General features: G+C 39.8%; 5 protein-coding genes and 4 long non-coding RNA genes across 20 annotated transcripts in view; 6 read left to right on the top strand and 3 right to left on the bottom strand.

The window, feature by feature from the left end:
• Positions 1–6,343, bottom strand: part of LOC308177570 (neuropeptide Y receptor type 6-like) — an 18,001-nt gene extending 11,658 nt beyond the window's left edge. For all 3 annotated transcript variants that reach the window (XM_080555073.1, XM_080555074.1, XM_080555075.1), the window contains exon 1: positions 1–6,343. This exon is cut by the window's left edge. The gene's annotated coding sequence lies outside the window, so the exon portion shown is untranslated.
• A 186-nt stretch (positions 6,344–6,529) lies between these two features.
• HNRNPA0 (heterogeneous nuclear ribonucleoprotein A0) lies at positions 6,530–9,468 on the top strand. The gene has a single exon (XM_080555086.1). The coding sequence runs from the start codon at positions 6,856–6,858 to the stop codon at positions 7,795–7,797; it is 942 nt and encodes a 313-aa protein (XP_080411212.1). The 5' UTR covers positions 6,530–6,855; the 3' UTR covers positions 7,798–9,468.
• Positions 9,469–20,104: 10,636 nt separating this feature from the next.
• Positions 20,105–61,495, top strand: KLHL3 (kelch like family member 3). 3 transcript variants are annotated; one of them, XM_080555043.1, is made up of 15 exons: positions 20,105–20,297; positions 27,523–27,639; positions 30,537–30,643; positions 35,569–35,690; positions 42,980–43,142; positions 46,181–46,290; positions 50,693–50,809; positions 51,788–51,937; positions 54,888–55,005; positions 55,776–55,973; positions 56,763–56,864; positions 58,510–58,638; positions 60,177–60,317; positions 60,522–60,665; positions 60,848–61,495. In XM_080555043.1, the coding sequence occupies exons 1-15, from the start codon at positions 20,284–20,286 to the stop codon at positions 60,874–60,876; spliced, it is 1,761 nt and encodes a 586-aa protein (XP_080411169.1). In that variant the 5' UTR covers positions 20,105–20,283; the 3' UTR covers positions 60,877–61,495. The 3 variants fall into 3 exon arrangements, with proteins under 3 accessions (XP_080411169.1, XP_080411170.1, XP_080411168.1); XM_080555044.1 differs by having other exon boundaries at positions 20,149–20,297; positions 27,523–27,619; XM_080555042.1 differs by lacking the exons at positions 20,105–20,297; positions 56,763–56,864.
• A 6,226-nt stretch (positions 61,496–67,721) lies between these two features.
• On the top strand, positions 67,722–127,273 carry LOC308177553 (uncharacterized protein). Of its 6 annotated transcripts, none has more exons than XM_080555026.1 (6): positions 67,722–67,907; positions 68,036–68,144; positions 68,748–68,887; positions 115,708–115,835; positions 122,071–122,108; positions 122,925–127,273. In XM_080555026.1, the coding sequence occupies exons 2-6, from the start codon at positions 68,113–68,115 to the stop codon at positions 123,094–123,096; spliced, it is 510 nt and encodes a 169-aa protein (XP_080411152.1). In that variant the 5' UTR covers positions 67,722–67,907; positions 68,036–68,112; the 3' UTR covers positions 123,097–127,273. The 6 variants fall into 6 exon arrangements, 2 of the variants coding, with proteins under 2 accessions (XP_080411152.1, XP_080411153.1); XM_080555027.1 differs by having other exon boundaries at positions 68,669–68,887; XR_013939247.1 differs by lacking the exons at positions 115,708–115,835; positions 122,071–122,108 and having other exon boundaries at positions 68,669–68,887.
• Positions 123,880–412,140, bottom strand: SPOCK1 (SPARC (osteonectin), cwcv and kazal like domains proteoglycan 1). 2 transcript variants are annotated; one of them, XM_080555024.1, is made up of 11 exons: positions 411,903–412,140; positions 411,431–411,598; positions 316,066–316,111; positions 245,704–245,818; positions 220,654–220,786; positions 186,888–187,002; positions 142,317–142,433; positions 135,310–135,531; positions 134,658–134,720; positions 129,813–129,950; positions 123,880–128,776 (listed from the first exon to the last, which is right to left on the bottom strand). In XM_080555024.1, the coding sequence occupies exons 2-11, from the start codon at positions 411,596–411,598 to the stop codon at positions 128,586–128,588; spliced, it is 1,308 nt and encodes a 435-aa protein (XP_080411150.1). In that variant the 5' UTR covers positions 411,903–412,140; the 3' UTR covers positions 123,880–128,585. The 2 variants fall into 2 exon arrangements, with proteins under 2 accessions (XP_080411150.1, XP_080411151.1); XM_080555025.1 differs by lacking the exons at positions 411,431–411,598; positions 411,903–412,140 and adding an exon at positions 321,459–321,689.
• LOC308177554 lies at positions 142,361–162,923 on the top strand. Of its 2 annotated transcripts, XR_013939251.1 has the most exons (4): positions 142,361–142,500; positions 143,241–143,407; positions 145,296–147,343; positions 148,962–162,923. It is a non-coding gene; the product is annotated as an uncharacterized lncRNA (long non-coding RNA). The 2 variants fall into 2 exon arrangements; XR_013939252.1 differs by lacking the exon at positions 148,962–162,923 and having other exon boundaries at positions 145,296–147,742.
• Positions 321,834–357,171, top strand: LOC308177556. The gene is made up of 2 exons (XR_013939254.1): positions 321,834–348,940; positions 348,995–357,171. It is a non-coding gene; the product is annotated as an uncharacterized lncRNA (long non-coding RNA).
• Positions 412,141–413,157: 1,017 nt separating the features above from the next.
• LOC308177555 lies at positions 413,158–500,802 on the bottom strand. Its single transcript, XR_013939253.1, has 3 exons — positions 500,667–500,802; positions 432,029–432,118; positions 413,158–416,422 (listed from the first exon to the last, which is right to left on the bottom strand). It is a non-coding gene; the product is annotated as an uncharacterized lncRNA (long non-coding RNA).
• Positions 428,437–432,112, top strand: LOC308177557. The gene is made up of 3 exons (XR_013939255.1): positions 428,437–429,259; positions 429,686–431,938; positions 432,019–432,112. It is a non-coding gene; the product is annotated as an uncharacterized lncRNA (long non-coding RNA).
• Positions 500,803–532,511: the final 31,709 nt, after the last annotated feature.

Here is a 532,511-nt window from a genome sequence, read left to right as displayed (position 1 = left end):
TTGTTCTGTTGCAGCTGGAGCCATGACCTCAGCTCGGGTGGATGTTCCCAGGGTAGTTGTAAGTCAGGGGGCAATTAACCATGGCAAGCACAGGGCCCTGGCACTGCCCTCTGAGCCAGCCAGCTCATCGCTAACCGGGGTCCACGTATACGAAGCCTCATCTTGGGTACAGTGAAGGCACGCTGTCGCGATGGCATACGCACCGTGGGCAGCGTGGAAGGTCAGGGTAAGTGACCAGAAGCCGTAAGAAACAGTATTTCCAGCCTTAAAATTGTAATAATGCCTGTAGTAGTGGCAACAGCCTCTTGTTGAGGAATTCTCTAGCACAGAAGTCCCTTGAGGCAAAGCTCCCCTTTTCCTTTGGTGTTTACGTGATTCCTTGCCCAGCAGGGGACTTTGCTGGTGGCTGACCCCTCCAGCCTTCTGCTTCCGATTAGTTTGCTTGGTTGCTTCCGCGTGCAGCTGTGCAGCAGTCTTTGTACCTGTTGATACACTCAGTAGCTTTCTCAAGTATGCATGCACATAAGGATGCACACAACTTAGCAGCTTCCTAGGTGAAAGAGTTCTTTAGGTTCTAATGTGCTATGCCAGAGGACATGGAGTGGTCACCCGCCAATAAGATCTCTTCAGCAAACAGGTTGATTTGACCAAACTAGCAACGTCTGAAAATCAACTAAGTTTTTACTGTTTTTTTTTTGTTTTTTTTTTTTTTTTCCTGCAATGATAATGCAGATGAGGAAGGATTGATATATACGTGTCAGTTGAAACACTGATCCATAATAAGGAAGTTTTTTCCTAATTGGAAGAAATTGTCACAAAAAATCCCTGAAGTTCACTATCTGGAGTTTAGGTTTCACTCTTTGTATTGCATAGTTCTAAAGAACAGCCTTACAATATCCTTGATTATTCATTGTGGTCCTTACCTCTCAATTAGGTCATGCCTAGAATGAAAAGTCAACTGTTTTAAAATCTGCTTTAACTTTAAATGAGTTACTTATAATAGCATATTCATTTTTACAATGATATCGTGCCACGAACTTTCAGCTAATTTCTGGACCTTATTCAACTGGCATACAATTGAGATGGAGATTGATACACTTCTCTGGCTCTAAGGTTAGCATCTTTATTTTTTGGGTCAGCCAAGTCACTTTTCTATTTTCTTACTGAAAAAGAGATAAGATATATGAGTAATTGTAATAGGAGTGTGACTGCATTAATTTTTATTTTATAATAGTTTCCACTTTCCAAACCCTGATTCAATCCTTTGTAGCTTTCTAGAACTTCTCTAGCTGATGTTTTCCAAGAGTGATCTCTGCCAAAGAATGGATTACTTGAATAGCTCACACATTTGAGGGGAATAAGATCGTTTGTATCTTCTCCTTTCCATTCTACAAGCTCTTTATAACAACGCTGTGAGCATCAAATCCTGCATTTCTGATGCCATGAAATTTTTTACTGTCCTAATTGTTAATTAAGAAATACCTAAGTAATCAAAAGAAGTTTTTTTCCTCTTCATCACTCTGTTTAATTTTTCCTGCATGTTTCAAGCTGTAATATATTTTTTTCTGAATTAAAAATATGAATTCTAGATTGCTATATTGGGTCTAGAAAGCCTTACTTTTTATACACCTCATTTTAAAATTCCTTGAGCAGCATCTTACAGCTGGTTTCAGGCAGGTGCTGTTTTCAAACAAAGCTAAATGTCAGACATGCAAAAGAAAGACAAAAAAGTGCCCTACAAAGATTCTCTGGAACAGGAAATAGATGGGGGCTAGGAATAGCTAAGGGGAAAAAAAAAAGCTACTAGATTTTAATTTTACCCAAAAATACATAAAACAGACAAAGATTTGCAGGTTTAAAAGATCAGAGCATGGACAATATTGCTGCTGGCTCCAGGATTTGTTCTTCCTTAGGCAAAACTTATGATCCTGGTCTATCTTAGCCCAGGATATAGTGAAAGATCTACCCTTTCACATCTGTCTCAGCGTTGCCAGACTCTTTGATCCTTGACATGTTTTTCTGACTTTTCAGACTGTCTTTTCCTGTCTTACTTTCATCCCATCGCTCCAAATTATGACCAGCTCTTATATAAACTTTTAGGAAGGAGAAGAAAGGAAATCATCAATTATGACAGACGAGTGGAAAGATGAAAGAGGAAAAGAGAAATTGAGCTTCAGAGAAAACAGTAGAGGGAGGGCAGGATTTAAGGAAAAATGGTAATATAAGTCCAAAGAAGAGGATGCAAATTCGATTATCTGATGACTTTCCCCTTCACCCTTCACAAAGATGTGTTTCTCTCTTTCAGCACAGTCCCCTTACAAGGCACTCAGGGAAGATTTTGCTCAGTAAGGTAAACTTTTGATAGTGCTTACTGAATAAATGGTTCCTGTGGGGTATTCTACAGATACCTTTTTATCTGTAGAATATCTTATTTTGCATTAAGCAAATAAAGGAGAGGGGTAAAGTGTTTTATTCCCCATCTGAATTTGCACAGCACATAAATTTTTATCCCAAGGAGTGTCCTATTGAAACTTTAGATAGGTAAAAGTGTCTAGTTCCCTCTCAGTGCATTTTAATCACTCTTTTCAATGCAAACCCTGTCCCAACCAGTGGTAATTCATGCTAGTCTCAAAAGTAAGATCACAGATTTGAAGTTTCTGCAGATTAACGTATAAACAGCAGAACAGGATGAAAGATAAATATTTTGCCTTAAAACCAAAAACACAATAGCTTCCTCAAGGAAGGTTTTACCTCTTTTTAAGTTCTTCACACTCATAGCTTAAGCAAGGGGCCAGGATGGGGAAGTTTCTGTTGCTCCTGCATGTTTTATCAAAAATTTCTTCCTATTAACTGCAAAATTACTCTCTGCCTGGGGTGTTGATTTGGTGGGAGTGAAACTTCTAAGAGTCTTTTATAATACCTCTCTGATATGATTAAATTAAAAATCCTTGTCTGAATGTGTGTAGATCTCCAAGTGATCTGGTAAATTATGGTTGAGTCCCCTCTATTCCTGACCATTTTGGCCTATGCATGTTTAGAAAAATTTGGGATGAAATCTATATAGCCAGGATGTATTAAAATAATGTTAATATAGTCTTCAAAGAGCATAATGTCAATGCAGAACTCATTCTGCAAACAGCCTGCATGAAGGAATCCTGTAGGTTTCAATATGCGTTCTGTCTGCCGGAAGGTAAAACTAAACCTACATCTAGAGGATTGCACTGCATTACTAAAAACCTGCGTACTTAAATTCATTTTTAAAAAAATCTATCGACACACTTAAATTGTTCTAACAAACAAATCAACAACACATGTTGATTATGGAAGCCAACAGCACTGATAAAAACGAGATTAAAGGGGTTGAAACAAATTAAAAGGCAATTACTTTGTTTTTATACAAGGTGTTAAATAATCAGAATGTTTAGAATTTAAGAGTTGCTTTCGACTTCTTAATATCATTCTATTGCCCCTGAAGATCTATCCTTCAGTATTCGTTTTCTGTCTTAGAAATTTGGACCCATGAAACAGCATCACAGAAGGATATGTCTTTAGTGATAAAAAATGCTATAATGATTTCCTTAATGATGTATTTTGTATCAGCTTTTACTGAAAATATATAGTAACGTAGGAAGCTCAATGCCTGAAATGAACTCTTCAAATTCCTGTTTTATGATCTCTTAAGCAGTGATGCCCTCCTGTGGATCTCGGTAGTATGCTTTCTACTGGAATAAATTGAATGTTCTATGCCTGAAAATAATGTTTTTTTTTCTTCTTTCTAATATTCGAATACTAACTAAAATATCCCACGAGGACATTTTACACACTGCTTTATTTGACCAGTGACTCTTGTTTGAGAAACGCATTTTCTTTAGGTAGTGCTGCAGGTGGAGCATTAGCCTGTGTTCGAAACGAACTGCTTAAACAATGCATTCTTATTCTGTAATTTGCTATCAGCATTGAAACGATTTAATGCTGCAACTGCCCTGTGAGGAGGGGAAGAGCATGTATTTGTTTTTAGTGGTGTTTGCCTAAGAACTTCAAAATACATAGATTGGTATTAGGTATTTAATCATATGTAGTTACAAACAGTTACAAAAATAAGGGAAAAAAAAGGTAGGGAAACTGCGGTAGCTGCAGGAGTGTTGTCTGGTTTAGACAGGGGACGTCTCACATGCACAGCGTGAGACTCATTTTTTGGTTCTGTGCCCCCTGCATAGGTGCTGTGTATCGCACGTTTGCAGTGGCTCACAGCAACTAGATGGAAAAGGCTCATTTCAGGAGCAAGTAGGAGCACATCGTTCATAGGAATGGGTCCTACCCACTAAGGCTTTCTGTAGTATCAGAGGAGACACTTCTATCTGCAAGAGACGGGTATATATATTTTAAAGGTTTTTATCACTTGTTCCTTTTCATAAATCAACCAGTGAGAAGTGCAAATGAAGAGGAAATTTTTGGGTTATATTTGAATGTGGTCAGCTACTGATTTTCCCTAGTGATTTGTTCACGTCTTAAAACCCCTCATTTCCTCCTCCTGCTGACAGAAGCAGGGACTTCTTTCTTTGATCTCTTCCTTGGCGTACCTGTCCCTCTTGTTTCAGGGAGAAAAGTGAGCCATAACAAAGCGTTCCGTTTTCCTTGGTGTCCATAATTAGCTCTTCTTAATTTTTCCTCCTTTTTGCTGTAAATTATTAACAGTCTATAAAACTCTCATGGGTTATTTTCTACATGAAATAGACATTATTTTAGCTTGGGAAGGGCTACACAGTTTTTGCGATAAGGAGTAGGCAAAACATATTTCTGTATTTCCTGTAATTGTGTGGAACTTTTACACAGCCTCTAGGAAAGCTTTTTTTTTTTCTTTTTAAATGAGTAGGGTATGGTTATTTTTAAACCACAAATATTTCAGTGATTCTATGGGCCTATTCTCTTTTCTAAACTAGCTACAATGATTGTGTCTGTTCATGCATTGAGATAAATGGATCTAAACACATGGTGTTTTTCCTTGTGAGTGGCAGTCGAACATGGCGATTTAATATTGCTGTCATGTAAATGTTACTCTTAAAAGACTGGGCTATAGCAGAAAACCACAATTTAATAAAAATTGGATTACTATATTGCAAATATTAATTGAACTGGTTGATGATAATCGTGGCCTTTAAGTTTAAAGACCAAAAGCTTGGCCTGCTGACAGAAATGAGGCCAGAGTTTTCCTGTCAGGGTTAACCTCAGGAGCTGACACCATCTGAAGGGGGATAAGGAAGAATCGCGCTTTGTGCTGAAACTTTCAGCCTCTCTGGCCTTCATTTGGGGCTGTACTTAACTCACCCTTCTGCCACAGTCAGTGTTGTGCTGGTATCTGAGTCTCCAAGAGTGCGTTTTGCACAGCAGCTGATCGGAATCGGGGGATGTTGCAGTTCTGCTGCTTCCCTCGCGCCAACACTGGCAGTCAGGGGATCGAGCAAGGAAACCGAGGCAGCTACAGCCTGTTACCAGGGGCTGAACTGGAGGCTTGTTCTAGTCTCTCTCAGCAGGAGACTGTAATGTGTCTGACAGGGACCCAAGGGGGTGAACTTGCTGGAAAGCAAGTCTGATTCTCAGCTTTGATTGACCCAGTCCCCAGGATTTCTGGTTTGCAGAAAACCTCTCTGGCTTTCCCCTCTGTGCCTTGGTAAGGTAAGGTAAGGTAGGGTGGGTGACCAGCTTGTCCAGCTGCCACAGCCCGACTCGCTCGCTGGTTGGTGGCCAGGCTCAGCAGTGGTTCGCCTCTTGGGCAGCGTGGTGGCGAGTGTTGATGCCCACGTTGTTGGGTGATGTAGAGAACGAGACAGCACTGACAGACTTTTGGAAGCCAAGAACTGGGGCATAAAGCAGGTATTCTACGGGGACTTCAAGGAAAACTCTTTAAGACTGAGAGACTGGAAAGGAGCAAAGGGGCACGGGACGGGTTAGAAGGGACAAACACGGGCTGGGGGGCGGCAGCCGGACTCATGGGAACGGGAGAAAGAAACCAAAGCGGCCGGGCCGTGCTGCGGCTGCGGCGGCCCCGCTACCTCAGCCGCCGCCCCCGGCCCCGCCTTTCAAACGCTCCCGCCCGCGGGGGCGGGGCCGCCGGGGAGAAAGCGCGCGCCGGGCAGGAGGGAGCCCATTGGCCGCCCGCCGCCGGGCTGACGCAGTGGCGCAGCGCGGGCCGGCCCCGCCCCCTCCCCCTCCCACTCCCTCCCTCTGAGCGAGGCGCGCGAAGAGCGCTCGGCGCCGGCGGCCGTTACGGAGCAACCCCATTGGCTGCCCACCGCGTCCGTCAGCGGCGAGCCCCGCCCCTCCTGCCGCCGCGCGGCGGAGGTCGCGCTCTCCGATTCGCCCCCACGCCCGTCAATCGCAGCCTTAGTCCCGCCCCCGACGGCGAATCGCGGGCGGCCCCCCGGTTCCGCGCTCCGATTGGCCGCGGCGGCGCGGAGGGGGCGTGGCTAGGCGGCGGGCGGGCGGGCGGGGCTCCCGGCGTCCCCTTTGTGTGGGCACCAGTCGCCGGGCGAGCTCCTGAGGAGCAGCCGCCGCCATTTTGTGCGTGCCCGAGCCCGTCCCCGTCCCTCATTCCCCCCACCCCCTCGGCGCTGCGGGAGCGGCGGCAGCAGCCGGGCCGCGCCGTGCCCGTGAGGTGAGGCGAGGCGAGGCGCGGGGCCCGGCCGACGGGAGGCAGCGCTCGGCGGCCGCCGCAGCCCTGAAGCGGCGCCGCGCGGGGGAAGAGGCGGCAAGACGGAGGCGGGGGGGAGAAGAGCGGCGGCGGCGCTGCCCCCCGGCGGGAGGAGGAGCCTCGGCGCCAGGCCCCGGCGCGGCCCCGGCCCCGCTCCCGGCGGCGGCATGGAGAACTCGCAGCTGTGCAAGCTGTTCATCGGCGGCCTCAACGTGCAGACCACGGAGGCCGGGCTGCGGGAGCACTTCGCGGCCTACGGCACCCTGACCGACTGCGTGGTGGTGCTCAACCCGCAGACCAAGCGCTCCCGCTGCTTCGGCTTCGTCACCTACTCGGCGGTGGAGGAGGCCGACGCCGCCATGGCCGCGTCCCCGCACGCCGTGGACGGCAACGCGGTGGAGCTGAAGCGGGCCGTGTCCCGGGAGGACTCGGCCAAGCCCGGGGCTCACGCCAAGGTGAAGAAGCTCTTCGTGGGCGGCCTCAAGGGGGACGTGGCCGAGGGGGACCTGGTGCAGCACTTCAGCCAGTTCGGCCCCGTGGAGAAGGCGGAGATCATCGCCGACAAGCAGAGCGGCAAGAAGCGCGGCTTCGGCTTCGTCTACTTCCAGAACCACGACGCGGCCGACAAGGCGGCCGTGGTCAAGTTCCACCCGATCCAGGGCCACCGCGTAGAGGTGAAGAAGGCCGTGCCCAAGGAGGACATCCAGGCGGGCGGGGGGGGCGGCGGCGCGGCCAGGCCCTCGCGGGGTGGCCGAGGAGGAGGAGGACGGGGCCGGGGCGGCGGCGGATCCGGTAACCGGGACCACAACGGGCTGGCCAAGGGAGGCGGCGGTTACAACAGCTACGGCGGCTACGGCGGGGGAGGAGGCGGCGGCGGGTACGGCTCCTACGGCGGCGGCGGCGGCTCCTACGGAGGAGGCGGCGGAGGCGGCGACTACGGCAACGGGTACGGCGGGTTCGGCAGCTACAGCCAGCACCAGTCCTCCTACGGGCCCATGAAGAGCGGCGGAGGAGGCGGAGGAGGGGGCGGCAGCTGGGGGGGCCGCAGTAACAGTGGACCGTACAGAGGAGGCTATGGCGGGGGAGGCTACGGGGGCGGCTCCTTCTGAGCCGGAGCGCCCGTAGCCGCCGGGGGGGCGGCGTGCAGAGCCCTCCCTCCGGCACGGGGCAGCTTCGAAATGGTTTCTCCCCTCGCCCGCCGAAGGGCAGCTCCTTTTAAATGCCTCCCCGCTGTGGGAGCAGCTCCTAAATGCCCCCTGGGGGTCGCCTCTGCTGCCTGTGCCACTTCTTTTCTCTCGGAAGATGGACTAGGCCCCACACACACACATACTTTGTGTTACAGTCATTGATGGACTCTATTTTTTTATTATTACTTGGACCTTGGTCGTTTTTATACTAGCAACGAAAAATGTCTTGTTTTAATTTTTTTTTTTGGGGGGTGGGTACGGGGTGGGAAGCGTCTTGCTGATCTGGAGTAAAAACTGGGGAGGGTTACGGGGGAATTTTCTTTGTTGTAAGGACTCGATACCTGGCTACTACATTTTTTTCTACAAAACCTACTCGGATCCCATGACTGAAATTAACATTTCTGTAAAGGAGGAAAAAAAATCGTTTTTACGTTTTTTATTTTTTAAATAAATCATTGTGTTCATTGACCTTTACATGTCTAATTTTTTTCCTAGGATCCATTCCGTACGGTTTAAGGCTTTTCTAGGTTTGAAGCAAGTGTTCCTCTGCTTTAAAGTCTCTGTGTATTCAGAGTAAATATTTTATTGCCGGTAAAGGTCCTGATCGACTTTTTTGCTACCCCCCTAGCGGATTTATTGGTTTTCAAACACTCGACAGAGAAATTTTTTGAAGTACTAATCCGTGGATGTGGTCTGTTTTTTAATTACTCGTTCTCACGCAGTTTGTGTCCATCCACCATCTTGTACTAGGCAGTTTGACGTGCTGACATGGTTGGTCAATTTTTTCTATAGGACTTTTCCATCAACGTATGTACTGTGTAGTTTTGAAGAAATAGTTTGTGTTAAGCATGTGCTTCGTTCATATAAAATGTTCAGAATTTCCGATTGCTTAGTTTCAAGTCCTCTTATTGGTTTGTCTGTGTATGATTCCTTACAGGAAAGGGTCGACATTTATCCCTTCTATTAAATGCATTCTTGTTTTCATAGTACCGGGTTAACAGACTTTTTCATTCTCAACTATTGTCCTACGTTAAAGTTCCCTGAGAATCTCTTGCAGCACCATCTACCGGCAGGATGGCAGACCCGCTGCTGCAGGCTTCGTTACGGCAGGAGTAAAATTGGTTTGCTAACGATTGTACTAGACACTCGAAAGTTATTTTATGCCATTAGATGACTGGTGTAGAGTGAAATGAAATCTGCATGCGAATAAAGATGGGCTCCATGAGTATCAACTGAAAAAAAAAAAAAAGAATTTGCAATACCTGCCTCAGCACATTATTATTATTTTTAAAATAATTGCAATTGCCCATATATTTCCAAAAGTGATAATCGAAGCTGTTTGGGCAAAGTGCTATGACAAATGAGCCAGCTAAGTGTACCAGTAACATAGGTGCCAGTTGTAAAGCAAAAATATTTGTGTAGTCTGCTTGATTAACAAATGTATATTTGTAGCCCTTTTCACGCAATAGAATTAAAGTTTGTTGTTTATTAAAAAAGCATAATGTTTTAGGGGAAAACTGCCTTCCTGCATAGAAATATAGAATAGCAACGTTTATGGGTTTATGGATATCAAATAAAGAATTGAATTCCTTACATGCTTGAGTCAGAGTATGTATGATACTGGGCATGGAGTTAAAAAGTACAAAGTTATTTTGACTTGAGGTTTCTAAGCAATTAGATATTTTATGGGACTGCATCTTAAAAGCTGATCTTCGTTTGTGCCAGGTGTGCAAGATACTAGGTGTATAATTCCCTCTGATTCCAGTGGAAAGTGAAATTAGGGATTTGCGCCGCTGGGCTGAAGGATTTTGGATGAAAATTCGAGTTAGAGTCAGTCTTTAATGTCAGGCTAACCTGACACTGATTTTTAGTTGAAATGAGTGGTTTTGTTGCTATTAGAAATAAAACTAGTGCAAAATCAATTCCTTACCTGCTTAAGTGAACAGGACAACCCTTTGGTATCATTGGGATTTAAACCAAGAGCAGAGTTTCTTCTGGAGTGCGATAACTTGTGGCTCTTACACAGTGAAACTGGTTCTCTTTGGCTTAGCTGTTGTAAATAGGTTCCAAGTAATTTGCATTTATATTGTAATATTTTTTATCTCAAACACTTGTCAGCCTCAGTTGTGAACCAGTATCACTGATGTGTTGTTGACAGTGCGTGACGCCTCGGAGAAGTATTTGTGAAACACTGCAACTGGTGAAGTGCCGGCTCTTGTCAGGGCAGCTGCAGGAGGTTGGTTTCATTTCAGTTCACTGAGCTTGAAGGTGTTTTACTGTACCTTTGTGTTCTGAATCCATGTTGGACAGTCATCCTTGAACTTCACCTGAAGCACAGCTTTCCTTTTTGTAGCTGAAGTGGACTGCTGAGTTTTAGGTGTTCTGTTAGTCTGGGTGTGTGATGTGGTCCCTGTCAGACGGACTGCCTTCATCTTACCAAGGGACAGCCTGGTCTGAGTGAGGCAGTTAAACTCACTTCGTGATGTGGCTTGTCATTTGGCTCGGGGGATGGAGATTTGGTCACCAACTATAGCTTTGTGTTTTTTTTTTTCACGTGTGCCATAAAAGGACCTGTTGATGCTAGAAACACGTAGATTTTAAAAATATTTTTCATTTGTGAAATCTGACAGTTTTGCCAAGTTACAGCTTGATTTTAAAGAGTTGTGCTAAAACATGCTATTTGATTGTATGGAGCGGTCTTCCTGTAGGACTGATGTCTTAGAGAATAAAAAGTGGATCCCAGAAATTGCACCTATATTGGGGAGTATGCTATGTGTATCTCAGCAGGCTGTCATTTGTGTTAACTTTCAAAGGTGTCCTCCAAAATGTTCTGTGGCGAGCATCTCGAGTAGCTGGGACTTGCTCTGCTCTGACCTCTTGTCTCAAGGGAGCAAGAATGCCGCTGTGACAGTGCCGGGGATGTTTCAGAGGCTCATGTAAGTGGTTGTTTAATAAGGGGCAGTAATGCTGGGTTGTAGCATGGAATATAGAGAGATAAATTTGTACTGGATAGCATTAAAGAGACCATGACTGAAAGAATCTCTCTGAATATGTATCTGTTTCTAGTACATGACATAGTAAAAGGGAGAAATTTGGTGCTAAAGCTTTGCTTGCGTGTTTAACGACAGTAACTTTCTGACCTGGTAGCTGGCACGTAAACAAAGCTTCAGGCTGCAAAGTTGCTCTGGGATGGTCTTAGAGAGATGGAAATAAGGTTAACTTCAGTTTGCTGTTCTTAGTTTGTAGCTTAGTTCTGGCATAGCGGTGTCTGAAATTAATAATTTTGTTCATTCCTGAACAGAAGGCCCTTAAGGATTGTTCGTTTCACCTGTCAGAAACGGGAAGTGAGAGCAATTGATTTACTTTTGAAGTTGAATAAAGTAAAAGTGTGGTAGGTTTCTTAGAACGCGGATGTTCTTTTTATCTTTAATCTGCGTGAGCAAAAAGAAACTCTCCAAAAGAAAGCTCTTCAGAGACTGCAATATCACAGTACAGCTGTGGTGTGATGTGTACATGGTTTTCTTAAGAGTAAAGAGTATTCATCTCTACTCCAAAGCATAATCTGTTCTTCATCCTGCATCAGGTATGACTTGTAAATTTTATTTGACTAATAAAATTAGCCTACACCCTTTTATTATTAAAATTAGCCTATACACTTTTTAAAATCCCACTGCATTAAAAAGATGCTCGACACCTGTGTGTTTAATGGATGGGTATCTGCACAAATCAGTAGAAGCACATCTTTGTTTTCACCATTAGATGATGAGAAAGTAATTTAGAACAGAAGCAGCAGCTGAAACAGCTTTGACAAAATAAAAAAAATCTCTGCCTGGGTCACTAAGTGTGTTACAGCTGTGAGAGTTTTACAAAATAAAAGCTGTGCGCTGACCTTCAGGCTTGTGTAGGAGACTTCAGTGGGCAATGTTTACTCTCCAGAACTGAAGCTTGGGGTTTGTTTTGTGTCCTGAAGTAGGTGCAAGTGGTGCAGCTGCAGCGCGTTAGCTCTCGGGCTCCCAGTTCTGCCTACAGGGAAGAGGGGCCTGGGCCCTGCTGGTGGGGGAGCGCTTAGGAGATGCGATTGAACCAAACCAGATACCTTGTGTGCGCGTGTAATGGCCTTAAAAATGAGTGAAACTGAAATATTGAAGGTGGTTAAACATGTAATTTAAGGTTCTCAGATGCTTTATGGTGTTCTTTTTTGCCACTTAGACCGATCCCTTAAGCAAATTTTGCTTTCATTTGGTGTTCAAAGACCAAAGTGGGTAGTGTAGGTCAGAACAGAGGTTTATTATCCTGCCCTGTCAGCTGATACTATTGTCGCAATATAATGGCATTCCTGCTGCTGCTGAAAAGGGTCTAAGCCCGAGTGGTGCTGGGGACCCCAAACTCTTAATCAAGTAGGAAAATAGAGCAGCTTCTTTCTGCGTACCTCCGAATGTTCTAAAATGCCGAAGTTTGGTTTAAAAAAATAGCAAAAATAACAACAAAACTCTTCAGGACAGAGTTCTGTTGTGCGCATGGTAAACAGAACCACAGTATGTTTTTGCGAGCAGGATTTTGCTCCTACAGTCTGAGAGAATTGGTTTTCTAACAGGAGGTAGCTCACCGAAGTGTTTTAAAAAGGGCTGCCTCTCCTGAGGGGTAGCTGCTATGGATTGGAGTTTATCACGTAATCAACAGTTCGTGTGGTATACATTTTGTTGTGAACTGCTGCTTTGTAAGCTATCAAACAGGGAGGAGACATTTCTGATGTCTTTCAAAGTATGTCTATATATAATACCTTTAATTAATGTTAGTTGATTGAAAGTGTAACTGAAAATTTCAGTCTTTCACCTCAGCCATAGGTGCAGTTAACAAAACCTTAAAAAATCTTTTAGCTTAATGGATTCTGTCATCTGATGTATGCATCTCTTAAAGATGAGTTTTCAGCTTATTTTTGTATTTCATAAATAAACGATTACATCTCTGCTTTGCTTTAAAATATTTTTTACAATTAAAGGAACATTAGCAGGAGTTTTGAGCCAGCCTCAACAAGCACTGTTTGCTTTTGTTGAAGAGGTTTTTTTTTTTTAGGTCTCCTGTTGAAGTAGTAACACTCCTATTATTTCTGGTATGTGCGTGTATGCACAGATGCACAGAACCTCTACTTCTGCTTACCTTTAGTGAATTCCTACTGCAATGTAAATGCGCCTGCTGACTGGTTTAAGAGGTGTATTTCTTATGACAAAATGAAAGGCTTTCTCCTATGTATCTTTACCTAGGAATTTTCTTTCAGTTACCTGTATACCCCAACTTTTAAAGGAGCTGATGGAATTAGGTGCTTTCCTCCTTGATGTTCCTTTGACAAATCCTGGTCCTTTCTGCATTTTCTGCTCCCAGAGCTCTTTGATTTCTGTAATATACAAAGGGAAGGAAATATAGTCACTTTCGAGGTAATTACCTCTCTTTGTATGGTTCAAAGAGTGCTTTAATCATATCTGTGTTCCCCTTAAAAACATCTAATCCATCTCGTGGGGAAAAGAAGAAAAAAGGAAAGAAGCGTAATGTAGTGTAATGGGAATGCTGAGAGAGCAAGGGCTGCAAAGAAGCTGTAGTTTGGTGAGGAAGAGAGACATTCTTCGGATTCTTTTATTTCCTGAAGTGTATCTACTGAATAGGCTGAACATAGTTAAAAAGATGAAACACTTTGGGTCTTGGTTGGGGCGGTCAAGATGGAAAAAACCCCTCAAGTAGTGGTCTCTGTTGTTGGGTCAGTCTTTGCCAGCAGGAGTCCTAAACTAAAAGTTGCAGTAGGGTTTTTGCTAAGTACTCTGAGTGCAGCTGATCTTAGCAAACAAGAAAACAGTTGCACTCCAAGTCCGGTAGGCGCTATTGGTGGCTATTGCTATTAGAGATGCATCGGGCTTACAGCCCTGGCTATTCTCAGATTGTCAGACATCCAAGTAACCAAAGCTCCTTAACTTTGAAAACTAGATGCCAAGCCCAGGCAGACTAATAATGCCATCTGTCTGAGGCATCTGGATATTAACCCTCTTAGTCCGATATGTAACATGTTGCTCCTGAATGCTTTCACAAATGGAAGGTACTTTTGGTAAGAACAGCTCTTCCTTAAAAATAAAATAAACTACAGCGTGTACAACTATAATTTTGATACGTTACATTCATTATACAACTACAAATATCTCTCGTGTGCAATGCAGTAAGGAATCAATACCAATTTAGAAAGCTATTCAGTTTCTAGCTGCAAACGTGGCAAGATGCACATTTGCTCGCTAACATCAAAGTACATATCACTGATGAACATTGCAGGAAAAAATCCTTAGAAATAGAATGAGCTGGCGAATCTGAAAATACCCGTGTTGTCAAAATGTTGCTTTATAGCATGCAATTGCCAACTAGTTTAGGTCTCTCAGAAGCCCTGCACTTGCTGTAAATGCGCTGTTCTGAATTGGAGGGTATGCGGAGAGGTGCCTCTGAAAATAGCCAGTTGGTATGTAATCCAGTCAATATGAAAGACAAATAACGTTTTAGTCACCTCTGCCATTTCTGTAACTTTGGCTGGTTTCTACAGTTTTACAACTGTCTGCTGCTGCTTTTTAAGAAAACTTGGTTCTGACAAAATCCTGGTGGGAAGAAGCGTGAGTGTAATGACTGCAGGCACTGATTTGGAAGAAGAAAGGTCAGAGTCCGGTCCTGACTTCCAAAATGGTCTTAGTTTAAAACAAAGCTGGATAAAATGCCCAAGCAGTGTTTGGGGCTGGAGATTCACGCTCTTTTTACTTGTTCTCTTTCTCTGTGGCTCAATCACCTTGTTTTCTTTACTGCATGCTAACCCAGGTCCAGTGGCAAGCCTCCGTCTCCCAACCACACACCCTGATGAACAAATTACAGCAACAAGGGCAGGGCACAGCTCTGGGAGGAGGCTGCGCTCACCTAGCTATTGTATAAAAGCACAGTGCTCTCGGCTGTGTTTTGAAATAGTTTACTCCTATTTCATCTTTCAGGTGCCCTGCCTCCTTAAAAGGGATGTCCTCTGGTTTCAGGCTCGCTGACTGCTCCCTGGCTGGGTTGCAGAGCCTTCAAAGATTTCCAATCTTATTTTTCCAGTCGTAATCTAGTATCTTTTTCAAGCTTTAGTTGTCATTTAAGTTTGCCAGGCGACAAAATCCTTTACTGTGTGATTTGATTTGCGATTCTTTAATTCTTTTCACTGCTGCTGGAATAATGATGCTTATTTTACTGAAGAGAGCTTCTTTGTGTCCTGAGGGCAAGTTCAGGACTTCTCACCCCAGATCACTGCTTGTAGTTGTAATTTCTAATGCCTCTGGCAAAGGATATTTAGTAAAATACATCCTGAAAGAGAAGTAATGCTAGACTGCTGCTGCTGGAGTATTTTCATGGTTATGTATGCTCCTGAAAAAGAGAGATCCCCACGAGTGCAAGGGGATCGAGCTTCAAGCCTTAGCAGTGAGTAACCTGAAGCCAGCTGCCATGCCTCTTTCATTTTAGGCTCACCTGTCTGTTATTTTCTGGAACTTTAAATACAGGCAAATAATTGTTCTGTATCTTTTGGAAACAGTTACTTTTTCTTTTACTCACCCAGCACCAGATTGAATTTGGGTTTCTGCTCGGAGGTATCGTGTTACTTTTCAAGCCTCTTGAGGTGTGAATCAGCGCCACACGTGTTTTGGAAACGTTGGATTGGGATTGTGTGTAGCTGGTGGCAACGCAGAGCTCTTGTTTTCCATGCACGTGGGAGCCAACTGAGAGAGAATTGAGAAATGCCACCTCTGGAAGGAAAGCTGGGAAGGAAGAGCTGGGCTTGTCTTAGCGCTAGTGCTGCTCTGGGCCAGAAGTGTTGCAAGCAGCTGGTGCCCCGTGCTCTCTGGTGCCTTCTCTACGCGTGTTTTCCTTCTTCCCCACAGAGTGTATTTCTGCATGGAGGGAGGATGAGAAAGTTGAGCCCTGAAAAGGGCACCATGAATGTTCGCTAAGCGAACAGAAAACCGAGCTGAACCCTTGGCATACAATTCCTATTCTGAATTGCTATGGAGATTGAGAGAAAAAGAGAGGAAAAAAAAAAAAAAGTGTTTGCCCAGAAAACACTGAGGGACAATGTTATCTGCCAGGAGGGCATGCTGCATGGGACAGCCTTTTCTATTCAGGTGAAATAATGTGTCTATGGGAAGCAATCTTGCCAAAATTTTCATGAGTGTCATTAATGTGATTTACTCCTTCACATTAACATTCAGCATGTTGTGTTCCAGTACCAGGGTGGTGGGCTGCTTCCTGGCTTTCACAGAGAACAACAACAACAACAAAAAGTAATTTTTGAAGAAAAAAAATCAAGAAGAGAGCGAAGCAGTAAGTGTACAAGGAGTAATAGTGAATAGACCTGGACTGAGGCGGGGAGGTCCTGAATTAGCGTGGCTTTGTTCATGCTGGTTTGAGTTACTGCATACAAGCATGAAGCCATGCAGCATCTTTATGAAACGTATGGGTAGCTTCCCCTTATTACCAAAGGCAGTTGTGAAAGAATTAAGGGATATATTAAAAAAGAATCACTTTAAAATGACCCACATTTGGATTACAGCCTAAAGTTTTGCTCAAGTCCCCGTGTCCAGCCTGTGGTGAGAACAGGACACTTCAGACGGTGCAGAAATGGGAGTCAAAACTAAGGCAGCATTAGGCAGCAGGACGTAGCATTTAGGCCACCTGAATACTGGCCTTTACCTTTGTTCAAGCGTCCACAAGAGCTGTTTTTACAGCTTTCTTCCTGCATTTTATTTTTTTCCTTTTGCATGCTCAATTCTAAGTCATCAAATCTGTCTGAGAATCTTCCAGCAAGTCTCTGATACATATATAATACGATAACCTGCAGGAAGCTCGTGCTGCTGACATCGCTGCCTGCGGGTGACATCACTTTTTTATGCTACAGGAAAGGGTCAGAGGAGGAGCAGGAAGACCTGTTTTCTGCTAATTGTTACTGCCGGGCTGGGTGAGCAGTTTAATGCCTTGTGCTCCAGAAATAACAGCCTGGGGGTGAAGGTGGCCAGGTTATTATTCTATAGCTGGTATTTTTATGATGAAACTGTTGGAGAAAGAACGCTATCCTTATAGGTATGGTGATTCATTTTAAAGATTAAAGGAAAGCATGTTTCATAAACCCCAATTTCAATGGAGTGTGGCAGACAGGAGTGTAGAAATTGCACATCTGCCAGCAGAGGGCAACAGTCTCAGAGTCTGGGAGCGGTGACAGCTCCTGCAGCCCCTCTGCTGGGAGCAGGACCTTCCTGGGGCCCGGCGGGTGGAGAGGGCTCGGGTGGGTGCTCCCGGCCTCTGTCCTTACAGATTGCATGCTTCAGGAAGCACAGCTTCGGTGGGAGTCTTTTACCTCTTCAGCTTTCAAAACATTGCTGATTCCAGCTCAGGATAGGTCCCTACCTAGAAGGTCTCCTAGAGCTTCGTTTTCAGCCTTGGGTCCCTTTGGGTTGCTGCAGGAGCGAAACTTGAGCTGCTTTTTTTTTTTTTTTTAAATATAAAAATGGTGGGCTCTAAATTCTGGCAGTGCTTTGCTAATATGAATGGCTGGTCGTATGTTAGGCATATCATAAAAGGAAGAAGGGAACAATCCAGTTAAAAATAACAGCCTTGGGTTTTGATATTTGGAAGCAGACATTTTCAGGGCTTCTCTGCTGAGGCACCTTTGTTACTGAATCACTGTTTGCACTGTTTTTTAAACTATGATCCTGTGATACATTGCTCCTGTAGTTTGCCTTGCAGAGACAGACAGGCCCTTTTTTCCACCTTGATGCAGAGAGAAAAAGAGTGCTTGCTGCTGGATTTTTGGGAGGGGAGGTCTTCCTGGCTTCTGCTGAAGCTTTGGAGTTTGACAGGGTGTTGTCTGAACATGTTGGTGCTATTCACAGAATTAAATTCTTAGAAACACTCAGTGCGCTTTACTGACAAACTCAGAGTTAAAGCAAGTTGCCAGACTTTGGGCCAGGTGAGAATTTTGTATGGGATTGGCAGGGATTGTTTTTATTACCTCCCTTTCTGGCATTTTTATTGAAGTAGTTCCTTACTGTTGTCGGGTCACTGGCAATGCTTTGATCTCTCCTCATCTCTCCCTGCAGCTCATTAGAGCTGTGGGGTTTGGTCTTCTACTGTAGATCTGAAGGTTGTCACGGGTATCTGGGAAGGTTTTGGTAGGCCATGGTACATAGTACTGACTGCATGGATGTTCTGTGGACCTTTCAAAACTGAGTGTCAGTTATATGGTTGCCAGTGATTGAGAATAGATTAGATATCCTAAATAGTCCTAAATTCTTCCTAGCAGGATTTTTTTTTTTGAACAATTCCACCCATCAAGTGCTGTTAATTCCTTTTAAAAAGCTTCTTTTTCAAGATAACATTCTTTGTACTTAAAAACAAGCCAAAAATGTTTACATTGTGGTGTTATCCAGGCACGATTATTTTGTGAGGCTACTATAAAGGTAATCTCTGATTACTGGAACATGCATTTTTTTCATCGCAGCTGTGACTATTCACTGGTTTGCTCTTTCCTGTTGCTGGGATTTACCTTCCTGTGTTTGCTGTGGGCATTTGTAGAGCACAGTGTTGGCTGGACAAAGCAGGTTTGCTGTTTTGGTGCACCCTATGTGCCTCGTACCCTGGGCTGTTGATTGAAGTGTAGATTTTTATAGTGAAAGCATATTATTTTGTTATTAAATAACTGTGTTAATAGAAATAGACAGGTATTTGGCAGCAATTGCAGGACTTGCTCTTGCATTTGAACGTTTTATGACTGTCAAGGGACTTATTCAATGGAAACAAGTTCCAGCCCTCATTTTCTAGATAAATTACTACTATTTTTAGTATTGCTGCCTTTTCTCTGATTTGAACTTGTCTTATAGTTTTGCACGTTGTGCATCAGGACGGTAAGACTGCACGGACACTTGGGAAGTCCTTGAGGATCTAATGTGTTAAACCAATTAGTTTAACAGGATTCTCAAAGGGAAACGCAGGAATCATTCCTTTTACCTGAATCCTGTATGAGGTTTGACTTCATGGCCTTGTATTTCTTCTGTTTGTGGGAGGACTGCCAAATGGTGTTTAAACAGCAGGACTCTTGACTCTCCATCCCCATGCAGCTTTGATAAAGTCCTTTAGCCTCCAGGTGTTTCAGTTTTTCTTATCTGAAGAATGGGAATGATGACCAGTTAAGTTTTTCAACAAGCTTTTTAAATTCTCATGTGGAAGGTGCAATAAAATCTATGAAATCGTTATTGCTGATATATTTTAAAGGATGTATGGAAGTTAGTTTGGTATGAAGAAGGATTGGAGGGGAAATGTAAAAGGGTGGGGTGATAACTATTTACAAAAAAGAAGGGCATCTTGCAATAGAAATCTCTTGGGCACTTCTGCTTACCTCTTTCCACTGCACAAGCACATCTTGTAAATGGAAAAGTAATGAAGAAAGCAATTGTTTCTTGTCTTTATAATTAACCTCTAGGGCCTCATTGTAGCAGAATAAGATTGAGGAAATTATTTTAATAAAATGAAAAAAAAAAGTACATGCAGAAGTCCCTCTATTTATACAGATGAAAGTAAGAACAGCAAGTCCGGCTCCGGTCCTTCAGGCTGCACAGCACCTGCAATTTAGAAGGGCCCACATTCCCTCCACAGCAGCAAGCGTTTGGCCTGGTAGATTGTGGACTTCGTAGAAGGCCAAAATCCAGAAGCCTCCCCGTTATCTGGGTTATCATCATCCCTGGCAAAACTGGAAACGATGTGAAGCGGGGCTGCAGTTCATGTAGGAAAGGAGAGGACGGGAAGGAGCGGTTTTGAGGACAGCCTTCCTTGCTTGCCTGTTTCTTCCAGCGAGGGCAGGGAGCGGAGCGCGTCCCCAGAGCACTGCCCAGAGGGCTGCGATCCCTCGGCTGCTCCGCTACCTCCTGTACCAGGCCGCCCACACTCCTGGAACCTCTCCTCCAGCGTGCCAGCACTCCATTTGCACAAGAACCACGTCCGGCTGGGCTGGAGGCTATTCCTGGCCTTACCAGAGCCCCCCCCCACGCCGCTACCTCCGTGTGGAACCCAGCGGCGGGCTGAGGGCGGCCTGAGGCCTCCCGGCTCCCCCACCTGCTCCGGGGGCCTGCCCCAGCGCCGGGCCGGGCCGGGCGGAGCTGCGGCCGCCCCCGCCGCTGCTGTTGCCCGGAGACGAGCGGCGAGCGAGCAGGGGGAGGAGGAAGAGGAGGAGGAGAGGAGGAGGAGGGCGGCGCGGGCTGCAGTGGCTGCGGCGGGGCGCGCCGGGGACGCCTCGCTCGGCAGCCGCCCGGAGGACGCGGCCCGGGGCCGCTCGCAGCCATGCCGGGCCCGGGGCGCTGAGCCCGGCCGCGCCGCACCATGGAGGAGGAGAGGTAGGTGCCGCCTCGGGGGGCTGCGGGCTCCAGCGGCGGCCCCGGCCCCGCTGCTCGGGTGGGATCCACCGCACAAGGTGGGGTTCCTTCCCCACCCCCCCCCCCGGTGGGATCCCCCCTGCGCCGCCCGGGGGATGCTGCAGTGTCACGGTGACGGGCTGCCTCGCCGCGGAGCGGGGCGTTTGTCGGCGAGGTGTGCGCTGGAAGGCAGCAGCGAGGGAAGGCAGGCTGCTCCAGGCGGCGGTTAAAAGAAAAAAAAAAAAAATCAATGATAATAAAATTATCGCTTTTGCACCTGGAGCGCAAGCGGCGCGGGGCTGGCGTGCTGCGGGAGCGGTTCGTACACCTCGCGGAGCGCTGGGCTTGTGGTTGCCTTGTGTGTTGCTTGGACCTCCGGCAGCTGACTTGGGAATTAAATCAGAGGCATACCCGCAGGTATATGGCGCTTTTTTGGCTAATGAATGAAAGCCTGTAACGCCTGTGAAAGCCTCGGGGGTCGATGTACCTGTGCGTACGTGGAAGACAGCATGAGTGGTAGGGCAGGCAGGAGTGGATCCTGTGCCTTCCTCGCACACTTGCTGGGCCATATGTACTTTATTTCCTGCAAGGTGACGATTTAGCTCCAAGACCTGCGTGCAGAAATGCTCCGAGTCGACCTAATGCCCGCTGAATGCATAAAAGAGATTATTGCTGCTCAGGGACTACGGAGGTGCCGGGGAGGTGGTCAGCACTCGCCGCCTTCTCTGCATGCCTTTTTCCTCCCTGCTGTCTGGGTGCCTTTCCTACACCAGCAGCACACTTGTACAGCTTCAAGCTAAACACTAAGCTGTATCTTTTTTGTATTTTTCTTTTGAACAGGATATGCTGAGCGCTTCCTTTTCAAGTTGTGCTGGTGACCTTGCAGGGGGTGGCGGAACAGAGAGGGGGCTTGACCTGCTGGTAGCACTGATCCTCAGGGCTTGACACAAGTTTTGTTTAAATATGATACATTGGAAAGTTAAACCGGGGTCAGCCCCCAAATTCTGGGTGTTTTCCCTCTGTTGAAGGACAGCACTTGCTGCAGCCTGTCAGAGTTACTTCCCAGGCTCTGAAGGGCAGCTTTCTACCCTTAAGCGACCCCACAGTTGCAATTCTTTGAGTATTTAATGTGCAATGCACCCTTTCACAGCTGTCATGTCTCTCTAAATTACACTGTACAGCTTCTATTTCCAGCAAGGGCATGACTAACCAGCTATTGATATTAAATGAAATATTAATATCCAGATATTAATTTCCAGTGCCTTGAAACCTTACATTGTCATGTTAGATGTTAGGCTATAGAGTGTTTTCCTCTTTTTTCTTTTTCTTTTTTTCCTTTGTCTATGTAAATGAGCCTAGTGTTTGAGGAAGTGGAGAGGAGCTGTTTTGGTACCCCCAGGCTGTGCTCATCCTTGGCACTGTCACATATTGGGCCCCATATTGCACGGGGCCCTCTTGCTGGGGATTCAGCGGGGAAGAAGTCACCTGGAAAATGCCTGGGTTGTTTTGCCTCATTCTTTTTTGTTCTAGACTGTCCAGTTTTAGGACATGAAGGATTGATTGCCCCCATTGGCATGCTTTCTGCTTCTGGAAGTGAAGAATGCTTATCCAAATTGCTGTTTTCATTTCTAGTTTTTGGGAAGAGGAAGGAAGCCTGGAGGTGGCCACAGGCAGTAACAAAGTGGGGTTTGACTCCTGGCAAGGAAAGCTGGAAATATTAATTTGCTTTCTCGTTGGAAAGGACACGTTGTATAGAACCGCAGCAAAGCTGCTTTGCCTGCTCTGAACGAGACTTGAGAGGAGGCTTTAGAAAATGACCTTGCTTGATAAGTGCTGTGGTGGTGAGTGGGCTGGCGGCTCTGTGGGAAGGTTCTGCTCCTGTTTTTGTACTTTTGCCTTGCATTTCGACTCAAAAATATGTCATGCAGATTAGGCCTTAAATTTTACACTCTGTGGCTTTTATGACAGCAGAATTCCCCCTGGTTTTTAATTTGCCATTTTTGTAGTTCATGAGGAACACATTACTGGTGCTTGCATCACCTCTGACTCCAGTCCCAAGCCTGCCAGGACTCAAATATCCTGCTAGCTTGCACATCGGAGTTGTTCAGTGGTGTCATGTGCCCATGTCATTGCACAGGGGCAGAAGCAGCCGTGGGCAAGGGGGATTTAACCTGAATGTACACATCTGGCAACAAGTTATCCCAGAATCCTGATTCTTTTTGCTGTGCTGATGGAGCCTTTAATTTTATGGAGAAAATACATAATGGTGTCTGGTTGGGCTTGGTGCTCTGAGTCTCTATGTGCAAGATTTTTGAGTTTGGAAAGGAAAAATTATTATTATTTTTTTTACATCTGTGATTTTTAAATATCTCTCTGAGTGGTGGTAGCCTCTTCACAGTATTTTTCTGAGAAATATGGAGAAAGCATATGGTATTCTTGTCATTTGGGTTATTTTTTGTTGCTTCCATTATTGTCAGTGAATACTTTCCTCAGTAGTTCCTGAAGTCTGCTTTTCCCCTGAGGTCTCCTGTCTCCGTTGATATGTACTTCTGGGGGTAAGTTGTGTGCCAATTATGTATTTGTCTAAGTTAATGTCTCCGTGCTGATGTAGGCACTGAAAAAGTTCAACTAAATAGGATAAAAATGCTATTTAAAAATCTTTTCCATTATGCTCTATCTTAAATGTTTTAATAATAATGTTTCTTTGAAATCCTCTTAAAATCCATGCGTTTGAACTCCTTCAGTCACATTTTTTACTGTCTTGGATATACATAAAAAGAAATTCAGAAATTAAGATTTCATAAATATGCTGCTACACTGACCTCCTTTTCTTACTGTGTGTCTGACTCGAGGAATAACACTATTGGGCATAACGTGTTGGCTCCATGATTTTGGTCATTGATTCTAAAGAATTATTGCAGTAAAGAAATAAAAATACTTCAGGACTAAATTAATGTTTTGGTCCTAATTTATCTTAACGTGGCGTTTCAGCTTTGAAGACTAGTAGCTGCTATTAGGTACCTTTCAAATTTTTCGATCGGAGCTATGCCAGACCTGTCAGAAACTACAAACATCACTGTAAAATGTCAATCTTTAAAGTATCCCGGAAAGAAGTGCCCAAGGCTTTGCAAATTTGCAGCTAACGTGCCACTCATCTCAGCACAGAGACACGAAGCGCCCGTGGGGGCGCGGGGCTGACGGGGCCGGCCGTGAGGGCAGCGCTGGGCCTGTGGAGACGAGAGCGGCTCCCGGAGCCCCCCGGTGCTGTGTGGTGGTTTCCTTCTGCTCTGAAGGAAAGCTCGTCTGGAAACTGCCCCTCCTTTAGGGTGAACTTCTGGCTCCCGTAAAGCCTGTCTCAGAACTGATTTTGGCAGAGCCTTGATTTTTTGTTCCTGGGGTTTACCAGCTCTCCACGCGGCAATGATCTTGCAAGGGGACAGTTTAGCTCTAAGGAGGGCTTTTATTCTTTCACATAATCTACAAAGACATCTGTAATTACTGCTGGTAACTAAGGCAACCCAACTTTATAGTTGATGCATGCACGCAGCAGAGCTGCGGGTTATGGGTGTTTAAAATACCTTGCCGTGGGTTGGTATGCGGCCGCGCTCAGGCAGGAGCTGCGGCAAGCCTGCGGGCGGCTTGAGCCAAGCCCTGCTGGTGAGCCTCGGAGAGGAGAAACCGTGGTGGAAATAGGGCTCTATTAACTTGGCTGACATAATCTGGGGCTCTGAAATGGGGGTGCGTTCGTTCGACTCGGGGACGGCGTTGAAAAGCCACACGGGAAGCGGCGGTGGGGTTGGCGCGCTCTGAAAGGACGGGCCTCTTCGCTCATCTGAGGAGAGTCCTGCTGCGTCCCTAACGAGGCTGTTCATCTGGCCCAGGGAAATTAAATCATTTGTCCATTCACTCGGTGCACGGCCTCAGATAGCCCAGGAATAGAACAAATTGCTCCTGGCACCCGGCCTGCCGGTCCCGCTGGGGCGGTAGGACATCAGCTCCTCGAACTGGGGGCGCTGGGGGCAGCGTCCCTGTGCTGGGCTGTGGGATCCCGCACGCCCCGCTCGGTGCCTTTGATCCGAGGACTTTGTTCTCTCCTTGTCTTTGTTCCGTTAATAAAATAACGGAGTAATTCCGAAGCATAACAATTCTCAGCGTAGTGGGAGAAGCCTCAGGTCTGGGTTATGTAATGCATTATTCCGGTCTTCGCAGGGGTAGCTTTTTTTTTTTTTTTTGTGGCAGGTTGCATTTGCTTGGAGCATGTAGGTTCTTGCATTTCGATGTTGGAAATGTGTTGGTGATATCTGCGAGTTCGTGCATGGGGGTGTGAGATCTCTCTCCCAGACAAAAATCAGCCTCCATACATTAATGGAGAGAAATTCTATGGAAGCTGACTCAGTTTCAAAAATGAGTTAAAGGCTCTTGGCCGTTTATTTTTTTTAATGTTTCTTACATGAGTCATTTGGAAAGAACTTTAAATAGCATATCTTGATTAAATTTTTTTTTTTTGAAACAAGTTGTTAACCAGATAATCTGCAGTATTTTCTTGTGGTGATCCTTTGGCTCTTTGGTAAAGTGCGAAATTCACCCCTGCTAGTAAATCTGAGAATGTCTTTCAGGATGCTTTTCAAAAAGTTACTTTTCATGCTTTTTAGGAAGAATTGATTGATCTTTTTCAAAAGAAGTAAGGTCTTTGCTTTTAAAATACACAGACAAATGGTGGCGGAGTTGAGGCTTTATGGAGACTTGTTGATCTGACATTTACGTTGGCGTTCAATGAAACTTGCTGTGCCCTCTGATCTGTATCTTGTGCCAGCTGAAAAGTTTGAAAATAACGAATCTTTGGTCTCTGGCATTGGAGTGCTAACAAATAAATCTCAGCAGAGTGCTTTTCCCTATTCAAGAAGCCTCGTGATGTCTGCGTGCAGGGCTTGAGTTCGGATCCTGTGAGGTTGATCTCTGACCATGACCGCAAGCAGTGCCCTGCGGTGGCCCTGCTGTGCCTACCCCAGCTGTCTGCTGTCACCTCTTTCTGTTTCTTTTTCTTTTTCTTGATGTGTTTGCTTCCTGTAGGTGTTTCAGCTTTGGAGACTGAAAGCTTGGTGAAGTTGCCTGCACTGTAAGAGCCCCGCTTTTCCTGGCTTGACCCTGGCGCGCTGCAAGGGAAGGCTTGGCTTTTCAAAAAGCAAGGCTTTGCGCTGGATTTCTAAAGCTGTGGTCAAACTTTACTTGGCCTGAGGTTTCAGCAGAGGCTTTTGATTGATGCAGCGTAGAGGCTGAGCTGAATCAGGCTATGTCCCTGTGGCAAGGAGGCTCCCTCGCTGCGGCGTGCAGACCTGGGTGAGAGCCGAAGGCTGCTGAAACTCCATGCCTGGGGTGCTGCTGGCACAGAGCACTTTCAGCTTTCTCCAGGGACAGAAAAACTGGTTGTGTTGTTGCCTGGTGCCAGCCCTGTGAGTACTAAATGTTTAACAAGAGGTACACTCCTTTCTGGTTTTTATCTGGCCGTGCAAGGCTAATTGGAAGACAGCCAAGGTGCAGGCGGGGAAGCTGTCTCCCTCATCTGAGACAAGTGCTGAGTTGTGTTGTGCTCAGCCTCGCGGCTTCGCTTATGGCTGGAAATATTTAACTTGCTCAGCAAAGTGAAGGAATTGGACTTGGCCGGATTTTGGCGTTTACAGGCTAACCTTTGTCTCGGGCACAAAGCTGGAGGCCGCTCAGTATGCAGATGTACATGCAAGCTGCTTGCAGCTTGGCTGCCGCTCAGCGCGGTGCTTTTGGGGGAGGACAGTTCAGCCTCCTGAGGACGACCGGGGGGGACAACGAGCTTCGTGGGGCCTGGGGATGCAGCAGGAGGCGGTCAGGAGCAGGCAGTGGGGAGAGTGCAATGTTTAGTAAGGGCTGCACATTGTCAAGGGGTAGTGAATCATGAATAATTGTGGTTTTCAACAGAAAAGTTACTGCGTGTGAGTACACGTGTATATACGTGCATATGTGCATGAAATACGTATGTGAGTAGAGGCCATCTGACTGTTCTGGGGAAGGATCCTGCATGCTTCCCTGGCTTTGCACCCTTTTTCAGAGATGATCTGCAGGTAAAGCCAGGCTGCCTAGGCTCTTGCGTTAACCTGATTCATTCTCTTTTATCATGACACAAGCACAGCTAAGAAGGGTTACAAGGACGTGGGGACAAACCCAAAGCTGATGGAGACCGTCCTTTGGAAGGAAGACTCTGAGTAGGTCTTCAACCTGGTGGATGGTGGCGATGAGATTACCTCCCAAGGACTGCCATTCACTTGGGGTTGGTTTTTGGCAAGGACAACCTTGCTCAACTTGTCTTATTTGCTTTTGCCGGCTGGGAGGTGTGAGGAAGGAGCTGTGGATTTAAGCGGCACAGTTATCTTGCGCTAAAATGCTGCTGTTTTCACAGGTGGAAACCTTTAGCTCTGAGTGATTTCACGCATTTTCAAATCATAGAGGTAGATATTGACCTTATGTCAATGCTGTACAAAGAGCCAGCGCTCAGAACAAAGTAATGAGGACATGTATGTGCCTTAGGCACCTGTTGGCCTGGTTAAACAGCACATAACTGGGTGCGTTTGGTTTTACTTTACCTATATAGCTTGTGGTTCTGCTAGGAAAGTCTAGCTCAGTAATTCTTTCTATACATTACAGTGGCACTAAATAGACTTGTTTCTAGAACGGAAATTGGATGTGGCCACTGTAAAGCTAACGCTTGGGAAATCTGCAGGTAGTTTTCATAGTCCTTTATATTCTATGCTTAGGTTTTTGAGATCAAATGTGGAAAACTCAACTTCTCTTTCTCTGTGTGATTGTTAAAGTATCCATGGTACTCTTGCAGTTCCCAGTGCTGAAGTCTATTTCTATTCGGTAAGGCAATTATGTTCTGGCTTGAATATCAACTTATACTGCTTTCCTGGACTGCAGCCTACAAGACTGGGCTTTGTCCTCGAGTGTTTGGCACCTTTTCACTTTCTTCCCTGCTGATTGAAATGTGGGCTGGTTGGCTTTCAACATCCGTGCAGAGGTAGCTGCGTTTTGTGATGCTCTTCATGCGCGAACCTGATCGGGCTAACAATCGTGCAAGTAATAACTCCATGCGTGATGCCCTGTGCTGCAGTTTTGGGATACTTTTTTTTTGTGTGTTGCTGAATCAAACTTTCTACTTCTTTTTTGTCCCTGTTTTTAGCATTAAGCAGAGCTCCCGATCCTCTGAGGCAGCTGAGGATGAAAAGGACCAGCGCACAGTGACAGTCAACCCCTCTCACATGAGAAAGGCATTCAAGGTCATGAATGAATTACGGAGGTACACTTTTGGGCATCCTCTCTGGTTTAGCGGGACCATGCTGATTAAAACAAGTGTTTGGGAGACATAATAAATAAGTAAAAATATCTGCCATCTTGGTCACAGCTAATGGTTGCATGGAGGGTATTAATAAGCTAGTAGGAAGAGGCAGCTACAATACAGCTGTTCTGTGATGGGTTGCTGTACCCAGTCTCACACTTGCCTATCTTCCAGTCGGAAGGAAGCCAGCTATGGCTCAAAAACATTATCTGAGCAATATCCTGCTTTTATAGATGATAATTCATTTAGCATTTTCCATTACTTACAGCAAATTTAGCTGTAAACTGTGCTCTTAGCTGAGCTAATGGTCTGAAAACCAATAATAGAACATTTCAGACATTAAGACACCTACACATAATTACAGACCAAAGATTATTAATGCACCGTTCTTATTTTGTTTAACTGGCAGTGTCATTCAGTCTGGGCTTAGCACTTCAAAGTAGGAAGAAAACCCCAACAATTCAGATCTCTACTTGCAAATTTAAAAATACCATTATTGGTTAAAAGAGAACACCTCGGTGTCTTTAAATAACTGTGTAGGTACAAGGAGAACAGGGGCTGAGAAGAATGCAGTTTTTAAGAACCACTGCGTCACTGATGTGATGACAGGGGCCAAGTCTGAATTGCTTTTTGGCTCTTACCTCATGAACCAGGCACAAGTTCAGCAGGTGTTTCTATAGGTAGTTCGAGTCCTTTACCATTCAAACACAGACTCACAATTTTTAAAATAATTCCTATGGAAAAGACACGTGTCATACAAGTGAATATATGTCTTCCCTCTCTCTCCAGATGGTATGATGAAAGCAGATAACATCATTTACTCTTCCTGCATGCTTAAAGTGCTCAGAAGATGTTGTAGGAGCCACCTCTCTTTTGTAGATTAAGTAGTTTCCCAATATACATGTTCTCCAGTATGGAGAAGGGTTAGAAATGTCTCCTTCCACAGATGTCACACAGCGATTCTCAGTTGCATAAGGAACAGAAAAAGGAAATATCTTTCCCTTGTAACAGTTAAATGAAGCAGAGTATGTTTTCTTTTTTATATTGGTATCCCTCTAGTCCTCTCTTTGTACTGAAAGCAAAAGATCTGAAAATAGAGGTTTGTGCAGCTATATTCAGAAATCTATTGTGCTACCATTATTCCTTTGTTAATTGAAGCATAGTGGGAATAGCTGGAGACTGACAATGTTTTTTTAGTGCCTGTAGTTAGCTAGATCTTGTGCAATGGTCAAGTGATAAAAAAAAAAATACAAGATTAAAAGCTTCCCTTAAGCACCTGTTTGATGTTTTCTTTTTCTGGGTACTCCTCCTCAGCCCCTGCTGCTGTTCTGGAATATACAGTTCTCGTGTCCATTGTATTGTGCGTTGAGCTTGTGATCCGTTAAGCCATCAACAATCAGTGTTAATAGCTACCTTGAATAATAGTGCCTTAAAGCAAATACACCAAGAAATCCCATACAGAGGGTCTAGAAGAATCTTGCTAAGCCTTTAACCTATTTGCAATATGTTGCTCACTTGGAATTTGTAGCTTTCAAATGTAAATTAAATTAACTTTCATGAGTGGTGCTTTAAATAACTGTAGTCCAAAGAAGAATTGAATAGGGCATCTTTTACATAAGCTGAAGGATATGGGGAAGCATCCATTAACAGACTATTAAAGAGCTCCCATTACCACCGTCATCCCTTCCAAACTGGCCTGAAAGTAGAACAAAGGTTATCAGTTCCTACTTACTTTCTTCCTGTTTTCCAACTGCAGCCCTCCATTTCATGAATAATTTTGTTCGTGTATTCCAACATATGGAGGAGAAGGAGACACACCTAGTGCATTAGAAGATCCGTGTGTATTTATTTCATATGCGGTTTCCTAAGAGAAAGCAGAGCATCGTGATAAACATTTCTGAGGAGAAGGCGACATCTAGATTTACAGACACAGAACTTCTTTTTTTTCAGGCTTGACATTTGGAAAGAACACCCTTATTTTGCATTTGTATGCTCAAACATCTTAAACCAATTTATTGGGAGGCTGAGCACTTCTAGCTGTCTACATCTCTGAAGCCCTGTGCAAACATTAACTAATGAATCCTCAAAGGATGTACGTGGGGCTGGTAGGAAAGGTCACTGATTAATGAAGTGGCTTTGCCAAAGACATACAATGAGTCAGTGGGGGAGCTCAGAAGTTTTTTGGTTTTCATTTGGAGCCCCTTGTTTTTATCCTGGTGCCTCTTAATCCCAGACTAATTCCTGTTGCAAATGAAGTCCTCAGGCCCCCAGATAGACTTCACCGACGGGCTGCTCCTCCCTGGGCTTGGGGCAGCCTCTGCACTGGTCAGCACCAGCAGGTGTTTTGCTGGTCATGTTCTTCAGGGCCAAAACATGCAGAAATAACATTGTTTTTTCACTCTGCCTTTTTCCTGTGGAAAGGTGAAATTACTGCTGGTGTTTCCTTGCATGACTGGTACTCGCTTTATAGATCTGCCAGTGCTTGGCTCCAGGTGGTGCCCAAACTCTTAAGCTCTTCTGTACCTTCCCTAAGCTCTACTTTTGAGAGGTGGAGGGAGTCCCTTTCCCATCCAGACCTTGTTTGGCTTCCGTAGTTTTTCTGGAAGACAACAGAACCGTGGTCAATCTTGCAGTGTTGGGAGGATTCAGGCTTTGCTTTGTAGGGGAGCACTGGTGGGAGCTGGTAGCTGAAGGACAGGAGGACCTTGCACTGGGATTTGGCAGGAGCTCAGGTGCCTTGTCTGTAATGGTAGGACTTCTGCTTATTTTTCTGGGGCTTTACCAATGTAGTTTTTTTTTTTTTTTTTTTCTGACCGGGAGTTCTGAAATGATCTTTGTCTTTTCTGGTGTTTTTCCAGCAAGCGGCTCCTCTGCGATGTGGTGATTGTGGCTGAAACTGTGGAGATGGAAGCCCACCGCGTGGTCCTTGCGGCCTGCAGCCCTTATTTTTGTGCGATGTTTACAGGTACCCCTCTCTGCACCAGACCCTGCGCTCGGGTTGAAGGGGCTGGGAGCTCTGCTGTGCCTCCGGCAGGAGCTGAGCAGGGGCAGGAGGCATGGCCTTGAGAGAGAAGTACGGCTCGGTCTGCACTTCGCTGCGTGTGATGGATGTTGCTGATCATCCTTGGCTAATTCTTTTAGGCACAATCCGTGGCCTTGGGAGTGGTGCGTGGCTACAGGGGGAGCGCGTAGCACAGAGCTCACGTGAAGATTATTAGGAGGCTGGACTTGCTGGGTGCATGTTTTTTAATTCCTTAACAAGAACTCGGGTCATGAAAACACACATCATTAACATCAAGCACATGTGCAGTGCCCTAATGGTTGTGGTGCACATCAAAGAAGTTGCTGGCGTAAAAGTTGTAGTTTCAAGGCCCAGCCCCGCAGACGCTTATTCGCGGTCACGGATGTTTAATCTCCCATGGCACTTGTTGCTGCTGCCCGAAATAACACCGTTGTTCTCCAGATCCAAGCATGTATTAGCAGCCCTGCCTTTTTGCAGAGGGTGTTGTTGCGCTCTGGCATATTTTGGTAATGGCAGATGCAATCTCAGTGAGAAGAGAAGGAGAGGACGAAATTCTTGCTCTGTTTGTGTGATACCTATAGGCTGTGCTTGTCACTGGCTGTGCCCAGGCAGAACAGCAAGAAGAGCTGTGTCAGTCCCAAGGCAGGCAAGTGACCAACTTATTTAAGTCCTTCTAGTACTATCAGTTGGTCAGGAGCTCCTTAGCTTTCTTCCTTTACCTCGCCCCTCCTTTCCAGGATAGAAACAGACTTAACCCAATAGAAATAAAACATTTGTATGCTCCAGAGAATGGTGATTACAGTCCCAGAGCTTCAGCATTTTGGGAGGTTTTCCCACTGTTTTATGTTCCCTGGTTTGTGGCCTTGGGGAGGAGAAAGCCAAGTTCAATAGGAACTCTTGGACCTGTTTGGAAACAGGCCACGTGGATGCTTCTTGCTCCTACAAGCCTTTGGGTTAGGCTTGCTTTTATTTTGCTTCGCTGGAAGCAGAATGCAGCATTTCTGAGGAAAGCCTCTCATCTGGGAATCCTTTCTTCCTTTCTTTAATGGAGGGGGGAAAAAAGCCTGTAATGCTGAAGTGTAAACCGATGTCTGAATGTTAGCTGAGATGTGAGGTTTGCCGTGGTGGCCTTGCCTGTGCGGTGAGCGAAGGGGGAAAGCATTCGTGTTTTCTAGGGAGCTGGAAGCGGGTGGGTGCTGGCTGTGGTGAGGAGGCAGAGGAGCAAGCCCTGCTCAGAAGCACCTGTTGGCAGAGGGCACCTCGGAGAGGACTTGGGAGTACTTGTGATGCTCATTCCTAATGAGAATTAAAAAAAAAAAAAAATTTACTGGAAAGCCCTCTGATCTTTAGAGGTCACCTGAGCAGGAACGCGGTGGTGCAGAGCGGGGTCGGGGCCGCTCATGTTTCCATGCAGGAATTCTCCGGACGTGTAATCCCTCATGCTGCGAGTTAAACAGTAATCAGCTAACCACCAGCCGCGATCATGTGGCTGCCTCGGCGCTGCCCTGGGCTGGGTGACAGCCTCTGCGGGGCCCCCAGCCTGTCCCGGGGGCAGCAGGGCAGGCAGAGAACAACTCCCCATTCGCTTTTGGTCCAGCTGCTCCTAGATTTCTAAGGCCTGGATCTTCCTCTTGCAAAGGCTGAGCGTGTGATCTGCTTCCAGCTGTGTGTTGTTTCAGTCTCTGGAGGGTGAGATTTTAACATCGCAGCCTGGCTATTAGCTGCGTTTTATTTTTCAGTTTTGCTTTGCACGTCAGCAGTGCGGCTTGACAGCTGTGCTGTGCGTGCACCTGCAGGGCGGGTGCAGGATGGACGGGGCAGCGGCAGCTTGTGCTGAGTCCCTGCTGGGGGAAATGATTTTTGTGGAGCTGGGGGAACCTGTGGCAGTGCTGGCAGCCATGTGGTAGTGGATGGTCAGTGTAAAGCCTTGAGCAGCGGGAGCCAAACCGAAACCCACGGCTCATTCCCTGTGTCTGATGCCTGCTCCGCAGGTGCTGTTGCTGTAGGTTGGGCCTGATTTTGGGCTCGTGGATGACCTTGTGATGACCGTGGGATCTATCTTACACCACCTGGTGTCCTCTGGTTAGGCATGTCTCTTCACAATAGCTTTGGCAAGTCCTAAAATAAAAAGGCATGTTTTCCATTTGTATCCTCCCCCACTGAAGGAGAGATGGGACCCAGCACCTCCTAATTCTTTACTGCTTTTTAGAGCATTTCGGATGGACAGCCCCTGCTGGCACCATGCCGAGCAGGGATGAGTGGTGGCAGTAATTTCCATCAGTGTAGAATAAAACGTGATAGTTTCAGGAAGGACAACAGACACTGCAGAGATGCTGCTGGGACCGTTCCTGTGAGAAACGTGGGGGGATCTTGGCAGCGCCGGGTGAGGAGGCAGCAGTGCAGAAGTCTTCCTTTCAGATCTCTAACAGCCCCCGTGCATGAGGGGCTGTGGCCTTGGTAGTCAGTACGCTTGCGAGTCCTCCTCCTTCAGCACATCTCTGACTTGGGAAACAACAGAAGCTGGGAGCTGGGAAGCATCTCAAGCGCAGTAAATCTGAGGCAGGGCAAGCTGCTGTGCTGGGTAAACAAGGCACTGTGAGCTGCTGCAGTTCTGACAGCAGCCTCTCGTGACAAAGCTGAAGAGCTGAGCAGGCTGGCGGCAGGAGAAAGTACAAGGAGGAAGGGAGAGAGCAGCGCTGGTGTTGTGTACGGGGCATGAAGGACTTGTCTTCACAAGGCCCTCGTGTCTGTAAGGTAAATTCCCCTAAAAAAGCTCAGCTTGCAGGCATGCTGCCTGTTCTCACATCTTTGTGCCCCGTTACTCTGTCCCTTGTATCTGCTTGGCTGCAGGGTCAGGGTCTGTGCAGCACAGCCCAGCACCCGTTAGGTTCATTCTCAGCACAGCCCTCATCCGGGGGAGGTGCTGTTAATGCTCTGAATCACTCTGTCATTAGGGTATTGGGTGAGCCTTGGGTCTGACTTGGGAAAGGGGCGTGAGGTTTGGGGGTTTGATTTAATTATTTTATTTTTTTGGTAGGAGGATGTGGCTGGAAGGGTCCGGTCCCGACTTCACTGCTGGGACATCACGTGTGAGCCTCCCCTCGGTGGTGGTGCACGGGGACGTTGCCAGTCCAGAGCCAGTGGGGGACGTTAGCATGCAGGGCTGGCAGCTTGCTGGTGGGTGTAGAAGCCCACACTGCCTTTATTTTTTGTTGGCTGTGTCACATGAGCGCCACGGAGACAGATGATGTTGTCGGATCGGTCCCTCTGAGCTATTTCTGTATCGATCATGGGTGAGAGCATCCCAGCCTCTCCTCTGCCCCTGGTTCCAGCGAGCGCTGTCAGTGCCGTGGCTGCTCTGCTTTGCCCCTTGCCTCCGTAGGGTTTTTGTCTGGGTGCTCCTTGCAGGCAGCGCCAGCTCCGCGTAGGCTGGTGTGCACTGGTCTGCTCTCAGAATCCTCCTCTCATCTCTGGAGATGGATTTTTGGGGGGGAGAAGTGCTGGGAGATGTTTATTTTGTCAGTCAAAAAATCCTACGTGCTTTGAAAGCCCCCCAAATTTAGGTCATTTATCTCTTTGTACTTGTATGTTTGTATTCACGGGTGTCTCTGAATAAAATTTTATTTGATTTTAAAAATAGAAGTTGGAGCAAATATTATTTCAGTCCGCTTCCCTTTGGGTGGTGTTGGCCCTCCTAATACTTATGGTCTGGCCTGACTCCTGTTATCTACCTCCTTATGGGCATAAGTGAAGGCCCAGGAGTTTAATTTCCAGGCTCCAGGTTTTGCTCCGGTTCGGACCCCCTTTAGCATCTGACTCCGTGCCGTGTGCTGTGCACTAAATGTGCCCGGCCGCGTCTTGTCGTGCTCGGTGTGGGGATGTAGGCTGTAATTACTTCTCACATAGGCTGCAGAAACTATTTTTCCTCTTAATCCCACAGCAGTATTGAGTCACCAGGTTTCTTACAGTAGTGATTATTCCTGTCCTGGTTTCAGAATTGACATTTCTTCAAGCTGTCCTTTGTCTGTCTGTATTTTTTCATCTGTCGTTTCCTTTCTGCTCTGGAGCTTGCTCTTTCTGTTCTGTGGTTCCTGGAGATCCTGCTGATTAAAGGCTGGGCTGGGTGATCTCACCCTGCGTGTGAATGCTGGAAAGGGACCTGGGGAGTCTTTCCTCCTCCTTCCCACCGCGCTTTTGTTACCGGGACGCGCTCCTGTATGCACAGGGTCTGCGTGCGTGGTGCCTGCAATGACAAGGACATCTTGGACAGATGCTTTTTGTAAGGTGCAGCTGTGCGGACAGGTTACAGCAAGATAATTTAGGGGAGAGGCGTGCAGCACACTGGATCCTTGCTGGTTTTCCTCAGCAGGTTTCAGGTTATTCCTCAAGAAAGAGGGTGGCGCTATCTTTTATCATAGGGTATACCATAAAGCACCCTAACTCAGCTGCTGCAGATGATTCATCTACCAATATACATATTTAAATATATGAATAAAGCCCTCCTAAGGCTTGTCCACGGTCTCTTTGAGTCTGTCCCTGTGATGAAACACGGCTGAAGGCTGTGTTGTTTTTTCAGCCCCTGTATGTGTTTGAATGCGGGTGAACTTGCAGGTTCTTTTCCTGCTTTTTCTTTTCCATGTTGCATTTGTTGATGACTTTTATCTTACGCTAGTGTCTTCCAATGTTGAGGTGCTCTTTAGGCTGCATTAAGAGGTTCTGAGAGCCTTGCCAGTTGTCCTTAGATAGTCAGGGATAGTGTCAGGGCAGTCTATTAGATACCAGGAGTATGTGCTGGATGTGGGGGGAGCAAGGGCTGAAAAGAGCTCCTGCCAAGCGAACTCTGACTGTCCTTTTGAAATGCTTTTCAGGAGACATGTCTGAAAGTAAAGCCAAGAAGATCGAGATAAAAGATGTCGATGGGCAGACGCTGAGGAAGCTGATTGATTACATCTACACAGCCGAGATAGAGGTCACGGAAGAGAACGTGCAGGTGAGTCTGGTTCAGCTGCTCCCTGGAAACCCAAGCCAGAAGCTTGAAACTCAAAAGCCTTGGAGAGGGGTGAGTGATCTCTTCAGGCTGCTGGAAGTAAAAGGTTGAGCTTAAAAGAGCTCCTGCCAGCCTTGTTCAGTCTTGAGGCACTTTGCTGCTTTCCCTGCGCGTACGTCATGTTGCATTTAGCTTTCGTATCAAGCTTTTATAACGAGCTTAGGCATTTGCATTCCAAGAAGCTGCTGACTTGTGGGTCAGTCTGTCAAAGGTCAGAAGATAGTCAAACAAGCAGCGCGTCGAATGTGGTTTTAAGGTCCTGACAGAGCAATCTGACTGTTAGTTTTTAAGTTCTTCTGGGGAGTTTGATTAGTTTGGCAGAGCTTTGAGTGGAATATATTGTTAAAATGAGGGCATTCTTCCCTTCTTTGTGTGCATTCTGTCTTGCAGCTCTTTGAGGTAAATATTTGTCTGAAAGTGGAAGGGGTAGTTGAAAGGCAGCCTTACAGATAAAGCAGGATGCAGGGAAGAGTGTTTTGTTGTCTGTGTCACATAGCTGTGGCTGCTGGTAAAGCCTTTTCTCTTCTCTTTCTTTGACTGTAAGAAAACGGCTGTGCACTTAGCCACTGATGTCTGGAAGGGATGCTGGGAGCTTGTGTGCAGGCGTGCTTTTTGGTTGTTCCCTGGTTTTGTTTGCAAGCGGTAGTTTAGGCCTGTTGTTGTCCTCTCGGTGATGTGGGCATCGGGCAGGGTAACAGCAGCCGGTGTCTGTCTCGCTGGAGAGGGAGAGGGAGGGGAAATGCTGCTGCCTGCGTTCTGTTGACCTAATTAAGACAGCAAAATTAGACTGGCACGAAGTCCTTTACTGCGTGAAATTGAGTTCTTGCTGTGGATGGGACACGCTTGCCTGTTCTGGTCCCTTAGGGAGGGCACAGGTTCTTGCTGTGCTGTAGCGTGTGGCTCTTCCTGCAGGAAACTCTGCAAAACCTGACGTATGTCTGCTTTGTGGTCTAAGCCGTGGGCCATCCTTCATGACCCAAGCCTGTGGGTGTCTTCTTTCTGCCCTCCAGCGGTACAAACTTGTCTTTCTGGCCTGCTCTCGACCTGGCTCTTCTCACATCAGGCTCTTATCACATCAGTTTGTGGACCCTGGTTGTCCTGCGGTGAGGCTGTGCAAGCCAGGCCCCTGGGGACCACCGGTGAGGAGACCTTCAAGGTGCCTTTGCAGCAAAGAAGCTGATGTTCAAACCCCCCTGAGCTACCTGTCCACTGCAAGGTCCTGTGCTTAACTGCAGCGTGTAGCAAAGGTTGTAAGGATGTGAGCTCCTGCACTACTTCAGTAGCACGTAGTGGGGAAGCAGAGTAGATTCTTGGACTTCTGGGGCCTCCTGTTGCTGGAGGAAAAATGACATTTACACCCTGTCAAGCTGCCATCTCTTCCTGGGGGAAATGTGAAGGCTGTATCCACGTGCTTTCAGAAACGTATGCGTTCCTTCCCTGCTCTGGTTGTTAGGTGGCCCACGAGCACCCACTCGGCACGTGGGATGTGCTGAGCTCCAGCTGCCATCTGGCGTGCCGGATCCTATCAGTCTGCATGGAGAGAGGCTTGCCTGAAGTTACTGCACGTGCTCTAGCTGTTCCCCCACGAGAGCACCTCGGTGCTCGTGTAGAGCTGCACCTGCGTATAAGTAGGGTGGCTGCACGGCCAGCTCCATCCTGCTCTGCACTGGCAGGGTAGACCTGCCCCGAGAAGTCCAGGTGTTGCATTTCCAATCAAACAGAAAAATAACTTTTTTTTAGTGAAACCTAACCGTATTCTGCCTTATGTTGGCCTAGGGATTACAGAGAGTTGAAGTTAAGAGCCGTGCCTATCCTCATATTTTGGCTCACATCTCTCGGACAGTATGATCAAAAATATGTTTGGTGAATACTAAGATTTAGGCAATGAGCTTTTTCCCAGTCTAATAAAGCACTCCCTTTTCTTCACGATTTGTTTAAATAAGCACACTGTGAATAACTCTATAGTCTGCAGGGAAATTAATTCATAAGAAATGAAGCTCATCTAGAGCAAGATCAACTGACTAGACCCTTTTGTTATGTTAAAAATGTCTGTCTTGAAAATGTTTTGTGGAATTTGATAGAATTTTGTGATGAAGCCCATAGAAAGATTAAAGAGGAATTTCCATACCGTCTGTGGGTATTTAACCACTGAACAGAATGCCATAAACAGGTTAATGGCCACAGAGAGAAAAGTCTACGTAAAAGAGTATTCTGTGATTCCTCAGAAAGGTTCACCCGGGTAAAGGCAAACGGAAGTGAACAATTAAGCCATCGGTGTGGATTAACAATGGCAGCCTTAGGAAGACGTGAGCAGTTTTGGTATTTTACGTTGTCACGTCCTCCTGCTGCGCGGCTCCGTCAGCCATCCAGCTGGAAGGGTGCCTCGGTGGTGCCGGTCTGCGATGTTTCAGCAATGTTCCTTCACCGTCTCGTCGTCAGACTTCCTCAGCTCCCAGCAGCTATCTCGTGTCCGGAGCTCCGATTTCCTAGCTGGAAGAGGGTGCATCTAAGGGTTTTTGTGCAGTTTGACACCCAGTTGTTCAGACTTCCTCAGCAGATGGAAGAAGTGATTTCTGGGTATGCGTGCCAGTTAATTCCATTGGAGAAATTACAAGAAAAAAGATTGTTATATGACGTTAATTGGTTGTTAGGTGGCCCGAAGCTGTGACGCTGGTGCTGGCGTATGGAGAACCAGCAAATCTATCTCAGAGCATGCTAGAGAATTATTTAGCCGTGTATTAGGAGGCTTAGAGATACTCACACTCATGTTGCTGAAGCAGGTGAGTTGTTGGCTGCTTTGGCTGTCCTTGTCTTTGTTGTGGTGTTTTCTGTGCGTGGCAGGAGACACATTGCACTGCAAATAAGAGCCCAGTGCTCTTGTGCCAACAGTGCTGTGCTGCTGGAGCACAACATCCTGCAGATGGGCTGGCAGTGGGAGGTGGGTCAGAGCTGTTGTCGTTCAGGGAGGAAGGTTTTATTCAGACTTGAACAACAAGGTTTTTCCATCCGTGAGCAAATACAATGGGGGAAAAGTGCAGAAAACTGATGACAGAAGTCAACAGCTGTCCCCGATCTGAAGGTGAAACGAGTGACACAAGAATTGGAGCAGTTGTGTGTGGAGTTCCCTCTCCAGGTACAGGTTACTTTTCTGCACCTGTGGAAATCCATATCCTTCTGGAAGGCAAGAAATTATAAAAATGATCCAGTTGGGCTTCCACTTCAAAGAAAAAGTGCTTCTCCACCCAGAAACGCAGTGTGGTAAACATCTGCATTCATAAGGTTCTTGGTGTGCTTATCTTGGAAAAGAAATAGTGCTGAAGCTGCCGGAGATCATGGGGTTGGTGTGTCCAGGCTGGCTGTGACACTGAATGGAGATCTGAGAGGAGGCTTTTCATTCTCCTAGGAGCTCCTGTAAAGACACCCGAACCTCTGTCTGTAGACAGTGAATACAGTCCTCCTTCAGCACTTTGTACCCATCCTTAGTGATGGCACTTAATTACTTGCAGCCTGAGAATTACCCTTCCAATTAAGAAAGTCACTGCCATTAGGGTTGTAATGATTCCCTGGGAAAAGTCCTGATTAACCTGATTTCGTGATTAAATTCCTATTAATGAGGTGCAGCATACCACATGCGTGGTGTCCTTGTACACTACTGCGGTCTGAGGTATGGCTTGTGGAAAGAAAAATGAAGAGATGTCTAGAAATCAACTGACCGGGGGAAATAGATGTTGAAACTGTCAGCATTCAAACATAATAATCATAATAAAAAATGTCTCGAGAAAGGAGGAAAAAAGCTTTGCTAGCATCTGTAGCGCTTCCTTTTCAGAAGTGTGCTTCCCCACCTTGTGTTTCCCAAAGGACTTAGGACTTCAAAACAGAGGAAGGAGACTCTCGGGGGGGAAAAGAAGTTTGGGTACTGCAATGATGAAGGGTACTAAGTGGGTCATTTCATCTCCCGCCCCTCTGTGTGCTCCAAAAGCTGCAGCTACAGCTTGTACAGTTTGCAGAGCGCCTTTCAGCTCAGCTTTAGGAGATGCAATAAATCAGGTCTGTTTTCTCCCTGCTGTAATAACTCGTTGCTTTGTGTCACCCTCCTGGGGTGCTGGAGAGTCCTCCAACAGCAAGACAGAGTTGTGGGTGCGGGGACCTTTTCAGCCTTCGGGAAGTCATCTAGGTGAGATTGGCCTTACAGAAAGGTGAGAAGAAACTCGTGTGTGGCATCAGAGGACTGTGCTGGAAGCCTGGCAGGTGCTCCTCCACTTTTTTTTAACCAACTGTTTACCAAGAGCCTGTTTAGCTGTTCTGTGCAGTGAAGTTGGAGAAGGTAGATTAGGAGGGAAGTTGCAAGCTACTCCCCTGTTTTCTCTCTCATCCCTGTATCCCTTCTTATGCCTGTTCCTGGAGAGGTTTGTGGCTTTCTGATCCTGCCATGCATGCCGCTGCCTTGGCTATTTCACCCCAGGTGGAACATTTAAGTAGAAGCACCATTGTTCACGCTTGGCATTGCCTGGTAGCAACTGGGGAGCGATAAAGCCTTAATTGCCTTCCTTACGCTGAAAAGCCACATTACAATAATGCCGTTTTATCTCTGTTCCATGTGCACTGTTGAGCTATTAAGTAAAAACCGAGCATTTAACCTGCCTTGCAAATGTGAGCTCTGCTTGTTTCTCTGCTCGTGGTTTCCCCCGGGAGCTGTCTCCCTGTTTGGGCAGATGTGCGGTCCCAGCTGTGGCCCTGGATGTGCTGCTGAGGATTACAGCCAACACCCTTTTTGGCTTCCAATTTGACTAAATTGTCAAAGCAGCTTAAAAGCTTTAATGTCTCTGCTTTGGGGAAGCGCTCCTCGCCCCGTTTTGCAGAGGAATAGTGCAGGTTGCCTCTTGGCTGAGGTTACCTGCAAGGCCGTGGCAGAGGAGGGAACTAACCCCAGTCTCTGAAGCCTAGTGTTAATGCCCTGAATATGGAATGAACCTCACGGCAACACAGATCGCTTTTGGCTGAAAGATGTTTCTGGTTCAGAGACATCAAAGGTTTATGAAAGTGTTTAATTGCACAGACGATGTTCTGTTACACTTGAGGCTGGTACAGAGTCTGCGGAGTGAGAGCACAGCTGGAGAAATGGATGGTTATTGCTGTTTTGTACCATAGATGAGGTTCTGGACATAATTTATTTAGCAAAGAAATCAGTCTCGGTAGCAGTAGCAGGTAATTTTGATAGAGTTTTGAAAGACGACTGGATCTGGTGAGGAGGCTGATCTGGTGGAGAAGCCAGATGAACAGTACGTGCTCTAAATTGTTCGCAGTAGTTGGAGTTCAAATATTAAAAGCCAAATCCAGACCCAAGTGAGTAACTTGCCTGGATTTTAATGGGGTTGCAGCTTGGTCCTGCTGCACGTTTAGGCAGGGCATTTCCTCTTGTTATTTCTAAAGGAAACAGACATTGTGCTAGCGGATATCCTTTGCTTGCTTTTTGCCTTCCCTGGTAAAAAAAAAAACAAAAAACAAACAAGTAGAGCGGTAAGATGTTCAGCTGGGAAATAAGAAAGAGAAAATCCACTCATCTGTTGATAAGCTATTTTTATCCTACTTCTAAAGCATTATATGATAACGCTCCTTTCACAATAACTGCAGTGGTGTGAGGCTGCTTCTCTGCTGCCCTGTCAAGCCAGCCTGAGGCTGCAGGATAGCAGTAGTGGGATGTCCAAGGGGATCTGGCATGTGGGTATCACTGACAGTAGTTCAGAGGCAGTATCCCCAAACGCTTCAGCTAGGCATCTGCAGGCACTCTTGATGGTAGGGTGTGCTTGGAGGAAGCTCTGGCTGGTCACAGGTAGTCTGCAGGGAGTTCCCATCCATCGTGCAAGCCAGGCACTCACCTTTCTGCTGCTGGAAGGAGCTCGTTCAGCCAGGTAGAAAGTTGCTCACGGCTAGGTTCCAAAACTGCAAGAGCGTTGCCATCTCGATTTAATCAAAACCACAAACTCTAATCTCCTCCTGGCGTCAAGAGGCTTGGGGCAAAATGGGCTCCCAGGTTAATTGTTTTTTTTTTTTTTTTTTACTGTTGCCTGTTGAGGTGGCTGCTTGGCAGCAGTCAGGTACTGTAGGTCTCTGCTGGAGCTGGAATGTGTCAGAGGCTTAGAAAACACCTGGGGTGAGTTGTGAGTGTCCTGCCCTGATGGGAAACTGAGTGTGGGGGGAGGCAGGCAGGAAGGGGAGGTCTTTTTCCCTTCTCTGCCATCAAGATTTGAGGAGGTGAGTGAGGTGAGTGCTGTTAACCTGCTTGTTTTGTTTAACAGCCACATTTTTTTTTTTTGTTGGAAATAGTTTTCCGGAAATCTGTGCTCAGATGGTGAGCACAGATGCCCGGTTTGAAGACCATGTGTGAAGCAGCCAGAGCTACGGAAGAGCTGGGATCAGAAACGTCTGCAGTTGCTGTAAGACATAAGAAAGGAAGTAGCTGATGTCACAGGCTGTAACATCCCGACCGATGTTATTTTCTACTTCCTATCCTTGCTCATTGACCTCCAAGATGGTCTTTCCAGCAGATGTGGCATTCCTGACCCAGTTTTGTCTCTCTTTTCTGCCCTTGGTTTTGTAGGTACAAAGCAGTACCTCATTTTCAGATGCAGTCATGAACCACAGCACTGGTGTCCACAGATTTTGTGTGGCTGAGAACAGGGGCCGTTGATTTGAATAGTTGGCCCCATCTTTCCTGAGAGCCTTGCTGTTACCAGAACCTGCTCGAGCTTGCTGCTGTCTCCCTTTCTAGTGGGGCAGTTTGGGCACCCTGCTCAAAAACCAGCATGGTTTTGATGGAAATAAGAAGGCTCGAGATTCTGAGGGTGCTGGGGTGGTGTCAGCTTTGAATGTGATGGTAAAACATGCAAATAATATAAAGCTCTTCAGGGGAAACCAAATCTATGGGCAGGACCTAGCTGCAGCAAAGGCAGAGATTCAGGTGTGTCCCTGGTTGTTTGCATTTTGTCCTCCCCTTACACAACTTGAGGTCCTTTGAGGAGAAGAGCTCTGCTCTCAGCCCAACACAATATAGCCATTTCCATCTCTCAGAGAATGGAAAATTCCGTGTATAAATACTGCTGAAACGTTAACCTTCTTTCTCACACCCCACAGTGATGTGTCCCTGTCTGGAGGGGGGTTGTATCTAACTCATGCAAGTTGGGTATTAAACTTTCTCTGTTGCTATCTCCGATTTCCCTTTCTTGTTGTTCCAGGTTTTGTTGCCGGCTGCTAGCTTATTGCAGCTGATGGATGTTAGAAAAAACTGCTGTGACTTTCTTCAATCCCAGCTGCATCCCACGAACTGCCTTGGAATTCGAGCTTTCGCAGATGTGCATGCGTGTACCGAGCTGCTGCAGCAGGCAAATGCCTACGCAGGTGAGGAAAAGGTCGTCTGTTTGTCGAGGTAAACCTGCTTGCAGGTGCAGCAACTCATAGGCTGAGCAAGATCAGTGCGTAGTGGTTGGTCTCATCGTGCTTCTAGTATTAGACCAGGAAAGGGAATATACTTTGTGTTGTAGACTTGTGACTTCTTGTGATGCTGCAAATTGTGAAATGTAGTTTGGTGGCAGGGAAATGCGCAGAAGGTTAAAACAAAAACAAAAAACCCAACCCCACTATCCTTTGGATCCCAGCCTGCAAAATAGTTCCTTGGAGTGTTCCTAGTGAGCTCTTTGGCTTCCTGCTCAACAGCACGGTGTTGGAGTGCTGGTGTTCACCCATTGCCCTCTCAAAGGGTGTGCTGCCCTTTGAGTGCAGGAAGCAGTCGCTGGGGATTTGTGCACTCTAGGAATAACTGGCAGTGGGCAAAATTAAATCTTGTGAGTGGGAATGGGAACACTCAGCTAAAACAAACCGTCATGCAGTTTGAGCCTCTGATCTGTGGGGTACTGGTAGCTTACACCATGGGTAGATAAACCCTTATTTCCTTAATTCCTTGAGAGTGGGCATGCTTGGTTGCAATAAGTAGGCGCAGGCAATGGCTGTCAGCATTCCTCGTCTGCGTTGTAAATGTAAAGCTGTTCCAAGTGGGCCTGTACTCCTAACTCCCCTGCACTTTCCAGTCTCCTCTGGGACAGTTGCCCTTGAACTCTGATCAGAATTTCTCTACTCAGTTTGTTTTTCTGCTTTTGTGTCTGTTTATATAGGCAAAAATACACCTGCTCTCTCCCAGAGCACCTGCTCTGTCCTGCACCATTTTCTTGGGTATGTTTTTGTCCTTAATTGGACCGTAAGTAGGCTCAGTGGAATAAAAATGTGCCCACCGAGTCCTCCCCTATTCTCCCGCAAATAAAAGTAAAACCTTTTTCAGCTGCTTTGGCTGTATTATCCCCTGGAGGAAAAGGTACCCTGGAAGGAATGGTTAATTTTGTAAAGGCTTGCTTGTAATATCTCATTATCCTTGCTTCCAGGCCCTGTTTAATCTTTAACCCAACAAGCAGTGCATTCACTGTATATTTATTTGGTTGTTTGGCAATTAGAAAGTCTGCTTTGTTGTTTTATTGGCCTTCATAAGTCCCAGTTAGTACAGTAGCCCATGTAATGTTAATGGAACTCCATTAATAAAAATGCCATTAAAATTCTTTTCGCTATGTTGTTTATGTAACAGCATTAAACAAAGACAGAGGTCCCCAGGCTCAAGAGCCCCTGTGTGCGTGAGCTCAGTTCCTTGAGAACTGCTTGGTTCTGGCCAATGGATAACCTCAGTAGGTAGGGGAGCTGCCTTGATAGAAGCAGGCACAAGTTACTTTATTAAAATCGGTAAATATTTTTACTCGCTTCCAACAAATAGCAAGAGATCAAATATCTTTCTACTGCCAGATGCCAATCTAGAATGAATAGGAGATTGTGTCCAGAAGTCAGAGTGCATACAGATTACTGTGTCGGGAGCATTTCCTGTTTTTCAAGTATTTAAGGCTAGAGTAGTTCATTAGATCTTAGATATGATTTCCAGCATAACACAGTACTAAACTTTATTGATCTTTTTAATCGGAGCCTTTGGCTTAGCTGTGGTGTTTTGGTCCCCATCAGACTAAAGGGGTCTGTGGCTGGGGAAGCCCAAGTGCCCTCTGCAGCAGTGGCGTTGGTAAGAAGTTGTTCGGGTGAGATCTCCAAGGAGATACTCTCGGGAAGTTGTGCCAGCTTGTGTCCCCGCAGTGCTGTTTTTTGGCAGGCAAAGTACTTTGCAGAGATGAAATCAAGAGGCAGATCTTGCTGCAGAGGGAGCTCTTTGGATATATGAGTCTGAACTTCTCAAAGCTAAAGGGGTTAGGGCTTGAAAAAAGCTGCTTCAGATCAAGTGGCTGAGAATTGTGTTTCAGTCAAAGGTAAATGAGACATAGAAAATGGCAGGTGAGCTTAAATTGGTGTGTATTTCTAAGAAATGCTAGGAAAACTAAAATTGTTCTCGACCAGCTAATGGCCATTTTGACCTAGAAATTCTTTCCTAGAAAGTAATTATTTCCTAGTGCCCTTTGGTTAGATGTAAAGCATGACAGATTTGATGATCCCTTTTGGGCTTGTGCTGCAAACTAAATTCTTCCAGTTTGGGATTACAGCCAGAGATGTGAATGGCTGTATTTTGTTTTCAGGTGGCTCCCGAAGTTACAGCATGGAGGAATTTGGAGGCAAAAAAGGGAAGAGAAATGTGTATGGTTGCAGTCTGAGTAGGAAGAGGAAAGGCTGCCCGGGAAGATAGATGCTGAGGGTTTGGAAGAGGGGGAAGCTGAAATTTATATGTTTCTGGGGAAAAATAAAAAGTTGGAAGGGGAGAAAAACTGATCCCATATGTGTGCATGGGACGAGGCTTCCCTCTTGCCTATCTCTCTGTTGTGTTCCTTCGTGCACACAGATTCAGCTGGGTGCTCTGGGAGCCTCCACTATTCACTGCTGGCCTGTGTGCACCAAGCTGACTGTGTTCGGCTGGTGCATGCTGAAAGTGGGCTTTGCTTGAAATAACTGCAAATATCAGACACCCTTGATGGAGCCTCTCATCTAAGTGTTGAGCAGATTTGCTTCTGGGTAGGTTGTTGAAATGAGCAAGAATTGAATCTCAAGGTAGCCAGGTTACTTACTGCTTTAGGAAGGTATCGACGCTTTTCTCAATTGCCACTAGTAATCATATCTGCCACTGGAAAGTACTTCGTGGCTTTGCAGAAAGTTAAGTTCCATTTTATGTTTTATTGCCATTTACAAAAGAGTCTCATGGAGCTTGTGTTACTTCAAATAACATCTCATTTCTTAGCCTCCTCTGAGACTATTTTCTTTTTGTTTGGCCATTCAGTTGCAGTGTGTTGTTTGTCTTGGTTGCCCAGAGCTGTAACGATAGCAGTTCTCTGAATGCTGTAGCCCTTCCATTGACTTAAAGCATGGATTTCATTATAATTTTGTGTTCCCCTTTTTCATTTGTTGAACAGAGCAGCACTTTCCTGAGGTGATGCTAGGAGAAGAATTTCTTAGCCTTAGTCTGGACCAGGTTTGCAGTTTAATATCAAGTGACAAGCTCACAGTCTCCTCTGAAGAAAAGGTACAGTAAATCATATAGCAACAGTGAATTTAAGAATGCTGAATGTTTCTAGATATTACATTGGAAACTGTTCTCTTGTTACGCTCTTTAGGGGCCATTTTCTAACAGAGCTCACAAAAGGAGAATTTAAAATAGTGCAATTCTGTAAAACACGTGAAAATGACCTTCAGTTGGTTGTTCTTCATAGGAAGTAATGATTCTTAGATCTGTGTCTCTTCCAAAAGCCCTGGGGGACAGAACTGAATTCCAACTAGGAACCTCCCATCTGTTGTTGATGTAAAGCTCATATTACCTGTTGTAAAACCTCAAAAGTAGGTGAATTGCATGCACTAGGCCAGGGAGGAGTACTGCCTTCTGTTGCACCTTGAACAGAACAAGTAAAGGAGGTCCACAACTGAGAAGGAAGGAAACATTTTTCTAACATCATGAATATATATTTTTTTAATGGAAGAGGGAAATAAGGCACTGTTTAGGTTGTTTTGAGGCTGAAATGTTGAACCATCCCATGTTGTCTGTAGTCCCGGAAGGGAGCTCAAGCAGTGGTTGGGGCACTCAGGGAACTCCAGGTCCTCTTTGTCATGACCTGCAGCAGGTTTCTGGGTTGTGTGCTTCAAGTCTTTCCCTCTGAATCAACACTACAGGGAGGTGGACAACTGTAGAGGCTACAGAAGAGCTTGAGGGTCACTTGTCTTGTAACTTCAGGCCCCCAGTTTTGATGGGGTGGGGCTGGACCCTGGTGTGTTGGGTGCTGCTGTTGTGTCCTCAGCTGGCCCAGGTGTGTGCACCCATCCTGCCCAGCCCATCCGTGCTGCAGATGTGCATGTGCTTGGGCCCGTACGGGTCATGAAGCTTGCCAGGAAACCTGCAGCACGCGAGGTGTGGATACAGATACGCTTTATTCAGATCCACAGCCAGCAAACTGGGAGGCTCTGGGAGTGCGTTTCCGCAGGGCTTGGGCCAGCGTGGGCGTCTCGGTGGGGTGCTGCTCTGTGCCACACAGGCATGGCCAAAAGGGAAAAAACAAATAGTGTGAACTCCCGGCAGAATTGCTTTGCGTGAACCAAGGCGTCTGCAAAGGGAAGTGCAAGTTTAGTAACCACTTTTTCCAGTCCTGTGCAGCATTGTTAAAAAGCTTTTGTTGGCCTTGAGCCCGGAGAAATCAAAGTGTCTGCTCCCTCTTCTCAGCTTTATACAATCAAACCAGTATTTCTGTAGATGGTTCTAAAAGTTGAATATACAAGTCAGTGCAAGGAAATGGAAGCATAAGCTGTACATTCAAAACAACAGCTACCAGTAACAGCAGATAGGCAGAGAATGGCATTTGAATATAAACGTGAAATATGTGCTGGAGACCAAAGACCTGCTGAAAATTGAGGGCAGAGTGGTAGGCTGCTGCTTTGTATTAGCTTCAGTGTGACAGATGAGCAGTTTTCCTGACCTTTATTCTTCCTATCTGCTAATGTGTTTGGTGTGTATCTATACGTGCATTTCCACACACGTTTATATGCGTGTGTGCATGACGGAGGATAACTATTTTTCAGCAAAGGTGTAGTAAGCAAGCAAATGCTACAAACATCTGAGGGTTAAATTGTCCCAACCAGACTCAGTGAGAGGCTTTCGTGCTCCTGTTCTTGCCATGTCCCATGCGTGCAGCCCATGAGCCCGGGCATTCCCATCTCTCAGAGGTGGAAGAGCTACAGCTGAGTCCCAGCAGGGCCAGAAGGCAGTGAGCCCCAGAGGGCAGAGTTGCCCCTAATATGCTTCCAGACCAGGTGTGTGCCCAAAATCTTGTACCTTCTCCCCTTCCTCTGCCACCTCCCAGCTAATACTAACTGACCTAATAAAATATATTCTTTACCTCAACGGATTTTGGCATAACAATATCTCTAGGCTATCGTGACTACAAAAATTGGTTGCTGCCACAGAAATAATTTAATTGTAAGATGACTACTCCGAGGAATTTTCCCCTTTAATCAGAGATTATTGTCCTTTCTATCCTTCTCCCCCTTGCTGTTGTCAGTCTCTGCAGTTGCACGGGTCCTTCTGGCCTAGGACAAAAGTTGGGTTTGGTCCATGGCTGCTCCTTTTGCTATAGTTAAGTACTTTGAAGACAGCTTTATTGGTGCTTTCTGCACCTGACCTAATTTACTCTATAATTATAGCGGTGTATGCAAGCAAGGAAAAATTATTAAAAAATCATGTTTGCTCATATTTACTAACTCTGAGTGAAATGGAGGGGCTTCCAGCCCTCAAGAAATGGCTTCTGCCAGCTCAGAATAGTGGTGAAAAACTTCTGAGAGAGTTGGGATTTTTTATTTTGGGGACTTTACACAGAGCCCATTAATTGACCCATCCTAGCATGCAGTAGGAGCTGATGCAGAGTTTGGTTGTCAGTGCTGGGAGCATCTCACAACTGGATTTTTCCCTGCAGAGGGAAAATGTTTTGTGAAAATGTATCAGTGTCTCAGATTCAGATTTTTTTTCCCCATTTTTTAAAATCAGAGCCAATAGGAGATGCCAGTGGGTGACTTTTTAAATTTCTGTTATTTTTGGAGTAGGCACAGCGGGGTAGTCAGCGTGTGCCTACCTCTGGAATGGTCTCCAGTGCTGAGGAGATGGTTAATTCCTCATACCCACTGCTTTACCTCCCTTTAACAATTTTTCACTGTCATCTTGATCTGCAGCTGGATATATTCCAGTCCAGCGACCTGTTCTGGTGCGGAAGAGGTTAATGAAAAGCATGTTTGTGGGCTAAACATTGCTTTATGTTCCTACCATGCTCATTTGCAATTAAAAATCTCTTAACAACCTAGTTTCCATTTTAAATGCCTTGTAGCTAAAGTGAAATAGTTTGTTTGTTTATTTATTTGTGCTTAAAAATACTTCAGGGTTCTGGAGTAGTTATTTTCCCCTGCGCTCACTGGGGTTTGATTACAGGGCTCCCCGTTGCGTTGCTGAAATCCTTGCTGCAGCTTCCTGAATTCCAAGCAGTTCAGCAAGAGCGTTTGTTGGCATAGGAAATGAGGCTCCTGCTTTACTGCTCACTTGTTTTTTTAAGTGTGTAGTTCAGCAAAGAGGAGGAAACCCCTTTGCACTCTGCCTCTCCTTTGTGCGAGGAAGCGGCAGTCGGTGCCTCCTGCAAATACATTTGCCGGCAACAACTGGGGACCGAGAGGCAGTGCCCTAGGTTCAAGTTAATGCTGTCAAATTACTGACCTTGGACCAAAGAAATGGTTTGCTGGGGGGGACTGGAAAGAAAGAAAAAATAGCTTTGCAAATTGGCCTGACCAGGCGGTGACCCCGGGGGGAAGTTGAAGCCACGGGCACAGGCTGGGTGCGCTGGGGTGAAGGGGCAGCGGCACCGCAGGCTGCGTGCGGGAGGGATGCACCAAGGCCCTCCCCAGTAACTGGAGAGCAGGATCGGTGGCATAATTTTGCCTGTAGGCACGAGTTAAGTGTCAGAATTTAATTCTGACTCTGTGAGGAAACTCCACCACGAGGATCAATATCCTGCTGTGCAATATCTGAGACTGCACCAGCCCCTTGCCTTTGTGCCTTTTCTCAGGAAGCCTTTTACGCTCCCAGTGACATTTTTAGGCCTTTCTTTGGGGAGGAGTGTGGCTGACAGTTATTTAAGTGCATGCATATTCATGCGTGGATCATGTAGGACACTTCCGTACGCGTTTATCCATTGCACAGGGCTCTCTGCTGCAGGGGGCTGTTTGTGCGCAGCGTGTCATGGAGCCAAAGTTTGGGTCCTTGTCTGCGTGGGCTGCATCCAGAAATAAAACTACGTTTGGGCTCAGACCAGAAGTCCATCGTGCCCTTGTTTCCCTGTGGGAAGCGCAGCCCTGCCTGTAGTATCCGGGCATTTTGAGCGGTGAAATAAATGCAGTGCAGAGTGGGGTGAATCTGTCCTGTGGGTTTCTTGGGTTTGGGGGGAACTGGTGTATGGATTAAATACGATGGTGAGGCAGCGACTTGCCATGAGAGCAGGCTCCTTCAGGAGGGGCGATCTTTCTTATCAGTAGTAATCGTTGTGGCTGATTTCATGAATAATGTCCACCACAAATGTCAAAAGGCTAATTAAGTTTCCTGGCCGCCTTCCAGTACTCCTTACTGTACAAGAGGTGCATGATTGTCCTGGACGCATGCTCAGCTCTGAGAGAGATACAGCACATCGAGATACGGAGTTGCTTATTAGCATGCACGGTCAGCTCGCCTCTTGGCTACTGTGGTGCTTGAGCTCTTTGCATACTGTCCTGACTTTTTCATCTGTTTGTTTGATAGGGATCTTGCATCTCCTTCCTTTGACATTGCGAAATCACAACGCTGCTGATTTTGGGAAGGTGACTGCAAGCCTGTTCTCTTTTGTACATTAATTGTATTCTTATCTGTGTAGGTCTTTGAAGCGGTTATTTCTTGGATAAATTATGAGAAGGAGTCTCGCTTAGAGCACATGGCTAAACTGATGGAGCATGTTCGCCTGCCCCTTTTGCCCAGAGATTATCTTGTACAGGTTAGTCTGCAAATAAGTAATTAATATTGCGCTAAAGCTGATGGAAGCTCCTTAATCAGTGTCTTGGCTGTTTGCTTCTGAGGTGGGTATTTTGGCATGTAGCTCAGTCTGTAAACAGGAATAATGGAAAAACTGGATGGAATCTGAAATCTGTGTGCGCGCACATGCACACACACACAGAAACCTTCTTACAAAGTGTGATCTGTGCTCTGCCTGGCAGTGCTGAGAGCTAAGCTCCTGCCAGTCTTGGTAGAAGCATTTAAAAGTAAATATCTCAGGATTTTTCACCCAGAAAATATTCAGGTCATACTCTTACAGGGCTGTACAGTTTTTTCCCTAGTGCATGTGTGATAGTTTTGGCTTAAGAAGTGCTCTGTGCAGGAGCAGGATCTATGGAGATAGGTCTGTGTGACTGGCAGGTGAGATGCTGTCAGTCAGAGTCTGACTTAGAGATTGTTCTTGACAAGTTAATTCCTGGGATCTGGGCCTCAATAATGAGCCAAGAATCCACGAAGAAGAGGCTGGTGGGCTCTATGACTGCTGTGCTTTCAACATATGTCTAAAAAAAATCAATAGAATTGAAATAAAATTGATACACATGAGATGCACCCATGTCCGTCTCAACTGTATCTTCTTATCCAGTAACAGATATTGCCTCTCCTTAAAAGTTCTTACTCAAATTATTTTGCACCCAAACTCCTGGTGAATTCTCCTGTGTTGAGATACTGGGTGTTTGACAGGGGGTGATAAAAATAGAGGGAGAACTGCTGCTGTTTAGTGATACTTGAAGAAGGGGAGCCTGGATGTTAATGCATTTGTTTCTTCGGAAAGAATTGGCATTCCGTCTTCTGCATTTCCTGTGTTGGTGCTTCAGAAAAGAAGCTCTGGTTTCAGTGTGTTTACTGCAAAGCTCTCTTTTGACCTGAGATACCAAGTCCTTGACTTTAAATGATCTTTCATGTGTGTGCATGTTCTCAGACAGTTGAAGAAGAAGCTTTAATCAAAAATAACAACACGTGTAAAGACTTCCTTATCGAGGCCATGAAATATCATTTGCTTCCTCTGGATCAAAGGCAATTGATCAAGAATCCCAGAACGAAGCCGAGGACTCCTGTTAGCCTGCCAAAGGTAAGCTGAGTTCCCTTTGAAAAACAGGAGGGAAATGTCACTTCATGACACCTCTCACAGTATAACTGGTGGCGTTTTCTGTCTTTGAAAGGAGCTTATGTGCTTACCACAGTACTTTTACTAACTCCTAATTGTTTTCTTTTCAATTGCTCTGAGCCCATTAGAGGAAAGTCCGACAGCAGGATGTGTGCTGTATTTCCTATATATTATGGCCAGTCCTCAATCCTTTTGTTGGGTGAGCAGCCCAGGGGAAGGAAGTGCTCGGAGAATGGGCCCTGTCGTTTTATAATTGGTGCTGCTTGGATACTAGGGGTTAATGGATGTGCAGCTATCATCTGCTGAGGCTGAGCAGGGCTGCAGACACAAGCAAAAATTGGCTGAGGTCAGATCTTAATACAGTCGATGAAGATAACAGGAGTTTACATCAGTATTGTTAAAGAGCAAAAGTCATTGATGTGGAAGGGGAGCGTGCCATCACCTGCTGGGGAAATCAGCTGGAAAAACGGATCTTGGTTGAATAATGCTACTCATAATTCTTTGAATCGCTTTACTCCCTCTTCTGGTATTGCCTATACCCACTGAGGATGTATAATTAAGTTTGATAAATGAGAAACCCACAGAGGAAGCACTATCTCTGCTCCCAAGGACAAGGCTCTGCTCTCAAAACATTTTGTCAGCCCCAAGTGGTTTGGGGAGCGACTGTTGTTCCTGGAGCTATGGCCTGAGGATCAGTGACCCGCAGTGACAGCGGCTGCAGGCAGCTGCCTGGAGAGCTGCTGAGGTTTCTGCGGGTTCCTAGTGCTGTGGTGGAGCCCTGCTGGGGAGGATCACCATCGGTGCCTGTCATTTTTCTGTCTCCTTAATCAGAAGGCAGGAAAGCAGGAAACAACAGCAAGCAGACATGTGAGCAGGAAGTCTGAAGCAAATTTCAATAGACTCAAAGCAGCTACTGAATAAATAATCCTTGTTACTCCCTGCGTTTGTCCCAGAGGCATGTGATGCTCTGGCCTCTGCTTTGTTAGTGAGGAGAAAATGACAACAGAAACTGTTTAACCCATGCCCCAGAGATAAATGCAGTTCATCGTAATGTCTCTCACCAGACTGTCACTGAAGTTATTAACAAGCTTTTCAGAGATTGTAAGATGTCAAAACCATACTGTGTTATTTTTCTAAGGACAAATAATAGGGAGCCTGTTCTGTGGCATGGTGTATGAGATCTGTGCTATGAGGGAGTGTTCAGATGTTCAGCTGCTGAAAGGTTTGTCAAGAAATTGCAGTTCTGTAGAGCATGTCAGTGTGTTGTGTATTCTACCTGCTCGCACTGAAGTGAAGTTGGTAGAAGATAGCTTTGGGGGTTTCATGAAGGGCCACGTAACCCTTCGTCAAGGACTAAAGAAGTTAAGGATGAAAAATGAACAGTGATCCGGTGACTGCAGAGGTTCTCAACATATTCTTTAGCATGACCTGAGTACAAACCCAAATTTTCTGTGGGTCTGTTCTCCCTTCTTTTTAACTGTAAAGAGATGGGAGAAGGTGCTGATCTTCCAGCAGTCCAGGTGCTGAGAGACTGAGCTCATCTGTTGGTCCTGCTGTGAAACCTCTCAAGTCTGCAATTGTTTGAAGTTACGTAGCTTTCCATGGGAGACTGTTACACAATTAGTAGTTAGACTGCTAACTTGGACTGAATTTGCTTTCTAAGGTCGTGTTTTCATCTTTCTAGATCAAACAGTTCACTGTTTTCATACTCGTGCAATACTGCAGACAGTTGTCTGGCCCTGTGCTTTTAAGGCAGCTGTGGTGGGGGTTGAGCTCCATACCTGAGTGACCTCAAGTGTTGATCTTATCCCCTCAGCTACCCGCAGGCGCCTTGCAGAGGCTAAAGCCAGTATCGTCTACTCTTTGACTATATTTGAAGCCCGCTTATCTCGCTTCCAGCTTCTCGGCCTTGTAAAAATCACATTGTCTTGGGCAGCGTTTGCTCCTGCTGTTCCCTGTGATAAGGGAACGAATCCTCCTTTTCCATAGCTGTGGAGGGGCAGAAGGAAACGTGTTCAGAACAAAGTACAGGTAGAGACATTTGTAAATGCTAGAGGTTCGGAAGCTGCCTGTGCATGTGCCGGTGGGCTGCCTTCGAGCTGAGAGCCCCTGGCTGCTGGTGGCAGGCAGGACAGATCTGGGAAGGACCACCCTGCACGTGGTCCACGTCTTCTTGTTTTCCCCCAGTGTCCGCTGATTTCTGTTGCTAGGAATGGGGATTGGGTCTAGGTGGGTTCTCAGACGGACCCAGCAGAGGATTTCTTATGCCCCTGAGATTTGCTGTTGATTACCTTCACGTAGATTTTTCTTTTCCCTAATGTGAAGAATTTAAGGCTTAATTACTAGATTTGCATCAACACACGTCGGAGCCAAAGGCCCTAATGAAGCTGACAAATCACTTCCTTCAGAAGTCCAGCATCCCTGGGTCTTAATAGTCCTGATTTCCCCAAGTGTCATCTTCCCTGCAGGTGGCAATACAGCTGTCAGGTTTTATTTGCTAAGTGGCATCGATTATTTTTAGCACCACCATGGAGATAATGACTAAAGAGTGGGCTGGTTGTGGAATTTACGCTGGAATCTTCTTCACTTAAAAATACTTGTGCAGTGAGCCTTACACGCACGGTGGTACAAAGCAATTCTGTGTTTTGGGGGGAAATAGGGCAGGTTGCCCACTCCAGAAACAGTGAGGAAGGGGTAATTGGGGCTGCCACACTTAGTTTGCATTAAAAGGTAGGTAGTTTTATTCCCCAAGAATAGAACTGACTTAAATAACCCTCTCTGCAGAGGCTTTTGGTGGCCTTGCAGTGTTTAGGTGGCAGCTGCTCTAGACCAGGTTGTGCTGATGGTTTCTTTTCAGAGAGCAGCTGCCTGGGCTGATGTCTGAGGTGTCCCAGCTCTCATCTTCCCTCTCCAGGTGATGATTGTGGTGGGCGGGCAAGCGCCCAAAGCCATTCGCAGTGTGGAGTGCTATGATTTTGAGGAGGAACGGTGGGATCAGGTCGCTGAGCTTCCTTCCCGGAGATGCAGAGCAGGTAATGGGAACTTACAGCCTTCTTCATTTTCCCAGTGCAGCTCTTCAGGGCTGGACAGTTGTGTTCTCAATCCCTTAGGAGTTGGACTTGATGATCCTTATGGGTCCCTTCCAACTCGGGATATTCTATGATTCTATGATTCCGCCTTCCTCTCTGTCCCCAGCCTCAAACAGCTCTTTGCCATTCCTTCTCCTCCGTCGTTATGCACGTGTCCTTCACATTCAGGTGGATATCCTGCTTTTATAGGGGTTGTTTCTGCCTGTCCCCTTGCTTCATCATCTCTTTCTCCTGGTTGTTCCTCTATCTGTTTCCCCTCCTCCTCCTGTTCCACTGGCCGTGGAAGCCCACAGGCATCCAGTTTTCCTTGCTGGTTTCCTAGTGAAAATCACAGGAGCTGAGTCAGGCCCTCGGTGTGCTTACAGGGTGATGGAGGCTGGATCTGTAAGCTGAGTGTTCATCTGAAGACGTGCGAGATGGATGTGAATGTGGATCACCATTTGGTATCTTCTCTGACTCAGAAAAAACTTTCATTCAGATCTGAAATCCATCTGTGCCTTATGTTGCTGTGTGTTTATGTGCATTTCACTATCCTTATGACACATGTACTTTATCATGCTCCGCTCCAGAGCTCCTAACCTGCAGAAAATGCTCAAGACTTGCACACGTTCTGCTCTTCCCTGCTGTCTTACACACCCTGGCAGACATCTGATGATACTTGGTTCCTAACATGTTTGTAAAACCTCCATAAAATCCCTCTGCTCTTTTACCAGGTGTTGTATTTATGGCTGGCAATGTTTATGCTGTCGGGGGCTTTAATGGGTCGCTAAGGGTACGCACGGTCGATGTGTATGACGGCGTGAAGGACCAGTGGACCTCCATAGCCAGCATGCAGGAAAGACGAAGCACTTTAGGTGCGGCTGTGCTCAACGATCTCCTGTATGCAGTGGGCGGCTTTGATGGCAGCACAGGTAGGTGACTGAACAGAAACCAGGCAGTGCCTGATCCAAAACAATGTTTTCAGAGTCCCCAGCAAAGTTTGCAGAGCTTTAGTGAGGCTCCATAGCAATTTCTCTATGGAGAATGAGACAGAGACTGGGCATATTGTGTTATACCTAACCATATGCTCACTCTGACCCTTCAGTAATTGCAGAATGTCTCACCAAGGCTTTTTTCCTGTAGTGATACGGTTCTTTCAGTCTTGTTCTTTATGTGAACATTCTTACTCTGTTCTTAAAAGAGGGATTTTTCCCAGTTTTAGTTAAAATCTGTGTAACATGAATGAAATGCGAACAAGGCATTTTATGGGGTATGTGCGTCTGGGAGTTAGTTTGGCATAAATGGCATGTTTAGATTCACACCTCTGCTGTAGAGCTTTGCCACTTGGTTTAGCCTTAAACTGACTATCTCAGCTGGTGATGAGTACAATACAACAGGGTCTGGGGTAATTTTTAAACCTTTGTGTGGACATTTTATAATGCTTGAAAGAATGTGACTTTTGGGCTTGGAATCTGGACTCTGCTCCACTTTGGTGTCCCGGGACAGGGTCTATGTGATAACAATTTTTCCAGCTGCTGGAGAAGTGGCGTTAACATGCTGGCCCCAGCCCTAAAGGAAAGGGACTGCAAAATTGGGTTGTAGGAGTGTGGGGGGAATTACAGGCTGGGGAGGAGGTAGAAGGCAGATGAAAGTGCAACACCAATCTTTTTCTCTTCTCTTTTTTTTTAATTAGAAAACCTGTGTATCCCCTTTTTAACTAGGTCTGGCATCAGTTGAGGCCTATAGCTATAAAACCAATGAGTGGTTTTTTGTGGCTCCTATGAACACAAGAAGAAGCAGTGTTGGAGTTGGAGTTGTGGAGGGTAAGAAAATCAGCAGCCATTTCCATCAAGCAAATGTTACTGCGTCACATGGGGGCCTGAATGGTTAAGTGCAATAGGAAGCAACTGCAGGATCTGTTCTTTAAGTTGTCTTCAGTTGGTAAAGATTTATTATATATGACATAATCTTTGTAGCTTTTTCCATTCTTCTTATCTTGGTGAAAAATCGTGTGTAGCTTTCCAAGAACCTCAGGCCTGTATGAGACCAGCCCATGCCTTCTGTGCGTGCCATTAGGTGTGTGCTGGTTTCTTTGAATCTTATTCTTCCTGAGCTGCTGCTGGTTGATAAAAGCAAACTGTTATGCAGTGTACACTGTTGCCATCAGCAGACAGCGTGTGGATAAAGCACCCATTGCAGAAAATCTGCTCAGCAAGAGAACAGGAGCATAGTTCATCCCACAGCCCCAAGCTGGTGGTTTGGCAGGAATACTAAAACCTGTGTTTATTGACATCAGGCTTTCAGGCATGCATGGCATAATTTAGTCGGGTTCGTAAATGACCAGGGACTGATGATAGCAAACGCTGATACTGTGGCAGCCTGGGAATGAGGTAGGCGAGGTGAGTGGGGAGGGTGCTTTGAGGATCGCAGCAGCAGCTGTTGGCACGTATGTGTCAGCACCCAGCTTGAGCGAGCTGGAACTGAGCAGCTTGGTTTGGATCCAGGAGAAGGAGCAATTTAGATAGGAACCTTTTGCTTCCTTTAGCAAAACCAGTTCTGAAGCAAACGAAACGTTTTGTTTGACCTTATCTTTAGCATGGCATAACAGTTTCCAATTAGTACGGTGTGGAGCAGGCAACAGCACAGGAGGAGCACAGTTGCAAACGTCTGATGATCACAGCCCGAGGAGGCCGTGAGTGGAGCTGTGTACAGAGTTGGTATGTGATGAAGGGAGACTAGGAGAGCGTATGAGTCAGGTCTGTGAACAAGGTTTTTGGTGTAGCATCAGTCTTGTTTCGTGTATGGCGTAGTCCCATGACATCTGATTATGCTCTTATATTCTCATGAGGTAGCTGTTGTCCAGGTTTCACTGAGTTGAGTTGCAGGGGGGATAAACATACCGTGCTGTGAAGGTCTCCTGGGATTTCTTCTGTCTTAAGATCACTTGGCACGAGTAAACGGGCTGGCCTCAGCTGTACTAGCAGCATTGGTTTGTTTTGGTTTGGCCCAGAATCTTCAAAATTGGGTCTAGGTTTCCGTGGAGGTATTATATTAAGAAGCTTTTGTGTATTTATTGCTCATGTGATATTGTAATTAATGTACAGTATCGACCTTTGACAGCTCACCTTGCTATGTGGCACCTGAACAGGAGGAAACACTTGATCAGCAGAACGTGCTTTGATATTACCTCTTCTCCAGGGCCAACAAGTCATTTGGAAAACCCTCCGGGCTTTTGGCTTCTAATTAAGCTGCTGTTGTGATGTTTCCTTGACTTAGTTGACAGCTTTTACAGCTTTAAAACCAGGCCCGCCTGTCTGTGAGTCTACCTCAGATCCTTTCAGTAGGGTTTTCCCCAGACATGCGAGCAGGTTTGGGCAGGTCTCCCAGGGCCTCAGCCAGGATCTGTCCTCACTCGAGGCTGTCAGTCATAGCCGTAAAGCTAATAATGCCCATGTCTCTCTCTTCCAGGTAAGCTCTATGCCGTGGGCGGTTACGATGGAGCGTCCCGTCAGTGCCTTAGTACCGTAGAGCAGTACAACCCCGCCACGAACGAATGGACCTACGTAGCTGACATGAGCACTCGGCGCAGTGGTGCAGGTACTGGCTCCAAGATGTGTTCTTAAAAGTGGATAATCGCTGGGCTCTCCTCTGTTCATGGAAAGGAAGGAAAAGTATGCTTCAGTATTGCTGGGTTGGCAAGTGCAACCTGTTATCCACCCCCTCCCATGAGGAGAAGAGCCATAATTGCTTGGAAGCTCTCAGCAGCTCTTCTGACTTCGTTAAAATCTGCCAAATTGAAATTAATTTCTAGATTAATGAAATAATGTTCAGTGTTTCTAAGTAGCTTTTCTAACAGATGCATCTCACTTGTAAGCAGAGAGTTGTCTTTCCAAATTGCCAGCTGCAGGCTTAGCCAGGGACTGGAAAGTCAAGCTGCTCTGCCTTCTCTTTGCTGCCATTTGGGGGTTGTCAGGTGGATTTTCCTTCTGGATCTTCCCTGATTCTCCTGGTGCAGCACATCTGCACTGGCTGACCTGCAGACCAAGTCAAGGCAACAAAATTAAACTGAAATGGCCCCTGCTAAAACTTTTTTTTGTATCTTTGCTGGCTGGAAAAAAGGATTGGATTGTAGTCTTGATGCCTGTACTGAGATAGACTTCAGTGAGTTTTCTTTGCTCAAAACACTCTGCTCTGAGCACTGCTTTGTGAGCACAACTACGAGTGGCAAGGTTAGTGTTACAAATGCTCTTCCTTGCCTGCCAAGTAGCCTTACGGTTTGCTTTTCCCAAACTGAAAGATGAGCACATCAACGCCTGGTTGTGACCCAAGTGCACAGCACTTGCCCCTCCAGCAGGCACCGGGGAGGGGCTGATAATGACACCAAAAGCAATGATTTGAGCTGTCGTACAGCTCGGTGAAGGAAATCCGTGCTCGGAGCTCCCGGCATTGCCGTCCCCATGCTGACATCTAGCGGAGGAGAGGACGAGCGTCCCCAAATCCCGACGGTGGCCCCAGTGCAGGCAGTGCTGGAGGGAATGGCAGCTCCCTCCCGGCAGGGATGGCCACTCTGCCTGTGCCCCTGTCTCACTACACAGGGAGGCTTTTCAGGTGGAGAAGCCTTGGAGTGTTTACTTGATTAGATTAGCTTATGGACTTCTTAAAGTATTAAATTGTTGTTAAAAGCTGAATACAGTCAAATGCCAAGTGGCACAAAGGCAACCAGAAGAGCAAAAATAGAGCTGCTGGAAATGGCCATCAGACTAAAAGCAAGTTTGCCCCATGGCAGAAAATGTCAGGCAGGTAGGGATGAAGATGGCAGCTCTCTGGAAGGCAAAGGGAAGAGAGAGCAAGTCAGTCTAAAGAAATGAAATGAATGTGGAAGAACGTTGTGAGACTGAGATCTGAGAAGGGGCTCAGCCCTGGAAGACAGGGCATCTTCCAGGATTACTGCACAACCCTGCTGTACCTGCAGCTTGGCAGCTGAGTGGAGAGTTGTTTATGTGCTGGGTGATATTGGGGCACATGTAGTGTTTTGGAAATGCCTTGGAGAGGCTCAGGGAATACCCAGTAGCAGATCCAGGGACTTGCAACCACTTCCTCTATATGCTGGGCTGACGCTGGGCTCTGTTTGGCAGGTGTTGGTGTTCTCAGCGGACTGCTATACGCCACCGGGGGGCACGACGGTCCCCTAGTCAGGAAGAGCGTGGAAGTCTATGATCCAGGAACAAACACGTGGAAGCAAGTAGCAGACATGAATATGTGTAGAAGAAATGCAGGTAACCACAATAAACCTTTCTGCGGGGCTTAGCTGGAGTTGTCTGTGGTTTTTAATGTGACTATTGTGCTATAAGTAATCAATATTGCAAAAAAGTAATAAAAATGGAAGATGAGGTATCTGCTAGGGAATGAATCAAAACATGGCAGGCAATGTTGTGGGGGAGAAGTTAGCCCACGTCTAACTGTCTGCACTCTGCTTTGAGGTGTGTGTGCAGTGAATGGTCTCCTCTACGTGGTGGGAGGAGATGATGGTTCCTGCAACTTGGCCTCGGTGGAGTACTACAACCCCATCACGGACAAGTGGACGCTACTGCCAACCAGCATGAGCACGGGGAGGAGTTACGCAGGTAAACAGGCCATGGGAGACATGACTGTGGGGCCATTCATAAGCTTGAGGTCTGTGCCTCCTGAAGCTTAAGTATTAAATTTCTGTGTGCTTTGTGTGGCCTAGGTTTTGCAGCATGTTCTTAGCCACATTGCAACCCAGGAGTTGCTCCTATAACTGTGTGTCTGCCACTTCTTAAAACAGGTGTGGCTGTGATTCACAAACCATTGTGACACACAATGAAGCCAGTGCGAGGAGCAGAAGTGAAGTGGATCCAGCTAGGTGGTGTTGGGAACATGACTGAGCTCTGACTTGACCCATCTCATTGCTGTTACAGTCTTCGCATGACAAGTGATACGTTACAAACATCATCTGCTCTGCGGTGGAGTGCTTAGCAAAGTGAAAATCCCTCTGGGGACGTGTTCCATGCTAGACACGAGGTGTTGCTTGTTATATGTGGTGCAATCAACTGTTTTTCTCAATGGCTTGTGTCATGAGATAAAGACTGTGCTTTGAACTGCAGGCACTGAATTTCTTGTGTGAAACAAAACTGCTACGTTTGGGCATGTGAGTAAAAAATGAACACTTCTGGATTTCTTCACTACTGATGCTCCATTCACATTATTGGTTGAACTATTTGCTCACTGTGCCTGGAGGGTGGACTTTACTACTGACAGTGGAAACTTCCGAGTACCAACTGAGAAAAGCAGTCAGCAGAAACGGACTGGAACAGGGTGCTCTGGCTTGAGTGTGACGCTGTCTCAGTCATATGTTTGTATATGCCACTGGACTGCTGTATGTATCCCTGAAATACTTGTCGTATGGTGGAAATAAATACCATGTGATTTTTCTACTTGCCATGAATGATGTTTCCCGTACATGCTGGGACCTCCTGGGCTCTGCCTTCTCTGGGGCTGACGTCTCAGCAACTCCACCACACAAAACATCTCAACCCCAGAAAGTGTGCTGCTCTGACATGGTTTATTGCTCCTGTGAAACAAATACTGCTTGAATAGAAACTATTCCTTACCCCCGTGTTTCCCTAGTGTTGCCAGCTGTGCTGAAAGCCCCAGTTCTAACTCTGTCCAGCATTTCAATGCCATTTCATAATAGAGCATTTATGTGTCAAAAGAAATATCTTGCGTTGCCATTAATGTAGACGCCACATGCAATGAGAACCCTCTGCCTCCCAGGTACTAATTAATGAGCAAGGTAAAGTACCTGCAATGTCTTAATGCTTCCAGAGTATGGAGATCTCACTAATTGCTGTCATTGTAACTGGTATTTTAATCTTGCTTGTACTGAAGGTGTTCTGTTAGTACATAGATTTTATAAGATTACTCAGAACAGAAAAATCTAGATCCAGCTATGTTGTAGTTGTCTTGTTTACATCCTGAATTCTTACAGTTTTCTGTCTGAGAGGATATTTGGCTTTCAAGTACCTTTGTTTGACTCCTTGTGAGCTCTGACATGCTTCTGTATACAGCAGTGGACTCCCAGAATATTCCCCAGCTAAAGGGAACTGATGAAGAAAACTGTTTTCTCTTTTTTTCCTTTTTTTCCTGCTTTCCCAGCTCACTTAACTTTGATTTATATTGCCTTTTGTGAGGGCTTATCTCGCTCTTTCTCCCTGTAGACCAGCTGAGGCTTTCTGTCATGGGCATCTGGCCTGCAGAACCGTATCTGCCTGCGTTACTGTCGAGCTCCAGCACTTACCGCTGTTCTCCTGGTTTATTTCTCCATGGATCTCCTGTCAAAAACACTCGAGGCAACCTTCTGCACTAGAAAAGAAAAATACTTAAAAATTGATTTCAGAGGGATCTAAGGCTAAATCATCTTGTGCAGCTTTAGTAGGGCTGTACATTAGTTCTGTAAATAAGAACGCTTTTAATGTTTGAGTTGACATGGTCCTTGTAACATGGGTGCCTGCTCACTTTGGGGTAAGCGGCACTTGCTTTTGTTGCTTCACATCCCACAGAGGGGAGCTGATCAGGAGGAGTGTTAGCTACCTGCTCCTCTTTGGATGCTCTTGTTTTTGCAAACAAAAGCAAACTGTCCAAAGGAATGGCAGTATTATTCTTGGGATCTACCCTTCCTCTGTATGTCAGGTCAGAGGTCTTGAAAATAATAATGAAAAATTAATCTTTCCTGTAATACCTTTTAAGCCTCTTGCATTGGGTTCTATGATCTGCAGTGAAATGTGCCAAAATATTAGTATAACGTGCTGCTCTCTTATGGTGGTTGGTCGTACTGTAAAAGCTATTGAGGTTGGTAGAAATGTAACCAAGACGAGCTGGTGTCAGATCGGAGTCCTGAGGTGCATCTTTACGGTGATGTAAGCGAGATGATGCCGTGCTTGGGACTGATTGAAATTTGCTACCCCAAAAGCTGGTTAGCAGGTGTTTCCCTTTCCTGCAGCTTGTGGGAATGAGATAAAATGGGATAGGCAGAGCGTTTTGGTCTGAGTTAGCGTCTCTTATTTGACTGGGATAAGTATACCCTGATACACATTTCTTTATAAAACCTTTCTTGCTTTTAAGGGAAACAGTTTTTGGTGTCTTTCTGCTATTGTAAAATGGCATTTAGTCACGCTGGTGGCCAAGACCTGTGGCTTGCTGGACAGGGCTAGGACTCAGCACTGGTCAGCTATCGCTGATGGTGATCCTGGCCGCGGCCATTCCTTCTCTACAGCGAACATGTTGCTTTCTTTTCCTTCTCAAATGTTGCAGTGTTATGCAAGTCAAGTGACCTCGTTTTCCAGCTATGCAATATGAACAACTGTAACACATGACGAACCAGCTGTATCCCCTCCCTGTGAGATGCTTTTTGAATTTGTCTGTCTTTGGTGTGTTGTTCCTTGTTTGTATCATTCGTTCTGAGCACCTGAGCCAGGTCCTTTAAAGATTGCCTTTTTCTAGGACTGAAAACGTAGCATTAGTGCTAACAAATTTTACTGTAAATATTTTTATAAGAATTTTAAATAATTTTTTGGATTGCTTTTTATGGTCATCAATGACGTTTATGTTAAATTCTGGATCTACTTCTTACACTCCTGTGCAGTTTTTGCTGGCCATGACGTAGGTGTGAATTTGTATGTTTTCTGCACAAGCAATTAAATGTTGTAAGCGGGGTCTGGGACTGCTCTTACGTTGATTCTGACATAGTAGAAGGACAGCATCGGGCTCAACATTATGAAATAAATTAAAATCCATTACCTCAGTCACCACTATGCTCTTAGATTATTAGCTTATTTCAAACCAATTTCAATAATTTATTTTTCTGCTGCTGTGTGTTTGCTTTCCGGGCAGCTTGGTGGCCAAGCTGTCTCTTGGTGGTTTCGTTTCTCATCTCTGTGTGAGCGCGGCGTTGCTTGAGGATGGAGGATGTGATGCACAACACAACGACACGGGTTGCCAAAAATACTGGAATTATTGCAGGTTTTGTAAAAGCTTTAAAACTGAATTCAGGCTGCTTCCTCCCAATGGTCCTTTTTGAGTTTGAAGGCTTTCCTCAGCACTGGTCTGGCGTTGGCTCTTTTTGGGGTCACCACGTGCTGCCCCCCCCTGCGGGATTGTGGCCTTGGGTTTCCACAAGGGGGCTTTGCTCTTCTGGTGAAAGCATCTCCAGGGATGTGCACCCACAGAACCCGACAGCACCACTTGTGGGTACGCGCTTGTGAAGAGGCTCACACACGGCTGGTTTGCAAAACAGTCAAGCATATGTAAAGCAGGATATATTTGCCTCAAGCAATCTGTTGTTTAAACAAGTTTGAATCAAGTCCATCTTTTCCATTTGTGCCTAATAGATAAATTGGGGGTGATTAAAACCAATTTCCAGTTCATTCAGTTTTTCCAAATACTTTTTTTGTACAGATGTGTACAGCACTGTAATTACCATAAATATACTTGGCGGCATTTGCATGACAACACCACGAAAGCTTAATACTGTTCTCTTGTTTGCAATGTTTGGAGACAAAAATCCTTAATATCCAGTGATGTGTGATGCCTAATTCATCAAGCTAACATGATGGTTCCGCAGATAAATGCAGCTTGTTTTTAGCCTGTGGGATTCGTTGCTAATAAAATGTTGTACTGGAGCAGTTGCCCCCTTGGCTTGGCATTGTGCTTATAAATAACATCCATGTACCCATAATCAGTTGCTCAAAGCTACAGCATTTGGGAGGATGTTAGACATCGTAGTCTGGAAATGAATGAATTCATTTTTTTTCCCCTCTGCCTTTATCTTTATTTCTGGGTTTATAAATTTTCCTCTACAGTGACAATAAATAAATACGGAGAATTTTAACTTGTACATTTTATGTATTAAAAAAAAACAACACAAAACAAACTTTAAGAATAATAGAAGATTGTATAATTTACCTGGGTGTGAAATTCTTTGGTTTTGTAAAGCAGACTTTGTTGGTTCAACAGCTGACAGTATAACCAGTCAGTTGATGGTTGAAGCTCATTTTTTTTTAATAAAAGATTTGTTTGTGTGAAGGATGAAGGGCGTTGCAAAGCAATTCTCTTTGACAGCTGCCTTGTCCAGTGTGACGAACAATGCAGGGACTGGTCTTCACTGACGTATTTGCTTTATAACAAAATCACGTTGTAGTTCCCCGTACTTTAATTTGAATAAAAAACAGCCTAATGCAACTCCTCTGGGTCTGTTTTGATTTTGTCAGCTTCTGACAGTGAGGGACATTCTCATCACTCTACGGGGCTTTTTTTCCTCTTTAATTCCATACAATTCCAAACCCTGGGTTTAGTTTGTCCTTGTGTGTGGGAAGTGGTTACTCTCCTGCACTCCAAATGCTGGAGGCACAAGAGATGGGGCTGTGCGGCATGGGGCGACTCACCAGAGTTGGGCTTCCCAGGCCATCACTGAAATTCCTCAAAATAGCTGAGCTTCTGGGATGAGCGCTTGCAAAAAGGGTGAGAGAAAACTTGAGAACCTCCACATTTACCCCCATAGACTTATTTCCTAACACATTTCCCACGCCACTGGAAAGACCAACACATTTAACAGGTAGCACAACTCAGTTTGACTTATGCTATGTCTCACTGAGCTCGCTGGTTTTCCAGCAATGCCCCTCGTGCCTCCTCTGTTAGTAGCGATGTATGACACTGGATTTACCACGTGGGATCCTGAAATTTAATTGCCTGATGAACGTGGGTAACATCATATTGTGGGTTGCTCCGTGCAGCTGGGGGACTTTGCAAATACTCCTGATTTTATTTCAAAATGACTTGTTCCCCACACAGCCAGCCCCTTTTTATCCACGGGTGGATGGGTGCTGTGTGATGGCAAAGAATAATTGCAATTAAAAAAAACCCTTCATCTGTTGGAGGCTTCTGGAAAAAAAAAAGTATATAGGAAGCACAGGACTGCTACTGAAATGTTGCCATGAGCTACCCGGGGCTCCCAGAGCATCCCGCGGTTGCTCCGTGATTAACACTCTCGCTTTGGGTAGCGTTATGCTGCTCTATAAACAAGCACAAAAATCACTTAACTACTTAGTGACGCGAAATATTCTAAGAAATTTGCCAAAGTGATTAATGCTAATGTTCTTGTTCAGCAAATTGAATGAGATTTAATTGGCACAGCTGCTGGAGCTCAATGCATTTGATTTGGCCCCAATTTACGAACTGTATTATCATGAGCCTGCCACTTCTCCTTCTTTCATTGCAAACCTCGGCAGCCCCTGCTCAGCATATTGCTCAGTAAATTACAAGTCTTAAAAGCGAGACCCTGGTTGCACTCAGCCAAGCTTGTAAAGGGGCCCTTTAAAGGACGTGTAATGCCTGTCCCAAAGGCTCTGTTCTTCTCTCGAGCATAAGAGAGCTGAACATTAGTTTTGATTGTCCTTCCCTTACTTCATATTATCATTTTTCTGCGATGTTTTTTTCACCCAGTGCCGACTTTGTCTCACTGGGTGAAAGCTGAAGTGTAATTTAAATCATGTACTTGAAGTCAGAGTTGTGTTGGGACAGAACCGTACCCTATTTGATATTTCTTGAGGACTTTTAGACACAAACCCTTTCTGCGGGTTTGTCCCAGCTGCCAGGAAACTGTGCAGAAAACATCAGAAAAATTACTCTTGTTCGGAAGACATTTTTTTATTGCATTACAACCCAGTACATAACCTTTTCTCCCTGGGAATAGGCAGCTCCTTCCACTCCGCATTTTGCTCCACACAGCTTGGCTGTCCTGAGCCTACCTGAGGAAATCACCGGGCTCTGATTTTCTGCTGGAGGAATGGGGAACGCCATGTGGATTGCTGGCACGTACAGAAAGTTTTGCTTTACTTTGTTTTACTCGCAGCCAAATCCCTTCCTCATGGCCCGTTCTGCCTCCTTGAAACCTTCCTACCCGGAATATTTTGTAACGTGAAACATCCCACAGACGTGGTGCCGGGCTTCTGTGCCTGCAAAGTCACCTTGTGCGCGAGGGCAGCCTGGCGAGCCTCCCCGCCAGCTGGAGCCAGGGGCACCGCAGCCAAATTCGAGCTCAGGCCTTAATGAAGGGGAAACATTGCAAGCAGCCCCTCCTTGGGATGGAAGAGCAGCCTTGCCAAGTCCCTCTGGTTTTTTGAGTTTTGTCAGAAATTTCTCTAATGGAAACAACAGTACTTATGGAGCTACACTCTTCCAGACAGCTCTGATTTAATTCAGAATTGGGTAATATTTCTTATCTGTGTAAGGAAAGCTTAAAGAACGATCAATTCGGATATTATGAATTTAGTTGCAAATGTACTAATTCGTATGAAACACACACTACATGTGCGTTAACGTGTTGCTGTAGCTGGTGCACGCCTGGGCACATGCCATGTGCTGGAGCACCGAAGCCGTGACCCAGTGCCCAGAAATCCCCGAGGCAACTGCACAGACCCGCAGTGATAACAGACCTCAGTGAGCTAGTGGAAAAAAATGTTGTTGATAAGATGCAGCTAATTTGTGGATTAATGGAAAACAGCCTGGGACACTTAATTTGTGGTAACCTCGCAAGGTGAACATGATAAAATCATTCCAGGAGCGTTAGATTTTGTCTAAATTGACTTTCCAGGTTCAGACTAGGTTTGAGGGTTTAAATGGCTGAGGGCTCACACGCTAAATGAGTTTGTAGGATTTTAGGACCTCTCTCTACCCCAAGCCTGGAGTCAGGAAATCCCTTAGGGGTTTTGATTCTGAGTCCTTCTTGTCCCTGCATACCACAGGCTGAGTACCCGCTGCCAGAACGCCTGTCAGGAAGCAGGCTCCCACAGGTCAGCGGCTCCCTCACTTTTTTTCCTTTGTGGTTCTTAAAGTCCTCCTTTGGGCCAGGCTTTGCAAAGAACGAGGGCTGCAGGCCCCGTCCTGCAGCCTACAGCCGTGGTTGTGCACCATGCTCCAGATGGACCAACCCAGTGGACAGAGCAAACGCAAAAGGAGATTTAAAATACCTGTGGCTTGCAAGAACCCAGAATGTGAATGGGCTTGGGGACTGCGTGTGCTGAAGAAGGGTATGTCTCAAAAACCAGCCTACTGACTAGCTATGGATGTTGTTCTTAATAGCTATACTTGGAATGTGAAATTTATTTTTTTATTATTTGAAAGGATAAGATATATTGAATATTTGGCTTATCTAACAAGAAATTAATTTATATATATATATATATATTCTTATTTAGGACCAACTTTTATTAATATAGAGACCGGCACAAACTTCTAGCGCAAACAATCACATCGTCACTGTGAAATGCATCATTCGTCATTAAGGAGCACTGGTAATTTAGTTGCTGAAATGGCTAAAGCTGTAATTAATCCTGGTGGAACAAGCCGCAAGTGCATTTGTTTTGTTAGGGAGCTACCTTAAAAAAAAGAAAAGAAAAGAAAAAAGAAGCAAACCAGGTGGAAGTGAGTTACTTAAAACCAGAACACCTGCTCGTGACTTAAGTCTTAATTGTGATCAATTGTTTCCAGCTGTAGGTGTTGACAGCTTCGCTCACAAACATTTTTTTTTTTCCACTCTGTCTGCCCTTCACAGGAGAAGTTTAATTATTTGTCTGGATATCTTTTTGCTTTTTCTTTGTACGAAATGCCTCGTGCTCTTTGGTGGTGCCAAGAAACTTCTCCCCAGGTGAGCGGCTTCCAAGGAAGCTGGGGAAAGTGGTTTTGGTGGTGGAGGAGCTGGCTCCAGGGCACATCATACCCTGCGGCCGGAGGAGAGGACATGTTGGGCGAGCACGATGCTTCAGGAGAAAAGGTACGTACAAGAGGCTGAAACTCTCAGCGCAGGGCTATGTATGTCAGGCGGCTGGCTTGTTGCTTGGGTAGGGATGGATGTGAACCTCTCGCTGCTTAGCAAGTGGATGCAGCGCCAGGCGTTTTGCAGATAGTGGTGACGGTGTTTGCACAAGGTGGTGGTGAAGTCTTGCGGTTTTTCCAGTGTGTGGTCCTGGGTGTTATATCAGACGATGCTGCTCCTCTGGTTTGTTGCCAGAATGCTTTTTATTATCACTACAGCGGTGGCTGGGGAGGCAAGTGTCAGCATAAAAGGGGATGGAGAAAAAGGAGGAGGTCGGGAAGCACAGCCAAGATCAAAGGCTCTGTCCTCACGGGAGGACACACAGGCAGCATTGAGCGATAAAGTGATACCCATCAGAAGAGAGAGATGGAAATGTTAATTGTGGTAATAAATGCATCTCCGCAGCCTGTTCCAGCATCCCAGAATGGGTTTTGCAAAGCCTTTGGCGGTGAAAGGGAGTCAAGGTGGTCCATTGCTAGAAAGGATGTGACAGAAGGCATGCTTTTTTTTAAAAAAAGTCAATTCTTTATTTCCGTTTAACATGTTGCACTGTGTGTGAGGTATTTGTGTTTTGCACCATGCTGGGGTGGTTTTGGTCTCCATCACAGTGGTCTTAACACTGCAAATGCATTCTTAACAATAATTTCCCTTATGCAGCAATAACCTAGGAATAATTAACGAAAACCATCTCTGCTTTCTGTTTAAGAATGATTGATTAGTATGTTTGACAGATATTAATGTGGCAAACAAATATTTTGGAGAAAGAGGAATAAGAAGTCCTAAAAGTGTAAAATACAAACTAGCGCCAGCTTCCTCCTGCTGCAAGAAGCAGAAACCGTGATCCCTTCTGCCACAGCTGGTGTTTGTCTAGGGATAATTTGGGTTTTGCCAGGTATGTGGCTGGAGATATTAGACACAATCAGGCAGCTTCCCCATGAGTTTGTGTACGTGCTTTTTTTTTTTTTTTTTTAAGTAATGTTTATGAAATTTTTTTTCCTTATCTAGTTAATTCTGCAGTTCCTCGTGTATGCAGCAATTTGAGTCAACACCGAGTAAACGTATGTTTTCCATCAGGCTGCCAGGGTGCAATCATTTCCAGCCTGCAGGAGCAATCACTTCGGCAGAACCTCTTTGAATTAGTGGCAGGAGGAAAGCTCCTCAGTGCCCGCCTGGGTCCCAGGGTGAGGATGTGCCATGCAGGGCGCTGGGCTCTGGGGGTCAGCACAGCCAAATGAATGAGCGCGGGCCTGGCGAGCGAGAGACATTTGCAGTGCTGAATCTTCACGAAAATTATGTTCCTCGGTGTTTGGAAACATATGGCTATGATTTTCTTCTTGTGCAGTGCGGCTGAACTATATTTTGCATATAGATTGGGATCAAATGTACGGTGATAGAAATCTTTCCTAGTCTTCCAGCTTCTGTGTATCCGAGCCCCTCATTTGATGACACACGATAAAAACACCTTGCAGACAAGAAGCAGGAATTTTTAAGCCACATACTTTGTTATTTGTTTTGTGGTGTGAGGTGCAGGGGCAGGGAGCTGAGGCACAGCTGGTGGGAGCAGGTGGGGGAGACCCAAATGGGTCCTGCAGGTTGTAGGGGCTGCAGCCTTAATTAAGCTAATATGGACTACCTGTGAACTCTTCCAGGGCATGTGTTATGTGTTACCCCATTTCACAGTTTGAATCCCTACTTACTGGTATCCCCAAAATTTCAGAGATCACAATACTGGTTTTGTGAGGCCTATATGTATGTTCTCCGCTGAGCCCCACCTGGGGTGACCTCCTTGCACATGTTATACCCATGGCTGTTGTGGACTTGCAAAATGTTAGGGTACAGAGGACAAGTAATGTCTGATGTGCAAAAATATCCCAAAGCTGTTGACTGCTCTGGGGTTGGCCACATCCATAACCATTCCTCTTAAGCCACGGGTCCCTTTCCCTCCCAGCAAATCTGATGGAAGCAGTCATGTCACGGGGCGAAGAAGTGCACAGAGAAGGGATCCATCTGGAAATGAGCTGGAAAAAAGGTACCAAGTGATAAAAGTGATCAGACTTCCCCCAGCCCGACCAGCCTGCTGGTTGGGCCGGGTCTGGGTGAGCAGCCTCCTCCTGTCAGGTCACTTATCTGCACAAAGTTATACCGTGCACATAGCTAGGGGGTATGAATAGGAAATTATTAGACCTTTTTTCTTTACCAAAATGTCCTGGGAAAGCTGAGGAAAGGGATCATGAATCACAGTAACTGGTGATACTGCGAACTGCACCTGACATGAGGACTACCTGGTACTGGTATGGTCAGGGTGATTTCCCTCTCCAGCTCTTCTCTGTCTCATAGACCTCCATTAGCATCGTATTTAGCAGATGAGGTCTTCATTCACACAGGGTTGCTTGGTTGACCTAACGTGGTGTTTCAGCTACAAGACCTTCTTGAAGTCCCCTTTTATTCCAGAGGAAACTGAAGTTTATCCCACCAGTACCCCACTGCAGGTCAGGTTAGCAACAAGACATGCGGTGCTTGGCAAGGTGACTTCAAAATTTGCACTGAAGGACACTGTTTTGGAGAACATAAGTGATTTGGAGATGCCATAACAGGAAGAGTGAAATAGATGTTCTCTAGATGCTGGAGTCTGGGATTCAGATCTGATAGAAACCTAATTTAAGTCTCAATGACATTACCTAGAAGCTGCTCAGCTTGATAAATAACACTTAGAAATTTCTGGAGGTCAGAGAATGTTTTTGTTGAATGGGTGTAGGTGGTTGCAGGGCAAATAATTACTCTTGGTTGAACTTAGAGCCCCCTATTTGTTGTGGTCTACCTACTTTTTTAATACTTTTTTTTTTTTTGTAATTTTGAAATACAAACTCAAGAAATAAGGCTCAAGAGGTTATTAGCATTTCACTTTTCTGTCGTAACACAGTAGCAGGCATCGTTTAGGAAGGGACTGATTGCCTGTGCTGTTGCTGCCTTGTTGTTGAACCAGAAAACCTTCTATTAGTTTATGGAGATGAGATTTAGACTTACACAAAAACTTGACACCATGCCATGTTTTTAATTAGTTTTTTTTTTGAAAAGATACGTGAGATGACACATGCACACACCATCGTTTCTTAGCATGGCTGCTAAGGAGAAAGTCTTTGGTTCTGAAATTTGTATCTTTTTTTGCAGTTAACTCATTTTATAATTGTAATTTAAATAGGTCAGGGCCATATGCCTCTAGTTTTACTCTTCCATAGAAACCACCTTTCTTCTTCACTTGGCCTGTCGCTTTTAATGAGAGAGTGTCTAGATTTGATCCCAAGTAGATATAAATGCAAAAGGTGAAATCAAGACCTGACACTTGATAAATCTCACCATTGCATAATTTTAAAAGAAAGTGAGCGTTTTCATTTTTTTTTTCTTGTCAATTTTAATTTTAAGACCTCTGATTCCTCAAATCTCTAGGTTTGAGCAGGATTGTTAGTGGAGCCTGGTCTTGAGGCCTCTTCAAGGCCTACTAACTTTTGGAAGATTTCTTTACTGGAAAGTAATCAGCTTTACGTAGACAGGTCAGAGTGTGTGTGTGTGACACGATCTGTTGTCTGATCACTTTAAAACATCCCCTGAACTGCTCAGTGCATTTCAGTTTCACATTTTGGCAGATTAACAGCTGGCAATATGTCCCATAGCCTTTGGTAAATCCAGCCTTAATTAACTGACATTTTAGTGGTCCCTGGCTTCAATATAACTTAATTTAATTTGTTGGGCATGATTCTGTACACACGAAGTCTGTAGCCAAACTTGCGTTCACATCCCTGCTGTAGTGGTGCCAGTCCACCATCAGCTACTTGCAAGTGTTATTAAGAGCTGGTCCGGAGCCCAGATAAAGGCAGTGCAGAGATAGCAGGAGGTTTCACAAGCTCTGTGTGACTACATATTTGTAAATAAGTTATTTATTTATTTATTTTAAGAGAAGGCATTTGCTGGACGTGTCCTCCCTGGTATAGGATAGTCTCTGCTGTGGAGCTGGGGGCTCTCACGCACGTCCCTGCAGCTCCCTCCTCCCCAGCTCAGTTTAATATTGTCCCCAGCCAGCAGTGAGAGACCTCCAAAATACACCAAGAAAGTACTTGTTTGCAACCTTGCTGGTGTTTGCAGTTGGCTTTCTAAAGGGATAGAAAGGAACTGAGCTGCTGAGCTCTTATTGTGTTTAGGGAATCCATCTTCTGCAGTTCCTTAGAGAAATGTCATTTGAATAATGTGTCTCCACTAAAACAGGTATTTTAAATGTAAAATAGAAATTGTAAACCTGTCTTTGATTAAATGTATTTTGGGTTCCTTTTCCTATCCCACGTCTGGGCTCCAGCCTTGGAAGATAAGCCAGAAAAATGTTTCCCCTGCTCTTCTAATGCAGGTCATATTTGTGCTGTTGAATGAAGCTGTCTGTAGCCTAAGAGTACACAAAAGATGTGCAGAATGTAAGCTGTACAAATGTTAGCACTTGAGCCCGAAGGCCCCTATTAAATTGGCCCACATATTTGCATGTGTATTTACTTAATTCCTTCCTTTTTACCTATTAAATTCAGTGTGCCAGGGGAATGTTTCTGTGGTTTACTTGCAGGTCAGCTGCACCACTTCTCGCCTACAACTGGTGGTGTTGCATCAGTCTCTACAAAAATAACATTGATTCAGTATGAAGCTAAAATACTGTGTTTATAACCTAAAGTTTATGCTTTATCTGCATTGTTCACTGTGCCTCTAGCTGGAACGTAGCCAGCTATTTCTCTGTGTTGTGTATTTGTTCTCCTTAGTGGCCCAAGAGTACAGACATGTCCTATAGTGATGTGAACTGGTTTGGTAATGTTATGTTTATGTAGGACCTCTTTGTTCTGGTGGTGCTGTAGGAAAGCCTTTATAAGCTGATACAGAAGTAGCTTTAGAGTATTCATTTTCACATATCTGTCTCCTACAATTCCTGAAGGGCACATTTTGTGTCTGTAAGGGTTTCATTTCCCTATGGGAGGGCGGGGGAATCTTGTCAAAACATCACTCTTCAAGCAGGTACTAAAACACGTGTTTTAAAGATAAATGTCATGACACCCCTGTTTTACTCTTCTGTAGCTATAATGAACAGTAATTTGATAAGCGTACTCTGGGTGGCTTGGAGAGGCTATACCAGGCTTGGTTTGATGGCTTTGCTGCCTCTGTATTCATCACCTTTGTCGCTTAGAGACAGTTTCTCTCGAGCTTGTAACCTCGGCGGCTGCTTTCCATCCCTCACCGAGCTGCTGTGATCTTAGCCTCCTTCCAGCCAGGTTTATTTAAAGCAGCCTTAATGGCATTGGAATCATGGAATGACTGAGGTTGGCAGGGACTTAAAGCCCTTCTGTTTCCAACCCCCTGTCATGGACAGGGGCATCTTCCACCAGCCCAGGTTGCTTGAACCCCATCCAGCCTGGCCTTGAGCACTTCCAGGGATGGGGCACCCGCAGCTGCTCTGGGCAGCCTGCTCAGTGCCTTGCCACCTTCACAGCAAAGAATGTCTTCCTTACATCTCATCTAAACCTCCCCTCTTTGAGTTTAAAACCATTCCTTTTGTCCTATCTCTATCTGCCCATGTAAAAAGTTGCTCTCCCTTTTTTCTATAAGCCTCCTCTAAGTACTGAAAGGCCACAAGATCTCCCCGGAGCCTTCCCTTCTCCAGGCTGAACATCCCCAGCTCTCTCAGCCTTCCTTCCTAGGAGAGGTGCCCAGCCTCTGATCATCCTCGTGGCCTCCTCTGGACCTGCTCTAGGAAGTCCAGGAATACGGAGGAACTGTGCACGACCTGGTGGTGTAAGGCACTGCCAGGAACAGCTACAGAATAGAAAAAAAGTCAAGTCTGCCTGCAAAGCCCTGGATGACAGGAGGATGAGCAAATCCTGCTGCTGACAGGTAGCGACGTAGCTGGCAAAATGCTCATCCCTGCGAGCAGGCACAGATCCTGGCCTCTCCAGCAGTACCCCTCTCATGTGGGCCAGGAGGAGGCAGCTCCCAGCCTCACCGAGAGCCCCTCAGAGCCAACCTCAAGGCCATTTACCATGCTCAGGATACACTGCAGTTACTTTTTGGTACAATTTAAATAATTAATAGTGTATATTTTTTAAAATGTAACTATCACCTCAATGCATCAAGGATTTAAAGGAAAAATTAACTCCTTGATCCTCTTGGTGCAATATCGCTTCTACAAACTCTTCAGCAGGGACTGGGAAGCCTTGCTGATATTCTGAATATTGCTAAATGTCGCCTTTAACCATGCAGTGTTTTAGCGCGCAGAGGATGAAATTAATGAATCTGATGATAATGAAGGTATAACTGAATGAGACGAGTGTTATGCCTAGAAGCTAATCATCAAGCAATTCAAGTGAGGCTGCAATTATAAGATTAAGATTTGTGTGATAACATTGTTTACCTTTATATAAACCAAAATCCAATACTTAATAAAGCAGCAGCAAATTAAGTTAGAGGAGAAGAAAGTATAAGGGGTGTTGGGGGGAAATCTCTTACCTGCCACCAGACAGGTAGATCAGTTGCTGTATCTGTTGCTCAGAAAAAGCCTGGCATTTCTGGAGGCTGAAACAACAAAACCTTCTGGGGGCCCTGGGGGAGGCAGGGGCTCACCAAGGCAGGTGGAAGCGCGACCTTCGCTGGCTGTGCTGCAGGTGGTCATGGTGAAGTCCCAGTCCTCGTCCATGTGAGGGTTTTGGGAAACAAGGAAGGTTTTTCTGGTGAGTCGACACCGAGGCACGAAGTGAAGCCCTGCAAACAGCCTCCTGCCCTCCCTTTTCTCAGCCTGTATCTTGGAGCTTCGTTAAGAAAAGTGACTTGGAAATGAAGGGATTTTACCTGCATGCAGCCAATGGCTGAAGGAGCAATACGTGAAAGAGGAAAAGGTCTGAGCAAGGGAGCTGGATCCGTGCGTGCATCTCCTTGTTGTTTTGTCCACCTTTTGCAGCCAGCCGAAGGAGGCCAGGTGCAGTCACCCCAGCAAGGGGACAGGCAGCATGGGGGGACTGGCTCATTTGGCCTGGGGAGAGGGAAATGCTTGTGTGTTGTGGGACAGGAGGAAGGACTGGACTTGTTTGAAGCGGGTAAGGTCAGTGCTCTGAGAAGAAGGCTGGAGAAAATACGAGTGGAGCATCTAGGGGCACGTGAAACCTCCCCAGGTGGTAGGAAGCATCCCAGAGCGGTGCATGAAATGTGCTGGTTTTCCCTGGAAGAAGCCAAAAGTAGGGCAAGAACCATTCAGTGTTTAATGGAAACCCGGTCCTGGAGGCTGGGAGGGGGAAGGAGGTCTGCCCCAGGGGCACTGGGCTGGGGTTTTTTAGGGATTATTTTGGCTACCAAAGCTGCCAGAGACAGAGCCGTTTCCACCACACGATGGCATCAGTTAGGCACTGAAGGAAGGCAAGGCTGCAGAAGGACCTCGGGAGACGAGAGTGGGTTTAAAATAAAAACAACGTTTCAAAATTAATAGCAGACTAGTATGAAACGGGCATTTGTCACACAAATGTCTCCCACAAAATTATATTATCGAAGAGCTTATTTCTGATGCATAAAATGAAATTGCCGCTCATCAGATGAGCCAGCACGGCTGCTGACGGTGGGACTAGTGGCGTGAGCAAAATTTTGCTTGCAAATGCTTTTCTGGTTTTTGTGCATACAAGATCTGAGTGGGTTTCGGTTCTCTGCTAGGTCTCGTAAAGGCTATCGGTTGTTTGCTGTAAGCTAACAACAAATATTTACCCTTGTCTGACGCTCTCCTAACGTGCTGCCTAAGGTCTCTACTGCCGTTTGTTTTATGCAAGTCCTCATTTAGATGCTCTGTGCTTCACAGACAAACACACATACATAATTTCTTCTCAGTCCTTTTTCAGGGCTTCCTTTTATCTCTGTGTGGCCTCAAAAATTTTTGAAGTAAAGACGTACCTGGATACTCGTGGTGCCCCATATTTCTCTGTCCATAATTACCAGCTTACCTGAGATTTATGTTAATTTAGATCCTTTTGTAGTTATTACTAGAAGTAATTGAATACTTTACTACTTCTTGGTCTTTTCAGAGATGTCAGAGTTGTGGATAGCCTCTTTCTTTTTTGGTTTCTAAAAATACCAAAAAAGAAATATCAGAAATTCAGAAATATCTAAAATCCTCTTTTGTACCTGATTTTGTGCTATTCTCCAAGAAGAAGAAGAGGATCTTTGCAGTATCCCAGTGTGGCCACACTCCTATGCATACAAACTGCTTTAAAAAACAACAACAACAACAATCAACAACCCAGCTCCTTCTTGATTCCTGCTATGATTTATCTCTGCTTTTTTTTTTTTTTTTTTTGCTAATTTGGTTTTAAAAGCACGGGTTATCAAAATGTCACGCTAGTGGACATAGCTCCTGGTGTCACAAGATTACGGCAACTCATTTGGAGATATACCAAGTGTTAACCACAGGTTCTCTTTCGCCTTGCTTTACAACTTATAGCTGCCAAGGGCTTATTTCTTTCAACTGCTGTGTGTTGTTTCAGCTTTTGTAGGACTTGCAGAATTCATGTCTTGTTTTCTCATTGTTTTAGAAGAAATAGTAGGCTTTAAGGTCTGTACTGCATGTGTAAGGCAGAACAGAGGCATAAGATAGTGAATTGCCTTAATAACCCTTCTAATAATCTAACCAGCAAACTTGTATGGCCCACATAATGTAAAGCAATGCTGAGCCTCCATTCAGCTGTACCATAATGTGCACACTCTTTTGTTCCTCTTGCAGCTATCAATTTATTTCTGAAGCATGAAGTGCTTTTGTAAGTGGTATTATAACAATGACCGATGTGCTTGATCTTGCATGTACTTCACACATGGAAACCCCCCTGAAGTCAATCGGTATTTGAGCTAGAGGGCTTCCAAGCCTGGCCTGCAATTTCTATCTGGGACAATATTCAGTCCCTCAAGAAAAAGAGAAAAAAAAAAAAAAAGAAACCCAAAAGACATTGCTTGACTTGATGTATTTTTTCAGCATGGCTGATACAGGAGAGTTAAACAAGATGAGACTGACATAGAGACAAAGAAAGGCTTTTTCAAAACACAGCCACTCTCTGCAATGGCTCTACCCTGGCTCCTCGATTAACTTTATCTGGATGGTCTCTGACAACACTTTCAGATTAGCACTTCAAAATAACCAGGAGGTCATCCCTTCCTCATAGCAGCCCCGATGCCCCTGAACGGATATGGGTATTGCATTTAAATCACTTATTCCTGCTCACCCTCAGCTACTCCCCAGTGCTCCTGGCTCCTCTCCTTGAAGAGGCAGGGCCGAACAGTGCCGTGCTATGGGAAATCAGGGCTCTGCCTCAGACTTACCTCTCCCAGCACAATGCAGCTAGGGTGGTGTTGGCTATTCTGCTTTTTTATTATATATTTTTTTTTCTGCAGAATTTGAGGGGTGATTGCAGCTGTGGGTGGCTTTTTTTAGTCTGCAGGTGTAAATTCCCCACAGTCTCTTCTGGGTTTCGGTATCCTGGCCAATAGCATTTACTTGAGAGAAGAAAACATTCATTTCTGGTGTCTGTTTCCCTCCTTTCTGCCAACAGAAGTGTTTCTCTTGTTTTTATTTATTTATTTTTTAAGTGCCCGAGGAGGTGGTTTTTGTCTTTTGATTTCAGAAATGTTTGACAACTCCTGTTACCAGCCTTTTGTTTGAAATGTGCTGGAAATAGTCCTATTATTTTGCCTTCAATTCTACCTTCCTTTTATAGTCCATTTTAACTTCTTAATAGTGTAGATGTAGCATATCATTATATAATTTTCCCTACATTTGTACACATCCATGTAATGGCTTTTTACCCTTCTTGGTTTAAGGCCCCTTTCTTATCAATCCATCATCAATTTATTTTAAGCATTTCCTAGAAAAGGCAATAAGGAAATAAAATAAGAAAAAAATAGGGAATAAAAAGGCAAACGATATAATTGCAAACTATGTTCTTTTGGCATCAAAGCTTTGGTGTCTTTGACAGAAAAGCCGCAGGACTCCAGAGCCTGGCATATGACAGAACGCCTCCAGCGGCTCGGCGCATTTGCATTCACGGCGATACAATAACTGTTTCAGATGGAGTTTGGGGCGAGTTTTTGCTTTATTTTTGCGGGAGTACAGCCCTGAATTTTGGACGGCGATTGCACAACCGTGTGTCTTGTGGCACAACAACTCGCTTTGGTGTTAGTGTACTTCCTTACCGGTGGCCCCAGTGAGACAGAGGGCAAGCGCTCGTGCTCCTGACCCTGCGTGCGGCTGTGCCTGTCCCTCCTGGGTGAGGAACGGGTGGGGAATGGCCTTCAAAATGCACCACTTGTTGTCTGACAGCATGGAAAGTAAACTGTCACCTGCCAATCCCTGTACCATGGAATATATCTATACCTCTTTGTGTTTACTTCATCAAATTCCTGTCTTAGGACTGAGTATGGCATGAAGCAGAAGGTAAATTGGCTTATTTTTTTTTTTTAAAACTTCAACTCTACTTGTACAGCTCTACCCTCATACATAATGTATTCCTAAAAATGTATGCAGGTTTGAGCCGGCTGAACATGGTCCCCTGGGTTAGAATCAGTGCTACTTACAAGCTCAGGACGTGTCGGGTTAGTCCCCCCGCGCAGAAGGTGCAGGGGGTCTGCGAATGGATTTCCCTGAGCCTTGCAGAGGTGAGCTGGTGCTTTCAGAGCAGTGGGAGGAATTCCTAGAAGTGTTTCTGGGCTTCGGAGAAGGAAGCAGAGAGTGTCATGTAGCTTGGACAGTATGTTCACAGCACTGTCACGTACAGAAAAAAAAAAAAAAAGGAAAGAGGAGGCTGGATGCTGAGGGGGAGAGTGCATAGCCCAAACAGAGCAGAAGTTCAGGTTTGAAACCAGGACTGCTTGGAGCTGCTTGCCTAGAAAGGGAAATTAGTCCCCAGCATAGTAGTGATTTGGCTGGAATTTTTAGAATTCAAACCCAAATGCAACTTGATGTTCAGGTGTGTTTGGGTGGGAGTTTCTGGCCTGGCACATTTCTACAAAGAATGCTGCCTGCAGGACAACCTTGTATGCAGTGGCCATCACCTGCAGTCATTATAGGATGTGCAGTTCTTAACTCTTAGTTAACAATCAAAGAGCTGTGGTCCTCCTTTAAAGCCTCCCAGCCCGAGGCTCCGTGTTATGTTGTTCTGTACCACGCTGCTGCTCCTGGAGCAAGAACCAGCCAGAGATGAGAGCAGCAGAGGGGTCACCATGAAGCTCACCCGGAGCAGAGCTAATTGTAGGCTGCAGGAGGTCTGTTGTACGCATTTTATTTTATTTTTTTCCCCATGGTAGATATTTTCCCAGGCTTTTTGGCAGTGCAACTCTACCCGGTGCAGAGGAGGAGAACTAGCAGTAACCTCTCCGCTCGCCCCTCGCTAGTGCATGAGAGTGCTGGGGATGGCTCTGCTTGGGCAGCACTGCTGTTGTGTTTCCTCTGCTGGCAGATGGCAAGGAAAGAGTCTTTGTCTAATGAGGACTTTTCCCTGCTAAACAGCGAGAGGCTTGGTCAAGCTCTAATTCTTGGAACTTCCTTTAAAGTGAGAGATAGGCATATGCTGGTGATTATTTTATGCCAGAGTTATTTTATAATGTGATTGTTGGCAGTAACTGCTGGGAATTTTCCCCATAAATTAAACTGAGACTCATCAAATTAAATTCAGCTAGAGGCTGAGGCACTCCGCTCAGTACCTTTCCTTTCCTCTGCTTCTGCTGCCAGTCCCAAATACAACCGGAGCCTCCCTTGGCCAGCAGCCCTGCCCCAGGCTCAGCAAAGTTTTCTCTTTTTGCGAGAACAAAAGCTGGAGCGAGCCTGGAGCAGTCCCTTCAGACTGGCAGCACGCACAGAGCAGGCAACAGATGCTGGTGGTTTTTTGTAAACCCAAAACCTAATTATGCTCAGAGCAGTCCCACAGGTCTGGAGGAAAAAAAAAAGAAATACCAACAATTTGTGGATTCCAGTTATCACGGCTGGGTTTTAAAGCAGCAGAATGTTTTTTTTTTTTTTTTTTTTTTGGTGATGCTCCCTCTCCCTGGCCTGACCAAAGCAGGCAGGCTGGGTGCAGTGATGGACAGTGGGAGCTGAGCTCGCCCCGGGGGTACAGAGCTGGGGATGGGGCTGTGAGGGCAGGGGGGAACTGGGCAGCCGGGGTGAGGGCAGGTGAAGCAGATCCTGAGGTGCTTTTAGGGAAATCTGTCAGATTACACTGTCAGATTCCAGCGTGAATCTGCACAGCTTATTATGTGTGTTGCTTCTGAGTGGGTAGCTCTTGTTTTTTGTCTGCCTTGCACAGGCTTCATTCTTGCCAAAGCTTCTGCCCTGCAGGCCTGGGCAGCTGCGGAGCCTTGACCCTTTTCTGAGCCAGGCTCTCAGACAGCACGAAAGAGCCCAAAATATGAAAACTGCCTCTCAAGAAAACATAAATTATAAAGTGAATAACAATTGCTCCCTGTCAGGATATGGTTTGTGTAGTTTTTCCTCCTGCTTTGGGGGTACATGGAAGAAAAACGAGGCACTTCCCAGAGCCCTGAGGGGGCTGGTTGGGCTCCCAGTTCAACTGGAAGAACAGCCCAGGGCAGGTTTTGCACAACAGCTTTTGTGTCTCTGCAAATCTCCTTTCAGGCACAGAAGGCTGGTGATAGCTTCCATGTGTGAAACATAACCTAAAAGATTTTTATGCTGCGCGCTCTGCTTATGCGTGATGGAGGGGCAATGTTACAGCCTGGAGAAGAGATTGCTCTGAATCGTGCTTGCACAACGCCCTAGCAATAATTGGGAAGTAAACCAGTCCCTGCAAGCTGCTGGGGTCCTCTTGCAGAAACATCTCCTTCTCTGGAGGGCTCAGGTGGGAGAGGAGGCAGGGACTGGGGCAGCGGAGGGAGGACGGCACCTTGCAGAGGGGTGAGCTCTGCCCGGAGTCCATCGAAGTGCTGTGCTGATTGAGAATCTGCTCGTTAGGCACTTGTTTGCCCTGGGAGGTGTGCTAGGTTCAGCCTTGGCATTGCCAAAGGAAAGCAAATGCTGAGACAACAGTTGGACAAAGCTGGATCAGTCTTTTTAGTAGCCTGGCATAATTTGTTGCAGCTGAGTCCTTCCAGCAAATCCTTAAGATTTTCAGCAGCTATAAGCTTTTTATAGCAAATCAGATTTTTGCACCCATCTGGTTGACTGGTTTTAAACATACATCTCTCAAGTTGGCTTGTTAGGTTTTGTCGATATCAAAAAGAAAACCCACAATGTGCAGCGGAGTATTCATCTGTAGCTGCTTTTGATGACTTATGCCTCTTGCAAATGAACACAAATAACCAAGAAAAGGGGTTTGCTTATGAAATCCTGAAGACAAAAGCCTCAAACCCAGAAAAGCAACAGGTTGGCTTGTTGAAAACACCCAGGCAAGCTGACCATGGTTGCTAATGTGGGTTGAGCACGACTGTTGGATGTTATTGGCATTTTTGCTGGATTAAATGATCACATCTACAAAGGGTCTGAAGCGGTTTTGCTGTTAAGATTCTAGCAGTAAAGCTGAAAAAGGGTCTCAGCAGCTTTAGACCTCACTGCTGCTTCAAGATGTAGCCCAGGACAAATTTACAGCTAAGCCCACTGCGTTCCTTATAACGAAACATTTCTCTGGTTTAAGGTATGGAAAGGATACATCCGCATTTCTGCGGTGCAGTGCACGTGAGGAAGGAGCTGGGTTGGGCTTGCTGTGGCCTGGTTAGCCTGCCTGCTGAACAGCTGGTGATGGTTGGTAGTGACCTCTCCTCTGGCCTGTGTAAGGCTTCGGAGTATTTGAGGTAGGGAATCTCTGATGCTTCAATTTATTTTAAGACCCCTACTTCCAGTGGGCAGTGAAATCAATGGGGTGAATGCTTCACGTGGAAACCTCTGCCCTGTACAGAAGACCCAGGGTATTTCACGTGGTGGGGCCAGGCAGTGCGTGGCTCCTGGCTGGCTGCTGGCTTCGAGGTTCATCCGCCGTGGGATGTGCAGCCCCCCAGAGCTGGGCTGCAGCATGCAAGGTGCGATCTTGGCAAGGGGAGTGTGCTTTGTGGAGCAGCCGACTCTTTCCGCAGCGCCTTTCAGACAGCTTGGCAGTTCCGAGCTTTTTATAGCAAGTCAAGTTTCTTCACCCATCTGCTTGTCTGCTTATGAAAATGCATCCCTCTGCTGCACTTGTTACATTTCATTACTGTTAAGTAAAATAAAGAGTCAACACACCTTGCCCACCAGTTTATTCATCTGCATCCGCTTTTGATGAAGTGCATCTCCTATGAGGAGGCGTGCAGATGCTCTGGATGTGTGCATCGCCCCCTGCTACAGCTTCCAGGTCCCTAATAATGAAATCAACTTCATTAATGAGGAGTATAAAGGTAACGTGCACCAAACCGAATGGCCGCACTGGGCAGCTTTCCAGGCAGATGTATGTTGGATACGTGATGCAGATGCTGTCTTTCATGAACAATTAAATTTCCCTTGATTACCCCCTCCTGAGAAGGAAAAGTAGAAAAAGAGGCAGTATTGTTAATGGGTAGCTTTACCTCTGATTGCTTAAGTGCCTTCACTAAGATAAGATTCAGTAAAAAGTCAGTTAACACGTGAATGGAAAAGTTAGAAGCTTGCTTAGGCTTCAGACATCGCGTTTGTCAGAGACTTCTTGTGCCATGGCCATGGTCTGTGCTCCCTCTGCATCTCTGCTGGTCCTGGCCTCTCCGGGGGATGACAGCACACGGCTCTGGTCCCCAGGGACAGCCTCAGTAGCTTGCTCTAATTTTGTCTCATTGTCTGCAAGATCTTAAAAATTAAGAACGCTGCACATGTTTTATTGCACCGAATATAAACAGTCAACCCTCAGTGGGAAAGTTAATTAAAATGGCCAATGCATCATATTCCCAATCATCTGAGCAGTGCTCGGTGCTCCCTGAGCCCTGACCCGTGCCCTCGGGACGTGCTGCCCGAATCCGGGTTGTGCAGACCCAGGCACACAAACGCTGTTTGTTGTAAAGACAAAAATGTCCAGTTCTAGCACAGTGCTACACTGCAGACTAAGACACAGCTAATGAAATCGTACCTCGGATTAAATACTAATCTTTTTCCTTTCCTCCTGCCTTTCACTTCCACTGTGTCTGTCTCCAAGTTTCCAGGTTCACCTGCTTGGGGTTAAAAGGGTTCACTCTGTTTTTCTTTCTCTATCTTTCCATCATCTTAATACTTATTTTTTTTTGTTGTTGTTTCCTTCCATTTGCTGGCATTTCCTTAGCTGGTCGATGGCTAAAGTGGATTGTTAAGAACCAATTTTACAGCTTATACGAAGGCACTAATATCCACTGACACATGCATCATATCGCACTTTAGGTGGCCACGTTCTGCCTCCTTTCACTTCCTTGTCATTTTATTTGGGAACAGTGTCATCCCTGTCCCGAGCTGGCCTGCAGCTGATCAGCTGCCATGTTTCTGTAACTGGTAAAGCAATTCCAAAGTGTGTGTATTTATTTATTTTTGAGAAGCACGTTGGCTTCCTTCCCATAAGGCATAAGCAGAGGGAATACTGTGTGGATGTGAGGTGATGCTCAACATTCCTCATCTTGTAAGGAAAAGTCTCGGCGATGCTCGTGGGACACCCAGTTTTATTTATTTGGGTTTATTGCAAACTTCTTAACCGAGGCTGCGGGCTGTGGTGCAAACCCTTAGAAATGAACAGTACTAAGAATCAGTACTATAGCAAGTAAACCTACCCCTTCCCCCTAAGCCCACTATTTTTCCTTTAAATAAATCTGCCATTATGGAGCAATAATCAGAGCCACAGTGTCTTTGTCAGCCGCGGATGCTGCAGCCCAGCTCTGCGGTGTGCTCCGGCACCGCCACTCTCGTTCTGCAGGGGTATCTCAGCCAGCCACGACTGTGCTCTATCTGTTTATTTATAGGATCAAGATTAATGTAGTGTGGATGAGAAACATGTTTATTTATAGGATTGTGACTAATGTAGTGTGTGCATTGTACATCAGCGAGCGTTAATGGCTCTTCCTCTGCTCTCGGCTCGTGCCTTGCCCCCGCACGAGAAAGCTGGGTGCTGCCCCAGGTGATTTCGGGCCCATCACAGGACCTTGTGCACCGTACCCATTACCGGGGCCAGAAGCCGATGTTTCCATAGTGAGTAATGGCTTGGGGTCCTGCGGTGTTCACTGAGATTTAGCAGGGGCGACATTTAAACCTGCGGGATGACACGGATGGGAAGGGATCCATTTTTCATGTAGCACCCATCAGAGTTAAGATATTTCCAAGTGCCTGGGAAATAACTGAAATCTGGAGTGTTTGTCTGGGGACTCTGACAGCAATTATGTCAGTCATTATGAAACGAGGTGGAAGCAGCAAAAGATCTGAAAGGAGCCCTGTACCCAGAGGTAACCACCACCACGACCTAACCTGGTCTGTGTTTGCTTGTACCAAGAGCCTCAGTGCTGGGCGTGCAAAGCCCAAAGGCACCACGGGGCCCAGCATCCAGCCCCGTGTATCTGAATCCTGCCTGGAGGGGTTATATTTGTTGGTGGAAGAACCTAAAACGACTGGAAGTTGGCAGTGTTTGTTCTTTACGATGCGCTGCACATTTCCATCTCCCCTGAGAAGGCTGGCGGGGACCTGCAGCATTCTGGGGGCTGTGGTTTCAGTGCAGAGGAGCAGGACGTGACTTACCGCAGCTCTGCAGAAAGCTGCTGTCGCTGGTTGAGCTACATAATGCTTGGGGAGCTGCCCGTGCCAAGCTTTACAGCATCTTCATTTCATACACATCTTGAAAATGCAGGAAGAATGAATTGCAGAAAATCTGAGAGCTGAATGAGAAGTAGTGCTGTGCTTGCTGCCCACCCAGGCAGGGGGAAAAGAGGGTGACAGGGACTGCTGTTGAAAATGCAGGATGTGGGCACGTGCTAGATTTGATGTACCAACCCGAGGTGTTTGTGCATCGAGTGTGGGCTGGGGGAACCCCATCAGATGTCGCTGGCTGGAAGGGGGAATCCTGGCAGCCACGCTGGGGTGGCATCTGCGAAGGTACCTGGTTGTTGGATGGAGCCTGGGATGGTGGGTTCGTAGCCTGCAGAGGAGGTTTCTGCATGACAAACTGTCCATTGCTTCGGCCTATTCTTGCCTCTTCCTCGTGCTTCCCAACTTGTTGCATCATTGCTAAACCCTCCCACGTGCAATGTGACAAAAGGAGCCTGCCCCACAGCTGGTTCTGCCTGCACGGCCTTGCCTGGGAGCTTTGGGGTTGGAAGGGAAACAGATTGTGCAGGTAAAGTAGTGGTGGTCCCTGGCCACAGTTTGGGAAACAAATCTGAGAGCTTCCTGCCAGCAGCTTTATTAGGCAATCTGGCAAGAACAAAAGGCACCGGGCAGGGGGAGTGCTGCTTGGCAGCCCCAAAAGAGCTGTGTCCTAGGCTCCTGGGCAGCCCCGCCGCGCTGCGTTATTTTCCATTAATATTTTATCAAGCAGCAGAAGAAAGTTTCCCTTTGAAGTTACACACTGCTAAATCAGCTTCTTATTATAGCATTAAAATAGTGACAGTTTTGCTTGGGGGAAAGGGAGGCAGGCAGCCCCGCTATAAATACTGCATTGGAGCAGTTAATAACTTTAGGAATAAGCAAGTGCTACAAACCAGAAATTTGCTTTCTGTGCCCCCTATAGCTGAACCTGCAACAGCTCAGACCTTGTTAGTTAGCCCTTTCATCCTTTCTGAGTTGAATGCAGGCCCTCGAGGGAGCACTTTGGGGCTAGATGGTACCAAGTCCGCAGGTACCATAAAAATGAACATTTTCAGGATGATGTGCTGGGCTAGCTGGGAACAGAGATGGAAACCCACTGTGCTTAGATCAAACTTTTTTCTATCAGTTAGTGTAATAGGGGAAGATGTGTGTGTCTTTATTGTGTAGTTACATCTCGCCGGGCTAAAAGCTTGTCTGGGAAAAAATCTCTTTCCTAGTGGACAATAAGGAAGGCGCTTTGGCAAGTGTAATAAAAACTGACCAGCACACAGAGTTGTAAAGATGAAAAGTGCTATAAATGTGTCACTACCTGTTATGTGCTTTATATGAGAGATTTGCAGCAATCAAGACAAGCTGCCCATAGGGAGTACATTGGGAATGTGGGAAAAGGGATTGTGCTTACAAGAGGAACAGGTGTACGGAGCCTGGGGTAGTCCTTCCTGAGAGCACATTTTGGAAATCTGTGTTATTAGTGGCACGACAGTGAGGTTTAAATACAAAACTATTTGATCGCTATTTCTGGGGCCAAAGCAAGCAGCAGCAGGATGGTCCAAGGGTGGCCACAGGGGCTGAGGAAAGCCCTTTGCTCTCCTGATCCACGTGAGCAGGAATCTGAGGCTGAGCAGAAGGGATCGCCCATTTGCTGGGGCAAAGGAAACTTAGAAGCTGTTAATGAAACGAGTTGTCCAAACGGTGTTTTGGAGATCAGATCTCTTTCGATGGATTTAGCTGAAAAGAAACTTCATGCTGATCAGCTGATGGCAAGTTTAATTTCATCTCTTTTTCCCTCAGGACGCCTTGTCTGCCCCATTTCATTATCTCTTTGCAATTTGTTCGCTTGGGAAGGGCTTTCTTTCCTTTTTTTTTTTTTTTTTTTGTCGTTGCTTTTTTAACTACATGTTTGTGTAGCTACTGGCCTAACCTCAGGTGGATCCATCATTAATGTCTTTCTTATAAACTGCTAATGAAGACGCATCCAGTGTAGGCACAGGAAAGTGTTTGGGTGTCTCGGAGCTAGCACTGTTCCTGCGCCTGTCCTCAGCCCCATGAGAGCCTTGCTCTTCCCTGGCTATCCACAACATCGCTCGGGGAAAAAAGTAATGTCATTATGCTGATTTCACGTGTGTCATCAAAAGCCTCTAATGTTTAGAGCTAAAAGCTTAGCACGTCTTATCCCTTACTATATCCAGCTAATGTTTTATTCTGAACAAAAATAAAGTGAACAAGGTAATCCCTTAAGTTAATAATTTAAAGAATCAATAATAATTCTAAATGCCTTGATTTGCTTTCTGCTTTGAAATTTGGCTTAGCGAACTGTGTACCTCCAGCTCCTCTGCTAGAAAATGGCCAGATCCCTTTTGAAGTGATGGGCTCTTTTATGGCTTTTTATCTGTTAATAATATTTATAATCTAATGGGGAACAACTTTCCAAATCTGTTTGAAATATTTCCAAGCTGCTTATCATGATGTAGCATTATAATCCAGCACTAATTCACATTAGCCAAGGGTTGGATTTCAATTAATAGTTGCAATACTTAAGTTTATTTAGCTAAACCAAAGTAATTTTTTAAGTAATGCACAATGAATTTTTAGTGGTTGTGCTGGAGTAATGGGGGAAACCCGTTCTTCACATGTACAGTTCATTTAACTTCTTTGAACTTTTAGCCTCTGCATAGTTTTTTCTTTGTATGTAAATCTAATCTATCCTTCCTGCTAGGGGGATATTTGGTATCCTAATACTTCTCTTTCTAAATAATACTGCTGAGATTTCCACTTGTGGTTGTGTTTTTTTTTTTTCTTTTTTTTGAGACCGGTGTTAAAATGATAACATGAGTTAACAGCGTGGCCTACCTTCAGAGGATCGGTTGGCACTTAGGAAGCAGTAAGCTTTGTTTTCAGGCAGTGATCTGGTGTTCATAAAAATCAGCAGGAAATTGTTACTGGACAAGTTTTATCAATCATTTACAAAATTGATATATTTTTTTTCTTAAATCCAAGGACTCAAAAAAAAAAACCAAAACCAAGGCCCATATTTGCTCTGTCCCAAGGCTTCTCAGCCCTGGGAGAAAGCCCCAGCTTGAAGTCTCACCCCTGTACTCCCTTGTGTGTCTATGGCCAGATTTACCCAGCAGCCACGAACCCAAGCTATATGTGGCAGTGACGACGCGTGGACCCCAAAATGCGTTTCGTGATGTGCCGATGGGCTGAGTTCAAAGCGGTTCCTTTTACCATTTCATCCTCTCAATTACTTGAGCAGGATTCAGTCGTTCTCCTGGCATTTCTGTGCATATTGCACGAGTGCCCCGCAGTACAAAATACAAATAAACATCAAAGCAGGGAAAATAATTTGACTTCCTCATATTTTTGGATGTGTCACTTTTTTTTTTTATACGTATAATTCCTGAAGTAGCCTGTGGCTTATATTAAAGTGCAAGCATTTGAAATAAAGTGACAGGAGTTTATCTTCCTAGGAAAAAAGGGAACTTTCAAACTGATGCGATCAGATCCTGAAGTCTGGGAAAAAAGATAATAAACAAATTAAGGCCTTATTTCTCCTTTCAACAGAAAAAGTCTCAGCTAAAAATGATAAAAACTTCCTCATCTACTATTTTTCTTCATCTCTCTGTTATGGGGCAGGGGATGAGGTGGGGGTGGAAGTGCTTGTGTCTCTTCCTCAGCTCTTGACTTCATCTCTCTTCAGCATCCTCTGAGACCCAGCCTCTCAGTGGATATTACGTTTGTCTAATGCCACCCAGGGGTGCGTGTTTGCTTGCCTATCACTTTTGATTATCATCAAAATGACACCCCAAAAGTGTGCAGCTCTTCTGCAAGGACACCTTAAGGAGCTGAGCACCTTTGGGTGCCTGGTGCACCGCTGTACACCTCGTGGTCCCATTTTCACCTGCTTATGTTCTGCTGTGGCTTTGGCTGTGTCCTCCTGCGGAGGGTGCAGGCCTGGCCCCAGGCTTTGCACCTGTGCTGGCCCAGATGCATGGACCCCACTGATCCATGCACGGCTCCTGAGTAGCAACAGCTTTGATATTTTCTGGCTGGAGTTGCACAGAGCTATCCATCTCCAGGTGTTTCATTACTTGGACTGCACCGGGGAAATACAGCGCTTAATGGCTTCGTGTCACTCGATCTAGCGGCCTCCTCCTGGGCCATGTAACATGACCTACAGAAATGGTGTTGAATTTGCAGGCCTACTAAAAATTTTCCCTGTCCTGCCGGGACCTGCTCCTTCCCATTGCTCACCAGTTTGTGGGAGGCAGCACGCTGATGCTCTTGTTACTGGGGTTACTGGTGCTGTCCTCGTTCCCTCTGGCTGCCCTACGAGGCACGGCAGAAAATGGTGTGGCTGCTTTCCACGAGCAGTGACCCACTCGGTAGCAAGTTAGCAAAATGTGACAGCGCCAGGAAGGAACAGCTTGGGATACCCTGCTTTTCAGCCTGGCTTATTTGCTTGTTTACTCACATTTTTTTTTTTTTAAGCTTCAGTAACTTGCAGGGAAATCTCAGTTTTTAGTAGGAATTAGCAGGATTTGGCTGCTTGACTTTCCTTAGTAAGCTTGTTCGCTTTTGTACAGGCCATGTGCTATTATATATGAAAACTGTATCTAAGAAAATTCATGATGAATTTGGGCACCGTAATGCCTGCTGTATGGTTGGTCTAGAAGCAACATACATTTTCATGTAAATTCAGCGAGATCAGGTCTCTCTTCAAGTGGGGTTGGACTCTAGAGGTCCCTTCCAGCCCCTTCTGCCCTCCCTGCCCACAGCCCAGGGTTATCCCCTTTTCTTCCCCATTAATATGTCCTCTCATGTGCTCTCTACACGCACTGTGGGGTTAGGGGTGCTTTCCAGTACAGCCCCGTGGCTTCTGCCCCCGTCCGCAGCCCACTGCAATGCCTTTCCACACCATCTAGTTTTCAGTTTATATTGCTGGGGGTCTCTGCAGAAACTTGCTTTTTATGTGAACTTCATTTCCAAAAACACTCCCCAAAACATTGATTTCTGGAACTGCAAAATGTCACGGGTTTGTTGATCCTGATGCAATGCAGAGTGCTGGTGGGACTCAGATAGGAAAATTACAAAAACTGCAAGAATGTTTCAGATAAAATAAAGAAGTTCTCCTCTCCTGGTAGTGTTATATACTTCTCACAGCTTCATATGCTATTTATAGCCACATATTTAGCAATCCAGATTAAATACCTTCTTCTTGCAAGATTCAGATTTGAATCTGGAAAAAGCAAGGTATCTGCTTGCCTGTGTGCAGCCACACTCTGAATGTTGAGATTGCGTTTGGGCGGGTGTTTCATGAATGTTTTTTTTGGGGACAAACAGATTTTTTGTTCAGTCTGGCTGTGTGTTTCAAAGAGCCCATTTCTCTCACCTTGCAGTTTGACAACAGAGGCTTTCAACTCTCATTTGGCTGCTTCTGGCTTTGATACCTTCCTCGGCTCTGCGCACCAGCTGGGCATGGCAGCCCTGCTCCCGGAGGTGTTTTTAGCTGAGCTGTGGGCAAGCAAAGGCATTTTGCCTCTGTCTGAGGTTAATGCAGCTCTGGGAGTGACGGAGTCCCTCTGCACCCAGTGCTGCTGAGACATTTTCCACCTACTGCAGCACTGTTTCTTACTCAAACACAGCTTTTTTACTTTTTATTTTTTATTCTTATTTTTAACTGGCTTCATTTAGCCTGAAGTGCAGAGGTTCATGGCTTTAAAGGACAGGAGGGCAATGTTGGACCTCATCGCTGTTTTATGATGAGCTGGGTGGTTTTAACAGCCAGAACCCAAATACCTGTCTTAAGGGGTTTTTATTTGGTGTAGTTTACAAGGTGTTATGATCAGAGATTTCATACCTGCTTAGGAGCACCATTCTTGTCAGAGGCCAAAGGGACCAGTGGTCCTAAGTAATTTAGAAGTGTAGAAAATTTCACCGTGAATCAGATCTAGACTTTAATGCTGTGAGCATGCCATAAGTACATAGAAGTGAAAACCTAGGGGAGATCAAAATGGAAAGAAGCTGTGCCAGCATCTGCCAGACAGATCTATGTGAAGAAAAGACAGTCTCTTTCGTAAGTCTCTTACATAAAATTCCTACACAATTCTGCTTTAATAATAATAAAGCTTTCTACCCAAGAGATTTCTCAGGGATCCGGTCTAGCTATCAGCTTCAGGCTTTAGTGAGGGTCAAATCTGGTGCTGGTCTTCTCATCCTAAACAACCTGTGTGCTGTCAGCCATCACTCAAACCTTTGATTTCTCCCTTGACTCAAAAAAGGTTTCTCCTCCACGTTTCTTTTAGCATGCTCTGCACTTTTCCTCTCATTTTCAGGCTCTCTTGAGCTTTAAGAGTATTCTGGGAAATAATATGAGACAAGATAAAGAGTTGATTTAGTGCTTAGCAAATATTGGAAGGAGATTTGTGCATGTGATTAGAATTTATTTGTTCTCCTCTTAAGTAGCAGAGGAGGGTTGGATGTAATAGCTAAGAACATATGTGGAAGAAGTTGCTGAAGAAGTCTTTTCAATGTTGACAGACTATGAATTTAAAATTAGCAACTGCAAGTCATAGTCAGTCTTTTATAGGCTGGAGAGGGATTTCTCCGGGTAGGTATGTAGATATTTCTTCAGAGTAGATGTGGCTACTGTCAGTGGGCAAAAATCTATGGTGTGCAGTTGCAAGGAATTTGAGCTGTGCCAGGAACATCCCAAGAAATGCAACAGGGAGAAGAAGAAGAGATTAGCCAGCAATTTAAAAAGTTTCTCATTTGTCTTGTTTGGTTTCAAGCTCCATTCTGCTTGGGCTGAGGAGCAGTGAGTGGCTACAGCTCCCCAAAGCTGGGTCTGCCTAGGGCAAAAGATCTTTGAAGCATCTTCTGGACCCACGCGTGTACGTGAGACAGGGTGACTGGAAAGGCTGAGCTGCTCTGATGTCCCACCTGTGGTGTGGGGGCGTTTTTAGTGGGCTGTGAAGGCAAGACCTCCTTGTTCTGTGGTAAACGAAGTAAAAGGGCACAAAAGACAGGAAGGAAGCCAGGGGTGCTGGGAATTGGAAAGGTGATAAGAAAAAGGGGCATTTAGAATGGGCAGGATCTCTGTTTGAACAGATATTCTTTTAAGAAAGTGATATAAAAATGAACTTAATTTGCTTCCTAACATAATATTGCCACAACATAAGGTTGGAATAAATTTTGAAATGGCTTTTTGGCTTATTGGAGGGAATATAGAGTAAAACTTGATCAAACTGTTTGTCCCTAAGGAAAGAAAGAACATGTAGGAAATGGAGTTGTATTGAAGAAAAAAGTACGTTACAGAAGGAAAACAGACATGTGGTTCCAGTTCAGTAAAGCCTGTAAATGGCGCTTTCATCTCTCTCACTGCTGAACACGAGGGGACTTTGTAATGAGCTAGAGGGAAAGAAGGTGCAGTCAGATCTCAGGACTGCCATAAACCAAGGCATTGCTTCAAAGGGACTGGAGATACCCAGGGGACACGGCCACCACTCACTGCTCTCGGTGGGGACAAAGCTGGCATGGCTCATGTGCCAACTCCATCACCTCCTGGGGTTTGCTGCTGGGTGAACACCCACTGATTCCTAAGGGGAGATGATGTGTTGCCTGCTCTCATTGTCCTAAAAGTTAAAACACTGAAAACATACCTAAAATGGCCATCTGCTGTAGGAGCAGCAGAGCATACTAACTTTTTTAGTGGGAGCAGAAGCATTTAAAAATGTTTTTTTGATTCTTGTTTTTGATGGCAATAAGAATGACAGAATTGGAGAAACGAAGGAAATATGGAGACTGATATTTGAAGTCAGGTATTGTTAACAGAGTACAGCATTTTTAGTCAAGATTTAGGGGTGGGGTGGCGGAGGTGGGAGGGAGGATTTAATGAGCCAGGTGAACTGTCAGACCTAAAATGTGTCGTCATTCTCGAAGCAGCTGGAAAAAGTCAATAGAAGACAATTGTCTTTAGATGGATTGTCAAAAAAATGCCAGCACTCGAGGTTCAGAGAAAGGCCTCCTGACAATGAAAACCTATGCTTTCCCTTGATAAAAGTCTGTTAAGATTATTAGTAATGCATTGATAGAAAGTTTATAGAGCAGCTTTGAAAATAAATGATGGAAGAAAAATGACAAGGAGCAGCTCCGTCAGAGGTTGGAAAGCTACTGTTCTGTAGCAAAATGGCCTCTGGTAGGGAGGAAAAATGGAAAGTAAGTAAATGAAATACATTTTTCTTGATTTCTACTTCTTACTGTCACAAAATGCTGTTATATGGAATGTAAAAGAGGTATCATATAAATGTGTAATTCCTAAAATAGAGTAACCGCTATGAAAGTTGAGGTGTACAAATGACTACTCTGGTAACAACAGAGCTTGTACTTCCAAAGAATCATTTTGCGATCTTTGCTTATAATGGTGGCTATTTATTCATATGAATTGTCCATTTGCTCTCCTCTATGCACTGTAAAAAGAATGAGAGGAGAAACAGAGCTTTACAGTGTTTGCATTCAACAAGCCTGTGGTGCTTGCAATACACTTCTGCAATCAAGGAGCCGCATACGGAAATCCTGGGCAGCCAGGAGGTTGTGAGTCTGGATGCGTGGTAAATCAGAGCCCTCTTTAATCCTTCAGAAGTCAGTTTTGGGAAAACACCCTTCATGGCATTCACTGCTCCTGCCAAGCTGTGCTGAAACCAAGATACTGATGTTGTCAAAATAATCTGGACATTTCAGTGGATGCTACAAATACCTTGGGCTGGAGGAAGGGTTGAAACAATTGGTCTGCATTCAAAAGAAAATGAAGAATTATGAAAGGGAGATAAACACTCATACCCCAGTACTTGAGCTTTAAAAGCAAATAGGAAATTTCCCAGCTGATAAGTTAATCTTAGCAAAAATTTTCATATACCTCCCTCTGAAATAATAATCCTCATAGGGTTGGGATGCTGATCTGAGTGGGCTGCCTGTGTCCGTCAATGTGCTAATTCCTCGGATCCATGTTTACTTGGGTTCAAATTCCCTGCAGCTAACAAAGTGGGATGTAGGGTTTGCTCTGCATCTGCTTGAAGTAGTTCTGCACATGGAGTGAAATATGACAGCTGAAGGACTCTATCTTGATATGCTTTATTTAACTCATGAAAAATGTAAGGAGATTGAATTATAGTGGAGCCATATATCATTTTGCTGGGTGAAAAATTAAAGTATATTAGTAGAATTTAAGTGACTAGTTTCTCCCTGAATTTGCATTTTGATTAGCCTAGCCGTCTCTGCAGGGCACTCTGCCGTGTAGGACCTCCATGAGCACGAACAAGAAAGCAGCAGGCAGGTTGTCTCCATGCTTTAGGAGCTCCAAAGCATCACAAATGTGCACAGGTACGTGACTATCATGGAATCACGTCTCGTCTGCATTTTAATGATGTCAGACTTGGTAGAGCAGCAGGGAAGGAACAGGGAGGATTTGGCGTAGGAAGGAGAACATCTGTAAGACTTGAAGGGTTATGCTCAAGTTTGAGGAACACAGGTGAGGTAAATTGCAGGACAAAAGGAAATTCAAAGCACGTTCTCTGAAATTCTCTTATTTGACAGTAACCGTAGTAGGGCAGAGACAATTCCAGTAACCAGCAACAGAGGAAGAATTCTTAGGAAACTCTCAAGAATCCTGTTTGTGCAAAGTTTTTTTTTTTTGCCTACTAATAAAAATCAGGGAAGAAAAACAAAATAGTTAATAAACACAATATTTAAGGTTGTTTTCTATTTCTAATTTTCTGTTATTTATTTTTTCCTAAACACTTTCATGTTCACAATTATTTCCCATATTTGGCAAGATTTTTTTTTCCTACAGTCCATCTCCTAAAGGGCAATTGTCTTATGCCTACATAAAAATAATTTACTAGCTGTTAATTATATCCCATGATTTTTCAACCAATATTTTTCTACTCAAATTTTCACGAGACATTTTAATTCTCAATTTAAGTCTTCCAAACCAAGCCAAATTTGTAACTTAATAGTGCAGTTTATTAACTTTATGATCCCTGCTTTGACCTTACTTCTTGTGCCCTGGTTGACTCAGTGGCTGCAATTTCAGGCTTCTGTGCATGGTAAAATGGTGTCTAAGCGGCGTGGTTCCCGTTGAAGTGTGGCTGGATGGTGCTGGGCTTCCTATCCCTGGGCTTTCCACTCTGTGCTCACTGCATGCTCATGCTGAGCAGCATCAAGGCCAGATTTTAAAGGAGTTCTTGAAAATGTCATGTAAGATGCAACACACAAATTACCAATTCAAAGGTTATGGATAGAAAAGAGCTGTCCAAGGAAAAACTACATCATGTTTGAAATCTAGACTGACTAAGTGGCTTAAGAGGGCAAAATTTAATTAAATGCCTGGAGCCAGCCTGAACTGTCGAGAATAAATCTAAATTAAATATGATTACAAAGTGATCTAATAGAATGAGATAAGTTGTACATAAATTAGACATAGCTTGCGCGACAGAAACAAATCAACAGAAAGTCCTTGGGTGTATATCAGTCCCAGTACATTTTTATGGCACAGATCAAAATAGGATGAGAATTCCTGACTGTACAGCAGAAAGGAACCTATAAACATGATTGACAAATCTGCCAACAAAAGTTGAGTCCGTGCAAAGCGGAGATGGATCATGCGGCGGTTTCTGTATAACATGCTCTTAGTTGCTGAGAGGTTATAAATTATTACAAAAAAGGCTGGATTGCGGCTCTGGTTCTTTTAATAGTAGAAAGGGTGGTGTATTTAAATGGAGAACACTTGATACAGAAATTAGAATTCATTCCCAAAGCACTGTTAACGGTCCTTGCTTTCTGCCAGGGAAGCATGGCTTGCAACCATGAAGATAAAAAGCTGGAGAAATTGCCTATTAAATTGGAATACTCTTCATGATTAAGTCAGGTCACAATTAACAGAGTAATCCAAGGATTTGATCACTGATAAAAACATTTTACACCATGTTTTTGAGTTACAAAAAGCAAGCTGCAATTAACTTGTAGCCACTGCTTGAGTAGAGCCAATAAATAAATTAAGATGAGGTTGGCTGCTTAGCAAGTGTTATCAGCAGAAAGGCAAACCAAATCAAAAGGCACCTCTTTGATGACAAACATCAGTGTTATTACAGCTGGCAAGAGCCAGCTCTTCCCCAATTAAAGCGACTTCAAAGAGAATTCCAAGACTTCTATTATGAGAGAAGTAACAGAAAAAGGGAATGTGTACAAATACAGCGGTTCTTGTTGTTTAGCCCTGTGCCCTTTGAATTCTTCTGTGTTAATTATTATTTCTCTTAGCATGGTGACACAGGCTGGGTTTGGGGGAGAAAAGTGTGTGAAGAGCAGATCTGAAGAAAAAAGGGCTGGTGAAATCAGAGGTGTGAAAGTTGACTGCGTGAGTGATTTCTAAAAAGGAAACGTGAACAGAGCAAACGGCAAACGGCAGGGCTGTCAGGAGGCAGGTGAGGCTGTAGAAATGAGTCTCGTGGGACAACAGCGGGTTACTGTTCTGATCCTGGATGGCAAAAGAGCAAAGTTTGGTGGTATCAGCCCGTTAACTTCTGGGCAGATGCCAGGATCAAAAATCGCGGTGTTTTTGCTGAAATCCTCTAGGTAGGCTTTGGAGGCAGCCCAGTGGCAGGGCAGCCTGGGGCTCTGCCTGCTTCGAGAGGGTCCTTTGATGTTAGGAGCTGTGGGCCTTGAGGTACCACGTGTCTCTGTGACTGAAGAGAGGATCTTATTCTCCTTCACAAAGGGAAACTAAATGTCTTGCTGGGTACGGGTGGCATGGTGTATAACTGCTTCAAAGCTACAAGAGAAAAATCCCCATTTTCCTGCCTGGAACTGTCCCATTGCTCGGGGGAATAAATGCCATGGTCCTTAGGACAACATAAAGGTGTCTGTCATGTTCTTACCTCCCCAAATACTCACACTTGGGAAGTTTTCTCAGCCCGAGCAGTACAGCATGGGTAGTCAGCAATTCAGTGTGGTGATGATGGACTGGACCAGTGATAGGAAGAACAAGACCTCCTGCTTAGCTCTAAATCTCAGCATGAGAGAGGTCAGATTTCTTGTGAAATCACAGCTCTTGCGGCCCGCATTTCATTAGTAGGTCGCAGAGCCCAGTGCAGAGACTGATGATCAGCAAAATTAGACTGTCAAGTCTTTCCCATGCTGTCTCTTTCCTTTGGGTAAAAGCGTTATGCTTCCTTTTATTTTGTAGTCCTTATCTTGCTTTTTTAGTACGGGGCGAGCTGATGCTGGCATGGAAAAAACATGACAGTTCCCTGAATCAGCAGTCAGAGATTTAAGAATGAATAGGGCTTCTGTGGGAAATTTATTAGGCTTAGAAATAGAATTACAATGTTGGTGGATAAAATATTGTGGAACATAACCTTGCACAGAGAAAGCGAAGCAGGCTTCTCCCCAGTCCTCTGCCTGCTTTTCAAAGTTGTCTCCGTATAATCTCTAACATCTATTTCCTGGCCATCCTCTTGACTATTATTACTCTTATTTAAGACCTTTCTCTATTTCGCTGTGCCCCCATCTCTCCTATGTCCTCGAGACCTGGTTTTGCTCATGGCAATGTTGCAGGAAGAACGTCTATAGCTGTCTGCTTTGGCAGAGGTGCGGGAGAGGAAAGTGCTCTTAAACAGGAACGTAACTCAGTGCCCTCTGCGGGAGGAGAGGAGGGGATAGGATCCAGGAGAGCTGGGTGATCAGCACATGCCAAACCGTTTCCATCCCCTGGCCTCTCACAAAGCACGGCAGTAGCCGGTTCTTTGATCCTAGCAGGAAAAATGCCACTTGAGCAAAAGCTTCACAAATCACCCCCTAGAACATTAAGCAGGCCGTAGCCTCAGGACCTGAATTTGTCCAGTAAGCGTGACATAAGTTGTGCTTTCCCCATGCAGCCTTTTTTGTAATTTTCAACACTGGGTGCAGTCCCTGTGGATCAGCTCTGCCTTGCTAGGGGTTATGCTCCAGCCCCTGGACAGTCCCTGGGGGGGGTACCGGGGGACTGGCAGGGCAGCACTTGGCCATGTCTCGGCTTTGAGACACTAGTGCTGCTTTAGAAATGATTACAGATTATTTAGAAATAATCCTGTTCTCTTTCTGCTCCCAAATTACCGGGCCCAGTTGGGCAAATGCTTTCCAATAGCCCCTTCGTTTGGCATGCACATCCTTTTCCCCTGTCTGAGTGTCCCTCAGTCAGCTGCGACTGGAGTTTGTGCTGTGGCGGGGTGTTTGATGGGTGAAACTGGAGTTGTGGTTTGGTGGCTGCTGGCAGAAGGGCAGCCTCTGCCTCTCAGCCACACCAGTTCATCTCCTGCTATCAGGCTGCTGATTTAGAGCTTGCCTCAGGCCCTGAGCGAGTGCCTTTTCAGGAATATTTGATTAAATCTCACTTACAGGAACACCCGAGGGCAGAAAATACAGAACTGGCACAAATACAACCAATATGAACTCGTTCAAACATTTGCTGAGCCACCACAAGGTCATTTTTTTTTTTTTTTTTGGTATTGGAATCCCTTCTCCTGAGACAGCCTTGTTTGTTAGAGTTATCCATACAAGAATAACGCTGTCCAAATGCTACGGGGTCAGATTTACAGCTGACTTCACTGGCCTGCTTCGTTTGTGGGTTTGTCCTTCTATACTGAGTTAGAGGGAGCTGTTCCTAGTCAAAATGCAGCAAACACATTCATAGATTAGATGTAAAATGAATTTATTTACAGGACATTATTCATTCTCACCTTTTCTAGTAATTAATGTCACTGGGGAAGTTAACTGTCCTTAATTCAAAGCCAGAGAAAAGCCAGGATAAGTAATTGTTTCTTGTCTTCATCTTAATTTTGCAGCCCAGCTCAATCTATGTGGTTGTTTGTCTCATGGATCTAATAATTACTTTATTTGATATCCCTCCCCTGCTCTGTAATTGTTCTGTAGTTTCATTAAAGAGAACGGGGTATCAGGAGAAATCAATCAGCCCCTTCTCTTAATCATGGGACAAGCTCTCCCTTCTGCAGGGGAAGGATCTCTTTGTCACTTACTGCACTTTGGCATCCCTTAACTGCTGGTTTCATTGAATTTCGGGCTGCTGTTCTGCTCAGGAGGTTATGACCTGTCAGCTCACGAACTCGTTTGTCTCGGGAGCGGGAGCAGCCGCTGCACAAGGAGCTGTAGCTGCTGCTTCCCCTTGGAAAACGAAAAAAGAGGGAGGCAGAAGTTGTGCTCCGGTTGTGCCCTGACCCTTCACAAACCCAAGGGGGCAGGCAGAGCCTCGGGTGCCCCTCACTTACTGGTGCTGAGGGAGGATGCTCAGTTTCTGCCAGCGCCCGTCGCTGGAGCCTGGTGGTGACGGGCACGGCGCCTGCTCGGGCTGTGACCGCTGGCATCGCCCACCGCTGGCCTGGGCTTCACAGCAGATATAGCTTTGGACTCGAGTTCTATTTTTATTGCTGCTCTGCTTAAAAAAAAAAAAAAAAAAAAAAAAAGTGTTATCTGTGTTCACATTCTCATCTCTATTGTTAGCCGTGACCTAACAGGCCGCATTTTGCTGCTGCAGCACCCAAGTGAAATTGCATTTCGTAATAAGGAAACTGCGACGCCGTGCTTGGGAGGCGTGCTGCGGCAAGGTAGTAATTGCTCGTTCACCTGCCAAAGGGGAAAGTAGGTTTGGTTGTTGCTTTGAGTGTGGTTTTTGTGGCTTCTGTGCCATATTAGACTGATTTAATATTAATAAATCAGAATTCATGAAAAAGGTGCTGCTTTTCATAGTACTAAATGGATTTTGGATACTGCACCGATCTGAAAAAATGTCACTGAAGGCAATGATTGCACAGTCTGCAGACCTTTGGACTGCATTCAGAACAGATTTAAATAGATTCAAAAACTGGTTTTCAAGTATTTTCTTACCCCTTCTTCCTCTACTCTCCCTTTCCTCCCCCAGAATCATGAACATAACTTTAACTATCTTGGAAAAGTCTCAGTGTAAATTTTAAACTTGTTTAACAGGATATTGTCAAATATTTTTCTTTAAATAGCTTTCAACATCTTTGTTTACTTCTCTTGCTTGCATAGTTTGCAGAAGTACAAAAATATCCTCCTCCTTGACCCATTAAAGCCTTTTTCCATTAATCAAACATTGATTTTTGTGTTTCTAGCCAAGCTTGAAATTAAGAGAACTGTGCTGATAATTAAAATACGAGTGATCATTGCAATAGCCTTTTAATATGTAGATGATTTCATATAAATATCCAGATAGCTCTGTAGCTGTTGTGTATCATTACTTGTTTTTACACATGAGAACGGAAGGAAACTTGCTTAATTCAGTTAATTGCTTTTTTATTGTGTGAGGGGGAAAAAGTGAAAATGTATTTATTTTTATGAATACATTCATCAGAGGGCTGAAACTCCAGGTGCCTTATTTCTGGTGGAGTTGTCCCCCTGCTGCAGGAGATGCTTTTGAAAGTGTCACTGGTGGGCAGTGGACATTGTCACCGCCCGTGGGTGCTGAGCAGCTTGTCACTGCAAGCCGAGAGCATCGCCCCCTTGACGAGAAAAAGCCACCATGGGCACAGGGGGGCAGGGCTGGATTTTGTCATCGTTTTTCATTGTTTTTGTCGCTGTCACTGGAAACTGCCAACCCGGGTGCCAGTACCCTGCAGTGGCTCAGTAGTTTGGGATCACCTTCTGTGAGATTGGCAGGCTGAAACTGTTCAGAGTGTTGCTTAACCAGCAGGGTCTCTCGTGCTTGACAGGAGTCAGCTTGGGCTGAATTTAGGCCATGGAGGTGCACTTCCTAGCCCGGTGACGCACAGCCTTGTTCAGGCAGCGAGTTATGCCTTCGTGCGGCTGCTCTCACCCAGACCAACCCAGGTGCTGGAGCTGTGTCCAGCTGGACCAGTTCACGGGGCCGCATCCTGCGCTGCAGGTGACGGGCGCAGGGCCGTGGGGTTGGGTGCGTTGTGTGGCTGCACCTGGGATAAAGGTTAAAGCAGAAGTTTTGTACCGCGTGGAGTGAGTATTGATTTCCTGAAGGCCACTGGGAATTGCACTGTGGCTACACTCTCTGTTCCCGAGCTAGTGTCACCTTCTCCATCTCCGTCTCTCTTTCTCTCCCTTTTTCTTTTTTTAAAGGGCCGTGATGTTTCTTTAAACAACCTCTGTGCAGTCTTTAGTGGTTAAGCGGTTAGCTTTCTGCTTTTGTGAGTGATTGAAATGAGAGTATTATTTTAATGTTCCCTGTTGCACCACCCACCAGTTCTGTCTGTAAGATTTCATTAACTTTAATGATACAATAAAAAATACTAAGTGTAATAATGCAGTAATGATGGAAAGGGAGTAACTGAAAGCAACGCTGAGCACTCCTGTTGTTAATGCACTCCATGTGAGATCATGTTTTTAAGTAATCCAGAAAGCAAAATTGCAAGATACGAGGTTTGATTCATTTTGGCAGATAAAGGAGCAGTATTACAGGTCTCTAACCTATAATGCAAACCTCTCTATATGTGGATAGGTTTGGCGTTAATTTGCTGCACTTATGCAAACGGACGTTATTGATACTTACCTCAACAAGCAGGTATCTGGCTGAGAAGATCAAAGACTGTGATTGAGCACTTGTACAAAATGCTAGGGTAGATATCCTGACTGTGGGTCTCAAAAATAGACACGAGAGGCAGAAGGAGTGCACAGAAGGGTGAAAGGTAGAGCTGCAGAGCCCCTCAGCCGCTCCAACTTCAAACATGTAGCGGTGGCACAAATGCTGACTTATTCTTTTCCAATACATGGTTTATTCAAGAGTCCAAGGCAACTATGCAGTTATTTCATGCTCTTCAATACTTCTTGCAGATAAGGTTTTGTCATTACTCAACTTTAACACTTAATACAGCCTTGCCCTGAAATTGTCTGGCCCTATCACAAAAGCATCACAGCTGTCCCCTTACTGTGACCGCTCCTCTAAAGATGATGATTTATAATTTATTTTTGCAACAGAATTACTCACTGTGAGTGGGGAGTACAATTTTGCAAGGATGATTTAACTTGTTTTCTTGTTTCAGGGACAGGTATAATCCTATATTTACAAAGTAATTACATGGTCCTTCACATATAATACTTAGTTTGTTTGTGGAAACTATTCATCATGTAATTAAATGAATGGTCACATTTTACAACTTCTTACAACAGGTAAAGAGTACTCCAAATATGTGCACAACTAAATACAGCTTTATCCAAGTTGTTGATGGTGGTTAGAGTGACCAAAAGTTTTGCTACATTATAATTATGTATTCTTTCCATTAGTTTTCTTTGAAATTAATTCAGATGTATGGGAATTTAGCTAGACTTGGGCTTTTTTTTTTTTCCGCATTAACTGACATGCTAAGAAGGGTTATATCTGAAGCCGAGGATTACAAAATAATAATACTGCAACCTCCTGAAGTGTCCATGTCACTCATATCTGTCCTGTAACGCCCAAAGCCTTTGCCAACTGTTTAGAGCATTCAGAATAACGATAACGATTTTTCATTCATTTAGTAAAAGAGAAGGAGAAAACAGAGGCAAGAAACTGAAGTGACCTTTTGTGGTAAGCAGAAATGTGCCAATATTGAAACACAATTATCTGAAGTGCCTGTGGGCACCAGCTTCCTGTTGATAACCTGTGGTGCTAATTACCTGCAAGAATTCAGGGCAGATGTTTGTGACTGGAATTAATTGGCACTCTGGAAAGACAGGGCTTGCAGAGGCTACAGGGAGAAAGGAATTTGGAATAGCAAAGAGGAAAAGCCACAGAGATGCTTGTGCTGCTGCTGGTTTTTCTTTTTTTGGTTCTGCTTTCCACCTTTCCTGTCTACGGGCACAGCTGAGTCGCAGGCTGACTGCCTCACCCAGCCTGTGAGATATCATGTTTTATCACACTCCTTTAACCTTCCCAGGGATGAGAAACGTGATTCAGGAGCTTTTCCACCTCTTCCTCGGTCTGTAGCCTTGCAGACCTGGGGGGCAGAAGCGAGGTGGCCAGTTAATCAAAATACAATGTACTGAAAAGGTCAAAATTGTAGTGCAGACTTAATATATTTTTCTAGAATGGGAGGCATTAATATTCTGTGTCTTCATAGACCACGGCGTAATGTCAAGGACTGCAACATCTGAGCAGAAAATAGAAAAAAGGCAATAGATTCCCTGACAAAGGTTTTAATTAGAATGAATAATGATACAAAACTAACTTTTTTTTTTCATGTCTCATTTTGGAAGATGCATGAAGTTTTGTTAATTGGCTCAGAAGATACTTTATTTTGAAAAAAAAAATAATTTTATTTCTGCATAAAATCAGCAACTTATTCTTCTTTTGGGGGAAAAACAGCCAAAATGCCTATTGACTCGAGTGGAAGTAAAACAGCCTCACTTCTCCGGCACGAGGTGCCCATGACAGCTCTGTTCTTAAGCCTTCCTTTCTGGTCTCCTATAGCTGAGCTAATTTGTGCGTATCCTGGTGAAGAACTAAATTGGCATTGCATCTTAAAAAAGATTAGGTGGGATCAGATTTTTCAAAGAGCTTGGGGCCTACCAGGGTGTTAAAAAGTCAGCAAACTTTAGTGAGGGCTCGGATCCCACTGCTGCTGGCCGTGGAGAGCCCCAGCGCAGACTGTGCATGCTAGGGAAATTTCACAGAGCTGATCTCTACCGCCGTGATGAAACAGTGGCTTTGTTGCGGCCACGAAGCTGTTGAGGCACTAAAGGAGCACTTTAAGAGTCAGAAATTCTCAGCTCCGTTCCTACGAGGCTAGCTGGCATCCACACACAGCGACAGCAGAGCGAGGCCCCCCATCTTCTTAGTCAGTGTGACCTGATTGTGTCCTAAGCACCGTTCCCAAGGCCAGGCAGCTAAATGAAGCCAGCACTGGGCAGAGCGTTTGGTGACACACTCTTCTCGAGCCGTGACCCCTCTAAAACAGCATTTGGTGGGGGCTGCTCGCGAGGCAAGAGCCCTTGTGCCCCTGCTGCAGGGGTGGCTGGCAGGGTGACCTCCTGTCCTGCCCTGCCGGTGGATGCCTCTCAGACATCTCACAACCGGTGCTTCCCACTCCCTCCCTCCTTCTCGGGATGTCTTCCTATTGATGAGTCCAGGCAGGTAAATCTGAGGCTAAAGTAATTACCTCGTCTTTGTTTCGTGAGGTCCCTGAGCCCAATATATTTAAATGACTTTCCTCCCCTTTAATGGATATCAAATGACTCCTCGTGACGTCCGTCATTTCTCCTCGGCGACACTGGTGGCTGGTTACAGCTGGTTCAGACAATTCTGGGCAAACAGGCCTTTTAAAGATAATTAACATTCAGAAAGGTCAGTTATCCTTGCAGGTCTGCATGCTGATGTTCAGCTGTCAGTGCGGGAGTTTAACTCCCCTTTCTTACAAACACCGAACTGCAAACCCTAAGCACAGCTGAATACATTTGTGATAATCCCACACAGGTATGGCTTTCACTGCACAGCATATGGATATTGAGCTTTTAATTTTTTTCCATTTCTTCCACCAGCAAACTGCTCAGTTATTTCAATTTCCCTTCAATGTTTACAAATATCGGCTTTTACTGCTGCCTCCTGCCTGCCTACCCCAGCACTCCCCCTGCCAGTGTGATATTTGCATTTCTTTGTCCCCTGACAGCATCAGCGAACATTTAATTGGGGATTTTGGAGCCCTAACATATGAATCTACTCTCTGGTTCACCCCGGGCTGCCTCCATGCTCCTTTCTCATTGGGGAGCGCTCGCTCCCGTCCTGCACATTTATCAGCCCCGGCTTGGTTCCTTCCGGCTGTGATTTATAGGGAACACGTACCCAAAGGAAATGTATTTGAAGGTCAGATGGGAAGTGCCTTTGCAGCTTTTCAGGATAAACCATGGTTAATGCAGCTCTTCCACACGCTGAGTTTGTTGGGCACTTGCCTGTGTCTGCGCACACGCATATATACGTGTAAATAAAGGTACTGCCATGGGAGCAGGCGTTAGGCCAGGAAGCTGCACCAGGAACATGTACTCTCCTGAAACAGAGCTGCTGGGAGGAGAGATGTGTGCTCTTGTGACAGGGTTTCTTTACCAGAACAGGTTTAAGGAATTGCAAGGCCTGAGGACGGTGATTAGATGGCAGTTTTGCAGATAGTGTCTTTCTATTTTGGCTGGAGAAAATAGCTTGGTCTTTTTTTTTTTTTTTTTTATTGCATTTTTAAATGAGATGAAGACAGACACAGAATTAACCCAAGCTGCTGAGGAAGAGTCCCAGGGCTGACTATGGACAAAGCAGCTCTCCCTTAGAAGTGGCTGAGAAATTACACAGCTGAGTAATTTGAGCTGAGCTCAAACAAGAGTGCCCATTTGAAAGTGCAAATGGAAGCACGATCTGAATGCATGTCCTAAAACCGAACCAGAATTGGGATTTTTGTATCTTGAGGAAGCTGTGTCTGAAAACAAATGTTTTCTTGCTCTTGCTGCAAGGGTAGTTCATTCACACTGAGCTCCTGCGCTTTATTATTCCAGTGTTACATGCTTATCTGCCAGGTATTTGTCAAAGGAGGCTTCTCTGTGGACAGGGAAATCAAAGGGAAGATGTAGTTGTTAACATGGGTCATGAGTTCTGAGTTCTTGACCAGCAGCTCATGAGTTCTTAACCAGCATTTAAGGATGTCCGTGTCTGTATCTTTGATTTTCTTATTTTTCACCCTGTGCTTTGCTTTGCACAAGACTGTTTAGTTCTTGGGCATATGCCCCTCATACACCATGTGGCAAACAGGCAACAGCGGTGGCTTTGACAGAGCAACCTTAGGAACACTCAAACCTTGCAGCCATAATGGGTATGTAGGGCAAAAGCAATTTGCTGATAGTCAGACGGCAATTTTCTGAGTTTGATGGTTTATGCGTGAACTTAGAGATCAGTGTGGAGGGCTCAAGAGGTTTCAAATTGGGGTTGTCCAGCTGGTCCCAGCAATTGTGAGCACTGCAGCGAGGGATGGTCATTCCACAAACAGATGTGGAATCTGTTTTATTTGCACAAGACCGAACAAATCCATGAAAATGTAAAAACTTGGCCTGTTTATAAACCCAGTCTTCGTTTAAACTGCTGCTGGAGGTAATCACTCAAAGCTGCTCAAATTGCATTGGTGACTTTGGGAAAGTCACAGCCGGCACCAGCCTGGCCACTGCCCGACAATATGTTGTAGCAGGAGTAGGTGTCAATTCTCCAGCTTTATTGCTGCTGATGGCTATTACTGCCTTTGGAAAGTCTCCCTCCCACTGATGGCTAATCAATGAGCTCAGCATCACTCCGAAAAGTTGTAGGTCAGTGGTAAAACTGCAACAATTAGCAAGTTTGCCTTTTGCGCCAAATATTGCAGCATATTTTCCCACCTCCTCCCCAAATAGTCTGGTTATTGAATTGTTACTTTTTTGACACTAACAGATGGTTCCTAGTGGCTGGCATCTGCAAAATTTGGGAACAGATTGATGAAATTGATAATGACCGGTTTCTGCAACAGATGGCTTATAGACAGATTTCTGTGTAAACTGACAATGTTGCATTTAAAGAGAAGTTTCCAATGAACCCACACATTACAGCTATGATTACAACGTTATTTAGACCCTGAAAAATGGATCTAGGCTTAGCATAAGCATTATGTAGTGTCTAAGACAAAGGTTAAGAAAGATTGATTAGATAATTAGCATCGCTTTATTAGCTGTTCACTACATCTGCATGATGTTCTTACATAAACATTCCCTGCTTAAAATTGCAATGATGATGTTTTAATATTTATTAAGCAGATAGGACTGAGCTCAATTTATTTGATAAAATATGGTTTCCTCAGATTTACAAACCCCATCCGATGGAAAATTACACCCAGTACAATCTCAAAGTAGCATGAGTGAGACCCCAGGCAGGGTGGAGGTGGAAGCGCGCTGGCTGCTGCTGTGCTGGTGCAAGGCTGCCCTCACTCAGGTGAGCTGAGCAATGCCTCACTGCAGGGAAGGTGGGCCTGGGGGATGGCTGTGGCTGCAGAAATGCTGATGTGTTGGTCCTCTGCTCACCAACGATATTCTCCAGAGCCTCTCAGAATAGCTATGATGTGCCTCTCCTCCTTTTGGATAGTCAGTGCAAGAGCACCCTTGTTTCTGCTGCCCCGGTGGTGCCATTGCTTTGGCAAGGGATTTTGTGACTTCCACAGCATGAGATGAGTCTAGTTTTGCAGCATCTCTGCAGCTGCAAGTGTTTGAGATGTGGCTGCTGGTGTTTGCTGAGCTCTCTGATGTGACTCCGTGCACTGTGGTGCCAGGTGGGGCTGCTCCTGGGCTTGGGGGCATCGTTGCATGCCGTGTCATGGCAAATGCTCTTTTGGTTTGACCACCCATGCCTTGGGTGAAGATTTCCATCAACCATGCCCCTGTAACTGTCTTACTGGGCTATCACCTATGTTTTAATTGGCCAGAGAGAATGGTTTTGGGCAGCCTGTTGGCCAAGACAAGAGCTGAAATCCCAAACCAGGGCAGCCAAAGCAGGAGGAGTGGCGCTGTGCTGCTGAGTGGTGCTCCGTGCTGTTCGGGCTCTTGTCTTACCACTTAAAGTGAGCAAGTTTATAAAAACAGCGTCTGCAGTGCTTCATGTGAGATATGCAGAAGAATGGCGATCTACAGAGCACCTTCCTTCTGTTGGATGTCTTTTTCACTTCTGACTCTCCCCCAAACTGTCTAGGATGCAGGCAGGGGATGCTCAGTGAGAGGTGTGAGCACTCAGCCTAGCTCGGCACTTTTTCCCCTTACCTTGATCAAGGACTCTTGATGCTGTGAAAAAAATTATTCAAAAACTTGTCTGGACACCTTAATTTGCGCCGAAGCTTTCAGAGGTCAACAGTGCTGGAGCAGTGAGGCCGGTCAATGAAGATGTATGCAGCGTGCCCTAAATAAATCCACCTGCCTACAGAACTCACAGCAGGGTTGTCTCAGGTAGGCTGGGAGCTGGGGCAGCTCCCCAGAAGGACCCAATTTGCATCTTTACTTTGCAAATTTGCTCGTTGCTACCTGGCTGGTATTTTTCTAGCATTGAGAGAAATGAGATTTCACAGAGGGTACTACCACATGAGAAATTAATTTTTTGCTAGGAAACTTGGTGCCATGGAAAGGTGTTTTTTTTTTTTTTAAAAAAAAAGTTTTCTGCATAGAATTTTGTTTCTGCAACTGTATTTTTCAATCCAAGCACTCTTCCTGTAGGCAAAATTGAAATAGTTTAACTAAAAGGGGTGTAAAAACAAATGAAATTGGAGAAAAATCCCTTAAGGAATAGCAGTTTAACTGAAATCAATTCCTCTGATTAAATTGGCCAAATGGGTTACCTAGACTTTAAAAGAAGGCTGCATTAATTTAACTAGGCAATAGTTAAATTATATCTTGGAAAGATGTGGTATGTTGGTGTCTTAAAATGCAGAAACGACGTTGAACACCTGCAGAGCTGCACGTCTATGCGTACTGCTTCTCCAAAGAGGCTTTTCATTGTTGTTCCTTTTTGTTTTCTATTTAAATATAAAATGATTTTTTTTTTTAAAATAGCTTCAGGGGTGCAGGGGTTTGGGGAGGGGTCTCAGAGGAGTCCAAGCTTCAAAACTGTCTTTTTCTGGGTGGCAATTTATAAGAGTTTTTTTCTTAAAATATTCTCAGCTCTTGTTCTGACACAGACATTGTGATTGATGTGCAGTTTTCATGGGATTTGAGTAAGTCTGATGATTTGATATCAACCTGAAATTGCGATAGTAAACACAGAATTGAATTTGGCTGCAACTATTTGCATCTAGTATCAGATTGTGGAAGATAAGTGAAAGTGAAATATTTAAATTCTTGAAGCTCTTTAATCCTTTTTGTTCTGATTTTCTTTCTCTCATACGAGCTTCCTTCAGTGTGGAAAAAGGAATACAAATATGAAATACCAATGTATCAAAATGCTAAGGTTAGTTTGTTTGCATAAATGCTGCTTTCACTGTCTGCTCTAGATTATTTTCAGTGCAAATCACTGTTTCTTGAATGCGCGCTGCTTATAATGATTCAAAAGCTATTATGGCTTCTGCTCTGAGGGATGATCTGCTTCGGTAGTGATGCCCAGAGAAACATTCTGCTTCCTAATCATTGCTCAAAGGCAGCTAATTTGCAGTTCTTCTGGTGTCAAGGAAAATGAGACATGCTTGCTTTAGTTTTTATTTATCTGGGTTACTTGGAATAGGCAGGGCGAGAGAGGTTGGAGCCGTTGGTATGAATGGAGGGAGCTGCAGGTCCTTCCTTATCTGCCAGCTCTTTCCCTGGCACGGCTGTGCTGGGATTGGGGGATGTTTGCGTCTCTCCTCCAGGGAAAGAAAGGCTGTGGATGCTTCTGCTGTTGTGCCCACAGCACTGCTCAGGTGGCAGCCTGGAGCCTGGGCTCCGGCCACGCCAATGTCTGCGTCCACATCTCCTGAGCACGAGAAGGTCCCATCCCCGACCTGTTTGGGTTTATTCCTGTTACTCTGCTTTCTCGGTTCTGTGTCCCCAGCCCCTCAGTCTATTATCTTTTTGATAAGGCTTTTATGAAGCCTTGTTTTGTCACAGCCCCTGTGAATCTTCACGTCTCCCCGTTATTGGTCAAACAAGTCGGTTCTGGAGAGGGAGCTGCACTTAATCACCACGTAATGAGGAGACGTTTTCTGCCAGCCTGCTATGAGACCGCTTGTTCACCAGTCTGAAGAACGTAAAATAATTCCATATGAGGGTACACTGGAAACCGGCTGAGATTATTTTTTTCACTTGTAAACATGGGAGGAGATATGCTGGATTTCACACCATCTATGAGCCAATGATCTAATGTCATCTTTGTAGTGCTGGATTAAACAACAGCTAAGGTTATACACCTCCTTCCCTTATTTTAAGTGCCTTATTTTTCTTTCTGTCCTTATCAGATGACAGGCTCCCAGGCAGGGAAAGCCATCCCCAGAGGCAGTAGGGTACTTGGGTTGATTTTCAGGATGAACGAAGAAACTCCTGCCAGAAATCACCCTGTGTTGTAGAAATAAAGCCATCCAACCAAGACATCTCCTGGATGCTTATTCCTATAGAAAATGTGTTCACATACAGAACTCGAAGGGATTTAGGTAAGAGCAAATGATCCTGGTAATTCTGGTTTCTGTTTTCCAGATGCCCCTGGCACACAGCTTCTCAAAGGGGCAGACAAAAAGGTGCCTTTTCCTCTCCTGTTCTTGTGACATGCATGATCAATAAATGTTATTGGCTGCACTTCTAGTAGTTCAAAAAGGGGGTTGCTTTTGATCTATTAGGGCAGTGGTACTTAATTAAAAATTGATTGTTAAGGGACTTTACTGATAAGTAACAGCTTTTTTTTTTTTAATATATGCATGTAACTTTATTTACGTATAAAATGTAATTCACAAGCACTAAAACCTTTATGCAAAGCCCCGACTGGAACATAGCATGTTTTGTTTCAAGCTGCATCCACACCTTTCAGCCTTGTGCCAAGCATCCCCGCTGTCCCTGCTGCAGTCCCTGGGCACTTGGGTACCGTGCCACCGCCGGCTGCATGGGTTTGGGATGTATAAATAAGACTTTTCTGGCTGCAGCTGAGTGTTGGCTGCAGGGTGGTTTTGCTCCATAAAACTTAGTCACCCCGTCGTCCTCCTGTGATAGCTGAAACCACAGGCATCCTGGGGGAGCTCCCCAGAAATACTACCTCATGTTCAGCCCCATCTTCTTCTCTTCTCCTACTGCTTCCTCCTGCAGAGCTGCTCTGCTCCCCTCTCGCTTGTCTCGCTCCACTCACATCGTGGCTTTGTTGAGTTTATGTATATAAATATGCATATATTTTTTACTACTTTGACTCCATGATTTTGTCTCTCAGGGCTTCAGTTAATACCGTCTTGCTTCTTTCCTTTTATGCTCCTTACGTCCCGAGTTGCTCAGTATATCACTGCATATCATCCTGTCACTCTTTGCCATGCCCATTTACTGCTGCCGCTGCTTCAAGCTGCGGCTCCACCTAAACAAGTGGGTGGATAAATTACCCGGAGGCTGCGCATCACACCCCAGCGATCCGCGGGCCATTCAGCACGTCACATATTCCCTGGACACAAAATGACCTTTTTCCTCCACGGACTATGGACAATAAAGGAGGTGTTTAAAATAGAGTGGGCTTAAGGTGACAGAAAGCCAGCAGTGATTTACCCATACTATCTACTTTGATTTATAATTTGTGGCTTCTCTGCTGGGGGGTGGGCGAAAAAGGGTTGTTTTGGCTTTCTATTTCTGGATTATGGTGTGGAGGGTCAAAAGCAAGCTTTGACTTCCCGTGACCTGAAGTAACATGATAAGAGTTCAGGAGTAAAATAACAAATTACCCTTTAAAATGCGAGCAGATGTCACGGAGAGTAAATTGGGCACAGAAATTGATTTCATGGTATTTGCCTCCCGTGTTGAGGTAACCCACGGGGGAACTTATTTAGGCTGTCAGCAATTTGGGGCACCGGCTTCTCCCCCAGACTTGCAAAGTACCAGTGAGTTTTGTATGCTCGTGTCATCGGTTCTCGGGAAGTAACACGCTATTGCTGACAACAACCAGCAGCGTCATTAAAACGGGATAGAAATGGGTGTTTACCGTTCACAATTTGCACCACCATGCCCTCCTTCAAATAAGTTGAGCAGCTGCATTTCCAGTGAGAGCTGCTGATCTCGGTCAGCTTGACGTTAGCAGTTTCTGCTATCCAACTTTGCAAAACTATTTTTCCTCCCTCGATCTCAAACACACAAATAATTCACTTAATTCTCAGATTCTGGAAAATGGAATCATCATCGTTAATCGCACACTCCCTCTGCTTTCCTACCCACAAGGTGATTATTTTTTTTGTAAAACAAGACATTGGCACTTTTCTGTTGCAGCCACCATTGAGTGCAGAGGCTGTTTGTACTACGGTGTTATAGCAATCACAGCTCAGCAGCAGCTTTCGTTGTCAGGCTGTCGACAAATCAGGACACCCTGGGTTGTGTTCATTTATTTCACTCTAGCATAATTCCCTTTGCAGAATTTGATACCGTGGCAAATGCATCTAGTTAATAGATTTCCTTAAGCAGATAAAATAGGTCATATGTTTTTAAATGGTAAAGGGTGTTTTCATTTGTTAAACACTGCTTCCTGTTTTCAGTCATTTAAGAGGATTTTCACCACACAAACTGATCCTAAAAACACTCCTCACATTATGAATTTATCTTTGTAACCGTAATAAAACCTTCATTTTTTGCTCAGTTTAACACAGCAGGCTTAAACATCTATTTAGCATGACAAGGATAAATCTGTGCTCTCTATTCACAAAATAGGTCAAACGTATTAAAAAGTATGCTCCAATGTCACTTAATCATCAGATACTAACTTTGCCATAGTAAATACCCAGACTTCGGGAGAAGAGCTTTGGAGTGAAAAGTTTTAGAAGAGTGTTGTGGTGTTTGGGCCTTAGGGACGTTCAGAAAAAAAGCTGAAATGAGCACGAGCTGTAATTATTCATTTTACAGGACTCTGCTGGCCTGGAGATGGGAGGGAGGTGCTGGTTCATCTGCTGCACCTGAGCGCGGGGCACCAGAAATGCCTGCGGCTGCCAGGGGCTGGAGCTGCGCTAGGCGTCGTGATTTATACAGCTGGCTGCGGATGTCACCCATTTGTCCTTCCCGTGTGACCCACAAAAGCACCGTTATCTCCCAGTAATTAGGTCCGTGGGGCAGAAATAGATGTGCTATCCCGTGGGGTCACAACGAGCGGCTCTCACCGCACCTGGAGCTGGCCCTGATGCAGCCGGGAGCTGCCGGCCCTTTCTGATGGCCGCATCCAGCACCGTGCTTGTGCAGGTGCTTCATTCAAAGCACACGGAGCGTCCCATCGACTCAATACAGAGCTGATAAACACTTGTGCAATAAAGTGCGTCGCAGTGCTGGCTGTAACATCAAGAAGCTCACTCCTGGCTCCGGAGAGGCATGAAAATTGTAATCAGATGAACTGGCTGTAGCACAGCAGTGCCATTTACATGCGTATGATGTTGTTTAACTTTAGCTGTAGTGTGCTCATTTTTGGAAAGAGAGTAAGTGTGCTAGCAGCAGCTATTGACCTTCTGAAATCCAGTGAAGTGCTGCAACAGTTTGCTGGGTGGCTGGGTTCTGGTTTTAAAGAACTTCAGCTTAGATGCAGACATTTGTGGATGCATTGGTCCCTCCTGCATCCCTCCCTTCGGCTGTCTCAGTGCATGCAGGGCCCCCTGGGCAGCTCCAAATCAACGTCCTGCATCCACACTGAGCATGGCAGCCGAGTCCAGCTCTGCTGTCAGCCTCCCCATGGGGCAAGGTGTGGGGAGGTGGCAGGGACTTGCTGAGAGAAATGAACCCGACTTTGGCAATTAATTGTGCAGCCGGCTTTGCAGTCATGGGCATGCAAACCTGGAACTGATGGAGTTTCCTCTGCCTGCTAAGGAAAGCATGAAACAAATTATTTTCTGTCTTTGGACAGTTTGTAGTAGAGCCGTGAGGGACTTCTAATTGGAGAGTTAATGTGCACTTTCCAGTGATTAGGTAAACACATTTTTTTGTTATTTATTATAGCTTCCATTGCACGGACTCAACTAATTACAAAAATGTCCCTTGTAGAAACCATTTACAATTTTAATTCCAATTATTTTTTGATAATTCAGAAACATTTTTGCTACTATTCATCAGAAAGCAGAAAGTTAATCCATTCATTACCACACTGAACGGCTAATTTAAAACCAACCATGGATTATGAAGTCAGACTGAAGGTGAAAAAACAGGACCTTGCTGTGCGGAAAGTTGAGGGGGAAATAGCTGTAAAAAAAAAAACCAATAAATCATAGCTGAAAAAAATAAATCATTTGCAGAGCTGTAGAAGAAAGGCAGTGCTCCACCTGGAGCACGAACGTTCCCATGTTCAATGAGCCCTTTTGTAACGGCAGCAGTGAAAAATCAGGGACATGCATTTGCCCAAAATATCTTCTCTGAAATAGCTGTAGTTTAAGGAAGCCTGTTTAGTGGGCGTCCATTAATGTCAGATTCCCACGGACTTACACAAGGGTTAAAGGAATCTCGACATGGATAAAAGCAGCAGATCCGTCCTAGGGAAGCAGCCGCGCTGGGTGCCAGAGGAGGGGGCTCGTTGCTGCTGTGCCCCAAAGACACCGTGAACCCACAGCCCGTCTGCTGTTAACTGGAGCTATCTGTTATGTGATAACTTTGCCAATAAAATGCTAGTTTTAACTCAAAACATAAAAAGATGAAAAGATTCCAAAGACCCTCCTAAACACTGCAGGATGACAACGAATCTCCTCTGATGCGTTCCGCTCCAAAAATAGCAGCTCTGGCCCTCCCTGGTGCTCGTCTCCTTCAGCAATGTGCTTTCAGTGGAGCTGTGCTGATACGTTTCTTTTAACATAAATGACCTTTTTTTTTTTTTTAAATGTACCCAACCTGGGAATTAAGCATCCAGTCTGATTTTCCCATTTGTAAGATGTATACATTACATCCGGTGTTATTACACAAAGCTTCATCTCTAAGACATATACAGCTTTTTTCTCTGTAAAGTGATTATGCTCTTTGATACGCAGCCATATGAAATCCTGCAAAATATGCTTCTGACTCCCCCATTTTGTATGCCAAACTCCAAATTTAGAGACCAATAAAACTAATTTATAGGATTCACTGTGAAAAGCTCTGATTTCAATATAAATAAATAATTTCAGAAATGTGTTCTTACTTAAATACACTTTTCCAAAGACAGTTTTAACCTTCAGAAATGGATTGCTGCTTAAAAAGGGCTCAACAAGCCACGAATGCAGCTTTTAGGTCAGAAAAAGGAAAACATTTCAGTTTTGGAATGCTGTCCATCTCGCAAGGTTTCTCTTCATAGGCAGCTTCGTGCATTTAATGGTGCAGACCGAGAGGAGCCAGTCTGGGTTTCTCAGCCGGGCAGAGCTGGAACATCTGGAAGCTGTCTGTCCTGCCGCCAGGGGCTGGGACACTGGGAAGGGTTTTCAGGTAACGGGGCAGAGTGCAGGATGAGAGGATATGGGGAATATCATGTGGGAGCCCTTTGATTTGGTCTTTGAGTCCTTTAAAGACACACCCCTTGTTTTTCTTGCAGCCACTGTTGTAAACGGTATTGAAGTGAGCTCCAGAAATACACACAGAAAGTAACTAGAAAAAAGCAAAACCATTTGGAGGGCACCAGGCTCATTCAGCAGGAGCTATTGTCTCCCACATCCCAACATGAACCCTTTCAAACATCCCCAGTCTCTTTGCTGGGATTTTTAAAATCAGCCTGGAGCGGTGTGCCACATCTCCCTGTTACCGGTGCAGCATCACCCAGTTAATTGGGGCTTTTGCTGAGCCAGAACCTGATTTGCTTTCAGCAGCTCACAGTCAGACACGGGTGGCTTTGGACCTTGTTAACATAAATCTTCCCTTGCAGCCTTGCTGGACAGAAAAGATCAGATCACAGGCGCAAAATGCTCTGAGGCTGTGGGGTTCGGTGGCAGAAACCTCACAGGAAAGCAGGTCTAGCAGCTGCAGCAGAGCGACCCCGGCTGAATACTGGGCCTCAAAACCCACAGGCACAAAGATTTCCTCTGGGCCAGAGTCCCTGCTGAGCTGGCATTTCTGTCCGTACTGTGCTATATCCCAGCAGACTGCTTGCTCCCTCACAGATGTGTGACTTTTCTCTTCTGAAAATGAGTCTTTGACCCAAAGTGACCTAGGGAAAAATCTTTTCTTTTTCCTTCACCTTACTCTGAAGGTGGGATGAGACTAAAACTGGAAAACTATTAGCTCAGTCACAGCTTGGAGCTGCAAACTGGTAAATTGAGGTTGAATATTGTGGGGTATTTCCTGGAGGATGCTGGAGCCATGAGAGACTTCGTGCTAGGAAGCCATACACAGACTGGATCATTCCTGGCAACTGATGAGCACAGAAAGGAGGCAAAACAATTGATCAACAAAGCTGAGATGTTTTCCAACACTTCTGCTATCTCACAGAGCCATACACAGCAATGGATGTGGTAGATGGCTTCCAGAGGCCAAGAGCAATGCGCAGCTCTGGACAAGGGATTGGGACCACTGAGAGAGCGAGTACTGGCCAATGTGTTTGTCACCTCTTTGGAGAGCTGCCACCTGTTGGAAAGGCCAAACTGCCTGAATAAATGAGTAAAAGCAGGTAACACGTCCCAGAGAAAAGCACATTGGATGTCTTTGCAGGATGGTGGGCGGATTTGTGCTTTTGGCAGTCTCTGCAGGGCTGCTCTTCCTGCCTCACCAGCCTGGGCACGGCAGCCTGTGAAGCTCCCAGAGCAACAGCCAGGCATCAGGACAAATCCCTCAGTGCTGCTAAGAAGCAAAGTGACCAATGCAGCAAGAGCTGGGGGGCAGCACGCCGTGATCCCAGCTGAGCAGGGAGCCTTGCTGCGGCAGCACTTTGCTGGAGAGGCTCCATTTGCTCCCTAACCAAACCCCGCAGTGGACAGTAGGGCTCTTCAGTGCTCATCATTAGAGATGATTACTCCAAAAAGAACACCGTGTCTGAGGTCCACCGGAGCTGGCAAGGCTCAAAGACCCTTTCGGCCCCCTGATGTTTGCCTGGAGCATTATTTTAGCACGCTCCAGAGGGACCCAGCAATGCTGGCTGTTAGGGGAGCAGCACAGAGGGAAGTCGTATGATTTCTGAGAGCTTCTAATACTCTCCTGGGAAAAGAGAAACTGCACCGAGGCCTGAACCAATGTGCACTTGATGAGCAGGCTGATGAATGCTCCCAATGCAATTCCGCATGTAAGAAACCTGGAGAGCAAGACTCCACAGGCAACAGCTTCACAAGTTTTTATTCCCTGCCCTAGAGTCACTGTCATCTTAAAATTCTCTACAAACATGAAAACAAATCATCCTGTCAAAAAATCATGCATTAGAAACAAATTATGCTCTCTACAAGCATCTTGGCAATATAATTGATAAACTGCGAGTGTAGGAAATAATTGAAAAAGTGGGGGGGGACATGCAGGATAAATGACTAAAATAGGAAAATAATGAACACGTGTAAATAAGAGCCACAAACAATAAATATAAATTATGGTGTGACAAACTGTAAATAATCAGAGCATTTCAGGCCTGAAATGTGATCCCTCTTCAGGGAAAACTTGTGTTGGTAAATCTAGAAAAGGCTGAGAAAGGAAAACGAGAAGAGACGCGGTTATCAGGGCTCCTGGAGGTGGCAGGTGCGATGGATTAGCCCTTAGATCCATTACTCAAAACCTGCGCTCGCTCTGTGGCAGCATGGTGCGTTACCAGACCTCCTCTTCCTACCTCCACCCCGCCATACAAACGGCCCTGGCACAGGCGATGCCACCAGCCTTTTGCACCCTGCTGTAAAGAGATTAAAAGAAGAGGGGTGACATTTATCTTCCCTGGTTGAGCCATTTAGAAAGGGATTTTTGATGACTTTTGTCTCCTGATTCACCCCACTTTCCCCTTCCCTCCCCAGTGTCTTGGTGTCCATGGGATATTCAGAAATAAATGGCCACTGTCATTAGCTTCTCCTGCAGATGCACATGTCAAGATGGCTGTTTGGCTTCTGTGAAAGATTTTAACCCATCTCTTTGTTTCCAGGGCCTAAATCCTTCCCAAATCCCCGGGATTAAATTCTGGTCAGGCCCAGCCTGTGCCAAGACCTGGCCGTGCAGGCAGCGCTGCGGCCTGCGTTGAGATGTGACTCAGCCCCGCTGCAGAGGTTGGGAAGCAGCCGAGACATGGGCCGGGGATGGGCCAAGTGGTGTGGGAGGCGATGTGAGATGGATGAGGGCTGGCAGGTCTGCTCCCCGGCCTCCTGAAAGCCAAGGCGAGGGAGGGGAGGCACTTGGTGGTAGAGATACTTCGTGCTCCGTAGTGAGGGGTAATAGTGAGACGAGAAATGGCATTAAAATGCAAACTACTGACAGTGGTGATTTCTGTGGATAGTCCTCTTCCATTAAGTGACACAGAATCCATCCCTTTACGCCTTATTTCAGCTGTGATTGCTCCCGAGGAAAGCTCTGGTCACAGCCCATCCGACAGGGCCTTTGAGCAGAGCTTTGTGTGTGGTGCTGCGGGTAGCAGAGGGGCGGCTGCTCGGGCTGTTGTCGTACAGCCGTGCTGGCACTCGTGTTTGGCACAAAGTGCTACAAAATGCTGCCAACTCGACTTGGTGCTGGGGCTGTACTGCTCCGTACTGGTGTCAGTGGTGGCTGGTGGTGTAAAACAGCAGCGAGGTTGCTGTTAGGGGCATGGGAGCAGGTGGGGGGGAGCAGGTTTGAAATGCTGTGGTGCAGATGAAGACAAGGTTCACCCGCCAAAGTACGTGCCTGTGCAGCAGCCCGAGAGCCCTGGCAAGCTAATGAGGTGCCTTGCACTGTGGGGCTGGGGAGAGACAGGGCAGCCAAAATGTCCTGATGTCAACGTAACCCTACCAGCGACGGTTTGGGACACGGCCTTGCTCCAGTTTAACAGGGGGTTTCATGAGACTCAATTAGCGAGGTTATTAATTAATCAATTATGTAAAACAGATGAGCAATCAGATATCCTGTTCTACAGTGATACAGCTCATTGTTAAAACTTAATTAACTCATAAGCTTGGGGACAAAATTAAAAAAAAAAAAAAGAAACACAACAAGAAACAAGGGAAAAAACCGACCACCTACAGAAGAATCAGTTAGGAGAAAATGATTTCAAATGAGGCTGGAAATTGGCCTTGAGACCAGACGGGACCTCAGCCCTGCTCTGAGAGGAGACAGCATTATTTTAGGTAGTTTAACAAACAGCCTGATGTTCCTCTCTACCACAGCAGCCAGATGAACCAAACTGCGCTCTCTCGCTTGCCAAAATAAATATACGACAAGCCCATTTGTGTAACTGGATATACTGCCCATCCGTCAAACCTGGCCGAAGCTGCCCTTGGGGTGGGAGGCGATGACTGGGGGCACTGGTTTGCAACCCGGCTCCTCTCCCGCAGCCAAAGCCACTGCAGCACAAGTCAGGGAGCAGCAGCGGCACTGTCAGGCAAAGGTGCCAAAAGCAACGGGAATATTGATCTGCTCTAACAGCCCCTTGTAACCCACCGTATTTCAATGGCCTACATTAATCTGTGGAAAACCTACATCTTGTAACTGACGTGGTTTTATTTAATTTTACTTTAGGCTAGTAGTTATTTAGGTCAGTTCCTTGCCACTTGTGATAAATTGACGAGTCATCTGTGATGGAGCAAAGCTGTGTCTGTGTGTTCCTGCTCCTGCAGACTCTTACTTGGCCATATTTGCATTGACTGTTTCTGCGATATTCAGCATTGAAAAATCAGTAACAAAACCTGCAAATAATGTCAGGTTAGGTAATATGTTTTCAAAGCATAAGCCAATGTATTTCTGGACCTTTCTTCTAACAATATGCTCAGGGGTGGATTTTCCCATGTTTAAGGGCCAGATTGCAAATGTATTGGCTGGGAATGGAAGTGGAGTCATGCTCCAGCAATGATTTTTATTGAGTAACTATAGATGGGGAGAGGCAGTTACTATCTGGCAGAGACCCTGCATTTTAAGTTTTCTTTATGAACTCTCTCTCTCCCAACTCTTTAGTGTGGAATTGCAGGAATTTATAGTGAGTCCTGAAAGAAGTTGATACTTGAGACCAATAGCTGCCAGACACCATATTTCTTTCTAAATCTGGTGTTAGCAGTGGGGTTTCTTGCCAAGCTACAGCTGGAAGGGTGGCTTCATAGGCATTTAAGGCACACATTAGAGCTTTTTACATACCTTTGCCTCATTATTGGGCTGATATAGTGCTGGTAAAATCTGAATGCACTTACCTTCCTTCTTGTTGTGGTTTAACCCGGCTGGCAGCTAAACACCACACAGCCGTTCGCTCACCCTCCCCCCTCCCTCTCTGGGATGGGGGGAGAGAAACGGGAAAGTGAAGCCTGTGAGTTGAGATAAAGACAGTTTATTAAGACAGGAAAATAATAATAACAATAATAATAATAATAGTGATAATGGTAATAGTATTAACAATAATAATGTGTAAGAAAACAAGTGATGCACAATGCAATTGCTCACCACCCGCTGACCGATGCCCAGCCTATTCCCGAGCAGCCGGCCCCCCCACCCCGGCCAGCCACCCCTATATATTGTTTAGCATGACGTCAGATGGTATGGAATACCCCTTTGGCCAGTTTGGGTCAGCTGTCCTGGGTCTGTCCCCTCCCAGCTCCTGCTGCACCCCCAGCCTGCTCGCTGGCAGGACAGAGCGAGAAGCCGAAAAGTCCTTGGCCTGGTGTAAACACTGCTCTGCAACAATTAAAACATCAGCATGTTATCAGCGCTCTTCTCATCCTAATCCAAAACATAGCACCCTACCAGCTACTATGAGGGAACATTAACTCTGTCCTAACTGGAACCAGGACACTTCTGGACCACCACTGTTTTTTTTTTTTTTTTTTTTTAACCTAGCTTTCAGGGATTCATTACAAGCAGTTACTAGCTATTGCACACAGGGGACAGGAACAACACAGCTCATAGCAAAAACCTGCCTCTGTGGTTTGTGGGTTGTGATGGACTGATCCTGAGCTGCTCAAGTCAGTGGGAATTTTCCATTGGCCTGAAGAAAAGTAGGATCTGTCCTGAAAGCATCCACATTCAGTGGGTCTGTTATTCTTGTTCTCACTTATATAAATCTATTTGTTTTACCCCTTATTTTTTTTTCTTCTTCCAAGACTGCATAAAGCCTGCTGCTCTTCACACTGCCCAAACCCCCTCCAGAAAAGATGGTCCTGTTTCAAAGGTGGGAGTGCTCAGAAAGGCAAAAGCTTATTAATAACACTCTGCCTCCTTTTAATGTGTTTGAAAAGCTGTACAGTGTGCAAAGCTATTGTGACATTATTTTTTTTTTCTTTTTAATATCTCACGGTTTGATTGTCAGCATTTAAGAAAAATGAAACTAATCATCAGCGAAGGTGCTGATGCTAATGATTTATAGCTGGTGTGGCTTTCAACAGAAAAATTCATGCGAGCGAAGACTGTGTGTGTGCATGTGCGTGTAAGCACGCATCTGTCAGGGGAGTTTTCAGAAACAAAAACAAGTATGGTCGTTAGCAAAATGATATTAGGAACATTGGAAAAATATTTATATGTTGGAAAGCAGAGGGGAAAAAGGCAATTTCCTTGTAAAACTTTAATCTTGTAATTTGTCTCGTGTGTCCCTTTTCAGACAGAGGTATTACTTGGAGGGACTCAGTCATCCTCCAGGTAAGAGGCATCCCTGCTAATCTCTTTACCTTAAGGCCAGAGTGACCTTTTACCATTGCTGGAGAGGTGTTTCAGCAGCAGACACACTTCAATATCACTTGGAAGGCAAAGAGTGTATCCCTTAGCTGGGAGTTCATGAGAATTAGTCCAATATTAGTCCAAAATAGAAAAGAGATTCATGGAAAAGCTAGATATAAAAAAACGAACCTTATCGAGACATGACAAGAGGGACATAATCTGCTACGAGTATTTTAATGTATGAAACCCAAGGACCCATTCACATCATTTAGCCAGTACAAGTTGTTACAGAAGAGATTATCAGCATACAAGTTGTAAAACACCAAGTCAGCCTTACATGGGCCATATAAGAAATTCCCAGAAGTGGATATCCCAAAACAGGGAAGTCTGATGACAGCAGTGACTGAAGCAGGAAGGTAGTCACAGGAGGGAGCTGCTGGTTTTCTGTACAGGGGTTCCCTAGGGATGGCAGTGATGGGGCAGATGATGCCCCAGCTGTTCGGGCATTTTTCAGCCCCGACCAACACTTCTCAGGGCAGATGACCCCAAAACAGCATGTATAAATCTATAACTTGTATATAGATGAGGGGTGTGTGTGTGTAGCAATGCATGCGTGATACAAAACAAAGCTTGCAAGATGCCTGCAGTTTTGAATCTCAAAGGGATTTGAAAAAAAAAAAAACACAAAATATCAACAAAACACACTCTCCATTCCTTGACCCTTCACCACAAGTAGAACTTCATTAGCAGCTCACACACTTTTAAATTTAGGATTTTGTTTGTGTGTTTGCCTTCCAGCCCCCACTGCCACAGAGTCTGGCATCTGGTGCAGCTGAATCACTTAAATGTAGAAGACCAAACACTTCAAAGAGTCTTGTGGGTTTTGGAAAGGGAAAAGCTCATTTCTTCTCACGAGTCAGGTAAGGCAGCATACTGCAAAGTAATGTGGTTTACCAGTAGTAAAAATTAACTAATGAATGAGATCAATTTAACAGAAATTTAAGGTAGGTTCTGGACAGTTTCTGGTCCTAGATGAGACAGCTCAGCCAACAGCTTAAGGACAGACATGTTATAAATCTATTAGATGAGATTGTAATTGCATAAATCTTTGCAAATATATTTCATGCTTTCATGTGGTACTTTAATATTAACTAAAATATTTGCACATACAGAAGAAAGGTGATAAAATTTTTAATTCTGTAATTAGCACTGTAATAATGTTTCCTGTTTAAACTTAGTTAATAAAATGGAAGCCAAAATTTAGTAACAGAGCCACAAAAATATTTATAAGTGAGAATGGCTTCCCCCCAGTTGTATTCAATGTTTTTGTCTTCATTTATAATGTATATAACAATGTGAATGTGGCTGTATTTATAGAATTACCCAGAAAACCTTCAGAAGAGACACAGATATGTTGTGATTTGCAAATGGGGGAGGAAATAACCCTGAAAGTTTCCCCACCCCCTTCTACAGCTAGTTTCCTTAAAAAAAAAATATATATAATTTAATTAGAAAAGTTCTGGTTTTGGTACAGCTATTGCTTTCAGTTTGGTTTCATTTCTGCTTTTAAAATACAGCTTTCTAGAGACCTTACATTAACTTCACAGATTACAGCTGACATTGAACAGAGGTAAAAGGTATAAACCAAATATAAAAGACCATCCATTTCCATGCATGATTAAATGCTGACTCAAGGTACTGCTGTATTTTTGATCCCCAAAGTTTAATAAAATTTAAGACAGGCAATCAGGAGTCGCAGACAAATTAAAATTTATTGAGACAGACAAAAATGCAACTATTTCAGACTACAGTTAAGCATTTACAGTTAACCAAAGAAATATAGCAAAATGTTCACATTCCACTTAACTCCTTATGGAAAAAGCATTCAGAATTTACTATGCAATTCTACTTACTATGATAGTCTACATCCATCTACAGTAGGGACATCAAACTGAAACACATAGTATTTGGATCTCTCCTTACAGATCTACACATTTAACAGTAACGGACATCAACAGCATTGAGAAAAGTATAAAAAGACCAAAAACCACCTACTGTAGAAAGGGCTTTTTGATGTATAGTAACTGTACAAAGCAGTCTATGTATTAAAGGAACTTGAATGGCATACAGAAGGGACTGCAATAAAAGCCAACAAATGTAGGAAGCTAAGCTTGGGCGATCTGGTGGTCTGTATCGAGTGATGACCTTAGATCTATGTCAGTTGCTGCTTGAGGGGAAAAATGCTACAAAACTCTAATATCAAAATATTCCCATGCCAGAAATGTACACTGAGACTAACAGACTAGGCTGGAGAGGCAAAGAGAAGCATTCACTAACAAACAGTGTTGTTTTAAATATAAACTTTACATTTTCAATATAAACTGTAGAATAAATATTAAATAAACATTTCTAATGGTTTAAAATAATAGTACAGAACAGCTTAAAAAAAGGCAAAAAAAGGAAAAGGATTCTTTGTGTTCACAGCAAAGGCTAGTAATGACCCAAAAAACCCAACTGTGCTGAAATCTGAACTCAAGGAGATTTTGATTTAACCACGGTAGTTAAAAGGACACCTTGAATCATAAAGCAATGCCTAACAGTATTTCATAGTCTCTAATATGAAAAGAAAATGAGATTAAAAATTGGTTTGTGTCTCTAAAAGAATGGGACAACTCTGATTCCATTTTTCACAATAAGAAAATATTTGAAAGGTCAATGACTTGATTCAGATGGGAAGTTCTGCTTTGAAAAAGAAAAAGAAAAAATAGGAAGAGAAAAGAAGAAAAAGTAAAAGGCAAAAAAATAAAAAGAAGAAAAGAAAGGAATTCAATTAAGCCGCAGGCAAATTAAATCTTACAAAGCATGAAGAATGAAAGGGGCTTGATCCAACAAAGAACTGGTTCTTGGTAGAATGGCTCGTTTCTTTTAAAGAAATAAAGCATCTTCTTAGAGCAATGTCTCAAATTGGACACATATATGTACCTAATGTGTGTCTATAAATATATATATATATCTACACACACACATATATGTATATAAATGGACATAAACACGTTTACACAGCCTGCAGGTCTCCCGACCACTGACCGATGCCAGTGGATTTCAGAAGGGCTTTGTTAAATAGCTTTGTAGTTTTTGGTAAAATACTCAAAGCAAATTGCAGTCTGAGCTGCCACTCAAAGCACAAACGTTTGTCTGACGTCTGCCTGACAAGGCTGCGACACTTTATTATTTGCTATCATTCTTTTTAAACTGCGCTATAGCTGTAGCCTACTGAACTAGTCAATAAAATTGTATTTTCCCAATGCTGGCCCGGATTCAGAAGACCATTTGGAGCAGGTGACTGAATGATCACCTGGATAGGGATGGCAACATGAACCCAGGCCAGTGGGGCTGTGTGCACATGTGCATGTAAGCGTGTGTGCACGTGTGTGCCTACAGCCACACCACCTGCATCTGCCATCCTGCCTGGCTGTGCAAGGCTCAAATCCATCTGACCAGGACCCACATCATGTTAGAGCTGGTGAGGCTGAGCGCTGGTAATTGCTTTATAGCTTAAGAGAAAGCCATAAAACCTGCCAACTCTGCTTTGGAACAGTTTCACGTGTGAGATTACAGCTAGGACAGGCTCAACGGGGATGAGAGTTGGATGCTGGTGGCACCTCTGCTCATGTAAACTGAAGGATGTCCACAATCACGTTCAAAGACTTATTTAACCAGCTTGCACGTTTTGCAGCAGTGATGGACCCAGAGTCCGGGCTGAACACACTAGGAGAAAGAAACCAGCCACGGTGGTTGAGCTGCAAGCTACTGATCGTGTTCAATTGCTTCTTCCGAAAGCATACCATGTAGAGAAGCAGAACTGCTGGTTGGAGCTGTTCATGTTACAGAGCTGCATTACTTGCTACGAAAGGTAAGTAGAAAAAGTGTGTGTGCGTACGCTGTGCAGCTCACGGGCTAAGATTTGTAACTATTTTTTTTCAAAAGCTATAGGAAAACCAAGGGAATTGAGGCAGGGTGGAGTGCAGACCTTTCACAACTTATGGTGATGGCGGATTTTTTGGAAGGATGCAGGGGTGTGAAACAATTCACAACAAATGCCTCATAAATTTACAAATCCTGCTTCATTAATAGCAATTATGCAGGCTTGGTATTTGTTCCCAGATCATCGATCTAGACAAACAGGAAATGAAAGAGGAGGCAACGCCTGAGCCCCTGCAACACATGGTGTCTGAAACGACTGCCTTTTCTGTATTGCTCTTCCACCCATGTCCAAATGCAGAGGTCCTGCACAGAGGGGGGAGATGGGCTGCAGAGCCCTGACAGGTTTTGCAGTGGGAATTGGCTCTGAAGAGAGGTGAGGACCACAGCTCCTGGGAAAGAGTTTCTGGAAAAGTGACTTCTGCCAACCAGCATGGTATTTTCCTGCTTTTCTGGCATAAGGGAATTCTCTGGAATATGTTTTGACTCCATACTGTCACCACATCTACAGCCAACATTAATTCAGAGGAAAAAAAAAACAGTCTAATTATTTCTCTGTGTAATAAGCACATTTTTCATTCTGCAAAATAAATCTCAGGCAAATCATGGTCACTGCTAAAATACTTACAGCTGCTTCCCAACCCAGCAGCACAATTATGGTACCCGGAAAAACATCCAAAGCTATGAGTCCCACCTGCTGGACTGGCAAAGAGCTCACGTGCTGTCTTTCCCTTGAGTTTGAAACCTTGAAAATGCCTTGTCATGTAAGCATCCACGCTGAAATGTTTACATGATTAGGGCTTCCATTAAATGCTTCCAACCAATGTGGCCCTTCCTCCAAGTTCTCCCAGCGAGAGAACTGGCTCTAGCACACTGCTAAGGGCTGCCGTATGCCTCCCTGGTGGTCGGTCACATTTACTCAGCCTGACCTTGAGGAGAAGCACCTAACGGCAGTCTCTAATCATGAAAGCCACGAGGCAAACAAGTCACACAAACACACCCAAGTCACGCAGCCAGAGGGGGAGCCACGGATGCTCTCAAAGTGTGTGCTCACCACCGGGCCAGAGTTATAGCTAGCCACCTACAACCAAAAGGCTTTTTTTTCCCTTTAGAAATATTGATCTGCCAAATGCACTCCTGCTGTAACTCATGGACATCAATGGGCAGCGTTTCTGAAAAACAGAAAAAATAATGAAAGGTCACCACAGTATATTCTTGCATCAGAGAACTGCCATGGGAAAGGACACAGCAAATAATTTAATGTCAGTGTGCTGTGATACAATTGTAGAGCTATAAATACAGGGATGATGCTGAGGGAGTCACAGATTGTGTTTTAATACTAGCCTCTTTTACGTGTGTGTTAGGAGTGTGCAGCTTGTCACGCCGAGCAGAGGAGTTAAGCTTTTGAAACACTCCCACTTAAAACTGCTATTTTTAAAAAGGCCAAATAAATATTAACTATTTAAATTATAGAAATGACAGCTTATTACTTTTGATGGTTAGTGTCTTTGAAAGCTGTACAGCTTTGTGATGAGGGATTGCTTAGAGTGAATAAAGACCAGACAGACCCACGGTGTGTGAGCTGGGAGCAGAGGCTGCCCGTGTGACATTAGTACACTTAGTGCAAATGAGTTCAGACAGAGGCTGAAGAATGCCTGTGGAGGTGCTTATGTTGCTACAAACTGATGACACTCTCTTTGCTTGAACACTTTGCTCGACGGACTCTGTTCCCTGCCCACAGGGCTTGGTCCGTGATAGCTGCAGGTTCTCAGCATCTCTCAAGATCAAGGCCATGTTGCTTAACCAAAATAACGCTGTCAGAGAGCTGATCTATGCTCCAGTGGGTTTGGTTTTCAGCGTGGGCTGGACTAAGCCTGTTGGACTCATTCTCAGAGAATGTAAGGAAAATAAAATCAGCACCAAACCAGTGGGTTTCTTTCTGGATTAAGCCCCTGCTGCTAGGAAGCCAGAAATCAGTATCCAAAGAGACTTACTCTACAGGAACACAACAAATATGGAATAGAGAAGGAGACACCTACTTTTCCTTTTTCATGAAAGAAAAATTACTGTTTCTGATATGATTCAGGTAACAATTTATGATACAAATTGTCTATGTTTGATAACAAGAGAAGGGCTTCTAAACCTTGTACCAGTTTGCTGAGCCCCTTCTGTGATTCGTCTTTCACACAATATATTTCATAAGCTGTGCAATTGAGGATTAAGACATGAAATGTTTTTGAAACAAAATTCATTGCCCCTGTGGATTAGAACAAAAATCCCCCAAACCAACTGAACAAAAGCTGAATTCCAAACAGTCCTCGCTGGAAAAAAAAAAATTGTCTTCCAAATTAAACAGACCATACAAAATTAAACTCAGTAGAGAGGGAATATTTGTGCCAGGTACTCTCAGATACAATTGCAGAGATATGATGTGACTTGCAATATTGTGCAAAACGTGAGTCCTTAGAATGATGGGCACTACCATATATAACCAATTTCATCATCCTTATCATCATCTTCATCTTCATCATCTTCATTAGCTGCTCTTACGTGAATCTTCAGTTTTCCTTCTTTGTCTTTTTTTGCTGCTTCAGGTTCCTCTTCCAAATCATCCAGCAACACAACAGATCCACCACTGCCAAAATCCCCTGAGGTTTCTTGCTCTTCTTCTGAAACAGGTAAGCGGGAACAGTCATTTCCTCAAACGACACCCAATCCCTTGTTCGTCACTACCCTTGTCATTCAAGTCCATTTGCAGTGTTACTTTTAAAATTAATTCTCTCAGCTGTTCATGAAACAACCTCTAAATTCCAGTTTTTATTCTGATGGGACATATATATATATATATAAAATATAAAAATTTACTCTAAAAAATTTACTTGCGTGAAAAACTATGAGTTACCCTACACCCAGATGCTCACCTGATTTTAAGGTGAGTATTGACTCAGTTCACATGCATGCAGGCCAGAAAATAATTACTCATTTGTAAAGACTTTCAATGCATCAATGACTAAATAAATCAGGCTAAAAATAATCCACAAACTGATTTTATTTAAGTACATAAAACATGCTTTGCAAGTACCTCTATTTAGCCTAACACCACTGATTCAGTTCTGGGCAACCCAGACCTTCTAGATCCACCCCCCCCCCCCCCCCCCCCCCCCTTCCTTCTGGAATTAGAACAGCTGCATCCACAACCATCACTAAAGCCCAATACCACTGAAATCTTGTTTATTTAGGTATAATAGCTAACTGGTGATTTTACATACCTACAGAATATTGTACCATCAGCATTTTTTTGGCTTCATTGCTAATTCTTAACATTTTACAATTTGGCCTTCCTTTGTCTGGAAAGACATTGTTCACAATATTCCTGTCAATGTGTGCTCCAAAGCATACAAAACAATATATTTAATAACCTTGCATAGCAGTCCCATAGCCTTAATTATTAATGACTGCATATACCAAGCTGGTCGCAAAAATATCTTCCTATCTTCCTTCTGCTGTAGCCCCTCAGTCCAAAGGACAAAGATGTGTATATGGGCCCATTTGTAATACGAATGGGAAAATACAGGAGCACTCTGAACACTGGTAGTTATGTTTCCCTGTTGTCACTTGTGTTATCGTACTTCATCTTACAGCAATGGCAGGGCTTACAACGATGTTAATTCCTTTGCTATCTGAGGAGGGACCATCATTACTCACCACAACTAACTGTCCCTTGTTTTCTTGAGCCGGCTATCTCATTCCCGTACTTATCAACACACCAGCACTGCCCTGTGCTGCCATGGCACTGAGTGGCTTTGTAATAACCTTCTTCATTGCACCGCGGGATGAAAGCACCTGAATAAAATATAAGGTATAATCAGTAATACAAGCCTCTATAGGACCAAGCAGGCATATAGAGTGTTATGAACTTGTCTCAGTTACATGAAGATCTTCACAATGTTGGCAAGGAAGTACTTGTGATTATCTGGTGCCTAAAGGGGAGCAGAAGTTATATATGCTTAACTATTTTCAGCCACCCTGGTCACTGCACAGTGCATGAATGTTTGTGATAGCACGTGGAGGGTGAAGGCATATGCTACTAAAGATAGGTTTTGTCTGTCTCTGAATGATTGATATTCCCAAAGAGCCTCTTGCAGATTTAACTCTGGGTTTTAAGCTTTTCTTCCCAACTGGAATATTACCCCAACTTCATTAATTCTGCATTTCCCTTCCATTTGCACTCCTTCAGTGTTTATCATACAAGCCTTTCCACAACACTGTAATTATCCCTGGAAGGTATCTGCCATCTGCTTGCTATTCATATTAATCGCAAGCACAACTTCTGCCTTACTGAGAGTTCCCATGCATAGAAGAACTAATGAATAAGCTTTACAGAGAGGGACAACAGGATCTGAAATCCCTAAGTCTTCAGCTTTGAAGCCTAAGATTTATCTCACAATAAAACCAATACAGTTCAGCCCTGCAGAATGTGGTTCCTTCTGGCTTCCACAGACAGGCAAACTCTCAGGAGGAACCCGTGTTATTGTTCCCACCACTTTCAGCAGGTACAGTAAATGTTCTTCAGTATGAAAAGCTCTCTTGCCCTTTGAGACTAGTTAGCTTTATTCCCAGGGGAGGTCAATACACTCATTTTCCATTCTTTGCCAATTGCTTCAATTTGAAACATGGCAGAAACCCACCCTTGCCCCAAATCTCATCTCAAATGACTTTTGAGAAAGCGTTTTCTCCTTTGTCAAAGACACCTGTGATTTACTGGTCACACAGTAAGTTTTTAAACTAGTTCCATGTGTATAGCATCTCTTCAGACAATTCATGTGTCAAAGGGTCTATTTCCACTACATTTCTCAAAGAAAAAAGTGAATGAGAAGGTGCTGCCCAAATGCCATGAAATTTTCTATAGAAAAGACATAAAAGGGGACGTCAGTCAATCTCAGATATATATATATATATATAATGAATTCTTGAATTTCCAAACTCATTGCACTACAGATCTTTTCTAATGTTTAAATGCCAATAATGTAGTTCTGGAAGATCAGAATAGAAATCTTTGAACACCAGCAGAAATCTTTGTATATCTGATCAGTTTTGGAGACTGCTTTACTTTCATTAATGAAAATATTTTAAATAACTTCAAAGCATGGTCTTATGGTTGGTTTGCTTATGGGAGCCACCCCTATATTCATGTGCAAGTGTTAGCACAGTGATGACTACTGAAGACTCATTTTTGCTATTTATAAAAAAATGGTTCTAATAATCAAGCATATGTATTCACCTTTGCAGGTTTTTGAAAGTTACTGCTGAATGTTTGATCCCTTATTTCAGTATTTTACATATTTATGCTCATGGCCTCTCTTTGTTAAACACTTCAGGTGTTTATCAGACTATTCAATACCTTGGAAAAAGTGCTCTGGTGCTGATTTTCAGCTGGTGGAGCTCCCCTGCTATATCAGTTGTGCATCTGGCTCCAGGGAACTACCAAAGGGGGAACCTACGTGGCTTTGCAGCGTGAGCAGAGAATGGTCTCTGTATTTTAAATTGTCTCATCCTTTCTCTTTTCCTTGGGCAATGCAACCTTTCCCTTCTTTGAAGCAGGCCTTTTCACATAGTTTTACTGCTTTTCTTGTAAGGTATTAAAATGTTCCATGCTGACTGTAAAAGCCATAGATTAGAAAAAAAAAATACGGCCCAGGCTCACTGCCAAGATAACTATGTGTGGAAGGGATTCACACTTTGGGTCACAGTGTGGAGTGGAAGGTGCTTCTCTTTCTGCAGGGGAAGGTTGTGCTAATTTCTATGTGACACTGGAACTTTAAATATTTAGCACATTAGCGTCACGGTGTTTGCCAACCATCAGGGAGAAGACTGCAGCATGTCCTTGTCAGTGTGTCAGGTGCAGGTGATAATCCGGTGACAACAGAGAATCACTGGAAGCAAGTGTTGCATAGAGTGATGGTTCATCCTGTAACCCCCCACAAAATCAGCCTCTGCGTGCATTAGAAACAAGCTCTGCCTACAAGTTTTGGTGGTATGAAGCATGGCATCCAAACACTGCACTTAGCAGGGACATTTCCCTCCAGAATTTGGTTGGGCATCCGAGAACAGCTGTGCAGTTTGGAAGGAGAAAGGAGTTCCCATTTCCTTTCCCTTCTATGCTTGCGCAGCCAGCACTTCCCCATGCGTGTGGCCCTTTGTGGTGAGGGCTGCTGCTAGAGCAGCTTCACTATTCACCACTTCACAGCCTTAGTTGCTCCCCACTGACTTCCTCGGGCTAGGGAATCATGCTTCCCCTGTCTCTCTCTGTCCCCACAGTATTTAATTATTCCCTGCAAACTGGAACAGCACTGCTGCACCTATATCCTCTTTATGGAGCCAAGTCTAGGTCTCTTAGTTCTGCATTCTTTCCTTATCTATACAACACTCCCCTTCCTCAGAGGACATGGGGAGAATAATTATATGCTAAAGATAGCGAAGCACACAGGTAAAAGCTTGACAGAATTAAGTGCTAGTTCCCTGTATTAGCTATTATACCAGCTGAATTCAACAGGGCTGATATAGAAGAAAATAGTGATGGGAGCAGAAATTTATTACCTTAGTGATGTGGGAGTAGCATTATCAGGATGCACAGTTGTATGCTCTAAAAGTACACTCTCTGCAGTTAATTGTACTCTAGATAAATCTGGTAGGAAAAGATGAATAGTGCTGTTTACTTTTTAATTCAGTCCCCTGGGACGCTAGACTCTATTTGAAAGTCTCCGAATTCAACATATCTAATGGCAATTGCTTTGAAGTACTTTGTTGCAACTGTCATGTGTGTTGAAAAATATATAGAGAACAAAATATCAAAAGTCATCATTTTTTATCAATGGATACAAGTGAACAGAAATCTTCCTCATGCACACTGTCCAGACTGTAAATGCTGTGCTCTGTATGTCAGGGACAGAGAAGGAAAGAGCATAATTAAAGCCTAGTTTCTCTGAAAATATTCATCTCTCTTTTCAATCTTTACTGTTGCTACAAGCAGTATTTTTGTCACGTTTACGTTTGGTTTTCCATTTGCATGACTTTTCACTCAGTGAAGAGAAAAGACACAGTTTTCTGCTGTATAAATAGCCATGAGATCAGATTAAAACCTCACAGACAGGTGTCATTATGCAGGCAGACTTTCAAGGTAGGTGAAGCAAAGAGCTCTTCTCCACAATATTTGCTAGCTTATGGAACAATCTATGCCTGGCGCTTCTTGATTTGTTGAGCTTACCCACTTTTACCCCTTATTTTTTTTAATACAGATGACTAGGAGTTATTTGTGGTAAGGGACTGTTGTTACTGCTGTAACTTTGTCATTTTGCTACTGTGATCAGATCCCAGTGACATGCCATACAGCTGCCTGTGTGTTGTACTACCTGCAACACCGTCATTATTTTTCCCACGCACTGGAACAAACCACTTATGTTTCAACCTAGATGACATTTATTGCATACAGCAAATAACAGCAAAGCATAAAATAAATATGGGGTAGCCAAAGCTATCTATTAGGAACTGGGCTTCTTATTTTTTCAGGTGGCTTTGAAAATCATGAGACCCATGAGACAGAGCACACAGTGGCTTCCTCCACCAGGACGCACGTTTGAACAAAAATGCAAAATGTTTACTGAATGTAGCACACACACAGCTGAACGATCAATCCTCCCTTCACTCCCACAGCTAGGCACAGCAGGAGCTGCAACTCTGAAACATCTTAATCTTTATGCGAACATGCTATGAAAAGATGATGGAACTAAACCATAATCCCTGTAGCCTTTGGGAATATTTATTCTCATTTTAAACCAAAGAATCCAGGCAGGGATTGTTTCTAAGGTACCTGAACCTTGAATTCAAAGCACTGACTTCTGGGTTTGGTAAAGAGGAGCTTTGCAGGAGTGCTATTTGCAGGGTCTGCTAACGAGCATCTAGAAACATCAGAGTACAACCTAAAAGCAGCCTCAGAAGCAGACTGAAGCCTGAAATGCATTTCAGCAGAGCTGCCATGTGCTCTCTGTGCCGCAGCTTGTAATGCTGGTGAGAAGAGGTTTGGTTTGAGTGTCATATACACGGAATACACTGAAATACTTTTAAGTAGGATTAGACAAAACTGACCCCCAGGGCACGTATGCATTGCACCATGACTGGAAGAAGAGGTGAACCCATTGGCTATACGCTGTGGCACCTTCCATCAAAAGTGGGAGGCTTGAGTGTGAAGCAACTTCTGTGCTTAGTGCTGACCTCCCAGGTGATGAAGGTGATATTACACTCTGCTCAGACAAGGCTTTGCACTTTCTGAGAGCTGTAAATTAGTTGTGAATCCGTTGCCATGCTGACACCTGTTCTGTATGTTGCTATCTCATGATTTGTTTAATTTCATAGTTTCAGGCCTATACTCTGTGGTGCATATTTCTGATTCAAAACATTAGTCTCTAATTGAAAAACCATTACTGCGTATAAAGTTACAATAATCACAGAAGCTTTAATTAGTTGAGTAAATGAATGGCAAGTAATCGAACTTACCCAGCAGACTCTTCCCTCTACTTAGCTTTTGAATTCTATTCATTTCGTTCTGGCAAGGAAGGCCTAAAATATAATGGATGAGAATCAGTTTCCAGATGGTACAGGACAGACTCTAATGACTGGCTTCACTCCTGACATGAAATGTAGACTACAGTACACCTGGGAACGAAAGAGGGCCATATGCTGGTACCGTACTGCAAAACAAATTTATGTCATTAACTCTACTAATTAAAAAAAAATAAAAAATTGCAACATACTTTGAGACTACTGTTTGGGGGCCAATTTCATTGTTAAACTGTTTTTCTTCTTTTCACCAAACTGATATAATGCCAGCTCTCTAATTTTTGATTTGCTAATAGACTAATTTCTGCATTAATAAGAGAGTAAGTTCTTGAGCTTTCTACAGCTTATTTCTGGACTGTGTGCCGGCACTTATTACTGCTTTGTTTCTGCATCAAGGGATGCTAATATAGTTCATCTGTGACATTAAGCACAGTTACACAATGCCCTTTTCACACCAGTGCTAAAGACACGAGCTTTGTAGTGTGGCTGACTACCGATTACAAAACTATCCCTACAAGCAGATCAATCAAAATATAAGCTCGGGGAGACCCAAACAACTTCGCTTTGTACCGCAAATTATACAACTCACCACCTGGCTTCTGGAAGCAGTAACACCACTCATTGTTGGAAAGCTTTCCGTCTTTGAAGGAGTCACAGGAGTTGAAGAGAGGCTTGACACATGGCTCATACTTATCAAGATAAATGGCACTGATCTCTGAGGGATCCAGCAGCAGGTCGTAGTTCATGTCAAGTTTGTTGAACATCCAGCCTAAGGAATCCTTACAGATTGGTAGGATGCTGGTGTCAAATCCTGTAAGAAGACAGGCAAATATCCCCAGCTGAATACCAGCATGCTCACTCCACAGGAATCATTGCTGAGCTGAAGCCATCCTGATTTTTTTTTTTTGGTTGGACTCTGAACATTAACTGGATTTGCCCGAACCAGAACAAAATTCCCAGGCTGAACTGATTCAGTAAAGCTTAACACCCAAGCATGGTGGCAGGAAGGAGCACTACTCATATGCTTTAGGAGCTGCGGGGTGGAGAGGGCTGAGATTCGTAGCTGATTACTGTAATTCAAAGTTATTTCTACTCAAAAAACATCACACATACATTTCCTTTTCTTTTTTTTTCCCCTGTCCTCAGTCCAAGGGTGTTGGCCTTATTCCAAAAAAAATGAAATGTGATGAGATAAGTCTGCCTCCACTCATTTTTCAAACCAGGCTGAGTCCAAATGCAATTTAAATCCTGTTTCCAAGATCTGTTTCTAGTTCCCTGATCAAATTCTTTCCTCGCATGCTCTCACCTTCTACTTCTCAGCCCAGCTTTTCACTCTTCAAAGCCCTGCCTCCCATGGTGGACAACAACAAGCTTTGATCTGGATCACATACTGTTGTGGAGGGTCAGGGATATGAAGGGAGGAAGCGTCTCTCTCGCTTGACCCCCCCCCCCCAAAGAATGGCAGTGCTTCAGCTGGGTGCTCCAGAGATCCGCACATGCTCCTGTACACCTGACCAGCATTATTTGTCCTTGCCTGCTCCAGGATAGCGCAGCAAAAGAGGATTCTGTTCTTCTAGCGCTTTGGAAATCATCGTCATCACTCATTTTAATAGCATAAGTCCTTAAAAGACTGCAACAGCAGTGATACCACAGGAAGACCAAGTCATGCATATGGATACCCACAATGTATACGAGACACATGTGCCAGTATTTTGCAGTTTCCACAAAAACAGAGGCATTGCCTTCTTTCACATACAAGACAGTACATTATTAGTCCGTACTGTCACTGCATTTTTCAGTACTGTGTACAAACATGGACTAATTTCCTAATTATTTATGATGCAAGAGAGTACATTTGTACTAATAAATCTGAGAATAAGGATCTCGGTTCCAACAAGGACTCAGGAACATGCATACATTAGCTGCGGATTTACACGTACAGAGGGTACCTGAAGCTCCTACCCCAGCACAACGTGCTCGTGTTGCTTCAGCTGCATGCGATAAGCCTGCCCATGCACTATTTGTTCTGCTACGGCCATGTGGAGAAGCCTGATGGGCTTTTTCCTTTGCTGCATCTTTTGTTGAAAGAGGTCAAGCTTAGCCGTATGTGCTGTAAGTGTCAAGTCCCATTCTAGATGTTGCTTTGTTAAAGTGAAACCTAAGATGTTGCTGGAATCACGCTGACAGTTTGTCCAGGCTCTGCAGCCTATCTGCTATTTTAAGCATTAATCCAAGGGAGGGCAGTGCTTTGTGCTGGAAGCTGTGCTTTTTGTATGCAGCTGCAGCTGAAGGTTGTCAGTGACATGGAGGAACAATCAGAAGGGTTAACTAATGGGAAGGTTTATGTCATTCATAATACAAGTTTCTTGAAGAAAGGAAGAGGCTAACACCATTTCCTCAGGGCTAGAGACAGCTTAGGCAGCGAAGAGAGAGATCATGCTGAACATTTCATCACATTTTTGTGCCGTTATCTCCTCTAATGTTATCTAATCGAGTCTGAGCACAGTGAAAAAGAAAAAGGCTGTATGAATAGAGGGAGGAAGCCTGCCTGCCTTGCTGAAGCAATTAGGGCTATTCACTTCAATTATTTTATTCATCTGAAGAAGGTGAGCAGGACTTGGTCATTCTGCAATCCCTTGTTGAGTGAAATGACTTCAGAATCCTCAACTTTGCTTTTGCAAAGCTCGAAGGCGCAGGGCTGGTGCGGTGACTCCTGTCTTGTGTGGGGTGCATGCTGCGCCTGATTCCCCTCCATGGGACACATTAAAAGCAGACAAACAGGCAAGGGGCGATGATGTTCAGTTGCATGGTGGAGCTGGGATCAGTACGAGATTCAACTAGCCCAGTTTAACAGTTTCTGGGGAAAAATAGCTGAGTTCTGTTGGCTGCTTTTTTCCTGCATGGATGCTATCTCTGGTGATGGTCTTTATACCATGTTGTGGCACTTACTGCTGCTTCGATGAATAACTGCAAGGTCTGCTGTGCAACCAGTTCAGCATGGCATGTGTTGCTTAGCCCTGCGACTCTCTAAAGGTCATCTAACTGGCAAGGATCAATGCAGGGAGGAAGAGATCCTGGCAAGAACTTGCCCCTGACAGCGCCTGTGGATTATTTTTGAGTCTTGTTTTCCTCCCTGCTGGGAAGTCTTTATCTGTGTGTACAACATGCACTCAGTGATACAACAGCAGCGTGCCCCCAGCACTGAGCTGTCTGAGCAGATCACAAGATAGTGACTGATCTGAATACGAAGCTGCTCTGTGACATACCATCAGGGCTTGAATGCAAGATACAATCATGAAAGGTCACTTACGAAGACAGTTAATTACATTAGATGAAGAGTTTTGATTGGAATTTCTTATAAACAAGGGAGCTTTCGCTATTGCGACCGGAGTTCCAGATTAGGTTTGTTAAGAGGCTGTGCTATTAAGCAGTGCTGCATATTAGACAGTGTGGTCTGGAAGTCGTTAAATATTACAGCAGCAGGTGCAATGGAAAGCCCTTAGCTAGATGGTTAATATCAGTGAAAAGGCTAATTCTTTAATCATCCTTTGGTATGTATTTGAAAGTGAATAGTAGCATCTACCTCCACTGCGCATCATCTCCTGCTAAAAGCTCCCACCCATAAATCACCTTGTGCAATCCTGCATCTGCAGTCCCAGCCCAGCAATGCTGGATGTTCTCTGCACCCAGCAACAGGAATGAAAGCAGCGTGCGGCCTGAGAGTGCAGTGCAGGCTCTGACTTAGTGTGCAACCAGGGCAGCTGAGGGAAAATGGTTCTCAGGGCTTACCTAGATTCACTGGGAGGTCACTGTGCTCCCATCAGACTAGGTGAGGCCAAATGATGTTGAATGAATTAACTCAGTTTTGGAGTCTTATGATACACTTGCTTACAAATATGACACAATATGTTGGATGAAGTAAGCCACATACTGTAATTCTGTAATGAATGTAGTGCTTGGTAAGTAGGCTGGAACTCCAGCACAGCAGACCTGGCTTAGCAGCAGCCTCAGTGAGATCTTTCCTGCATCTTTCTGGGCGTCAGCTCAGCCCTGCAGGACCTACGGTGAGAGGCAAGAGAAGGGTGCAGGCTTCATATCCCTCCTGCTCTTGGCTCCTGGGCAGATGCTGCCAACACAGATGCCAATTAGTGTCAATTGTGGTGGTTGCTCTCATCTGGACACCTGGTCGCAGCGACCTGGTTTGAGACCATCACATTTCTCATTTCCACTGACAGCTGTTTGACATCCTAACAACGTTCAGTCGCTACAGATCTGGAAGGAATTCAAACTGGTGACCTACATGTGAAAGTCTAAATATCCCTTTAATGCCTAAAACATTCCATCTTCTCTGAATTAAAATGGAATTAAGTTAGGAAAAAACCTATAAGTGAAAATCATAATTAAAAATAAACACACCTTCTGGCACATGAGATTATTTTCACTCTCTTCAAGAGTTGACTTACATAAGCAAGATTTATTTTATTAAAGTATACTACAATTAAATTAACAGGGGAATAATTAACCTAATTTCCCCCATCACTTAAAATAAAGGAAGGAGGAAAAGAAATGTTCCCCAGAAAAGCGCCTTTATATTGCATAGATCTCTGGTACAAGAAAAACAACTCCCACTCCAACTAAAGAGACCATCTAGATACAACACGGGGATGTTATGAATTATCAACAGGCTCAGGAGCGATTTGAATCTGATCTTAGTACTTAATTAGTTTTATTATTTCTTGTTTCAAAGCATGTCCCTGAGTTACTAATATTATTTATTAAGGATTTTATAATTGTACAAAGACTGTGGAAGACAGAGTTCCTGGACTGTAGTGCTTTGTTGGGATCTCACAGATAGCATGTTGAATGAAGGTTTGAGATTTGAAGCACAATGACTTGCCCTTATCCCTTCCCTTTCAGCAGAGCAAAAAAAAAGAAGACAAAAATGTACCTCTTTTTTCTTCACCTGGGGGTGAACTTAATACACTCAAAGAGCTTATTTACACTTACAGTAACATCTTGAAAATTTAATGTAGCATAGAGAAATCTCTGCTGGAACACCTTCTCTAGACAGCTGATGTGTCCGAGGCATCTTAGTCATCACATCCCACCATCTGTTCCTTTTGCTGCCACAGGGGCATACCCAAAATGGATTACTTTGAGGATGTATATGCCTTTTAAGACTCTACAAGCTTAACCAAGCTTGCTCAGCTTAATGAAGTGATCAGCCTAGTGAGGAGGAGAATACATGCAGAGCAACAAAAAAATGCAATGGGTACGTCAGAGCGTATTTCCAGAGCCGCGTATGTCCTGTTTGCATTTGTGTCCAGGATTCACACAAATTTATCTTTTTTCAGTTCGGGTATGTGAACTTTGTTTTGGATTTTGAGCCCCCTTTTATTCTTACAAATGTTTGAAGCTGAAGTTAGAGGAAGCCAAATCCTGCTGTCCTTATTCAGTACTTGCAGTGCTACCAGAGAGAACCAGAGCTGCAGAATTTGGCACATGCAGATCAATTCATGCATACTGTTGCAATTTCTTAAAAAGAAATACAAGCTGAAGTTTTGTGGCATTTAGAAATGATTTGGACATCTTAACTCACAAAGTTTCTTTTCTTTTCTTTCCTTTCCTTTTTTTTTTTCCTTTTTTTTTTCTCCTGACACACAGAAAATAAGAAAATGTGCCAAACTAAGTCAACAATCTAAAAATGAACATTGTTGAGATCAAGTGTTTAAGATCATCAAGGCAGCCTTTCATATAAAAGCTGCCAGGAATCAAACTGAACTAAAAAGAGATAACAGCTCCTCTGTGAATCAGAGCAAACACTGCAGAATTACCAGGAATGCTTTTCTTACTGAAATTGCTTCAGCAAAAATCCCACCATCTTTAGGAATGAATTTAGTCTTTGGCCTTCGGTAAGCTCCTCATGAGCAGCTCACAGGTATCTGCATGAAAACATCTTTTTGAGAATCTGATGAAACAAGATTTCACGTGATTCTGGGCATGGGGGACTCCAGAAAAAGTTTTATATTTCTGGTGCTTTCTGTCACGGGGGCTGAAGGGAATTCACATTTTGAAGCCATGATTAGCTGCACAGCACGCTTCTTTTTGCGGTAGGGTTCAGCTTCCTTTACATAAGAATGGTTAAGAAATGTGTAGGACACAGGGTTTTAAAGATACTGACTTTACTGTAAAAACTTTGTAAGTAAGGAACATATGAAAAAGTTTACAAAGAATGTGGCTTGTTTTATCAAATACTTTTAAGATAGAAGTACTTGGCATTAATGAGGTTTGCTTATAGTTTTAAGCATTATAGCCTGGAGTATATTCTGTCTTTTTAGGAAGAGGCAATTTATTGCTACACAACCTCGAAAGCAGCAGAAAAGAAGAGTGGCAGTGCGGACATGGACCAGCAGGAAATGTCCATCCCGATGTGCTGGGTGAGCTCCATCCCACGGATGGGCTGCACGTTCAGCCTCTCCAGCCTCACGTTACAGGGAAATTGGGGCAAAAAATAAGTAAAAGGGAGCAGCTGCCTTCCTCCACATAATGAATGTGTGTGGACCCCAGTTCTGAGCAGCTCTCCCCAGAGAATGAGGACAGCGAAGTGAAGGTGAGTCACACACCTAGATGAAACTTGTGCATCCTACTTTGCAACCCAGGGCTCGTGTGGTTTGGGACACGCTGTTTAAAAGGATTAATGAGTCCTTACAGAAAATAAATTCGCATCTGCTCTCTGATGAAGATGACCTCTTTTGCTGCTGTTATCTCAATCTTTCCCCTCCCTGGTGGGTAAATGACATCAAAATCAGTCATGTTAGCTTAACCCACAGAGAATAAATGTCCTCTAAACCGTTCACTTTCTTCCTTTCTTTTTTAAAAAAAGGGAAAAAAAGTATCAAAGGAAGCAAAGATGGCATTATTAAATACCTGGGACACAACAGATTCCAGCTTTCCATACCACTTAACTGTTCCAGCTCTGGGGCTATAGTGTGGATGTTTTCATTATTCCACCTCTTATAAAAGGCATTAGCAAGAAATTGTAAAATCTGAAGTGAGTCTTTTGCAACGTTAGCTTAATTTTCTGTTTCCTTGTATGCTGTGTTTTTGGTTCATGACTTTGGGTCAGAAAATGCTTGGCCTAGACTTGGGGGCAAGCACAGGCCACTGTCCATCCCCAAGAAGTGATTTGGGTGCAGCCACACTGATTTGGAGGGTCATGGAGATTACTGTACAGACATGAACTATGTCATTCCGCTGACCTCAGGGCTTGACAAAAGTCCCTGAATGACTTTATTTGCTAGTATAGATGTGAACTTTGTGGCCTTTGGACTCAGTTACTTGCCTGGCTAACTTGTAAAGGTCTCCCTGACTGCCAATTTTTAGAGTAGTTTAGGCCAGACAGAGAGCACAGAAGGACTGCAACTCCTTTAGAAAACGGTGCAGCTATTTATTTGCAGGATCAGCTCCCCTGTGTAATTGCTTACTTGCTGGCACCTGCTTGACATGACATTGTGGCACTAACAGCTGTGCTGAGCTCTCCCAGGCTGGGAAGCTGCCTGCAACGCTCAACATTCAACTGGAAAGGTGTTTTCTTACTGCCTTGTGCTGTCTCCGAGCTTGTCGGCTTGATGACACGGTTTGCATCCTCGTGAAGAGCACCGAACCAGTCTTTTAGTCGTGAAGCGAGACTCCTCAATTCTTTGTCCGTGCAAGCTAGAAGAAGAACAAATCACCAGAATGAGTCAAGAGTACCAGCAAAGCAGCTTTCACCAGATATTCTGTAAGAAAAACATTATTTATTGATGGTTGCAAACTCCTTCTCATTAAGGACCCTGAAATAAGAGGAGGTTAGGGAAAAGGATGCAAGTTAAAAAGAAAATGGAAACTATTATGAATTGTAAGTTTTACTTGGGTATGTCCTTGGTAGCTGAGATGGTTTGTGATGGACAAAGTGCCACATGATCTATCTGCAGATTTTCAATTAGAACTACGTGACTATTTAACTTAAATGTTTTCACCTTTCAGGATTTCAGAGAAAAATATCAGTCAACCAGATAGGGAGGAGGGACCACTTGCCTAGGCATACTATTTGAACAAGATCCTAGGAATAATTTTTAACCACATTTGGCTTAGTATAAGGCCATTATCACAGTTATAGGAAATACATATATTTCTTTATATACGTATAAAAGAAAGCCATCATGCTGCTCTAGCTCTACTGTAAATGAGACTTTGCCACCTCTGAAGGCTGTCAGTTCCATTTTGTTATCTGGGTAAAACAGCTCTTTTCTTATAAATTTTTACTGAGAATTTTTTTTTCCAGAAATTTCTGCCAAGAGATTAATGTCCAGCCTAAGCAAATATTTTTAAGGAAAAAAGCTGCATTAGTCACCAGTTTGTCAGAAAAAATATTATTGTTTCTGTATAATATTTAGTGTTTAAAATTCACATGCTCAGACAATTCTATTATTCCTGCTGTGCACTCATTCTACATTTCAAATGACATTTCTTGGAACGCAGAACAAGATTTTATGCCACAGAGGCAGATTTCCTTCACAGGGCAAGCCACAATAAGTCCTCTCCAATTCGTTGCACCTTATAATATTTCTCCCTCCACCTTCCTGAAGAAGAATCGAGTCCCACAGCTCGTCTTCCCACGTGAAACTCACTTACATCTCGTTGCTGTGGTGAGTATTGGTTTGTTCTCATTTTTTTGGGGTCAGAAATAACTCTGAAGTTAAAAATGGGACATTATAGCTTTTTCTAAGTGGAAAGTAGTTTAGCATATTTAGTGGGTGAGAAAAAGAGGTTGTTTTCCTATTTTTCTGTAATGCTGAAAAAGTTTGATAGATTTTTTTTTATTAAAGAGAAAAATACTACGATCATTATCCCACTGAGGCAGAGTCCAGGTAAGGAAAAACTAGGTCTTACAGACTGATTTAAAAAAAACAAAACACCAATGATTCATATACAAGAAAGGGAAGACAATGCAGTATTAACTGCAATGTGGCTTACATTACTGAAAAAGCTTATCACTTTATTTTCTTCCATCTGTTAACATATTTTACTCCTTTTATACTACTTTATCTCTGCAAGTTAAGATAAAAGTCATTAAGTAATAGGATTTTTGAGGTCATCATGCCATCTTTTCTGTCAGGAACATCTCACATTGCTGTGTTTTCTTGGCCGTTACTTACGAACAAAATCTTTTATCCAAGAAAAATCACGACACAAGCAATAGCAGAACAAATTGCACCATCCTGCCTGTAACAAGCCCCCATCAGGAGATGCTGCCTGAAGGTGCGAGATGTGGGTAAATTTAGAGATAATAAATATTCAGGAATGAACTAGCTCTAGACAGGCATGAATGATTTCTGAGTTTGTGAATTTAGATCCATCAAGATAAGGAAATTTCTATCTTGCACTGATTTCAACAGAAGTCTAGCATCTATACACAAGTGAAGGAGACACTTCTGAACGGGATGGGAAATGCTGTTCCTGCATGCCTTCTTGAATTGTCAACACCTGATTTCCATCAGGCATAATTCAAAATATCATTAGGGTACTATGGCAATATGAGAAGCCACAATAGTCTTCTTTTCAATCACTTGTCTTCAAAAGTGTTTTCTGAGAAAGAACATACTGATAATCATGTCATATTTCAAAGTTAAAAGTAGTCAGGATCTTTTCTTCCCTTCTGACAAGTAACAGTCTTGTCCTTTGAAAGTCAATTTTATAAAGGAAAAGAGGGAAATATAGTGCATAACAAGTAAGCATTGCTTAGACAATACCTCATATGTGACAGGTTATCCATATGCTCAGAATATCTCACAAATGTGTCTCCAGTCAAAACTGCACATATAAACAAAGCTTTGGCTATGGATTATATCAGGTGGGTGAAAAAAGAGGATTCGGCTGTCTAAGAAATGAGTAACACAGTTTTCTTACGTAAACCTGAAATTTATTAAATATTTACTGTGTCACGTGACATCTCTAGGAAACTCTGGACTATGAACACCCATTCCTGTGCTTTGCAGACACTCTCATGCCTTATGTAGATGCATACTGGGCTTCACAAAATTAAGTCAGTAAATCACAGGGAAAAAAAAAAATCAAAGAAAATTCCCTCCATGGCTATTTTCTTTATTTGGATTTGCGTGCTTCCAAATATGAAGATAACTCTTTACACCTCTGAAAGTGGCAAGTCAAAAGGCTCTTGTATTAGCTCTAAAAATCGCACCGCCACCCTGCCGATGCACAGCACCAGCCTTGCCTCCTCCCCAGGCCCCCAGCACCGGGCAGACAGAAAAACCAATGTCTGCAAAATAAATCTGGCGAAGTGGCCATTTGGTTTAAACTGCTCTGACTGAGGTAATTTGGATCCCTGTTTTTAAATGGCAATTGGAAACAGGACTGAATGCACAGTGCCAAGTAGGAAAGAAATAGATTAATTAATGGTAAATCAGACTCGAAACAATTTCTCTGTATAGTCCAGCCTATCAAGCATATCAAGATCTGTAAAATGCCATTCACAACTAAGTCATTTTATTTTTTCTTGTCTATAATGCTGTGTAGAGATCCAGCTTTTACCATGTACGTGCAGTCCTGTTTATACCAGTTCTCTGCCATTACCCAAGTGCTGTAATTCATGCCCTATGACAACTCAGTAACATCCTGTAGCTGCTCAAATGCATGGAACCTCTGCATCCTCCTGTCATTCAGTCGTCATATTTCTCTCGATTTTGATGGAGGAAGAACAGTCTTTCAGCCTCTTCTATGCTGTAGCTTCCTCGAAGACTGCTTCATTCACTCACCTTTAAAACTGGACCCTGGATGATGCTTTCTCTTGTTTTCACTGACAAGTTTGCAAAGTACCTAAAACCCTGCAGATTTCCTTTGGAATTTGCTCTGAGGCATGACTGGACAGGCAGTCAAGTACGGGACTTTTCTGTATGCTGGAGAGGGTTTGTTTTTTGCATAACAGATATTACTTGAGCATGTCGCTTATGGATGACTCAATGGTGAATATTCTTTTGAAGTTCTCTCAGGACTTTCTCTCAGCCTTTCTTCAGAAGAGTGTTGTTTCATGAGTAAAACAGGAACTGACTTCTGTTAATATGTGGTGAATAAGAAATTTATTTACAAGACTGCAAAAATTTAATGCAAAATTCAGTTAAATATCTATTCAAGTATCTCACGTCCTCCTTCTTACTTTCTCCTGCACATTAAAGTAGAAATATTATTTTCCATTTCTTTTATTAAATTTTATTTTAATGTAACCATGCATGATTGAAAAGTTCCTGCCTTTCTACCTAATGGAACTGCATTCTTTTCTATTAATTTTATTTGAGTAATTTCAGAAGTCTCTAATCATCCCCAGTTTGTTCGTTTTGGGACAAAATATTTTAGACACTTCATTTAGAAGGCACAAGTTTGACACAGACAAAGTCAGGCCCAGCCTCCAGCTGAATATCTAGGAACCAGCACTTAATAATAGTTTATTTCTGGTGGTAGAGCCCATTAGTTACCAAGCAATTAGGAAGCAGAGGTCTGAAGAGCCCTAGATCTAAGTTCCTCATATATACGTTTGCATCAGTTTAAGTTATAAAGCATTTTTAAGAACCATCTTCGTGAAAAATACAGGGCAAATGTACTTTTTTACTATTAATAGAAGTTTCAAGTAGCATTTCTCAGATGAGAAGAATAGGGTTGTAGGAGGAAGAGATGTGATAATGGGTCCCTTGCTATTTGAAGATCTATAAGGAGAGAATACGTAGGTTGCAAACAAGATGGATATTGGCATGACTTGAAGCACTTATTAAAAAATCTGGGATGAAGAGAAACGCCAAGGGAAACAACTCTTCATAACCCACTCTAGAAACTGAAGTCTGTCCAGTCTACTGTCAACACCCGTTTTAAAACCTACTGCTGTGAGAAAGACAGAAGTGCAAACATATGCAAATACACATTTTCACTGCTGCATGCATTTTCTTTGAGATAAGAGAAGTTGGCTTCAATTCATTTCCTACACCTTTTAAAATGGGAAAAACCACTAGAGTTTATCTTCGTTATTTTATTGACATCTCTGTCAGTTCTGCCTTACAGCCTGTCGGTAGCAGGTCCCCATCTAATGCTAATTCCTGGATCCTTCACTGCTGATGTGCTTCGACGACATCAGTTGCATAGCCCCTGACTTTCCCTCATGTGGCAGGTCGGTATTGTTGCTGTTCCACAGGGGGACAGCAAGGCAGGTTGGCGAACATCCGGACTGCCAGATGCGACAGACAACAGTGCTCTGTACCTGACGCAGCAGTGGGACTACAACCAGCAGAAGAATCTGTCACTTCTCTGACCAACCAAATTCCTCAGATCTGAATCTGCAGCCATTACGAATCACCCTGCATAAGTGATTTAATAGCAAGCACCGAAAGCGCAGATTTATTCCCAAGCGTGAAGCAATTGGTCCAGCAGTTATTTATTCCTAACGAACTAGCACTGTTGCTAAATACCTATTTTCACCAAGCAGAAAACATTAATGCAACCTGATGGAAAGCCACTAGCATGCTGTAAAGGCTTGGGCTTTTATAGGCACGCTTCCATTACGGACTTTTCCCGCTCTACAGGTACTACTCTATATACATTGGTGGTGAAAATTAACAATGTAACGTTTAATTTTATTCTTTCAGGGAGGGACTTTCAAAAGCGCGAAGTGCCACAAATCAACATTAAAACTGAACTTGTAGAAGCATAAGATTAAACCAATATTGAACGTTCTCTCACATCCCATTTTTACTCCAGTCTAGCAAAACAATATTGTAAAATCTCCAGCCACTTACAAAACAAGCCTTATAATTCATATGGCAGGTAACTCTAAACAAAACTTAGTGCAAAGGAAGTACATTACTGCTTTAATGTCTAGCTTGCTGCCATATTGTTCTGGTACTGTGCAACAAGCAAGAAGTCCACGTTGTCCAGAAAAAAGCTGCAGTGCTACATGACTCTGTATTTCACAATAAGCAAGCTTTACGACCAGACTCAGGGAATGTGTGTAACCTGTTTTATATCATTTGACTTCTCTATTATCAGTCATCTATCCAGCATGTATCTGTTACCTTATCATTATTGCTATTACTGTCGTCATTCATAGAAGCAGTACTATATTTTTACCAATTAAATGTGGACAGACTGGTTATTATTGTTTTACAATATTAAATAGTCTCTTGGGTAAAGACTAAGAAGCAAATTCCCTAATTCTTGGATGCCAAAGTGCAGCCTGTGAATGTTCCCTGAGAGCTGGGCTAGTTTCAACTGTATCTGTACTGAATAAGAAAAAAAACAACCAACAACAACAACAAAAAAAACACCTGCAAATGCAGAGAAATTTAAAAAAGAAACAAAATAAAAGCTTTAAAAAAGGCATATTTAGCTACTGAGGTTAGTGCCCTTTTCATACAAAGGAAAACTGACCTTGCAGAATTCAACTTAGAAACCTCACTAATTTTGAATCTCCTGCTTTAAAAGATGCAAACTTCCTGACATGGAGCAGAACTAATGTGTTTTGGTAAGGTTACCAGACATATAACGTACACAAGAAATGGAAAATACTTCAAGAGAGCTCATCTTAACCCAAAGTCTGAAATTTCAGACACGGTGTACCCTGAGCAGCAAGAGGGAGTAGATGAGAGCAGTCGTGGCCTACTAGCCTAGTGGAAATAAATATTTCCATAAAATACCGTGGAAACTAGCCTCAATTGCTGTTTGGCTCACAAGCAGAAAAACTGGAGCTGTATTTGTAAGACATATTAGTTGTAACAAGGAGTTCAGTCATTTGTCCTATAAGCCTGGAGGACAAGTCCATTTAGTTTTGATTAAAATATGTATTGTGAAATACAACACAAACCAGCATAACATTGTCCGGTATTGATGTTATATTCCTCCAGTTAGAATTAGGAGAGACATAGTTTCGATAATTCAGAAGAAAAAAAATGCTTTTGCATTTTTGAAGACTATCTAAAATGACAATCAGGTCCAAAGTAATATGGTAAAATGCATATATTTTAAACATTGTAATAACACTATTTAATAAAGCTTGATATAAATGTATTATAGTGCAGAAATTCACAGAAGATAATGGTCATCTTTTGTATAATTTTTATATTATCATTCTTTGTATAAAAAGAAAATGTGACAATTTTAATCATGCTGTCTCTGATAAACATCTCTACATTTTCTGTCTTCTAGGTAAGTCAACAACTTATTTCACCCTGCTGTAATTGCTTCTAAATGTGTGTGGATTTTCACAACAGGCTTTAAAACTAAAGAAAGAAAAGAATCTATCAGCTTTTATGCATCAGAGAGTGGATCTGCTCACAGTCATGCAAAATACGTAGTGTGCCCAAAAAACTGCTGCTGCAAGAGCTCATTTGAAAGTAAATATCAAGATAAATTCAGTGTTGTGCTAACTGTCCACTCCAAATGCAAGTACACACACATGCATATAAACATACCCGTGTGTATGTGACTTCTAGATGACTCCAAGTGTTTTGTCTGAGATATTTTGGTGATGCAATTGTGGAAATAATTACCTGTACAAATATTTCACTGTTCTTCATTAAAAGAGGCAATGTTCTAATTTGCTCATTTCACTGAGCCCTCAGGCAACTTCTTAGAACAATAAAAAATGAAGTATTATGCCACTAATATTTATAAAGTAGATGGGAATAGATTATTTAGTAGTGCTATAAGGAAAGATACTGCATACCAAATATGCCTTAATGGTTCAAAAGTGAAGGTATTTTATTTAAAATTCCTCCTATGATCACTGTTTCATGACAAAGTTCTATGTGGATACATTTCTTGCACTGCGTTTTTGGCATCCGGTGGCTATTCTTCCGCAGGGATGACACCTGTGCTGATAACCACCTCTGATCCTTCTGTCACTTGTTTTGCCTCATCTTATAAATACAGCAGCAGATGCCAAGATCCTGCAGTTCAGACTTTGAGATGATTACAGGAGCAGCTGAGTTATTGTGAAGACGAAATAGGCTTTGATCTGAACCTTCCTTAAAACGGTACATTTAAAACACAAAGCTCAGCGAGAACTGCATAAACAAAGATTGAGAGCTACAAAGGTCGCTCTCTAAAGCTGTAGGCAAAGCGTACATCTGCTTTCATAGTACTTAATGCTAGTTCCTTTCGTGCTTGCATTAATTGTGAAAACCCTGGGAAGTTCATCTTTGCTAGGCACTTAAGAAGCCTTACACTGTTTTTTCATAAAGAAAACAGAAGCAACAGAGGAGGTTCACTTCAGTTTTACTGGAGCCCACTATCTTTACTGGCTTCCTCAGGGACCTTTGCAAAGTGAAAGATAAATCCAATTTGTCCACGCTTAAGCAGGATGGAGACAGATACTTCTGAGTCAGCATATGCCAGGAGAAACTATTTTTCCTCCTCATTAGCTTTTTTGCACATCAGTTTATTTTTATTTTATACTGTGTATATCCTTGTATTTATTTTCTATGTTCCATACCGAATGTTACCACATCTGATATCACCAATGCAAAATGTTGTCATGTGATGAATTATTCTCAAATGAGAAAACGCAGACAACCCGAGAAGAGAAAATGAGGAGCTGCTGGACAGCATGGGGCTAGGACCATTTGAAGATGTCCTATGGGAATTCTTCCAGCAAATGGTTGGGAAAACTGATTGAAATTCAGTAAGAAAGTGCAAACGAGACAACACAGCTCCCCAGTGGATTGCAAAGATCCCCTGGAAGGAAATCAGAACTATCTCTGCACTACTGCACCTTGCAAAGTCAAGAAATGTATACATTTAGCCATGAAATACACAGCAGTTACACAGTGTTCAGGGCAATATGAAACAACCAACTGAAGGAGTAATTTTACTTAAGGAAATACAAGAAATTTTGAAAATCAAATTTGAATGGATTTTAGATCTGGATGGGTTTTTATTGGAACCAGTTTTACACTGGTGAAGTACCATTAGCTTCCCAGGAGTGAACTGCTATCGATACATTAGCAAATATTTGCCTGGGTTGGTTCATCCATGCTCAAATACATCACCGTAACAAAGTCATTCAGAAACGTAATTCTCACTGAAAATGACTTTGAAGGTGAAGGAGGTGCACTGCAAACAGGGGATTGGTTTCTGGGTTGGAAACTGCCTCCAGTGGTGTGAGCAACAGGAAAACTTCCCAAATAATAGGACCTTAGCTGTGTGGGAAATGATGGAGAACCTCTTCCCTTCCAAAACTTCGTGAGGCTCAGTTTTTAACAAACCTTGGTGCATCTGGCTGAACTGATGCTTCAGCCACTACGGTCCCTGCTCCTCAGCTGAAGAGCTGGGGTGCTGCAAAAGCACAAAGCAAACTCTGGGTTGAAAAAGAGGACAGCTAAGCTGAGCTGAACGTCAGGGAAGACTGTAGATAGAAAAAGGCTCAAAAACCCTACTGTCTGTTGTTTACCTACCATGACATGTACCTCCTATAGCCACGTTATTTCTTTTAACAGTATAAGGAAAAGTATGAGGTGAACATACTAATGAGCGCCTGGCCAGTTAGGTGCTGGGGGAATCAATAACTTCAAAAGTATGGAATGTAGTTGCAAAAATCTCCTATGAACACATATTTTGAAGAATTTTTTAAAAAAAAGTCATTTTTTTTTCCTCAGCTCTTCATATGCATTTGTGTATGTTAAAGTCTTTTAGACAGAGGATTGAGTTTTGTGTATTCAAGGATATGATTTATTGAAAATATCCTGATTTTTTTTTAAATATTTGCACTATTAAAATATTTAACAACCAAAGAAAAGGAGGTGAGTGAGATCAAAACCATCCTGTGGCATTATGAAAACCGTAAGCCGAGCAATTCTGAAAAAGATAAAAATGGTTTGTGTGAGAGGAATTTATTTAAAAATAATATGACAGAATTGGAACTGTGGCTGAGAAAGCTTTGAAAGCAGCCAGGCTGACAGAGCGTATTGTAGGGTAGTTGTAAGCCTTTGTAGAAGCAATTATTATCATCTCCCCTAAGCACAGACAAGTCTGTGAGAGAGAAAAAAAAAAAAAAAAAAAAAAGCATAGAAAAGAAGAAAAGCCTGGCTGGGAAGTAGACCCCTTTCCTCAAGCCTAGATACTTACTTGCTGATGTCTTAAGCCAAACCGAAAACAATCTGAATCTAATTTAAACTTTAGTCACTCTGCAGAAAATTAAAGGGCTGGAACTGTACCTGAAGGAACGGCTGAGGAAAGAACAACGTTCTGGGAGGGGGCCAGCAGCACTCATTTAAATGTAGATCTAGTGCAGTGCTTTCAAACCCATCGTCTGTCAGCCCTCATAGGTGCTCTTCAGAATAATTATTTAATTAGAGCAGCCATGGATCAATGCTCTCAAAGTGTTTGCAATTAACAAATTTTGTAAAAGGTCCAGGCAGGCATCCTGTAGAAGTGAGGATTTGGAGTTCCAGATAAAATTTTACATTATGCAAGCATCAGCATCTTTACAACGGCAGCTTTTTAATTGGGAACGCTACAGGGAAACAGAGCCCATGCTTCTGACAGGCTTCTCTTACAGTGTGCAGAGATATCTACAGGAACTCGTCCTTTAGTTAAACCAATATTTTGCCTAGATTATTTCATTTATCAGTATTTGAGTACATTTGGACTGTGATATCAAAATTAGGCTATGGGCCTGATTCTGCTTTACCAAGATGCTCAATTTGTTTGGATGCAATTGAAAGTTGAATCTGACTTTTGCAGGTGCAGCAGGCTCTAAGACTTTTTGAATTCAGTCTCCCTTCAAACGTAGTCTCATGCATTTAAGATTTCATTGTTCTTGTGATGCACCTTAAAGATGCAAGGATATCTTTTCACACTCTTGTCATTTTAATGTTTATTTTACTTCGTGACAGAGCTGGATTGTACTTTTGCTGCAGGTTCATGCACATTAACAGCAGGACATTAAAATACCTGCAGATTTACAGACAGCAGTATAATATTTGCTATCCCTGTCATTTTCAGAAAAAGCAGCGGTCACATTAAAGAACAAAGTCCCATTGTTTTATTGTAAGCTAATAACCTGTGAGATGCTTTGTGTATGTCTTGTTTCACAGACTTAAAACACTCAAAAGATTAAAAATAATTTCCTACTTGATGTATTATGACTGATTATGGCTGGTATCCATAAATCTGTGTACTAGTTTAGTATAATTCTATCCTGAATATAGTGAAAATGAACTTTCATTCCTCTGCTAGCCAATGTGGTCACAGGGAAGCTGACAGAAGAATTGGGCGGCTTGATTTTTGTGTGGCTGATTGAGGAGCACAGTTTAGTTGATAAATTTTAACCCAAAAGGATTCAGTAAGTTTGATAATCAACAGTTGTTTAAAATTAATCTGTGGAATGGCTTAAAGTATTGATGTTAAATTTGGATGAGCAAACCCAAATGAGTAAAACCATGTATGAGTAATACTAAATGGTACAACCTACATGTGAAGCTGGATAAATTTACCTATTAAGCCAATTAGGACTTGTCTGAGTAATTTGATTTGAGGAAGCTTTAATGTTTCCCTTGGTTCTAATGCTAATCCTTCATCTGGAAAAGAATCACTTCAGCAGGTACACAGCATTTGCAATGGGCATTAACTGAACAAAATGGTTTGCAGAATAACTCGTGGAATAAACATTTTAACCGTGGTGCCAAACTATCCATTTTGTTTCTGAAAGCTTCTGAAGTAAAACACAAAGGTTATGTCCTGAACTAAATGATAGAGATTACTTTCCTCATCTTTCTTCATTTATCATTTCCTTCCAGCTAATGGAGGTAGTGCTGCGCTGCTGGTGCTACCAAGTCCTTGTTTTCAGTCTGTATTTACAAATGCCTTGGGCACCAAGAGATGCTTTTTATCTGGGGAGGTAAAAGTCATTTCATTTATGTTTTTTAGTCAAGAGATGATGGCCAATAATGAGGATGAAAAAGATCTGCACAAATATGCTTTTCATATACAAATACGAAAAAAACCAAACCAAACCAAAAAAAACAACAAATAGGTGCGATAGCAAAACATTTCGATGGACTGTGTGGAGAGGATGTTGACTCGTTGGTGATGAAGGAAACTGGCTCATTTCTGTGAGGAGGCAGGGCAGAAGTGGAAATTGGGGTCATATGCTCTAGACTTGTGAAGAAGGTTTTAGGGTGTCTCTTCTGTCTCAGTGCTGTGAACCACAGTCCATTCCATCAGGCCAATAATTACCTACTGCCAGGCAGCCCTGTGTTAAGGATTTTGTTTTAGCAGAAATGCTGATCTGCATGGACAAACACAACATAAACCAACTGAAGAGCTGAGAAAAAAAATTGCTGATATACTCAAATGGTTCAGACAATTATTTAAATGTCAACATTATTTGTAAGTGAAAGCATTTGCCTTAAGCTAAATGACATGGAAGAAAGCAGACATGAATGATGTGCTGGTACTTCATAGAGTTTGATAGTTGGATTACTATCTCATCAGGATTGTTCTACAAAACACGGCATTTCTTTTATTCCATGGCGAAGGTGAAATGCATAGAAAGAATTATATTATATGTAGGTCAAATGAACTAGTCAACATTTGTACACACATAAACTAGAAGAGTGTAGATTTCAGCTGCTTAGTATTTTCTATGGTTAATTGGCTGCAAATTGGATTTGGAAGTAAACCCAGCATTTTCAAACTAAGCTACTGCAGTCAAGACAATGCTCTTGTAACAGTTCTCCATCCCGCTTCTACATTAGAAGTCCTTCAGTGTGAGAAATACTAATTTGCACTTTTTTCAAAATGTAAAGTTCTCAAATATTCTTGCAGATATTAGGTTTTAACAATGTTTTGTCCATTTTCCATGGCTCCAAAAAATAAACACAAGAGAAATTCACTTATAATGTTCAAAAAATCATAAAAAAGCCACTGGAGAATATTTTTCTTTTCTTTTTCCTGAAATCCTCACTGACAACGAAAGGATTCACAAATCAGAAGCCATCGCTGTGTGAATTTGATCAAGAAACAAATATGAAAGAAAGGATAATTGAGATTGGATTTAGCTGTCTATGCAATAACAGGTGAACAACACACATATTCACTCATTCTTTGTATCAGGCATAATCACAGAGATACTCCCATATAAAAGCAATAATGCAAGAGGAGCCTCCTTCAGCTGTTGTAAAGGCAGACAGCAAAGAGAAAAAAATCACCCTTGGATTCATATCCACCTGTCTGTAAAAAGCACTGCTGAAAGCCCAATTATTTTGATGGATACTGAGGAGATACAAAGGAAAAAAAAAGAAAAAGGATTTATGTAAATTACAATAAAAGAATTCAAAGTATTTCTGAAAGTATCTCAGGAATTTACAGTAAATAATGGTTTCAAAGGAAATGGTAATCATTCTGCACTGAAAGCTTCTGATCTTACCATCTTTACTTCAGATCATATTAGTACTGTGCATCATTACAAGAATGTGTTCTTTGAAGCATGTGTACTCTATCTTCCTTCTATTCATCATAAATACCCTCTCTGTGGAAGTACAATTTGCCACCGTGCACACATTTGTCTTTCTTATATTTAATTCATTTCCTAAGGAAATGTCACACAGAAATCAATCTTGCCAGTCCAAGTTCACAAGGCCTGATTCATTTAACAAATGATTTACTGACAACTGTGAGATAGAAAATAATGGAATGTCATTATTAAGAGCAACATTACACATTTCCAAAAGTGTGTAGAGAACGGGTATATACAATGGATGTTAATATTCTTTTATGACCAAGCAATACTTTGCAAGAAGAAAGAATAGAGCTTGCCATGGTTAATGGCTGGCTTCCAGCTCGTATTCTAACTCCTTTGTTCTCACAGCTAATGTTATTACATAAATCCTGACCTTTGCTGCTGTTGGTTTCATTGAAAAACAACAGCTTGTAGAACAATAGATAAAAAAAAAAAACCTGTCCTGTTACAGAAAATGTAATTTTGATTGGTATCCAAATATAATTGGTTCTTCAGAGAAAACACGAAAGTTCAACCAAAACTGAGTATGTAACCAGCAGACAGCAGAGCATGATAATTAATGGTTTAATAAACCATTTACCTAAGTGGTATCACACATGGATCAAATACCTTCTCTTCTTTCTCTTTCCTTTTTTTTTTTTTCTCTTTTTTCACCCAGTGCCAAAGAAAGCAGCATTTGCAGCTCTCCAGGCTGAATACACCCTGTATTTCTTCATATCTACATATCCACACCACGCATGGTGTAGATATAGGTCCTTTTAACTGTCTACTAAACAAGACAGAGAAAAGAACCAATTCCCTGCACTACACATTTATCTATATATTCCATAAACATTCCCTAAATTGGAAAGTAAGTAGGTATCTTGGAATATTTAAAATATTACTTTCTATGAATTACCTCATTTTTTAGTGGTGTGAATGACAAGATAACATACTTGAAGATGTAAGTATCAGCGCTGAATGCTTCTGCATTTATGAGTGATGGTTTTTACCTCCACAGCTCTCTGATATCCTGACCAAAGGATAAAGTTTTAACTTAACGCCTTTATCTTTCAGTATGTAAATAAAGATGTAACACTTACTCAGTAAGAAAAAAGTACTTAATCCAGTCAACTAATTGAACCACTATAAATGGGAGTTGGCAAGCATATTTACAATGTGAGTAGTGGTATAGAAAAGTTGTAAATGAATTTACATTGCAATCAATTAATTAAAGATGCCTGATTCTCATACTGTAATTATGTTCAATCACGGTGAGTCAATACAATTTTCTATCCATTCTAACTTTGTATCAATTAAATGAGTTATATCACTTAAGTGCTTCAGACTTGATGGACTCTCATATGAGGTATTATGTGTAAAGCAATGGGGAAAAAAAGCAGCAAGATAGAGGGGATGGAAGAAAAGAGTGGAGACAGCAGCTCTAGGGTGATAACAGATCACACTATTGGATGGATTTAGAAAAAAATTACCAATGATTAAAGCTGTGCTTCTGTCATGAGCTCCCTAAGGAAACCACTATAGCCTATGGAGAAACAATTAGAATGAAAAAATTCAAACTCAGGACAAGCACGGTGGGATCCTAGGGTATCTCATAAAAATGAAAAAGATGTTTCCTGAGCTGTGTTCTGCTCTCATATCTATCATGACTGGACTGATAGAATGTGACCTTCAGCGAGGCAAGTCCTTTGGTGTCCATAAGTCAGATGTTAAATCATCCAAGTTTCAGTTTGATGACTCCTGGAGAGGAGTCCAAGCCCTAGTGACAGATGCTCACTTTCCCATCTCTCAGTACCTGCACACGCTGAGCAGAGATGCTCTCCAGGGCAGAGGCAACTTGGTGCACAAATAGTTTTGAAATCTCACTTGCCCCTGAAGGCTGAGGAGCTGGGGCTGGTGGCCAGGAAATTGTCCTCCTGTGCTCCAGAACCACAACCCAGAAGCCTTGCAGGGAGCTCTGCACATGGGAGCTCCTGCAGAAGACCATTTAAATGCCTACAAAGTGGCACTGAAACATCACTGGGCTGAATTAGAAATAAAGCAGCTTGTACTCTCCCTCCGGACTCGTTCCCCCCCCCCAGCACTTCAACATTTTGCTGAATTTCTAAATCCCACCTTTGCATAACTGAGAACTTGGCACCTCAAACTAACCTGATGAGGCCCCACCATATGAAATGCTATACACAAAATAACAGCTCATGCATGAGAGAGTTCATACTCAGGTTTTCTTTTTGAAAAATAAATCCTCAGTCTTTTCTTTGTATTCCTGAAGAAATTATCTGACATAGAACAAAAAAAAAAAAAAAAAAAAAGAAATTATTTCTGAAGATTTATAAAGTATGAAAAGTGAGGGATACTTGATATGCTTCATAAAACACAGATGAAAACATATAACATTTTGAAAACATGTAATTGAACAGGATACAACATTTCCACAGCACTCCACACAAAAGGTAAAAAAAAAAATAAAAAAATTAAAGTCTGTTCTCAGCAAGATAATTTAAACCTTGAGCAATACATTCGCTCCCAGTAATCAGTCTGCAAATAAGATGATTTAACTGAGACCCTCAAAATCTCTGTAACAGAAAAGCAGGAAAACCTGATGAATTCAATTGCACTATATTGCACTGTCAAAATTATAAAGTGAAAATGTTAACTCAACCTACAAGGCCTTTTTACTGTTTAACATCATCTCAGAAGTAATTTCAAAGTCCCCAGCATCCTTATTTCATGAAAACAAATCTATATATTTTCCTTCATCAGCGGTATGCTGAACTGGAAACCCCGGCGATACAAACTTGGGCACTGGTACATTTACAGAGAATAGTCACAAGCTAGCGGCACAAAGCATTAGTCTAAAGAATTTCTTAAAGATGCTGCAGAGGTGCAGGTTACTTGTCATCAGTCAGCAGGAGACAGCCGTGAGTGTGGAAGGAACATAACTTACTGCAGTTAAGCACTTAGTCGGGAGTAAGTTCAGTTCTGGGGTAGCCTGTGTCAACCTTTGCAAGCCAGCGAGCAAAGTCCCAATAAAAACACTAGGCTTTTTTTTTTTTTTCTTTGTATTTACTGCAGACGTGTAAGACATGTTATATGAGCCAACATCAGGGCACAATAAGACCAGGGAACAGAGAATGTCTGGTGGGGTCACGGAGGGGAACCTTACAGCTGGCAGCGTCTCATGGCTTACAGATTGGTTGCTCGGCTCCTGACCTGACCTGCTCCAAACGAGAAATGATCATTTCCCCCTTCTAGTACCCTCTATGCGTGCTATTTAGAAGAAGAAAAAGGAAGAAGGATATATATAAATTTTCCACACGTTACATCATGTGTAAGGTATGGTGAAATATGTATACAGTAACTTGGAGTCCTTGAAAGTAATTAAATTGTTATTCTAGAAAATAAATGTAAATGTCAATAGGCCGAGGAAGATAACAAAGTCATTCCTGAGCTCTTATGAGAGAAAAAACTCGTAGAGGTGAATTGAGATCTGCAGTCTAGTTGTAGCTGAGGATTCACGGATTTTTCAATTTCAGTTTTTCAACTCAAAGCTGAATTTTTCGGCATATCAATCTGCCAATCACATTTTTGTAAGAGGAAATTCACTTATCCACATCCCAATGAGCCTGCTTTCTACCTAGTTCCTTTTGTGGGAACTCTACTTTATATCCACATCTTTTATGATATCTCAGAATAAAAAATTCAATAGCTGCTGTGTTGAATTCAGAAGAACGTTATTCCACTTGTTTAGAAAATGAAAATGACACCCTCTTTTCTCTCCCCTTGCTCTCACCATCAGTTCACTTTGAAAGAGTTTGGTACATTTTGCTCGTTTAAAAAAATAATTCTTTTGTTAACTAGTGTTGCCTGTGCAAATGCTACAGATGTTCCCAATTATGTCATTGTCCCTGTCATCAGAATAAATCTGTAAGACTGTTGAATTTAATCTCTTTAGTATAGGAATCACCATGACTTCTCTCTTTCAAAATGGGAAATATTTTCTCATTACTTGCTACATTTCTACCACAAACCCAAGCAACTATCCCATCATCTCAGAACTCACTGAACTCCCTCTCTAATGCCTCGGGTCCCATCCCACAGCACTGTTACTATCACAATTTTGCAAAGATAATGTAGCTCAGCTCCTCACACTGACCATGCCATCCTTCACCCAGCTCCTCACGCTGACAATGCCATCCTCTGCTGCTGGCATCCTTCCACCAGTCTCCCATTCCCCACTGCATAAAACAAGCTATGAGTCTTTGTTCCAGGACCCTTTACGCCTTTCTCTCTATTTTACTTCTAATCATACCTCTAGTAAACATTCATTGACTTCTCTTTGTTAATGATGACAGTTTTTATTACCCAGTTGCTAAATTTTGAAATGAGTATCTTCATCGTTTCTTGTCAAACCTGTCAGAAACTCCCTGCAAACACCTGCAAAGTCATGTAACCATCCTCCTTAAAACTAATCTTTAACACGATGCCTACACAAAAACAGACAAATGCATGACAATTAGGCACTGAGGTACTGACTACAAGACTGCCCATACTGCTGACCCATATCATCACATCAGCATTCATCAGCATTGCCACTGCTCTTTGTTCTCTTTGCTTTTTGTAGCTTGCAGAAAACATCTTTTTATTCTGCTTATGTGAAACAGACATAGCAAATATCTGGTTCCCTTATTATCTTAAGCAAGTACATCGTTAAAAGAAAGATATCTTAAAACAGAGAACTTTATAACCCTTTCCAGATGCATAAAATGTATTTTGCAAGGGTAGAAAAATGAATGTAACAAATTGGCGTGGTGACAGAAAGAAGAAACAATAATTGGAATGGGTGATGGAGGAGTAAAAACAAATCTAATATTGTTATTTTTTCTTTTAAACTGAGAGGCTGTACAGGATGCATTTCAGCCATCTGTGCACAGTCCATCTGTACTAAGAAAAGCTTCCGTGAAACTTCTGCTGTCAAACTTTGGGGACGGTACAAGACATGCCAAGGAGTGCAGGATGGTGGACAGCAGCACATCGATTAAGATCTGTCTCAGATTGTCTTTCTCCAGTCACTTGCAGATGCACTTCAAATCAAAAGTCTTCCTAAGAACTCCCTTCAATTAGTTCTTCATTCCTATTTTGTCCATGTATTTCTACTTTTCTAAGGGAAAGTCAAACTACTACCATCAGTCAATAGTTATATAGGAAAATAAGAAAATAAATGGTGCTCTAAGCAATAGAATTATAAAAGCCTGCTTTGCTTCAGATTTGTTTCCTCCATTTTTATGGCTTAAGCCTATACAACTCCCTAATGCCATAGATGCCAAAGCCATCCCCAAATTCCCCCACATTTCCCTTCCCACAAAACTAAGAAACAGCTGTGGGGACTTTCTGCTGCCTGTGTGACTGGTATCAGGCCAAGCACATTAGGGAAGTATTGAGCCCTTCTTGAGTCTTTCTTTTCAATTTTCACCAATTTTATCACAAAACACAGAGGAATCACGACCTCTGCTCGTCTGTTGAAGTTGGCTTACAGGCTCAACAGGTATGAAAGGAAGTTGGACAAACAGGTTATATTGCCTTTGTTAAAAAATGCCTCTAATATTTCACAACACAATAAAGAATAATACTGCTTGATAAAGCTAATTCCTCTCTATGGGGTTGTTCATTTTGAAATTGGGAAAAATTGTTTGGAAGCCCTTCAAGTATAAATGTTGAAGTCTTTCCCCCCCTCTGTGACTGCTGCAAAAAAATGGCACTTCTACATTTACTAAGACACTGGGACAGCATGTGCAGAAGTGCTTTCAGGTCTTTGCCATTGGATGCGGCCTCCTTTCACTCATTTACTTGACACTCAGATGCACTAAAGGCAACTGCAATGAATTCCTATTTGCATATTCAGAAAACACTGCAGTAAAGTATGAGCGGTCTGATACAAAGCCCTACTAAAGAGAACTATATTTGCGCTGCAAAGAATTTAGAAAAACCAATTTAGCCATGGATTATAATACATAACGAACAACTGACAACAATTGTTTGAATGCAGTGTTGCTGACCTGCTTCAACACTTCCTTCCTTTTTTGCTAATAATTTGTTTTTAGTAAGTTTTGCACTTGATTTCTTAACCACACAGACACTTAGCAGTTTGTATTTGCCATCAATTCTGTATATAATAATAATTATCACTTCTCTCTGAAACAGAAGTGCAAATGATGTGCTTTTTTTTAATGATGAGAATGCAAACTATGTGACTTTGAGCTCAGCAGAGTTCAATACATCTCATGGACCTTTACTCTGATAAGACTTTGCTATGAATGAGAGAATTCAGTGAAGTGTGGTAGGTGTAATTAAAATTGTGTTATGCTGCTGATCCACAGGCAGATAAATTCTATAAGCATTAAATTGCACGGGTTTGTTAAAAAATATTGGCTGTTCATTTCCTTATAAAAAGCTACATCAATTTAGAGATAGTTAAACTATAAATAAGAAATGAATTACAGTAGTTCACAAGTTCCTCAGAATAAACACAGGTCTATGTGCTTCCCTACCAAGAGACTTAACACTTTATGCAGAGTGCAGTGAACCAGTTTAATAACGATTATAAGCCGAAGGGATCTACATGCCCAGATTGCTGACTGGTGGCATAGTAATCCAGTTTCTTCCATCCAGTATACAAACTTCTTAATGGAAAACACACAGGTTTTCTTGGACGGAAGGTCACTGGTTCAAATCAAAATGTTATATGTGCCAATTTTTTTTTTATTATTTGCTGTGCATTGAAACAAATTAGATTAGCTGAAAATAAGCCTTGTATCAAATGTCATGATGTGTGCAGCTCTTCTCTTTCCTCCAATTTAAAATAAAATTTCTATTTTTCCTTTGTGTATTAATGGCAATATTTCATCATTAGGGGTCTAATCACAGTATGTTCCACATGGAATATTATAAATCAAGAACCTGGTTTACTTGTCACATGGGCTTGCAAGTTCAAATAGACTGGACTTTTTGGAAACGTTACTCTTTGTCACATTTATCAGTCTGTGAAAATCAGAGTAAAAAGTCATCTGTTACAATCTTGTCTAGCAAAATATTAACACATACTCTTTTACAGACAGCAGCAATTGCTCACAGGGCTGTAGAGATAATGGGAAGAAACTAATTGAAATGACTTTACACATGCAAGCAAATTCTTAAATTAAAATCAGATAAAAGTCAGATAAAATTACACCAGATTTTAAGATGAAGCCTTGCAAAGAATTCTTACTTAATGGCAATGCCTTCATTCTGAAAGAACATTAGCTCATACTGCAGAGCATCCATTGCTTGTGTACATGTGGATATTTATGATAAAGTGAATAATATTTACTACACGATCTTTTCCTCAGAATATTTATGATTGGGATGGGGAATAACATAGAATGAAGATTATATAAATAAGTTTAAAGGTTAGGAAACTGAGGGGGAAAGGGCACAAGTTGTTCATGGGTTATTAATTGAAGTTGCGGTGGTCAGATTCTATATGGGAAGACAGAATGTCTGCTAGGAGACTAGGTGGCTCTATGGCTGGGACAGCAGCATACAAAAAGTGGAGAGAGGACAGAGTAGGATGCTGAGGGCTTACAGAGAGGGAATAGAAAGGACACTGAGGCACAGACTTTCCTCCTGTTTCATGGCCGTGCCATGCTATTTTTGTAACACTGCTGCAAATCATTGCATTTTTTCATTGATCTTCCAAACAAGATAATCAACTACATCTTTATGTATAACTTCAACAGTTCTTGAGAGAGTCATCTAAAGAAGTCATCTATTTCCTCTTTTATTTAGACTTCCAAAGTTTCAGTAGCTAACAAAAAGCGCAGAACTTTCTGACTTGTTAATATAATGCAATTACAACATTTTTCACTTCCAAAGTGATAACTCTGGAAACTTCTTTCTTTCACGGAAATGAGAACATTCACAGGTATTTAATACTGAAATCTGAAAGCCTACTTTGCCCTTTTTCATATTGTCAATTTTTCATATACACACCAAATCTTGGAGGAAGCTTCTAGTCACTGTTATCTTTTGTTCCCATTTATTCTTCTTCTGGCAGCTATCTGTCAGTTCCTTAAGTACGCCATTTGTTACTGGGCTTTTAGAAATCTTTTCTACAAATCTGTTTTTACCTTACTGTGCCTTTTCAGGATTCTTGTAGAGCATTAGTACGTGCTTGTTTACATGTGAAGTTATTTATGGGCAAGAAAAAACACATCTCCTTCTTCAGGAATGATTCTGTGCACAGATAAACCCAAAGCTACACTATATTCTCAAGGCATTCACAGAAAGCTAGCAGAATAAGTGGTTAGAAAGTCCTTTGAGGAGAAGCATCTTGATCTCTTGTTTGGAATTTGACTACACTGATATTCATCTTTTCCTTCTTATCTGTGTACCTAGGAGACATCCAAACCCCTAGTGAGCCATTTCTGGAAAATATGTTTCAATATACTTCTGAGGAGAATATAGAAGGACAACATCCAGAGCACTAGCATTTTTCAGAGAGCAAATAGTTGCCTTGAACTCCACCCTACTCTACCAAGCTGTTTTTCAAAACTGTTGAACACTAGGTATTACACCAATATCATAAGGCTACTTGTGAAATGTTTTTGTGGCTATACTGCTGAAGTTAATATCTTCTAGAGACAGGAAAATACAGTGCTATCACTGCAATATCTGCCTGATTTGTTCACTTGAAAGCTATTCATTTCTACTGGGTCTGTGAGTTCTTTTTAGATTATCCACATTACTGCGTACATTTTATCCTCATCCCCAGAATATTGTAAGGAAGTTGCCAGCATTCAGCCCATGCTTCTCACAAAAGTTAACAGAATCCAGAATAAATAAACAGATAAGTTAATACGAGTTTTTAAGCAATGCAGTCCTGCATACAAATAGATGTGAATGTACATTTACATTTTATTCTGAAGCATGGTCTAAGCTTAACATTTTTGTGTTTTCTCCAACAAGAAGACTGTGTGGGTATCAGCACATAGACTCCCCAACAGACATGGAAATAAACATAAAAAAGTCTCCCAGGAAACCCAATATGGAGAGAAATTTGTTTTTTCTTTGTTTATTCTTCATGTTTAAGTCCAATTAAGAATTAATGCACTGGTGACACTGATCAAACTTGAAGTGATGAAGCTATTGGTTTGGCTACCTTAAATTTACAAGTTAAAGCTCTTCATTTCTCCACCTGATTGAAGGTGTGTGTCCAAGCCCAAGGTAAGATGAGCGCAGTTCCTACATGAGCAGTGCTCAGTCCTCAGCCTGAGTGTGCTGTGAATGCTGAAAATGTGAAGTAGCACAACACTGCAATGTCACAATGGTAGCTTTAGTGTAAAAAGTAACATTCAAATCAGTTCCCATTCTAACTACAGTCATTAACATAAAATCAATTTATGTTGTGACATTTTCAATTCTCATTATGATCTGTGTCACAAGAGGGAGGTTTTTAATCCTCTATAAAGTCTGTAAGAGACAGCAGAATAATATGCACTAAATGCATTATACATTTTCTAATACAACCTTTTCATGGTTCTTCAGTTTGACTGTCTGGTCACACCTGTTCTTTGGCTGCCTTGGTAATCTGAGAGGAACAGGTGGAATAGTAAATAAGCAAAATACTGAATCTTTAAAAGGTTAATTTCATACTGCTAGTGACTCTTTTATAGGTTATATATACTGTGTTCATATTCTGCAACCCAGAAAAAAGCTAGGAAGAAAAGTAAATGGCAGACTACGACTGTTCTCATGACAGTGGTAAAAATTATTGGGGAAAGGAGTAAGATGTCTGTGTAAGTACAGATTTTATTTTGCCAATAGTTCATGCATATTTATGTTGTGTGAAACAATCTATTCTTTATGGAGGTGCAGGGAGCTTCAGTCACCCTTCACCCTTACAAGGTCTGAGAGCCTCAGATGCAGAACGATTTTGGAGTGGAAAGAGTATTATGACCCGATGCTAATCCTCTCCTGATGTTGTGGTATTTTTTGTATGAAACTGAAAAAGTAATCAAAAGTGAACTTAGAACTGAGTACTTTGTAAAATAAGTGGCAGGTAATCCTCTTCTCTCATCATTGTTTTCAACTGTGGCATTAACTGCAAAGTGACCCAAGGTCATGAGAGAAAAGAGGGAATTGCAAGTGCTGAGAGAAAGCCGGGAGAAGCCAATACATCCACTCATGGAGAGCATGGAGTGAATGCTGAGGATATGACCCATCATCCGAGTGTATTGCATTAAACTAGAGAATCTCCTTTGGTCTCTTTGATGGCTGCTCTGCCATTACTTTTCTGTAACCAGGCATGAAAATTCTCCCAGGAAATGGGATGGGGAGATAGAACAAGAATGGAGGTCAGCTCCTGGAACAACTTTGCTATCAGTGGCAGAAATATTTTTCTAAGAAGGGCTGGATAAGGAGTAAAAAAATCACATGGAGTGATAATGTACCTCCAGAATGCACTCACAGATGTACAGAAATAAGGGAATAGCTGTACAGGTGTCAGGTGAATTAATCAAAAATAAGAGTATGCAAGTGAAAATATATCACAAAGATGTCAAACTTTACTATAGTGTGCCTTCCTTACAAGGAAAATCTTAGAAATGAACACAAACGGGGACTGGGGGGAAACTGTTTATGGGGAATTTAGAAAAAAAACAAAAACCACAAAAACTATTAAGCCAAGAGAACTGCAGCTCTGGGTGGAAGGGGTCTTTGAAAATATTATCCTATTCCCCAGCTCAAAGGCATTCAGACCCTTACACAGGTATCTGCAGTCCTTTCAGTGGAGATAGGCTGGCTCCTTGCTTCATTTTTTCCTTCTCCTTCCTCTGCCACAAAACTTCTGAGCACTTAATAATGTATAGTCCAAGCAGAAATATTTTGGGTGTGGGAATTCAATGGCTCAAACATGATGATTTTTCTCCTTTATATGGGCAGCAGAGAAGTCACCTAATGAGGTACTGCTGAGTTTGCCAGAGAGCCTGTCTAGAAAATTTCTATGAAGCTCCAATGTTTCCTAGATATTGACCCTAAGAAAGGGGTGAGAGGGTTTTACAAGCCGTTGAAGCTCAGAAGCAAGTTAACTTTCTGCTCATGTGCCTGCGAAGACTTTCAGAAGACAACCAACATGCAGAGAAGCTATTCTCCATTCCCTACAAAAATGGCAATAATCTCTATCGCTTTGTAACCTACAAAGCAATAAAGAGCTGCTAAGATTAATTAAACTCTGAAGGGAAGCTGAAGTATTTAATCAATCACCAGTGCTGTTTGTTGCCACTGTACCATGCATAGAGATTATAATATACCAATGCAAATTACAAAGCAAGGCTTTTGTAACATAAAGACACTGCCAGTCAATTTTTGGATACCTAGTTTCAGGTATTGAGGATCTACTTTCTCATAATATCTGAAAACTGTTAACAAGTTCACTTCATGCTGACCATTCTCTTCAGTTCTAGGCGCTCAGCACTTCTGCAAATGAGGCCTCAGAGTTTCAGATCAGGTACCTGGAAAATTAAAAGACGCAGCTAGTGACCCTTTGTGAAAAATCTTGCTTAGCAAGATGGGCAGTGGGACAAAGGAAATCAGTGCCAGCAACTGCACAAGAATTCATTTCTCCAGGGCAGCACACATCAGCTGCTCTGCCAATGTGACTTTTTTTTTTCCTCTTCCTTTATTTTCTTCTCCTGTTGCTATTTGCTCTTCGGTTTTGGAGAAATACATGGTAACTGTTGTCTCCTCTATTATGCAATCTGACATAAGGCCAAACCAGGTACATTCTGTACTGAAGGAGAATAGGATGCTATAGATTAAATGGTAGATAAGCATGTAATTAAAAACTGTATCATATTACATATAGAAAAGGGGTTTAATTAATCGTGTCTGAAAGACTCAGTAAACTCTCTTTCAGGTGTACTTTGAAATCCAATCAATTATCTGAGAATGATAGCATTTTTGCTCTTATCTTCCATTACAACAGTGGTTAACACGTAGCTTTAGGGGAGCTAGGGGAACATACGACCACATTACACGTCATTATGATTTTCTAAGATGGCTGTTCACAGAATCCTAAATCTATATGCTAGCAACGGGAAGCGTCACACTTCCTGTGAATTGGTGTGAACTGAACTGCTTTAAACTCCTGCTCTTTCAGAGTTGGCTTATTTCTGTTGAAAGGAATGGGCCATCAGACTGTGAACACTCTAGGACAGGTCCTCCACTGATATAAATCAGTACTGACTTTAATGGAGCTGTGTGGATTTACAGCAGGTGGAAATCGCTGGCTGATTGTCCAGGGAGCATTAAAGCAACTGACAACTCTACCATCTGGAGAATTCTTCTGAAAACAGGCATTCCCTACAACTTTCATCTGATTTTTGAAACCTGCCAGACCTATATGTATAGTACACATCACTAATGCTGTGACATTTAAAGTCTACTTGAAGTAAAATAATAATGAAAAGACAGAAGAAAGCAGATTTCTATTAACATTAATTTCCTTTCATAATATGGTCAGGCATGATTTCTAAGACACAGAAGGGAGGATCATCATTGCTGCTTTTTGGAACTGACTGCCATGTACTTCAACAGAGAGGAGCAAATACTATTTTGGGAGTAATTTGAATCAGTGATGTGGTCGGTGCAGGAACTGGGTATGTCTCCTTGCTATGGAAGGACAGACTGTCACAACACTGACAATGCAAAGAGCGACTGTGAACTCTCCTCAGGTTATTCCAGTGCAGAAGAAGAGAAACAGAGGTTTGCTTTCATGTCCTCTTGCTTCAGCTGGCTCCTGCTGGCCATTTTGGCCTGGTGACAAGGATATTTGAACTTGCATTTGAAGGGCTTATGCGCAGGCCCACCCCAAGCAGAAGGGAAAGGAACAGTGGGCATCTTCTGAGACCTGGTGAGATAAGTGGTTGCCTGGGGGAAAGGACACTAAAGAATAAAAGAACATGAGATGGTCATACCAGGTTCATTCAGCCTAACGCTTTGTGTCTGATGATGGGTAACAGCCGATGGCCAGTGCCGTTTAGGAGAACATACAGCTGTGCCACTTGAGAACGCTCCTCTTGCTTTCCATGATTTGTTGCTACTTAAAGCAGAGACAGATTAAAATGTGAACAGGAGGATAAAATACAGATGCAATGACAAAGTGTTTCTGAAGTATGCCAGGAACTGAAGAGCCGTCACGAGCAAATGGAGCTACATAAAGCAAAATCATCGCTAACAGAAAATTACTAATATCGTGGGAAGTTACTGCACTCCTGGGAAGAAGAGGATGACTACTATTATTACTGTTATTATTATTATTTGGCATACAGTTTGTGTGCTGGAAAATGGAGTTTTGAGGCAATCAAAGTGATTTACAAATTGAGATCGACAAGCTGAAGCACTGAAATGTTGAAATTAAGCACATTCATTTCAAAGTGATGTCTGTTTCAAAAACTGTCAGATTTCATTTTTAAAGAGTTTTTTTAAAAGGTCTTTTACTTTACCAAGAAGCATTACTCCCTCAAATCCTGTCTTTCCAGTCCAGTCAGTAAAGTGAAAAATCAATTATTTGCACAGTACTGGTTTGGGGGATAAAGGCCAGAAGAGAAGGCAAGCATATACGAAAGTCAGTGGGGAATCAAATGGAAAGTGAGAGAGAATAAACAAGGAATTTATCCATAGGACTGACAGCTTTACCAAAAGCTGACTGCTACTCCTAATTCATATTTAGAGATGTATGGGGAAAGAGAGGAGAAGAAACTTTGCTGAAAGTGGGGGAGTTGGCAAGCATCTCAGCCACATGTAGAACCCCAGAGCTCCACCTTGGCAGGAGGGCAGATGGTCTCTGCACAGGATATTAACACTTCTCAGCAGAAGACAGTCATTTAAATAAGTGCAGGAGAAGTTGGTCTCCAAAATCTGTACAGAAATTATAACCATGTGCTTGACACAGAGTCCCTGAAGCAAGGTAGGTGTCAGCACAAAGAAAAGGTCTGAGCAGAAACTGGAAAAGAGCCCTCTGTCAGTTCAGCTGAAACTTTCTTCTGGAGAGGACAGCAATTATTGTTTTGGAAGGAAGCTTAGTAAGAAATTAAAGCAAGGGCTTTAAAATTCTACTGGAGATTTCCTGAAGTATGTTATGCAAGTCATAGAAACTGTGTGCGCATTTGTTTACCTCTGCATAAAAATGGATCCCTAATTCTGAGAGGCAATGTAAGATTGAACCTATTAACCTTAGCAAAAAACTCAGAGGGTTTGGATGACACTGCATTAAAATGCCCGCAAGAGGCATGTCAGTTTGTATTTAATGGCAGCATGAGAACATATTCCTTCACCTAGACAGTGGTTACTCATACTAAGTTTATACAGGTTATATGGGAAGAGAGTAATGTGAGGGAGCAAGCACTGCACAATCAATGGAACTTGTTAGGAACTTTCTGTAGCAAGGCCAAATCTTTCCAACCCAATTTCTTTATGAAAAAAAAAAGCGCAAAGTCTTGCATGTTACTAACATGAGAAGACACTTATTAACAACACAAATTACATCTCACTTAGATGTCATTTATGATCCTGAATTAGCTGATGAGTGGCTGTGCTTGTGCCTTATCTCTCTGTGTAGGCATTTATAGAGCGCTTATCATCATGGTATCAATGCCACTCTTCTTGATGTAATGCCTGGGCTATGTATTCAGAACAGTCATCTGTGAAATAAAACAAGTGAAGTTTAACTTTGCATCTGGTATTCTGAAGGAAGAAGTCATTTGCAGAAGCCCAGGGCATTCTGTTCTATTAAAATAAAATTTCCTAAAAATATCCAATATTGTAACTGCCTTACCCTACAGCGCTAAGACTTGCATTTTCAATAGCGTGTGTATACCTTGCTCCTTTATAAGTGCCAGTCTAAATTTGAGACCAGTCCTTTATAGCCTGTCTAACAACCTACACATAAAACCAGCTGGCTGGCTGGATCTCTTCTGTCTACTTTCTTCTCCTCTTATTCATCGTGACCTACAGCTAAGGACATTTTTCACACTGCAAACCCATGGAAAAGACTCATATAATCATGTTAAAGGCTGGCATACTTGACTTGAAATACAGAATCTTGCATTTGTCTCCTCCGGGAAATAAACACTTTTAAAGAAGCTTTGGACTTCAAAAATGACTTAAACAAATACAATGGCCACACTAGTAGTAGTGAATCAGTTTTCTACTTCTCACAAAAATGTCTACAGTGAGGAGTTTGGATTTTATGTGCCCTTGTACAAACTCATCTACAGCTTTATTTTTTTATTGCTCGTATGTTCTCAAGGGAAGCCAATTTCTCTTTCAAGCAGCAGTGACTTTAGTAAGTCAGAGCATCCAATTTCTAGAGGAGGGTATACTTTACCTCATCACTGAAACCCTGCTGTGGAATACAATCTGTTTTCAGAAGAGCAAAGAGGTGAAGGACAAAAACAAATGGCAATTACTCTAAGACTGTGAAGAGCTCAGAGACTGGTGTTCTCTCACATCTGAATTAGGGTAAGAAAATATACTTGTCAAAGTGTTGCCAAGGAAAATACTCTATCACTGAACATACTGAAATTTGTCTTGGTGTCATCTGGAATGTGGAGCTCTAATATAATAATACATACCATTTGTATGACTTGAGAATATATTTACAGTTTACACTGATAACTATAACTCCATTATTTCATGGCTAAAAACATTTTTGCTACTCTCAGTCCCATGCCATACCTGTGAAATAAACTTCTGAACTCTCCCCTTGGCTATCCACTTGAAAAATAGCTGTTTTTCAATCTAAACCCATGCAACACCTTTCTTAGGGATTCCACCAGCCCCAAAAACAATACATTTAACAGACATTGATGTCTGAAGTACCAGGAGAAATAAAACACAGTATTTTTCACTGTCAGTGTTGCCAGAGAAGCACTGTCTTTAGCATTAGCAAAAGAGTAGACTATACAATACTTTCATATACACAACTCTACCAGTAAGAACCAATTATTTACCCAGCCATGTTTCAGGTTTTCCAATGGGTATGCTATAATATTTTCTGAGTCTCTAATTAATCAGAGCAGGCTTGAAGATAGCGCTTTAGATCATGTGCAGCAAAATATTGCACAAACTACAAGGGGAAAAAAAACAAACCACATCAACCCTCAGTCACTTCCGATCCCCTCGAAAACATAAATCACACTGAGCAACCTCAAACTCTTCACTTTTTTTTTTCCAAAATGTCCTATTACAAAGGGATTATTTAGAAAATTAAGATGTAAATATTTACCAATATAATCACACCTTGTTCCATCTTGCTGATAAAAATCATCCCTAATGAACAAACCAAACACATATATATTTGAAGCCTGGTAGATGTTTGCCATAAAATAAGAAAACTATTTCTCTTTATAGTAAGTTAAATGCAGGAGCCACCCTGTGGCCCTTACTAGTTCTTAGAGCATGACACACAAACACAGACTTGCTTAAAACATATGATACTTTAATGTAATCCAGTTTCCCAAGGTCAGGAGGAGGAGTTTGTGTTTGAACCCTTGTTCTTAATACCTTTCTCCTGCAACTTGAAATAGCACTGCCACATATCAGTAGGTTCTCAATTTCTTTTGAAATGCAAAGACCTGCCAATGAATCTGCTTCTCAGGAGCTTAATATATTGTTTTCACTTGCATCTTCTTTATTGTCACTCTTTTATACCTATACTTCAAATGCGCACAGCATCTTTCCTTTATTGAGAGCTGCAGTTAATCAGCTGGTCCCATAAAGCACCACATAAATTCTGCTTTATGAATTCTCTGTCACCAGAACATAGCCAAATGCCTTGTGCCCTGAGACTCTGCAGTTACACATCACCTTTGTACAGCCTTGCAAAACTGGGGTGGAAATTACATCAGCCCAAGAACAGAAACTCCTCAATCACCTTTACTATCATAGTATTGGTAATGAAAAAATATAATCTAGCGATGTTTTACAGACAGATCTAAAAAAAGACAGTGAGAAAAAGAAAGAAAAAAATCAGACTGGGTACATGGATGGATAGACATTTGCAAGGTTGCCTTTGCAACACAAGAACCTCGACAATGTGAAATGCTGTCATGAGCTCACATTTTCCAAATCTCTTACAAATAGCAGATGTCTTCCCCTTCCTCAGACTCGTCACTCATTTTACACCCTTAACTATATGACTAAAAAGTGTCTATAAAATTATGTGCAAAAACATAGTCTTTTTGATTTAATGTATAATAAAAGAATTGCCTTAAAGCTATATTTATACTATCATTTAAATACCTATGTCAGGAGAAAATTTTCTCTAAAGCAGCTGTAAATGTATCTTTTCAACAGTGCTGTAGATTGATGTAACTTTGGGTAGATTAGACTTTTTATTTTGTTATTGTACCAAGCATAAAGTCAGTGATGGGAGTGGCTTAACTCTAAACTGAGGTAGGTAATAATAATAACAATAATAACAACAACAACAATAATAAAATGAAAAAAAAGCTCCCAAAACACAAAGTGTCAGGTGTTTCAGAACTGACTGTGAATACAAATGCCTAAATAGATGTGAAATGCCTTTGCTGGGGAATAAGTTAGTAAGGACCAGACTGAAAAGACATGGAGGATATTCTATCTTCATCCATGTCTGTTAGCACAGGGCTGTGGTTTGTAAGCACCGGTCTGAAAAGTTACGTTAAATGATCTCCTGGCAGTATTCTCAGTTAAAGCTTTGGTAATAAAGGTTTCTGTTAGCCTATGAGAAATGTTACACAGGGTCTTTTTAGTTCCCCTGCAAGATAAACTATTCATTTCACCAACCATCACAGCAGTAATCACTCTCTCCTACTTCGGCTTGAACTCATCTCTGATGAACATTGATCATCCAAGTTCACAAAAGACTCCAGATGAGATCTTACCAGACCTCTTGTAAAATATGACCAGTATTTCTGGAAATGCCTCTCCTGACATATCTGAGGATTACACAAGCCCTTCTCACAGCCACATCATATTGTTTGTAGTCATTCTGTGATCAGCTAACACAGTAAGGTCATTTTCTTCCTTAGACATTTCCAACCAAAGAGCTCTTAAGATTAAAGCAGATGTTCAGATTATTAGACCCCAAGTGTATAATTACACACTTTGTGCTAATGAACTTCTTTCCATTTCTACTGCTCCAGTTCTCAAGGACATGCAATTGAAAATACAAAAAGGAACTTTTTCAAAGAAACATGAAATACTGTCCAGTTTTCTGCAACCAATTTATCTTCTTTTCATAAAAACATAAACTGAAGAGACAGCACCTCCTCCCACTTGCTTCTTTATTGAAAAATCTATTTTAATTATTCATTGCCTTCTGGGTAACAGCATTCTCAAATGCAGTTACTGTATATGCTATATAGCAGCCACCATATGTCTTTGCTCCTTATACATTCCAAAAAATCAAAACACTTAAAAATTGTATTTGCTAATAAAAACAAACTGTGCTTTATAATTTTTTTTAAGAACTTTTATTTGTTTTACTAAACCAAGCAAAGTGTTTTTTACTTAAGCTTCATTTAACAATCTTTAATGTACAAGGTAAAGATTGGTATGAAAGATTTTATACTTAAAATATCCAGGCTGATAGTTTTAATATGTATAATGAAAGGTAAGCTCCGTGTATACTTCAGAAAACTGTTCAGTTTTGCGCTTTTGGCAATTTCCCTCAAACAATTTTTCTGCTCCCCATCAACAATGTAATTTGTAGATAAGATGCTTCATCTATGTGACATTTTTTTGAAAACTTTTCCGGCTCATCGGGCTAAGAAGAAAGGACTGCAGACAAGGAAAGGCTTTGCAATGTTACGCAGGCCTATCTCCCTGCATTTGGCAACTTAAGGTTCTCACTTTTTTCTGGATGGGATCAGCTAGAAATGATTATTGAATCTGATGCAATGAAAACTCAAGGTCTCCAAAGCTTCCCTGTGACTTCAGTAGTTTTCAGGCCCTTAAGCTCTTAGCAGGAAACAGGCTATCCTGGCACCTTGGCACTGTGACTTCTGGGGATGAGTTGTTTCTGGTGTTTCTTGGGTTTCATTTTGACTGAACATACCATAACAAGAAGCTAATTGAGCCCTCTGTGAAAACCACAAAATAGAACAAAGCACCTTCTATATTTAACTCTCTTCTTAACCACACCTGTATATTGAAGTGTGTCAACAAAGTATGCATTACGCTTGAGAAATACTGAAGCATTCCTTTTTCACAGTGAGATACTACAGGTATCAATAACCCTCTACCAAAGTTGTTTAGCAAACCATATTTCAGACGAAGGCAAATGTTTTTTCTCACTTTACAGTCCTAATCGAAGCCTAATTTTGGTCATCCCAACTAAAATACTCAGGGAACTTTTCAAAAGATCATATCCTTTCTCCTTTATTTGCATCATAGATTCTCCAAGAATATTTGCAACCCTTTCAAGAACTGAAATCCTAAATCTGAATTTGAATTGTGATCAACAAGACATTTGTAACATGAAATTCACTGCCTGAAATGACTGTGGCATAATTTCATTTTACCTGATTTTCATTTTTCCTGTTGACAAGGATTGCAAGTGAGTACTTGCTGTTATAAACCATACTTGCAATTTAGACAGTAAGAATCTGCCTATTGTCTGTGTCTGGTAACTCCCTGGCTGCCATTGTAAACGAATCAAGAAATAGGATGAGATGATATGTGAGATTATCTTCAGATAAGCAAGATGGAGCCAATACCATAATTTACTAAATCCAAGGATAGAGTGATATCATTGTATAAAGCATATTCTTATAAAATGAACTAAATTGATTTTCTGTAAACACACTCTTTTAAATAATTAGTCATGAAATGCCTCAATTTAGTGAAAACACAGTATAAAACAATTGTAATTAAAAATAAGCAGGAAAATCACCATAGAGATTAAACAGATCATTGCACATAAGATCAGCCACCTTTTACGTTACTGTTAGTTAGAAGTATTATAAAGGCATGCCTGAACATCTTCAGAGGACCAAGGCTTTGTAATTCAGCTCTGAATACAGATCTGACTGTCCAGGCTGGTCTCAAGAAGATCTCCTGAGAGGCTGGACACCTATAGGGAACGGTAAACCACAATTTTGAGTGATCAATTCCAGTCTTCAGAGTTTGAGCCTACACCTCAAAAATGTAATGAATATATAGATGTATTTTTTAACAACATTTGGGACAAAAAAGTCCCATGTTGGTTGTCTGGAAGCTTTTCTAATATTGACATTTATTTCTTGTGTTGCAGAATATTTTCATGTTTTCTCTGTGGGTGATGGACTCGTGTAACAGAGATGGGCTTGAGCCAAATCATTCAGAATTTAGTAACTCACATGTGGATCCTGCTTCTCATTCCAGTCCATCTCTAAAGAGAGACGGTTGCTTTAGCAGAAAGCAGAAGACATTGTTTTTTGATTTACACACAGTCCATTAAACTGAATCACACACAAAAAAAATGTAATTCTTCAGAGAAAAAAGAATTTATAGATTTCCCTGGTGGGACAGCAAAAGCTGTAAATATGTAACCATATACATTTGGAATGAAGTGATGATATTTCACGTATCATCTCCCTTTTGCACTAGCAAACAGGGAATTAGAAACACAAAACCTCAGAACTAATTTGACACAATGCTGAGAAGTGCACAGAAAGTAACAAACTCTCAGGAATGATCAACTAGGCTCTAGCCTATACTCATTTATACCACTACAGACTTGGAATAACTTTACCAAAGGCAACTGGTTTAATATCATTGACAGAACTTTTCCAGATTTATATTGCAGGAACCAAAGATGGAACTTAGTTCTTAAGATACCAAAGGAAACAAAACAAAACAAGATATATTTGAAACCTGAAAAGTTGTATTTTCTGTATTTATTGAAAAGTTCTTTTCTTCCCCCCTCATTCTAGGGAGATTTTACCCTTACACTGTAGTGATAATCACTATAATTTCTGTCATCGTCAGGCTTCTAGAGATATTACAAACTTTACATATTAGGGAAACGCTCCCAAAACTGCCGAAATCAATATCCATGAAAAAAAAAAGAAAAAGTAAGCTATAAGAAAACAGTCTTATTTATTTGTTTTTGTTTATGATGAGAGAGATTTTAGTGCTCTAATTATCATTATCAGTGCACAAACACCTGCTGTTCCTAGACTGTGTTTCTATTAACACAGTGTGCCACTTCAATAGTTTTCTGTTGGCAATCCAAAATCAAATTACTTCTTGTCTAAAAATTGTTACTTGCTGGTGCTGTGTTTACTGTCTGTCATTTTCTAACCTTTTCTTTATGGTAAAAATAATAAAAAAAAATCAATAGCCATTTTAACATTTTGTTTAATAAGTGTTTATGAAACTCTGATTACTATTGAGCTGTCTAAGTGCGCTGTTATTGCGATACGTGGGTTTATGTACCTCAGTGGCATTTGTATTTGCGGGTTCAGTGACACGAGTTTTGTCTACAGTGTTACTGGGACCTGTGTGGAGTTCACTTTTGTGTTTGCTGAGTTGGACACCTCAAACTGGGTGGTCCACACTAGAAACAGCTCCTCTCTGGCTCACACCAGCGGTGGGAAAGCTGAGCCTTGGGCTTTGCAGCTCTCCCCAGGCTGCCGAGCATGTCCCGCAATGCAGCCTCCTCCAGCTCTGGCCTGCCTCCTTCCACCATCACTTCGTGCACACCCCACACCACAGCAGACCCTGCCTTCTTAGACCGTATTGAATTTCAAGTGGAAGTAAGCAAGTCCACAGCTGCTGGTTGTACGGATGAAACCTATTAAATCAATTTGTTTATATCCTTTCTACTTTAGTGATGAGCCCTCCCGGTCAAGGGGCAAAACCCATACCCACTGATCAGCCTGGGGCAACAGCACAGCTGTAAATGCTTATGAAAGCTAAGGGTTGCCTCAGTCACAGAGAACTGCTAGAGAAGTAGCACAGCCTTAACGTTTTTATTTTTAAAGATTTTGAGAGGCTTTTTTAAAATGCTACTCTTTTTAATATAATTACACCATGACATAGTTACTTTTACAGGGTTCCTGTCTCCTACTGCAGTCTGGGATTAGTATTTATTTAATGATGATGAAGAATTATATCTCATGTCCTGGTTCAACCTCAAAAAATTATGACAAGAATTCTGGCTTGACATTACTCTATTGGCACGTTACCTTGTTAAAGAGATGCATTTACTAAAGTGCAAATCCTAATGATAGTGATGCTGCTACTAGAGTCAACGTCTGTTTCAGCAAGTATCTGATATGAATAAAGTGAACAATATACTGCTTCTTGTGCTACTCTTTCCCCCTTTCTGTCTTACTCCTAGCTGTTCTACTGTCACTTTCACGTCTAAGCAGAAGAAGTTGTCTGTTACATTTTGGAGCCTGCTGTAATTTGATCAAATCCAAAGAAGATCATGCTGTAGAAGTGACAGCTAGTCAATGGATGGTATCATCCCTAACTTGTTATCCATCTGGGGTATGGCGTGATCAATGATTCTCTGCTGAGTTCCAAAACCTGAGAGCCAGACCAAAATGCAAAACAGCTCCTACAGGGACAACTCTTTCTCCACTTCAAGCTCACGTCAAAGCAAGTTTCATACACACTTAAGAGCTTTTTGTATGTGTTGGCTGAAATTATTAAATATATTTTAATTTATACTCTTTGGCAAAGTTTTTATCACCTGATGGGTAGAAAAGGATTCAGTTATAAAATCATGCATTAATTTATGTTGGAGAAGACATTCAAGACCATCACATCCAAGGTTATCGAAATTCCAACCTGAATTTACTCTTCAAACCTAAAACAAAACATTTTGGGCAGGCCATTTTCCTGTAGAACACAGCTGTGATGAAAAATTCAGCAGTCTGAAAAAAAGTGTATTTAATTTCTGTTATATAAATATTTTGCAAATATAATTCAAACTCTCAGTATGTACAGACTGAATGTTTTTGAAAAACCTAACAGTATTTGCTCCAACTGGCGAGTGACTTTTGATACAATGTTTGCAATCTTTTTATATTCTTTCTGTGTGAAGGTTTGAGCACTTGAACTATACCATTATGACTGTTAACACCTAGATCCTAAAATACAATGTTCACATATTTGTGAAAAGGAAATTTAGAATTGCTTTGTCAATTGTGAAATTTACAATTCCCATTGCCTAATTATATGGTCACAGTCTGTTGTAGTTGCAAACAGAAAAAATACCATATGAACTCATAAATAGTTAAAGGTCTTGTCTTACAAATACTGGTATCTTCAAATTTAGTCAGACAACCTCATTCACCAAAGACAATAAACCTACTTACTCAGGCAGTAACTCCCGAGTACAAGCATTTGCAGTGACAAGACTGAACACACAGCACAATTTGGTTTCTGAATTGATAATTGTCATTTACTTTTATTGAATTTCATATAATGCAAACAGCCCAGAAATGCATGTTTTTAGCTGTCACTACAGGAAGAAGTGCAACTTCTCAAAAAGAAATTACTGAGAATCATTTACTAAGACCCAGAAAAATTCATAGATTCAAAATATTTCTACTTTGAATGTCTAGTACCTTTCTTTCATTTCCCTTTTTCCTGGCATGACTAATGTCTTTTTCGTACTGATGGATGCATTTTGCATTCTTTATTTTTCTTCCAATAGAGTTTTGCTACTTTTAGAATTTAGATACCAAGCCCTACCTTTTCTTCAGAGAAAGGAATATTAATAGCTACATAAACAGAGAGGGAAGACCATTACGTGAGATCTTCACAGTGAATACCTGTGAAAGCTGGCAATCCTTTCCACCTCGAAGTAGATATATCAGCTAGTTTCAGGACAGAATAGGGCAATAACTTGCATACAAGAGTATACAGTGCCTTTTCCTTCTGTGCTCTTGATGCTTTCAAAGAAATATTTAACAGGAAGTATTACAAAGTAATCTGGCTTCTGAGTTGATCTGGATAATTCAAGATACTCTTTGTCTTCTTCAGGGAAGTACCATACTTTTAAGGTACTATAGCTATTTACCAAAAAACCTTATAAGATTTTTCCTACTTTGCTAACATAAACCTACAAAATTTTGCACAGTGGATTATCTGCAAGTTTCTTGCAGTACCTGAAACTGTTCTACATTATGACTTGTTAATTATACATGATGGCAATTCCTTCCAACTCACTTCTGAAATACAGAAAAGTCATTAAAATATTTTGGATGTTTTTGAATTTAAACTACATTGATTAAAGATATTTCACTGAATTTGAAGGGGAACAGTAACTACTATTGATCACCTCATTATATGTAGCTAGACTAGAAATCAATGAAAAGAAGATATATGATTTGCTAAGAATGTAAGTGATATAATTTCAGAGAGATCTAAATAGCAGTAGTTTGCCATCCAGAATCATCTGTTGCTTAGTTATAAATGCTTCAGGATGATCAAGTTTTCAAAATGGACCAGAAAGACCCATACACATACTGAGCACATGGAGGACTTCCTACACAGGCAGTGAGTTGCGCATTACCAACCTTTGCTCTGCAGTTCTCTGCCATTTGTGGACATGATTAAATATTGACCGCAGAATCACACCAATATTTCCTTCAGCAAATAGCTGGGCCCAGTGGCCTCTCAACCAAACCTCTTGTTCGGGCATCACCATCATTCTGAGCTACAGTAAAAGAACTTGCATTTAATGGGTCTGTCCTGAGCTATTCTGTGCTCTGCATATGAGTCTTTCCATAGAACATATTCTCCTTTACAGACATAGTAGAAGGTCTGTAATATATATCAATCATATATCAATCAATGAAAATGTTCATGTTCACATTAATACCTTCCGCAAAATTTTGCCCTGCTTCTCCTTTTCAGCACGTGAACAATTTATTCATTCAGCTCTCAGAATAAACATTTCATCTAAGAAAACACTCCTACAAAAATACAAGTTGTCTCATGAAATATGGATACGTAGAATGTGCAGCCTTACCCTCATAAGCTACTGCTTTTCTCTGGTACACATATGGAAGAAGCATGTGAGATCAAGTAGCAGAAGAAAATATCCCCAGCCACCATTACTTTGCTCTTTCTTCTGACCTTGGTAAGAGCTTGATTTTGCTGCCTCAGTCTTGAAGCTACTTGCTTTTGCTTCTAAGAGGAACGTGGGATGGTAATAGCCATCCATGAAGAGCAAGGATATCAGTTCTTGCCTGCTTCTCTCTGTCTTTTAATCAAATATTAATTGGGTGCAGCCATTTCACTACTCACAGAAAATATCTAAGAGAAATGAAAAAAGTTAATCTTCCATGCCTTTAGGAATGGCAAAATAAAGACTGATCTCCTTGTGTGAAAGCTTATAGGCAAACAGTAAAAATAATAGTCATAATTACTATTATAATTATTATTTACAGATACTAGCTAACTCAAATTTACTTGGATAAGGCTGCTTCATCATGTTAACAAATTAAAAGACTGAACTGCAGAATTCATACAGAAAATTTTGGAGCAAAAAATCATACCTTGAAGAGTTTAGAGCTAATCCTACTCCTTACTGAAGTCCAGGACAGGAGCATATCAGTGTCAGAAACATGCCTCACTGTCTGTATTCAACATTCTTATCTCTGTTCTGCACTGAAAGCCACCTTTTGGTTTGAGTAAATATAATTTTTCCTCTGTAAATCAGAAAAAGTACCTCCCAGAGTTAATGAGATATACCAAAGTTTTGAAACTCTCTGTAATCTTAATTTTAGAAGGTGTTTGCTTTACTATTCCCTGAGTTTGAGACTAAAATAGTTCACTTAAACATCTACCCAGAAATTCAGTATCAGAACTTTTTTTTTTTTTTTTTCAAGCTAAGGACACGAAAGGAAAAAAAATCCTGGCATTGTTAAATCAAACTCAAGAACCAATTTCAACTCAACCATGTTCATGACTCATACTTCACCTTCATAAACTTTAAAATGATGCACTCTCCAGTCATGAAAACTTCTGAATAGAAATTTTAAATTGAAATACTTGCTGAAACTGGATTTCTAAGGAAAGACTTAGAACTAAGACTTGAAATTCTTTTAGTTGTCAGTCATTCAGGCACAAGAAGTGATACAACTCATTTGGGAAATAAGATCATGATTTTCTCTGAATGAACTTCATGCACTGAGTGCTCTTTTTATTGGGGAATGGAACATTAGACCTTCTCATTCAGCACTCCCAACAGGGCTGTTAGGTAAATCCTAAGATTCAGATCCTAAACTATATCCTAAACAAGATAGATTCTTGATGGAGCTTGCCAAGACCTATTTCTGTAACTTAAAAATGTTCTCTTGGCTCCCTTTAGAAATTTAAACAACACTCAGTATAATTGAATATATTTTCTTCTGCCTATTGACCTTACAATTCCCTTATCAAGATAATAGCATTTCCTTAGAAGTTGCCTTGGGCATTACTGCAAGGTCAAAAAGACCTAATGCACAGATAGGGATAAACCTAGTTTGAATTATTGCATTTGTTCGTGCTCCAGTGACTCTGCAATGCTGATGGCAACAAATCAAAATCGGTATGTTGCGAGTATAGCACTTAACTTTTTAGAAAACGCAAAAAGAGAGCATGATCAGAAAGAGACCTGAAATGTTGTTAAATCATCACCATCCTGCCTGAGCTACTACATTGCTAGCACATGCAACAAACAGGAGTCACACACCTGAGGAGGGAGCAGACAGAACCACGTTATTGCAACCAAGCATTCACATTTGCCAAGAGATGCCACACTGGTGCACAATGTTGCCTTTTTGATGAATACACTGAGAAAGAAAAAATCGATTTACTTGCCAGTAGGTTCTGGAAAACCCAAACTGGTTGTTTCTCCTGTGACGTCCTTTGTTTATGGAGGGGTTTTAGAAGCTTCAGTTAGTGCCAAATGAAGTTATGCTTGATGAGAACCCTAATTAATATTGCAGAGCTTTTGGAAAGAGGTGCTGGAAAACCATGAACAGACAAGACTGTCTTAAATAACTGCTGTCACTAAGGTGCTACTGAGAATCAGTTACAAGTCCTTTTATTTTGTTGAAATTATAGCCTTTTTCATCTTATATTAGATAAGAGGGTACATCTGCTCTGAAAGGGCAGCTGACCCCAGTGCAGATTACAGCTCAACCTTTGTCTCTGGGTAGCTGAGTTGGAAATCAGTGGTTAACGTGGTAGAGTATTGTAAAGCTGGGATACTGCTGTGAATAATGAAGCATATCAAGTGTTTTGATAAACCAAAGGAATCTAAATGGACCTCAAAAAGAAAAGAGAGAAAGCATTAGCTTGTCTTCTTTCCAAAATCTACTATTAGTACCCTCACAGAGTCCTGTTCTCTACCTTTCAGACAGCTGACTTAAAATTCCATTTTAAGAAAATAAAGAACACGATTATGCCATCTCTTCAAAGATTTGACTTCATGGTGGAAAGCTTATATTGTTGTTATTTGCCACTAAAAATTATTCTGTTGTAGTTTTCTTTTGCTAGCATTTGTGTTATTTTATTAACAACTCCATAATACCAGCTACCATTATAAAAGGAATTCCAATTTTAAACATGATTATTAGTGTTGATTTTCATCCTCAAAGCAGAGATGTTTTTGAAGGAGCCTAGGGAGGAGGAAGGAATACGACTCAGATACTGCAGTCAATTGTTACCTCTGAGCACATACACTTAGATTGCTTTTCTTTGATGCTGCTGCCAATTTTATTCACAAGCGTATAAAAAAAGGTCATGACATTTAGAATTACAGTACTCTGGAAATTAAATGTTCCTTTACATTTTTAATTTCTAAAAGTAATTTATTATGGAATAATATTTGAATATGATTGAATGAATGTGTGAAGATTAATGTGAACTGCCTTCAAATTGGAAGTTCACAAGCACATATATTTAACCTTGTTGTATAATAGGCATAAAAAAGTTTATGCAGTAGCTCTAAGAGCTGCATTTCCATTTTGCTGGAAGCATTTGCACTGTAATTCTCCTTAGTATTTTTCCACTAACACGTCTGTATGAGGCATGAGGTTTAGCTCTCTGTCATTTTCTACTTAAGATTATGCTGTATTTGAATGGATTTCACAAGCCTAGCAACTAAATAAGGAGTAGAAACAGAGTTCCAACTGTCGACATTGCTCTTTTATAGAAATTTTTATATAAGAAATCAATCTACCGGGCTTTATACTCAGTTCAGCAATATTAATGATACCGGAGTACTATACGAGGAAAAGAGAACAATGTGGTGTTGAGACTAGTGAAAACACTATGATATCAAGTGACCGAGTGCTGATCAGAAGCTCCAGACTGAGAGGTCAGGGGACACCACTCCAGTGCGTTATTTAACGTGGTAATTCGAATTCATAATTCTCCTATAAACCTGAGGAAAGTTGTCTGGCATCCAGGCTGTAAAGGGCAGATACACACGAGACAAAATCCCTCTTCAGATACTACTAAAATTGTACCTGGGTAAAAATTATACCAGTATTTAGAATTAACTCATGTTTCTCACACAAACGTCTACGAGCTCTTTGTTAAAAGACTGACAAGCTCAGAAATATTCAGTTTGAGACTCCATCACACTTGGTGGGCCAACTGAAGAGAGAACGTCTGTAGAAAGGAGTTGGAGGAAATAAGTTAAAGGAAGTCTTAATTGGTGTTATTGGCATGTTCAAAGATCCAGAGGAAAATTTAAGATAAATCAAGTTAGGAAGCCCTTTTGCTATTGATTATTTGAAGCTCAAGACCAAGTCTTTTGCGGACATTTCTCTAATGAAGCCCGTGGAGGTTTGCCCCCTAGCAGTGTGGTTCACATTGGCTCCCTGAATTGGTAAACATGAGGCCAGGTGCTGCTGCTGTTTCACTTACTGGATGTGTGGGGAAGATCTTTGAATTGATCGGTTGCCGGTGAGTGAAGCCACTGTCTAAAAAGAAAAGCCAAATGCTGTGACAGATCCTGCACTGCTGACAGTAAACTTGCTATGCGTTTTTGGAGCTCCTGTGAATTTATGAGAGAAGCAGCTCCTCAGCCTGTTACCCCAAATGAAACACAGTGATAAACTCTTGCAAAAACCACTGTATAAACTTCAGTGCAAATGATGTCATTATTTATGAATCCTAGGGATACTCCATCCCTATCTATCTACACCAGGAACAGAATCTTTCTGCCTCTGAGAAGCTGGATATTGCTCAGACAGAAACAGTCAAATCTGCAGCTGCCATGACTCCGTGCTCCAAAAAACAGATTATCAAGGGACAACTACCGGCAAACATGAGATTTCAGCACCTAATCCCAGAAAGGAAAAGATGGTGATAGAGCAAAAGATTATACAGCTATTATTTTTTTCACATATACAAAAATGCATGCACACACAGTCACTCCCTGCCCCTGTACAAGCATCTTGCTTATGACACTCTAATTGAACTCATAAGCAGTTCTTTTGCACACACATGATGCAGGAGATTACTAATGTCTTGTTTTGAATATTTCCATACACACCTGACAATGATTGCCCTCATTTCGCAGGTGACTGTGCTCCTCCAAGGGGGCAAAGCAGTCTCTTCATGCCACACTGCAGACAGCAGAACTGAAGCATGTAATAATATCCTTGTCCTCGCTGCTGTCACCAGGGCAATGGCATGAGTACTGTTAGCCCAAGTGTGGCCTCTTGAAAATGCCTTGAGGAAAGTTGCTCCACAGATCGCCCAATCCATTAAATGAATGCTTTGTTGGCTGGAGTTAAAGTTTTGAGTCAAGCAAAACAAAAGCCTGGGTTTCAGAATATGTATACCCTGTCAAATTGCATTTATCAAGATAAGGGTTATTAGAATCTTTTTTCTCTTGTGTGAATGAAATTGTAAGCTTAAAATGTCACTGAAGATTTATTAATCTGATACTCTTTCTGATAAGGGCAAGAAAGAGGGCATACAGGGAGCAGCTTATGAGAAGAAAAGTATATGTTTTTGACGGACCGCAAGAAAGAGAAAATATGAATAAGGCAATTTATCAGTGGGTATTTTGTAACCAAAAGATTCAGGCCACATAAAGCAATATTACAGTTATATATTGATTTCAGAACCCTGCCATCTAAATACTTCATCTAAGTCTGATAGCTATGCAAAAAATGTCCGTGATTTGCAAACGATGGAATAAATCTGAATTTTCAAAATCTAAGCTGGAAAATTGCTGCTTGCTCTAGAAAGCAGATAAAGGCCTCATCCGAAAACCAGTGATACTGTGCTGGAGGCTCTGGAATATGGACCACCTCCATCAGGTTCATCAGCGCTTTCAGCTGATACAACAAGGCCTGAACTGATCAGAGGAAATGTTTGAACTTCTTGTTTTGTTTTTGTTTCTCTCTCTGCTAACTGTCAGAATGTGTCCATAGTGGGGAGGAGTAACAGCAAAGAGACGTTGGGTCAAACAGATCATTGTCAAAGCTTCATCTCTTTTGCGCTCCATGTGTTGTACACAAGACAAATAAACACGTTTCGTTACTTACCGTGACAGAGCAAACCCTGTGCTAGTTGCTGCTGCAGCGTTGGAGCTACCGGCACAGAGAGCAGCCCCGCAGCTGTCCCTGCTCTAACCCTGTTAGCCCTTCTCCAGAGAGGCATTTGACAACACTTTTCACAAGACCAGTACTCACTTTGCCACAGGTGCCCTCACCAGCACAGATGCCCTCATTTCAAGAAACCACAGCCACAGGCAACAACTTTTTCCCTTCCCCAGGGCCTTCCCCGTGACAGGGTGGCAGCTCTTAGACAGAACCTGGCTGTGGCACTTGTCCTGCTGCCGTGAGACTTGTGCTTTCCCTCAGTCTCTTTTGCAGGAACTGATTCCCTTTGGATGAGGTCACTACGAGGCAGTTTACTCCCCTGGAAAAGACCTGGGGTGTGAATTAGCTCACCAGGCTTACAGACCTAAATACGGGACGCACCAGAGAGCTGGCAGAGGAAACGGCTGTTTGTACTGAGACTCCAACCTTTGGTTTTAGGTAAAATCATTTGCAATGTGCTTGTTGTTGTTGAAATGATTTCATAACGTACACAGATCTATTTAATGCATATTTGACTTCTAATAATAACAACAAGGGTAATAATGATAGTATAGAGTCCACATAATAAATATGAGTGAACATATGCCCATGCAAACTTAAATAACTTCTTGGTTAACTTGCAGGCTACAGATAAAATTTTCTTTTGTTTTTTAATTTACATAAAAAGCGATGAACCATCACGTAGTATTTTTTCTGCCTTCTTTTATAATGATTCAACATTTTTATTCACAATATTTTCACACAAAAATGAGAATCATGAGCCAGAACTCAGTTTTTCTATGAGACTCTGTCAAGTGGGTGTTAGTTTTGCAGAAGATGTTTGAAAGCATTGCAGTGTTTGGAAAAGTGTTAGTTGTACCTTACCATCTCCTCAAAAAATGTTCCATGTAAAATCTACTAGTTAAGATTTTTTTTTTCTGAGACCGTAGCAGGAATTAGTTCATCTGCTATAACTGCATTAAGAGCTCAACTCACCAGTCTTCTCTGTCTTGTGTTTTGGGCTTTCAGGTCCTGGAAGGCAGGGGCAGGGCCCTTCACATCGAGCTGTGATGGTTTTGCCAGAAGTGCATGCATGAAACTCCAACTTGCACTGGAAATCATAAAAAAGCAAGAATATGTTTTGAATTAGGACAAGATATAAAAGCAGCAGCTGTGGATTAAATGAGAAATTGCATTTAGCAGTAATGACATTGGACAGATTGCAAAACTTCAATCTCTATTGAAAATGCCATTGTTTTTATTATCACAGTTAACAACAATAATAGCTACTTCCTATGCAGTGTTTTGCACGACATTTCTAAACGTGCATCATAAAATGTTATTATTCCCTCCTTAAATATATGGAATCTGCAGCAGAGAAACTTGAAACAACTTCTTCCAGGTCACCTGAAGGATAGATGACAAAGCTGGGAAGAAGATGCAAACCTCCAGCACCCCGTGTGTTTCCTCTGCACACCATTTTTCAGGTGTGAGCTCTTTAAAGGGATTGTGCCTTTTATCACCTGCATATCAGCTAACATCACTACCAATTTTTAGTTTGGTTTTTCAAGGACCTGGGAGCTCCCATGAAAACACCCATGAAAAGATTCCAATCCTTGCAACAGGCAGGACTGAAATGAAACATCTCTTCTTCAAAGAAAATGCTCAGCTAAGAGACTCAGTCACTTGCAAATGAGACTGGTCCTTCAACACGTCTGCTTCTTCCAACAAGGATGAAATTTTAAATGACTCCAAACAATGACTATAAACTACCCTGTTAACAGCACCATCCCTAAAATTAGCTATCTGTCATGTGATCAACTCCAAAAATACAATAAAATCGTAAAATGACTGAAGACTGACTATGAGCAGTACAATTCCCTGTATCTGCATATTATTGCTGTTTCCTTTCCCTTCCCTAAAACCTTGGCAGATGGGATTTACAGCACCTCTTGACAATCACCACATTCAGGCCATTTAGGACAGCAGGACATGTGCAGTATTGGACGAATGAGATGATTCAGGAAAATTAATATTGCAAAAGTGTGCCAGTTAAAAAGCCTTGATTTACAGCATACTGGCTATTCATAGCCTTTGCTGTTTGCATTACATAAGTTTTAGTGCTGACTTTCCCCTAAGAGCTTTGTGCATGTGTAGCTGTCCTGTTTGCAGCTACTGCCTCAAGGATATTTTCCCTAGACTGTGCCCAGCAGCGTGATTGCTGGAAACTGGACTAATGTACTAATAAAATGGAGTGAAAGAGAACAGAACACAGAAGCAGGAACAAAAATGTGCAAAGCATTCTCTCTGGCTTGATACCTAATGAACTGAATTCAATCCCATTTTTTTTTCTTCTTCAAGCACTGATTTTACCAGAACAGAGTCTGAGGGCTTTTAATAGATGGGGGAGTTGTGCCTGCAGCACTGAGGCTGGCACTCCTCCCTACAGAGACTGCCTCCTGCCAGGAGAAATGGGAAATGCTGGGCTGCAAAATCCCTTTGATAAATCTGAGGTTTATGGCAGATTAATTCTTTTTAATTTAAAATTAGATCAGCATGCTCACACAGTATGACAAAATGCATTTTGAAACATGCAGCTTCTTTAAAGGCCAAAGGACATACACCATAAGACCATGGTGTTACCCAGTGAAGCTGCAGTGGGCAACCAGAGCTCCTATAGCAACAGCCACCGAACAAAATCACAGCATCATCTTCTGTTATTTTGGTACAGTGGAAGCCAAGAGAAGAGAACAGGATGTTGTTACAAGATAAATGCCTCCTGCTTTGAAAATACTGCAAATGCCTTGGCTTTGCCTCTGTTTATTTTTGTTGAAAGGGCTCATCTTTGCCCAGGCTTTAATCTAGCAGCAGGAGCCCATTATCCTGTGCCTACATCCTATTCTGTTGACATTATCTCCCAGACATTTTGAACATCAATGCACTCTGGTGGTTGCATGCTCCGTGTGATGTTCTGCCCTTCCAATTTAGAAAGTGCATGGACAGACACAAACGTGCAAGCTTAACTTGCACTTTAGTTATTTCTTGCAAGACTGCTAGGGATGTAAGTACTTATTTTTCATCTGTCTGCTCCATAAGCACATTTCCTTAATCTATGCTGTTTGCACAGAACACAAACACAACAGAAAGCATATCAGAGGGTAAAGAGGCCAGGAGGAAGGAGAATACTGAGTGCACGGTCCTGAAGATGATGACTGTTTTTCTGCAGTGTATTCTGATAGTCAATAAGTTATTGAGAACACAGCCATAAATCTTCTTGCAGCTGGAGTTGATGATTTAATCCCTTACAGAACATTAATTAGTTACATATTTTATTATGCATAATAAATGTAAATTATGTATCTAAGCGTTAGCAATTATACTTCAAATACCACCTTTAAAATGGTAAGGCCTATTTCAAGCCCGTTAACATATGTAGTTAAGAAAGAACGAGCTTTATACTTGGAAACAGCAAGGCAGGTTTTTCCTAATCTTGCTTTATGATTTATAAAAACGACAACTAAAAAGCTCAAAAAAAAATTTGCTTAAAACAGGCAATCTCTATGATCTGAATGTGCATGGCAAGAATGAGATCCGAGCTTGAAGAACAAAACAGTGCAGACCTGAGTACATTTATGTTTACAATTAACCACGGTGAATTTCAACCCTTTTGGGATGTTTGGTTGTTTATTAATAGAACTGGGGTGGCAGCGTGGTGTTGAGGAAGGAAGATGGAAGAACTTCATGGTTTTAAGAATTAAATTAGTATAATAACTGGTTACATTCCAACACCTAATCACCTTATGTAGTTGTTTTTCCCTTTCCTAAAGAAAAACATGGAGATGTCATATTTGTCACGTGATGTTGGGCTTACTCACTGAAATAAACCAGGCAAGAATAACCCATATGAATAGCTCAACTTTGGATTAAATGACGTTGTCTAAGTCAAAATAAGTGATACTCGGAAGCAGAATAGCCATGGAAAATCTCTTATGGAGCAATAATGAAGTTTTTGAACTACTCTGCTGCTGGATTGACTGTCTAGGAGGAACCTGTTGGCTTTCCCCAAACCATGGAAACTATATTTCTAAAACACAAATGCCTGCTTTCCTTTACCACCCGCATCTATTTCTCTCATGAAAATAAAAAGACACAAGGTATAGGACAACATACTTTAAAAAGTGATCCAAAATATCGCAGTCTTTAATACCAAAGGGACATTATAAGCTTTGCAGACAGAAGCCATGGAGTGCCTCGCAGTGATTCTACGCAATTCATTAGGAGCAGTCCCACAGTTTCAAGTCCCTCTCATTTCAAGGGTCCAGCCTGATTTGTGGTAGGAACGGGTATGCCTTGAATCTTTGCTGAGCCTGCCCAGCTTTATGTTTCTCTGCTACCTCCCTGGTGTTTGAACTGCATTTGTTTACTATGAACCCCAAGGCCCACATAAACATCTCTAAACTATTTTACTGCAAATGGAAAAGCAACTCTGTTATTTGTTGCTAAACGTATAAGGAGATCAATAAAATAAATGAGGGGAGAAACGGTTGAACATATTCATGGAAAATTCATAAATTAATTTATTCAACTAAGATGTGGGAAATTATTGCAGAGAGTGTTTTGGCTAAAGTGTTCCCCTGAGAATCGACTACTCGTATGATGATTCCCTCTTTATTGTCAGTGAATCTACAGCAATGTGTTTTGCATAAGCATTCACATCTGAGGGAGAAAGAAAATAGCTACATAAAATTTATTCCCAGCTATTTTATCCTTGTCTGTCTCCAGCCCGTGGTCCCTGTTAGAGGAGAATCTAGCTATTTCTTTATGATGCAATAAAACAATATATCTCTGCCTCTCTTTATTCTGGTTTTTGAATGTTGGCATCCAGGTTTTCATCTAACCTGCGCATAAGTAATAATGCCAAATAAGCTGCTGCAATTTTTTACACAAGAGTGTATATTTGGCTAATGAGTATCTACATGGGTAGTATAGTACAGCTGTCACACCACATCGATGCCTAGAAGAGCTTTGCTTCATGAAACAGAGAACTTGAGTATTTGCCTCAAATGCAACTAAGCCAGCAATGGGGGTGAAAAAGGACAGCAGCGTTCAGGCAAGTGGGCAGCTGCTGGCCATCAGGAGTGTTGGTGCAGAACAGCCAGATGAGCCATGTCTCAGCCAGTGTTGAGTGACGTGCACCTCCACACCCTTCTACTGAGCTGCGACTCCCTCTGGGGCAAGGCAGCAGCTTGGGAAACTTCTCCTTCCAGCAGGCAGCAGGTACCTGGCTGGTCCAGTCTGAAAGCAGCAGATAGTGGCCCGCCAGAGGAGGGCAGACAGGAGCACAGCAACACTAAATGCCCACAACAACGTAGGTGGACTTAGCGCACACTGATATTTAATGCATTAATCACACACGGTGGGATGAAGACTGATATCTCAGTAATGATAGGGCTGTGTGTTTTTTCATCATGATTTTAATTACAGTATACACAGGGCAAACACAGTCAGATTCTAGATCTGAGGGCACCTTCCACTGGGAATGCAGATGTAACTGAGAATTCTGGGGTCACTCCTGCTGGGATGGCCTGGGATATGTTACTTGACCAAAGTTGCTACTGGTTGTAGAGACATGGAGAGGACAGACAAATGGAGTGCTTCGCTAAGGCTCAGTATCCTGGCTGATCTCACATCCTTGCTAATTAACAACAGGAAGGAGGATGAGAAGAGAGCAACAAGGCTCAGTGCAATAGAGGCTCCGAGACCTTGATTTTAGTTGGTCTTAACGCAAAAGTTTTAATACAAAACCTATCATTTCAGATTTCTTGTAGTTGTTGTTCTTGTAGTCTCTCTAAAAGAAGATGTTAACTTCCCCACTTATATTGTTTCTGTCATTAACTGAAATGTGAACTAAAAAGCAGAGAAGACAGATAAGCATATTATCTTTGATGGAAGCATGGAGGAACCAGCAGACAATATCCATAATGAAGATAAACTACTGTGAAGTCTCCTTCTCAAAAGACAGGCTGAAGATTGGAATGGGAGGTTAAACTTTATAGTATACTAATTAAAATGTATGTTAAAAAACTGAAATATTACATTTTACGAATAGGAGTGGCTCTAAAACTCGATTATTGAACAGTGCTCTTGCTTGGAAGGCACTGCATCTTCTGTAGTGCCCTGCGGCTTCTTACATTTCCAATGAGAATTATTTCAGCGCAGCATTTGTTTTATGGTGCATCTTTTGTTCGCACACAATACAACTCTTCTAAACTTCAGATACAAATAACAAAAGCTCATATTTTCTACCTTATCTTTTACTCAGTACCTGCCACCAGCAGAAGCTGAGACTTCCTGAAATTACAGCATATATGTTTTTAATACAGAGTTTCTTTATATCAGTAAGTTCTCTTACCTATCTCTCTTAGCAGATAATTAGAATCCATTGGAATTCAGACACTCATTTGAGAAGGGTTGTTTGTTTACATGCTTTAGAGCAGTGCTTGCCATTGCTTTCTTAGCTAGGACTCTTATCAGTAATTTCTTTATAAGCCTCTGCTTCTAGTTTCCAACATGAGGAAAAAAATAGCTATATTTGGAACACCCTCAATCTAAGAGACTATCTTTTTTTTTTTTTTTTTTTTTTTAACTTGGGACAATAAAAAACAAGTTCAGTATGTTTTCTTCAGCTCACAAGAAATGTCATATGGACAGCCATTGCATCCTCCTGCTGAAAACTTCCATCACAAAGTGTTTTAATGGGAATTCTGCAAACTTCTAGACTCTGTAAAACCTGAAACTTGCCTAGATGGGGTGGCTGGAAGACAGCAAAGCCAGTCATGTGCGTTCATGTTTGCAAACTAATGCTGAGATCCTGACGTGAGGCTTGAAATTGAGACCCTTGCCACTTCTTCCCCCACCACAGGGCGCTGCTACTCCTGTAAGGCAGAGCCTTGTCCAGGCACCACTGCCTGGGGCTGCACTGGGAGGAGGCAACAGAGCTCTGTGCTCTGGAGCAGGCACTGAAAATATGGATCAAGCTCTGTCCCCAGGACTGATCGCATGGATAGGCTTTATAATGACTAAAGTGGCTATTCTGTGGCAGGGCTGCATTCCTGCTCGCTGGCATAGACATCTCATTTCTCTGGGCACACACTTGCTGCTCCTTCTGTTCAAAGGGTAAGCTGCCTACTGTGGGATGTTCTGCCCTGCTCCAGGATGGCACTGACTGGTGTTACTGCAATAAAAATAAAGGGGAGGCTGGAAAAAGGGTTTTCTATTAGAATAGAAACCAGGCTAATATACAGCAGTTTGCCTTTGCAATAAAAGCTCTACAAAGATACCTTAAAAAATAGAGTTTTAATTAGGAGCTCTGTTCTCCTTATGAGAATACATAGCTGCTGCTATTAATGGGAGTTAAACATGCATGCTGGTGGTGGAATAAACTCTAATTAACACAATCTATTGTGTAAATACATACGGAGCCATTTTTAAAATGTGTGCTATCTGTAAACTTTGAAGCAGATGTTATGTCTGATTGGCTCAGAAATCCCCATTTCTGTGAGAAATGACATGAAGGACCTCATTATATCTCAGGTAAACAGCAAATATTTGAGAAAGTCTTTCACTGCATGCTTAGCTGCCAGGCTAGTGGTTCATAACCTGCTAGAAAAAGAGAACAGTCTCCCGGTGTGGGGTCAAGAAGAAAGAGACCGAGATTCCAAGGCAGCGATATTAAATGGGATGAACAGATTTATGCAGCTGAATGCAGGAATGCCAAAAGGTCTCATGCAGCAAAGCTCCAAGGGCCACAAATTGCTCCAAACTCCACAGCTCTGCCCTCTGCAATCCTGCAGCTCTAATGAGGGAGAGCTGCAGGACTTTGCCCTCAGGGTAAAATTAACCACAGAGCAGAGTGGTTAGTGCAAGACCTGGGCAATCTTTAAATATCACTCCAAGTCAGGAGGTCACATTATTAATACTGCCAACTGCAGGTGCTCTAAGCACATGGTTCAGGTCTCTAAAATCATGCTTGTCAATTTTAAGATTATAAAATGTAACATTTAAAGTCAGCTAAATTTTATCAAGCCTGAGTAAGATGGGATCAGTAAGTTATGGGATTTTGACTCTTACAGCATTAGTGTAAACAGCTGACCACCAACTCCTGAGCAACTGGAAAGACAGAAGGTTCATCTTCCAGGAAGAAACAATATTTTCCCTTCCAAGGCTTCAGAAAATAGTTGAATTGCAAAAGGCAGCTCTCATGCAATTCATCATGGTATTAATTTCATATTTTCTGGCCTTGTACTGTAACTAGAACCAGTTTCAACTTGATTCAAGAGAAGAGCAGAAGGCACTTCCTTGTTTTCACCAATTAAAATCAGAGTTGTTTTAGAAAGCGAAGAGCCTGAGTGCCTGTGCGAGTAGGTCAGCAGAGGGTCAGCTCTGCTCCTGAGATGAGTTCATGCCTCTTCCTTGTCTTCAAATTAGAATCCTAAAATATCCAGTGTTGGAAGGGACCCATGATGATCATGAAGTCCAACTCCTGGAATTATTGCACAAGAGATCCTTAAAAGAGCCTCTGATTGTACAGAGGACCTTCAGCTGCAGAGGACACCCGAGCAGAGTCCGAATGAGCTCTATTCTTAAACTTTCTGCCATTAATGTGTTCCTAAAGGACTACTTGGTCAATCTTTCATATTTGTAATTGGACTCACAGTAGGCAAAAGCTTTGCATTTAAATGTTACCCTGCTATTAAAACTATCAAAAGAAGAAGAAACTACAGACTCAGAAAAGACATTTGCCAAACCCATGTCTGAAGACTTCAGATGGTGACCGCTCATAGGCATGTTGAATCATTCCAATGTTTAAGTGGCAGGGCTGCAAACCAAGGAAATTATGTACTACTGGAAACCTCCTTTACAGACAGAATACAATCAGCTAATATGGGGACTTCTGGACAGACCACTGAAGGACAAAACTGTTTTGTATCAAACAAATTGCCCTGAGAAATAGCCAGAAAATCAGCTCAATATGAAGCAGGAATTTTAAAAATGCAGTTAATTGCATCAGCTAGATGATATGGCACATAAAGGCATAGCATTGGATACAGGACACAGAGGACGTTCAAGGGACCATTTATTAAAGTAATGCAACAATGAACGGAAATGGTTGCCACTTTGTGAACAAAAAACAAAGTAGTTCTAGGCACCAAAAGCTATTCTGTCATACAGAAATTAACTTTATTTTTACAAGTAATTTAGATGTCAGTTCTGGAATCATGTAGGTCAAGGAGGGGAAGGTTCAGTGGCTTAAGATCCTGAAAGAAATTCAGGTTCTTATTGGAGCAGTAGGGAACAAGCGGCACTGGGACTTGAAGCAGAAGAGTCCGTTCCTAAGTGGAAACATTTGTGCAACACTGATTTTGACTTTTCCCTCATTGGCAGAAGAGGCTATCACAAATTAATAGGCAGATGAAGAGATGAGGACAAAGCAGATGAAGCATTTTTGTCATGAACAATGGTCAAGTCAAACTAAAGACATCCACTCCCCCAAGACTTAACACAAAGTACCAGCCTGGGTTAAACCTGCAAACTACCCAGGCTCTCCTCTCATTCTACTTCCTGCTAGTTATCATGCAACAGCTACTGCAAGGTAAGCATGCACTTTTCTTCCCCTTCCCCCAGCAAAGCCACATCCTTAGATTGAAATCTGGACTTTTGGTGTCTCTTCAGATCATTTCCAAGTACCCACACATCACGCCCACCCTCTGAGCCATGCAAGCTGGTTCCTTGAACATGAACACAGGAACTGAAATGCTGAGGAGATGATTCAAAAACATCCATCCCCAAGAGGCAACTCTGCATCCAAGCTTTCTCCGGCACAAGGGCTCTGTGCTGCAGGTTGGCACTGACTCAGGGATCTCTGCAGGATGCTTTGCTGGATGGCAAAATCATTTGGTACACCTGGTAATTACTGCTACAAACTGTCTTTGGAGATGCTAATTCTCTAGTCAGGAAGATTTCCAGGATCAGAATCTAAATGCAAATGTAGGCAGCACTGTCAGCTTATTTTAACAAATGCATCTTATAGTCCATATTCTATATTCACATAGAAAAGCACTTCCTGTTGCTAAATGTCTTTTCTTTCTGCAGGATTTGCACGATAGCTCACTAATGATGACCATTCGCTAGCTACACATGGGGGTTTTTGCTTTCCAGTACAGTAGTCCGCCACATCCCAAAGCACGGACTTTACACTCACTTTCCTACTGCATTTGTTTTCTTTATATCTTATATTGCTTTTGTCTCTATGAACTCGTTCTCCGTTCTAACTTCATAATTATGAGTTGGGAGTTCACAGCCAATACTGTTATTCAAAGTGGAAAGAAGGTACTTTTTTCTTTCTTTTTTTTTTTTAAATAGACCAAAGCCAACTTAGTTTAAACAAAGAAAATCACAGGAAAACAATTGGAGATTTGGAACAATCGATGCTGCTTGAAATGTACTTGCCATGTAATTGAGATGCATTCTCATTCTGTAGCCATTTACTGATCACATGAGAATGATGATTTGTCATTTTTACTCGCTTCAAATTACTAAAGGCAATTTAATTTCTCTCATGGAGATGACATCAGATAACATGACCATAATCAAGGGGTAACGATCTGTGGCTCTGTGCACATACAGATAGGCCAGTTACCAGCTAAACAACTGCCTACTTATGGCAGGGGGAAGGCAACATAAGATATTCCGAACCCCAAGCGCAGGGTTTCCCCACCCACACAATGACATTTTAAACAGAGCAGTTTAGCTATGCTGTAAAACTCTATCAATCCAGATTTCAGATGAGGCGATGCTTCATCTACTCAGTCACTCTCATATCCATCTGTCCATACCTGCGCAAAAAACATGTTCCCTTAAGGCTTTTACTCAATTAGTAATGATGGCAATATCTTAGTAACTCGTAATTCTCACAGCCAACTCCCCTCATCAATCAGCAATTGCAGAGTCGTATGTCTTCTTTAGCACATAAGAAGCTTAAACCAAGGAATTAGGTATTGGCATTAGGTTAGAGAACTGTATTTAGTACTGTATTTACAGCTACTTTAAGGCATCTGATGCATCTGACAGTAATTAGAGATGAGATTCCTGGTAGGAGTGTACAGGCTGAGAATAGTTCAGGAGCACATTTTAACCATCTCTGAAGTACGTATTTTTATAAACGTAAGTTGAAGAAGAGTTGCTACAACCCCTGCTTTGCCTTTTGGAACAATGGTGAATAATTAGTCTATTGAACTTCTCCACTGTCCATTTGTTATCTGGTAACTGCCACAAATAACAGAGTAACACAAACCAGCATTTAATATTCAGACAGCTTTATGCTTTCCAGGGCCCACATCATAAAATCCTTGGTTAGAAGGAGGAAGTTTCTGGAATATTCTCAGAGCCCACATGGGTAAGGGTCTGGGGAGCTTCTAGGAGAGCCCAAGAGACCAAGGGCCAGCCTAGGTGCTGTACTTCATGCTTCTGAGCTCATATATCCTCAGCTAGCAACGATGTCTTTAAACTCAATGTATTATTGTTTCTAGAATGAGTAAAAAAATGGTGTGTGTGTGTGTGGAAGGATATATATATAAGGACCACCGTGACTTGTTTGACAACTTGACGGTGCAGTGAGCAGCTAAACTGTATACTGCTATACCATCAAACTCAGTAGTTTACCGGCGTTATCACGCACATGCCAAACATACGATGAAGTCCTGAAGTGCCTCTGCAAAAGTGAAAACACAAGCCTTTACAGCATGCCTGCTTGGTTTTCAAATAGTGCGTCATCTTTTTCTAACCAAACTTTGCCTTTGCATGTGAAAAGTGAAGGTCAGTCTGGGTTTTTCTGTTCCCAAATAACATCCCAGATAAATTCCAGTAAACCGACCCTCTTCACCGGAGGAGTTATCACATTCCTTTCATAATAAATCTATCAGATTAACTAGTTCACAGTAGACTTCCTCAGGTTTCAGCAATTGTGATGTGGTCCTAGCAGCACTCATTCCTTGTTACTGATGTGTGAGATGTATGGTATCAATTAAACTTTCAGATCCGAGAATTTGTCTGTTTTATAAATGAAGCAATTCTGAAGCTTAAGTACTAATACAAAGTAAACAGCATTCTGCAGGACTACTTCTCTGGCTGCTTTCAAAAACGCAACAAAATCTAAGTCCTAAGAATGCCAATCTATTTTTTAATTGACTTCTCAGATTTTTTATTTTGTGAAGAATAAAATCAAAACATAAGCCAAACTGAAAGCACAAATGCTAAAAAGCACTGAAACAAAACATTTGGCAGTTACCAGCAAAGAAGCTTAGGGAATGCATCTTGGAGCATAGCAACCAATGAGGAGTAAACTGGCTTGAGCTTTGAAGTTAAAGCTTTTAGCAATGTTTCTGATTTCTAAAGATGACAATAGAAACAACAACGAAAATAAAAATAAAAAAGCCAACCCCAGGCCAAGTGCAATGTTCACTGAATAGACTCACTTTGAAAGGCACCTATACAAAGAAAGCAGAATTAGTTTGTTTTCTCAGAAATCAAGTAACCACAGCTAATCCTTTTGCAGCATTATCCTATTTTGGCCTTTAATAAATCTGCTTTAAATTAAAGATGTGCCCAAGCCAAGAAACACCTCCTTTGATGTTTTAAATGGCTCAAACTGTTTGCTGGTAAAAGCTCAAAATATGAATTGTGAAAAGAAAAAAATAGCTATTTTTCAGCACTAAGAGGCTGACACTTCTCGGGAAGTTCACTGGATTTATGACTACAACATTTAAGTAAGCATTAAGTGCGTCCTCTGCCCACACATAAAGGGAAAAGATCCTGGAGTACAAGGCCTTATAAACCAGTTACCCAAAAGCAGCTAATCCCCCTGTCTAACAGTACCTGTATCAAATCACCTAGATACTGGAACAAGGAATTTTACATTTTAACTAAATGAAGGCACGGAGCTTGGAAAAAGGTAACTAAATGTAAATGATGTTTTTATTTAAGCTCGCAATTAGCTACGAGTGAACATAAATAACCCAAGATATTCTTGTTTCCTCTTCCTGTCAAGAGGACAACATTCAAGAACTGAACTTCAGTAGATGATTTATAATGCAATTTTTTTTTTTTTTTTCCTATTTTGACTTTCCTGCAGAAAGGAGGAGTTTAAGAATGATTCATTTATACATAAAACAGGCAAGCTGAACAACAGAAGTAATCAGGTCATCCCTAGGGCACAGGTAACTGCCACCACAGACAGAAGAGAGAAGCTAATTGATGGGTTTTTAAGCTCCGACCATCACATGCCGATTTGATTTGACAGTCAAAACTGTGATTCTAATCATGTTAGAAAAGGATCCCCATGATTACCATCATCAAAATTGTTAGCTTTCCCCAAAAGAAAAAAATACTGTATTTGCAATACTTATTTATTGCTGACTTCTCCTAAAGTTTTCTTGCGCAATGCAAAAGCATTCATTGCATATGGCAAATCATCAACCAGCCACAAAGTTCAAGAACAGAAAATGACTCAGACTTAGTTGTGCTATGCTTTGATGCTCTCCTTCAATGATTTTTTTTTTCAGCTTTAGAGAGAGGCCTGGGAAGCCTTTGGAATTTTCCTGCATTTTTTCATATGCAGGTGTCTCCAGCTGCCATGGTTAAGTGCAAGGAAGCCACATGCCTTTGGCCCCTTCCCACTCTGAGTAATTTTCTTCTTTCTCAGCTGTAATACCTTGATCCTACAGAGTCTGAATGAGGCAGATCCATGAATCCTGTTACCTTCAGAGTACACAGGATAGAAGACCCATCTCAAACATATTTTGGTGACATGATTCAGTCCAGTATGGACCTGCCATCTAGTTCCTACAGCAGTATGAATTGTCAGACAGTAGTGAATAATACTGAAGGGTGGAATTGCTCCAAAGAGTTTCAATTTTTAATTATATTCACTGTAGAACAAAATAAATACCTCCATTTAAGAAAAGCTGTATTACAACTTATTCTGATTTCTCGTAGTTTTTTTCACCTGAAGCAATGCATATTGTTTCCCTCCCTTGCATTCTTCTGAATTCTCATTAACCTTTCTGTCAAGGTTGCATTAAACATGTCTTGTTAATTCACCATGTTCTTTGAGAAATATGACATGGAAATGACAAATGCTTACCTGAAAACAAACAAACAAACAAAAAAAACAACACCAGAAGGAACACCAACCACCTCTGGTTTAATGAAGTGCCCACCAAGGAACAAAATTCCAGTTTAAAACAGGCTGGATTTGGGCTTTACTACTTCAGTGAGTTCAGCACCAAGACCATCTGAATTGCTTGAGCATCTGGCCTTGAGGGAGCAGAAGAAAAGGTCACAAATCCTGGAGAAATCAAAAGGCTTCAAGAACCTCTCTCAAAACTGGACCACTTTTACTGTTCTAATACAGTATTCTACAGCAATGCTTGCCTCCTAAATAAAAGCCTTTTACAATTAACATACACTTCCCATACTGTCATACTTCCCATAGGTCAAGACACTGAATTTCTTAAGAACATCTACTACCTTGCAGGCATTTCTAGTGAGTTGTTGTTGAAATCTTTGCTCAACACAAGGTAATGCAATGCAGGAACCTTTATATTCAGATAGAAATATTCCTCATGGAAAATCTTGCATAAACACCAGGCAGTTAACAAAGCATTTGTTAGTCCTCAGAAAGATTCCAAAGCAGTTCAATTGACTGGTATTGATGTACTACAGTTATCGTATTAAATATATTTTGAAAAATATTCGGTAAGACAATTATGCAATGAAATTAGCATTTATATGGTTCCTTTCATCTACAAAGGAGTTAAATTCCTATGCATTTATAAGAGTATAAATGCATACTACTGCTGAAGTGAAGCCAATTCTACAGCAAGAAACATCAAATGCTCTATACCAGTACATGACATAATGGGTTATACACAGATATTTAAAATCCAGAAAGATGACAAGATCCAATTACTCACATTAGAGTATTGAACATACACTCTAATACAGGGGCATTCAGACATTTTTTATTTACTGGCTCCTAGAAGTTCAGTCCATTGTATTTTTTAAGCCTCCTGATAATAGTTTTGCTTTTCTTACATGCCTTTCTTGGCCATGCAAGGTAGTTCATGGACTACAAGTCAGATGCACACAAACCTGTCAGAATCCACTGTTTGCTTATAACCATAAAACAACCAACACAGCAGTCCTTCAGGATATTGCCAGTTCAGATTACAAAACTGGTACTTAACAAGTCTCATGCTTATACTTAAAGATGCAGACTTCTTTTATTGACTTAGCCTTGTGTTGAAAAAGAGCAGTACTAGATCTAATCTTGAAAAATAAAACCAGTGTATCTTAGCAAGAGGAATAATTGGAAGCAAATAGAAACCTATAAGCAACAAGTTCTATAAAAACACAACAGAGCTCAATGCCTTATACTCTTGCTATAGTTTAAAAAAAAAAAAAGTTGTTCACTTATTTCTAATAACTGTTGCACGTAATAAGGTACATCAGCTGGTCAAAACTCATCGGTTTTTTCTCCATCTAACAGGCCAACTTAAAACCCCAAAAGTTTACGTTAAGAAAATCAAGTGATTGAAAATGAAGGAGCTGTTACACGGTCTGGACAGTAACACAGCAGCAGAATTACCAGTTCTTGGGATTAATGTATTCTGTCTCCAGAAGGCCATTGTGTATATAATGTTTGTGACATATACACTAGTTTCTAATAATCATCAGGAATTTCTGAAACTTATTAGTAAAACTTAAATATTATCTCCCAAAGAACTCCAAGACTCCAAAGGTTAAAAATGTTTTCCTGTAATGAGACATACAGTGACCTCATAAATATTAACAGACCCTTTGAACTGGAAAATGCCACCAATTCTAGCTTCTGTGCAATGTTATAGGACTGAGTAAAACGGAAAACAAGAACGTTCCTGAAACATTTACCCCTGTGGAAGCCTTAGATAAAAGTGCAGTTTGGAAGTCATGTTTGCGTGCTTCAAGAGTCCACGAAGAATGTTTGGAAAATCCATTTGCACTTTTAAAGCAGATTCAGCCCATTAGGCTGAGATTTTTTCCTAAAATGTGCTAGTTCAAGAATCAAAAGATTTACCTAGACAACAAAACTTTTTTCCTCCAAATAGGATCAAATAACCTGTTGTATATCACTGATATTCAAACTGTTTTATCAGCAAGTAATTTTTTTTTTCTCATGACTCCCTTGGAAAAAAGCTACTTCACAGAATTACAGCACAGCAAAGCTCTCACGTCTACACTGTGCATTTTGTTTACCAGCTAGTTATCCACTCATTGGTATGTGCACTTACTTCCCATTTACGTGAATGTTACATTTGTTCCAAATGGCTGAGCTCAGAGCCGGTCACGGCAGTTCACTCAGCTGCAATGCTGCAGACAAAGCCTCTCTTTTCCCTCTCACAGGTCTCAGACATTCCTGGGTGTCCTCAGAGGACCTCAGAAATTACCCTTCTAACTGGCAGTACATCACCCTTCCTGCAGACTATAATATTAATACTGTAAATTACTTCCAAAGCTTCACCAAATTAAAAGTCAGAGATGACTGCTTCTTCAGGAACAGTTTATGGAACACTTCAGCATTAAGCCTTGAAACCATTTCTTGCAGTGGAAAAAGGGACGTCTGTGGCTTCCACCACAGTACCTGAATTGTCCAGAGGATGTCACCTTTGAAATGCTAGGAACTGAGGCATCTTTGTCCAAGTCCTGCTTTCACGACTGAAACCCCACGCAGAGTTAGCCACCACTCAGAGCAGAGGCCTCTGCTTTGCCCTGGATAGCACGGCTGGGGCGTCTGTGCCCTCCTTTCCATGGGAGGGCAGTTAAAAGGTCAGCGAGTCCCAGCCTCTGTCCCCCAGTAAAGACATTAGCTCCTTCTTGTTCTAACCCCAACATCACCAGCCAGATGGAGAAAGACTGTCTGCCCTTAAGCATTCTCCTGGTCTCTCACTTGTCTCATCCCAACAGGAGGGGTTTCCTTCACCAGGATACTCGGGGGGGACATGATCTGGCTCATTCTGTTTAAAACTGAAGTGAGAAGGGGTGGGTGAGCTTTGCTGTCAGAGCAACATCGAAGGATGCCAGCAGTGTGCAGAAGTCAACCACAGCCTCGTGCACAGGATCGCTGAAAAAACCTATCCCCCAAGCCCAGCGCGTAGGCTGATGGTTCGAGAATGAGAAAACCTGATGGATTTGCACAACTCTCCGTGGCAAAGAAGAAAATAATAATTTAAGAAAGGTTAGATTGTCACAGTTGCCCCTGACAAGACTACCTACCTGGTGAGACCTTCAGCCTGTACTTTGGGCCACCACTGTGCCCTAGCCAAGACCTTAGAAATATTCACAATACAAGCTGTCACCAGCGCTACATTTCCTTGTCACTCTCTCTGTGTGACTGATTTGCCAAGATCAAGTCTAAATTCATGATCAGCAGCAAGGGCACCTAACATGAATTATACAACTGGCTTTCCTTCCTAGCCTCCTGGATACGCTAGAGAAAATGCTTTCCCTGCATACATTGCTGCTTTTTATATCCACAGCATGTTCTGTGTGTAATGATGCATGACTACTCCACTCATCCCACTGCCTCCTCCCCACTCCCAAAACAAAGATGATGCTAGGTAACAAGGAGGCATTTGTATTAAACATCAAAACCTACATTATAAAATGCATTGATATCATGGCAGGGCATCTTGCCTCTTGAGGTAAGATAAAAACAGGTGGGGTGGAGGTGGTGGTGATTTTCTGAATTTGGGAAGTTAGCACAGAAGAAAGTGATTGTTTGCTTAGTACAGGTCTGAAGAGGCAGGGACAGTGCAGAAAGCTCCATCTAAGGAGACAGAAGATAATGGGGTAAAGCCAGCACAAAAACAAGGGGATCACATAATTAGAGGAAAGAAGGAATAAGAAAAGGATCTTTCCTTTCTCTCCACCTTCCCAAAAGCATGGATGAAAAGATGAAACTACAGTCACTGAAGAGAAAAACTTCACAGGTTCTTCCTGGATGCAGTTTAAGTCAAAGGACTAGCTAATTAAATTTCTACCAGCAGTATCCCAGAGCTGACCAGAAGGAAGAAAATTACTGTCAATAAGGAAGAAATTCAAGGCCTGGAGAATACCAGATTTTGGGAGGTGGCAAAAGAGTCTCCTCCAGAACACAGCCGAAGGTGTAAAACGAGGGAGCCAGGGATTAACAACAAGCAGAAAAACCCAGACAGTGCCCTCAGCTCTCACAGAAGTGAAAGATGATGTCTTGAGCATATTAACAAAGCAATAAATCCCACAGAGTAATCTGCCACCCTGAAAGCACAGCGTATACTCGAGAGTCTTGAGAGTTTTTGCCCAAGGGAAGGAGATACTGGAGTTTCAGTGTCAGCTCGCATCTCAGATTCTCTTCTAAAGGTATCTTTAAGTTGGTCAGTCAATTTACTGGCAAGCTGTATGATTTGATACTAGAGTAAAGCTGCCTAGTTTTCTCTGAACAAGAATTAGATAAAATTTTAGACACTGATGGACTTGGACTCCTGTCAATGTAGAGAGATAAGCAGTGATTACAAAGAACCCTTTTTTCCTAAGCTGTTTCTACACAAGTTTATATATTTCACTGCAGGTAATTATTTGGAAACTGCCAGACTTATTCAAAAGTTTGCTCATTCTGTAGGGTCTCACTCTTCCACTGGTGAAATTAAAAATTCATGATAGTGCATCAAAAAGAAATATATTAAAAAGGCTTCAGATTAAAAATTTGTCATTATTTCCATTTTCAAGTTCTAGCATAGATATAAGGAGAAGAAAAGCAACATTTCAATAACTGTCTACTAATGGAAAAGAAGGGCTGTAGTTTAAGCTAATAGAACACCACAATGAATGAAAAAGATTTAAAGTTGAAATACCAGGAAACTATTGTCAACCATCATCCGAGTATTCTGTTGCATCAACTTGCAAGGTGGCCACGAGGAGATAAGTGAATGATTCTTTTCATTTGATTTATTTAACAAATGCAATCACTGTTCTTTAGTTATAGATTAGCCTGAGTGCTGTGCAAAATGACCACCTACTACTTTCCAGTTATTTAGGTGTGGAGACGATTCTAATAAAATATACGGAATCAACAAACAGAAGTTAGCAGTGATTTAGATTGTAATGCCAAATTTATTATCACAGTAGAAATTCACTTTCACCTGTAAATACCTCTCATGCACAGACTAAATAGCAATCCCAGTGTCTGACAACAGAAATTGGCTATGGAAGTTTGTGGAATTAGCAATACTGGCTGGCTGTTGCAGGCAAAAACAACTTTCCATTGAATGCACTCTGCCTTCAAATATTAGTGTTGACATATCCCAACACTACACACAGAAGTGCCTCCTACAGGAGCACAAACCTTCACCCTATTTTCCAATTAGCCCATACTCAGCTTTGGGCTGACCATGTTTGTTCCTTGCCTCCCAGTGCCTTCCTCTAGGCAAGCTGCTTTATGGTAGGCAAAAGTTACGTCAGATAGCCTACAGGTGACGCAACTCGGCTTGGCAATACAGAATCAGGCATATCAGATAATCAGTCAAACTACAAGATTTAGAACTTGCTTTCAGATTTAAGGAAAAGTGTAGTCTTTAAATTACTGCTCTGGAATTTACTGGCTTAAAGTGAAAGACCTTATGGCATCCCATCAAAGAGTTACATAAGTCAAAATGGTTTTCTTTTCTCAGTGTTGCCTGTGCAAGATATATTTAAGCAACAAAACATACTTCCAGTACTAACCCTCCTATATAGGCTCCACGACGACAGATTTCAGTTTTGAAAATAGAGAAGTCTCTGTAAAGGCTAGCATTCCTCTTCCATTTTCATTAGAGGCTTTTGCTAACTGTTTTCTACTTTTTATTTGTTCATTTGAATTGCAAGGCTTTTGATATCAACTTCAGCAGATTTCAGCCACGATTTACATCCTATGGTCACAGGTTTGGTATCCTGCACAAACATGCTATATTCCCACCTAGTGCAGAGCATCAGCTGAAACACCTTTGCATTGCAGTCTCCCTGCAATTTAAATTGGCTGCATATGATCTGTAAATGTCTTCAATCTTTTAAGCTTCAGCCTGTATTTTATAGCATTTAACCCCCTGGGTAGCAGGTGCCCCTTTGACATACCTCTCTTGAAAATGGTAAACAGAATAAAATTGGAATTTCTAGCAAGTAGTTTTCATTTGTGCAAAAGGCAAGATATTCCTGAAATAACTTGAGAATCTGAAGTTAAAAGGGAAAGGTCCATTAACAAGTTGAAGCCTTGATCTATGGGAGGCTTTTAGCACTTTGTCTAATCTAATTCGTATTTAATAAGATGCTTTTTCCCCCTCCAAAGCAGCGCATCCACAATCCCCAGTAAGAACCTCTGCAAATGAAATGAATTATTTTGTACTTTCTACAGAGTCCAGTTTTATATCTTTAGATATTCTGCTTGAAATTTATAAATAGTTCTGGTGTTGCTTTTGCTTTGTAATGATGTCATTTCCACAGACAATTAATCCCATTGACTAATTTTATTTGTTACTCTTAGAGAAAAATCATTTGTAAGGCAGCTAAGGTAAGCAAAACCAATTTATACTATTCTTGTGATCTTCCATTTATAATTCTATCATAGTTGCCCACAAAACCAAGGACAGGTTCCTGATTACAGTCCGGATCAAGAAGTCTTTGCAAGAGGTTATTTACACACTGAATCTTAACAGGTAAAGTACACTTTATGACACGTTCAAACACGAGTAAAGGTTTGGGGATACCATTGGTTTTTCCAGGGAAAAATATATTAATTTTAGGTTTAAAAATGTGGGGATGTTGGTAAATAGGATATTAAAAGGCAGTGTAAGAATTATTTAATGGGAGGTACATCTCATTCTCATGTGCTATTGCTAGCAATATATTAAAAAACACCTCTATCCTCAACTTTAGCTTCACCTTTTATCATTACTACACTCTGAATGGTACTGAAAGATAAAATAATGCCACATATTTGTGACTCCAGATGTTGCAAGTCTATTCGCAGCCATGGGGGAAGTACATTGAAGTCTCATGAAAGGTCATGGTGATCCTCTTCTTTGCCTGGTAAGTACTGGTGAATGTAATGGGGCAAAGACAATGGAAATAAAAACAACGGAAACAGGAATTATGCAAGCTAGTATTTCACTCCCTGAGGAAGTTAATAATCCCTATACTCTTGCTTAATTATTAACTGAGATTTGGTAAGCAGTACAGTGCATTCCAGATATTCATCCTAGCCAATGCTTCCCTTCCAGAACAGTTGTTCTTTCCATTATTTCTCTGCAAGTATCATTTCTACTTCTACCTTAGCCCAATATTAAAACTGAAGTGTTACAGTAAGTTTGTTTCACAGGGTCAATAGTATTGGTCCACTCAGAAATAAATCCTACAGGCTTAGCTATTGCCTTTTTCTTGAGAACTTGAGCTTTAAATTTAGGGGTAGAACTAATTCCAGCCTCAAGACAAGTTAAAGTGACAAAGGAGGAAAATGAAAAGCATCTCAATGACTACAATTGAGCTTTGTTAATAGTCTCATCCTGTGAAGCAATATTGAAAACATTCTCTATCCTTTGTCTTTTGTGCACTTGTATCCAACACTTATATTAAATTGCCTTACTTATCAGCTGAGATTTTCAAGGAGAATCTTGTAACTTGGCTTGTATTCTCATTCTGTGTGAGCAGTAGTGAAAATTGGAAGAACTGCAAACAAAACTGAAGTTAGCCAAATTAGTCAGAAATAGTGTAATCACACAAATCCAAAATCGGCCAACTTCCACTGCATCCTGGGGAAGTGGGCACAATTATGGGAGTTGGGGACTCCAGCTGTAAGCCAGAGCAGATGTCTTTGTCACAGGCCTATTCATGACAGCACACCGTCTGCATGAGACCAACCTTGAACACAAGGGCACTTTGCTCATACCAGAGCACAAGCACAGCACTGTAACAGGAAGGGTAAGCTATCTGGTGATCCAGCTGGAGGAAAAACAAGGGCAGTTCTTTTTGCAATACACTATGCAGATACACACTAACCTAGATTTAGAAAGAGGCAAGAAATCTGCACCTGTGAACAAACAGCAAAATGTAATGGTTGCGCAAACTTGGCCTTCACTTTAGCGACTGCTGCAGTGCTTAATGCAGGTCTTGAGTTCCATCCAAAGCCTGCTTCAAAGCAGACCACTATCTGCATATGAGTTTCAGGCTCTGAGCATTTCACCCCGGCCTCCAAAGGGAGCTGTAGCGTAGAGGAAGAGCATGATGGAGGAAGAGAGTCACTTCAGAGCATTTACAACTATAATAATTTTTTTTTTAAAAAAAAAACACAAAACAGACGTTATCGTGTCTGTCCTATCCCTATCCTCTCACACCCTAAGCCAAAGTAGGTGTAAGAAGCTGTGCAAACAGTGCACTTAATCATGCTTGAGATTATGAGGCAGCTACAACAAACTAGAAATAAATCCAGATTCCACCTTTCCAGCTAGCTAGAACAATCTAATACTTCAGTTAGGTCCTAACTGGAACTAGAAACTGCTGAAATAGAAAAAATAAGAGACCCGATTCACCTAAAGACAGAGCAGCACACGGTGGTAGACAAAATGCATTACGTGATCTGATTACTGGTCTGCAAGAAAAAAAATTCTATGTCTCAACACAAAATATTGAGGCTGCAGGCCAGTTTTCAAGAACCATGTGGTGCACAGCTACAGAGAGACATACAAGAATAGGACAAAAATAATTCTCCTGCTGACTGAGTCCCATCAGCGGTTCCAGTTCATCCTGATGGTGCTCAAGTGGAGTTTGATGTAATCTGCAGAAGAGATAAGATCAAATAGGGAGGATTTGCATGATGCTGCCATGTATTGCCCCAGGACATGAGATCTATTTGCAGATGTCCTGCAGGGCAAACTCTGCGAGGCTGGGCAGAACCCAGATTAGAACTGCATCCTACACGGTTTTCTTGTCTTTTCTGTCCTAGGCAGAAATTGGATGAGACAGCTTGAATAACAGTGCCATCTCTCCTCTGAAAGCTTCTGCTTCCCTATGAATAATTCCTTGCATTTAAGAACTCTCTCATCAATGCAATGCAAATGAACTGAAACTATGTCGAGCCACTGACTGAAGGAAAACTACCTCCATTCAACTGCTAAAGTTTTTAAAAGGTTCTTTACCCTGTCCATGCTACCAAGGAAACTTTTCTTTAAGAGACATTTCAGCACTGTCTCCCCCTCAAATCACTTATTTTCAAAAGGTCTTTTTTGAGGTGAGAATGCAGTTTACTAAAGAGTCTTTTGAGATGTCTGCTCTATCAGTCTGCAAAAATTCATACTGAAGTTTCACAACTAGCATTACTGAAACCCAAACTAGAAAACTTCCCTTTCTCCTTTATTTCCCTACCTATTCATTACAATCTACTACAAGAAAAAAGTGAATACAGCTAGCTAGACCTAAAGTGACCCACTTCACGTTCTTTTCTCAATTTGCGCAGGTAACAACAATGGAAGACAAAAGATTGCATTAACAAGAGAATATCCTCCACTACCATACATTTGGAACAAAACATATATTGATTTTTGTCCCTAGGGAAAATGTGACATGAGGCACGTTTGCAGCAAAAACTACTTTTACTAGGATTACATTGCAGCAAAGTAGAGGAATCTTGTATTTTTGACAATATGATCCTTTCTCCCTGCATATTTATTTGTAGAAACAACACATTAAAACAGAAAAAGGAAAAATAGGTATCATTGGAGAACTGTCCAAATTATACAGAAATAAGAATGAGTGGATATAGCTACAAGAGCTTGAACTATCTGTGCTGCTTTTGTCTATTATGTTCGGCACTGATGAACAGCTGGGAGAATGCATCTAGTCGAGCTGTTTCCATTTTGTTTCTGAGAAGAAATCTCTGTGGATCAGAGGAGCCCCCTTGTATCATCTGAATGATAATAACTGGGTATAGGTCCAGTATAAGATATCCTGCAAATAGTGGAATGAAGGAAGTCCATTTTCTCCTTTGTGTTTGTCCCCTAAAACATCTTCCCATTCCCAGCATAATAGTATTGCCACTTTTCTTTCTCCTTTCCACAAACTCTAATCTAAGACCATGAAGGGAGAAAGGAGTCTCTAATAACAGCCCAATCCTTATCATGCCATCAAAGGGTAACCTAGATGATTCTGTGGTTTGAAGACTTGGAGGACTTTGTCCTAACTCCACCACTTCTACTTTGTTTCATTCCTTCTCTGCTCGGGGAGAACCGTCAACCTGCAAGGCATCATTGAGCAGGTTCTGGCATTTCCAAGCCCGGGGTACTCATGCTTTTGAGGGCACAGCCAGGTTCCCCTCCAAATTTTGCCTTTCCCTTAAAGTCAGTGAACGTTCAGATCAGTGATTTTGAAGAAAACACTGAGCTCAGACTGACATTTTTCTACAGAAAAAAAAACAACTCATTGAAAAATGCTTATATCATTTAACATGCAACAACTATTCCAATGTCTTCTCAGTATTATGCAGATAATATCAATGTGATTTCTTTTTAACAGGCTAAATACTTTTAATATGATGCACTTATTTTATGCATTACTGTTTCAAACAATTTATTTGTACATCTACAATCCACAGATTTTTCAAATACGCATTCACTTGTGCACCTCATACCACAGTGACAACACATTGAGTAATGTCAGCCTCAGGATGCATTTTCTAGTCTATACTATAGGGGCACATTTGAGTACGAAGCCTAATATGAAGTACACACATAAATCCCATTATTATTAGTGGAATCTATGTGCATTGCACCTCCCACACACTGTTTAAGAACTATGCCCCACAGAATCATTTTAAATAACCTACATTCTACAGCGTGAACCTGTTATTTAAAAGTTATTTCTTTGCCTACTCTATTATAAAGGGACAAGAGAGTTTACAGAGAACAAGCCTCACAGCTTCAGCCTCTGAGTTTCAAGCCTTTTCTTCGCATACTAAAAATATAAAGCAGTCTGTATCATTCAAATAATCTAATTTTCCCATCCACCTTCATTAACATCACTGGCTGAAGCCAATTACAAATGCCTTAAGGCTCATAGCCTCATAAGCATAGTGTGACAGGTCAAATTTTATTGTTTGCTCCATCTATCACTACTGACACAGTAATTCAAAGTACACAAGGTACAGTCTACTCACTGCTTTCTTCTTTCTCCCTGTGCACCTGCTGTAATTTTAATGTAGAAGCTTATTGAGAAGTACATTGTCTTCTGTCATTCTGTGCTGGCTTCTTCCCCACATTTAAGAAAAAGCCCCAAGTTACGCTTTTATTCACACAGCATCTAGCATTCCCTCCTTTGGGGTGAACATGCCTAAGCAAGTCATTTTTGGTGATGTACTTGAGCAACAAATACATTTTAGAATAATCTAATGTGGTTGTGAAAAAAAAAAAAAAAAAAAACAAAAAACACCTCAGCCACAGAAAAATCACCAGCACAAACATTTTTGAGTGATCTAGAGAACAAGCCAAGATGTTCATTTACTTTGTAAAACATAGATGATAGACCATCGTCTTCCAGTCTAAAGATGAGTACCTAATCTTACTCATTTATAGATCCTCTAAGCTTGCAATGTGACCAGATAGTCTTTATCCTGCAATGGCTGACCAGAGCTCTTAGAACCTTCTGTGGTGAATAAACAAATAGAGGGAAAAACTATTTCAGCTGCTCACACAATTAGTACTACGCCAAGGTGAAAAGTCTTGTGAACGTATACATATACACAGTTTAGCTGGGAAGCTGTCCCAGAAGTAGTCACAATGCACAGATCAGTGGATATGCAAGCCTGGTTGCTCCCAGTTATGATATAAAATTGGCAGAGGATTGTTAGAGATTTTGAAATACTATCTGACACTACCAAAAAGCAGCAGCTTCTCCAGGTCAACATAAAACTAAGTGGGATTTGAAAGGAAGCTGAGGAATTTGCTGGATCACTTGGTTATTTGAACAGAGTTCAGAAGTTACACTTCCCAGCTCCCTCAAAGTTTAACAAAGGTTACTGTACCAGGGGAAAGCACCGATTTGTTTGGCTTGGGGCTAAAGGCTGCACTAGAAAGAAAGTAGGAGATGAAACTACATTTTTCTGAGTACATTAACTGACCAAGCAATAAGTGTCATTTTTAGAGCACGTACAAAAATATCCCTTACAAGGAATTACAAGGTACACAAGTTTTTTTTTTTTTTTTTTTTTTTTATGAACAATAAAGCATCTTGACTTGTTTGGTGTGACATCATATTATTCCTTGTAATACTTGCCCTCAAGCATGAGTTACTAAACATCAGATGGTTTGACCTAGAACACCTCTGGCACATTTGTTTTCAATATTTAATTTTAATGAAGATTTTTTTTTTTTATAAGTTGCTCATTAGATATTTCTTTAATTTTAGCAGATGGACTCAAAACTTTCAGTCCTGCTGATGTGAAATTGCAAGATCTCTAATAATTGCAAGAGTTCCTTAATCCTCTACTAATGTAAGAGAGAAAATTGTGGTCCCAGAAACACAGATAGACCCTATGTACTATACAAAAAGAGACAGCTAAGAGGGGAGCCAGCATAATCTACAGGATTATAGCAAACTGCATCGACTGTGACAGTTCATGGTATAAAGTACATGTTTTATTACCAAGTTAATAGTTTTCTATACCACTGCCCTTTACTTACATAGAAATGCCTTTGATAATACACTAACCAACGGCCAGCAGCACAGCTGAAGGGATGAAGAGACCTGTTGCACAGGAACACATCAAATCCATGGACTCACAGTTAAGACTGGGGACAGTAGCTCAGCTTAGCTCTCAGAGCAGGATTTTGTTTGCTTATTTGTGACAACACATTTGAGCTTATCAGTCTCTAACCTTGGGATTGTAACGATATTGGTAACAAATAACTCATTTTACCTTGACAGTAGTTTTACCAGAAGTCCTTTTAAAAGGAGCCCAAATATCACTGCAATCTGCCCCACAAAAATACTAAGGCTTCCAGCACTGAACATATACAGGAGTAAACCCAAATTTATGACCAAAAATCCTATTACAAACTACAGAAAATTAAGCAAAATATTCTCTAGTACTTCTAAAATTTGCTTAACTTGGGAACAAAGCTGCGCAGAAGTGATTTACTTTACCCTCTCACAAGTGCTTGGTACTCAGAGACACAAATTTCCACATCTCATTGGGCAGCAGGGAAACAGACTAAGAGGTGAAGGGATAAATTTTCAAAGTCACAGATGGTGACTAAATGCCATCTGTGCCTTTCAAAATTCATTCTCAAATATGCTGATGAAAACCATCCCACCCTTCCCCAAGTAAGAATTGAGATCTTCCTTATTTCCAATTCTCTGCTCATTCCTTGTGACCATGCTGAGAAATATATATATATATACACACAAACAAACAATATATATATATATATACAAACAAACAATTGGATGTCTTTAGGATAAATACCACTTCATCAAATAACATTTCTCAACCAATGCTTCAAACCAAATGTACTGTGCCTTGCAGCAGCTGCAGAATTTAAGGCTCTGTGTTTTGCCTTCTGCAGGACAAGGTTTGTTAGCCAGGGCTTTTCTCCACAATAACAACTTCACAAAGCTTTTGGCTTGCAGGACGCAAGTCTCACTGGCCCAGACTACAGGCAGAGGGAAGATCTACCTCGCTAGGAGTACAGTGGCCAGATGTGCTCCAGAGAAGTGAGTGATCTTCAGAACCACTCAACATCACACAGGTTCTAGTTTTCCCAAGGTCTTCTGGAGTTTCCCTGTTACTTGTGAGAATAAAGTCAGTGATGCTGACTCACTCCAGACCTGTTGCTAGAGTTAGGAAACCCCCAAAACAAAATGAATCAAGTCAATGAAACAGAAGTGAACACTGAAAACCTACTGCTTGAGTATGGAAGTTGTAACAACATAGTAGGATGTTTTTCCTGTGGAAAACTCCAGTCACATCCCATGAAATCTATTAGTTTCCACAAAAATACATTTGAATACTCCATTAAAAATCCTGACCAGCTTGATCAGAAGATTCCAAGAAGCTTACTATTAGAGTTGTCACGTCTTAGACACATTTAACACAAACAGCAAAAAACCCTAACACTTCAAAGGTTTTTTCATTATGACTTCAAAGTAGCTCTCACAGTATTTTAGTGTGAGGGACCAAATCTTCTAAAGTTATGAAAAGGGAAAATACAAATTGTTTCTGCTTTGCAACACAGGTCAGTAGAAGAATTAGGTAACACACCAGATCTACCATACAGGGGTTCAGGCCTGTGCTTATACCATAGCTTACGTTGGGCCTAAACTCCGAACTCAAAGTGAAGAATTGAGTTTACAGATTTAAAAAAAAAAAAAGGGGGGGGGGGTTGGGAGGGGAATCTAAGTTTCACACAGAAAACAAATACATGAGGCTGACTTCATTCTCTTCTCCACAGGTTTTTAACCATATCTGACCTTGTCTTACTCTTCCTGTCTTTCCTCAATCTCCCCTTGCAGAACCAATCCAAAGCAAAAAGTTAGTACTGAATTTCATCCAACCCTTCACCCATCTAAGGGCAGAACAGGTCCTGCAGCTCACTAAGCCTCTGCTGAGTATCTTGTTTTCCATCGGGAACAGCATTAGCTGTATTCTTGGAAAGGCTGAGTCACAGACACCACAGCTGGACAGCAACATCACAGGCCCAGAGGATAGGTAAACCAGGAGAGTTGGGTTATAAAAAGCCTAACCACGCTGCACTAAAGATTCTCCACGCTTGGACGCTTTATAAATATTTGTTAGTTGTGCTTCTGAATACAGACTCCTAATTAAATGCATCAGCCCTCACAATGCACACATTTAACTAAGAACGTCTGGTTATTTTGGCCATTATTTTTTTCTCCCATTTCAAGATCACTGGAAAATTATTTCTCTTGCACATCCCTTAATATCGAATTTGTTACCTAATGTTATGACAACAGGAGGTGATTTTTCCATTTTCAAACAAAGACATGATCACAGACTTAATTAGTTCGCAATGATTTAATTAAAATTTGCAGAACAACAATGTACCTAATTAGGAGCATAATAATTATACCAATGTACCTTTCCATCTTTGAAGGGTACATTAGTCATTGAGGTGGTATGTTTTGTAATTTAAGATCATCCCTATTTTCATTTTCTGATTGGTTAAGTGCAGTCATCGTCATGTTCAGGTAATTGCTTTATTAACTAGCTTAATTAAACTTCCTGTAAAACTGACAGCTACACAGTTATTATTCTTAATGTGTTGCTGACAAAAACATTAACTAATTACATAGTGCTCTTTACAGGGCTTCCTTACCTCACAAGCTTAATTCATTAGTACTTTAAAGAGCTTTGAACACTGACTGCAGTATACTATGGAAGTATTTTGTATTGTCGGAGTATTAAATAGAGCTCTTTATATCCAGGAAACAGCAATCACTCTTTGCAAATCTTATAATAGGGGAGAGAGTTCACATATTTTAAAACATCTGCACTGCAAGCAGTAGGTGGACTCAGTGAAGTTTTTGACAAACCTAAAGCCTAGAGAGTTCAAAGTTAGAGAAAAAGAATGATAGAGAATTTCTAAAGTTTCCAGAAATGTAACAAAGTTTTACATGTCCAAGAAGTGCCAGAAACTATTACTGGAAACAGGATACAAGGACTGAGTGAATACAGACCACATTTTCCAACTGTATTCAACGTGTCATGCCACAACATGGAAATATCTGGTACCACTAAAGAATCCCACCACCCATAAAACAAGTTTGTTATCTGGAAATCAACAGAACACGAGGAAAAAATACTAAACACCACAGCCACATCACTTAATTCCCTTCAGCTTTAGCACTTGTATGAAGCTGATAAGACAACCCAGATCAATAACTGTGGCAAGTTTTTAAAACACTTCAGAAAAAGAACCAGAAAGGTTTTATACCTAAAAAGAGCGATGAGTCTTTGAAGCAGTACTACTCCTATATATGAAGATAAATCAAAATTAAGTTGGTTTTAATGAAAATCCATTCAGTTAGAAAAACATCAAGAAAATCTGCTATGCTGAGGATACTTAGACCTGATGTTAACACAAGATGTTAACCTAAGCAAGGATCCGTGATTTTATTTCATGCTTTTTATGCGCAGTATCAGTTGCTGAGTGTCTCTAGAGATGTCCAGCCATAATGTCATGTTCCAGTAAATGTGTTCAAGAACACAGCCCATGCTTCTATTGGGCAAAGAACATTTCCTCCACTACTCTGCAAATGGCTGCCTTTGAAGAATCCCAATCCCTTATAGTCGGGGGGGGATAGGCAGACAGTCCCCAGAATCATCAGCACTATAATTAACGTAAGTAAAATGTTTTCTTTTAAAACAGAATCTCTCCAGAAAGTACTAGAACAGAGTGTGACAGCCTGAGGATTAGCAAACAGCGCAAACCAGTAAAACGATAGTGCTTTTGCTATCTTGCCATACCGTCTGTATGACTGGAAGATTTTATTATCCAATCAGGAATGACTAAGACATCATTTAGAAGAACAACAATTAAAAATGCATTGTAAGTTACGTTCCCGGAATTGAATCCTTAATGATTTCTTAGTTTCCAGGAAAACAGAACACAACAAACAAAAGTCCTCTGCCTTCCGCAAGCTTTATCAAAAGTCATGCCAGCTCATGCTCTGCAGTCTTAATTTTGCTTTAAAGGTGTGAAATTAATCTTTGAAGCAGAAACTAAAAATGCAAGACAAAGATAAGGAATACTCAGGACCGGTTCAAAAAGAAATTTCAATCCTACTCAAAGTTGAAATGGAATATACTTTCTTAAACAGCAGTACTTCAGTGAAGACAAGTACATTAGCTCCATTATCTGCGTGCCTCATCTAAAGACAGGGATGCCTCCACTTTTATGTAAGAACCCAAGAGCCACACTAGCTCTGTGCTGCAGGCAGGATACTAGGCTGAGGAACAAATTGCAGATCCTTAAGAAGAGAGAGAAAACTACAAAGCAGTAAAAGAAAGAGCAAATTAGAAACAGAACGAATCATTCCTGCCCAACTATACCAATCATCCCAGCTTCTGGTAATCACTGGCTTAGGGACTCAGTGTGCTAGAGGTTTAGTAGCCTGCAGTGGATCCGTTCCCTGTGGATTCATATAAATCCCATTTATAGCTTCAGCCTGCACAATACCATGCTGCAGCGAATTTCACAATTCTGAACTGAAAAAAAATAAGAATGCTTCATTTGTTTTAAATCTGACTTAATTTCATTAGATCTTGCATAATGAAGCAAAACATTCCTTTTCCATTATTAGCCATAATTTCTTATAAAAATAACACCAAAGTGTTCAAAACTCTGTGCTTCCTTGCAGGTTCCACACCTCTGACAGCCACTGCTGCCCTTCTCCATGCATTTCCTAGTTCAACCATGTTAGCTTTGGGTTGCAATGATGATAACTGAAGGAAAATGAGATGCCCATAATAATACAATAAAGTTTTGTGCTTGTTCTCAATTCCTTTACACTTTGCATTTTTGCCCAGCAGTGATCATTACGATCCTCTTCTCAAAAACAGCCAGAATTATTCTAAAATCAAGTGGCTAAACAAAAGCCTGTGATGTGTATATTTGAGGTTTTTTTTCCCCTTCTTAATCTGTGTTACCATGCAATTACTGACACCCAAGTTTCATCTATATTATTCCATTTTCATTCATTTTTACCTCAGCTAAAAGTCCAAAGGAAGAAAAAAGCAATCTCAGAACAAACATCACTGATGGCATTGAACAGTAGCCTCCAGTCATTAGCAAAACGCTTTGATGCTGCCTTGCCAGGCTGTGAATACAGCCAAAACCTGTCTTCTGCCTAATCTCCTACCCCTGTGCTGGCAGGAAAAGGCAAAATGTAACCGAGCCAGGAAGGATTAAAACACCAGTGTGTGCCTGTGCATACAGCCTATGACTACATGAGTAGATGGCCAACAGACGATTTCAGAAGACTTTTTTTCCCTGAAATGTAGTGGCTGCTCTCCATTTTTTGCTTACGTGCTTAACAACAATCCTTTCATTTGCCCAGCATATCATTGCATGTGCACAAAGCAGCTGATGCAGAGCCAGATACAGATACGTACATATGAATGCAGAGCAGCATGGTGTTTGCCCACACTCAAGTGTCCACCTTGTTGTATCTGCACAGTCAATAATGGAACGCATCAGTGCTGCAGTGCCAGAAATAATACTTGCCAACTGCACAGCATGTGGAAAAAAAATTACCAAGGAAAATTATGATTTTAGTGACTTCGGGATCAAACGGATTAAGGCAAGAAGGAACAATGTTATCTGGTGAAAACTAATGATGAACTTGGGGAAAGCAGTTATAGTAATCTGTTCATAAAAGAGAGACCAACTCATGGTTTGTACTAACAGTAAAAACATTATTTGTTATGACATTAAAAATACACCACTTAATTTTAACACTCTACCTAAAGTATTTTCACTTCAGTTATCGTTTTGTCTTTGACAACAGATCAACAAAGCAGAACTTTTAGATGAAGTTGTATAGAAGTGACCATGTTCTACAGGCTACTGTAATAATACACTCTCAGGTTTACAGTGCTGTAAGCTGTATACAGCAGAGAACAACAGCACTGCTATAGAGCACCTCTGTTATTTAGTAAAGGTTAACAAGACGTGCATCCTCTTGCTAGGACCGAATGTCATAAAATAGGTTTACCAACCAGCATGACTCTGGAGGAGACTTCAATAAAAAAAAGTAAAGAAAGAGCAACGACAAATATGCATTGTGACCAGCAATCAGAGTATTTAAGAAGCAATGAAACCTTATGTGCCCAAGAATGGGGTAAAAAATTGGAACAAAAGCTGAGGAAAAGAACTTGCTGCACTTTAAAGTCCAACAAAATACTACAACTCTCCTTTGGCAGGACAGAAGCAACTGATAGTTAAAAACACAATAAATGAAGGTGAAATAAGTGTTGCTTCTGAATAGGTATTTCAGAAGTCTAAAAAAAAAAACAAAACAAACAAAACACTGACTCAAACACCCAACTTTTAGGAGGTATGTCTTTGACAATGAAGCACATCAGCAATAGGAATTGTTTGGGGTCTTTATTGTAGCACTCAGTCTTGTAGCTTAGCACAGTAACTTGGTGAATTTATGACATTTGCAGAATTTTGGATGAAAAGTGGTAAAGCTCTCTTATGGTAAAAATAAAATGCCCCCAAAAAACTGAGCTACCTGTGATGCAGGCAAGATGCACAGAAGTGAGTTCAATAGGATGACTGAATACTCAGTGAAGGCTATTTACTACAGACCACTCTACCTCACACTCTCAAGAGTTCAGAGGCAAAAATGTTGATTTCAAAATGAGCTCAATTTTAATCCTAGTAATAATCCTAAATACCAATGGTGCATTACTGTATTAAATATCCTAGAGAGTATTAAAAAGCGTAGCTTGTTTAAACAGGCAACTTTGAACACTTTTTGTGTATTCTGTATGTAGGAGAAAATTTCTGCTGATTTGCTCCTTTGGCCATGCAAATCCTTCAGCCAGAACAGGGTAGAGGCTTAAATGAATTAGCTGCGGCAGCATTTTAATACCTGCATCTGTTAATGGATGAAGTATGCAAGCTGCCCAGCTGAGAAGAGGATGTAGAATAACGGTGCTGATGACACTGCACCTATATCACAGCAGAGAATCCTTCCCTCTTGAAGATTTTATTTTCCTGCATTTTTCCAGGGCTTTTTCTTCTTGGATTTTAAAGAGTAGTTTTACTGGGTGTCAAACCCTACCTTGGACACAGAAAGAGAAGGAAACTTCAGGGGTATTTCCTAAACATGACTTCCAATGCCTGCAACACTGGTAATGGAACATGCGTCTGAGACATGGAAGGCTTTATTTGATAATAACAAATCTGGACTGCTGAATAGCTGTGAAGACAGTTTCTTTTATTGAATCAAGCCCTAAGGTGATCATATTTTTAGTATAACAATGAGCCAATTTAGTCCCGCTCTGGGATAATTCCCTGGGTTATGGGATATTTTTTTTTTTATGGTACCATATATGCTGCATCTGGCACAGAAGAGTATTAAAAGAGATGTAAACAAATTGTTGTATGTTAACAAAACAGCCTGAAGGAAAAAACACAAACAAAACAACCCACAAGAAGAAGAACAACCTATCACAGAACAATGATACTGTCAAGTTATATTACCTTTTGGGGACAAAATCTAAAGAAAACAAAACCAAACCAAGACAAGAACTAGCCTAGAACCCTCTTGTATGACCAAGCCAGTTTGGTCAGATGCATTTCTTTGCCTCATTGATATTGGAAGCATTCTACATCCTTACCAAGAACAAGCAATTTACAGAAACATGAATCATGAAAGTCATAAAATTCTGGTTTGTCATTCTAATTTGTTTTTTGTCAAATACGGAAATGTGTAAATTTATCAGCGCTTTTTCTACAGAAATAAACTAAGAGCTACAGTAGACTTAAATTTAATGCTGCCTATTAACTAAAGCCATTTGATCTTCATATTACAGCCTGCACAGTCACTGCTAAAAGGATTGCAGGGCACAAACAGGACTTACCTTGGTAGTATATGTATGTCCATCAGAGCCACAGACAGGGCTGGCATGCATCATGGGGCAAGGCTTGCATTTCACTATGTTAGCTGGTCCAGTCCAGTGCTTCTGGGCCAAGTTTCCTTTCTTTTGTCGAATGCTGTAAAATAAGAGGTAGCAGTTTTTTTTGAACCTACTTGTGTGAAACAGAAGAATGAAAACTTTTCTGAATAAAGCGTAGCTTGGTTTTCAACGCAGTATTCATTTAAAGAAAGTTAAGTATAGCTCCTAATGGTACTTATATAATATGGCACATTAGAGTAGATTATCTCAGTATCGTAAATTGGTACGTGCTATTAGATTAACAATATTTGGCAATTTTGATTTATAGCTACAAATGTCTTCACGTGTAATTACAGCATTTTGTTAAACCACACCACATTCCTGGTGAGGCACGCAAGCGACGTTAAACCAGGCTGTGTTTTCACTGAGCCACCAAATCCATGCCTGCAAAGACACTCCGCTGTAACCTATTGTCAGGTAGCTCCACAGGCGGCTAGCACTGCCCCCTTCTCCCTTTCAGGGAACAAAATCTTTCAAAGTATTTATGAACAGAAATTCTTGTTCAGGCAGAGTTCACGTTAAGACTAAGTAGCAACAATTTAAAAGTGAAGTTGTTTCAAAAGCATTACTATTTATATTATGGTTATAAGAATGTACAGGTATAGATAAAAATCAAAGAACTACGTATGTGCTGCAGCATTCTTCATAGGCCAGCTTCAGAATAGCTGTAATTCTCAGATCAATCACAGTCCCGCTAGGAACAATAGAGTGACATAGAGCATCTCCAATTCTACACATGCATTTGTACCACACTCTACTCAATTATTACATTAAAAATAAGTATGAAGTGACATCTGCTCTAAAGTCTTATTGGAAAACGTGCAATTGATTCTGATTAATGACTCATTTTCCTATAATAATGAACTACTTGGCTGCTACAACATTTACTAATTATCATCAGCATACTGTTGTAAGCTGATTAAAAGTTTGCTTTATAAACCACAAGTCAATGTTACAATGCAGATTCATTTTGGTCATGTGTACTTGTCTTTCACTTGAAAACGTTTACAAGGGAGGGGATCGCATCAGCTTTGCTGGAGACTTAAGAAAAATAACTGCCATCTGCTTCTATACCATAGTAAGAAAAGATATGATACAACAATTCAACTAGAAATTTACTTCAATGCACTGCTGAATGACTTTATCACAGTTCTAGAAAAATACATACAGATATATTTTAAAGCAATTTCGCTGCAGCTTGCAATTTGCTACACAATACTGACTGATGTAATGACACATTCAGCTGCTAAAATAATAGAAATTCTGTCTTTCATCTCAGTTAAAGTTTTCTTCTAGTATAACCTTTGTCACAGTGATGACTAGTGCTATAAAGAAGCTTGTGTCCACAGAAGGAATCCAATCATGATATCATAAACTATGAAAACACAAGCCCTGTATTAGAGGCTAAATTCCCTTGGATGTCTTGAAGAAGTTTTCTTAATCCATGGAGCAGCTTCCCCCCCTTCAGATGCATTCTGCCTTGCGAAGTTACCATTATACCACATGCTAAATGCTGCAGATGCAAGGTTGCTCATCTCTGAAGCACAGATACAACTCTGCAGACATGTTCTCCATGGTTCTGGGGCTGTATAAACAATTTCTTTCATTTTTCCAGCAGTAACTTTTGCTTCTCCGTAGCCCCCTTGCCTCCAACTAAGATGCAATCATTATCTTATTTTCTGGAACTGTTTCAATTGCAGGCTTTTTTTTTTTTTTCTTTCCAGCTTGACAAGAAAATTTGTTCATTCACTTTACTAATGGCCCTGCACTTCTAGAAGCATACAAACTGGGAGTGAAAGTATGTTGGGATGCAGTAGTGGATACTGATGAGCAAAGGCTGGAGATTGGAACCATGAAAGGTGCTGAGCTCTTCCTTCGGAGGCAGCAGGAGAACGGATCACAATTCAAAGCAGACTTTACCTTTCCACAGCCCTTGACTGCCACAATCTCAAAAGAAACTCGTCTGTATGTAAAATTGTTCAAAGGAAGAAAGTTTGAGGCTATAGAAAAAACAGCTAAAGAAAGGCTAAACTTGAAATGTATGATTTAGTGCCACTGTCAAAGCCATCAGCCACAAAGCATTCAGGATGGAGATGAGTGACTGAACTAACAAGCACCTCATCAAAATTAAATGCAGATTGAAGTTCTTAGCTAGACTGATGCCTAACAAGTCACAGGATCTTGAGGCTTTGAGTGGCATGCCTAAAATACATTACACAGTATTTGTGACCCAAGTTCCATTCAGGCATTTCACACTACCCTAAAGAGAAAAGTCTGCTCCTAACATGGCTGCTTAGCCCTTTCTGCACATGACTTACAGTTCCCTCTTCATTTCCTTACTCCCGCTTTGGCCACTTCAGGGTTTGTACTGCAAAGCCAAATTCTGCTGTAAGATTTTTCTAGAACTAATGATGTTTTCCGCTCTCTCATCCTCACTTAAAATAATAAAGAAAAAGTAATTTAAATTTGCCCATTTCATGTCATTTCAGCAGCTCATCAAGTCTAGTGGCCTTTTCCACCACTTACTGAGAGCAAAGAGAACAAACACAGCCTTAGTGCTAAACTCTGCTCCTGCTGCAGGTGCCTTGAATTCAACAGCAAGGCACGTGAGTGAAAGCAGCACCTCCCCTTGTCTCTTAACTAAAAAGGTTTCACCTGGACTTGATTCAAAGCATTTCATTTATACACCTGGAAGGGAACAGCATTAACACCCTTGTCTTCCCCCAAGCTGGTTCATCTTTGGGATCTTTTGATATTAAAAGGAAACTTAGGCTCTCAGAGGAGTATTTAATAACAAGAACAATTCACAGTGGAGTATGTCTTAAAGCATTTCATTCTTTCCAAAGGAAAATGCAAGTTTGCAATTTTAGTAGCACTTTACATCAGGTGCGTAACAAGGCAGGGGGTTACCACAAGAAGTCTGCAGCGATTTTAACTTCTAGATTTACGATTTACCTGGCATTGTAGTCTGGCAGCCATTTTGGTCGCAAGAAGCAATTTGGGTTTCAAAAGCGGATTTATTCTTTTCAAGCTACAGTTTTGTCAGAAACAATAGCACGAAGTGTCACTGTATTTGAAGCAAGTCAAAAAACATTTTTGTCAGCTTGGTTGAGAGAGCAATAGTTGAAAGTTGTAACTGGATGCCCGGATCCTTCAATGCCCTCCCCTTCAATGCCAAAAACACAGGTAAGGACCCATTAGAAAGGACATCCTTTTTTCCAGAAGTGTGTATTTTTCAGGAGTGACATTTTGAGACAGGATAAGGCTTCTGGAAGCTGTTCAAGCCTATAACCCCTAACAACGCATCAAACATCCAAACAAACAAATTAAAACCTAGACAAGAATATTGGCTGCCATAAGCAGACAGCCTGCAAATCCCTTCTCAATGGAAGGGCACATTCACACACTCTGGGAACATGTTTTACTATGCTAATCATCTTGTTTTAGAGTAAATATGTCAGGAGCAAGACAGGCCAAAACAAATTAAGCCTTTTTTTTTCCTCCATGACAACTTAACCAACTTTAATCCTGCTTTAAGGCTCAGAGTCAAAAGGATCTACTACAAGTCATCGGAAAATAACCACTGTGCAGAGAGAACAAACTAAGCAGTCCCCACTGGGGTAAGTGTCTGCCACATTCATAAGGACAACTGAACCAAGTATTTCCAATAGTCTAGAAGAAAGTAGACGTGAACGTCTTGCTCAAGCATTAAGACTTATAGAAAGACATTACCTGGTTTCACTTTTCAGACTGATGCACTGAAAAATATAGGATTAGTTAATTATAGGGTTAGTTAATTAGTTAAGTTTTACAGAACATAGCCTCTTAACGTTTTAACGTATAGACAATGTTAGTGACTGGAAACATCCACACTTCAACACAGGGGGAACACACATTGACACAGCTTCATTACTCGTTATAGAGAAACAATACTTACCGCATACTGAGAAAATACAGGGAAACTACATCTGTTTTGTTTCCACAGGAACATGAAGAATGCAGTAGAGTTTCCAGACATCATCATCCCAACACCGTTCACAGTAGCTCTGGATAGCCACACTGCACGTCCAAAGCCACAAAAACAACACTCCAGCCTGGGTCTTCCAAGTAAAGAGCTTTGGCTACAGAAAAGCTCAGCTCTGGGAGACTTGGCTCTACCTGAGATTTTATTGCTTCCAGGTGTGCCCCAGGGAGCCAGAATCTAAACCCCAATTAGAGCTGATTTGTGCAACTGGCAGCCCTTCCACAACTGGCTGACCTGGGGGATGCTAATGCTGGAGCCTCTTCCCACCTGGCTGGCAACTGGGGTTTGCTCCTGGCTGGCGGTACCAGCTCTGGGCACTGGGACAGTCAGCCAGAGGGGTTTGAACTCTGCCTTAGATTCAGCAAAAGTTTATCAAATTAAATGCTTCAAACAAAACGTTTACGCCAGAGTCATAATTTAAAAAAAAAAAAAAAAGTTTAATTCCAATTTTGAGCATATGCCATAGGCTGTGCTGCTTATGTATCTCTGCATTTTTGCCTGTAACAAATCTCTCCAGGATGGCACAGAACAGTACACATATAGCAATAACCTGTGGTAAAGCCAAGGACCAAAATCACAGACTATCCTGAGTTGTATCTCATTTCTCCTGTTGAGGGAGTCTCTGGGTGAAGCTGTGGTGAATACAGCACCAGGCAATGTATAAAGATATGAAATTAAAAATGGGGCCCTGTGAATTCGATACAGAATGTCTAAATTGAGAATATCAGTTTTTGAGACAATAACTTATCAGAAAACATGTGCATATTATGTTTTAATAAGCTGTACAATTTTCCTATATAAGCTAATGACTATAATTGAAAAAAAAAAACAATTGAAAAATTATAATTTCATCTAAGATGGCAAATTGTATCATTTTTTTTTTTTTTCTTTTTTCTCTTCAATTAATGTGTCATATAACTGCCAGCTAAGGACAGACAAAATATCAACAGATTATATAAGCAAGACCAAGCCTGTGCTTTTACGTAATTACACTTGATCTTCCAAGTGCAAATTCAATTCCAGCTGTCAATGAACTTTAATATTTATAAAGAAATACAACGCACTAGAATTCAGGCTTCTCATCCAGAAGGCATATCATATCTGTAGTAGTAGTTACCTTTTGGTATTTTTCATACAAATATAAAGTTTAAAATGGAAATTTATTTACAAAATTTACTTTTTTTTTTTTTTTTACAAAATTTACAACATTAAGAGTATGAAGGTGGGTTGGAGCTTGGCATCCATGTATGGGCCCAGCTACAAAAAGGATTCTCTATATAACTCTGTCTTTAGGTAACTTGGAGTTATGGCCATTGATTTGCACCTACAGCCTGCATGGAGACAGTCCTCGAGATTAAGATTAACTTCATCCATAATTCTTCCTTTCCAGACCTTATCTCAAATCAAAATGCATTGCTTACAACTGCTTATCAATCAAGCTCTATTGTAATAAAATTAAAAAGTTCAGTGCACAGGCACCAAGAAGTTGTGCTTTCTGAGAAGCTGGAAGAAACTCTGACAGAGTAAACTTAAATGGCTTCCTGAAATTGGAACAATTCACTGTTGAAAGAGTTTAAAATGTACTGCTTGTACCTTCCCTATGCCTTGTGCACAGTTTGTTCTTGTCTCCCTGAAGGAAGCTTATCACACCAAAGATAAACCCAGCAGTGCCTGGCTGTTTCTATCTTTCCTTTGCATAAGCTGTTTTTCTTGTTCTCGAGGAAGAGAATGACAGAACTGAAATTTGCCAGTACAAAATGGCAATGTTTTCTTCTCTCTTTGTATCACTTCTGTGTTCTGTTTACTGGAGCTAAGAGTTTGGTCTCATTTCTACAACCCTTTATATTTTTTACAACATATGTATATACCTTGAGCAACTAACAAATTCCCCTTGTATTCAAGAAAGGTGAATAAAAAAGGCTCCACACTTTACCTTGAAGGAAAAAAAAAAAAAAACCCACAAACAAACCACAAATAACAACCCAAAAATAATACTAAGCTTTTGAATTAGACACAATCTCCTTATTTAATACAAACACTGTAAAATGAGAATAGACATATAAAAAGAGTCATTTTTCTACCTGGAACTTCCTCCTTCACATGTAAAGAATTATAACATGCGGGGCTGCCTTGGCAGTCAAGGAAGAGTCAAGTCCCTACTTCTTGCCAAGAGTAAGAAGGCAGTACAAAAATAAGCACAGGGGAAACAATGTTCTGGGAGGAACAGGTCAGCCAGATATAGGGAAGATGAAAGTTTTGGTACAGCCATATATTTTGCAAGAAAAAATCCCAATATGTTTTGCAGCGAAAAAGCCCTGAAGAGCCTTTCATGGATCCTTCTGGGACCAGCAAGCAACCAACTCTTGAGAGAGAACAAAGGGTCTTGCACCCCAGGGAACTCAAGGTTATTGGTTCTGCAAGATGAAGGACTTATTTATTTATTTTGTGTCAGTTAAAGCATTGGAGAATTTGGAAAGGCTGACATAGATTTAGAGGACCTAGGGGGCCAGAAAAACTGCAGTCTGTTAGGCTGACGGATTGGACACACCTGCCGTATGCAACTTCTGAGATCCAGCAACACTGTCAGTGAATCTGAGAGAACCCCCCCCGTATGCGTCTGCTTGAGCAGGACCCTTCAAACAGCTGCAAGGTCTGTGTCTAAACAGCTTTAACGTGGCATTTCAATATGGACGTTGTTTAAGGGCCACGCAACTGGTTCTGCGCAGTATCAGGAGTATCAGGATCTGTCAGTACAGGCATCCTTCTGAGATGTTTGTACCCGGCCTTACTCATTCCTGGACTAAAAATTATGAGATTAAGTATTTATTAAGGTCATTAGAGAAGCATGTGGATTTCTGCCTTTGAGCACTTTAATACATGAAAATGGTGTTTAAAAGGTCCCCTTCATTCTTGGGTAACAGATTAGTGTGCTTGCAGACAATTTATTTTTGAATTTAAATTTTTAATGATTTGCAACTTTTATACCTAATACCCATGTTCTACAGCTGCACAGATAAGAAAACTGGCAAGGCACACAAAGGAAAAGGACCAAAACAAAATATCCACACAAACATACAATCACGGTGTTTTTAAAAGTCATTATGCTCTCTGGAATAAATAAAAGAGCTTCTAAACTGCCTATTCTCATGAATTTTCATAAGAGAATTATTTTCCTTTTCATTGTTATTTTTATACTAACATAAAAAGGAATCTGAGACACCAAAGTATGTAAAAATAAAATGAAGTGCCTTGAATTTCAGAGGAGGGGGGGAGATAGCAGGAAGTTCATAATTAAAGCTGAAATCTTCTCTACCACTCAGTTTGTAGCGATCTTCATCAGCCACATCTGAACGCTGGCTTTTGCAAGCTGGGTGAGGTGCTGGAACTTAGCACTGTATTTAAAGGTGCAGCAAGTTTAGTACCTTTTGTTGGCATTGACTTTCTTTCCTTCTTCCTGTGACAGCCTATGTGAGTTTTCTTCACTTTTACCAGAAAAGAACCCTTTTGAAGAGGATGCGGTACCTTTTCTCAGCCCAGGATCTGATTATTTTGATATTAAAATATTGTATTGATCAAGTCTGCCTCCTTCTGCTGCCAGAGCTTGCCAAGATTTCTGAGGGAGCCAAATTGCTGATAGCATGTGAGATTAATCTTAGCTGTCACATTTGGTTGGGAAGGAAAGCCAATGCTCACTATGCCCTGTTTCATGCAATTAGACACCTTCAAAATTGTTTTCACCGTATCTGGAAGAGCAGTCATTTCCCACCATTTCCCTCCCACAGCTCATATTTCTAGTTAAAATGTTAAACCCTCTGTGGCTGACTAGCTGTGCAAACAGGAAGGTGCAAGTTACTTTAGCAAGGCTAAAAAATCATGGCAGGTTTCTTAGCAGCATTTAATAACATCAGAAAGTTCTAGCATGACACCTGAATCTCCCAGAAGCTGCAGACCTACAAGCTTTAAATGGGCCTCTTTCTTGGCCAAGTGCAGGCGACTGTCAAGTTTAACATCGTCAACCCCCCAATGTCTCATTTCTCTGCAGACATTCTGCTAGCTGGCAGAAAGAAACTTTGGGAGAAACGAGTGAGCTGAAATAGGTGGCAGACCCACACCAGGATCTTTATCAGCTGTGTCCTTCACTGTGGTTTATAACTGGCCTTATGTATTCTATCAATGGCAGTACTCCAGTCACATGCAATGCGTTACTTCTACGCTTCCAAGAGCCTTACTGCCCAAGGAGTCTGAGCTTCTCTTTCTTTTATCTATCTATCTATGAAGCAAAACGGTTCAGAAATCTTATTGTCACTTTGCAACTACAGGGGAAAAATCAACAACATTCCTCCCCCCTACTCCGATCCAAGCATCTTTAGACAGCTCAGCTGCGTTCTGCTTCATTATGTTGATTTTGCTCTTCCTAAGGCAAATAACATGCAATCCTCACAAAAATTGACATGTTGCTGGTAGGGATGAGAAAGTAAATGCATTTTACAAATATAGTAATAATTTTTGCCCTTAAGGCACTAAACCAAATGTTTCTTTTTAAAAATGACTGCACTGTACTTCTGTTGTGTGAATACTTGCTACCATTGTACAATCAGTTACAAGCTGTGCTAGCACAATATTTGCCCCTTCTGACACATTTTATTATGAGAGAGGCTTATTAAATTCTCAAGAAGCCTACAGCAGATTAAACTGTTGAGGATTTTTACAATTAGCATACATTACCTAAGAATTCATATATGGTTTCTGAATAGAATTGGATTGCCAAACACCAGTCAATCAGAAAAAAAAAAAGAAAAAAAACCAAAACAATCCCAGAGCCACCTCCAGAGTGTAGTCAAAATCCACTATTCAAGGTTGGTTTGGAAAAATAATCAGAATGCAGTTTCCTATGTCAGAATAAAATGAATGTTAGTGAAATGCACACTAACCAAACCAGATATAAATATTATAAGGAGCTGGGTAATTTTAAAATCCCATCCTTAGCATCTAAATAGACTAATGCTCCTGTTGCTTATTCAGCATTGCTGATTTACAGAGCCCAGTACTATGAATGTCTAAACATTCTGCTGAATTTCTCAACAAATTCAGTGCTGCCTGTCTGGTTATTTGATGCTAGAGATTGAGCTCATAATATCTTTACCATTCCTAGCTTCTCAAATGAGGCCATCAAGAGCATTACCCATCTTACATCATACCGTGTCTTAATGAAAGGTGACTAGAGCTTCAGGAAAGTCCCAAACCAATAGACAGAATTTACATAATCACAGTAATTTATGATGCTAACTGAATGCACATGATCCAGTCTAGAGACAACACGTGCTGAAACACACCTTCAGGTAAAATTTGAAGATGAATGCAATCGACATACTCACAGAAACTGCAAAGTATACATTTCATGAGTTAATTCCACTGAGTTATTAAAATTTCACTTTGCTGTGACCTTGAATCATGAAGCCTAGCAACCATGCATTATAAACCATCCATTCTTCCTAGATTCTTCAAATATGTAGTTACACAGGTTCCTCTACCTGTGGAGGTTCAGGCTGCCATTAAATTTCAATGTAGCCATATATTTACACTTGAAAGTTTCAGCATTTTATAGCCGATTTCTCAAAAGCATATTTTACCATCCAAGCCTCAAACAGTGATATAAGTTGATACAGCATAACTGAGACTGTGCTGCTAATTTATTAAACAGGAATCGGTTTAGTGCAGATAATACTGTTGGCTGAAGATGTGCCACCTTACTTTTAGTCACTCCTTTCCACTTGAACGTCACTTCAGCATGTATGTCCCTTCGTTTATCTTGCTGTGATCACATACAAATCCATGTCCTGTTCACTCTGATTTTGTCCCCATTTGTCCTTTGTGACTTAGCTTATGAAAGACTAATGGACTAAGCAAGGGGCAACATTTCTTCTTCTCTACCTTCTCTCTTCTCTTCTTCTTGGTCTAATCCTGAATTAACTGCCTTCCTCATTAGAAATGGCTGCTCTTGAGCACATTTTTCTTCTGTACTGAGCTCCGTTTATGTGAGCTCTGAGATAGCTTTCACAACAGCTTCTCCTTCATTTTCCTTCCCTCCACTGTCCTTCTCCTGCTAAGTTTTGCTTCTCTGTACCCTGTTCTTGTTCTTTCTTCTGCCATTTTCTGTGCTGCCCTGGTGGAAGGCGAGTACTTTTTTTTTTCTTTTTTCCAGTACAAATTCATCCTATTATTTTTTTCCCAATGTTATTGAATTTCTTCATAAAGCACTTTTACTCTCAAAATCTACTGTCTGTCATCTACCTTCTGCCTGACTAGTATTTCTGCCTTTCTCCTCCAGGCCTATTTTCTCAAGATCTGGTCAACTTGTTTAAGGAGAATTTTATAAAATTGTCAAAAATTGCAGTGCCTTTTCCTCCTCATTCTTTTATTTAACCATTTTTATTCCAGTCTTTCAACCTAACAGCTCTGCTCTGACCTCCTCCCAGCTAATCTCCTTTTCCTTTTCCCCTCCTACTTCTGAAACTTTCTTCTGCCTCACTCAACCTCAAAAATGAGGTCCCTTGGAGAAGCAGTTATTTCTTCACTTACTCTTAACAGTTCTTTCCATCTCTTCTAGGGAGTATCATATTAAGTATTATATTCTCTCTAGATGGTCTCTCAGTGTCATTTTGATGCTTTACCTCAAATAGTCTAGTTTTCTTATCTTTCTACAAGTGCATCCTGGGAATCTGAGAAACTTTGTAGACATCATCTCTGGTTTATTATTGTCATTTCTTCTCAGGAATTTGTTGTCCACATCAGAAGCTCACTATGTCAAAACCAAGGATGAATTTTTCTTCTCACATCAGCTTCTCTATTTTTAGTCACTGTTTTCCTATCAACACACTTATCATCTGGGATTATTCTTCAACCATTTCCCTCCTTTTCCAGATGCAAACTATAGCATATCATCCCTCTGCTTTCCAATATGTCCAAGAGGAAAATACTTTACCAAGAATTTACCTATGTCCTAAATTTTCTTCTTAAAATCCTTCCAGATCTCCTGAAGAACAATTCTCATATTTTGCTTGTTTATAATCTATTCTTTTATTATTTTCAGTCTCTATACTTTTCACGATACAACACATACTTTTACCTTTGGACCTATCAGAGCTGTGGGTCACTAATAAGAAATAGTATTGGTGTGGGAAAGAGATATTTGCAAATGTAAAGTATAGAATAAAAGTTTATTTCTTCCCAGAGGTGGAAAATAAATTACATGCCCTAAGCTACCTTCTGCATGACCCTATTTCCTTCATATAAAGAAAGCCCAAGGCTGGTTAAATTTTACTCAGAGGGTTGCAGCAAAGCAGCTGCAAGGTTGCTCCATATGTTAGAAACATAGATTATCCCGAGTTAGAAGGGATCCACAAGTATCCCCTGATACAGCTTCATGCTGTTCCCTCAGGTCCTATCATGGACCAGAGATGTGCCATTTTTAGAACTATATTTTGGTTTCACTCTCCAGTGATCTTCATCTCTTACCTTGCTTTTAAAATTTAGCAGAGAGCCCTATAAAAAGACGGACTGGAACAGTTAAACCACTGAGTATCAGGAACATCAAAACTTCAGCTTTTGACCAACGGTCTACAGAAAATTGATCTCATCACGGTCATGATCCTAAGGTGTCAGTGACAGACCTCTACTCTACTCAACTGCAAAGAGGGGAGGGTTTACATTTCAGCACTCAACATATGACGTGCTGTCAAGGGTTGGGTGAAACTCATTATGAAATGAATAGCTCTCACTGTGTTTCTTCAAAAACCAGAATATGAGTTTCTGAAAGGACTATGAACATAATTTATACAGGCAGCTGGTACAAAGTGAAGTGAAAATTCCTGAATTAACAAAGGAATTAATTAAAAACCCCCTCACACTACTGAGCTCTTCCTTTGCTAAGCTAAAATATTGTTGCAAATGAAAAATTTATACACAGATAAAACATAGGAGCTCAAGAAATTAACTATGGATGAGGTGCTAAGTAGGAATGACCACAGTGTAATTCAATTTGGCACTCTTGGGTTTCAGGTAAACTGGATTAGCTAAAACTAGAAAAATATGTCAAAGGACTTGAAAGAGATTTAAAGCCAGATGACTGACCAGAATAATGGCACACAGCATTACATTGTACAGCAATGAAGAATGGGCAGACTAATTTATACAACGAAACTACAAAATGTCCTTTCTGTTCAACACGGACCATCAATTTAAATGCCAATAAGGTACAAAGAAAGAATTTATAAAGAAGAGGAAAGAACAAGCAGAGGACATACAAAGTTTCCTGTATTTCTGTCTGTTGAGTCATCTTCTGAGCAAGGCCAGAGACTGGATGCTAGCCTAGAGGAGCAGGTTTGTTCCCTTATTCTTATTTTAAACTCTTTTTCATGAAACCTACACTCTTGACTTCTTAACTCTTTAAACAAACGAACAAAACCCTTACATTATGCTTTATTACTAAGGTTAATTAATCTTCCACAGTTGATAAACACTGATGATAACAAATAACTAATTAGAATGTTTTTGTTTTCTTTTCTCTCCTTTTTCATAAAAGAAAGTGGGCTGAATGGTAATCAAACCTAGAAGCTAGATAAATCAGCAAAGCAAAACACCCAACTGTCACTCCTCATACATATTAAATATCTTTTTTTTTCCTAGATATTATCAAAATACAGCTGTAACAGAGTCACAGTAACAAAACTAGCATGAGCAGACCCTATTAGTTCTTACTGTAGTAAGTAAGCAACTTTATATAGTTTGAGTTTGGATGATAGAAAGACTTATGAAAAATACTATCTGAGAAACTGGAAGAAAAAAAAAAAGACTGGGAATTTATTTTTAATAGTTGGCATTTGACAGAAATCAGTGAATACTCAGGCAAAGGATTTCATTTTTCAGAAATAATAATACGTTTCATCTCTAACATTGTAGAAATAAAATATGAAAGAAGCAATGCTAGATCACTTCTACATAATGAAAACAGGAGTGAAACTGTCTCCAGATGCTTTTCGAGGAGCAAAGCCATACTCTGTCACTTGAGATAATCATGAAAGAAAACAATGTCTTATTTCTATACAAAAGATATTTCTCTCTTTACAAAAGATAATTGAATTCTCAATCATTTGTAGGTAACTTTATGATATAGACTCTGTTCACAACCTTAACATAAAATGAATTTGTCATGCCTTCAAGAGAGGAGGTGGCGGTTAAATCAGTCTGGTTTTACTGACACCTCAAAGGTTGTGCACTGGAAAGTCATGGGAGTGGATTCTATTTACCTCTCCATTAACAGTAGTACAGACTTAGTACAGTTTGGGTCTCAGCTGAATGTCATCATCATCAAGCCACTGAGTGTATTCTGCATAATCAATGAAATATTCATTGGGTCAGACATGGACAGATACCAATTTGACAAGCCAGCAACTAGGGCACTCACCTAGGCTTATGAGACCAAATCCCTTCTCTAATTAATACAGAAAGAAAGGAATAAAAACTACAGATTTTGAGGGAAAGCCATAAAACAAAAGCCAATAACCACTTATCAGAAGAGCCAGGAGACTGGTCTACTTGAATCAGATGGCTTGAATTTCTCTTCCTTACATACTACATTAGAGGTCTCTTTACCAACCTATTCTGAACTGAGACACTTTTTTGTCAAGAACTACTTTGTACATTCCTAGGAGATATGTTGTTGAATTGACAGGAAAAACATTTTGTCAGAAAACTCTAGAACATACCTACTCAATACTTACAGCTGAAAAGTTGTTTTCATTTTAAGCCCATTTCTGTTTCTATTTTCTCAAAATGTGCCAACATGAAAAAAAAATCAGTAGGGAGCTCAGCTGTGCAAACTGAGACTACAAAGACTGTACAGATAATTCTACAAAGGTAGGAGCTAATCCAAGAATGTAAGGAGCCTGTCCACCTCATGATGCACTGCATTCATTAGAAAATATAAATAAAGTTTTAAGTACTGTACCTAATTTTAATATTTGTTTTCATAAAGCTGGCAGTTGCAGGCTGACTGCAGTACCAATTATCATTTTTTTCCTCCTCATATACTAATTAAAGTAGGAAATAAATGTCTGGAACCTGCCAGAAATTTTGACTTTTTAAATTGCAACCAACGAACATTTTGTATTTGCTCACAATAAATCTTTTACGATTTCATTGTTAAAGTAGAGAACATAAACCCAATAATTGACAGCAAAATGGAGGCTTGATAATTCACACTTAACTAATTTGCAAACTTGTTAATCTTCCTGCCCCTGCTCTTCCACAAAGATTTAAGAGCAGAGATCTGTAGAAATGTTTCCCGGTAATTACACTTCATTAATGTAACAGAATCTATCATGATATATTTCCTATTTACTTATTTATTTTAGACAGCTCTACATTCTAGGTGGCTTAGGATGAATATACTGTCCTTGGTAATTATCAAAAAACCACTGAGTTTACAAATGAGAAAGGTGAATATAGATCCTCCAAACATGAAATGACCCCATAGGCTTCCAAATCTACTGTCCTGTAAATATCGGATGAATCAATATTTTCCCACTGAGGAAAGTGAATGTTGGAGTTCAAGGTTGTCTCAGGGACTGCGTGCTCACAGCCGTTAGAGCATCAAATCCACCAAGACAAATCCTGAGGGCTGCAGGATTCTGAAGCAATAACTCTTCTTGTTTTTAAGGAGCCATGAAGGGGCTTGATATGAAATAAAATTTGGTCTTTTGACTACTAGCACTGAGAATTTAGCACTGACTTTCATACCAGATTCCAGGAGAAAGAATGAGAGGAAGAGCTGAATCCATGGAAGAGAACTTTATTTTCCGTATTAGCTTTTGATGTTCAAAACCCTTTTCAAATTATTAGAGGTTACACAAGAATTTTGCATTGGTGATATGAACTTGTAATTACAAGGCATATTGGCATAGTGTTTTCTTCCTTGACTCCCTTAAAAAAATGGCTGAACACTACAAACTGTAAAATATTACACAGAAATATCAAGATTTTCTCCTCCCCGCTTTTTAAGACATTTAAGATGCTCACAGGAATGAAATTGCCATATATTATAAGACTAGTTTAAATCTAGAAGTACAAGCAATATATTTTTAAAGTGTACTGAGTAATTACTCTTTTTGTCTAAAAAGTTAACGGCATAGTATTGCCTTTTGATAGTTAATTTGTAAGTGGAACAGTGACACCTGAACAGATATATTTTAAGAAGCAAAACATTTTGGATTGATTTCTAGGCATCATTAGTACTCCGATGTACAGAGCTTTAAACAGACTTTGTGGCTCATGTCCGTAAATAATGTCAGTTGTGGTTCATTGGTTGAATTAATCTGATATAAAATGACTAAATTGAAAATCTGTAGGTTGAGCTCTTGATGAGTTCTGGCAGAGCTCTAAGCAGGCAATCATAAGCTTTTTAATGAAAGGAGAATGATAGAAATTGAAATATTAAAGAAGCAGGATGTAATAGACTAAAGTTAATTTTGATAACCTAACTTGTATGAAATAAGACAAAGATTGATGCAAGAAGCTCCTTTTTAATGTTTATTTTTTTTTGTTTTCATATGCTGTTTCTTTTGAAAGTAAGCCATTAGACTGAACTGCCTGGCTTTGAAAGGGATAAAATACATAAGACTCCCTTTTCTCTACTACTTCTCATATTAGCTGTCATTCATGCCTTCATCGATAATCTAGTTTGAAACTGGCAAAGCTGTGCGGAAAGGCTCTTAGTACTAGTTTTTAGCAACCTTTCACACAAAAATGAAAGCAAGATACTTGTGGATGAATTCCTCAGGGTGGTCTTGGCTATGGCTTCATCATTTTTCCCGTTGAGATTTTTGTGCCTGAAATGATGAATGATGTTGAACAAGATGTGGAATTCAGCAGAACTCTGCAGAAAACCACGTCCACCTTTAGATGGGTTGGTTTCCATCCTGAAAGAGCCATGTAGACAATATAGAAAGGCATCAACTGTGCACTGTAAGAGGTATGAAAGAAGAGTCTGGCCCAACTCATCAGAAGTTTAGCCTATTGCTATCAATTCCTTTCACTGTTATTGAAAGGCTCTAGAAATAATAACTGGAAAATCTCAGAAGTGTAATGGTAAAATATAGAACAGTTTTATGAACAATAAAGATCAGTGTTTTAAAAGATTGGTAGGTTTAGAAGTTATATATATTGAGTCTCCATCATCTTGAAGACACACAATTGTAAAAAGCAGCAAACTGACCAGCATCGAATGAAATGCAGTATTTTTGAAGGCCTAATTTGCAAATTTCATGAAAAATATATTGTTTGTAATACTCACTGCAATTGGAATATATAATGCCATTTTTCAAAAGGCAGATTTTAAAATGCTGCACATTTAATACTTTCTCCAATATAATGGGATGTTGGAAATTGAAGAAAAGCTTTAATAAAACTCCTTTGCTGTAAACATCAGTCCCAATCTTACAAAAACATGCCTTTTATTAGCACTAAAAAGACTTTTCCACTGAACACACTCATGTCCTAGGGCTTCCACAGAAAAAAAAAAACAATAAATTTAGAATCTTCAGTAAATAGATTATTGTATAAATAGGGAATAATTTTGAAAGCATTGGAGGTCATTTGTAAACATTAAATAATAATTTCTGATTGACTGGATAACTCAACAGATTTAAGACAGGGACAGAAAAGCTACAGACATCCATTAAGTATTACAGATTTGCTTCCAGGATTTCTATGGTTAAGATTTTTAGCATATAGAAAATAGAGAGAGCTTGAGTCAGGAAATATAAACTACTGGGGTATGGTAACCTTAACCTACTAGGCTACGGTATACCCAGAAGGACTGCAGATTCCAGGTACCATGAGGATTGATGTAGTCATAAAGAAAGTCAGCCAACAGCTCAAGGCAATAACACATCCAGACCTACAAGGTTAATGGTCAGCTGTGGTACCAATGACAGATATGTGGAGATTCTATACAACTGTCCTCTTGGGTCCCACATCTGAATATACCTACCTGTTACATTTTTCATAATAGTGATAATGATGATGTGTTACGGTTGTTTAAACAAGTATTGAAAATCCAAGAACTGCCTAGCTACTCCATATGCAAGCCTAACATTTTTTTACAGGGCCAGGATACACATGCAGTGAGCCCCATCAATCTTTATTCATTTGTTCATTATTCATTTGTTGGCAAATCTCTTGACATTTACCAAACAGATGGCATTTATACCAGTTACTGTTTTCATTCCTTACTCACTTTAGACTGTGCAAGGAGCTTTCCAGACAAAACGCCGATGCCCCTTATATGCTGTCAATAGCTGACAATCTGAGTCAGGAATAGACAAATGCCATGGAGGAGGTGATCGAACTTTTAACTCAGCCTTCCTCCAGATATCTCACAGATAGCTCAGATTGAACCTTTAGAAAAACTCAGTTAAAGCTTGAGATTTTCTGAAGCCTTTCATAGAATATCCGAGTTGGAAGGGACCCACAAGGATCATCGGATCCAACTCCTGGTTCCACACAGGACCACCCGAAAAAAGAAATTAAAATAAAATAAAATAAAATAAAATAAAATAAAATAATTTTTAGTTCGCTTTGAATAAATTTAGGCTAAAAATTAGCAGGTTTCTAACCAGAAGGGTTGAGATGCTAAGGATTCGTCCAGCTGGAGTAGAGGGGGCAATACACTTTAAGACAGAAATTGGTAGGCTAATGAAAAGGTTTGTATGATACTGCTGCAGGGGGACTTAATGAACCAAGAAGTCACTTCTGGTCCATCTTTATACACTGCTAAAAGGGACTATTATGAGGAGGAATATTATAAAGGAAAACTCAACCCATCCAAAAATATTGCCTTTGAATGCACAAAGTAAAATATTTACCAACGTTAATTAAAGTGCAGAAGATAATTGGTTATTTTCTTATTCTCTTCAACATAATAACTTTCTGATGATAGCAGAGGTTTCCAGAGGTATTGGTGTGTTTTTTAGCGATTGCTCTGATATTGGTCTAAAAGCAGTTATGCAGCAGGAGAATGTCTCAATAACCATTGTATTTCCTTTTATGCTTGCAGCATCCTCACAGTAAAATAGAACACAGCATGATAGGAGCCGCAGAGTCAAAGACAATGACCTTAGCAGTAAGACATTCACCTCAGCAGCCAGGTGCTTGGTGACTGTGAATAAAATACAGTAAATCCCCTGTTGATAGCAGGAACAAGTGCTATCGCCAAAGCAGAAAAGATGAGGACTACACTCTCTAAAACCCATTATAAAAGAGCTGTGCACTACCATATATTTCAAAAATTTCTCATGTCCAATAGGAGACAGTCACCTTGCACTACTCTAATGAGCTCTAAAGCTGATGAAGCATGACTAGCAATGAGTTACCCATTCTAGGGAGAGAAGTGAGTGGCTAATTGGCCTCGTGATGCAGAAAGTTTCACATCTAGGCTATTGGTGACAATCCCCTTGTCAGGTGTTGAGCAATTTCCATGGGAGATATATGTACGCTGCCTGAACATATTTTAGCATGCCTGCAATTTTCTGTGAAAGTCTGAAAATGCATGGAAATGCCAAAATGTATGATGCAAAACATGGAAAATGCTTTGCCCCTTCAGCACTTTTTGTTTTGAGTCAGGAAACACATTTGAATTTGGCTTCAAAGATGAATGCAATACTTAAAGTCAAGGAAAGTGGATCTCTCTATATGTAGCCATTCTTTCAAAACGTTGGCTTATGTTCAGGGGTCTTACTTTTACCTCTGAGTTTTGAAATGCACCAAACTCAACAGCTTATCGAGAGCTGAGGAAAGCCAGAATACAGCCGAAAAGGTACACAAAGTCTTGTCTGTTAAGGGGAGAGATCACCGACAGCTTCCTCCAGAACACAGTCACCTGAAGGAGTTTTGTATAGAAACTGCTGGCAGCAAGTAAGTCAGTCTCACGATTCAGAACAGAACTTAGCTCCTATCATCCTGACTGATGAAAGCCAGTCCCTCCGCAGACTCTCCCTATGGTCTCTTTAGTTAAAAGCAATTTACCTTAGGCGCAGCTGAAACTGAGAAATGGACCACTTGGAGAACGAGACCTACAGTTTACAGATTATCCTGTTCAGTAGAGTAATATCTGCTTTTAAAACTAGCGAATGCTCTGCCAATATTTAAGTATCCTTGGACTGAATCCCAGGCTGTTAAAGATGGAGACTGTCTAGGAGGAAAAGCTGTTGACCTCTGGGAGTTGATGCTTAAATCATGATTTTCATAATCAAAAAATTAAAAATAACTGTTAGAGGGAATAAAGGTTAGTGCCACACTCCTATGCTGTTCTCTCTTAATATTCAGTGATCCCCCTGAGCACTTGCAGACTGATGGTACATCATACCATGTGCTCTCTGGCTTATTAAAAGGCAACTTAGCCTGCATAAGAAAAACAAACATTCCCAATTTCTATGTGTCTGTTACTTGTCTGCTGCATAAACCAAGACATAAGCCTGCCTTTGTTGTCAGGCAGTCCAGAGGTGAAATATTCTAAAAAGCTTTCAAGTTTTTGCTAAAGACTTGCACACATCACTTGCACGTCACATTATGCAATGTACTTTGCTTTGACCTCAAAGTCCCCAGTCTTTGATTTTCCTAGATTCTCATTTATTTTTCTGGACAAACACCATGAGCTACTCTTAAACTGTGCAATGTACCATGAGTGATTAGATATTAGACCTTAGAAAGAATAATAGTCTTTACAGAGTAATGCACTACAGTTTACAAATGACAAAAGAAAAAAAAAACACAAAACTGTTTACTCCATTCTGTTCATGTCTAGAACTTGCATTCATAGAGGATTAAATTAATTTTCCAAGATTCTGTCAGAGGTACCCTTGGAATAATAAGGCCAAATTTTGGCATTTTCCCCAGTACAATATATTTGTTGAAAAAAACAACTAACGCAATCTGTTGTTTTTTATGAGCGTGTGTTTAATCAAATATTTCAACGCTATTTCTTCTGAAGCAAAAATCTATGCCAGTAGATTACAGAAATCAATGTTCAGCATTAAAGGTGGATAAAACGTCTTGCATGAAAAAATTCTTTCTTCCTTATTTTTTTTTTTTTTAAGGGATAATCAGATTTAGTGACTCCAAAACAGTTTGCAGAGAAAAGTAACTATTGTTGCATCGTTACATAGGAAAAAAAAATTCAACGTATTTGAAGTGGTGAGTTGTTTTTTTTCCCTAAAACAATCAAAAGTTTTATTTCATTCTGAACTGGGCAGTTTTCTTCCATTAATTCTGAAAATGTTAATCAACAAAAGAATACATTTAGTGCTCATAAAAATATCTGCAGTAAAAATTACCTCACAACTGCAAATTCATCCCAGAACTTGAAAAAAAACTCTGGGGATATGAAAAATAATTTGGATATTTATGTTTTCTGTGTCCAGTGCATACGTTAACAATTTAATTTTCATAATGATTTTATTATAGAGAGGTATTATCCTAAATTATTATGTGGAGTCCCACATCTCATCATTAAAGTTATGGATTGCTCGTTGTGGAGCCTTGTTACTCTAGGAAGGACTCAGTGTACCAGAACACAGATTTTGGCATGCTGCCTACCCAAGATGGATGAACGTACTGCATTCTGCTGCAGCACCATCGAAAATAACTGCATTTTCATCAGCTAAGGTTTAATAATAATTGAAAGAACAGTATTTTTATGGCACATTTTCCAAATGTTCTGCATAATTTTGCCTGTCTTGCATCTGCCAGTTTACTACAAAGTGTCAAGGTTTCAACCAAATGGAGGAGAATAATCCCTCAGGGAGCCACATCCATTCCTTGTCCATTTTAGCATAACCTGAAAGGAAAGAAGGGTTTTACAGAGAAGTTGGAAATAGTCACACTTTGCTTTGGAAACTTTATGAAGTAATAAAATCATACTAGAGAAGCTAGTCGGATAGTCTCCATGGAGAAAAAGAAAGACAAAAAAATGAATAAACTACAGAGTGCTCTTGCCTTATTGTTGTCTGAGTTCTCTGTCTTGCTGCTTGTGGTAGCCCTTTTGAGAAAATGCCCGGTAAAACACATACAATTAATACAGATAAATATACCAACAAGAAGCTGAACAATGTTTTTTTTTAAAGTTCCCTCTGGGATATGCTTTTTTCCTGAACTGTACTTAAAAAACAAATGAACAACAATTACATCCTGAATCAGCAAGAAAATGAAAAAAAAAAAAAAAGAAAAAAGAAAAAAGCTACAAACACAGCAAGGCTAAATGGGGAACAAACCGATGTTATTAGTAGATCCAAAGCTAATTAATCACCTCCCTGGTTTGATTCTGTTACAACACATCATATGGATTTCTCACGCATTCAGGCTTTGATACGCGTTACCACATAAATCATTTAGAATTAAACATCACGAGCTTAGGAACAAACCCTCCCCGCCATCGGTCAGGCAGCTGAAAACGTGGGAGTCAGGCTTTCAGCACGGGCAGACATCACCCCCAGAAGAGCGCCTGGTGTTGTGCCAACACCTCGTTAGCATTTAGCAGCGCTGGCAGAGCGTGAAAGCCAGCAAGGGAAACAGAGAGAAGCGTGAGTCAGAGAGCAGATCAAACCAACAGAGTCAGGGTTTATAGGCTCTATATTTAGTGCATTTTAAAAGGTAACTGTTCTTCTAATATAGAGACGTTGAGGAATAGTGCTGTTTAAAATTCCTGCTTACGTGCATAGCTTTCGTATAAATACCTAAAAGTGCCTTGGTTGTGGTCAAAGATTTTGCTGTAATACTCCCAAGCAGTTTGTGAAAGCAGGGGGGTCGCTGACATTCTTGCAATTATTAATTTCCGTCACTCCTGAATTCTCTTTTGGATACAACTTAAAGCACACAATCAGCACACAGAACAGCTGTGATAAAAAATGCTCGGTTTCATGTATGGGGATGTTTAACTGTACTTGTTTTCAGCATCGTCCTTCCTAATCAAAAATGGAGTATCAACAGCAGGCACTGTACAGAAAAACTGGGAGATATGCCTGCTCATCGCAGCTACGTGTAGCTGCCAACAATGACTGCCATGTTGGTCAGACCAAGGCTTTGATGCGTAATTTAGAAGAACAGATGTTTTATCTGGGAACAGGTCCAGATCTTAAAAAAAAACAAAAAAGAAAAGAAAAAAGTAAGGAACTTAGTAGTGGCCTCTTTTGTCAGCAGCAGTAGCTTCAAAAGGACTGAAGAAATACTGGGTAAATAGCTGTATTTCTATGTCACAGCAGAGAAGCAGAGACGTTGCATGATTACCTTTGTGAGTGACGTGCACTGTGGTGATGAACTAATTGGTGATTGCCAGATAAATGGACTGAACAAAACAGTAAACCGTGGACATGTTAATTTGGCCATTATTTTTTCATCAATTCTCTCTGCTCACTCTGGTCTTTCCAAAAAACCCCAAGAGTGACATCCTTCTTTACCGTCAGCTATACTAGCAGAAGCAGCAGAGACAAATGGCGTGAAGGTTTACAGGACTACAAATGTATGAGAAATCTTTGAGAGATATTAACTACTACATTTCATGCAAAACTGAACTAATAAAGACTCTTCCTCATAGATCATGTCCAAATTGAAAGAGGTTTTAATCCACATAAAAGATTTCGTAAGGCTCTACCATTAATCCAAGGGCTATTAAGCATATAAGAGGATTCCTTCAAATTTATCTTCTACACACTCTTCAATCACTGCTCAGTCTTGCCTTTTCTCTTAATGTCGTCACCAATTTGTACTGCAAATGCCTTAGAGGATGTGCTGACAAAATGTTATTGTCTGTCTGGAATGCCTCTCAGACACCTTTTCCCCAGCCTTGAAGACCCAGGGCTGCACTTCAAGTGCGTGAGGAGGAGAGGGAAAGAGAAGGCTGCACAGGAGGGGTCCGGCTGTCCCTGGGGCATATGGCCCCTCGCCAGCTCCTGGCACCGCTGGGGTAGCCCACAATTCAACCTCTGTGCACTGTGAGCTGCTCTCCCGTGGGCCCAAACCATGTGCCCTGCCAGCTGGGGGACCAGATCAGCAGGTCCAACTTTGGCAGCTCCAAAGCCATGACACAGTTTGTGAAATATGTGACATTCACGCTGCCAGATGTGAGAGACAGTGAGCTATGCCTTAAAGCCTTACTGGATGGGAGCTGTCGTGGAGTCAGTCTGAGTCTGTGTACAATAACAAGTATCCATTTAACTCAATTTTATACACTATTATTGTATTCCTGAAGTGGTTTAAAAAGTGTGCATTCTAGCACAAAGAAAATGAAACTGCAATTGCATTGTGTTGTCACTGGTGATTTCAAAGTTAGCTACACTATGCCGGGAGAAATAGTATCCTTGTGCTGCAACTATTCAGAGGGCCAGTTAATCAGGTGATGCAAATCCGCGTAGCTCCGTCTGGAAGCCTCAGCAATAACGCAAGAGGTTGCTCTCATGATTACTTTTTGCTGAGCCTACATGCTTTGTAAAGCCGCTACAGCAAGTTGATAATGATGCATGAAATGGAAAATCCTTCTGAGCACACCCAAATGCACAGTGGATGTGCAAAGCAATCACAATGGTGCTGTTTTATTTGACAGGTCATACAACACATGCGCCCACTTTAATTTATTCAGGCTTTCACTGTTTTTAAATAGGTGCAACTCCACCTCTTGCAATTTACTCCTGATTAACACAGCCTTAAATATGACTGGTGCCATATATAAAACAGTATTCAGGTCAGGAACTGAAAAAAGCACACAGCGTTGTGGGACTGAAGATGAAAGTAATCAGTGGTGTCACTCCACTGATTCAAATCAGGAGAGAATTTGGCCTGGTTACTTACCTCATTGACATGTCGACCCTTTGAGGCAATGGTAGCTGGATATTTTGAGAATAAAAACACTTGGGGACGTACGTGCTACTCTCACACATCAGCAGTAGTTCTTTCAGCATTACAAAACTTGTTGGAAATTGTTTGGAGAATTTTCAAAGTAAGTTTTCTATACTTTTTTATTCATCTCCATAGTCACAGTGCTACTCAAAGGTTATCTTAAATAGCTGCAGGCAGTGGAGGAATCATAGAGAGATCACATGAAACACAGCCTGGTTTCTGGAAAAGAGGGATATTCAGCTCCTCCTCTGTACCATTACTCTACCATTTTGATCTCTTCTGGGACATCAAATACTGAAAATAGCGCGGAAAGCATTTGGCTCAACATCTATATCTATATATCATGAAGACTACCATACAATGCAGGTGCTTTAAATCTATCCCGACTTGAAAATGTAAGCTACATAATGCCAAAAAATGTCATTACAATGTAAGCATTGCACATAGCCATATACCTAAACTCCTTCCAGGGTTCATTCCACACTGAAAACTGAAGATTAAATGTACTGCCTCATACATGTTACACCATTAATTTTGTATTATAAATCAAAGGATATATATATATATATATATATATATTTCCACTGGATTAACTTCCTCAGCCAGGTAGTGGTATGGTAAGATAAGATGTAGTACCGGCACAGGGGAATCAAATCATCCTGAATTTAGTTTGGCTCAAAGACTTACGGAAGTACAACCTCAGCTGACAATGACACTTAGGGATGTGAGTTGTTCTGGGCAAATTTTTGCTTCCCTACTGAACAGGGAAAGACATTGGAGGAAAGTTCCTAAATTATTTACTCAAATGTACTAAAAGCAACAAAATATATTTTTCTTAAAACACAGACACACCAAGCACAGTTGCCCATTACAGCAGTACAGCTTTTGTTTGACAATTATTGGCAAGATGGAAGGACTTACTGCTTCAGTTTTATTCTGGGTCTTGACTTACGAAGTCACAAAACCCTAAAATAACAAAGATTCCTTACCTGTGTACCAGCTGCTTGCGGCTTACACAAATAGCAGTTTCATAGTCATGAGTGACACACACTTTATGGGGGCTGCACTTCACCTTCAGACATGGATCTTTGGATGGATCAAGAGCTATAAAAAAACAAACACCAAAAAAGAAAGTTAGATATGCATATGAAGTTATCTCATGTCTGACTTGACAAGTGGTTGGAACAAATATTCCCATATCTGCATGAATAAATACTTCGCCACTTTGTGGTATGTGCCATTGTTTGCAGACTGCGAGTTCAATAGAGATGTTTAAGTAGAAGGGTAGATGTAGTGCTTAAAGATTCTTATTACTGAACAGTGTTCTGAGTCTAGCTTGGCATTCAAATTAATATTAGACATTGTATGTTAGGAAGAAGTGCTGGTGCTCTAGGCACTGGAACAGCCTCTGGAGCAGCCTCTTGGTCCCTATAGAAGCAGACACATTTGTTGTCCTGCCTATGTGCAAGACTAGCTGCTCCTGCCAAGTTTCTACAGACTACTTCCTTAAATAAGTGGTGATTTGGTAATCTTTCAAATGAAAAAAGAGGAGTGATACAGTGTTATGCTGGATACCACTCCGATTAGAGCACTGATCCCATCAGAGAAAATCTCTTATAAATACTTTTCTGCAATCAAGTTCTATTTGAAAGTCTATCTATCTAAATTTATTCTCTAACAAGAGGATGCTTCTAAAGATCAGCAATAAGACATATCTGCCAGGATGAATTACAAATACTCAAAAAATGGTTATGTGAATACTCAGAAGTGAAGTTACTGCCATAAATAGAATTTTCACCTTTGTTTAACGATGATTTTTAGATTTTTTTTTTAATATTATTTTGCCACAGATTTGAATTTCTGTTCCTCTTTAAGCTGTCCTTAAATCCCCTGTTTTACCTTCCCCCTTCCTCCCCACATACGGGCAATTTTTAGAATTGGGCAACTCTTAGATTCATTTTTGGGACCGTGTAAAGATCTTACTGCAAACTATGGTAACTGAACTTCTCACTTTTACCAAATGAAAAGGGAAACTTTTAAAGGATACTATTTAAAGTACAAGAACTTTCAGTTTGCTAAGCACCAAATTTCTTTATGTGACAGTAAATGTACTTCCAATAAGCATGGGATTCTTCTGTTTTTCCTGCAGTGCTGAAGTGTTGCAGCTGTTATGTGTTGGTTTAAGCAGCCACAGCTACAAGATTTTACCACATAAACACCCATTACACGTTTATGATGGGCAGTTGTGCATCACTGATGCACATGAATTTTTAAACAAAACTCTGCCAGGATGTTTGAATGTCCTACAAGCAATGCCCATGGTGTGATAGGATAGGTATGGTTATACTCAGTTTTGAAAGTCAAATAAAGTTTGGCATAAATAAGAGAATGAGAATTTTTTCATACTAAATTTTTCTCTAATTGAAGAATTATATCCATTTCTTGAGCTCCTTAGGCCTTCTAAGGCAACAAAAATGCATACACTTCTGAAGTATGTATATTCTGAAGAAGCACCACACAATATATTATTGTTAAAAAAGAACAACAAAAACAAACCAAAAAAACTTTGAAATATTTGCAATAAGAAATGGCCCGTTCAAAAAGACAAGTATTGTCGAATGGTCAACAGTATGAAGCACAGGAATGTGACAGGATATGGTTAGAAATTCCAGTAGCTATTTCCTTTTAAACCAGGCCTCAAAGACTCTCTACCTCAGTGTCTTACTTCTGAAACTTGAAAAAGAATAATAATACCGGCAATAATAATAAATAAAGCATTTAAGCACTTGTGTGTAGTGTAAATTATTTCATTCATGGTGGAAAAACTCATGAAGATCCTTAAATGGAACAAACTATAGAAGTGCAATTAATTATTCATTACAAACAGCCGGTTCAAGATAGTAGGAGGAAGTTTGTTAAATACAAGCAAAGCTGCGGGCTTTGCCAGAAGACAGCAAAAAAAAAAACCCACAATCTGGATTATTACTTCTTGAGTTTTTTTTCCAGTATGCGATCTATCTGAACACAAAAGGTCAAAAATGGGATTTATATGCCTGCAAAGTTTTTCAACATTTTAAGTAAGTTTGGAAGGCTGCTCTACTGCTTAGTAATACAAGCGCTATGGAGAGAACTTTTAAAAAGAAACAATTTCTTAAATATTTCTTAAATATATCCATCCCAGGAGACGGCTGGCTGAAATACAGGGAAATATAATACTGCATGTCTCTCAGCATGAACATTTTCAGAAGCTTTTCATTCCGTGAAAATTCCTGGCTTTTTTATCTTGGCTCAAAAGTCTTACTGTTCATCACTGAGATGCTTCTGCTACTGACATTTTTTTTCTAGCTAACTGTCCCGGTACCCTGAACTCTGAAGTTTCTTCCTGTCTGGAAGAGCACAAGTGAAGAAATGTTTAGAATGGCTAAAGTTTCTGCTTCAACGGTTACTGCAATTTGTAGGAAATCGTACCCTCTTGGTCTGTTAGCTTTATAGGTCAGCTCATTGCACGGCAAAAGGGAAAGGCTTTCGTCTGTACACAGTGACCCAAAACCTATCCCAGGCCATTTATACAAGATGCAGATGCAGAATCAGAATTGCTATTATTCAGAGGCGGAAGATATGCATTCCTTTTTTTTTTTTTTTTTTTTTAAGTCAAGAGTTTATTACACATAGCAATCTGAGTTTCCTGTTAAAACTATAAATCTCCTGTGGTTTGCTCATAGACATATTAGAATAATTGGGAAACAATAAACATGAAGGATTGCATCAGATCATCAACAACCTCCACATGGTATGTTGGCAGCTTTTTCCAATACCGAAAGGACTCCAGACACCAGTTGCATCCCAAATCCCTTCCCTTGCTCTTTCCACAAAAGAGACCAGAGAACGTTTGCCTATGAACTGTGCACACTTTTCTCTCCCCTCCACATACCCCTCACCAGAGGCTGTGAGTTAGTGATATAAATCAGCATTGGACAAAGACCTAACAACATTGTTTGAGACACTTTTCTATTACGTTTCATGTTTTTATATATTACCACTATAGAAGAAGACTTATGACTTGGAGGGAACTCCTTAGTTCAAGCAAGGGCAGTACAGGGAAAAGCTGCTCTATAAGGTTGTGCTGTTGCTGTGGGTCATGTGTTAATCGCAAGAATAAATTTATTTTTCACACATTTGACTTTAAAAGGGTGATAACAAATAAATACTTTCAGTGTGTTACAGCAATGGATGTGCAATCCTGCAGAAACTGTACAACTAGTTCACAGCAAGATTTATGAGCTTGATTCTGTTTTTATGACCATTTGTTTGGGGGAAGAGAGTAATTTCAAGCTTAGCTGTTTAGTAGAGCTGAAACAAACTACAATCGAAAAGAAATGGCATTATGTAAATATTGTGCTTTTTTTTTTCCTCCCCGAAATTGCCTGACAATAAGTATTATGATCACTCAATGACAAAAATACTTCTGCATAATGAAATGTCAACAGCAGTTGCATTTATGCAATCCCCTTTAAACCATTTTGACTATATGAGAAAAGAAGAACATCTGTTGAGAAAGGTATGATGAACTGGAAAATGGGACCTCCTGTCTTCAATGCAGGGATCCTAGTGCATATTTTAAGGCAAAAGAGATTGATACTAAAACTAAGTCTCTCACTTAAATGATGCGTTACATTATAGGTGTGTATGCCAATATTATTATGTAGTACTGGATTCCGGCAATAATCTACAAACAAGCACTGGAAGGGAGGCACAGATCCTGGCTGTACAAGCAGCAGCTAGAGCCTGGCAGTGAGAAAGCTGTGAAGGCTGCTCTGGGCAGGGGAGGAAGGCTGACTCCTCACCCAGCTTCCTTCCCACCCAGCAAAAAGCTCAAATGGCAGCGAGCATCACACTTCAGATCTAAGAGGCAACATTTCAAACTGGCATCTTGTCTCCACTTGTAACATGGTGACAGCCAAAGGGAGCGTGTGATCAAAGCAGCCAAGAAGTGACTTGCAGGAATTACTATGTGCTTCATGAAAGCGGTTGTAGAGCAAATGTGTAAGAAACCGTGCAGCCAGCTTAAGCATGTATTAATAAAAATCTCTACAACCTTCGCCCTTGTTTTTTTTTTGCTAGGAAAACAGCATGTTTTCAACATATGATGGCTAACATATGGCTAAAAGCAGTTTTGGTTTTAACGTTTCAGCTGTTTGAAGTAAACCATAGATTTCCCCCCTGCATTAGAGCTTCTATTCAGCTTTAAAGTAGCTGAATTTGTGCTTGTTTTTCCTTAATGTGAATATGGCCACACATATATTGTCTTAAAGAGCACTCAGGTGAAAGGTGCTCAGCTTCTCTGTGAACAAGCTATGGTTTTCAGTGTTATAGAGGTGAACTTCAACCAGCTCCATGCTGAGGTTACGCTGGCAGTGGAACTTAATCCAAGTGCAATGGGATTGCCCTACCACCCTTCTATAAGCAAAACAGCTAAGTAAGGCTGTGATTGACTTCCAGACTTCTAGAGCCATTCAGAAGGTTTCTAATGACAACCTTATGAAAATAAATATTTTCTTGTTTTATAAGTTGGTATGTGACTACATCGAATGGTTAAGACTGTCTTGTTTACTGCAGTTGGTTCTAACATTTGTTCTCAGTACTGTTAATAGTTCTAGTTTAAAAAACGGTATTTAATAATAGATTATGATCCCTCCCTTCTCCCCCCCCCGCCCCCCCGTCAATTACAAGTAATTTCCAATGGTTTTTATTCCATTTCTGCAAATCTTGGCATAAATCATTTTGCTTCATTAGAGAGAAAACTGGTGTTAACCCTCCCCCTAGTCTAGGCGAGAACATGTCTTCGATTAACAGGCTCAGATATGGAAGTCTCTCTTTCTCTCTTGCATGCTTTCTCTGCTTTCTTTCCATGTAATTACTCAGAGCAATTTGCATACAGAAATCAATTCTGCTGAAAATTAATTACCATAGGCCTGAATGTTTCAAACATGTATGTGAATTATTTTCACTAAATGCAATTTCTCTAGGCAGTTAAACAATAACATCTCAAACTGTCAGCATTTATTCCATCTCTGCCTAGTATTTTTGTATAGTTTTGATTTAGAGTACCCTAACATTAGAGTGGCTGAAGATGTTGGTATGGTGGACAAAAACATCTTTTTTTCATTTTTACAGGCACTTTCAAAATCATTTCTTATCCTGACATATAATTTCTTTTGACATTGCTGAGGGCCATGCAGGGCAAAAGATGCTTTAAAGGATTCTACAGATTTCCTTTCCAACGCAAAGTTAAGAACCTGAGTAGTACAAATTTCCTTAACAAATATACAGAAATCTGATGCAGTGACCATATGTGAAGAAAAGAAAAAAAAGATAGGACTTCAAGCAAGGAAATAAACTCCCACTGGTGGATGTGATTATCAGTCACAACCATCAACGTAGGTATTTGGTTAGCAACTAGTCAAGAGACATGTACAAGACCAAAGCTGATTTTCTAGAGAGTCATAAAAGAGAAGCTCCTACTTTGATTTCTGGCAATGAACAGTTATGATTTATATCTCACTATACTGCAAATGTATCTCAAATATTTTCCTACTCTGGGACAAGTTTTTAATATTTCACATACTTAGGTATGTTTAGCTAATGCATTTATCTTTTGAATACCTTCTTTGGAATCTGAAACAAACACACATACAAATATCCACTGGAAAAAGAAAAGAAAAAAAAAAGCTGTCAAAACCATCTACATATTTGCTCTGTTTTCCAGCTAGCATCAGGTGCACTTTTCACAAACATCTCTCCTGCCTCAAAGGCAGAGCTTCCACCAACATGCAAGCACAGACCACTCACACTGGTTTAATAATCTGTCATCAGTGCCATAATGTTTGTCTAAATTCCAAGCACTTTCACTATATGATAATTTGTGCTTGCATGAGTCATAGCTGAGAGCATGTTTCTGCACAAAGTGGTAAGATGAAGGCCAAACAGACCTAAAAAAAGCAAAGACAGAAGGACATTGGTCATTCAATCACTGATTCCAAGAAGTAGTGAGGGTACAAAAACAACCCCATTCTCAGGGACTCACAGGGCTTTGGCATAGGTTTAATGAGAGCAGATCTATGGCTTTTGTCTTGGAGTCCCCAAACCCCCTGGGGTGATCCAGTGTCAAGCTTCCTGGGATGGCAGTGGGGAGCTTCAAAAGATTGTTCTAACGTGTAGTTGGTAGAACAGGAGAAAACCTCTGCTTCTGCCTTGCAGGGAGGACACAGTTGAAGATTAAAAAAAAAAGAAAAAAAAAAAATCAAAACCATGCAAAACTTCAAATCATTATTAAGAAAAAAAAGCGTATTTAAAATAACCTTGAGATTTTTGAACACGTGTAGTTGACAGTCCTGCAGTAACTCTGAAACATCAGATATAATTCATTTCACAAACTGATCTAGACCATTTCTGCTTTCAGTTACACTGGAGTAAATCATTTATTCAGTGGGATTTCGTTTAATACAAATTATTTTAGTCCAAGGCCAAATGAAAATAGAACAGATTATAGCTTCTTCTGAAAATAATATTTTGAATTATTAATGCATAATTAAAGATACACCTCTCCAATTTTAGATGAATACCAATATTTGGATTTGCTTGATGAGTTGCATCGTATTTCATGAAAAAGTCCTTTAACAGTTCTGAAGCAGTTGTAATTTATGCTTTAACTGAAGCAATAATATAATGGGAAAAAACTACCAAGACTTAATTCAGATAGCTAGTTTCTGAAATACTGAACTTTCTTACAACTTTGATTAAAAACTATAATGCTTTGCAATTCTTTGAACTATATGAGTAGGAAAAAAAAAAACAACTCCAAATTTAATTGAAATAAATACCTCTGAATATAGATATAGAACTGCTGTGTTCTTAGAGAAAATTCTCCTACCAATCAAATTTTATCATTCTTCAGTAGATATTTTATGTCATCAAATCTCATTTGAAAACATGACTAACGTATGTTAATTCCTACATATTTTTTAGAGGTAATGCAAAAGTAAAATTATATGATGGTTAGTACTGATTCCATCAAGAAACAGGAAGAAAATAAGGACCAAATTATTGATTTTATGAATCAGTATTTTAGTAGGCATAATTACAATTAATTTCTAACACAGCATTATAGAGAGTGAGGCACACAACAGGAATTCTGGATAGGAATTCTCTGAAGAGCTGGTGAGGTTGCTGTTGGCCGACAGACTGAACATCAGTGTAGTGCACGTACAGCAGGTCCTGGCCAGGCACCCTGGCTATCTCCACATACTTGTATTTAAACATCGAACTAGAGAAGAGGATCAGCCATGGAAAAGAGAAAAACTCCACTTGTTCCACTGAGTTCCTTCGGTTATTTGCTAAGACAAATGCAACAGAATTTGGCCCCAAACATTATCAGCTATTGAGTACAACCTGCAGGAGCTCATTTTGTGTTTATAAGGTACATCACAGATAGCATTCCTTCAAACAGCGTGCTGTGGAAGAACTGCCAACTTTACTCTTGTTCTTAGGACATGAGCTCATGTGCCGTGGTTGTCCTAGTCAGTGGTGCAAGAAGGAAAGGACACCCTTATGTTGTGCTCTTGGTGCTATCGTTGCCTTTTTCATGACCTGGGATAAATGAGTTGGACACTCTGTGTCTCCCTCTCTTTTCCAGCATTTAAAATGGGGATAGTAATACCACCTGTCTTTAAAATCATCCTCAGACTCTTGTAAGGCGTCACAGAATATGACTGACTTGTACTGTAATGATTTTAAAACAGCCGAATTGTGCAGAGCTAAGAGCTGTTTCATGTTCATTTATGACAGCCTGATGGTCTCCATGGAAACATGGGCAAAGCATCATTTCTACATCAACAGAGGAAGATTTGTTTCCATATTACATTAGTTTTAGTGTGCACTGAGCAAAACAAACACAAAAATAAGAGATTTGACAGATTGATTTCATTATGGAAAAAGCATTTTCAGTCCTATTACATGAAAGTAGTCCCTGTCAACCTGATACCACAGTGGAAAACCTTGCAAGATGGGCACCATTCTGCAGAACACTCCTGGATTAGGGATAAAAATAGAAAAATCACAGCCTTACAAGTTTAGAAGTAAAGAAATTATTGTCAGAAAAAAAACACTAGAATTAGAATGTTATAGGGATTTTAACCGCGAGACATGAAGCAAGCAAACAAACAAAAAGCCTGCGGAACAAGTACTGCTGCTGCTATGTGTGGTTTGTGCAATAACCGAGAAATCTGTACCACAAAAAATACAGAAGTGTGAATTATCTAGGGGCTGCCTAACTTCATAGATTGGTGCCTAATGTTATTTTTATTGCTTTTGAGAGGGATTAACTAAGCAGGAAAAGATCAAGCTCCTCTGTGGATAATCAGTTAGTCATAAAAGTGATATCCAGAAGAGGCTAGGATGGAAAATAAATGAAAGGACAAACACCTATCCTGGATGGTTCTAAAATACAGTCAATATAAATACAGCAAAGAAATTCCTTCACCTACCATGAGTTTAACGGAAACAATTTGTGCAAAAATCACTGAATATCTAATACCATTGCTCACTCTACAGTGCAAGAGGGAAGCTCTAATGTGAAACAAATAAAGACAAAAATTCATCAACTACAAAACCATTTAGAAAAATTAACCTCACACGGCTGGAATTGACCAGCAATAGCAGCAACTGTGCCAAAGGCAGAAGTTTTGAGACTGAAAGTTTCTAAACAGTAGGAGATTGGTGACTTTTGTGCACAGAATGAAATGAAAGGGTAAAATAAGCAGCTAATTTATTTAGGAAGGAAAGGAAAAGCACATAGTCAAATAGGCTGGAAGACAGAAAGTGGTCTCAAGGTAGAGCATTAGAATTGCAATTTAGAAGTATCTCGTGGTAGGACGGTAATCTAAAATATGAAGTTATAGGACTTGTACATCCCAGCAGAGCAGCATGTGCAGAAGGCAAAAAATAAGAAAACCCAAACTATTGTGTTGTTTCTACTGTTTTTTCTTTATGTTTCTGAAAAACTACACATTGTTGAAGACATCATCTGATAAAAAAGAAATGCTATTTCCTTTGCCTAATACTTACTAAAATAATTCTGAAGAAAGATCCTTTATGAAGAATTAAAGTTTGAGCAGTTGCTTGTGGACACTTGAGTAACTGTCTGGAATAACTAAAATGTTGTTTTGTCCTTTTCCCACTGAAAAAGAGCCCAGGTTGCCTCGGGCAATACAACAGCAAATTCTGTAACTTTGCACTCAGCATGGTAGCGAAAATATACTTCTACAACAGAGGAACAACTGTTCATAAGAGAATTGCTTGCTTTCTGGAACATCTAGGCAAGAAATGCCATCAAAAAGAGCAAGCCTCCTGAGTTATGAAGTAACACTGAATTATTCAGGGTTCCCAATGTACATGTTACTTTTTATTAGAACAAAGATAAAACATAGAATTCTAATAAAAAGGAACCATGTATATCAGTAACCTTGAATAATTTGCACATAAAGTAAACTAGGCATTGTGAACTGGGTTTTACTTCTTTACAGGGAATATATAATATATTTCCAGAGCCAATTTGTCTGATCTATCTGTAAACCTATCTGGAGGCATTGCCCCAAATTTGAGATAGTGTATTATGAAGAGCAAGAAATAATGTTACAGTGGTTTGGGGATGGGAAATGGGAGAGGACACTAGCAGGAACTATCACTATAATTCTAAATGAATTAATTCCATCTTGATCTGAAAAGATGTAAATGTTACCAGCAAACAGTATCCCCTTCTATGCTTCACCATTCCCAGTAAATACAGAAAACCCAAGAGGATAAGCAGTGGATCTCAGAATTGAAGGAAAACCAAACAATACCAGATGCTTTTCCAGTCTCAAGGAAGATCCTTGTTGAAAAATGACAGTCAGAAGACAGCAACAGAGTAGCTATGACCTTCATATTCAGGGAAAAAAAAAATAAAAAAAAGAAAACCCAAACAGTTCCATATATATAAATGTGCTGTGATGTTAAGGGAGCTGTGTTTCAGTTCAATTTATCCATCCCACTGCTTCTTCTGACGAATATATTCCTATTTGCTTTTAACCAGCAAATTGAGATTTTAATAAGGGTGCATCACTACAAAGAGGTTTTCTCTGCAGCAAAAAGTGGGCTGAGAAAGCTGTACAGTAAGACAGAATGACAATGAGGGAACATTTCTGCCCGTCTGATTCTTCCTCCCTCCCCTGTGGAGTTTGCAATACCCCCAGTGTTACTTGGGCTGACAGTGAATTGGAAAAGGATTTTAGCTTGATTTTATGACAGTCAAACATTAAAATCTGTCCAGATAAAATCTATCATGATGACTGAATTTGTATTTATAATTTGGGCAAGTTCAGTTTTGTTTTTCCAGATGATTTCTTAATACTTTCCAAGACAGAGTTGCTGCAAGAAAACCTAACCCAGATTTTTCACCCACTCTAAGTCACACCAGAGCAGAGTGCAGACAACCTGAACATGAACAACACAGGAGAAAAAATAAGTGATTCTGCCCATAATGCTTGAGAACCATTATGTTAAACTTGGAAGCAGGGAGTTGATGTTTCAGCTCGGGGTATTTAATTCAACTACTTACATAATTGTCCTTTGCTCTTTCATAGAAAATACACATGCATACAAAAACGTGAAGACTTTCAAAAGCATAATGAAAGAAAATATCAGTATCTGAATGCGTTCCTGCATGTGCATGTCTGGTATAAATGAGCTATGAGGATATACCATGAGAACTCTGATTATACAGCAACTGCCTTTGTACTAATGTGCAAGTCCTAATGAGGGAATTCCATTCCTTCTTCCTCATATAGTATCAATTTCATGCCCTACAGGTTTTCAAATGGCCCACAAATCTTGATATATATATATATTTATTTTTTTCCTCTAAAGCAAGGCTACAATATAAGGGCTTTTAATATGAGCTGAACAGTCAACAACAGTCAAGATATTTATTAGGCACAATAGGCTTCTTTAAACACAGAAGAATCTATATGAGACACGGTCATTAGTATGTGTGCAGCCTTCACTATGGGCTCTCAGTATTTGCTAAAGGCGGATGGCTGTGCACTGATGTGAATACACAGAAACAAATTTCTTAAGGGCTTGGCAAACACTTCAAAACAATACGGCATCAAAGTGCCAATACCATTGTTTCAGAAGAAAGATCCTTCTTTCCTCCTGTGAGTAGACTGTCTCAGTAGCTTCTCTATGGAGTTTTGCATCAAGATAATTAATTTAGCTGTTTCTCAGGCTACAGGTTGATTTGAAATTCAGCCACAGGTAATTCGTTAGTGTGTCTAAATTTCACATCACTTAGCTACTTTTTCAGGTGGATTTCTGGATCATTTGGTTTTATAATGAAACAGGACAAAGCCGAAAGGCTGGGGCTAGAGTGGTTTTACTGACCCTCACTACTTACATGCAGCTGACGAGGAAGCTTGGCAGGCTTATAACCGCAAATACAGAAGACAGCATTTTTACTGGCAGCAGACTGTCATAATTTTGTAGTGAAATAAAATGATCATGTAGTCTCTATTTTCTGTAAGTAACCTCAAATAAGTTTTCTTCATGCTTAAAATCCCAGAGTGCTGATCCTCTGAAATGCCGTTTAGCTACAGCTTACTCTGATGGCATTAACCGGTAGCCTTAAAAAATGCCATAGAAATGTCAACATCCTCGAAGAGCCATTACCTGTACGTGAAGAACTAAGTGCCTGTACCAGAGAACTTGCAAATTTAAAAATGGCCATATTCTTACAGATGCTTCTGCTTTAATGAGGAGATACAGAGACCAGTGGAAGCTCTGCTCTCTTTAGGATCAGGATTTCACATTTTGTTTTTAAATAGGACTGCTATGAAGGCAGAAAAACTGGAGGCTTACCTAAACAGCAGCCTTGGTCACTTGCAGGATTAAGATATTTCCACTTTATTGCTGACATATTTTTTGGGGGGGGGAAAAAAATCACAAACTAAAAAGAAACCAACAGAAATACAACAACAGCAGACACAAACATTCTTGCGACCATGGTAAAATTGATTGCTTGGCAATATATATTACCATTCTCACTATGTTCTGGAAGAGAAAATGGAAGTCAAACATAAGGGACAATATAGGCTCATGACCCTATCTATACCTGCTGTTATGTTCCTCTATCTTTGTTGCTCATACTTAAAAGTGCTGTCAGAAAGATACTGGACTAACTAGAATCTTTCGTTCTTACCCATTGCAGCAGTTTCCATGTAATGAATAATTCACATCTACTTATTCACTTAAAGTGCTGAATGCTGGGACTTACAACAAGATAATTAGCTAATAAAGAATAGTGGATTTGTTGCATGCGTAGGCTATTTGTTACTCCAAATTAATGTAAAGATGACAATGTGCATTCATATAGAACATATAGGCAAGCAATGTAGGAAGTAATCTTAAAGGCATTGCATAACTACCAACATCTAGTTAATGCATATAACTTTAAAACGATGTTAAAATTTGTCCAATGCTACAATTGTATATGTGTATTCGCCATGCGATGTATACCATTATACTGTTGGAAATGATCCCATATCTTTCTGCAGCTGGGATCTGAGATGGTGAAAACCACAACTGATCACACTGTTTTTCAAAACAGAAGCTTTTGGCCCTATGTAAGAAGAAGATAAAGTGGAAGCCATTTTATTAGATTAGATAACACACTTAATTAGAGTTATATCATCCATCAACATTTAAAAGCTTCTAGACTCCTTTTACCATTCCTTTGAGATTAAGTGTGCCTATTAGCAACTGTCCTCGGTCATACCTTAAGAACATACAAACGCAGAATACAGGCTCAGATTTAGTGGGAACAGATAGAAAGTCCTAAATGGACTATTGCTGCCCATTAATGATGTCTCAGGCTATGCCCACACTCCCATGTCTAGTTGTTTCCTCTCCAGCACCATGATTTTTTCAAGTTCAATGCAAAGAAGTAATATATGTATATATTTCATTGTATTAGAAAGACAAGAGTGCAGTCAGTATTTTGGTAACATTTGAAAAAAAGTATTTAAGACATGATTTGTACATCGCAGAAAAGGAATAGGGCACGAGGCCATCTGTCTTCCAGCTGAAACTGATACAGGCCTTGATAGAGTTACACTGGGGATCTGGCTTAAGAGAGCTGGCAAGAAATGAAAACAAATGTGGAATAGTTAACGAAGCAGAATGTGCGTATGCATTAACCAGTGTGATAGCCTGTGTTGACTCTGAAACAAAGATATGTGCTCTTCTTGTAGGAGCTACACAAACTCCTGAGGCAAATCTTTAGCAGAGAACACCTACTTAAACAGCCCCCAAGTAATGCTTAATGTGCTGTGAAGATCAGAAGGCCCCATGCATTGCTAACGGTGCATCATTCAGTTGAAAAAAATCAAACAAACAAACAAACAAAAAGTTAAAAAAATAACAATGAGCTAGTGCCTTTGGGGATGAATGAGACAGACAGAAGTTCCAAAAGACAAAAGTACCAGAAATTCTTCTGGAGTGTTGCATCTTCTCTGGACCCACTGACCGCAACAGTATCTCTAGCACATGAATTACTCGAGAGTTTCAAATGCAAGTGAAGTACTACAAAAATGCTCTGTTTCAACATGCCAGTATGTTTTGATGCTTTAATCACAGATTGTCTACTTGTTGACATAAAATAATCCTAATCTTCCCAACTAAAGTTTAGCCCAGATCCCATTTGTTAATTCAGCTCACAGCCAGCACCTAACTCATCCCTAGGCTACGCTCTTATCTTTGAAGAAAGACTTGCTCATTTCACTTGAAATGACTCAGAGGATGCAAAATACCATTAAGTTACTGAAAATCTTGTTGTTCCATAATTTTTCCTGCTGGATTATGCATGTGTTAAATTTACTTACCAACATGATCTTCTTTTATTATAACTTGACATCTTATCTTATCAGTACTGCCTTGAAGTATTGACCTGGGATATGCTGCTAATGTTTATTTTGGCAGTGGGGGGTGGGAGATGGGTGGAATTTCATTAATTAGCCACCAACCAAATACTCTGCCAAGAGGGAACAATTATAATTGATACTACATTTCCTAGATGAGCCTGCAAATAGCACAGAGGCAAGAACCAACATCTATAGCTCATTAAGATCTTAACTGTGGGACTGCAGGATAAAAATTAAATTCTGGCCTAACTAAATACATCATTCCAATGAAATCTATAACCCACAATACCTCTTACAAATCACTTAGAAATCAAAAGCATCATCTGTCCACTACTCAGAAGAAAAAAAAAGTGTCCTTGCTGCTTCCTGACAACTGAATGAATCATTTTGCACTGTATTAGACTACAAGCAGCACACTATCCTGTAACCTGTTTCAGCTGAGGGCTGGTATGTTTTATCTACAAACAGTAACTTCAAATGGACTAAATAAGTATCTTAAGATCATGTGAATATATCCAGAGATTGCAGAGATTGCTGTTGAGCTCATGTGATATGATTTTGAATGTACCGAAGAATTAGAACTGTATTCTGGTACCTTATCTATAAAATAGGGCTGACAAGTATGCCTTGAATTTATTATTCTGAAAATTGATGAAATGTATCAAAAACAGCTGGTCAACAAGCTTGGATTCGGTGGCATTGCACATCCATGTGATCTTGATACAAGTGCAAGTTTCATCTCAGCAACTTCCCTTGCCCGTAGTCCCCTATTTTCAGTCCCCCATCACCTGCCCCATGGTGCATGAATTCTGTACATGAAAATACAGCACTAGGCAGCAATTCCAAGATGCCAGGATTTGGCGTTCAAGGTTCTAAACTGTTACATTGATGATACACTTAATTAAAAGATAATAAATACCAAGGACAGTATTTTAAGTGACGACGAATACATAACAAACTTACCCCAAAACTGGGACAAGTTATCTGTGAATCTGATTCAAACTCTTATTCCAGGTGGCTGGCTGAACACCTGCTTTGGAAAATCTGTTGTGTGGAAAGGGAATACCCACAGCTTTTCTCTGCAGGGGCTGCTGATGGTGATGGGAACTGCCATTTCAATAGCACACTTTCAAGCTGAAGCATTTTTTGTAATAACTAAGACAATTTGAAGTGCTTGGTGTTTATTTCACGTAAGGGAGTACAGTCTCCTAATATATTCTGTTCCACATTTCCTTAGAAACTATATAATCCAAAGGGAAAAAATACATAAATGTAAGATTCTCCATTTGAGACTAAAACAATGAAAACATTTAGATCACTTAAATCTGACTCACTCACATTTCCATTTAAATAAATAAATAAATATATCTAAAATTCTCATGTGTTTCACAACTACCAGTTGGGAAATGATGTTGATGTAGAAATGTCAAGTCATAAACATACGAGGTTGGAAACCATCCCACCTCATATTAGATTCCCACACTGTAGATATCTGAAACTTAGCCACTCTTCTGACTTCTTTTTTGACAGCTAACTTGAGAGGAAATGCACCCCAGAGTACCCATTTGCTTGTACCAATGAGAAACAGAATTCAGACGAGATCTACAGAAAGAGACACTTAAATGTAGATAGATGCATCCCAATTGCTGTGATGAACTACCCTACTGATAGTGCAACAATCCTTTGGGGAAAACATGAGATGACTTTGGTTGGCTCCCAAATTATTGAGGTAATGCTATCAAAAATATTTCATTGTTAATGATGCCACCATGAAAAAAAAAATCATCTAGAAGGAGGCTTACACAATTTACTGAGCACACTGCTTCTTTAATAAGTAATAATGGAACTTGTTGATGTATTGCTGACTAAATGTGAAGCATAAATGCTAAGTGCTTTTGAAACATTTTTTTGATGAGTCGTTGAAGAAAACCTACCCCATTTCAGCCTTTTCAGGTAATTTTAAAAGTAGTTTCCTTAGATGGGGAGGCAGAGAGGGGTATGTTCACCATTATTACTTATTAAAGAAGCTGTGTGCTCAGCCATGTACCTGAAATCGAAGGACCTGTCCCTGCATATCTTCTGAGGTTGGAGGCTTAAAAGCCAGGTAGGCAGTATTATGGATTCCCTGTTTAAACTATGTAAGTTACGGAGACTTTCTTAACCTAAGCTTTTATGCTTCACTTATCTATCAGAGTTGGTAGCTTGTTAAGATAGGTACAGCCTAACATCGTTACCACCTCAGAAAGATTTAAAATTTCTTTGGTAATCCTTCAAGAACCTTACGAAATTGCAGTAGCTGCACTCTGGCTTGTGGAAAAATGAAAGCAAGAGGTTTATCAGTCTTAGGCAAGGAAATACGGAGAACAAAAGGCAGAATTAGGCAGAGAATTAAAATATCTCTGGTTGTGACTTCTGTACTTGTTCACTAAAATGTGCTTCACTGTCTTTATGAATTAGGAAAACTGTATGTTGCATGCTATTTGCAAAAGTTGGAAGCTTCTGGATCCAACTGAATATCAGAAAGACTTGAGTCACTAGGAGAGTGGCCTCTACTGGCTATTTGAAGGACTAGTATTGACCGGATTAAAGAGAGGATTATTCTATTTGTGCTGTATACAAGAAAGATCCCTGTATATTCAGAGAAATGTGAATAGGGCCCTGAATGTGACATAGTAAATCTTAGAGGAGATGCAGGCTACACTCCTCATCTCAGAGCTCCTGCTGATCTATTGCAGAGATGTACTGTGAAGCAATTTCAGAGCATACTACGTCTTGCACTGCCAGCCAAGCGATGAATAGTACAGTGCCTGTCAGACAGCACTGGGGCTTGAGAGAAGAAAAATCAGGACATCAAAATTTCCTGCAATAGCAAAGTTTGGTGGATTTGGGAAGAATTTCCTACCCATTCACAGAATTAAAAAAAAAAAAAAAAAGAGAGGGAAAACACTTATATCCGCACTACATTACCTACAAAAATCAAGTTAGAGAACTAGCTCCAACTGGTGTAAGAATTAGAATTAATAGGCAAACTAGAATTCATGTGGCATTAACAAATATTCACAAGTTTGAATACAATTATTTTAATGGACATCAGCTACGGGAAGCAGGAGAGACATTTTCCAAATCTCCATATAAAATCAATTTCCAAACCTCCTTCTCCCTCTGTCTTGAAATGCTGTTGTTTTTAGGTAACTATACCTTCAACATGTGCTAGACAGAGAAATATGCCTTCCAACAGCTAATCTTGAAGTCAAAATTGTTTCAGAAGATTTTAAGACTGCTGCTAGCAGAAGAATCTCCATATCCCCATGCCTAGTGGCAGACTTTATCTATAAGATCACCTCCTGAATACAATAACTCATTGTCAGTTGGTTATTTCAATTGTGGATAGAAGAAAAATAATTAGAAATGATTCCAACACTCTGAATGCTGACAGCATAAATAAGAATTCATTCTTTCTCCTGTTGTCTTTTTATTTATGCACTTGTTTCACACACAAAGAGTTTTTAATGGCAGGAACAGTCCCCTTTAGGAAAACAAATGGTGGAGGTGAAATGCAAAATGATTTTTTCATTTGTTAGACTAATAGCAACAAAAATGTGATGACTGCTGAAGTAGGTTTGTGCCCCTCTAAATCCTCTGATATTTATGCAAGTACTCAATGTTTTTCCTTTTGTGGAGGAAATCTTTCATACGACAGTGTAAAAATAGAGTTTATACTCCCACTGAGCAGGTAAAAGATTTTGTCAAGTACAGTGTTAAAGTTAGGGCATCTCAAGGAACAGAGTGAATACAAAAGGTAGATGGAAGCAATTTGAAGGCCACCTGAAATACCTCAAAGCAGCAAGTGACACATATATATTTATTTTCCTATACATAGGGTAGAAAAGAACAGTACCCCAGCTATACCCATGGAATTACCATGATATACCCATATCAACCTGAGGAGTACCAGGACTGGGAAACCCCCCAGGATGGGGGAATGTGTGACCAAGCCGAGTGACGTGGCTTTGGGGAGATGTTCAGCACTTTTGGATCTTGTACTGCCTCAACTCCTTTGCCAAACCTTCATGCAGATTAACACGGAAGGAAGCAATATGGCTTGCCATAAAGCAGTAACACTCCCTATGTAAAGTTCCCTGCTGCTTTATTTGACTCATCAGCCAGTTCTCCTGCCTCTTACCCTGCACTGCTGTATGGTTCCATTACGTCTCCACAGTAATCTATAACAATTGAGTCTGAAGTGAGGCTATTAAGAAAAGACAAAAGCATCTTGCTTCATAGCTCTCCGTAAATGAAAAACATATTCCTAATTTCACATTGGTATTTCATTTATTTTAGGCTTATGAAAGGCTCTTATTCGCTAATAATACAAATGGATAATATATTTCCATTTCCATTAAGCTTCTGATGTTAAATTTTTTCTTCTGTATTGGGGTTGGAATTTCTTATTATTTTCTCATATGTTCCACTGAGGATATTTGGTCTTTATTTGTAAATAAATAGAACAATAAGTGAGAAGGTAATGATAGTTTATACAGTGAAAAAGTCAGCCTAACTACAGGGCTGTCTCTTTGCGTATTCTGGATTCCACCAAAGTAAACCTTGAAAGGTTATAATTGAAAGCCACTAAACCCCTGACAGGCTTTACACTGATAAAAAGGGCATGATAATTAATCACTCGCCTTATTGGAAAGATATGATTCTTCACAATGATTAAAAATGACTACAAGAGCTGATAACCTGTTAACTCCTCAGGAAGGCAGCTCTGTGAATGTTAGAGACAATAACTGTGAGTTTTGTCAGCAACAGAATACAGATGAATTGCAAGGGGAAGGGGAAGGGCAGTGTCAGCATCAGGGAGAAGACTTCAGATAAAATATTTTCCAAAACCACCTTCTGCTGAGTTAAAGGAACACAGTAATAATGCACGTGGAAAGAAAACCTCAACAGAAATCTAGGGCCAAATTCCTGTAATTTTTTTTTTCTTTGTATTATCATCACTTTTTTTTTTTTTTTTTTCCCATTCAATAAAGGACCCACAGGGCTTACTGCTGGACTATTATCTGTGTAATTAACAGTATCTTTGGTTTCAAGATACACCACAGTTTCCTCCTCATCACCTGCTACCACCTGTCTATGAACCAGGCTATGCACAGAACCCAAAGAAAATTCAAGACATCTGAAAATGATCAAGTGCCTTCAAACTCTATATGGAGCAAAAACACCTTCAGCAACAATCCGCACAAAATTGTTTGTTTTGACAGCATCTTGCCACTTCAAATAAAAACATCAGAGTTTTGCTGTGACCTGATGATACCTGTTCTGGTGGGTTATGACTGGTATGGAAAGCTGGGGTTCTTATATTCTAAATTATTACTTCTAAGTGATTCTTCCCTTCTCTTGATGAAGCAAATAGATAAGAGCAAAGAGGCTGAAGAGACTAGGGTGCAGGGTTTGTTTGAGGGACACGGGGACAACACATATTTTTAAATTTATGATGAAGCTTAATACCATTCACAGCACAATCACGAAGCCCACAGTCTGCCAGAAGTCTGCAGCCAGGCTCAAACTGGTACAACAAAGAAGCTCAGAATCTTAGCATGGAGAATTCTACACTTAAACAAAAAACTCTTGAATCCTTCAGACTAGGGAGGAAAACAACCATTTAGACCATTGCTTATTTTGGATTCAGTCTGATTTTCATGACCTGAGATTTTCCGAAATCAAGGCACTGTCATTCAGCAACAATACTGCTAACTGCTAATTGTGTTGTGTTTGTGCTGTTTGATAGACCACACGGGAAGACTAGAAAATACTTCTGGCTCTGAAAATGTGTCTTCTCAGTGGTTTCCTCTCACACCTGGGGAAGAAATGCAATGGGAATATCCTTGGGATATTAATGACAGTAAACTACTTCAAGTTCACACTTTCTGCTGACTGTGACTCATTAGCCTTGTCTGCCCACCCATGCTTTATCTCCTCATAATTTCTTACTAATTATCTTCAACATCAAAGCTTTTGGGTGGTTTTAATACTGTAATACCATCTAATGAAGTAGCACACTTCAAATTATATTTTATGTAACAGCAGGTTCTCAGATTGATAAAATATGGCAGGAAAAATGTCCAATTGTGAAACCACCGGAGCTTGCTGTGATGCTCAGGACACTGGCAATAATGACTCTGAAATATTTAAGCACCAATGTTGGCATTTCCTATGAGGGAGAGTGAAGCATGATTGTGTGAAAGATGGTGGACGGTACCTATCACAAGTTAGACAGCTAAGCCTTTATTCAGGGGAGTAAGCAAACTGGGAACAGCTGCAAAGCCATTACTTAGATCCTCTTTTTGATTCTGTACTCAAAACCTTTGATGTCTTTGTCAAGACAGTGTCAAAACAAATGTGCAGAAATCATGAAAGCAATGGTTCATCAGAGCTGCTCACTCTCTGTAGCCTTTAATATTGGGCTTAGCAACCTCAAACAGATCTGAAATAGGTGGGCATTTTGCCACCTCTCCTGCTACTGAAGCTGTTCCACTGTCAGCAGTGCACCACCTGCCCAAACATGGGATCCCTGCTGTCCGACAGCACGGCTGGCTCTGAAGAGCCAGCCAGGCACAGGAAAAGACAGAGCTGACATTAAAACACATCTCTCTTGCCACTGAAAAAAAAGGGCCCCATTTGCTGCATCCACTGTTGAGGAAGGTGGTAAACAAACACTGAAGAGGGTTTTCTCAGCATGACAGGGCACTGTCTATCCACCAGATTTTTGTGTTACACTGTATATTGGCTTTCATAACAAAGGTTTAGGATTAAGGCTGGCAAAAACACTTCTAACTCTCAAGGCAAGAGCATAGGCAACTCTTACTGGCACAGATTTTTTCTCCTGGGCTGTTCCAACAAGCTCTGCAGGAAGGAAGAATATCAGACAATTTCTAGTTCCATGCATGCAAGATGCTCTTCTCCAACCATCATATTTGTACACATAAACACAAACTCCAAAATCAGGAAGACAGTAATTTTTTTCTTACTTTCATAGGATTTCAAACTTTAGCTGTTCTATGGATACCAACAGGCAAAAGTAAAATGTATTTTTTTTTCTTTTTTTCCCTCCATGCTGCCCCATCCTTAGCAGAACTGCACAATCGCTGCCACAGGGAAGTGAAGAAGCTGTTAACTTAACAAGGTCTCTAAAGTATCGGACATTTATGCAGACAGCAAAAATACTTCGAGCTATCAAAATTATTCACACAAAGCTTAAATATTTCAAGACTTAAAACTATACCTGCCAAAGATCATGAGAAGACCTAACAGGAAGACCTATGCAGCCCTGATGGTCAATTGTGAAGGCAGCTGTGAATGGCATTTGGCCCGGCTCACCTGCCCTCGCTACACACAGTGCCTACGGGCATCTGAAACCACCTGCTGGCATATCAAGAATTCATGTGTGCTTTGGCTCCAGAATGTCTGTAGCTATAGAAAATTTCTCTGGTTCTCATGGTGGCTTTGAGGTATCCTTCAAAGGACAATGTTCAGCCTGTAGCAAATTACTGCCTATTGGTTATTGCACAGTTTTAACACATTTTTTTTTTTTTTTTTTCTGATATGCGTGTCTCAAGTCCCTGTGAGAAAGGGGACATTGGACTAGTTGGAGCCATATAGAAAATAAATTCCTATTTTTACTGTGTTCATATTTCCGGCCAGATATGTGACAGACCTCTGCTGACTTAAAAACCACATGATAAGCTGTGCCAGCTGGCTGACTTATTTGAAGGGTTAACTCAACCTTGCAGAGACAAAAAACAACAGAAAATAAAACGTAGCAAGTCCACTGGGCCAACCCCAATAAGAGGTCAACAGTCCACTCAGGCATGACCCAGGCAAGACCTCCTATCTCTCGCAGTGTTCAGCTAAGGCCTACAAGCAGGGCCTACCACCTGGGCCTAAAACCAGTTACTACCACAGGTGCGCCAGTGTGCCAGGATTGCTCTAAATTTTTATGTTACAGCTGTGAGATGTTCCATTCCCATCAGCCAGTCATCCCCCCCCCAAAAAAAAACAACAACAATAACAAAAAAACAATACACGTGCATTGGTTATTTGCAGCCATGTGTGTGCTGCAGTCAGTCCATCTGTGGCCTGTACTGCATGCCAGTTACTTCTGAGAGAGTGGACTGGAAGTGGGGCCCATTAGATAGCCACAGTTAATTAATAGCATTCTCTTTGCCTTTTAACTCCTCTGCCTTTCATCAGTGGATGTTATGCTGTAACAGATGCTGATGTACCTTTAGACACGGGTAGTGTTACAGTAGCTTAAATATAATCCCCAAATAGTTTTAAAACACGCTGACGGCTGGGGGGGTTTCACCTACTCAGTGAAGTTAATTTTGGTAGGCTGAGTATTTAAACAAAATAGCTTCTTTTGATGTGCAGATTGGCAGATCAAGGAAACATAATCACTGAACTAAATCTCTCTGAAAAGCACTGCAGCATACATATGCTTCATTAGAGTACAATATTGCTACTTATCTGGCCCTCTGAGTAAAATTTGTAAAAGGAATAAATACAGTTAATCTGAACAGTTCAATGACTTGAATGCCTGGGCAATGTATTTGATGTATTTTAAAATGAGTAAGATATGGCTTAACTATAATTTACCTAAACATAAAAACCCGAGCTACTACTACAGATCATGGTCAAAAACAGTTTATCGTATTACTTGCTTGCACTTAGTGGTTTACAATATATGTCCACTATTTGTCAAGTTAAAAATTTTAATGGAAGCTCAGGGTGAAGACCTTGTCATGCTAAAAATAAAATATATAGTAATGAGAAAGATGTTTTAGTTGGTATAGTACTTGAGATAATCTAGAGCCCAATAACATGAATTAGCATGCTGTTTGCTAATCAGTAAATCATGCAAAGAAAAAGAAGAAACAACCCTCCCCCCTTAGACTGCTAGGATCTTTAAGATGAGATACTGCTATAAGTAGTCCTGTCTTTAAGGCTAACAGTTTATGTAATTATTTATTTGAGAGTTATCTTGGTGGTGACATGAGAAGTACTATTTATTTCCTATAAATATGTCCATCATATTGCCAAACACTTAAAGAATATCTGATAAAAACAAAAAATCAAGATAGTTAAAAAGGGCAAAGAAAAATGATTGGTAACCTGGAGCAAGTGAGTGGACAAATACAGGCAGCACAAGTTCTAACCCTTCTCTTGCGAAACATTTACTAAATGAAGCCACCACCTACTCAACAGAAAACTTGGGAACAGTAAAGAGACTCACCCAAGGCTCAGCGAAACTCTCATGCAAATGCAGAGCCTATGTAGGCCCTTGGCAACAGGATGAACTCTCACAGTTCTGGATAACATATGATAATATAAACCTGTGATGGTTTGGTGGGTGCCTGGTTCATTCTTTGGAGTCTACCAGACCATTGCCCATGAGCTCCCTCCCTCCTCAACTCCCACTTTGCCTTAGAGACATGAAGGAGAGAGCTCAGAAATTTTTACAATTGATGTGTCTAGCTGCAAGATCATTTCTTCAGTCTTTAAACACTACCACAAAAGAGCAAGCAGGGTGTGTTTCACATATTTCTGAGACACTTGGAAGAGTGACAAATGAGTTCTTGCTTCAGCCTTCTGAAGCCTTCAGCTTATTTGGTATACATGTGATAAGACTCAGAATACCAGTTGCTGTCTCCCACAAACTGTATACATGCCTCTGCACAGATTATACCGGAGGCTCAAGCTATGATTTTGTTTTTATAAATCCAAAGTACAACTGAAAGGCTGGTACCTGCTGTAAATTTCAGTATAAAGGAGGAAAATAACATGCTATTAAAATCTTAGAATCAAGTAAGAGTCTCATGACTATAAACTGTCTCATATCTATGCTCAACACTTTGACCTCTTTCTTCCCTACACTGTAAGCACACAGTGATGACTCTTCAACCACTGCATATAGCAAGTTCCAATTTATTGGATGCATGATTAACTTTCTTGCCAAATTGGTTTCTTGGTGTGAGAAGCAATGACAGTAATTGCACAGCTTTAAAACATTAGAATGGCCCAAAGCTGTCAACAACCACATACATATGAAGCAGGTTAAATTTCTTGACACACAGGCTAACACAGCTTCATCAAGTACTGCTGAGAAATTCAGTGATAATTGTTGCCCAAAGGTGACATTTCTTTGTTCACTTATGAAATTTAAGAAGTATAAAGATCAAAAGCTCTGAGAAATTAAAAAAAAAAGTGACTGTAAATACATATTTTTATTTCATATACTTGTACAGCACATGACAACCCCTTCTTTTGGTGATTTACACATGCCATCTTTTGCTCCCCATGCCTTTCTGTGGTAGAAAGGATTATATACTTGTTCCTCTCCAAAACCATTTTTAATGTTCTTTCTCCACATTGCTGGGTAGTGGTCTCAAAAAATCCCTTGTGTGATGTGACAAACCAGCTCTAATATTAGACAGTCCCAGACTCCCCAGGTACCTACAGCAAAGGACACGGGCTTTGCCCTATAGAAGGATGGTGAAATCATGGTCTCAATTATTTTAACTGGCTGAGTTTCCCATTTTTAATTCATGGCATTGGACTAGGTGGATTGTCATTTCAGGAACAACAGGAAAAGATACCCCCAGTCCAGGATTATGACAGTAATTGGCACTCATAAAAACAGAGACAGTGCTTGAAACCTGTTCTGTAATACCAGCAGACACCTGGGTCTGAGCACTCTGGCGACTACAAAAAGCCTTAGCTATATGCTTTGACAGGGACTGGCAACAAAAGAGCTCTAAGGGCTCTTGTGAGCAGAGGAGGGCTAAACAGTTAGTTACCTAACTCATATCAGTTTCAGTAGGAGTTACAGCCACTTTGTATCCCCAAGGAGATACGCAGTACTTTGCAGAATCAAAGCCTTCAAAAATGTATTATTATAACTTACAGTATTGGCCTAGCTTATACTGCAACTACAGCCCTTCAACCTTCACCCAGGCTTGCAAATAACAATATCTAGCCTGCAAATGACACACATCCTTAACTGCTTTCAGGGGCAGGGAACTCGAGGACCTGTCCCAGCATATCATCCCCAAGCTCTTCTGTCTCTATCTACTGTAGCGCTGTGTTGTATTGCTGGCATGACTGTCATATCAAACTCACTTAGCTACAGAGTATTTCACAAATATCCAAGGATTGTGGCTTGATTTTGTTGTCATTCTTAAAAAAGCTCACTGAATTTCATTAAATGTCTTAGTAGAAGCTATTTCTGAGTGTAGTTGTGAAACCAGATGTCTGGAGACTGGTATATTACAGACCTTGAGTGAAATAACAAACCAATCTTTTTACAGAGATTTCTGGGGATATAAGAAAACATGACTGTGCCAGAAAGGCAATGACAACTGCCCAATCAGGAGAGAAAAAGGATACAGCAAATGACTCATATTATACCCAGCATAAGCCACCCCTGCCCTCGCCCTCCACTCGTGCATAGAACCCTGTGGCAGGCGAGCAGGTGCAATTCTGCTGCAAGGGCAGAAGAGAAATATTGGAAAGGTCTGTCTGAAACTGTACTACCCACAAGGCATTCAGATCAGCTTCATAAAGGGGCACCCTTTTCCTGCACATGCAAAATCTGACTCTAGGCACCGTGACAGCCATTGCATTAACAGAACCTATGTAAAGGAGTATCCTAAAACTGGTTTCCAAGCGCCACTGCTGCAGATGCTGGAACACAATGATAATGTACCACTACCTAGGAAACTGGTGTTCAGTGCCATAGCAGCACTGTTCAGCTGAAAAGGAGAGGACAGACAGTGGGAGGCAAAGAGAGAGAAAAAGGGACTACGAGGGATAGAGGGAGATAAAAGACTTAAATACAAGCTTTACTGAGAGACATTATCATAACTAGCAATGCAATAAAGAACGTAATTACTTTTTGGCTTATGGAATCCCATCCCCTGACAAATGTTTACATTGTACCATGGGGCTAGAATAATTCGCCTCCAAGGATTACCCAGATATATACTGTCTGTTTGCTGTATATGCCTAATTAATGTGACATTCTTTAAAGCAGACTGATCTTTTCCCCATTCAAACACAGGCTTCAGTCCTGCCAAGAGGTTCTGTACAAGCTTAATATATGTAAACTGTCCCAACCAGAACAATGATCAATTAGACTGGTACTTAAATCAGAACAGATTTTTTTTTTTTAATTATTTTTTAAATATAGTTTAAAACATGCCTGGTCCTGCACTTTTTATTCGTGCACAGTTTCCTGTGAACTCAAAATGTTATGTTAAGGCCCACTGTAAACTAGGGATACACCAGGGATGCATGTGGTCTGGAGAATTATGCTCATGAAAAGACTGCAAAATTGGCCCCTAAAGGATCTTGCCAACACAGCTGTTTAAGCAGCAAATGTAAATTCTGTTCATATTCGGCAGAGAACGAAAGAAAATACAAATGGTAACTAGGAAACAAAGACAGTTGAATTGGAGGAGGTACAATAGACAAAAACACAATGTCCTTCACCCAGCTCCCAAACTTATGCATATTTTCTTGACTTGTTTATTGACAATGCACACATAGCATAGAATAGTAACATAACTCAAGTGGCACTAGCAGGATGAAATAGCAAGGAAAAGTGGCTCAGAAGTCTCTATGAACTGAAAGAATATTCAATAAAAAATCACACAACTTCAGTTTCTTTTCTACAGCCCTCCTCCAACAGCAATAATGTGGAAAAGCTGCTAAGGGAAGGAGGGAAGGAAGGATGATACTTAAATGACTTCTTTTAAGGATGACTTTCTTAAAAAAATAATGAATAAAACAGGAGATAGCTTCCTTGCATAAAATTGTTAATCTCCTTCCTCAGCCAGCACTCTATTCTAGAAGCTCTCTGCTACTTCCATAGGTCGTAGTATCAGTGTTTCTTGGCTGTTTGCCTTCTGCTGTACTTCATGTTGTATGTACGCATGTTTTGCCCAAACACAGGCATTCCCCCATCAAAACCAATAGCCAAATCTTTGCATTTGAACCTGTCCTTGGTTGTTCAGGTGAGATCTCGGGCAGGCTCACACAAAGTCTGCATTTTTGGCCGTGGTTTCCATCTTACTCCCAAAGTCCATTTCTCACATTAGGCACTTTGAGAGGCAGATCCTAAATTTACCAGTTTCAACCGCAGTTGACCCTCATTTTTCCATTATGGTTGATTATTTGGTGATGGCATCTAGCTGTTCCAGTCACAGGTTGGAACACAACTTCTCTGAAAGCTATGGAAAAACTACACCAAGAAGGTATTGCAATTAAAAGTAATTAAAAAGCAACAAGAGAACTTTTTCAACAAGGATTTTCTTTTCTTTGAAATAGGAATGTTCTGTGGAAATAAGATTTCAACAGTACTCAACACAAATGTGCTTCAATGTATAATAAAAATAATTCCTTTACAAATAAATTTATTACAAAAATAATTCTAATTCATATAATTCTATTTTAACATGTTCTATAATATACTGTTTAAATCGTAAGAAAAACAAATGAAGGGTTATCAGAACAATTACATTTTTCCAAGAAATATATTCAATGGGAGTTTTGATTTTTTTTTTTTTCTATTGATTCACATTGCTTTCTTTCAGAAATACCACAGATTTCCACAGTAACTGAGTTCTATTTCCTAGCATATTGTACATATTCACCAAGTTATGACTGCATAGGAAAAATCATTAAAAAAAATCTGTAAAAGGCATCGATTTGTATTTGATAGAACAATTCTGTTCTATGGGAATAAGGAAGCCATTACATAACTCTTGAGAAGGCGACTGCCTTACAAATGATCACGCATTTTCCTCTCCATCAGCGTCCTAATTCCCTGAAGATAACTTCATTTTATCACTAACACACTGGAAGTCCACAGCTGAAATCTGACTCTGAAGTGCATGTTTTTCTTTCAGTTGTTTTCATTGTTCATTGAAAAAAATCCATATTTTTTTTCCATGCTTATTAATTTTAAGATGAAAAATGATATAGATGAACCGGAATCTCTGAATTCACCAGTACGTGTGTGTTGCTGGCACTGGGCCATAGTCTGTGCCGAAATCCTATATGAATTCAACTCCATTCATCCTATAGTGATGGCATTCTGCTTTGCAAATGCCTGGTTGAACAAATGAATTTTCTTGTAGAAATGAATGGTATATTCTGTACCCAACAGAATAACATGGAATGCATTTAAAATAGAAAATTGATTCATATGAAATACTTGAGGATTTATATCTTGTCATGCCCAGACAATGCTGAATGGTTGGATAAGTATGTAAGCTGAAACTTTATGGGGTCGTCACCAAATGCACATATTTTTAAACTGTACGTTCAGTTGCCTGAGCACTTCAACATCATTTCAATACTTCTCTGGAACAAGCACAAATATTTCTTTTTTCTTTTCATGACCACAGAACAACATCACAACATTCAAACGTACAGGGCACAAGCCCCAAGGGATTCTGATGCATCGTATTGATCTCATGGGGCTCTCCGTTATTCCAGTTTCCCAGCTTCTGCAACACCTGCTCTCTTCCCTCTGGGCTCTGCTCAATGGGGCAAACCTGTTTAATCTTCCATCTCTGGAAAGAGAGGGTGAGCTATCAGACTGCTTACACTTGGCACTGCAACTCTAAATCAAATCTCCTCTTTTCATTAGATTCTAAGATAACATAAAATACCATAAGAGGATAAACAGGAGGCAGCAGAATGCCAGCCCTGACGAAGGAATTATCTGTAATTCAAAGACTTTGGGAAGCTGAGTACCAGAAGGCCTCTAACCGTTCCAGGCTTCCCTGTTTGTAGACCCTTTTGACTAAGTGGCTGAATTCAGAGATAAATATCCGAGCTACACATCTTTATGAATTTTTAGCTACAACAAATGCCACAAATCGCAGTTACCTGACAGAGTTTTGCGGGGAAAAAAGAAAAAGGTTCATTCCATTCAGTGTGACTTTTGGAATAAACATTTATCATCTAAATATATATATATATATATTAAATACTGAATTTAAAATTGTTAAGATAAATGAAGTTGGTATTTTTAAATATTTGGAATTATTCAATTGGTTGTGCCAAAACTTGCCAAGATTTTATTTATTTTTTCCATAAACAAGCAAAAATCCCACACAATTAATGTCTTTTCTCAATATTTTCAAATTCATTCAGCTTAATAGTCATTCAGGACTCTCAGACATTGTAAGAACCCAATCAAGAGGTTATATAAGAAAAACACTGATTCCAAGTTAATGTCTGACAAAATTCACCAAAACCAACAAAACACTTCCACTGAATTTACTCAATCTTTTCTTTTGTCTGCGTGTTTTCATTTTGCAGGGCACTTGCATCGCAGATTCATATACTACTAATCAAAGATCTCCCTTTGATTTTTTTATTATTATTATTATTATTTTTTGCTCCAAATGCCCTGTTTTATGCTCCTCTCACCCTCACACGCCAAAGTTACACTCCGTAGTGAATTCTAGAGATGTCTTTCTCCCTGTGGCTGCTATAACTATTTACTTTCTTCTGTACTGCAGCTGACATTCTCTCTAACAGAAAAAAAAAAAAAAAAGACTTTCCCAGGTTTTGTTTTTCTTGCTATAATTTTCAGAAAAAAAAATCAGTAAAACATACAAGAAACTAACTGGCTGTAAGATCTTACAATGCAGTCAATGCCTACTAGACAGTAAAACAAATAATCTATAGAAATTCTCTTTCTCTTTTATGTGCTACATGAACTTGGTGTTCTTTCAACCTAAAAATAAACACCAATTCAGAAAAGAATCGAATCCACTGTAAAATAAAGCAAATAACAGAAAGAATCTACTGTAAAATAAAGCAAATAACATTATGCCTGCTTCATCAGTTCAGTGATAGCTTCCCTGGTTTTCTATAAGGTTATAGAAGACTTTCAACATTGTAGGGGTATGTGGACAGAGGCTCTAATGCAACTCTTCAAAGCTCTTCTCAAACCATGAAAAATGTTTTTGAACATTGACAAACACCTTTTACTTATAAAAACCTAGACACGACATAGATAAGTTTCTCTAGTTGGAAATCTATTTAAAATATTTTAGTGAATACCAAGAAGTACAGGACTCTGTGGTGGTATTATACATCTTACCAAAACGACCTCTTCCATCCATAACTAACTCAGCTAACCAAGAGTTTTTAATCAAAACTGCTACTGTAATGTCATGCAGACATTTTCCAAAAACAGTTAGTTAATCCACTCGGCTAGTGAGTAACCACTCATTTTTTTTTTTTCTCCAGAAGAAAAGAACTATTATTAAAACATACAATGAAACAAGAGCATTTGTTTCTCCCAAAAGGATGTTCTGCCTACAGGTTTTTGCTTTCTTTGGTTGTTCTTGTTTATTGGCCCATTATTGCTTTCATATATACATACATGTATATATCTTTTATGATGATATTTTTATGTATATATTTTTTGATTCTATAAACGTGTTGGTACAAAGTGGAAATAATATCCCAAATGAGCAAGTGGAAAACTCCATTGGGGAAATGTCAAAACAAAGCATTCTGACTTTGTTATGTTGTCCTATATATAAGATGTCAAAAACAACTTCAAAACATTACTGTCAATCTGTCATTTTTGTTTTCAATTAAAAATCTTTTCCCTCCTTGGCAAATCTCACTGTAGGATAAGACTCTCATCAAATTTGCTTCTTTGGCAAAACTCAAAATGTTTGGGACCTCACTGGACTTGTATCTACTTCAGCTGCTAACACAGGGATCGGTTTTTTTTCCTCCTCTGGGCTTTTCTTGCATTTCAGTCAGGATTTATATCATCATGTAAACTTTTGTCAGCTTCTTATTTAGGTGTACAAAGTGCAGCTCTGCTTGACAAGTACGTTATAGGTGCTCAAAAATGTGATGAACAAGACAACAAAATAGGAAGCAATATAATGCTAATAATTCCAGGGAAGCTAATAATGCTAATGAATATTTACAAATAAAAATTGAAATAACACTAACATTCTCATAAATGTACCCAAAAGAAAAGACATTTGCAATGAAGTCAGAAATACTTATCTACATTATATAACATTAATGAGGTCTCCTGCTGTTTATGAATTAACTTTGAGTATTCTCACTGTAATGTTTGTTTATCAAAAATGTAATGTTATAGTATCTCAAATTCTTTTTATGGGTATTTTAATATTTAGCTTGTTAATACTTCCAGCTCATTGAAAAAAATAAAATAAAATCCCAGACAACAGTATCAGGATTAAATCCAAAACCAGCTACAAAATTCAGACTTAATCATTTGAAATTAATCTGTGTTAAAATATGATTTTGATAACGAACTAATGTTATATATTGCTATTCCAAAAAACCATCAGTGATTGATTGCAGCAATATGCAGTCCCAGCTAGATTAGATGACTGAGCACCACAGAGCTTGTAGTTACCGAATAGTTTATGGTTTTGAAGTGCAGCAGAACACACTAAAACCTTTCTAACTCTGACATATGGAAGAAGAAATTAACCACACCTTACAGATGAAGAAAGTGCACCACAAAAAAAGTGCCTTGGTAACGAGCAGACAGCTGCTTCATTCAACAGTAGAGAAATAATCATCAAGGTGAATAATTTCAATTTTTCAAGGAGCTACCACAACTAGACTTAGTGTTTAGACTAAATTGCAACGCATTTCCTGATATCAGGAGATTTTAGAAGATTTAGTTGCTTTTGTTGTGGGTGCAAACATTTGGGCGAGAGAGGACCAGGGAAGATGAGGAGAAGGAAAGATAAAGGAATGGCCAATATTCCCATTCCGTCACGTGCTGTGCATGTATTTCCATATACCATAGCTGTGCAGCCCACTTTGCTTCCACGTCACACACGTCAAGACAAAATGGGATTAGACCCAAGTATCTGAATGCTCTGGGTGTTTGTAGCTCCCAAAAACAGAGCTAGCTAGGCAGTCTTCACTCAATCTACATCTTCAGGAAGAGCTCTGATACCAAGCTGTTGATGAACTACACAAATAGCCTCAAAGGCATAAAATATGAAAGACATTTCTGCATTCCACATATCCAGGACTTCTTCAGATTTAAAGAAAAACACAAGTACACAAGCAAACAATAGGTTGGGTGATATTCAATACCTTTTCCTACATTTGGGTTCCTGTTTCCTGAGTTCCACATCTCTCCTAAAAAAGAGACCTCACGGATTGAAACGATGTATTGGAATATGTTGGAGACAAGAAAGACAAAACAATCTCGTGCCGTGTGCTTCCACAAACTGACTAGCTGGTCATCAACAGTCACATCATACTTAAGGGCCAAGGAACAGAACTGGAGATTTGCTTTATAATTCCATACTTGAATGAATATTCATTAACTGTAAAGCATTCAAACTTGCTGGACAAGTGATTTAATGAAAAAAATCATATAGTGATCTGAGAACGTTGCTTTAGATACCTCATACATATTCAGCACCTGGATGTTTCTTAATCAACTAATCAAAACACAACTAATTGGATGTTGATTGCTTTCTGCAGTAGGGTGAAAGTCAGCTCTTTCAGACCTGGTTGGTATTATTCCAAGAACTGATTATAGCTAGTTTTTATAGCCACCTTACTGTTAATAACTGCATCGTCTCTAATGAAATTTCATTCCACTCTACTTATTAGCTAAGTTAGATGAGAAGCTGACTGTTACTATCAGATTTTTTTTCTAGCTGTCTTAGCAATGTTTGATAAACTTCACATACATCTATGTACATTTAAAAATCACCAGACATTACTGTTTGGGCTCTGGCTAGAACATGTTGCTGAAAGCCTTGATGGATCACCAGGTGAAATAAAAGCTTTGGGACCTGATAATGCAATCCATTTCCAGGAAAAAAAAAAAAAAAGCTACAGATGTCAGGCTAAGCTTTCTCTTTAAGGAGTATTTGAAACCAAGAGAAAAACAGGCCCTATTCTCAGTCATATTCTTGCAAAAGAGGTTTTTTTTTTTCTTAATGCTAGGACCTTTCTTGGTTGCTTTCTCAGACATTGTTCTGAATTTTACAGTTTTCCTATGATACCAGAAATGCTTTTTAAAGAGTGCCTACAAAGTAAATGACAAAAATGTTTTTTAATTTTTCATTAAAGTTATCTGGAAACATTTGAATTAACATTAGTGTTTTTGACAAGCTGCCACACCAACATGAAAAATTCCAATCTCAACCCATACATGTAAATGAGAACCCATTTCATGTGGTTCTGAAGAATCATCTTAGCTACTAAATTCTTAAATTGCTTGATTAAAGTGACAAGTTGGGGGAAGAACACTGGAGGGAAACATCTGAAGATGCCTAAAAGATATGGACTAACGATAGGTTTAAAATCCAAATTAAGATATTTAAATATTCTGCAGATAATGCTGAAAGTGAGGGGTGAAGTGGGAGGCTGTAACCTGTTGCCTTTCAGTTCTGTTCTCCTAGCAGTACTGATGTCAGACTCTGGAAGGGAATTAAAGACTACCATCAGTTGGCAACAAATGAGCTTCTTTGTGGGACTTGCTTTTATTGTTTTGGTTAAATTTAAGATCCATAAAAATGATGAACTGGTCTCACAGCCCTAGGAATTGATCCACACACCTGAAATTAAAAATTTAAAGCAAAGATATGTAATGCTTCTAGACATTATCATCGTTCAGTCTTCCTAACTAAAACGGATATCTAGAAGTGATAAGCAAAGAAGGATTTTTTTTTCTAAGGGGAATACTTATCCACAGAAAACAGCATGTTTATCGATCGGCTTTGGTGTAGGGCTTAAGTTTTAAAAGGGGGTACACGTGAAAGTAGTAACATTAATTGTTAAACCACAAGGTTTATACTTGCTCAAGTCAAACACTCAAATCTTCTGTCATACCAAAATTTTGGTAAAGGTTATAGATCTAAACTAAGACCCGTAGATCTAAACAATCATTGTAACATAAAGGGTACCTTTCAAAGCTTTACAATTAAAACACAAAAAAGCAAACAAAAATACACATTTTATAAAAGCAGTGCATTTACCTACCATATGCAAAATGGGTGTGTCGCACAATCACTTTGGTATGGCAATAATAGATAACTTTTGACTTCACAAGAAATCAGCCTGATTTCTTAATTGGAAATAGAAAGGAAAAAAAAAAATCCTTCAATAAGATTATAATCCAGGGGGCACCTTCTTTTAAGCAAGACCTTTGCACTGTGGGGATCTATTCACATACTCCTATCTGTGGGTAAAACAGCAGAGCTGGCAGCATAATTTGCAGCTACTCTGGGATTGTAGCTTTACTATTATATAAAATTTCAAGGACGGCTCCTTTATTTTTCCTTTACTTTTACTGTAAGAGCCAGAACTCCTTCTCTTTCTCAGTTATTCCAGTGCAAATTGAAAGCAAAGCCTTGAAACTCTGTAGCGTTACTGTGGATTTACAGTTTTATAACAGAGAGCAGAAAAGTGGCCCTAAATATTCTAGGTTATTGTGGAATGGTTTTATAGGAGGGAAAGATATTACTTTAAGGATAAAATAGGGAAATTAATCAAAAAGGATTAAAGTCAGAAAAATCTGACACTTCCAATCACATAAAAAGAGCAAGAATTAAGTCATGTTGTCTTATCATAGCTATATTACATGAATCCATTTATTAATTTACTTATTTATTTTTCCAGAAGGAAAAAGTGTAAAGTAATTGCTAGATCTAGCCAGATCCCAAGAGTATATTGATGCATGAGAAAAATAAGCCACTGAAAATTTTCCAAAGCTTTTTAGAACAAACCTTAATGCCAGACAAAAAACGTTCTTTTGCAACACATTGACTCTGTTTTCTGTATGGTACACGCAGCCAGTGAAGTGTAAGAATATTCTGGTGAGCATGTACTTGCTCCACTGTCTCTCTGCAAAGATGCTCAACAACAACATCAGTAGCTTTGAGTGATGGTGGAAAGTAGTACACTGCTGAGACCTCATGGTGTCTATCACAAAGACTAGAAGAAAAGCAGAGCCTGAGTTGAATACAGTGGGTTAACAAGCTATCAGCATTGGTGCTGGTGGGAGAAGGGATCGAAAAGTCACTAAGTCTCACAACTTTTCCTCTCTTCTCTTCCTAGTAAAACCTCGTCTAGGCAAACACTGGGAAAAGCAGTGCCATAGCAGGATGGAATAACAAGCACTGAAATTAAAGCAGACTTCCCAATTTTTCAAATGTTTTTCTTATGCCAGAAAAGCAAAACAAAAGAAAAAACAAAAATCAACAAAAAACTAGCAATAATAAGAAACAACAACAAAAAAACCAACCAAACAAACAAGACCAAAAAAACCCAAGAATGTAATCTGTCAGAAACTAATCGAGTATTCCACAAACAACTTATATAACATTCACACCAACCAACAGTAGAGCCATTGGCCTCAGTATTTATGGCTTTTGGGTCTGGAAGAAAGGAAAAAAAAGGCTGAAATAACCTACTTACAAGAGAGCAAGAACACAAATGTTGGGCATTTCAAAATCTCTTTGTATGCGTTACCAGGTAAATGGACTTCATCACTGACAGAAATGACTCCCAAAATAGTTAGGGTCAAAATTAACATCCTAAGCCCAGGAAAGTATGACATAAATGTCTTTATTATAAGAGTATATTATAAAAGAAAACATGCTTCAGTAATACTCTTAAAATCTAGATTTACATGTTTTATTTTTTATAATTAAACGCTACCAAACTCCTCAAAGTTTTGGGGAAAAAAATCTAAGCAATGTAAGCTGAGATTGAGTACTTTGAAACGTTAAGAAAATGTCTTCTCTTTAGGATTTACTCAGACTGATAGAGTCATTCTAAATTTACTTAATATAAGTAGTAAATGAAGAACATTACCACAGGCAGGGGATATAAAACTATTTTCATAACAATTTGTTCAGCCAAGTATCAAGAGACTCTTTATTCCTACCTGGTGAAACAGATTACAAAACACTGGGTTTGATTGAACCCGACTAAATACATATTACTTTATATAAAATGCCTTTAAAGAACATAATGTTGAAGTCATTTAAGGAAAATGCAAAAACTCAAACATTATGGGAGATCAGCATAATCATGGAAGTGATGAACTACCAACAGAACCTGAATTTCCATCTGTCAGGCTATTTGTTGGTTTCTTTGCTACCAGAGAAGAGTAAAACTGTAATACTATCGATTTTTAACTGTCTTTGATTTTCAGACCAATAAGAATTTCTTAGCTGGGCAGCAGAGAAAATTTAAATCTACTGGCTGCAGGTTTATGATCTATGGTTCCCTTTCCAAGCTCCTGTAAAGCAGTCTATGAAGTCCTGAGGGTGTCTGTGGACTACCTACCTGAAAACCTCTATGGTACAAAAACACATCCTGCAGGTAGATCAGAATCAAATAAAACATTATAAAAGGACTAAAAAAACAAAACCACCAATTGCAGAATGAAAACCCAAATGTTGTACCTTTGATTTAGTTCTAATATATTACAATTTCTGATTCTTGATACTGAAATGTTTGACTTTCATCTGTTCCTCCCTGTAATTTGTCTGCAAAACTTCCATGGGAAAAATTGATTTGATACTTGTTTTTCATTTCAGAACTTGTAGCTCTAGTATCAACAGCCTAAATATATTATTAGCTATGGTGACAGAATTCTCATTTTTCCCCTTCATGATATATTTAGGGATATTTATAAGGATACGTGGTAGGGTGAGGAGAAGGGTTTCACTTTCCTTTTCCCCTAGGGTTGGACACACTATTTACTAATGCTAAAATATTTTACACAGTAGTTTTTACTAGTAGACCCTTTAATGCTAATAAGAAACAAGAAATTTTCAAGCACTTGCAAGAAGTGCTGTCACTGGATAACACCTGATGACTTGGATGGAATTCCTACACATTGAGTAGGTTCATGCAATGAGATTTCTTTTTTTTACGTATAGCTTTTTCTAATCTTATCTTAATTAATTTCTGATTTGACCTCCACAGTTGTCCAACCATGATGTACCAAAACTCACTGTAAGAAAATTTGGAAACTACTGCCTTTCCAAATCTATACAATACTACATCTTTATTAGTGCTATACAGATCCTTGTGCCATATTAGTAAATTTTGCTTGAGGCATTGACATTTGTCCCCTGCTAGACCGATCCCAATTGACATTCTCCAGCATCTCTGTTTGCTGATGTCCAGCATATGGTAAACCAAATTGCTAGCATGTATTTTCCCTTTGATTTTCCTGTCAGCAAATCTGATTTCTCTCGCTGCCATTAGAGCAAGAGTCCCTGTGGTGGTTATTTTCCATTATCATGCTATTTTCCACACTACCCACAGGTATTCTACTGGCTTTCATCTCCTAATTGTATGTTTCTATTTTTACAATAGCTTTGTTTCAATTTTCCTTTTTTTCAAAAATTCCCTAACTTGATGAATTATCTGTTTGCTCCTCTTATTCTCTGTGTTCAGTATGAGCCTGCTCAATTGGTTTTGTAAACATTTAGTGGCCCTGGTAAACTTAGGGTAGATTCTCTGAACACTGATTTGATCTCCTCCTTTGTTCTTATTACATGTCTATGAGAAATTAACTCATATTTTAAGATTTGATGATTGCATGAGCCAATCATTTGGCACAGCTTTGCTAAACAGTCCTTCATCGTTTATTCAAATCCTTGATTGCACAGGTTGAGTGTCTTGTGCCATTTCTGTGGAATATTTGCAAATATTCCTGGAGTGCTCCTAGAGCTTTGTGTGTATCCCTTTGTTTGCTCTTAACTAATTGCTGGTGGTCTGTGTAATAGTACATCTGCTCATGTTTTATTTGACTTTTTGTACACCCCTCACCAACTGTGATCTGAAGAATATTCAACAGTAAACACATCCCATTTCATGTCCAACTGCTCAAAGACTGGAGTTCAGTTTATCTGTGAATACTGTTTGATCTTTGTTTTCTTTGCTTACAGGTAGCTGTAGGAGTACCCTCGCTTTTAATGTTCTGTTCTCTCCTCAAACATGAGGAAGAAAAAAATGATCAAAACTATGTCACATTTAGGCTTTGTCTTTTCTCCCTACGGACATTTTTTTTTTTTTCTCAACTTCAGCAGGTACGTTATCGTACTCTCTGTTGAGTACTGCCTAACATAATTCTCCCTGTGGAAAGAAGTAACTGTTCCCCTTTTCCACCCTCCAACAAGTTTCCCATGGCACAGAACCCAGATATTATGTTGTTTTTAACCACCATCTGCCGGTTCTTATCTGTTAATTAACCATTTACTCCTTGCAGTTCTCTGCAACACTTTGAATGAATGTTTCTCTGAACGTGGCGTTTATACATACTGACAGAACATATACTGTAGCCAAAGAAATCCATACCCTTCATCTGTCACTGTCAAGAAAGCAGCCAATTACAAATGATCTGGCAAAGTAACTTTAAGCTAATCTCTTTTCATTTTGTTTGTCATTAATTTGTTAGACCAAAACCATATGGTTACAGAAAAGAGTTAGTTCACTTCCAAAGTAAAATCAGAGAGAAGTAGCTAACAAAATCTTCCAAAAATCTGTGGAAGCTACTAATGCATATTTATACCTCTGTCTCTAAAAATGTTACATCCTAACATGAGACTGTCTGTCAGATTTCACTGGGTTTGCTGATTGCTCATCTCTTTATATAACAAAGGAAAATCTTGACTTCAGGACATAAAGGCTGTCAGGCAAGTTGATTGCATTAACTGGAAATCAATGCTAGAAAGATGGAAATTATTACAAAGGCATATGGAAGCTTCCAGAGAGAATCAGAGCAGCCCAGTCCCAGCCCCCAAATCAGAAATACTCTATATGGACTAAAATGTTATTTGCATTGGATTTGGTAATAAGCACTTTAGGGGTTGTTGATTAAATACATTTATATAAACTTAGACGATCATTAGGAGCGCAGACAGTGTTCAGATTTTTCCAAAACAGACATTCAGGGCTCTACCAGTGGCAGAACAACCTTGTTAAAAAGAGGAAATTGCAGAGTGAAACCTGAAGTTAAAATTTTAGTAGGTTTATATTAACAATCTTCAGAAAGATTTTCTTTTTCCCCTTTGCTCCTACTGGCTCCGTAGGCTCCCAGCCACCGACCTGCATGCTGGGCTATGCAAGGTTCCAAATTTCACAGAGACAATCACTGCCAGAGTCTTGACTTCTGGCCGAGAATTTCATTTTCCTCAAGTTCTGAGCTGCAAAACCCCACTTGTAGCCCCAGTTCCACGCTCAACTCCACCCCGGGGCTGGTTGTTATAGTCTGGCTGCAAATACTTCATGTTAATTGTCCACAATCCTTTGTCTTCCCCCCTTTGAATTCTGTCCAATTTTTTTTCAAATGGATTCATTACTAGAAAATTAAATTTGTCAGTGACAATGACCTAGACCTGACAAAGTAAAGGAGTCAAACTTGGGTAATTATCATAATCACTTTAATAACTCTGGACTATGTGAAAGATTATCGTAAGTCTGATTGCTCGTTTCCAAAATTCTTTGTGAGCTCCCCTGGAAGTCAGGAGGCAGAGCTTTAAAGGTGTATATACATGTTAAGATCCATATGCAGTGTGTACAAGAACCTTCATAACTGTCAATGTAAACTAATATTTAAACCAGTTAAAAATGTTTTCCTAGCCAATTCTAGAGATGGTATCTTCTAGACAGCATTCTTAGAGATGTCATCCCTGTGTCTTTCAGTAGAGCCTATACCATTGGTACCATGGGTTTCAAAACTTTCAAGAGGCAGATCACATTTGAATTGGACACAGTATCCCAAGTCAGTTTTACCAAGATTTTATAGGCAAATCTTTCAGCTTGGGTCATGCATTTACTGTAATGTAATCTTCACAACCTGCTCTGTATTCCTGGGGCAGTCATTAAACAAAGTCAAAGAGTTTAGTCTGTTTGATGCAGTTTTCTCTTGCTTTACATTAGCAAATCCTTAAAAATTTAAGATAAGCAGCAAACATGCCTACAGGAAAAACTTTCAACATCCAAACAATTTGTCCAACAAGCTGCTTACATAAAATGTTTTTTTTTTTTTTCCCTTATTATAGGACCAAGGCTAGTAATGTTTAAGTTGGAAAATCATTCATCCCATTCATTCCAAATGATGTGCACAGTGGTAGGCATTAAGAATTTTGCAGTACAAATCTGCAAAGTGTGTTTCATGAATATTAACAAGACGCTCCAAAAGCAGATTCATTTATATATGATGATGGAATGGAAGGTGTCCCCAGAATCTTCTGAATTACACTGGGGTCCGGGTCTGATACCCACTTGGCTAACAAGTGTGCAATTAGAAAGAAAACTGCACTTTAAAAGATGTCTCCTTTTCAATGGAAGCCTCTTGATAGTAAAGATAGCCTTACTTGAAAATAGCAGCTATTTGATTCTAATCACTTAATCTCTCAAAAAAGGCTGCCTTTAGCCAAAGAGCAACGAAGTAAAATTGTATATTATGGAAACCAGGTATGAAACAGTAAAGAGACTTTCTCTAAAAGCATGCAAAGTTATTACCACTTACACAGAGTCAGAGTAAAGTAGTTAGGAAAAACACTACTGCTAACAAAGCTGAATCCCCTATATCCATTTTGCACAGATAGAGAGAAGAGCCATTTTCCAAGAAGTGGAAAAAGACCCACTCATGCTTTATCTCCACCACAAAGAGAGAAAGCACTATCCAGAAACAGTAAAATTTCCATCACCCTAAATCTAAGGACTGATTTAGGACAGCAAAAAGCAGCTTCTGCAGAATATTGTATCTATTCCTACTGATGTTCCTGTTGTTTTTAGGAAGGACGGTCACCTTTCAAGACTACTGATCGCAGCACCTATCAAACTCAATCACCTGAGTAATAATTTCCCCCCAAGAAGAGGTTTGTGCACTCAGGGCTCTACTGATGAGGCCGAAAGAGTGAAAGTCCCATTATTTCCGGCTTAGCTAATGTAATTGTAAAAGTATCTGTTGAAACCTTTATCAAAGACACATAATATTTGAAAGAAATGTTTGAAGATTTGCCAGCAATAGCTTTTAAAATAAGGTTTATAAGGAAAACAGAGGGACTAAAGGTTTTCAGAACTATTCTACATGTAGACCCACAAATGTGGACGAAAGGACACATTGGAATGGCTGCAGTGCTGAAATACCATTTTCCATGAAAGATGTTATTTAAGAAATAAGAAGAGAAAAAAATCTTGTTGCCTTCCATACAGTTCAATATAATGCATCCTTAATTTGGGTGAAAACCCCCTTTAATTTCCCCTTAATTTGGGCAAAACATTTTGACCTCTCCAGAAAATGAGTAGCTCATACATGCACCTAAACTTCACTAATGAGCAAGGTAAAGGAAAATCTGAACAGCATTTGCAATAACTTATTTTTCCCGTCCCAATTGCTGAACCTGGCATTTCTCTAAGCACTGTTGGGCAAACTGTTGCTCCAAAAAAGCGTGCACACCTGGCTCTCGATCCAGTGATACAACTGTAGCGTTCATCTTGAAGAGATCATGCTCTTCAGGATGGTGACCTCTATGGCTGGTCCAATATTTGGTCATTCTCAAATCATTCACCTGTTCAGCAGAGTTAAAATGCACAAGTATGCTGAGGGATATCAAAACACAGACCCTACTCAGGTAACGGCAATTTATGGCAGCAGTCCTAAAACATGATGTGATGTCTGCTTACACTTGTAGGCTTTGCTGACTGGTAGGGAAAGTCACATCAGTTAAACAAAATAATTTCTCTGATACTCATCCAAGTGTCCCCCGGCCATGTCAAAGTCACCAGCTGAAGGAAATAGAATAAATCAGTTTTCAGGTTTGAAAAATATTGCATTTTTTCTTGCAATGACTTTTTGTTTCCTCTGTCTGTTCATGATATTACAACTCATTAACAAGTAGTTTATTGCTGCTCAAGCTTCCAAAGCTTTTTCCCACTGCCAAAAAACAACCATTAGAATACAGTACTGTTCCATGAACCAATTTTGGACTGATAGCAGCCAAAATACAGATGACAGAAAACTGATACAGTCCCTTTTTCCAAAGTAATTATGATGGCTTCACCATTTTACTGCCTCCCTGCTGAAATATTCAGTGTGCACATTTTAATCCTTCATATACCTGAGCAAACAGTTCCAGCAACTCAGCAGATTAACAGAAGGCTGAACAGATTCAAATAGCTTATATTTTACCCCTGCTCTGATAACTTTTTAATGCAGTTATTTCAGGTCAGTCCCTATCTATTTACAAACAACATCCATAATCTTTCTTATCGCTCTCAAAATTGATTGCATTTATGTTTTATCTATTTTTCATTAATGTAACCAAATCCAAGGAGAACCAAGTGATCAGGAACTCGAATCACCTTGACACTTCAGCAATGGTTTTATGGTAGGTTTGGAGCTGATCTTTTATTACGCAATGTGTATTATGAGCACGACGGCCTTCATTCAACCAAAAGCTGCTGCCTGAGTTCATATACAAACAGAACTTTTTGAAATCTGGGCCCTATTATATCATTCAGTTCAGTTGCTGCTCTCCAGGCCAACAGTGATTGTTTACGACTAGTAAAAACTTCTTTTCACTGTATCGTATAGTTTTAATAAAGAGAGTTAGTAGTGTCTACACTAGAATCACGTAAGTCAGTGGTTCGGGTTGTTTACGGACAAAAATGCACAAAAGGAACAGTTGTCATGAATGATTTACACTGATTCCAATAATGAATTTCTAGGAAATTCAGCACAAGATACCAAAATAAATAAATAAATAAATTTTACAGGCTTAGTAAATGCACCAAAACCAATATATTATTGTACTTTTTTTTTTTTTTGAAGGCTTCTGTAAGAGTTTTTTCTCCTATTGTCCTGTGTGGCAATACACAGTAAATCAATGACAGTAAAATACACAATGAAGTATTTGAACTCAGTAGTTGAACCCCTTAACAGAAGAAACACAAATACAAAGAAGAATCACTATTTCCCCGAGCACCATTTTTGTATTTTGCCTGAGATTTTAAGAGTAATGAAAAAATTGCAAGCTCTGAATTTTCTCACATTCTGGTTGCCCTTGCTATGAAAGGCAAGAAAAATGGTCTGACAGTTAAGAGTTAAAGGCTTAACTTCCTACATAGCCCATTTCTGAAGCTGGAGTTGACAGAGGACACCGAGAGATACCCTTGGAGATGTGACTTTTTATTGTACAGACCGATTTAGACTTATGTATATTTACATATTTATCAGTCAGTGATCTGTATTTTGACTCTGTATCTAACACACAACTGAAGTAGCCTACCTGACCACAGTGGTATCACTACAAAAATCCCAAATTCCCAAGTTTCTATTATGAAAGAAAGAAAAGTCTTACAAGACGCAGAAATGTAGAAAGCAATTACTTTCTTTTAACAAAGCAGTACCCCTGTGTGAATTATATGGCATTTGAGGTGACAGAAATCTCTGAAGTCATATTTGGGGTGATTAAATGTTATTTGAGTTTACAAACTTTTTTTTTTCCCCCTATAATTTAAAACCATACTTCACTCCTCCACCATTGATTTATTTCAGAAAAAAAAATAAAAATCACAGTATTTCCAGATTATAGAGAAAGTGTTGCTTTTTGAAATTAAAAGAATAAGTTTTAACTGAAGAATGGACAGAAAGAACGCAAGTTATACAGTAGAATTTGGGGAATCTACATGGAAAACTAGAGCAGCATGCTTAAGAACTACTCCTAATGTCATGTTCCTAATAAACGAGTTCAATATCTTGTACAAGTACCTTGCAATAACGTAGCACCTCACTCACTACATAGCCCTGAATGCTATATTACACGTGAAGATACTTAATTTGAGATGGAAAATAAGTATTCAGCAGTAGTTCCTACAAAATGCTGCATAAAAATATATCTATATAAATACTGCACCTATTTAATCAATGTTACCACACCATCACACCACTTCTAGTGAAATCTTTGTCTTGCTCTTCAGATTCTTTTCCATTCTCCACTGTTTGCTGCATCCAATTTTGGGCTCATGTATGAAATTATTTGAGCGGAGACAACAGTTTTCTACTTTTACACATTATGCTTGGTATTAGCTTGTGCGAGCAACCTCTGTTGGGTTTTTGCATGGAAAAACAATGAAACAGAATTTGTAGATTCACCTGAAAGTTAAATAAATTAATAAGTATGTCAATAAATGCTGGATATAGTCCAAGTAAGGTTACGGATTAAAGAAAGCAATAATGAGGATTTGATAATATGACATTGAGACGTGTAAACATCACTGATGAAGGTAGAAGCATTTAGCAGGCTTAAAAATATTGCCGTACTGAGATGAAGCAAAGCAGAAACAAGTTTTACATCTCTAATAAAAAACATACAACTTGATTGTCTCAAATATATATATATGCATATATATATATATATATATAATTATTATTTTTAAAGAGAAAGATATCTTTTAATAATCCAGGGAGTTCTCCTGCGGGGGACATGAGATTCTAAATGGTTGCTTGCACATATCATTGAACTGAAGCATTTCACAAAAGCAATTAGTAATGTCTTTACTATGTTCTCTGTTGAGGATGCTCACAGGAGTGAGGTGGTAAGAGCATTACTTCATCCAGGGTCCTGAACCCAATAAAAAAAGAATTCTACAAAGTGCCTATAAAGCTAATGTAATGAACTGATGCAACAGGTAATTTGAGTGCTATTAGCGTCTTGTGTGTCTGGCCTCTGGGGTATCTCAACCACAAAGCTGCAAGCAAAAAGTATTCTGGATTTAATAATCGGCAGCTTGAGGTGTCGCATCTCTAATTATCTGAACACAAAGAATTAATGCACTTTTGGCAATTTTTCCCCTTTCATAGCTCAGCCACTTATAAACAAATAAATTGCAAGTTACTATAACGTAGTACAAGAATATGGAAAAACTGTCAGTATCATCAGAACACTTCTCAACCAAAATAAGTTTGCTCTGCATAGGATGCAATCGTGCCTAGGTAAGGAACAATAAATAAAAGTTAACACAGCTTCTTCATTCTGTATTCAATTTCTCATTACTTTTGAGAGAAGAGGAAGAGACCAAGGACAGTTATTTTATTGGAGTATATGAAGGTCTGGGTAAGAATTTAAAGTAAATTACGAATGTTAATCTGACTAAAAATTTTGAGACATGCTGGAATAATTGAATTGACTGGTTACTGGAGTTTCTCAACATATGGTAATCTCAACAATTTTGTACAAACACTTTGACTCAGAAATGGAGAACCTATAGGAAGCCTTGTAAAACAACATCTTAGTCACCAAGCTTGTGTAATACATTCTCAGTAAAGACGGCTGAGCAGATAATTTCTGTTACCTCTCCATGAATGAAACTCCTATTGAAATCAACAGGAGCTTAACTGCAAAGGAAGAGTGCTACTGATGCATAAGGCATTCCCGAATCTAAACTAATGAGAAAACATACAGCTTTTGAAATTAAGGAACTGGTGATAGATATATTAATTTTCTTAAACACTGAATGCGTCACGGTATGACTTTTATAATCACACATACACAGGATCTGAATCCAAGACCACTGAAATCAATGGGAATCTTTTATTTCCATGCCTTCCTGATTAGGCTCACAGCAGTTCATTTGATAGAAGGTATGAAGCCATTTACGAGGTTAATTTATGCCCGTTTTTTTCCAAAGTGTACATGCTGTGCAGCATATAATGCTATAAAATAGTATGTGTTCCTAATAATGAGGTCAGTTTATAAGAGATTCTCAGAATCTTTTTGATGTAATATCAATTGCAACGATACTCCTTGTACCCAAAATGTTGGATATTTCAACTACTAGTAATGCTTCTAAAATTGGAAAAATTAGAACTTTTTTTTTTTTAAGTGTATCTACTGTAACATTTATCTTCCACTATCAATACAGGATGCTGTGAACTGCTAGTAAGAGCCAGCTGAACTAAAAGTGACTTTGCAGCACATGGGTGATAGAATGTAGCTTCCTGGGTGCACTTTATCTGATTTCAGGTCAGTCAGTTGCTTTTGATGGGTAAGAAACACAGGTTATCCTGCAAAGCTTCTTGAAATAAAATATTTAGTGTTATCCATAGGCTAAAGAGTGATAACAAAAAAAGAGCAAACTAGCATTAAAATTGCGCTCAAAAAGAACTAAAACTAGAAATGCTGAGGATTTCTCAAGACAACCCTATCAGTTGCTGCACACATTTCTGTTCAATTATACTTTACCTCAGAGTTAATAAAATTCTACTACATAATGCTTCTTTATGGAGATTGATGGATATGTTTCATGTTAATTCCCTCTTGAGTTAGTAGGCCTTTGTTTGCCATGTCGAGGCAAAAATGATGGCAGGCAGCCCAGCAGAAATGCCAGTGCATACTTTAAAATGTCATTAAGTTGCAGACTAAATTAAACTATTGACCAAATTAAACTATTCCACGCATACCATCTATACCATCTAGTTATTTTTTAGGGCTAAAGTGACACCACACGGGTATCAAAGTCTATTTTACATAACTGACACTCAGACGTAAGAGCAAAAACCATGAGATAATGAACCTGTGTGAGCGGCATTGAATTTTTTTCCCCATGCACCGAACTATCAAAAAGAAAAACGGGAAATACAAAAAAAACCATCAAATATTACTGTAAGAATAATTCACTTCAGCAGATTTACATTTGATTTTGTTTACCATACTGCCCTGAAGTCTGCTGACATGGAAAAGCTCTAAGGCCAGAAGAATGGGCCATAAAAAACATCCTGGTCCCTGCTGGTACAGAAACTGCAGGAGCCAGTGGTGCAACTGCCTTCCACAGTGAAACTATAGGCTGGTTCTGACCCCAAATATCCCATACTGGAGCTCATGGCTCCAGTCACAGTAGCTCTCCTGCAGTCAGCACAGAATCAGGGGCATTGCACAAAGGACACAATTCCAAATTTCTTTTATTTGCTGAGATACGTGACTTGAATTTCTTTTTCTATGCCTGTTGCAACTACAGCTCCAGATAGCTGATTTTCCTTACACAAAATATCTCTCTCCTTGTTAAGAAGTTTTCACCAGTTCAGTTTCTAATTAGGAAAAAAAAACAAAAAACAGAACCAAAAACCTAACCCACAAACAACAAACACCACAAAACAACACCAAAACAAACTAACAAGAACCCCCACCCCTTGACTTCTTGTCGCTTTGCTAAGTACTTTGCTCCTAGTAGCTTTGATTTAGGTTCAGCAGGAAAGGAACTCATCTCCCAGCTGCGAGAAGCAGGCTCCTAGGCTTTGACCAGTTTGATAATCACCCTGCCAAGCACAACAAACATTACCCTGGCTCAGCATCCTGTTCCTGGGGATCTGTGAAGCTGGGACATCTGTTCATTTCCTATGGACTGCTGGGCAGACTCAAAGCCTCTGGAGGCTCAATCCGCAGAGAATCAAAGTCGATAATACCAGGATAACTCAAAGTAACAGCTAAACAACCAACCTCTCCCCACTGGCCCCCATCCACCAACAATCAGAAACCACCCAGCTGGCATAAAATATCCTGAAATGAACACATGGATCCGAGGAGGTTTTTGTTCTGATTTGTTTCTACGCTAGTCTGTCTTTCACATCAGGGACTTTTTGCTAATTGGCATGATTCGGTTAAATGAGGAGGTATTTTGAGATTAAGAAAAGATAGATCAACTGTTTGGATAATGGAACGGGGAGCAGGCTTATAAACCACAGAAATGAGGAAAGGAGCTGTCATGCTCTGGAGGTTACAGTGAAAAATGATCTTGGGAAATGGGAGGAATGAATAAGGCAACAGTCAGTACACACAAATACAAAGCAACATCATTACAAAGCAAAAATCAAAGGAATAAACACAAAATGGGGATTGACTAGGTAGAAATAATACAAAACAGGATCCCAGAGAGGCAATGGACTGCAGGCTGAATAGGAATCAAAACTGTCAAGCTGCTGCAAAAAAGTAAACTCTTTTTACTGGAGTATATTAACAGGAAAGTCTTAACTAAAACATGGGAGATAATTATTCTGCTCTATTAAACACTGTTGATGCCCTCTGTTTGAATATGGTCCTGTCTGGGGAAAAGTATAAACAAGACATACAGAAGAGCATAAGATGAGGATAAGCGTTCAAGGGGGAATAGTAAAATTGATAAAATTTGGAGTATGACTCGTAAGGAAATGAAGAAAGGAAATAGATTGAACTAGTTGAGAGGAAAGACTCGACAGGGAGTCATGATATGTCTTGAAATGAGCAAATGCTTGTCATAAAGAAAGCAGTTATCCTTGAAGATTGTTCTCCACATCTATGAGGACAGAACAAGGAACAACAGACTTAAATGACAGCAGAGGGCTTTTGGTGAAGTATCAGGAGAAACTTTATGAGGAATCAAACAACCTTCTTCAGAAGTTTATGATTAGCCTGGGCAAACAACCATTAGAGTGATATGGCCTCTTGAGACAATAACCTCTTGAGACCTCTCTTGGGGTTAGATCCAGCAGAAGGGGGTGGAGGGGAGGCAGAAAGCATTCCCTTACCCTCTTTCTCACTCTGGAGGAATACGGATTCTGCTGCTGAGTCTCTCGTTGGGGAGAGAATGAGAAAGACTGTCCCCTAGCTTACTGGGAAAGAAAATGAAAAGCAGGGAGCCAAGGTAAAGGCCTTAATTCTGCTGTGCTGCTTTCATATGCTACAAATTTTTGTAATTGGAACGACAAAATGAACGTCTAGGAGCCTGAATTGTTAAGAGACGACTGGGTTACAAATTCTCAAAATAAAAACACAAAGAGGAATGTGCTGATTATCCTTGACGAGTAACATTCTATCCTGTTTGTATATGAACATGACACATCCTTGCCCTTATTTTCCTGGTGATCTTTAGATATTTTAAAAGTAAATATGAGGAAGAGGCACAGGGGAACACATGAGGGATATTTATGGGTATTTACATGCAATCAGTGTAAGTCACATTAGTAACCATTTTTCTGTGACTGACTCCAGCTACAGAAGCTACTACCCAGACCTTTCAAGCAATAGTTTATTTTTCTAATTATCTGTGGACATATTAAAGTAAAAACACTAACACACCCAAATATGAGGAATTAATGCCAATGCCACCATATCCATCAACAGAAAATGTCAAATTTAGTGACAACTGAATAAGGACAGACATTCTGCATTTTAGATAATATTTAGAGAGACAATTAAGGTGTATAAGAAGAATGAAAACTTTGAGAGAAACTGTAGATGCTGCATTTTCCAACCAAAGGAACATATTAAAGTAACATTCTTTTGGCCACTTTTCTATTTCTCTATGAGCAAATAAGGCAGATTGGAAAAATGATCATTCCCATCAGGAGGTTCAGAAAAGACATAAAATAGATTAAACTGCTCTTGTCTTTGTGTTTGAATACAGAAGCAACAAAAAGTAATTTCAGTCCAGAGAGGCAGAAGGTAAACAACAGTAATCTTCAGTTTCATTTTCATTCTGGCAGGTCTCCTCACTGATGGTTTGCACTTAATTGCTTTTCTAGTTACCTAGTTGAGCATAACTGTGTGAGATCATATTTAAACAAACTCGCTTTGTTTTCTTAACTCCTGCAGGACCAACCTTATTTTTGGCACTCAAATGCACAGTTCCTACTTCCAGGAGTAAAAGGTCAACCTTTTAGCTCTTTTTTTTTTTTTTTTTCCTCCCTCACACTTAGTATTCTTAGTATCCTATTTACTGACTGACTGTACATCTACATGCAATGTTTGACAGCTAACCCTTTCATTCGTGAGTCCCAGTTGCCCTACATTCATGGAAGCATTTCTTGCTCCACAGTCTTATCCTTACCTCTGGATCTGATGATTTTAAATGTTAAACATCAACTGTCATTCTGACAACATGGGAGCTAAGCTGATCTGTCCGATCACACACCTACTCGTACAGAAACTGTCATAACATTAATGGGAGAAATCAGCACTGCTAATATGGAAGATATCAGCACTTCCATGTGAGTGAGAGGAATCCAAAACTTAAGCAATAAGAAGTAATAATAATTAGGACAGAGAGAGCACAAAGTAGTAAAATGAAAAAAATATATATTTTCAATAAAATCACTGTGCTTAAGAAAGTATTATTCTAAGTCTCCATAGGAACTTTTCCTCTCTGAAGTAAAGATTAGCTAGTTTTTTTTCCCACAAACTAGCTAATCTTCACCGTAAGTTTCAATAGCAGCTAAACATCATGAATTTCCTGTGATATGACACTGTACAGGAAAAAATTAACATAGGCAAAACTGATGTTGGAGAAGAAGAGCCTGTAAAGAGACTGACACATTGACTTACTACTTTTTTTATTTATTTACTTTTCCTTTTAAAAATTTGTTTTTCCTAAGGAAAAGGAACTTAGAAACAGTGGGAATTAATACCGGGTTTTGTGGGGACAGCAATAGGAAGAGCTACAAAAACTCCATGTCATGGCTTCAGCTGAGGTAATTCTCCCCCTAGTAGCTGGTATGGTGCTGTTTTGGATTTAGGATGACAATAATGCTGATAACACACAGATGATTTAGTTGTTGCGGATTAGTGTTTACAATGAGTCAAGGACTTTTCAGCTTCTCCTGTTCCCTCGGGTCCTGCTGCTGTCCCCAGAGCAGAGCTCAATGCCTGCCCCTCCGCTCCCCTTGTGAGGGCGCTGCAGGCCGCCATGAGGCCTCCCCTCGGCCTGCTCTGCTCTAGGCCGAACAAACCAAGGGACCTCAGCAACTCCTCAGATGTCGTATGTCTTGCCCTCTAGACTCTTTCACCATCTTTGTAGCCCTCCTTTAGACACTCTCTAATAGTTTTATGTCCTCCTTAGATCGTAGTCAAGAGTTTTGCTTAACCTTTGTTTAGACCTCAGATCTGCTCCAAGGCAGGAGAGTTAGGAGTGGCAGGGACAACAGTGGGCACCTCCAGCATGTTGGAACTTCACCCCTGAACAAGTGCAGAATCCTAAAAAACTGGTAAAATGCTTTCAAAAGGTGTGTCATCACTCTGGCAATTCCAGAGACAAATTGCTGCTATGTGCTGGGGCCTGGCCTATGCTTATTGAGCCACAATCAACACAACTCCAACCTCTGTGACAGGCCCTGTGGCCACTCCAAGCCCTGTGACCAGCCTTGCAGCCACACCAGACCCTCTGACAGGCCCTGCAGCCACTCCAAGCCCTGTGACAGGCCCTGCAGCCACTCCAGCCCCTGTGACAGGCCCTGCAGCCACTTCTCTTCTGTGCCCAGCCTTGCAGCCACTCCCACCCCTGTGCCAGGCCCCTGGGCTGGGCCAGAGAGCCGGCCTGAGCTACAGTCAATCACCCATACACACAAAACAAAAAGACAAAAGAATGGATGCAGAAGTCAGCTTGTTTAGTAAGGAAAGGAACTCCAACTCAGACAAGAAAGGAGGGAAAAGATGAGGCAGGCTACTCTGAAGAGGGGCCATCATGGGAACAAAAGGACAAAGAGGAAGATATGAAAGCAGCAGTAATTACTCGATCCCCATCCCAGAGTGAGCTACAAGATGTGTGAAAAGATTTCAGCCTTCGCCCAGGCGAGCACATTGTCACCTGGCTGCTCCTGTGCTGGCATGAAGGGGCCAATAGCCTAGAATTTGGAGGCAGGGAAGCAGCTATGAACCTTCTCTAGGGAAGGGGGCACTGACAAAGCGATTGGAAAAGGGGCACAAATCCTCACTTTCTGGAGGTGACTCCAGTCCGGCATGAAGCAAAGGCAACCCTTCCAGGAAGATGATGTTTGTCACCCAGGAAAGTGGACCCCAAGGATCTTGTCTTTTAATACAAACAACATCTCCCTTTTTCTCCCCCAAATCCTTTGAAGAAAGCTCAGTAATCAGACTAGTTAATTTGTAATTAATATAACATTCCTGGTACAGTTACTAAAGAAAAGGGGTATTAACAGCCTTGTTTCGATTCATCATCACAGACTCAAAGAGGAAGAAGGCATCTGTGTTGAAATTCTGCCTCCACTGTAATATATGACAGAATTCCCATTGACTAAAATGGTACGTGTTTCACCATTAGAAAACATTAGTCCCGTGGACTTCAAACCCTAGAATATTACATAGAACAAAGTGTCAAAAACATTCACCACTTTTTTCTTATCAATTTACAGAAATTAGTAGCTGAAGGGTATAAAGAAATGTAATAGATTTTCATTTGAATGAAACATTAGATAGAATTTTCATGATCAGACTTGAAAGTTTTATAAAAGCTCACTTTGCCATAAGGGATAGTTCAATGGCATGAAGCTGGATGACCATCAGCACTGTTTAATAATGAAGCCACTAAATGGATGTGGGGCAAAGAGGAAGTTTTCATCCTCAGTGAAAGGTTGTGGGTAGTGATCAGAAAAGGACAGGATTGGTATGTGGCAAAGGAAAAAAAAATTAGACTGTTAAACGGTAATGAACTTGTGTTTTGCAACTACCTGGAGAGGTTCTTTCCCCCTTCTTGCCCAGTCTGCTCACTCTTTTCTGTTAGCTTATAATTATCCCAGCACTGAACACTGATTATTGAACACAGAGTCTCTTGAATCCTGATTTGGTACTTGGGACAGCCAAAGTGACAAAACCCTGGAAAGATGATAGACTACATAGGACGAGAAGGGATAAGAACAATTTTTGCAACTATTTGAACTGTTTGCTTTAGTAGAAGCAACCTGAAGTTGTTCTGCTAGAACTAAAAGAATAATCCTAGTAAAGAATTATAAAACATAAACAGAGGCCAGACAGATAGAGAACATATAAACTAAACATGGGAGTAGGGAAAAAGAAAAATTATTATTCCAATAATATGCATAGGAAACTAAAACTCAGTTTATATGAGCTCATCCCAGGTTCCCAAGAAGTTGATATCTGAGCTGGAAAACAAAACTGCATCTCATGATTCTCAGTCTACCATTTAATGGAGTTAGGGAATAGATTCATTCACCAGTGTGAAAGCCAGAATTAACTATTAGAATATCTGGTGTCCTGGTGTATGTTTTGGTATGAGAAAGTCCAGGAGTGGGGATTTAAATAATCTCCTATAGCTTTGTATGGCCATTTTCTACAATAGTAAAGGTGTGCAATTTAGTTGCACTCTCTAAAAAAGCAATTCCTATTTGAATTAATCTGAGTTTATTCTGGCAGCTGTTTTAACATTTTTCCTGTGCAAGATTAGAGGTGCTTTAGCAGTCAGAGTTTCCTTAGCATGAAGAAATTTATACTACATAATCCATCACATTCTTTTTTTTTTTTTTTTTTTGTAAACTAAACTTATCAAGCCATTTAAGTAAAACGTGGCTGGGATAGTACTTTCCAAAGTACCATCTTTACTGTACTTTTTTTTTGTAGCACAAAACAGATGTGCTACAAATCTGGCAGAAAGATCATGATCACAAGGGACAGATTCCTACTATATGGACATTCTAGGGATGAAGTGTATTGATTAATAGGCACTATCCTTAGTTATAGACCTGTCTCCCATTTTGCTAACATTTCCTATTATGTCCAGAATGAGACAAAAAGGTTTCACATACAAGAGAAGAAAAAGAGAGGAGCAAAGAAGCAAAGTAACTAGGAACTAAATACAGACACTTTATATCATGGAACCTAACTTGTTTAAGGTGATTGCATGCATGTCAAACAATTTTCTACACAAGCAAAGAGATTACAATCACAAACAAGAATGATTGATATTAAAGACATACAGAAATTGTAATAATAATAATAATAAAAATTAAACATGAGTTAATGATGCAATAGGAATTTGTGCAATGTATTGGTGAAGCTGTTCCACAAAACTAACGCATTTGTGGTAACTGAGAGCAGAGAGAAGCTTCTGCTGGATCCAGCGTTCTGCTGCTGTCTTACTAGCACTCTTTCTACTCCATTTATTGTCACAGGTTCTTGTTACATAATGAGAACATTCGCAGGCAGCCTCTGGCTGCAACCCCATCTGAGGTATCTCCAAAAGTGCAGGTGATGGAGGTGGAACAACATCAGCACCCACTTGCTGGCCCCTTGCACACGGAAAGCCTTCCTCAAGAAAAAAAGAAACATTCACCACCTTTACTGGTTTTCCTATCAAGCACTGTGCATTTATGCTTTTAAGCCAGGAAAAGGGAAGCTCTGCTTACTTTATGACATCTAGGTGCCAGGAATGTCTGATTGGTGTGCAACTGCAGCTTTGTGCAAACCATTAGGAAATAATTCTATGGAAGAGGGGATATACAGAGAATCTTGGCATGACCTGCACAACCTGTCTTCTGCTGAAGTGCATGACCTCTGCCAGTCAGCAGCTGAATTGGACTCTTCAGCCAAGAGTGGCTTGGTACAAAAATTTCAATCATTTTATTGCTGCCCTCAGTCAGGGTTAAGTAATGGAGTTACTCTTTGTCATATCAATGATTCATTTGTTTCTAACACACGTACACACACACACAAAAGTCACCTCTTCGTATAGCAAATAATTTTTGCTTTCCTTTATTTAAGTTGATCTAGGAGACCATACTATCTCAAACTGCACAAATCAAAGAATATAAGCTAAATCATCGCTAGCATCTAGTGATTTAGGGAGAGAGGTTTGCACACTGAACACAAATAAATCATATAGGAGTGATATTCTGGAGGCAAAAGGAATGATTTTGGGCATGCACAATACTTGGAAGTTCAAAATGTAATTTAAAGATGCTAAACCCTTCCTGGTAATCCTCATGCATTTTTCTTCTATCTGTATGTACTGTTGTATTCTAAAGGAATTCTTCTCTAATAAAATGCCATAATTTAATACACCGATGGTGATGCTGATTCAATTTTCTGCTTGCATAAATATCTTCTAAATCTATATTATAAAAATATTACTGGCCCTCGGTGTAAAAATCTGTACTTCTAATAATCTTTGTAACCAGAATTAATGGTCCAGTAATAACTGTTATTTGATAAAGTGATAAATCATACCTTATCTACACTACCATAACATAGTATAGACATCTACTAGTAAAAGCATTAAAAAAGTTCTGTTGGTTCTGAGCTTGGATTAAAGGACTATTCAACCAGATGAAATCAATGAGGGTGGAATTATTGCAAACAATGTGGAAAGACTGCTTGCTTCAAACAAAGAAGTTCTGGTGAAGAGCACAAGGAATGCAAACACTAGGTCATGTTATTTATGGAAGATACTATCCTGGCAAAAATCCAAACTGCAAGAAAAAAATGCCCAAGTTTTCTTCCATTTTACATGCAAAGTAGTATTTATTGAAGAAATACCAAATATTATGTGTTCAAATGCATACACTGGGACAAGCACATGAGTGCAGATGTCTAAAAGCAGTCAAAATAAGAACAGTCAAATACCGCAATAAGAATATACCACTGGCCTGTTCATTGCATTAGTGATACTCTGTATGTCTGAGTTAATTACTAGTCCAGTTCAGGAAAATCTTCACAGATTTCATGCCTTGAGCTTTACAGCAGGCTACACACATAAAATCATATCTCAGTCCTCTGTACCTCATTGAAAACATTTAAAGCATACAAAACAAGGTGGAAATATTAAAGAGGAATGACAAATGAAAAGTACATTCCCATTCTTGCAGCCAGAAGAGTTCAGTTTGGTGTCACAGACCTTTGGAGAGGTGCTTAAAGAGAATCTCAAGGTGCACAGTGCACAGTTCTAGCAACATGGCCAGATCCCTAATGCCAGCAGCCAACATGTCGAAGAGGAAGGAACAAATTACAGCCCTTTTCAGAGCTGTGACACATTGAGTAGCCTAAATTTGTTACAGTCCCATGGTTGCATGTGCCTGTTTTATCACTGGACTGCATGATTAAGATCTTAACAGACACATCGTTTCTGATGTCCAGATGCCCTAGCAGTAAGGAACTAGAAGCCATAGAGCATCTGGTGTGGTCCCTGAAAAACATATCAGCACCCCTTTATGATAGAAACAGCGTTATCACTTTTATATACTGGGGGCATATGGCAAGAATTACTCTCAAACCACCTTGGTTAACTGGAAAGCACAGAATGTAAAACTGCTGGAGCAAATCCTATTCATACCACTCTTGCTCTTCTCCTCCTGTCTTTTTTGCATAAACAGCACCAAATAAATTTACCTCAGCGGCAATGTATACATAGATTGTGTTCCCCTCCCTCCCCAAAACACACAGAGGCACATACACAGGTGTACCCTCATACACCGATGACCTTCTAGTTCCTAAAACATATTGCTCCTTCTCCTTAAATACTTGGTTTCTTAGTATCTGCTGTCATGTGTTTCAAGTGCCCCATTTTGATCAGTTTGAGAGAGTCTAACAAGGCTAGCGAATGATCTTTAAGGAAAAGCTAATCGACAGCATTGAAGGGAAACTTAACAACAAGCCTGACTGTTTCTCATGCCAATGTCAAAGGTTTCAATTCAAATGCTCGAGTTGCGAAAATGGAAGTTCAGGTTACAAATTTCTCATGGTTAAGATAGGATGACACCAGAATAAATTGCTGGGCAGATTGCGGAGCATCTGCACTGGAGGTGTTTAAGACCACCAGTGATTGTTAGGAGAGCCTCTCTTTGTTAGGACTGCTGCAGATGTGGCTGATGCTTCCCTGAGGGAAGGACTGGGTTTGCTGACTCCTGGAGAGTCTCTTGAGATAACATCATCTGACATCACTTCCAAAGCTCTGCAAGTTCAGTGGATTGAGGAAGTGATGAGCTAATTATTTTTGTGAAAAAGTTCTGATAGGATGATATATTTACTAAACCAAGATTTTGCTGGATTTATAGTTTGTTCCCTGCCATTTTCATCTCTAGTAGATGAGGTGTGAAATTGCTTCAGTAGAAGGACACAGTACATAATACATTAGACAGCATCTGGAAGAACAGAACTAAGACTCAAACTTTGGGATCATGCTGAGATCATCACTACTTCTGGATCTGAGGAATCTTTCTTTAAGGTGTATTTGGAAATGGCACATAGGCATATAGGGAAGTGTGGAAGACCTTTTAGTCAGACCTGGCCATGTGCTCATTTTTTAATTGTTGGACTATGGAGATTTTTCAGTCTCTGCTATGAAGTCATCCCATAGAAAACATGGATATATATGGATAGGAAAACGCATGTGAAAGTGACTACAGGGCATTTGCATCAGAACGACTGAAAAAGAGTAATATACAATGAACACGCATTTTCCATCCAAGTAATGCAAGTCTAAGCTAAATTTAAATCACTGTAACTTCACGAAGGAGCCTGCATGTAACTGAGGGCAGAATTTGACACTGATGTAATTTCGCCTTTGTATTCTACCCCTTAGTAATCCGTTTTAAATCTATTCGTCATACACTTCTTCAAGCTTTACAAGCTTAGAGGAATTTTTAGTACTTCCACCTCTCTCCTCAATGGGGGGAAAAAGAAAAGAAAAAAAAAGATGCAAAGGAATTAATGAATTAAGATTTAATGCCCAACTTTAATTGTCAGGACAGGGCAATTATATTATAGGTCATTAAAATAAAATCCATTCACCACACACATCCACACCCTAGGCTCTTTGTATGTTCAGACACATCATGTAAATCCGCAACACTCAATGGAAAATAAATGCTACTATTTATTTTTATTAAAATACTATTTAATTCACATCTACCATAACTGAAATAAAAAAAATAACAAACATTATTAGCTCCCTATTACATACCATATGAAGATTTTAATGAACATTTTATTTAGGTAGCATGCTGAAAATTAATTCCTCAGACTAAAAGTTCTTATCATTGAGGAAATTGCCTGCCTATAAGAACAACCTCTTATAATTATTCAATGCCTTAAAAAAGTGTGTTTGTGAATAATTCAGACTTCAATTTTTAATAATTTCCTTTCAAAACATCTTATTGTTCCAATGAAATGGACAAACAGACGCAGGGAAATACCAAAATAGAATGTAACGTACACATCCCAAAAAACAAACAAAAAGTTCTCATAACAAAACCTTTTATTCCAAACATACATTTAAATCTTCCCTTCTTGGCCTCTTCCCCCCTGTTTCTACTCAATGTCTCCACCTTGTACTACCTTTCTTCAGCAACTTACTGAAACCCCATCCCTTCCTACATTGAATACTAACTAGAAGTGAGCTAAAAACTTCAGATCTTAAGGTCTAGAGAGGGTGGTTTCAGTATTTTAATTCAAAATAATAATTCTTAATTTAAAAGCTGCACAGAGATCACAGAAATGCAGTTCTTTTAGAAAAGCAAGCAAGAAGACTTTTCCCTTTTTGCTAGATTGACAAAACAGACAGCATACTAATGGACAGGTGAAAATCAGCTATGCCAAAGGACTGTCACACAGAAAATCCATTATTAAACTATCTGATTCTTTTTCAAAGCGTTAAACATCGCCTATTGCATACTTCATCTTCCCTTCTCTTGACTCTCTCTTCCCCAGCTCAAAGGAAAACAGAAGTAACACTATCTCAAAATTCCAGCTCCTGCACCCTTCACCCCAAACACTTTTTTTTTTTTTCCACTGAATATCTGATGCTTTCCTAGGTTCTCAGCTAGGTAATCTTCAAATACTCTGCTGCTCACAAAGATGATACGAGTGCTTAGGGGGGTAAGCATGTTACAGGAGAATCCCACCTGTAAGGGACACCTGCCATGGTTATTTAATGACATACATTTCCTTGGAGTTCCTTTCTTCATTTGAACATCTGGCAGAGTTTGCTGTTCTTGAAAGTTTCAGAAAACACGGATCAGAATTTCCAAATATCTTGTGTCAGTGTAGCAATTAGCATTAGTTAGGCCTAGTTAGCATAGCTGTTGGTATAGGCCTGTGAACTTGAGCTAATTTTGTTTTAGCGGAAGTAGACAAAGTACAACCACTCTCTTGTCCCAAACAGCAGAATGGACCTCAAATAGCTTATTTTGTGCTTTGGGAAACCATGCAAACAGCCTGTTGATCATTAATAAATGCAGATGTGTTCAGAAGTGTCCTGAACAAGCATATTGTGGGTACCAACGATGGCAAGAGCAAACCAGAAAATGGACCCCCCTACTGAGGAGATATCCTCTATCCAATCCAGTAGCTAAGGAAACCAGAGTATTTTGGGAGTCTCATGGGGGAAGAGACATTATATATATAAATATCTAAAAAACAACAGCCTGCACAACTTCTGGCCTGGCCTGTGCCAGCTCTTCCACAGAACAGGGAAGTAGTTTCAGTCATAAAATTTGCTCTATTTGAGCTTCAAAACTGAGACAGGATCCTCATAAATTTAACAACCATTGTGCTTTTGATCTTTTTGATCTTTTCATCTTCTCTGGGGAAGTGGAGTGGAATAGCGTGCGGAAGAGGTTCCAGTATATATCTTGCTTTCCTGGACAGCGATGGCTGATTCCATCTAACTTTAGTCTTCTAAAAATTAGTCTTAGCTAGTCCTCAAAGCAGCTCCCAGTACAGTGCCTGAAATCTGAAAAACTTATTTCAGTGTCTCCTACAAAGATTAAACGACAGACAGCTACCTCAGACCAGGCAACTGGCTTTCAGGTTGTGAATCACTGTGCAGATGTGATGAAATCAAGCAGTTATATTCTGTTTAAAACTTCAGCCTAGGAAAAGGATTTTTGTTGTTGTTGTTGTACCATTATAAAATTAACATATATACCTCTTGAGCGCTTTCCTCCTTTTGGGCTCTCTGCTCCCACTAGATGGGTGGCCTCTCTCTTCTCTTTCATCTCAAACCTTTTTTGTTTGTTATTTTTTTTCCATTTTGAAAAATGAAGTGCCTGCCTGCTTGATACAAACAGGCCTATTTCCAAATCATATAAACAGCCGCATCTGTCAAAAAGTTCATCTTCAATGCAATTTCAAAAGCTGAGCTATCCATGCTAGGCGTTGGCAATAGTTCCATACATCAAGCACGCTGCACACAAACACGCCACACGACGCTAACAGGGAGTGCAACTTCCTATACAAAGTCAAGGGAGAGCACAGTAATAGAAACTGAAGGAAGATAAAATGTTTTGTAGGTAGTGGAACACCAGCTGATCGCAATTTCTCTTTCAAGCCACAGTATACTTAATTTATTTATAGGCATTGGAAAAATGTTATTGGCACAGGCCTGTGTAGGAAAATATCCTAGCAGTGCGCCTTGATGAAAAAGCAGCTCAAAAGGAGAGCTGTAAAGAAAATGAAAAATGATTGCCTAAATATCAAGTCACATTTTTTGCAACAGAATAATGAAAAGCCAGGAGCAGTTAGGCAATTAAGAGTCTGAATAACTAAATAGAGGTTACACTAAGCACACAGCAATAGCATATGTAGAATTTCTGTTGAGGCAGTATCTAAAGATGAAAAGTAATAACTAATGATCTTTACGTTGCAAACTATAAATATATTTATATTTCTGATATCTGCACCCATGTTAAGGGCCTGCTGGTGTATTTCAGATAGACTTCTGCTTTTCATGCCTTTAGCTTGGATAGTTCAAATTACTTTGGCTTGAACAGCATAAGAGTTGTCAACCTGAGTGGATATTCAGATAGGTAAGATGCTTCCTGACTATGCTAGTAAGAAGAAGGGGAAAATGAAAAGAAATTAAAAAAAAATAATAATGTGGATTGCTGAAAAAGTTTTTAGGCTTTATCATAAAAAGATGACCTTAGGTGGCACTCATGCAAATATGCAATTTGAAGAACTAGAACAAGTAGTATTCCTCTTGCTGCACAGTGAATGCAAAAAGACAGTCTCAGTATTGATGGACATATGCACTTTTTTAACCTCACATTTTTATGTCAGCAACCTGAGAATCACAAAAGATTTAAAAAAAACTTCACACAATTAAACAGTTTTCTTAAACCCTCAAGGCTATTGAAGTAACTTGAGCTTACTGAAGTAAGCAATTGTGGAAGATGGACACTTCACAAAGACAACCTAGAGAATGAATAAGTGCATTTGGCTTTCAGTTGTATAAATGGCTTTCAGTTGGATATTCACTGTGGCTATTCAGCACAGTGAAGAGGCGCTGAGAAGCTTAAATTTAAAAAGAGCACTGCTACTTGAAAAACTAGATAAAAATATGATGCCTGTATAAGAGCATACTGCAGACAATCATCATGTGACTATTCTACCACTTGCATTTCAGGCAAACTGAAGAAAAACAGGAAGGAGAAGAAAGGGAGAGAAAGAAAGCCCATGAAAATGAATATTTTACAGTTCTATTAGCATCAAAGATGCAATGTGGTGATGACTGATAATATCAAAAATGGAAAAGTTGTTATAGAAGTATTTTTTTTTTTTTTTTGCATCATGCTCTCCTCTGAGATAGCTAAATATTCTCTGGATTTTGAGGATGAACAGGTCCTTGGGTTAGAGTGAATTTACTATAACCATAAAAACAATTAATGTTGTTCAGAATGGAATTAACAAATCATGGCTAGATTATTTATTTATTTTAGCTAACGCTGCTTTCTTAGGTAGCTTTATGGTTTATTGAAAGAGAAGCTTTTTTTTTTTTTCCTCCTCAGATGTCTATATTTAACTCCATGCCAAGCAGGGGTTCTTCCCGTTCTCAGTTTTGCAAACTTCTACAGCCTGTGTCAGCAACTTCTCATTGCTTGGCTTTAAATATGAAAGGTTATTGCAAAGGTCCTCACTGAACAAAAAAGCAGGGTTATATGCTGGAACCTTCACAGCAAAGACATTTTTGCTCTTAGAGTCTGGTTACATGCATTTTTCTGATTTATTTTTTAAACCCCCACAGTTAAAGGAGAAACTCCATGAACATACCAAAGTATCACATTAAAATAATTACACTAATGCTTACTTACATTGCATTAAAGATTGCTGGAATGTGCAATGATCCCTAGGAATGCTTATCTGTCCATCCATTTATATTGGAGTTCTGTTTAGCTGTTGTTAAGTAGAACATGGCAGATGAGGGACTAAGTGAATTAATTGCTCAGCTTATAAATTAGAGCTGTGCCAGGAAAAGTACCCACGAACATGACAGATTTGATTCTATTTGTCCTGCCTTTTGGTTAAAGTGACCATAATAGTCCCCCATTTTGGGGCAGCACTTCATCTGGGTGCCTCCCTCTTATTGTAGCGCCTCCATTGATGTGCTACAAAGCTGCACGCATGGAACACAACAACCGTAGACAACACACCCTAGATAAAATAGATCTAATCCTCTAAACAACATTTCATGAAGGATGGTGCACGACAAATTCTGGTCTTCAGATATAGCTTTTCTGTCCTTATAAAGACAACGTTTGAAAAGTTGAAACACTGAAGGGAACAAGATCTTTAAAGAAAGCTGGTAGCCAATAACTGACAGCATGAAGACACACATCAGTGGCAAGATCCATCGATAAATTACAACCAGAGGACACAGAGGAAAGACAGATAGTGAATAAATGACTAAATTATGCCCTCCAAAGTGATACTTATTTTCACCATAGTATGTTTAGGGAAATTTTTAGTGTAGAATAACACCTGAATACACATTATTTATTTATTTTTATTCATCTTGTTGTGCACTGCTGCTGTGCCATTTTGTAGTTTAAAGTAACTTTCCACATGACAAAGGACTGCAAGGCTAGAATGAAAATAGTCAGCTTTGATCAAAAATGTTACTATTTTAAGCAAACATGTTTAATTTCAAGCAATTAGAACACGGAGGAAAATAGCTGTGATTCAATTAATGCTTTGGTGACCTGGGCTATTAGGTTGATAGTGGAAGGAGATTTAACTCCTAAATACATGTGCATTGTCATGTTTTATCTAATGAATTGAAAGAGAATAGTTAACTCATTTACACCCAAATCTTTAACCTTAGGGTTAGATCGTGACCTTTATTCCTGCCTGGCTAGAAAAAAAACATTAATAACCAAGTGCAGAATCATCTATAGGATGTCTTCCTATGTTAGAAAGCAAGTGAGGTCAGAAGAAGCAGTCAGATAAAGCAGACTGCCTTTTACCAGTCCCTGTTTATATTCATGGAGGTTTGCAAGCCTGCGGTTAGTTTCTATCTTAAAGTTTATGCAGATTACTTCCATCAAATGAGAACCTGTATTTTTTCAGATGGTGCCAAAATGTCTGTCAAAAAATACCTATTCACCTTTTTTTTTTTTTTTCTCCTTCCCCTTCTTTGCTTTGACTGGAAATCTGTTTTAAGAAAAAACCTTGTTCAGCATTTCTTCTGTGCTCTTTCAATTAAATCAACTGGTTTCCATTAATCACAGAACAACCACAGAATCTCAGTGCTACAATGGCAATGCTGGGAAGGTTGCTGGTTCCATTCCCCTCCTCCCTAGCTGGATCAGCTGTCAATGTGTCATTATGCACAAGACATTTGTCTACCGTATTTCAGAACACCTTCAAAGACAGAGACTTCACAGACTCTTTAAAGTACCTCTCCCAATGCTCAACTATTCCTGTCATTACGAAGGCTAAAATTAATATTTTCTGTAATGAATTGCTCCTTGCTGTATCCACAATAGACAGATCACAATTCCTCCTCCTCACAGTTCACTATAGGCATTTTAAAATAGTTTTTTCCCCCCACAGAGCCACCTCCTCTCCTTCAGTCTTCCTTCCTAGAATATAATTTCTCCAACTCTGATCATATCTGGTACTTTTCTCTGGGTATTTTGCAATCGATTCATACTATTCTAGAAGCCTAGTACGCAAATCTGGACAATGTATTCCAGCCAAGGTCTCAGTGGTGCTGACTAGAGCTAAAGGATTACTCACAGCTACACACATGCCAGTGCAACATTTGCTTTCTTTGCAACAGAACAACATCGTTGACTCATGTTCAATTTGTAATCCACTGTAATCCCCAGCCCTTTTTCACAACTATCAGTCAGAATTTATAACTCTCCAACTGTTTTTTATTCCGTTTTGTGCAGCTTGATTGTTCTTACCTCAGTTCAGAACTTTGTATCTGTCCTGACTCAACTTTACCATTTGTTTTCAGACCATTTATTTCATATTGTAAGGCTACTCTGAATTTTATTGCTGTTCTAATATGTGTACAGCTTCTCCCAGCTTGGCTACATTTCTAGATTTAATAAGCATACTAATTTCAACATCTGCAATTTCATGAAAGTGGTGAATAATACTGGACTCAAAATAGATCACAGAGGAACCCTTCTCAATTTATCTTTCCAGCCTGACGTGGAACCATTGGCAACTACTACTAGAACGAATCTTTCCAAGTGATTTTGTACCCACCTCACAATTATTTCTTTTAGACAATACTTCTTAAACTTGCTTATAAAACAGTAAAGTAAGCCAATGTCAAGAGCCTTATTAAAGTCAAGATACGTGACACAGCAAGCTTATCCTTGAGTCTCAAGGCCTGTAAATGTCACTGAAAAAGAAACAGATTTATTTTGACATCCATACTAGCTTTATTCATCCCCTTATCTTCTTGATGTTAACAAACCTTTGCTTTAATATTTATTTCAGCACTTTTTTTCAGGATTTTAGTTTTAAGTCATGTGGTACAATTTCCATTTTTTTTCCTTTTTTTGCAGCTGGAAAAACATGTATACTGCTTGTCCTTTCCTAGGCTTCTACAATTCCATACATTTTCGAAGATAACTTTTAGTACCTCTAAAATTATTTCAGCCAATTCACTTAACCCTTGGGTCAATTCAAACTGATTTGCAAACATTTAATTTACTGAGGCCTGTTCTTTCCCTAATCCATAGTCTTACACTTCAGCTGAGAATATTAATTGCAATAGCCTCCTGATCACAGCTGTCTTTTTAAGTGAAAGACAAAGCAAAGACAGGTAACAGTACTTTTACCTTCTCATCATTGCCTTTATATAAGCTTCTCTCTCCACTGAGCTGTGAATCGTCATTTTGCTTGACTTTTCTCTTCCTTTTAATACACTCATAGAAAATTATTATTCTTAAATCCTTTCCTAAACACCTCATTTTGTACCTGGTTTTCTTTGTTCGGTGCAATGGTTTTTCCTTCTTTGAGTTCAATAAAGTTTCACTTTCTAAATAACTTCTTGCCAACTAAGTCACTAAGAACCTTATCATTAACCAAGTTCTTGGTATTCTTGTGCTTGTGCCCTTCACATTAAGGAAATGCCAGTTATCCTAATTATTCTTCCCCTAGAATTTATTCCTTACTAATTTTCTATTTACTGAAATCTGATTTTGAAATCACTTGTCTTTACTTTGGCATTGTATAATTCAGAATTTTTAGGAAGACATTTAATGACCACTGGCGCTTCACCTTCTACTTTTGCTCTCCCTTGGAGTTCCTCTTTTTTGATTACAACCAAACAATATCTAAAATTAACTCACAAATATATAAACATCTTTAAATACTTTGCAAATTACCCTTGTGACTGTCTAATGATTTAAAACTCATTCTGATGTGCAGCATAAATATTGGATGGCATAGCAATAGATTCAAGCCAAGTAATGTCAATGCAGGAGACTGTGCCTGAATGGTTTGGCCTTGTTCAACCAGAATACAAACCCTGCTAGCGTGAACAATACTTTGTGGTCTCTATGTAAGCAAATAAGAATGGAAGCTTTGCAGGCATGTATTTTTCCAAACAGTTAATTTTAAAGGTTTAAGTATGCTTCTAAGAACAAATTCCTGTACACTGAACTGAAGCAAAGGGAAGGAAGCTGCTGCTTACTGAGTGATGCCAGTGAGAGCAGGGTTGGGCTGTATTAAATTCCCAAAGATGTATTTACTTCAATGGGAGCTAAATGAGCACTAGAGGGAAGCGTGAATTTCCCTTTGAAAAATCATGTCTGCTTCACAGTCAGTGAAGTAAGAGATATTAAAAGAAAGTCAGCACCATTATTGACCAAACTAACAAGTGCTCCCCAAGTGCTAATAAAATTCTAGACAAGCAACCTATCGATCATTGTCTTAGTTCAAAGCACATCAGCCATAATACCATCACAGATGGGGATCCTATCTCCGTCACTTCTGATGCCATATTTAATGAAAAAATTGGTTGCTTACAAGCTTACAAGAAATTTAATATTATGCTTCTAGCACATGACAGCCATGTGCATCTGTCGGCGGATGTAAGCAGCCAAATGTGCTTGAAATGCCTCTGATGGAAGATAGCATATTTCACGTGCAGCATCTCAGCTATTTTTTTCCTGTTGATTTAGTTAGCATGTTTTAAAATTGTACTGATTTACTGAAGATTTGCAAACATAATTCATGTGCAGTTGTCCTATGAATAAGCCTCTAAAACTAATTCAAATACAGTCAAAAAATAAATTGCAAAATAAGTTATTCAATTGAAATCTGCCATCTGAGGCACAGTAATAGAAAACATTTATTATAAAACTAACATATATTTGTGGCTAGGGATGTGTACAGTACTAAACTCTCTGAAGGGAATTTATTCAGGCTTTTCTGAAAGAACATCTTAACTGGGCTAACAGAAAATTACATGTTCAAAAATAATTGTAGGTTCTATGATTTTCATCCTGCATCACAGGCTTCCCATTATTGTCTTTTCGCTTTTGGAATGCTTATGAATTTCAGGCAAACTTTATTGTGCACAGCTGCAGGAGCCTGGAGGGCTTCTAGAGTCTGGACTTGCCAGTCAGACACTAGACATACTTAGGTACAATTTTATGCAGGAGGAGAGGAAGCGTGAATACCAACACATCCATCTCTAGATATAAAGCTCTAAGTTTGACAAATTCACTTCCATGGGGCTACTGGACTGTGAAAGTTGCAGGTTATGCTATGCTGGAGGCCACAAACCACTCTAAAGCAGTGTTTCCTCTTCAAAAACGAGGGCATTTTGACAGTTCAGCCTTTCATTAGTGCTCACGGGAAATTCTTTGGAATGATAGAGAGCTCGTGCCTGTAATTAATAAAGATAGTCAAGTCTACATGAGTATGTCTAACATCAGAGTCAGTCATAGATAGGCAGATGAAGATTTTCCTACAGCACAGTGGAAGAGGGATTTTTTTTTCCTCCCCTGACAGATAATGTCCAAAATGAAAGCCCTGAGAAAGAGAGGAAATATCCCTCTCCAGGTTTCTCAGCTAAAGGGGAAAAGAACTGGGAATAAAGACAATGAAAATAAAGAAAAAGCCTGGGAATAAAGGGTGAACGTCCAGCTATTTCAGATGAGGGGCTTCTCCTTAGAAGTCCAGCAGCTTGCAACGCTGGGATTTCTGTCACCAGAGATGGGTATGATCATACCACACTTCAGCCAGTCTCTCTATCTCAGTGCAAAAGATAGGGTTTGGAGTAGGAAACAGGCCAGCTCAGTCCACTGCAATCATCTGAGTGTCACAACCAAAACAGAAACAGTGAGACTTGCACTTAATTGTACAAACATATTACAACAGTTCCAGAGTTTGTGGGTAGCTTTAGGCACAGATTTTGGGGAAAAGACTATCAGTTCAACAGGATAAAGTTTTTTCCCTTCTTATTGTGTTTTGCCATTAATAGTAATGGCAGCTCAGTGGTTGAAACGTTTCAGAGCTTATATATTTGCACTACGAAGTGCATCCCATTACTTCCACTGTTCCTGTCTTAGGGGTAACGATGCTTTAAAAAAAAAGCCATATGGCAAGGAAATTTGATATCATTCCAGCAACTTTACACCTAAATAAATGCACTCTTTACTTGTGCATCTTACCAGAAAAGTTAATAACATTTGTCTATTGAAGCATTTAATACATATACTGAGAGGTGGCTTTAGGAGAAATGTCTCGCAAGTTCAATATTTGTTTAGCAGTTTTCACATACAACCACACATGAAGTCCGAATGGGTTAATTTTATGGTGAGTCTGGCTAGGTGCACACAATTAATTACTGTACAAAATCTCTGACTTGGGAATATTATGCTAAACTTTTCCCCTGATTCCCTCTTTTCTTTCTCCAAAGTAGGAGACTAAGAAACTATGCCAAGTTAGCTGTCAAGCTGCTTATGATCTTTCAAATGACTTTGTCAAAAAAACAAATAAACAAACAAAAACACCCAACCCTTTGATTCATATTTTAAAAATCCTGAGTACCCTGCACCTTCCACTCTTCTGCTTTATGGTTTCTGCAACTCTGACAGAATTGAATTCAATATTAATGACTACCAATCATTTCCAGGCTACACGCTCTCCTGCCTTCTGCAGTCCAAACGCCTCGTTAGCTCGGCTCAGTCAGTAAGATGCTCACCTTTCTATTGGTTTCTCTTGGGTTCGAGATGAATAAAAATGCGGGCTAGTAGCAAGGCTAAAAAATAAATTCTGACTACTCAGGTACTCTCTACATGCAGCTGAAGCATTGAAGTTGACTTCCTTTGAGAAGGCATGTTATGCAAAGATACCTTGTGCAACTCTCTAGGGGTTGTTTCAGTGAAAGTCATGTGTGCTTTCTTACAAAACAAGGTGTTTTTTTTTCCTTGAGACATAAATGCAGATCTCTCTCTGCATTACAAACAAAAAGAAGACAGCTAGATTACAATTGCTGTTGCTTTTAAATGCATAATTAAGGAATTTAATCTGCTGAATAAAGGTAGCTTTTTTCTTTTAGAAAGCATTGGTTTGACCCAGCACACTCTTGGTTAAAAGATGCAAATGAAGTAAAAGTCTAGAAGTAGATCTCTGCTGATTTTCAAAACCTCTGTCTCCAGTTCATTTTTAAAGCTGTTACAGATATACTGAATTCCCTGGCTGCCTTTACGAGATCACTTCTGACAGGTACTAACCACCTACAGCTACTTCTGAACCCTGCCCTCCCAGCTGCTTCGTGGTGATTCCGCAGTCCGGCTTCCATATGAAGGCTTCACAATATTTTAAAAAGTGATTTTAGAATCTAGAAATATATTTTAAATGTGAAAATATTGTAGACCTGTCCCAAAGAAAGGGTATTCATGTAGGCTAGCGTTAGCCTGGCGAGGCTATACTCAGATTTCCTGTATAGCCCAGGAGAGATGCAGCCTGCTGTTTTCATTTACCCACTGGAAAAGTGACACTGTGAAGAGACAGGAATCTTTAGCAGATGTACAAATGTTTGTATCACTTCAAGGTATCCATGTGTGATTTTAGAATCTCTAAAATAATTTGCGTCTTTGCCCAGAGTCAGAAATCTCAGTAACACAATGAACAAGACACTTTTAGAGTACATGAGTACATCAGTTCAAAATCTTTTTGCAACATTTTACCAGGATTTACTTTTTTTTTTTTTTTCTTTTCTCCTCTTGGGAAGACAGAGGCCTCTGAAAGGGGCAGCAAAAGTTCTGTTTGAAATCAATAGAATTTGTAACCCTAAATCTTTCTATGCCTTTGAAAATCTCTCTGTGGATATATACCTTGACAAAAACATCATCTTCCCCTTTCCTTTGACATTGAAGTTCCATTTCCATAAAGACAGAGAATTGATGCTCTTCAGCCTAATATGTACATGTCCCCAGTAATATTCCTGGGAGCTACGTGCACATCATACGTGCTGGGCAATGAAATATAGAAAGGCTCTTAAAGTGAAAATTTCAAAAGCAACTATGTGTCCACAGAGACTCCAAGGGGCATTTCCTTCCTAAACATTGCAGCAATTTTGAAGACTCAAGTCTCTGGTTGGCAAAGTTGCTCCCTATTCTGGACAAAACAAAATATTTTTTACTTCTTTCTCCTATCCTTTGATGGCTAGCCTACAAATTGTTGGAGTAACTGCCATAACTTAATAACCCACCAAGACAAAGGAAGTGCAAAATGCCTGACAGAATCTGTATTGGAATCAGCAGCATACACACAATGCCCTTTTTCTTTTGAAAATCAGCTCTGAAATTCACAACTTTGCAACTAGATTCAAAGAATTGCCCCCCTGAGTGTTAGGAAATACAGTAATTATGTTTATGACATTCATTTAAGAAGTTTTTAAAATGAAAGAAAAGGTATGTGAAGACACCTGTTTTAAATTGCATGTTAGACTGAGATTCAGGGCTACAGAGAACCTTTCTAAGCACATATATCATCACTGAATATAAATTGGAATGGATGCAGATTAAAAAACACAGCTGAAAAATACAGAGATGAGTCAAACTCTTATACATAAACCACCTCAAGCTGTGACTAAATTGGGAATGAGATGTAAGTACGAATATAGCTCTTCACTAACGCATACGACAGACAGAGCAAGAAAGGGAAAAAGTATATGGAAATAAAAAAAATACAACCACAAAATATTTACTAACTTTACCTTGATCGAAAGGCTTGTTTGGATTCCAGTTTCTGAAATAATCATCCTAAATAGGGAAGAAAAAAAAAAACTCAGGGAAAATATAAGCATTTTTTTAAGTACAATTTCACGTAATTAAATTACAAATGAATCAACTCATCTTTCGATCCTAACATATTCAGCCCAAATCAGACAAAACTGTCAACAGGTTGTGTTCAAAAGAGTAGTAAATGCAGGCTAGAATTTAAAGAATAAAAAATTCCTTGCATTCAGTACCTCAAATCTTCTATCTGACCTGTTTTTCAAAACACCGTTCATTAAATATTTTCTGACAACTCTATATTATTTCATATCAGTCTACAACATTCAGTAATAAAGATAATATGACATGATGCACACCAAGACAGCATTGTAAAAGGTCAGCAAAGTAAATCCCCAAATATATATATACATTTGGACACATGCAAATCACACCATTGTGAATGTTCAGATATGCAGTAATAATATTTAAGGCACTACACAATTTATAATAACATCCAAGAGAACTCGCAGTGAATGTTTTTGTCACTGTTCCTACTAATAAATTTTATCTTTTTAGGACTCCTTAAATCTGATATAAAGGTATGATTGCACAGGAAGTCTTCGGGTTCTGTTTTATGTAATTCTGATTGTGCTGTGAAACCGAGAAGGTAGGAATTTTCAGCATACTTGGCCAAATGATTATTGTTGCAAACAAGCTTTTTCCATGCTTTCTCCAGTCCCTTCCATGTGCCTGAATTTGTATTCTATGTACTTAGCAAATATATACCTGTAGGCAAAATTTCCCCTACTTCAGAGTGCCATCAACCCCACCTCTGAAGAACTGGGGTTCAAGAGATATTCAGCTCCAGCATATTCTGTATATCTCATTCACATCCTCTGTGAGAGGGAGGGATAACAACTGAATAATGTATTTGAAGAGAGGAATCATGGAAGATTTCTATAACACTGTTATATTTTTCTGCATGTTAATCTTTATTTCCTTTTTAATGTATCCAACATTCTATATTCATTTCTTGAGGGCTGCCACTGAAGAGATGTCTTTATCAATTAGAATGATGTTTAGATTTCTTCTTCCTGCCAGGAGGGTAACTGAAAACCCAACAGTGTGAATAAAACACCTAAATTATTTCTTCTATAGGACTCTGCTTACCATTTATCTCTAGTTAACTGAATTTCACATGTTCCTACGCTATCCAATCATCAAGTTGGAATATTTTGGAGACTTGGAAGCTGGTAGGTCTTACTTTCTGGGTTCAGAACAGCCCATAGGTGACTAGAGGAAGAGCAGATACTCTCCATGCCCTCACTGAATGCCAGGCAATGTGCCTTGTGGCACTGCATTCCTTTGGGAGTGTTATGGCTGGGGTGAGAAGCAGAAACTACTAACGCTGATAGCGCGGAGAACTGTGGATGCTATCCTGCTCTTCTCTGATCTGGAGGCTGCCAAGGACGGGCAAATGCTGCCTGTAATGAGGGGACTAGTTGCAATTCTGTATACCTTTCAGGAGGAAATGTATTTGCTTTCTCCAAGTGTATTCATGCTGACTATGCTGTGTCTATGCTGACTTCATGGACAGCGATAGCTTTCCACAGTAACTATAAAGATTATTATTCATAATTTATTTCAGATACATCAGAAGAATCTCTAACTTTTCTCTTTAGAAATACAGGGTTTGGCACCAGAAATAAAATCACAGAGTTGCCTTTGAATTCCACAGCTTTGTTGATGCAAAAAATCCCACCAACTTCATTGTGATACACTGCTTTGTAATGGATTACGATGTACTGCTAAATTCACCACGCATTAATCACTTTCTAGAATAAGGCGGTTTATTTATTTATTTATTAGCCTTTTGAACAATTTTTTTCTGGTAACAAATTATTATTATTATTTTTGCCTGTTTACATTTTTTTTTTTCCCTAGGTGTTGCTTTGCTGCTGGGTTTTCAGCATCAGAAACTGTTAAATAATTCAAATCCCAAGAAAAATTTCTTATGCAGTTGGCATATGGAACCAATTTTGAAATAAGGATTGGAAAGGGGGTTTATCTCAATTTCAGTGTCAAAGGAGTATTTTACAGAAAATGCACCTTGCTCATAAAAAAAAAACCAAACAAAACTACAAAAACACCCATCTCTTCTGTAACCTTATTCCTTATCCTTTTCTCCTCTATGCAGGCATCTAGCATTCCTTTTAAAAAAACTGGAGCTATATCTATTTTCAAATTTACCTAAAACTACAGGATGATAATACAGGGAAATACACAGAAACGTATATGGAAAAAACAAACAAACCTTAAAGACTGGAACAGAGAAAATCTTTGAGATCTTCAACATACAAAACTCATTATTTGTAGGAGTAAATAATGACTATACATACATTAGAGCAATCCGGCTAACAGCAATTCAAAACAACTTATGCCAGCTAGACAATAGAAAATATGGCACTAGAGTTTTACTTCACTATCGATACCAGCAAGACCCATAGCTGAATAGATATAGGACTGTAAAGGTGAAATTGATCCTGTAGATATCGCTGAGCAGAAAACCCATGTCTCATTTCAATACCACCTAAAGCTCTGACTTGAAAAATGGACAAGTCTTTGTGCTAGGACACTGCAAAGATTAACCAGAAATTACTTTTGTTGGGAGGAGAAACTCCTAACATCCCCCAAAGGATAACTTCATTTCACTGTAACTTCCTCCAACAGAAGAAGTATGTTGATATCACAATATATGGTACCTAAACCTGTATACCATTCAACATAAAAATTAAATAAATACAAGGAGCTTGATTAAAGAGGTTTAACATTCACATTCAATAAAATACCACAATGACAGCACAGAAATCTATGTGTTTGTGAATTTTCTCCTCGGAAAGGCATTAATGTGTTTAAAATATCTTGTACCTGCTGTAACCTACTCTGTCATTTTAATAGTAACTTGTTAATAAACCAGTATTAACACATTAATAATTAACATGTATACATGTACCATTCATAACAGTATTAATAGTTGATTAGAGTTTAAGGTATAATATGCAATATGATATGCTGTAAATACTTTAATTAACTCTAAGGACATTTACAAGTTAAAAGCGAAAAACCTACCTCAACTTCCTGAATAGGCAAGCATTACAAATAAGAAAAGAAGAAAGAATGAAATTAAGCAATGTAAGGATATGACATTCACTGATTTTATCCTCAGTAGCCTTTAAAATGTGGAATCACTTATTTCAGATGACCTTAGCCTTCAAATGAAATTATTTTCTCTTCCTTTTCTGACCTTTGCACCTTGGTTGTCACGGCCCAGTTTCCAGCAGCTGTGCTATTAGCCAAATGCCATGCTATTAGTATGTTTGCCTCTCATAAAGTACCAAAAAAGACACTTTCATTTCCTTTTGGCTGACAAAAGCACCAGAAAATATTTTTCCACATATTCATCTGTTACATACCTGATATGCGAGAGAATTAAAAATGTTTTTTTCCCTATCTGACTTCAAAGACTATTTGTTTGATGGATTTGGAAGGGGAGGCAAAACCAGGCATGGATCCATTTCAGTACCAGAAACAGCAACTGGAAAATATTTTTATGAACAAATATTTGAAAGTGTCTTTCTCCTTGCATAGAGTTCACACTTCGAGGGTTTTGCCTATGGCTCAGTGACCATATATGACTAAATCAATCCTTTAATTAACTCAGGGGACTCGGCACACCTAAATTCATGCGTGAAAAAAGAAGAATTGATACTTCAAACCAAGCCTGGATCCGACTGCCTTAGCTCAACCCAGCACCATACAAAAGTGACATATTGGCAGGACCTCTGTACACACCCGGGAATACACCAAACTCTAAAAGTTGCCCGTCCCTCCCACACAGCACAAACGTACTGAAGGGTCCAGAAGCTTTACTCCAGGTCCCTGACGGCCCCAGTCTCACCTGACAGATAATGCTGTTTCCACTGACAGGAAAATAAATTTGGCATAGCCTCGCCTTCTGTTCCCACTGGGTGCTGGATGAGGCCTTTGGCAAGAAACCTTGTAAAAGTCTACTGGCTGCCTAGGGCAGACAGTGACCTGAGACGGCGAGGCAGGTAACCCGAGATGGTCACTCACAAGGAGAATAGCTCACGGGTTGTTGGCCAACTTTTGGCATCCCCTGACCTGATTTCAATTGCAAGACTTGGGACAGGAACCGTCTTTTCAGCTCTGAATCTAATAATCAACTAGCATTATGGACTCTTACGTCAAGCAGTGAGCCTCGGAAAATTTAACTGAGGAATAAGTTATCGTGGCAAATGAAAAATGTGTAGAAAAATATAAATTGATTGACTTGGACCTCACTTCTTTATTACATTTTTACTGTTTTGATTTGCGCAATCAAGAGATGAGATAAAATAAATTCTGAAGTGATTTAAAACCATTTAATTGCACCAGACATGATAAATTGTTTCCTAAAAATAGGAAAATATTATTTTATCATCCAATGCATAGGCATCAAATCCAACCAACTTAGATGGATATGCCATCAACAAAATCAATCAAGAGAATAATCATATGTTAAACTATGCAAAGGGCATATTAAAAAGTCCTAGTTTAAAAGCTCACAAAAGCTTTCTTGGCCTCAGACCTCACTGCTTTATACAATATCCCACAGATGTCATCGGAAGTTTATGCACACATCATTTATCTAGGTGAAATGTAAAAATTGATTAAAAAAATACTATCAAAAACCTCATAGACCGGGTTCTGATTTGCAAAAACCAAAACTTGAAGCAAGTACAATGTGTGATACAGTGTCCTTTCATTCACAGCAGAAAAGTTAGCAAATAGCAATTGACCCCAAGACCAGCAGAGTAATGACTTCCTTCCTATTACCCTTCATTTCGCTACAATAACAGTAGTAAAAAACAAAACAAACAAACCCAACACATCTGAAATTAATGTAAAAACATGAATATGTTTATAATGTTTATAGACAATCCCCCCCCCCTCCCCCCCCAAAAAAAGTAAACAACAGCTTCTGGTTCTCCTGAAGATTAAGTATTTTAAGTATAAATCCCACAAAAGCTACTTCATTGTCAATTTTTGTTTTAGTTGTTACCTAATCCTTTTGGAAGAGTTAATAAAGCACAGTTGATTTAACACAGAGGCACTCCATACGTAATTTATTCACTTGCCTAAAAGAACCTCTTGCAATATGCTCTTGTTTATAAATAGAAGCGAACATTAGCTAAATGCATGCATAAATATTTATATTTTACCGCTTTAATTGAACTTATAAGTTATTTGTAGGAATCAAGCAGAAAAGAGATGCTAGCTGAAAAACCTCCTCAGAACCCCCCTTCACTGGCATCTCTCAGAGCCAGCTCACCTCAGTTTCCTCCCCCAGGGCCTGGGAAGATCGCAGGGACTCGAACGAGCCAGCAGCATCCACAACCACCATGAAACCCCCCCTGCCTGAGAAAACCAATATACAAAGGGCATAACCCTAAGGACTGCCAGATAACCTTTTGGAGGTAATCTTTGTTCCCAGCTCCTCCCAGCCAACAAGAGCATAAATTTCTAAGCATCTCCAGGAGGGACGTTCATTAACACCGGTTTGCAGCCTGCTTAGTATTTTCCTCTTCCATCCTCCATCTATGATTAAACCTTTTACCCTCATAAAGACCAGCTGGGAAAAGTGGTAATTACCAGCTCATTGCTTTTTTAAAATTAGCTCCAGAGAGATGCAGCTGCATTTTCTGCCTCTCTACCTTGCAGTACAGGAGATCATTCCAACATCGAGCAGTGTGAAAGTACCAGCTGCTGCTTGCTGAAGTCAATCCAGCCAGTGTCATAAACGTCTCCCCAAGGCCTAGGGCCAGTTTTAAGCAAATAGTTTGTGTCAGCAAATTACATATTTATTTATTTATTTATTTAAGAGGAAGAGAAAATATTTTACCCATCAAGTACATCAGTGCATACAGATTTCCCAACGGTAGCTAGTGCCCAGAGTCTGCATCAGCTGGCTCCAAGATCACCTAAGACATCTCCAACTGCATCTGAGCACCTTTTTTTTTTTTTTTTTTTTTTTGTCTCTCCTGGGAACCAGAGAATATGCATCCAAGAAGGATGCTTGTGCTTAGTGAATTAGTAGTGGCTTGTGCTGTGGATATTTCATTTTGACTTGTTAGGGGAAAATCTTTGAAAAGTTTTGTGATAAATTTCCCTAAAAGGCCAGGAGTGTCAGGGTTTACTTTGGCGAAATTGAAAGAAATCATTTCAGACTAAAGTAGTACTATGTGTCGTGAAAGGTCTGAGGATGTCAGAACCTGTCTAGAGTACTGTATCTAAGTCATTTATAAAAATATAATGAAATGCTTTAGCCTAGAAAGAAAGAAAAGGTTCACATTGGACTCATACATAATACTAAATACGTTAATATTGATTTATTAATAAGGATATGAAATACACATCAGAATAAATCCTTAGATATAGATGGTATAGAAAAAGGTCATTGACCATGCATTGCAATCTCGTATGTTCCATTCTCAGCACATGTACTTTTTGTTAACCTACCACTAATGTGCAAAAGAATTCCTTCTGCTTAGTACAACCTGGAACATTAAATTTTTCTTATTTTTATATAACCATTTTTTTTTGCCTTTTTTATTTTTTATTTTACTATATTAGGAAACAAGATTTGCCACTCCTGTTTTACTGGAAGACATTTCCAGAAGTTTCCATAGGCAATATTAAGAAAGTGGCATACAGAACTTTCAGCACAATCTTTCTTTAGTCACAGTCCCAATGTTTCATTGGGGTGGCCGTAAATAAACAAATAAATAAATACAGAAAATCAGAAATTAAATTATAAAAAATGAAAAATAATTGAAAAATAAGTTACCACTGAGCCCATGTCAGACTGAATAATAATTCTCATTCTTTAGAACTCAACCATGGGGCCTTTTATGTAGAAATCTTCCAGCTGCTCTGCTGCTTCTTTCTTTCTTTCTTTTTTAAAGGACAAATATAGTAAGAACTAAAAATATTTCTTTTTAAACAAAAACTCTGTGTTTATCCATACGAATGAAGCCAAAGGGCATGTCTACAATGAGGAGGGCAAACAGATGCTCATCTGCTCTGCTTGTGCTTCAAGCAGGATGAATGAGGGCCAGCTGTGAGCCAGAAGCCATATAGCTGCCTTACTGCAGCACCGTGCCAGCACACACAGCTGATAGATTTGGGTGGCTGGAATAATCACACCACTGTCTTCTCTAGCTAGTGCTGAAATACCTAAAACTTAAAAAAAAAAAAAAAAAAAAAAAAAAAAAAAAAAGCCCTACCTTGGCCTGATTATTCTTTGATGGTCCTCTTAATAAACTTTAGAAATACATTATTGCTTCTGCTTGAACTCTTCCTCTCGTTAGCAGGTGCTAAAAAGCCTCTTTTCCAGGTCTAAGGTTAAATAATTCGTATCAACTTTACTTCATCAAGCTTTCCACACCTTAGTATTTCCCACTATACTGTTTTATTTCTCAAAGTGTCAAGCTCTTACAAGGCCAGAACCTCAGTAGTCTCCCGAGGTAAGGGCTCGCAGATCCCTCCCTGTTGGGTTGGTTGCACTTGCACTTCCCAGAGATGCAGCTCCAAGGCCAGGCTGAAAAACAGAACATTGGCTGGCTCCTTATCTTGCAATTTAACAAGATACCCCTAGCCACAGTATCAGCCACACGGAACCGTCTTAGAGGTATTGCAGAGCCCTGTTCACGGCATTTCTCTCCAGCCAGAAGTTCCTTTCCCTGACCTTTGTGAAGGGTCTCCGTTCTGGCTGCTTGCAGAGGCAGCATGGGGAGGGAGGAGTTAGGGCTGGAGGGAAGACAGGCACCAGAATACTTCTATCAAGGCCTGAGGATAAGAAGTCATGTAGTGATGATTTACTATCTCAACGGAAACAATTTCCTCAGGCAATCAGATCCTGTGGCAATCTGCCACAGGCAAGCAGATCCTGTGGCAATCTGCAGGCAAGCTCAATAGGTACTGACCCCTAAATAAATTACTAAGGCCCCATTCTCTCCAACATTTGGTCCCAGACACTGGAGGGTTTCTGATGTCTTTGGGTACTCTCTGATTATACCCTGATGCCTGCAGCATGTTTATGCAAATCTCTGCTTAACCATAGTAATTCCTCACAACAAACCGTCTCTCACAACAAACCGTCTCTCACAACAAATACAGTTGATTCAGCTTCTGAACCTCAGTCAGGTTTTCCATTGCTAGAGAGTGAACTACATTGCAGATCACCTACACAGCACCGGGCCTGTGTGGGAGCAAGGGTGTAGGTGGGAAACAGCAGACAAGTAGAAGGAAGAGGCCAGCACCAGAGTTCTGGGACGAAGAGGACCGACACTCCACAGGGTGAGAAGGCAGCAAGAGGTCTGAACTGGGGCAGCCAGGTGTGGGCTCCTTACCTGGGAGCTCCCACCAACAAAACGGTATGTTGTAGCAAAGCTGAAAGCTCTCATGGAAGGCCAGCGAACATACAGGTCACAGAAATAAGCTGGAGAGATCCCCTGTTAAATCATACCTTGGTGCTTGCATTATCTGCCTTGCAATTTATGTAACCTGGTTAGAAAACACTAAGCTGTTGTGGAACATATCATAGAATCCCAAGTTGGAAGGGACCCATAATGTTCATCAAGTCCAACTGCATATGTCAATGGGGTCACGCCTTTCAGAGGACAGACAGAACACAGTCAAGACCGATGGGGTTTTTACTTAGAAAATACATGTCCTCTTCACTATAAGTTTTGCTCAGGTCCTCCCAGATTGACTGGTGAAGAACTGCTTGCATTGTACAGCAGCTTTGGCACAGAGCACAGAGCAGGCCCTGGAGCCATTAGCTCCCACTTCCACAACAACAGCACCTAGCTGAACAGGAAGCAAGGAGCAGAGCCAGAGACTACAGAAATGTTTCTCTTCCTTCCAATGAAACTCTTTAAAGCAGCTTTATTTCTGATCTGCGAACTAACGCTTCACATGAATTAGCAATTGGGTAGACAGTCTAAGTCACCAGATCTAGCCATCCTTCCAATAAATACACGGGAAACCCACGAATGCCCACTGTGTGAATCGAAGTCAGTGGATCACCACTGATGGATAAAAGCAAAGAACCTGCCCCAGTGTTATTTTCTCACGTGCTCGTTTGTTTGTTTTCCACTCATCAAAACCACTGTGCCTTCACCTTGGGTTATTGCTGTGAAGGTGGGTTGAAAATGCCCCCCTACAGGTTCTCTACACAAAGATATGGTTAATAAATCATATGCTCAATAGGTGTATTATTTAAAACATACATTGAAAGGAAAGCTACTAAACTCTTTCCGCATCTTAATTCTCATTCAAAGACTCAAATTACATACTTAGAAAGCAATTGTTTCCAGGCAGCTTGCAAGCCAAGCACATTAAGCTTGAAGGTTATAAAGCCATTGGCAATGTTACTTCACTTCCAGTATCCTTGCTGCTCCGAGAGTACATTTGCAGAAGCAGTTTGTGACAGATTCACTGGGCCTTTTTTAGCTGAACATTCAGGGTTAGTATCTGGAGAATAACATTCACATAAAGGAATCCTAACACTTCCACTTCTTTCACAGTGGCGTTCGCTGCTTTACAGGGAATAACAATCTGCATAGTGATTACATAAATAGATATATTCATTGTTTTATTTTACAAGGTCTGCAGAAATCGTTTGAGTCGTGATTTTTTTTATTTAAATGTTCTATTATAGGAATAATCTCAGCATGAAACAAAATGATAATTCTCCTGATATCAAAGTTATGAAATAAGTTATGAATAAAATTGTAATTATATTTCATGCAGATATACAAATCCCAGTGGTTAAAACATACAAGGGAACAAACAGCGGTTGAATAAAATCAACTCATCTAACTTTGATATTCAGTGATACAATTTTCTGAGATCTAAAGAGACAGTTAAACTAGTTATTATGTCCTAAGTCTTTAAAATTGCTTCTTTAAATGCATAACTAATGACTGGCAGGAGAACGTATGACTTGTACTGAATTATGAGCAATGAACCGTCCCTGGAAGAACATATGTATTTGTTTTTAATTTCATTTGTAGCCTCAAGAAAAATCTAGCTCCAAGGATTTCTGTAACTCTTTACATAAGGTAAAATCAAACTATCCATACTGCTGTTGAAAAGAACAACTTTGCAGGCCTGGTTTTAGCCAGTGTTTTAAATTCCTTAGATCTGAATCAGAAAAAGCAGTCATGGTCAACTAGTTTATGAAATAGCCACTTGCTGACTGTGTGAAACAGTTGTTGGCATTTTCAGATCAGAAACCCTGTGAGCCATTACAAATATGTGGTTTCTATTCCAGTTTGAGATATCATTTTGTTAATTGTCTCTGGGATTTTATCCATTCTAAAAAAAAAATGGAAAAAAACATCAAAAATCATTATGCAAAACTAACAGCAAGCTTAAAGGAAACAAAACAGCTAAGTGTTTGTAGCAGTTGCTGGAAACAGAAATCCTGTCCTCACTCCAGAAAGTGCTCCTCACTGCCTCGTGTCTCACCAACAACTTGAACATACAGTAGGTTATTTTAAATACCTTGATCAGTTTATGAAAGTTCTTACGTGATGAGGTTTTCTGTAATAGTTGGAGCTGGTTGATTCAAGAAAAGTCCCCCATGTTTTGTCACTGATGCACTTGTGTTATCTTTACCTATTTTCTAAAATATCACAGGAGGTTCAAGACTGCAACATTTTACTGCTGGTACCTCATTAATTTATTACACCAATGAAGTAAAACATATTATTCTACATACTGAGAAACTGATTTCTTGACCCAGCTGAAAACTAACAATGACAAAATGTTACCTTTCATAAATGACTGCTACTCGCCATCTACTTGAAGCAATAGTATTTTGGTAAGAAACTGCTTTAGCTGGAATGGTATTTGAAAAATATTTAACTAAAATAATCAATATTAAAAAAAAAAAAAGAAAGAAAAAAGAAAAAATGCCAAAGAAACAAAATATTCTGTTTCTGCAAAAAGATACCTGAACTGCACTAATAGCTCTAGCGGGATTTAAATGCCAAGGCTGTTCGTGTTCACGGTACAAAAATTTCCATATGGATTGATTCTATTTTATTTTAGCTGAAGGCAGCACCTGACTATCCAATCTATGCATAATTTCTCAAGAAGTCCATAGAACACTGTCCAAAGGCAATTTGTAATCCATGCATAACATCTTAAGCCACACAAGTCAAACTACAGTTCCACTTGCATTTCCAATGACAACGATGATCTAATAGCTTAATTTGTCCACCTCTATTTGCTAGCAAAAGTCCAAACCAACGGTAGCATCACCGTTACTGGATAAGGATTTTAGTGCATTTGACCACTGCTACCATTTGGTGTCTCCCCCTCAAGGATGGAGATAAATGACCCCTCACAGCTTATACAGAAAGGCAAAAAAACTGCAGAACAATTACTATCATTCCAAACCCTCTGAATGTGCTTAGGTATTCAACGTGGATTATTTGAATGCTGGGCTTTTAATATATTTATATTCACAGAAGGGCACCTCCCTCCAAGTACTAAGAATTCAAACATAGGTCCAAATTCTCATGATTTTAATAATCTCCTTTCATGAGGGATTATGAACCATCATTTTCAGATATACCCATGGAGTTCACCCCCAAACTACTCGTACCCAAAAACTCCAAACATCATTATGCCAGATTCCCATCAGATCCTTTTTCCATTTTGCATTAAAATCATGACATGCAAGAGTGAAAAGAAAGATTTAAATAAGATACATTTGTGTCATATGACTGCAAAATCTTCAGCCATTTCATTTATGCTTTCATTGACTCAACTCATCATTTAATTTTTTTTTATTGTTTACATAGGAAATTTCACCTTGCACACTCTCTGGAAACAATATTGAGTGTGAACAAACATAGTCAATATTTGACTCCTGTTTAGAGCTCCTCCAATGAGACCAAATTAAAAACATGTAATATAGGTTGTATTAAATTTCCATAGCTCTGATGATGATAAAGCAATAGTCAAATTAAGATCTTCTGACAAAATTGAGAAAACTGAGCGACTTTGCCTTTTTTAACTGAGCATGCCTCTTGGATCAAGGAAAGACACCTGAAAGAGTCTCCTGTAGGGAGATATAATGCACTCTTGAACTTGCCAGAACACGCACTTCAGTGATAAAAGGTCAATACGTAGTGTGGCTTGGTGTGGAATGAACAATGACATGAGAAAGTAAGATGTAACAAAACATTATTTTACAATCTCAGGCACCTTCTAACCAAGCAGTCATGGCTCAAGAGAATATATAGCTTCCAGATCTCAAAAAGGCATTTTTGAACTGTTCTGCTCTAAACCAATGTACACTCCTGATCTCTAGACATTAGAGTTGCTCACTCTTAAAGGGATTAAATCATGGAGTGCATCAAAAGCAAACCAAATAGGCATTTTGATGAAGAATAGTACTTGAGAAGACAGCATTTAGAAACATCTAAAGAGTACTGAAGGTCTTAAAGACTTCTTAAGGCACAATAGAACATCTGAATTTCTGTCAGCTATAATTTTACACCCAAGGTCTAGTACAACTACTTATTTAATTCTTCCAACTGAGAAAATAGTTCAAACGTGCTGTGCAACTAATCTCCAAACCTTAGAGATTTGAACTCAGAGAAAATATGTCTTAGAGAGCAGATGCATCTACAGTACATAGAATTAAAAAGTAAATATGCTGCGAATCCCCAGAAACATACTCAAAATGACAACCCCCTCCCCTCCCAACACACACATACATATATTTCTATGACTTTCATAGCTCTATTAAGATTTCAGTAAGTAAACTTCAACATGAATCTCTTTTAGTCTTACAACATTCTTGTATTCTTATTTAAAAAAATATTCTGTTTTCTATGCAACAGCATGCACTTTTTAAACCACACACTTTCCTGGTTCCATGCACTGTACTACAAGAAGGTTTGAGGCAGGTGCTCTACAACTGATCCACCCAGTTGTAGCTTCTGAAACTGAAAAAAAAAAACTGTTTCTTTTTGTCTTCAGTGGCTGAATTAATGAACATGTGCCTTAAGGTTCAGATTGGATGTTAGGAAAACATTCTTCATTGAGAGGGTGGTCGGGCACTGGAACAGGTTCCCCAGGGCTGTGATCACAGCACTGAGCCTGCTGGAGTTCAAGAAGCATTTGGACAACACTCTCAGACACAGGGTTTGATTTTTGGGTAGTCCTGTGTGGAGCCAGGAGGTGGACTTGATGATCCTTGTGTGTCCCTTCCAACTTGGGATATCCTACGATTTTATGATTAAGTGCTCTTCATAAACAATTTTTCATGCTGCTAAGCCAAAGCCTTGACTTTATTCACGTGTCACAAGAAGTAGCATGCTCTGAGAATCTCCTGAAAAAAGTTATTTTACTTGCAAAATATTAATGCAGATTTCTATAGTAAATACGAGTATTTACTCAAAGTAAGAATAGAGATTTAGAGTCACACTTCTACTTGTTTCAACATATGCAAGAATGTGCACGCAGAGTTCATCCTAACAGATTTAACAAATGTTTGTTTTTGGAGACCAACGCAGATTCAGAATCATCTTTACATAGCCAAACACCATACTTTCTTGGATATTTGGCAATCACAGTTAAATTTTATGCTCTCACTGAAGGCAGAAATCCCTGCTGTGGTGTCCCAAGAAGGTAATTTCCTCAACTGCAGAAGGGGTTGGGAAAACACGAGGTTGGTTCCCTGAGTAAGATTCAGACGGTGCTCAGGTACTTACAGAAAACATTTTAAAACATCTTAACGAGCAAGACCATCTTAAAATATATCCACAAAATATGAACTAAGACAATGCAAACACCACAGGATTTAAAATACTAAATTCCCTGGCAATCTAGCATCGTTACAACATGACATCAAATTACGACAAAGGTTTTAGTATGGCAATTAAAATCGTTTTTACATTAAAACTATAGACTACTTGTAGATCTTCTAAAACAGCCTTTAGATCTCAAGAAAGCTTAAAATGGAAAGTATGTTTCAAATCCAGCAACATTAAAAAATCCACAAGGCAAACTTATTCTCCGCAAAGGGTATAAAATTGCTTATCATTTATGTTTGAGATTTCTGAGGAACTGAGTAACAGCAGGTTTCGCTCATTTGTGGAGGACATCAAATGAAGTTTGAACAGCTAATTAGAACATAGGATTTCCTGCACTGAAGCTAATTCTTAGTAGTTGTACATTACATTCATTCTCATTGTTCACCCCATTATCCAAGGAAAAAATATCAAGATGTGTTAAATTTGTTATAAGCTAACCATGAAATGTGCATTGTAACCATGCGTTAAAAGGGAAACACAAAACTGAAATATTTACAATTGCTATGGAACAAACAATAGCTCCAGCAACCGGGGACTTGCCTGGTTCTAATTGAATTAAAGGAAGTCAGGAATGTGAAAGCTCAGCTGCAGTAACATTCATTTAGATTATTACCTTGCTTGGCATTGTCGTTTCTGAAATTATATTTTGGCAGATTCCAGGAACGCTGTCAAGCCATTTGTCAGCTCAGTCAAAGATATTACGAGCTGGCAGAATCTTTGAACAGAGGCAAACTCATTTTCACAGAAGTATTTTGAGAAGTGTTTGCTAGGGAAACTGCAACTTGAAATCAAGAGAGCAAAATCCAGCCTAATGAAAATACCCCAGAGGATTTTAATACTAGCTTGAGCACAGGAAAAATATGCTCTTGGTAAGACTTCCCTAAATGTCCCTATTTGTCTAGTCTTCAGAAAATTAGTTAGCCACACAGAGACACTAACGCTGCCATAATTTTACATTGGATGTTTAAAAGGCAACTGAGTCCTTCGAGCCAGGCTGGGGCTGCATGCATTTGTTTTCATATTAAGAATCCTGCAATGGGTTAGCAAAATGTAAACGTCCTCAAGTACTGTTTCCTGACAGTGGGTTGAGAACATCTGATGGCTGAAAAGTACCCCAGTATGTGACAGATGGATTAGACCCTTCCCCAGCTATGATTTGCATGAGCAGGTATACAGATGTATGTCAGGGAAGGGGAGAACTCATCTACTAATCCTCCTGCAGCACAGCCTCAGCCACCCACATCAACAAGCAGCACAGTGCCTGGGAGGTTCTGTAGAAATTCACATTGGATTCACAGTGGATTCAATATCTGCTCTACACGAGGTCTACCCTTTCCTTTCAACCCACTCCAGTCTGATCCCCTGAACCGATCTCTGCAGTGTGAACCGCGCAGTAACTGCGGACAACTGTGAGCCTTGTTTCCACAGCACACATTGATACAAACTAAAATGCCAATGAAGACATGCTCTGTGCTCCCTGTCTGCTACTTTTAAGACCTGTGACAACCAAAATAGATCCTGACTGAACGCTGGATGATTAAGAGATCTAGATCATGTAAGCCTGGCTGTGGTCTGAGCAACGTAGCTTACCAAGGAGAAGATAAAGGGAAAGTCTGATGCAGTGTGAGATGAATCCAGAAAGTAAAGCATAACAATAGCAAGAAGGCAAGCAGAGACATCAAAAAAACAGCTGCCAACATATCATGACACAGACTTTTTAATCATTCTTTTCCTTAGAGCAGACCGTCCTCAGAGATTACATCTCTAGTAATCACCTCTGAGGACTGGTAGATACCGAGATTTGCTGGAAGCCATCATTACACATCTGTAACTATTCTTTCAAAAACCAAGTATCATTGATGATGACAACAGCCAGGAAGAGCTTGAAGGGAATGAGCACGAGTCTCACAGCTGCTCAGCAGGATGAGGGAGCATATACCCCACACCAGCATCCTGCACAATCTAGGACTACTTCATTTGGCTGTTACACTCAGTACGTCTCCTCTTCCCCATCCCTACAAAGACTTAAAAAAATCGGAGTCTTTATTGTTATTATTTTTAACCCTGACTAAGTCAATATACCTAGGTATCTCATTAACCATGTTCAATATTCTGTGTGATCCTTTGCCACTACAAGGTGTGACCCTGGAGAGGGCATTCCTGGCCTACCACATTTGTGCAATTACATTTCCAGTTGCAGCCTTTTCCCTCAGTTCAGAACTGCCTCCGCTTACTGTTTTACAGCTTACTGCATCTGGTTCTGTATGCTTAATCTAAAATTCCTGTCTCAGAAACCATCAAAATCTCAAAATAAGGTCCCCACCAAAGGCAAAAAGTCATTATCCATAAGTTTTCATAATTCTGTTTTTTAAGACCTTCAGCATCTTCTGAGTGCTTCTTTGAATTTACAGCTTTTCTCCCGAAGGTTTGTACTAACATTAAAGAGAACTGCACAATTACCTGTAGATCTTTTATTTCTCTCTGAAAGGTTCAGTGGTTCTACATTTTACAAACACTGTAAAGATTTCTCTACGACTGCTGACAACTCCAGCAGCAGCAGGAGCGTTATGGAAGATTGTTAGCAGTTGCCTTTGTTCTGTACCTATTACTTCAGCTTTAGTATGCAGCTCCCTCAAAGATTTCTCATTACCTATGTTTCTTCACTTTGGCTCAGATTTTCTTCTTGGTTTTGTATTCAGTCAAGCTAAAACATCTTCTGTTCTCACTAAGCTTTAAATTTCTTTGCACTTTATACTGATTCTCAGTCACCCACCTGATTTTTTTAATATTTTATTTTTATTTTAGAAAAAGACAGTTTGCAGCTATTCTTTTCTGTAACTTTCCTCTTTCCATCCAAGTATTTATACCTTGATTTTAAGGATACGTACCCAGTTTTATTATTTCCTCTTCTTATGACCTTAGCCTGACTATTTGGCTTTCTGCCATTGGCATCTCCAAGGTATTTTCACTTCCTATCTTTCACTCTGGCGTTTCTTCAACATACTTTAGGAAAACAACTCCTATTCTGCTTTCTATTTGACTTCTGGCTGTTGTCTAGGTACCACGATTTTTCACTGTCTGTCCTGACGCATTTGATGGATTCTCACTAGAATTTCTGTCTCCTGTATGTCCTTGATATCTTTAATTACCCACTGCTCTTTGTTTACTTTGCACTCACTGCGACCGATTATTTTCTTGGCTATAACTTTTTAAATCTGGAGTACCTGAACTGAAATTAGCAGATTTGTACAGATGTAAAAGTGAAATGAGAGAAAAAATATGTACTTTTTTTTCCCCTAATTTATTCTTAAACACATAACTGAAAAATAGAGCTGAGAATTTACAATGCTTCCTCCTAAGCATAAAAGATTATTTTCTGAATACATTTGTCATCTGCAGCAACAGCACTGGCAAAAACACTGGTTCATCATTTGCCAATGCTGTAGAGAAAATCATCAAAGAACGTTCTGTTACTGACTTGTCAATAAAGGAAAAGTTTCAAGGAATTTCCCCCAAAAGCCCCCTATTATTTAGGGGGTAGTCACAGAATCTTGTCTTTTTTCAGCTTTCTGGCAATTTCAAATTCTTCACATATTTTTGACATTTTGATGAATATTGATTATTCACAGCTATAGTAATCATCAGCTAGACAATGGTTTGTCTTCTATTTTATATTTCAAAACCAGAAAATGTGAGATTATAAAGCAAATCCAAACCAGACTTGTTTATTCATTTGAATACTTAATCACCCAATAGTTCTGTGAAAATTGAGCCAAAGGATTTATCTTCAGAAGGTCGCATAGTCACTACAATGCAATACCTCAACAACTTACTGCCACTCAGTTCAGAACATAAAGGAATTCCAGTTTATGGCAATCCCGGTATTCCTGTGCTGAACACACCAGAATCTAGTTTCAGTTCATTCTAACGAGGCAACAACATCATATTTTCTTTATTCAGTGGATTAAGGTTTCCTGTTAACTAGGAAGAAATCTTCAAAGTGTTTTTAATTCACGATTACTTCCCATATTGAATTTAAACTGTCAGGTCTCTATTTATGCTGAAGGTTGCAAAACACATTCTTCTCCATTGCTCCTTTGGGGTTTATTTTACTATTTCTCATTCACTAAGATGCATGGCTGTGGTGGCCAAGCCGTGATTTCCCAGTGTGAAGAAGCAACCCCAAGTTCTCCACAGATGGCCGACCAGACTACTCTCCCCTCTCCTGGATGAACAAAGTTTCCTTGCTTCAGACAGTCATTTTCTCCAACGCACCCCCAATTATTTAAAAATGTCTCTTCCTTTCACAGTGCTTGCACTTGGGAAAAAGTCATTCAGGAGAAGCTTATCCCCACAAAAATGACCCATTCAAGTTTTAGCAGCTCAGATGATCAAATTGAAATGCTGATAAGCCGTAACACCACACAAGGCTCTTTGGATCCCAGAGAGGACCCCTCTTTCTCCATACAACTCTTGTAAGGACAAAGCTTGCCTGGGTCTTTGGAGTACAGAGCTGCCACCTCTGAGTAGTGAGTTACTGCAAGTATGTCTCCAGCTCAGAAGACTGATAGCTAAAATACTGTTTTTATTATCACCATATATATTCACCTGGCCATCACAGAGTATGTTTTGCTTTTCTGGAATGCATAGCAAAAAAGCCTGAGAGGGAAGAGGGAAAGAACAGGGCTGCAGGTACATGCAACACAAATAAGCTTCCAAAGCAAGAATCACTCTATACTGCCTGCCTTATATATTGACATTATTCTTTCCAGCTCATCAGTCAAAGTAAGGCAATTTCAGACAGAACCTGGAGGGTGGTCTGGAGACCACTCATCTCCTGGGCAAATTCATATAAATCCACCAAATGCACAATTCTACTTAAAGTGTTTTGAAGTGTGATGAACTATATGCTAACCCTTTTATATGCTAACCAAGCTCTTAGCATTGTTTATTTACTACAGTACTCTTTTTAGCCATTGGAGCAATGTATCTACCACAGTGGATTGCCATAATGATTGATTCTGCACTTCAAAGTGATTTGAAGATGAAAAAATAGAGTATTGTTATACATTCAGTGGCTGTGATGTAGGGAAAGTCTAATTACATTAGGTACAGTCTGCAAGTTTTTTAATAGGAACTTAATTTTGCCATAAGTGATTTTTGCCCTTAAAATACATAAGAACCACCAAAAAGTAGCAAAGTACATTTAGTTTCATTATTAAAACCTCCTAGGGTTTTAATATGCATGTTTGCTTGGGGAGGGCTCCTAATGTAATATGCCTGTGACTGCCTGAGTTTCAAAGAGCCTTCCTGCTCCAGCAGCCCAGTCCTCTCCTCCCCACTGCAGCTCTCCACCAGGCTGGGGCTGATTAGCTGTTCCCCCGCTGCTGCAGTGAAATGCTGCAGAGTGGCTGATGGATATATACAGGGTGGGAATGAAGACAGCTTCTGCAGCCATCCATAAGCTCAACTCATTCAAATTGCTGGCTGACTGCTACCTGAGAGGAGTGCTGGAGGAGAAAGAAAAAAAAAAAAAGATTTTTTTTTCTTCCTTTTTTTTTTTTTTTTTTTAAACACAGTCTTGGCTGTATCATCTGGCATGGCAAACCAAATGACTGGATCCTATCATGACCCTGGATATCATGTGCACTAACAATTAAAGCATACATTTCCCAACACACACACACACACACAAAATGACAGCATACGGTTTTCTTTTCACTGGAGCATACACTGTTAATCAACAAACATCAGATACAGTTTTCTGATGATGGCTAACATACCATAACCATGAAAAGAGAAACTGTTTAAAATAAATATACCAGAACAGACAAAACAGAGGCTATATTGTACTGCAGAGTTCAAGCAGAAGCTAATGGCTCCTGTAGAACAAATTTGCTGAAATTCTGACAGCCAGGTAGGGTGACCAAACCTTGAAAGCATGAGAGTTGTGGCTGTTTCTACCAACTGAAAATCAGGCTCTGAGACATCTGAGCTTGCCATGAAGTGATGCAAAAACATTTCTCAGGGATGCATCTTTTGCTTTAGTATAAAGAAACAAAAAGGAAAAAATGTCTACACCCAAACCATCATCTCCCAAATGTTACACCCAGTTTTTATGTATTTTATTAAATTTCATACCAAATACAGAGCTATTCTAGCAGTAAATTCACTATTTTCTCACACAGAAATACATATGTTCTAACAAAACAGTTTCATTGAAGCGTGGTGCCACCTTCCTTTACTATGACTGTAAGAAATTATCTCACTTTCAGTGCCAGTGAACAGATTGCAGCCCTGCTTCCCTCTCTTATACACACACACACAGAGACAGTTGAGATAGAAATAACATGTTCAGATATACATCTTAGTCCCAGACTAAGGTAAACAACTGAGCTGAAGCCCTAATTAAAATATTGAAAGCAGAAAGGTGAAATATGGTGAACATGCCACAGATCTAGAAATACTTAAACAAGATGTAACATTGTGGGGAAATAAAGACACTTTCATAGGTTTGTGTGCTTCTGTGGAAGACTCTGAAGCCAGTTGCGCTTGATCATCATAAACAGTAGGTAGAAAAAATGTTAATTGTTTAGTTTACGGAAGATTTTGAAGTGTCTGTAATGTCAAAAAAATAACTTTTATTCTCAAAGAACAACAAAAACCAAACAAACCACCACACCAAAAGCAGTAGCACAATCTTTCCAAGATGATAGGCTAGAAAAGCAAGTCAGATAGTCATAACCTCTTTCCAAATCAGGTCAGCAGTAGCGTTCAGCCTACGTGATGATTGGAAGCTACGTTCCAATCACAAGCAATGGAAAATTAGAGCAATTTTAATCAGATTCAGCCTATCCTACATTAAAAGAACAGGGGCAACCTGATATGAACCAACTCGAACTCAAAACCAGACACAACTTGAACCCCAAGAAAATGTCTTGAAAACTGGAATATATCTTGGGAAACAACAACCACAAAAAAGATACATTGTGAGACACAATGAAAAGCCGTAGGGTTAAGGTAAAAAACAAAACAAAACACAAACAAAAAACCACCCTACTACTCATTCAATGGAAAAAAAGTTACTAATCATACTAGGAATAGAGACAAATACCAAATTTGGGACATTATGGCTTTTTAGAGAAGTATCTCGTTTCAATCTGTCATAGAGAAACTCAATTCCTGACTTGAGATCCTCAGTAAATTTACAATATAAAATATCAAATACATTATGATATCAGAAAGGATGTTGAAGAATTCAGCTCCTCCTGTCAAAGAGCAATGCAGGAAATCCAACTAAAGCATTACAATAGACCAGCATAATTGTGAAGTCTATGACTCTATAAGTACTGAAAAAGCTGGAACATTTTTCATGAACAAAAATGGAAAATTTGACCTTTTAAGATTACTTTTAAAATGACTGGCTACCTCATTATGCGGGAACAATAAGGTCTGTAACTTTATTTTAAAGTTTACCTTATTTCTGAAAGACTGTTATGTCACTTATATCTTGCATATTTAAACAAGTGTGGTAGCAGTTTCCCTGCTAGTAAAGCTTGGCTGAAAGATGACCACATGTAACATTAAATTTCAGGATTTCCAGTGTCAAACTCAGAATCTGTATATGTACTGTAGGCTAAAGTTTTACAAAGTGTGTAATACAGCACATCAAAAAAAAAAAAGAAGAAAAGGAACATTTTAAAGAAAAACTATAGCAGAGCATATTTTCATAAAATGAAAATTTCCACAGATTTTTCACCCAAAATACAAAGATTCCCTAAAAATCAACTTCCTTTCCATCATCCCCTAACATGAATTGGTGAAGAAAATGTCTCAATTTGGTAGAAAATATTTGTGAGAAATTAGCAACCCTCCCTCACAATCTTACCACTGAACTCTGGCACTTGCACTGTATTCAGTATCAGTTGATTCAACTGGCACAACACTCTGGCATATATAGCACGTTTTGGAATGGACGGTACAATCAATATTGATGTTGGCAGCTGCTCTTGGGCACAGCTATGCAAACACTGCGCAGAAGCTGTGAGAGACGGGTTTGCTGCAGCCTGGCTGCTGACAGGGCTTGAACATGAGAGAAAGTGAACTGTTTGCAAAGAGCCTTTCCAAATGGTTTCTCCATTCCCTTTGCAATGGTTTTCAAGCTGAGCCGACTTCAGTTTTCTTTTTATTTGAGTTCTGTTATGCTCCACACAGCCCTATAGAACAATGGAATGGGTTGGGTTGGAAGGAACCTTAAAGCCAACTAATTGGGACACCTCCTACCACACCAGGTTGCTCAAACCCCATCCAGCCTGGCCTTGAGCACTTCCAGGTATCAGGCACCTATAGCTGCTCTGGGCAGCCTGTCCCAGTGTCTCATCACCTCAGAGTCAATATTTGACTTTGAGACTTTTTCTCATTGGTGTTTGAAGCTGGGGGCAGGGAGGAGGCATGATTACTAACAGAGAGAAACTCATGGCCAAGAGGCAGTGACTGAAGTGTGCTTTAAAATATTCCAACAACATTGCGCAGTGAATGCCCGCATACGTAGCCTAACGTGTCTTGGCTTGAGAAACAACACTTGGGTATTTTGAGAAATGATCAGTCATTATTTCTTCTAACATTTCCAAAGGCACACTTTAGCTGTGGCCATCAGGTGAATTTAAGTCTTGTCCACGTACAACTAATTCCTCAGCAAAACTCATGCACCTGTTCTTACCCAAGTAGCCTGCCCTGCAGGTGTTATGAGCACAAAGAGCAAGCCTGGACCAAGCTGTTGTTCATTCCCACCCAACTTCACAGTACATTACCTTCCCTTGTAGACAACCACTCTGTAGAAGAAAAAAAATGGCAGAAACTGAAGTGTGTGTTTGCTGTGGAGGGATTGCCACACAGGCACAAGAAAATTCCAATTTCCCAGCATGCGATATGTCCCAGGTATGAAGCACATTAATTTAGAAGTGAAAAGCTAGTTCTGCTTCAAAATACAAGCTATCCAATCAACTTTGTATGAAAAATGCTGCCACAATACACCCCAGACAGCAGGAAAACAAAATCATGAATCGACATGTGAAGAAAACAGAAAACAGTCCCTTCATCCCAATCACCGCCCATTTAATGCTTGTAATTTTCTCTTAATCAATAACATTGTGTTCTATACATCCAGTGAACCAGATGCTGAGACAGGTTCTTCAGTTCCACTCATGCTGCTTAGTTAACAGTACAGCATAGTAATGACGTCTCCAAATGTAGAATTTGATCCATTTTTCTCGGATAATAGTTGCTTTTAGATCAAATACAAATTGCAGAGGTTTAGCCTTTCCATTATGCAATTTAATTGTCATCCTCTCCTTCCTTTACACAGAATAAAGATAAATGCATTTTTGGCTTCTTGTTTTGTATCCTTTAGACAGACAAAGCATGGATGAACATATTGAACACTGGAGCTGTTGGTGAGAGTGTGTGGATCATTTTCTTTGCTTCTTTTGACCTGCTATAGAAATCTATAGTATATTAATCATTTCTGGGCTCAATCCCATTGTGAGGTGGGAGCACAGTAATTTACTGTCTGCATTAGATTTTTCTTTCATCAGACTTTTACACAGCTCACTGGAAGAAACTTATACCTCTGAACTTAACAGGAATGTATTTCTAGTGAGGTTATGTTATTCTTACCCAAATGTAGAAATGAATAATTAAGTATCTTAAATAAGCATTCATCATATAATAAATCCTAAACTCATTAATGCCAAAAACTGAACTAGTTTAATTAAAGATGTTTCTTCCCTAACACACAACTGATATGTAAGAACTGAGACAACACAGTGAGGTTCATAATACAAATGCCTGTGAAGATTAGCCAAAACAGACAAACATATGCCACCTTCCATGCTTTCTTGGATCTCGTATGGGAATCTAGTGACTAGCTCAAGCCCTGATGGTAGTGAGCAAAGTAGTTAGTACCTTGCTACTCTATGAAATTTTGCAGGGCACAGAGGTGTTTCTGTATTTTGATACAGGGGCAGATCCAATAGGTGATCTCAGAGTCCCCTGCAAAACTACTGAGGAGGGCAAAAAGAGCCAAGACAGGGATTCAGCTCCATCTCTATCTAACAGGATTCAAACCACTTCTCCTGATTCTCAGGGAAGTGCCATATCCACTTGACTTCAATCTGGAACGAAGAGGGGCAGGAGAAGGTTTACAGCACTTGAGTCTAGTAACAGAATATACATCAGCTCAAAATGGGCATTCATGTTCTCTGTCATCATGGGTAATGAGGCATAGGTAGAAAGGCTTTTCTTAGCTTAAAACTATGTCTTGGCTTATAGTGAGTAATAATTCACTATCACATAGAAAATACATAATGTAACACCCAGCATAATATTCCTTTGCACGTAAAGGGCCAGACATTCTGGCCCTAGTACATTCTGGCTGATCACATCTCACAAAGTATCCATAAACAACACTCACTGGTGTATTAACACAAGCAAACAGCAGCTCTTTGTTATTGGAAGCTGGCTGAAATAAGTAGAAGACACTAGGGAAACTGATCCTCCATATCTTCCCAGCGTTTCTCTGTAATTCTCTTTAATGCATCATGAATTCACACACAGCCTCGAACATACATATGTAGTATTATGCTTCTCTGCGCATTCAATTCTACTCATGTCTTGGTGCTGCAGAAAACATACTGAACTGTATCCAGACTTTGGAAGGTGCCACTGCACAGGGTCCTCATGGTGCTGCATTGTGTGGGTAGGAAACTCTTGACACCGCCTGCAGATGCCAATTATGGGATAGAGAGGTAAGACATAAAGAAGAAAACTTATCCAAGCAAATGTACTTTTAAATATCTGTCTGATTTCAGACCATGTCTGGATCTGAACTCTTATTCTCGCAGAAATTTTAAGGCTTTTTGATTCAAAGTATGCAAACAGAAAAAAATAAAATAAACAAACAAAACTCACAACCAACAACAAACCATTCAACATGCTTAAAAATTTCAAGTGAAATGGAGGCCAAAGACAGCTAACTTTAGTCATGGAAGCAATCATGCATCACAAGATTTGTAACAGACTGCGCTGAGGTATACATTAGCTGATACTTCTCCAAGAGCAGTGGCAATGGTGTGCTTGAAAGTAGCTCATGACACTACATTACCCAAGCAACAGGTCTTGCATTTTTTTTTTGCATGATTTTTTTACACATGGTTTGTTCAGTGCTTGCTGAGAGTAAGCATGTAATGATGCTGTGGAAGGGTCAAGTCTTCATTAGACACTTCTAATACTATTGACGACTCAGACTAGGAACACTCAGAAAGGAATGTCAAGAATGTCTATTATTACTTTCTCTTCCCTCAAACCATATGGGTGATTTTTATGCCAAGTTTCAAAATTAACAGTGTTGCTGTATTACTGTTAAAAAAAAATCCAAACCCAACAAAACAAATCAAAAAAACCCAACACTAAGACTATTTCCACAAGAGGAACTCTGCATATTTTACTTTCTCCTACAAATCAAAAACAGTCATAGGAATGTCACTCAGCGTGTGCGCTGTGCAGAGGGGAGAGTTGGGCAGAAACCAAGCATAAAAATAGTGCAGCATGATTTAGCTGTAAGAAAGCTATGAAGGTAGAGGAGTGGGCTGAACTGAAAACAGATCACAGCTTCAACTCCAGGCATTCTCTCTGATATACATAATCCATTTCTTTCTCATAAATCAGACTTTTCATAAACAGGCAGGACATCTATTTATGCAGTCCTATGAATGCTGTCTCTCTTACTGACACCGTTTCAACCAGGAGGCACCAACCAACCACTGTTAGTACCAACAGATCAACATTCCATTGCTGACACAGGTGCAAATGCAAAAAAGTAACCATCTTCACCTCCCAAGACACCGCAGAAAGAGCATAACTGGGGTTTCTCATGGTCTCCATATTTCATGCATATACCTTGGAGAGTATCAGATTCACATGGCTTGACCACCAGCTCTATACACTTTTTTTTTTTTTTTTTTACTGTTTCTTCCCTACCTGTTCAAGTAATTTTCACTTATTTAAAAGGCTGAATGGAAGTGAAACACATGCATGCATGAGAGAAAACAAACAATCCCACTTCCAGACATCAATACATGCTGGCGAATAAATAACAGTAATAATGGGCACATTATATATTCCTAATGTTTCTTATTAATCAAATCTTGTTTGTATTAGGAGGAGGAAATAACTGTATCCAAATTAACTTGCCAATATCATAACCATTAATAATAACCTAGAGTGAAGACTCATGGAATGCAATTATGTTACCCAAGTAATACCGGTACAAAAATAAAACAAGATACAGCTGATATAAAAAGTTAAACAAGATGCACTCTCCATTGCTTTTATAAAGGTATTTTGCAGGTGCTGATTCCTCTAAAGATGGTTCCTTAGAAATGAAGATTTTTATGGTCCACTAAACAGCTCAGATAGAGGCTGAGATGCTCCAAGGTGTCACAGAGGTAAGTATCGTAGTTTATGTAGTTATGGCAGGAAATTCAAAGGCTGAGTATGTTTGGTTCAGATGTGTAGAAAGTACAGTGATAACTTTGTTTTTAATGCCTACGGTTCTGGAAAAGAATATTGTTTGATGATCTGTGAACTGTATCTCTCTAAATGAGAGCAGGAAAACTATAGATTTCTTAATTCCCATCAAGAAAAATGCCATCAGAAGGCAACTAGCAGAGAGTGGCTGTTCTGGAGGTTATTCTGCAAGATTCTTAGAAGATGGCTGATGTGTGAGGTGCAAAGGGTTTTTGGTGGTGCATGGCTCTGATTGCCAATGAAGGGTCTAGGGGGAACCTTGTAGGTAAATTTCATTGTTTCATGGGAAACACTAGGAGAGACTTGAAAACCTTTGTTTGATTTAGACAGATGGACAGTGTAACCTTTGTTTGATTTAGACAGTTGGACACGGTTTGGTGCACATCTCCAGTTACTCTATCTTGGCTTAACGTCCCGTAATCTCACCTCTGGACCACTTTCAGCCATTACCAAGAGTGCAGATCTCCCACTGAAAATGCAAAATATGGAGAGAATTTTAACAGTGAATCCAGTCCTTCCTAAGGTAACAACAGGATACGCAGCAGCAGATAAACTGCCCATTTACTTGATTTAATTAGATTAAAAGTAGAAGTAGACTTCATCAGGTATAAAAGAAATCATAAGTTTCATAGCTACAGTAAATTTTTGGTCTAGTTTCCTAAGGATATGCTGTTTATACATTCTTTCTGTGTTAGGGTTTCTCTACAATCCTATAAATCCCCTTCACTACCAACTTGTGAATACATTGACAGATTTTAAATCAGTGTGATAGAAGGGCAAGGGGTCTCAAAGATAACTACATCCCAACATGAGAGATGGATGAGAAAAGAGCTCTGCTAACTGCCCCGAACAGAATACTAAGGGAGAGGCTGTGGTACGAACTCATGTATTATTCATGCACCTGAAGCTCCATGAAAACTGGAAAAGCTTTCATACGGCACAAATTTGTAGGAAACTAAGCTTTGTTAGTTTGCTGCTCAGAGAATATTTGCTTATTCCAACCTAATTATCAGTGGAGACACTGAGGACTTCTCTGTATTTTCTAATTCCACATGTGATTCTAAGAATTTGGCATTTGGCCTACAGCTGACAGGGGATGCAAGCAACATGAACAAGCCTGATACAATCCTAGGACTATCTCCACTCTGTGACTAATTAGTCCACTTGATTAAAAATAAGAGTAAAAGGTGGCAAGCTTCTAATGAGCTTAATTATCTGAAAACAAAACAAAAAAACTTTAGTCTTAAAATGCTTTGCAAAGTTTTAAGTCAAACTACTCCCATAGCCCTTACTGGGGCAATGCAGCACTTTCATACTGCTTTAGAAACAGAAGATAATTTATTCTGCAGTTCTTCTCTGAAGAAAACATAATTATCCCAGCTGCGGAAAAGACAATGCAAGTCTCCTGTGCTACTCTGAATCATGATAATCAATGTCTCACACCCATATGAAGGAGTATACCAGAGCTCAGTACTAAAAACACAGAAGAATCTTGACCAAGTGAAGCTAAGATTTCATGGGAGGCATATGTATGACTCGGTAGGCCTGTTATTGTTCGTCTATTTTCATTCTCAGTGCTATAGTGGTAAGCGAGAAAGGACTGTAACAGCACAGAAATACTGCATCAGTTCTAGACCCTACCATTGAGCTGGTGCAGGTAGCAGCTGACAGCATCAAAGATAAGCAGTTTCAAAATAGGTCTGAAAATAATTTCTTTGTAGAAACTGAAAAGGTGATTTAAAAACTGTCTTACTTTGGGTATATAAGCTGAATTCTTGTTATCTCTCTGTCAAGAAGCCATGTTACTTAATTTCTTGCCTTCAAGAATTTCCTATAATCATGTTTTGTTGTTGCCTTTTTTTTTTTTAACAATAAAAAAATTAGAAAGGAGACAACAGTTCAAAGCAGCCACTAAGGGATGGATTTTGCTATCTTTCTACATTTCAAAACTGCTCAGAAAACTAAATTCTATTCAGCCTGGGTAATGGCAAAAGCCAGGCAAAGAAGGAAAACAGCAGAAAAACAATCTCAGTGAAAAAAAAAAAAAAAGTTACATTACAATATTTATGCCAATAACTAAGACCGTGGGAGTCTCTGGCTTTTCTGGTTGGTCGATTGGTTGGCTCAGTAGCTGAAGCAAAGATGTGAAAAGTACTCAGGGGTCAGCACACAATAGCAGGTTTATTCCCGCTTGTGGCGAAGGCATTCTCTGACAGGTTGTAGACCCCTGCTTTGCCTTGCAATTAAAAGTTTATTTTCCTGTTGAAAATTTTCCAGTTTGCATAAGATACTTAAATATTGATTCATCCAAAGGCTAGACAGAGAATTCTGCTATTGCCAGTTGGACAGAAAAGCTGGAAGACAGCCCAACATCCCCTACCACAGACTTTCATTGATATTTAAGCATATTTACAGTAAGCGTAACAATATTAACTGAGGAATCAGCGAATGTACATCACATAGTATGTCGCAAGATATATTGGCATTGTCTAGGGATATGAAGGTTACTCCTCAGCAACTGGAAGATAGATTTTAGGTGGGTATGCCACATCTTTGCTTAGGACATTCTCTGTTTTGAAAGCCTAGATCATAAAATATTTTATCTCTCCTGAAATAGTCCAGTAAAATAGAATAAATGAAAACACATACTTGCCAAACAAAACACTTGCCCAGAACAGCATAAAAATATGCAGCTTTATGGATTAGCAGAGCTGAGCAAGTTCAGTTTGTTATTCATCTTCATAGCTTACAGAGAATGGGAATAAAACTTTGAGGTAACACGTGAAACCAGGTTATGCCTGGGCTCCACTGGTGGTACTGGAGGTACTCATGCACCTCCACTAAATATGCAGTACAGAGTACATGCTATGCATGCAAGTCACCTGCATCTCCATTGCTGTTAAACAGGAATTGTTCTTAGAATCGACACAGACCACTCGATTAAACATGATGCCAGGGAGGACCACTAACCTTGGCCTAAGTCCTGGACTTGCGTGTGACAGAAACCTGTTGGGGTCTCTAGAAGAATAGAACTTAATATGGTAACCCCCCCCCCCCAAAAATATATATATATAAAAAAATAGTCAAACAACAGTCAGTCTACCTTTAAGTAATGGTTATTTCTGTCTTTGAAAGTGGTTTCCTTCACATGCATCTGCATGCACAGACGTCCATGGACTACATCTAATAAAAATTAATAGGGTCACTTAAAGTTTTAAGTAACAAGAAATATGAGGAACTGCTGCAAATTATTGCTATCCTGCTCAATGTACTTTAATATATTTAATAATGTATTCAATATATTAATAATACATTTATTATATTAATAATGTATTAATGTATGGACTGAAGTTAATATTTTATCATGTTAGACCATTCACATTTATAAAATATCCTTCATCTTGCAGTACATGAGCAGAACCTATGCTGTTATAGCTCATGAGTACAATGCATAATGGAAATTACTGTGCAACTCTTCCACACCTTTTAAAGTAGTAGTTGAAATATTAAATCAAAGGGTCAAACACTGTTGAAATCCCAGGAAAACCCTTGTTTAGTAATAACAATATTCTTTCCACGGAACAGTAACAGAGGATTAGTTGTACATTTTAGTTTCAGTGATGAGTTTTATTTCTCTTGCCCATTACAACATTGTTTTGCTTTTATGAATAGCAGCTAGCTTATTTGCTCTTAAGAGAGCTCATCATGGGTATTTTCCTTCATGTATTTTGTACTGGAGCACGTGTGAAGCAGTAGTCCTGCACTGACAATGGCAGACATTGTATATTTTCTTGCTCTTTCTTAAAAATATGGTCATGTTCTCCTAGAGAGGCTTGAGATTTATGGCCCTTCCTGTCCCCTATTTTTGCTTAGATCAATTTTGAATTATCCAGCAACAAAGCTCTAAGAGAACAACTTATAACAAAAGGGTTAGACAGAAACTGCAGTCAGGGGGTTGAGCTCCTCCTTCAGCCAAGTACCGAAATAAATGTTTCACCCCTCTTCCTGCATGTCTCCAGAATTCAGAGTGCCTGATTCAGCCCTGCCGCTAATGGTCTTTTTGAAGAGCTTTTAAAATAAATGTAAATTTAAATTCTTAAAATAATGACCTTTAATCCTGTAAAAAGAATTAAACAGTAGAACAGGCTTTTCCCACCAGAAATTACACCTGTGGACCTCAGGCCCCCTCTGCTGCTGTGACTGAAGCAGGATTTGCCTTGTGTCCTTCCTGAGTGCTTGGCTTGTAGTTTCTCTTAGTAGCTGTTTTCCAGGGCTATCAACGCAGTGCATCTGTTGCCTACCTTGTATCTCCTCTTACACCAATTTGAAGATCAGCTCCAACTGAACACCATTTATAAGTTTTTTATTTAACATTTATTATAAGATATATAAGTAATATAATGTAATTATATGTGTTTCTTATAGGATCTGGTCCTTTGCCAGAATGCCCCAAGACCAAATTCTAAAGAATTTTATTTAAATGAATGACAAATATGTGTATGTCTGGAAACATGCAAAATGAAAAATCTCAACACCTTGAACGACTTTCTGAGAGCACATTCTGTTATTTGTTTGGTATATATTCCCTGGCAGCATAGACAACCTGCAGAGAAGACAATCTTTAGCAAGGAAAGAATTTTACTAGAACCTATTTTTCCTCCCCTGGAATTTTACTGTGAAAAACTATTTTGTTGTCTAAAGACCAATCCTTCTGGCTTTAAGTCCACTTTTCATGATAAACTTCTTTTCTTCCAGAAAATAAAACTCAATCCTCCACATGACTTAGTTTAAATGAACTGAGAATTCACCTGAATGATTTATCATCCTGGAACAGAAGACAACAGCAATGTTATCAGCATAGTTTGGGTGCAAAGAATTCAATTAAAATAGTTTGCAGTGGGTGCTCTTATTGAAGCTAGGTGACCCAAGGTCGGTATTGATTGTATATTTATTGATGTGGATCTTTCCTTGACAGTTGTTTAGAGAAACACAAAAATTAACAGAGAAAGCTACATATACAAACACACTTATAGAGAGAAGGCCCATAATAGTGCTGCCAAATGAGCATTATTTATTATACTAATTTACCTCTCATGAATTATCTTGTTATTGGGGGCTAGAATCTCCCTGCAAATGGTCACTGATAACTGAATTTTACATTCTTCACATATTAGACTTAAGGAATGTTCTTCCTTTGCTATATTAAAGTTTCAGAACGTTAACGTTACCAGTGTTATTCAGCATATTCCAACACTGGAAGGATTGCCTTAACATCGCATTGCTTTAACACTAACAACTCTGCAAAATTAATCTTAAGAAAATTCATTCAATAATTTTCTTGACATGTTTCCTATACATAAAGGACAAAAGCATGCTTAGAGCTCTTGTGAAGCTCTAAACACTGGAAAGGTACAGCCAAGTCTTAATGTGACAAAGCAACACACAGATTTTAAATTCCCCATGTTTCTAAACTAATTCTAATTTTAAATTTTAAGGAAAAACTCAAAATTTCATTTCAAAAAAAAAAAATCCCACCACAAGGATAGAATTTTAATTTTATGTCCTAAGAAATCATTTTGCTAAATATATTCACTTAGACATCTTTTGAAATACAGGGAGATAAGATATGGAAGAAAGCCACAGATTTATTTTAAGACACACAGTTCTGATTTTTTTTCTTTTACCAGTTTTATCTTTGACTTAAAGGAGGTCAAAATTTCAGTGCAAAAAACAATGCAAAAAAAACCCACCACCAACAAAAAAACTCTCAATATACAGCTTAGTAATTGTTAATCCATGGAAAATAAATGGACTGAAAATATTTTTTTCTTGAAATCCAAGACAGTTCTCTGAAAACAGATGCTGTTCTCAGTATGTTTTCTGATCACTTTCTTCTAAGCACCCTTTCTCTGAGTCAAGTCTGCTATTTTTAAAGACAAAAATTAAAGCTCAAAATGCTGCCTGAATCGACATCACTCAGAGCGAACAAAAATATAATTCTTTTCCTTCTTCTGAGTATTGGATACACTGCAGTAAATATGTAACAGACAATTAATGCACCCAAGAAAAATACTTGCATTCTAACTAAAAAAAATTCTTCGGTTTTCTTCTTCATTCCACAATAAGCATAACAGTTGAGAGGTATGTAATAATCAGTTAGCGGTACAATGGAGCTTACTCCTTTTATAGGAAATAAGCTATCCCAGTAACTGCTAGATTTGACACATCATACTACAGTTTGCATATAGTCAAAGAACAACACATTCCAAACTAAAGTGATTACACTTGATTGAAACCACATTCATAAACCTTAACCCCAGTATTTGAGGTCTGTTTTTTTTTTTTTTTTTCCCCCTCTTTGATGGAAACTTGGCAACTATAGTGGATACTTGGCAACTATAACATATTTAACTTTAAATTACTTGGGTGGACAATTAATTGTCTGTTGCTTCCAAAAAGTAAGGATGCATCAACATATAATATTGATGTTTTGTGAAGGACAATAGCGCAAAGCCTGCTTATATCTTTCTTAAAAGCAAATAACTCTGACTTGGCTAATTGTTAAGACCAGTGATTTCAATATAATTGAATGGAAAGAAAGCAGTTAAGCATTTAAGACTTGAATAACCTTGCTAAAAATCAATACTTCTTTTAAACTAGCCTCCCTGCCAGACCTGGTATTTCGCATCTTTAAAAAACAATAAACAAACACATGCTTGTCTTCAAATAGGATCCTCATAAAACACATGTTCCTTATAAAACGCATGTGTGGCTAAAAATTGTTCAGAAAGATTATTTTTGGAAAACTCTCTAAACAAAGTCAAAATCTATATTTCATTGGGGAACAGAATGCACATCATGATTACTGCTTGCATGCATATGTGCGGCTGTCAAAGAATGACTGATTGTGTGGATGTCTGATGGTAAAGATCAATAATGTATTTCAAAGGAGACAGATTCATGGTAGGTATTGGATCCAAATAGTTTACTGGTCCGTGTTCATCCTTTTGTTTAATGGCAACTCTCAGAGTCACCTAGGCAATTATTCTTTAAGTCGACTTCCAAGTAACTTACTTTCTCATGACATGGGCTTTTTGAAATAGCGTTCAAAAGCATTATCTCCCTCTCACAAAGAGTTTAAAATACAGGTGATGTTACATACTTAGCATTTGAAGATGGCACTTAATAGAAGTTATGCTACGAGGAAACATTGCAATTTACTTTCAGCCTCTGGAGCTATCCTTTATCTCTGGACTTAACTACTTATTGGAAATGTGTTAGATTTGTGTTGCTGAGTTTTGAATGTCAAAAGAGTTAGTAACCTATTTCAGTTCAGATAAACATCCAAATGTCTGTGGGCTCATCTCAAGGTATCTGAGCTTACTGAGATAACCTCCTGAGTTTAGTACAGTGGTCTGGAAATTTATATACTTCTATTATTAGTTGATCACAGTCCAAATAGTTATCAAGTGCAGCAGGTAGCTTTTGTTTCTCCACACTTCATATAGCATTGAACTACAGATTTGCCTATTTCATAATTTCTTCATAGCTGTATTTTCTACCTTCTGACCAATTCAGTTTAGACTGTTCTCCATCCATGTCTCCCACTGCCCCCATTTTGTTTTTTTTACATAAAACATTAAAATACAAGAAACTCCTGGGAGGTGCAAAGGACACAACTGACACCCCTCCACATCCCCTCCCTTAAGCAGTCGTTCACCCCCAAATCCAACAAAACAAATCTGGTAACTTAGGCTACTGAAAGCCAGCACACTTTTTCCCTCAATGTCTGATGTTGTAACAGGATGACAGGCCAGACCTATGTCAGTGTTTTGCTGTAGTAGACTGGACTGAATTCCGGTCTCTGTTACTCTGGTGTCACAACAGAGTGCAGCCTCCTATCCCCATCATATGAACACGCACACAGGGGAAGCTGTCAGCTCTTGTTTCAGGGTCCCTTACAGCAGCACCAGTATGGGACTCAACTGATTATGCCATAGCACTCCTCAGACTAAGATATAGTGTGTTTCATTTTTCCTATTTTTATATTTTTTTGTAGATCAATACCCCCAAATTGTCAAGCCTTGAATTTTCACTTCTTGACAAGTTTACTTCACATTTATAATCGTGTCTCAGAAATACAGAATACATGATCATGATTGAAACAAAGCTAGGATTAAATATAGCATCAGAGGCTTGTCAAGGATTTTTAGCTATGAGGATTCAGCTATCGTGACTTGCAACCATGGCGACTGCTTGATAGACAAGCTTGTATTCTCTTGGTAGGAGAGGAATGCGTAGATTCAAGACACACAGCACTTTACTTTCGTTTATGTTTATTCATTAGTTGTGGAAACAGTAGCAAGAAAAGCAGGGAGAGAATATCTTGTAACTGAAATGGAAAAAAAAAACACACGAGAAAACAGTAGCTATCCTCAGACAGACTTTCTTTCTCCTTATCTGCTTAGGAACCATGCATACATCCTGTTGACACCACATTACATTTTTTTGCATCAGTCACTGCTCTAAAACTGTCACTTTCTCCACTCAGCTATTTGCTTTGTACACCACTAAGAGCTGTCTCTAAGGGGAGGCCGTACCACCAGGTCAGAAAAGTGAAATGATCGCTGATTTACAAGACAAGAAGCAAAACACTATCATGGAAGCTGCGGTGAGCAGACAAGCTACATGCTCTGCTCTGAGGAAGGAAGACACGTAACAAACCAACTCCGAGACCAGATATTCAAAGACTACTTGCAACTTTCACACATGGTCTGCAGAGAAATACAAGGTGTATACACGCCATGTAGAGTTCAGAAGCTACCACCAAAGATCCAGCTTTCAGAAAAAAATCCCTCTTATTCTGTATATCCCAATGAACCATTTCCTCCACATCTCCTCTTTTAATGAAGTAGTCCAATGGTGCTCTCTTTTGTTTTCAAAATCCCATCACCCAGTCATTTCTTCTCAACTGTACTTAACTTTAACTGGGAGTCTCTGAGTTCTCTAAGACATGCTTAGCTGTGTGGGTGCTAGATAAATAATCAAATCTATTTGCAGTTCCTTAGAAGACTTTGAATCAGATTCTATAGTAAATCCCAAATAGTCATCAAGTTTAATGGTATATGCTATTACATGGCTATAATAGAGATCAGAATGCAGGCTTTACTTTGTTTGTGGATCATCAGGATATCAGCTAATATCTTATGCTGAGTAAATACAACAGATTAAGCTAAATTCCTTGCTGAGCTATGTTTACTTAGTTGCTTTAATTTGACATGAATCACTGTTGCCACAGAAAGAGAAGACAGGGATCTTTATAGCTGTATCAGACTGAAAAATCATCTTTTTTTCCAGTCAGCCTGTCCTCAGAGCAGTTCTTGGATCTGACTTCCTACACTGCCATACAAACACTTGGGCAGCACAGGCTTGGAACAAATCCTTTTGGCACCAAGGAGAGATTATTTTAGAATAAAGCAACCAGGTAGCCATGGCCTCACTTCCACTGGTGTTAAGTACCAACCTGTAACAACAAATTAGAAGTACCATTTCCACCATGGGCATACTCTGACAATCAGAAGTAAACGAGATAGCACTTAAGGTAGCTATCATCTCTAAATGAATAATGGATAACTGGACTACTACGTGCTCACTCCTACTGTAGACCCCAAAGCGATGTAAGATTCCTCTGTCTGGCATCCATTGCAGGATGACCAAGGATGAATGACCCAGCCACAGGTGGGTCTAAGGGACGCTGCATGGGAAATTGTAGAAACAGACACGTCTTGCTCTGCCACAGCTTGTGTTTCTATAGCCCCAGCGGTAAAAGTCAAATAAATTACCATTCATGGAAATACATAGCAGAGCAATAGGACTTTCCTTGTGTGGATTTTGAAATGTTTAATGTATGTTAATTAGGGCTCACACTCATGTGATACACAAAATAAAGGGCATGCCATTTCTGGAGGTCAGATTTAAAGATGAAATCTTGGTTTCAGTGTTATTCATCTTTTATTAAAATTCCATGTAGCAAGAAAGCCATACCAATTTTCCAAATTTTTCATTTTGTCATAACATTTTTCAAAAACCTACGAAAAACATAACAAAAATGTTAGCATATTAATTTCTTCACTTTCTATTGCCCTTTTTTTTTTTCCACACTTCATCAATGTCAATAAGCAGCCAGTCCTTGGAGAAATAAGTGCTTTGGCTTCTTCAAAGTGTGTCAGACTAGCTTGGTAGTCCATCACCATATTACTCTAAGTGGCATATTGGCACCACTGTCAGGTGCCCTTCCTGTGCCTCAAACAAATATATCTCCCATCAGATAAAAACAGTCCACTTCCACATAGGGGAAAAATGCAATGTTTATTAAAATGGTGTCAAGTATGCTTGATCAACTGCCAGCAAACAGCTTTATCATCTGAGTGACAAACAGCTGCAAGGGAAAACTATTTAAATACTCCCTAAGGAATGGGTCTTCTATCAGTCTGTCCATTCTTGTTATAAAAGCTGTTCCAGATATTTATTTCCATGACTTGGCTTCTTCTAAACAAAAAAGCAAAGCAAAGTGTAAGGAAATAATGGGAAGGAAGACATAATGGGTTCTGGTATCTATCTATTTCTTCAACAATTTTTCTTTTTTTTTTTTCTTTTTTTTTTTTTAAGTAAAATTACTAATTCAGAGGAAACACTAAATATATATTTTTATATATGTATATTTTTTTTTCTTAAATGGGCTCAGAATGCTTTGTTGTCTGCTCTGTCCCCTCAGTTCCCCCCCCCCCCCCCCAACTTCACTCCCAACTTTGTACACCTACCCTCAAAGGAAAGCGTAGGTGGGAGGAAAGAAAGGTATCTTCTCCTACTCTTACTTTTTTTTTTTCTGGAGAAAGATTTTGTGATAATTACACAGCTAGTGAATTTCTGACATATGATTAACCAAGAACAGTGCACAAGCTCAAGCATAGTTATCGTAGTTATATGAAAGGAGCACGTTTCCTACTCAGTCCTACTCAGGCACAAGGTCTAAAGATGTCCATTACTAGAACAAGAATCAGCCCCAACTATGAGTGTGACAGAACTTGGTCCTACTAAGGAAACTGCATATGAGAAGAAAACTGAGAGACTAATAAGCTCTGTAAACTCCTATCCCACATCCTTTAAGGCACAATTCATGAAACCATTGATAGTTCCTAGACAGGAGCAAGAGCTGTGGCATGAGAGATAAGGAACAGGGGAGATGCTTCCAAAGCAGACCAGAGTTCACTACTGCATCCCTGCAGCTGGATCTAATGGATCTTCCTTGCTCTTTAGTCAGACAAGTAGGTAAGGGTCTGGGATAGCCCCGCATCCTTCTGTTTGGACTTAAGTAAAATAATAATAATAATAATAGTAATAATAAATCTTTCATAACTGCAGGCAGAAGCAGATTTAATCCCCGATTTTTTTCAGAAAGGACTGAAGGAGAGACTTAGCTTTCAACAGGAATGAGACTTCTGAAAATCTTTCCCCCAGTAATTAAGATTGATTAATTCTAAAATAGGGAAAAAGCTAAGTAATCTGGTACCATAATCAGTTCTAGTTCAGTTCTTTCTACTTTATATTTAATTGAAACAGATATACCAACAGATCATTTTGTTTGCAGTATGTTCTTATTTAAACTCCTAAAACACCTGAATATATAGCACTATTGCATCAGAAATCTGTTTTCATTGTGCCAGATTAAAGGAATCTTAAGTGCTCAGAGAGGGATACATTTAATTTAACATAACTCAAATAAAGTGCATCACTGCCAAATTCGTATCAATTATTTAAATAAAACTGAATTCATGAACTCAAGTTAATAAATGGAATTGCAAGTGAAGAAAACTGGAGACAAGGAGAAATCTCCTGGGATCATTTTGAAGCATAAGGTGATTTTTGAAATCCTGATAGGTATCTGTCTAAGTACTTTGGCACTTAAGCATCAAAATCTAGATCTTTGCTAAGAAATAAGCAGTAACTGTTTTCTAGACAATTTGCAAATTGGGACACATCTAGCATAATTTTCCTTTAAATAAATAAATAAATGAAGGTACCCGATTTCTAGGTACCTTTTCCTCACCAACAACTATGAGGCATAGCAAATGCTAACAGAAGACGGCATGCCAAGAACACTGCAAAACTCAGCTATTGTATCTGCTGCAGTAGCAGTATGATGAATTCCCACCCTATATACAAACTGGAGAACAAATGAAGTCCTTGTAGGTAGCCAGGATAATGAAACTGAGGTAGAAAGTTGGGAATGTGTTTGACAAGGTCACCCAGCAGGACAACTGCACAGATGACAAAAACAGCTCCCATATCCTAGCCCTGTCCAACTATTAGCCTGTCTACCCAGAATGGAACATGGAAGCATTCTCTTCCTCCTATAATTTTGTTTAACAACCTCCAAAAGTTACAGCATATGTAATTCTCTAATATTTACAGCCCCCGGTTAAAATAATTACCACCTAATAAAGTATGTTATAACCTCACAAAAAATAACCTTGTACAAAAATCCTCCACAGCTTAGCATCCCTAAATCTTAACAAGGAAAGGTAAGTGGTAGCAGTAGTTTTCCATCTCTTTAAAGAATTAAAAGAGCCAAACATGAGACAACAGTACTTCAGAATTCAGACACACCACAATAGAGCAAGACACCTGTACATCACTACAGCTGAATAAGATGAGGGGAGGGACCCAGAGTTACGTAGCTGAAATGGAGAAGAACAAACAAAAGGCACAAAACACAGTACACAATGAGATGCACCAGCCTAGCTAGCATTCAATTAATGTAGTAGTATTGCTACACAGCACAAATTATATGAAACACCAAACATTGTAAACAGACTTTCTGCTCAAAATAAAAAATAAAAAATAATAATAAAAAAACAAACACCTGAGAATAAAGCTAAGATAAAAACCTTAAAAACTAACAAATCCTGAAGGACAATGCACTGTGTGGTTCAGTGCAAACATTTCAGGGATGGAGCAGTTAATATGCCCTTAAATGTGAAAATGGCTAAGCAGCAGAACTTAATTCACTACATCATATGGGTAAACCAGAAATGACATTAGTTAGAGCAGCCGCATTTACACTGCAATTATGAGGAGACATCAAAGCTTGAAATTCTTAATCTCTTATTCTGCATTTCTTCCACTTCACTTGCTTCCCACTGCCACTGTGTTTTACATAATAATCCGACTGTATTTTTGGATTTTTTTTGTTCCCAAATTTGTTGGTTGGCTGAATCAAATATGGCTCTACATTTATTTTCCACATGATTTTTACTCTCAGTCCCTCTTTTTATGTTCACAGCTTTAGTTGTGTTCACAGTTTCTCCAGCTCAGTGCAGTCTATATACTTCAATAATATGCTCTACTTATTTGTTGATCTTTTACTAAGATCTTGAATAAAATACTTTTCTGAAGTTTAACTGTTGGCCAAGTGATGACTTCTAATGTATTCATCACTTAATATTTAGGCTCCTATTTACAAGGATGAGACAAAAACTTTACTGCCAGTTTAGGGCTCTCTTCTGTCCTGGTAACAAGTACATAAACCTACTCTCAGAGATTGATTACACTAGCAAAGAAACATTGCTTTGCTATTTTATAACCTCCTTTCTTGCAAGAAGGTCAATGCATGAAGATGAGCCTCCCACTGTGCTCTTAGCTTAATTAGAGAGAGTGAAGAATAAATTGATGGATGACCCTCTCATGAGATCACTCATCCCTTGGCCTCCAAGAGTCTCATAAAAGACCTGGAAAAACCATAGCAAGCCATGAGAAAAGGGACTCAAGGCTTATGTAGAAAGCAAAAATGGTTCAAAACTGCAAAAACTTGTGTGAGCACTTGGGAACTTTCCAAGCTGCTTTTATTCTTAAAGGTCCAAAGCTGGTCCCACTTTTTCTTCCTTCTGAATTTCTAGTTAATAATTAAGCTGTTTTCATTTCCTCTAATGGCCTACATTAAAAAGTATGCCGACAAAAAATATTTCAAAAATTCAAAAACTCACCTATAGAACATATATACATTCACATTAAAGTTCACATTGATAGAAAAAGAATGTATTTAGACACTGCAGAAGATTTACTTCTGATACCCAATAATCCTTTGAGAAGCTCAGAAGCAAAAGGGACCAAAATTAAGAAACTATTTTTTACTGTCCAAGGCACTACTATTGGGTTTAATTCCTTGCAAGAAGAAATATGCTGGGAATGTAAGGCCCAACTTCACAAAAATTTCTTTCTACAGCAATGCTTGTTTAAGCAGCCCTCCTCCTCTGGCCTTACTTGGTTTTGCTCTCAAACCAAATTTAAATGTAAAACTGCATAAACCCTTCACCCTAATGAGTGAAGGACTTCAGGTAGAGGTGCCATATGCAGACTGATCACTTCGTTACTGACCTGCTCAAAGCAGTTTGGATATGAAATTCCACCCTGTTCTGCTAACAGTTCTGTAGAAAAAGATACCTTCCTACAAAAAGATTTTGATTTGAATTTCAAGAGGGAAAATGTAAAACAAACAATGACTTAAATAAAAGTTACAAAGGAAGCTACTCACAAAAGGAGTTAACTTCCATTTTTCCTCTCATTTTCTGAAGCCCTTAGTTTATTCTATCCTTAGAAAAAAGCCACATAATTTGTCATTTAGCAATCACTTGTATTCATTCTTCCATATAAACTTTCTGTATTTATATACACAGCAAAGTTTGAATTCCAGAATTTTACAGTAGGGATTTGAGCTGTTAGAAAAATGCAAAATTATTTTGTATGTTAACCCTGATGAAAAATAATCTTTTGGTATTTACTTTACCCAATAGTTAAAATCCATAATAAAATAAGTTTCATTTTATACGCTCATACATGCCATATGGATAAAATAAATTAAATGCAACATGTAACCTAAGAGGTGAAATTCTTACAAAACAGTATTTTCCCTGAACACTGTTTAGATTAGAATGCCTTCTTTTTCTCTAATAGTCTTTCAGCTTCTCAGCATCCATTCTGACATTTTCCCCCCTACAGTATATTTTTACATTGTAGCTATCTTTAAGTGATGAAAATGGTTTCTCTCTATTTGCTTTCTGTACATGCCCACCAATCAGAATGTAATATGCTTTTGGAGATCTCTTTCAAGAAACTTTACTAGGGTAGATTAAGTACTTAGACTTTTTTTTCCTGGATCTCCTGCCTCATGTCTAGCTACCATGAACTCCAGTTTAATAGGCACTCGGTGATACCACAGAAAGAACTAAATGCTCACAAAGCCCATAGCACAGAGAAATACAGGACTGCTTTTTCAGGTATCATTTCTGGAACTGAAGTCTAAAAAAAGCTTCTCTCACAAGCCAGTTGGTCTCAAAGGAAGGTTACTCAGACTTAACTCACCAGGGAGTCTTCAGTATAAGATACATGTAAGAAATATTTGTTGGGGAATTTGTGTTAAAAATGAACACTTTTTTTTTTTTTTATTAAGGGAGAATAAAACTTCAGGAAAATGGTACACTAGTTCCATTTCAGAAAGAGGCACTTTTCATACTCGTTCTCAGCCGCATCAAGACTGGAAGATGCAAAGGAGTGTACGTGAGGCCACACACCCAATAGCTCTTAAAAAATGAGGAGGGAGTAGGAGAAAAGGGAAAAGAATTAAACAGACCAAATTCAGTGCACGTAGGTGGATTACATTAACACTTTTTGACATATCAATAGCTTCTATTTTTGGTCTTTTTTTTTTTTTTTAAATCTTATAAGAGCACTGAATAGTGTGATTGTCTTGTAAGTCTAAAAGTTTAGAGCAGCTGGAACAGGAACTGAAATGCAAGAAAGTAGGTTTTTCACAATGGCAGGCAGGCAGAGGGAACCATTTTGCTGAAGATGCTGGGCTCCTCATCCCCTTTTCATTAAAAGTAAGATCACTTTGCAATCTGGGGACATAATTCCACAAAAACAGATTTCTCCAAGAGCATCATCACACCCAAAATTGCACTGAAATTTTAATGGTAAAAAAAAAACACAAAACAAACAAAAAAAACCCTCAACTGCCTACTCCTTAGTAAATGCAAAATATATGTAACAGGGTGTTAGTGGTATACACATTTAATTATAATTGCAGGTATTACCTCAAACAAGAATTACAGAAAAAAGTGTAATATTTTAAACAACAATCCTCAACAGTACTTTAGAAATCCAGATTAGTGACCAGTTTCTCTCCAAAACACTCATCTGTAGCTGGCAGCTCACATATATGGCAAATGGAGACTCCCTGCTAGGACAGAAATGTATATGATCTGGGTCGTAGACATCCCAGGGAAGCTTTACCCTAATTCTTCCCAGAGCTGGCACAAAATAGTTCCCCCCACATCACCACGTTCAGGGACTGCATAAACAGAAAACTCAAATAGAATGGTGCCCATGGGTACTTAAAATATTTGCAAGCAGAAATAAAGTATTACACTTGTGAACCCTTTTTCTCTTCACCTACATTCTTGAGGCTCTCAGTGTTCGTGGGAACATTGCGTTACGTCACCAAGGGCAGGACAGGGCCTGAGGCTCCAAGCTTCATCTAAGCAGTAACCCACCACACATTGGGTGTTCAAGATGCACTCAATTCTCAATTCGTTAGATGTCTGAAATTCTTTATGATTTTTCTCTGTTACTTTCAAAAAGCAAATTCACTGCTATACCTCCGCCTTCTCCCCCCCCCCCCCCCAATAACAAAAACCACAAAGAAAATAGCATCTGCCACTTTGTCATTGATTCTCTTTAAGAAACTCTGCACTTTATTAATCTCTGTCAAGCATTTGGAAGCAGACGTTCATACGTCCCAACAATCCAATCCAACTCTGCAGGCAGTGCGAATTCCTCTCCAACACAAGGGTGACATGCTACAGCACTCATAGGTCATCTAATCAGTGGTGAAATAAAGAACTGCCAGAGCTAATAAAATTTAAGCTATCCACCTGAATGAAGTATGCTGCACACACCAGTGGGAATTGGTGTACTAAACACGCACTGCAGCATTTAGAAACCTGACTTTAAACTCATTCCAACTTAAAGGTTTCCATCCTAATGAACTTGTTTCTGTTTACATAGAAGCATTTTGCTTTGCAGTCATACCACAGCATGGGAAAATGCAGCAATCTAAGCAAACAAAGATTCTTAGTCACGCAATTTAATGTAAGATAAAAGAAAATATTTATACACAGCTGTATTTTGCCCTTAGATATACAATTCCCAGTGGATTTATTTATTTATTTATTTTAAGTCAATGGATATTTTGAACTCAGCAAAGGGCAGAAAGTGGGTCAGAGTCATAACTGGATAAAAGTAAACAGCCAAATATTAACTGATCTCCTCACTCACTGCAGAGCATGCAGGGAATATGGAGGTCTGCTAACAGAGGGCAGAAGAGGTCTTTGGTAAGAGAACCCAGCAGCTGGAGAATTGCTGACAGCATGTGAAATGTATGTTAATTACGAAGAGCCTGAGAGACACCTGAATGACTGAGAAACGTAATGGCAGCTACAGCCTGCAGTGAGGAAGAAAACAAGCATAAAGCTAAAATCAAGTTTATTTTCAATCTGCATTTTGCTTTGTAGCCCTCCTGCCTCAGCACAGACAAAGGTCAACCCCTTCAGCAAGCAATGATGAAAAGCAGAAGCTTCCCCCCCGCGCCCCAATAGCATTGTACTCAAGGAAAATCATTCACCAATCTGTGATGTATGGAGAGTATGTAACTGCAGCTGTGATAGCAGCTACACATTCCCTCTTTAACCTGATTCTCTCTCTCTCTTTTTTTTTTTTTTTTTTAAATCTTTCTTTATCTGCTTATTGGCCCAGAGAGCGCAAGGTGGGAATTGAATGAGAAACCCAAGGGAGTTTCAGTCGCAGTCAATGCAATTTTTCCCTCTTCAGAGGTCCAGCACAAACCCAATTGCCCTCTAGAGTTCCTTACGTTCATCCACCTATGAAACCACATTTGTCGTCATCATGCCTACCTCCTTCTCACATAACACATTGGCCTCTCAAGTCCTACAACCTTTACTTTTTTCCTCTAAAACTTAATGAGACTCAAGAAAATTCAGTACTGTCTATTTTAGCATGCATTAAGAGGTACAGAAATGGCTTTTATGTACATAAATATAATGTTTAACTTGCATATCAAAAGGACATGGGGAATACAATTAACAGGCAATTAAGCAGTAGCAAGTGGAAGGAAATTTAAGTGAACCAGAAACCATATTAACTTGTTCACGGACATTGAATTCTTCAATGGGCCTTTGGACTCCTTCCAGGAATGAAAGCTGAGTAATGCAACAAGATCATGGAGATGGTAAATAAATGAACAGCAGTGAAGGAAAACCATGCTGACATGGGAAATGGAGAAAAACGGATACTGTGCATTCTCAGGTAACCCATAACACTTGCAGGCTGCAAGTAAAATAAAAAGTCCCCAAAATATTAATGCAGAGTAGAAGTGTATCTATTCTTCATATTCATGTACACAGGACAAGAAACACTTGGCTTAAATGCCAGCAGAGAATTTCTGTACAGACACTAGAAAATCTTTCTTTTAAATCAATCAAAGCAAAGCACACGTGGAGGTTGTGGAGCAACATACAGTAGAAATATTCACAATATTTTCCTCAGAAACTGGATATTCCCTCCTCACTTGCTTTAAATGCCTGCTTAATCAGAATGCTTAGTCAAAAGAATATGAGATTTTAAGTTTATTAATATAAAAATATCTCCAGTGAGCAACTTAATTTATATCACATTATAACTTACTGCATTTTAAGCATGTGCAACAAGTATTATTCATGCAATCAGAAATATTTTCCTGATTCCATTTATGCAGTTTTCAAACATGTATTATAACTGACCTTATTAAGTATGCTGAAGCACCACTTACACAAAATCATACAAAAGCACAGTTCCTCGGCTGAACCTTCAAGTAGCACTTATAAGCATGAATCACTGTTAATTGCTTCACATTTATCATCTCTGAAATCAGAGTTTGGGCAAGAGTCCTCAAACAAACAGCTGTGTAGGTCACAGCATGGCAGAGGCTCAGTCACCAAAACAATTGGAAAGAAAAGTCTCAGCTACTGAATACTGCTAACAACTTGCTAGGAAAGTTATTCACCTTTTGGTCTACTCTGAATTAATGAATACTCCATCAAAACACAATGAAAGAAAATCATCACTTCATCATCTATTCATGGTCTAAACCACTCTGTGTCCTCCATATGCAGACATTCTGAACCTGCCTGTATTCTTGGTACATTTTTGTAGAATGAATAGTCTGATGTTGTGGTTTTGTGTGTGTTTCTTTCCAAAACAAAATGTTTCACTTAAAGGTACGTTAAATAAAAACTAAAAGGAGTAACATTCAAAAAATTCTTTAGAAACGCATCCTTTTTCTTCTGTAGACAGAAATAAATTACATAACTTGATTGCCCACACCTTTCATCCTTGTACAGTCAATGACCCTTTCAAAAGGGTGGCCGCAAACATCCTTCAAACTCGATTGGAGAGCGTTTTAAAACTGCTTTTACAAAGCATAAAGCGGTTCTGTGTAATTGTGTCTCCCAAACTCCAGCTACTAAGGGTCACCCCATGTGGGCTACCAGAAGAAACATTCTGAATTATATGCTTTTGAGGTGACATCAGCTCACATCAGAAAAACATCTCATTTACTTTTTTTTTTTTTTAATTTTAAAATCAGTATTCATACAGCAGCTGAATATTACTTATGAGGCGAATGTTTAAGAGCTACATCTGGGATCATTTACTTGAACACACAATCAAGAAGTAGACTTTGGGAATCTAAATTTTCAGAAACATTACTTTCTTAACAGCTGGAAAGAAAATAAAAACTAATAATTACCACCCTAGAAATATCCTTTCACAGCATACAGGACAGTAGCAGCATGCCAATTTTGCCTGGAAGAACCAATATGTGGATATCAGACAACACAATGTATGAAGACCTTGATTTGAGGGAGATGGAGCAGTTGCCACTCCCTTTCTCATTAAATAGCGTATGGGAGCCTAATCACTTCTACTAATCACATCCCTACAGTGCAACCACCCCCTTCCCTTTTCTTACAAAGATGACAGTCATGAATACAACCTATTAGCTTTGAACTAAAGTGAAGGACTTCTATGAGAACAGTGCTTGGACATTGCAGAAGTGGTATGTCTATGACATTACCTTTCCTTCTGACGCTGGGCTAAGAAAACAAACAAACAAAACCAAACGATTGTCCCGATAGGCTGGCTACAGTCAGTCATTTCTCTTAATGGAAGTTTTTCCAGGTTTTACAGTGAACAACAAATGGACTGAAAGAAAATGTGTGAGCATGTTTATGCGAAGTATTTTGTGTCTCTTGGACCAATTGCATGCACTTGAGATGGACCGGGCACCAAAGACATTACAGACGCACAAAAATAGTACTAGATGCAGGGTAAGGCAGTCTATGCTGAACTCTGATTCTGAGCCAGACCCCATGCCTGCTTCTGAGCAGTTTATTTTTTCTGTTTATGCTACACTGCCATCTGAAATGTGGATGTTTTGGTGGGGTTTAAACTGTAGGATTGTGGTTAGAATATTTAGTCTGGGATACTTGACCCAGCTATTATTTCCTGTAAGAATCCACTCCAGCCTCAGGTGCTCCTAAAAGAGATGTCATTTACCTTGTTCTCCTTGGAAGAAGCTTCCTTCTTGTGTTTTCCGTCAAACTCAATAGAGCTAGCACATGTCACGGTAGCCATCAGAATGAATGCAGACTCATGTCACGACCTTAATGTCTTCCTTGCTTCTACCGAGATTTATTCATCTCCTTAGAGACAAAAGCTTTCTTTCCAGAAACTTGCACCATTCAGGAGCAAAGACAGGATTGCTAGTGAAATTATCTCAGGCTAAAATTGCTTTCAAAGTAGAATGAAGCCCTCTGTATTTATGAGCCCTCAAACTCATTTGTGATACCACAGAAAAAAGGAACTTATCAATCTTCTCTGCTGTCAGAAAGGATAGAATGATAAAAGATGACCATGTTTGTGGTGGGAGTTCAAGTGAAAATGAGTATCTTAAAGATATTTTTAAATAAAAAGCTAAAATCACAAGGTGTGTGTGTGAGGGGGGAACTGGACACATCAATGGGCCTAAGAAGGCTAATTTTAGTTTTGTTTCTGCCTTTTTTCTCAGTTTTTCCTGCTTTATAAAATGGTGATAATACAATGAAAGGCACTTTGGAATCAAATGGTGAACAGTAGTATCTTTAAAACTGGGGATAATATTGCCTTAAGATTAAAGGTAAAATGAAAAAACGTTATGTTGATTGATAGAGTTATTAATATTGTCAAACTTCTTTGACTTCTGTAAGGGGTTACGTGGCCCTTTAGGAAAATGACACGTCAGATTTATCATCATAGATCATTTTATTTTTAGCCTACAAGTATAAAATCAGGACAGAATAGTACTGAATTCTCACTTCTAAGACAATTTGATAATCAGATGCAAGTCTTAAATTTCTCCCAGAGTTGTTTAAATGGCAATGAATATTACTTAGCTAATGCTAACAAAACTAGAAAAGGAATGGAAAACCAAGAGGTGAGGAATAAGAACAGCAAATGCAGAGCAAGAGGAAGTTTAAGAGGAACGAACAAAATGGCAAGAAGATGTTCAAACAAATTAAAAGAGAAAAGAATTCTACTCTAAAATGTCGTCTCTGCTCAATGGCACTTACTCAATAAAGAATATGCCAGGATAATATGCTGCAGTAATAAAGACACCAGGGTTCATAACATGCATCTTTTTTGGCATTTTGCTGAAATGGTAAAGTCACCGGTGCATTAAAGAGAGGCTTCAAATGAGTGATACCATCTTTCTCCATCATATATAAACCCATTATATTCTTTTCAGCAATAATGAAATTCCTCTCATAATGATTTTTCCTCACTCTTGAGAACATAATTTCTGTCTATGAAATGTTTCCCTGAAGAAACATAGCCAAAGCAGAGTTTTTCCTTAGTTACCTTTGTAAGTGCATTTACCTTGGTAATATTTTCCTAGGAAGATTCATTTTCGATTAAGTTGATAATCATAAACAGTTGTCAAGTGTATTCAGTCTTCAGGAAACACAGAGAGAACATAATAAGCTACTTCAAAGTTTGAGAATGCTTTTTTTCCCTTCAAATTGAAACTGTAGTTCATAACGTGGTTGGTGTTGGACAGGTAGACAGTATGAAAATTTTCTATAAAAAAGCACTCTTTGATAAAATGTTTATTTATAAAGATGACATCTGCTGTCCTTAAAAAAATGCAAATGTTTGGTTTGTGGTAACATCTGGATGCAATACTTCTATTCACAGTTAGAGAACACTTCATTAAGAAAAAAGAAAAAGAATATATTCCACTTGCTTCTAAAAATTAATGAAATAAAATATTTTCTGATTGGAAAGAAGAAAAAGGAAATTCTACTCAGGCTTTACTGAAACCAGATGTCCTTATCATAGAAGGAAAACATTTCCAAATACACCACTTACCAGAGCTCAGAAAAGAGATTCCATAGCTACATTATAACAAGGAATTTTTCAGCAATCCCTAAGAAATATTTTAAGGAATATTCCTGTGAACTATTTTCTTCCAATCATTAGCATTCTTAGGTAAGGCGAAGGGCAGAAAAGCAATTAATTGACAAAGATCTTTAAGAGTAATGACAAAATTAGTATGTGCACTTGGACTAAATTCTTTTGAGGAGAATTTCCATGTTTATGAAGCTTCATACAAGCTATGGACTTACTGTCCATTAGCCCTAACCCTTCCTGTAAAACACGGAACTCAGGTTATTTTAAAGAGTGCTTTTGTATAAATTATATGCACGAACTGGACTGCAATAGGTTTGTTCATAATTGAATGGAACAGTCTTACTTTATGAATTAAAAAAGGTGGTGGAGCAGCTGACAAGCTACAGCTACACAGTACGAATAGGTACAACCAAGTGAGACTTGATACCGTGGCAGGTGTTGTAGTCTACCAGCAAATGTTCTTGTTTCATTGTCAACGAAAAAGGGATTAAGCTATTTTCCCTTCTTTGTGAGGAAGCAGTACAAATATAGACAGCAACCTCAAGCTGCTAACTTGTTAGCAAATCTGTACCCTGCTTGCCCTTTGGGATAAGTTAGTTTTCAGCAGCTCTTGCTCTATAAGCTTTCTTTTCTATTGTGTTGGGCTCTAGCCTGGCTTCTGCAGAGCAAAAGGATTTGCTCATCTTTTTGTCTGAGGTATTTTAGGATATCAAGTTGGTCTCCAAAAGTATCAGAAGCCTTAAATAATTAAAATACATTTTAAATGGGGGACGGAGTGGGAAGCGCTGATTTAGGTGTATGACATCCTCACAAGCATATTTCAAGGCAGTAACAATGGACACAAAAAAGACAACTATTTACTTTGATTTTATCAAAATAGAAGTTGGCTTGCTGATGATGACAGGCTAAAATTTAGCTCAGGACTAGGCACGCGATTTTTTTTTTGATGGAAGAAATGAACTAAAAGTGAATGAAGCCTATTATAATAATCACAGCCCAATTTGAAAAGCAGCCTGGCAGACCTGGCACAATGAAGTCCTGGTCTGTGAAATTTTCGCCTAAGTATCAGAGTTAAAATTTTTAAAAAGGGTAAAGTCCTGCTTTCTCTTCCTGTATTGATGCCTCTAAGTTCTGTAATTGCCTATAAGAAAATGTTTCAGTCATACAGTAATGAACTATGTTGCTTTATATAGTTATCAGAAATGTAACAGATCTGATTTTCTGCTCCATTAAGTAGTGCCACAATTGTTCTGAAATCAAGGTATTTCATGAGCCTACATTTTCCAAATTTGCACGGAATCACACTGGTGGAGCTCTTGAGAGAGAAGAGCTGCATTTTAAGGTAAGTTTTGGTTGCAGAAAGTCTGCAGGCCCTGATGTGCTGTTATTTTTTTTTTAATTTTATTTATAAATTTTAGATAATATTATCATAATTTATATAGCACACTCATAACAAAGTACCAATATGCTGCCTGTATATTAACAATTCCCAATGTATCTATAACAAAATAATTTTAATTAAAACCCTTCACCATTTCCACAGGAATTAAGAGACTGACAGCTTTTCTGATTTCAAAGTTTTTAGTGGAGAACTGAGCAGAGTAAGGCATAGAGGAGGATTGCTAATTGACTTGTACTCCTAACCAATAAACAAATGAGAAAATAAAGAGGTAGGAGAAAGGCCCAAGAACTGAACCATTCCTTCAATGCAAGGTATGCCACCAATTCTAGTTTTTGATGCACTGGCAGTTGTGACGGTCTTTCCCAAGAAACACCTTGCTCTTCGTACATGTTTCTCACCGGTGGCCAACTCAGTTGGCCAGCTCCCTCCAGCCACCCAAGTACCCCACAGCCCTGGTGCAGCTAGTCCCCAGCACGATGCAACACAGTCCAAAGAAGCTGGAGCTGCCTGAAGCTGCCCAGGGAAGAGTGCAGGACAGAGCCACCGCTGCCTGCTGCACAGTGTGCTGAAACACCCCCGGGACTTGTGTGCTTCCCAAGGGAGCCTTCCAAGTCCCCTAAGCAGAAGCACCCCATGCATTTTCAGAGACACTCAGCAGCTAAGCTAGCTATTTTAACTGTGTTCTTGAGAAAATGATAACATTTAATAGGTCTAGCACAAGAGGGCCATATGTTCATACTGCTACCGTCAGAGATTTTCCCCTCTCCATGGCAAAATTAACCTCTGAACTGTCTCATGCAGTAATGAAACTCAAGTGTGCCCCAGGAAACTTTTCATTACTAGACACTGATATCACAAAACAAACAAAAGGCCTTATTCATGAGTCTTTTGCTACATCTAAAAACAAAAAATAAAAATAACCAAAGAATTCGTCAGTTAGGGACAGCGATACTCTACAGAAACTTGTTAAAGAATTTTTAAAGGAATGTAAAAAGATAATTCTTTCCTGTTCCATTTCTTCCAGCCTGAATCACGAGGACCTGAACACATTCAGGCCTCTGAAGCTAGACTTAAGAACAGCAACACATCTGCAATTTAAGTTATATTCACAGATCTAACTACAAAACTCTAGGTGGCTGCTTTTGCAGGGAACAAACAAACAAAAGTTATCCAAGTGCTTTATTACAGGCTGAAAAGCAAAACTGTGTTGAGCTCTTAAAATTTAAAGAAATAAAATAAAATTGAAAGGCCCTATAGCCTTGCCCCACAGTTTTACAGAGTCTCCTACCAGTTTACCATGCACCCATGTTTTAAATTCCTGTGTAGCAACAGAATACACGTAGGGACTAAGTATTAAAAAAGTATACTTTATGAATTAAAAATAAATAAATAAATAAATAAAAATAAGGCATTTGTGGATTTTAAATGCTGCGACCCCAACAGGGCAAGGAAGAAACTTTTTGATACACCATATTAGTCCGGAAGCATGTCTCTGAGCTCCATTAAGTTTGAGAGCTCTCATTTTGCAGACCTCAGCAGGAAGCTAATATCACCCTTTCATCACAACAAAGATGCTCTGTGAATTTGAAACGGTTTTCATTATCCTGAATATATGTTAATCTCCTTAAACATAAAATAGATCAAACACACACAGATCCATCCTTACCTCAAAGACAGAGAATTCCCAGACTATAAGGGAAAGTGTTTCTGAGGCTTTAATGTACAAGAAGAGAGACTTAATGTTCAAAAGATGCTGTTAGAATGGCAACGTCTTTTCATGCTCACTTTTCATGAAGCTGTTTGCAGGGCAAAAAGCTTTCTTTGCAATGGTTTATAACAACTGTAGGATGTCTCAGAATTTTTCAATCCTATAATAACACAAGTGAAAGAAATTATTTTGTGATTTTTTTTTCCAGCTCTTCATTTTCCTCCTTCAATTAATCACCTCTTATGTATGACCCTCTTGCATTTAGACAGTCAAATTAAACCAAATAATTTTGGCAGACAGAAATATCAGTCATTCATGCTTGACACACATTTCATACGGTATGGGTCCTTTCAAGTTTTGCTCCTTTAAAGGATTCAGCAAATGAGGATATTTTCAAAAACTGTTCAGATCTGTACTACAGAACAGTACTTTAATATGCACAAATAATGATGTTTCTAAAGAGAACAATTCATTTTTGTAAAATGAACCAAAACAAATACTATCGCCTTACTACTCAATGTTGTGTATCAGTTTTGCATACTGAATTTGCTTTTGTTTATGCCAAAAGGAAGTAAGATTCCGCTGCTGCCACCAAAGAGAGTGAGGCAGTGCCCAGCTTCTCCAGGCAAAGCCTGCATGAGATCATTGTTCTGAGAAACAAACTGTTTTCCAACAAAGTATAAAAAGCCAAATGTTATGACTTCTTCATTAGGAAAATAATACTAATGCTGACTCAGAGAGATACTTTCCTTTTTGAAACTTGATAAAACCATAGATTAAAAGTACACTTCTACAGAATGCAGGCAGCAAATTCAGGTAGGAAAGTTTAGCAACTTCACTGAGAGCTAAAGTAGGAAGTGTAACACTAAAGTAAGTTGCATATGGAAGGCATTGAACCTGCCCTCCTTTGTTGATCAACTTGTATATGTGTACACAAAAGAGAAATCAATTTTATTAGTCATCTGGCAGTTTTCTCAATGAAATGGCATATAGCAAAGAAAATCTTTAAATGCTGAAGGAGAGAGGGAATTTTCGAAGGCCCCTGGGAATACTAAAGCAGAGCACTAACAGCGGACATAGCAGAACTGGTGACCACAGGCTGTAGCCTGGTCTGTATTTCCACAGCGTCCCCAGATTTACTCTTCTGCCATGTTACGGGCATACTGTACATACTGCTGAGTTTGAAGCAATATGCTTACACTCAACATGCAGTTTTCTAAATTGCCAATTGAACAATATACAGCAAGGTTGTTTTATACTTTGCTCGTAGCACAGGCTGCAATTACATCAACATTTCAAGTTTAATTAGACACAAGATAAACACACTTTTAGAAATACTGCACTGAAGTTGCATGCATATTCTACTGGAAAAAACATGCAAATTATTGTAGCTTTCTTGCTGAACTCTAACAAGATTTTACTTTTAAAAAGCTACTGTTTATATATACAACCCTCTTAGCTATTTTTACATGGAGTTAATCATTCAGCTGCACTTTCTATTCTCACTTTCATCAAAAGAAGATTTAAGAGGAGTTGTAGTGATGATCCAAAGGAATGAGACTGGGCTGATAAGTTGCTTTTCAAGAGCTGTCACTGAATTCTGGAAGTTATTTAAGAACAGCTGAACTGCCTCTAGCCCTGTAAAAATAGACACAATGAGACTGAACAACTTGTTCATTTTACTGCATCAGCTAAATTCTGCACTCAGCATATTCACTGAGTGGGATGACAAACAAAAAAAATAAGAATAACAACAACAAAAACCAAAACCCAAACCATACAGGTTTGATTTAGAAATGGCTACAAACCTCTTACAAACACAGCAAATACACATAAATTATGTTACTCTATAATTATATGCCAATATTCTTCAGCTGTTATCACTGATGTTTATTGGGATAGAAATTATCTTTGTTTTTTTCCAGGAACCATTTTAATTTAAACTGCTTCAGTATGAATCCATTCATCTTCTGTCAGCAGCCAGGTAACCAAGAATGTTAGGCACTGAATTTGTTGTATACCTCTTGTGTTTCCAAATTTACTATTCTAAGTTACTTTAAAAAGCATGTTACCTCACACAGTTTTAACATCAGGCAAACCAGTCCTATTTCTTTCAATTTTAATGAAAAAAATCACAAAAAATTTAATCCAAGCTTTGTGGTCATAGTAAGATAACATTCCGGTTGTTTCAAACCGAATTTCTGTTCGGATAAGATTAGGAAAAACCAACAACAAAACTCTTTAACTTGTGATATAGTATGACCAGCATACAATAAATGGCAAGCAAAAATAGCTGGTAGCTTCTCTACTACCAGCCAAATACAGGCCAGAAGCTGTGAATACAGAAAAAAAAAAAAAAGATTCAATTGGAATAGACTGAGTTTTATTATTTCTCAATTTCAGAGCCAATGAGTCTTCTAAGCATACCATTTAGCAGACTGGTTGTACATGCATGAGTTTAACTTAATTCTGTAAAGTCGAGAGGAATCTGGTTATCCCTGTACCAAAATTCAGCCACTAGAAAACATGGAGGCTCCATTTAAGGGTCATTAGAGAAAACATTTCTGTGGTGCTGATCTGAAACCACACAAGATCAGAGTCCTTACAATCAGCACGTTTATGGAATACAGTGGAAGACTTCCATCCCTGGCATTTAAGTATCTCCCTTCTTCTGAGATGCTTTAACAATTAGTGTAACTCATAATAGACATAAGCATTACTTTCATCAGCTGGATTACGATGAATGCTGAACATATTCTGAGCAATCCTAACTCATATTCTTGGAGCAACTGCTAAAATGTTCACAAAATTCTGATTACTAGAATAAACTGAAAAGTTTAAATAAAAGGTTAAAAAAAAGACAAAAAATGCAAAACATGTCTCCACTGAACAAATTAAATGGTGTTCGTTCAGTACAGTTCTTTCATATATTTAATTGTGAAATTTAGCAAGATTTACAGTGATTCTGCTTCTCTATATTAAATTTATTCAAATCTAGTGTGACAGGAGCAAATGATCCATGAAGAAGTCATTACTGAAAATGTAAGGACAATAAACTGTTCATGAAAAAAACTAGACTCAGTTACCAGTTCGCTCTACTCTTCTGAAAAATACTGGAATAAATCTATAGGCTATCTTGTGTCTACATCCTCAGTAGTCAACCAAAGATAATTCTGTAACTCAAGACATCTTGCAATAATGAAATTCATTACTTAGTTGTTCAGACAATACAGTGAAAAGGAACACAAGAAAGAAGTCTTTAAAACTGTCAAACCAGTGCAATTCACAGCCAGAGAACAGATCATTCCCTATTTATTTTGCTTACATCCAGTGACTGATGACTAACCTAGTCTTTCTAACCAGCTCCACAATAAATTTGCGATTTCTACCTTGAAAGGGTTAGATTTCAGCCATAATATCCTCACCACTTTAAGGCTTCAAATTTTTCTTTAAAAAATGTCGTTTTGAAGACATCATTCTTGTTCTGCTGTACCATGGTGCTATATGAATATTATCACGGTTAGCAGTCAAGCTGTTAAGAGCTGACTAAGCATATATCACAGTACTGTCAAAATACCTGACCTGGTATTATAAAACCTGGTTTTGATCTCCACATTGCTTTTAAGTAAACTGTTTAAACAACTGATTTTCTTTCCCACAATCTATTTCTTAAAATGCAAATTTATTAAAGCAAAATAACTCTATTGTTCATGCAAAGGTTTACAGCTGTTATGCTGGAAAAAAGGCTGGGTAGTGGTGGGCAATTCTTATTCAGCATCAATAATTCACTCGTCATTACATATAATGCTTTAAAAACATATATAAATTGGTATAATTGCAGTAAGCAATGAAAGAGGACAATTGCACGTAGCTTTTAGACATATCCAAAGGCTATTCAAGAATACAAAGTTACACAGAAGCATCAGGAATAAATTTTACAATTTTTTTTTTCCCCCCATCCATTACATTTAATATTATGTAACCAATGGTCAACTTTTGTAATACTGTTCACAGGGGCAGGGATGCTACTTCTGTGACTTAATGAGCCTATTGAGGCACATCTTTTGGATGGAGAGAGAAGAAAGTGGTTCCAAGGAATACTTCAGAATGTTATGAAGCAGAAATAAAATTCCAAATTGCAGAATAAATAGTTTGATTAAATTAACATTTTCTAATATGCTTTTAAAATCATTCTTTAAATATAAATCTATTTCTATCCAAAAATCTAAATCCTGAGAGCAAGTTTCACACATATTTTCTGTTTGTTTTACAGTAACTATCACATGTACTACGAACCAAGTGTTGGGACACATATAGAACAGTCATTGCAATGAAAGACAAGTTAGAGACTAGAGCAGGAAGCTTCAAACTGAGAACCAGATGGCTCCCTAAGAAGGGAAGCCTCCCCCTCACATTTTCCTCCAAGTTATTCTGTCCAGTTAGAACGAGGTTTCCCTGTCAAAATAACAGAGTTTGGAAACACATATCATGATACCAATACAAAACTCACAGAGATCCAACAAGTGTCCTTTGTCCATAGAAAACTCCTTCCCTGCCTGATCTCGGTGTGTTAAAAGTCTTAATGAAACACTTCTTTCAGATTATGCAACTCAGAGCTCTTCCTCAAAGGTTGTGGTTTCAGTGTTGGGTGATTTTAAATTTGAGATTATATGTTATATGAGATTATGTCACACCAGGATCCCTCTACATAGAATGGTTTGGGTTGGAAGGGACCTTTGAGATCATCTAGTTCCAACCTCTCTGCTAAGGGCAGGGGCACTTTCCACTAGGTCACTAGACCAGACTGCCCAAAGCCCCATCCAACCAGACCTTGAACACTTCCAGGGATGGGGCAGCCACAACTTCTTCGTGCAACCTGTTCCAGTGCCTCACCTCCCTTACAAAAGGAGAAAATATAACACAAGCTTTTTCAAAGTGATCTTGCCCCAGACTCTCTCTGATCATCATTACAAGGACCATCCAACTAAACATCTTGCAAAAGGTCTGCAAATTAAGTACTTGGCTTTTCCAGATACTAGATGCAGTATACAGGATAAAGCAATCCCACAAAACCTGTGAAAAATAGCATATGAATCAGCACATGACACTTTTGTCATGAACAATTCTGAATGTACAGAGAAAGAGTGAAGCTACTACAAATAGGAAGGAAAAGCAATTCAAAATGAATAATAAAGCTAGTTAACATTATGACATTTAGAAAAATAAATGTGTAAGCCTATCAGCTTCTGACTTGTGGGTTCATAGCTTTTTCTACACAATCTCGAAAAACAAAAGATGAGACTGTGATGCAACCAAATGACTCTAGGAATAGGACATTAAAAAGAAATCACTTTCTGCAAACATTTAGTACTGCTACATACCATATTGTGTCTTCAGGCACTCAAACTGGCTCTTATGCAACTAATTTATCTCTAAACACATGGGAAGTAGTTTTAGATAATTACACTACCTCTGAGCCATAGCATAAACCTCAGAGGCAAACCAACTGACCTGTACACCAACTTTGGTTTGATTCAACCTGGGAATCTCTGAAATATTATTGGTTGCACAATGGAATGTGTTCAATTGTACATTTTTATTTCAGCATCCTATTTCTTTTCTAGTCTTCTCTAGGAAAAACAAACAAAAAAACTAAAACAAAACAAAAAACTCAATGGCTGCTTCTGATTGATTGTTAAATTTTATTTATATTTATTTGAATAACCACTATCAAATAATAGTGTTTGTGTTTAATTGTTATTTTGTGAATATAAATATATAACCAGAGATCTAGATACACTGATTTTGGAATATACTAGTAAAAAGATTTTTGATTAAAATACTGTAAGCTGTTACTGTTAAAATGTGTTGATCTTTTCAGGGAGAATTGGAAAGAGTAAGGTAATTTGTTTACATACTTACAAACTTTACACGTTTGTTACATACTTTTAAAAGTATGTCCTAATAAGAAGAAAACTACTTTATAAATGTCAGTACTTCAAATTAGAAAATCAAATCTCTAAAATTCTCAACAGCAATTGCATATACTGGATTACATAACTCTACCTATTAGACAAATAGGGCTCAATCTGTCAAAACTTACTTTCAAGTTCTTTATGTCAGAATATTGCTCTTCCTGAAGCATTTAGAGCACACATTGATGAAAATAAAAAAAATTGTTTTGAAATTCCAACTCTCCAGATGGCATAGAAGTATGGAACATAACCATAAACTACATGTTTACAAAGCACGTGAACGGAAAGATTATAACATTAATGAATTCTACTTTTCAACATCCTAACATTTAGAAAAGTATTTGTGCAACCAGCTTCTCATTTCTGATCCATTCTTTTAATTCTCAAAAAAAAAAATCATAAAGTGTCACAAAGATTTTTTTTTTTTTTATTTCCGAATGACATTATCATATAAATGAAGAAAAGCCGGCAGGTATAGTTTTTGATTTTAAAGCTACTCTGCTTTTAGAATGAAATGAGGCATTATCTGTACAAGTTGTTACCTAATGCGTCTGGTAAGTAGCTTGATCATGGAAACTACCTTCTAATTAATAATGGCTCAAATAACAAAATGACAAAGGATGAGAACTACAGTGAAAAAACGTGAAATTCAGATGCTTCATATTCAGATCCCAACCCATCTTCATCCTCCAGGCTGTGTCTTGCCCTCCAGATCGGTGTTCTCCTTTGAGTACTGCTTTGCTGTGCCTTGCACTTTCAAATCTGTACCTCCATATGCATACACTGTCTTACTGAAGGACTTATTGCTTCTGGTTTCTCCTAAACTGCAGTGTTTTTCTGCAAGAATTTCTGCTTTTTGCTCAAGTCTAGACGTAGCAATGGTGAATCCCACATCTCTGGGCTACAGATAAGGTTATCAGATGGCAATACTTCAGCTCGCTAACTCATGTCTGAACCCCACACCTGACATAATAATGTTCTACTCTAAAGCACAGAGGGAAATGGTAAGTGCATTTTTACATGCCAAACTTCTGCATATATTTCCTATCAGGAAAACCAAGGGTCAGCAGGGCATGACAATGAGAATGCTTTACTCCCACCCTGTTCCCTATATATTTCTTCTTGTCCCCAAGAGGCTTCCTTCTGCAGCCTGCTTGGAAAGGATATCTTACTATTGGAGAGGGAGGACATACACCCACATTGTTTCATATTTCCCAGTGGAGAGCTATGCTTCTTTGCCCCCCTTTTGCAAAACAACTAGATTATTTATCTTTCTAACTGGAGATACCACCGTGTATTAAATATCAAGATTTATTAGAATCACAACCTGGCAGCAGTCCCTCTTGCTGCTGGTTGCCTCTTGAGTAAACCAGCTGCCCTCATTTGTATTCTATAGCATCTACATCTTTTTAGCCACTGGTTAGTTAAAATTATGTCAGATGATCCAATGAAGATAATAATTATGTCAGCTTTGTGATTATCTATCCACAAATATTTCTTTAAAAAAAATCCCCAAACATGACTGATAGACAGGGCCATATCATTTCAGGAAATACAGAACAGAGTTCTCACTTGATGCAGCAGCATGTTAAATGCTCATTCAATGCCTGCACATTCAGAAAGTATTTAGAGAGTATATACACTTCAGAACACATCTGAGCGCTGTAATCCAAATGTCCCAGAATGCAAGGGAAGGGAAAAGAGATCAGTTATGACAAAAGAATCTGGGAGAAAAAAAAAAATAAAAATCTGTGAAGAGTGCTTAGCAGAAAAAGCAAGAACAAAAGGGCACACAACTTGAATGAAACTAATTGATGACAGGTTCTTTAGCCAGAGAAAATGTGGACATAATTTTATACCTCTGGAGTTGCCCATGGGTTTAAGCCTTTTCACATGTACTCTGCTACAGTCTTAGACTAAGTGGATATTTCCCCAACCGAAAATGAAAAGCTCCTGATCTGAGCCCCTACCCAGGAGACGCAGATGTGTCTACCTTTCAGGTCTTGGACCACCCCTAGTTCTCTTACAATTTCACTAGCACAGTTAACTATACGGCTGAAGCAATCAACATAGATTAAACCAGGAAAAGATTGGTAAAATGTATGTGAATATTACAAAAAATGAACCTGAGGCAAATCAATAACTGTTACTTCACTGGGTTCCATCCACAGAAAGAAAGAAACAGCGAGAAGTTCCTTTCTAATCCTTGATAATAATCTTTTTGTAAATTGCACAGCATCTGGCTAAGATTGACAGGGAGTAGGTTTTATGATGTGAAAAGGATACATTTATTAGAGATCCGCTTTTTCCAGTTTCAGCTTCAGAGTGCTTTCCAAACTTAAAATAAAGTGACAAATTACAGACTATCCGTAAAAGACATCAAATATATACATATATTTTTGCCATTTCTCTCAGGTCACAAGGTAAAGACATCTCATTTCTGAAAGTACAGGTCAGGAGCACTTCTAATCAAGTCATCAGTTATACAGTGTTAAGTGGGAATGGTTAATTATCTCCCCTCACATCCAGAGTATCAGTAGAAGCCATCTGCTTTGTTACAAAGAACTGGGTGTTCTCAAATTAATGCAAGGTAATCAGAGAATTAAGGTGTAAAAAATATTCGAGTTACAGCACGGTTTTATTTGGGTTTGACATCTTGAGAATCTCTATTCAACTATACAGTGAACATGATACATTTCAAGAATTTAATCATAAATTTTAAATGTTACTTTATAGCAAGAAACACCCTCATAAATATGAGGTTAACTTCATACTATTTTTTGGAGTCCAGCATTGTCATCCATTGCCATAGTTTTGCTGCAATTATGATAAAACAATCTCCTAATTTGTATACACGGACTGGAAATGAAGAGCTACAAGTATTACAGCAGAAATTCTGAGGGCTGCTGAAGAACAGCCTATTGATATCATTGCTACAATGAAACACCGAAGAATATTCCACAAAAAAGAGAAGTACGAAAAATCTAGGACACCTCTGAATCCTGTAATTTATTGATTTTTATCAGTTCACAGAAGTGTTTCTCTATACCATATTAAAGAAAAATACTGGAACTACCATCAGATACATGGTGCTATAATTAGCTTCTGTGGGAAACAAACAAAAAAGAGGCCTGTAAGAATCTCTTCTCAACCTGTCATATTTCATCTTGATGTTCATCAATTCTAGAACACTGCTGCTAACTTCTGGCCATCTACAGACTATAATCTAAAATATATAATATTGCAGTATTTAAAGAATTGCACATACAGTCTGTCAAAGAAAAATCACAACTCTGCAAACCAGGGACATGGACTTGGTGGGATTTGGTGCTATTATAACATGAAAACTCTTCTTCCATAGAGGACTCTATGTTGCCTTAAGGGGGCAAAACCAATCTGCATGCTCAGAATGATCAGGTATCAGAAGATATATTAATATTGCCATGAAGGGTAGGATTGATTTAGGTTAGCTGTCTAGGTTTCCTTTAGTCAATAGGTGGAAGCAGGCACCATCCATCTCACTCTAAGGCAGCTATCCAAAGAAAGTCAGATGAACGGCACTCAAAAATTGTCTGCTGCACTTCAGCGGCTGCAAAAGAAGTCTAGCCAGTTGAATCACGTGCATCTGTAGAACAGCTAGCCTAAGTTAGATGACATGAAACACATTTAAAGTCTATCTTGTGCTCTTTTAAAAGTCACCAGCCTGGCAGATTTCTATAATGAAAAAAACAGACTGAAATAATGTTGCACTGTTTACCTCCTAGTATGGCACTGGTGCCAGCTCAATCAGAGAAGGAGTCTCACTTAACCTTTCAATACAAGTTGCTCCTCAAAAGTAAGATCTGTCCTCCCCTTATAAAATAAAAGTGTATAGGTGACTTTGCCCTGCTGAGCCAACATATGGTACTTCAGTTTAATCATGGCAGGTGTTCCTGCAAGAACCTTGATTATTTCAGCTAACTATGGAATGATAAACAGGGAACTGAAGAATAACAAGAAGCAAATACGGAAAGGAATGGTCATGGAAAAGTCCTGGCACATTTAATATCTGAGATTTTGGCTTTGGGAGAAACGGAATTCTCCAGAGACAGACAGAGTCACTCCCAGCCCAAGGAAACCATTTCATACAGTCCATTTGAAGTACTTACAGGGCCAAAGGTGCTGATCTCTGGAAGTCTCACAAATGCTAGCATATCATCTGTACAATCCCTACAGGAGTGGTAAGTAACATTGTTCTCACTCCCAAAGTGTTTGGATAGTAAGGTAGGCTACACAGAAATTTAGTGACTTAGGTCATACAGGAGACCTGAAGGGATCTGTAATTAAAGCCAGTTTTTTAAATCCCAAACTTGCATCTTCTTGATGAAACTACATTTCCCCTGGGATATGGCCACAGCCAGAGTGTCACAAGTAAAATGCCTGCATATTTGTCTTCATGAAATGCCCCCCACAAGGCTCTGAAAACGCTCAGGCAGTGGGATAACAACTTGTATCTATGCAGATGTGATGGATGGCTCTAACATGCAGTACAAGTGACACTTAAAACCTGTTGCCAGTGCTCCAGACCTTGGATGACAACCGTGCGCTCTCACTTGCTCTAACATCCTTCAGTATAGTCATGGGTAAAGATAGTAGATTTTAGTTACAGGCTGGTTACGATTTTGCATAGAGGCTGATTAATCAGGCTCTACGTGGGAGAAATTGATTTCACTTGGATGGAAAACTCAGTAACACAGTAGCAGCTGTGTTGTACATAAAACAGCATGACTAGGCACGCATCTGTGGGTACATAAGAGCCAAATAACACCCTTTAGCTTGCACTATATAAATCAAACCAAGTCACTAGATTATATGACTAATATTGTAATGAGGTATTTATATTTAATGGTTATTTAAAATGCAATAATAAGGTATTCAGAACTAAAAGCAGTGCAATGCAATATGGGAGACAGAACAGACAATTGTAAATCCAGAATTCTAATGGATTCAAGTTTTCCTCATTTAAATTAAAACAGCCTACCTGTTGAGTTGGCGTGCACATTTAAATCTTGCAGTGACATGAATGTGAAAGCAGACAAGGTTGTGCAAGTCCCCAGAATCATGGGATATCCCAAGCTGGTAGGGACCCATGAGGATCGAGTGAAGGTCCTGGCTCCACACAGGAGCACACGTACAAGAGAAGCAGTGCCACAGTAATGGGACAGCTTATAACTCTGCCTTTTCTGGTCTCTATGCCCTGCCTAATTGAATTTTTAAAGCTGTTTCATTTTCCTGGTTTGTAATAACATTTAGCAATTCTCACACTCCTAGTCTGCGATTCAAGAAAGACATCATCAACTGGGCCATTTATTTAACTGCAACCACACAGAGCAGAACCCGTGCTCCTTTGAGTAGCCTGTGACCAGGGTTTAAAGTGACTGATATCTTCCTAAACAGTTGCATTTACTACTAAATATGATAAAACATTATAAAACATTATTTCAGAATAATGCATTTCAGTTCATCAAATTTTATGCTTCCTCGCTACCCAGCAAAGCTGTTGGAACAGGCTAAATTTATAGTCTTGTAGGAAGCCCAGTGCTTCTGCAGCTATCACTTTTCTCAGAAAGCAAACCTGTCCCTATGCATGGCAGGGTTCACACCATTGCATTTGCCCAACAAGTCTGGCTGTAGAGCACTCCTTTTGCCTTACTCTCCTTCAATCCCACTGGTCACGAAAACAGCCACATATAAACATATATATATATATTTATATATATATATATAAATTTTTTTAAAATCAATTAATTATTTTTTTTCCATGGGAATGCTGTTGTTTGGCAGATACCCTCAGTAAAGCCACAGGGCTGGGTACATCCAGGCACCAGCCTGCTGTGACAGCCTGGCAAAGCCACCTCAGCATCTTCATAGGGGAAACTTCTGAGATGTGTGTTACCAGAGCTGAATGAAGACAGACAATGTGATTTCACCAACGTTTGAAAAGTTTCAAATTTGTTTCCTTATTTCCTAGCGGATTAAAGTTCCTTAATGTGCTTATTATATTAGGTGAATTTTGTTGCAAATATTATTTAGAAGACTGAGAGGGGATCTCATCAATGCGTATAAATACCTGAGGTGTGGGAGACAGAGGGATTTGGCCAACCTCTTTTCAGTGGTTTGTGGGGACAGGACAAGGGGTAATGGCCTTAAGATGGAGCACAGGAAGTTCCGCACCAACATGAGAAAACTTCTTCACAGTGAGGGTGACGGAGCACTGCAACAGGCTGCCCAGGGAGGTTGTGGAGTCTCCTTCTCCGGAGATATTCAAGGCCCGTCTGGACGCCTACCTGGGCAGCCTGCTCTAAGGAACCTGCTTTGGCAGGGGGGTTGGACCCGATGATCTTTCGAGGTCCCTTCCAACCCCTTCAATTCTGTGATTCTGTGATGATTTCTACAGAATATTTATTACTAATTATCAAGTTCCAAAACTGGTACCTGAGAACTACATTTACCAAAATCTAAAACAGAACAACAACAAAAAGATCTGTTCTGGCATAAATTCAATTGGATTATATTTAAATATATATTTAAAGTAATGTAAATTTTAATGTACAGAATAACAATGTATGATGTCACCATGCCCCAACAAACACTCAACCTAAAATCTCTTTCCAGCTAATACACAAAAAAAGATGTCCTACTCACCAGTGCCAGATTTTGATCTTTTACTCTGGTGATATAAAACAGAATAAAGCAACACTAATAAGCAGGCAACTTCCAGCAGAGATGTGGAAACCATTCCATTTGAAATGGCACTACCAAAACACTAAAAAACAGGAATTTACTCAGCATGCAATAGATTCAAAATCCACATCCACTGACATCCACTGAAAAAGAACACCATGTCTCAACTCCCACAGAGCACAGCTCAGCAGGGCTCGCATGCATCACAGCTGTTCTTGCAACCACTCAGCAAGGACAACACATTTCAGCTATAAGGGACCATCACCAGTTTATGAAACCTCTGCTTCCTTTCTCTATCCCCTCCATCACCCCAGACAGGGGAAGAAATACTGCTCACGGGTCCTCTAGGTCTGTGTTTTCCAGAGCTTTCTTCTGTAAGAGAAAACATGGGTTTTCATTGGTGACAACTGCCTGCACTTAAAACACTGAAGCAGTCGATGCCACCTGACAGCCATTTCAGCTTGGCAGTTACTAAACACAGTGACAGAAGGGGAAAAAAAAACAAACACCAGCCCAGACCTTTTTGGTCGAACATTTCTGTTTCAGGATGTGAAGCATGGAATCATTTTATCGTCTGGGTGGGAAGGAACCTCAGGAGGTCTCTAGTCCATCCTCCTGGTCAAAGCACGAATGCACGACTGATTTCACATGTCTGTTACTGAATGTACAATATATAGAAAAATAGACTTTTTTTTTTTAAGATGAGTCTGCAAAGTGCACCCAATTTTTGGGACTGCCATCATGGTCCATTACTTTCAGAATATGCATTACAGCCATTTGTACTAAAACTGTTTCTGGACATCTGGGCTCAATCATCTCCGTATCTGTTCCTTACGGAAGTCAAGAACTTATTTCTTTGAGATATGCTCAGCCTCAGTTCCAATGAGCAGGATCTTTTCAGTCTTTTTAGGTGAAAAGTTATTATTTCTGAGCTACATACGATCTCAATATATTCTGAACTGCAAATTTCAAGGGCTCTGAATGGTCAGGAGACAGTGCTGCACGATCATATAGTATTTCTGGGAATTTCCATATGATGAGCTTCTTTTCTATGCAAACCAGTCCATAGAATTGACTTTTACCTGTTTTATTAAAGGCATTAACAGAATTTCCTAATATTAAAGATAGAATATAAAGGGGAATTTCTCTATTAGTTTACTCATCAAGCTTTGTCACGAGTAATATTCTAAACCAATGCTTTGCTCAGGTGCAACACAATGTATTACTTTACCCAAGACAGTAACATTTATTTCTAATGTTTCTATTGATCTTCATTTTCCTTATTGTCCTGAATGCTGCTAAAACCCTGGTATAAACACCACAACCTAACGTTTAGGATATGCCCCCCCAAAAAAAGCCACCACAACAAAAAACAACAAAACAAAAACAAAATAACAACATAATGCCAGTCTTAATCTACCACATTACATGCTGATAAATATTTTCCTTTTAGCCACTGCTGAACAAACATGCAGTTACCTTTCAGAAACTTCTGCAACAACTCATTAGGATTAGGAGATACAGGCTAGACTATTATAGAAGTTCTTTTCATGCTGGTGAACATCAGTTTTTTCTACACTTTCAAAGACTTCCATGTTATCGCTTGAGTGATGCTACTTGCCAGATGACTTTACATGTGAATTTTGATGATTCTCTTTTTCTATGCTAACAGGGAATCCATATTAATCATGAAATATCGGTGCGATTCCAGCAAAGTGACTAAAATGCAACAACAATAAAGCACATTACCATTTCAGGAAAACAGTCTTTGGGTTTTTGAGCCACTGAAAAATAACTGCCTTACTTAATTCTCCTGATGGAGGATTATTGGAGTCATATCAGCGGATGTTTGCCAGTGGCATTTTTTTTTAATGTATATTCAGAAAGTATCTTCAATGTTATGAAACCCGATTCATCATAAAAGTGTTTCAGTATTACTCTTTATGATTCTATTCATTTCAGTATTTCAATGAAGTTACACTGGCTTAAAAACTAGGATAGGCTGAAAGTATTTGGACTGGCTTCTGTAGAACTTGCGGGACAGAAAAAGAGAAGGCTAAAATTTTAGTTACTTATATGAAGAATAAAACAGATGCCCCCCACCCCCCAAAAAAAAATAAATCTAAAACATTCAGTAAATGAAACTACGGAAGAGAAGGTGAGTTACACTTCTTATGAAATGCCCCAAAATGTAGTACTTAATTTCCAACACAAGACATTAAATAAATATCTAAATCTGCTTCCTATATTCCCAATGATCCAGTCTTTGCCAGCCCCATAAATCACAATAAATCATAACAACATATTTAAAATAAACAATTAAGTGACTCCTTGAAAGAATAATAATCATTAATTTTAGAAATGGCTTGGAAACTGATAACGTGTACACATGGAAAATTATGAATCATACTGGATTCCAATCATTACCAGTGGTAATAATAGGTTAATGCTTAATTAATTAATCATTGGAAAAGACAGTAGAGTTACAAAAGAAACATGTTGGGACTGCTGCATTCATTTTCACCACAGTGTGAGAGTAATGTGTGGCCTACAAAGTGCCCAGCCAATGATATCACCCTTTATAAAACTGAACCTTCTTTCTGCATTGACTTTTTTTTTCTTTTTAAACAGCCTGCTCTGGGAATCAAAGCTCAAAGCTATAAAGCATTTTTTTTTCCTGATTCCGCAACATCTTTGGTTTGTTCAGAAGTCACAAAATCAGTCAGAATGCTAAATATCTGTGTTTTAAGCAGTATCTTGCAAGGTACCAGTGTAAGATCAGCTTTGATCAGTCAGACACACAGGGTAAGCCAGACAACGCTGAAGCTGGCTTCAAGGTGTTTCAGTGGAAATTCTCAAGAGTTGGTCAGCATCAGTGCTGCCATATTTACGTCGTTTCTTAAATTGCTCCAATTCCTTATTTAATGCCTATTTGGCATGCTCTCCGTGCTGCTTAATTTTTCATTACAGCAAGAGATTTGTAATAATCACTTGATAAACACAGCACTTCCCACCGGCATCACAGCAAATCTTCCAACACTTGACAGAATTACCACATAAATGGTAAAATGCAAGTGCAATGACTTTAAATCACTGAAAGAAAAAACAGTAATTGCGGTTGCATGAAGAACGCATAGGATTAAAGTAAAATTTGGCTATCCCAAATTTGCTTACAGCTGGGGTCAGCAAAGCCTCCGCTAGCAGAAGGCGGCTGAAAGAACGAGGCTGTGCAGCTAGAGAAGGATCAAGTCGCAGAGACCTGAATTCTATTCTTGGCTCTGCCCTTCACCCACAAAGTGTCAGAAACAAAGTCACACCTCTCCACTTCAGCTTCCTGAAGTAAAGTCATGTTCTGTGACTGCTGAGAAAGCAGAAGGTAGAAGAGTAATTTCCTATTATTCCAACATCATTAAGGTTGTTGAACATATTTTCATTTCTCTGGACAAGTTCAGACACCCTTACATTGCAACAACAGGGAGAAAGCTTTGCAGTCCCATCCAAGAATGGGATCAAAGAGCCCAATTTTCCACAGATTCATTTGGTTAAGGTTGCATCTTCAACCGATATCACATTCCAAAATTCTTTTGGATTTTACAGACTTCTGTATTTTAATCTCATTATCTTCAGTAATATGAATTTAAACATCGCAAGCCACGAAATCATAGAAATATGGAGGTCAAATTGTTAGCCAAGGGATTTCAAAAAGATAATTAGATTTTATGTGGAAAGCGGTCGTTTGCCTTCTAGTTTTTGAACATTTATAGTGCATTTATTTATATTTAAAACATTTATTTACATTTTCAGTAATTCCCCAAAATTCTGAAGGTTCCAGATGAGCTGTTTCCAGGAGCTGGTTTATACAGAGACCAATATCACCAGATATTTGCTAAAACAAACAAGACTGATTTTAAGCTAAATTGCACTTTTATGTTCAGGCACTAAGGGCCAGTTAAGGTCTGCTTCATCCAGCATCCCACTTCTGACTCAACGTGCTGCGTAACAAGTCTCATTTAACAAAACAACCACAAGAGTCCTGCAAGGCGCCGTGCCTGTAGGATGCTCCCATCTTGCTTTTTGCCTCCCATAACAATAATGATTAACCTTATCACACAGAACTATGAAAATATAACAAACAGCCTACTAATCAGCAATGCTAAATTGGTCTCTAAGGCCCCCTGCTCTACAGCGTACACTGTGCCAGGTTCCCCCAAGACAGTGCTACCAGCACTGTTGGGCTGTGAGCTCTGGCTGGATATAAACAGCGTGCTCGTCGCAGATGTGAGCTCACCGCTGAGCCAGGAGGTGACAGCGAGCCAGGCAACTGTATTAGTGCAAGGACAGATGCAAGCTGATAAACCCAGCATCTCCAAGCAGGGTTAACCTACACCTCATGGCTTTGAGTTGATCTGAAGCAGCCAGAGGCACTTCGTATCTGCCCAGAATACACTGTGTAAACCTTCCCCATTTGCTGGCTGCCAGAGCTCAGATGTCTTAGGCAGACAGTAAAGCCCCCAGAAGCTCACATTTGAACCTCTGCTCAAAGGACTTAATATTTCACTGCTCAAAAACCTTGAAATCTACAGAAATAACTGTTGAAAAAGGGACTGAAATGCGGGTGTCGCCCTTCCAGGCAATGCCTGTGTTGCTGTTTGGATCTTCTCTTGTTTATTTTTTATTTTTTTTTTTAAAGGAAACTGAGATTGTCATATAATTACATGAATTTAGAAATGTCAGTCGTGGCACAAGTATGTAATGTTTTGGGGTGAATCTAGCTCAGCTCCCATCTCGGTCACATTAACTCTATTTCTCTATTTCTTCCTTTCCTCAGACCCCAATTATTTCAGCTGCTTTCATATAAACAGTTTTTAGGGAATATAAATATAATTTAAGAGAAAACATAAGATACATCAGAAAAAGATAGCAAAAATGTGAACCTATAATAAAAATAGGTCAACTAGAACCCAAATTATTTTGAAACTTCTAATAGCTATAAATGGGGAAACAATTCATGACAGAAATTGCAATTACAAACAGGAATTATCTGCTCTGCACCAACTAGTTTTGTAACTTCTGTAATACAGAAGAAAATCTTGAAGCTTAATTATTTGAATTTACTGGTGCTACAAATGCTGCACTGAAAACTAATTACATAGATCCAGTAAGACTTACAGATGGTAGACTACGAATAGGGAATTTGCTGATCCATGCGTTGTTTTAAAAGGAATTCACAATGACCTAAATAAAACTGGAATGAACCTTCACTTTAACATGGCATGTTAAGAAAATACACTGTAAATCAAGTAAATATCTTCACCTTGATTTAAAGTCCTTAAATATATTTGGATGAAAAATGGGCCATTTTCCTTGGCCTCTGAATAACTCAGTAGGAACACTATCGCTTCTGTGTTGCATTGGTACAACCTTAACTACAAATGCATGTCTCTTGCATTATGAGTTTTTTTTTTTTTCTCCCCCCCCCCCCCCAGAATTACAGTATGGAAGATTCTCTTTACAAGAGACTTTTTGCCCCACATCCATGTTCTTAAATCTCTGCAATGATCCACTAAAACTGGGAACACAGGTTTTAGAGAAACCCATAGATTCCCTCTGTGATTTCCTCTATTATTTCAACTTTCAAAATACATTGTTTTTCACTGTTTACACTTGTAATGAATTAACAGAAATTCACACTGACTTCCCCAAACCAAATCAATGCAATACTCTGCTGGACTTGAACAGAGTACAGAAACCATGTCCTTGCTGACCTTCCACAGAGTAGTTGCAGGATCAAAGGTTTATAAACATTATTTAAGCCTTTACATTTGTAAGTTGCACTAAGCAATACTTGGACCCTGTTCATGCTCCATTTATTGCTATTCCTTTCATTATCTTCATTAAAAGCTTCAATTAAGTGCTTAGCATATTTTTCTAGTTGCACGGCAATAAAGGCAAATTATTTGTGACATGCTACTCTGTACTGCAAAACTAGCATATTACACATCATTATTTTAAGATCCCTGAGCACTAGAAAATATCAGGCAGTTAAGCCTGGCTGCTTTGACACCAAGTATCTCTAGTGGTTACTGTTGAATCAGTTAAAATTCATTAGGCTTTGGACAGTAAGAGTTGCATTTTATTGCCTGTGTTGCAGTTCCTGTTGCAGGATGCTAGTAACTGCCTTAAGGACAGAAATGAAAGGGCATCTATTCTGAGCACAATGACACAAACAAGGACCAGATGTAGTGACATCCATGCATCATGTGACAACAATATCAGGCCTTAAAGCAGAAGCAAAATGAGGATGAAAAATCTGTCCCAAGGAAAAGTTTCTGCAAGAAAAAAATCCCTGTAAAAAAAAGAAATTATTTAAGAGAAGGAATGCTACTGACCTTCAGGAAGTCAGCAAGTACTCCATATTTCAGACCAAAAGAGACAAACTTTCCAATGAACCCTTAATTAAAGATAAAAAAAAAAAAAAAGATAAAACTTAACAGATTTTTTTTTTTTCCTCAACTGAGAAGCCAAGTCCAGCAGCATTCAGTCTCTCAAGTAGCCACGCCAGCCTTGTGTTAACCACTGAAACATGAGTCAGACAGCAACTTCCAACCTGGCTTCCTAGTCACATAGGACAAAATCCCACCTCCAGTAACAGCAACAACTACAACAGAGAACCGTACCAGGAGAGTTTTTGTACCCTGGAAACATCCAGCCAACACAAAGAACTTTCAGTAATCGTATCCCTTGGGAGAGCAGACCAGGTCCTTCTCTCCTAGCTGAAAGGTAGGTTCTCCTTGAAAACCCTTGCAGCTTAGGCTGTAAAATATAACCTGAACCTTGTTTTTTTTGAGAGAAACTTCAGCAAGAATCTGGTTTCACTTTGCAGTAATTTGGCATTTCTCTTCCATTACCTGTTTCTATAGCAGCACACTGTCCAGACTACTCCCAAGATTCACTTCACGCCATCATGCTCCAGGAGCCACAAACACGTCAGCTGCCCTGAAGACAGATACTGCTATCTGTTAATACAGAGAAGCATGCTAAATACAGAACAATTCTTGAACATCTTTCCATTGCCTATCAAAATTGATTTTACCTGAAGTGGAATTCTGCTTTTATACAACTAAATTCAGTGAGATATTTACCAGGATGAGTATCTTCTTGGAACACATACAGGAGAAGACAAACAAAAGACTTAATGAAGACTTAAACTTGGCTACTTTTTTTTTTTTTTTTTAAATGAGGTCTGCTGTAAAATTTCATCAAGGCTCGATGATTTTAATATTCATTCAGCAAGAGACTTGTTCAACTCCAGTTCTTCTGGGCTAAGCAGATAGTTACTGCTTTCTGCCTGCAGCTGCTCTCGAAGAGACTGGAAGAAATCCAGAACCTGTCTGAAAAAATCCAGAGACACTTTCCGAGGTCTGTGGAAAGAAATGCACTCCAGATCAGAGGCCAACCTTTATGTTGTCCTGTTCTAGCAGTTCCTGCTTTACCTATCAATTTACATGAAAGGTGTTTGTTTGTGAAGTTCCCCTTTGGGTGTGAGACATGCACATGTTTCTAGATACTGTCAGAGAACACACTCAGTAGCCCACTCCGACTGCTGAATTTGCCTGCAGGATTCTGGACTGATCTGGTTATTGGCTCACAGAGCTCTCCAAGCACTACTCTCTAAACTGTCACAACCCAGTCCTTTATGTTGCATCACATCACAGAAATGCTCGAAGTCAGTGCAAGCAAATAACACATGCTAGAATTAAATAACTGCAGACAACAAGAACTGTGACATTCTTGTTAACTTCTCCAAATGCACAGAAGTTCTCCAGCATCAGTTAAAAGGTACCACACGTAAACAGAAAGCCAATTAAAAAAGCCCTTCTTAATAAGCTACATGATTTTAACCTTCTCAGACCAGGTACAGTTAAGTACGTACATTTGATAGAGAAAGGATAGCTGGCACATTGTTAATCATATTGGATAAAGTTATTTCTACTACTGTCCAGGGTAATACATCAACAAGTACCACAAAATGGTCTCCATGGCAAAAGAAAGTTCATAGGAGGATCCTTTCAAACGCACGAAGCGTTTCCTGGAAACTGACAGTGCCGTATAATGAGAAGTGTCACTCATGCCCTCTTATCTGATGTTTAAATGTTATCTATTTACACCAAGAAACCATGCAGCAAAATGACCAAGGACAAAAGTATAACAAATCAATAGCAACCCTAAATCAAAGAATAATTATGTGGTGGGGAAAAAAAATTAAAGAGGGTAAAGTGTTTCAAAATACCATAGCATCATTCACTAAATGTCAGTCCATCCTGGGGGAATGAGGGAGATTGGGGGGGGGGGGGGGGGGTTAGATCTTTCATAAATCACTAGGTAGCAATACCACTTTGAAAAAGGAATTCAAGCTATAAAAAGCAGCATAATATAACCTATGGAGGTCCAGGTAAGAACAATAAATAACGAACAGCTACTTTGGTGCATTCTCTTAACATGGTCATTCTTCTTCCCTAGGGCTGCCAGTTTCTCAATAAAATCCAGGTGTTGCTACTTTGGAGAGGCCTACCAGATTGTGCTACATCACCTGAAACGTGGAGTCCACAGAATCAATAGTGGGTACTGACAAACCACTCTGGGATAAAATAAAATGTACTTATTTCTTCTAGCGTCCCACCTTGCTGCTGACACCCAATGAAGAATAAATGAGTGAATTAATGTTTTCTGATCACAAACCTCTCATTGCTCTGTTATTTTGCTCAAACATCGAAATCAAACAGTGCATTGTTCGCTAAATGTAGCCATTTCAGTCACACTGGCGTGCTCCTATCCATGCCAAAGTCTTGGTGTGGAAAAGGGCACACAGAGAGCATAAGAAGAAAACCTGAGTGCAGAATTTAAATGCCTTACATGCAAGCTAAACACATTACAGGGTCTTCCAGAAGATAGGAGAATGAAAATTTGTTTTCTGCTCAGGTTTTTATTTTTTTAGTTATTTTTGTTATTTTTCAGTCATGTATCCAACAAGATAAAAACATGACTGAGCATTTTTGCCCATTTCTCCAAAAAAATTCATTAGAATTATGTTTTATATGAATCATCCCCATTACAAATAAATTTTCAGGAATATAGCCTAGAAACTTGAATGTATATAGTTTTAGTTTTTCAGAGCCGCAGGATATAATTCCACTGTAACTACCTGAACATAACACAATTTAAGGAAACCTGGAAACAAAACTGCGAATTTGCCATACGAACCACCTTCAAGGAAAATCTAGATCCCTGTGAAATACAGGTAATGTTTTAAGCCATTAATTAGGATATATTTCAACAATCAATTGCAACAGCTGCTGTAGGAAGAATATCAAACAGAGGAATACCAATAGATCATTCAAAAGTTGGCGTTAATATTCTCCCCCAGTTGGTATGCAAACTGAGGCAGTACAAAATACTGTATTTTGGGCACTTTAGATGGGTTGTCAGATGAAATGCTAACAGTAAAAATTGCCATATCAAATGCAATATCACAGGGAATAAAATCAATTAGAGAAGACTGCCTGTATCTGAAATTACTCTGAACTACAGTATCAGAAAAGACTCACAGATTGAGTAGAAACACCACAGATCACTGCTTCAAATTTAAACAGACTAAAACTGCTAATTCATAATCAAGGTAACACTCTTCTGTCCATCACAGGGTTAGCATGCATTATAAACAAAGCAAGACCTCAAGGTATTTCAGGTTCGCCTTACCCTTGCATTTAGAAGCTGTTCCTATTTCCATGAGTTTTTAGTTCATACCGTGAGAGTACTGGACATGATTTCTCACACATTAACAGAACTAAGTAATACTCAGGATGTCTTCTTTCACATATAGGTGACTTGTACAACTACCTAGCCACAGCGCTACAGGCATTCGTGTTGATACTGTCACAAAACACAGTAAATAAAAAGAATATCTCATATGCACCAAGCATGGGTCAGAAATAATACTGAATACGGTTCTGGTGGACAGTGGGGACTTTTATGTGCCCACTACAGAAGCTGACCCTAAGAGAAAATGTGAAATAATCAGTTACATCCATTTTCTTGTAGTCTATACCTTGATATTTGGTACTGGACTCTGAAGGATACTAGGTTAGGCTGACATTTGGTCTTAGCCAGTGTGATTGCTGTTACAAGCAGAACAACGACCATGAAATATATTTATTTTATATATCAAAAAAGAAAAGGATGCTACAAGTGAAAATAAAATGTTCATTTTAACAGCCTACATGCAGCATTGTAAGGATCAATAAACTGAGTGGACAGAAACACATATACACAAATACAGAGTCCTTTCTATGAAGGTTAATATCATCTCCAAAGACAGCAGATGCTATTCCCTGCAAGTGATTCATTCCTGAATTTTTATTTATTCACTGGGGAAGGACAAGAAAATAAGCTTGGTGCTAGTCATTTCACCACACATTGCAGTAAGCCAACCAGCATCTCCTGAAGCATTCTGGCAAGCACAGCAATAACAAAGCTTGTAATCTGGAAATGCATATAGTCTTCTTCCATCTTTTGTGCATCATCTGTATTCTAGTGGAGAGATTTCATATGTATAAGAGAAGAATGTAGATACTGCCCAATGCAGAGTTGAAAAGCAACATTTATTTTTAAACCCAATCATTATTAAGTCAGCTCTTCAAATTGTGCAGATTAGCATAGCTTCAATGGCTGAGCACAATTTAATCACCGAGAAAATAACTGAGGTTCCAATTTGTGTTCCATTTTCACCTGCTATAACTCCTTCGTAAAAATAAATGTTCTGGACTGCTGTATGTTGAAAATACTCCAGAAAGACACTTTCAATTAAATCATGTGAAAATTAACCATATTATACAGCAATGGCTTGAATAATTCCAGTTGGTATGGAAGTTAGTGAAGGAGATTAAAGAATAGAAAAGAATGAAACAGGAAATGAAAAAAGACGAAAGTTATTGGAAATAGAATAAGGAAAGGGATATAGAAGACAAATATTTAAAAGAAAAATGAATCTTGATGCAGAAAGGAGAAACATATTTAAAGATGAAAATTACACAGACAGACAATGGTAAAACAAAATGAACCACATTATTCAGATGAAGAAAATAATCAAAAGACATAAGGCTGAGCTTATGAGAAAAAGGATGTAGGTGAAACCAGAAGAAGAAAGAAATAACCTGCTACTATGTGAACAGTTTGATTTACTATTATCAAATGAATTATGTTGCCTTTTAGCCCAAGCTTCAAATTGAGAAAAACAAATAAAAGAAAGAAATTAGATACCAAAAGAAAGGTGAAAGTTGAAATGAACCACATAATTCTTGGGACAGCAGTGCTACAAAATAAACCCGTGAATATCTCAGAAGTAGGTGAAATTTTACATGCTGAAACTGCCCTTTCCTCCAAGGCACTGAACTGTAATATATGCAAACGAACCCTGAGAATTGTGACGGTCCATTCTTGTTTCTCACAGTGGGCAGCACAGAGAACTTGCCACAGTAACAGTACATCCATCCGGGAAAAGTAGTGATGGTTGGGTATGATTTCATGACTAATACTCATTTTGTTATACTTTCCCAAGACAAAAAACAATTTCTGATATAGTACTAAGCTGACCTTCTTCTCTGAAACATATTGATGTGCCCTCTTTCCCTCTCTCTCCATTTGCTTAAGCGGAAACACAGAAAGATGCACTCTACAACCCTGCCTGTGAAGGTCCCTTGCCTCAGTTCTGGGTTGTATGAAACACTTTTTGCTCTGAGGAGTGATTGAACCCTACAGCGATGACTGCCAGTAATAGAGAAAAATAACAACTCCAAAGGAAAAAAGAAGCTGAGCTCATCTGACGTGTTGTATTTGAAGGGAATGGAAGTATTGTCTTCATATCTGTTTAGAGCTAGGACATTAAAAATAATATTAGAAAAAATATAAAAAAATAAAGCAGGTTATTCTATCAAGAGACAACTAGGAATTGACCTTTTGCATAAAAAAAAAGTTCCAAAATAAAGAAAACAAATGCAGTCATTAACATCTGCAACTGAGAAACATCTGTTTGATAATGATTTGGCCATAGCAGGCAACTAAGAACTACCAGTAACAGCTCAATGGGAAGGAAGAAGTCACAGCAGCCAGGCACGTTAAATATGAATCGTGCTGCTGAACAATTTCTGAAGGCCAATGTGGATAATTTTCCTGCTTTCTGACTTGAAATGATCTTAAATCTATAAATTTTGACTTACGGCTACTGCCTTATATAAGGAAAGACAGATGACATTGAAGAAAAATAGGTTCCTGTGATTATTTTCTTGTCTTTGGAAGGAAAGAGTCTTTAAACTAATATGTAAAGTTTAATGCTTCAATGCAAAAAACATAGTACTATGAAACAGAAATTTGACTGAATTCAGTGGGACCAGAATTTCAACTTTAAACACCAGACATTTGAAAATTACAAGTAACTAATATCTACAGCTGGCTAAAAGTTGGAAAACATTTTCCATCTTTGAACAAAGAGGTTCAAAGAATAAGAATTTCATTTGATTTTGATCAGCAACAGAGGGAAGAGAGCTGCACATCAGAAATAGAAGCGTTCAACCATGAAACAAGAACAGAGACAACTATTAAGGGTGTTTTAGTTTTGTTTAAGGTGAAAGCTTAAGAGGACCAAAATGTCATAAGTCTTCTTGAAAATAATGGCAAATCTCTCCCAGTGACTAATATTTCAGCCCTCCCAGCACTCAGAATTCAACAACACTGAAATGAGGAAAGAAAATTCAGTCACCTTGTCATTTTGAAATGGACCTATAATGAAAACCATTGAAGTGGGTTCATAGATTAGTATCAAGTTCACTAAAACAGAAGACAAGCTCAAATTCAAAAAAAAGTTAAGCTACAAAATAAACCTGATCTCACAAAATGCATTTTGTACATTTTGTGATCCCACAAAATAAAATACAAATGCACCATCCAGTATCTCCTATAACACTTAGTCATTTACTCTGAATTGCCAGTAGTTTATACTGCTTATTTCCAGGTCTGCCTGCAGCCTTACAGGTTCACACTGTGATTTTGTCAGATACCAAGCCTTACAGGGTCACGTTGGGTTAACTCTTGTCTGCAAGACCAGCTGCTACATTTTACCCTGCAGATAGCTGCATTCTAAAGGTAGGAAAAGTGTTTCACAATTTTGTGAAAGCAGTCAAATCACTTAGGAAGCAGTCAATCACTGCAAGATTTTCCCAAATACTGCTGGTAGGATTCAAATACATCTATGCTTTTGGTAGTGAATCTACAATTTTATGGCATCAACATATGGTCACCACAATAAACACAAGTTTTCTGATTGCTTATAAACAAAGTTTTCATGTAAGGGCTGAATGACTAAATTCCTTAGTCTAAATGAATAGTTTTTTAGTGAAAGCAAACAGCTTTGGAAATATCCAGTCGTGAAACTACATATGGGGGCTCAAACGTTAACCACCAGCTAACTAAGCACATCACTAAATGTAAATCCAGCCAAGAACTTTGGAAAATTCAAATTCGGAGTATGCCAGCTAGCTCACTGGGTTCATGATCATTACTCTTCCAAAACTGAACACATATTAAATATTCAGAGATTTGGAAACTCAAAATATCCTGTCTCCATATTTTAAAAAATCATTAACACTTTTTTATAGTTACCAAAATTCATAATGAATCTATGAATAATGAGCGTTTTTTTTGTTGCTTTATTTTAAACTCCTTTGAAAGTAAGGTGTTTTTCCCCTACACCCCATTCACTAGAAGTAGCGTGTTTTTTTCTAATTTTTTCCTATTTACTTCATCAGAAACAGCACTGTGCAGAACCAAATATAGAGAAGTACAGAGAGATTTGAAGAGACTGCTGCAAGTAAGCTAGATATAAAACTTCAGTCTATGTTACAGATTGCTATACCTTACTGTATCATACACAATACAAGAACCCTAAGAAAAATTATCCGAATATAACTGAATAGAAAGATAACTTGCACTCAGTTGGTGGATAAAACCAAGAGAAAAGAAAAAGCTTACATATTTCTTTTACTTCACAGTGTGAGGAGCCCAATTGCTTGAACAGCTTACTGAGATCTACAAAAAGTCTCTTGGTTGCATTGTCTAAGCACAAATGGAAAAATAAGCACACATTCAAACTACTGGAGGATCAGATTATGGAAGAGTGGAAATATCAGACTTTTATCCCTGTGGTTACAGGATATGTATATAGCTAAAGTGTAAGGATACAAAGAACTTCACAGATTTTCTTTGAGAAAGAGGAAGTGATATGCCTTACACTTCATTTTCTCAAGCTCTCAGGGAAGCTGATTTGATGGGTAAGTGACCAGATAAGTAGAAACTATGGTTTTCCATGAAGAAGATAAAGAGACCTGGGGAGAGGTTTATTATGAATGTCTGAAATATGATGAAATACTATCTTCAATCTGAACATGATAAGGCTTTATCAGGGTGAGAACTTCACGACTTCATTATAAACAGCAATCAATATGAAGCTTCAGGCATGTTGAAAACATAATGTACCAAGGTTGTCCACTTAGTACTTGTGGCTACAGAAACTAGTCAACATAATATTGATTTCATCAAAAGAATGCATTTTAATTCCATGGTATTTTACATAATAATGATATGGTCACCATTTTCTCAAAATAGATTATGACAATTACAAACTAATTTTTGTAGAACCTATAAATACCACATACTCTATATTATGTGTTGACTTTGGTTTTCAAATGCGTCTTTTACATAATGCAACTTGGTTTATACATTTCCTGCATTAAAAGAATATATCTGCTTTATGTTAGTATCTATACTTTGTGCAGTGGTCCAAGAGGCTCTGTTCAATTTATTTTCAGGGCAGACAAAATTACATTTGTTAATGATCTTCTGTCTAACAGAAAAAATAATGTCTTTAACTAGGCTTTTAGCTTACAAGATCTGTACAATCTTTCCAGCATCTATACACCAGGAATCTCAGGAATCCAAACTCTTACTAATCCAGTATCTATGCAGCACTTCCTAAGCAATCCACATATTTATGGACAAATGCTATGCTAAGACATTTATTTAGCATCATTTATTCACAGATGTAAACAATCCCAATATAGTAGGAAACTTAACCCATACAAAGGGTACAATGCAAAGATAATTACAATGCTAATAATTGCAAGAGCAAGAAAAAAGCATTAGCTGTCAGGGTGAGAGTGTGGTCCATATTTATAGGCTAGACACAAGAATGACTCCAGGCAACACACAGGGAGGAGAAGGTGTTTGTACAGGCCTGGGTATTTTGAAGAAGGACTGTATGGATACCTGCACAGGACCCCATATAACGTGCACATAAATGCAATAAAAAGATTTTTCAGATTACATCCTCTGAGGTAGAAGATTTCTGTAAGTCTTTTTCAATAGTAGAGATTTTAGCCATTAGAACACATGGCTTCATTGTCAATTTCCATGTGAAAAGAGGCAAAAAGAAAACTCTCCCCCTCACTGGACAAGTGAGTCAAATATAAAAACACTCCCAAGCAAATGACAGCTTTTTAGTTCATCTTTGCGTCTAACAATGACAGCTGTTTGCATGACTCAGATGGATGATTCAACCGGTGGTGTCCTCTTAGCTCACTCTAGAAAGGAAGGTGGGGGGAGAGAAGGAGAGCAGCAGTTTATTTTTAAGTATGCTTTGTTAACAGTTTGCATGAGAAATCCTTTAAAAGTCTTTCTTTCCTTGAGAGATGAGGTCTTTCTTATTTCGAGTCAACTTCAGAGATTAATAAAAGTAGGTGGCTTCCAGGGAATCTGGAGACAAACCAAGAAGCATGAAGGAACAGAAAGGACATGCTTTGAAAATATTATGTGACACTGTTGGTGCTTAGTCAAGGGATGAGAGCCAAGTCCCTGTTTGAAAAGGGCTGCAGAGACCTATGGGTTTGATAGTTCTGAAACAGTATTATCTAGCAGCTTATTAGAGAAGCTAGACTCACAGCTCTTCCTCCCCAGTAGCCGTTATAGCTTTAAAGGCTGTTCCAACTAGCCAAGAGACCAGCTGGACAAGTGGACAATTTAGATGCTTTCCTCACATCGGTAGCTTTCTGACATCTTATCTATCTTCTTTTCATTAATAATGGATCCAGAGTTAGATCCCAGCATCCAAGATGCTTTGATTTCACTAAGACCTCCTTACCTAAGGCATGCACCAAATATATTATGAACTAAATCTCAGGAAGCATGCCACCTATCCCTATGTAGTCTATGAATATTTAAAACGATGTGTTTGAAATAACGTCAGTACAGAGTTTCCAAGGAAGAGAACTCAGCCTGAAGGATAAAACCTACTAGTAACAGCCCTTTCAGAAATACTAACTTAACTTTGCACAGAGGAGGAAGGTATCCTATCTGCTTTTCAAAGATATATTTCTTAAGTATAAAATGGTCACCAAAATGGGCCAAAAGTCAGCAAACCAGTCACCAGAAGGAAAATAAAGCGCTTTCTCTGGATGACACTTCACAATGGAGGGAAAAAACATCCACTTTCTATTCTCAAAGACTATTTTCAGCTCTGGTATCACATTAAAATTCATATCTCCAAAAATGATGGAAGTTTGGCCTCAGTTACCACAGTGCATTGTATCCATGGAAGAGTTCAATAAGGGGTTACGCCACAGCCTAACTCACTGCAAAGAACAGCAAACAAACAGGTGGAATAGCAGGCATTTCCGAGAGAAAACTCAAACACCACATCTACTTTATAGTTAGTAGCAAGGACAACTGTAGCACAAACAGCTTGTCTTGCCCCTGAAGATACCTTTGATGACAAAGAAGCTTTTAGAGAAAAAGGTAAATTCATTCGATGGATGACATCTTTATATAACGCACATGCAGATTCCTGAAACATTTTTGATGAAAAATACTACAGATTTTTCAACAAGAATAAGCAACAGTAAAACTTACCCACGTAGGTTTATATTGAGGATTAAAATATTGGATATTAGATAGTGGTTTCAATTAGTTGTCTCTAAACATGAATGGTTTTCATGTGTACAATCTGCCGATCTCCGAATCTCACCAATACAGACACTTGTGCTTCATACCGTCAGAACTTTAGAAATTCTCAAAAATGCCAGTGGATCCTTTCCACTCAGGTCTCAAGCATATTAGGATTCCTCCCCCACTGCAGTCATACTACTCAACTGAGACAAGCAGAAATCCCAGTGCTCTCCTGGGATACAACTGTCAGAGTGCCAAATGATTCAGTGGCCTCGTCCACTTACATGCAATCATACCCAGGCCAAGTACTAACATACACTCAGGCATCGATCTAGGAGGCTTGCCAATTGTACAGGGATAACAGCAGCATCAGCTGGCTATTCTTTTCAACACCGGCTGGTAGTTTGCCATTTCATTTACTAAGTAAGGCTGTCCAGGACTTTTAGTCTGGCATTTTCTTATTGTTTTTATTATCCAAATTACAGTGATAGCTCCCACTGGTTCACTTCTGGGAATTCACAATGAATTTCTGAAACATGATCTAAACTCCATCGATAAAACAGCCTCCTTTTTCTTATATTCAGTAGGATACAAACCAGACTTTAGAGATTAAAAATCTATGCATTTCACTTTACTTTTTCAGAAAATGAATGCTGAAAACAAAAATAAAACCATTTATGTAATGCAAATGATGAGGCTGAGTTGAAGGAAGAACTGTTCTTGTAGTGTTCCAGCTTTTCCTCTTTGCATACTGGGTGCATACGAAAGCAAAAGGTAATAGAAGGGCCCTTAACTGAGCTCAGAATTGAAATCACTGTCAAAGTTACATGGAGTGATGAACTGGAAGACATGGATGAAAGGCTGGATAGTTGCTGTATGCTATGCAGGAATATGAAGGAATTCACTACCCATATCCTACCTATATGGTTTCCATGTATAACAGCAGTAAAAATAATTTGTGCTCAGAAATGGTAAGCAGGCTTGCACTGCTGCTGACACATATAAAGGACATGGGAGTGAGTTGGATGATTGTAACAATGTGTAAATGCGTATGGTTTAACCTGAGCAGTGAATTTTTCTTGCCAGAAAGCTCTGGAAGGTAGCCAATTCCTCCAAAACAGGAATTCAACATATAAATTGTGTTCTGGGACAAATGAGAGCAACAATTCCCATTCTCCCTTCCCCCAGAAGGAAACACTCTCTAGGCAGCAAATGAAATTTTGCTTTACAAAATTTCTTTTAATTTTCCATCGTGTCATTCCCCCAAATTATTAACAGTGAGCTGTTTTCTCCCAGACTTTGGATTTCATGGGAGTTTCTGTAACATCATATCTGACATACTTTTCATGTTCTACTGCAGGGAAGAGTAACTTAATAATACTTTTAGGAACACTGAGTCAGGTCTCCAACCCTCTGTACCTTCTTGCGGTATGTCCCCCATGCTTTCTCAAAGTACATGGGTCCTGTCAAGAAACAGTCTCAAGGAGACCCAGTTTGGAGGACTTCGTTTCTTTCTCAGCTTTTTACACATCAGTGTCACAGCAGTGCAAGTTGAAGTCTAACCTGAAAGGAATAATTCTGCAACTCAGCAGGTAAAGGTAAACCCTGTGATTACAGGGAATGCTATGTAATTCTTCAGCCTTTCAAGACAGCTGAAGCTGCAAGGAGCACAGCTGCAGTAACGTTAGGTCCTCGATGATAAGACCAAGGTGACTTCGCTTCTGTGTGATCAAAACCACACAAATATTTCCACCTCAAGATTTTTTTGATCAAAATATATTAAAGAATTAAATAACCTGTCAATTGAATTGGATAAGGAAAAACAGTTCATTGACCCTTATCTGTGAAGAAACTGGGTCAGTGTAACTGCAGAAGAGTGGGTAATAAAAAGGGAAACTTTAGTTTTCACGCTGGAAAAATTCTAAGTCAGTTTTACATGAAAATTAGAGATTACAAGGATATCTAGGCAAATGCAAAGCTACCTATTTATTCTCTGAAGTACTTATTGTGAGGAGATGCAGGGAGTTTATGATGGAATAAGAAAACACAGTTCACAACATATTAAAATTTATAGTTCAGCATATGGAGAAAAATAGGAACTATCAAACATCATTTCATTGGATATTACGGATACTGCCCAAAATATACAGCCTGCTTTTAGAAGTAACAGCAATTGCAAACATAGGGAATGGCACTATGGTTTTCACAGAAGTATTTTATGTCTAGATCCATACAGTCTGCAGGGAGAAGGAATGATATAAAATAGCTTCACAGACTAAGAGACTACCCAATTCATTGTGGCAAAGGAAAATGCAGGAATGCAGGTCACCTCTCAGAGATAAATATCTCAACTGGGGTTCTTTTTTTTTTTAAGACAAAATCAAACGTGATTTTCACTAAATTGGATTGTTGCAATAATCCATCCAGTTCCTTTAGGATAATGAAATACCATATTTTACTTTACTGATGAAAAACACAGTTGAAGTATTTTCCTCTAGCAACCTTCTGTTGTCCTGCCCTCTCTCCTTAAAATCAACTATTTTTAACTTTTAAATCTGGAGAATGGTATCACATAACAAATCCATCAATTTTTACATCTGAGGTCTCATCATCTGAGCATCACCTCATATGAATCTCAGTGATTGTGCCTGCAGGACTAACACTGCTTTCTAAAAAGATTACATGGACCAAAAGAAACCACTTTATTTTGCCCTCTGGCTTTCAATGTGAAACAAGTGTCATGGTGAAATGCTGACAAGATCCTCTCATGTTTTCTAGCTTTGAAAAACTGCAGCACAATGCTAATGTTGGAAGTACACAAACAAAATATAGAAAGTTTTTATTTATTTATTATTATAAGCTACACTACAACAGTTACTAAATTTGAGCAGACTACATAATTGTACCCTTCTGCATGGAAATAAGGGAAGGAGAAAAGAAATCTTATGAACATTTCATTATATTTACATATGATGACATAAGATTCCATTTATGCAGGACATTAAGTTTGGAAATCCTCATGCAGCATGAGACTTGCATCCAGGAGATGTGTTGAAAGTTTGGATGATTTTCATGCTTTATATAGGTCCTACACACTGAATTTCACCAGCTGTTGTGAAGTGTTTTCCTACTTTACTCTTGCACCACTGCATTAGAGCACCATCCAAGGGAACAGAGCAAACTGCTTCTCAAATGAGCTTGCAGCAGTACATGATCATTCAGTGGATGTTCTGTTTTAAATCAAGCTTTTGCCATCTGTTCCTCTGCTAATTACAAATGCTACAGATATCCACAACTACACTGCAAGGAAAAAAGCCTATTAAAGCACATGTATTCTTTCTACAATGCATCTTTGCTGTTTATCAAATCAAAACCAATACCACCCACCACACAATGCACAAGTCCCACTGTAGGAAGACCGCATCAAGGCAGATGTTTACAACTTCTTACCTGGCAATAAGCCAGCCGTGATTTCTTGGAGTCCAAAATGTATTATGTATACTCAGCAAGAGAATCTTCACAACTGTGCCCAAAATCACACACTTCTTAAGTGGGGGTTACCAGAAGCTTTGCTCACAAGAACACTTGCTAACCGGGGCCTGGGCCATGCAGGATGCTCGTTAGCAGCTAACTAGCTTTCATCTGTATACCCTCTAAATCCCTTCCTGCTCTCCTCTCCCTCCAACCTTACCACCATCATCAACCTATATTTTTTGAATCCTTTGTAATGAAGCAGCACATGCTTTTCCTTATCTACCTTCTTCTCATTCTGTCTATGTTTGTAACTCCATTACCTACACACACACACAGACAAATGTCTTCTTCATTTCTTCTTTTTGCCAGGCATTTTCCAGGAGGGAAAGACCTCCAAGCTTTTCTTTTTTTTTTTTTTTTTAAAAAAAAAAAAAAGACTGTTCCAACTATGATTTCTCACCTAATGGAGCACGTCTCCAACTCAGCCATGACTACTCAGGAAGCTTCAGCTTTAAAGCCAGCCATGCACTAAGGCTTAGTTTCTCATTTTATAATATACACATATCTCCTTATTGAGTTTGAATTTTAGAGACAATCTTATGTTATTCCAGACGGAACATGTCAACCCCACCATTCCCAGTAATATACCAGTAATGGTTTTGCAATGATGGAGGTAGGTTTCAAAATAATTTTCTTCTTGCAGCTTCTTTCATTGCTAATGACTACAGCCATGCTGAGCACACAACATATTTTTCTCTGTTTTACTTTACCATGCTGTAATAGAATACTTCTCATCTTTGATTACACAGGGTCATATTCATCCATTAAACTACGAATGGAGTATCTCTACAAAAAAAAAAAACACAACTAAGTTTCTTTGTTTACTAATGCAAAAAGTTCTGATAGCAGGGTATGGCCCCTACAAAGCTGTATTTTTGTTGTCGTTTTTTTCTTCTTCATTCATACAAAGATGGCATTCTTGGTGATGGCAGTTGTTGCTTCAGAAATGGAAGTTTCAATATATTTTAAGATAGTTTTAGAATTTTTTATGTTATGTTTTTATAAATGCTTCAGAATTGTCCATTTATACCCAATAAAGTTTCTTGCACTTATATTCACTCTTCTCTTTTACAAGGTATGGTAGGAAACACTTCTTTGTTATCACTAACAGGAGTGTCTCTGGGGAAAAAATATTACCTTTCATCTTAGGTTATAAGGAATTCATTACAAGCCACAAAATCTTCACTCTGCCAATCATTTTAACATTTATTAAGATATGACACATGCATAATACACAAAGCACATCTTCATGAGAGGAACCAAGGGCTTTATAGAAAGAAGAGGAAACCAGATATAAAAATAAACATTTGTGTCACATAAGGATTATCATCTCAGTACATCTCACCTCATATTTTAATAAAAATAAGACATTATACATCTTGCTACAACTGACAACTTTGTTATATAAGCATCTTTGTAAGTGATCAAATTATTAAGTCTGTGGCTATTGATGTGAATTACTATATACGTGTTTATAAACAAATACATCTGGTGTACCAGTTTTCTTCATCTGGCAAAACTTCAGTTATATGCGTAACTGACAGTTGTGTGGTAATTTTCCCGTTCATATTTATTGAAATTAAATGTGACAGAATTCTTTTTTTGGATGCTGTTGACCTCAGTGAGCCATAATGTGGAGATTCACGGTTGTGTTTAAGGGATATGCCAGGTAATTCTATATTTAAATCACTAATTATCCCATGCCTATGATATTCTCACTGAAGGTAACACTCTGGTGTTCTTTCATGGGAAACACTTTTTTTTCTTTTAGCAAAACTTTTAGTAAGGTTTAAAAAGTTTAGTAAACTTTAAACTTACTAAGAGTCATGAGTTTCACCAGATTACCATTAAGATAAAACAAGATACAGGAAATTTGCTGTGCATTATATCTCTGCTTTAACAGAAACTATCTAATCCCCCTTAAATATGATATCAAAATAGAGATGTATCTACCTATTATTTAAAAAACAAAAACAAACAAAACCCCTCTAGCTAGCATGAAAAAGAGTGGTTAGCACAGCTTCACTTAGGGAAAAAAAAAAAAAGACATAATTTATCCCTGATATATGTTGAGTGAGGTTTATGTTATCAAACAAAAAATTAATTTAACCCACTAAGTACTGCTGTCAGATACTGGCACATATACTCAAAGGAAGAATACAGACCTGTTAACCTTCATCTTCCTCTATTCAAACACAGTACACAACCCAGTAGAAGTGCACTGTCCTGGGACTTGCACAACATAAATTTTGTTGTTAGATTTAGTATTAGGTTGACTGATAACTCTGCAGCTAGCTTTGTCCTCTGCTCCCACATCCGCCTAACCCAGATGTACATCTCTGTATGCCTAACCACACGGGAAAATTGGTTTGAGATGTGGTAAAGGGTGCCACAAAAAGCACAGGAGCTGCTGAAGATGGAGCGAGGCCCCAGGGCAGGTTCAGCGCCGGACAGCTCTGCACCGTGCCAGGCCCCGGCCCCTGCACAGGCGCTGGGCTTTGCCAAAACCCACTCTGCCAGGTGCAACGGTCTTGGATGAAGTGGCCATATCCCAGAGCAGTTCCTTTAACGTATCATTACAGTGCATGCAAGTGTACAGCAAAGTTTTCAGGTAAAGGGATTACTGATATGCATCCCCTGCAATAAGATGGAGAGGCAACAGATCGGAATCTATGTAGTGCAGGTTGGTGGAAATATTTTAATTCCATTTTTTGGGAATGATAGTATAAGAAGAATATGTGAAACTGGTCATCCCACCTTCAGGGAGTGAAAATTTAAGTGGAAGTGGAATCACTGCCACTGCATTTTTGAAGTCTCTAAAATTGATTTTTATTAATATATACCACTTACATTCAAGTTCTACAAGGACCTAAATATCCTTAGTAGACACAGAAACACTACTCCAAAAAATGTTTTCCACTCTTTCCCTCAAACAAGCAGCTCAGCGTGTCTCAGCTGCAGACTCATTTCTTAACCCTGCTATGATCATTTTCAGCATCCATTGGGAAGAATTTAAAGCGTGTCCTTCCTACTTCTTTGGTCTTCTGTTCAGGTTCAACCATTAGAACTAGAAGAGAAAGACATAGAGGACAGTATACAAGTAGCAGGAGACAATACTGATATAAATTTCTGAATAGAAAAGGGAACTCAAGGAAAGAAAGCTGAAGTCAGCTCTCCAACCTAAAAAGCACATAAAAACTATCCACGAGGTATGCTGTGAAATTTCAGATTAAATTGTATACACATACAGCTGAATTTCCTGATTAGACAGTTTCAAAATAACTTGCATAGACAGACAAATATTACTGCCTCCATCAATTCCAGTGTTGGCCAGAATTGAACTGTATGCCATGATATATTGAAACCTTTCTTGAAAACCAGTCTGAGATAGTTACTTTAACTGCAATTTTTAATCAGGTATTTTTCTATCTGCCCAGGAGAAAGCAATCAGTGAAGTGGATTTATGACACTAAGTTCATTAAGAGGACAGCCAAGATCACAGAATTAATTGAAGCCCCCTTGTATCCATTTAATGAGAATGATTTTCTGTTACTCTGGATTACAAACCAAGCTATAGAAGTGACAGATAAAGACCAATCTACTTCCTGCCAAAACCTCTATTCAGTAGCTTAGCTCAGTTGTGGGAAGTATTATCCCATGGCTATGTAACAGGTTTTGATTTGCTGAAATTTTGCATATATGAGGCACTAGCATTGTGATTCCTCCAAATTGGCTTTTCCAAATTTTTAAAATTCAATTTTAACTTCACATGTAACAAGAAGCAAAAGATTTATCTTACAAAAAGCAAACAAACAAAAAAACACCTTTCTTTCTGTACTTACGAAGGTGCAGCATGCTCTTCACATCATTATATTTCCTATAGCTCCCACTCCAACTCTTAAAACATAGAATCTGTGTCCAGAAATATAACAGAAGACTCCGTTCCCAGAAATCTGACAAAACTACAGTTTAAAAAATTATAATAAAGACAGACCCTATGGAAAAGAAAACCTGTAAAATTTAAGAGTTCGGGAGGCGGGGAAGACAAAGTAGTAGAATCCAAGAATGGTTACTCTAAAGAACTGTAAAACACATTAGTGAAAACTTCAGATCTACAGAATTCCTTATTGGGGATATTATTAGTGACTGCAGTCTATAAAAGATTTCTGCAAGGTTACTGTTCAACTTAGGACTTGAAACATATAATACAGAAACTAACACAATAGTTTTCTACTGACCTGTTTAGCTTTAGAGTCTTAGGTCATTCCTAGGCAAGCTGCATACATGTCAGTTAAACATAAAAAGTGTGCTCTCTATACCTTCCAAGTTAATTATTCTGACATAAATGCCATTATTTTTCCCCTTGTCCACTGCTGAAGGAAAGTGTCAAGTTTGAAAACGGCATTTTTAGTAATCATGTCTCTTCTGGTTTTAAGAAGCTGATTGTGAATTACATTTGGACAAATTTGGTCTCATGTTCTGCTACTCTTTTAAACTTCACACAGCTTTGGCAGGTACATCTCAGCTGTACTTTGCAATCACATTTGTATTCCAGCCATGTTAGCTCAAAAATGCCAGGGGATCTGGGGATACTTGCATTATTTGGGTATCTGAGATCAAGATCCACCAGACAAAATAAATGTGGACACGAAGCAAGACAGCCATCTGCATGGGGATTTAATCTTATTGAACAGATACATGAAATAAAAATCCAGGGCCTCTTAAAAAAATAAAATCACAGAATCTAGGTTCTTTTATGTTTTATGTTAACTGCACCATACTCTTTTTTTGTTAACATACAAGCTCAATTTTAAAACTGAACTTTTAAAAGATAACTTTTAAAAACCTAACTATGAGTAGATTAATACTCTTTGTCCTAAAGTCAGGAATAAAATTATTTTTGTTGGCTATATTCTGCTCCTTTCTTTATGTCAACTTCATGTAACTCTCTCTCAATAAACTTTCTGTAGCAAATCTACTCTTTTAAAATGAGCTTTGTGCAAGTAAAGTCAATTACTATGCTCTCAATATTCCTAGTTAAATATGCTTCGTACAATTTTCTTTCTTCAATAGAACCAGAAATCTTTCATCTTATGCATTTCAACAATATATTTGTTCTCTTTAGAGTAGCATTACTTCTGTTACTTAGAATAACTCTGCAAAATCAATAAATGTACACAGGTTTTCTCTCTCATCTATTTCAAGCTAAGCTGCCAGGACCCAGAATAAATTCATTTTAGCTCTCAGTTCCATGACCTTCTACTTTGTACTTTTAAATTTCATTTCATTTCAATTACTTGAGTTCTCAAGGTCTTCCAGTTCTGCCCGCTTGGTATTCCAACCCTTCTCCATATTGGTCATGTTTTCCAACTCTCTGCTATCAAATTTCATTACCACACTCTTAATTTTGGGCTAAACAAACCAGAGAAGAAAAGTGCAACATGAGGAAAAGCAGGTGCAGAAGCATGAAGAGGTCAGCACAACGTCCATCAGTGGCAATGCTGGAACAGTACAACTCCCTCAGCCTGTATTTGCTTTACCACCTAACGCAGCATTTCTGCTTAGGGTAAGGGTGAACTCAATAGGCTCAGAGAGCTGATGTAGATGAACAACTGACAAAACTGTCTTCAGTGAATCATATTAGGGGCTGGTGGTCTGTGCCAACCTGGGAAACATAGTATATAATCTAATCTACTTATATATAAATGTTAATGCTTCTCATAGTTACATTCAACAACTTATTTAGTATAAGTTTGTGAAATTTTATATGCACAGATTTCATGTCTCATTTCCTAGGCATGCATAGTCTCAAAGTATATCACGGATGGGTCTACTAACATGATAACCTGAAGTGAATTGAAACTCTGCAAGTAATAAAGTTTAGAGAAACAGTTTAGTTAATGAAGAACATAGCCTGGCAATCTGCCATGCATAAACATGCACCAAAACCAGGTCATGCTGAGATTCTTAGCTTGCAACTTTATAGAAAGTCCTTATATGGTTTATATTTGATCCTTTAAGTTCATTTATTTTTTTCCCCTTCTTGCAGTTTAATCCATAGCTAGTTGAACTTATTGCCTTTTTTTAACGTAAGCATTAATAATGTAATAGACATAAGTCCAAGTAGAAGTAATAGTATTAGTGTGTTCATATAATTTGGTTAAGACAGGCCTTACTGTAAGAGGACTCATTCTGTGCCTTCTGTGCCAAGCCTCTATGAATGGAATGAGATGCTGCAGTGTGACCTGTTAGAGTAATGTGTATGGCTATTCACAAAATAAATGCTTTCTAAGACTCATAAGAATTCACTTCACATTCAGGTACTGAATTTGCACTCAAGCTCCTCTTAAGCCAAAGAATCTCTCTCAACAGATTTGATCGAAAGATCGAGGTCTTAACATTTGTTTTCATAATATCAAAAGGTCTAATTTACCTCTCATATTCCTAAAGTCTTCTTTTCCAAGCCTCAAGTGTGTACAAATATCTGCAGTTCCTTCCTACAGACTGCAGCTTGCTTACTGTTTTCTTTTTCTAGTAAGAATATTGACTGAGTTTTTATTTTTCAGATACTTAAGTAACTGACTAGGTCTAGTTTAATACTTATGTAAGCATTCAAACCACATTAAGTGTATGAATTAGGTGAATAAAATTCCATATAATCACAAATGCTGAGTGCTGTTCTTTCTTTTGTATGGTTCAACACAAAGTCATGAGGGAGAGAAACACTCTTATCCCCAGCTATAGAATGGCACTTAAGACGGAGAGAAGATTTTGTCACCGGCCACATAAGATGCCCATGACAGACTAGGAAAAAGGGGCAGAAGACAGACAGGAACATCATGTTCAGATCATATTTAAAGCACATCAATACATAAGACATTACACCATTATTGATACTGGACGAATAGACCATATGCAAGATTTTCAAGAGCATGTGCTTCACAACACACCAGTCAGACTGGTCTTACTACTCATTAGCAGGCTTTGCTTGGTCTTAAAAATGAAGCCCTTAAATATTGCACAAATTGTGCTCAAACCACATCAAAAGATTGTGTTGTAAAGTCTTGTTTTTACCAGATCTTGAGGCCTTTTGAAAATGTTGACAGGGCATCATTTCACATTATAAAATTCAGTCAAACTTAAAAATTTAGCCTGATTATGTGTTTATAATGTTGAGTTCAAATGAGGTGTACTTCTGTGCTGTCTTTTCACTGAAGAGTAATGACTGCTGGACCATTAGGGGCAACTACCACGCTGTCTTTACCCAAAAGAAATATGGGTCATACTTGAGAAAACAATCAATACTTGTCTTCTCAAATCAGGCCATATTGGACCATAGCTCAATAAGCTTGACCAACCAATTGATTTTGAAAAGAATAAGTGAAAAAGATGAGGGAATATCAATTTAAAATTTTATATTCAGTTATAACCCATATGTAAAGAAACGAGGTGGTAGTGCAGCACTGTGCATACATATATGCCTGTAAATCTGTCATATGTTTGTGTTGCATGCACATACGTGCAACAAATAGTTTAAAGTGACCACAGCCACAACAATTAAATCTCAGCTCCATATGTGCAGTGTTTCTTCTACTGTGCATATGGACACAATTATGCAAATATTTGTGCAACTTTATTTATATCACATGACATCAAATTCTGAAAGCTACTAAAGGTAATTATGATTTTTACTGCAAAATTACTTCTGCTGATTTGTAGGGTACGGCCTAGGCCCTTTGCTCTGTAGCAGCTGTAGTGTCATATCCAATAAAGTATTAACTGAAACACCACTTCTATACTCCAGCATCTTGTACAGAGTCCACACTGAGAATTTCATCCAGTAATGATGTATAGTTACAGTTTGGGCATGAAGGGAAGATGGGAAAATAGTTTCCCTGTAAATTCAACAATTATAAATGAAATGCTAATCTACTCCACACATAGCAGCTAATACTGCTGTGCGTCATCTCACTAAGCAGTTTTACAAAAATATTTTAACAATTCATCCCCGGACAACACAGCTACAAAGCAAGACATCTCCACACACAAGAAATGTGCTGTCGTTCCTACACTATAGTGGCAGAAACTGTACTTATGCATGTCTTCATGTGTGTGAATGGAACCTCTCACAGAAGACTATGATGCACTGAAATCACTTTGGTTGAAAATACATTATTAAGAGTTTAATTGCTTATACAAACTTTTTATATTTTTTTCTTTGAAAAAGCTTGGTAGAAGATCAGCAGTCTCTATCAATTTGCCACATAAAATATTTCATGGACAATCACACACAGTTGTAACATGCTGGTTTAGATGTAATTAAATAGAACCATTAAAATAGCTGAGAAGAAAAATATCTAAACTTTGCACAAACTTTATACTATTTATTTCTGCTTGACAGAGGACTTGTTAAGATTTTTTTTCCATAAAATGGTTCTTCCTATGGAAGAGAGTTCTGAGGCTATACAGATTTTGTTAGCATTTTCAGAAATTCTAAAAAAGCATTTTCAATTGTGAAACCTTAGAACATGAAAGAGATAATATTAATGAATATCTTCCCCAGAAAGAGGAATCATGCCTCTGAAAATTGCATTTGTGAGATGGGAAGGGGGATGAGAAGTTGCAAAGACTTTAAAAAAAATGCATAAAATGAAATAAAAACTTTAAGCTCAAGGAGTACAATTTAATACAAAATCTCTATTTGGAAAGAGGCTGTTGAAAGATGTAGAGAGTCATCTGCTAGAATTCTGTCCCTAATTAAAAACATTTTGGTTGAATTTGCCAGTTGTTCATTCAATTTACCATTTTCAGATTTTATAAAGCACCTGAGCTACTTAAATGAGAATAAATTAATACATAAAACACACACAACAAACTTACAGAACAGTACCAGCAGAACTGCTAGCCAACTACGTACTCGTCCCTTTCCTATAGTCACAATGCAGTCAGAGTGCACAAATCCCATGCAATCAGGAATACTTAACCTCAGTGTGCTCCTGATCATCATTAACAGGAATGTTTCCCTTATCCAGCCTTAGAAACACTGAAGCAGGCCTTTCTGTGTATACTCCAAGAAAGATTTTTCAACATACAGACAAGAGAAGCAAAAGGAGCTCCAGAACCGTTACATTTACCATAAACGTTGTGTTTGCCTTTCACTAGTCATTGACTTGCCATGCCCAACTGTATTCAATCTAGGGAAATTCAAAGCTTAATCTTAGGAAAGTGATTTGTTTTGTACAGATACATCAGATACATGTCATAACACATCTTGAAGTTACCCCTATTTTCTAGGCTGGAAAAAAAAAAAAAAAAAAAAAGTCAAAGCGTCGCTTCCTCCAAACCTATACCACTGTCAAAATATCCATGAGCAGAATTGACAATAAAATGTTTTCCACCAAATCTGTAGGCGAAAAAATGCTTCAGTGTTTACCACCTGGTGGCTCAAACTGGTAAATATACCCTTCTTAAACATGCAATATCATTATTTACATTAACTAGCCTCTTCAGCAGCAGGCACGGAAACTTCTCTCAAAGTTCCTCCCCAAAGGAATGCCGAAGACCATTACGCTTTCAGCAAGACTGATATCGAGCCAAAATTGTCCTGATCAATGGGGTAATCGAAAATGCCAGGACTGTCTGTCCGGCTTCCAAACCACTCCGAACATCCTTAACACACGCAGCAACCGCGAGCCCGAGCTGCATCTCTCTTCCACCCACATCTCCTAAAATCCAGCAGCCACCCACTGAAAAGATGCTGGCGTCAAACCAAACAAACACGAAGCATACAGCAAACGGAGAAGTACTTACATCCCTGAATTTGTTCCAGTACTTGTCTTTATCATACTGCGAAACGGTGCTCAGCCATTTGTCGTTGTCCAGGAAATTGCCACGGCTGCTGCTACTCGTGATGACCTCGGGATGCCGGCTCTCCACTTGCAGGAAGCACCAGGCAGCGAGGACCAGCACCCCCGACATCTGCAAGGAGAGGATTCCTCGAGCGGGGAAGTTTGAGGACACCCAAGTTCGGCCTTTTCTCCCCTCACGCCCCTCGCCAACTTCTGCCTGCGGAGCCACCAGCTCCGCTGAGACCCACCCTGCCCGCTCAGCCGTGCGGGGCGGGGAGCGACGGCAATAAAAACAAAACAGCTCACCCGCGGCCGGGCAGAGACACCAGCCAGGGGAAAATAAAGCTTTATGACACCCCAGCAAAGCCTCCCGCGGGAGCAGCCAGCGCTGGCTCCGCGAAGTTTGGGTGCCAGGGCTGAGACGAAGCCCCTACCTCCGGGCAGTGCCGCCAGCCGCGGCTCCGAGCAGGGCGGGCGCCGCTGCCTCCTCTCCTTTGCGCGGCTGCCGCTGCTCGGACAGCGGGTCGGAGAGAGCCGGCGAGCCCCCGCTAGGCTCCGTCAGCAGCTCCGGGCGTGTGCGGCTGTGTGTATGCGTGTCTATGTGCGTGTGTGTGTGAGAGCGAGCGGTTGCGGGCTCTGCGTGAGCCAGGAGCCGAGGTCTGGCGACATCTTCTGGCGGCGGGATGCTGCTGAGGTAACGGGCAGGGCGAGGCGCCTCCCGTCACTGACCGGCACCGTCTCACTCCCTGTATCGACCTCTTGGTCCAGGATCACTCCCCAAACCTCTTCACGGATGGGGAAGGGATACAAAATCCCCTCCTGGCTCCCTCCCGGCAAAACAAATGTGTCAGCAAGGAAGCAGGGTTGCTCGCTCTGCGGAGAGTGGGGAGCAGGCCCCATGAGTGCGCCGCAGGGGCGTTACACAGGGCCTGGAAATTCTGCTGATCTGCTTCGGGTCGTGAGGAGGCAACTGGGGAGGCATCCGTGGGGATGCTGGGGGTAGCACCATCACAGAGACTGACAGTGAAGTCTCACTCCTGATGCACCCCGATGTGTTCCAGAGCCATAAAGCCGCCCTTTATAAACAAACAAAAGCCCTGCAAACACCAGCTGTAATAAGCCCTGGGTAGTACATGACTATTTAGAGTCAATGGTTTCATAATATCTGGAAGTAATGACATTTCAAAGGCATGAAAGTCATCCCAGACTTCATAATTCGTTTTGGCAAAGAGCTCCCCCTCCCTGTGTCAGCTCGCCCCACACTGTGAAGATGTTTTTGCCCCCATACAACGGGTAGTGAAGGTAGACCTTGCACTGCCCAAGCCATCGGTCATTGCCATAATCCATCCCCAAAACCTGTGAGGAAGGCACTCTTCCTACTCTTAATTTGAACATTTTGAGGGGTAGGAAATAGGGAAGTTATTTAAGCTGTCTTGTAAATATCATCTTTTCTCTCCCAGGAAGATGAAAACAGGGTTAATTCCACTTTTTCAAACAGTTGAATTAGGGGTTTCTTTAGGAACACAAGAGAGGGTCAAGGTTATTAATATTTTGCTGTTGCATCTGTGCACTGAACTCAGTATACAGTTCTGTTCCTAGGTCTGATTTTAAATACAGTTCCTAAATACCACATAACCACAACAAAAGCCACTGGGACTGAAAAAAAACAACCAATGAGGGTTTATTAATTTTAACAGTAGAGAACAAGCATATACCCACATAAGCACCCCATCTTGCATTCTCCCCTTGATGCACATAGAATCTAATGAAAGCTATATGCCTGCAGGAGGGCAAAATATAACCCAATAAAAATAACAAATAGAAGAAATCCAAAGCAAAGCCCTGCAGATTTGGATGTAAATCCATATCTAAGCACCTTGCTCCACCTTCCTTTCTACATTGGACTATACCATTCTTCTCAAGGTTGTCCAGGGTTTCACTCCAATATCGTTCGGTTAGTTTCAGTGACAGATAAGGTTTATATAACTTCCTCCTGGAAGGGTGAACTTAAGCTTTCTCCATTCTTAATTAGATTAACAGAGTACCGTAAAGGTTTTTTGTTTGTTTGTTTGTTTGTTTGTTTGTTTTCCTCCTGTATGGTCTTTACTGTAAGGCTTTTAACAACAGAGAATTTGTCTTCTCTGCACAGACATTAAAGCTCTTGCACCATCTTAAATCTTATGGTTAAGAAATTTCCCCAGTGAGCTTTACAGCAATCTATTGCCATTCAGCTATATACAGCTCCATTTGACTCATGAAGTTAAGACATTGCTGCATTTGAGCTCTGCCAAACCAAACCACCCTATCTGATAAATACTTGAGGATTTTTATGTGCAAGGGACTATATCCATGCTTACCAGTTTTATGTAGATACACTCATTACTACTTTCTTGATCCCACTGGACGTCAGATCAATTTAATCCTCCATTGACCCAGGCTAGTAGACAGCAGCAGAACACTGTTTCCCACCAAATTTGTACAAGTTCTACCTTTTATATATTTATATCAGCAGTTAGTTCACTTCTGTAAATCACACTTGTTAGCACAGCAGGCCAAATTGAGTACACAGTTCAGTACAGTTGACTTCACTTAGTATGAAGCAGGTTAATACGCTTGCCAGTCAAAGACCTGAATGATAAATTACAGAAGCATTGTGTGTAAACTGAGTAATCGCATTCTTACTTGTAATAGTTGTCAGAAATGTGTCTTCATTTATTTAATTACTTCATAATCCCATATTCAAAACATGGCTAATCTTTCTTGATCCAGCAAAACACAGGCTTCCTCTTTAACCCTGATAGCAATCTCTATCATTCAGCAGCTGCAGCATTTCACCTCCAAGCTGTTTATCATCCATGACTAGAATTGAAACACCCCTGTCAGCTGTTTTTTATCATTGAACAGTGCTACAATTACCTCTAATTCTGATCCAAGAATGTAATAGTAGAAATCTCTCTACGGTGGATACCAACTATTTGGTATTTTGGATGTAAAAAGCTCCTTTCTTCCCAGTTAGAACTACTGAAAACTTAATAAACATTTTTACCATGCTTGCAGCTGTAAGAAGTGGCACAATATTGATTTTTGATATTATTTGCTGATTCACCCAAGCTGTGTAAAACATTTGATTAGAAGTTGCAATTACAACCATGGCCAGCCAGATTCCCCATGCCGCAGCCTGTTCAGGATCTGTTCTGGAAGCAGAATCTTCTGGTGCAGAAAGCATTTCTCACACAGAGGAATCAAGGGCCAGATCTCATTTTGAGTTAGTTCCCCATGCAGAGGAATGATATAGTCATCTTAATAGGGCACTTCAGGACTTACAGTTAATAGAGAAAGCCTTCAGCACCAGTCTTGCGGACAACATAAACAAAACATGTTAACTTCCCCCTAGACCAAAGATGATACCTGTAGAACCTAGACAGCCACTCCTTTCTACCCTAAAGCTACACTGAACTTGTCCCACATCAACCAGTAGCAACCAGTTGCATAGCCAGTAGGGTAAAGCCAACAGGAATATATAAATGTTGTAATGTAAAGGATTCTACTTCCCCCAGTTATACTTGCATGGCAGCAAAACTCACTTTTTCACCTACTTTATTGCTTCCATAGTTCTTAAGGCAGTGGCTGCAGCCTTTGTTGTAGAGCCTTGAAAATCTTCTGTGGACGTTTATTAATGGTTTTTCCCCTCCTCTTGTGAGGCACAATTCCACTGACTTCATTTTTTAAAAACATTTACTCAAGAAAGAAAATCTTTACAGTAACAAATGGTTAAATGGCATTTCTGTACTCTACTCTGTACCAGAGTCCTTTATTACTGGATTAGGAAAATTCTGCTCTTATAATTTAACTGGATTTAAAAATATATCACTAAAAATGTACATTGAGTGGCACAGACCTTCATTTAACATCTCTTTGTATCTTCCATATACTGCTGTATCTTTTTAATAGACAGGGATTTTATTTCCTCCTCTGACTCTCAGGACTGCAGATTCAGCTTTGTTAGCTCTGCTGGGCAATTGTGCAGAAAAACTATTTTAACCTGTGTGGTAAGTGATTGTTGGCTTATACAAAGTTACTGAGACATTTGTCCATTTTACAATAGACTGTAATTCCTCTTCTCTAAAAATACTGCAAATGCAAGTTCTGGTTTGACCTCTTTATTTGTCTCTGCTCCCAGCTTCTTCTGTATATAAATCAGCCATGTTTTATTGCAACGGAGTCTGAATTTTTGCAGAAACTTAATAAATGCATGCAACAAGAATGCTGCATGTATATCATGTGGCAGGAAAATGGTTTTCTAGCAGATAAAGTGGCACCACCTACTTTGGAGATGTTGCAGTTTGTGCAATTCCCCATGTTCTTGTCCTTCTGAACCTCAACATTGGGGGGTTCAGTGTAAGAGAAAACATCCATTGACTGGAAAGATCTTACAACATGTTCTGTAATCTATTTGCTAGGCTGTATTAGTTGTAATATCCCAAAATAAAGTGAATTGAAATACTAGCAAGTCCTGGGAAAAAATAAAAGGTGATCATAACTTGTGGTGGACGTGTAGGAGAAAAAAATGACTCAGGCAAAAGAACAACATAAATAATGAATAAATAAAATCGCTTATCAGCTCTGGAAGTTGGAGGTGGATTTCAGGACTGAATTTTTCTCACCTTGCAAAGCTATCTTGCCTACAGGTGTCTAGAAGAGAAAAATACTTTTAAAATTGAAAAGACTTGCATTCACAAAAAACGTACAACCAAAGACAAGACTACATTTAAATTGAAAGATTAGACTGAGGCAGTTATTCACAATTTTTAAGTTCTGTCTTCTCTTCTAATAATCCACGATTTACTCTGTCATCAGTAAAAAGAAACAAGTTCTTCTGAATGATGCCTCAGAACAGAAGTCTATCCTAGCCACTGTGGCTTGTTTTCTGAAGGTTATTGACTCCACAAAGGACCTACAAAAGAAGAGGCACAATAAACATTGTGATTACTGTGCTCAGGACCTGCAGACTAACATAAAAAAAACTAACAACAACAACAAAACCCTTTATCCACATATATCAGTCTATTCAAGTCATATCAGAACATTTACCAATTTAACAACTATGCATTTTTAATGATGTATGCAAAATGGGATGATAATCCCTGCATATTTGACAAATTGTTTCACTTTCTCATCTTTCTAATGGGTATGGTCATCCTGACAAAGGCCATTTTATGTTATTTCACAGAGTATCTTGTAAACTGACAACCTTATTTTATAGTTGCTTTTATTACTACTGGAACTTTTACAAGGAATTCCATCACAAAAATTGGTTAACTTAAATATTGTGGAGAGGTCTCACCATTTAATGCCAGAGTTCACTCTGCCCATGCAGCTTTCATTTCAGTCAGAAAAGGTCATTAGAATTAAATTTCTCCTCAGACCTCATACTCTGTTAGAATGTGAAATTTTGTAACTCTGTTCAGCCTGAAAACTATTTCCCCAAGATTTGCCACTGTCAAGCAACTGGAGAGAGTTACCTCAAACCCTCTCTATAATATATATGTACAGAAATAAATGTTTGGAGATCATGTGGAATATCACATAGGCTTGTTCAATGTTGAGCATGGTAAGATCCTCTTTTACATATCTATGAGATGCCACGATATCAAACAATAAAAAACAAAAACAAAACCAGTAACACAGATTTCAGAGATTAAATTTGCATGGAAGATGGAGCATCATTAATGGCTGAAATACAAAAATTAAATTTGCATTCCTATAAAAGTTAGAGAAGTCTCATGTGTGCTTGTTCTTTCCCCATGGTATACTTTTCTAATTTTTAAATTATCTCTATTTTGCCTATTTTTGCTACTTTTTTTTTTTCTCTCTACCACAGTCTTATATGCAGCCTTCATATTTTTGAGCCCTTTATGGTTCTTTATGATCATTTCTTTCACTTCCCTTTCTTTTTTCATTTTCTTCACTCTTCCTATAATGCTTTTCTCTTGCTCATATAAACACACACTGAGCTCATATAAACGCATACTGAGATCCTTAAAAAAGTAGCAGTTTTCCTGGAGAATACTGAGACAGTCTGGAAGCAGTGATGCCTCATGGGCAAAGAGTCCCAAAATGTTTTGCAGCTTCAGAGGCCAGTCCTGGCATCAGCCCAGTTACATATGGTTAACATCATATTTTAATTTGATGACTTGTGTGAAAACAACAAGAACCGGGGATTTATTGTACCAAACAATCTTCCAGCTCTTACTAAACCCTCTTTTCATTAAAGAAAATAAAACAAAAGTATTGATGTATAAAGATGAAGACAATAAAGATGAGCCACAGAGGAGCTGTAATGGTTTGCATACTCATAAACCCTTCTCAGTCTTTGCGGCTTCAGTATTTTCCTATGGGGAATAATATTAAGAATGTGCTAGAATGCAATACTCTCAGATAATGTTGAGAAACAATTTTCTTTCTCTGCCACTATATTTTAGGCATGAAGCTTAAGCTCTCTAGGGAAGCTGATGATTCTCTTCTGCAATAACTTGAACCCTTATGGAAAACCAAATGCTATTTTGCTCAGGCACCAAATCCCTTGAAGTTAGCATGCATAAGATGAAGTGTTTTGGTGGAGAAGGAAGAGATCCAGTAGGTGTGGCAATAGTTGAAAGGGAGGTAAAAGGTGCAAAATGAGGTTAGCATTGGTGTCTGCCAGTACCTAGGATGGCTGCACAAAAATTGCAAAATGAGGACTGCATGTCCCTGATGCAGCAATAGGGTTCTGTATACTTGATTCTCAGAATCATTTTCAGGCCTTAGGATTCTGGAGGTGACACAGATTGGCTCAGATCCACTACAGGCCGTGTATTGCTGTAACTACCCCAGTATGGTCACTGCTCAAGAATAGCAGGGGCAGACCCTAGTCGAGCAAAATGGTCCTGCTGCTATGAACAATCATTTCAGTCATGTGGAGAATTTTGCCTTAAGTAGGTCCTTGTGCCAGGGACAGTATTCTGCAAACGTATTCTGACCACGTGCTGGTCAGAAAATGGACACACGTTTTAAAAGAATTCAGGACATGTTCCCCTGCTTTAATTACTGAACTCTCTATGATTACAGGATTATAACAACAAAGAAAAATAACTCCCAAACCTAAAAATACTCTTAGGGGCATGAATTGAAAGGGAGGAAAATGCCTTACCCATAGTGACACGCTCTTGAAATGTGGATGACGCAAAACTTCACCTTGTGTCAGCAAGCATGGAGCTGGCAGAAAGGGAGGCAGACAGACAACAGCTTTATTTCTCACAGTAACCACTTTTGAAGTGCTTGATGTGTTTTTAGTTAACTCCAGCCAAATTTGAAACTCTATTAAAGGAATCTGAGGAATGCTTCACTCTGCATGGAAATGAAAGATGAATGCTAAGTTTTTAAATGCAGAGGACAAGAAGAAGAGAAGAATTTGCTCATGATCTAATGCAGCCCAAGCACTGTCAGTTCCAAGGTGTGTAGGTGGGACTGAATCCACCAAGGGAGGAGGAGACCAAAACACAAGTGGGAACAAAGCTCTGGCAGAGAAACTACAGGAGACCCAGAATTCACCCCAGACAATACAATCAGAATCTGCCAAGTGAAATTCACGCTACGGTGAAATTTATGGAAGGCAAGCAGTGCTTTGATTCCACAGAGAGTAGAAAAAAAATCTGCTAATATTTCAAGAAAGGATGCTTGGGGCCAGGAATATACACAGAACTAAATGTCAAAGTCCACACAGGAAGTAGTACGTGAGGTGGCACACAGTACCATATGTTGAACCAAAATCTGGCCAATGTTTGGAAAGAAATGCAATAATGGCAAAGACCTACATAATTTCACATGCCCCAGCAGAGCATGTGCTGCATCAAAACCCATGACAGAATCATTAACAACTCAGAAAAATTCTTCAAAGAAACAGTGCGTTACACTGCAGGAGAAGATGAATGGGCTATCTGCCTGAGAGGAACTGAGATGTATTAATTTTAGGTCGGATTCTGGTGCACAAGCCAACAGGATGCCAAGATAGTACTGTTAGCAAAAACAAAAACAAAACAGAATAAGCTAAGTAATGGTGGCTGGGGGCATTTTAGAGAGGAACTCACACATTCTCTTAGGAGGGTTAATCAAATCTGCAAGGACATCAATTTGAGAAAAGCTACAGATTGCATTTGCTTCAAGGAAAAATGTTCCTTTTTGTTTGATTCCGGCTCTTAATGATGCCAAGTCACTGGAAAAGCAAGAAATCCAAAACAAGAAAGGAGGATATATGAATATCTTCCAGGGAATGGAGGAAGTTTTCAGAGCACAGAAAAAAACTGACAGTTCAGCCCTTAGGAAAGTTCCTCTCACCTTAAGGCAGAGATTTTAAAAAAAAGGTCAGAATGAAAAGGAATAAGACACATTGCTCATTGGTCTATCCCAAGAGAACTATTCCCCTGAGATTAGAAAAAACAAAACCTTTTCCTTGTGAATAGACTCAAAGAAACTAGCCTTATAAACTAGAAATGTTTTTCAGCAAGAGACAGAAGTGCCTGAAACAATGCACCATTCTTCTTTGTGTAGCATCAGGCTCTAAGAGGGGTCTGTACTGAGGGAAACAAAACATAAGCAGTCAAGGTGATTTTTAGGGACTCTTTTTAGATTGATTAGATGGTTTCTAGAAATGTTCCTGCCTTTGATCCCTCATTCTTGTACTCTCAACATCCCTTCCAAGAAAGATGTGTCTTTATCCCTCCTGAGTGGAGTTTTTTCTTTGTTTGAGTTTGTAGAAAAGGTAACTTTTTTTTTTTTTCATGACACAGAAGATTTTCACCAAAGGCAAAAACTCTATATGAACATAAAATCTCCAAGCACCACTGTGTATAATGAAAGCAACTGAATTAATAGACCACACAAATAAAATTAAGTAGATTCCATGCACCATAAATAATAAAAGAAACAATGAGAGAAGGTCATCAAGTGACACCATAAATGTTCTTCCAACAAACCAAAAGGAGCTATGATAATTTCTTGAATTAATTAACTATGAAAGGGTATTTGTGTTTAATATAACTTCTGAAACCTGAAAGTTATGATGGAGATGGAATTTGACATTCCAGGTATCAAAGTTTGATCTGGAGAGCTCTGGTTTCAGGTAAGAGAGCACTATTACAGACTTAAATACAGGTTAGCCCACATGAAAACCAGATGGTCTGTCTTGTGTAATACAAGCTACCCACACCAACATCTATGGGGCTGAGAAAATGAAAACAGTGCTGCTCTCTCTGGACCTGGTTCGGATCTAGCAAATATATACTGAATTGTTAATCACAGCAAACTGTAACCAATTTTGCAGTCTAGGACACTATGGTAAACAAGGCTTTTCACAGACTTTTTTCAGACATTTGTGAGTTCTTTCACTCTGGAGACCACTAGAGCAGAAAAAAAAATAATAAAAAAATAATTAAAAAAAAGGGTAGCAATATGCTCAGATACAAAAGGAATTTTTCACTGCAGCCAAAGGTTTAATATTTTTCCATAAGTATTTTGGGATCCCAAAGTCAGCTCAAACTGAGTATAGACAAATTATTGCCATTCCCAGAGGGCCTGGCAAATAACTTGTTGAGATTATTTTTCCTCATCTACAAGTAGAGGATTCTTGGTTTCCTGCACACACTCTAGAGCATTTGACAGAAGTGCAACAGAGCAAAGTGCAGAGCTTGATTATATACATGTTTTCCCAAATTCAATTCACAAAAAGCACTCCATGTGACCTCAGATGAAATATAACATGCAAGTTTCAAAGCTACAGCTGAGATCCCCCTGAAGAGAGACATTAATACTATTAGCAAAAGTCAGGTCTGCTTGTTCCTAGACCGTATACTCTTTTTAAGGAGATTATTAAACTGGTAAAGGGGCAGGGACATTGAATCCCAAGGCTTTATAGGAAAATGTGTGAAGATGTACACAAATAGGACTTTAGAAATTGAAAAGTCTAAGAGATGGACTGAAGTCTGGCCTCAAAAGAAGAACTATTAAATGTTCTCACCTAGTCTAGCAGTACAGACCACACTGAATGTAACATTAGGAGACAGTCACCATCATATTGATGCCAGACAAAAAGGATTGCCTAGCGTCTGCTGTCATCTCCAATGGAGGGATTTAACGACAATGGCTTGAAACAACTACATTGTACTCTGTTCCCCTCATCAGCTTTCTTGCAACATGCTACAATTAAGTAGACAATCCTATGTCTCAATTTATTTTTCTAGATATGCAAATACTGACATGCTCAATAGGCTGTTTAGTACGTGTGATTTTAAGCTATCAATTTTAAATGAGGCTTCAGAATCCTGAACAATATTTCTCATTACTGGTAGTTCAGAATGTTGTTGGGTTAAAGTGTCAAAAGAATAAAGACCCTGCTGAGATGGACTGGAGTTGTTGCCACACTTCATCATGAAATTAAAAAAATAGTTTTAGCAAAATGTAGGTCATCATTTGCTGACATTTTATCCAACAGAAGATTGAAGACCTGTTGCCTGGATTTTCAAAAACTAAGCTGCGCTCATCATAGACATGAAACTAAAAACTCACAACAAGAAGTTATAAAACTAGCAGTATGGTTTGTGTCCGACATTTATCCCTCAGCTCTCACCTGAGATGTATCTGTCACTAAATTCCAGAAAGAAAGAAATAAGGACACCAAAATCTGACTCCTTCAGGTTTACAGTGGTCATTTGGTTTGCCTGTATTAGGGATGAATGAAAACTGTTACGATAACTTCCACACTGAAATAGAAAGAATATATAATTAAGATCAGGTGATTGCATCCTGGTTTATGCCCAATAAATATACACTGACAAACTCATGGGGAGCAAAATGCTATTTAAGATGGGAAAGCACTGAGTAATATTTATTTATTTATTTATTTTTCCCCTCAACTGGGTGGAAAAAATACAGACCCTTCCCTCTTTAAATAAAAATACAAACCACCCTTTCAAATGGTGGGATATTTGCAACAGATGCATTGCCATTACAGCATTGGACCGTGTGTTATCACAGAAAAATCATAACTTGCATCCTTCATAAATAAAGATAAGGAGTGAAATGGGATGAAATATAAGGAATAAGCAAAATGTCTGGTGAGATAAAGATATTGAGGCTCAAATAGCTTTCAAAAATCAAATTCAGTTTTATGCTGGGCCTAAACGTCTCCCCATTGAACATTTAAAGTTTATGCTCATGGTTTTTATTTCAATTTGCACTTTTATTAAATAAAGATTACATATTTAATTTTTCTCACAGAGGCTGTATAAGAATTTCAGAGAAGTTCATGGTAATGTGCTGAAAAAATGTTTTAGAAATTTATATTGAGTTAAACAGTATGAGTATTTTAGCAGTTTTGCATTCATTGGCCTGAATGTTTCTATTTTACAAGTTTTACGGTGATGAAGAAAAATAGGAAAAATATCCTAGAGACAACAATGTGCATTATTTTACTTATTTCTAACAACAAAAACAACAACAAAAAAGGTTATTGGGAAAATTATACATAGCTTATATTCTCTAATTATTTAAATATCTTGTACACTTCCTAAATGCAAAGTACAGGTTCTTAGAACAGCCTTTGTTCGAAGTTCCTTACATAAGTCATAGATATTAAAACATGGACACTAGATTCTTCAATGGAGACAAATAGAGCATAACATAAAACAATTCATAGACAATGTCAACAAATTAATACTTTGCCTGAAATCTGTCAAGAATTGTGTGTTAAAATTATATTTCAGTTTTAGTTTAGAAAACTGTTTTATAAAATGAAGTGTAAGATAATTAAAATGAATCAAGTTCTTTAGGGCCCAATTTTTAGAGTTTTTAGTCATCTAATCATTCAATGGAAGTAAAGAAAGGCTTGAAGTTGGTAGCATACATAATTATCCCAACACCTAGGCCTTCAGAAATTATAGGAAAATTACTTCCCACATTCTGTCTTGAACTGGAGTATCAGGGGCTGGGGAAGGAAAGAGACAGGAAGGACTCTGGCTTAATAAATATAAGATGAATATAAATAAGTGTTGTCTAGCACTAAGATCTAATAGACTGTGCAGTGAACTCCCAAAGGAGACATTGCTTGAGACTCTTAAGAACAGGATGATTAAGGCATTGGTGAATATACCCAGGAGAGCTATCCTGCAGTGGCAGAGAAATGGGTTAGAAGACAAAACAGGCAATTTCTAGCAACTTCAAGGTGTGGAATTCCATCCTCAGCAGCCATTCGGAAAACTCCAGAGAGGCAAGGTTATTTCCTATGTACATAAAATAATCATGTATGGGAAACAGAAACTCCTGTATTCAACATATAAATGCACGCAGATGTGTGATCTTAATACAGAATATAAATAAACAGTGACAGAGATGCTTAAAATATATACACAGTAGCCGACAAGGTATTGCCCTCAATGTATCTGAATGCAAAATGGGATATGGCTGCTCTGTATTGTGTTGCTTTTTATTTATTTTTTTCTGCATCCTTCAAGGATTGAACAATTTTTGTAATTTATTTACTTTTAGCATTAAATGATGCCAAGGTTGAATTTACATCTGATCCTTAATCCAAATGGACTTTTGTAACAATTAAGATTTGTGTTTAAAATAAAATCTTTCAATATTGTGACATTCAAAAGGCAACCAAAGGTTTTCACTGATTATAAGTAGAGAGGAAATAATGTATTATTCAAGCTCCAGAGCTTGTTTAATGCAAGATCAATTTTGTTAAGTGTTGCTTAGCAATGGATTATGAGTGCAGATCCTGAATATTAATGCAGGATGGGTATGGCAGCAATTCCTGTGAAAGTACACTTTAAAAAGGAAAGCATTTTCCTGGGGAACCACTGACAAATGAATACCTGCAGAGTCCCATAAACAGAGACCTCACACCTTCTGGACCTCTTGCATCATTTATTGAATATTAAGCCACATAGCAGGAACTTTTTAGATCATCTTTGTTGTTTGCCAGGTGTGTTCCCAAAACGCTGACAGTCTGCTCGTGATCCCTGAGGCAGGCAGCAAAATTTTGCAGTGGCACAGTATCACATCAAAGCAAGAGGATCAAATTTTGGTCTCCCATTAGGAAGACGTGAGAGTTTCATAATAATTTGTATCCACAAACCAACATATCAAGATGTTTATGTTCATTGTTTATATAAGATTTTATGTCCTTGTAGACAATGGTGATGTACTTCTCCCTCATAATTAGATCAAAGACCTTCTTGGCATTTGGGCATTTGTGTTGTTATAAAAGAAGGGACCCATCACAGAAGAGCCTACAAGCGGGAGAGGCTATGCTCTGAGAATGATGGACTACTGGAGAGAAGTAGAGGTGCAGCAGCCACAGAGCCATGGAAGATTTGCACCTGAAATCGAAGTGCCAGGGTGGAATTGCTGTGATTGAGATTCCTTTCACAAACTGGATCTGCTGTCATGCATTTGAAAAGTCTTCTCTGACAACACTTTAAAAAAGCACTAACAATGCTGCTTTGTTCTAAATATAGACACCTCTATATTGATGGTTGCAGTACAGTTTGTAACGTAGATTGCAACTTTAACTACAGCTTTGGCAAACCGTAAAGATGGCAGAATATCATTTTGACCTTTTAAATGAGATACGTTCTCTGCTGTTATAATAATTGGCTACTTGAATTTCTTGTTTTTTCTCCACATGAAATAAAAACAACAAATATTTTTTATATTATGCTATTGTTAAAATCTCCTCCCTATTTGTTCTAAGCCCTGATTTGATTAACTAACATTTCTTTTGTCAGTTCACATACTTGATCATATAGGAGGAAGCGCATTAAGACTGTTCTGCAAGCTATCAGATGTGTCATAGTTTTCCTAGCATCTGTCTACATGACTCTTTTGGGATTTTGATCCTATTTTTCTAAGTCTATCTCTGCTAATGACATTAATTTATAAGAATGTACTTTTTTGACTCTCTGATTATTGTCCATTTTTCGTGAGCAGGTTCTGCCTAATAAAATAATAGCTTTTCAAGTATTTCTTCCTAATTCTCTACTTTCCATGCAACTTAGGGCATCCTACTCATGTGTTTTTCTCCCCTCAGACTCGGTTTTATTTCCTACATCTCATTTTCTTCAAATGTAGTTTTAAATGAAGTACTGATTTGCTTTTCTGTATCTGGGGAACTGAGAAGAAAAATATATGTAGATGTAGATGTGATTGTTGATCCTCATGCTGCTTTCAAGTAACAATTAGGCTGTAAACTTTTCAGGACAAGGGCAGCCTCACAGTCTACATCTGTTAGAGCAATGGGATCCGGTATCTGAATGCTATCTTCAGCCATAACATTAAAAATAATTACTAGCATTTATATTATAACATCAACCAGGGATTTCACAGTTCATACATAAAATATGAGACTCTTCTTGCCAGAGCCTTAATAGCAGGAGTTAGTTCAGCGAAGTGCTTAAACATAGATATGACCTTGTGAGTAAACCTATGGGGAACTTACAAAATTCTCTGGGTTTTCATTAAAGCTCTTTCTCCTTAACTTGGCAAGGTGTTTTAGAATCCAAGAAAAGAAACATGGCTGTAAAACAAATTCAGGAGACCTAGCCATCTTTGTAGTAACTTTGTTCCTCAGCAGGAAGGAGAATAACTTACCTTTAAATTCTGGAAAGTTTTTACTAAGGTTAAATATCAGACAAGCGTGATACAGTATGTTAACCCAATCATTAGTGATTTGCTTCTTCCAAATTCTGCTGCTGAGCTAAAATGTTAAGTAATTCACACTCAGAAATTCAATAAAGAGTTGGTCACACAGCTTCAGAGAAGCCCGATTACTTGAGATCAAGAAAGTCTGACTACTCAGGTATCAGATAAGGAGGAAAAATATGCCCGGCTGGTTTTTTTATTGTATTTTCTTGATTGGTAAGCTCTAAATAGCATTTACGCTCTCTTCCACTCTCACACAATTACATATGGGGCTTTTCTTGTTTTGTTTCCAGAAAGGTGCTTTCATTCCCTGCTAATTTAGACATTTATCTTCCATTAGACTTCTTGCTTAGTTTCATTTTCCTTATGTCTCATACCATAGGAAAGAAGTTGAATACTGTGTCAGCCTCTAATACCTGGATGATAATTTTGCTAAGGAACTGGCTATCATGAGTATGTTCAGGGCCATCTGCTGAATGAGTTAGACATGTTCAGTGATGTCCAAGTCTTGCAAAGGTAACGCCTGAAGAATTATTTTTTATGAAAAGCTTTTCTGGCTCAGAAAACATTGTCCACATAACCACTGTTGTCTGCAATAGCAGAAGCCCAAGTTTTATGCTTTTGAGTTCCCTCTGTTACACATAAGAAAGGGTTTTCATAATGCAGACTGTCTCATGACTTTCTTCACCACAGTGTCACTGCGTTCACTGTGCACTTGCTGCACACAGCTGTACATTCTTCCAGCAACCAGCAGACACCTTCCATATCCATCCAGCTACACACGCACTCCCCACATAGACACTCACTGAATGGCAAAGCTTTTCTGTGAAATGACCGCCTACCTAAAACACAGTTCCTGTCTTCAAAATTCAGGTCTGCTCTACAATTAACATTTGCCACCTCCTGTCTTCAGTCCCAGCAAGAATTGCTGTGATGTAGCTATGTACGATAAATTTAATAACCCTGGGTCAAACCGGATGCTGAATGTGATTATGGGCATGGCTCCTCATTTACAAAAAAAATCAGGCAGGCCTAGTTCTGGAATTCATATTTACAATGTGCAATACTTATTCATGAAAGCAGCCTCTCTGAAGTCACTATCTGTACTCTTTTAGTGAATTTTGCTAAGTGAATAAGGATATGAAAAGCAGTTTTTAAAATGATGTAATTTTTCTCCAAGAAGAAAAAGTTTCCTTAAAGGTGTACAGGTATCTGAGACAGATAATGAAATACATAAATAAATAAAAAATCAGTCTCTGAAACTCCTAAATGCTACGACCTTTAATTACATGTGTCAAATTAAGACTGTCATACTGAACTTGCACATAATCAGACTAGATTGCAGAATCTAGCCCATTATTCAGTCTACAATCTACAACAACTGTGTATAGAACTTCATCCCAATATATAGGATGCATATATTTCATTGCATCCACTGACCAGAGAGAATGGGAACACAGCTTTCACTTCATTACAGAGAGATGACAGCCTAAGTATTCCCTCATCACGCTCCTGTGTTTTGATCACATTTCTGTTTTTACCGTAACCTGTTGCCTATAACAAATTTAGGAACTGCCTTAACACATTGGCAGTTCGAATATTCTTTATTTGTGTGGGAGGCAAACAAAATTCTTTTTCCTTTCATGGATTTTTCTATGAATTGTGTTCAAAGAAAAAAAAAAGATTTACATTTGTATGTATTTATTTTTTTATCAGGGCTGTAAGTTTTTTGTAGTTGTCATCTCTAACCCTAAAAACAGTGTTCTAGTTTAACTAAAGAATTATAGTGTCACCTATATGGCTGTACAAAATGTCCATCCGTTAGCATGTAAGGTCTGTGTTTAACATCTTTCTGTTATATTTGTCCCTTTTTGTCTTCTCTGATGGAGAATCACACACGTTTTCTGTTAGTCAGTTGTTTTTAACTTTCCTGTAGTTCATATCCTTCTAAGTGTCAGCACACACTTGTATACCTCAGAAGTAGTAACTGAAACATTCTATTTTGCATAGAAATTGAGAAAGCTTTTGACTTTTTTTCTGGAGAAGTTAGTTCCAAATCTCTGACTGACTACTGAGAAAAAGCATCTAATTAGCACATAAATCACATAAAATATAGTGGTGCACTTGTCTTATGTCAGAGCAGGCATTTAGAGCCAACCTTTTATTCAATCATGTCCAAATCCACAGTGGTCCTTTAACATTAAGGAAAAGATATTAAGTAATCTTTTATCAAGCCATCATGTCTTCATCAAGGCTTGAAGAGAAGGCACCAAGCTAAATCCCACTGACAATGGTTAGTGGAAAGGCTTCTGCTAAATCAGATCCACTGCTGTGTGAATACAGATTTGGTAGCTTACAGCTATATCTTGCAGTAATGAAGGCTAATTCAGGAAAGAACTGTCCTGTACCACAAGAACGCTTTTTCTATTAAAGCATAAGCTTTAGAAGACTCTCATTACCCCTGTGCTGCTGAAGCAATAGGTACTAACAACAAGGCTGGATGCTTTCAGTGAGGAAAGAAAAAAAAAAAAAAAAAAGAAAAAAAAGCCTCCTTCCTTGAAATGAACAAGCCATCCATTATACTATTACTCCAGGCTGGATCATCAGCTAGTATAAGACACCAGACATAATTAAAATCAACAGCGGTATGCTGATTTACATCTGCTAAGGATCTAATCCTCTGCTTCAAGCATCCAAATCCCAGGTGGAACTAGGAGGTAATTTAGATAAGAACCACCAACTTCACTAAGAGCTGACATAACTGATTTCTGAGGAAAGATATGTAGAGCTTTCCTAAAGGATGTCTCACAGCATATCAGGGCACAGGGTGATAGCAAGGCTCTATTGCTTATAAGGATTTGTTTCCTTAGAAAGGAAGAGTATCAAGAGGGGAAAAAAACAGATGAAACAGTGATAGGCAAAAACTCAGAAGGGTAAAATTAAAAGGAAAAGGACTAAATATTTTCAGTAGCTACAGTAATTTAACATAGAATAGTTTTGCTAAGAATGATGATAAAGATATGTGGCTATGACACCATGAAACTAGATGCAGGTACATTAAACTTTAGTGGGATTTTTCTGCCTTCTTTTTATCATATGGGAGCTCCATATGATGTTATTTTACTTACGTTGTATTCTTATCCAAAGCACTAACATTACATGTTAATAGGCTTGAAAAGGCATTTATCTGGTGTTGCTTGGATTGTTTTTGAGGCAAACCCTGTTATTAAGCTATGAGGCCCCAGAGGGGACATAGATGCAAGTATTGCCTAATGCCCATTAATCTCTTTTGGTATGAGCTGCTTCATTGTCATTGCTAAAAAAGGCAAATTCCTGAAAGGTGAGCAGGGCATATTATTGTACAAAATGAAAGAATGTAAGCCCACTGACAAGATTCTTCCACCGGACATCCAAAATGCTGTATTTGTTAGAAACATGAGCAAAAACATAATGATTTGTTTTCTGCTGGATGCTGCAGGTGCTGAGGAAATGGAAGGAAAAGTCGAACATCTGTTTGTGCTCCTTCGACAGCATTGTACCTTTCAGAGCCAGAAAAGAAAGAGAGAATGTGTGAAATCTCACCTCAAGTCCTCAATTCCCTGTTGCTTCTCCTTAGAAAGACATCTGGATTAGAGTGATAAAGAATACAATACAAAGTCCCAGAAGAATTGTAAATAAGCAAGTGAAATGGGAATATCTGAAAGGCTCTGGCAATTTCATTTTAATGATGGCAAGCATGGAGTTAAACAGAAAAGACTAATTATAAAGAGAGATGGACAAAAGAAGGGAAAATTTTTAAATTGAGATTTTGCTGGAAGTGGTGAGATAAAAGCAAGACAAGCACCTGGCTATATAAATAAAGTAGTTACTTGAAATAGAATGCCTGAGTGTTTTATTAAAATTGGGCTTTTAATATAAAAGCAGGGTCTTATTTAGTACATATTCCTCCTAAAGACTTAAAGCATCCTCTGTCCACGTAGGCTGCATTCCAAGGTTATCAGAAGAACTGTTGCAATGGGCTGAACTCAATTTAGCACATGCTTTTTGTGTGGCGAGTGGATGTGAAAGGGATTCAGCAACACAAATCTGTCTGTGTTCCGAATGTAAAATGAACTTTTGTTAAAGATCTTGTGAACCTCAACTACAGCTGCACAATACTGATACAGACAGGCAAGAGAGGATGACCTCTTTGTGTTTATTTGAACTTTGTATTCATCTTTTAATCACAAGGAATAGTACCTACAGTGATATACCAAACAGGAAGACATAAGGAACTAACCCCCTATATATTTAATTATATTAATATTGTGTTTTACATAAAATTTACCAGTATAATACCTTTTAACATAAGAAAATACTGTATGCCCAGGAGATTTTTAATCATGATTATGATCAAGAAAACTTCAAATTGCAGACAGAAGGTTAGAAAGGCCAGGCATTATAACAAAAAATTCACTGTTAGGATCCACAGAAATATATGTCATTTCTCTGTTAAGGAAAAGAAATCCGATCCCACCGTCATTTGAAAACATGGCATAACACAGGAATAAATCATGAATAAGACAGTTTGCAAAAAGGCCTATCATATGCCTGCCCTAAGTATTCGTGCCCTCAGTATCTGCATGTTTCTCTGACAGGAGATAAGACTGTTCTCCTGGCCCTGTTAGCATTTGTGCAGATTGTTCAAGAACCAATTTCTAAAGGGGATGATTAGGGAAATCATAGAATCACCATAATAAAACAGCTTCTAATGATATCCTTGCTCCAGTTCAAATCTCTTCCCCACAGGGAAGTTCTGAGACCCATCAAAAATGGCACTATTTCAACCAAGTAGGACTTCTCTACAGGAGAGACAGGGCAGGATATTTTATATGGGTCCAATGCACTAGATATGACCTACCAAGCAGTCCAGGATTTAAAATGTGTTCTTATATTTATACATTCTGTGATTAAGAAAACAAAGACGTGTTTGATATTATCTAGAAATATATATATACATATATACATACTTTAAAGTAGAAATTGAATTTTTAAAATATTCATTTCAACCGTTCATATTTAAGGTTTATATTTCCTGGCATTTTCATGACTGTTTGTCCACCTACTCCCCTTCCCCCTGCCCCTCCTCTTCCCCCAGGAACTCTCAGAACATATATCATGTTTTTTTTTTTTTTTGCCAGAAAGTGGGAAGGGAAAGATGGACATGGTTTACCTAATAAGACAACAAAAGACAGTATCCGATGCTTTTAGCTCATCCCACAGTTGTGGTTATTATTTACTTAGTTCAGTAGGGTCTGGAGCTTATTGACATTATGGTCTCCTGTTCACTTCAGGCACACGTTCTAATCAACTCTTGTTACGGTCAAATAAGTGGCTGGAGGCAGTTCCCCTGAAAATTCATTGTTTTTAGATCCATTTCTATATAATCAGAGCTCCTGCGTCAGCACTCACAAGAAGACTGTTACAGCAGCTAAGTTGTTATGAAGCAGGGATATTGCTTCCTAATCAAATCTCACAAATTCAGAATTACCCCAGTGGCCAAGAGTGCCTGGGTAGGAAACCAAGAGTACAGCAGAGCTTGCTTAGCTTGTGTCTTCATCCCCAGTGCTGATCTTTTCTTGAACCTGGCTCTTAATCTGGGACTATCAGGTTATTTTCTCCAGCCTTTGCCTTGAATTGCGCACAACATTTATGAGATGTCCCATAAGGAATGAGCCCAGAAGAGTACAACGTAACACACTGTCTGGAGTCAACAAGGTTCAATGTTACAATCTACAAGCTAAGACTTGTATATACTGCATTAAACTACAGCAAGACCCACCTCTTCTCCTTTCTCCAGAGCACAGTGGAGAGATTCGTTCCCCTGTAGGCTTTCTGGTTTGATCTTTGCAGTGCTTTCCTGTGCCAAGTCCTATAAAACACAGTAAGGATTTGCTGCAGAGTTTGTGGCAAATTGTGCACATAAGTCACCCATCAGGTTGTAAATATTTTTGTTAGCTATGTGGAGAATAACATGTAATTACAATGTAGTCACATTCGTGATCAGTAAAATAGAGTTCTATGTAATAGACGTATTATGTTGTGATAATCTGTCACACTTTTGAGCATGCACCCATATCTGAGTTAGCATGCCTGAAGGTATTTTCTGTAAGACAGGTACATCTCAGTGTTTAGAACAATAAAAAGGCTCTTAAATTCGGTACTTGTGCCTTTTTATGCATGAAATTGTTCTGAGCTTCTTTTTCTTATATACATATAAGAAAGAGAGAGAGCACATTCACTAGAATGTTAAGTACCGCATTCACTAAAGTTAACTTAGGGAAATCAAAACTAGACAGCACTGGGGAAAAAAATTCAAATTCTGAGAATTTAAAATCAAAAGCAGATCCCTGTATTAGGATTCTGCTGGAAGAATTCAATGTGTGAGAACAGAACAAAGAAACCCCTGCCTGAGAAAACAAGTGGCACAAAAGAATAGGAGTATTTCATAAGATAATTCTGTCACCCAGGAGCAGACTGTTACTAGAATCAAAAGGGTTCACTGCATATATTAAGGCACAGTCTAGATACTAACACACAAATGTCCACATTAAGCAGAAACTAAAGGGCATGAGATAATGAAGTGAAGGTGGGCAGGTGAATCCCTAAGAAGCAGGAAAGAAACAGCAATCAACCGCAGCAAAAGCGCAACAGCGGAGTGAGGGGTGGGTGGAAGACTGGCCTTTACCCTGAATCCCAACAAAAGAGAGAGAACATAAATGAGAGGAAATAAACCTTCCAGGTGCCCTGCAGGGATGTCATTGATTCAAAGCACCATTTGGTTTTCACATAACTCAGCGCACAAGTAAGCAAGATGGCTTAAATGAAAAGGTAATGTGGTTACTAGGAAGGAGCATCAGGGAAAAAGTCGGTGGTTTTTACATTCCCTTTGTATTTATTTCTGTCAGAAGGGAACCCAAGTCATTTTCTTGGCATCTCAGGGTGACCTAACAAGTTATTTTTCAAGCTGTTTTCCCTTCCTGTATCACAACTCTTCCTCCATTCTGTATTATTCAGGGTTTCCGTCGTGTTTAGAGGTTGTCATTTGAATAGAGTTTCTAAGCAGCACATGGATTGCCACACTGGGGCAGGTTACTTTCAGCACCCTTGTGCACAGCTGTGAGACTCAGTGGATGCATTTATCCACTTTATATATGCCTCAGTATGGTGGCACAGCTGGCAGTATTTTCCTATTTAGGTGGCAGCAAAGGTACTTTGAGATACGAGCCACAGCACCACGTTGGGAATTGCCCCATTGCCTGCTTGAAAAGTGGAAGTCTTTCTTGTCTCGACTTTGGAGCAAAGAAAAGAACTATAAAGTCTCAGTGGTGCAAGCAACCCAGTTGTTTTCTCAGAAATGTACGAATCTTTATTAGGAAAACAAACATTTCAAACAATGCAGCCAGGTAATAGGCTCAGGCTATTTGGCAAGTTATAGACATTCTTGGAGAATCAGAATCTTTCAAAAGTATGAGAAGTTTTGCTTTGTTAGGACTGGTGGTGCGCACATGTTGCAAAGCATCAAAAAGAAAGAGATCTGGCATGGTTTCTTAGAGCTGAATTATTTACATGAAAGGCTTGTGAAATTAGATCCTTACTCCATAATCAAAAGGCTCTTTACAGTGATATAAAACAAAATGCTTTCACAGAGTGCATAAGTCATTCCTGTATTTTTATCTTTGTACCCCATCTCCTTTAATCTCATAGCATGATGTGGACGTCAGGTGAGTCCACAAGCCTTTCAGCTTTCAGGGAGAAAAAAAAAAAAAACACACCAAGAAAACCATCTATGATGATGTTTATGTCAGAAATAGAAACTCTTGTAAAATTATTCCCTTCCTTTGACCATTTTCTTTGTTTCACAATGATTTCAGCTCCATTTCTAAATAGTGGTATAACTTGGTACAGAAATATAATCTATACCTTTGTTAGTTGAACTAACAAGGTTAGTTTACTATCTTTTATTCCTTAGCATACCTCCCAAAAGCATAGGGTAGACTAGATGTACAGCTGAATGCCGCTGATCATCATTAGATCAGCGTCATTTAGAGTATCATTTGACATCCATTCAAATCTCTTATAGAAAGGTAGCAAACGATACAAAATACCAATCTGGAGTATTTGGTTTTGAGCGAATTAACAGAGGAACAGAAATCAGAGAAAAGTTCTAATTAGCAAAATGACAGGCCATAATTCGTTCCTTAAGAAATGACCCAGATTTAGAGGACTTTGGATCACCTTGGTTTGCATTTTACTGTATTTTCCTCCTCCTCACTCACCTTTGTAGGCTTCCCTCTTCTTTTGCATTATTCACAGTACTGCATAGTTCTCAAGGAAGCTGAAAGTGAGCGTATTCTAACAGTAAACTAGAAGAGGGATTTTAACCATCAAAAACCACTTGACCTTCTGAAATGAAATCACTTCAGCTGGAGTACTGAAAGTCCAGAACACACCAGTTTTCAAGGCATAGCTTATGATAGCTCTACATAGCCTGCACACAGAAGTAGAGATATAGTATTCCAGAAAGAACATTTCTGGGTTCTCAGAGTCTGCATTTTAACGAATCTGTGTTGTGCACTGTCCAAACATTTATTGTGTGGCTAGTCAGAATTAACACAGGTTTTCAATTTTTGTTGTTAATGTAGTTTAAAAAGTGATGGAGTTTTTTTGAATCTTGGAAGCTGTCAGGAAAACCCTTTACACTTGGTCAAACAAAGCATTTCAGGCAGATTTAGATAAGATGCAGGGTATTCAGATTTTTTTTATTTTTTATTTTTTAACTTTAGTTTACACCACACGATGTACTTTATGGGCTTCTCATAGGCCCCTGGAGCTCCCCAGCTGCCTGCTTAGGGAAGAGTCTTTTGCACTGGTTTGTATTAAGTTTTTGTATTCCTCACTGAATATGATGTGACAATAGTAGTGGAAGCAGGGGCCTATAGGCCTATATTGTTGTAAGTCCTGCTTCATACTCTTTATATTCTGAACTCTGCAAGCAGAGCAATTCTGAATGCTACAGCACAGACAGGGTGATCACATCCTAAACACTTCAGAAGCTTGTAACCATGATGCCAGAGGCTGTCAAGCGTATTTTTGACAGAAGTGTCAGATCTACTTTCTCTCCTCAATTACAATAAAAAGTAATAGATGCACTGAGGGATATCCAGAGATTTAATTCAAATTCTGATGTTTACTTGAGACATCTCACTGCATTAATCATCTCACTTTGTTAGCTAACTTTGCCTAGTACCATTAAATAATAGCATTTTCTGTTCATCCATGGAATTGATGCCATTTGTTACTTATTTGACTACGAAGAACCATGTAATGAGTCTCCAGAGATATTTTATGAGAAGGGTATAGGTGAACTTAATTTTAGCAAGGTGATTTATATTGAACTATTTACCTTTGTTAATTTGGGGTAAATAAAGAAAAGAAACATGAGTTTGGACTTAGAAAACAGATTAAGAAAGCAAAGAACTAAATCTGCTTTTGCACCTGAAACATTTCTTCCCTTTATGCAGGTAAAAAGGTTCAGCCTAGCTTAGTGAAGCTCAGATATTACTGGTGAACCATTTTTTTTCTCAGCAACATCTGCAAATGCTAAGCTGTGAAATATCTTCCCTGTCCAGCCTCTTCTTACAAAACCAGCAGAAAAGCATAATTAATCAAGTATCAGCCTCTTTACACAGAACCCATTATCATCTTTAGGAATAATTGCTCCCCTAGAAGTGATTCTGTAAATAGCAATGCATGTTACTTGATACTGTCTCAGCAAATATACTCCAAGCAACAGTAACCCAAGTAAGCATTGTAGATATCAATAAGTCATCCAAGAACAAGGACAAATGAAAAATATACAAATGGCAAACATTTCTTATAGCAAGTTTTAATATACCATCACTGCTTAATCTGAAAGTTTACTGAGTTTAACTTGGGATATTTGAATTTCAAAATTCAGTAATAAATCTGTTTTAGGTACTAGAAATCTATAAAATAGGAATCAAACAAGTATGGTTGTTGTCTTTATAAGTAGATAGCCTGAAAGTAAATGCTCAAGTCTGCATGCCTTGAACCAGATCTCCAGACGGCATCTTTGTGCACAAGCTCAGGAAGATGCTTAGTTTTACATCTTCAGCAGGTCTGGGATGTGAATACCAGAAAGAATAAGACTTCATAATATAAATATTTGCAAGTTGTTGTAGTATTTTAGTACCTCTAAAAGTGGGTAATGAAGCCCTGCTCTTTATTGTAAGGCTCTTACTATTCTCAAACGCAGCATCGATCACAACACCAGTAGCCGTTCTGATATTTTGCCTTTTACCAAAACACTAGTTGAAAGATTGGACATCAGCTGCAACTCAAGCCAAATTGCAAAGCAAGGTCCAGTTTGCTCATGTCTGACTTTCTGAAATCTGAAAAAGAAGAATCCTGATTAGGTCTGGAATTCAATGGCATCTTCCCTTGCAATAAGAACTATTGAATTTGAATATGAATCTTTTGTTTTGCCCATTTTTGTCTTTTCAAAGTAGGCCTTATGACTGTTGGGTTTGTGTTTTTTTTTTTTTTTTTTTTTTAATTGAAGATTTAGCTTTTTAGATTTTATTCCTTTTCACATGGCTGGAAAGACTTTAGCTAATTATTTTTGAAAGAAGCTTTTCTGCTTCACCTCTTTTAAATGGAGTTTTTGGCAAAGAAAAGAATGTAAAAATAAAGAAAGCAAATAGTGGGGATTCAATCTGTCTGGTTTGTTTAAGAGGCCAGAAGATCCAAAAATATTCAGATCTGTAGCCCTTCCTCCCCTGTAAATGTAGCTGAAAACCACTGCAAAATAAAGAAAAAAAAATAAATTAAAAAAAAAAGGAAAAAAAAAGGAATGAGTGGTGGGAAATATATTAATATATTTTAAGAGAAGAAGAGATTGGTTAACATTGAAGACTCATCATAACAAAAGCTGAATTGAAATGATTCCCCTCAGGTTCTATTGGGAAGTTTGCTCCAGACAATCAACCTCAAAGACTCATTTTACTCTCTAAATACAGGAACATTTAATCTCATCCTGTATCGGTGGGATGCATCTATAGCTGTCACATCTGTGACTGTGATGTAACTTACTTAGACCTGCCTTGGGTTCATGCCAACTAGCTCAGGTGTTGGTAACAATCCAGCTGAGAGAATAGGGCTAGACACTCGGTTCTTTCATGATATTGCAGCTTATATCGACTGCCACAATACTGCAGCAATCCCACTTCTGGTATTATGATTACACAGTTAAAGCTAATTTGACTGTATTGCAGCAAACAGATTACAGGGTTGGCAGATCTATGTAGGAGAACAAACAAATCCAGGAACAGATATGTATGGACATATCGCAGGTACGTAAGGGTACCATATTTGTGTAGCTTGTAGAGTCAGGGATCTCCGTTAATCTTCCTTGTGCCAGTTATTTCAGTTTTGATCCTGTTCTTACTGAAAAATTGGAAGGCTTGTTGCTGACTGCAATGAGCAAAATGTAAATATAAGTTTTAAAGGGTTAAAAATGGCAAGAAATATTTTCCTTGGTAGTCTGTGCGCCCTCATCACAGCACAATGGCACTGGGGGAGATGTTTCTGTTGCCTTCTGGTGGGATCATTTAGGAAGCTGAAGTCAATGAAGCCATCTGGACAGTTCTTCACAGGGGAGAGGTGGCATCCCTCTCCAAAGAAGAAAAGACCTGGGAAAGTTCCATTTCAATGACAGATTTATTAACGTCCTTCCAACAATGGCAACACGCTAAAGAGAGAGCCAGGCAAAGCAAACAGAGAACGTTTGAACGCTTTTGTACCATCTAAAACAGGAGATATTAAAACTTTGGGTTGAACGCAACTTCACATTTCAAATAGCCTATGCAGAGGCAACAACAAGGTCATTTCAATAAACAGGAAAAGTCGTTACTATCTCAGCACCAAGGTATTTGCCTAGCAATTCAGGAAGCAAGCTTAAAGTACTGATTATTTGAACTGGTTGAGCTGAAATAGTGCCTTTTTTATTACCTCCATGACAGGACTTCCTGTTCTGCACAGGCAACGTTGTCAGTCCCCCTCTAACAGAGCTTTTCTTCCAGCTCTGCAGCAACCCATCTGCCAGGGTTATTATTCTTTTGTCACAAAGGAAATAACATTTCATTCCAAGGCACAGCAACGGATAACTATTTTTTAAAGCTAGCTCCTCATTTTTAATTACAATATATTTCCTAACCTAACACTCTAGAAAGACTGCAAGAGTAATGAAAGATAATGCAGCTCTATATGCAGTGAGTGTAAATAAGCATTACTCATTCAGTCTTAAGGAACAAACAGAAGTCCAAAACATTACCTTGAGAATAAAACAATGACTTTTTAATAAATATGTATCTTCTTCAGCAAGAAATGGTGTGTTTATTAGAAAATCACAGTTCTCATGTAAAAAGGATATCTCCAGCGGTTCTTTTTGTTCCACACTATGTCTGTGTTATAGCCTCATAGGAAAATACTAGAATAATTTAATGGTTGGAGGTTTTTTCTTGTTTTTGTTTTTCATATTATGTACTTAGCTTCCAAAAATAGTATAATAGTAAAGTCAAAATAACATCATACACCACTATCTGGAACATTAAATTACAGTATTTGAAAGCTGTGACTAAAACTATTTGCTACCTGCTGCAATCTGCAGAAAATATCACAAAAATGATCCAGTTACAGAAGGCCATCACACAGAATCTGTTCCAGGGATGGGCAGTTTAGAAATGCACATCTCTGGTGGGACTAAAAGAGCTATCCCTCCTATTGGGAAGCTAGAGGAAGGAAAAAATAGGAACAGCTATTTCATTGAATAGGCTTGAACAAGCAATCTATGTGAAACATACATTTGTTTCACCACCATGTAGCCTGCAGTGGAAGTCACATCAGGTCCTTTTCCACTCTGGCTGCTTGCTCATATGTGACCTGTTCTGCACGGATGCCTTACAGGCACAAAGCCTTCTTCTGCCAATGGACAGTGCTGAGCTGTCTGTAACAATGCCGTCATGGCAAAGCAAGCTTTTACTCATTTAAAAATACTTTTCTTGTACATTTAAGATTTTGTCAATTAGAGTCACAGTCACAAGTTTTGTTCCAAACTTGGTCCCCTACTGTCAATGCTGCCTCTGCTTCCTGGGCTGTGGCTTCCCTTTTTAGCAGAAATAGGAAATTACGACTTTTTCCAATGGGATCCAGCCTAGAGAAGCAGAAGGTTTCCTTTATTGCTTTCCATCCCCTGCATCTTTAAATTCTCTCAACGAATAACCCTGTGGCTTTACTGCCAGTTTTCCCACTTCTGCCTGCATAGCTACTTTAGACACTGTTTCTAATTGTCTCCTTGAACATGACTGAAAGATGTAATTAGGTGTTTGTCTCTGAGCCATAGCTGTGCAGGCTGTGTGTATCCTAGCACATATCCTGGCAGGAGCAGTCTCCCCTAGACAGTCTGTGTTATTAGTCAAATTATAACTCCTTCCTATCATCTGGTTAATACAGAGGTTATATAGAAAATCTGACCCATACACCTATATTGATTAACTCCCAAAAACGAGTGGAGATGACAGAAAAAAAAATAAAAATCTTGCAGTATACTGGCAAAAAAAGAAAAGTCCAGGTTAGACTACAAATGCATTTCTTCAAACTTTGTACACAAACAGGCACCTACTATACACCAACTGTATTTCCAGTTGTTTGAATTTGCCATAAAGAACTTTTAAGTTCTCAAAACAAATTCACAAACTTTCTAACTTCAAAAACCTCAGCTGAGACATGTCCTTTGGGCAGGATGAGAGAGAACCAGCGTGACCTAATATTTTCTGCAGAAGTAATTCTGCCTGGTGTTATATGCTGCTCAAGCACTGTCCTCATTAGACAGCTGGAAATATAGGTTCAGATCCCAGCTATACATCAACCACCTGAGTAGGCAGATTCTTCAGTTCAATGAAAAATGAATAGTGACCTACAAAGGTACCTTTCAGTGATTCTTCTTTGTGACGACAGCCTCAAAGCAAAGGGCCATAGGTACTCCAGTGCTGGCAAAGGAAGGTATAAAATATGTTTCCCTTGCAAATAAAAGCAATCTTTAGTGAGTCAGTCATCCTTAGCAGGCAATTTATAACAGTTAAAATATTGATCTTAAATATTTTGCAATGTCTTCAGTATTTCTAGATCAACTGGGGTAAATCTTGATGTCAGAAAAATAGAGACCATCTTTGCCAGGATCTGTATTTCTTCTTCATCCCTCATATTACAGTGACCAAGAATGGCACCACTGATTTGTCCCCATGTGGGGATGTGTTCTTTCACCCTATCTTCCTAGAAACATCTATATACACTTGAATCCCACTGTGTGGGCAGGGGCCACATACTACATATTATAGTTTTTCTTTGTTAGATGACAACAAACATTTTACAGCTTCGTGCAACATTGTGATATCTACTGCATGTGAAAACTGTGTGTTTTGACATACTGGTCTTGAATATTATATTGCAACTCAACATTTTAAACAGAGCTTAATCAGGCAATAAGATTTGTATCTCTGTGCTCTCCCTTATGAAACCCTCTGCAATCCCTGTTTTATTACATTAGTTGAACTCCTTATTTTTTTTAATATGCTTAAGGTAGGACAGGATTTCCCTACTTTAAAGGCAAAATAAGACCAAGAAATAGAGCGAGACACTAGGAACCAGATTATTAAAGTATTTGCATTTGCAAAGAAAGGAGCCCAGTGGGGATTTTCGTGAGTGCTCAAGAAACTTTTTAAATTCCCAGTGAACTTAAATCTATTTCCCTGGGTACATCTCTGCAGGGACTGATCTAAGCTCTTTCTTCCCTCAGACCAGCCAGACCTGAGGTTGCTGTAGGTCAGAAGCCAGGCAGCTACACTAAGCACAGCGCTCTGCCCCCACTGAGAGCCAGGGCATATTTACTCAGTCCCAGCCCCAAATTTAGCCCTAACAAACAGATTGTTGTGGCAGCTTGGGGTACAGCATGTGTCTGGGACTGTCTGAACCCTTTGGGTAAAGGCTTCCTAAATTCTTGTCACTCACCCATCCTCTTATACTGAACTCAGCAAGTGAACTGCAGAAAAAAGGAGTTTTGGTATTGTCTTTGTACTGTATCCCTCAGAGACTCTCACCCTAAAAATTATGCATGACAAGCAGTGGAACTTGTGTGTATATGTGTGCTGATTAAGTCTTTGGGGATTCAAAATACAGAATCAAATCAAAAGTGCTGAGAGTGTCCCATGAGATGGTCAGAGAACAGGGAAGTTTCTCAGCACTTTGTTACTTCCCCTGAGTTTTTTTCTACACCATGCTGTTTTGCTAAAAGCCCATCCTATTAAGCTCAGGGATTATATACACACACAGAGATCCCTTTGCATTGAGTGGGAAGGCCAGGGAATCTCCTTGAAATTGCAAGAACAGCACAAACCCAAATTAGTGTCCGAAACCGGTACTCTATAAATCCTAGCTTCCTTTCTCCCTAAAGAATAATGTGGTCTTTCAGTCTTCAAATTCCACAATTTTCAAGAAAAGGAGACAAATTTAAAGCCATCTTTAAGACCATTTGTACAAGCTGAACTTTGATGTTTCCTCAAAACCTTTGATGCCATCTACCACTGATGGCTGTGAAACTCCATACTATTTACCTACATAGTAAGACTCAGAACTCTATTTTGGCATTGAATTTATCGAGAAGTCCAGTCCTCTACTCGATACTCTTCTCTCCTTCCTCTTTCCCTGCACATATGAATAGATACACCACTTTATTTTTTTTTGTTTCTTACAGATGAAAACCAACTCACATTTCAGTTTTAAACAGAAGAACAGTATGTGAAGTTATTTTGTCTCAGCATGCTTCAGTTTCTGTAGTCATCCATTCACCACTGATGTTTTCAATTCCTTACTGTTATCGAAAAGAAGAGACCATATCCAAACGATCACAGGTTGGTCCCTTTTCAAGGAATTTTATATTTTCATGTCTTGAAAATAGATTGCAGTTGATGCTGGGCATCCACAGCCACATACGTGCCTATGAAAGGGATATCATAGAGAGAGATGAGTCAATAAGACTCACTGCTGACCTGCAGCTGATTTCTATGAGATCAAGGCTCTTCAAAAACTTTTTGCTAACAACTTCAGAACTCTATAAAGGCCACCTGAAAAACAAAGCAGAATAAAAGCCCAGCAGACTCCTCAGTGGGGAGAGAGCTTTGGGAGTACGAGAAACCTTTACTGGAAATTGTCAGTGTGAGCAGTCACTGGTTGTTAAGGTTGCAGTTTGGCCTTAAGCTGATTTAATGCCTGCCTTCTGCTGAATGGGATGGCCTCAAGGTAAATGACTCACCCTGCAGCCTCACAAAAGGGGAAGGTGTATGGCTAAAATAGAGGAGGGGGGATAGGACTTCTGATTTGGTAGCAGCTAGGTTGACTTCGGTGTTAATCTAAAGCACACGTTGTCTCTGGGAGTAAGGGCACAAGCAAGGCACAGAAGTGTCTTCAGAAATGAAATGGCAAGCTTGCACAGTCTCTCAGAAAAGCATGGTGTAGTTTTTGAATTGTCATCTCTTGCAGTGTGTCTCAGGTTTCAAAATATTTTGTACTTTCCTTTAAAGTGTGGGAACCCTAAGCTCCTTCAGAACCATACCGGTTGTGATTTTTAAATTAAAATTTCCATCTTCTACATTGATTAGATCCCTCCAGCCCTATACCAGTAATTTCTGATATCCCAGAAAACAGAATGACAACCCAGTTGAATCCATTTAAAAATATTTTTAAGCATCCCCCAAACATTGCAATTCTAGAGTGTTTGATTTATTTTACAAATCATTTTTTTGTATGGCTTAAACCACAACAAAGACAAGGAAAGAGAGATTCAAAACAAGAGAAGCAGATGCTGGACCAAAAAAAAAAAAGGCAAGCAGCATACTTACGTCAGATAGTCTGGAGGAAGAACTAAGGCAGTGAACTGAACTGACCTTTCTATTATACAAGAGACCAATATGAACCTCATTAGCAGAGTTCCTAATTCTGGTGCCCTTTCTAATTATCCATGCTGCTTCCTCTGGAGCAGACAGGTCTGAGAAAACATTCCAACAGCACTCCAGCCTTACAGAGGGTGGATAATTTTTTTTTCTCTTGAACCCTCTTACTCAGTATTAATCTTCAGCGGAAAACAAGTGCGTTGGCTGATTTGAAGAGCTTCATGATATCTCAATCATTACAGCTTAAAGACCAGTGGTTGAGAGGTGACCTTTATTTTCTTCTCACATTATTTTTAATTGATGCAACTACATTAACTCTCAGTAGCTACTCCTGGTATGCTATAGTGCAACTGAGCAAAAACAGTCTCTTTATTTTTTTCTTAGACAACTAATACCATTTTTTAGGAGTTTGATTATAGAACCTCTGTGAGGTTAGACTCTTTGCTCTCAATATCACGAGTAAACTTGAGGCAGCCTTGCAATGCCTCCAGCTGGCCACTCTTCAGAAGATGTTTTACTCTAGGCAGCTGAGGAGGCTGCGTTTTCAAGCAACAACAAACTTAAAAACAGACAAACAGTGGAAGAGGTAATGAATGTGCTTTCATTTTAAACATTACAGCATCTTTGTATGAGATTTGAATTTTGTTCAAGACAATAGATTTGGAAATATCAACATCCAGGAAGGAGTCTTCATGATATTATTGGCACCTTGCTGTCACTGTAGATGCAAACAGAAATTAGTTGCTATAATTATGTGTCAGCATAAGCAGTCAGAAACAGAACTCATGAGTGAGATGTGCTATTTCTTTCTCTGTCATACAAAATAATCAGAGAGCAGGTATTTCAGTGGCTGGAGTTAGGTTCTTTAGAAAAAGTCACAATATAAATTCTACCAGATGGAGGTCTTGTCTTGACAGAGTATCGTACAACTTTTGAAATCCCTTTTTGACTTGGTCTAAAATCTCATGCATCTCCCCTAAAGAGCTCTGAAATGCTTGCTTACCAAAAAGACAGCACATAATCACAGAGGACCAATATACACAAGCTAATTTTTACCATCCCTGACTTCTGCTGAAGAAATAATTAGTTTTCAGGCTCAGAGAGTATAGTCTGGTAAGGAGTTATAAGTCTGTACAATAACAGAAGCAACCTTGAAATTACTAAATATTTGCAGAACTTTTAGCAAATATACTCTACTGGCTACAGTGATTACCTGCCTGCTGAAATGTTTGCATACTCGCCTGTTTTTAGCATCACCCTTTGTCTCTTTGCTGTAATACAATGTTAAATCATTTTTACTGCAATCTTGTAAAGGACAATTGTCTGCTGTTTGAGATGCAACAGCTAAAGCTAAGCTTAATTACAGAGAGAAAAAAATGGAAGAGCAGCCAGAACTGAACAAGAAATAACTCCTTGGAAGTGTTTGCCATTAGAGGTGACTGTCACATTGATAGCAAGGACTGGCTCCAAGGTTAGCATCAGGGGGAGCTCCTTAGCACTTTCCACAAAGGAAGCAGGAGAGGTGGGCCCTAGCTGCAGCTGGATTGGGCTTGGTGTATTATTGAGGTGGCAGGCATGCTTACACAAGTGAAATGGCAGACACAGATGGAAGACACGTCTGCACGTTTAGCTTCTCTGGTGGGCTCCTTTCCAGAGCTCTCCGAGTGTCTGTTTTCTATTTGTGGTTCCCAGGTCCAGGTTCAACTTAATGCTTGTTCTCCTCTAAACGGATTACAGCAGGTAGCTATAAAACTAACACCCTTCAGCAATTTTTAGAACTGTTGCAAAAAGGAAGAGGAGGTCGATGGGGCTTTTTTTTGGATATGTTTCCTGTCATATCATCTACATGTACATTTTGAGACAGATTAAATGACAGAGTCACACTTCTCAAACCCTCTTTATCTGACAGGCATTGACTCAAAAATTTCATGTGGATTTTGGTTCTTGGATACAGCTCTGAATATGCCTTTTGGGTCTGAGATTGCTGGGTAGTAACATTCTGGTGACAAAATGATCAATTTCGACATTTTTGGAGCACAGTTCACTGTGCGAATTACTGCATTATAACATATTTTGCCAGATGAAATAAATAGAAAATGCTTCCCATTCTTTTGAACCTTGTGCAGTCATTTACGGTTATGCAAAATGGATATTAAAAGCTCTTTAGCTTTGGCATCCAAATCACTTCATAAAATTGAAATGCACAGACTTCTTCCTGCAGTACTGGTGCATTAGGAGTTTTTGTGCACATTTATTCCACCAAAACACTTTTGCATGCTTCTTGCATGTGCAAGGTCCTTTCACTCTTCAGTCTACCTCTCTCATTACCATTGCTGACGTATGTTTTTCTTTAGCTTGTCAAATACTATTTCTGAACACAAGGTTCTTTACCTGTTATACCTATCGTATACCTGCAAATAGACTTGAAGATTCATAATGATGCATCATGTTTTTATTTACTTATTTATTCATAATTCAGCATAGCTTTTGGTTCATATCCATGTGTGTCCTGAAGTGTTATACACTTACAAAATATTGGGGGCTAATATTAAGTTAAAGGACTGGAGCCATAGAATAAACAAGATTGAATTCCCATCAAGTGATCTCATTGTATTTTTAAAAATGACAGAATTTTACTTTCATTTAAATTATATATCTTCATCCAAAACCTGTAAATAGAGGATTTTGGTCTTATTACCCTTAGAGAAGCTATCCCTGATACTGCTTTTCCATCCGTGATTTATAGCAGTCTATGTTACAGATGTCTTATTCAGGAAGCAGGTATATCAGAAGAACAAGTTCTGATACAGTGACAAAATACACCCTCTGATGATGCATCGAAATAAACAACTGCCTAAGTGACACATTAACACCAAACTGAGAATACTGTTAAGAAATTAAATAGTTGGCTTGCTGGAAAAGTAGCAAAGAGTCATGCTTGTCAGTGAGAATGTATATAAGGTAAACATAAGATACATACTTAAGTGTTGTAATTTTTCCTGATATGCTACTTTCAAATGCTCTCCATCACTGAGCTTGGCTAATGTACCAAGGCGGGTCCCAAACAGCAGAGACATTCCAACCTTTTCTCTTTTCCCACTTGCTTCCCTTTTAGCACACACTGCAGTGACTTTCTGCACAGCGTATGATCTTGTCATGTAAGGGAATCTTAGAGGAGCAACACAAGCTTCCAAAGCACCTTCAAACATGCCTGCTGAGCAGCAGGCAGATTACTCTTGGAGTTTGGCATTGGTGCTGGTAATGCACTCAATCCTCTCATGTTACCTCTGTTCTGAGAATACTTCAAACTGAAGTTTGTTCTGAGCCTTAAACTGGCCTTGAGATGAAACAGCTGGCTGTGTTTCCTTGGAGGGAGGCCAACTGACTATTAGGGAAGGCATTGGATAGCCTAAGCAATGTTCCTGATCTTGTCCTTTCATCTAGTGTCCCATGACACAAAGAATGATCTCTTTCTGGAAGCTATGTGCAGTTTGTGAATATATTAGATATGCTGGTTAAGCCACTTCTCCTCTGTCCCCTAGCTCAAAAGCCCTCATTCCTATTGTTAAAGCAGTTTAAAAAGCCACTCAATAACATCAACCTCCATGAAAAGCTTTAGCTAAGTCTGCAAAACCGCACTCTTCGAAGTAACCTAAACACTACCATAATACACAAAAAAGAGCAAAAAGCCTCAGATGATTAAGAACCAGGTGTATGGCAGCAGCTCTGCGCTGTCAGTGTTGGCTGGTGAAGTGAAGTGTGCATCCCCAGAGCAGGCAAAGCCAGATGAAGCATCAACCTCCACCCACTCCGCTCATAACTCACCACAACTGGGTCAGTTAGTCTCGATTCCCTTCAATAATAAAATCCACAATGGCAAAATAAAGTCATGAGGAAAAACACTTCAATTTTGTTAGAGCAAAATATACAAATGAATGAGTAATCCTTCAGAAATTTTGACCTTTTCCGCTTTTCTTCAGATTGAGAATAAAATACCCTTTCAAATGATTGCAGTCTCTAATGAGACAGAACTACTGTCCTCTTCATGGCTCCTTGCAGCTGATTCAACAAGTCATTATGTGTGACAGCAAAATTTTTGAAAAAGGCAGTTTGAAACACTGGGATACTTCTCTCACCACATTGGAATCATTCATGGTTAAAAAAAAATATTCTTTTAACAAGCTCAGTAGTTTAGTGTTTATTAAAAACTAGAGATCAGTGGGTTTGGTTAATACGTAATGCCTCTGGGGACACTGCACTGTCATAAAATAGAAGTAATCGCGCAAGCTGTGTGCTTGATACTCAGATGAAAATTTTAACCTTTCAGGGGAAAAAAAAAGCTCCCCCCCAGCTTCCCTCAAGAATCCACTTAATCATATTTTGAAATCTAATAGGTTTTAGGAGTGATAACAGTAGCCTGGACTGCAGCAATAGAAAGAAACAGATTGTTCTAACCTTTAACAAGAGTGAATGCGAAGGGCGATTAATTTGTGAGACTTTCTGAGGTTAGAGATGAAATCCTAGCTCCCTTGAAGTCCGGGGTTTCAGCTTCTGTTGAGATTGCACAGCAAGGATCACATCCCAGCTCCTGTTTTATTTCCTAAAATAACCAACCTGAAGTTATGCTATCACCAAATAAGCTGTCCCCACATAGAAATGAAATTAGTAATTTAATGATTCAACTCAAATGGGAGGCAAGAGCTTAATAAAGAAATACGACAACGTTCCTATCCTACGTTTTGCAGCAGACTGGAGTAGATTATCACCATGGTCTTTCTGGTTTTAGATGTAGGCCACGAACAGAGGAACCTACTCATATGAGACTCCCTGAAGGGTTAGAGTACAAGCACTATTGAGCTCCTGTTGACAGCAGAACAAATAATATGCAAATAGCTTTGAAAATCTTGTTCCAATACGTGTTTTCATTCCCACCAAAGGACACTGCACAGGAGACGATTTGAGCAAGCAGATTTCGGTGATAGCTTTGATTATTCTTTTCCTTAGTAAATTGCTCTGTTGTTGAGGGTAACCTTAAACTGACTATGTTCACTTGGTTGTGAAATTTCCATAAATTCATTGTGCATGTTATAGAATGTCTATAATTTGAGCTGGGAAGAAAGACAGGAGAGAAAGGACTGGGGAGAGTCTGGGTGTGGAGCAGAGAGAGGATTTGGCAGCAGGCATGCTTCCTCTTTCTAGGCTTGGGTCTCAGAGCTAGCCACTGAGTTACAGAGAATTCAAATCACTCTTAAATATCATGAATTTTCAGAAATCGAAATGGGGGTGTTATTTTTAGCACTAGGAGCTATTTTCTAGTGTGTTGTTGCATACAGCCCACAACAGATTTGCTTTCTGTATTGTGAACTGTTCTGTATCTTCCTTTTTATGTAGTGCTATTTTGCAGTAGGATTTTGATAATTTCCTTATTCAAGTCACTGGAAATTTATGACAGAGTTAAAAAACAGCAAGAGTGAGCCCTTGATTATAGATATACAAAAGTGTCACCTATTTCACTGAGATAATGCCTAGAATAAATGTATTTGTCTCTTTGTTTCAAATATATCTCAACCTTCACATCTCATTCTGATGCTTTCTATTATGCCTGGGTTGAAGCACTGCTGCATCTATTTTGATTGAGTCTTCACAACCCGGAATTGTCAGAATTTTTAAGAGCTGAGAAAACAGGAAGATGAAGCAAAATTATTTTAAAAACTTGGAAACTTTTCCTTTAAAATTCTAAGACAAAAATAAATAAATGCACGAAAATTCTTTGATACGTGTGGGAGGACTTCTAATGATGGACAGTATGAAATCCATATAGATAAGTTTTTATATTGAAGCTCACACATGGCAGTGAAATCCATTTGTACACATTTTACCAGTAACCAAGCAACCTGTATACCAGTTATGCCCATGTAAACAAGCCTACTGTCACTTCTATTGGCGAGGCATTTTTTAGGTTCTTTCCTGGACTTCTTAAAGCTGACTGCATTTAAGAGCTTACGATTGTATGTCACATTCAAAATGTATTGATGATAAATATTTCAAAATTTATTTAACTTTTTGGCTGGTATAAAAAGATCTAATCATAAACACCCCATGTGATGAGTACAGCTGCAAGTCTTTTTATTTATTTATTTTTGGTCCAGCAGCTCTGTAGTTTCTCGATCTAATCCCCTATAGAATATAAAAAGTCACAGCATGTTGATATGGCTTCAGGCCTTTCTCTTTCCTTTGCAAACAGTTATAGTGATCAAAGAGCCAAAGGATGAAAGGATTTGAATGTTCCAAATATCCATCTTCTTCGACACTGCCCATTTCTCTAGATTTTTTCCTAGGTTGGATTGAATTAAGGGCTTATCTGGGAAGACCCAAATTTCAGGACTATGAAATTTGGCTTCTGTAGCTTCACTATAAGAATGATCTAACATGTTGCCCATGAAATGCTCTCTCTCACAATTTTGATGCAGATTTGCTAAATGATTCTGCGTCAGTTGGAGATGAGGTGTGGTGAGGAGGAGAGCACAGGAGGCAATGCCACATAGGCATTATGCGTTATTACTACAGGCTGAGGAAAGCACTGTTGGCTCATTAATTCTTAGCTGTATTGTTAATCTTAGATGCTCACTTGTTCTGTGATCCTGCTAGGTTTCCATTTAACACTGCCCTTTTTAATATTCCTTTTTCCAGCTTGTTTTTGCTGGAACACGGCTGCTCTCTAGCTTTCAAAAGCTTCTAGTATTGCCCACTTTTCCTTTTTTTTTTTTTTTTGGACTGCTTCCTCCCCACACTTCACTGATTTCCTATCTGAATTCAACTGAAAACATACTATCCATGTTCATGTGGAAGACGTCACATTCACTTTCAAAATGCTGTAGCAGAAATTACCCAGTTCTGATCAAAAACACTCTGCCTCCTGGAGCAAAGATACAGATGAGTATCTTTACAGCTGTAAAAACAAAAAATAAATAAAAAAGAGCATGCAACCTGCTCACGGAGACACTACCACGCAGAAGAGAGGCAATTGCTCTGACACAACTGTGCAGCCTCAGGATTGAGTCTGCAGCTGCATGCACGAAGCCCAAGGGGAAGAACACTGCAGCAAGGCCGCCAAGGAGCCCAGGGACCGGAGGAGCCCTGTGGTGGCCTGCACATAGACGATACTGTGCCCAAAGACCTGTGTTGTTCATGCCAAGAGGTGGCAGGGTGGAAGAAACCCCAGCACTAGGAAATTCAGTGACCACAGAACAAGTGAGGTTTGTTGGGGAAACCTGACACAGCTAAATGCTCTTCATGATCACCAAAACAGGGGTCGGAGTTTTTATATCAAGATAAAGGTACAGCCTCTGGTAAATCAGCCTTTTAATGTTACACTTGTGTAAGACAGGTCTGAGGCCCAGACAGCTCATGAAGAGACCATTTCTGAACTGAGAGCAGAGTTCTGGTTACAACACTTACTACCCAACTGTGATGCACTTCTATCCCCCCTACAAACCTAAGGAGAGGCTCCCCTTTGCAGCTCTGCATGCTCAAAGCCACAGTGGTGACTCAGAAACCACTGAGATCTGAAGGGATTTGATCAATGAGCTGACTTTCATTTCACAGATCTAAAGACAACTTCAGAGGCCTGAACTTGGAGAGAGGGCTTTGTCCTTTACACAACCAGATTTGTCACCAAGGCAGAGCTCTTTAATCCGCATCACTTTGCAAAGGTTTCCTCTGACCTTTCCTCCTACACACAGGCATGAAGTTTCTTGGGGCACAGTTCTGGTAGAGGCTGTGAATTCAGTTCACATTCTCAGACCTTGTGGGCTCCTCCAGCCTTGATGCACATCCTCCATTTGAATAAATGATCTGACAGCAAAATTCAGCTTTCTTCACAATCTTCCAGTGAGAAGACAAGTTCAGTTCTGTACTTGATGTCTTACTGTCGAGTCCTTTGCACCCAGGGAGAGGTGTAATTAGGAATATCACCTACATTGTGCCACTAACCAATTGTGTCAAACCATTTACCAGGGTTTGACAGTGTCCACAATGTGCATAGATGGCTAACAGCCTCAGGACAGAATCTGATGTATGACGCCTGCAGGTGTTTGCCCTGGCCGTTGCCTGACCGAGGGGAGCTGTGGATAAAACTCCTCCTACAAGGACAGGAGAGATCCTGAGTGAGCTCCCTCCTTGACAAAAAGGACACTGACATGCATTCCTGGCTGAGATTTGTAGCACTCTGCATTACGAAAAAACACGTGAAACTGGGACCAAGTGGTGACACGGATGGGAACCCCCTAGTTTATTCACTTGAAACAGCCAGAACACCAGCTAGATTTCTGCTTGCGCCATGTTATGTGCGAACAGAATGATTCGGAGCTTAGGACACAGATTTATTTATCATTGACTGGAATTGACTTAACCAGGAGGCAAGGCCACTAATGTTAATCATTACAGTAACACACAAAGTCTACTGAGCAAAGGCTCCCAGTACTCCCACTAGCTACATGGCCAAACGCAATGAAAGTCTCCTTGTAGGTGGCAGACTTAGGCAAAGACATGAACAGAAAAATTTCCTTGCAACTTGAAGTTTTAAGGCAGCCAACAGTGCCCTCCTCTGGGTTCTTGCTCAATTTCTTCCAGTAAAACAGGCATTGAAACCTGGTGGCTGCAAACACTTGTGTGTTTTGCTAATTTATCACCTTTCATATGCTTAAAAATAATTATGCATGCAGCATGAAGCAACATGTAGGAAAGAAAACCTTTCAGAATTGTTACTTTCAATATCAGGAACTGGATATCAGTCAGACTACTGGGAGCTGTCTTAAAAACTCCAAATTAAGCAAGGATTTTATTCAAGAAATTCCAGGCATTCACTGTGGTAGCTGCTCTGACAGTTACCCAGCACCCAGCAGTGTACTTAGAGCAAACTCTCCCATGAGCCACTTAAAGATGATCAATTATGCAACGTCTTCATTTAAAAGTTTATTATTAAGAGACAGAATCCATAGCTAGATCACACAAATAAAAGTGTGTACTCTGTGTATTCTGCAGACTCAAAAAACCCTCTCCAGCTTCTTCGTTCTCATTTTACCATAAGAGCTAAATAAAAATCCCCAGCAATATATGAGAAATAATAAGAGTGTTTCTAGTCTGAAATATATGGTTTTGCAAGTTTCCAGACTTTAGTGCAGAGCTCTAGGCTTCCTAATACCTGGACCTCTACACTGTGGTCCAGCATGTTTATAAGATATGTTAACACAGCCAAATCATCCCACTAAAATGTTTTCATAGTTTTCATCTAGAAAAGTATCACAGGAGCCTTGGAGTTCTTCCTGAATTTACATCTCTTGAAATATTGTTTGGATACCTTAGTCTGGATCTTTGCCCTTGAGTCTCTCCTGGTCCTGTGCCTCTTTACATTAAAGAAGGCCCAGGACAGTCCTTCTAGGTTATGTCTTTCTAAGCAAATATTTAAATTCATTTGAACTTCACCTTCAGGGTTAAACGCCAGCTATGATAAAGCCAATATAAATACACAAACTCGAGGGGGGGGGGGGGGGGGTGTGAAAGTGCTTGAAAAATGGGCTTGCAACTCAGGCTTCAGTTCTTAAAGTTTTCAAAGCTTAATTAATCACAATAGTGACAGATATCCCTTTCACAAATTGTCAAGCAGCACCACTGATCCTACTTGCGTACTCAACATAATTGAAAGACCTGCAAAATAACAAGTGGATGGTGACAGAGCAGCCGCTAACACTGAATAATAAAATCAGAAACAAATAATGCACAGCTATAAAAGAAAAAAAAAATTTGATAGTCCCAACTGAAATTTAGTGAGAAATAATCACAAATTCTGACACCTGTTTTCAAATACAAAACCCTTATAACAACAGTAACAGCATATTGCCCACGGCTACAGACAACCGTGCAAGAATCAATCTGAGGAAGGGCAGAAGGCTAATAAGAAAGAAAAGCAAGGAAACCTCCGAGGAGGTAAGATTCTGCAAGTTGTAAGAATTGGGGGTGGTTGGTCATTTTTTCCTTCATGGTTTGGAGGTCAAGTTGAAATGAAAACAGGATTTCTACCTCATGTGAAAACAAAAACAAAACCAGAAGAACTGCAACATCAAGGCCTAGTGAGTGATCTGAAATAAAACTCTTTAGCGATGTGTGCCTGGCTATTCTAAGAGACATGGAAACACTGTAGAACAGTGGGAGATTTAATCCATGAAGAATCAGAATAAGGAAATTTTTACTGTAAAGTCTCTGGTGCTGGAGCTCAAACAGCCTGGACAGACTAGTCCTAGTACAATTGGCTTGAGCAGCTTCAGGGCTCACAAAGTCACCGTCTAGGTGCTGGAGAGTGTCAGAAAGGCGCAACGAATACCTCCCGGACACTTGCCACTCTGCACTGAGGCTGGGTCAGTTTGGCTATAATTCTGACTTGTTTTTACTCTTCAGCATTACACGGATCTGTCTGAATGTCCTGCTTCAGAGAGCTAATTGCCTGCTCTTTGCATGGCTGCTGGCACAGACGCACCGTGCCTGGGAGCTGGGGAGGTGACTGCCTCGGCTCCCGAGGAGGCTGACAAGCTGTTAGCTCGAGGCTCGTGTGTTGGCAGAGGCAGCGATCTGTGCTGGTAATCTGTTCAGATCCTTATTTCCTGAAGTTTTGTGAAAAAGCACAGATTACCATTCCCATGGAACAGTTGTTCATTGTCAAGAACAAACCAAGTGGCAAAAACCTATGATCTATTTGCACGCTCACAATACAAGCATTACTGCTAGACAAAATTACAGATTATAGAGATTTCTTACAGTTGATTTTGCATTAGAAGGACAAACGCAATCGCTCTTCTGCAAAGGAGGAGAGATCAGGCAGTCCCAGGGTGTGCTTTCAACTCCCCTGAAGCCCAACCTTGTCTGAGACAACGCTCACATTCTAAGAAAACTTAGGGAAGAAAACTAAATTCAGCAATAGGACGGTTTTACAGCTATGTATGCCTCTGGGATTTTTAATTCTGTATAAATACTCAGCTTCATCTCATAGTCAGAATTCTACCTAAGTGCAAATGCATCCAAGGTATTCCCAACACTGACTGGACCAAAGGAAAAACCAGTTTAGCTTCAGTCTAACCAAAAGTATTTCTGCTCCTGTGACTGGTGCTTTAATGTAACACAGCACATCTCTTTTTCTATTGGTTTTATTGCAAATGTTATCCCCCCAAAAGACTTACACTACACATAAATGCTCATTTTCCCTATAAAAACTGCATTTTTTCCCAGCAATTGCTTCCGAATCAGATACCTGAGTTTTTAAGAAACTAAATAACAGTCACCATGTAAATCCTAAACAGATAGGAAGCTGGGATTTCATAGGGCTATAAGAACAAAACATCAGTCAGTCAGCAGCTTGTATCCTGGTGAGCACATGCAGTCTCCTGATCATTGCTGGGGAGCCCCTTGTGGGATGAGTTGCTGGTGACAGACCTGACATACAGCACTACAGCTAGCAACTACAAAAGCTAAGGTGTGCTGATGTTTCTGCAGTAAGCAGCTTTCACATTGCAAGGAGGAGGGGGATTATTTTTAGCTCCAGGTATTACACAGAGACATTAATGCTGATGTGAGAGGGGACAGCACATGATTAGCTAAAAGCCAGACACGGGTGTTCTTGCAATGACAGCTATCGTACTATGTGTCACTTGCAAATGGAAACGGGGCTAAAAATATACTGCAGCGAGATAAAGATATATTGTGCAAAAATCACAAGGATAATGGAAATATCCAAAAGAATATGGCAAGACACTGTCACTTTTCTACAGCAGCACAGAATTACCTTAATCAGATAATAAATAATTATGCCCTTAAATAGAGTTCTCCGGATGGCTTTAACACTCTACAAAAGGGACTCTAGCAGCTGTGGTAGGGCTTCAGGCTTGTAGGAGAGCTAAAGGACATTTCTTAAGAACCAGCTGGTTTTAACCAGACTGCATCCTACAGGTTTCTCTGTGACCTGTGGCAATGAGTACGATGAGAACACAGCCTGGCACAACTGTATTAAGACTCACATCTATAGGGTTTGCATTCACATTGATCCCATGAACAAGTAGAGCTGCTGAGGCAGATGTACCTCAATACTGTGGCTTTGTTAGTGACCACAGGAACCTGAGCCACGTGGACCTCATATATCCTCATATATCAGGCAAAATGACAGGAGTATTTAATTGATTAGGGAAATTGATAATTATTTTTTTAAAATCTTTAGAAAAAAATGACAAAAAAATAAAGGGGAAAAATTCAGAGGTACTAAGTTTTTTTTTGTTGTTTTTTTTTTTTTTTTTTTTTTTTTATTAACTAGGAAGGATTTATTTTTTGTCATGATTCCTATGCTTCTGGCCTGTGGGATTTAGCCAGGGGGAGCTGCCTCCAGGAAAATCTCTAAATTCAGGTGCGGTGGCGGCGGGCAGAGCACTAGAGGGCACCAGCACCTCGCACAGACAGGAAGGATCAGCAGCACGAATCTCTCCTTATGGCAGGCAAGAGAAATAAATTGCAAAAAGGAATAGTGATATGAAAAAATTCAAACTCTAGTTTACCTGGAATGAAAGCCTCTTGATTTGCACAGGTCCAACCCACAGCCATTGGCCGGAGCGTGCATTGTATGGCAACGATGGAAGATAGAAAATTCATGAGCCACTAAGAATAATGGGGGTGTTTAAGTGGTGTTTCCCACTGATACTCCAGGCTGTTTCAGTGTTTTGAGCAGGACAATAATTTCCCCAAATTATATGAGGCCTTCAGAACAAACACATGATAGAAAAAGAGTAATTACAGCAGGAGCTGGCATGTCAATATACATCTAACCACCAAACTAGTCTTCTAGTGCCTGAAGCATGAAACCACAAGGAATTTGTCACTGCTTACTTCCATTCGGTGCTGCACATAAGAAGCACTGGGAAATGCTGTGCTTCCCTTCCAGATGGCGTTCAGTTTATTACTCAAATTCCTAGTTTTACCATATTTAAGTTTCCTGTTTCACCAATATCATTCATGAGGACCGAGCATTTCCTGAGCAGAGATGAATTTAAAAAGCACAACCACGCTGCTGTTCCCTATTTCACGTTAACCCCATCCCCTTCTTGGACCCATCCCGTCTGCCTTTGGTTGCACAGCTCTGGGGAGAATGGTTGTGCCCTTAACGTGTGCTGGGGGAGCACCCAGGAAGGTCCTCAGGCTGCTCTGACAACAGAAATATGAGAGAAAGCAAAAAGGGCTGCCTTGCACTGACTCAATAACAGGCAGGAGAAGACTAGACGAGTCCTGGAGGAGCTAAGTCACGCACCCAGCTATTAACAGTGTCCTGATGACAGTGATCTTACAGCTAGCGGCCTTCTGGGGCACAGCAGTCACTTGGGGAAGCAGAACAGGCAGCCTCTGCCCTTCACTCCTGCAGCAAAGCCCCGCAGCGCCTGGACAAGACAACACACACGGTGGTCAGACACAGCACTGACAGCCTGGGGGTGACCCTCCCTGGGTCTGATGTCTGCACCTTCAGAGACCTAGCACCATGGACCAGCCCCAGTCCTTACATCAGGGTAGGATGCCGTGATAGGATCCCTGCTTCTCTCCAAATAGCCAATTCACTCAGTGAGCTTGTATATTCTAAAGCACACCAATTACCTCAGGATAAGATGCTGCATAGCTAATTGCCCCGAAGCCACACAACCTTTGCAGCCTTTTTCTGCAGACAAGAACTTCCCACACCCTCCTTTTCAGCCAGGGAGACCAAGGATAAATTCCCTGAAGAGGAGAAATACAGAGCTACTGACCACATTCCAATCATAACGACTGCAAATTATCTTATGGTGAAAAAAAGGTGAACGCACATTAATTATCTGTATCTGAGAATACACACAGGCAAATAGGTCATGCATGGATTTCAGTTGATTAGGAATCAATTGAATTGATGAATTCCCACTAGTCTGAAAAAAAATCTGTAATATGTTTCAATCAATGAATTGTGGGCAGTTTACACAGATAGATAATTCTGCTATCTGGAAGAAAGGACAGACTTTTACCTAATTATTTAAATTCCTTTGAAGTTTGTGAAAGCAAATTGTAAGAAATTCTGTTATAACCACAACTGCTCTGCTTCCCTCTACTCATTCAAAATTCAACTTCAGCACTATTCACAATTATTATTCTCCTTCTGAGACGATTTTTAATAATGCATTAAATTATTCCTTGGGGTTTGTTGAAAACTCGTAGCATATACGATGGTTTTCTTCCATGTTCATTTACACAAAGCCACGCTTTGATTACCCAGGCAGTGCCTGACCAGCACCCTTTACACCTTTACAAGTGAAAAATCTTACACTTAGTGACCAACAATCACACTGTGATCTTAATTGCAGTGGTCAGTGCATATCGGTCCAGAGCCCCTTCACTGAAAGAAATTAAGACAGCCCTTACAAGTGGTGGATATATGTTTGATTAACTCCTTGTCACAAATAATATATCCAGCTAAAATATTCCCTCTTTCCCTTTATGAAGGAATTAGGTGTGATGGGAAAATCACATATGTGCACCAACTGCCTGTGGGATGTGGTTACCCTGTCATCTGACCTCAGCTCCATACAGAAAATCTTCTTCTCTACCTATACAGAAATTGTTATATAATATATATATATAACATATATATGTATCTTAAAAAACCTATAAAAGTACCACAGTTAGAAAAAAATCCCGTGAGTTTTCAGAGAGCATTGACAACAATTTTATTTTCCACAACTATTCTCAAGACTAAAGTTTCCACTGATTGCTGATCCTGGATAAGTCAGTTCCTGGCAGAGTATCCCTGAATCACTTTTTGTTGAATCTTTGTATTTTTGACACACATTGATAGTGCTAGCAAGTGACTCTTTCAATTTTTGGACAGGATTGTTATTCCCATCTCAGGCTTGGACAGGGTAGTGACAAAAGAGTGAGATACTTTGGCTAATCGTTCCCTTTTCCAATGAATATGGAAATGTTGGTCCCACAATTGTTATTAGACATCAAACCTTGTTTTATTTTCTTCCTTTTCCATTTTTTCTTCTTCTCCCAGGAGTAGGCTATATTGCAGTATGTCTTCTTTAAATTGCACAGTAACAAAATATTCTCTGTAATTTTCCTTGTAGGACTTTCTATTTGGTAAATAAAGCCATTTCAGTTTCAGGTCCAGAGAAGATATATAGTACCCAGGCTCCCGACTTCTGCTGTATGAAGCCAGAAGTGATTTGGGACCTCTTTATTCATCTCAGAGACTGCACTGTTACAGCAGCACAATGCAATCAGCAGGGAGCCCAGGGCTAAAAGGCTTTTAAGTTGAACAAGAACAGTTTGGAGACAGCAATTTCTATAGCACAGAGGAACTCTGAAGTTCCTTTTTGTGCCGGTCACTGAGACAGGGACAGGATGAGCTGCTAACATTTGTGTCCTTGGTGTTCTCCAAAGCTTCCTGGGACAGAACCACACGGGAGATGGGGAGCTGTGTGATAAAGGAACTTCCTAGTTACTGCGTCTGCTAAAGTTAAGAAAAAAACCCGTGTGGGGGGAAAAAAAATACATATACACACACACACATATATATAGGCATTAACAATGATTTTATTTTCCACTATTTTCCAGCAATACCTTGAACAATTCAGGACTGGCTTCCTGCAAGTCTCTGGGAGTACTGCCCTGGTATGTACATACACGGCCCACAGGATCCAGCAGCCTGGAAGTTTGCAATCCTACTTTATTTCTGCAGTAATTTAGCTAAAAGTGCTACATTTAGTTATAGCTATCTTTGCAGATATACTTGAGTTTGCAATAGGTGAAAGTTACAGATGAACCTTTACTTGAATTTCTTGAAAAGCAAACAGCAAAGCTATTTGTATCCCAGCTCTAAGCCTGATTATACACTATTGCATTTTTTTTTCCATTGTAGCTTTGAGCTACCCTTTAATTTTTTATTTTTTTTTTTTTAATCCTCATGGGATTTCTCAGGCTTACTGTATTGTCATTAATATTGGCTCTTGCTCACTTGCAATTATTTTCCTTCTCATATTCTTAGGATGGATGGCTCTCTACTATTAATGTCAGCCACGCTATAAAGGAGCAAACAAATTGCGTATAAGCCACACTGTGGGGACTTGACATTAAGATGAATTTTAGGTTTAAAAACAGCATCAGAACAAAATATTAACATTATAACCTGATATGAGCTGTACCACCTTGCACTGAAGATCTGTGAAAGACAAGCTGTTCTTAGCTCTATGGAGATAGTCTCTATTCAAGTGAAAACATGAAAGACTGCATAGAAGAGGTTAAGAATCTAAAAGCCTAATCTTTAACCAGACTTAGCTTCAGTCTCAGAAAGTTAGACACGAGTTTCCAGACAGACTCATTGTAATATCATTATTTTATACTATGAATATTAAATCAAAAGTTCCCCATTTTTATATTTTTCTTTTACTTCAAGAACTTTAGCTTCTTCTCCAGGATTTGTGAGGTTCATTCAAGGTTTGAGTACCAAACTACTTTCAGAAATGCCTCTTGACATGTCACCTTCTTTAGCAAATTCTGAGGACAAGTCTAGGTGCATGTTGTAAAACAGGAAGTGTAAAGCTACCCAGGTTTGAAAGAACAAGATATTTAATGGAGATAAGGACCAAGGAAGGAAAAGGTAAAAATAAAACAAAAAGTTGCTACTTATTTTTACCTTATACTTCTTTGAGAAGAATGAGACCTAAAGCCTATAATTAATCTTTATGTCACTACCTATTCGTTTATTAATAGAAGACTAGGTTCTCTTCTCAATAAAAGTAAGTCTATATTCTTAGAAAAATAACTTCATAAATTCTGCTATTGTGCTACTTGGACCCATTTTTGTTGTTGCTGGCATTAGTTAGCCAGGAGAATGTATGAGAGTTTGTAAAAATACTGTCTAAACACAAAATGAAATCACATCCACAGCTCACTTTTTTATGCTTTGTAACTGTTATACTCTGCTTTCTTCTTCATCAAATGAATCATGTGTGACAAAGATGTTGCTATCCCAGAGATAACAAGTTTCTGCAAGTTTTGCAAAAACAGACAGCCAAGAAGAGAAGAGATTTGTTAACACCTCCACTGGAGAAAGAGTGCAGCAGAAACACAACACTTCTTGAATATCAGAAAACACAAATGAGAGACTTTTTCAAACATCCAAATGCTGAAACAAATTGCAGCCAGTACTGGAGTTTTATTACGTATTAGAAAATTAACTCCTCAGGCATGAGTGATATATATATATACATATATATATATATTTGATGTATAGTGTCTCTGTTGCCTAAGGAGGGAAGGAAGTTATGTTGGAGCTTTGGGTAAATTCTGCTAAGAAAAGGCTTGCTCTGCCCAGGTAAGCCTGGCACACTGCTGCAGCCTTCCTACAAAGCAATCAATATCTCCCCTTGATGGAAAGTTCCTCAGCACCGACTTTCCTCCTACTCCAATTGCCCAGGGCTGTCTTGTTGGCACAACTGTGACATCTATCATCATTAGAGGAAGGGAGCATCCACTTCTGAACTTCAGAAAAGAAATTATAGGCTTTCAAAATGGAGCAATCAGGCGGGGGTTCTCCTCTGCCCGAGGGCTGCTGGGGAAGGCTGCTCCTAGCACTGCCCACGTGCACAGCCAGAGCCAACTGATGCAGTTTCAGAACACACCCAGGCAAGTAGTGAGTTATAATGAAAAAATATTCCCCTTTACAAGGGGTTTTGCTGCTAGCAGGCATGGGATTCTGCTTACCTCAGGTATACTGCTTACCTCAGGTATAAACTCCCTGGGCAATATGAGATGTGTGCCTGCAGAGATCAGGACTGGGAGAGTTGCAGGGGAATAAGGTGTTCTTATCTGTGCGTCTCCTTTGGAGACATGGCACTGCAGAGCTGGACATTTCTGCATTTTGCTACCTGCAAGTCACTTACTGCCTCTTCCTGCATGGAAGAAAGGAATAGCAAATCGCTCTTCTCTGGACCCCCAAGTTATTCCTCAAGCTTTCATTTAGCAGGGAATATGAACTGGGATAACAGACATCAGAAAAAGAGGAGCAATGTCCAGAAAGTAAAAATTCCTCTTCCCAGGGAGCCCATTCACTTGATTTATTCATTTCTACTTTATATTGATCTTAATGCAAAGAGAGCTTCTAAACCAGGTTTAGTATTTATCAGGTCTGATGGCATTAAGCAGTCAACTTTCACAGCTGATTTCAGATTCCAAAGGATGCTTTAATTACTGAGAAACAAAAGTGTGTTCCCTGCTCCTCGTGTGAAAGGTGACATCTCAAATGGCTCAATTTCCCTCTGTGCCAGAAAGTCACAGCAATAGAGCAGATTTCTCTCCTGTGGCATGCTCAGAGGTGTCTGAAGAGGTGTTCACAGCTCTATTCATTAGTTACTCTTACACTCAGAAGCTTTGAATAGCATCTGCTTTTTGTGACAAGAAATCGTTTGCTCATTGCCCAAAACAGATGCGCAGTTGTACATTGCTCATGTGAGGGTGACTATGGGGAGAACAAGGAAGCAAGACGAGAAGCCTTGCAGATGCTTGTAACACATTCTTGTTCTTCCATCAAATTTTTAGTCTGGAGAACTACCAGAATAATAAAAGAAAACAGGGAGGCATGTGAAGAACAAGGGGAAGGAAGTTAGCACGAAACTAATTGTACTGGATTTCCAAAAGGAGAATCACCGTCTGCTTCAGCAAATGCTTTGGCAGCACACACACCAAGAAAAGTGTCAAACTTGACCTCATGTTTCACCCCTGCCCTGGGATATGGATGACAGTCTCAACAGGATGAAATAGCAGGTTTTCCTTCAAAAAGCCAAGGTCATCATGAAATCACAGAAAATAAGGGATGAAAGCCACTGCAGAAACACCTTGTCCAGTCCCCCATGTCAATGCAGGATCAGCTGATTCTGCACCACCCCTTGCAGGGACTCAGGAAGATGCAAATAGTGCAAGTGAATCTGCAGCCCACCAGCCAGGGGATATCAGTGCTTAGCTCTGCTCAGCCATGAAATGCTTTCCATAACCAGAACTGCATTTGCTGTAGCTCATACACTTTGTTTCAATACAAGGGAATTTCATGCCTCAGCAGAAGTTCCCATAAGCAGGAATTGACTTGTGGTATAATAAGTACTTAAATTCAGACATCTTCTGAAGCACCATCCTGAGTCCGCGTTGAAATTAATTCCTGCATCTCCACTCAAGTCCCTATTGTCTAACACCTCCCCTGACCCTCCTTCTCTAAGTTACTGTGACAATGACCTCTAAGTACACACTGTAGTGTATGACATTTAGATGGAAAATAAAGCCTACTGGTCAAGTAGTAGAAATTAAATTAATTCCATTCATGGATTTTAATTTACTTCCTACAGAGCAAAATTTTGCATCCCAGCAAGTTACTGCCAAAGTCAATAATGACTGCCATCAGCATTTCAACATTGGATTCAGTTTCCTGAATCACATCAATAAAACAAATCTGTTATTCCCATAAAATGCACGTGCTGGTTATTTGATTAGCTTCCTGTAAAGCCACCATCATTCCCTACTACAAAAATAATTGCACCCAGTTAACTCATTAAACTAAAGCATGACTTTATGAGCCCCTGTGCTAGAGGCTGTGCAGCTTTCTGCTGCTTTCCTACCCGTTGCTTGTCACTCAACTCCAACCTGGACATTGAACCTCAACATGGCAGCTCGTTACGGGCCCTTGACCCAGTGCTTATGGATACCTGAGGACATTATCCCTAATGGTTGGCACTGTTTAGGGCTACTCTCAACTGCTTTACAAGCTACTGTTACTGGTAAGAAATGGTCCAAAGGACACATTGCTCCTACTCCTTGTGGAGGCAAACCTGGTGAGATGCCAAACTGTACCTGGGGGTACCACTGCCTTTCTTCGTGTTAACAAAGGTTGGAGAGCAAGCAAGCACATAGATGGCTGGCTCCCATCCTGGCTTTGCCCTCAGTCTGATAAATTATTCTGATCAAGTCATTTCTTTCCTAGAAAGTTTTCTTGATCTATTAAATGGGGATATGGGCATGAAATGTCTGTGAATGATGCTCTAATGCTCTAAGAGTGATGAGCGTTTCTTACTGAGCTGCCCTTCACATTTCTTTGTCCCAAATGCAAAGCTGAACCTGTGAGCTGTGCAGCTGGCCCCTGGCTGGGCATGGGGGGGGGGGACCCTGGGCTCTGGACTAAGGGAAGAATTCTTGGCATAAATGAGTCTACAAAAAGTGAAAAAGTGAAGAGTTTTCAAGAATTTTGGTTTTCAAGTGACACATACAGCTGGTATAAACATTCCACTGGTGATTGTTCTGTTTGTGATACATATAGCCCACAGTCAGTGAAATAAAATCTCATTTTAGTTCTTTGAAATGTTCAGCGTATCTTTTTCAAACTGGAACATGTTGGTTAAAGAAACACAGTAGAGTCCTTCATTTTGAATCATCCTGACTAAATTCAATCTTCTGATGTCTCTAGGTCTTGTAGCAAACACATTATAAATTATAGTCAAGGCCTGTATAGTTTTTTCTGTGCTACAGTCAAAGATACTTGCTGTCAGGAAAACCTTTTCTCCCTTCTTCTGTATTCTTTACCAGGCAGCACACCACTGCTACATACCAATTCACAAAATGGTTCAGCACTTAACATTGATTTCAGTTCAAGATTTTTAAAACCTGAGAAGGTACATGGCCAGATTGTAAAGGACACATTTCAGATCCTCAGCTCTGGCTGCCACTTGGTTTGCAAGCCTTTGGGGATAGTTTAAATAGGACAGCAGCAATGGAAATATTCCATTTTCACCAAATCAGGATGATGATGAGAAATTTTGTGCATTAAAGGTTAAATCAGGGTTTTGCTATAAGAATTTAGTACACAGTTTAGTAACAATATCTGCTGCTTTATCTGTGAGAAGTAAGTTGCATTTTCTTGTGGTAGACCTTTCCACCAACACAATAAATACACAGTATAACAGTCTATCTTTCTTATGTCATAGAAAGTACAAAAAGCAGACAAGAAACATTAGAGCACGTTTAGATTACAGGGCATGATCCTAGACCCCCTGCCTTTTGACATCGGAATGGCTCATATATTCTTGAATTACAAATGGGCAATCAGTTCATTAGGTTAGGCATCGTATTATTCCAGAAGGCAGAAAAGATGCAAAGTACACAGTGCACTTAAAAGCACTGCAAATATGATTAAAAAGATCATGATAAATATCCTTTTCATGAAAATGCTGTATTTTCTTTTAATCCTATAAGGAATGCCTACAAATTGCAACCCTTAGGATTACTCATATTAGCATACATTCACCTTGGTGAACTTTATAGCTGCATCTACAGGAGACAGAGTAATACAAAATTCTGCCCAGCCACTGATCTTTTAATAGGGCATTCATGGGAGAGTTGATTACTACAATATATTCAGACTTTTCTTTTTGTTAAGTGCACTGTTCTCCTTAAAGGAGATCCTAAATAACTCAATCGCATTGCTTGTTTTTTATGTCTAGATGCATAAAATCACAAAATTCAGCTACATTTAGCTAAAACATTTTCTAAGTCTCTTGATCTTTTCAAGTAATCCTGGGCTGATTTACAGTTTCCTATAAAAGTTAAGCAGCATTTCAAAGTTTTATGTGGATGTGTCACCAATGAAATGATTCAATTTTGACTGCAGTTTGCTCTTCGCCACCCTTGAGCCTTGATTATAAAAGTATCTATTTGCATTGAGTCCTCTGTGTTGAGAATCAAAGGAAATGTTCAACCAAATCTCTCCACATCTTCGCTTCTCTAATTTTCAGACACCTTTAAATGTTCCTCAACTTCTGGCACATGTAGCCTGATACACAGAGGTCACAAAGAAGGGTAATTAAAATACACGGCAACCGCTCTGGTAGTGAGAAACCCGAGCTTCTCTGCACCCTTTCCTCAGTAGGACAGATTTCTTCGCAGTCGTGCAATCTGGGCTAAAACTGCTGACCCGACTGGAGTTACTTCTGATTCACACTGGTGTTTCCAAGATTAGAATCAGAAACAATATTTATTTGTAGATTTATGGGCCAATGCTTAAAGTAACAACACTTTGCAAAGCTACTGATGACAATTACAGACATCAAAATAGTGTGATTAGTAACTCATTAGTATGTCACCGTTTGCTTCTCTCAGACACATTCAAGTCTTTATAACCCCCTGCACAACATACTTATCCTTCAAAACTGATTTGTGAAGGCTCATTTCCCTTCACTTTGAGAGTCACTTGGACTGAAAGACTGACAGGAACCAAATTAAGCAAAGCCTGTGCATGTGTAGTGCCACACTGTACGTACTTAGATACACACAAGATCGCTCTGTGCCTTGGGAAATAAAATATGCAGAAATAACAAAGTAACCTAAGTATTTTAAAACAGTGTTAGGACTAGGATTCCACAAATATTTAGTATTTAAAACAATTAAATTGTTAATGGTCTTTTAAAGATGTCTAATTATCAAAATATTAACCAATTCTAATATAATGCATGTCTATATCGAGCTCAGGGTCTTGTAAAGACCAAGCACTTTTTACTGCACAGGAAGCACTTCTCTGCAATGAACACAAACTGCACTACAAAACATCAAGAACAGCAGCAGCACACACACAGTGGGGAACATGCAAACATATGTGATATAAAGCCACCATGCAACTACTTTTTAAATATTTGGGCATTCTGAATTTTGATTCAATTTTATGAATTGAACCAATGTGGAAAAAATTGTTCCTGAAATTTTTCTCTGAGAGTTTTCGTCAATGTTACTATAGTTTAAGATTTCTTTTTAAACCAAAATTGTCTTTTTTTCTATGGCAAAACATCTCTAACAAGATGTAATTGCAAGCTGTTCTGCATTATAAGCTGGGTTCTTTGCATCTGAATTCTAATATAAAATAGCTCCGGGTACAGCATTAATTGGAAAAAAAAGTCATACTAATAAAGCTCTTAGTTCGAATGTTTTTCCCAGTTTTGCAACATATTGGTATAGCATTCTGCAGTAAAAAATGTCCTGAAAGAAATTAAAATGTGCAATATACAGAAATCTCAGCCTGCCTTATCACATTTTCTTCTTAATATAGAAGAGAATTATAGCTCTGTGACATATGCAGGAGGTTAAGGAGCATAACCAAGCAAAGCAGTGCTTATGATAGAAAATTAGTATTGCAGGCTACTCTATTTCTACATGCATTTGAGCAGCCCAATAACTTTATGTAATAATTATTATTGTTAGTAAATGGTGTGTTTTTTGGTTTTTTAATTGATGATGAATAAATGACATGTCAGACATGTCAATTTTACTCAGCGAATTCCATTAACTCAAAATAACTGTACCTATGTCCATTTACAATGCCATTTTCAGACTTCACTCACCAAAATGTGTGTTAAACAATTTCTCCTTAGTCTTAAATATTAGCCCCTATTCAAAGCATTATCTCAAGGTCTCAAGGTAGGAACTGTGAGCACTATTTCTGGTGACTCTCCATCAGGAAAAGCCACATGAAGTAGATGCACTAGTTCCTGCTCTGCTCCCTAACAGCTCACCAGGGCTCAGGTGCTGGTAGAGCCTTCTGATTAATTTGTATTACTCAGGGCCATCTGATATCCTCATTTAAGCCCCTTGTATCATAATCCAGTATATTTCACCAACTGGTGTTTGACTGGTTAACTTGTGCTTTTACTAAGTCACAGACTTCAGAAAGATTCCCATCTTGATGACAAGACCCTGATAAAGAAGCGTATTACTATCCTCAGCACGTTGTTCCAGTAGCTAATCATGCACACTGATAAAAACATCCATCACATTTCGAAATTGAGTTTGTTTGGTTTCAGGTTCCAGTCACTGGCTCTTCTCATCCTGCTTTCCAAGATTAAATAACACCTGTAGAGAAATAACTGACTGGTAATCACATCTTCTCTCATCTTGCTATCCTGAACGTAAGGAGCATTTTTAAAGGTTTTTCTTTAACATGCTGATGTTGCAGCTCTTTCCTGAAACCACTTCAGGTTTTGAATAACCTGTTACAATATAGACAACAGAATTGCAATATGCAGCAGTAAAAATCTGGCTTTATCAATATGGTTTTCACAGTTTAAATCTTAATTTTCACTTATATCTAAATGCTTTGTCCTAATCACATATATATATATTTTCAAAATCAAATACATAGATTTTTCTGATGCTTTAAATTGATATTTGTCAAGCCTTGAGAGTGCACAGTTATGACTTGTTTTTAGTTTTTCCGTCTTAATATAAACAGGGGTTTTTATACTATCATCATCATCACAAACTTCTGTTCCTGTAGATAGCTCATCTTTTCTTATCAATTTTGCATGAGGTCAGGGAGTCCTTGCAGTTATTCTTCAGAGCGTAATTAAAATTATCCTTTGGCTTTTACCCAAATATATCTAAAGATTAGTCCCCAAACTTCAAAACAAACTAACCAAAGAATGAAGATATATTATTAAGTACATCAAGTACAAGTGCACATAATATCTGGAAGGTATGTTTGGATAAAAGGCAGGAAGAAGTTGTGAATAATTTTTTGGTATGAACTTTTAAATCCTTCTTTCTTTTCAAAAAGTCTTTCCATAGAGGCAGAAAATTGATTCTTGACACTAATGGGAAGCTGTCCTGGCACGTTACAAGAACCGTACACATAGCTGCTGTGTAAATATTCAAGATATGCATAAAAACAACAAGCGAGACCGCCAAATATATTGACAATCTTGAGCTCAATAGTACACAGTGTGTGGTGAGATTAATGACTTGGGACACAATATCATCTTCTGGAGAAAGTGAAGAAGCACTGAAGTGGCGATGTAAATGAGTCATATTGTTTGCATAAACCCTGCTCAGGCTCCAAATCATCCTGGGTCAAGTTTTCTGTAGTTTGCATACATCTACAGATGCAGGTCCTCTATTTATTCCTTCTTCTAGGCAAGGTCAGACCTCATTGAGCCCTTTGTTTAATATTTGTTTTGGTATTTGTTGTACCTTTCTTGAAACTATTGCAAAACATACAAACAAGAAATCCAAAAGAAAATGCCTATCCAAAAGAAATTGTAATTATTCATTAAAACTTCATTCTAATCTGCATAATATAATCCTTACATTCCTTTTTCTCATCTTAAAACATTAAAAATCACATGAATACACACTGAATTTAGCTATGTTTAGTGAAATTATTGTAATATTTGTGCTAGGAGATGGCATCTCACCAGCCATCTGTGAATGCCTGGAAGTAACTGCAGATCCAAATGTTTATGGCTTGTATTATCTAATAATAATATACACAAGCCCTTGTCATACCATGCTTTATGGCATAGCAGCTGGCTTTATCAGAAAAACCTCAGAAATCAAATAAGACAGTCAAACCCAAAGAAAGAGATGGGAACCTGGGCATTTTCAGTTCCAACGGGTTGCTTCAAGAAATATACCATACAAAGTTCAAACAACGCACAGGACACAGGAACCACATGCATGACAAGCTATTCAGGACATGCAAAAATCTGATGTTGCTTACAGCCCACTGATTATTAATTCATCCACAGTATCACTTACAGCAGCCCTGGCTTGATGCTCCCAAGCAATAGCAAACATCAGGAAGATCCCATTGTAGACAGAGCCTGTCCATACCAGCTGCACAGGTAGAGTACTGCTGCCACTGGAGCACTCACACTTCAAATAAAGTTGTTTTTTTTTTTTTGCTAAAACAAACCATAAGGTTACAATAACAACAAGAAACGGTGGTGAATATAAGTAGAAATAACATTTCTATGCCTTTACTGATACAAAAGAATCAGAAAGAATACACACACACACACAATTACTCAGAGGTCAGAATAAAAGAGAAGTTTATGTGCTTTATCCTGGGGTTATTTCTGTTCACCATCTTCAGCTCAAGTCACTGTGCATCTCTTAACACCTTGGCCTTTCAAATTTTCTTGGAGAGGCTTGGACCTATAAATAGTTAAAGCCAAGATAATACTGAGCTTTTTGTGGTGGCAGAGAGATTGCTTTGAAGGGCTGGTCCTGAACCCGCCTTGTTCTAAATATTATCTCAATGACGCCACACCATGAAGGACAGGTGAAACTTAAGCACTGATTTCTCCCCAGCCACTTCAGCCTGGAGAAAGGCTGATTTCACCTCTCCTGAGCAAGCTCAACACCAAATAACAAGCCAGTCAGCTGAAGATTTGATAACAGGTATAAAGTGGAGGGTTATTGCAGGTATTATTTTTCTGGTGGAAGTTCAAGGAATCAGCAGATACCCCCTGTGCTCTGTCATGACCACTGCCCAGGGCACCTCCAGGGTTCCTTCCTGGCTCCCCTGGGCTCTCCCTGCCAGCCCCACACACCCCCATGCCCCGTGCACAAAAAATGCCCAGAGAAGCTGGAGCATGAGCAGGGAGGAAAAGAAGGCTGAATAGTTGCTCCACACATAGCGTTTCAGAGGACCTCTAGGTCTCTGCAACTACAAAGCCTGGTAATTTGGGGTGATTATGGCAGACAAAGGAAAATTGCCAAAAAAAGACAGCCGTCCAACTCTTTTTATACAGCACTCATGCCATAAGACTGATAGTGGAAAAATTCCTTTTATTTTCTGGCATATTCTCACACTGTTCCTGTCATTTTGTTTCACTGGACTGAGACCTGCTTTTGTTCTATCACTGTTAGAAAAAAATGGATGTGCAATAAAACTCCTAATCCAAGTATTTCCCTAAATATCAAGAACATTCAAACCTGGATTGAAGCTTTCTGTCTCAGGCCCTTTATTAAATGCAAATTATTCCCATTAAAAGTAGTATTCTGAAGACACATCTCCAGACATACTAGTGACTTGATCAAGCCCCCTGCTGAACAAAGCTATAAATATTACTATAAATATTCATGAAGTTCATGTAAATAACATCTCCCACAGTGCTGCTGCTGCTGCTACACAGGTGGAGTGTGTAAGAGGTTTTTTTTTTTTTTCCACAGGGAGGTGGTCCGCTTCTCTATTACAGAGAAAGAAGAACACCATGAAGAAATACCATGGTACCTAAGGGAAAGGGAGAGGCTGAGTCACCAAAACTACGGTGTGGTGAGAACAGCTTAGTCTTGTGCAGCACACAGAACTTCAGTGCAAGGAGCAAGAGGTTGTCCACCTTCCCGTGACAAAAAAAAAATCCGTGATTTAGGTGCTACTTCACATAAAATGACTGGTTTAAGAGCTTCCTGTGCAGTTGTACAAAGCAAAGGACTTCAGCCCATAAGGGATGGTGCTGGCTCAGCAGAGGAAGGGGCCAGCACAGACCAGGTGCTGCAGTACCAGGGAGCTGGCGCTCAGCTTACACAGCGCTGCACTGGTGGCTGCTGCTCCAGCTCTGCCTACAGACTGGTGAGCCCCCTTCCACCTCTCTGCCAGTAACAACCCCTGCTCGAAAACAGTAATTTTGGGGACAAGCAGATGCAGACCTAGGGAAGTGGTCAAGAATGTCTCTCCCTTTCCAGCCAGCCCCTCTGGCCCTGCCCCGTGACAATGCCAAGGCCAGAGAGCAGCAGCACATTTCTAACCCCAGGTGAATTGTCTCAGCTGCTCTGTGTCAGGATGGCATTAGGCAGGCAGCTGCCAGAGTCCCAGAGTTATGTCTTGAAATCATAACAGGGCTGCAGATCAAGGAAGTCACAATTCAGTGACAAGAAACTTAATGCAGAGTGAAGGGCGCCTAGAGGTTTTCCAGAACATCGAATTCAGCACAATTAAGACCTCTAAAAGAGGAGATCCAGGCCAGACAGCTCTTACTGTCTCCTTTTCCTTGAGCAGACAACCGCTGCTGGGAAGTATTTCATATCTTTCTGATCTGCTCCGTAACGAAGGAACACCCTCCCACATGCCTCCAACCCGGATACTGCTCAAGAGGTCGCTGAAGTCACGCTCTGCCTGCCAGCACCCAGGTTCTGCCACACGACTGAGGCAGTTCCTGGGTCATTAATACTGCAGCTTTTGTCTTTCATTTGTAACTGCACTGTGGCCTGTTTTATGGAGCTCAGCATGGGAGAATAAGCTCTCTCCAGGAAAGGAGAAAAAAGGAGGAAGAGGGAACTTGAAGAAAAAAATCCTCATTAATAGCTTATACAGATGAACTGCTCTGAACCGCTGTCCACAAGGTAAAGCGAGGGCTGCAGATATTTCACTCACTAGTTTTTCTATTAGCAGAGCTTCGTACTAAGAAGTAATCTCTTCAACAGGGAGAATAATGTTGCCTTTTTTTTGTGGGAATTTTCACTTTGGCTGAAAATAAAGCAAACAATGATTAAAAGTTGTCTTTTTTTTTAAATGCTCCAGTTTTGTTCTGCAAGGCAGTGGATCTTTAAATGCAAAGCTCTTCTAATCTTCCCATATGTGAAAAGCTCCCCTAGTGATCACTGGACAGAATATATATCAATGAGTGACTTACAAACATCTAACTATAAATCATTAGTGATTTACACTTTTCATTTTCAAGTTACCTTTTAAATATTCAGGAGCCTGCCGTAAAATAAGAGTTACCTACATCACTCCTATTCACATCACTGAGGTATCTTATTTAGGGAATTTGCAAATACATATGCACACAGGAAAAAAGTGAATGAGTAGCATGATTACCAGGAATGAGATTTTAGGCTCATGAACACTGGCCAAGATACACATCAAGCTGAAGAGTCAGCATAAAGCTGAGAGAACAGGTAGCAACAACCCCGGTTCATTTGTATGGGGTCAGTATTGATTCAGTTTTCCCTAGCCTCAGGGTCAGGATACACCTGTTGGAAGACTGGTTTAGAAAATCTTTGGGTCCCATTTCACTCACACAAGGAGAGGGGAAAAATTGCTTGACCCAGAACAGAGTTTCTACTCTTCCTTGTACGAGGGAGAATGCTGCTGTCACATTTGGCACCAGCTCTTTATCCCTGTGGGAACACCACCTACTGCAGCTTCCTGTGTTACACCTCCTCACACCACATCCTTTGGCTTTGGGGAAACAGCAAAAGGAGAAACCTCTGACCCATTGCTTTTGTTCAGTGGAGAGGCACAGGATCAGGAGCTTGCATTGGGGTAGGATTTTTCTTCATTTTTTAATTTGTGGAAACGTTGCTTTTGTTCTTCTCCTTGAAGTGAAAGTAGGGGGTAGCAGAAACCATCTCTAAGCCATGGGATTGTGTCATAACACAGGCTCTGCTCTCTCGGTAGAGCTCGAATTCATCTACTTCCAAGAATTCAGACAGAACAAATGGAGGTGAATAGAGACACTGGTTTTTGCACCATTCTTTTGTTCCTCTTAATCAGAGCTGTGAATGTGGCTGCGTTTGATTGCCTACAACTCAGACACCTTCACTTCTGAGCAGCTGGAGCAGCAGGCAGCCTGGTGAGGACTGGTGCTACCCTCCCCTCTTCAGCTGGGTCTCCCCACAGCCTGTCAGATGATCCTGTCTTCTCACTTCTGTGGTTGTATGAGGTTACTTAGCTGGGTGTTCTTGAGAACTCTTGTCAAAAACTGCCAACCTTTTTTTTTTTTTTGTCTCCTTCAATTGATTCTTTCAATGAAGAAGTAGGTATTTCAGGGAGAGAGGCTCTGCCTTTTGAGAGAGACAGATAGACCACTATAGTGGTATAGATGTGGAGATAAGTACTTCAGAAAGAGAGAGGAAAGTAAAAAGATTTGGAAAAGCTAGAGCATCTACTATTAATCATAACTAACTGAAACATGGGTATTTATTAAAAGTGGCTTTAATCCAGAAAGCAAGTCCAAAGAAAAACGTGATCTCTAGTATCTCTAGCTCTAAAAACTTATTGGAAAATTACTTGGAAATACTGATCACATTCGTCCCAATTTATAACAGTTATGGACTGAAAGGAAAAGATTTTAGACCCTAAAGCTTTTTCAGTCCCAAATACCAAATGTACCAAAGCTAAGTTGCTTTTACCAAGATGTTTGCAGTATGGCCAGCACGCCAGCCATGAAAGTGCTTATCACTTTTACTGTGTCAAAGAGAGGGAACAAGTTTTGGAGACATAAAACCTTTAAAGTCTTCAGTTATATCTTAAGTTTGGTTTTGAGAGATTTGGAACTTTGTCTACAGGGAGAAACCTCTAGTGGAAGAAAGATGGTAAAAATGCAGCCATGAACAAAACCCAGATAAAAACTGAACAGACAGGGCTGTATTGTGTTATTAGCATTTAGCCAATTGTGAGCATCTGCTGGCTCATCTGGCCTTCAGTAATAGAGTTAAATCTCTGAGCAGCTCAGCACTTAACTACACAATTAACATTAAACATCTAACGCTTCATATGCATTCACAAAAATTGCATGTAGTTCCTGAATGAATCAAATTACTATTTCCTTTACATTTTCCACATACAAAGAAATTGTAGCTGTTAGCCCAGAGGAGATAATCCCAGTAAATCCCCCAACCTGAATGGAAGAAGGAATGATAAAGCACCTTATAGGAAAGGTACGTGAGCAATACCGCTCTTGAGTTAGACTAAAGAGCTTTCTCACTAAAGTCAAAGAAACTACTCCACACAACATCAGACCCAGCATTCTTTTCAAGTATTCCTCATCAAAAGAAGTTAGACTGCAAAATAGCCAGGTATGATGACACCACCTTAACATGGAAAAAACAAAGGCCTTCCCTTCTGAATTGCTGGTATGCTTAAGCATACACTAAGACATGAAGAAGCTCAGCTGTGAATTACATTTCACTTAAGAATGACAGATACCAGGGAGCAGATGAGCCTCTGAGAAAAGGCCAACATGGGATACTGAGCAATCAAAGTGTCCTGATGTCTTCTCAGTTGCTTCTCCCTTTATTCCTGAGCAGTGTAGTTAAAATAAATAAAATTCAGTTTAAGTAACTGCTCAAGATCTCATACATTTTTATTTGTGTGCCCTGGCAGAGAAGAATTGCTGTCCCAGGCTCTATTGCACTATTCTTTAAAGGGCAGTTACTTTTTTTTTTTTTTTAAAAGCATTGGGCTCATTTCTTTTCTCTTTCTGATGCAGGAGAGTTCACGTTAGGTAGTGTTCTCTTAGCCAGGCAAATTCCCCAGCTGTACACTGCTCCTGGCCTGCAACAAGCCAGCAAAAGCACATACTTTTCAGTGCAGATGTTACCATTGCAAAGTGAGATCCTTCTTCCATGTTGAAGAGGATCCCAGAGGAATAAGTAGCATTCCTCTGCAGCATACCACCACAGAACATAGACTACAGGCTAGACCTTTAGGTGTCTCATTTTTATCTCATTTCACAAAAAAAGAGAAATCTAATTCATTCTTACCACCAAAAAACAGACTGCAGATTTGCAGTTGGTGGTGCTTTGTATGTTCAGTGCTAGAAGTCTTCTGTTAGAGGAAATAAAATATATAACGATATTCGAGTGGTTTGCTCTTTAAATTGTTTGACATATTTATCTTTTATGATGATGGACATAAAGTCAGCAGGAGAAAAAAACTAGGAGGAGGCTTAGAAGTCATTGATTTTATAAGCTCCCACAAGAAAGATGAGATGCACTGAAATGAAATAACAGGAGATAGCTCCTCATGCCCCATCACACCTTGCAAGAGGTGTAAATGCAGAACTATTCACTTTATTACACCCACCTCTTCAGGGAAATGTAGGCATGGCTGGTGACAACTCTCCCTGTGAAAGAGCAGCCACTGAAGTCTCCAAGCACTCTATTGACCTTGCAAAACTGTACAGGCAGTCCTCACTAGGATAAAGGCTTGCATCATTCCTCCAGCAGTCTCTGCTTTCCTGAAACTATGAACTTACGATTTTAGGGGAATAACAGGGTCACTTAGCTTTGAAAGGGAGGCATAAAAGAAAAGAAGTACTGCTGAACACTTCGTGGAAAGTGATCTGAACATAACGGCTCATGCCACATTTATGCTTTTTCTAGGCTAACACCAGTAGTTTCATACCTGAGTTCAGATCAAATTGGATGTCAAACCCACAGAATCAGGTGCCTGCAAAGTTTATGATATCTCCTTTCCCTCCTCACTTACCTAGTGATCTCTGGATCTTATCATGGAAAGAGTAAGAAATGCGAGCTTCTCTGTCCCAGCCAATTTCTTATTTTGCAAAGGTGGTGAGGGTAATATAGATAACGTGACACATCCTTATTGCATTATCCACTTCCCCTCAGTGGAAAGTCCACAGTTTTTTCTGTCTTAAATTCTAAGACATAATGCTTCAGTGACCCATTTGTTGTTAACTCTAAATTTTGCATACTGCTAAAATAAAATTGTTAGTGCTAATATGGCAAAGTTGTTATATCTTTTAGATATCTGTGTTAATTGTTTACACACTTCAGTTCAAAATACCAAGTCTACACTACAGTATTGCCTGAAGGAAGTTTTCCCATATACTTTCTTTTTCCCAGTACAAATCAGTAGCAATAATGGTTCACTAGCAGCATTTTAGTTAGGGTTAAATCTTGATCACCTGGATGTGCTCCTTTCTACAGGAACATACATAGCCTAGCCTCTTACAAGGCCAGAAAGTATTAATACATCTGCCACTTCTCTCTGCAGTGGTAAAATTAATCTGTGATAGCTATTTTTGAAACATTGCACTGATTTCCATTAAATAATGCACGTGACTGAAGGAAAATCATTATCTTAGAGCAAAATTCTTCTTAGGCAACAGGTGGATTAGGAGTTTGCACTGTCAGTAACCCAATATTATTTGGGACCTAAAGGAAGTCCGTTCATTATGGAGCAAAAATTCATAACTGTGAAAGATGTACAGAAACCAAAAACATTGCCAGTGAAAAACTTATTCTGTGAAGGATCATCCTGTTAAAGCACCTAGGAACCAATGAAGTAAGGTTATAGGGGAGCAATCCTTCCTTGTGGAGTATGCGGACATTAGCCAACCCCACCAAAAGCCAAAGTAAATGAAATGTAACTGAAGAGTATCTACATGCAACACCCAAAACAGACAAAAGTTTTGGGGCACAGAAGACAAATTAATCCAAATCACGTTGGGCTCCTAGCCCAGAGGGCTTTGCTTCCACCTGTAAAACCAGTCAATAAAGCTCCCCCAGCGTGCATCTTTCTGCAGTTCAGTTCTGATATACATTTTTGTATACTCTGACTGCAGCCAGTGGGAAACACCTCATCACAGGGAACTCGCTCTGTTTCCATACTTATTTTCTATTCGTGTTTTAGAGGTTTATGCTCTGCTTCCACACAGTCCCACCTGTTGTCACACCAAGCACGACAAGGGGGAGACTTTGAAGATGCTGATGCTCTGTTCACACAGATGTCATTGCAATGGCAAGAGTAACACCTGCCTGCACCCCAAGTGTATGTTTAAGCCCTTGTGAACCAAGCCCTCATGAACCATGACCACCCTTCCTCCCCAAGCTGACTGCACACCTGAGCAGGTGGTGTGAAGAACATATGAGCAGTTCATACAACCAAATACATCTGTGGAACACCCTGGAAGCTGAGGGGTGAGAGCTGCTAACATCAGCTTAAACAGCACAGACACCAGCTGTGAAATCACAACACTGAGATGAAGCCTCCTTGCAAATCAGTCCTTATCCTGCTTGTACATAAAAACATTATCAAACGCACTGTGCATGGGTATATAGGTGTAATTAATGCATGCAGCTGATTGCAGACCTTTGATTAAGATCAAGCAAAACAGCAACCAATTACTCTGGGATCAGAATAAATAAACTAGCCTTCTAATAATGTTTTGAAGGGATACCTTGACAGCAGTGTAATGGGACATTAATGTATTTCTTGCAGTCTTTACAAAGAAATTCCCAGTTGTGTCAGTGGGAGCTGAGCTGATTACTAGAACGGCCTCTTTCTCCAAAATGAACCAGAGTTCGTTACCTATACAGTGGAAAGTATATGGCACAAAGTCACAAGTTCAGTTGATTAACTTTCCATTTAGGTTAAATAAATGTCTTGTTTGTGATTTGCGAAATATTCTGCAAGGTGCTGAGAGGGCACCATTAAATTTCAAACAAATTCACTGGTCTGACATAAGGAGATCATCTCATTTGACGCCAATTAGTATGTAAAAGACTCCACAGTGCTGATCATCAGATAACTTTACAGACATCTCAGCTTACTACACCTTTGTGTATGTATGACATGCCAGTGTCATTCTCTACAGAGGACTTATCCTGCTTTGATCCACAGATTACTGCTCCAGGGGGCCTCTGTGATGCTGGGGTGCTCTGCTAGGCCCTGTCACTGGTGCCACGTCAGACCACGCAGCCTTCTGCCCCCCAAAAAAACTCACAAGAGCCAAAACAGTGGGTGACCATAAAAGTTCCACAAGACACTGGCAAAGACATAAGAAAGAGTGTTATCCTTCCAATGCTGTTATGAATATTTCTTATATTTTACTAAAATCTAGAACTTCGGCTCTTGCATTATACCTGGGAATACACAATGCCAGGAGAGAAATCACTGCCCCAGAAATCTTAATCTAAAAATAAGGAAAGAGATAAGGACACATGCTCTCCAAAAAAGGATGTTAGTACATCAAGATAATAACAAGAGGTAGTTTCAGTGCACACACTGCTATATATTTATATATTTATACACATAGTGCTTAACTCCAAAAATTAAATGAATTATTATTTTTAAACAGGAAAATGAGAGAGAGATTGAGGTTGTTTTGAAGATGGCTGATCAATTTGGTAAGAGTTTTACTTGATTATTTTCATGTGGAAGGTACCAGAAAAATCAGCCAAATAGACTCCTGGCATTCTTCCCTCCTGTGGGAGTTATAATAGTAAACACAAGTATTAATAACTGTTCCTGTAGTTCCCTGCAGAAGCTTTCTGTAAATTGACTTGTTTCTTCAGAGAAAAGCACCTCCTGCTCAGGTTATCACACATGAGATACAAAAGTCTGCCCTCCTGTTCTGACATGCCTCGGCAAAAGCTGAAATCACTAAGAATGCATTTTTACCACCGAAAATCTTCAGCAATTGTCAAAGCTTGTTTCAATAAAGCGTGCTCATAAGGAGCTCAAATGTTCAGCCTGTAAAGCAAGCCTGAACTAATACAACGTGCTCTACGCTTGTAAGGGTAACAGGAAGGCAAACCATTACAGTTTAGTTCAGTTCTGAAAATTAGGTTGTTTTATTTACAGGGGGTAGGTAATTCCTGCAGCAGTGGGTGTATTTAACTAGTGAAATAACCCAGTCTGAAGGCAGCTCAGTTCCACGTTCAAATTGAGTAATGATCGCTCGCCTGCCTTTGCCTCAAACAGTGTCATCTGCACTGAAACAAGGCTGTACAAGTGGGACCTGACCCTCAAGGGCTGCCAGGCACTCAGCAGGGCTCATGTCCTACCCTGCACCTCATGAACAGGGGTGTGGAATTGCTTAAGGCTTCAGTTCCACACTACATAGGTCCAGGAAATTAGACTTTTTTTTTTTTAAGGGAAAAGAACAAACTAGCTACAGCAGAGAGCTGCCTGAGAACCACCACACGCCACTCAACGAGAAAAAAAATTAAGCTGTATGCTGTCAGAGAGAAGCAAGCCATGACTTACGGGCACAGCTTTGCTATTAGAAAGTAATCATGAGATGGTTAAAAATCCATGAGAGTTACAATGCTTTGAATACATCTTAAATAGTGTTCTCCCACTCCAACGTCTTAACCCATCCTTTGTTTACCCAGCTAGAACACCATTGCCTATACTTTGCTCCGCTACAGTGGTTTGTAGCATAACATATTTTGATTTGCTATAAATGATTCCTTGGTTAACACATTATAGCTGATGGTATACAGCTAAAGGAAGAGCAAAGTCCTGCTAAATTGTTCTAGTGAGAATTGAGTATCAAATTGGAATTCATACATGTAATTGGTATTATTAAATTCCATCTCTACCTGGTAAAGAACTAATAATGTCTATAACAGCTCTCACAGATCTCTCATCACCACAGATAATTAAATAAAAATATTCTATTATATTAAGGGAAAAATGGCAGCAAGATATTCTGTTGAAAAGTTTCTCTAATAAAGTCTTCTATTAAATCCTTAGATCATTACTATTCAGATCACTGTATTATATGCATCCTTATTTTACTTTTTACACATGCATTTTTGCACCTCCTCATTGGTTACCTGATAAACGAACATGGTTGTATTCAGTGCTTTTATAGAGGAAGGGTAGAACAACTCCACTGAAAATATTTTGAAACACTATTCTAAGTGTGAATGTTTCTCTTTGTATAGAAAAAAAAAACAAACAACACACACACACTCCTCTTCCTCCAGTTTTAGCTAACATATCAAGGGAACTGGCTAGCACAAATAAGAATTTGATGGGTCTGAATGCTGGCAGCAGGGAGCTGCAGGCCACAGCCTCAGCACCGGCTGGGGACCACAAGCACAGCCAGGGCTTTTTTTTGTCCTCAGGCCATAAGGACATTTGTCAGCTATGTCTCTGGGCTGCAGGCAGCCAACAGAGTCTTCAAGACAGGGAACAGCTGAATGCACAGAAGGGCCAGGATGGGAGAATAAAACTCTCAAAGTCTTCTTGGCTAGCCTGTCCTGAGCTGCTCCAAGCACCAAGTGCCTCTGCTTCAGGAAGACGTATGTAGGGCTAAAAACCATAAGGGAAGGCTTCCCGTTTCTCATTCTCCTAGAATTATATTAACTCTGAAATTACTTTTACTATGATGATGCGATGGGAGAGGAAGAACTGTATTATAAAAATACAGAATAGACTGTATTACAGATGAGTTAATAATGCATACAGTGCCTGCAACATTCATACATCCATAGATTTACAATTCTGCTTCAAAATGAGGAACAAGGATAACATTAATTTTTATTACTGTGTGGAGGGAAAGAAATTACTTAGAGGATTTTTCTTCAATATTCTTTTGGCTTGCTGAAATCTGAATTACACCAAAATGGTGAATTTTAAAATCAAAATGCTTCGTGTGAAAGAGGTATTTTGAAGTATTGGACTTCTTCCAGCCACAGAGCAACTGAGAATATGTGCAAAAATTATACATCCTACTCTGAGTTCTCCTCAGAGTTTTATTGTCTTATTTGTAATAACTGGAAACTGCTATGAACAGCCCTGGGGGCACTAGCAACACACTTGCCAGGAATAAGCAGTAGCTGAAATAAACTTATTTCCCCCCCTCAAAGAAGCATACATGGGCTTTCCAGTAGTGGAAACAGGTCCTGAGATGTTGTGGAACACTTTAAGAGTTTGTCCTGGTGCTTCTGAATTCCCTTGTTATCATGACCGATATTTATTATATTACTATATTTTATTATATTATTTTATTTCTGTTTCTGTGAAGAACATGAATGAAAGCCTTAGAAATTACTCAGCTTTTTCCTGGCTAACTACAGCCATTTAAGGAAGAGTCCACACAGGCAGATATTCCATTCCCTTCAAAATTTCCTCAATAAAAAGACAGGACTCAGCAGGGAGAGAGTAAAATCATGGAACCACACTTTGTGCTCCTCCAGTCCTTCCTCCTTCACCATCTTCCTTCCTTTCCTCACCACCTTCTGCTTCCTTCATCATTTGCAAAGGCGATGCTCTGTCTCAGTGTATCCAGTGTGAGCAGGATAGGAAGCCTATGTGAAGAGCAGAAGGAGAGGGGCACCTTCCTGCCTCCAAGCCCATCTGCCTCAAACAGCTCTGGCTACACTGAGTCTTCGCCCGTGCCAACGTAAGGTGAAAACAACACCAGCGGGGACAATTTCAGGCCACTGAGCTAAGTTTTAATCATGTATCTCCAGCTAATGTCAGAAGAAATTACATGGCTAAATCCCTGCAAGCTGTTTTGAATATCCATCTCTGAAAGTTAATTTTACAGTGATCACCAGGGCAAAGAAATAGGACTGCCCACTGGCACATGCAGCAACAGCCTGGCAGGACAGGAAAAGACTAGTGGCTGAACAAACACGTCCCACTCTGTTATTTTCCCCCAAAGGATAGTGGCACTTCTGGCACACCGTACACTACTGTCACCCCCAGCTCATCGGAGCCTGCACACCGCACGTACTCCAGCCCTGCTCCCCTCCAGGGAAGGACAAGGGATCATTGCAAGGATTTCTGTGCAGTACTTACCTCCAAAACACTTGGGCAGCTCGCTGCCAGCCCCCATCACTACCTTTAATGGCAGTCTCTGACTTACTGAGCTAATTATCACTGACAGAAACATCACCGCATCCTTTAGTAGTCACAGGCAGGATCATTACAGCACCCCTGCTCCCTCCACCACCCAAAATGGCCCCAGTGGCTGGGTGAATTCCTAAGACACCTGTCTGGGGAGCACTGGGCACCCCTCTATTTCTGGGAAGAGCTCCTGAGTCCCCTGGTGGGTACAGCCTGCAGGCACTTATGGAGATAGGACATGAGTTGCCAGACTACCTTATAAATAATATTTCACTCCCTAGTAGTTCTAGGGATCTTTTTGCACTTAACTTTAGGAAATTGCACCTATCCATTTCTGAAACTGCCTGAGGTCACTCCTGTGCACCTGTCACCATCACTGCTAGGAGATGCTCTGATGTCCAGGAAGTTTTGAAAAAAAGGGGACAGTGAGCAGAGAGGTGAATAGAATCACTGTGATGAGGGCTGTCCAAGGCTTTGCATTTCAAAATGACCAAGTGTTACTAGTTTAAAATAAAGATTTCCCTGCCAAAGTCTGACATGCTACTAATATTGCAATAGAACCATAATATTAGTTAAGTCCTGCACATTTCCTGGAAGTACTGAGCACCCTGCCGTCTCACTCTACACCACCTACTGCCTACTTCATTCAACAGTTACAGGTTTATTGTCACCGTACGTGGGGAAGGCCTTGACACGCGATGAAAAAAGTGACCTGGGGAAACCAGGTCACTCACTTCTCCTTCAAGAGAACAAGGTCCATGAGATAATAGCATTTTCATCTTTGTATGTTTGTAGCTCACAATTCTCTATTCCACAAGCTGGTTTTTTTTTTTTTTTTTTTTAATTTACAGAATTCTATTTTAAAGGAGTGTTGGACAGACTCGGAGGAACCAGAACAAAGAAGCAGTTCCCAAAGTTCACTTGGGTATTTTATACCGGATATTACAGTTTTCTTTACCTTGTAAGCAATGATGACTGTCCCTAGAAATATTACCACCAAAGTGTGGCATATATTGACACAGCAGTAGATAACATGGACAGTGTTTTCAAGGAAAAGATTCATAAATCCAGTTTGTAATGGGCTTCATTACTACAAAAAAAAGCACCAATTATCTGCTGCCTTTTGAAGAAACAGCTTGCAGTGAGCCTTCTTTGCTATTAACTCCTAACTAAAATTACAACAGACTCCTTGAAAGGAGACAAATTCCTTTCCACCTTAATAACAAAGGAAAAAAGTATTATTCAAAATGTAAATATCAAACTGCATTGCTTTAAGGAAGTACAAAGATATTCAGAAGAAGGAGAAAGAAGATTGACCAAGTAGTTAATATTAATGAGAAATCAAAGAAATGCTAGAGTTGCCCTGAATGAATTAGCTTCCATTTGTAGAAGATATAATTAACAAAACACTAGGAACATGTGGAAAGAGTGGGATGCCTACTACATGTAGAAAGAGTGTGATGCCTACCACTAAAAAGCAACTATATCTTTCACTCACAGATAACGAATCCCCCCAGAATCTAATATCTTTAAAAAACATACACATTTCTTATGTGAACGGACAGCATGGGAGAATGTGAAGGATCTCCGGGTAAGCACAAAGGTCACAATTCTTTCCTCACTGACCACTAATTATAAGGTGCATCTATCTCTGCAAATTTCTCAACACTCCAAAGAGGAAAAAAAAAAATCAAACTCAACCATAAACATTTTTGAAAGGTTAAAAATGCTATGATTTCTTTCACAACTGTCATGTCAACAGCTGATAAAATGTGACTGCTAAAGTCTCTGCAGCACACCCTGGTGAAGTTTAAAAGCCATCTATCACTACCAGCCTCACTCCAAAGCTGAGGCTTTTGGCTGTGGATTACCTTACTTTGCAAAGAGTTTATTGCAGAAGAAAGGGCTTTCTGCTAAAGCTCCAGTTCTAGCAGTAGCTGAAGAATGAGCATAATTTTATACCATGCAAGTCAGCAACACCTGCACTTTTATATATTTAATATTTGAGTATTCACAAGATGGAATCACACACACACACAAAAAAGCAACAACCACAAGACAAATGTTTGTTTTCCTGTTCAAAACACACTAAAATCAAGGCCTTTTCCACTCATTCCTTTGTATCAACACCAGAGATGAAGTAAGTGGTTTTGCACATATGACAGAAGTGAATTTGGCTCTAGATATGAATTTTAAAATCTTCCTAAGGAGAAACAGTGACAGAGGAAATTGGAGCAGAGTTTTTCACACATTCGTAAACTGAGACAAAGGTGGTGAAGTGAACAATATTTGCTTTGCTGTTATTTATGCTGATTGGACCAAAAAGAAAACGGACAAATCCTTCAGAGATATTATCCCCCCTTCCCTCAACACACACTGCTGAAATCCTTTAATTAATTGTTCTCTTGGGTCAATATTAAGTTATGTTAATAAGCATCTGAGTTCACCCAGAACTGACAGCTGAATTTGTTTATTTGATCTGGCATTTTTATCTTGTAAACATGGCTTTTACCATAACTAAAAGCAGAACACTTTTTTTCCTTTCCTGAACTTATAGAAGGATTGCAGCCATGACTGTTAAAAGTTCTCATTGCTCTTGTTTTTAATCAGTGATAGAGTTCCCTTTACCAAAGAGATCTGGAAAAGACAAGAGCATTCTAGAAGTACTGGTGGATTTATTACTGGCTGAAACAAGCTGATTATCCATCATTAGGTCTAGAACTAAAAAACAGAATTTTGACTTTTTTTTTTTTAATTTGAGACATCACTTGTAGGACTGAACCCTTTTATTTCTTGTTGTGCCAGTTTTTCCTCACACTGCAGCCAGCACTTCTGTGTGGTATGAGGTGTGCTTAGCAGATGAAGATATTTTCTGGTAAGGCAGTGTGCATTTAGCTTGGCTTACTGTTAGTGTAAATTGGCCACATGAAATGTCATTTTAAGATGGAACTAATCCAATGAGCTGGAAGTCATAGGAAATCCGTTCATTGGAAGTACGATTTCCTGTTCTTTTTTTCATAGAAATTGTACCACAAACAGGACAGCCTTCACATTACACAGAATTAGCCCCCAGTAGCTACAACTCTGGTTTTCCAGTGCTCCCTAGCAAATAAGCTACAAAGGAGCATGAAGGTTAGGCAGGCATTAAAAAGTGTTTTAATGCTAGAAATGAACAGTCTTCCCAGGAGCAGTACATGCCTTAAATTCCCCAACCATTTCCAGTATGTTGGGTGTCACCAGCCTGGCAGTGTATTGCACAGCTGGCAGAATCCCAGAAAGCACTGAGCTTTTTAGTTATTCAAGTATTCTTTCAGCCTGAGGAAAGATCTTTTTAATGAGAGATGTCAGGTGCCAAAATCAGGTGATTACTGGTTATAAAACTATTAGCCTGGAAAAGTGTCCAGCCTTTGTGTCTCTCATTGCTAAATGACCCACTTTGAGTACATCATTCATCATTGTACGGAGATAGCTTTGTTACTAGAAACAAAGCTTAGACTTTTAATATCGTTAAGGATGAAGCCATCCCATAAAAGTAAAAGCATTTTAATTTGAGGTACTTGATGTGGCTTTTGCTTTTTCAAGGATTTCACACAGTGCATTGCAAAACCCTGTGTCTGGGGGGTGTTTTTCTATTAATATGCAATGACTTCTTAAGGGAGGAAATGGATCTCTCCTCTGATATATTAACATCCCTCTATATAGGACTGGAAAGACTTATCAGAGAGACCTTTTGCCAATATCATGAATTATTTAGTTGCACACATTTACAATTGTATTGTAATTGGTTTGCTTTTGCCAAGAGGAAGTTGTTTATCATTACTACCTCTGCATTAGCAGGAAAGTTTACAGCACTGAAGTGCTCTAAAGAAAGATGCTTCTGCTTTGAACTGTTTGTTTTCTGCTTTGATCTAATGGTTGTTTATGTTTTAAGAACTGGATGGTCCCGTCAACTTCTAGTATTTATTTCTGTAGGTACTATATAGAATTGTAACTAAGTATGCAAATTGTATTGTCCCACTGAATATTTGGTAGCATCCAGACAGATTTACACTTCCAATATGAAAGTCAAAGTCAGAGTCAATCAAGCGATTTTCTCTTGAGAAAATACTGCTTGTCCAAAGTAAATGGTTCAGATTCAAATCAGGTTAACTAATGAGCTCTGAGCATCTAGTAAGGGTCACAAGTGCAGGCAGTTCATACTATACGAGACTGAAAATAACCAATACCCAGGAAATGCATTGGATAAGGAGTCTTTTTCCTTAGGAGTTACCTTAGCTAGGTAGCTTATAGAGCAAGCTGAAAAACTGCCATTTTATATGCCTCAACATAAAAATGAAGACAGTCAATATAGTGAATATGTGCAGAAACTCTGAAGAATGAAAAACAAATACAAAGCCTGTGCAGATCCCTCAGTTTTCTTTTTTTCTACTTCACAATTAAAATTGTGGAGCGACTAGACAATTCAACATGTTGCTTCCTTGTATTCCAGAATGTTCATTCTCTTTTCACATCTAATATACTGAAGCATATGCACAATCACGCTGAGCAGAGTAATTGAAAATTAAACAGACAGAATTACTCACAACGGCAATATTTCAAATTCAAATAAGTCCCATAACAGCATATGGTATTTAGGACTCAGTCTAACAAAACATCTAGTAGCTGCTTAGATTGAAGCTGGTGCCTGGTTCTTTTTGTGCTGCTGGATCTGCACCTGTATTGTCTGGGACACAATTCAAACCTGCTAGTACATCAGGGACAGACCTGGCCAAACAGGTTTCACATCAATTTCCTTATTTTCTTGATGGATTCTAATATATCTTCAATATTGAAGAATTTTATTTTTTTTTTCCGTTTTACAGGAAAGCTGACAACTGGCAATTTCAAAACTTTTTTTTTTTAATTTCTAGAACAGAGTTTCCTCATACACAAACACCTGTTTATGCACTGATCAGGAAGCAGGAAGGTTACATCTTAAGAATAAGCAGCATAAATGTCACACCAATTTTGCTTTTTATTGCAGTGTATGATACCTCTTGGGCATTTCAGAGTACAAGAGCTACTGTCATCAGACAGTGTATCATCTCCAAATACCTGGGAGACAAAATAGGAGCAGTCTAATGCTAGATACCTGAAGTATACATAGAAGTTTGGAGCAGCGGGTACACTGCTGCCTGATCACTAATTTCAGTCTGGACACACAGTAACACAACAAGGATTACAAGTAACTCAACCATATTTCTAGATTCCTGGATTTCATGGGCACATGGGAACCAAACTTAAGGTTAATTACATTCTTCTTTAATGACAGGTAGCATTATTTATTTTTTTTTCTCTCCCCACATGTCATTTAATCTATTTGCGGGAAACTCTTTAACAGTAATGCTTCTTGGCTGGGAAACAATGAGATGTAGAGTAGAAAACTGATGCTCTTCATTACAGTAATTTCCAACCTGTCTGACAGCAATAGGAATTCAATTACAGTCCTCCAGTGGCAATAAGCTCCGTGCACTAGATCTTAATTGTTCAACCATTAGTTTGCAATTTGCATTTGTACTGTAGTGACAGCTGACTGTTTCCATCAGTAGTAGACATTTATATTCACTAAAAAACAAATATATCAGTAGATCTAGCTCAGCAAGGAAGCTTTCTATAGTGATAGAAAACAGGTTATTTACTTAAATTACTGCAATGATTTGCAGCTCTGGAGTCTAACATTAGCTTTGCTGGACTATTACAGATCAGAGGCACGACTATGCCATCTGAGAAGTAATGATATGTAGTGCCAGAATTGTTCTTGTTTTGACTCCCTTCATGCCTCCTAAATTAAAAATAAAACAAATGAAATTTTATATAAAAATTTTTCCAGTATAAACAGGTATAAATCTGAAAAGAAGGATACACTTCTGAAGCGTGCATGTTTTCAATTTACACATGCTTAAACACAAATAAGTGTATAGCTGTGAGGGTGTAAACAAACACTTTCATTTTTATTTTTTAATGTGTACAGGGATAGCCCACGTATGCAACTTAGGCACAGGAACGTGAAAAACATCTCCTAGCAGAAAACGTTCCTTAGGCAACTGATGTCAGTCCCTCTTTTTGCATAAGCTTGGAAATTTGTGTCTGGTTTTGTGTAATATTCCTCTACCATACTAAGATGTCCGAGCACTGCTTCATAAAGCAACAGACACAAAACAGGTGAAAGCAAAGAAAACCTGCACAGGGCAGGTTTGCAGTGCCCATTCTTTTAGGGCATCTACTTGCTGGCTCATTCTGGCAGATGGAGCCTATCTTCCTGCTGGTGTAAGGACACAGCAGCTCTCCCAGTAACATCAGCTATACTATAAAAACCACTCCTCTAAGAGAAATAGCCACTACACAAAGTTTTTGCAGTGCAGTGATGTTAGTAATGGGGTGGGCAATTCCTTCCCTGAGGAACTTACAAAAACAACTTGGCAGCCCAGTGTTTGAAGATGCAAGAGGGCTTAGCAAGTCATAGGAGGTGCAGCACCAGCGTTAAGGCCACCTACTTGCTAACAACCCATTACTGACCACAGCCAAATGAGGCAAATCTTTGCTGATGGCTGCAGTCAGAAGCCCTTTGTCTCAAGAGTACTTGGATGAGGCTGTGGCAGTGATGTATTAACTCAGTAGCCCATGGCCTTCACTTTCCCAAGTATATACTAACATCTATTTACAACCATTGTCACAAAGCAAGGTGTGAAAACATGGTTCTTCTACAAGGACGCGAAAGGAGATCAATCTTGGCCAGGTAGGAACTAGCACTATTGAAGAACTACATGAGTGTAAAGGGAATTTCATGACAGGGAAAGCAAAAGGTCAGCACTGAAATTCAGTAACTGAACAGCACAGGGGAATTAGGCAAAATACCTGCCCATACATCACCTTGAATTGACACCTTGCATCAATCTTCACCACTTTTTTTTTTTTTAAAAAAAAACATGTTATTAAGAGCTGTGGAAAGTAATGACAACATGATGTTGTGTCCTGCAGGCAGCTGCCTCACCCTGATGAATTACTGCTGCCTCTCACCACACAAACCACCTCAAGGCACAGAGAACAAGGGAAACATTTTTGAGGGAGGAAATATCAGTTTTCTTGCTCAGGCTAAAAATCCTTTTACTTTCATGCAAATAACAGCCTGAGACTAGCAGTCCTGGGACTTGACCAAGCACAAGCCTCTCAGCCTAAAGATGTAATGTAATTTACCAATTTCTAATGAATTCTGGGGGGTTTCTATACTAATGAGCCCAGGAGTGAGACTGTTTCTGAGAGTCCTTTGGAAGAAAGTTTCCATTTTTCCTTCCTACAGTTTTCCCTGTTGCAGACACTGTTTAGATTCTTAGTATTATTTGTCAGATGCATTCTCTGGCATCCTAGATCTAAATAGTAATTTGTTTGACAGATTTTATTTTGTGGAAAACACTGTACCTGCAAAAGCAGATAGAAAAGCACCAGAAAAATTTTTAGATGACTATTTTCCCTTGACTTTTCTCTATTGGGAAAATAAACATTTTCTGTTCAGTCTAAAACAACCTGCTTTAGTTAACTTTAGTTAACTAAGCTGAATCATGCCAGCTGAGTCTTGATGGGCATAGAACTGAGTTGCAGTGCCTCAGAAGTTTGAGAATTCAGATATTTCATGTGTATTTTGCTTCCAAAGGCCAGGAAACCCACAGCGCTATCCCAAAACTAATTTCTAAGGTCAAAGCCCTGATTTGCATTATGGGGTTACCCTTATCTTAATCTAATTTATTATTATTTCTTAGGTTGCATGGAATCAGTTAAATCAGCAGAAGCAAGCTGAATTAGTATCTGTGTTTTCAAGGAAACTTCTGTGGTGGACAAGAAGAGGTTCAGCACATAAATACCAAGCAGGATGTGGTCCAGATCCTGGGCAGTATGGAAGTAGGTCACTCACTGCTACACTGCCCAGAAGGAAAAAAACAGTCTACTGGGTACAGGATAAACAAACAGGCAGGCAGCTGTTTTAAGGCTGGGAATAATACTGGTAGAATATCCTTGACAGTACTAATTATATTATCACGTTCCTGTAAAACCTCCCCATACTTCCTTCCTTACAAAAACGGCAGAGATGTAAGACTTTATGACTGGAACAAGCATTGCAGATGAGCAACGAGGTACTGTATGAATACCATGCGAGAGCACTGCAAGAGAACAGTAATGGTGCTGTTTAGATCTACATAACTACTTCAAAAAGGGTAAATCTCTATCAACATGAGGTACGCAACTCCTCCAGAACATGTCAGATGTTATTGTCAGCTCTCAGCTGCCTGCTCTGAGCCTGATAATAGCAATTGGAGTTGTAATGAGTGTGCTGGCAGAAGCACTAAAGGCAATACCACCTAAAAATCAATGGAGCATGTACCCTTCAAGCCAGTCTAGTGAAGTAACATCAAGTGTTATCTCAGGTGTTATTACAGCTTTGTATGCAACATTTATTCATACTGATTTTTGTAAGACAAGCCTTTTAGGCACACACCCCACATGATTAATCAATGTTATTATTCAACATAAACACAAACAAACTGGTTGAATTTGTTTTATGTTCCTTAAAAAAAACTACTTATCTCCCTTCTGCTATGAAAGACAAGTAACAAAACTGAAGGTTACCATTTAAAACTACATAGAAAACTGATATCTGTATTTTCTCCTTTGCATAAACATAACTGTTTGACTATGCATCAAACATTTATTCCAGTGAGCTTTGACTGTAGAAGACACTACTATGATTCATCATGCATGTATGTTTACTAAATTTTATAAATAGGGGAAAATAGGCTGTAAATGCTGCTTTATGTTTTAAATCACTGTTTTCTCTAGCAAAAAACATCTCTGGAGTAGTAGTGCTAGAAATTGAGATGAAAGTTAAATAGGCATGCGCTTTCCCTTTATACAGCAAGTTTACACTGATGGGATAGTAAATCTTTTAATATGGGTCCAATAAAGAATAAGAAGCTTCAAACTGCACAATCAGGCAGATTCAGTCTTGCCCTGAGCCAAGCCCCACTATGCAGAACAAGGCTCAGTCTCTCATGGTCTGCCCTTTCCCAGACTGTCAAGAACAAGAAAATACCACCTAGGCTTTGTTTTATTTAAATGAAAGTGAATTCAACAGTAAAAATATTTTTTTTAATGTGAATTCTGCTTCAGCTGCTGCATTGCAATGCCAAAGTGAGGCACTGCTTGCCACAGCAGCTGAGGTTTTGCTCCAGGCACAGCACCTACCCAGAGTGGAGGCTGCAGAAGGATCGACAGGCAGCTGCCTGCTTCTTCCAGGCAGCTTGCCAGTCCATCAGGGCTATGCTAATGCAGGAGCAGACAGCACCAGCATGCAAGAAAACGCTCATGTTGGAGGCTTTTTCCTCCTCTTTATAAATATGCATGTGGACAAATCCCCAGACCATCAGTGTGAACTCAGGGAGTTCAGAGGGAGAATGTCGGGATATTTCTGCATCCGGGTTGTTTCTCTTTTTCTTTGGTTTTTGCTGAAAGAACAGAATGCACATCTGGATCAAAGTGATTGTTTGGGTCTTTTTGGCATGCTGGCGACATACCTAAGAGGACTAAATCTTTATATTCACTTTAAAAATAGTTTATACTTGCATTAATACTGCAGAAATCTGATTAAATTGCAATATATTTTTCACTAGTTTAGTTCTAAAGATTTTCAGAAATAAAGCAAAAAAACACCCTCTTTCTAGACCTCAGATTTCTGCTGTCAGTGTGTATGTTCACATTCCTGAACAATATCCAGAAATTCCTGTTCTCCTGGAATAGATGTTAAAATAAGCAGACATGTAAGGTAAGGTTAGCATCCCTAGAGGAAAAAAAAGGAAGCTTGGGTTGCCTTTAAGTATCTATTTCTATGAAAAGATTAATGCTTCAGAACTATGAAAGTTTCATCTTTGCATCTTTTTCCCACACCTAACTTCAGAATAAAGAAGCCAAGCTTCCCAACAGCTTTGGCACTAGATCATCTCATCAACAAGAGATGGACAAACTAGAGGTAGTTCAGAGAAGAGCAGTAAAAATTGAGACAGAGTGTGACTGGCTTATTAGAAAAGATTAAAAGAGCTAAATCTGTGTAGCTTGGTTCTGTGGCAGTGTCAGGGGAGCACAGATTAACTATGAAGTTTTTTAGGGCATAAAAATGAAAAATGGGGATTTAGATTGTAAAAAAAAGGATGTGTATAACTAGAACAAGTGAAAAGCAAAAATAAAGGAACTTAAGGTGTTGCTCTCAGTTCAGAGTTTAGACTCAAACCTTCTTTTGTACAATCAGGATATACTTAATAGTTAAAGCATAGTATACAGTTGATGAATTTGGCCTTCAAGAAAGCTACAATGAAGATTTATTTTAACACTGCATAAAAAAGTCTTTATATTACTTGGTAAAATCATAGCTGAACATATAAACATAGATCAACATAGATCTCTTCCATGCAAAGAAGACTGCCATGTGTGTCATTAGGCATCCTACCTAAGGCAGGTTCTGGTTCCCTGACAGTCCTGAGATTTTACCTCTCAGATGAGTTTTAGCATAGTGCCCTCCTGTCTACTTTTTATTCAGCAGTTCAAGGTGAGCATCAAAGTAGTCATAACTGGCTCCATTCCATACATTTCTTGTTCAATTTACAAAGGTTTGGATCAAAGCCTTTTCAAACAAAAAGGAAAAGCTTCCATCACTTAGTGAGTTTGAGTTAGGCTATAAGGCTATTTCTCATGAGCTAAATGAGCAACGTAAAGGTGACAGATTGAGTAATTCACTGGTCTGGATTTTTTCCTGGAGGTCAGGACCCTGTGGCACAGTAAGAATCTCAGTCTATGCCAACTTCACTTTTAACATTAAAGTCTCAGACAAATGATCCTGAAACGATTACAAGAAGGCAGCCTTCAGAAAATATCTCAAACTCACAGCAAGCCTGCATCATCAAATATTCATTTTTAGTGTCTGTTCTATTTAAGTACATAACCATCAGTTTATGGGTCTTTTCCACAGAAAGGTTGCTTACTTTGCTTTTCCATTTAAAAACTGAGACCATTTATTGAGCTTTTAGCAGACTTCTGGCATTAAAATAGCGAAGCATATATCATATATCATAAAATGTGTGATCAAAGGAGACTAGCTCCTACTAAAGTTTCTTTTCTTCTCATCTTCCCTCCTCAGGCAAAAACCTGCATGAATAGATAAGTTAGTCTCATGAGATGGATGAAACTTTGATAACAGAGCTAATGCTATACTGATACTCATTCAGGTTTTTCAAAATCCTTTCATGCGGTGTGATTAAAGAAAACAAGACCTTACTTTATTCCAATATTCATGTATTTTTTGCTAACAAAATAAAGGCAAGATTGTATCCTGTGTGTTTTTTTGAAGTGCGAGAAAAGCATCATTATCAACTCCTGTAATGTTTAACAAGGGAAAAAAGTAGAGGTGGGAAATGGTCTTGTTTTGGATGGTGTACACAGATAAGCTAGTAAAATACAGCAAGGCAGCCCAGGATAGTCTCTTTAATGTATTTTAATATGCAGCCAAATAAAACCCACAATGAAAATGTGTTCATAAAGCTTCTGATGCACTCAATTAACACAAGTGGCCAAGGTGGCCTTATTGTAGTCTGCTGAGGAATAGGAAGATAAACATTTTAGGTATTTGTTTGTTTCCTTGTGATTTTAAGAGACCTAAAAACTAGTCCAGAAACTGTAATGACTTATTTTGCAAAGCAGCTAGAAGATTTAGCGTTCTTTTAAAGATTGAGACACAAGGGACAAGACCATTGGACTTAAAATCCCTGCCAGCAGCTTTAATGAATAAATAAATACATGCCTTTTTGCTGTTACCATACCAACGTGAGCCAAGGATAATTTTTTTTCCTACATATGGACATGCAGAAAAAACCATTTACTTAAAATAATTACATTAGCTTTCTACTAGCTGGGAGGAAATACCTCTATTTGTCTCATGAGTTGTACAACGTTTGTCTTGAAGGAAAGCCAGAAAGTTGTTTTATATTTAAGGAAATTTTCTATAGAGGCAAACTGGAGAAGGATAGTGGGTGGGTGGGTGTCAAGGCAAGGAATTGCCACACAAATCCTGCACAGTGGGCTCTCCACTGTCTCATGCCCAGTATCCAAACTGCCACCACTGCCCAAAGCAGCTCCAAAGCCAAATTAACAGATAAACTAGAAGGTAAAAATAACACAAACAGCCAAATGCAACAGACACCAAATTCTGCCGTTATCATAGGAAAAGTTCAATAAACCCACACCACTAATTTCAATATTCTCAGGGCTGGTACAGTTATAGTCATCTGTTTAAACTGCTGGGAGGTGACTTCAAGAAATGTATTTCACTGCAATTAATACATGCACACACAAATATGTACATATACTCACAAGGTATTCATATGCATGTACATACATATTTATCAACTAGACTACCATAGATAGTGTTTCCTTGAACAGAACAGTCTTCGTCTCTCTGCATACTACAAGCCCTGCCAGTGCACTGTGAACCACTGGGAGAGAGCACATCTCTGCTGATGTTTTCAATAGCTTTCTGGCTCAGCAGGTTTAATCTTTGAAGTCTTATCTATATTATTTCAATATTCTTTCCTGTACATCACCAGGCAGGTAGCAAAGCCTTCTGCTACCTCAAGCTTCTTATAGTGACTGACCTGCCTCTTGATACAAGCTTAAAAAACAAACAAACAACCCTATCTCCAGTCCAGTATTTCAAACCCTGGTCAGATGTGGAAGTATGAGAGTTCTTACAAGGAAGAAAAGGAAGAGAAGTACAGCTTGGGGTAGTATTTTGGAAAAGAAAGTTTTTTCTTTAAGGCTCAAATTAACTGACTGCAAGGAGAGCTATCCTTTGTAAGAGGATTTTCACTAATTATATAAAGTATCATGTAAAAAATGTTCAGAAAATAATAGATTTGAAAGCCTGAAGGTTAATATGCACACTGATTCTAAACTTCTCACTACCCTGAATTCCCTCAGAAAAATGCAGTCAGGATGCCTAGTAAAGACAAAACATGGTTATTTTATGGAAATGATTACTTGGCAACGAATTACTTAGAGTTCCCTTCCACACTCGTGTAAATCACTAGTGAAGTAAATAGCAAAATCAATAACCAGGAAACCTGGTCTCATTTTTGTAATTAAGGAAACAGACAGAATCCATACATAATTGGTTCCTAGCAATCAGAGGGGTAATTGCAGTCTGCCTGCCTTATTGCTCCTGTGAGCTCATTCCTATGCAGGTGCAAAAGAATGCCTCTCTCTCTCTCTGTATATATATATATATATATATTCATTTTAACCTGCTGTTATAGGGATTCTGCAAAATACCTTATATTCATATACACAGTTTACAGACTCATGCATTTTTCAGCTCACTGAACTCACATTAACTACTGAAGTTGGGAATACACTTCTTTTAAGCAGAGTATTGTTTAGTAGAAATTTATCTTGGACAGATTGATACAATCAGGTCCCCCAGTGGAAACCAGGCAGCGCACATGTTACGCTGGTGGCAAAGTCTGGCTGCATGTGATTTTATAGCTCTGTGTAACAGAGACGTCTATGAGAAGAAAATGCATCCCTGAGGGAACGTACAGGGTCAAAAGGAGATGTGATAAAAGCATGCTCTTTTTAGAGCAGGCTGAGAAAAGACATTTTTGCCACAGTGTCGAAGGAAAAAATAGTTTCCCTTTTCCAGCGGGTGTTCAGGATCCAAGTACAGAGATAGGCTTGACTGCATCAACTCCACTGGCACCCTCAAGCCCCATGAGGAAACAAGCAAAATCAGTTTAAATAACCCACTGAAGACAGTTCCATAGTGTTTCAAAAAAATCTCAAATACTGAACAATCAATGATAAATCAAAATCTCAGATATTAGCAACATGAAACCTCCTGAAATCTTATAAAGTGTTCAAAAATCAGCTTCACAGATGTGCTTAGCTTGTGCTCCTACACACCTCAAAAAAGACTGTTACATGTTTTGATAAAGTCAAATTAAAACATGCAATAAAAACAGAATTTCTCTGCAAAAGCATCCTGCCTTCTCCAAGATTGTACTTTGGGGAATCAATAAGTTCTCGTACACAAAGTTCTAAGTATTTGACAAGCATCACCTATAGCATATACATTCTTGGATGACCATTCTGCTCTTCTCACAATGAAGTATTTTTCTCCCTTCTCAGTCTACAGAGAAGGGAGACAATTTATTGAAATATTGATCCTACTTAATGAGAGTTTTGCTATCTGGCCTTGCTGAAGTCAATCCTTCCCTACAACTTTAAAATTAAAAATGCATTAAGGTTATACAGAGCTGATTTTCCTAATGGCTCCTTCCCACAGTCAAGGCTTGTGGAATAACTCTCATGTTGTTGCAGCGATCCACTCCTTACCACAGAAAAACCAAGGTAACTTGCAAACTTGTACGCGATTCTTCTGAGGCACAGTTGAGCACCAGTGTAGCTTGGGGAGGCATCATGGATGTTTCTCCACCTCCTCCCTTTTTTGCTTTGTCTTCAAGTCATAAGCGAGTAATTATATAGTTCCCACAGAAATAAAAGCTCCTCGGAGAGTGTTTTTTAATGATGGCAAAGGGGTGGTGATGGGGAGAAATGAATACAAAAGTGCTCAGCTGTTTTCCCCACATGGTTGTCACTGCAGGTTTATTGCTTAAAGTAGAAATAAAAGGTACAGTGGAGAACACGTTGTATTATAACAAAAAAGCCAAATCCCACCTTCAGTACTGCATCAAGCCACATTACTCTGAGGCCACATAATGCCAGCCTAATGGGATCTCCAACTGCTGGACCAAATCTACATGAAGAATTCTTATGCCCAGGCTGGATCTAAAACCCAGGAAAACCTACAAATCAAAGCAGAGCCAGTGTCCTTGTGGAACAGTGGAAAACAAGCAAGTGTTTTTAGGATGGAGTCCAGAATCTATTGCTGTTTCAGTCTTGTTTTGAAAAGTGTTCCACTTTATACAGTTTAAACCAAGCTACAGATACATAATGCAACCATAAAACTAACTTTTAAGACAGAAACAAGATTCTAACAAGAAAAATGTTTTATTAAATTGTCCAGTCCTGCCCTTACAGCTAAAATCCACCAGATGGCTCAGTGAATGGGAGACTTGCTTCACAAAAAAAAAAATAAAATCAAGATTTCAGCCTCACAACATTAAAATATTTATTCCCCAGGAAGATAGGAAAGCAAAGCCACATGAAAAAACACAGCCTTGCATAACCAAAGCCCAAACATATCTGCTTACCACTGGCACTCTGGTAAGAAGAGCACATAACAAAACACAGTTGTGCAAAATTCTGTCCTTGCTCCCATAACTTCCCATTCTGAAGCTGTTTACACAGAACCTCAGAAATTGTTTCCTAAAAGACTTATAACTAAACAAAATATGCAAGCAATTGCATGATTTCTCTAGTAGTTTGATAAGAATTTTGGTTTGAAAAACTGGTAAAGAAACTCCTGTACCTTAAACATGGAAGTTTTCATTTAAAAGCAGGAACACTTCATAAAAAAATAGCAGCATTTTCCATATGCAAGCAATAAAAAACACTTGAATTCAATACTTACGAATATTACTTTATGGTGGTTGTGAGCAGTTTTGAAGAGCATGGTTTTGAATCTCAGCAATAAACCAAAGCCCATAGTGTGAAAGGAAAACAGAATGCACTATTGTAAAGGAATAAACCACAGAATGGACAGAATGAGAGATGGATATGCAGAAGGTATTAGGTCGTAGCTTTTGGATAGTAAGTAACCTGCCTCACTTGGCTGTAAGGAATTAAACAGAACAAACGCTAACTGGGGGAAAAGGGGAACAATACATTACGAGTTATGATATAGTTCACGTGGACTTGCATTCATTGTGCTTGATGGACACAAAATCATGATCTTCAATAATAGCACAGCTGTAGGGAAACCTATAATATCCACATGGAGAAGGGCAATGCTTAGGGGTCCTAAAAATGGTACTGAATGGGGAAACAAAGATGTGAAAACAAATTAGAAAATTCATTGATACAGTATCCACCTTGTACTAACAGCCTGTCCTGGTGATAAAAAAAGAAGTGGCAGCTGTGCCCCTTAAAGTTGTTTTGCATAAAAAAACAAAAACACCCTGCACCAGTAGTGAATAGGGGACATTCCTCAATCTATGCTTCCTATAGCCTTTAATTAATCTTGTCCTATCCAGAAAAGTTTACAGTGTTTCTGGAAAAATATACATCAAGGATGGCATTAAAACCTTACACTGAGCTGTAAGAGCCCTGTTAACTTCACAAAGGCAAATTTTGCTCATATTTTATCTTTTCTAGCCATAGACAAGCCCTTGTACTTATAATGAATGAGTGTTTTTGTTCAAAGTGTACTTTATTGATTAGCCACTTTATTCAAGAGCATCATCAGAAACTCATCTACTTATTAATTTCAGCTTTATAGGTTATCTTAACACTCTCCCCTAGACACTAGTTCTTCCTCAGGCATATCTGTCATTTCTGTCAAGAGTGCCTCCAATTAACTGGTGAGAGAAGCTAGGAAGCACTTACTCTGGAAAAGTGACTTTGGCATGGATTTATGAATTACAGTAGATATATATAAAATAATGAACAGCAAACCAGAGGTAAATTGGTGCTCCTTGCATCAGGTTATGGGAATATGGACACAGTCTACAAGAAATGAAATGCATGCAGCACAAAGAAAATATTAGAAAGAAATAGTACATTACATGGTGCAAAACTAGACTGAGGTTCTTGCACACAGTGAGGGCAGAAGTTTAGAAAGATTAAAAGCATTAGGCAATGTCAACTAAGCAGAGAAAAAGTATCAGAGTTCATTGGTTCTGGAAACATAATGAGGAGAACGAACAGCTTATTAGAGCAAACTTTGTATTACAGCATGCACTCAGGGCCACACAGAGATTTGTTCAAATATCATCCCCACTGAGCACACAGCCAGGTCAATATGAGTACACTCTGGAGCATTTACTGCAGTTCATAAGACTGAAGTCAAGTTCAAGACCTGGCCACAAGCTGAGGTTCAATGCCCATCTCAGTATGCAAACTCCTGCAGATGTAAGGCAGAGACACAAAACTAGAAGACCAGGGAGACACCCTGAGCATGCACAACATTATCTTGAGGATTCAGGACCAGTCTCTCTCTTCCCCTTTGCTGCTGACAGTCCCAATGGTCCCCAGAGCAGCACAGACCCAGTGAACCCCAGAACAGCAAGAGCAGAAAGATAAGCAGCGCAGTGAGAGTAGCCTTCTCTCCTGTACTCAAAATACACAGATGAATATAAAGACCTATTGGATTATTTATTTATTTTTAATATTTTTTAATATCCCACTGGAGGTCAAAGCTTTTTTTTTTTTTGCATAGAAGGACACCAAAAAAAAAAAACCACCAATGCTTAAGATGTCACTGCTGTAAGGATTAAGTTACGGCAGCATACAAAGGTGGCCCTCTAAAACACTTGATAGATGAAGAAACTTAAGACAGCTGACAGCTGGATAACAATCTTTTTCTTGTGCAGTATCACTGCATTATCACCCTCTGCTTTGTGAAGTAGCTTTTAAGACTGGTTATATATTGCAGATGTTTTAATGTTTCTCAGGCTGTTAACCCTCTCAGTTACTTACTCATCTGAGCATGAACAAGGAGTAAACTGCTTTGAGAATTCAATAAATTTATAACTGATTATGAATAGTACCACCACTGAATCTCGGAAGTTAATAAAAAAGGAAAGTAAAAAATACCTCTTGTGAGGCTTCTTTTATAGGAGCCTTTTAACATAGACAAATATAGGAGAATTATTCCTGACTTTATTTTATAATATAACAATTAATGTAGTATATAATAATTATATAATAATTTATATATTATTTTATCACTAATACTGGCTCCAGCAGCTCTGATTTGCTCCCTGCACCTAAGGAAAACAGCAAAGGACTGTGAGGCACCTTCTAGGCCCTCAAGTCCAAGTCCTAGCCACAGCAGGCAACTCATGTTACTACTTCTATAAAGTAAGCTTACATTAACATTTCTGTTGGGAGCTTTGTTTCAGGACATCATCCCTCAAAACCTTTTCCTTCTTTAGAAACCCAGAGTGGCACTTAACCAATTGAAAAGATCTGTGCTCCATTGAGAGGATGGAGACTCTTTTGACCACCCAGAAATTCAGTAGCCTACACCCTGCATCTTCAAGTTAAAGATAATTTTGCATTTGAGCCATCAAACCTCTTCCCGTTCATCAGCAGCTTACCATTTTCTTCTTTAACATCACACTTTGCTTCTTTGAAGTTATGTTTTAAGAAAATACAATACAGCAAAAGCCTGAAACTAAACTAACTTCAAATTCCTTCATTCATTCCCAGGAAAATAAGAAAAAAAAACACTAACAACCCCAACCTTTGAGACAGAATAAGCCTAGCAATCATGCACCTGGTAAGCCTGCTTCTTTTATCACTAACCCAAATTACTTGTTACAATTAAATACGCACTTCTACTTTTGTCATACACAAGTTCTTATTAGCCGTTTTTAAACAACACTTGCACTTCCAAACACCAAGCAAATAAGTAAAACATTCAAGCTATTTTTCTTTCCCGTGAAAAATATTCCTGCGCTCCCCTTAGCGCTTGCAGTAGTCCAGGAGCATTTAAGGTCTACAACGTACAGTACTTAAGCACCTATGCGAACCAACAGAGCCTAAAAAACTTTGCGTTTAATTCATTGAAGATTTGTCATGTTACAGCATCATATAAGTTACTGTTCTCCCACAACATTTTAAGTCAAGACTGGTAAGGACTTTGACTAACAGAAACACTCACCCAGCCATTGCTTCCTAACATGAGATGACCCCAGGCCACTACTTCAAAAGAGGAATGCTTTTCTCCAAAGCAAGACCTCTGCAAAGGTCAAAATACCTTTAAACTAAACTCGGATGTTATTACAACATAAATCATGATAATTCACTTCTAAAGCAGGAATAAGAAAATCAAACTATATCAGAGGAGAAAGAAAAGAAGAAGGACTCCCAGCCAGCACTGGGCTGCTTACCTGCTCCGTGACATGGCAGTGCCTCCATGCTCAGGGCAGCACTAAGCACTCACAGAAGCTTCAGCTCCCTCGTGCATCACCCCAAAACAGTCCCTACCCCAGGAGGCCCTTTAAAAGCAATAGCACACAGCTGGCAAGAGGCAGAAGAAGTACCCACAAGTCCCAATTGGGACAGCTGCCTTTATCAAAGTTAGTCATCGGTGACTTCTCTGCAGCTGAATGACACTTTATGGGCTTGAAGAAGGTTAAAAAATACCTCAGAAACTTTTACTGAAACAATGTCTTGGCAGTTCCCATGTTCTATGTAAGGTGTACGTGTACATCTTAATCTGCTCAAGCTGAGACTTCAAAGAGCTTGTCAAGCAGAGGGAAATGGCAATATAGATATTCTGAAAAAGAAATCAGCTCTTTTGAAAAAACCCAAATCATTGTGCATCAGGTAATTGAGTCTCCCCATTCCTGAGGAGTGAAGCTGCAATGTGTTTAAGGAACACAAGAGCATCCATGGCATGGTTTTGAGAGCTTAATTTAGAAACCTACTAATCTGGGAAAACGCTGGCACTTTGAAGGAAAATATACAATAAATGTTACAGTATGTGAGTTTATAGTGAAAATTGCATAATTTAACTTTAATGAAAGCTTTATTGCACAACATGCAATATAGCAGTGTGCTACAATATTGCAAATGGCTATTCCAGAAATTCAATGCTACACGCTGTTCCTATTGTGTCTTAAAGCTGATAAAAATCCTAATGGCAAGTCCTTCTAATTTTTCATTTGTTAGCGGGAAGAGGGCCCCAGGGCAGGAAAAGCTGTTTGAAGGCTGGCACGTGAGTCAAAGGCATTCTCCAAGCTGCAGCATGCTGTTCAGTAGCTGCAGCTGGCAGGTAACCAAGTCCTGACATGCTTTAAGTAACCAATGTAGCTGTAAAAAAGAAAATGATAGCTGAAAATTAGACCAGACATTCTGCTTCATGGCCTCAATCAACAAATCATTTAAAGACATATTTAAATCCCAATCTTTAATCTTTTAATTAAGCATGTTCTTAAGTGTTTTGTTGTCGAATACATGCCACCTGACTTTATCCCTGTAATTAAAAATCTGCTCTAAAAGAGGCTGTGATGGGTAGGATTTCGTAGTAAAGTACAAGGGGATGATGATGATGATGATGATTATTGTTGTTGGGAGTGGGGTGGGGAGGGGGTAGAAGGAGGAGGATAAGCTGTAATAAAAGCATATAAATGAATAATTGAATTAAGTTTTCTGTACCTCAGGGGAAACTATTAGAAAGGTTTTCCCACTGAGCTTGCTGCATGTGTAGCAGCTGTAATGCTGTCTTTCCTTTCCTCACCCACTGAAGCAAACCACGATATTCAGACCCGGGCTTTTTCACATTGTGTCCTCCCAGTATCGCTGATGCTGTAGAGCTCCCTGGTACACAGAGTACAAAAAGCCTGAGTCCCTCTGTCTGTAGCTGACTGGCAGGCACAGGGAACCTGTAGGGCTTGTACTTTCCTGATGCGCAATTAGAGCCAGTGGGCTGGAAACAGATGGTTATGCTATGGTAAAATTACTGGCGTAAGATGTAAACAGTTCCATCCAAGCTATATTTTGTATCTGTGCACAGAGGCAAAAGGAAAAACTGGGATAGAGCCCAAATTGGGTTTGTTTACAGCATTCTCAAGGATTTTCTCCAGTGCAATTGCACCTAGGCGGTGGTCCTGTGCAGGTTTTAGGGGGTGAAAATGGGGTATTTGCCCAGAAGTGAGTACAAGCAGTAAAAATAACAGGGATGGTTCTGAGCAGGGTAGTAATTCTTTCTCTTAAATTAGAAATTATTCAAAGCTGGGAGCACACTTAGCTCTGCTTTTCTCACATTGCCTTTATGATGAACTTGACCAAGTTTATGGTTTTAGCAACAAAACTGTCAAATTATTACAGAGAAAGGTAGAAAGCAAAGACATGTGATTATTCTTCTGACCCAAATTCTCCATGACAATACATTTCTCTAAGTTGTAATGGAGTATAAATTCAATTACACTACTGTATAAGCTTAAATAACGCTTCCTGGCTGATCAAACAGCAAACAGCAGCTACAGCAAGAAGGAAATGGATAAAATACACTGGCATACAGAAATGTCATCTATCACAAACATGACTGTTTGCATTTTGAAAAGCTTTCAACTTGGTCAACTTTTGATTGCTGCTTCTTTAATCGCCTTAATTGGGCACTTTCCTCTGGTGTATGTTGGTGTTTTTCCTAGCTGCCGAGGCAAGGAAATCTTGTCATCTTTATGGGAACAAATGTTTGTCTTGTACTGCCCCAGAGCACATCATTTTTGTCTAGGTTTCCTTTTTTTTTTTTTCCCTGATGATTAATCTCCATGTGGTTGATTATTTTACGCTTTCAGTTTCTACATGAGGTACGGTGGATGATAACAAAATAGTTGTTTGGATATTAGTAATATGAATATAGAAGAAAATCTATTGTAACTAAAGCAAAAGTTCCAAAATGACCTTCAATATTTTATTTATTTATTTATTTATTAATAAAGACAGTTCATGAATATAAAAGGAGATTAGCAGATTAGCATGGAAACTATCACTCAGTCCAATGGATCTGACTGAAATGCAAGAGTCCCTGTCTGGAAAATGTAACTTTGAAGGTTTGAAAGCTGTGTGGTGTTTTTGTAAATCAGGCTCTTACTTTAAAATTTTCTATGCTGTTTACAAAGGCGTAGAATCAAAAAGCACTGTAAGGTTTCTCTTGCTTAGGATCTTAATTTATTATTAACTTACAGGAGCCACTTCATCATTTCACATTTGAATGACAGATAAATCAATAAATGAATGGCCTTTTCTATTCTGACCTGTAATATTTTGGTAAAGTCTGCCACAGGCTTACAATTCCTAGAAAATTTTCTGGAGTGTTTTCCTCTTTATAATCATGTGGACACAGTAGTTAAATGTAAAAGCTTTAATTGCAAAAGCAGAGATACAAAAATATATAACAATATTCTTTTCTTTAGGTCCTTCAACATTATTCAGTTATAGAGTCTCTATTGTATTAGGCACTGAGATATTTGCTTCCATTTCAAGCAGCAAATGCAAGGCTAGAAGGCAATTTTCAGTAAAATAACATTTCCTAAGCATGTTTTATTTCTTAGTTGTATTTTATGAAGATTCTGTACTAATCTTTTTGAAAGTTAAGATATTTCAAACTATTCATGTTAAAAACTTCGTCTCTAATTACCATCACGAATGAATATTCAGATAGGCTCAGACAAACTCCTGTCTCCATGACATTAAAAATGAACCTGTAGGACTGGAAAGATCTTAGTCAGTTGAAATTTAGTGGCTGACTTCATTATTTTTACCTAAAATTAGTCAAATGTTTTTCCCCTCTCCACATTTTGCTACCTTTTTCTAATATATTACATGGTGTTTTTTTCCTAGATAAAAGCCTTCTTCATCTAGTCTGCAGACATTCAAAGGAAGGCTCGTGCTTTCAGGGGGAAGCTGTTGATCCTCAAGAGAAGGATGGGATTGCCAAGGAGGGTATGGTGCTGCGTTGGGAGTTACAAATGTTGCTGTCTCAGACTCAGAACAGAGCCTGAAGGAAAGTTAAAAATGCAGTAATTCCAAGAAACGAGGGGGATATTGCACTGTCACAGCTAGCCCTGCAGATCCATGTAGGTCTCCAGCCCACCAGTCCCTTCTTACCTCCAGCCACCAGAAGTCAGGCTTACTCACTGCAGTTTATATTGATATTTCTCACCCTGAACTATTGCTAACGAAAGGGGCTGGAACACCTGAGCCACCCAAGGGTTCTGTGTCCAAGATCAAATTCCAGCATTCAGTTGCAGACAGGAGCAGACAGCTGAAGGTCTCCACACCATTTGCCTGTCCTTTGCATCCACAGCAAATTTCTCAACAGCTCAGGCCCTTGACTTGGTATCATCTCTTGCAAGCAAAGGAAAGATCTCTTTGAAGTAGTCATTTCTTTTTCTCCCCTCTAAAAAGCAAACTTACTTTCCCAGAAATAGAACATTGCCCTCTGTAAACTTTTTCCTTTTTTTTTTCTTTTTCTATTTCTGTTTCTTTTGCTTTCTTTTTTTTTCTTTTTTCTCATGACTTTGGGACCAATTTTTGCAGTTGTCCTCAGTTTCGTCAACATTGCCCAATCAGCTGCACCAGATTTGAAATGGCTGTTGCCACACTGTGCTTTTTGTCATCTTTCAGAGACTGTTGGAACATTATTTTTACATAAATATTTACTAAATTTAATGGTGTTTTAAAAGAGAAAAGGATGCTTGCTGAGTATTTCTATTTTTTTCCTTCTCACATTTGTCTGGTGCTTGCCCAACCGACACTTTCCCAAAGCATGAGAATTGGTCCCTGTGATGAATCACCCTGTCTCACAAGGCTCAAAAGCCCTTCTATGCCATTAAATCAGCCTGATGATCCAGATTTCCTGATATATTGTTCTGTGCTTCAGCTGAAAATAGGTGAAGTCAATAAAGTTACCCCAGACCTCCTGCATAAGAAAAGGTGATGTGGGGGATGGAGATGAAATTGCTCACACTCATGGCACTGCAGCACAAATCTAGAAGGTTTCTAATTCTTATCTTACAACCTGTGTGAGTGTGCCTGAAACTAGACTGCCTCGACTGCCTACTTTCAGCATGGCAGAGCTTGTGGTGGCTTTGGCACCTGGGTTTATTCTTCTTGTGCCTCGAATTGCAGAGGAATGGAAAACATCCTTGTCTGGGATCAGTGATACTGACAGTGAGACTAATGGAGTTACTGCCAAGGAAAAAATACTCTTGTATGAAGGAGAAAATAAAACATGCATTTTAAAATAAAACAGATTCCTGAAGTTGACATGAAATAATTCTTGAGCAGCAGAAGTAGAACAGGCCGTGCATGGTGCAGAACTGAGAGGGTAACTCTTCTGGAAAATAACTCTTCAGCTTATTTCTAAATTTAAATATTCTTCCTTCAATATATATATATATATACACAGAGGTAGTTTAAAAGAGAAATCTGCATTTGACTGTAAGTAATTTATCTTTTCTTCTACTTATAGTTCCATGTTTAAGAAAAAAAAAAAAAAAGGTGTTCACTTGAATACTGTTTGAATATATTTGTCAATGGAAGTGGTAGGAGCTTGGGACTCTTCGAGTTGTAGATTTAAAGACACGCTCTGAAGAGTGTTCCTGAGATCTTCAGTACTGAACTGGAATGATTACATGACATAAAATATTGAGATTGTTCTAACTTCATTTCTCAGGTTTCCTGGATGATAACTTAAAATGACAGGTTTACACCTGCAAAAGTACACAGAGCTCCAGTGGGTACGCTGGCACTTCTGCTGCTGGAAAGGTCAGAAGCTATTTGCAAGGAGAATTCAAAGTTCTCTCACTGGGCCTGGGGAGAGTGGGAGACGTGCTTGTCTGCAACACTCAGAGGAGAGAGGAGTTAGTGCTACAAAACAGGGGCCCATAGAGCCTATTGGTCTGTGGTGGAAGCTGCGTTTTAAAAGCTCGAGGCTTTTAAATAGCCAGTGCTTTTTGCTTTTTCTCACACTGAGCAAGGCCACATCACAGGGAAATATTGCCCCTACTCTTTTCTGTTTTCATTAAATGAAATAAAATTAGACCTGAGAAGTAGCTGGGACTTTGTCTATATTCACTCTAAAACACACATCTGAACTGGTCAGTTTTATTACTTCTTTTACAATAATTTTTTTTAATATGGTCAAACAAAACACATCGCTGCTGGAACTGCTGAGAAGATTTTCAAGAGTTAAGGAAAATGGTCAGGTGAAGGAATTAGCTATTAAAGCTGAGTACCAAAGAGGAGTGTAATAATTAAAAAGCTGAGGAATTACTTCAGCTGAAGTGGATTTCTTTCCAGAAAAACAAGTATTCTCTTAAGAAAACTGATGATGAGCTGTTAAAAAGAAATAGAGCTCATCTGGTTTTGTGATTTATTTTATTTTTTTCTAATACAGTCCCCTTCAAGCAATTTTCAGAAGCTTTTACATTTTATGGAACAAAGATATAATCTTGAAATAGGCAGAAGTACAAGAAATGGTATAAAGACGAGGATGGAGTTACTTTAAGATTCTTATATATATACGAAATACAAACAATAAATCCTCCTTTTTTCTGAGAAGGCTGTGTTCTTCAAGAGGGCATGCCACCCTGTTAATGCACATAGTCCTCTCTCAGATGGGAATTTGTACTCACAGTATGTGACTAACAAATAAATGACACCGAATCGATAGAGTTTCTAGATTTCTACTGTTTTAGCATCTGAATTTCATCAAGTCCCACTTTACACACTTGTGGTAATGAATGACAAAAAAGTCCAGAGGAGGAAAGGAGTGGTTCAACCTGCACAGAAATGTCAGGAGCAGTTTCTCTTCGTAACTGCCAAGTGAGCACTTGATGCAAGAGGGACCGGTTGTCCTCATACCTGCTCCATACACGGTTGGGCTGAGCATCATCAGAAATATTGTTTCTATCAGCTCCCGTTTCACCCTGTGGGGATGATGATCCAGCAACACTCCCTTCAGGGATTACTGCATATTTAAGCTGCAAATCAGAGGAAAATAAAGATGGAAAGGCATAGTAAGTATGGAGTCTGCTCTGCTTGCAGGGCTGTGTGTAGTAGTTCTGGAGAGGTTGTGTGTGGATGGTCCATATCCAAATCCCTGCCTATGGGAGGGTGATGATGTTTCAGCTTATGAGCTGAAATAACACGTAGATATGCTGGGGAATATCTGCAAGAGCCCTAAGGGTATGGGACTTTGTAGAAGCCATTTCTACTCTCAACAGTTCACCCTGTGGTCTCCCAGTAAAAGTATGTGGTTGGGATATAGGCCTTCCTTAACTTATCCTAAAGTGAGCAGCTTCCTGTATGGTTTACTACATGTTGCAAAGAGAACTTGACCCCCAAATGTCTGTAACGGGGCATCTTACAAAAGTCATATTAATAATGTTCTGAATTTCAAGAGAGAATGTCCTTATCTAGGACAGAAAAACATCTCACAGGAAGATGGTACTGAATACGAGCAATCTTTTCTGGAAGAACATCTTGAGCTGCATAAAAGGCCAAACACTATCAAAGGAGAAAGAATGAAAATATTCTTCCTTTCTCTCATGATATTTTATCTGCTTGTAAGGGACTGTCACTGCATATAACCTCTCTGATCATCTACCTACCTTGCCAGATTCAAACTGGTGGGGTCAAAAAAATTCTGATGCAGAAAGATCTGATGTGGAGAAATTAACTGAGGCTTTGTCTTATCTGCAGCTGCTGAATCTTGGTGATGTTTAAAAGACATTTTTTTTTTTTTTTTGTATGACACAACCATGGATGAAATAATGTGCTTTCTCCTTTCACAGAGATTATGGATAATAGCAAGAAAAATACAGCTCCTGACATACTTTTGTGGGAGCCTGAGACCAGCTGATTGACAGGACTAGTAACTGGAAAAAGAAATTATATACTGCAAATGAGGTTTTTGCCTGATTTTGCATATTGCTAGGGCAGTTATTCACCAAAGAAAAAAAATAAATCATAATATATGGGTATTGAGACAAAGAAGAAATTGAAAATAAAGACCTTTGAGAAGCATAAGCAGAAAGACAAATAACCTTGAAAAGAGATTGGCAAACTCCATTATAATTTTTTCCATGTGAGCTCTGCATATCTCCCATAAAGTAAAAACTAATATACAAGACAAAACACCAAAAAACAGCAACAAAGATAGTAGCTAAAATAATAATTCCCTACTGTATCTTAAATGAGGAATTGTGTGTTTTTAAGAAAATTAAAAAAAAAAAAAACAAACAGGATTGCAATTACACTCCTTTTTATGATCAAGTGGAGTAACAGGGAAAAATTACCACTAATTTAAGAACAAGAGATAACTGTAAAGAGGGGACTAAAAAAATCAAAATCAAGCTTTGTTAGTGGATGAGCATGTGACTGGAAAAGGAATTGAAGGTCTCTTACTGATTCTGAGTGTCTTTTTAACACTATTTAAGATTAATTTATGGTCTTTAAAGGATGAAAATACTACTTTACAAGAAAGGTCAGTGATGAGCAAGATGCAACATTTTGGTTAGCCATGGATGTACACATATACAGTAATTTTGCAGTTTTTCAAAGAAAATTAAAGTGATGCCAAGGTTACTTCTGACACTTCTGAAAAATATTAGTGGGGAAATAAATACTAGGAAAAAAAAAAGCTTTTATTTATTTATATTATATATTTATTTATTTGTGTTTTGTTGTCGCTGAAGTGACATGAAAAGTTGGCTCAGTGCTCTAAAAAGCCCTAGTAGTGCAGTTCTCCTCAGGTCATGATCTGAGGAAGGAGATATGTTGGCAACTGACAATTCTTTAGCCATGTATAGACTGTTAAATTCAGCTCAGAGAATGCCACCAAGATCAATAATAATTGTGGAGCATGTGTGGCTATATAGGGGTGTGTCAGATATAGCCCCTGGTGTCAGATATTTGCTGCGCTGACACCTGTGTCTCTTGTTTGCAAGAAAAAATCTTTGGACCTTTCTGAAACTGCTGTTGCTGAAGCTGGTTGTAATCAAACCCAGATTTTCAGTCTGGCATAAACCTGTGATATACGAGATAGGCACCACTTAATTTCTAAAGGAAATCATTAGCTATTTTGTTAATGACAGAACATTTTATGAATGACAGGACTTGGTGGATATGGCAAACCTGCTCTGAGAACCTTGCATGAATTGAGATCCCACTGAGACTGAGATTTGAGAAGCTTATGCTTAACATAACTGGATGCCTAACAGCATCCTTACCTAATAAAAAAGGCCTTTGTTTTTAAGTCTTGACATGCCTTTGGAGGTAGGATTTTCTTTCAGTTTGCAGTCTCTTAATTTGTGCATCAATGTTAGGAAGAAATACTGAAGTGAACACAGCTTTTGTCTGTTTTTTTTTTTTCTTTTTTTTTTTTTTCTGTGCTTAGATTTCCTTTTTGTACCTTAGATCAGTTCAGCCTAACTCCTTATTGTATTTAGATTTAAAGGAACTGTTCATGTGAAGACAGACCTGAAATGAAGTGAAAGGTGCAAAACTGTGAATTCTACCTTACATTTGTACATTGTCACAGCCTGCATTTTGCACCACTACTGCCTGTTCTGCTAGGTTGTCGTACCTAACTCGCCTCCAGCATCATCCACAGTGAAGCATGAGTAGAGCTACAGCCTGGTGGCCTGTGTACAAAATGCTCCAAGGAAGAGTCAATGTCTGTGGCCATCATAGCAGTGAGCCAGTCACCCAGAGAAATGCTCTGTCTGTGGTCATAAAATTCATCGGTGTTCCAGAGCTGAAAAATGAGTGTTTCTTTTGCCTGCATAGATGGTAGAAATGCTACAGTGGATGTAAAACGTTTAGACGAGATCTCCAGTGAGCCCAGAGCAGTGAAGTCCCATTGATTTTGCTGACATGGATGCTGCTTCCAAGAGAATAAGGCAAGGCTCTGGATTTGGGACTCTTTTCTGGTCAGTTATTTTTTATTTTTTCTTCGATCTTACTTTATGTTTAAGATGAACAACACCTGCTTTTCTTTGCTGGATAATGGAACCTGAACCTGAACTTTGAACCCTGGCAATAGCCAATAATATTTACGTATACTTTATTTTATTTATTTATTTTTGAGAGACCTGTACGGAAACCGTATTAGAAAAGTTTCCTCAGAAAAATACTTTTTCATCAAAACATAGGCATTACATTAAAGCAGTCAATGTTCAACAAGCTCACAAAGCATCTCGTTAAAAAGAGCTTTGACAGAGTCACCTCTGACAGCTGTTTTTAATGCAGGGCTGCAGGGTCAGCTTCCCAAGGTGTCCAGGTTTTGGTGTCCACTGTGGGCAGAGCATGGCCTCTCAGGATTTCCCATCCAGCCACCCTTTGTGGGATCTCAAATTCTTCCTTACAGAAGCTGTAAGCCTGGAAAATGCTGACAAACTGATCAACAGAAAAAAATACAGGCCATATGTGGTGTAGCTAGAGTCTGTCACTTCACATGTGCAAGAGCTGAGGGATATACCTTTGTACAGTTTGTGGACTTTTAAACCCTTGAACATACTACATTAAATACGTAGTAGCTTGTCTTGTGCATGGATGGATATAAACATTTTGTTTCTTTCCTTGCTCTCTGTGGTACAATTACTCTCAAATTTTGCTTTCAGCTTTAATATATGCATGGCAAATTTTTGTCTGTTTGTTTTTCTAAGGCTTTTCCTTTGGTTTTATTTTAGATGCTATTAGTGGATAGTTAAAACGTCCGTGACAAGTGTTTGTCACTAAAGGTGAACTGCTGTGTGCCCTGGTTCTTAAGCATGACAAAATTGTGTTGGCTGATTCAAATATGTCTGTCTTAGAGGCTATTTTGATTCTTGCATACTTGAATTTTGCCAGGAATGGCTAAGTCAAAGGAAAAGATAACCATGGGTAAGCTGCAAATATATGCTCTCCCACTACAGATATTGGAATTCCAATAGATACTGTATGGTCTGTCTGAAAAGTAAGGCTAATTCAGTCTGGGACTTTTTGGAAGGTGTTGTCAGACATTAATACCAGTAGCAGGGAAATCCCAGCAGGTGCTCACAGTGGCAAGTCTTTAATTTGAGAACTGCAATTTAGTGTTTGAATGGCAGGTTTAAATGACTGAGTAAGACTCAGACTATAGCTCTACTGATACAGATAAGATGTGTGTTCATCAATTCAGCTCAAGATAAAGATTGCCCCTTTAAGTATATACCATTATTTTGCCAGTGAAGTACTGCCCTGATCATCTCTGTTCTTCACCTGCATTACAGAATTAATCAGAGGCCCTTCGTGCACATGAATTAATGTGAATCTCTTGTTCACTTCTCGCTGCCTTTCATTCATGTGGTAATTCGTCTTCCTCCTTCTACACTGTTCTGCTTGGCCACCTACTTCCCATGCTCTCTGGAGCTTTTTCAGTTTTCCCTTTATCTTTCCACTTTTTTTCCCGAAAAGTCTTTCTCCATTGTGCAGTGCTGACTGTACTTCATTAATAAATATTCCACACAATGTCCCCCTTTCTAGCTTCTTTCCACAATATAAAATTACTATTAATCAGTCTGTCAGTGATACTCATTACTCATAAACAGATACATGTCACAGCACTGAAGACAGACTATCTGTCTTACTTAAGATCATCCTAGATCTTAAACAGAAGAGAGATAACAGTTCAACACACTGAGGGCTTTGACAAACAAGAGAAGGAGAGGAAAAATGGATCATCATACGCACTAGGAATTTTCCATTCAGAAGCCTCCTCCCAATGTTGGCAGTTAAAAACAAGCAATGTTCAGAGGATAGGAAAAAAAAAAAAAAAAAACCCTGTTTCTTTCTTTTGAAACATCCTTATGTTCTAATATTCAGCAACATTTACTATTGGCCTTTATTTTCAATGCCTTCAGCTGTCCTGAAACACAATTAAGATAGAACCCTCACATTATTGCACAGAATAAGAACTGGTGGGAGTGGGAAGCAGAGGAAAAACAGATGCAACAACTGTACCCACAGAAAATTAAATGGAAATGAAAGCTACCTAGAGGCTTTGCACCACTGACTTATTTTCTCTATCTGACTTTACTACATCTCTGCTCATATAAGTACATAATTTATATAGAAAAACTTTATGTACCTCATTACATAAAAGATATGCTCCAGAATTGTTAATACTTAGATTTTATAAAAGTAACTGGGAGAGAATTATTCACTCAGAAATGGTGTTTCACAATCAGGAAATTATAGTTTCTTATGGGCAACTTCAAAGTAAAGACTTTCCATAACGCTTTTTGGAATAGGAATTTAGTTAGTTTCCTTTTAACAAAGATACTCTCCCTACAATTATGGCTATTGCTCTTCAAGGACATAGCAAAATGTCCCTTGCTCTTGAAGCAAGATCTTGTTTTAAGGTTTCACATAGACATGTATTTGAAGCTTAAAACCTATTCTTAGTAAACTACCTCCAAATGCAAATTTCAGTCACCTGCCTTTGTGAGGTGTGTGGTGACTGGTAGCCTTGATGAACCAAACCTTGATGAGCTATGGTCTTCCAAGTTCTTCAGCTGAAGAAGATAGAGTTAGGGATGTGTCTATTCCTTGCTCCTTGCATTCTTCTTCTTTTCAGAGCCACCAAGTGAGGATTTGCTGTGTTACTTCTTCACACGGATGTAATGCATGTAGGTACAGAAAAAAAGTTGTGTTTTCTCAGGTAATGACCTGACCTACAAATCTTAGGTTTTGTGAGTTAGAGAAGGGTTTGTTCTGTGTCAGAAGGGTGGTAAGGGTGTTAACTATTAAAGGGAGATACATAGGAATATGTAGGATTTCAAGAATAGCGTAGTTTGTTTTAAGTATTTTTATTACTAAATATAAATGAAGACTGGGTTCTGGTAATGGAATTAACGTGTCTGTTTCAAATGCATTTGTTTTACTTAGAAGAGGTGAGATATGTAAGAATTCTTACTGAAGTGGTGGATGAAAAGAGGAAAATTTTAAAGTGGATTAGTCTGAAGTTCTAATCTTTACATATGTGTAGACATAAATTTAATAACAAGAAAATTAATGTTTAATGCAATGAGTTGCGTGATCTTTTCCATGGGAAAAATGCTCGCTAATAGTGTTGAATAATCAATGCTGAAAATTAAAAAACATGACAAAATTAATCTATTTTATTACCTTTCTGTATTTGTTTAACTATTGTAAAACAGTTCATTAAAAATCCTGCTAGATTGTAGTAACAACAAGTAAAGGCAATTTTTAATAAATAAATGATAGTGCTGGAGGCCTCCAAAGGAGTTAACTTAATATTGTTAACTTATTAACTCTTAAGTAAACACTTGTATAAGGATGGGGTTTTCCTGATGTGGATAGAGTTAATTCTTAAACATTGGGAAATCTCTTATAAAAAATAATAGAGGCACCAAAAAAACAAACAAAAAAACAACAACAACAGAAAAAAACACACTTGTCTTAGTGTTTTATTAGCTTTATGGAATGTTTTCTCAATGTTTATCTACAGACCGCTGTCCAGATACAGAAGGCACTTCTACTATGTTCCACTTAAAAGTGACTGTTCTGGATACATATATTTGCAGCTGAGGGTAGAATGTAACTAGTATTTTTGCAGTCTTAGTGCACAGTTAAAAGTAAGAAAAATATGGACACCAAATAACATGTTCTCGAAAAGTATGCACGCTAAAAAGTTTTGCTGCTCTGAAACAGATTGCCTATGACAATTTTTGCTCATGTGGAATCACTGAAATGACTCCTCCTGGGTTATAATCCAACACTCGTTATTACTAGAAATGGAGAAGGATGGTTCTCTTATTGAAATAATTAAGGATTTGGCTGGAAGAGTCGTGTATTTTACAGGATTTTACATGTTTTTTCTTTTTTTTTTCTTTTACAAGGTTTTTCTTTTTGTGATGCTTTTTTTGTTGGTTGGTTGGGTTTTTTCTTTACACAAGACATCATACTTTGTAAATTAAACTTTTTTTTTTTTTTGCTTTGTCAGCACCGCTTGTTAACAATGAGTATTGTTTTTCCTTCATCAGTTATGAACTCCATGGGTTATTGTTCTGCTAGACAATCTGATGATTACATTTATCTGTGATTATTATTAGATAGTTATTATAACTTATAAATTATTAACATTTTAAAATAAAGAAATATCTTTTACCATTGTTGGAGCAATTTGTTCTGGTAAATTCAGTGAGTTTTCAGATATATTTGTGGTGAGCTATTTCTTGAAATATGAACAGATGGATTCACGTCCATTTCCTTGTTCCTTGTCAATTTTCTTTCTTTTTTTTTTCCCCATCTAAATCTATACTACTGTTGCTAGATTGCCCACTTGCAGAAAAACTGTTTACAATCACATCTCAATATCTGATATAACTTTCATCATTTTTCTTTGTGGCAATATATTTCTTAAGAAGCTTTAACTGTTCTTTCAGGTATGGCATTTGGCTCAATTGTTCTGTGTTTTAAAATACAAAAACAAACACACACACACACACACACGAAAAAAAAACAACAGTGTAATTATACAGACTCTCTTTACAGTTAAAATTATAGATTCTGAGGGTCCTTTAGTCTACTTGGCATGTTCTCCGTATTTTGTTGAACCAACCTATAGCAATATCTCTTTCACTTGCAACAACTTCTCTCTTCATAAGAAAATTGTTGTTATATATTTTTCCATATATTGATCTATATTCATAGGCTTATTTCTGCTACAATGAGATTGCATATATCCATAAGACTAAAGATATTTTCCTTACAAAAATATTTTAATTCTTTCTGTATCTAAAAATTTAAATTTTCAATACTAGATTGAATCAATTTTACTAGTGTCATTTTTTAATATATTTTTTCTAAGACCATCCACTCACAAATCTATAGGTGAACCGCTACAGTTCTGTCCCTGGCAATTTCACACTAACTTCTTACCCTACTTCAACAAGATTGTTGTCTTCAAAGTCAAAAGTTCTCCATGATTTTTTCAAGGTATACTAGAAATGCATCTGACCTGCAGGGACACAATAGAAGGGACACTTAGTTTGGTCTATCTCTGAGAGTTTTTCCTGGGGATTTTTTTTGACCCAGAAATGATTGCAGTCAGATTCTGTGATTTGATTCAAAATTAACTATAAATTTAAGTAAAATTAATAAACACATAGTTCATCTATTTAGAACTTAATAACAAGGAAACAAGAATAAGAATGTTTTTCTCTATGGAATTAGCAAGTTTTCATGCTGAAAATATATCTCTTCAGTAGTTCTCACATACAGACTAAGCACTGAACACACACTGTGTGTGTGTGTTATATTTGAAGGAAAGCAACTAGGCTCAGGCAAAATGTCAAACTGTTCTCTGGGTGTAAAATGTCTTTGGAGCTGTCCTGGGTTCTGCACTGGTCTACTTAATGCTCTCCATGGAGTGGATTGCTGGAGAACTGAGAACCGCAACAGCCCATGTGAGCTGGTGGAACAGGAGCAAACATTCTGCTTGTGCAATTCCAGAGCTAACCCGCTCAGTGTAGAGAGACGAAAATGAGATGTGAACTGAGAGAAGTTGATTTAAATGTCAAAGTACTCAGCCTCAGAGCCCTGTGGAGCTCCCACAGAAAAGACTCTCACAGCAGAGGATTGTTTTGACAAAGGAGTCCTGCTGTGTGAAATTTGCAGCTATACCTTGCGATGAGTAACCACATGTTAGATTCAGCAACATTCATCTCGCTGCTCAGATTGTGAGACGATAGCAGGGAATATTGCTCCAAAGCCAAACTGTTCTTTTGAACTACGAGTGTGCTCTTAAAATCAACATATTTATTTGAAAGAATTGTCCTGCTTTATGAGCTTTGAAGGCCATTCAGGAAAAGAGGGCCATGGTTCTGAGCTAGAAATAAGAAATTCACATGCAGAATGAAGTAGCACGTACATCAGAAGCCAGGGGCATTTTACACAGCAGAAAGAAAAACTAACTGTGCTGAGGTCTCTTTGGGATCTGTGATGCAGCTAATAAAACTAAAGATTTGGTAATATACTATGTCTGATTTCTAAGAAGGAAAACGGTTGCTATCCTGAATTCACTGTAGTGACCCTGAATAATGCAGTCAATGGGGAGTTCTAGCTGAACTTATTATTTGCAGTAAATTGTGGAAAAAAAAAAAGTTTTCTTATTCCTTTGAAATAATAATAATAAAAAAGAAAGCAATCTTGACATTGATCTAATAAGAAATACAAACATGCATATGTATTTTCTTGATTGAGATTTGGAGCCAGAAAATAGTTTGTTATATCTCCACTGAGAAGCTAGAATCACATTTAGCGTTCAACTTGTCTCTGATTTACAGAAAATGATGAACTCAGTACTTCATGGAGAGAAAGGTAAATGAATGCATTCATTTTGTTGTTGTTGTTGTTTGGCGTTTTCTTTTTTTTTTTTTCCCCTGTTTATCGAGGCCCTATAGCAGGCAATTAATTAGTTCTGCTTCCACCAAGAACAGGAAGAAAAATCTGTATCTGAAACTATATATTTTCCTTTTACAAAGAAGGTGTCTTTCATGAAGACAGAAAGTAGGTCTTGGGGGTTAGAAAAATAGGGCATGTATAACGTCGATTAAATCAGTTGGTTTACGGATTTGAGGAGGAGCTGCGGGGTGTGTCTCTGCAAGCTCTGCACACCTCTGAGCCAGGCACTAGAGCAAGCAGTACTACAAAGCTGTGGGTAGCTACTCTCCAGCAGTGACCCCATAGCCACTCGTATGGACCTCAGTTTTCAGACGGTGCTACTGAAAAAAGTATACATGTACCCAAACTGTAAAGTGGACAGTGTCCATGCCAGGCACATGAACCCACTCCTGTTGTCTTGTGGCTCTTGTTCCACTGAGCCCACCTGGGCAGAGGGGGTCATCTAGGCAATGTCACCCTGTCCCTGCCCCTCTGCCAGGGGGACAGATTCCACTCACAGCCTCTGCTCCACTCTCCTCCTGACAGTCTACTTTTGGCTACACCAAGCAATGTAACACGCACTGGGGAAGACCAGCAAGAGGACAGTGGGCTTTAGCATCTTCTCTTGTTCTACCACAGATGCAGGTCTGCTGTGGAGGCAGGAGAAGCAAAAAGCTATTTAGACCCTCCAGACTGTCCACACCATGCAATAGCACTAAATCAGAAACTGATCTCTCATGGCATAAACACTGTCTGGGGAGGAATAGGAACTGAACAGAGTCTCAAAATTTTCTCTTTTGTGAAAAGTGTAGCTGCAGTGAATCTTCTGGGTCAGAGTCTGAGTGCTTCTGCTGAGTAGACAGGCGTGAACTCAGCCAGATGGAAGGGATATTCATATGCTCTGTCCTGAAAGCGTTACTGATATTTGGGAATGTTTCTAGCAGCATTGGCACTGGACTGCAATGAGCCTTTTAAATCATTAAATGCATGTGGAGGTGGTAAGGAAAACTTGGTCAGAAGGAGCAAGTAAAGCGGGATGTGTGTGCAGCAGCAGAGGGTACAAAACAAGTGCATTTATGTATTTGCCTCTGGCCAGCAGAGGTAGCTGAGGCTCTAAATTGCTTAGAGTGAAGCATGTGAATGGCTTCCTGATAACCCGAGTTAGGGTGAAACTGAAATTTTCTATAAATTCATCTCTCTCAAGTCAGGTTATGGGCTTCTCCGACATTGTTGCATATCCAGGAAAATTCATTACTTACCTGAGTGCTCAAGCTGCAAGCTATTGCTATAACAAATTTCTCTTAACTTGGCACCTCAGATACAAGTGTTCTGAAGGAATGAACTATTATTTTTTTGTGGTTTCAATTTGACATTCAAGGAAAATTTGATAACAAGGTAGTAACTAACTTGCAGAAAGAAAGCATCTGTAACAGGAATGAAAATGTGAATTACAAATGCAAAGATTAACTGTAAATTTTTAGCTTTGCTCTTGCAGGTACATAGGTGGAAAAGCCTACATTCTAAAGGTTACACTGGCGTCTTCCTGGGAACTTAGAGGTCATGCTTGGTTTGCGTAAAATATAGAAAACCAAAATAAATCTATGTAGAAGCATACCCTGTCCAGAACACAGATCCCAACAAACACACTATTAAACCCTACCAAAATTAATTTCACACAAATGAATGCTTTTGTACAGCAGAAGAGCTGGATTTTCAGTAAAGTATGAAAACTTTAGGTGGAAAGCAATGATCATGTATTTCTCGATACGTTCTTTCTACTGTTTACTGTTTCTATTTCATCGATCTTAAAATGCTTATTAGAAACTGTAGGAAATATTTGCCCACCCCTGCCTCCCGAAAGTCACATTGGTTTAACAGGCAAACTTTTCTTGGGTTTGGGCTTAGCTTGGCGATGAGATATGCCCCAGTTTGAATGCTTTTCTGAAGTCATCAAAGCATCCTGGATCAGCCAAAATTTGCTTGAGAACTCCTGAAAGCAGGCTGTCTCATGAGCTTTCTAATGTTTCTGGCTTCCTGTCAGACTGGAAATGCCATGGAAACAACACTTGTGGCAGTCCAGCTCCTGGCTCAGCATTTGAGAAGCAGGGAAAAATGGCAAATTAATTGAGGGGGAAAAAATATTTAAAGCTCAACAAATGTTCAAGTGTGGTTTTAAGTAAATTGTAGTAGTTCTGTGTTTAGTCAGACCTGATTTTCCTGTTTCATTTCATTCAAGAAGTAGTGCCCACATGGCGTTATTCTCCTTCAGATTTGGATTTTTGAAAGTGTTCAGTGCTGGCCTAAATCTGTTTTCTTTAAAGCTGGTGGGAAGAGTCAGTGTAGAAGTGGTGGGAAGCTGGTGGGAAGAGTATCAGTGGGAGTTGAATATTTTGAAAAGCATGCTCTGACTACATTTTTGATCAAAGGCACTTTCACCTAGTGTTCCTAAAGCAATGTGCATGGATGATGATTGTGTTTCACTGTGCTGCCTGTGAGATGGGTGTGTTAGTGGAGTGTGTTCTTTGGAAATCAAGAAATTATGGCTACCTAAACCTGCTAAGTATTTTGCCCCCTCTTGACATTAAAGAGATGAGGAAATCAAGGCATGGTAAATTCACACCTGACAGTCAAAGCTCTTGAGAATCGGTAGCTTTAGCTGAAATTCATCAAGTTACAGGTTTTTCTCAGAAGTGGAGAAAGAAATCAAGCCATAAATAAATCTAGATTGTGATAGTTCAAAAGGAGCTTCATTTTCAAGAAAGATGAATTGATGAATAATCTATTTGATAAGTATCTTAAGATTCTTTAAATCAATATGAAAGTTGCTCATTTCTCAACTAGAGCTTTCTTCTTCCTACATACCTTACACTGCTGCTTGCAGAATGGAACTGGCATAATCTTTAAGCAGGTCAGCGTATTTTGCAGCTAGTTGAGAATTTTTTTTATCTCTTTGGGCATGTGGAAGGAAGGATTTAACAGGAATATTGTCTCAAAAGAACATCAGAGAATACTTCAGACATGGGCCAATACTTATTAGAAGTAGGACAGCATTTGGTGCAGGATCTCCGAGGTGCCTTGGCACTAGCAGAGGTTGCAAAAGGTGGTGGGTGGGCTCCTCTACCTTTGGTGGGATTACTCAGGTCTGCAACACCTATGAGCCTGTTAGACTGAAGATGCCTTTTACTTCTAATGGTTGTGGAAAATATTAAGCTTTCAGGCACCATGACCCAGAAGAAAGTGCTTTATGACTGGAGAATAATTTTGTGGTCATAGTGGGAAGCCAGCACTTGCATAAAGCAAACACTCTACAGTTTGAGCAATTCCAACAACATTTGGGAAAGAGTTAGATGTTGTAAATAAGAAGCCTGAGTAGGTTTGGTTGCACAAGGCTATGGCTGTACACTCAAGACTATTACTGCAGCTCAGCTGACCCAAGATAACTTGTTCAGTTGATTTACCCTCTAAAGAGGAATTCTGGATTAGACCTTATGGCAGTATCGGTGTGCAGCTCCATACAATATATTTTGTTGAAGTTTTTGGAAAACTATGTGGTACATCGTAACCCAACCTGTAATTCTCCATTTATATTGATTTGGTTTAACACTTTTCCAATCTGAATACCCAACTCTGCTGGATCAGAATGCCATGTTAAAAGAAATGGTTTGTAGCAATGACAGAAAGGCTTTTAAAGCAGATTGAGGTTTAAATGATTTAAATAGCTTGAAAGAAATAAATGTGGGTTGAAAGCGAACACAAAGATTTGAGGCAAAATATGTTACATGATATTTAATGTTATCTGACTTACCTAAAGCTTTTAGGTTTTCTGAATAATAGATAAAACTGGGACTGAATACCCTTTGCCTCACTTTCTTTCTGCCATTTCTTTCTGAGGGTGGATTTTTGTAATATTTGCTTGCTCAAAGGATATACAGATTGACATCGTTCAGACTTCAGGGTACTTTAATGGAGAACTTCATCTTATACTAGTTTTATATCTTTTGATTTCTTGTTTAATGTTGGCTATATTCATGATATATAAGACCTAAACTTCAGCTAGGGTAAGTTATGTCTATAAACACACACGTACCTTTTTTATAGCTTTATGCATTATTGAAGAGTGTGCTACTCCAAAGTATAAGGTTGGGGTTATGTAGTACAAACTTGTGCTTTGTATTTTATTTATTTATAACTTCTTTTGTCGTACCTCCGATTTGGACTACAATTTTTCATTTTGGCTGGTGGGTGGACTTTTTATGGTTGTTTATTTTTTCTCTGTTTTGTTTTTAAATAATACTGACTGAGGAAAAATCATTTTCCAATAATATGGTCAGAAAGCTGTGCTTTTTCTCAGACAGCCTGTCCTTTCAGCAGCTCTAATAACTTCAGATGAGAGAGGAGTTTGGCTGGCTGTAGACTCAGAGTATCTTTCAGTACACTGGGAGTATCCTTTGGGTATCAGAGTGATATGTTTGTTGAAGACCAGCTGATGCAGTCCAAAGCAGGATTAGGCCAGGATGCAGCAATTATTTAAAAAACAGAAAAAAATCTTGAGAGGATTTCTATTGACATGTTGATGTCATTACAAAAAGGAGTATCATAATATCATGTTATGTAAGGAATATCACAATGAATATAATTAAAACTAAGAAAATAAATGCAAATATGTGGATGTACATATGTATGTATATATACACACAGATTTATATATATATAGGTTTATATAACATTTCAAATGTAATTTTGTTTATAAAATTTCAAGTGGTTTTTACTTTTCTTTGGGGTCATCTTTTCTATAAACATTGTATTTATTTTCAAAATGCTAATTCATTTTCTCAATTGAATAAAAAGTCTTGGAAAATTTTATATGTCAATTACAATGTGAAAGGTCATGACAGTTTGTCAACATATGCAGCTCTCCATTCAGCTTATATTTATTCTTTTTTTCATCGTTCTTTTTAATCAGATAAATATCACATGGAGGGAGAGATGAAAAATGAAGTATTTGTGGCGTGATAATACAGATCATTAGCTTGTGATGTGATATAATCCTACATTTTGGAACTGAGTCTGTTCTTCTCTTAAAACAGTACATTTCAATCTTCAAAAATAATACGTGCTGTACCAGGCAAAATTCTGCTTGGTAATGTCACAGGCATAATAGGTCTTGCACAGTTGTGCCCATTTGCTGTTGGAGAACTAACAAATTCTTAAATCAGTTTTAGACAATTCAGAAATTAAAGTAAATATAAAATAATTTTAATTGAAGCAATTCTGAAGTGCCTAAGCTGTATAATGATGCCCTTTGAATGCTAGAAAGACTGGGAGTATTTTCTGCTATCCTAAATAAGAGAACTGCTAAAACCGTATGATTACAGTTTTGTGCATTTTATTACACTAATTTCAGCTGATACTGCTGAATCGCTATTGATCTTGTAATCTCATTCCAATACACCCCAACTCTGAGGAATGTCTGCAGTGCCAGGGAATAAGTGAGGCTGACTCTCTGACTCCTTATATGCTGAGCTTTGAGCATACAAAATGTTAAATTATGGCCAGAGTGCTTAACATCTTGAAGAACCAAGTTCTTCATCCCTGAGATATCTATAGCACAGAATGGCAAACATACTTCATCTGCATATAGAAAGGACATTAAGTATTCTCAAAATGTTTAGTACTGAAGTTTTCGTTCTCTTCTGTAGATTTGCAGAAAGATGATTAGTTATATCAACTAGAAAGGGCATGGAGATTTATTCAGGCATAGATTCCAGAACATCAAATGTCAAAAAAAAAAAAAAAAAAGTTTAAGATTAAGAAAGTAAATCTAGGAACGGTCCAAAAGAGATCAGTCGTGGTAACAAGTTTACAGCACTATTTATTCTGCAAACATCATCCTATGTGGTGGTGCCTCCTGGAATTTGATATGGATCCACAAGCTGCTTTCTCTCAAGCTGTGTTGGAGACCTATAATGCAGAATCTATTTAGGAAATGTCTTGGCCCAGTGTGTGATGGTTGATGACTGAAATGGAATGTGATTTGATTCACTTTTTAAAATTATATTTGGGAGACTTATACAAAATGAATGGACAGAATCAACATGCAAGAAATCCATTATGGTTGAAGGCTTCCATGTTTCAAGTTGCTATCAATGGAAATGCAAGGTTATTCAAACTTGTTAAACATTTTTTCTTTAAAAACAAACAAAAAAACAACAACAACAACAAAACTTGATTTGATTGATAAGATTGATCGTGAGAGTAAGCTCTTTGCCCTTAAGTTTTAACCACATTTTTCTTATAATTGACCATCACAAAACCCAGGTCATGTTGTCTTCAACAAATGTGTATAGTATGTGGCAAAAACAAATCATGCTGTTTAGTCTGAATTTTTATATTTAAATAGAAATATTTTTTTCCTTAAAACATATGCTATTATTTTTCAGACAGATTGACTAGTTAATTGTTGGCAAACTTAATGCAGGCTGTGTGGGTGAATGTGTTTCTGAAAAGAGAAATCTTATTTTAAACATTGAATTCCAAAGCAAATTGCACAAGAGGAAGACAAACGTACCATAAAGAGACTAACTCATTGCTCCGGTAAGCAGACTCAGCTGAATTAGTCACTGTGGATATATGTAAACCAAACTACTAACCAACACGTCCCTTGTGGTCAAAGTTTCTTATAAACTAAGTTAAGCAGTGTTGGATTGCACATTTAGGGGATAAGGAAGTCTTGATGGTCACAGACAATGAACCCTATTTTAGTGGTCCATTCTTTCATGTGAGCTAGCAGTGCCTCTCCTTACATTTTTCCTCTGATCCAGAGTGAAAGTTCTGAAAGCCTCGCATCCTTGTGACCCTCAACAAGCACTGTTCCCAGGCACTGCAGGGGCACACGCTAAAGGAGGAGTGAGTTTTTGAAAGTTGCTGTTTTTAAATGACCAAAGATAAGGCTGTTTTGGACTTTACATAAAAGTTGTATTTGAGAGGAAATGAATCCTTACCACTGCCCTTTAACCCGGAGCAGGAATAGTCAGCAGAATACAAACTGCATTGCAAGTCTTTTTAACCACCATATCAAAAGAAATAAATTTTTGAAGTCTTTCTCTTTGAAGTACGTATGTAACAACTAAGGGAGACACTGCAGGTTTTCTTCCATATCTACCTTTAAAAACTTTACACAGTCTGTCAAGATGCCTATCAGAATACTGAGGTAAACTGAAGGTTTTGACAGAAGATAATTTATAGATGGCAGACCCAGCTTTAGAGGCTGTATTGTTATCATTCAGCCCCTTAAATATTAAGGAAGAGGAGGCCTATTCAGATCATAAAGATGACAGCAGTAGACAAATGAGCACACCATTCAAAAACAAGGCAATCAGTGATGCATTTTCAGCTACATTGGGATAGACACGGGTTTAGATGAATGATACAATGCATATATATAAAAGGTTCATTTTTATCAGGTGTGATAAATTTGTTAGAGCTTTAACCATGGCAATCGTATAACTATCATTGCATGGTTTCTGGCTTTGTCAGATTAAAACTTCAGTAATCCCTAATGCCCTTGAACATTAGGTAAAAATTGTAAAAATATGTAGGTGCAGAACAAGAGGGGAGGAACAGGTCAAGGAAATCCATTGAATGAGATATATTGAGAGTACACTTAATTTTCAATGAGAACTCACATTTTCCCAATGGAAAATTGATCTTTAAGGAAAAATTCCAGCTAGTTGTGCCTCTTATTAGCCCAGGCACTATTCACAGTTGTATAGCATGAAAATTCAGATAACACATCAAGGAGTAGTTGTTTTCAAAGGCCAGTTTAACATGGAAGTTTAAGGAATTCCCATTACCTCTATTTACCAGCTGTTCTGCTGCATGGATATAAATATCTCTGGCTGTTTCAGCTAGTCATTATTCTTGCAGGACCTCTTTATGAAATTTATCCCATCCTCCATCATTTAGGTTTGCACCCTGCCTTCTCCAGATTGTGCTGCTGTGAAGACAGGCAAGAACCTGTGGTCTTATGCTTGCTGGTTTATTTCTTTCAAGGTGCCACAGACATTAGCAGATGTAGAAGTCTTAAAAAACTGCAGATGTAGGGTTCAAATAAGTACTCTTGAGCTACTAGGAACATCTGCAACCAGTGGAAGCCATAGTCACAAAAAGAAACTCCTGCGAGAAAATGTTTTTACTATTAGTCATGTTTCATTGTATTTCATTAAATAGATCTATAGTGAAAATCAGAGGATAAATACCTACTGCTTCACTGTAGACATCTTATTTAGAGCACAATCTTTATGCAACAAGCACAGCTGAAGCAACTGGAGCATGAAAATACATGGAATTTTTTTACTTACAGGGTACTTATCTGTAACATGAGGGGTTTTTTTGTAGATTAGAAGATATTTCCATATATCACTGTTGGTATTAAGCAGCTCTGATAATTAATCCCACAGAACAATTTGGAGTCACTGGATATGGAATTTCAATATTTCAGGGTTAGCTGGATCAAGAAAAAGATTGCTTCTGGGTTCGTGACAGTTTCATTGTTCTTGTAAGGGCCATTTCCAAGGGTTTTGCAGCTCTGAAAATCCATTCTGTTGTTTCAGAGGTGCTAGGATTTAATTCATTAAGATTTTTGGATTTTGTATATGGCTGTGGGGGCCATTGAAAATCAATTTCTCGAAGTCTTGTGTGGGATTCAGCACAGAAAGTCCAGACTTATGCTGTATTGAACTATGCCTTCATGCAGATTAGAGGTGTAGAATAACAATTAAGTGCCTCATTTTCATTTCTGCTTGCTCAGCAAATGGTTACCTCATTAAGGAGAGGTGAATGGAGAATGTCCTCCATGTAGTACCCTTTCTGTGTTCCTCAGATTTCCAAGGACTTTCTCTCTGAGTTTCAGGCTTTATATCTGGTAGGGTAGTATCAAGGAGAGCCCTGAGAAAATCCTTTCAAGATTTAGCTGAAAATAACATTTCAGGATAAAAAACAGTATAGTTTCAAATACACTGATAAATTCAGTTTGGGATTTTATTTCTTCATGAACAAAGTGTCCCTGATGCCTTTAAATAGCTGCTGACAAAGTGCAAGTTCAGCACAAAAGACAGGAAGTGTCTTTTGATCTTTTCAACCATGTTCTTGCAGTAACACTTGAGTTAAAGTCAGGGAGGAGCAGATCACAGGAGTCCCTCTGTGGTCCCAGGATACAAGGAGTCTCAAAGGCTCTTTCACCTTGTGTTCAAGATGGCAACAAAAGATCAAATTAGCAGCTTCCAGTTCATGTTACAAATTTTATACCTTAAAAAGAACTTAATTTTCATGTAAGAGTTCATCAGGTGTTGCATCATCTATCTGTTGTGCTAATGTTCTGGTGCTGAGCGGTGATTTTAAATGAAGTTCTTGTCTTCATGTCGTCACATTGTATAAAATATACCACTGAATCCTCGGTGTGTATGCAACTACAATACAATGGGTAAGGTATTTATATACAGAAGACTAAATAAGAAAAGTAATTAGAGGCAGGAAAGGAGGTGGCACTGGAGAAAATGGAAGTGAAATCACACACATGGTTAAAAAAGAGCTACAAATAAGTCTGATCATGTTTTTGTTCCTTCAGATTTACAAAGGTCTTGGTGTCTGTCTCCTGGCAGGTGTGTGTGTTTTCCTGGAAGAAATCATTGTACAGGATTGGTAGCTCTACCTGGATCTGTCTCTGCAAATAATCTCAATACTTTGGGTACTACTGGATCTTTCTACAGGTCACACCATCAAATCTGTCTAAAGACACCACTGTTGAAAATCCACCCACAGCTCCTAAAATGGGCAGACAAAGCATTAAGAAACTAATGGTTTGACTATTCTTTTGTAAGATTAAAAGCAAAGAGAGAGAGGCAAGGCTAGAGGGACACTCAGAATGGCTAATGCAATTTATAACTTGCTCACTCTGCTTTGCTGTCTTGCTAATTTATTTTAAGATGTTTCCTGAACCTGTCATCTAGATTTAGCATGCAATTCACCTTTCAGACAAAATGGAAATTTCCACTGCTGCTGGAGCAGTGGGAGAGCAGATGGCTGAGGGCTGGGGAAGGCGGATGCTCCTCAGTGCAGCAGGGCAGAGGGTAGCGTGCGACAGCATCCCCAGAGCCAGGATCCCTTCTGGGAGGGGAGGGTGAAGCACGCTTTGTTTCTGTTACGCTAATGCTTAACAAATTGCTTGAATTGCCTTGGAAAGGCATTGGTTATGCCATTAAAATGAAGGTAAGTATGGCTGCTTAGAATTAATCTTGTAAAATCTTTCACCCTGGAAAAGGAAAAGTGTACATCATTAGAGGATCTGAGATAAAATTTTGGTTGGAGCTCAGTACACAAGCTCAAAAATGAAGTGTACTTCTGAAACTACCTCTTGGTCTTCTGTGTGAAGGGCAAGCTCTTCATTAAGCTTTATTCCAAATAATGCCTAAGAAGAGCTACGTAAGGATACCCGACTCTTATCCTCATTTAACACTTGCATTCCCTTGAATGTTCAGATGTAAGATGTGGCAATAACAGTGGACAATGTTTTAGAAAGTTCTTCAGAGCTGACAAGGTAGGCAGGTTTGTTAGCAGATTACTTTTGTACCCCCCCCGGCATCATTTTGTGTCCTTGCAGTAAGTGACAGAGTTTCTTGGCTGTGATGTATTCTTCTGCTTCTTGTCCATCCCAAATTTATACTCCCTCCCCCTCCAGAGCTAAACAGATGCATCAGCTCAGATGCCAAATGGAAAAAGTGAGTCCAAGAAGAAAATAAAAGTGCAAAAATGCTTGGTTTTGGTAGATAAAAACTTGACATTCTTTTTTGTTGTTACTTTGTTTGCACTTGGCTAAAGTGTTTCTTCCTTCTTCCCCAAAAATTTAATTGGAGACAGGTTTGAATCTTTTGTTTTGTTTATACTGTGGTGTTATTGAAGCCTTTTGACCTTTCTTTTTTGTTTGTTTTTATTTTTTATTTGATGAATTCATTCAAATTTTAAAATCCTTTCACTTTGAGGATTGTTTCTGACAGAAAGGTTTGGTTTGCCTCTACTGTTTTGAAAAGGCTATATTACACAAAGAGATGTCTTTCAATGCTGTTGGTGACCTTCTCCCTCTTCTAAGCTATTCTCTGTTAAGTCTGAATTCACAGATGACTGAAATCAGAATATGGGCAGAGCAGAAAGAAGTTAAGGTATTGTTTTTAACTGGAAATTGTGTTACAAGGTTTATGGGGCTGTGAAAAACACTGGTGTAAGGTGAAAAGAAAACAGTCTATAGAAGGCTAAGAGAAGGAAGGGAAAATATTCAGCACAAGAAATCCCCCTGATGTTTCTCAGAAATGTATTGATTTTGTCCTGAAAAATGGCCCCTCTTATTCTACCATTCTGAGCCTTCCCATGCTGAGATCTGTAATCAGACTGAGGCCTATACACAGAGTTTAAACAAAACAACACCAAAAATAAAAACAAAACAAAACAAAAAGGAAGAAAAAACCCACCTTTTTGAAGTTTTAACTTCTCCTTATTTTTCATGTTACTAAACAACACCCCCCCCAAAAAAAAAAAAATCTACCTCAAAATTTACTGTGCATAGACTACAAATGCAATAAAGGGGAAAATTTGTATACAACTGCACGTGATGAGCTCTGACCTGTAAATGCAGTTGTGAATACACATTGTTATTCAAAAGATATGACCAAATGCCTGTTGTAGCAGTACTTCTGCAAGGCTTTTTTCAGGTTGTCTCCAGGTAACTGCTAGAGAGCACTTATTCTGCCCCTCTGTCTTGCTGTGACTCTGCATGAAGAATAATTGGATCTTATTTAGTCTTTGGGAAATGAATGCATACAGGAGAATTAACAGGAAAATATAACTACTCCTGTAAGATTGTCCCTCTGAAAGATAATAATCTCTGCTGATTACATGTTCTGAATCATTATCTGGCTCACTGGGGAGAGGAAAATTTTGTGGGAATGATACCATTTTGCATGAACCATCAGTACTTTCTGGAAGATGATTTCTGGTGGATGAGAGCTTATGTCAGGGAGCACTTGGGATCTTGAAGCTCAAACAGTCCATACCAATAAGGAAAAAATAAATAAATAACTGTGGGAAAGTACAGCCTGGAGGAAAATCGTCTTGCTTATCCCCCTAATAATTGGAATGAAAGCATAAAATGCAGAGCCAGAAGCTGTTCTTTATTGGTTTCATTAAGGAATGAATGTGTGCCCCCAATGTTTTATGGTTATTTTCTTCACCTTGTATAAAACAAACAATGGTGGCAGACTTTTCCATCTGGTCTTAATATTGGAAGGTATTTTCAATGACAGTACTTCCTTGCAGGCATTCCAGGAAAAAGAGTTTAATTTAAAATTTAAATAATAAAATTAAACCAAAAGATAAAAATATATTTGACTCTATTATTTTCCATTAAGCCATTGAATTGAGAGCATCAGCTGGGTGGGAAACCACATACTCAAAGACTTCTATGAGGAGCAGAGCAACCAGCATTTCAGGTACAGACCAGTGCAGTGTCCCCTGTGCTCTGCTCCACCTTACCTGTCACTTTAACAGAGTGCTACCATGCAGTTACTTTAATGTTGTACCACCTTTCCCCTTCCTCCATGAGAAATTTCATTTTAATCACTGCAGAGATATTAACTGTGATAAGAGGGACTTGCAGTCTATTAATTTCTTTCTCCATAGTAGGTTGCCATCACTAATAAGCATTATAGGCAGTTCATGCAGCGCTAGCTGTAGCTGCCAGCTCTTTTCCTGAAAAAATCTGGTTTCAGAAACTACAGTTTTGTAAACTTTAAAGTGTTTCAGAGGAAACTACCCACGTAGAACTAGAAAGAATTGTGGTCTTTCTTGCCCAAACTTACAAATATAATGGAATTATACTTGTTTAGGGAAAGGTTAACTGTGAATTGAAACTAATTATCTCTCATTATGGAGATAGCCAGTCAAAACTAGAGAGAGAAGGAAGACCAGGAGCTTCAAAACCTATGTCCTCATCCTGATCTGTTCTTCTACCCCATCACCATCAAATGTCCTGATGCCCAGCCGTATTGCATGTTTTGAGATGGATCTGATTTTACAGGCATTATTAGTGTCTGAGTTTCTTACTTTTCTTCCACTGTGGAATGGGGAAATGCTGTCATACTGAAATTACTTTTTCCATAGAAATGTATACCTACAGTACCATGATCAACAGGGTCCACCTTTGTAGGTGTGAGAGCTCTTAACCTCACTTTTTTTTGCACATTGACTTCACTGGTTGATAGCTGTTTCCAAAGGCCACTACTGAAAGCATTTCACAGGTTATGAACTTAGAGTTTCTCGATAGAAGTGGAGGACACAAAAACCTAGTAATCCTTTTTCTTTTTTCCTAATGAAGCTGCTTTACTTTTTTTTTTTTTTTCTTATCCATTTAGGGCTCTGCTGAAGGCTGTAGTTGTGTAGTTCAGTAGTATTCCTTCATGCTGTATAATGAACTTCATTTGAGAGAAAGAGCACATTTTGAACATAATTTAGAGAGATTTTTTTTGTTTCTTTTATTATAAACAAAACTTCTTTGTGTTTGTAATTTTGATCTTACAACAGAGACAATAGCTTCAATGAGAGCAACAAAAAAATGATACTTTACTCCATACTAAGGGAAATATAAAGTTATAAGTATGAAATGAAAGTTGTCTTAGCCAATCTCTCTTCCAGAGCTGAAAGAAAATAAGTGAATTACAGCTTATATTAAAATTTCCTCACAGACTTTATCCACATTATTAAAAACAAAATGATCTCAAGAAATGTCTCTCTTTTGCAGTAAAAGGCAAGGAGTCATGTTGAGAAAAGAGCATTTGGCCACTGAAGTAAAATATTACTGTCTGTATTAGAAATTACAGAGTTTGGCTGCTTCTAAGTTTTTGTTTGCACTAGTTAAATAGTAATTTATTAGCATTTGAAGCACGTTTGTAGAATTCTACCTGATGTACCTAATTTAATTGAGTTCAGTTCTTAAAATTTCAGTTCTGCAGAGGTGTATAAAGAGAACTGTACCAACTCAATCAGCTTTCTACAACCACTCTCTGGGACTAAACACATTCCTGCCTGACAGTCATTTGCCTATACATAGAGTATTAAACTTACTTTGCATAGTCAGATGTTCCATGGTCAGCCTCATTTTAAAATTGCATTTTCTCTAACAGGTTTTCTATGCTCATTAACCCCGTACAAATTAGTGGGAGTTAACATATAATAAGCTGAATAGATGAACAACCTAGTGTTTGAAATGCTCTGTGACAGTTACTTTAGACCTGCATTAACAGGCAGATATTGTCTATTGTTGCATTGCCCAGGGAAGCGGAGATGAAGTACTGGGATTTGCTATTCAGACGCTATAAAACAGAAGTGAGATAAAAGCCAGGTCTTTGTAGAAAACTCTTTGGGTGGAATTATGCTAGTTTAACAATATTAATCGTGGAACATTTACATGTATATTTGAAAGATTTTGCATAATCTTTGAAAATTAATACAAATTTAATAGTTACTCATATAAGAAAGCAGAGCGTTCAACTGAATCAAAGAATAAAACAGTGATTTTGGGGCTACTCAGAGATGGGGATTAGCCATTTATATCTTCAGCAGAAGTCCATGGGGAGGTACAGAAACCATCTGCATCCTAACTATTTCATACAAGTTTGCATATCAGATATTTACTACAAAGTCTCCTTTGATCCTGTGTGTGGTATTATCACTGATCAGAAAACACAGCTCAGGAAGTATTGAATGTCTCACTTTCTTCAAAATCAGTCTGGAAACCTTCCCAAGGATGCATCTGCTCCTTTAATTTACTATAGAGGAGAAAAAAATTGTGAAGAAAATTAAAGCTGAAATAAACTCTAAGCATCCTAAATCTTGATGCTGGTATGGTAGAAAATGTGTATAAAAATTGAATAAGTTCCAATAGCTGTTACTTTTAACCCTAAAATGTAACTGACGACACAAATGGGATCAGTTTGTTACAGAGACAGTCCCTTGTTTCAAAGACGTGTACATGACAGAAGTGTTGAGTGGGTGCTATTTTTTTGGAATATTTTGGGGTGTGTTAATTGGAAATGTACTTACATATCAGAAGGAAGCTTTCTGTTTTTCCCTCTCTCTTTTTTTTTTTTTTCTTTTATTTTCTAGTATATATTTTACATAAATCCAGAAGCCAACTTTCTGATCTTTCAGAGGCTCTGTTACTTGGTGTAGCCAGGGGTACTCAGTAGCAGTCCAAGATACTGTACTATAAAACAGTGTCTGATTCAGTACTGAAGAAATATTTTACTTCTCTCCTGAGCTTTTACAGTGCAAGGGGCACCTAATTTAGTTCCAATGTAAAAAAGGGTGGAGGGACACTAGGAATAAACCTCTTTGCTGTGACCTTCCAACCTGTTCTCTTCCACAGTCTTGGCTGCTAAAAGAGCACTAATTCAGAGCCTTTTTTGCCTGTTCCTAAACTGCTTCCGTTTGTCTTATTTTCACAAGTATCTAACGGAAACGACAACACGGTTGACTTAGTGGAAGGGAGGAGGTCTGTGACTGATGCAGTAAACCTTAACCAGCTAACTTGAGCATGATGTCTAGCTGCAGACTAACCAGAAGAAGCAGGGGAAATAATCCAGTGAGAGCTTGTACCTAGTTTTGCAGGCTTGCTGCTGAGGTGTCATTTGAACTTGCTTTACTCTCCTCCTCCGGAGTGACTTGCTCCAGGCTATGGAGGCAGTTACCAG

Source organism: Anser brachyrhynchus (assembly GCF_964034855.1).
Source record: "Anser brachyrhynchus genome assembly, chromosome: 14".
Lineage (NCBI taxonomy): Eukaryota > Metazoa > Chordata > Aves > Anseriformes > Anatidae > Anser > Anser brachyrhynchus.
Note: the sequence above shows the minus strand (reverse complement) of the source record. Positions and strands in the feature narration are given on the sequence as shown.

Bases quoted from the DNA above. Each gene is read 5' to 3' on its own strand.
- HNRNPA0 (XM_080555086.1), top strand. From the start codon at position 6,856: ATGGAGAACTCGCAGCTGTGCAAGCTGTTCATCGGCGGCCTCAACGTG.
- KLHL3 (XM_080555043.1), top strand. The intron at 30,644-35,568 runs GTACCCCTCTCT...AATGCTTTTCAG, and splicing joins TTTTTGTGCGATGTTTACAG to GAGACATGTCTGAAAGTAAA. The intron at 55,974-56,762 runs GTAGGTGACTGA...CTTTTTAACTAG, and splicing joins CGGCTTTGATGGCAGCACAG to GTCTGGCATCAGTTGAGGCC.
- SPOCK1 (XM_080555024.1), bottom strand. From the start codon at position 411,598: ATGTCGGGGGTGCTGGTCCTCGCTGCCTGGTGCTTCCTGCAAGTGGAG. The intron at 220,787-245,703 runs GTAAGGAATCTT...CTTATTTTACAG, and splicing joins CGCAAGCAGCTGGTACACAG to CATTCGACAAAAGAAAGGAA. The intron at 135,532-142,316 runs GTAAGAAAACAC...GTCTTCTTACAG, and splicing joins CTCGGAGACAGCACAAGGCA to GATTTGACACCAGCATCCTA.
- LOC308177553 (XM_080555026.1), top strand. From the start codon at position 68,113: ATGGGCTTGGGGACTGCGTGTGCTGAAGAAGG. The intron at 115,836-122,070 runs GTAACGGGGCAG...GTCCCTTTTCAG, and splicing joins ACACTGGGAAGGGTTTTCAG to ACAGAGGTATTACTTGGAGG. The intron at 122,109-122,924 runs GTAAGAGGCATC...TTTGCCTTCCAG, and splicing joins GGGACTCAGTCATCCTCCAG to CCCCCACTGCCACAGAGTCT.